The 576,716-nt window shown below is 43.9% G+C and overlaps 7 protein-coding genes and 4 non-coding genes across 19 annotated transcripts; 7 read left to right on the top strand and 4 right to left on the bottom strand.

Annotated features, from left to right (window-relative positions):
* Window positions 1–127,060: 127,060 nt before the first annotated feature.
* LOC139346829 (partitioning defective 3 homolog) lies at window positions 127,061–441,546 on the bottom strand. Of its 2 annotated transcripts, XM_070986146.1 has the most exons (25): window positions 441,139–441,546; window positions 405,563–405,664; window positions 342,562–342,736; window positions 319,923–320,107; window positions 317,187–317,324; window positions 298,891–298,997; window positions 297,802–297,885; window positions 290,409–290,534; window positions 287,629–287,856; window positions 286,293–286,480; window positions 281,124–281,263; window positions 280,536–280,664; window positions 268,889–269,077; window positions 268,253–268,423; window positions 256,297–256,444; window positions 245,781–245,967; window positions 235,521–235,669; window positions 232,678–232,716; window positions 227,220–227,453; window positions 223,371–223,608; window positions 206,311–206,439; window positions 198,589–198,891; window positions 141,504–141,624; window positions 134,203–134,330; window positions 127,061–129,545 (listed from the first exon to the last, which is right to left on the bottom strand). In XM_070986146.1, the coding sequence occupies exons 1-25, from the start codon at window positions 441,256–441,258 to the stop codon at window positions 129,116–129,118; spliced, it is 4,188 nt and encodes a 1,395-aa protein (XP_070842247.1). In that variant the 5' UTR covers window positions 441,259–441,546; the 3' UTR covers window positions 127,061–129,115. The 2 variants fall into 2 exon arrangements, with proteins under 2 accessions (XP_070842247.1, XP_070842246.1); XM_070986145.1 differs by lacking the exon at window positions 232,678–232,716.
* On the top strand, window positions 375,659–375,730 carry trnaw-cca (transfer RNA tryptophan (anticodon CCA)). The gene has a single exon. It is a non-coding gene; the product is annotated as a tRNA-Trp (tRNA).
* On the top strand, window positions 402,922–402,993 carry trnaw-cca (transfer RNA tryptophan (anticodon CCA)). Its single transcript has one exon. It is a non-coding gene; the product is annotated as a tRNA-Trp (tRNA).
* Window positions 410,646–410,717, top strand: trnaw-cca (transfer RNA tryptophan (anticodon CCA)). The gene has a single exon. It is a non-coding gene; the product is annotated as a tRNA-Trp (tRNA).
* Window positions 441,547–446,244: 4,698 nt separating the features above from the next.
* On the bottom strand, window positions 446,245–446,316 carry trnaw-cca (transfer RNA tryptophan (anticodon CCA)). Its single transcript has one exon. It is a non-coding gene; the product is annotated as a tRNA-Trp (tRNA).
* A 670-nt stretch (window positions 446,317–446,986) lies between these two features.
* Window positions 446,987–458,002, bottom strand: cul2 (cullin 2). The gene is made up of 21 exons (XM_070986427.1): window positions 457,907–458,002; window positions 456,607–456,745; window positions 455,774–455,876; window positions 455,577–455,671; window positions 453,530–453,635; window positions 453,252–453,334; window positions 452,980–453,076; window positions 452,633–452,743; window positions 451,270–451,432; window positions 451,053–451,177; window positions 450,233–450,340; window positions 449,968–450,027; window positions 449,730–449,858; window positions 449,419–449,505; window positions 449,115–449,267; window positions 448,943–449,020; window positions 448,784–448,850; window positions 448,431–448,633; window positions 448,228–448,329; window positions 448,019–448,135; window positions 446,987–447,787 (listed from the first exon to the last, which is right to left on the bottom strand). The coding sequence occupies exons 2-21, from the start codon at window positions 456,723–456,725 to the stop codon at window positions 447,656–447,658; spliced, it is 2,238 nt and encodes a 745-aa protein (XP_070842528.1). The 5' UTR covers window positions 456,726–456,745; window positions 457,907–458,002; the 3' UTR covers window positions 446,987–447,655.
* A 3,690-nt stretch (window positions 458,003–461,692) lies between these two features.
* LOC139346832 (cAMP-responsive element modulator-like) lies at window positions 461,693–464,534 on the top strand. The gene is made up of 3 exons (XM_070986158.1): window positions 461,693–461,805; window positions 463,204–463,348; window positions 464,314–464,534. Exons 1-3 carry the CDS (start codon window positions 461,775–461,777, stop codon window positions 464,456–464,458), a joined length of 321 nt encoding a protein of 106 aa, XP_070842259.1. The 5' UTR covers window positions 461,693–461,774; the 3' UTR covers window positions 464,459–464,534.
* Window positions 464,535–467,820: 3,286 nt separating this feature from the next.
* On the top strand, window positions 467,821–503,542 carry ccny (cyclin Y). Of its 8 annotated transcripts, none has more exons than XM_070985777.1 (13): window positions 467,821–468,165; window positions 468,282–468,512; window positions 488,941–489,015; window positions 490,130–490,150; window positions 491,689–491,723; window positions 491,847–491,870; window positions 492,407–492,507; window positions 492,612–492,647; window positions 492,794–492,851; window positions 493,215–493,334; window positions 496,206–496,372; window positions 498,526–498,688; window positions 499,698–503,542. In XM_070985777.1, the coding sequence occupies exons 2-13, from the start codon at window positions 468,359–468,361 to the stop codon at window positions 499,812–499,814; spliced, it is 1,071 nt and encodes a 356-aa protein (XP_070841878.1). In that variant the 5' UTR covers window positions 467,821–468,165; window positions 468,282–468,358; the 3' UTR covers window positions 499,815–503,542. The 8 variants fall into 8 exon arrangements, with proteins under 8 accessions (XP_070841878.1, XP_070841876.1, XP_070841881.1 ...); XM_070985775.1 differs by having other exon boundaries at window positions 488,941–489,027; XM_070985776.1 differs by having other exon boundaries at window positions 467,869–468,055; window positions 488,941–489,027.
* A 2,900-nt stretch (window positions 503,543–506,442) lies between these two features.
* gjd4 (gap junction protein delta 4) lies at window positions 506,443–507,943 on the top strand. Its single transcript, XM_070985535.1, has 2 exons — window positions 506,443–506,506; window positions 506,733–507,943. Exons 1-2 carry the CDS (start codon window positions 506,443–506,445, stop codon window positions 507,941–507,943), a joined length of 1,275 nt encoding a protein of 424 aa, XP_070841636.1.
* A 3,334-nt stretch (window positions 507,944–511,277) lies between these two features.
* On the top strand, window positions 511,278–516,116 carry LOC139347172 (cytochrome P450 2F2-like). Its single transcript, XM_070986662.1, has 11 exons — window positions 511,278–511,439; window positions 511,953–512,112; window positions 512,741–512,900; window positions 513,009–513,162; window positions 513,961–514,029; window positions 514,235–514,339; window positions 514,413–514,557; window positions 514,667–514,752; window positions 515,020–515,121; window positions 515,686–515,827; window positions 515,905–516,116. The coding sequence occupies exons 1-11, from the start codon at window positions 511,278–511,280 to the stop codon at window positions 516,114–516,116; spliced, it is 1,497 nt and encodes a 498-aa protein (XP_070842763.1).
* A 3,861-nt stretch (window positions 516,117–519,977) lies between these two features.
* On the bottom strand, window positions 519,978–522,782 carry fzd8a (frizzled class receptor 8a). Its single transcript, XM_070986547.1, has one exon. The coding sequence runs from the start codon at window positions 522,361–522,363 to the stop codon at window positions 520,618–520,620; it is 1,746 nt and encodes a 581-aa protein (XP_070842648.1). The 5' UTR covers window positions 522,364–522,782; the 3' UTR covers window positions 519,978–520,617.
* Between the last annotated feature and the right edge of the window lie 53,934 nt (window positions 522,783–576,716).

The following is a 576,716-nucleotide window of genomic DNA, read 5'->3' as shown; positions in this document are numbered from 1 at the left end:
AAAGGGTGATGTTAAACACTCAAAGCACTCAGTGAAGGTTAGAGAAAAATGGGGTTGGGTAAAGTATTTAAATAGGAACTAGTGTAGCTGACAAGAATGAATAATATAGAATAATGCATGCTTTAATATATATGAAACACCAGTTACACATGTGACCCAAATATGTAAAAATAAGCAACGAGTAATGACCCTGAACTGAAACCCTATTAAAAAGAACTACTAATTGGCCTGTATGACTGTTTGTTTGTTATTCAGCATGTAAGGAATGGAAAAAAAAAAATGATTTATTCCTTCAGTTCATTCTTAAATATGTACAGTGTGTGTGTATACATTTTATTGTTATTCCCATATTCCTAATTACACAGACAACATGTTACACACAGATCATTTAGCATTCTGTGCATTCTTTATTATGTATAGTGTATTAATATTAATGCAGTATATAGCATATATAAATATATATACTACACACACACACACACACACACACACACACACACACACACACACACACACACACACACACACACACACACACACACACACACATACAGACAGTGAGAAACTTGGGAATACAGATAGTTGCAGTTCCACGGCTCCTGCAGATGTAGAGGGTTTTTAAACAGGGGAGACTGTTATCAAAAAGAAAACCACCCTGGTCTCCAGTGAACATGAGCTCTCTGAGCACTGAGTCTGGAGAAGCACATGTTTATTGGAACAGGCCTCCAACACGTCAGACTGATTACTAAATAGTGGTCTTTTCACTTTTTCTGATGCGATTCACAGGATAGCGAGAGGGCTGACCGGCGTGGGTTAAACACACAAATACACGCCGAAGAACAAACTGTGGTCTGGTGATAGAGTTTGGGGCTTTAAAGTAGCAATTCTAATAGACGTCACTAGTTTAACTTATTTACGTTGTTTCATTACAACACATATAGAGAAAATAAACACCCACATACACACAGCCACGCTTCTCTGTTTTAATTTGCTATAGAGACTCATGAAATCATCCTTCCAGAGGAAGCCAGGCCCGTTCTTTGGAGAGCGGACAAAAGCGACAGCTCACCACACTTCCTCCAGTCATATTTTATGGTTAATTATAAAGCGTTTGATGAGAGTGGCTGTTTTTAAAAAGGCCAAAATGGATTGGATGACTGTGAAGCGACAGTGTTCACAGACCAGACATATGGCTGGGTGTAATCGCCACAAGGTTTCAGCAAACGCTTTAAAAACGGGGGCCCTGGCATGAGAACACAAACAACACACTTGCTCCCAACACACTGCATTCTTGTTAACTGTTTCTTTCACTTGCAATCAGACACTGAGGATTTCTCAAATCACCACACACACACACACACACACACACACACACACACACACACACACACACACACACACACACACACACACACACACACACACACACACACACACACACACACACACACACACACACACTGATATGAATCAAATGCCAGACTATGAACTGCTATTCTGTCTGTCTGCTTTGCAATAGCGTGTCAGCTCAGATGTTGGTCTATCAGCTCCCCTGTTTCTGCAAGACAAACAGTCATACCAGCAGCAGACTGAGACTGACATTGTGATGTTGTTGACCTTCTCTGACCCCATTTGTTTCTCTGCTAGCATCTGATGTAGCGATATGCCTCTCTCTATTTTATCAGCCCTGGTCTGTGCCTCTCAAACTCTGCCACCTTCACAGCCTCACAATGGGCCCTTGAGGCAAACCACACACACGCACACACGCACACAAATATATGCCCAGAATGACACATGCTATGTACAGACGTTATCTTGCCTTGACATGCTGGTGGTAATCAGGGTCACGTCACACTGTGTGCAGCACATCCAGCAGCTCTCAGTACGAGGCCCGTAAAATGAAGTGTTTTTCCTCACCTATATGGTTTCTTGTCTGCTCTTCCCCTCTTTTCCCATTACGCCGCCCCATCATCCTGTCAAGCTGAGGAAGTGCGCCTAAGCAGACACTTAATTTGTCTTGTTTTGTCATTAGCTTTGTGGCCGCGGAGCGACCCACAAATACATGCCCCCTGCATCGATTTAATGTCAGCCGCTGCGTGGCAGTGATGCACGAACCGGCCGCCCTTGTTTTGGTTTTAAAAAAACCTGATGCGACATCGCATTGAAATGTGTGTCACACAGTGACAAGAGACAATGGACGGCAACGAGGACTGATGGGATCTGATGCAGTGTTCTGTCACTGCTTTGAAAAGTCAACACATGTGGCAGCCTCGCGATGATGAACTGATGGAGGGCTGCCTCAGTATGCAAAGGGCAGGAAATCCTGTCTGCCCACTTCTCCTGCTCCTCATCTGACTGAGTTCTTGACTGTTAAACCTCCGTACTGACTATAGGATGGTTTAACTGCTGTGTTTAAAGGTAACAAAACAATTTCACCACACGGTCCATTAGTAAGCTGTGGTGCAGCTTTCGATCGTTTACTGCTCCCTCTCACCAGGTGGACACTTTAATGCCTTCTTATCCGCGCTGGCATAAAAGCTGAGGCGGACACTTCCAGGACTAAACTCCATCTACAGAGAAGGAGCCTGCGATCTCCAGAATAGCTACTAATGGACCTTGTGGTGAGATTTTCTTTTCAGCCGCTGTTTGCAGGGTTAAGAATGAACCTTTTATATCACAATTAGGCCATTTACAGTTCACAGAGTGGAAGAAAGTAGGTGATTATGGCATCCAAGGATGACAAGCCACAGTGTAACAATGGGAGGGTTTTACTTGTGTAAAATTTGTCTGATCCAAATTGTCTCGACTTTTTTGGAAAATAATTACTCCAGGATAATATATAATCTTGAAATGAAAGAATACTTATTTAAACACAAATGAAATATCTTTGTTGTGTAACGTTTGGGGAGCAGGGGGACACTCGGGATGCTAGAGCTTCGTCTGAATTGGACCAAGCACCCTGAAGCATACCTTCAAGATGTTATTGGCAAAATTAATGTTAGAGAAAGAGAACTTTTACAAATAAAAAGTGAATGATCTTATCATTGAATGCAAAGCAAAAGTTGTCCAGAAATTGTTTTTTGCTTGTGTTGGAGGGTCAAACTTTGGCCGTGTTAAGTGAGATCAGATCAGATGTGGTCTCACGAAATGGATGGATTTGCCGTTCCACTGGACACTGACGCGGTGGCTGACTGACCCAGAACCCCATACGGATCCGTTCTGTGTGACTCATGACAACATATTTTTAAATATTGATTTTAAGTGACTGTTCACCATCAGCAGCCCAGGTAAAGCATTTCTGTCGAGTCCATTTATTATTTGCCGTCACATCCATCATTCTCTCTTTCCCAAATTGCTGTTTTTGGACCGGTGGTAATAATAAGTCAATTAGGCAGCTAGTTTGTGCTGCTGCAGCTACTTCAGCTGTCCTGAGTTCAGTCCTGTCAGTGCTGGTGGGAACATTTTACCGCACACAGGATGGATGAAGGTGCTGCTCGTGTTGTGCCATTTGTCTTAAAGATAAATTGTGCAAACACTGTGAGCGTAACACATCGCATTATGTCTGATAGCATATTTGTAAATGTTTTGTATACATTCTGACTGGGATTTGACTGACTGGCTTTGCAGTTCACAACTGTGTGCACAGCAACTGGATTTGGTGATGTATGGTTCTTACAGTGTGAAAGTGAGCCATAAATACATAATCAGTCCTCAGCTCATTGGAGCACACACATGCATATGGTTTATTGTTGGATTCGTGCCGTCAAAATGAAAACACCAACACCTTTTTTTATAGCACTATAATTCACATCACAGTCCATCTTATTTGTGGTATTATTATTATTACCACTCTGATGCTCCCCCTCGCTCCACGAGCCACAATTATCTGCCTCCGCTGCCATTTTGTGATCTCCTGAAAATGCCAGGATCATAAAATAACTTTCTCATGATAAAACTGGAAATTTCAGCTGTGCCCACATCCTCCCCGGCCTTCTGCAGAAAACTGAAAGACTTGGATGCTCACCTGTAAATTTTAGGATAAGTATAGCATCATGCAGACACACACTACATGGCCAAAGCTGGGTCTACATGCATTTGTGCCCAGAACAACATATCTTTGTTTTCAAGTGATAGAAAAATGATAGATTCCATAATTATGATGGCAAAGGAGGAAGTAGTGTGGTCTTCTTATAGAAGTCAGCACAGAGAGGGGGTGGACAAAGTGCCTTTAACACCTTTTCTGTTTCTAACTGGGAGTGAACTTAGTTTTTTTAAGCACGATCACGATCGTTCCCTAACCTTAACCACAGGCTTATTATTGTACCCACGACGACGAAGGTAACCTCTAACCCTAACCTTAACGAGTTCTTATTTTAATCCAAAACCCTGATCGTTCCCAAAACCTAACCAAGTCATTATGGTGCCAAAACCTTAACTACAGCATGGTCACATCATAAAACTTGTTTTCAACAGTGATTTGTAACATTTCTGAAAGGCGCTGACAGATGACGCCGATATGGGGCGTCACACATGTGTTGTTGAAGAGGACAACGAGGACGAAGAGGACAAAGGATGTATGTTGTTATTCAGTGTGGAGGCTTCGAACATGCGGTGTACATTACTGTCTGCAGAACTGAATCCTCATTTTCTAAAAAAAAAAATCACAATCCAAGTATCCATGGTTGCGTGAGATGTCAAGTATCTTAACTGTCCCCAGTCTTTTGTGCTCTGGAATCAAATATCAGCTACATCTAACTGCAGAGGACATCTACAGACCAATGCATACTGAGAAGGAAATTTACCCAGCAGTCCACTCTAATTGCTCTCCACTTTCATTCTAAAACTTTCCATATACTTTATATAACAAGGTTCAGTGTTTACTTTGTGTCAGAAGGTGTTCTCTGCCTCTTCACATGTCTTCGTCATACTCAGTTTCCTGGCAACTGAAGGGCACGGTGATGAGAACAGCAGAGCATAATACAGGGCTGGCATAGCTGCAGCAGGAACTTGACAAGTTTAATGAAGACAGGCAGGGAAACAAAGCGAAGGGAAAAAAAGGAAACAGAAGCAGGCAATGACTGTAGGTCAAATGAACGGGGAGAGACTGGAAGAGCTGCACAGCGGCTCACGGATGGCTTCCAAGTCTCCCACAAATCCAAGCAAGACCAAAGCCTGGCCTTGATATATGTGGTAATAAAGTTATTAGGGGCCTCATAGGCAATTCGCTTCGGGGGGCGATTTGACAAAATGACCTCACTTAGATATGATGCTGCTTTGGAAACGGCTCTGACGGTCTGCAACGCTGAACCCACAACTCTCCCAAAGCTCTTCTGATACCAATACATGTGGAATGTTTCATTTGGCTGGGCTACACAATGCAATGCTTGGAATTTATTTAGGTTTTCAATGTGGGAGAGGGTTTTGCTTTGGAGAGGTCAGTTTGAAGCTTAGCTGAGAGTGCCAGGTGGGTTTTGAGGGTTTAGCTCGGAAATTGGATGATTCAATAAGACGTTTGTGGAAACTTGTGCTTTTATTGCTTGTTTAATCCAAGATTGAACAGGGTCCATTCCTGCTACCCATGCTCAGTCCGGTTATATGATTTCACGGTCTATGTAGCCACAAAAGGTAATGTTTATTGTAAGGAAGAAATGCTTAATTTTCCAAAAACCTTTGAATATAAACACTGTAGCCCCCCAGTAAATGTAGCGAGGAAGATGTCAAACCAAAGGAGGAAAATGACTTATAAAAATGAAACCAAACAGCGTGGATCAAGGTTCACCTTCCTCAAACACAGTATCACCACATGAGAGGCATATTTAGTCATTTGCCAAGGAAACCCTCTCTCCAAACATGAAAACACAGCTCTCCTATTTCACCAAACACTCAAGACAAGAGGGGAGAAGCAGACTTAAATAAATACAGTGCAGTGCTCTGGTTTGAAGTTTGAAAAGTCCATGTTTGCGTGCTGCTGCTGAGCTCCATAGTGGCAAATGAAAATGCTGTTCCTTTATAAGATCAACAAAGTCTGTCATTGGCGCTGCTCGTTTGCAGAAAGGGGAGACCAATAACTAGCTAGTGCGCCTGTATTCTTCTATATAAATAAGCAGGGATGACAGCAGCTCGCAACTTCAAAGAGGAACATTTAAGTGACAAAAAAACATCACCACAAATTCCATTTGGTGGCTGTCGGGAAGCTTTTGATCATGATCTTCACCAGCAGAAGGAGAAAAGCAATGCATGTGTTATTGAGATAGCGCTGACTGCAAATCGTTCATCAAAGCTGCCTCTACAAAAGAAGACAACAGTCATTTTAAGCATTTTTCGTCAGAGGATTGGTTTTAATTGTGGGGGCTGTAATGGAACAAGAATAAGATGCAGCCACGGTGAGCAGTTAGAAGAAGAGCAGCAGGCGAACCTCCACTTCCACAGCAAGCTAACCAACTCATCTTATTGTGCCATGTTGTTGCATGGACAGCTACTCGCACCATGTGCAGCACAATGGCCAACGACTGCCCACAGTCCTTTATTAAAACAATCTGAGTTTGTTTGGCTGCACTGTAAACAGACACACCAGTTGCTTCCCTGTAGTCAATTAGTTGTTCAAGGAGTGTTTGCTGCCCCCAGATTTCTCAGACCTTTAGTATTAAACCACACTTGCTGATGCCAGCAGTGAGAATGAGTGCTGCCAAGTTACTTAGAAAGCTGAGGCGTTCAGAAAAACGTCTTCGATTGGACAACTGGACAAAGGAAAGCTGCTGATGGAGATCATGCGATATGATTGAAAGCTACTCAATGGACCTTGTGATGAGAATGTTTTCTGTTAGGTTAGGTGTGATCTTTGAATCTCGAGAACATATAAATTGAAATGCCACATGCCCACATATTAAGTTGGCATTTAGCTGTCTTTGCATTTTTCATTAGTTCACTTGTCTGGAGGAGTACTACTCCTACTGCACTTGTATATCTGTGGCTCTGGAGGTCTGATCGTGTCATCAGGGGAGTCTCTTAAAATGTTTAATAGAAAGCCTGCATTACACAGTGTAGGGTTTGAAAGAAGTGGGCAGAGGAGGTCTAATGAAATACACTATCCAGTTGCACTGTGGGAATTGTAGGATCCAGCATTTCTAGAACTGGGCCCATACCAGGGACTAAAAGTAAGGATTTCTCGGCCTCTGCTGCTTCGATTCTAACCATTATTTTTCAATCTGTCTCTTGTGAGTCCCACAGCTTTAAAGGAGTGCAATACTAAATTGGAATGCCAATTTCTTTAAAATCTGCTTTAGCCACAAAAAACATATTGGCAAGTGTGAATGAATTATTCTTAAAGCAGGAAGTTTTTTGCGCAATTTCTCACTTTATCACTGATGCCTCGAACAGTTTACCTTTAATTATCACGTGCTGACATATTTACATTGCAGGGAATGCCACTTGCTGCTGTCAGTCTCATGTTTCAGGGTCTGTAGAAGTATGTGAGGCAAATGTTTAGTATTTGATACTGTAAGTATGATGAAAACCTCTTCGCTCTTCAACAAATCCGCAAACGGATCCCCTCATACTCATTTTGAAACCGCCTCCGAATGAAGCTGTTCATGCTGTTGACACATTCTGCCCGTCCCCAGACTCCCTGTTTATTAGGGAGGATAGATGGGGAATGTGTGTTTATGAGTGTGTGTGTGTTGTTGAGTGCACATCAGAAGGGAGCTGCTGGAGCTTTTGTCTGAGTTAATTACTAAAACAGCATCAAACAACAGAACAGAAAAGCTCTCCATGGATAGCCTCTGCTGGCTGGACAGTTTGTCACAGCTTCAAAACCACCTCCCACTGCTGTGATAAGGTGTGTGTGTGTGTGTGCGCGTGTGCAGGTGTGTGCATGTTTGTCACTTGAATGGCAAAAGAGTCTGTTTGTTCGTCTGTGCTCGCCTGATGTGAGCTTGTGAGCGTTGGCGTGCTGGGTGTCCCACAACAATTTTGACAGCGAGCAGATAAAGGAAAGTGTGTGCGTGTGCCCAGACGTTTTCGAAGCAAACAGACCAGGGTGGACACATTTCGGTCGGGTTTGGTGAAACATTTCCAGGGCGGCGGTGGAGGCAGGCTTGCAAAGATAAGTTCGGGAGCCCTCAGGCTTTGTACAATGTGACTTTACTTTTCGTCTGACATCTTCCAAATCCATCATAAACCTCATACCTAAACAACTGAATAGGTCGATGGCCAAACGACATATCATTGGAGAGCACCAGCGACAAGCCGGCCTATCATTCTGTGAGGCTGGTCTGTGGCGTTTAAAGTCGGATTCATGCAAATGCTCTCTCAATCTTTCAAATTTCTCATTTCCACTTGCTGATTCCACATCAGTGGGTGGGTCAGATTTGATCATTAGTGCAATGAATACCCCAAAATTGCTTTACAAGGCTAGCTGTGTCTACTCAATATGGGGGCAAGTTTCATTAACAAAAAATGACAGCCACAAGTAAAAGGAAGAGGCACGACCTGCAGAGCTTTGAGTCCTGCTGCCAGAAATGATCAGACTTGATCATAAGATATTTCGCTGCTTGAACAGTGGTGTAAAAGGACGTTAAAAAATGAAATGCAGGATGTTTTCCTGGACCGCAACACGCACAAACACTCTGGGACAGTTGTTGGAGAGACAGGATGTCATGTAAGAGGACTCCACTGATTTAGCATTGCACTCCTACAACATAGACTCACAATGAACAGTTTAAAAAATGATCAAACTCCGTTTAGAGATCATGCTAATAGCGGCTTATGAAGACTGGAGCCACTAACCTCAAGCAGAGATGAGGAGTGGGCTACAGAGCTCACTTCTTTGTTAGTTCACACTCTTAGTTTCTTTTCTTTTCAAACGTGTGGTCTTCAGCTCCAACTGATGCCGACTTTAAGGACATTCATCAGGCTTCATGTTATGGCCTTGATATCGGTAATGTATTTAAACTAAAAAGTAATTCAGATGAAGGCACTGTTACTCTAAAGCCCTAACAAGGCAGACAAGCTGTACGAGGACAGACCTGAACCATTCATGAATTCCCTTCATGCCTAAGAGAGACTTCTGAATACCGGTGAATACGAGCTCTCCCATATTACATAATTGTACCACTTAAGAACAAGTTTGTCTGCACATGTGACACACAAGATACATAAAGCCCACTGTTGCTAGTAAATTTTTCAAATGTCATGTTTCAACGCTTTGAGCAGCACAGATGAAATTTCACCTCCATTGTACTGGAGTGGTGTCACAGGTCAAACCGACCTGCAAAGCTAAATGCCACAAAAGGTAAATTGGATGAGCTGAAACTTTAAATAAGGCACAAATACCAGTTGCGAGGTAGTATGTGGAAATACTCAAATATATACCTAAACATACCACAGCGTGAGAGTACTATGAAATGTGAAGCTCTGAAAGTATTTGTGTGCGTGAGCTTTCAGTAAAATCTCCATCTCTGCACGTGGAAGTTTTGAGTGCTTAAGATTAACAGCTATCAGTCAGGGAAAACTATTTTTCTCACACCATTGTTGGATATTTCCTACCCTCTTCAGGTAGAATCATATCTTCAGCTCCCTTTATTAAAATCCCTATTTCAATATCTTATTGTCCTATTGGAGTCACGTCTGGGGCCCAGTGAATGACACAATAACTTGATATCTTATTCAATTGTAAAGCCATGGAGCAATAACGATTTGCTACAGCAAACAGCTTGCAAATAAAGCTTGTCTCCCTGAGCGGTAATAAAAAGACTCATGTGGAAGAGGTTATATTAGGACTGTGAGAAATCAAATAGATAGGATCTGGAGTGCTCGATTTCACTCAGAGCTCCGAACAGAGAGCTAGACTGGCTTGTGGGGCAGGGCAAATATTGAAATGTTGCACTCAAACTGTCTAAGTCAGGGGAGTTGAGTAACATTTTGAAATGTCAGAAAGCTGCATTCTACCTGTCATATCTGGCCTCATTGACTGAGTTTGGTCAATCTTGAGTCAGGACATGCACTCAAGTAACCAGAGTTTCTGGCTACATACCCACCCTCGCTTGTGACCGACTGAGCCCGATGCCCCTTTCATACCCAATCATGACACTATCACCTGTTACCAATGAGGCTGCTTACCTGTGGAATGATCCAAACAGGTGTTTTTGGAGCATTCCACAACTTTGCAGTATTTGTTGATCCCGACCCAACCTGTTTGAAACATGTTTGCATCAAATTCAGAAGCAAATATTTACAAAATCAACGAAGCTCATGAGGTCAAAAATTAAATATATTGTCTTTGCACTGTTTTCATTTGAGTATATGTCAAAAAGATGAGCAAAATATAATTTTCTGTTTTATTTCTGTTTTACACAGTGTCCCAATTTTTTTGGAATCAGGGTTGTAAATCTGATGACAATAAGCAGCTTCCAGAACAGGAGTTTAAACAAGTTCAGACAGCATCTCAGTCAAATTGCAATGAAATTTTTAATAAACTGCATGACTGTATGACTCAGAGTTACTGGTCTGCACTTCTCCTCTCTAAACTGGGCATGAAGTGATTCCCTCTAAGCATACTGTAAGAGATGTGCGACAAACTCCTCATACCTAAATTGGTGCAAAAATACATTAAATTCAGCAATGTGATGCTTCAGCTGTCTGAGTTAGTCAAATCAAAAGGGCATCTCCCAAAGCTTTTTTAAATGTATCTACATTCATATGCAGATGTGTGTTTATTAGCTAAAATGTCTTAAGCTGTGAATAAGTCAGTAAACAATGACCTGCACAAGGAAGAGGAAGTCTTGGCCTGCATAGCCATTATCTGTAATCCGGATATCTGCTGGCTACACGGGAAGCCCTGAAACATTGGCCCTTGCCCCCTGAGGCTAAATAGTCACCAGACGATTGCGGATGGGTCCCAAGATTGACAGATCACATGATCACATCACACCACTGTCACTTCGGTCGTGTAGTTTTGTCTTTGAACGCTCTTGTTTGGTTTCTATTCAATCCTTATTTGAGAAATATCTATTCTCTCTACTTATGTGTCTTCATTTCTGTCCTTGTGCAGCTGCAACAACTGAACTTCCCCTGTGTGGATCAATAAAGTTTGATGATTGCATCTTATCTTACTAACAGGATGTGTTTGTACAATATGTGCAACATTGGACATCACTCAAACTGTGACTGTGGGACGTCTCTGCCATTTAAACTTTACAAAAGAAATCAAGGTGTCTTTCTTGAGACGTTTTTGGAGCTGTCTCACCACTGTCGACAAACTATTTTTATTTCTTCTATAAATTTCAGCTGAGCAGCTTCACCTTTGGAAGACACCAACTTGATTTGGCTAACTCGGACTGCTCACCCCTCAATTTTTTTTTTTTTTTTTGCTTTGAACAAAGACGGTGGCTTTTGCTCTGATTTGCACTAGGAAGGGCTCACTTCACCTCTCAGTATGGGCAGGAGGGATCCTTACAGTAACCCATAACTGCCTCAATCTGGTATCCTTTAAAATATGTAAACCATGGCTACCGAGGAAATCTGAATTATGACCCACTTGCATGTAAACACAAACATTAGTGAGAGTAAACACACAAATGTCTCCAAATAATCAGAGTTCTTGCTTGCATGTAAAATGTATCTTGGATACATTTACACGTCATGATAATCTGGGCTGCTGTGAAGCTGTGCAGGGGCCAAATATAAACAACCCAACCCTGAAGCAGCACAGAACCAGCACTTTGCTTTCTGTCACTTATTGCGGAGTGGAATGCATGGCTTTACTTACTTGTACACTTACACGGGTGATGAGATCCATGCTTGCACAGGTCAACAACTTCAAAGGCCGTTTTATTATGTCGAATGTTAACCTTTAACCAGGGGCAGCTTGAGGTTTGTGCATACACAAAGGCAAACAAGGTCACATAAGCTTGCCATCCTGTCCGCATGCCTGCAGGGTCCAGACTCCATTTTCAAATGGAGATAACCTTCCAAAACAACAGAGGTCCTGGGATTCAGGACCGCATGAGTCACCGATTATCTGTGTTTACAAAGGTCAGCACTGTTATAGCCCTGGACGTGGAGTGTCCACCAGCTTATCTGTCACCTGGTCTCAATGGCCAAACTGGCTCCCGTGCGAAGAGGTAAGAGTGGAGCTGTCTGAGGGTCCGGGGTTGGTAAACAAGCCGGGGTCGGAACTCTAACTGTCTAATCCCTGGGTGTGTGATAGTTAGCAGGACCAGTCCCTGTGTGTTTGTGAGGGAAGAGGAGAAAAGTATGTGAGAGTGGGAGAGAGGGAAGCCCCTCTCTGTCCTCGGGACATAATTAGACGTCCACATTCCAACTAGTGCAACATGGTGGTGGGGCTCCAACTCCAGGGCTCTGCTAAATCTTTTGATTAGCCAGCCTGGGTTTGTGGTGGAGCACTCCCTTCATCATTCCCAACTGTGTGCCTTGTAGCAGAACATGTACATGAAATGTTATTAGGGAAAAGGGCATAGACGGCACATAGAATTCTAATAACGTTAAGTGAAAAAAGGCTGATTTCTAAAAGCTCTTGCAAAACATTTTCTTGTCAACACTGGCGCTTTCAACCAGACCTGCTAACAAATGCTATTAACATGATTAAGGAGAGAGGGTGTGTGTGTGGTGTGTAATTCTCTGTGTTCAATAGATGGGTAAGTGATTGTCTATGATGCCAACTCAAGTGCGTAAAACACATTTGCAGCATAATTATGCACAACTAGCTGCTAAATAGCCATGTCATTTTTGCCCTAGATTTTTGCTGTCTTGGCTCTCACTCTTTGTCTCTCTCTCACACACACACTCACACTCGCATGTATGCACACATGCACACACACACAGGTGACATCCCTTATCAATCAAGCAGGGAGGAATGAAGAGGCATCCACAGGGCGATTGTAATCTTCGCTGTGTATCATCATCTGCACGCCTCTTCTATCTTGTGGAGAAGGAAGACAAAATGATCTCCTACATCTATTAGAAAGACAGAAAGTAACCCTTTCTGTCATGTCAGGCGTCCTCTCACGTATGCGCATGAGCAAAACAGGCACGCACACACTCACAGGCAACCTGAGGGCTGCTGTAGGGTGAAATAAACAAAGCGTGCAAATGAGTAAGAGCGCAAACAGGCTGCAGAAGAAGGAGGAAGGAAACAGCAAAAATTAAAGGGTGAGATCCTGTAAGCACCGATGTCTCTGTTGTTTTTATTCTATGTGGCTGTTGGGGAGTTTTAAAGCGCCACTGGTAATTTTTTTTTTTTTTCACCTTTAATTTAGCTTGCAAAACAGAGCTAATGTACTCTTTTAACAAAACATCTATTGAGCAGTAAGTGTGGAAAGTTGGGGATTTCCTGGCTAATAACAGCTTAAAGGATAAGGCTGGTGTTATTTTATGGTTTTCTTTTTGTGACCAAATCCCATAAAAAGACAAAAACCAACAAGGTTTTACGCCAGATGACACACTACTCATTATTTTCGTAATTTAAAAGATGGTGTCAGATTTTAGGTGATCACAGAGGCGTAATTTCTTGCCAGGAGACACGGCAGACCACATGTTTGGACCCTGACCAATTGCATCTTGCTGTAATTCATGTTCTGCGTGATGTGCATAGGTGATCAGAGTAGGTTCCGTTTCTCTGTTCCAGACAGCACTGACATCATTGTACCAATTTTGACGCCATGTTTCCAGCTGTGCACAAAAGAGCGCTCTGTGCTTCTTTGGACAAACTTCATGGAACACAGAGTAGAAGTTGTGAAATTAGGCAATAGAAGGCAAAAACATGACATGCTAATCATGAGGGACATCATGAGTGGCCCCAGATGTTGCATTGCTTGTCTTCCATCACGACACACCACATGGGTTAAAATGTGTTGTAACGTAGCTAAAAATGGGTCAGTATTGACTTTCGGCTTCAACAGGGACTCAAACAAAGTCTTTTTCTGTTCGTTTGACCCACCCACCCGCCTTTCTCCAAATGTGGCCTTTCTTGCTTTTTAAACTACATCGTGTGACTTCCTCCTGTCAATTGCCACGACCACTAGAGGTCGCTGCCAAACGATAAAGGTAGATATGGGTTGTAATAACCTACTTATGAAGTTGTTTTTTTTATGAGCTCGTAAAAAAGGCTCAGTATACGTCCTAAAATGTACGATAGATTGTAGAAAAGGAATAAATGCTGCGTTTGTTTGGGACTATTTTCAGTCGCAAATCAATCCACATTTGGTGCGCAAGTGGGTGTTTCCGGCAACAGGAAGGTGTATGTGGGATTGATTTAAAATAAACCTCAGTGTGTGTGTGTGTGTGTGTGTGTGTGTGTGTGTGTGTGTGTGTTCATGGTAATAAAGGAACATGTCAGCCAGTGCAACAGTGTGGCTCAATGTTTTTTTTTAACAACAATGGAGCTCTGCAGCACAGAGGATGAAGACGCACAGTCCTTGTTAGTTGGATCAATTCATTGTTGGTTTCGGTCTTTTCATTGGACGTGTTGACAAAAAGAAAAATATATAATATCGCAACAGGATATTTGATGGGAAACTGTTACTCATTCATTCTCCCCCTGCAGAATTGTGTGAATATTCGAACTGACAAACAGCCTGCCACTCAAACCACTTCTGTGTTGTTGTGAGATGTTTCATTAAAGAACACGGAAGTCAAATTGTCTCCCTCTCTTTTTTCCCCATCACTCCTCTGCTGTGATAGCTCTGCACAGACCACAGTTTAATGAGGCCATTTCATTTGCTGGGAACCCTCTGCAAAACAAATGTGGCGGTTTAATCAACACTGGCTGGTTGATTCCAATTCCACCATGAAACTTCGCCTCTCCTATTTGCATCATGCTTGGAGCTGTCATCGTGACCTTGCCGTGCCCCGTCTCCGGGATTCACCCCCCAGCGGCCCAGTCAGCCCACCCACTTGTGTGATATCATTCTGGGACAGTGTTGGGATGTTGATGGCAGACGCCTGTCACGCCCCCTCTCGCATAGCTCCAGTATCAGTCATGACTTTGATGGGAAGAGGAGAAAAAGCAAAAATGTATTCTCGGTTTGGACTCTGGCAGAGTCGTGAGGAGAAGAGAGGCGACCATGAATCTTTGAGGTGCTGGCTGATGGGTTTCAAACAGCATAACATTTGTGCGTGTAATGCAACATGCAACGCTGAGAGGGATGGGATCTGTCGGCCGGGTTCCCTGAGTTGTGTTGATGCACTGCATTTACACCGACCCCCTGCTGCTCTCTCTAACATCCTACATTCCTCATTCCCTGCACTGCCTCACATCCTTTCTCTGCTATAAGTTTTATCCACTTTCGTGTAATTAATTTCCCCCTTTTTTTATTCCTTTTCCTCCTTTCATGTGCTCTTTATTCTGATATTTCAAAGAAATTGTCCTCTCTTCACTGATTCCCTCTCCTCTGGTTGAAGGGATAATGTGAATGGGAGGCAGGGACGTGCAGCCTCCCTCTGTCTTTCTCGTTGGCTTCTTAATGCTGTCTGTCTGCGTGCCTCTTTCCTCCCTCTCAGATGGGGGACTTGTGGTGATGAAGATGCTCATTTCTCTCTCCCCTGGAGGGCCAGATTGCAGTGTTGTGCCATTAACCAGAAGTTGCGCTCATGCCTTGGCAGCTTATTAACATATTTCATCTGCATGCGCTAGTCTCCCTTCACAATTCAATTGCGTTGCTTATTTTTCTTGCAGTAATGTGCAAGCTATAAGTTACAATAACTTATTTTGGTAATTCTCTGTGAAATAATCACTGTTGCCCATTAGGAACAGAGGCAAGCATTTTAGAATATAATTACACTAGAAAAAAAAAGGACGTTAAAGCCCCTGCTGAATTATGGAGCTATCTGTAATGTTTTGGGTAACAAAGAGGAGACAGAGGTGGCCACACACATCCACAGAGGGAAAACAAATAGTTGGCCACACACTGACTTATAACCACACAAAATCTGTCAAACCCGTCTGTGAAAGCGTGACAGAATCTGGGAAGGGAAACTATGGAGGGAGAGAGAGAGGAGGTTTCTGGCAGCTGAAATTTATAGAATGGCAGCACATCCACACCAGTGTCTCGGAGTTGTTAACAGTGTATTTCAGGGTCTGTACATGCAAAGGTACACAGAAACATGCACAACCACACAGTCTTTAAAATACACCTGCCTCCACTCTGCCCCCTCTCCCTGATGCCCTCGTTTGTCTGCTCCCTTTGTTCAATGCTAATGGTCCGCGGCAGCCTTCGGTCATCCTGAGAAAGCAGGAATGTTGCACGGACCGACAGGGAGGGGAGTTAACCCCAGCGCCAGGGAAGGCCGCAGGGGGGCACAGGGGCCGAGGAACTAGAGCTTTTGACATAGCACCACACTGGATTAAACTTTGACCCAGAGCGTGAAGCTCTGAAAGCTCTGAACTCTCAGTTGCAGAGTGAGAAGGACTTATTTAATGACTGTGTGTGAGGGCTGTGGGGGGGGGCAAGTGTCAACTCTCAGCTGGACTCTGTAGTTTACCACGAGGCAGTGAGGATGGCACCTTGTTAAACATGACTCCTAGAGGGGAGCTCGGGCTGTTATCTAAGGAGTTTTTTTAGCTCTTTGTTCTCTGTTTCGGCTGACTTCATAATACAATTAGTTTCAGTAACAATTTAGGAAAGAATCAAACTGTTTTCCTGGTGCAACACCTGAGAAATAAACAAACTATACTGATAAGATTTACAGCCAGCTGACTACTCATGTGAAAACATCAGCGATAAAACATTTATTTCACTCCATTAATGGGCACCAGCGAGCTCCTTGCAAGCTTGTCGTCAGTGGCTCTCCACGATCGAGCTAATTATTCCTCATCATATCCAGCAGGTAGTAATTAGGCCTTTGTTACTCGCTATCATACTGTTGATACAATAGACGGCTCTCAGGCTGCAATTGTTCGCTGCAATTGTGAAGAGGTAAAGGAGATTATGCATTTTAATAGGTGAGAATTAAAACCCAGCGAGACGAGAGACCACCCTCTTTGTGTTTACTACTGATGTTTATTCATGGAATATAATTCAAAGTATAATATCATGATTCCAAGTGCCTCATTTATCGTGCTCAATCAAGTGTTCTCGACTGATGCTGAAGATCGAAATGGAAAACCAAATTGACTCCTGTCTCAGTTGATATACAGCGGAGGCAAAACAAAGAGCAAATTGGCTATTTAGGGGATCAGGCTATAAAAAGCTGATTGCTGAGTGTGTTTTCTGCAGATGTTGTTTGTCATAGAAAAGGATGAAAGGGATTCTAAGTAACAGGCTAGCTGATTTTCAAGAACACAACACTTAGAAGGCTCTTGGCTGATTGCTGTTACACCCACAATCACCCACTGGCAGCAACCTATGCGTAAACATTATGATAACTTTGTTTCCTCATCCAAAATATGATTGTGACAGAACAAGTGTCCTCACCAGAAAAACAACATCACTCTCAAAATGCATGAAATGAGCCATGTTGATGATTTCCTGGTGGTTTGGAGCCTGCGAGACCACAGAGGAAGGAGCTTTATTCTGCACCTTTTGCATATTTCTACACATTTTTCAAGCTTTATGGGAGCTTGTGTGTCCTTTGTATGTATGCTGCTTTTGTTTTGCGACTGAATGAGCAGTCAGAGGAAAAGGTGGAAGTTGTTAAAGCTCCACACATGTTAGGGATGAGGTAGAGTGTAGTGGTGGATGACTGGCCGTACAAAGCAGCCTACAAAGCAGTTTTCATCCCATCTCCTTCTGACTCTCAACAGTGGTCTCTTTTAACCATAGCTACTGTTGTTCCCTGACCTTAACCACAGAGGTGGCAGAACAGAGAATGCTGTTATGAATTACGTTTGGATGGTCATTTGGAGGCAATGACGAGCGTTTTTGCAGCATTTTTGACCTTGGAAATAATGGTTTCCATGGTCATAATAGGTATTAATCATTTAGGGAAATACAGAGTTAGATGAGAAAACTGACGCCACTCTCATTTCTGTCCTTTAAGCATAAAGCTACGGCCAGAAAATAGCAAAAAACAGCTAGCCTGGCTCTGTCTAAAGGCAGCCAAATCTGCCTCCCAGCACCTCGAAAGCTTACTCAGCTGTCATGGAGACAACATATTTGTCATCGTGTGAGCTAAGTACAGAACTCAGAGTTGGTCATGTACAAAGATGGACTTTGGTATTGGATGTAAATGACCTCCTTGATCTCTCTCCGGGCAGTTATTGATCTTAGTCGATCACTGACAACTTCCGAGTCAATTCTGTGTTTTGGCCTGGTGCTCTCAGACAGATGATGTCTGTTTCTGGCGTTTCTGTTTCTGAAAGCCCCAGAAAAAGCTTCTAAATGTAAAAGGTGTAGTTTACATATCTGAGCTATCATTTCCTAAAAATGCATTTGTTAAGTATGATTTGAATCAATGGTGGTTTAAACTCTTATAATCCTTTATTATACTTATTCACATTGCTCTGTTTATTACTCATGCACTACCCAAACGGAGGCTTTCTTTGAAGTTTCCAGCGGTACACATGGATAATGCAGACCTCCTAAAAAATGTAAGATATGTCTGGACGAATGGGGGAGTATACAGGGAGAATATGAATGAGTGCATGTGGTTATCTGGTCAGTGGTCAGTGCCTCACAGTATTTCATGCATCTGTGGAGACAGTGCACAGCAAAACAAAAAGCAGGCAGGGGATGTACATCATCCAGGAATTAAAGGTAGAGAGAAAGAACAGATCGCTCACTTGGTCTACTCCCTTAGCCTTATCTACTGTGTATTTCAGGTCATAGCAATGACAAAAAGTATCACATTTTCATTTGGCACAAATCAGCTTGTAAACCCCAGCACTCTAATTTATTGTAAATTATTCTAAATCCAGTCGACAAAACAGTTGCTTTTGGTTTGAGCATAGAAAATACTTCTTTCCTCTCATTATGCCAGCCTGAGATCTTCAGTTCCAGTTAAATGACTAAAAGTGTCAAGAACGCAAGCACAGATGCCTGGTTTTAAAACACATGTACAGAGAACACAGGCTATAATCCTCTCCATAAATTATAGTCAGGGATGAAGTTGAGAAAAAAATAATGACAAGCCATGAAAGACTGTGGGAATAAGGGCTGTAAGAAGAATCTATAATTTCTAAAAAACCCACTGCTGCAAAGACAAGCCTATCTTCACTCAACACAACACATCTGACTAACCTTGTCATGTGCATAAGACCACACATTAAAATGACCATAAGCAATAAACAAGCAAATTCTCACATTGGAGAGTGTGGAACCAACAAATATTTGGCCTTATTGTTCTAAAAGGCGTCTATTCACTGTCTTGTCGAGAGTTAGATGAGATCATCAACACCTTCTCGTATTAATGTGGTAAATATGAAGTTAAGATGAGGAACTTCCTGGACTTTTGTCATGCAGTCTTGCTGTGTCGTCATGGAGACCTGTCGTCATTGTGAGGTTGCCAAGTTACTGCTCCTGACCAAGCAATAGCCCGGCACATAACCCCCCCACATGCACCCTGTCAACAACAGCACACTGACTGAGCCGCAAAGCAGTTCGCCTTACAATAAAACCAATTCCGAGTTTTACTTACGAACAGGTAAGTAGTGCATGTTTGAGAGCTGGTGTCTGTATTTCATGAAGTAATTGGGAGATCAAAGCGACTCTTGACTCCCCACACTGCGAGCGCCTGCAATCTGTATTCTGTTTTTGCTCATCACTTTTCATTAAGACTTCACAGTGTTTAATAAGTTCTACCAGACGCAAACACACAAATCACATCTGATTAGATAACAACTTGGCCGACTTGCAAAAGCTTGCCCTTCACTGCGTCCACAATGTAATAGCCCAACGCTCAATAAACCACCCGTGGGGGAGGGAGAGGTTGGGGGGGGGGGTCCTGCGTCAGCATGATTCATGAAGTCGTTCAACTACACAAACCTCTGCTATTTGTTTGCTTCCTTCAGATTTTGCGTTAAGAGCCATTATCAAGGGAGTAATAAATCACCTGAGGAGGAAAACTCCTGCCACCTGCATCACACAGCGCACGGCTGCTGAAGTTTCTCAAATGGCTCATCTGGCTCATCGTCTCCACTCCACCAAACTGAAGGAAACCGTGAACAATAGTTTTGTAATCTTGTTTGCTTCGAGGTGGAAGCGTGAATCAACCGTGCCATCACGCTCAGACACAGATGAACACATACTTCAACTAATATCAAACTGATATCAACTTCTCAAACGGCTCCCACTCAGGCGGCTCGACCTGATCTGACTTTGAATGACTCGCCGATCCGTGAAATCTGCAAATCGCCCTGACTGTTCCACATTACCCAGTTGTTTGAGTGTTTTCTCAATGATGCAAACACCCTCCAAACTGTACCGAGATTAGATTTTTCCTCAGATTCAAGAGCTCGGGAGCACAGACGCTGCCGGCGTGATGAATCGAGTGGTGTGTTTGTGCTCCTTCTGGAGTAACGCATTTGCTGTGAATGCTCCTCGAGCGTTCCTCATGCATCTCTATTGTCCTCTCCATGCCGATGCTATCAAACATAACAAATGCATCCCCCTGTTATATTTTCTTTGGGGCTTTCATCTGTGCTTGCCTTTATCTAAGAGGGGGAATGGGGAGTGCTGTGACATTTATCGGCGTGTTGGTATGTGAGCGACTGTGTGCATGCAAACCGCGCCTTTCCTCTTTATCTCTGAAGAGCGGGTCAGATACACAGGGTGTTAGAGCAGCAGAACGATGACGAGGGTAATGTCGGCTGGAATGCTGGTATCTCACTGGGTTTCCTGCTGAGCGCGATGGGGGGAGGCTTCTGTGTGTGTGTAGTGAAGCCTTTATGATGCTCATCTGGTAAGGCAGAAGCGTTCTGTAATAATGCAGCAGCGCAAGAGTAAAAGTTCCTGAGCTGAAAAAAAAAGAGCAGTGACTCATCTAAAGCTTAGATCACCGTTGACCACAAGGACATTCACCAGTTTATGATTAAACCCCTGACAGCAAAACAGACAGGACCTCTGGAAGTGCTTACGACTTCCCAGATAAGAGCTGCTGTGGTTTGCAAAACGTGCCATCTGGCACGCTTTGGCCCTTTGAAGACAACGCGAGGCAGCAAGCCTCCGCTCGTGACAAAAAAAATCTTCTGTGTGAGGGATGCTGTGCCTCGCTGACACACATTTATCATTTTGTCTTCCTGCTCACTCCTTAAACAACTCCAGCATTTACATAGCCCAAACAACATCTGTCTTCATGTCAACCTCTTCCCCGCAACCCCAAAACACACCACTGAGTGTAACAGACGGACTAGGTTTACAGTCTGGCCTCAAATTAGTTTGTTTAGAAGTTTTGATGTGGCTGGGAGACTTCTAAGCAAAGGTCTTTTACCAAAGCATGGCAATGAGTAACAGAAGTGGTACAGCATGTGATCAGCTTTCAAAAGGGCCGTCACTAATTGAAGTTTAAGCATCTTGTTGAAAACCGCAAGCTGAATTATTTTAGCCTCTCAACGCACACGTCTCCCTTCCTTATTTCGAAGAGTTTCATTTAGTTTTTCAACTGCAGTCGCTGATGTTCTGTGACAAGCTGGGTAATGGATTTAGCAGCAACTCGTGTCAAATCATGAGCAGTGCCTCCTTTCAAATAGAAGCGATCTGGATGGGCAGAGATTACGGCCGCTCTGATGCATCGTCCATGTCACGGGAAATATCAGAAAGCAAACAAACAAATAACAGCTGCTCATTTCAGCTGACATATGAGTTAATGAAAAGGAAGACAGAAAAAATTAGGAGTGAGGCAAACTGCTGCCTGTCTATAAGAAGGAGGCGGTCATATTGATGGGCTGTACTGGAAGGCGGCTGAAGTGCTAATGTCCACTGAAATGTCATCAGTCAAATCAGCGCCTTCATCTTCTGCTGCCCGCTGCTTCGACTGGGAGATTTCTTTCAGCCCAACATTGATTGACAGAGGAGGGATTGATGAGGGTTCCTACATGAGCTTTCCTGCCCTGGCGACACATCTATTCCTCTTCAACAGTTTGCTCTGAACAGACAAGACAAAGTGACTGGTTGCCTGGTTGCGCTTTCCCCCTGACATTCCTCTTTGTCTCGAGCAGGCAAAGTGACAATCTGTCTTAGCGCACATCACTTATTCGGAACATTCCTGTTTCTTCTGTGCGAGCCAAGTGACGAGCTCCCCGTCATGTATGTGAACGGATTTTGAACGACCACAGCATGCTGGCGCTGCGACGTCCCATGGGCTTGGTGCTGGGCAGCAGATAACTGACTGCTGGCGAAAGGGAGGTGAGGGGGTGGTAGTGGGAGCTGTGAAGCCGGTCCGAGGGCCTCAGCGGAGGGCTGTGTCTTGCAGGCAGGCGGGCGGGCGTGATGAGTGACTGGCACCTGCTCTAGAGGCACCAGATGGCCAGGCGGGGGCCAGTGCCAGTGGGGTGAGGGGACCCTGTGCCACTCTGTGCATCTGCAGCCTGTGTCAGGCTTCTGGCAGAGCTGCGATGTTCGGCCAGCCGTTGCCACTCAGCAGCCTGCAGCCATGAGGATGAGATGCAAGTTGGGCAAGGGATGAGTCGAAATACAACCACGCACCTGATGCTGTGTTGACGTGCAGGGAATCAGTGGCAGTCATCCAAATAGGATCTGAGAGTATGGATAGGAGTCCGAGCGAGATCGGCTTTGGCATCTGGACAGCTTACCTAGGTGAAGTAAAAGTTAGAGCTCATCAAAAAGTTCAGCTTAATTACAGACTCAGCCAGGTGAGTTGCGGTGCCAAAGAAGTTGTATTTTGAACATTCAGCACCACGGAGCATGGCTCAGCTGGTTTGATCTGCACCCATACGTCGGTCCATCCATATGTCGCGTTTCACATTCCAATCTTTCAGTTGTTCAGAAGTTATGCAGTTTGGCACAGGCTTTAAAAAAGCTTTTTTGATAATGCAGCCATTTGAAATGACATCCAGACAGGGAGAAATGCTGCACTTTTTGTAGAATTTTTTAAATGTCTGCTAAATTAAATGCAAAAACTGCATTTATGACAAGATGAACTCTGATACATCCTGGCATTGCATTGCTACTTCCCACTTTAACATGTGTTTCACCTGTGATGGGTTTTTTTTTTAATCAATGGTGATAGAGAGCAGGCTCATGTGCAAGAAGGGCATCCACCTGGACTCAAAGAATGATAAGTCAACTCAATTGCCCATAGCATTTCAGTTTTGTGCTCCAAAATAGCTCTTTATTGCAGTTCTGTTCCTCGCTGTGCTAACCTTACAGAAAAGCCCTTTTTTTGACTCCAAGCTGAGGACATTGTGGCTCCATCGGCGCTGCTGCTGTTTCTATTCTTTACTGTTTCTTCTTTCTGGTTGGGCTGGGAGGTATGTCATGGTGATGTGCTGGATGGCATGAATGCTTTGTATACACTGGGAGGAGAAGCAGGTACAACATCAAAGTCTGTCTGAACATTTTGTTGATTTCATGGTGTTTCAACTCAAGTGAGAGATCCAAAAATGATAAATGCACATAAAAACAGATGGATAGATGCATACTCAGTGACAGCCTTGAGCGCTGCAGGACAACTTCTTTCAACTTGTGAATGTCTCATTCATCCCTCATTTGATCACCATGGCAAGTTCAGTATATCAGTTTCTATGAATATGTGGCTTTCTCTGACACTGCAATCAGACAGAATGGTCCTGTTTGGCCTTTTGACCCCCACTGATCAACCATCCACCCTGGGTCCATCCTCAGGGATGCGTCATCTAGCAAAGCTGAGCAGAACGTCGATACAAAGGTGACGCTCTCCTCGCTTTCTCTCCAAGGGCCTCTGCCGTGATAGAAGCATCTACCAGTCGAATGTGGCTGGAGTCAGACAAGCCTGCGAGTTCTTTCTTCCTTTGTTGTGTGGCCTTTTCAACCCATCACTGAGTCCCGCGGGTGACTGACTAGCTGAGACTAACCAGCTCAAAGAAAGCTCCACCGATCAATATTTGAGCAGCTCGGCGCTGCCTGAGCTCCCCCTCCATGTCATCGGGGTCCCCATTCCTCTCGCTGGGACAAGTGCCAGGACATGCCGGGCTGTTTGAGGCCCGCTTACTGAGGTGATCCAGTACTAGCAGCTAGAACATCCCTTGATCCATTATAGATGAACTTGGGAATTTGCTGGCAAGTTGGACGCGTGTAATTGAAGGAAACAAGGCGGCAACATCGGTGCATAAAGAAGAAACAAGCGTACGTTCTGAACATATGCCAAACACAGGGTGCACTCACACCCTAAACCGCTGAAACACAAACACAGTATCTTATCTTAGTACTTCATTACAGAGGCCTGAACAACAATACAGGTTGCCTCCTCAGGACCCACCACATGAAGAGGTGGGCGGATGACAGAAAGTGACACTTCTTTCATCATGCACTGTTTAAGGCTAAAAATCTACAGCTGTTAAAGCACAATCATGGGCTTTGAAAAGAAGTGTGTGTGCTTGTGTGTTTGAGAGCTCCCCACCTACGCAAGCGCTCAAATTACAAATGAGATCCAGCAGAACTATCATTGCAGTGAGGGATGGAAGGCGCTGCCGTCTTTGATCACCGCCGAACTGGTTGCCACAAATAGCTGTTCTTCAAAACCAGAATTCCACCACTAGAAAATAGTTTGTGACAGATTCTAAATACTTTGACACAACAGCAGAGGCAACAAAAAAACAAAAATAAAACAACACATGAAAGAGAAGTTCTGAAAGGCTCATCCCTCATTGAAAGCGTTTTGCTAAATTTAGACTTTTGAATTCTTTGACATTCGTCTTATTGACAAACTGCAGCCCAGACTTGCATTTATTTTGCTGATAATTTATATGGTAAATCTGTTTTTTTTTTTTTGCATCCTATCAAATCAAGCTATACTTTGATCAGTGTCTAATTACATGAGAGAGAGAGGAGAATTGTGTTGCCTGATAAGTACTTTGGAATACATTATCAGTTGGATGTATCCAGAGCGCTGATTTATTTTGTTGCTCTCGTAATGCTCTGTTAATTAGAAGAGAGGAGGGATGTTTAATTAATGCTTGTGGGGAGGATTAAGGACGGGGGCAACAGCTTTCAACTTGTCAATTAGAAACACGGACATAAAACAACAGAAGCCAGATAACTGACAGATACACCGACCGAACACAAACAAGATGCTAACAAGGCTCAGCCAACCAGGTTGTTGTTGGTTTCCAGCACTCAAGGTTCACAGAAAGTTTCTCACAGCTCTGCCACCTGAGTATGTGTTTTCAGGGCAGACAACGCAGACTCCAAGGAAAAATATCTTTTGAAATGTGCAAAACTAATTTTCATCATGCTTCTGTGTTCTGTTCATCAATGCGATGACATGGCAGAACCTATTACCAGAAAAGCTTTTCTTTTGCTTGAAGGATGCGTCACGGCTCCTTCTTCCACCCATCACTGTTTCTGCATGCGCACACGCATGCAGGACACAAATGATAACAGATTTGAATATTTGCTCTGTAAACTCCTGGCTGCCTGTCTTGCTTCTCCAAGTCTCCCTCAACCTTCTGACATGAAACTGTAGATTTATTTCTTTCACTGTTTCCTTGGCAACTCTCTTTGAGAGACCAGCAAGGTTTCAGCAGGAGACAGAGTGCGGCAGTGGAGTCATTATTTACTGCAGGGCTCAAGCTCTGATATTCACTGACATGCTTTACAGCGTCACCCCCTTTCTCCCATGTCTATTTCCACCCCTCACATCAGGGCGTACATAATTACAGTCTCCATGGCAATGCTGTTGGTCAGGTTAGTGACTGGACATTTTGAAATGCAGCAATTATCTATTATGGAAAAAAGAGAAAAATCCCATATTGTTTGTTGTTTGTAGAAAATACATGTTAACATTAAAAAGTTACTGATTTAATAGAGCTCATTGAGGTTCAATAGCGAATATGAGTTTCAAGGCTAATTAGAAGAGTTATTCTACGTGCTAATCACTGTTTGTCGGTTCAACGTCCTCACAATGAGGCAAGGCAGGCAGCAAGGCCACCTTTTACTGGGTGATAAATCTAAATTTGAAAAGTGTGAAATTCAATAAGCCTGGGTCTTAATTACCGCCCATGTTCACTTTCTCCATTCATCCATGACCACAAACTGAACGAGACTGCTCTGAGCGGCTGTAGCATGCATGGGGAAACAAATGGAGTTCACCTTATCCCAAACCCATACATCATCAGCTGTCAGGACCGGGGCAATGTTAGTTCACTGTCATTAGTAAACATTTCATGAACTTTGGTTAACAATTACATACTGCAAGACAATTGTAAATAAAGGAGATTGTGGGTAAGTGTTGTCTATTTAAAAAAAATGCTTGCAATACTACAGGTGCAGTGTACTGTAGGCTCACTAAAGCATTTAGAAAAACAACAACAAAAAACTCAACAGGTTTTTACCCCAAAGCACCCCATGCTAACTTGCTAAACTATGAAAGTGAACACTATACAAACAAACCAGGCAGGCTAAACATCAGCATGTTATCATTATCTATGAGGAAACTAGCCTGCTAAAATTAGCATTTTAGCTCAAAGCACAGATCTAGCAAGGCTGTAGTCTACAATTTTGTTTTCATATGTTTCTCATGCTGTTTTCAATAAAGCATTGTCCTTGTGTTATTCTATCTTACACAGTTCGGGCAAAAATTCATGAACAACCATTAAGAGGAACTGTGTTTTAGGCCCCGCAATGCCATTTTAGGGAAGTCTTAATGCTACAACATGTAATTATACAGTGATAGGTTATGTAGTATTCTCCTTCCAACATTGTGGCAGCTATTTCAACCCATGCTAATTGAGACTCACTCCAATGTAAACCCATGCACTCGGAGCAGCTGCTCCAGCCATTAACCTGACCGCAGACACTGCGAGCATCAGTCCCATTGGAGGACAGACCCACCATGCAACGCTATTTGTAATTCGATTTTTCTAAAGCATTTTGTTCATACAACAGGTATGAAGAAAACACAAAATGACCAGTTTTTAGCGATAAAAGCAATCTTGTCAGGGCCCACGTCATCCCCGCCTGTTCTCTGCCTTGCCAGCTGCTAATGACCGGTTCTGAAGCATCACTTTTCTCCACAAATGGAACACCTTGAAACAAAGAGTTGTGCCTGTCAAAGCAATGTGATTCCGAACACCCACCAAGCCTCGACAGACACGCAGGTGTTACTGGAGCCCTTCTCCTTGACTGACCTTCGGGATTGCCTTGCACCAAACACTGTCTTTGTCTCTGAAATGGCAGCAATTAGCGGCTGGAGCCAAGCGGAGGGGTTATTTTGAACGTGAGAGGGGGCAAACAGAGTGAGGAAGGAGTGCATGGGGAGAGAGGAGACCTGAGCGAGCCACAGGGGCCTGGAGTGGGAGGCAGAGAGAGGGAGAGCCAGAAGGTCAGGGATAATTAGAAGCCTTTGTGGCCCTCTCAAGAGGCTCGGGAGGAAACCCACAGATGGGCCCTCAGCTCGGAGACACCTTGGAAAGGGTGACACGCATGCATGCACACGCAAACTCACATACACTTGAGGGATGCTGCAGTGAAAGCAGACAAACAGGTGACAGCAGACATGTGTGTATTTGGAAGAAAGAGAGATGGACTGACAGGAAAAATGAAAGGCTGGAGGCTGACTAAACCTCATTTTTTTGCCTAATTGCTATATTAGTGTGTTTTCTGTAGCTAATAAATGGATATAATGACAGCTGTTCCAGCATTTTGCCGAGGGGATGCTGTTTACAATATTGCTGTCACATTGTGGCACCCAGTTTTCTTATTCATGACACATGATCCTTATAATGTCACACAGTTGTGCTGGCAGAATTACCTTTTCCGCTGTGGAATGTGCTGCCACCAGTGCTTGACTTTTAACTTCAAATGTCAATTATGTCACCCGGGTTCACATCCGGCCTTAAGCATTCCTTCCTCGGTGACCTGGTGAGAAATCAATTAACGTAACCGTGACTTGCTGGGCCTCAGGTGCAGAAAATGCGAAATAACCGCAATACAGGCAATTAATGGCCTGACATTTCTATCCAGGCTCCATGCAAATCTGCCGCCAGAGTGTTTCACAGTGAGGTGAGGTGAGGGGGATTATTTCAGAGGGGCTGCAATGTTGTTGTCTGCAGGCGGATAAAAAGTTAGACGCCGTAAGACACACATACATAAGCACCTTCACTTAGACCATGTTGACTGGAATGACATTCATTCTCTGGCAGCCAGTAACAGATATCAGTTCAGAGGCCTTGACATGCACTCCAGCAGGCCTCACAAGGCTGTCTGGGAGCCAACCTGCTGATATAAGCACTTCTACCGCCGCTAGTTGTCTGTCAGTCAGGTAACATCTCCATTAGGAGTGTTGATGGCAGACCTTACTGTCACTGTCATCTGATTAACGTAAAAAGCACTTACTATCACCTCACATGTCTGTCTGCCTTTGAGCTGGCATTTATAATTTACCTTTTCAGTATGCAGCCTTGTTTACTCGGCCAGTTTTTGTTGAGGGGAATCATTTCTGAAAGACTGACACAGTGAGGAATCCACCATGCCTTTAACTGCTTTATATTCTCTTGCTGCTGGTGCCAAAACATCTTTCTGCGTTTTGGAGTTGGTGTAGTGAGTGATGTAAATGGTAAACAAATGTATTATGACAGAGGGTCAACGTTCGACTGCGGCGCTGACAGACGAGGCAGTAGGAAGGAATTACTCCTGATTGATATTTTGCCTCTTGTCAGCAGAGCAATTTCAACCTGAGCAGACGGACAGGATTGAAAGTCCCCCTGCAGAGATACTGTGTTTTGCTTCACTGCTATGTAAATACCTTGTGTGTGTAACATTTTAATGAATGCTGGGGGTGGGGTGGGGTGGGGCGGGGGGCATTACTAAGTGAACGTCTTGGCCAAGATGCATTGGGTCACCTGCAGTAAATCTTTGCATGATAGATTGTGTGTAATTGCTAAGCTTTGTTTAATCTGAAGCTTAGTGTTTGGCATGCTAATTCAGCATCATGCATGGCATGTAAATATCAGCTAAATGTCACGTTCGTTAAGGGATGTGGAGCCGTCTGGATGTGGGACAGCCCCTCTCTCTGTCTTTGCAGTGGATGTAGATGAGTGAACATGCTATTGCCTGGAGGCCTTGGATGGAGGGGGGTGAGGGGAGTCGGGGATCCCCAATCTGGGGTCATCCTCCGGGACTGTGGCCTTCTGTACATGTGTGCATGTGTGTGTGTGTGTGTGTGTGTGTGTGTGTGTGTGTGTGTGTGTGTCCACGCGGAGATGTAAAAATGTGTGTGTGCTGGCATCAAACCCATTATGCAGACAGTTTTTTTTCCTTTTCCTCAGTCTTGTGCCGCTAATGAACAATGGCTGGATTGTTGACTGCAGTGTGAAATGTCAGCTGTCTGTTTGTCAGTATGTGACATGTCATTTTGACAGGAGCGATTTTCCTCCATCATTTCACAGCCTCTCCAGTTGTTTTTGTTGAAGGTGTTTATATGGCTTCTCGGCAGCTCTCCACAGCAGGAACCATTAAGAAAACTCATAGATCATTGCCATTTCTCATGCTGTGCTGCTGACATGCACAGCATTTGGCCCAATTATTCCTCTTTCTATTGTAATGACGGATTACATATGTGCATATATTTTTCAAACGCCCTTTGTGCAGTGGAGGGGAATTATTCAGCTTGTCCATCCGTAAATGTACGGTCACTTTATGTTAGCTAAGTTTGGCTTAGTTCAATCCTGTGAACTTTTTGAGTATTGACAGCAGTACATAGAAGGTCAGCCAGATGGCCAACACCCTCTAACTTCCTGTTCCCATCATCATCCATCCCAGGGTCCTCTAAGATCTCTCCAGTGAGGAAGGCGCTCCCTGTGGTGCTGTGTTGAGTCTGACTGGCAAAGCCACAGCTTTGGCCTTTTCCCTCCAGGCATGCCATGGATTAAAGTGGGGTGTGTTTAAAGCAGGGTGTGTGTGTATAGCAATAATCAGGAGGTGGGGGTATAGATGTGGGTGCTGCCCTGATGATTAACTAAATAGCATTCTAATGGTGGACCATGCCATCTGTCCAAAGGGGTGGGGCACAGAAAAGGTCTCACACATTTTTAATGAGGCTTAACATTCACACAGGGCAATAATAGGACTGCACAGCGTGACTCAAACACTTGCATTAGGATGCACTGCAACAACCCCGCTACTGTCTAATATTTAACATTTTTCCTACCATATCCCATTCCTCACTTTTGCTGTGGTTTATCCATAAATATCAGCACAAACCCAAATACATGACGGCATTCCAGCATATACAGTGAAATCCAGTCAATTTTCAAAACACCCTGTGCAGACTCCACATCATATATCAACAATAAACTTAATTAAAACAGATAAAAAGAAACCATTTAACTGTGTAGCCTTCTTAGCCGTATTTACACACTGTCATTCACAGTGTATGCACTGCTACCCTGACACGCAGCCAGCGTGTTGATGACATAACATGTGTAGCTGCTTCATACTCTTTTCTGCTTACCTGTATTTTGCTTTCCATCCTTTCGTTGCAGACTCTACCCAGGCTCCTCAACCAAACGGAGTATTTCTGTTCAGCGAGAATGTGTCTGACACAAACACAACACTGGACGCTGGCCAGTCCTGAAAATGCATAAACACCGTGATAAATAAATGCAAATTTATATCCACATGCATATGATGCACATTCAAGACTGACATCCTGTGAAACAGTGCAGTGGTACAGTAAGTGTAACTAAAACGAGACTAAGAGTCTACTGCCATGCTACAGGCGCTGTGAGGCTGTAATTAAACATAGCAGTGATTTGAGGTAAATGCTAATGTAGGTATCTAAACCGCTCTCAATGACTAAATGCTAACTGGATGTTTAGCGGGTTTAATAATGGGCTATATCCAAACAGCTACCACAATGATGAAAGCACACCACAACATATCAATCATTCATTCATCGTCAGTATCACTGTATGGCTATAAATCCAGCCAATAAAATGGTCACAAACCTTTTAACAATCCCACCTTTCCGCCTCTTCTAACTGCACTTCTGATTAAAACTATTAGTTTATATTCTACAATGGCCTAACCTCATCATCACAAATACATCAAACCTGTGAAATAAACAACAGGTATCCACTGTTCAGCCATCTCCACTCTTCTTCATCAGATCATGCATGAACTGGAAACGCTAGTTGCCTGTGATGCTACTTCTGTGGCCCATCCAAAATTTCCAGGCATCTGCTGTGCGGTACGAGAAGTGATGTTTAATGATTATAAACACTTCAGAGGTGGATACTGTGCAGACATCATCAGTGTTGCAGCGCTGTGGCCAGAAGAGGAGAAGCAAAAATGCCCTTAGTGGTTCATAAAATGCCCGCAAAATCAAAACTGAGGTCACCTACTCTTTCTTAGATACCGTTTCCACTTTTAGTTCATTTATTTTATTTATTTGTCACCATAATGTAACTTTCGCCCTCTGTGAGTCTCCACACTGTGACTGACCATTGCGATTAGTGGGAACCTCTCTTAGGTGAAAGCAACTGAGCAGACAGCCTGAAGCAGAAGAAAATGCTGGCACCATGCAGCCAGAAGAGGAAGAAAATGCCAACCTCAAATAAACCGCTGTATCAACAAAAACTTATCCAGTTTTGTAAATAACTGGAGGCATGGAGGATGGACTGGTCGGGGAGGGACAGGGAGGGCAAAGCAGTGCCGTCGCTTGCTGTAAGGCAATCAGTGCAGAACTACTTTAAAAAGTTAAAACAGAATCTTTGTGGTATTTACTGTTTTTCCAATACGCAACAGAAATGTAGCTTTTCAGTAAGTGGCTCTACTCTCTGACACAAACGCCATGCTGGCCACAGAAATATCTTATATTTAGCTTGATCTACAGAGAACCAAATGTCTGCGAAAATACCTCATACAAAACGCACATTCTGTTTGGAGGGCAGGTCGATGTTCTGCAGCACTTTCTCCACTTGTAGATTGTCTCTTTAAGCACATAAGGCAGTGTATCGATTGAGTATATTGAGGTGGGTCACGGGCCAGCCATTAGTGAACGTGGGCTCAAGCAGAACATGAGGAGATGGCTGGGTGAACGCTTGGAGCTGGCTTTTTAATAATAAACCAGTGGGCTCTCATTTTTAACCACTCGTGGAAGGGCGTTGTTGATTGATTTCATTCTTCAGCTAGAAATATTGATAGGCTTCATGCTCCTTGTTGTGGAGAATCAATGACGGGAGTCATAAAAAGAATGAGGAGAGATGGAAAAAGAGAACAAGATGGAGAGGATAGAAAAAGAGGGTTTGTTATGTTCAGCAACCGCTGGTGTTACACTGGACAACAAGACAAGGTAAGAAAGCTGGAGCAGGAGACGCGGTGTGACTGTCAGAATGGTTAAAGGAAAGGAAAGGAAAGGAAAGGAAAGGAAAGGAAAGGAAAGGAAAGGAAAGGAAAGGAAAGGAAAGGAAAGGAAAGGAAAGAGAAGGGGAGGAAGTAAAATGAACATGAAATGAATCAATTGAAAAGAAAAGACAGGCAATGACAGAAGAGAAAACGAGAAATGAGAAATGAAGAGGGGGAGAGGAAAGGAAAGGAAGCAAGTACAGAGAAAGGGAAAAGAGACAAAAAGAAAAGGTCACAAAATGAGATGAGATGATGGTGAAGAAAATTAGAAGGTGGAAAGGAAGGAAAAGGAAGTGACAGAAAAGGAAAGGAGAAAAAAAAATAAGGAATGAAGAGAGGAGAGGAGAGTAAAGCAGAGGAAGAAAAGGAGAAAAAAGGAAGAAATCAGAAAGGAGAGACAAGGTAAGGAAAAAGAGAGGCAAAGAGAAAGAAAACGAAGTGAAAGGAAAAAATAAGTCGAAGGAGAGGAAATTATAGGAAAGGGAAGACAGAAACAAAAGGAACTAAGAGGAGAAGGAGAGGAAAGGAGAGGATAGGAAAGGAAAGAGAGAAAATGATACAGTAGAAAAGGAAAGAATGAAGGAGCAGAGAAAAAGCAAAGGGAAAGAATTGGAAAATATAACAGGACTTGAAAACATCACGAGGGAGTATGAAACACAAAGAGCGGGGTCTGACAGACTGATTATTTGAGAGTGACCCCTCGGGCCCCAAAGAAAGAGGTCCACTGCATGTTGTTCTCCCCACAGACGGAGCTCTACGGCTCTGATGACACAGCCAGTCGAGTCCCAGGACTGAAAAGGCCTGTGGAGCAACGACAGGCCACGCAAAGCTAATTACCCCTCAGAGACATGAAGAGAATCACTCAGCTGTGTCTCACACACACATACACCGAGAGCACAGATTAAGCCTATTCCCCCTCGTCTCTGGTGACAGAGACTTTTTAATGAATCAAGAGAGGTTTTTAAAGCATCTTGTGTCTTTCGCTCTCCCTCCTCAATTTCATTTCAAAGTAAAATCTCCATTTTTCCCCGAGTCAATCAATGGCAAAAGCCGATTTGGATTGACCTGAGCGATTTCTGTGCCGTCCCTGCGATTGCTCACATTCGAACATTTTGATGTGCCGACACATTTCATCATCTCATTTGTATGCCTGCGATGCCGATGTTTGTCTGATTTGATATCTGCAAGAGAACTGAAGCGATCAATGCGGTCGCTGGTAATGGCACCTGCTCAGACTCTGCTAAATAATTGGACCGACACTTTTCCACTCCAATATGTTGAACACTCCTTCAGACTAAGAGATGACAGACGTTAGCTTTGATAAGTGTCGCATTGTCAGATGCAGCTCGGCGAGCTGAGCTCGCATAAGAATATGTTGACATGAATGATGCAGGCTACTACAGCTATCAGCAGTCCTAATGTTTAAGACAGCTGTAAAATCTAAGGAACTGCCTCAAGTCCTGTTGATCTCCTGCACTGTGGTACATGACTTGCAGGGACATTCCCAACATTAAGATGGAGAAGAAGGTGTATCATCAATCCAAAAAATGATCAACTGTATTTGAAAATGTCTGTTCTTTTGCCTGTGAATATTCTCATTCATCCAGGTCATTGTAAGCTTCAGGGCATTTAATCATTCGCAACTGAACTCTGTCAGTTTGTCTTGGAAGACGTTTCGCCTCTCATCTGAGCAGGCTTCATCAGTTCATGCGCACCAGACTAGATAGGACAGCTCTAGTCCAATGAAATGGTGTTAGGTTCAAGTATTTATCCTCTGAGTGAGGCCAACCAAGGATGGTATCACTCTATTGTGAGGCAAACGATCCCCCATTAAGGCGGTGCGTATGAACTGATGAAGCCTGCTCGGATGAGAGGCGAAACGTCTTCCAAGACAAACTGACAAAGTCCAGTTGCGAATGATTAAATGTCTGTTCTTTTGATGTACAACCCTGATTGTAAAAAAGCCGGGACGCTGTGTAAAGCATAAAATAAACAGAAAGGGATCATTTACTACATCCATTTTGATTACTGCTTGGGCTCAGGAGCACTTTGTGAAACCGTGGTCAGTAAACACAGTTTGTTTGCAAATGATTGAATTGACATTTTTGTAATCAGGGTTGTATTGCCAAAGGTACAAAATGTCAAGAAGTCAGCCAGAACTCCAAAGCCCTGTTTTGGCAAGAAACATTCACCAACTAGCTTAAAATTCTGTAGCACGCACCGCTAACATCGAGCTGCAACCAAAAAATATGCCTTGTAAGAATCTGACAAAATATCAACAGTTAACATGCATTCAATTTCTGAGTTTTCTTTCCCAGTTTCGATGTTGTGAATTTGCTACAGTTATGAAACTGGCTTCTTCCACATTTTTCAGTGGTGAATGAAGTCAAAACATTTGCTATGTCAAACTGATGAAAACACGAATTCTCAGAAAATACTGTTGTGGTCATGTCGAAATCACCCCCTCTTTACTATACAGCACACTGTATTAACTCATTCTATTTATGTGTCCAAAATTCTAAGTGTTTAATTTGTTTACTATTTTTAATAATTTTCTCAAAAACTACAAAACTACAAGTGAGATCAATCCCATTATCCAGTTCTTCTCATTTAATTAGATGCATTAATTACATTTATGTGGCCCTTTACCAGTCAGCGATTCATCAGTCAAAAATCTCAATTTACTGCACACTACTAGCAAACTATTGAATATCTACAAAGATGAATTGTCAGTGCGTGAATGATGGATTTTAGATGCAGTTTGTGAATCCATGACGGTGCAGTTTTTGTTTGGTGAATTTCTTTAATACTGGTTTGATGATTTTAACACATAATGCTCATAAATTGAAGCCCTACTTCTTTTAATTAACTATATTTGTTCAGTACAAAACAAAAATCCCCACAAAGTGGATTAGGTGGCTTGTCAGTGTTGTTGTGACATCAGGAAGTTATGGGCCCCCAGGGGGGTGTCCCTGAATGATGAGCACTGTGTGTGTCATCATCATGCTTTCTTCTCAGGCTCCCATGGGTGTCCTTCCCCAAAGGCAACACTCTCCCTGATGAGCCAGCTCCAGAACAATAACTAGCTACCCGCCAGTTGCGACAGTAGAGGCTTTTATGTGCCAATGTGTTAATTGTGTGAACCTGCCCGTCTTTCAATGAGTGTTGACTTTTCGCCGTCTACTTTTTTGTATTCCCTGTTGTGTAGCCTATCACTATTCATCTGTCATTTCAGAACGCTGGAAATGTCAATGACATGCAGCAGCTGGAGTGAAGACTTCACAAACTGTAGCATTATACAGCTCAAAACTGGCCCATCATGGGACGTGCCCCCCTGTGTGGGGGGTGGCTCCAGTGACTTCCATGATTTATAGCCCTGCAGAAAGTAAAAGTATGGGGGGATTTGCTGGAACCGTTTGATCTCTCCCTCCTACAACCTCACAGCCCTCCTTTTCAGCTCTATTTTCTCCAGATGTCTCTTCTAAACAGTGTCATTTCAGTGGCACACAACACCTGACTGTTCAATCCTCCCATGCCCAGGCCAAATATGTGTGTGTCGGTGTGTATGTGTTGATTTGTGTGTGTGTCGGATACTATCCCGAGCCCCAGTGGGCCATCTATCAGAGGCGGCCACACTGTGGGAGATAATGTGCCTCCCTTTCCCTCCCAGCTGCCCCATCAGGACCACAGAGGTGTGAATGGATTCCTGTCTTTATTTCATTTAGCACTCAGGCCCTCTGTGAAGGTACGATTATGAAACGAGGCGATGAGGAAAAATGAACAAGGTGACAGAAAGTGGTGATACTTCCTTTCCTTGTTCACTGCCCAAAAGGGGAGCGAGCAGTAAATGGCTAACTGTGCAACACTAGCGATTTCCAACGCACCCACAAATGATTTGTAGACAGGCATTTTGCAACTCAACACTCAATCTCCCCCTCCTCCTTCCGTCTCTCTTCCACTTTACCCCTCCTCCATACACGCATGACTTACCACCTCCATATTTCATTATTCCTCGAATGAGACCGAGCCTGATCAAGCCTGCTGCGAGAGACACTTAATTTTACATTTGGCCTTTTTTTAATAGCATATCTGAGAGCCTTGAAGCTCGGAATCTTAATTGGAAAACTAAAATATGATGCACAGTGCACATTCAGGGGCCGTCCAATCATGGCTAATGAGACCCTTGTAAACCAGATAGCTCTGAGAAGGTTTGGGAGCAGAAAAGGTTCCGGGTCAATTCCAGCCTCCTGTTAGCCTCCCAACACCTGTGTGGTGCCTTCTTCTGCAATTACACCCCTTGCCCAGTCATTTCTCTCCCAGCACTTTTATTGCATCTGCTGCCCAAGACAAACAGCAATAAAGCCAAGGTAACCATGGATACATGAGGGCCACATCTTTTTTTTCTTCCCTGCCGATGCTATTGAAACATCCCTCTTTTGAATTTAAGTGGTGGGAGTCTCTTATTTCTCCCTGGTTCCACAAGGTTATAAATGATGTGTGGGAAGGAAACAATGCTGCGCGGGCTTTCATGGAAAAAGAAAAAAATAGAAGCCACCAAGGTGACGTTCGAGAAGTTAAGGAGGAAAACAGTGATTTTTAAGCCTTGACTTTTCATGTCTTTAAATGGAAACAGCAGAGCAGCAACAATGATCAGAGGAACGTCTCGGGCCTCTTGCGCGAGTTAAACATTAGTGTAATCACATTAGAAAGGAACGTTAACAATCGTGTTTCAGTCTGCCGTCCTGATTGACTGGATGTCTCCTCTCTTGATGGAGGTAATGAACACATCAGCTAATTAGAAGCACTGGGAGTGTGCTTTTACATGCACGCACACAACTAAAAAGACACACACACATGCACTACCCCCCATTCTCCCAAACGCGAGCAGCTATCCATCTTTGCAGCTCCCTCTATCTGCTCTCTCCTCTGTTGTACAGCCTGCAGACCTGGGCGCAGGTAATCATGTATTTTCTCTTGTTGCTGTTGTCCTCCTCGCTCACAGTAATTGTCAAGATGGCAGTTTGGTATGGTGAATTGGGCGCCCCGGCGAGGGATTGAATCCCTTGTCTAAAAAGGTGATACTTTGGATTCCAGATTTTCTCCGACACCCCACGCGAAAAGAAAAGTGAGAGGAGAGACAAGTGGGAGCGAGGAGGCGTGGGGAAAGGAAGTGTGGGCAAAGAGGGAAAAAAAAGAAAAAAGGTGAGCGGAAGCGAGGAGAGGTAAAAGGTGAGAGGAAATGAGGAAAAAAGATGGTTTACACCTGGTCGGCCTGAGAAGAGGTGGTCAGGCTATGATTGTCCCCGAGAAGGAACATGACAGTGGCTGTAATAGATTCTCCTCACACCTTCCTGGAGGTGACCTGCCTGTGGGAGAAGGCCTCCTCATTACTGACAGGCGAGAACTCAGAGGCGGAGGCCTTCAGAGGCTTATCATATGCTGCGAACATTCTTCATCGTGGCCTCTGGCACTGCAGAACTATGACGACAGTATATTCCTTTTTTTAACACGCCCGCTTGACTTCGTCTGTGTTTGGGTTCTGAAGCGATCCATCAAAAATGACGACATGCTAAAGCAGCGACGACTTCTATGGTAATGGCAGAGGTGCCAGTGGGAAAGAGTCCTTCTTTCTTCACGTGCAGTGTCCCGAGCCATTATTCCCTCGCAAAAGAAAGGCGTTATTAAGTGAGCCGTAATCCGACAAGCTACAATGAACTGAAGTGTATTTTTTCCTCTACTCTGTTTGCGCTGTAGCCTGGAGAGTTGGAACAGCAAGAGATTTCATTATCCCATTGTATCGCCAATGCGGCTAGCAACGGAGTCACCAGGCAACGAGGCACCACGCTCCCTGTTCTGGGTCTTGTTCTAAAGAGTCAAAGTGTTTGCTTCACACTTTCGCAGCAACAGTATCTGTACGCAAACACACACACACACACACACACACACACACACACACACACACACACACACACACACACACACACACACACACACACTCCTCCAAATCCCCCTTTTCAGTCTTTAAATCAGCCCTAATCCTTTTGGGTCTGACCAAAGTCCTCCAAACAAACATAATGGACAATAATCAGCTCTGCAGTAGTCAGTGTATTGGCTCATTTTGTCACGCTCAGATGACCAAACACAATAATGCTGTTTTCTTAATAAAAGAGGAGGTTATTAATCTGATGATCTCCATTCCCTGTGCGCCATATAAACCCCCCACTCAGCTCACAGCTCTTTATTTGTCTCACTCTCTTTTTGTTTCTGCGTGGATGTGTGTGCGTTTCGGGTTGGGCTAGACATGCTTGCAATCAGGCTGAGTGATGAGGAGTGCATAATCACTACGTTATTAACAGTGCATCGCCAAATTAAGAGCCATCTACAAGTTTAATTGAGACATGAAGGTTACCGAGGACAATATATCTTATTTTAAGGACAATTCTGTTATTCCAACTTATGTTGTATCTTTGCAGTATCAGCGGCCATCATTTCTACGAGATATAACACTGCAGTTACAAAAGTACTGAGATTTGCAAACAGTCCAAAAGTTTAACTGGAAGTAAAATCTAAAGTGAGCTGTCTTGTGCATGTAGGTCAAAGTCAACCTTCTACGAAGTCTAAACTGTGGTGGGGTAATTACTTCATTTTTCACTCTTGTTTTTGCTTCCAAATAAGTTTGGCTACCCTTGAGTTTTGATTAAAGCGTCTCTAATCATTCGACTGATCATGGCTCTTGCCCTGTCTGACTTTACTTCAGTGATATTAAGACCCTTACAAAAGATGGCCTGTGGTGTTCATGCCTTTCGTGTTATTTATTTTCAATACCCCCACTCTTCTTTCGTCCTTGGGGATTTTTTTTGCAAACAGTGGGGCCCTACAGCGGTAACCCAGGCAGGCCCAGGCCAAACAATAAAAGGTTCATCCAATTCATTCTGGCATGTGGCCCTGCCTCTCCAAATGGAGAAGGTAACAGCACCTGGTATCTCTCGTGCCTCCATTACGCACTGCCAAGATTGGAGAAGATTGCTCTGCCAGAACAATAATGTGGACATCCACCATGAGCGTCCATCACCCCACACCCCATCCTGTCTCCCAAATCAGCAGAAGTGTGTGTGTGTGTGTGTGTGTGTGTGTGTGTGTGTGTGTGTGTGTGTGTGTGTGTTCATAGATTCTCCATCCTCCTAGTCTGTCCTATATGGAATAAGTCATCACAGGTCTTTATCTCTCTTGTACTCTCTGTCTCTCTCTTTCAGTATTGGCTTTCCTTATCATGGATGAACCAACTGCTTGCTCCCACATGGCCTTCCCCTTTCCCAGCCCCCATTCCTGCATCCTTCACCCCACCGGCTTGCATCGCCAAGAGTCTGTAAATCTTACCTTTATCGAATAGTCTTGTATAAGATTGCCCCAGACTAGGAATTAATTTATAATCCAGCACAGGATTTAACCTACTGTAGCACCACTGCATGTCCATACAAGGCCGACCTCATCCATAAATTTATTTCACAATTCTGTCACAACAACATACAAAGCTAGTGTCAAATTTTTAAAGCTTGTTTTATAATCTTCTTAAGATCAAACATCCGGAATGCTGCATCATAATGTCAGTGATGGGAATAGGAGGTGAGCAATATTTTCCAAGGATCAGGCAATGAGAAGTGCCAAATATTGCACTGAATGCATAATATATCTGAGGACATATATGTACAGTACCTCTTGTTCATTCTTTGTTTGAAAGAACGCTCAAAGTGTGTTGAAAGAGCTCAAGAAGTATGAATCTGCATTTGTCTAGCATTACTGAAAAGGAGAAGGTTCCTGAGCCTTCAACCAGGTATATATCTTGACCAATCACCATTTGCGTGGTCTCCAAATTTCCTCTCTTAACCCCTGTAGCCTTGGCACGTTTTTACATCCTTGAAGAGATGCACATCATCTTGGTTTGAGCCACCACACCACCCTGACACAGACGCATAAACCCAGCCCAAACTCCAAAAATGCCTGGCCACTTCCCAGCGGCTCCTGCACATGCAAGATTAGGTCAGCAGCTTCATTGCTATCAGTCCTATGTCCACGGCACATTGGAACCACACGTTCTCCGGATAGTTCCATGCGCTACAGACCCACACACCCCTTGACACTGCATGAAGACCACCCACACATCCACCCACTCATTCACCAGCACTTCCCCCCGTTTATGTGTCATGCCTTGGATGTTGCTGGGCAGATTGGTTGGCGGGCTGCAAGGCATGACTTGAGCCTGTTTGGTTTGCTGTGCAGCCACCGGGGTGTAATGCAGGGTGACACTCACGCATGGAAGAGGATGTGATGTTTTATCACTGCTCTGTAGAGGGATCAACTGAGGGATTTCATTAGGCAAAGCTCGTTGTAGTGTATCCTTCTTTGAACATGTTGCGGCAGGATATGCTTTTTTATATTTAATGGCAAGAGCAAAAAAAATGCTAAAACCCTTACTCATTCACAAAGAATAGATACCTGTGACAGGTGCATAGACATATACAAACAGTAAATATGAATCCACCCTCAGACCTTTATTGTGGAATAATAGCTAATGTGTCTGAACCCAAAGTAGGAAGCTGTCCACCACACTGGGTCATTATATTAACAGTAAAATGCAGCGGAGGCGATAATGTGGTGCAAATTACAGCACACTTGGTTTCCTGCACTGCCACTAATGGCTGTGAGTACAGTCTTTTCATTGCACAGTAAAGTTTAATAGCATTATTAAATGGGGCGAAATATATCACCGCACTCGTATGATGTAAGAGTGGATCTATTTGCATGGGCAAAGTAAACAATGTGTTTAATGGATTATTGGCATGCCAAAGGGATAATCAACAGGTCTGTCAATGAAACAAGAGGTCCTGCATTGCATTGCTAATAGGTTCAATGCTAACAATCACTAATTAGAACACATAGATGCCAAGAAATACTGTCAGGCGAGCAGACACTGATTGTGTAATGGGGAATCTAGGCAGGCAATTCTTATCACTATATCAGGAAGAGATCAATGGGAAAGTAACTCAGTGTTATTCAAATGAATAATTAAATCATCTATGAAAAATTTATTGGAAAAAAATACTGGTTTGTTGGATCTGTGGGCTGCAAAGCACAGAAATACACCCAGCTTTAATCCCAGGATCAGAAAGTTATGCAGTCTGGAAAAGATATTGAACCAAATCCTTTAAAGGGCAGAGATAGAGAGATTTCATCAACTAAAAGGACAGTGTGAGTTCCTGTAGAAAATAGAAACAGCATGATGACTCAAAGGACGACTCAGTGCCTCAGATGAGACACAAAGGTTCAGAGACAGTTCACTCGCTGACACCCAATAATCAATGTGCTTTAGCTTGACAGCATCGGATGAGTTTCTGGGGTACTGCACATAAGACCCACGCCGTCAATAACAAATACTTTACTTCGTCCTCACAAGTTCTGTCAAAGGTCAATAAAGAACAGTGCGTCAAAGGTTTTATTTTGATTGACTTCAGATAATCCTGTGAGAGCACATCCTGTGTTGGCAAACATTTACAGTGCAGGAGTGCTGCTTTCCGGCAAGATTTCACTAATACAAAATAAAAAGGCTATTCTTCATAAAAACGCATTTGTAATCGAGTTGTCAAGGCAGTATTTCAGATTTTTATTTGTTCCATCTTTGCAGAAAATGGATATTTGTGAGCAATTTGCCCCTCCTCATATTTCTGGGACATTTTCTAATCTTGTTCTAGAAGGAGTTAGTGAGCTGAGTGCAGACAGCCAATGAAGCATTCACACTACTTGTCAGAATAAATGCAGTTCAGTGTCAGAGGATAAAGGCTCTTTGGAAATGAAGCTGAACTCTCTCTATTTTTCCAATGACAAACACAGAGAAAAAAATAAGTAGTCTGTCTTTTGCATTTTATTGCCAGTGCCACACACTGAAATAACCAAACACTCAGCCGACTTCATCCCAGCTTTCATGCTCAGGAACCTCTGCACACAATAGCTCCAATGTTACTGCTTTACAGTGGAACTGACAAACGGATCCCAAAGGCTCTTCTGCAGCTTAGGAACATTCTATTGTGTTTCGACTCACCCACGTACAATAATTCACACAAACATTGTTGGGACTACTGTATGTTTTCATACATTTGACCTTGACTTGTGCGTGTGTGTGTGTGCATGCGTGCGTGCGTGTGCTGACAGTGCTGCCTGTCAGTGACTGACTTGACTGTTGAGTTGTGCTTTTACAGGCTTCACAGATTTACATGCTCAGCAGCCGGGAGACTTAAAGACAAGAGAGAGGGGGTGGTATTGAGGGGACGGGCGGGCGGGTGGGTGGGTTACCTATCATTTGATGCTGCCTCTCTTGCATAATCCCACGCTTTCAAATGGAGGCAAACTGCTGATGAAGCCATGGAGCAGAACAATTGAAGACAGAAAGGGAGAGAGGGAGAAAGAGAAAGGAGAGACTGCCCTCTTCTTTGGCGTATCAATGCAAACTCCTGACAAGGCAAGCCTTCCCTTCTTCACCAAGTTTGTGTTTTCCAAGCTTGCATTTTGACAGGATCAGCATTCTAATGAAAGACTACGATGCCCCAAAGCTCTGTTTGAATCCCTGAAAAAAACAGTCAGCAATTGTCTCTTTTGTCAATATGCAACTTCTGCTCTGCACCTGTAGAGAAACTCAAGGGATAAGAATTACATTCTCCTCCTTACGGCGCAGGAAAGTTAGTTCTTCACCTCCGCCAAAGTAGCTTCAAAGCATGGAAGGGAAAAGAGACGGGAAAACTTCAAACTTCAAAAACATTTCGGCCAAAGATTAGAAAACTAGGATGTCTGTACCTCCCACTAAACTCATTCATCTTCAGCTTTCCTCCCTTCATACCTCTTTCTGCTTCCCTTCATCCTCTGGGCCCCGCCTCAGCACCAGAATCCTTTGGATCAGGTATAAAATCATCCAGAGCATGCAATGTACTTCAGGCTAGCCCTGTTTCACCCAGACTCAACCTGGAAAACATTAATGTCTCAAACCTGCAGAACTTCAAAACTGTTCTCTCTGGTCCGGGTGTAGTGAAACAGCCTCAGGCTCTTTCAGACTGTTGCGTGTGTGTGTGTGAGTGTGCCTGTGTGTGCGTGCATAAAGCATTTTCCATTTGCAAATTACTTCTGTGAAAATGGTTGCTGACCAGCTGGTACCTTATGTTTGTCAGGGCCTTGGCTTGTTACACAATGAACAGCAGGAAACCCTGGCAAGTGTTTGCTGTTTTACATTTCCAAACAACAATAGGGAGCCAAAATCCTTCATCTGCATTTCATACCAACTTTCTACATGCTGCAACAAGCGCACGCACAAGAGGAAACGAGGTGTGATAATGTCGATTTTTAACTCTGCTCCATTCTAGTTGATCGGGTAGATTTGAAGTTGTGTGAATGGACAAAAAGAACAGGAGTTGTTTATGAAGATCCTCACCTGCTGAACAACTCAGGGTGACTCCACGAGTCTGCACAGCAGGATAGACAATCAGCCCGGTCTCATTCCCAGAGCATCAAACGCTGCGCTTTGTCGCACCCCTCTGTGTCTCATACAGAAGCACAAGGTTCCTTTCAGCATATGCATGAGATCCACCAGGCCTTCTACTAACTCCACTGTGAACCCATCCGGGACAATATTAGACACTCAGAACAACTTCATGAAGTATAAAGGGCAAGAAACTTCACCCATGAAGGGAGGTGGAGTGGATGGATGGATGGATGGATGGATGGATGGATGGATGGATGGATGGATGGATGGATGGATGGATGGATGGATGGATGGGTAAAACAAGCACTTGATTTTCACCCAGGCTTTCTTTGTGTGAATGTGCTTACAAGCCGCAGCAGTTGCTTTATGTGTATAATATTGCCACAGATGAGTTTACAAGGGGCACAGCAGGTAGTGCGCGTGCCTCACAGCAAGAAGGTCGCCGGTTCGATCCCCGGGTCGGGCGGGGCCTTTCTGTGTGAAGTTTGCATGTTCTTCCCGTGCATGCGTGGGTTCTCTCCGGGCACTCCGGGATCCTCCCACAGACCAAGAACATGCTAATTAGGCTAACTGGTGACTTTAAAATTGCCCTTAAGTGTGAGTGTGAGCGTGAATGGTTGTTTGTTTGTATATGTTGCCCTGCAATCGACTGGCGACCGGTTCAGGGTGTACCCCGCCTCTCGCCCGTTGACAGCTGGGATAGGCTCCAGCCCCCCCCGCAATCCCGAAAGGGATAGTCGGGTATAGACAATGGATGGATGGATGAGTTTACAATTAGTTAATTGAAATCCCAGCGTGTCTCATACAGACACTATAGGGTACTTCGTGCTCTGCAGTGAGAACAGGTTGAGACGACCTTTTCCTCGCTAAAGGTCATCATAACCTGCTCTACTGACCTATGCTTTCGAGATGTACAACAAAAATAAAAATAATGCAGCAACTTATTCTACTTTGATAAAAAAAATCCCACCTGTTGTCTGACAGATGTGGGGATGCTCATGCTAAACTGTGCCATGAGCAACCTTAACCATTGCTTGTTCACTGGAAAGCATAGAAGCAGGCAGTCACTGCCTCTGTCTCTGCCTACTAACCTGCAAATTCCACCGGATCTCATCGTGGCCATTTCACAAGCATCCCAGAAGCGGCTCTCCACGCTGCTAAGAATGCACACCAAGTCTGTTTTTGATGGAAACCAAGTCAAGATGCACAGAGCAGCAGCAGCCAGGCAGGAAGTCAGAGGAACATTGACAAAGAAAGTCTACAAAATCAGGCAAGCAAAGATGGAAACTGTGCAGAGGACAGAACAAGACTGCGTCACAGCTGGAACGTGATGCAGCCATAATAATAATAAGAATGTCTTATGGAAGAAGAGCATGCCTAACAAAGATCTGCCAGCTTATTGACAAAACAGTGCATTTTCTTCAACTCCATCATGAAAACCTGCTGCTCCACTGGTGGAAAACACAATATGCAGCACAAGCAGCAGGAGTGCTGAAAGCTAAACATTGTGAGAATCTCATCCATTTAGCACGACATGGCTTTGGTTTGAGGGAACAGGGCATCTAAGGATGAAGCTGCAAGTGTGCTTCTTCAGAAGTGCTTGTCCGATGGTCAGTAGCTTTGGAAACCACCTCCCTCACACTTTTCTGATGTCAGATCAGGGGGGCTGTGTTCAAGCCTTTCTGTAACCCAAAACTTGACAATACAGGGTTTGAACGTGTCTCTAGACCTCCCTTTTTTCATTCTACAGTATACACAACCTCATGTGAACAACCAAGTGCAACAATACAAGCCTTCCAGGAGAGAAAACATCAAAGTGTCGTGGTGTTTTTGGTCATTGTCCTTCAACAGATTCAAAGCAGGCTTTGTTCTGTATCTCCTTGAATGTTTAAATGCCTTAAAAGATTTTGAAAGTAACAAATGACCTTGAAAGCGATGTAGATATTGAATAAAATACAGCAATGTGCATTTATCAATATACCTCATATTGTGTTAAATGAGTAGAGTTCTGCTATGTCACATTGTACCCTTGATTTGACAAAATATCTAAAACATGGCTTTGGGTGTCTGGTTTTCAACAATTCTAACAAAAAAGGCCTTGGTAGTCATCGAAACATGAAGACTGAAATGAATGGAGGAACCCTAATGAAGCAATACTGGGAACTCTTAAGCACTCTCAAACAACCTTGCTTTAGAGATCATTTATTAGCAATGAAAGACACAATGGATATATTTGAGCAAATATGAGCACAATGAATCTACACAACCCCAAGAATCCTTTTCATCTCTACAAAGTCGGACTGGTAGCCACCAGCACTTCAAGCTGAATCTGCACATCTGACTGTGCTCATCACTGTATTAAATATGCAATGAGAAACATCCGCTGGGACTTATACTGTCTGCTTAATGATATGATTGAACAAACTAGGGCAGAGAATGCTGCCGCCTGTCTATTCTGAAGTTCGGCTGGCAGCCCATGAAATCAAACTTCTGTGCAGTCACCGGTCTGGGAACTACTTGGCAAGAGACTGACATATCGAAGGGTGAGGCAGTGCCCTGATAAGTGAAGCTGGCATTTGTTTGAATGTTTGGCCACTGCCTCCCAATAGCTGAATTAAACACTGGCTGGGAATCGACTCAAGGCAATCATCAAACAGGCGACCACTTCCCCACCTGTTCCCTCAATGAATTCATGCAGTTTTTCAAAAGAATACAAATCAAAGTGACTGTCTCCCAACAAAATGATGTTATCAAAGGATGAGGACAATGCGGTAGCTGAAGGGAACAGGGAGAAATTGCTGTTTGTGGTTCTTCAGCATGAAAAACGGAGACTGAAACAGAATGATTGCAATGGAAGATCAGCCCTTTCTCCTGCATTTTCTTTCAGATGAAAGACTCATACCTATTTTATCACAAACACACACATTTGGCTTTGCACTCTACCTTCACAGTCCAAGTGTATATCAAACATTCCTCTGCTTTGCTGTAATTTCTTTCACATGATTTTCTTCTCTCTCTTTCCTTTTATTCCATCTTTCTGCATGCAGGGGAAATGAAAACAGAGGTGGAACCTGGTGATTGAATTGTTCTTTATTCATGCTGTCTTCCCGTGTAAATACGGAGCCGTCAAGTGTAAACTGAATCATGCAGCTGGTCGTCGCATTGAGATGTGGGATACCGTCGGGATACCACACAATCCCACACTCATTCCTGTCACATTTTCCTGCCATTCAAACCCAAACACACCTCCTCTAAACAGTCCTAAGCAGGAACAGGATCTCATAAAGAAAAGAAAAATCCACCATTTGGTATTGTATTGTTTTTTCAACCTGTTGAGTCCGACCAACGTCTATGGAATGTGGGTGATGTTTGAACTCCATTATGAATTCTTTTCTTTGTTTTTGGCTTCCAAGGTTTTTTTTTCCACATTACAGGCTGGTTCAAACATAGATCTAGGTTAAATGCTGAAAGAAGTAATCAGCATTGCATATGTTAATTACAGATATGAAGATAGCAAAGAGCTCCTTCATAATGACCTCCCCTGAGCCTCTGCATGGTTATCCAGCAGTGTACTAATGGGGTTACTCCCAGTCCTCTGTGGATTCTCTACCACCATCTATGAAACCACATAAGCATTATCAGAGTAAACAGTGAACATTTACATATTCATCATTACAAACATGACCTAAAATAGTACTATTTAAACACTGGGATGAAAGTTTTAAGATCCTTGAACATCAGAGAGTTTATAAAAAGGAAAAAAAAGAAGTCCAGAAGACAATGCTGCATGTCGTGATATTATTCCACTTTATGCAGATAGGAGCCAGCCAGACGTCTCCTGTTAGAGAGGAATTCTGTTTTCATACAGCTTGTTTTAGTCGTTTTGACGTTGTAACATTGCTAACTAAATTCAGGTGATGAGACAGGTTCGTTAGAATGAGCAAACAATAAAATTATTGACTAAACTGTCCATTGTTAACATACATCCCAGTTCACTGACACCATTCTTGATTAAATGCTGACTTAGCTTACTTGTTTTCGTCTTCACCAATTCCTGAGAAAAATATCTGGCTCTTTACCTGCTAAATGTTCTACTATGTTTACCAGCTAGCTGCTAAATTTGTCTGTCTGCCCGGCCATCTTAGTGGCCTTGTTCCTAATGCTTACAGCTGCCTGCTGTGGCTGAAAATGATGCCGATGAGACCAGTGAGAATGCATCAAAATAGTAAAATTGCAGCTTGTAAAAACCAAAACAACGGGAGCAAGGGGGAACTGCATAATAAAGTGACCCCTTTTAAAATTACATAGTCATTTGACGACTCGTTCATATAAAAGTACGGACTGGTGCAGCTTTTACATCCCTGTGCATATTTGAGGCACAGTCATGTTTTCCTTTCAGCTCCTCCTGCATTCCCACCAACCTCTTCCCTTTGTGCTCTCTACATAGGGAAAACTATCTTGACAGTAGGAGATAAACATCGACCAAACGCTCTGAAACACAAGCAAGAGGTAAGAGAGGGAGAGAGTTTTTGCAGAGTACACGCTCTTCCCTTGCAGCCATGTCTTGTTTGTACACTGTGGAGGTGGCAGGATCTCATGTTTCACCAGCTCTTGTCGCGTAGCCTCACCACTACACCGTCTGCTGCTGTCATCCCTGTATACCCAGTTGTTAGGAACAGCATGCAATATGCAGCTGGACTGCTTTGTGTCTTTCAGGTGAAGGTTTGTGTTGCTATAAACAACAGAAAGAGGGGGAATAAATCAGACCAGCAGAGTCAGGCGAAGGATTTGCTTTTCCCCGGTTATTTCCTGCCCAATCCTTTGTCTCAGGCCTTGCCCTCCCTCTCAGCTTCTCAACTGATGTAACATGACTCCCGGCTGATGTCTATCATAGTCCTCATTACACCTCTGTTGTCCTCTCCCACATAAGAGATTCTCTGTCTCAGGTGGTCCTTGTCTCCCTCTCTCTCTCCATTCTTTTGTACAATCTCCATTTTTCACAGAAGGACTCGACTATACAGAGATGAGGTAGCTCATATGAATTTAAAAAGGTCAGGCTTCTAATATTGTCATGCTACAGGAATTTTTAACCTGTTACCTGTAGCATTGGAGCAAATTTAGTACAGCTGGGCTGAAATGACATTTGGTTGTCAGCAGTTGTAGCACCAGTGCCAAAAGTGATTTTTTTGGAGGGAAAAGAAATCTCGAGCCAGAATGACCTTAGAGAAAAAGAAAGGGATGGAAGTAAGTAGAAAGGCAAAGTATTACCACACAGTTTGGTTTATAAGTGATGACGTGTGGTGCAAAAAACAGCAGCGCCTGTTAAAGATGCTAACCAAAATAAGACAAGCACAAGAGCAACACTTTAACTCAATGACCCACAGGCTCCTCAATGAAAAAAAAAAAAGAAAAAAAAGAAAGCTACTTTTGTAAGACAATAAAGTGCTCTGTGCAACAGAAAAACACAAATGGCACATTTCAAACAACTTAATCATCAAAGATGTTCTTCAAACTCTGCAAACTTGATGGAATCGCTGCAATCGAAGACACACTCTCCACAGCAATCAAAGCCCTCTCCCAGAAGTCTGAATGGTCCGTGATGATGATTAGTTGACCATGTTGCAGAGCCGAGGAGTGGATGCAGATGTGGCTAATTCCAATGGTGCATGGAATGCTGATTGTGTGGCACCAAGTGCTAGCAGCTAATCAATACAGTTAGCATTGGTAGCCCTCATTTGTACATTTAAGAGCTCAGCACCTGTAGCCCTGCACTAATTTCAGCTTGATTATCATCAGAGCTCATCTGTTTTCTTGCATTCCAAAAACTCTCTAATTAGAGGACTTGGAGGATGTTAAGTCAAAGTGTACAGCAGTGTACTGCTACAGCAGGGACAATTATTCAAGTGTGGGCTTTTATATGGAAATGTTTTTGGATTTTATTTTTTTTTGGTAATTTTTGAAGTACTGTGTGCAATCACAACACCAAGAAGATAAAAAAGAGATAAAGTACATGATATTGTAAGCTACATCATGCATTGTCCCAGCTCATGTCATGTTTCAAGGTGATACCCAGAAACCCCAGGCTGCAACATTGTATATTTCATTGCTACGTCATGTTTTTTTCATATTCATGCAAAGTTGCATTTAGCATTAATGGCACTGCTATCAAATGATGGTTTTGAATCTGAAAAAGGCAAGGGAGTATCATTCATATAACAAAATAAGTACCTCTATATCATGAACACGGGTCTGTGCAATAATGTATAACCATCACACGTTCTCTAAGTGAAGACAGTGCTCGCGGCTATCATTTCCCAGTCTTTGTTTCTCCCTCTTTTGAAGCAGGAGACGAGCCAGAGAATGACTCCATTAATGCAGAACCTATTTCTTCCAAATCAAAAGAAACACCCCACCCAATGTAATGACAACCTTCTCCGTGGCCTCTGGTGCTTTTCTTTTACTCATCACAGAAAAGGAGGTCATGAAGGTTGGAGTGTACAGTAGGCTATTGTGCAGAGTCAGTGTGCATGTGTGTGTGGTGATGTTTCCTGGGATTAACAGTGAGGAAGCACTTATTTACTGTATTGTATTGTTAAGACTTTTGTCACATTTTTCTTTGTATTTATCAGCAGAGGTCAACCAAAAAGAGATTTAACCACAGAATATTAAAAATTGTTTGACTACATTTTACATAAATTATCATCTGAAATCGTGGGGCACATGACGTGAACTTAAGTCCTGTGCTATTTAAGTCTCTCTCTGAAGATGGTCACCTGTTGTGGGAGTCTGTGCTCAAACCACTGCTGATTAGCCACTGTGGCTGGAGTCCTAATTAAGCCAGTGTGGAAATATCGTTAGCCAGCATCATAATGATGCTAATTTTTTGGTTCAACACAGGAAAGTGCGTCATGGGCATAATAGAATAATAAGAAGCTCTAATGTCACCTCCAATGGGATACACTGAATGCTTTAATTTTGTCACTTTAGGTACTAATACAAATTATCCATACGTATAGATATAGATATAGATATAGATATAGATATAGATACAGATACAGATATAGATATAGATATAGATATAGATATACACATGTGTTTTGGACCTTTGTTTTATTTATGCTCCACTGAATACCTGTGCACTGTACAGCTATTTGTTTTTGTGCATTGCAGTTTCTAGGCTTTGTCTATAGAGGAGGGGAGAAGACAGGAGGGGAGAGATGAAGAGAGAGGTCTGGAGGAGGGCAGGGCGGGGTTGCCTTTCATATTCTCAGCATGAATCCTGCAGAAAGTCATTAGCCACAACAATAGAATTTATGCTCTATTTGCCTGGCATATTTTTCCATCTGGCCTCTGCAGTGTGCCACCCTCAGTCCAGAGTCTAAAGAAGTGCTCCAGACAAACAACTCTTTCCACCACTGTTATAAACATGCAGTACCCTCAATCTGAGGACATGCTGGGAATACTGCCATTTTTTCTCATGTATTTTAGACAATTCACAACCGGTGTTAGAACACTATCCTTATCCAGACACGTTATACAGATAAGGAAAACAGCATTTGTTTATTTTAGGTGCAAATGCACAGTAATTGGGGTGCAATCCGATCTGCCTGAGCACATCTGGAGGTTCTCTGGCTCGCGTTGTGTTCCGATCTGTGGTAGGTGTAAACTCAATCGGCGCTGTGCTGTAATCCTTACACAACATAACATCGATACATATACATTCGATTTTAGCGGACATAAAAATAGGTTGTGGTTGAAATTTTAGAAAGCAAGCAAGAGAGAAGGCTGAAAGAGACACACCTCAGTGGTTGGAAACCACTGGAGGCATGGCGTCCATGCTGCAGCGTGGAAGACGTCATTAAGAAGTGAACAATGCAGTGTACAGTATCATTCACATGGAACGGAATGAAGCTTCTATAGTGTGTGTTGACAAATGAAAATTGGGTCCGCATTGAACTCACTCTAATCATGTCTCATTGCTCACCAACAATTAAACAGTTTGGGGAAAACTGAGATGCAATAATGATTCCAAACAAAACACTTGGCAAACTACTGTAACGGCCCAGTCCTCCCACAGAAAGGCCAGTATATGGGAAGTATTCCGAAACGGCTGGGAGAGCTCTCATCTTTCCTCACATCTCTCCTTCCATTGGTTGCTTTTTTCACTGTGTCCTATTAGTAGAGCATGAGAGTGGGAGGAAGAAGGAATGTTTTCTGGCACGGGAGTCCTTTTGTTGTCTTGGTGACTGCTGCTCAGCCATCACAGAAAAACTCAGGGCCCCGATACATCATCACCCCGACTCTCCACTGCAAGGCTCTGATCTGATTCTCCAAGGAGCGCCATCCTATTCTATAAACACAGCCGAGAACAACGTACCACAGTCGCCATTCACTCCAGAAAATCTGCTTCCTGGCAGTCATCCAGCACCTTAACGTTCACCAGAAATGTTCCTGTGCTGTCGTGCGTACGTCCCCGTTCATCTGCAGTTATTTAAGTGAAGATTGTTTTACTGTGTGTGCCTGTTCTGTATACTTCAAATATGTCTGTGTTTCCCTCCAAGACAAAAGCCTCCTTCTAATTTCTGCGGCTGTGTGCAATTTTGGCGGACAGCCTTCAGATTTACATAGCGAAGTGGCCCACCTGCTCTGTGTTTGTCAAGTGAGAGAGAGACGGATACAGTGTCTTTGTTTAAGATTGTAGTTTTGATTAGAAGATTACTAATTCATCCTAACAAAGCCTGGGTTACTCGAGTGCTTCATGTTTTTGGGTTTATAAAGATCCTGAATTTCTATTCCTGTGCTGCTGTAAGTGGATAGCTCTGTGTAAATAAAGCTATCTGTAAGAACTACAGTAGACTTCTCCGGATAATGATTCAAGGAAGCACAAGAAAAACATTGTAATAAGTTTCCAATAAGCATGCTTTAAGTTATGGAAAGGTCTCCATTAACTCTGGAATGAACAATTTGCGTCTCCAGTTTCTGCCTCCCCAGCTTTGACTGTACAAATACCTGTTACTACTCCAAATGTGAGATCTTTATCCGTTGTTTTTCATCTTAATTTAGAATTTCCTGCTGAGAATACGCACTAAGAAATGATCACATGCATGCACAAGAAAAGCACTCTCTTAAACACACACACACACACACACACACACACACACACACACACACACACACACACACACACACACACACACACACACACACACACACACACACACACACACACACACACACACACACACACCCCTCCTCTGGCATTATGAAACATTTCCCGGGAGGCTCAGTGACTGAGGAAGTGTCATGTAGATCATTTTCTCATTTCTCCTTTTGATGAAAGCTTGTTTTGAGAACCCCCCACCCTCTCTGACTGCAGAAAGTGACTGGAGTGAATGAAGACGATCAACGGGATATCATAGCTGTCAAAGCGATATTACATTCCCTGAGTTGTGTCTTGGATGATTGTTAAATTGAATTACTCTGCAACTGAATGATCAAAATCATCTGCATACAAATACGTATTTAGATTATGCAGGGGTTTAATAACAAAAGTTTAACTATTTCTTGCTGTTGCAGTTGCATTTTTATTGCTCCCAAACCAGGTTTGAACTACATTCAAAGTCAAAGTATCGAAATAATCTCCTCCACTGTGAGCTGACCTATTCTCACTAGTGTGTGAAAACCAATTCATTTCTGCTTCCCAGATATGTGATGTGACTCCAGTCTGGCAGGGATGGACAGGAATGAATGGAGCGATAAGGAAGTCCAGATCCAGTCGGCCACTGCCCATCGCGGAAAGGCAGACGTGTGACAGATCATAAAATTAACAGGCTGCTCTTTTTTTTGACATACAGAGCCACTGCACAAACAGAACTGCTGCCCAGAGATAGCAGGCAAGGCAATCACCCTGAGAGATTGGGGGGGGGGTAGAAGATATGAGGCCACATATCCTGCTAAGAAGTGCTGTTTACTGAAATGTTACTTAAGCCGAAGCAAAATGAAGGCTGGTCTGTGCTATTTTACGACTAACATCAAACCTATTTTCAATTGAAAAATAGACGCCATAGACTCTCAAATAGGCACCTTTTTATATTCCTAGATGAATGTGGGCAGCAGTTAACAGCAGATGCTTCATTTTAGACATGAGGCTATGCAGGGGTACAAACTGTAATGATTGCCTTATCATTGGTTAATATGTTGCTTAGTTTATTCGTAAAAAAAAATTCCAAAGCCAAAGATGACGTCCTCACTTCACAAATTAACAATGATACAAAACAGAGACAAACTGCATACTATCATGTTTGAGAAGCTGGATCGAGCAATTGTGTGGTGGCTTTGCTGTCTAAACAACTTATTCACACTGAAGAGTCTGCAGACACGCTAGCAGCTCTGTGAGGCTGCACTTTAGCACAGCGATGCTTTGAGCAGCAAAACATTTGCCAATTAGCAGTAAACAGCTGCACGTGAAACTGAGGCTGATGGGACTGGCGTTAGTTTTGCAGGTATTTGGTCACAAACCAAAGTACAAAATACAAACTCAGAAGGATTTAGGACCAGGAAAATCTGCTCAAAATTTCATGGTAGTCAAAAATGTTTCAGTCTGGACCAAAGCAGTGGACTGAACAGTAAGACACTGCCATCCCTAAAGCCACGCTGCTAGCATGATGAATAAAGACTGCAGACACAACTGTGAAGAGAGAGGAGCAGTGAGCACTGCTCCTCGTAACTGGACAGCAGGAGGAAGATTGTTAACATTCACTGAGGCGGCCACAGGTGCTGCCTCTGAGATATAATTTAAAGATATCCATCAGCCACGTCTTCTCTCCCCAGCCCTCTGAGCTGCTCTCCAGGATGACCAGCAGGACTCAACCATGGCCATCTCTGCTCTGGCTGATAACCTCTCACAAAGCAGGGCGCCGCCGTCACCGCTGGACAAAGCAAGCCAGTGTCTGAAGCACACTTTCTGCCTGGATGGACCCAATGTTTTTTGGAATTCTATTGACTTGGCTGCTGCTGTAAGGAGTAAGGAGAAAAAATGAAATAAGGTGACAGTAGGGGAGATGTATAAACCTGCTTTCAATGATGGAAGGGAGATTGTGAAGTCTAGTGAAGCAAGTGAGTTTGGGCTCCAGAGCGTACAACACGTATGCGCCTCTGCCCCTTACACCGCTGAAATGTCAAATCTGCCCTTTTTGCTCGGTTCAGATTTTTTTCATCACATACAGCGTGGTACAAGTCCCACTTGGTTGTCTGTCACTCACCTTCCTCAATCTTATTCAATCATCCTTTTTCTTATCTAGCTCCCGGCTTCAAGAACATCCAATTTTTCTATCTTTCAGTGTCTGTCTATGGACCTCAACTCATTTTTTTCTCTCTCTCCATGGTGTCCATGGTGATGGGCAACTAAGTTCCAGTATATTGTGTTGACTTTAATAACATCTTTGCCATTGTTTAGGTTGCTCAGTCCTTAAGGCATTGCCGTACCACAAAGCATTCTTGCAAAAAAAGGTAGTGCTAGAAGCTTGATGATGTAGTGACTACACGCAGGGACACTTGGTGAACGACTGAAGTATCTCTCTGAGCCAGTTTTCTTGCTGTCTGTCTGCTCAGTTGCTAACAGGACAATAAGTTCACAAGGTTTAACAAAGAGGTGTATCAGTACCATGAACCCCTGTCTCATGATCGTCTTCAAAGAAGAAGAGCTTAAATAAAAGTTTTCCTTGCAACTGGTCAGCAAGCCGAGTTCACTTTCACTCACCCTGCAAGTGAATCGATCCATTGCAGTGAAGGGATTTTGCTGCAAATGGAACTGTTTTAAATGCTGGTATAACTGGGCCTTTACATTTTCCAGCTCCACATTTTGACAGGAAATTGGTTTTAATATGACAACTTTAACATTGACATTCCCACAAATCGCTGCTCACAATGTCACTGGTGCATTGCCTGCATATTATCCAGAAAACATCTTTAAAGCAGTGATTAATATGTATAACTCCCCAACCTCTCAGTAAGAGAGAGCGGCTCTTTCCACCACAACCGGCACGGTTGCGGTAGCGTGACGAGAGCACAGTTATGAAATGCCACACTGAATTTGGGTATTATGTTGAGACACTGGAGTTGCCAGGCTCTGTGGGATTTATAACGTAATGAAAAAAAAAAAACCCTCCTTGCCATGGCCTGTCTCATTTGGCCCCCACATCCTTTTCCCATAATGCTGGGCCACAGGGAGTCAAGTGCTCTGAATGGACCTCTCCCTCAGATCTAATGTGTGCCCCACGCTGTTGTCAGAATGACTTAGCTGTTACCTGGTGAGAGGTGCTAAACGTCATTTGGGCTCTTTCACAACAGCAGGTGACTGGGGTGGCTCAGTAGAGCTGCTTTCCAGGGACACATCATGCTGTGGAAAGACAAGGCTTTCTGAAACCGATGCTTACTATTTTTGTAAGCAGAGCCATATGGAAACACGAATCCTCTTCATCCGTGCACACATGCATCTGTTTTTCTGTCCTCATCCTTCTTCCTCTCCTTGGCAGACATGCTCTCATGTGCACATGCTTCGCTCAGAAAAGCTCTTTGCCTGGGCCCACTTCAGCCATGCAACATCCTGACTGATGGCTCCCTGAGCAGCACTCTAAATGACTGTGCCCATAACCATTAGAAAACACGGAACATGGGCACTAAGCTAGCGTTGAGAAACATACACAGCCGATTAATCAGGGAGGGGGCCTTTCCCCTCTCTGACGTGAGCTGCTGTATTACATGTGCGCAGGGGACAACTCAGCGCTGAGTAGGCCAATAAAACAGCACATTCTCTTGGGGAACCGAATGCTGCCAGGCCATCCACCGTCACCGGAGTCTGGTGATGTACTGGACCATTAAAACCCAGCGATACCCGATACTGGATGCCTGCAGGGGGCCATGGGTCTGTTCTCATCTCGGCTTTTACAATCTGGCTAATTTCTATGGAGGAAATCTATGTGCAGAGTTCAATTCTAACGAAGTCAGGAACATTTGTGTGAATAAGCTGGAGAAATGTAACTCTATATCCGTATGGGTGTTGTGGGACGGTGGTGTGAGCTAATTGCTGGAGGCAAAATGACATCAATTCAAATTACTTTAGAGAACTCGTTGCAGCTTTCAGTGCAACCCATCGTGCATTGTGATTACCTGTTTGAGGAAAACACAAGCTCAATTCAAGGTTGCAATTTTCATTTTTTCCCCCTCTCAGTTTTACTACAAAAGGAACAAAGCAAAGCAAACTGCAGGCCTTGTTTTAAAGTGAGCAACATGGCCAACTGCCTAACAAGGAGCTTGGGGGAATAACATGTTAAGTGGAGTTGTGAGCTAGAGTCCTGCACTGTTGTGTTGATGTTTATTGGCCGCAAACAGCCAGGCACAGCCTCTCTACCTTATCCTGCACATGAAAGCCTGGCCCGATTTCAAAGTTTCCAAAGAGAGCACAGTCTGCAAAACACCTGCGAGATAACACTCAGGGAGGATTAAACTGCCATTTGACTCTTTTTCTCCCTCTACCTCCCTCTGCCTCTCTCCCTCTTTTCAAGTGTTGAGTCTCAAGTAAAGACTGCGACCGTGGCATTCCTGCTGGCTCCAAAGGCAGACTCGCCGATATTATTCAGAAGTGAGCCCCTCGGATTTGTTTACTTAATCCAATATTTATGCTCTGTGTATGTTAGCGAATGCAAAACAGTTTGTGCCTCCAACAAACAAGACACACGGTCCCCAGATAAATGTGAAAAAAAATACAGGAATAGTTGAAGAGAAAAAAAATGAAATTGGAAATGGGAAAATAAGAGCATTAAGGGCAAGTCTGTGAGGAATGTTTGTGGCTCACAGTAAAGCAGATAGCCGGAGTCAAACCTGGGAGGAATTATCACAGCGGGCAAATTAAATGCGTTCAACATCTCCACTGTTCATTTTCACCACTGCCTGTTGACAAAGTAATACACAAGTCTGGCCAGAGCTTAGTCAAATTGCAGTAGGAGTGTGCAAAATCACATTAAGCAAGCGCAAAATTATACGTCGGTGAGCATCACATGACCAGATTTGTCTGTCTGGCATGTAAAAACAAGTGGAAATGCAACTTAAAATTCAACAAAGACTGATTATTCTTTACAACTCAGGACTGACAGCATAAACTAATTCAGCAGTCAATGTGAGGCTGATGCAACAACCCCTCGAGGAAACACGGTCCATCTGAAATGTTCTCCATCCCTTTGATCTCATCTGATTTTCTCAGACGGTGCGGTGTGTCTGATAGCGCCGGCTCTCGCCGTATCCACGCCTCGCCATGATGTTCTCCCAGAAGGGAATATTGGGATATCTCCTCTATGCACCCTCCATGTCCAGATGAATTAGTCAGAGGCCTCATCTGCCGCTCATCTCCCCCAGCCCACGCCTGGAAGAAGTTAACGGTCACGTTGCCTGGTAGGAAGGCAGGACTCCTGCTATGCTGTCAGCGATTCACCCAAAGCCTGGCTTGCAATTACATTACAATTTGTTCCAAGCAAGAAACCTTTTCGTGGACTCCTGCAGACTGTCTAAAAAATATTGCTGTGTATGTGGATAATATGTTCATGAGGCATTTCTCATGCCACACATTTAGTGCAGTCCGGTTTTAAGGTGTTTGACTGTTTCTGCAAAGTCCCCCAAAGCTCTGTAAGTGTGGGTCTTATCAGCAGCCACACGCATGGCAATAACAGATAAAGCATCTTTCACATAGCAGCACAAACAGAGATAAACACGCGCACATATTCAGATAAACACAAACACAGCTCTGTAGTATATGCTAGAGTACATTGGTACATTTGATTTCTTTATCTATCTTTCAGCCCTGCACCCAGTCTTTTAAGAGTGAGAGTTAACATAGTGAGACAGTTTATATAACAGTATGGGGTCCTGGTGCAAGCCTGCTGAATTTCGGCTGAAATAAAGGTCCTTTGAAGATGAATGCATAAGAGCAGAGCAGAGGAGGAGGTTTTGGCCTTGAGTTAAAATGCTGTGGATCTGACTTAAACTAATTAACTAACCACTTGTAGCTCTGTGGAGCAATGGTTGTAGAGGTGGTTCAGTGTTTTGTTTGTATTGTGCAAGAGAGAGAGAGAGAGATATATCACACAGAAATGGGATACACATTCCTGCCACTGAGCCACAGTCGGCAGCGATAAGATGCAAAGAAACAATGACAATGTTAAGTTGGACAATCCATAGATGTCACTATTAAGAATTACATTTGGTATTATTTAAAATCAAAGAAATACTCCCAATAAAAAAAATCTCAAAATCTGGACAAATTAAACCTTTCAGATAAAACTATTTGCACAGCTGGATAGCATTAGAGTTACATGAGAAACCTCTCTTTTAACTTGGGTGAACCAACCCTTAAAAAGCCCTGATCATTACCTTATTCCAATATAAAAACAACTCAATCCTGTTGACAGCTTCCCCATTTACTTTCCCATGACCTGAGGCATGGTGATGATGTGCACAGTGAGGTAGAACCTCATGTAGACTTAAGCTAAATGAGTTGTGAGGGCATTATTTATCATCAAAGGACTTTCTAATTACCGTTGATACTTTAACATGTTGAAGAGAACACCAAGAATATGAACTTTAGCTCTTATCGCCAATCTGGAGCTGAGGCAGAATTAAGGATTGGCCCTGCGCATAATCACTAGGCACAGGCAATTATAAAAATAATTAGAATATTAATTAGAATTTCTCATTAGTGCGCCCTGTTGTTTTAGGAAATGAGTTTAATGATAGGAAGGCCTGCAGTCTTCATCCTTCCCAGCGGGGGCACATCTTGCCCTGAGAGCAGGAGTAACGGCCAGAGGGAAAGTGACAAGGCATACTGGGAATATTATCAAGAGGAAGACGAAAGAGAAAATCAAACAGAGATTAGGCGGAGTCAACACAGGATCGGGCAAAAAGGAGAGGCTATGACTGGGGAGTGGCATGTTTAATTGTGAGCTAGGGGGGTATTTACATAGTTAATGTCTAAACCACATTTGTAATCACGGCATTATGCCTACATCCTTTTCCCAGGCAACTCGATGAGGAGACTGTCATCCTATCATCTGGCATCCATCTGGATCAGGGGCACAACAATGCCTTTGTGAACTTCCTGTCGCTAACATGCTCTCAGAGTCCTGCTCTGAAGCAAATCTGATTTTGTTTCTGCATACTTTCTGTCATTCTTTCATTTAGCTCTGTTCTTTTCTTATCTACCGCATTTCCTTTTAGACTGAGACCACTCTCTATCCCATAAGACACGCCGTTGTAAATTCAGTTAAAATGGGATCTTTCAATTAGCCCTGGCCTGTGTTTGTCTATAGAATATTAATTGCTTCCATCTCTTCCCACCACCAGTGGCCGCATGTTGCATTTCACCCCACGGCAGACAGGCATAGAGGCAAAGTGTAGAGGCAGGAGACCTATTCATTTGACAGGAAGGTTAGTGAATAATCAGCACAGGCTCGCCATGACACTGGATTGCACTGGGCCAGGTGCTCTGGTTCACAAAGTTATTTATTAACCGAGATCAGCATTCAAATTTATTCTGCTGCCACAGCTGCCATTCCCACGGTCGCCTCACAGTAGCTGCATAGACACTCTGCGTGTTTATCATCTCTCTGTCCCTCAGTCTTTATCTCTCGCCGTCTCGCTTGTTCTCATTTGTTATTTTTTTTCCCCCCCCAAACCCCCTTCCCCCTCCCCCGTTTTCATTTGCGCAGATTGAAAATCCCAGATAAACAAAAGTATAGAAGTCTTGCATTCGAACAAGAGTTCTGACACCCGACGAGTTCATGAGATGCCATACATATTAAAATGCCGTGTTGACAGCCACAGTCATGGGATGCAAAGTCCTAGTTTTGCAGCAGGCCTTCACACTGATGAATAATTTGTCTCTGAACTTTCCAATTCTACTGTTATTGTATAAATAAAATTCCTGTCACACGTCTCATGATGTGCGTGTAAGCTGTCAGTGCATGCAATAAGGCCACCTCCGTAGGCAACAGCCCAGAAGCCCTATGTGTGATCTATTCACACTTGCCAGATTGAGCCTCTGGAGCAGCATTGTGTAACCTACATACAATAACATGCAGCACAATAACATGTCAGGCATCAAAGCAATCCCACTGACTATCCAAGGAAACCCATTTCACTTCAAATCAGCTTGCACACAAACATTTTACAAACCCTTCCATTTGACTCCCTTTGAAAAATAGATCATCATGTTTGACAAATAAACCCACATGGGTAAACAGGTGCACCTATCCCCTCTGTGTGAAGGCATTGACTGTGATGATTGCCAATTTGCATGAGTGACTTGAGGTGTCTAAACAGTGCAGAAATAGAGCACTGCCTGTTATAGGGTGCTATTGATACCACTGCCTTGTGTGCCTCCTCCGAGCGCAAAGAAACGCCTTTCATCTTTTGTCAGGGCGCACAATGCTGCTTGTATTGTGCTGTTTTTTGCAGCAGGAAAGCTGAAATGATGAGATGTTCCAATGTGCCATTGTATGTTATTCCATCCAGTTTCCATATGTAGCTGACAAATGACTACACAGACCTCCATAGCTACAGAGACCGCTCTCAGGGTGCAGCAATTTCTCTCTTTTACATATTCGGTAAACACAAACCAAGAGAGAATGATAACGTTCACGCCTTGGGGCAGTGTGCTCTGCAGCATCACAGTGCACTTCCAGGACTCTCCAGCAGCTTCAACTGGGGAAACAAAGAGGCCGAAGCCAAAGGAAGGAGCGTCTAAATGCTTTTCATCACCTCTCTGAGCAAATGACAGTTGAGACCTTGCCCATGGAAAATGCCATGCAGACAGACAGAGAGGGAGAACGCACAACCACTACTCACTTGTCTGCACATAGATGTTATTTCACTGTAAACTGTTGACTTTACATATCTAAAGGAAACTATTGGTTTATTACAACTCAGGTCAAATGAGTTGGACTGCAGTAACAACACAAATGTCCAGTACAGGTATGTAGGACATACACATTTTACGACTCTGTGGTGGCATCTGCAGTCTTCTACGCAGTGGTATGCTGGGACTGCATAAGCTCTGAGAGGGACAGAAAAAGACTGAACAAACTGGTCAGGAGAGCTGGCTCTGTCCTGGACTGCTCTATGGACGCCATCGAGGAGGTGGGTGAGAGAAGGATGTTAGCCAGGCTGACAGTCACTGACAACTCATCCCACCTCCTGTATGAGACGGTGAGGGGCCCTAAGCAGCTTCTTCAGCAGCAGAGCCCCCCCCCCCCCCCCCCCCCCCCCCCCCCCCCGGCGCCCCCCCACCCTTTTTCCTGTACAGAATGTATTGTTGATTTGTTATTTTCTATTTTGTATTTTTAATTCCCTTCTATGTCTCCTTTTATCTTCCTGATATTATTATTGCTGCCTGTCACAACCTAATTTCCCATGCAGAGGATTAATAAAGTCTTATCTTATCTTATCTTATCTTATCTTATCTTATCTTATCTTATCTTATCTTATTTTTCTAATTTTGCCATTTCTACCAGTTAAGATGACATTGCACTGATCAGTTATTACTGAGACTGGGAAACACTTCAGCTGGAGGTAAAACTGAAAGTGGGTGTATCAAAATGCTTGTGATAAGCACAGGAAAGCTGTCCATGCACAACTATTGCAAATAGTAGGAGGTGAAAGTTGCACCAGTTCACAACAAATACTTTGGGTGATACTTTTACTGTTTATCCTTGTATTCTTTCCCTAATACCTCTGGCTAACCTGGAGAATAGTTAAAACCTTGTATGATTATCTGACTTCTCATGTGCCGTGCCCTTTCCAAAAGAGCATGATTTTTTTAAAGAATATGAGCAAATCGATATCAAAGCCTACCACGCAGACACAGCAACTGGCCAACTGAAAGCAACCTCGGAACTCCATTGTTTGAAATATGCACCACTTGACTGACCTCATCATATCACTGCACTATGACCCTGTACATCAAGGTGGTGTGAAGTGAAGGCTCAAAGCACCCTCTACCCTTCCACCCCCCACCCTGTCGCTCATAAACCACTTCCTCCAGTTTGTAACTGGAAGTAGCTGTCTGCAGTGTTGACCTTGCCATGCTCCATTGATTTGGGCACTCGAAGCTCAGGTTGTCTGCATTTATTAAGATGGGAAGCGGATTTGGGAGTTGGTTTGAGTTGACAGGTTTGACACCAGACACCAGGTACCTTCCCCCAATGCTCTCAGGTCTTCTGACACAGGTCTAATAGGCTCTGACAGGCTCTCTGAATGGAAAATGTTAATGACCAAGTATGTTAGCGAGATGTTACTAGCGCTAGCTGAAAATATCGAGGGGGGGTGGTGAGTGGACATCCTAGGTCCATGGTTGCTCAGGATGGAGCTGAACAAAGGGAAGCACAGCACGATGTGAGAGAAGAAAACAGGAAGAAGAAACTGCGTGTATTTGCAGCAGGCATAACAACATGCTATTACGGCCCTTCGATTGATGCATTAAGTCCACTTTAGATGGATTTTAATGCATAGCAATAATCAGTAAATTTCCCTTTCAGGAAATACAAGTGAGCGTGGAAAGTAAAAGACTGCCAATTTTGATAGTTACAGAGCCATTTAAGTTATTTTTAGTGGAAGAGAGAAATTCTTCAGCCGCATTTTTCTAATAGCTTAAAGGCATTAATGATGAAGCAGCTGATCAATTTGGCCAAACATAGAACAGTTTGGTTATTTTTGCCTTCCTTGAATGACAACCCTTTGCATGTCTCCAACATACAACCTTGAAACCAGAATGTTAAAAGCTCTACCTTGATCAAAACCAAAAAAAACGTCCTTGCAAATGTAAAAACCAAAAGGACTCTTTGAAAGAAGAGAAATGTGAGTGGCAATAACACCAAATGCCAACTAGCGTTTTCTAGAGAATAAGCTTATTTACTTTTTGATTTATCCTTGCCCACCACACCATGCTTCATCCATTCCGGGGAATAATTTCAAGAATTTCCTGATGACAAAATTACCTCTATGCAAGAAGAAAGGTAGGGAATGATTGGAGTGCCTCGTTCATTTTTAGCATAATTTCAGTAAAATGGAATTTTGTTCAAATTTGCAATGAGGACTCTGAATTGCACCTCTAATCAAAAAGTACACTGTAGACACTGCTCTCTCCCGCCTGCAAGTGACCTTAAAAGGGCTAACTCCAATCACTGCAACAAAACTCACAGAACTAAACGTCACAGTCAGTGCCAGTCAAGTTAATTTCAGTCCATTTTCCAAAAGACACTTTCCTACTGAGTGAGTAAGGTGTAAGAGCTATTCTTTTTTATTTCTGATGTGGACACAGTAAGTAGTCCACTTTGTTTCAGGATAAGATTGTTTGAATCAAGTAGTTGAAACTGTGAGGTTATAAAAGGTGAAAAGAAAAATGAAAAATCTTATGCTGGTGGGTTTTTTGTGTTCAGAGGTTTGCTCTGGGCAGGCAACGCTGTAGTGAACTGGTGATCAACCAGTCAGATATGGATTTAAGTCCTGATTTCAGCAAGGATGTGCCAGGTGTTGAGTCCTTTGTCTGCTGAGGACAGTCCTCATGGGAAAATAACAGGATTGACTGTTGACTGAAAGGACATTTACAGTAGGTTCAACAGCCAGCGTATAGGTTTAAGTTGCTTTGTGGCATCAACAAGACTTATCGAGATGGTTGGGGTACCTGATTGGTTCAAAGCAGTTGCCTGTGCCTTATGTTTCCTACCAACGGTCCACTTTGCTTCCTCTTAACCATGAAGACAGTCGTTCTAAACATTCAGTGAGTCATATGATTTGCTGAAATTAAATCAATGCAAAATTTTGTTGTTTAGTTCTATTTCATCCTTCCTGACCGCCAGAGGCGGTGCCTTAAGCACTGAATGACTCCGTCTCGCGCATGCGCAGGTCGAGAACCAATACCAACAAAGTCACCTGTGAGTGACCCCCTGACGACCCCGGACAGGCTATAACTTCCGGTGTCGTCAGAGGATCTGTTCCTTTTTTCTTCTCGCTTCGCAGGTATACTACGGTCGTAGCATTAGCTTTAAGCTAATTATCACCGTACTTAACAGTTAGACGCTTGTCGCCGGTAGCCTTGTGACCGCTCTTTGCTGGTCGGAGCTGCGAGATGCTCGCCCTCCAAGGGCTGCGGCAAGCTGTCCCTCCGGGAGGCGGTGTGTGCTGTCTCACCGGCATCGCGGACGCTCCTTTCTTCAGCCTCATCTCACGGTTGGACTCGACCGGTAAGGTACCGCTAATCAGCGCATAGTGTACTTTGTTGGTGACGGCAGTGTTTTCGCTCCCTCTCCCAGCATATCTGTTGTCTTACAGTTAGCAGCAGTGTGTCCGCTTGAGCTAACTTTGTTATTTGGCAGCAACTTTTGTTGTACCTGCTTTGTCAGTACCGACCTGTTGGTGACGGCAGTGTTTTCGCTCCCTCTCCCAGCATAGGTGTGCTTTGTTATCTTACAGTTAGCAGCAGTGTGTCCGCTTAAGCTAACTTTATTATTTGGTAGCAACTTTTGTTGTACCTGCTTTGTCAGTAACGACCTGTTGGTGACGGCTGTGACTTCGCTCCCTCTCCCAGCATAGGTGTGCTCTGTTTTCTTACAGTTAGCAGCAGTGTATCCGCTGAGCTAACTTTATTATTTGGTAGCAACTTTGTTGTACCTGCTTTGTCTGTACCGACCTGTTGGTGACGGCTGTGCTTTCGCTCCCTCTCCCAGCATAGGTGTGCTCTGTTATCTTATAGTTAGCAGCAGTGTGTCCGCTTAAGCTAACTTTATAATTTGGTAGGAACTTTGTTGTACCTGCTTTGTCAGTAACGACCTGTTGGTGACGGCTGTGCTTTCGCTCCCTCTCCCAGCATAGGTGTGCTCTGTTATCTTATAGTTAGCAGCAGTGTGTCCGCTTAAGCTAACTTTATTATTTGGTAGCAACTTTGTTGTACCTGCTTTGTCAGTAACGACCTGTTGGTGACGGCTGTGCTTTCGCTCCCTCTCCCAGCATAGGTGTGCTCTGTTATCTTATAGTTAGCAGCAGTGTGTCCGCTTAAGCTAACTTTATTATTTGGTAGCAACTTTGTTGTACCTGCTTTGTCAGTAACGACCTGTTGGTGACGGCTGTGCTTTCGCTCCCTCTCCCAGCATAGGTATGTTGTTCTGTTTTGTTATGGTTAGCAGCAGTGCTTTCGCTCGAGCTAATCGGACTGTTTCGACAGCGTCCCTTCTTGAGTTGGAGTTAGCAACGGTGCTTGCTGTGTTAATTTGTGTTATACATTGTTTTTGAGAGTGGTTCTTCATAATTGGTAGCGCCATTATGATGTCTTCTCACTCCTGTACCGCCTGTATGGCTCCTCTGCAGCCTGAGGACGGTAATGACCTTTGCCCCTCATGTCTTGGCCTCGAGCACCTGAGGGAAGGTCTTTCAGAGGACCCCTGCATGAGCTGCAGCTTCATGCCCCGGGCACTGAGGGCGGCAAGACTGGCTGGGGTGGAACATCCCTCCTGTGGCCTTGTCGGGTCCAGAGGATGACATCCTCTCAACAGCGGCTTCGGCCACTGAATTTGGGGAATATGGGACGGACGCTGTCTCTCATGACACCGTCTTCCATCCCTCAGAAGTGGGCTCTTGTTCCTCGGCCCATAGTTCAGGTGGTTGCTCAGAGGGTAGCTCCATGGGGGCCATCATTCGCATGGCCTTGGCTCGCCTGCAGCTAGACGTGCCGCAAGCCCAACCGACTCTGGTGAGCGCATTTTTCAGGCGCAGTTCAGCCCCTGCCACATTCACTGTGCCTCCTTCAGAGGAGTACCTGAAGGAGTTGCATGCATGTTGGAGAGATTCAAGGCTCTTTCTCATGCAACATCTGATGGCTGAACACTGGCAGCCATGCAGGATGCAGCCAAGTTGGCCTTGGCCACATGCCAGCTGTTGAGCCGACGGTGGCTGCACTCATGGTCTTTCCTGATGAGGCCCTGAGGGTGAATGCGAGGTGTCCTTCACCCCAGTGCCGTGTCACGGGTGATTTGCTCTCCAAAGCGTATGATGCAGCGGCTCGTATGGGACGCATCGGTAACTCGATGTCACACCTCATGCTTGCCCTCTCAGCCTGCCTTCAGGAGACTACACAGGACACATCAGCTCATAATTTAGCGATGCGTCTCTGCAGGCTTTCGCCCTAATGACCAGGGAGCTAGGGCGTGTGATGTCCACCCTGATTCAGGCTTGCCGCCAGGTTTGGCTGGCTCAATCGCTGCTCTCAGAGGGTCAGCCGCTTTAGAGGCACTAGAGCGGACAGTCCAAGCCAGGCAGACAAGACAGCAGCTCTCAGGTCTCCACAGGAGCGTGCCTCCCCCTGCTCGACCTAGAAGTTCTTCAGCAGCTGCGCAGCGCCGCTCTCAGCCACAGGCTTATTTGATGGCTACCAGAGGCCGCAGCGGCCAGTGCAACGGCCAGTGCAGCAGCCCGCTCAGCGGGCAACTCAGGCTCTTCGGGCCCCTGATTGTCAGCCTTCTAGTCAGCCTCGGGCCTTGGATGCTAACTGGCGCCCCCCCAGAGCCTCCAAAGGCCGGGGGGCCAGGAACTGAAGTTCCTGGGCCGGTCGTCGGCTGCTTTTCCCAGCAGCAGCTCAGTTATTGGGCTGCTTACACCTCGGACCCCTGGGTGGTGTCCACCCTAGCCCAGGGGTACAAACTGCAGTTCCGACGCCGGCCCCCTGCCTTCAGCCGGGTCAAAATGACCATCATGGGTGACCCGGCAAAAGCCGTAGCCTTGGACCAAGGGCTGTCTGCCCTCCTGGTCAAGGGTGCCATCAAGCTGGTAGATCCCCTGTCACAGCCCGGGGGATACTACTCGATGTACTTTCTGGTGGAAAAGAAAGATGGCGGATCTCGCCCCATCCTCGATCTCAGGGGCCTCAACAGATTTCTGAAGGTCATGCCATTTCACATGCTCACCATGGCAGAGGTTCTGCGTGTGGTTGCCAAAGGGGAGTGGTTCACTTCCATTGACCTGAAGGATGCCTATTTTCATGTTCCCATCATATCTCACCACAGGCAATTCCTTCGGTTTGCCTTTCAAGGCCGTCATTTTCAGTTCAGGGTGCTACCCTTTGGCCTCTCCCTCTTCCCACGGGTGTTCACCCGCTGTGTGGCAGCAGCCCTCTCTCCCCTGCAGTTGAGTGGCATGAAGATCCTTCCATATCTAGACGACTGGTTGGTGTGTGCGCCTTCCCAGTCTCAAGTGGTGCAGGATACGGCTGCTCTTCTGGCTCACCTAGCCCGGCTGGGTCTCAGGGTGAACATCAAAAAGAGCTGTCCGATCCCCTCCCAGAGTATCACCTTCCTCGGTGTGACCCTAGACTCTGTAACCATGAAGGCTTGTCCATCACTGCGGCGGGTGGAAGACATCCTCCGCCTCCTTCCCCTCTTCCGGCAGGGCAGGTGGTTGCCCTGCGTGCAGTATGTACGCCTCCTGGGCAAGTTGACAGCTGCCGCGAGCGTTGTTCCTCTGGGCTTGTTGTCACTTCGCCCTCTTCAACGGTGGCTGAACAGCTTTCACTTGGATGCCAAGTGGCACAGGCACAGGAAGATCAGGGTGTCATGGGACTGCCTCCTTGCGCTGTCTCCATGGAGGAAAAGGGCCTTCATGTTACAGGGCATGCGAATGGGTTCTGTTCCGGCTCGTCGGGAGACCGTCACAACAGATGCTTCCCTCTCAGGGTGGGGTGCAGTGTGGCAGAACAGAGCAGCTCAGGGGCGGTGGTCTGCTCAGGCCCGCACGGAGCATGTCAATGTGCTAGAGCTGCGGGCTGTGCACCGGGCGCTCCAGCACTTTCTCCCATATTTGAGGGGGAAGCATGTGCTGGTACCGTCAGACAACATCTCAACTGTTTCTCAAATAAATCACCAAGAGAGTACCAGGTCAATGCGGTTGCTGCAGGTGACCTGGGGCCTCCTGACTTGGGCAGCCCCCAGCCTAGCCAGCCTGGGGGCAATGTATCTACCGGGGAAGCGGAACTAGGTAGCGGACTTCCTTTCCCGCTGCAAGCCTTCCCCAGGGGAGTGGAGGCCTCACCCGGAGGTGGTACTCCACATCTGAGGCCTCTTTGGCAGGGCAGAGATGGATCTCTTTGCCTTGGAAGAGACTACCCACTGTCCTCTCTGGTTCTCCTGGATGGAGGAGAGCAGCCCTCTCGGGCAGGATGCCCTGGCACACGAATGGCCAGAGGTTCTCCTGTACGCATTCCCGCCAGTCCCTCTGATTATGGCAACGCTGCAGAGGGTTCTTCAGCGGGGCCACAGACTGCTGCTGGTGGCCCCCTTCTGGCCAGGGCGCACGTGGTTTCCTCTCCTGCACAGGCTCTGTCACGGCCCACCATGGCGCCTCCCCGACAGGAAGGACCTCCTGTCTCATCTGGGGGGCCGGGTGTGGCATCCCAACCCTCACCGTCTTCAGCTGTGGGTTTGGCCTCTGCAGGGCCCGATCCACTGCTGAATGAGTGCATAAGCACCGTCCAGAATACTGTTCTGAACGCCAGGGTGCAGTCTACCCGGGTGCAGTATGAGAACAGGTGGCGACTGTTCTCTGGTTGGTGGTCAGGGAGGCATGAGGACCCTGTGCACTGCTCTGTGCCTACTATTTTGGAATTCTTGCAGTCTCTCCTGGATAGCGGTTGGTCCCCCTCTGCCCTGAAGGTGTACGTGTCCGCCATTTCATCTCGACATGTTCCAGTCGATAACAACACGGTGGGATGCCACAGGTTGGTGTCCATCTTCTTGAAGGGGGCTCTGAGACTGCGTCCCCCACGACTGCCAAGAGCTCGGCGGAACGTGTTAGTGAGCTTCATGCCTTGTCAATCAGCAGTTCTTGCCTGCGGTGGAACTCAGGCGGTTCAGGGGTCACCTTATGGCCGAATCCTGCATTCTTGCCTAAGGTTTTGTCAAACTCGCACCTTAATCAACCTATCCAGCTGGCTCTGTTTGACCCGCCAGTAGGGGAAGGGGACGAGAAGTTGGTACTGTTGTATCCTGTACGGGTTTTGAGAACCTATGTGGACAGGACTGTGGGCATACGCCAGTCGGACCAGCTATTTATGTGTTTTGGTGGTCCTAAGAAAGGTTGCGCTCTCTCAAAACACCGTCTGTCTCACTGGATTGTGGACCTCATTTGCCACGCATATAAGGCAGGTGGTCGTCCCCTGCCTGCTGGCGTGAGATGCCACTCTGTGAGAAGTGTCTCCACATCATGGGCTGCCCTGAGAGGGGTTCCCCTGCAGGCGATATGTGCCGCAGCCTCGTGGGCGTCACCAAGCACTTTGCTGCTTACAGTCAATGAGGTATGCATTTTGGATTCCTCGTGACTTTGTTGGTATTGGTCATCCAGTGCTTAAGGCACCGCCTCTGGCGGTCAGGAAGGATGAAATAGAACGACAGTTACGTATGTAACTACGGTTCTATGAATCCTGGATGACCGCCAGAGCGTTCAGTCACTCAGAATCCTTGTGGCTTCGCGAGAAGATTCTGCAGGAACAGATCCTCTGACGACACCGGAAGTTATAGCCTGTCCGGGGTCGTCAGGGGGTCACTCACAGGTGACTTTGTTGGTATTGGTTCTCGACCTGCGCATGCGCGAGACGGAGTCATTCAGTGCTTAAGGCACCGCCTCTGGCGGTCATCCAGGATTCATAGAACCGTAGTTACATACGTAACTGTCGTTTTGAGGCCATTTTTGGTGTTTTTGAATATTATTCTGGAAGGCAATGAATATCTGCCGAGTTTATTTTTGGACATGAGGACTTTCATGCTCAGCCTTTGAACCACAAACACACCACGGGCTGCTTCAAATGAACTTCTTTTCATTTGAAGAATCAGAATCAATTTTATTGGCTAAGCATGCTGATTCATACCAGGACTTGGACTCCGGCTCTCAGTAGCTCTCAATATACTTAAACACAGCACAGAACAAATTTGCAGGACAGTACAGACCCATAAATACAGCTAAATAAAGATGTAAAGTTAAACAAATATAAGTTCACATTGTTGTTTTAATTGTTCACCGGAGTGATAACGTATGGAAAGATACTAGAAGCTAACATCTTAAAATTAAAAACCATTACAATAACAATACTATCCAGTGCAATACAACAGTCTGTTTATGGGGCTTTGGGTGTAAAGCAAACACTCAAAAATAATTACGATTGAATGACTAATAATTTTTCTAACGGTAGCATCTATACTTGAAACTAAGATTAAAGTTTAAATTAGGACAATTATGTTACAGCCCAGCTCACTGAACCCGCTCCATTAAGGATGGTGAAGGATGTTTCACTTAACATTGCCTTAGAAAACTCTCCTCCTTGATAGCACCCTGGGATGTTTCAATTCCTGCTCAATTCCATTAGTTGTAATGGAGCACATGAGCTTTTCTAAATCTTAAAGCCTGATTGGTTTGTTCAGAGAGGTTGGAGCAGCATGTCTATGTTGGAAAAGGCGAATGCTGTATTGCTCATGAGAAAGTGAAGTCATCACCTGGTATGATCTCTCTGTCTCTTCTGGTTCCTTTACTTCCCTGGCTTTTCTTTTTGTGTCCGCATCGTGAGCCAAAAGATTACCGCTTGCTAAGCCCAAACAGGAAATCTTAAGCAGTATTTCACATGTTTGATGCTTTTGTCTGATTATGAGTCAGACAAAAGCACCTGTTGATTCACACGCTGCCTGATTTGGCCTTTTGCCTCAACCGCTAACTCTGCCACATAAGTGCTGTGCAGAGACGCTGAAAGGGGCGTCCTGGAAAGGCTCAGTCATTCACAAGCAAGGATGGAGGGAGGTTAGCCTCTTTGTGAACATGATTACATAAAGGATATGACTACATGGGCTCAGGAGCACTTCGTGAAAGTGTTGTCAGTAAACACAGTTCATTTGCAAATGATTGCATTCTGTTTTAATTTCTGTTTTACACAGCGTCCAAACTTTTTTGGAAACAGGGTTGTATTTTGAAATCAAACAGTGATACGTTTGTAATGACATTTTTAGAGTTTGAGACTGTTTCTGGGATAATGGCTGAAGTGAAGCACTGAGGTAATCCGCTGGATGGAAATTATGGAGTAAAAAATGTTTAATTTTTTTTTTCTTTTTGGCATAAAATGTTTTTGAGAACAGCCTGCAGCTAATCATAAGAGTTGCCCGCACTCATACTATTTCAGGCATTGAGTGTCCTTTTATCCCTCTACCTCCTAATAGCTAAGCCCTATTGATTTTCCCTCCAAACATCTGTCCTATTAGTATGTTCTCATCAAATCGCTGATGAGGCCCATTTCCAAGATGAGACGGAGCAAAGCATGCAGCCATAACAACAGAACCCCATTAATGTAACCCTGAAAAGGTACCTACAAATAGATGGAAAAGGATGGAGGAAGTAAACAGGGACCACAGAGAAAAATGGAAATAAGCATGAATAAAGGAGTTCAAATCATAAGCAATGTTACTTCTGGATTCAGAGTGGTCTCTGCATAAATGCAATCAGTCTTGATTTGGCTGGGGTCTGTACCGAAGCAGGACGGGCTCCATATTACCAAGGTAACTAATTTCTATTAGCTTCAAACAGCTGAGAGAGGAGAGCTGGGGGTGAAGTGGAGGGGGTGGAGGAAAGCCCAAGCTTGGACAGCGTCTGTAATTGGGCCTGGCATACATTTCTCAAAGGTAAAGAGTGAGTGTTGTTCTTTTGGTTAGCTCCTGTGTTTTCATTATGAACGGCGCAGTCCAATCCAATAAGAATAAGACAGCGCTCTTTTTTACACAAATATTCTCCCAAGTTTAATAGCATACATGACCATGAACAATTCGATGTCGGCTTTTACTCAACATTCACAAGCTGAAATGTTAAAATTTATGGGATAATAACTGAGAATATGCACCCGCCTGAATGCTTGAGAGCTTCGGGCAATTTTACTTTAATGGCTATTTTTCTTAAAAGGCACATGTGGACTGCACAATAGGTTGAATAACAGAGTCAGGAATAAATTACAAAAGCTTCTGCACTTCTAACAATTGCTCTCATCAACCTTTGTAATCATATTCCTCATATCCTTTATGTTCTTTCATGTTCTTCTTAGCAATGGTTTTGCGGTACCATGACTCTCTTTACTTTAATAGTTTTAATATTTAATATTTCCCCTCCTCTCCTGTGGATAAGTATCCATGTTGAAAAGTCCATAATGTCACCAACCTCAGGAGACAGTTATCCTCATCTCCCCCAGTTTGTCCCACACTGTGTCAGACCACACTAACCAAAGTTCCACCTCTCGCCCTTGTCTTGTGAACATGACTCCGCTCACTCAGTGACTGCAGGTTGAGAATGTCACAGGGAGCTCAGAGAGTGAGGTCTATATCTGGGTTTATTGGTGAAAGAGAAGCTTAGGAAGTGCTTGGTTCCATTTAAACGGCTAAGGTAACAATACTTGTAATGGGAAGAAGAATGTCGGGGGGAGGTGAGATCGAGGCATGAATCATACAGACAAAATGTGCGTGTTGGAACCTCGGAAACAGCTGTGCAGTGGCTCATAAATGCACCATGGAGACAGGTGCTCCCTAACATGGAAATATAGCCGCCATGCCAAAACGAGAGGCCCCGTTTCGTGCAGCGCCGTGGGACTGGGTGGAGGCGGTTCACGGTTCGTCTCCGCTGACCCTTCTGTCCTTCAAGAAGATTAGCCCAGGCACATCAACTTGGAGCCAAAATGAAGGAAGGCCCAGCCGTCTGGGTTCATCCTTTTTCTGACATTCGGGAGGGGCGACATGTAATCAGTGCTAAAAACACGGTGGGGGAAGCAATACAAGGAGTACTGATGCATAAAACCGGCCTGCGCGCTGAATGCTGAAGCCTTCAGCATTCTCAACAGCCAGTCAATCAAATTGATGCAATTGCCCTTTTTACAAACACAACTGACGTGATGACAGGCCCCCAGCCCCATGTCCCCCCCCCCCCCACACTTAAAATGAAGTCTGATTTCAATATGAAAGTGAGCTTTGCACATAATCAAGCTGAGAGGGGAGCCAGAATTGGACACACCCGAATGGTTGGGATCCAGAGATTTTTTTCATGCTGATGTCCCAGCTCTGCATTTTTTTTTTTCCCTTAGCTGCATGTTTTCCATACACTACACATGACCAGACATTGAGATAATAAGGTTTCAACCCAGTGTCAGCGGGACAGATACATCCATGCTCCTGTGCTCCTGTGACAAATGGGAATCAAACACCCTATGAGGACAACAGGTTTCAAAAATTCTGAGAAGATTAACACAACTTTATATGAAATGTAATACGGGGACCATGTCTGCACTGACTGTGCTGTCTGAAACCTACTGGGGTTTTCAAACACTGTAATGCTGTTTGATTTTTGTCTCCAGCCACTATCCTAAGGCCTGGGAACTATGTATGTAGGTACTGCAGCACTTCAAATGTGCAACAAGGAAAAGGGAGAAAGTATAAGTTACACAAATCAAAGACCTCTCCGTGACCCGTCCCTCCTTTTCTGTGAACAGACACACGGCTCTCAGATTTATTTGGACCGATGACAGAAGACGGAGGTCGCACAGAGGTGGAGTCAGGGAAGGTTTTAGAACTCCCCTGACATCACCCTGCTGGGTGAGGAGGTTAGCAGGTTGGTACATGACATACATATCCTGCCAACTGATGCTATTTCTGTCCGGGCACCTGCTTGGAAGCTGGTTGCAGTGGCAAACAAGTGCACACTCTGTCCTCCAACACTTCAGAGCACCTGCACTCTTCATGAGTGACAGTCACTGGCATGCTACAGCGGCTTTTGAATAGAGTGTTGACGCGCCCTCTGCTTGTCCTGCATGGAGACGTATCTGGCTGAGCTCAAAAACATAATTTTGGATTTCCACTTGGTTCAGCAGGATATTATTTAAGTGACAATCATATGATTTTGGCTGCCTTTTAAGAGAAAATGACCCTAATAGAATATATAGGCAATGTCTGATTGTTAATCAGCACCAACGACTTAATAAGTACTTTTCCAGCTGCACAGATTGCCGGCCTTCAAGCTCTACATTTTGGCCAATGGTGTGTTTGGAGCAAAAATGCCATTCTGAGGCCAAAAAAGAAATTACAAATCAATGTTCCTATTCTAGTGTTTAACAGCATTTGGGCTGCGTCCTGCACTAATCAGCGAGTGGATTCTTTCTTGTACAGAAGACAATCACTTCATCCTAACTGTTGTCCTATTAGACAAAGATAAAGGCTAAGAATTCTCAATGTTTGTGCACCTTTAATGCTGTAAAAATGATGAATAATTGGGAACAAGTTTCAAATGAAATGAGAAATCCTGCCCAGACCACTGTTCCACTTTGTTGTGACAAATAGGGTGCAGGATGAAATATTGTCCATCTAATTTTATGGCTTTTCAACCAATGGTTACTTTTTAAATTGGAACTGATTTGGCTGCAAATTGGCTGATATTCTTTCTTTCTTACTTTTTTTTTAATTAAACGGTGGCAAAAACGGGAACTAATTCTGTATTAGAGGGCTCAGTGGCTTGAAAGTTGCAAACATATTCACCTGCGAGAGACGGTGTAATGACATGATTACATAGACTATTCCACTAGAGCACTATGTGAGCATACATAAGATGATCTTAACAACACAGGAAGTTCTCCCCCGCCAACCATAGCACTGGTGCCATAAAGATGTTCTAATGGCCTCTGACTGACGTCTTCACCATGTCACATATACCTTCATTAGTGGTCCCTCAGCCTACATGCTGACGGCTACGCGTGGCAGGTCAAAGCCATTACTACACAGCATTGCCAAAGACAATAGCATGTGTAGAGGAAGGTTTGGCTAAGACCACTCCTCTATTGGATTAGGAGGCCAATGAGAGGGAAAGGCGATACCCCATAATGATGTGTCGTGGCTGCCTGAAAAGGCATGGTCTGTGATGAATCGGAAGGTTTGGCCTCATAAATTATAATTATTTTGTGCCAGCACGGTTTGAGCGAGCCACTTAGCATCGCAGCATCTATCAGTCCACCCATATGGCACAGAGATTAACGCTGGACATTTTTTCTCCTCAGAAAAATGTCATTAGGGAGAGGGAGGAAAACAGAGTGATGTGGTTAAAGGAGCAAGGAGGCTGCAGTGCTTGTATAAATCATACAGACTTATACAGGCTAAAATTGTCTTTCAAATGCAAGCGCTTTCTTCATAACTACCTCATGCAGGTGGCATTTTTACACAGTAGTGCTTCCCTGCAACTTTTTCACACTATCCGAGACGTCCCAGCCAGTGACGGGATAGTCCCTTAAAAAACAGATGCTCTTTTCTTCAAAGTCCAAAATTCCATGTCAGTTTCATAACTTTCTGTATGTGTGGCACACTGAATTGTTTTCATATGTGGTACAGTTTAAATTCCAATCCATCATGGAAATGCCTGGCTGCTCCCCTCATATAGAGTCAAAAATGAAAAACCCAGATACAATGCTTATGAAATCCCTCTTGAGCACAGCGACACATGCTCAGACAGGCTTCTGGGGCCAACACTAGGACTGACTTTCGTAATTCCAATTAGAGCGCAATTCCAAGTCCTAATTCCATCCCGGCTAAACTTGTTTGCCAAGTCATGTGGCAAATTGTGTCTTATCTAAAAATAAACATTCCTGACATCTATGAAAAGAGCAAGTGTACATGTCATTGTCAGCTCTGGTTGCATCAGTTGATATGAAAACCTCAGAGGAAAAAGAGAAAGGAGAGAGAAGCAAACAGAGAATCTGAGAAAATGACAGAGAGCTAGACCAAGAGACTAACGAGTGAAAGGAAGGAACCGAGGGGAACGCTGCTTCCTGCCTCAGTCCGGCACCTGTCCAGAGGCTCATCCACAGCTTCCCTGATGTTTTTATGTGAGCAGACAGCAGACTGCAGGGCACAAGTTGCTCTGATAGCAGGTCCTAACATCTCCTCACTGGTTTTCCTCCCCCACCAGGCACCCTGCGCTGAGACAGGGCCTGCTGCGTGATGCACTGAGGGAGCTGTGGCCTCGAGAAAACGTGGCTGTTTAAGTTTAGTCAGAGTGATATAAAAGCTTGCAATTTTGGGACCATCTTTTACGCTAAGTTTTATAGTTTCAAAGAAAGAAAAGGAAAGAATAAATAAAATTCCAAAGGCGTGCTCATGGCTGGCTGCACAAATAAGAGGGTTGTTTCAATTTTCTGATTAACACCACGCAACAGCCTTTTATTATTATTTACCTGAGTCATTTCATTACTGTACAGTACAAATGTCTACCTGCAGTGAAAAAGAAGGTCTATGAAATATTAATGTCAGCGCTCAGCAGCGCTATCTGTATGCAGGCCCCTGCCAGCACAGGCTAAATAATGACAAGGAAGCTCTTTTGGCCTACAAGGGCACAGAGTAGCAACAACTATAACCTTCAGTTTTTTGGCACGCAAGTGGACTACATAAACAAAGTCTGAACAACTCTATAGTTTCATTTTTAGAAGCTAGATAATAATAAAAGGTTTGGAACAGTACTTTTTAGCAAACATTAGCCAAACATAGCCCCCAAGGAATTTTTGGGGACTGTTTTCAGCAGCGGATTTGGTCATCTCGTGACATTTTCCAGCTGCCGGACAGTGTGTGTGGAATTGATTCAAAAGTTCATGGTAAACGAACATTTCAGACTTTGAGAAAATTCCTGTAGACCACAAACTAATCACGACCTTTCACCTTATAACCAGAAATAGGAGTTACAAATGTTTTACAGTTCTTTTTTTTAAGTGCTTAACCAACCTACATTGCCAAAAAAAAATAATAATAATAACTTTTCTGCAGTCTAAAAACTATCTCACTGCTACAGTAACCTTCATATCTTCGGCTGCTCATGATGTGGGAATTCTGTGGAAGTCCAATTACCAACCTGGGATTCGGCTGTTTCCTCTCGGAGCTTTATTAGTTGGAGGTGCCTCTCGTAAAAGACCAGCGTTCCTTATACCAGCAGGACACTGAAAGGAGAGATTTTTGGTTAGTGGAAATGAAGTGTAGCCACTCATTTGAAATGCTCTGTTAATCAAATCCCTAGTTTACAGGCTACCGTAAACAACCAGACCCTCTCTGTCCATGTATAATTCTGTCATGTGAGTGCTGGTGGAAGATAAACATGTTTTGCCCTAAAAATCATGCAATGTATAGTGAGTTTTCTCTCTACATCAGTGCACAAGCTGTGAGTCCTTGATGTAGAGAGGAATAACAATCAAACCGCTGTACCAGACTCCACTGGGATATAAAATTAACATTACAAACAGTACATCCACAACACCTCCCTCCCTATGCAGCCTCTCTGTGGAGTTGGAAGAAAAATAAGAAAAGGCAATGAAAAGAAAAGATTTTTTTCACCTTTGGGCTATATGCTAATTTGAATGATCTAACTAGTATCTGATTTGGAAGTGCATGCTGAAAGTAGAGTGAATAAAGGCGAACGCTGGATCACAGACAATGTGAGAATGACTCAGGGTGAGAGAGAGACCTGATACGGACTGTAATTATCATAAGCCATATGCCTGCAGCCTGTGGAGTGGCTGCAAGGTAAATAAAGATGATGACAAACAACACTACATATACCACCAATGCCGCCTCCTCACTCCTCTCCTTTCTCATCAGAACAACACAGGCTGCCAACGGAATTAGCATCAGCTGGCTGATACATTTGTAATCTATTCTGAGCATGGCAAACAATACAAATTGGATTTCTAATTTATCCTGACTCATTTATGCAAAGCAAGAGTAATGCAGCGTCGCCATAGTAACAGCTTTGATACACGGCAACTTTCATCGCCGAGCTCGGAAATACCTTCATCCTCAGGCCTGAACAAGCCCGAAGACACTCGTATCAATGTCTGTGATTTCTGGAAAATGAGTTTCACATATTTGAATTTAAAAAAAAAAACTCTCTGCTCCTCTTATCTCAACAGGCCTGAACACACACACACACACACACACGCACACACACTATCATACCCACAAACTCACACACACTCAGGTGTTTTGTCATGGCCACAAATACTCTCGTCAGCTCCCACAAACACACAAAGAGCATCTCTAGAGAGGCAACAGGTGATTCTGAAAAAGCTGACTCTTCGCATGCGCCCTGGGCATCAGCCATTGATTAGCCAGATTAATTACAGGATAGCCAATAGACACCACCATTCTGCAGCCAGGAAATGAAAACAAAAATCTGCTCCTGAAGCAAATTCACACACACAAAAAAAAAAAACAAGAACGGAAAAATCGATGGCGAGGCCTCACAACGCAAGCAAAACCCGAGCCCTCACTCTTTTGATTATCTAACTCCCAAGAACAACAAACCCAATTAATGATATCGTTTTCTGGCTCCATTGAGCCATTTTCTCCGTCCGAGATAACCTAGAGACACCAAACATGCTGATAAATGGGCCGTAAACTCCTATCCGCTAAAATAACAACACTGCCTAATGTGTCCACTAGGATGCTTATCGCAATGTAATCATTATTGTGTTTGCACTGGGATTACTATGTAGGTCAGTGCTTTATATAGAGTATTATGTTCATTATTTAGCTTTGACTTGACATTGAACGTATTTCAAGTTTTCCCTGTAGCATTGCTGCAGCAGAATGTGTTCAACAATGTGTGCCCTGCACGTTCACACTTAATTTGACCAAATAAACCTCATCCACTCGAGTGCAGCGTGAATCAAACATCATAAGATACAGCATATATATTTTTTTTTAATCAGTGTGGCGACAGAGGTAATCTAATTTCACTTGCTAATGCTCATCATGTAGTCCGTACAAGACCAGCCTTTCATTGCTCTGTGCATTAACTGGAATGTGTTATCTGTGATTGGTATGGCTTCAATTTGAGGAAGGCAGTATAGTGGAATATGTACTTTTCAAGGTATCTGATGGACTGTGATTAGACATTCTTTCATCGCGTCAGAGGACTACATCATAAAGGAAATTATTTCATGATTAGCATAAACAAACAGTAGTAATGGGAAGAGCAAAAGAGAGCAAACAATAAAAGCGGGACTTTTATGTTTGCTGAAAACTTGCTGAGGCGGGAGGGTGGCATGATGAGCAGAGAGACCACCACTGAAGTCAACTGCCTGACACTGACTCACCAGCTGGCAGGTCACAACTGAGCAGTTGCTCAGAACTCTTTTGGTAAGGCATCGCAGCTGATGTGATCCCATTTCAAGAAGATTTCCAGCTCGACATAAAACAAAAACCAGTAAAATGCTCTTAAATATGCACATGAGGTCATATGCATAGTATCGTACAAAGAATCTGAAGCTAAAGCTACATGTACCTGGCAAAAAATCAGCATCCCCGCTAGCTGATGATCCACAGAAGACATGGAAATGAAGGAGTAGCATTGTTCATGTATTACAGGGTACAGCTCATTAGATAGTGTTATATATTCTAAAATACTATTTAGAAAAGTGTGATTAATTTTCAACCCTATCATTAATGACAGACACAAACACAGACATTGCAGTCAGCCTATCAGTGTAATATACTGCCAACAATGAGAGATCAACCGTCAAAATTCCCTCCATGATAACACGCAGACATAACTAGACTATAGCCTCATTTTCATCGCTTTCATCTCTCAAACAAGTACAGGTGTGTGTGTGTGTGTGTTTGTGTGTTTAATGACAGTTTATATTTACCGATGTGTATCAGGCACCTACTGCTGCAAGCTTCTCGTGGCAAAGGTCATGGCCGACGCTCAAAGGAGTGCCTATTCATGGCATTTATCCTTTTTACTGTCAGTTAGGATCACACAGACGCCACGCCACGACAGGTTATCCATACCATTAACAGAAGACACAGAGACGACAGACAACAAAAACGGGGCTGTCTGAACGGTGAGACGGTGATGTGCTTACGGGGGAAGAGAAGAAGAAAAGGAGGGATGGGGATCGTGAAATGACAGCGGAAGAATTGAAGCTCAGCATTGGGATTTGTCTTACATTTCCCTGATCTTGTCCCAGAGCGCTCCCCGTTACTATTCTCAGAGGGAAGAATTTATTTTCTATTTATTTCATTTTTATTTGGGTCTCTAGCTGGATATTTATATATTAATTTGTGCCGCCATTGAGGGGAGCCGTGAAGTGCATCACATTAACTGTATTGACATAAACAGCTCGCCAGGCGCATTGCCTCTGCCTTTGATGAGGGTTTAAGTAGGAAGCCATTGAGAGACTTATGGAGAAACGTTCCCACAGGATCAATAGATTACAGACCTAACTAATCTTAGTGAGCTAGATAGCAGAGCTGGTAAGGAAAAACGACAGTCATATCAGTAATGCACGGCGCACCATCACTCCCCTCTGCCCTCAAACTAATTATTCTTCGCTCTAATATGGGTCATGAACAAGCAAGCACAAGCCGTGGTGTCTGTTGTTTTCCGTGTGGTGGATTCACTGTACCGCTCTGATGAGCTCCTGGAATAAAAGCATATAAATTCAGTGCTTTTTGGTTCAGTGTCTTCATTTGACATCTTATTGTATCTCCAACCAATTATCTTAGATGGTTAGGCTGTGGTATTCGTTTCACTCTGCGCTACACCTGTCGAGATGAATAAAACCTTGCAAAAAACGGCCTGAAAGCGACTGTAGATCAGTGTTGTTCTCCTGCAACAGTTATAAATGTCAGTCCTGCATCATATCTGATTGTTTCTTGGCATTCTGGCTATATTTAGCCAAGCCGCTCGAATCTGATATCTTGCATGAGGTGGATATTCATTTTTCAAAAAGCGAGGCACAACAAAAGAATAACAGATAGACTGGGCAGGAAAATTACCTTTTCTCCTAGAAATTTTGTTCATGTGCGACTAATTTGAGACAGAAAATTTGGAAAGGAATAGATTTTTTGGTCAATATAATTAGGAAATCTTGTTTATTAAAAGTCATTTCTGAGCTGATCATCGAAATGTTCGCTTTCATTTGTTTTCTTACAATATTCACTCATGTAACACAACAGCCACAGCTGAAGTATGATTAAGCCTTGTCGCGGTTCTGGGTTAAGGTTAGGAAAAGTTTGTGGTCTCGGTTTAATGTAGAAAAGGTGAAGAGTGACTCAGAACATAGCAATCTTTTCCTAACCTTTACCAAAGTACTTTTGTTCCCTGAATCAAACCACAAATGGGATTCAGGATGCAAAATCTGATCTCTGGTGTCAAAATCCTTCTTTTTGTACTCCCATCATCCATCCCAAACACTCACTGTGACCTTCATGCGGTGCAGGAGTGTAGCTTTTCATTCTCTGGAAAAAAAAAGTGTTGCTGGTTGCTATGAAATGTGTTTTTCACTATGCACATGAACAGTCCCACACAAACTCTGTCCTACCTGTTCCCTCTGTCTGAAGTCGCCAGAGGGTAACAGATCCAAGGTGAGGCACCCAGGACAGGGCCCCAATTAGACCTCTCTGTGGGGAGTGAACCCCTGCACCATTCATCATACGTTTCAATTAAAGCCATCTAAGAAATGATTAAATAATCAGCTGCAGGCTAATGGAGCCATATATCCTTGTTATGGGAGGACATTGGTCATCGGCTTGGGAATGTCTGGCCAGTGCCAGATGTCATACAGCAATGCCAAACGAGTAAGACAGATGACATAAAGCGAGAGAAGGGAGGAGAGTAACGAGAAACAAAGAAAGAGAAATGCTCATTAGGACGGGTTGTATAACGTAAATGTGAATTCACGCCAGGGAACATTTTCGCATTTCTGATTTTGGTCACACTGTGGAGCGCTCCATGTCCTTTTTAATGTCCCTCACATGTGCAGCCGCGGCTGACGCTGCACACAGAGGCAAAAGGATGGGGTCAACAGTCCCCCGCATGCATCGGCGGACGGCGAGGGGCCACACAGAAAATGTCAGGACTGTTTGTTTGTCTGTGGTAATGCAGAGCTGTGTCCCTGTCAGCCTGCTCGCGACAGTGCACAGCTTCAGCATACAGTCATTTAGCTGGGCAGGGGACAGCGAGGTGCTGGGAGAAAGCGTCTGGCCTGCTGCGGATGGTGACAGACAGAAACAGACACGTCGTATGTTTCATATTTTCCATCATCCAGACTTAACTCTAAACTTAATTCTGAAAACAATTACAACAGTTTCTCTTTTGAAGTGTGGCACATGGTGCTCACAAGAGCCCAGTATTCTGGGGTTAATCTTCTCATGCAGACACACACACACACACACACACACACAGAACCCTGTACAGTAGGACTGCTTGGGTTAAATAGCTGTCATTATCAGGCTGGGTGGTGCAGAATGGAGGTGACCCTGGACAGCTCTCCATCTTCCTGCTCTATGGCTGCACATTAATGGTTAATTGATGTCACAGGGGACTGCTGATCAAAGGCTTTCTAACCAACCCCCTTTTCAAGCATGCTCCACTGCTATTCTATTAGGGCATGTCAGTTGGAGGTAGGATGGGGTGGGGGGTGGGGGGTCTGGGAGCTTGGGTGGTGGGGGAGATGTTGTTCCTGTCCCTCTCTTCTCTTTTCACTCATCTCCCTACAAAACAGATACCCCCCCAGACACACACACACATACACACACATACACACACACACACACACCCTACCCTGCCCTCCCTCCTCCAAGATAATTAGCCCCTGCCATGCTCAGACCCAAAACACAAGTATATGCACGCCTGCACACACACACACACACACACACACACACACACACACACACACACACACACACACACACACACACACACACACACACACACACACACACACACACACACACACACCCTGAGCTGCCACCATATCTGCATCTTAAAGTGCTGGTGTTCTGACAGCCATCAGCAGAAATAGAGGCAAATCTTATTTACCTCGCTGGGTTTTCATTTTTTTTCCCCCCTGCTTCCATATTTATGGCACTTTCATGATTTCTCTTCTCACTGTTGTCTGTTCACCCAGATTTCCTCTTAGCAATCATGCTAATGCAGTAAGCAAGGGCCCTTTAGGTGCTCGGCTACAATGATTGTTGTAGTTGAAGATCACAGACATTCTTAGAATTGGAGGGAAAGAGGAGATTTGCCACCAGCTCTCTGTCAATCAGAAGGGACTAAGAAAAATCTTCACGTCGGTCAAAATTAAACAACATAACGTACTGCTAAGTATCACTATGTAATGCCTTGTCCAGGATTCAGCCTTTGGGTTCAGGTGGTTTTGTCTATGATTTTGTTTTTGAGTACTAGAATGACGTCTGAGTGAGTCATCTTTAGTGTTGCGCAACCAGGTTTTCACAATACAATAAAGAACAAAGACACAGTTATTCACAAAAAAAAAAAAAAAAGCTCCAGGTCTAAACATACATCTGTGATTACTTGGACTTGAATCCATTAGAGCTGCATTTCGTGCTCATTTAGCAATTGTCCCACAGTCAACGCTGCCTAAAACTCTTCTAAAACCGCTTAATCTACATAAGAAACGTGTGTCAGTACGCCTCTGTTAATGCACCTGGTACCCCGGGTGGACTGTGTTCTACTGGACGATGTATCCTCAAAGCAGAATTGCTGCTACAGTGCAATACTGAGCAAGCCCATGCACTAAGATGGCTTTGTGAAGCTGTAATATTGTGAATTTGGCGGGCAGCCTGGAATAATTAGTGTTGCCCTGGGTCTGAGTTACTGTTTGCTGGGCTCGCAGAACATTCCCTCTCAGGCTCTTTGACTGCCAATTAACTCACACACGCACAAATGATCTCGCATGCGCCCTGAGCTGTAATCTCATTACAGATTGGAGTGTACAAGCCTCATTTCTGTGCATCTCCTATTGGTTCGCCATCTGATTTCCACAATATTTCACAAACACAGATTTGCGTCTTATTGCGCGGTTGTAGCGAAAGCATCATACCATGTCTAAAGCACATAACGCTGACACTAATAAGTGCAGGAGGAACCCTAACAACACATCTGCACAAACATGCTGAGGTGGCTGAAGATGAAAGCACGGGGTCACAGAGGATACGATCTACAAGCACACTTTTGTTTGCTTTAACCGAACACAAAACTCCTGCGATATGTCAAGTGAATAAAAAGCATCTAATGTTTGATGAATCCGAGCTGCTGGTTTGAAGGCATACTGCGCGCTGCGAGAGCGAGGCCAGCAGAGCCAGTTATGCATCACAGAGGAAGCTAGATAAACGCATCATCCTCATTGCTCTCGCACAGCGATTTCCCAGTAGTAGGTCTACTTGATGAAGTGCCAGATCCCCTCCCTGTTATTCTCCGTGCGCCAGCCAAGTGTCCACATGCATGAGTGTATTCATCAGTCAGGTGGCACTAGCCTGGCTTTTTTTCCTCCCTTCTATTCTTCCTCCTCGCTGTGCCCAGGTGTGAATGGGATCGGGCTGATTTATCTCCTTTGTCCTGCTTATCAGTGAATTGTAGCGATAACCAAATGAACCCAGCCAATGCAAAAAAGCACACACACGGTGATTAAGTATGTTGTTTGCACGCAATTATATTCAGTATCACACTTGTAGGGGCATACTGCACACAATATAGTACTGAGTCTGCCAATACTTACATGATCAATTAGTCGCCCAGGAAATCCTGCCCTATAACTGACTTACATGAAAAAGAAAGGAAAACATACATGGCATAAACTACAAAAGGATAAACATAATTGCAGTAATCAAAACAAGGCCTGGAGCCGCTGGCGCATGAGCCTGACATTTCTCTCAGGCTGACACCTGCAGAAACCTTGCTGTTGCGCTGTCTCTTTTGTTTTGGGGCCAAAGTTTTTGATGGCAGCAAAGTCAGGTCTTCGCACGCAGCGATGTTAGTGTTCTCGATCTGTTTTTATCTGTCAAATCCGAATCTACACAGCATACCTGTAATTACGCTAAATCCCCCAAAACTGTAGACTCAAACGCAGAGGAGGGAGGTTAGGAAACATCCAATCCAGCCTCCACCCTTCCATTACAGCCCACAATACCTCAAATCACATTGCATCAACACCAGCCACCCTCATCTACCCCCCCCCATATCAACTGTGAACGCTGGCACAAATATTTTCTCACATCATACACACCACACTCCCCCTCTCTTTTCATTCAGGGGTTACTCACTAAGCCATCAAGGCTTGAACTAATGAAAGTGCCTGGATGAAGGGGCCCTCTGATGGGCAACCTTGGAGTTCCTCTCACAGCACTTCAAAGGAGGAATTAATAGAATTAGCTGGTCAATAGAGGGGGACTGACTGCAAATGTCAGACGGAGCTAATCATCTGCTAGAATAACATTCGCTGAGACAATGAGTCATTGCATAAGCTCTGGACTCAGTGTGACAGTTTTTGCTTGTCAGTGTACATCCGCAGCCAGACAGAGCCCGACATCATGACGGGGTGATTTGTGGATCACGTCAGAAATGCATTCAGTGAAACATCGTTGTTCATACGTGAACGTGTGTCCTGTTTACAGTAACTGTACATTAAGATTTAGGGTACAAGGGGTACCAAAATAGAATCTTTATGGGGACAGGCAAAGGAAAAAAGGCACCTGCTGTGCCCAGGTTAGTGCCTGGTCATAGCAGAACATGGCAGCAAATATTATTGGTATGTCCTCACAAAATACAGTACATGGAGCTTCGAGGTTGGTCAGGCAGAACCACAGTTTTGCAGAGACACCACTTGTTTGTTTGTGGCAACACAGATACAAAAAAGGAAGCTCTGGTGACACCAGTCTCGTGGACAGTTCAACATCTGTGAGCTCCCTCTGCGTTGGATGGTTTATTCTCTCAGTTCCCTCAAAGACGTTGGTGCTGCAAAAGCAAATCTACTGATTGTTGTGATGCCACTGAAATAAACTGATCTGAGGCTACAATGTTGCTGTTCAGGTTTGATGGTGGGACTTTATAGTTTGCTGACTTGCACCAGTGTGAGCAGCCAATCACAGCCCATAGAGTTAAGTAGAAGGGTTAGGTGTGAGGTTAATTTTGTTCTCAGCTCACCAGGTGTTTGGGAGTGTCACAGTTTGACTCTGATTCTTGCTGCGCTGTTAATGTTACTTACAGTGTCACTGAAGAGCAAAGACCTTATCTCTGCTGCAAAGCTCACACCAGGCAAAAACATCATTATCCACAATCTGTATAAGAGCAGGGCTTTTTAAATGACACAGAATGTGGACAGAGTTATTTACTTCACTCCTCCAGAGTTGGTTTTGTGAAGCGGTGCCGTGGCTGTTGATTGGTCAGCTTGTTTACTGGTGCTGCAGTTCTGTGCTGTTAATTATGTTATGGAAACCAAAATGCCCTCAAATGCTTGCTTTTTATTTTTTTTTAAAAAAACGATAACTCCAGGGTGAGCATGTTGAACACCTTCCAGGTGCTGAACTCTTCCCTCACAGTGCAGTCCGTCAACACAACGTTATTAATAACATACAATTAATTAAATTCACTACAGAGTGGCACCTGAACTACTCCCAAGGCCACTTATATAGGCTGAACACAGCAGCATGTGGACCCTATAATTATTTGTTCACATTTCTAAATTCCACACCTCATCTGTATCCTTGCAGTCCTCATTAGTGTTCAATGTCTGCTGATCTGTTGCATCACTTTTGTGCATTAAGTCAAGGGCAGCTCATTTGGAGTCTGAATAAATCATTGAGCGCGTACAGTAGGAATACAAAGTCAAAGCGCAGCTGAAATATTAGAGCAGGGAATGCACACTTCTGCAGATAGGAGGCCATACTACAACTGTAATGTCTGCCTTTTGCAGGGTTTAATTAGACATGATATCTTAATTTGCGCACAGATGTACCACAAAGTAATTATAGAGTATTTTCCAAAGACTAAGCAGAACATAGTGAAATCCCCCAACTGCCTGTTGACTGGTCGAGTAAAAATAGCTCATTTAAAGACAGTGAAAGGCTGTCTTCTTTGAGTAAGACTTCTAGCCTGGCCTCTTGGGATGAGGCTCACTGCAATTTATCACAGTCACTAATTATTCACGTTATAAGCCACTCTCTCTTGCAGGAAGAAAAAAAAAAGAGGAAAAAAATAACAGGCAAACACAACAATGAAATCACCACTCGCATGAGCGCTGACACGAGCGGAGCTATGAAAGCGCCATATGCCTGGATTGTGCGCTGTTGGCTGATTATAAGACATGTGTCTCCTCCAGAGGGAAATGAAAACTTGTGCTATTTAAGTGGAGTGTCTGGCTTCCAAATCTTGTTTATTCAGAGAAGGAAAAATATGTCACTGTTTGATCACTGATCCCCTTTTCCTCAGCATGCCATCCCTATCTGTAAAAACACGAGCAAATCTTGCCGTTTGCTCGACAAACGCGTTGAATCATTTCCTCGGATGACCTCTGCAGTGTGATCAACAAACACTTTCATTTGGCTCAAAGAGTGAAATGATAAATACATACAAAAACGTGATGCCTTGCGCTTTTGTAGCTAAAGTGAAAGGAAAAGGCTTGAAGATCCTTCTTCAAATTCAGTGTCTTGGAAGTCTTTGAATGAGTTTTTTTTTTTTTTTGCCTTCATTATGTCGTAGCATATTCACATTATTCTAGGTCAATGGCTCCATTGAAGGCCTATCTCGCAGAGAGATCAGCGCAGGAGCTAATTACACTAATAGGCTCTGGCAAAATGTTTGATACCAAACTAGCAGCTATAATCTAAGAGCAGATAGGAGACCACAAGCATTCTTCTGCTTTCTTTACTGACTTTCATCTTTCACAATGTTTTCTTCGAGTCAACACACGCACAAAATTTAGGAGGCTCAGTTGTCATGCAGCTGGAGCGCCCGGGAGGCACAGTACTAGTTTTGCACAAAATCTGTCTCTCTTTGAGTCTGCATATTTTGCTAATGAGCAAACAACCGCTCTGTGATATCTATGAGCTGACGATATGGACAAGCTGCACGGGCAAATGGTGAAGATAAGTGTTAATTTCCTCAATGAAACCTATGAAGAGAGATATCTGTTGACCTACTTTTCTTGCTAAGAATGAGACTAAAACCTTGAAAACAAGATCTATGTGCAATGTATATAAAAAGACTACACATTAACATGAAAGATGGATTACATAATTACCGATTTAATGCAAAGTCTTATTCAACGTTTATTTAGCTGCCAGAGTTGTTGCACTAGTACGCAGCATCTTGCATTTCAGTACCGTTACGCCTCATCATGTGAGGACAAAAGTAACAGATTTATGGAGCAAATTTGTTTCCAGTCCCACTGAAAATCAGACGAGATGTAACCACAAAGCAACTGCCACAAAGGCAAGCGATCAGTTAACATGACAATACCAGGTGTTACAGATGTATTACTGCTACTGCTAATAATGTCCAACATTTAGCAGCTTGTCTGCAGCTAAGCCCAGACAGCTAATTCTTTTAGTGAACATCTGTTTAACAGCAACTGGATTTCCTGAGGAGACTCAGTCAGTTGTATTAGATGGCAGCTTCTGCTATAAACAAAATAGCTCCTTTTTCACTAACCTCAAGAACAACACATGTAACCATGCTAACTGTGCACAACAAAGATGGCGGCAGTCGGTTCAGCGTTGATAATTATTATTTATTTGAGGTTTCTCTGGGAATTGCATGCCATATGGCCGACTGTGTTCACGACCAAAGAAAAATAACCTCAGTATTATGAATGTGTATCTAATGCCTCAAGCTTCAAGGTAATAATTTTATATGCTTTACTGTGCTTTTTTTCATATTCCATTCCTTTAACTTTTCATTGTTTTCACATTAGAGTAGAATGAGGAAGGTAATTTCTTTTTTTCCCCCATCAGCCACCTCCTGTTTGAACATGAATCTGTTTCTTTGTAATTCAATCATCTTTTAAATACATCCAGTCTACCCATTCTGCAATATAAGAAACAGTGCCTCTCGCACAGCGCGCTGCACATCGCTTTCTTTCAGATGAAAGAACGCACAATCCCAAGATTACACGAGCAGTATTCCAATCACACAGGCTGGTACATGTGAGGGCATGGATTTTGTCAGGAGATCTAGACATGGCTACTGGTTAGAGGTTGCACACGTTGAGAATATATTCATTGAAATTCCTTCCAGGAGAGAGAGTGCATTCAGCAACATCTTTCATCAAAGCAGTACGCTCTATAACACCCCGTCTAAAGGAAGCTGGGCCACGGTGAAAGTGCAGCAATGAAAGAAACTCACACTCACTGAAGCTGACGCTGATGTGGCAACAGGAAGAAGTCACCTGTCATGTTTTAAAATTCAAATCTGCAGGTTGGTGGGGGCCAAAATCACATTGCTCTTCGACTGTCTGTTTTTCCAAGCGTTATTAATAAGATATATATTACATATTTGAGGGAATGAGTTACTATTGTCCTTCTTCAAAGCCATTACTCGCTTCTATATAAAAGGAGTTAATCTGGTGAAAGTACTCTCAGGTGCAGTAAGTCAGTCACTCAGTCATCCTTTTCTTCTCACTAACACATCTTCACTGCACACCTTCTACTCACAGCAATCTGCGCTCTCTATCAGTGTAATGAATATGGTCATTTTCACAGTAATACTCTCCTATTGAGTAATTAAAACTTCCCATCATCACTGTGCATGGCAAAATGAATGACACAATGTATACACAAGTACAATGGCACGTATAGTTAAAGCATGATGCAGCCTGATCACATTTATCCGTTGAGTCAGTTTCAATGTACAGCTGTAATTCATTTGTTTTCCGTACAATATTCACTCCTGAGGGGGAGTGGACTCAAACCATGCCAGCAAAATGCCCCCCACAAGCTAACAGAACCACTGGATCCCCTCACTGTCGGGGTCAAGCATTCAGGCCTGCATCACTCTCTTGGTGCACGCCACAAATGCGCTCCCCCACTTATTGAAAATATGGTGAAGGATGACTCATCTGACCGTATCACTTTAAACCACATCTCTGCAGACCAGTGCCAATTGCACTGTCAAATATGCATTCATCTTTGTGCAGTGCAACCCCATGGTAATATCCCTCTCTCTGTAGCTGTTGACGGACTGTTCTTAATGACAGTCTGATCACATCCTGCGTTGCCATTCTCAGCCTCCCATATCGCACTAATGCACAAGCATCACAGCCCTCAAATGTGCACTGTTGACCACAATTTCTGACCTTATTAACTGATGTCTTTCCCATAGATCTAAGTGCAGATGTCATTTTAGTCACTTAGATCTTTTCCTCTTGGCATCCTGATACAAAATCAGAATCAACAGGGCCTGATCAGCATTTTTATACATGCCACAGAGCATGGCTGGATGTTAATTGCTTAATTGTACCATGCAGTGCACCTGTGCAGAAGCATCTGCATTTGTATGTTTCTCCATTCATTTGTCCCGGTTTTTCCTTTAATTTGTCACCTGTCTAAGTATATGTTGCATGTAAATGCTAAATATTTTTATGACATACTCTTTGAACATTGTGCACAGTTCTTACATGTCTGCACAGGCAACTTCGTGTGTACCCAACAGTCAACAAATAACTGTCGCAGCACGTGGAAAAATGCTTTATCTATCCCCTCTGTGCTGCATGTGTGGGAGTCCATCTGTTCATTTCAATAGCAGGCGTGATAGATGCAGTGCTGGGATTATTGTACACAGTGACAGAGGAACTGCATTTCCAGCTTATCTTCCCAGTAGCCATTCATATTAGCTACTTGGCCAAGTATCCTGCTTCACACCCAAGGAAATGATTAACCAAGAGAGGCCTGATGATTACCACTGAGCTTCAAGCCAACTTGCAAACCCACATCCATTTTAATTTTGCCCACCAGCTATACGTGAGCATGGCTCTGAATTAAAATTCAGCAATATCAACAACATTCATTCACTGAGTTTAACAATAAGTCAACAATGGGAATGTGGGATGAATGTGCTTGATAGTGCAGATATTCAATTATGATGGATTGAATGACGGCTTAGTGTGCATAATAATGTCGCTCTTCCCTATTGGGTTGTTTATTTTTGGTTTATTGTTTGCCGCCTGTGAGTAAATTGTTAAAGTGGCCTAATAAGCGAGATGCCATTCTTCCCTGAGCTTCAAAAACAGTCCCACTGTATGTCCTCATACAGTTGAAGTAATTCCAAGTGTAGGATTATGGATAAAACCCCACACCCGGTAAGTTTAATCACCTTCTATTTTCCTTCTACTGGACCACGCGATCTGAAAAACAAACAGCTCAAAGCTCTCCATAGCTGGGATGCGCATGCCCTCAGTCTCCTTGTGTTGGTATGCAAAAGGTGTATTTAGAAGTTTAAAAACAGTCCATCAGGAAAGCATGAAAGAAGTTGTCTAATGGAGGAAAGACATGAGAGAGTGGAGGGGTGAAATTGCCTGCTAATGGCCTCCCTCTCCCAGCTGTGAGAGCTGCAGCTGTCTGGGGGTGCTGAGACAAATAGAGGCAGCTCATGTGGGGACCGCAGCATCCAGACAACAGCTCACATTTTTCCCTTGCACACTATTTGGCCACAACAAATTAATTTTGGACCGCTTGGGAAGGAGCGGGATCCAGCTGGGTGTTGGCTAACAAACATGTAATGTATTTTCAGTGCTCTGAGCCTCTATCAAGGAGATGCATGATTGAAAAGTTGGGCGAGTTCAAAATATGTTCGCTCCAGTTGCATGTGATTCACCGCAGTGTGACCTAGAAACTATGGCTGTGAAAAACTGGGAGCGAGAGAGGAGAAAGTGTGTGGATGATGGAAATGAAAATGGTAACTGGTATATCCACGCTTGTGGGGGGAAAAAAAACACCACTAGATCATCAAAAGAAAAAAAAATAATCTGCAACCATAGCTCTCAGTGCTGTGGCCAGGTCATTCTAATAACCAGAGTGCCTGGACTGAATGTAGAAAGACACCAGCATGGGGCTCACTGGCATAAGGTAAAAGAATAGGTGATAAGAGTGAAATCTACTTGGCAGAGACGAAGCAGAGAGCCACTTCCAAATACCAAACATGTCTGTTCATATCAAGTTCACACTGGAAATTACCTCAAGCCATTCAGTGTCATCGTAGTCAGTAGTGTGCCTTAAAGGTGGGAAGTCAGGGTGGGTTTTTACCCCATAGCCATGGTCTTTATAGAGCCAAGCCTTTAACATCACCATAAGTTAAACCTGTACAGACTTTTTGGCCATTTGGGCCACCATATCAAGCCATGAACACAACATCTCCACTTAAATCTATGGTTAGCTGGTCGCTAATTTTGTCTGATAAAGCTGGGGGCCGCATCCAAAACACAAGAGGACGTGACAACAATCAACATACGTGTCCAGATTCCACCAGGGTGTCACAAATGTGTTGTCACTTAATTGCAGTGAATCACAGCTGCTGAATGTTTACTCCCAGCTGAACATATTCTCAGTTATGTTGTTTTCTGTTTGTTTCCAGACAACAAAATCTCAGTATTTATTCACTAACCGTCTGTCCATGACCTAAATAAATCATGGTTCCTCTCATTTGGAAGCGGAGCTATATGAGCCGCTGGATTATGACGGCCTTTGAACTATTCCTCCCAGACTGATGACTGGTTATTAATTCATCCATTCTTTTGAAAAGAGTGCCTCATTATCATCCCAATATCAACCCGTCCCGCGAGAAGTTGCGAAGCCAAGCCGTCAAGATTTTGCACTCCAGCTTCACAGGCTTGTCAAATTAAAAGGGTCTGCCAGTGACACTTTGAGGATGGCTCTCCAAAAACGGAGAAAAAAAAAGATGAATTATGTAAGATCTTTTTGAATATTGCATTGCAGAGGAGGGTGTCCCATATGCCCACCGTTTCCAGTCTTAGACAAGACATCAATTGGAATGCGCTCACACTGGCACAATACAACCGAGGTAAACTCTTCCCCTCTTCTTCTATTCCCCGTTATCACTGTGAGCAGTGCAGAGTCGGCTCCTGTGGGTTTTCTAAGAGAAAAGCTTTGGGAGATAAGGGGAGAGGAAACGATCACAGGGTGATTGAATGAGATCTGCATTTAGAGAGTGGACTCGGATAACATCAGACGCTCTTGGAAGATGACCGGGGTTCTCGGAAGTGCAAAGAAAAATAAGATGGAGCTCCCGTCTGTTTTCTAACAACTTCCACTCCTCGTCTTGCTTCATTTACTGATGACAGAAATTTTATTGAACGCGGATATGATAAATAAGTCAGATTCAACGCTAATGTTCCATAGACGAAATTATTTGAGGGCAATTTTGAAAAGAGCTCCCACAAAAAGAACGGGAAAAGTACAGTGCGGGCATGTAATCGGGAACATCAAAACGCAGCAGGGAAACGACAGTTTCCCATTAGAAATGAATAGAAGTAGTTTCAAAAAGCGCACAAGTCGAGAAATACCCTAAAAACTCCAATTTCTGACTGAAACAAAACAACACAAATGGCTCCCTGAGTACAATATTCCACAATCTATTAGTTTTACTGCTAATCACTTTTCTCTTTCACGCTGTTGCTTTTATTGACCTTTTATCAGTACCAGCAGTCTAATGCTATTTCACTGTGTGTTGCGTTCCCATCTACTCTCTTCATTCCCTGCAGCAAAACAAAGACATAATTGAATTGCACCCAACAGGCCACCTGATAAGTCAATCTCATATTAAGAACTTTTCACCATATGACCTGCATCCTTATTGTCTGCCCAGTAAGCCCATGCCTAATTGTTATTATCATAATTACTAGAATGGTAACAACTGTTTTGCAGGGGACCATGAGGAATGTGGTGCAGCTGTTTTAACACCATTGAATTGAACAGTGAGGCACCTCGCTGTAAATGATGTCTGGAGCTGGAGAAGCAGAACTGTGAGTTTTACTATCTCAATTCAATTTCTTAATGATTGCAACTGAAAGTTCGTAATGTGTGAATATGGAGATATGTCCAAAAAAGATATGAATAACCCAAATAGCAATGCTCACTATTCAGAAAAGCTATTTATACAAAAGGTATACACATAATGAGATTAAACACATCTGTCCGACTGATTTTTACTGTAATGTATTCAAATATATGGTGCCATAATCCCATAAAGGGCACATGGTGGTATAGAAGATAAGGGAAAACTGATTGCAGATCTGGAAATGTGGTGATGACAACTGCCAGCTATTTCAAATCATGCCTCTTCTTGAGTAATGAGCTTATCTTGAGCCTTTGTTGTGATTAAAAAAAAAAAATGCAAAGTTAAATCTCAAAATAAGCCTCCTGGATGAGGAGTCATCAAGAAGGCTGTGAGCCTGGTTGCTTCAGAGTAGAAGATGGTCCTCACCCTTCTACAGCAAACCACAAAATGGGCATTTCAGGTGAGTTTTTTTAATGAGGTGAGCATCTACAATCACAGAGCAACTTGTTGCAGCGTGTACAGTAATAGCAACCCGAGGTGAAATGCATGCTGGGTTGGCAGGGGCGTGCAAACAATGAAAATCAAAAGCCTGGAGATGCAGTAAATCTTAGTGAGAGTTATAACCCTCTTTCATTTGATAAACACTGAACTCATGATGAGGTAGTCTTAAGTCATTACTCATAAAAAGCATTTGCATGTGAGTGTGCATGTACTGCAAACGGGGCAAGACTGTGAGGCAGAGCTGTCCCACATGTCCACCATCTGTTGAGCATCCCTGCGAGGCGCATTTAGGCAGTGCCTGGCAGTTCCAGAGACACGCATGGCAGTGAGCCTCTGCTGAGTGGTCATCAAGTCCCATTGAGCCCCTCTGAATGTGCTCATGCTCTGTCGCTTGTTTAATTTCTCATTTGGTGTAAATCCATCATCCCTTCTCTATGTAGTGGCGCGTTGGCTGCTCTTAAACACAAGCCTTCCGGTTCCAAGAGGTGGATAGAAGCTCTGAATGAGGCAAACTGTGTGAGGCACTGTGGACGTATGGATGCCTTCCATGGCGATAACAACAAATTAGACCCAGCACAGGCAAAAAGAGGCCAATGGCACAGCGGAGTCACCCTTTAGAAACTGATATTATTTGAAAGTAGACTATTCACGGGACTGTCACTTCACAGTCAAAGCCACTGTTGCTTAGTCAGACAAGCTTGACAGAAACAAACATGGCGACACTGGTTCCATATAGCCAGGAGGCGGGATGTTAACAAGTCAAAATGACATAAATTGAGGCTAAACCATCTCCTCATCTCATCTACTTTTGCTGAGGTAACTTTTCCCATTAAGATCCAAATAAATAAGAGTAATAAATTTTGAAATGTCTTTAACATTGGGACAGAAATAAGGAAACTTGGCTGACTTTGACATTTGGCTAACTCCTCTTGCAGTTAGCCAGCGTTCTGCTAACATTAGCCACCGTTGTCGGAGGTTTGTCTGGGAACCCAGCTTGCTCAACAGTTGGAGCACAGAGCGACAAGGGACAGGACAAAACAAGGGCTTATTATTCTCCAAATTGTCCACTGGTTGAACTTTAATCCACTGCACTAACAGTAGTCGTGCATGCACATATTTTGTCTGACATTTCCTGTACACTCACTTTGAGTTTCACCTCTGAATAAAGCGGTTTAGATATTCTAAACTGTTGGCTTGTTAACAACCTGTCTGATCGTCTGACTGCTCATGTTTCTTGTCCCACTGGACTGTTGTGGCCATATCGCATGTTCTCAGATCTATTTCTCTGGCAAGCCCATTCTTATCTGAGCCAATAGCAAAAGTGGCCAAAACTCGAAAAATAATCCTGAAGTTGTAATAAAGCAGCACCATCCTTTAACCACACAGTAGATTAAAATACTGCAGCAATTAAAAAAACTATTATCTTGACTTGCATGTCATTTTCTCTGAGCCAATATTGACATACATAATTTGCATATAAGTAATCAGGTCACTGTCTTATTAGGATTATGTGCCAAACTGTCATGCTGTTGCAAACTCAGCTGTGTCTTTGGCTGTGTTATATTTAATGGGGATCTAGACCTCTTTCATTCTTTTTTTCAGTAGCCTTGCCCACAAGGAAATCAATGGCGTAGCAAATCAGAGCTCACAGCATTAACACATTAAAGTCACAGTCAAAAAATTAAAGGTTTCAAAACAGATGGTCTCATTTTATGCAAATGTTATTATGCAAAACTAAGCCTGGAGGCTTGGCTATTTTTTCAGCCTTTTAATTGGCAGAGAAGAGAGAGAGGTGCCAGACGTTGCAGGTGGCAAGGTAGCCCCACTTTCTTTTGTCACATCCTGAGAGAGAATTTTCAGAGAATTTTATTTAGTGTTATTTCCACCAGGGCCTCGCCACAGCCATCTGTACGCCAAGAGGGGAGCCCATTGAGCTCTGTGTGATGCTGCAGCTTCTCAAAGCCTGGTGAACTGATAATGTAGCACGCTTTTGCTCGCAGCGGGGGCAGGCTCACCAAGGCAACAACGGCTGAGAATAAACCTTTGGTTAAGAAGGTGAGCATTGTCCACCATGCTCTTTTCCTTCCCCCTTTCATTGCCTGAACACTCTGAGCTGCTGATTAGCACCGTGTAGTCTGGAGTATGTCAGGATAATTAGGAAATATGATCTGAATAGACCTTCGCAAGGGAAGGTCTGTTCAAGTTGCCTCCTTAGAAACCGAGTAATAAGCATTTCGCTTCTGACGTCACCTGGCCTTTGAAACAAAACATTTCAATTCAATTTAGTTCAAATTTTATTTCCCTGTAAAGAAAATGTGCCTCACAGACATGGTTTACGATAAACACACAATATAAAAGCACTTTTAAATGCATAATAAATTACCACAACACATACCAGTGTAGACTGACGTTAGCTGATAAAACCAAAGTTCCTTACTGGTACTGGAACACAAGAGTCCCCCGAATAGGCATCAACACACTGTATCGTGTCATGTGCAAATTAAATAATTTAATTGAGGAGCGACTTGAGTTGTGGGTTCTGTTCTTGTTGTTCTGAAGCCTGTTCTGCAGCACACTGAGGGCATCAGACTTCCCTCCTAGGAGAAGCTATTGAACCCTACAGAGGACTGAGGCAAAACCAAGCAAGCAACGCACGCGAAATTACCGCCATCCCTCCACATGAAAGCCAGTTTTTTGGACCCTGAACAGATAAACATATACAGAAGACATATAGGACTTTGAAATCCCGAAATATATAGTTCGTCCTTCCTATAATATTAACAAAAGCTTTTGATGTCGGCTCCTCTTCCGCAGATCAATCTTTTTGAAAATGTGCTCTTCATCAGTGAAGTCTTGGATATTGTGCATTGCTTTTCTTTTTTCTTTCTCTCGAAAGTCTGCTGTTTGGGCATCAGTCATCTGCTCACCAGGGGACTGGAATTACAGGAAATAGTGCGATTAACTGTTGGCACGCACTGCACATAAAGAACATATGTGAAACTGATGTATCTGTGGTGGTAACCTCTTAAATGTGATAGCACAACATTCAGATTTTGGCAGCATAAATATGCCTTTGGCTCAGGACGATACATTTTTATTAGGTTTGGTTTTCCAACAGTCGGATCGGACTCTCCAAACAAATGATTATGAATTTGTACTTTTAGAAAACGTTTTCCACTGTCACCGTCCAAAACAGACTTCCAAGATAGAATTTACATGCTGTCCATATGCACTCTGATGCATTCAATATGGCTGAGCGTGCAACAAAGACATGAGCTGATGTAAAGGGTAACAAAGCATACATGAGGTAACACTAGATGCCATGATCTTACTGTAGCTTGACCTCTGGGGCACCACAAACAGCTCAGCAACACCTCTGAGTCTATAAATATGTAAAATCCGTGGCATGTTCCAGGGCCCCTGTTGAGCTCAGGGCATCTGAATCATTCAGCCACCCGCTCCTCCTCCAGTGGTGGGGAACAGTCAGGGTAAACAATGTAAATAAGTCATGATGACCAGAGCTTGTTGGCACATGCTCAAACAACCCGCAACACGATTGCATTCAGTGCCACCCTCTGTCCTCAATGGAGACTGTAATCAGGTAACAGTTATGGGAAGAAATGCAGTGATTTGATGAAATCATTTTGAGTACTTGACAGATTTTTCTTTCGAGCATCTTGATTGATTCGATGGCAACCCTTGGTTTGTTTAAGCGAAAAGACTGAACTGCGGGTTCTAAATGAGGACATCCTGCCTTTTATTACATGCGATGCACTGAGGTTGTATCAGTCTCTTAGCAAACTAGTTAAAGACAATCTGAATAACATTACCATGCACGCTGGACATGTGCAAATATCAACCAGAGTCCAAAACAAGCATGGCTGTAAATGACTGTGAAGGTGATTTCTTCTGGTGGATGAATGTATCCATTATATTTCACTTCCAGTCACATTTAGGCAAATAAGTTGATATATTTTTCAGTCAGTTTGTTTAGACCGTAAGGATGCTTGCCAGTTACAAAGCTGCCACTCAAGTGCTGCCAGACTGAGTTTTTCTAAAGAACTTCATTGGCTTAATTAAGGTATCAGATTGAATATCTTGTACTTGACAGCTTAAACTTACCAATTCAAACTAGAAATGTTAGAAGACTTGCAGTCCTATAATCAGGGAAAACATTAACATTGGTTGATTCTGCAAAACACCAGATCACGTTTGGTGACCTTTATTTTTTCTTTCTTTTTAATTTCTTTTTCTTCTTTACATCCAATGCCAACAAGTCAGACTTTATACTATAGTAGCTATAGCAGGTTTACGGTGAGGCACATATTGCCTAATAAGGACACAAGTCTCAAGGACACTGTGCGGTTGAGAGCTATGGCTTCATAATCCAAAGAAAGACTCGCCTTGACATGTTATTCACATGTATAATGTGAGTTTAATTTAGATTCAAATAGATGTATAGTACAATTACAAAACATCCGGATAGTCATTATTAATGACTGAAGAATGACTTCAGTTTTTTTTCTTGACATGTTCACATTGAAATAAAACATGAATACATAAAGCTAAAACATCTTTACACCAATTAAGGTCAACAGTGTCATTATTGTTGTGTTTCAGCCTTGTGCTCCAATTTGAAATTAGTTTTGTTTTGTTTTTTTGTAAAGCCTCATTTAATATTCATCAGTAATTCTCTTGGTTTGCTTGTAAGATTTAATGTCATGTCTGTGAAGGTGTATATAATTGGACTCTGGGAAATACGGTGATTGATTCCGAGCCAACATTTTGTCGGACCATTGATTTCTCCTATTTTCATGAAAATCGTCTTCCAAATCTAATTGCGTCTGTTCCTCAAAATGAAATAATTGTATCAAGGCAAGCATCAGCACTCGGCTATAGAGCCATTCTGTGCCATGCTGGCGTATAATTGTTGATGGACTCCATGTATTCAAGGCATTCACAGTCAGGGCAGAGGTACATTTGCCAATAATCCCTATTATAGAGCAGGAAGGAAGAGAAATACTTGAATGGTAGTGGCAGAGGGGTTTTTTTCTGGTTGAGAACAAGGGCTACTCAATGAAATAGAAAGGAAACACAAAGCGGACATGTGAGGGAGATGATTAATAGTGAACTCCATTATTGAAAGGCCTCACTCATAAGATGTTCTCATCTCCCTGGGGAGCCAGCGTAGGACTGCAGGCTAGGTTCACACTGTTGTTTTTTTCATTACCAGAAATTTCCTCATAACACCACAGTAGCGAAAACAACACCCCTGGGGGCTCAGATGCAGGAGAACGGATTCTTTAAAACACCTATGAGGCCTCCAATTAATCCTAAGCGCATGTTACTGATTCGGATTTTGTTCTCTCAATAAAAAAGTGTCCAACCTAAAAGTGGGGCACTGAGAACAACGACGCTGGCTGGGTTTATGGTCATTCTATTGCCCTTAGGTTTACAAAGCAGGTCAGGCACAGTAACATATGTCTTGGACTTGTGATTAGAACGCTGATATCTGTATTCAAAATTTCAGCAATCAATTAAGTCCTTGTACCAATTTAACAGGCTGAGGTATGTTTTTTTCATTTATTTCGTCTGAATTCACAATTCAAATGGTCCTTTTTGAGAAGGACTGCTGGCACTCTGAATAGGCTATTGGTTAAGTAGACTGAGTGCTCAAACGACATTTTGAAAGCTTTTTGGAGCCAATAATGGACTGGGATGAATGTGTTGTGGACCTGAACATAGCTCATTAAACGCTGGGGTGAAAAGCTCTCTGCAGGCTCTCGACTGCATGGCTGAGCAGTCCCAATCACCTCTGGTGAACCACTGGCCAGAAGCTCTGGTTAGAGGAGCTACTCCAGCCAAAGGTGCTTTGTTATGTTATTGTATAGAATAACAAGTTAGCGGCCATTTCAAATGGCAAATCATTCCCCTCAGAGAGCGAAGACAGGACTCTGCGTCTTAATCTATTCTTAGCTCAATGGCCGTGGAATGATTTTTTTTAATTATACATTTTGCAATTGGAGTCTTGATCACGAACTGAACCTTTATTTAGATCTCTTAAATGCCTCCGTAAAGGCAAACTAGCTGCCCTCACAGGTGTGATTATTCTTGTCTTAAATGCCAAAGTAACAAGTGATTCTGGCATTTAGCATCGACCATAAAAACATCTAACTGTAACTCATGTAGGCTTAAGCTCCCGATAGCTTCTATTGGTATAATGTGCATGTGCAAATGCACTGAGACAAAAGACAGCTGGTTTTCATTTCAGTAACCTTTATGCCTCCCAGTTGGTCTTATTAACCACATACTTACTGGTTCCCGCGTGACTTGTTATCAGGGTTTACATTAAAAATGAATTTGCAGGTTCGACCGGCTGATAATTCGTCATTAGGCTGTTGTAAGCCCTGCTTTATCACCTGTTTAATTCTTTATGCAGATTGCAGGGTCGGTGACCTTACAGGATGTGTCTGGCTGCTGTGAGCAAAAGTGACGGTCTTAGTAATTATGCTGTAAAGGGGCCAAGGTCAATTAGAGAGGAAATTCTCTGAGTGCAATTAAATTAATGTTAATATATATTTGCCGCTATCTCAATTAAGTGGCTCAGCTGTCAGATTATTCTGTTAGGAAGGTTTCAGAGTGGCTGAAGGAGGGCTGTTTCCACCTTTACAGAGTCAAAGAATTCCCAGCATCAGCCACTTAGCATTTCCTCTTGATTGCTCAACAGAAACTTCTCCCTTCTCGTGCTGTGTCTCCATTTTGAAAAATTACGATAATACGAAAGAAGATCAAATTTGACCCAGATCCTCTGCCAATAAGTGACACATTCTAATGGACAGCAGAAATAAAGGGGGCCATCAGTCAGCCACAGACAGATAAGTACGGAGCAGGTAATGGGAGGAAGCCAGCAGCGGCTGGCGTTGGTGGTGATATCTCTATGGAGCAGACGTGATGCTTGAGAGGATTTGGGAGACAGTGCTGGCTGGCAGGAAGCATCCACACTGGAGGATAGATACTGTAGCTGTCTCAGCCACCAACAAATGTCTACTGTAAGCAGTTTTAAAGCGTTTGGAAATGAGACGGCATCAGTCTTTTGAGGAATTTTTTCAATTTCACATCGAAAAAAAAAGAAGAAAGATCTGTGCTTCCACCGAACAGTCACTGCCTCAGGCGTTTCACATCGAGACTAATATCTCACCTTAATCCAATTTAGAACAAATTAAAGGAAAGTCCTCGAACAATGCAGAAAAATCTTGAAAGCTAAAAAAAAAGATCACCTGCCGTCTTTCAACACTGACTGCAACTGCCCTTTACCTGACAATGTGTCCCACATAAAGTCAGCCCAAGCCCCAGACAGAGGGAGGAAGAGCTGTCACCGTATCCCTTATCATCCGCCACAGCATTGTGGATGTCAGGACTCCTGCTCTTTTCATTTCTTCCACTCCTTTTTTCTTCTCCTCCCTCCCACCTTTGCCGTTTTCCCCTGGTATTCAAGCGGTTTAAGCAACGCATATAATCTTCAACCACCCAGCCAGCCCTAAGCCTCAAAGAGTCACCCAGATATGGCCAGATGGAGGTGAGCTATCAGCTAACCTGTAACCATGGGCCTAAGGCGATAATCATTTCAAAACTGCGGGGGGAAATGGTTTTAATAGCCCTGTAAAGGTAACGTTTGTCTGCCTTATCACACCTTGCAGATGCATCGCAGAGAGGGAAGGGGAAAAGGAAAACAGGGGCCGGGGCAGGGGGAGGAAGAAAGAATCAGCTGATAACAGTCCCTCCCCAGGGAAGGATGAGTCTGGAATTAAAAAAGTGCTTCCTTCAAGAGAAAGTTTAGGGGATTAAGGTTAGGCGCTTTTCCCCTCTGTTCCACCTGCACCTCATCCTCATCCTGCCTCCTCCTTCCTCCTGCACCAGCCAGCTGTTAACCCCCTGAAATGAGCTTTATGAGCCTTATAGTATATTTGACAGACACCTTGTATGTTACCCTGAGGGCTGAACTCCTTCCTTTTCCATCGTGACTTGACACTTTTCTTTTTGTTTTCCTCATTACCTCTTGTCCACTTTGTGTTTTACTGACCGGTGGCGTGGCGACTGCATGTGACCCTCCATCTGCTTTCATCCAAAGTCCCTTTCATGTCAGAAAAGTTTCCGTGACGGCTGGTCTGAATTGACCAGCCGTCATGGAAACCCACAGTTTCAAAGGCCTTTTTTTACTTGACCTGTTCGGAAAGTCATGGGTGATTCGGAAAGCTTCAATTGATGTTTTATAGGCAGCACGGCCCTCGGTGCAATGTTACAACATAACCGTAATATTCCACTGTGGACGGACCTGGACTCAATCTCGGACTACAGCTCTTGGCATTTGAAGGTATTTCTCTCGGGGGTGTTTCAGTCTGTTACATCAGTCTTGTTTGCACTGGTTTGGATTTATGTGTGACCCCAAACTGCTCACTTCTGCTTCAATGTAAAACTTTTATGAAGTGGTTATGGAAAAGTTTATTGTTTTGTTTATTGTTCCCAAAGCAAAAGAGGACTAGCTTTGGAAAGGAAAATATTAAGACAGCACACAGTCTTGAAAGTTGTGACTGATGGCTTTGTATCAATGCTACTTCAGTAAAGGCTGCTATGAATGGACTGAGCTGTGATACCATGGGGGAAACAGGCTAATGCACTGAGCAATAAAGGCCACTGGAATCAGCAGTGACCTGTATGATGTGCAGGACAGTCAGCAGTCTGTGGATGCTCAAACTTGGATAGAAACAGAGACTTATGCAGTATAATTATACATTGGTAAAGCAACACTTGACTAAATGAAGCCTGAGGGTATATTAACACCAGGTCACCACTTTCATATTGGCAAAAAAATCCATTCTGGCAGAGAAAGTATGAAGGATATGATGCAGAAGCCGAGTGCTTGTAAACTACATGTGCTGTTTGCAAGCCAGATTCTGACTGGGCTGCGCAGTTTGCTTTAGTGGTTAATGGTTCCACATTGGCTTCATTTTGTAGTTTTATTACAGCATGATCAATATCAATCTTTACCAAAAACACATTTTAAAAGTAAAAGTCAATACCACTTTATAAAACTAATGCGCATTTCATAATTTAATCAACTTGTCAAAAATGATTGGATTTTGGACCTTTTAAGGACCTGCAGAAACCCTGTAAAATAATATTTTCTATACTGTTCTGAATCTAATAAAAGAAACATTCTGAAATCTCCATGATAAGTCATTTTACTTTTGATATTTATGTGCACTTTGTACACAATTTTACACATCAAGGTCTGTTAATAGGGAAGAGGAGATCGATTGCGGGTGTGAAAAAGGCTCCCTGAAATGTGATTCACTGCTTGAGTGATGTCACATGACTTTCACACAGGAGACGAGGGTTAGATTCCCACTGAAACCGCTAGTCAGTGTTGATTGTTAAGCCAAATCATCATCTTTTCCTAAACCAAACTAAGGAGTTTTTGTGTTTAAAACCATGACCACACCCTGCTTATTTATTATTGCTAACTTGACTGTCCAATGAAAAGGTGTTCATGCCATGGCAACGCAGAAGACACAAACAAGGTAGACCGGAGGGTGTGTTTCAAGCTTTGGCGTGATGCCGGGTTGTTGATATTGTTCTATTGCTACTTTTAGTATAGTGAAGGATCTGAGTACCTAGTTTTCCAAAAATAAGGTTTTAAATGATGTGCTGGTTATCTGTCGACAAGCTTATAAAAATACTAAAATCTGATGACAGACATCTGTGGTTAGGCACGTTTACTTTGTTATATTGCTTCACATTATTGTTACTTAATGGTAACAGTAATTTGTCAGTGATGTGACTATTTGGAAAAAACACATTAAAAAGTGCGATGACTTCTGCGGACAGTGATCCTCTGCAGGTGGACAGAACAGGTGTCACATATCCCCACTACCAATCCTCAGCTCCTCTCTACATGCTCCTACAGCGGCACAGTGACCTCCACACAGCGAGGGCTGTCACAGGCCAGACAGGAATCTTCATCATGTTGGAAGAGGGCCACATGATTGGCCGATATCCAATATTTAATAAGAGAGCAATACTCTTACTGCACATGAAAAAACTCGATGTTGGTCTAACCTTAAACCACAAACTTTCCTTGCTATCACCTTGAGTCCAATTGGGCGTATGTGCCTCCTCCCGGTGATGACTGATTGTCGGCCGCTGTGTACCACTGACAGTGATTTCTCTTTAATGGCTGATTGAGCATGTCACCAGTCACACTATAACCTGCGGTTTGATATGCTGCAGGCTGAGCTGTTTGACAGCCGTGACAGCTACTGTCACCCTCAGTCAAAGCAATAACGTCCCAGCAATCAGCCGGAGATGAAAGAGCATCGGCTTCCTGTGTACCTTAACGTGCAGGGGGGAAAAAAAACATTCAAACTCTGCAGCATCTGCTGAAGTTGGAACTAAAAGAAAGGAAGGGGGGGGGGGGGGGAGCGCAGGTGATCTATAACCGTGCTCACATCCAGACGTAAAGTAGAGGTCGTTCCGCTGAGCACCTCTCCCTGTACTGAATCGCGTTTTGAAGTGTTTAGCTGTGTTTAACACTCCCATTATGCTGCAGGGTAGAGATAACTTTCGACACACCGATCTCTCTTTTTCTCTTTCTTCTTCTCCGTCTCTGTTTTTCTACTCTCAGAGGCATTGAGACTGTTGCTATCTGTACCTTTAATACAGTAATTAATTCCCTGACACCCTTTTCATCTCACTAGTGTAAATTATTCTGCTGCATGCCTCTAGGTATTAGCTAACACTCTTTATTTAGTAAAGAAGTGAGGTGAAAATTAAAGCTCTTTTAGGATGACAAGCTAGTTTGCATAAGAAGAGTGATGCGCCTGACGGCTCAAGTTAGTTTGCGATTCAAATATCTTCTCATTTGCTGAACTTTTTGAGCCACAATACATGTACAGCATTTAATACTTGTTGCATGAGCAATCTCAGAAAGACAGTGATGAGATGTGACATTCAGGAATTTATTAAGGAGGGATGATCTCAGGTTGCAGATGAAACAGCAGGGCGAACTGTGGCTTGACTTAAAAAAAGAATCCACTTTCTGTGATGGTATTATGGTGATTTACAAATAAGAAACATGGTCATGGATCATTTCTCAGCTACACTTGGTCGAATTATGGAAAGCGTTCGTGTTTGGCGTCCACGTTTGAGGAAGCAGGACATGTGGTAAATATCAAAATGAGACAAATCCTGCATGTTTCAGATGCCCTCTTTGCCGTTTTGATATGCCAAAGGAAAGAATGGGTCAGTGTTCCGCATCGTGCAGCCCTGACACTAATACCCAGAGGTTGACAGCAGCGTCTGGAAATTCAGCAAATCTCCTGTAAAGTCCAAGAGGGCTGTCAGTTTGAAACCAAATGTAAAAGAAAAAAATCGTTCCAGTGGCTGTTTTCGCTTCTTGATCTGTCTGCGTGCACGCCAGCACACATTCAGAAACATCTTTTTTCAATGCTACTTTGTTTATGTGAACAAAGTGAATCCTCTAAACAGACTTCCAAATGCACCTCACAGAGCGCCGTATCCCAAAATGAACCGCGGTAGGCAGACATGATTATTTAATCATAGGTTAAAATATTTTCTCTTTGCTGTAGCCATGGACACTAAGAGATGGAGCCAAGCTGAATGAGAACTGAATGCACTCAAGGCAGATTTCAACAGAGGCACAAACAACCCAGGAAGGCTGTACATGCCTGGTAAGTCCGAGGAAACAAACATTCCTCCTATAACTCCAATCTCGCAATTGACAAATAAAAGCTTTAAACTTGAGCGGAAATAAAAAGCCATATTTTGTTTGGCGAGAGGTTAGCTGGGGGTCTTCCTCCCACTCACTAGGTCTCAGCCGGAGCGGGTTTTATTGCCCAACATCAGGCAGAAGACTGCTTTCAGGCCCTGCTAAATCTCACTTGCCTTGATAAGCCTTACTGCTCACTGTTTTCCCTTAATTCTCACCGTTTGGCTACCCTTCACCACCATCCAAATCCATCTTCCTAATCCTGCCTTATTCCCCCTCAACGCCACCCTGCTCTGTCTCTCTCTCTCTCTTCTCACTTCCTGCGTGCGACTGTCTTGTTGCTCTTAGACAGATCAACAGCGGTGGAAGCTTAGCTGCAGCAGCTAGCCTTAAGCCCACCACATGACTCCACGTCCGGACGGAGTGGGGCTCAGCATCACTGGTGGAGGAGATTCATCGGCTCGGGTGTCTTCCACTTTCAATCTCAACCCCTGTCTGTCTCACATGATTATAAGAATGATGGACTTAACGGCGCTCTTTGCTGTAATTTAGCTTTTCTGAAGAAAGAGATGAAACTAGGCGAAAGTCCAGATTTTCTCTCATTTTGTTACATTAGACGATCCAAACATGAGGAACTGTTGGCTGTGAAATGTCAACATCTGTCTCCTTACACCTTTAAAATCTTGTGATTGGGGATGTGTCCATCTCACTCACTCCCTAACTACACCCAGTTCTCTTGGGCAAGTATTTTTCACATCTTGATGCAGTTATTGGCTCGCCCTGGAGTGTTGTTACTTGAACAATCATACTGAAGTGGAGGAGGAAATGCTGCAGACTTTGAATGGACTGCACAAACACATCAGGTGTTAACTTGAAAATTCTCCTTTTCCCTTGTATCTGTGTTGCCAACTGGGCCTCCATCGATGACCTGGAATAAAGTTAACCAGACTGTGTCCAAAGGCGTGAGTGAAACCAGTTATCCTGACTACTACCAGGATGTGATGCTGCTCCATCATTGATGGATTTTTGAGAAAATACACATTCAGACAGACACTGTCCTTGGAAACTAATCAGGAAGTTCTGCATGAAATGAAAATGGCAGATTTTTCTGTTTCTGTGGTAAAGATAATAAATATAAATGCAGTATTGCAAAGCCAATCTAGTCTTTTAGTGGTTGGTCGGTCCACCACTTTAGTCCAGACAGAAATATCTCAACTACTACTGGATGAAGTTAGTTACAGTTTGTACAGACATTCATGATCCCCAGATGATGATTCCTAGCTTTAGTGAACTCACACATTTACACTGGCATCACCAGCAAATCCCCTGGCACAACCCTTGAGCACCACCATGAGGCTGACATTTGTGGTTTTGAGGGAAATGTCGCAACAGCTTTGGACTGAATTGGCATTAAAAAATTGGTACGGACAGTCATTTCTCCTCAGAAAGAATTGCAATAACATTGGTGATCCTCTAACTTTTCATGTAACGCCATCATTTGGTCAAATCTTCAGTGCGCCCAGTACTTTGTTTCACGGCCAAACACCTGCAAATCTAATGAAACTCAAATGTACTTTGTGATTGGTGATGTAGCACAGTATGCTAACATGATAAACTAAGATGGTGAACAGGGTAAAAGAGCATGTTAGCATGCTGATGTTAGCATTTGGCATCCCTGTGTAGTACAGCCACAGAGAGCCAAATCACAAGTCAGGTGCAGGTTGTTTCATATTTAGATGGGAGTACAGAATATGACAAACATGCTGATTGTGATAAACAGCGATAGCGGGATAGATGTGGTCATCACAGACGTGTTTGAAGGAGAAGACAGTTACTTCCCACCATTTCATCACTGAATGCGAAGCACTTAAAAGCTCAGAGTGAAACGAAAGCGCTGCGGCCTCCCACCACATTTCCAGACAAATGCTTTTCCTCATATGTGTGTGTAAATGTTTGCGCATGCGGTCTGCACGCTCGATTGTCCGTGTCTGTTTAGCGTCTGTCCGTCGTTCGCTCTCTGATACATTCTGTTGAGTGTAATGGAGAATAGCAGGTGGAGCGACGGCCCACGCTTCTCGCTCTATGTTTAACCTGTGAGATTCAACACCCCCTGAGGTGGTGTGACACGTCTCTCCCAATGGGTGCCTGCTTGAGTATAATTAAACTTTGCTAGAAACTAAACTTGTGTCAGTAACTGCTGCCACCAGTGATAGGACTGAAGTCAGCTTTCTTGTTCTCTTGCTGTTCTCTGCCATTTTTTCAGATTTATGTTCCTTTTAAAATGATTTATTTGGTGAGTAGTTTCATCTTTTCTACAGCACTACTCACTTCAGTAAGATAATTCACTTCTAACTCGGGCCTATGAAACCTCATCTCTCAGACCACATTTATTGATATAGCACATTTCATACAAAAAGGCATTTATTCGTCCTTTCTGTAACGCATGAAAGACATCAATGTAGAACACTTCGATGACTGTTACCTAAGCTATGTTAACAGTATTAACTGTACTTTAAGAGTGCACTGGCATTGCAAAAAATTGTTTGTAAATGAGGTTAAGTTGTATTTTCTTAAAACAGGGTTAAAGCCCCTCACCATTCCAGCGGGCCGTCCGCGGCAAGCATGAGACATGTTGTTTATTGTACTTCCGCATATTGACACAAACGCTACCTTTATGTTTATATTCACACTTTACACCACTAGAAAGCTTAGATTATCGTGAATGGATTGATGCAACCAACTCAAGTTACAATCACAACAGGAGTCACGATAAAGTTCAAAAATTGACAAAACATTGAGGCAACTCACCGATGACGTCTCTCAGTGATCCACAGGTTGATAACACCCCAACATGGACAGTCTGGTAACATCCACAAAGGTGTCAAACATCCACTGCTGTCAAAATATTTAGTCCAAAACATGATAATAATCCACAGGAAGATGTTTTCTCCTTTCAAATTAGCAAGGAAAGTGCTCCTCTTCCACATGTCCTCTGAGCTGCCACCATTACAATTTCAGGAAGTAAAAGCACTCTGTGGAGTCTCAGATTTAGAATGACACCTCACTTGACCAATCACGATCTAGTATTTGAAGCCAAGCAAGCTGAGAAGCCATTTTCCAATTTTTCTTCTGCTGTGTGAGGATCAAACCAGTCATAGCTAAGATTGGAAATGACTGATGCTTCTAATAGCCAATGAAATTCTGAACACGCCCAAATGCCACTTCAGTGGGTGTATTCACGGCTCACCTCAAATCAAGGAATTCATTGCTAGTTGGAGATATTACATGCGGTTTGAAGTGATAAATATAGTAAATGGCCTCATTTTAAATAAATATATTCAGAAATAGGTATATAGACCTTAAATATGAATGTGGCTAAAATTTTGATTTCATGAATAGAAATATAGTGATTTATGCAGATAAATAGAATGAAAGATATTAACTTTTAGAGAGAGACCAAAATCATGCATGTACTCCAAACAGTTCAGGAACAGCTTTTTACTTTGGGTATGCCTTGGTTAGGCACAGTACTTTTTTAAACCCCATACCAGTCCAGTAAAGATTAGCCTAAAATGCCTAAGCACAGTTTTGAGGTAGCTACTTTTACTTCAGTACATCTATTTTGTCCCAGAGCCTCAAGACTCTTTTCAGAATAGCAGTGTCTGAGTTCAAATGTGTGTGAGTTGTTATTTCCACACCTGCCTTCTAGTTATCTTATAGAATGTAAGACAATATAATACTGATCGCGCACCAGGGAAATTTTGAAAAAAAAAAAAAAAAATCCTGGCATTGGCCAGAAATCAAACCCAGGCCTCCCATGTGGCAGGTGAGAATTCTACCACTGAACCACCAATACATTGGTACTGAAAAAGACCATTTTTCTCAAACTGATTCAAACTAGCTCCACCTCACGCTACAAAAGCCATAACAATGCAACGCTACTGACACAATCGATGTTACAGATCATAGGACACCAGTCAGACATTTTACCTTGACTTCTCATACTTTAAGTGCATTTGATACTTCATACTTTTGCACTTTCAGTTAAGTAGGATTTTGAATGCAGGATCTTTTCATGCATACATGAGTATTTTCACGTAATTAAGTAAAAAAGAAAATACTTTGTCCACCATCATACTGCAATAAAAAATAACCCCTGTGGTCTAAAAACCATTTCCCCCATAGACTGCCATTATAAAGGAAACATCTGTAACAACTGCAAACATGGTTTATATTTTCTAAGCGTATCAGGAGCCTAGAAAAGCTGTGTTCATGTTTCTGGCATCTTCTCAATCTAAAGTCCATTAGCTGAGGCATTGACTTTCATTGACAAGAAAGTATTTTCTTGTAGTTTTTCTTGATTCTTGTGTGATGACCTGCCTTATTGTTTGTTTGTTGATAAATATTTCCTGGAAAGGTTGGAAACAAGCTCTTATGTTGTTGGCACATAACTTCAATATCCACAATGTGCGGGCAGATTTTTCTCACTCGTTTTAAGATTTTATGGCTCGCTCACAGACTTGGCTCGATAAGGTCTTTCACAGTGTATTTTTCTGCCCGTAAATATTTCCTGACCTTATAAATATTGACACACAGAGTTGTTTGTTACTGCTATCTGTGTGCTAATGGTGCAGTTGCTTATGTTCGCTAAAAGGCCAATTAACTGTTAGTGTATTAGCTATTGAAAAAATGAAGCCTGTTGATCAACTTGGCAAGCACAGAGAGCAAGAGAGACAAAGGAAAACATAGATTATATTAAGATTAGAGCGGTGCGACACACAAAACGGCCTGGAAGGCCTGCGTGGAGCCATTTCCTTCCCATTTCCTTCCACTTCAATGGGGTTCCTCGTGTCTGACTCAGTTATGGCTTTGGGATAATGCCAAGGATGTCATCTATATTCCACTCATGGGACACAATTCAAAACAGACTCTGCAGCATCTACTGTGGCTGCTATGCTATGCAGCATTCCCTCAATGCTTCGACAGACAGAACAGAAGGCTCGATCCTGTCTGTGCAGGAACACACCAGACAGAGCTGGACAAGACTCTCACGTTATGACATCTCTAATCTTCTGAATCAACATTCCTGCATTTATGAACTTCACTAAGTTTCCAGCTTAGCACCAAGTACACAGTTCATCACTGAAGAAACGGATTCTGTCCAAACACTGATCTCACTTAATTTTCTGGAGTGAAATGCAACACTGCGTGGCCATGCAGCTGAGAAAACAGAGAAGAAAAATGGCAATCACATTTTCAGCTGTTGAAATTAAGGGCTGCAATCCACACATTAAAAAAAAAAAAAAAAAAAGCCATGCCATGCTGGCTTCATGGAGCAGTGCTATACTTAAAAGTAAATTATCACACATGAGGTGGTGTAATGTCTTAATCTCGCTGCCTATAAAACTTGTACTGCCCTCATTTATCTTGGCTTTCGAGGCATTCGCCTGTTATGTTGAAAGTCATTTTAAAAAGTGCTCCGCTTTAACATGCTGCACCCCCAGGCAACACGAAAAGTCTGGCCATTAAAACATCCCTCTTGTACAAGATGTACCATCTGAGCCACATTCCACAACAAGCACTCAGCACCTCTGTGCCCACTTCACTTTCCATCTGATCTCCATTTCCTCTGGTCACTCCTAATGTTCCAGTCCGTGTCCTCGCGAAATAATTACAAGAGGCCCATCCTCACCTGTCAGGGCGGTCAGGCCCTTTGCTGAGAGTATGACAGCCATCTTGTCCCCTCACTCCTCTGCTTCCATTAGCGTTACTGGTTGTCGTGACTGCAGGCCCATTGCAGGGTCAGGGCCCTCCACTATGGGCTGTAATTGCAGCGTGGTGAGCACTCGGGAGCCACTGCACCCACCTAATGAATTGTCACCCAGTTTAATATGAAATTACATGAGGGTGAATCATAATAGATTAACAGGGTTGGCAAGGTTACTATCAAAGATAACCCATTGCAAATTACTGATTACCTGCCTAAAATTATTATAAGGAACATGTGAAGTGGATTACTCAGCCCAAGTGATGCTATCTGAGGGAGATGAGTGCTAATCCCCATCCTGCTTTAAGAGATATTGGCCATTAACTTGTTCTTTAAGTGGCTACAGAGGACACTGGAACTTTTTATCACGGTGATGTTAGTTTGATAATTGTCGTAATAATCCTAGCCTTTAAGGTAACTCATATATTTAATTTATGTAAGTATCTCATCAGGACTGACTAACTCGCTAATGTGTCAGCCCACAGCCATGATTATGATCTGCCTTCATTTAAGTTAGTTCACTAATAAAGCCTTCCCACTTTTAATTAAAGGATAATCCTGGTTTATTTTATTTTTTTCGTAGCTTCGGTCCTATTGTGATGACAATACTGCTTTGTGCAAAGAAGGAGACAAATATTAATGCTGCACCTTCTTTAAAAGCTATTGGCAATTACAGGTTGGCTTGTTCTTGAGGTGGCTGCAGAGGACATGAGAACATTTCATCATGTTGATGTTGGCTTGATAATTATTCTTAAAGATCCCAGGTTTAATTTATGTATCTCATCAAAACTGATTCACTCTCTGAAGTCACACCTCAAGGCCATAAGGCCATAAGACATCTCCAGTTAACACCGGAGCCAGCAGTGCATTCAGATTATCTAAAGCACCTTATGTGGGCATAAAACCATCACTTCCAAATTTGTTTTCTACAGTGTGGGGAAATGGACATGTGGTGGGAAAGTGTTTTAAAAGTGTCACTTGTGTGAGTCTCATGGTTAGTGCATGAGAGTTGGCAGCCTTCACTTCTACATGGTATTCTGTGTGAGGCCGGAGTGCCACAGGTTGCACTTCTCAGATCTTTGATGTCTTTTTAGCAATTTGGCGTGTACAATATTAGCAGCGCTAACAGAACAAATGGCAAGACCTATAAAACAAGATCCAAGTTTGTCACACAGTTGATGTGGCTCATTCAAAATGTGAAAAATGAATCACAGTGGCCGTTTTCCTTCACAGAGACACCGCCATAAATAATTCTAAGTGCACGGCTTCCTGTATGTTTCACCCCCTCACATCTGAATCGGCCGATGCATTTTTCATTGACCAGCGGCTCCATTAGACATGCTGATGGATGATTCTGACACTTGAGGAGCACATTTCCATACATCCACACATGGCCGATTATTAACAGAGATAAGCAGAGTGAAATGACACACAATTACACTCGTTTCTCCCCGCCTCTGTCTCTCCTCTCACGTCCCAGTTTTGACGGCAATCATCAAGCATTTCACACCTCGAAAACCCAAGCAGACAGGCTGCTGTCAGGAGCACTGACCTAAAATCAGAGATACATTTCCGATATGAATAATAGCAGGCTCCGACCGCGTAACCCATCATTATTTATGCCCTCAACCAGTAAATATTATAATAGTGACGACACCTCAGCTTGTTTACTCCTGATTCATCAAACAGTGGAGTCTAAATGGCAGTTGCACATCTACTGACTGAACAAAGAACAAAAGAATATTCTCTTATGAGGACGAGGCAGGGAAAACAACCAGTAGAAGGAAAATAACAGATGTTATTGAGTTTTCAGTTATCTCTATCATTCTGTGTGATTTCCTACCGATCAGCAAACACAGACTGTGTAGGCTCAGAGTAACTGCGCTGTTTTGTTCTCAGAGGAACCCGTTCAGGTTTCAGTCCAATCAGCCTGCCATTCCAAAGCACTGTAGCGCATTTCTGCCAGTATTTTTCATTTTATTTGTATCTCCAAGGATATCACATGCCTGTGCTTTTAAGAAGTAGCTCAAACAAGTATTAATAATTAAATCCGTGTACACAGCAGGGAGAATGGCAACATGACTTTGCATGTCTTTCCCTAAATGACTCTGCTGCGAATGCATCTGTATCATTGTCTGAGTACATGAATGCAGAATGGACTGAGAGTTCATCATCGTTACTGTCCACGCATAGCAACAATCATCACATCTTACACCTCGCTCTCTGTCTTGTGATGTTTACAAAAATGCATGAATGAACTTCACTTTAAAAGCCATTCCAAGTAAATGGTTTTATTGATCTGTTGTTTTGCCATCTAATTATCTGAGAGGTGTAGAGCTTTGAATAGTTTTAATGGCCCATGGCCAAGCGTGTGGGCTCGCTCTTACAGATGACAACATGATTGTGTAATTATTCCAGCACAATAAGTTGGAGACAAAGCGCCGGCACTCTCTGTTGCCAAGTGCAACCATCTCCACTGCAATCACTAAGTTCACTCGCAAATTTTCAGCTGATGCATTTCCAATCAATTATCTTTCTCACCTTCAGCCTAATTTCTGTTATCTACAATGTAGCATATTTCTGTGCTGCACTGCTATGCCAGGCTTTATCTCCGCTGCACTCAGCCGGTTATATTACACATCAGTTTTCCTGTATGTGCTCAGATAGACACAGTGTAGACGCCAATCAAACGGTCCCTACTGGCTCCCAATCTCCCAGCCTTCCTGCCCCGGGCTCTGGAGATGGAGAAAGGCCATCCTGGAGTCACAGAGCTCCGTGTTCTCATTCAGAGAACCCCCACTGCTGTTCTTTTCTCATTACCCACGAGCCATATGTCTGTGCAAGCCCCCTTCACAACAGCCGGCTTCAGCCTCAGGTCAGAGGTCAGCCATTACGAAAAGTTTTTATTTATTTATTTCACACTCTTGTTGCTGTAACCACTGACAATGTTATTTGGGGGTGTTATGGTAAATCTCATGTCCCGTGACTGAAAAAGAGAGTATTATTTCTTCAGAAAGCAAAAACTTGTGCAGGACGGGGGATTAAAACCAGCAACCACAGAGGGTGATGAATAGCTGCTTGTAAGCCCCATAATCCACCCAAGAGGAAATAAGAGAAAGATTGCTGCCATCTTCCTAATTAATAACACAGAATACATTCCAAACATGGACGCACATATGTTTTGACTATATATTTGAACGTGGGCGCCTTTATGTGCAAGCCACTACAGACAGGAATCGGGTTCACTGTTTTCATGAATCAATAGCAAATCCCATCTCCAAACAAGCTGGATTCAGACATGATGGTGGCACGGTGGCATGGTGGCAACACTGTTGCCTCACAGCTAGAAGGTCCCGGTTCCAATCCCGCTGTGGGCACTGGGGGCATGTCCTCCACCATGCCTTCAGTGCCTGCTGCTGGAGGAAAAAAGGGTCTTTCTGTGTGGACCTGGGGTATCCTCCATAAAAATACCCCCACTAAAAACATGCAAGAAGATCACCACCTGACCAATGGTGACAACAATGGAACTGGTCCCCGGGCGCCAGTCGACTGGCAGCCCACCGCTTCTGGTCTGCCGTGGAAGAAGGACTGACCATGGATGGGTCATTTGCGGAGAAAGAATTTCACAAATGCATGGCGTGTGCAGTTTCCTCCTAACTTTGCATGTTGTGTGTAATAATTGTGATAAATAAAGGAAATCTTAATCTTAATCAACCACATAACCTGTCATCTGCTGCTTTACAGCCATCATCCACGGCCTGATGAGAACCCGGTGATCAGAACAGCTCACGGAAGCACCTCACAGGAGGAAACTGCGAGCCTTCAGCTGGTGGTGTACTCTACAGGTTACTCTGGTGCACAAACTGGCTCAAAACTAGATTAGGTGTAAACTTGAGTTGCACAGAAAGAATACTGGGGTTTATCATTTAAAGACGGTGTCCTGTCTCCAAGCCAGACACTCGTGCTCTATACTTACATACTGCTGTGCTGCAAACATGCTGTGTCACTTGGTGAAGCTGCGAAAATAGATAGAAAATAGAATGGTTCACCAGAAAAATGGGTCCAAAAGAGAGAAAAAAAACCTGTGGCAAAGCCCAACCCTGAGCCATCACTGAGCCCAACACAGGGGAACTGTGACCTGCAAAACGATCACACACACAAAACCTTAAGAAGCTATTTATTGTTGTTGTCTCAGCCCCAAAATCCTTGAAGAGACTGGTTGAAATTCATTTGAAATAGCGTGGTGCCGTCAAGGGATGTTGGTTTCCGCTCCTGTGCTTTCTTTTCTGTGTTTAATTAACAAATCTGACAAGGCAGTGAAACGTTTGAATCAAACGTCTTAAAGTAATTAAGTTAGTTGTTGTCATGAAACCTGCCTGGACACCAAGCATTGCTAATATTTTTTGAAAACATTAGCTTGTCCTGATCAGAGCAAAGCTATTTCCCACAGTTGTTATATCCCACCAGCATCCCCACATCCATCTGACTGCCACTGCAAATTCAAAAGTAATAAATAATCCTTTACAAAAATACACACATTTTCCTAAATCCTGCAGCTCTCCACGATTGCTTTTCTTGCAAGGCCTCATCAGAAGTTAGGCTCATACTTTGGGAACAAAATGATAAATTCAATATATTTGAGCAAAAGAGACCAGCAGGATTTAACCTCAGCCTTTAAAATAAACATTCATGTTCCTGAGGTTAGTGTTGGTCTGCACTGTGTACACTGTGCGGTAATAAAGCTACAGTGCGCTTGTATAGTTTTATTGTTTGATAGACAATAAAGAATATTTATTGGTGTGTATTTCATGCAAACCTCACGATTCTCTGCTGAATACACAATGATTTAACTGTGGAAGTGCGAGGTGGACCAGCCTTGGGCGACGGGCCCCCCTCACAGCAGCTGTTGGTGCAGATGTAAGGTGACAGTAATCAATACTGATTATTAAAGTGGGAACACCATCTCTAGTGTGTGATTAATCTTCATTCCCCCCTGTTTACAGAGCCTCTTCTGGCCCGTTCGCCTCAGAGGGGGAGCGCTCCCCATTATCTATCCCCAGAGACAGGAAAAACAAAACACCGTCACCATTAAAGATACTCACTGTCACTGTGGAAGAAAGCAGGCGCAGGTCGTCAGTGGGATGGGAACCACATGTGCTGCAGAATCAAAGCACCACGTCTGCAGCATATCAGGAAGGCAGTAGATCACAGCTAAAGGAACAGTCCACCTTTGTACACACTTATAGTGTGAAGGTGTGTTCAGACTGGGCGCAAAGCAGATTTTTAGAGAGGGAGCGATTACATGCAAAGCAAATGGAAAGACGTGATTGGGTGGGATCAGAGGCGAAGATGGGCGAGGAAACATTTGCATGGTTCACCATCTAAAATGCTAAGAGAATCTCAAGGAAACAAAGAGCAAAAAGATGTAAACGTGTGAGAGTCTGAGCTGTCACACACACACATGCCGGCGCATCCGTTGCTAGCTGTCAAATTGGCCCTAATACCAATCATGGTGAGAATTGGCTTTGCGCTCGGCCAGAAAGCACCACTGGGCACCAGCCTGTCAGGTGCATCAGATTTTGCAGCTCTGCTGTATACAGTCTATATATTACTGCATTTATTGTCTTCATTGGTGAGACAAACACAATTTCCCAGCCCTGGTGGGACAATAAAGTTCTATTCAGCTCTAGCTTTGTTCTTTGGAAACGTAACCCTGTCTCCTCGAAATGATGTTTATATTTTAGTCATTTGCAAAAGTAATGTGTTGGAAAGAAATGTAAAGCTGCATGGATTACGTTTATTCTTTAACACGACATAATAAGAAAATATTCTCGGTAAATGTATTTGCAAAGTTGTGAACGTATCCCGAACAACAGATTGTATTTCATTTGTTTTCTCTACAATATTGGGCCCAGAAATAAGGTAAAATAGTTATTTTTGAATTGATTTTTGATTCCTTTTCAACAGAATATTTCTCTGCTTGGGGGAAATATTATTAATGGTGCAGCACATGTAAAACCACAATGCCATAGTTATTCAAATGTATCATTCAGCCAACTTAACTCTCCTTAATAAGAATGTGTCTCTGTACAGTACTTTGGATCCAGTTGTTGTTCCTCAAAAGTCCTGTAACCTTGTCGTGTGGCAGCTAGTGTGAACAAAACAATTCATCATCCCTGCTCCACTGCATCCACAATCAAACTCAGATTGTTTAAAACAGAAACAAAACAAAAATCAAATTAGAGTCACTTAGAGTATGGATTGTTTGGTTTGGGGGCATTTATGCTACCAGGTCAATTAAAGTAAGAATCAATAATACAATAATGAAACAATAATGAAACTTTGGCGTCACGAGGAGGAGAAAATCAAACAACCCGAGGTGATTGCTAATCGCTGATGTGCCACAAACTGAAAAAAATCACATGGGAGCAGCTATGAATCATGTATTTACAGTAAAGGCGAGCAGTGCCGCATGTGCAGATGTGTGTTTGATATGCATCGTCGGTACACCATTAACATTTTTGGACTGGGTTGAAGGCTCCCTTTCGTCTCCATCGCCTGTGACTGCAACAGATGGTCACCCGGTTTCTCGCAGGCTCCACCTCCTCCCCGTGTACTCCCCCACAGGTGTCAGGCTCCCATTCCCCCACCTCCTCCATCGTTAAATAATCACCAGCAGCGGCCCTGCCCCGTCCCCCCCTCCTCCCGGTTGTCAAAAGGAATACCATCCTTCCTCTGTTTAATCCGCTCTTACTCCTCCTCTCCTCGCCTCCCTCTTCCTCTTGAGAACCCCATCCCCACCCTCCCACCCTCCTGGGCTCCCATCACTCAGCACCTGTGAGGATCCCACCGAGAGAAGATAAGGCCTTTCCGTAGCTCCTTCTCTCGCTGTGAGTGGGGTTGGGAGACGAGGGGAGGGTGAGGTAGAACAAAGGGGGAGAACGCGCACAGAGGCATTGGGAATTCTTGACAGCTGTTTCATTCGGAAGGCAATCTCCTCTCCCGGGTGCCATATCTGAAAAAGACAAGGGGAAGAAAAAGACAGAGAGTGGCTGCACTCTGAGGCAGAAAAAGGGAATAGACGAAGATCTTTAGGAAAGTTCAGAGGATTAATTTGACACAAGGCAAAGAGGATGGTAGAAGGCAAGGAGGAGGAGGAGGAAGAAGGAGGAAAAAATGCTTTCTTTGTCAGAGTAATTGCTCTCAGCCAGTCTAGTGTGCAAACTGGGGAGAGATTATAGGATTTATTCCCATGTAGATTTTCAACGGAGACGCTTTGCTGGAGCCATTCTGTTCCCTTCAGCAGAACGTGCGGCCTCGGATGTTCCGTATAAATCCATAAATCCATAAATACCGAGCAACGCTGGAGCACCATATCTTTTATTCTCCGGGAGAGTGAGACAGAGCAGGTACACATGGATCAAATGTGTGTGTGTGTCAAGGCAAACAAATGAAATGTCAACATAAATGACAGCCCAGTATATATTTAGCGTATGGGATACAGAATGGCTTCACAGCCATTGTTTTGCAGCGAGAAAACAAGGCTTTGCTCAGTGTCAGCAGGCTGGAACCCATTCACAGACTCACACTCATCTCTGCAGTTAAAGGTGGATAAAGCAGAAGCCGGCAAGAGGGATGGAAATACTAATTATAGATGCTATCACATGAGGAGATATTCAGTAGAATAATTCATTTATTTGATGTTGAAAACACAGAAACAACCTGAATTTGGGGGAAGAGATTATTATGAGATCAAAACGGCACCACATATTTGCATTTGTTGTGCTACTTTGTTTACCAGAATACTTCAAACAATGCATTACCATTTCAAAGCTGGTCAAGTATGTGTAATTCCTTGTCCACACATGAAACAAGATGAAATTGTGTTTGTCATTTTCTTTTTAATTATATATTTACTTGCTTGCCTGCAAGCTAAGAGTAAGAGTGCAGCTATAAATGAGCTTATCTTTGCAGTGAACTTGCACTGACTCTTGCATGACTTGCGTAAAGGAATGGGGGTAAATAGCATTGTGTGCATGAGAAGATGCCTCATGCAGGACAGATGCCTCAAAGACACTTTTTGAAGAATCCCCTGCTACAAAAGAAAACTTCTGTCATTCCTAACACTTTCTTTCATCATGTGTCGCCAATCAAAGAGCCCTCAGAACACCTTCTGTTTTCAATCCGGCTCTTTGACAGACTACTTGAAAAATAAAGGGCCCAGAATGTGTGCCTGTGTGTGCGTGTGCGTGCGTGTGTGTGTGTGTGTGTGTGTGTTTGTGTGATTGTGGAACATGACAGATCCTTTTACATTCAATGCAGGCCACCAGGGAATGCCCCAGAGTTGCTCACTAGCTTCTGTTTCTACAGCAATATCTCTAATGGTAGCCACTTATATGTCCCTTCACTGCTCAACAACAGTGTGTTACACAAGCAAGAACAAACAGCAGCACCAGTTTTTACAAGCCTAATGACACCACAGTAAAGTAGCTATCCTACTAATAGTTCTGAGGCTTCAGAGGAGACAGAGCATAATGAAACCATTTCTCCATGTAATGAAGTTGCATCATAACCGAAGCAGAAACCCAAAGTCTGTTTCATGTACTTTGTTGCAGGTTTCATGGCGACCTCAAGTCCCACTGGAGTGTAAATAAAACGTTCAAGTAAAAGATCAAGCCCAGGCTTTCTCAACAGGGTGACTCATAGCACATGTGTGTGCTTGTTATCTTGATTGTTTCTCCTCATTTGTGGGGAAGTCCTCTCCTCCCGTCGCCTTCGGGGCTGTAGCTGGTTCCAGACAGCGCGTGACGCTCTTTGGGTGGCAGGAAGGGAAAGGGCCTCAGGTTCAATTGGCACAGGAAGAGGTGGCCTGCCAGGGGACTGCTGCAGTCTAGTTTGGACCTATTTTGGCCCAAAGCAACCTAATTTCATGTTGTGCACTGAGATTACTGATGCTGCGGTGGACGTGGGTGACTATGACCTTCCAGTTAATGATTAACATGCACCAAAAAGCCACACAAATCGATGGTTTTCCTTTGGGGCGACCTGGTGGCTAAAATGGACTGCTACACACAAAGGTTACTGTCAAAAGAGCTAAACAATTTGTAATCTGTAGAATGTTGCCGGTATTAAAAGGCAGTCTGCCATCGGGGTGAGCAAAGGTGCTTTGATGAGAATTCTTGGGCCTTGCAGAATATGTCAGGGGGGAAATTTGTCTTCAGCCCACTGAACACAAGAAACAACATAAAAGACAGAAAACCAGTTAGTACACTGAGCACATAGACAAGGTCATTACACATTTAAAACAGTTCAACCGGCTGACCAAAGCATGGGGGCTATCTGCCAGGTTACTCCTTCTTCCCTGTCACTTGCCATTAACCAATTGACGATAAACAGCTAAACACAGATATATACAGTGCTGGTTTTGTCTTGGCTGGTTTTAAGATTAGTGTGATTACTGAAATCAACTCTGAAAAATAGGTTGAACTTCTTGGCCAAAATCAAAAAATAACAGAATACAACTGGTAATGGACAAGGTTTTTTATAGGACATGACTTTTTTTTGGCTCATTTTGCAGTGCATCGTCCTTCTTCTTAAGACACTATGATCATACATCTTGAATAAATCTGATATTACTCATTCATTCCATACTGTAAAATACGTGAGATGTAGGAAAAATCAAAAGTATGGCAAGTGCTTCAGATTTATGTCCGTCTTAAAAGTTCAGTAAGCTCGTCTCTGGTGGCTTCATCCCTGACTGCAATTAAAGGTCAACCAGAGGGCCTATTGCCTAAAACGTTTTCCTCCAATTTCACACAGTGTCTGGCTGTAATGCAGTGCTTTGATTCCGCTTCAGATTGTAATTTCTCATACTGAGAGGGAGGTGAAGCCGTACACACAGTAAGCTCTCTTTGTTCCTCATCTGGTCATCCTTTCAGCAAGCCAGTTCATCTGTGACTCTGTCTGTCTCTCTCTCACACACACATACACACACACTCCATGGTCCAGAGAGTGAAAGACATTAGCCCTCCTTCTTCCTCCACCCCCACATTATAGAGACCAGCCTATGCTCTGATACACGCACTCACCAGATGTTGCCCAGAGCTTTAGGGAAGAACCCCCAGGTATGTGTGTCTCTGTGTGTGTGCTCATGTCAGCGTCCCACAATTGGCTTTTCTTGCACATCCGCCAAGATTTATGACCTCAGTTTTTCCGACAACAGAGTCGGCTTCCTTTTTGTGAAATCCCAGCGGGGCAGCCAGTGGGGGATCAGAGGGAAAAGCAGGTTCTTCAACCTGAAACAGGTGACTCTGATTCAGGCCTCACCAAGCTGAAAAGAGAGGGGAAAAACATCTCCCAAATCCCTTGACACTAGCATTTTTATCTACTAGTGGTTCACACGAAGCCCATCTGCTTCTCATATCAACAGCCTTGCACTTGCCAGCACAGGGGTCTACTGGTCTGGCCCGCAGGGGTCAGGAGGACAAAGTGGGGTAATGAAATCAAACTGGCTGAATGACAGAGTCTGCTGTTGATCACTGGAAATCACTGAAGGTTTTCATTATGGTGTATTATGATGGCGGGAATGCAAAAGGGGGATATTAAAGACTCAGTAGAGCCTTTTTCAGAGTGAGTAATGATCGGACAGAGCGGGGCCAAAGACAGCTTTACTGTTCCCTCAGGCTTCAAAGTGTTAAGGGTGCAAGCTGATACAGCAGAGTGCCCACGAGGTTACATACTGCATTGTGTATCAGGCTAGGATGAAACCTATTGTGTTTTGATGGCTTTATGTTACCTCTATGGATGTGTCGACTGCCGATTTATGTCTGTGATGTCGGTTTTGCAGTGATGACGTTACACCTCCACAAATCACAGTAGAAATATAGCCACAGAATGGACATTTTATTGTCTATAAAAGCAAATGTTTTTCCATAGTGTATAGTATCTGTAGTGTTTCTAAACCTGTAGAGGACCATATTCCTCCTGCTCTATTTAACCCTATCAGTCCCAGTTGAACGCCAGCCTCCCTCCCATGGTTTAAGTGAGGCTTACACACAAGCTGATTGGTCTATTTCACTCTAAATCAACATGTCAGTATCCTTAGTCCTTAGCAGAATGAACTCTCATGCTTGCATGTAACCCCTTATTGCGGGTTAATATGGCAATCTAAATGACTGACTGTCAGCATGAATGCTTGGTTGTGTTCCATGTTAATGTCCTTCTAAAACCTTTTGATGAGTTAACTGTATAGCTTAAAACACATATTCTGGCACTGACAAGATTTGTAAAGAAAACGAGAATATCATCTGCATATTATGAAATAATATGAGATAGTCTTACATCAAAATCTATAAATATCTTTTTAGATGTGTACAAATCAAGACAGCAAAGGGGTCAAACTCCTTGCTTTAGGTCACATGACAACACAATTGTGTTTCTAAAAGCTCTTTGCATGTGATCACAGTGAAAGCAAAGACATTGCTTGGGGCCTCTAAAGAACATCTGACTATCAAGGCAGACAGACCAAATACAGGATCCTTTCTCTACATTTGCCCTATTGACACTCAATCAAAGGCAATATGGAAGGAAATGGACTGTGGCCCAGCAGGGATGTTCAAATGGAGTTACTTCAGAGATGGTGCTTTTTAAACTTCCCCCTGAGGTCTTATTCAGGGTTGAAGCATCTCTCTGTCCTCTCACTGTCTGAGCAAATCTACACTGTTTGGTCTCCTCTCCCTTTTCACCTTAATTTTACCCCGATCCCCAAAGGTGATATAGAGACAAGTGAATGTCTTTATCGCTGATGCATGTGCTTTCTAGTATGTTTCCACTCCGACCAGACGGATTCTTTCAAAGGCCTCTCCCTTCCACAGGATGAAGACAGATTTGGCAGCAGCTCTGTGATGCACGGCCAGCACCGGGAAAAACATGCCTCTCCCCCCAGAACTGAACATCATAAATTTGACTATTGTCTTTATTACCATCGAAGTCATCGCAGGATGTTATTGGAAGTTAAGTCAGCTCAAGGCAAAACCTCCCAGCCAGCCATTGCAGTGACCTACCAGGAATGGAGATTAAAGACATGGAGATACGTTTTTTCATCGTATTTTTTCACTGCCACTTCAACAAATGTGGGAGCCACATTTTTCAACATTCAACCAGTTTACGAGAGGAAGTGTTTCGAAAATTCTTTTTTTTTTCTAAACTTTATTTTTATTTTCAGCTGTTACAGCAGTAAGAAGGATCTGACAGCCAGATGACTAAAGGTTTGGTTTAATGTGTCTTCTTAGTTAAATGCAAGTATATCTGTAATTATGATGGAAAAAAAAAAGTTCGACAAACTCTGTAATGTCATATCCTAAAAAAAAATGCAGTTTGGGAGCAAGAAATGAGATTAATCACTTATTTTGCTGGTGTGTTATCATGTAGAGAAAGCATTTGTGACTGTTAAAGCAGCACAATCAAGGGAAATTACTGTTACAAGGTTTTGAAACTACCCTCACTTTATTCACTGAAAAAGATTCATATTGTATGTACAGAGAATGGCAGAAACAGTTCTTAATGATACGCTGTTGTAAAAAGGAAAATTGCACTGTGCTTACATGTCATTTTTTTACCACCGTAGTACCATATTGTGGATAATAAAACACAATGAGGGATGGTCATAAAAACACAATGAAACAATAATATATTTCTCATTTCTCCCAGGATAAAAAAAATCCCCCGAAAAACAATAGCTTTATGGGAAGAATATGTGTGTCACAGGGGCGGCGCACAAACATTAATTACACGACACAAATAATGAACGTGCATTATGGGATATTATCAAATTTGCATATGAAGGGGAAAAAAACTCATAAGATATTGCAGGCACTTGAACCCCTCCCCAGTTCATGGAAACGTCAGTAAAAACAGCTGCTGTGTCAGCCCTGACCCCCCCTCCACTCGCACCCACATACAAACAATCACTTTCACCCAAACAAACTAGACCCAGTGTAATTCTGCCCCAGAAAACAACAACAAACAAACACGTGAAACTGCCAGATAGATGAAGGAGATAAATGAAGAGAGGACGAGATAGAGACAGCGAAAGCGAGCGCAGCCTTGTTGGTAACCTCCTGTTTGTACTGCAGACTCAGAGGAATAGTTGTGATTACTCCATTGACTGAATCATCTGCAAGGTCAGGCCTCCCATCTTCTCTCCCTCCTACTCCTCTGCTCTTCTCCCACTCAGCAGCCAAGTGGTTCATATGGCTGCCAAGACATATTCAGAGACATATTGGAGCATCCAGTTACTGGCAGCGCTCACAGACACTTAAACACATGTCCACCTACACACACACACACACACACACACACACACACACACACACACACACACACACACTGGAACATTGGCAGTTTAACAAACTAGTACTGTATTTTACATAGTCTTGCATGTCTGTGTGAGAGCACAATTTTTTTAAGCACTTGTGAGGACCACATGGTCCAATGTGTAATAATGGGACACAGACAGCTACTCTTTTTCTATGAACAACTGCCTGTTTATGACAGTGATATGACGGCTTCATTTATTTTCACTTTTACTGACTCATTACACTGTTTACATGCAGTAATTTCGTTTACGTCATGTAAACGAGACACCAGGTTTCTATAACAGGGGTAGAGTATTACAGAAACCTGATTTCCTAAACTAGAATTCTGCTGGAGAACGCAGATTTTTTTTTGGCCATACATACGTGCGACACAGTTTCTTATCAGAATTTTGCATGTAAGCGTTTGTCTGACTTGAAAAGACAGGGAAAGTGTTGCTGGGAATGCAGTGCAGCAGAAATATGGTTCATTTGTCAGCTATTTTTTTTTATTTAGTTTTAGTCCTACGTCAAATGTCTTCATCATATGTAGTCAACCACATCTTGTTTTATTTCGTTTCAGTTGACTAGAAGTTTGCACATTTTAGCCTTATCAAGTCATGAAAACTGTTCATGTTTTTGTTTTTACTCATCAGATTATATTGAACATTTCAGTTATTTCACATGAGATTTTATCTTATCATTTCTAGATGAAAAACACAGGTTGAATGAATAAGCAATATGCAGCTTTGAAGAAAGTGTCTGGTCTAGTAGTCTGATGGGATGAAGTGATATTTGGGCCCATTTTAGTTACAATGAAGCTGAGAAAAAAAATGAATGCATTGCTTTATCAGAACAGGAGCGATGTGGCCATAAAATAGTGGTGGTGATAAGAAGACCACAAACCTGAAGAGACAAGTGTTGCTTTCTGCAAAAGAGTTGGATAAGTTTACATTTTTTCAATTTCATTTTAGTCTCACCTCGTTAACAATACTGCACATTGATATAACCGCAATTAGTGTTTAATGGCGTCTCATCATTGTCTTAGTCAGGGGAAAAAAAAGGTTGCTGACAAATATATTTAACCACAGTTTTTCTTAACAAAGTAACAATGATGGGAAAGACCATTCCAGACTGCAAAGCATCCCCAAAGTCCAACTAAAACTGAAAGTGACAGTGAAGCAAATTAGCCTCTAGAAGTCGAATTAGATGCTTTCTATTGCTAAACAGCTGCATATTGTATAACTGCAACAGTTAATTTAAGTAGGTAATGCTTCAAAAGTCAGCAGTATGGGAAGAAATCAGATTACTGACCTGTACATGCAGATTTACAGTAACCAGGTTTGTGCAGTAACTGGCTTCTCTGACTAACCTGCTTTCTTGAGTGAATGGAAATGTACTGAGCAGTAAAATGGCAACCATATCTGATAAAATGAACAAGAAGTCATGTCTAATAAACATATTTTAACCTTAAAACTTCACCTAAGCTTAAACCTTGTGCAACCCAAAACTAATCCTCACAGTGCAAAAATGTCCTCAATCTGACAACTACAGCTCAAATTATTGTTCTTAAAGGGATGGAAATACAAGAACACACACACACACACACACACACACACACACACACACACACACACACACACACACAGGGCCATACATATAGACTCTCACACACTACCAATGCACATAATCATGAAAGGAAAACAAAATCAGCTCCATTGTATCGGGCCGATGGATAGGCAGACCCACACTGAGGCCACCCACTGCACAGCCGATGCCGTTTCCCATGTAACCAACCTGATGAAATATTCAGCGAGGAACGACTCGGACACCTCGCGTCTTTGGTTACAGCCAAATCATGTGAGCAGAAGCCGGGGCCAGAGCCACACCGGCGATGTTGTTGTTTCTTCCTTCTCGCCATACAAAACAACATATACAACACAAAGGGGCCCATTCATTTTTAACGAGGTACATGAATTAATAACCCAGACCTGACCCCATTTATACCACTGGATCCCCTGCATGGGCGGGACAGGGAAGGAATACAGGAGATCTGAAGCTGTTTTCCTCCACTCAGAGCGCCCCACGGAGAGCGTGACAACATGAAGGGAAAGAAATGGAGATAAAGCCAAGCAGTTATGCCCCAAAACCAAAGCTCCACAGTTCACACAAGCTGCTTAACCTCCACACTCTGTCACAACAAGCCAAGTCCTGCCAGCACTCACACACACATCCGCGCACACAACTACACACTCGCATAAACACGAAGCGCTCCGCGAAGTTCCAGTGAAAAGCAAAAAACAGGCCTCATTCACACAAGCTCGGTATCGACTGACACAACACGAAAACATGTCTGGGCCGAGACTTGTGCTCGGGGGTATGATGATGTTTAGGTCAGACTGCTGTCAGATGTGGCGATGCAGCGATGGCCCAGACCGACCGCCTTCTGCTGTGATGTCGGCTCTACTGAATGTGTCTGATGGAAGGGTCAAAGCTGCAGATTTGTCAGCCAAGAAGATGGAGCTAATGCCAAGTGAACAATGGGAGGACTAGAAGGCACTTATACACATAGATGATCATGATGCTGGATAGTAAAAGACCTCAAATCATTTCTTTCTGATACAGCTAAAACAGTTCATCGTTACTTTTTTTTAAATATTCATATTTTCTATCGACAGTCCCATAAAAATCTTTGTATCTCAGCATTTTATAAAAAACAGACTTGATGCTCTCTTTGCATTTTTCCCTGTTAATGCTCCTCACAGTGGTTCTTACGCTCCCAAAAGTTTACTTGTTGCAGTCTCAGGAGTAGAACAGCCTCCCTTTCTCTGAACCCTGAAGTCTGCTGAGCTTGGCGATCTGAGAAGGCGACGGGGGTACGTCTTGTCTGTAGGGGCCCTTGGATTGAGGCGGGGCCTGCACCGGAGCGGAGCCTGAGGCCTGAGGGTGGTCTCTGATGTGGTCGTAGGTGCTGCCGCTGGGGGTTTCCTGTCCAGGTGGCGGCCTGGCCTTGTTGGCCTCCTGCTCTCTGCGTCTCTGCTCCTGCCTCAGCAGCTCCTGAGTCTCTAAGAGGACACGGGCGTTGAAGCTGGGAGTTCCCAGGTAGCCGTTTCGCGCTCCCTGGCCGCCTGGGTAGCGGGGGTTCTCCTTGGATGTCTGGATTCCCTCTGTTGGCATGTAGACCTTGTCCCATGAGTCCTGGGATGCCGTGCTGGGGTTCTTACGAGGCTGCCTAAACACACAGAGACGGATAAAGAGGTCAATCGAATGGTTGAGTGAATCACCTTAAACAGCACCTAATTCCAAAGGGAACAGAGGATGATAGCAGGCAACTCTGCTCAGAAAAGAGCTTTTTTGTGTGGTGGCCTGTGGGTCAGCACTATTGAAAAGGACTTCAAAAGAAGCTGCACTTCAGCAGAGAATGCGGTCATTTTCGCATTTTGTGAGATTAAATGGGGGATGTGGTAGTGGCGCTGATTTAAAATACTAAAAGCAACATGAACGGAGCAAAGAGAGATCTGTTATAGCCTGCTGCTTGATTACGCTGAATCCTGTGACATAAAGACATGAAAGAGACGGGACACAAACGGGGAAGCCTGAAACGCCCACATGACTATTAGTTCCACATTGTAAACAAACACAAATGTTAAAACCTCCCTCAGAAAAATGGCTGCTTTCATCCATTTAACTCCTTTTTGGAGATGCAGACGGGTGCACTTACAGCACAGACAGAGTAATGGCGGGCCTCACGGCGTTATCCGCCTTCTACTCATCTTCAGTCCGCCTGCCAGCCCCTACACTGACAGGACGGTCCAAGATGCACACACATATTATCTCTCTCGCAAAAAAAAACTAGCACACATGCATGCCTTCCGCCACACATGCTCCCCTTTCCAGAAATTGGCCTCGGAGAGCCGTCATTGGGAACTGCCAGCTTTTTGGCTAAAGTGTTGCGTCTGCTCCTCCATTATTAGGATCCATTAAGGCCGCAGTGCGATGGAAGACCTGTGACAGTGTCTTTTACGTCCAGGGTGCTAAGAGGAATCTCATTCACACCTCACTGACCTGCTGTGCACTTAAAAGGCTTTTGAGTGTACGGCGCACAAGGCTGCAGAGGGAGACAGAAGCCCGGCATGCTTTTAGGCCAAAACGCCTGCATTTCTTATCTGGCCGGGCCTCATTCCAGAGAGCCCGAGAGGAACAAAACACAGAATAGGCTTTTTATTGTTCAAAGCACTTGTTTCCAACAAAATATTTTGTTTTCCTGAAAACCGAAACCTTACAAGAAGGTAAACGGGGATCGCACATAGAGAATAAATTCTACCTTCAATCTTGACTTCTTATTTTGTATGAACGCAATGTTGCTTGGCTAAGACGATAAAGCCAAAAGCAAGAGGTTGCTGTGGTCAGAGTGATACCACTTGGTGACTGCAAGAACTGTGACTGGCTGTATGTGTTTCCTCCTACAGATCCCTGATGGTGGTGGAGTTGTAGATCGTCACGACAACGTTGAGGATGAATGAATGACCAGAAGCAACTGGACCCCAGTTGTCTGTTATTCAGTAATGAGAAAAGGAAAATTCATGTAACGGGTTATGTGGATGTAACTCCAGGTATGTGCATAGCTCTGCATCGCAAATCAAATGAAACAATGTAAACACAATTACTACGGGAATATAATTAAAGCATAACATGGCCCAATCATTTTCATTACTACGTGTCTGGCATTGCTGTTGTGACACCAGCATGTGAAATGTGATGCTCAGCTATGAATCAACACCGATGATGCAGGTGTCTCACAGGACTCCCATTAACTTGCCTGAAGCATAAATTTCAAGCAAACAACAACACGTAAAAATTACTGTACTTACCATGTCATTCAACTCTCTCTTGTTTAACATATTTTTTCTATCACCATCTCTATGTCATGCTAATGAGATCCCCACAATTCCAGCATTACTAATGGATGCCTTTGTGGTCGACAATATGTAAAATGAAGGTAAGAGCTAGAGCAAATGGCACTGCCATGCCTTTATTTATACATGCATGGGCGAATTGTGTATGCATTTATGTACAGTGCATCTGCAACACAAACACATTATCTTAAACCACTGTGTGTGTGCGTGTGTGTAGAGCACGTGTAAGTATGAGGGTAATTGGTGGAGGGGCAGATGTAGGGACAGACTGCAGAGAGAGGCCCACCACATGCTCCATATCTGGGTTTTGCTGTCTGGGCGAGCCGCCATGCATTTACACCCCGGCTTGGCTTACAGAGCGGCCAGCGCTGCTCACGAGGGAGCCGCCTATTCAGAAACCAGGGATGCCTGTTGCAAGAGGCAGCGATCTGCATTCCCAGAATCACTTTTTAGTTTTTAAAGCAGATAAGAAAAGAAGGGAGATTTGGGGGGGGGGGGGTCTTCGATGGCGATGAGAGGAGAGCAGCGATGGCATTGTTCCACAGGAATGTAATCGTGATTGATGCGTCAGGGGAGCTGGTTCTCTTATCACCAATACTCCTGCGCCAGAATATGTCACAAAGTAGATTAGTTACATTTACAAAAGGAGGGGCTGGGAAAATACATCATGCCAAAGAGCGGGGTAAATTTAGGATGACAGAACATAACAAACAAAGAGAGGAAGTTGGCTCGCAGAGACATTTGTGGCCTCAGTGTGTTTCTTTAAAACAGCTGGGAAGAATCAGAGTTTATGAGAAGGAGGAGAAAGCACACACACATGCACAGACCCAAAATGATTAGGGGAAAAAAACCCAAATGCGTGCAGTGGGCAATGGAACACTCGTTGCTATATTGTACAAATAACTTGTCTACAAACCTGGAATAATGTTTTCTTTATAGAGTGGAACAATGTTGTTTTGGCTGAGGAATGCAAGAGCTGCATGAGTAGATAGCAGAGCTACTGGCAGCTCACTGAGGCCACCGTTAAGAACCTTATCTTGACCGCATTCATGTGTGTGTTTGTGTGTCTTTTTGTGTTTGAGTGTGTCTCTTTCAGGCTAATCAGTGGTCTCTCTTTCCTACTAACACACTCGTTCCTCTCCCGGCCCCTCTTGCCCTCCACTGCCTGTCACCGCTAATCCAGCTCCGACAACAAGCCTTCATTAGTGCTCTTCCAATCCTTACATCCCAGACAGCGAGCTAAGCCTGGCCGTCATCAGATAACCAGCCACCATGGCTTCTTCTGGAAGCTCTTTGGAAAGGAGGTTTTTTCTCGAGTGAGGGAATGTCCCCTTTTAGCTGAAGGGCTGAATGCTCAAGCTTCCTGTTTTGGAAGAGAGGGACAGGGTGAAGGGGTTCCAAAAGAGAGGTGGTTGTAGTTAGAGAGAATTGTGGTTATTAATCTGGGGATGTAAGACTTTAGCTCTTTAATGAGGAGCCGTGCCGAGACACAAGCTCTGAAAAGCCTTAGCCCGGGTCAAACGTCAAGCCTGAGTGCATGCGACTCTTTGCTAAAAGACGCTTTGAGATTATGAGAGGAATTTATATCAAAGAGCATCCTCGCCCGGCGTTTTTGGCCGGCCAGACAAACTTTCCCAAGAGAGAGAGCTCTCTGAGAGCAGGGGGGTGTGGAGGAAACTGTCACATCACATGAGATGCCAGGAGATAACGTGTATGAAGAGAATGCATGGATCGGTCTGGCTTATACAGACTACATTGATTATGCGTCCGTGTGGACCGCAAATCCATAGCCATGGACAGGAACGTGTTTTAATCGACCTGACTGCGACTGACAGAGACAGCAGAGTGAAAGAGAATGCTAAGAAGAAATGATTGCTGTTTGTGTAGGGAGAGAGCGAAATCACAGGAGAGCAGAGATACGCTGGCCAAGGAAATTAAAAGACCACACACACACACACACACACACACACACACACACACACACACACACACACACACACACACACACTTTAGCTGTTCTGTCTTTGTTTAAACTGGCAGAGCAGCAAAACTTAAATAAATCAGACGTCACTCCACTTCAGCAGTTCAGAGCATAAAATACATTTCATAATACAAAAAAGTCACATTGGATTGTTTTTAATGTGGAAATATTTGACAGGGAGAGGAAATAATATTTATTTTATTACTAACTTGAAATCCCTGCATGAGTCAGTCGAGTATAGAATCTGTATCTTTGGTGACGTTCTCTTTAAGGACGTGCAGCTCAAAATGAGGAAATGTTCCAGCAGCAGAGCTTCAGAGGGACGGTAGAGACACAGATACACGCATAAAGAGTGACGGCAGGAAATGCAAATACTGATGCTAAACCCAACGCCTCAAGATGTAAGATATGGCAAAGCTTTATTGGCATCTCTTTGACAAGTATGCAAAAGAATCAAAGCTTGAAGATGGTGAAGATGAAGAGCAGTGGTTGTAGCTCTGAACTCAAGCTGCCAATAGAGACATTCCTCTGAAACGTAATATTGAGCTGTTATTCATGTTAAGGGAAGAGTGCTGGAGAAGGGGGTTGATGCCTGTGACAAAGTCACCACTTCCTCAGGGTCAACATTGACTTAATGAAGTTGAATATCAGTAAAATAATTCCAAGTGATCACATTAAATGATATCATTCAAAGAGTTTTGCTAAGAATCATTTAAATGTCTGGAGATGAGCTGAAAGTGGCTTTGTGGTGTTTGACTTTGTAGCCAAAGAGACACACGATAGAAAGTGCGGAGAAAAAAAGGGTATAGGCACAAATATGAGGACAAGAAACGGATGTAAATCGAAAAAGTCAAATGAAGAGGTTGAGAAAGGGCAGGACGAACGTGATAAGTCACCGAGAGGGGAGGGAGAGAGAGCGTCACGGACAGGCAGATGCAGACAGACAGAGGGACAGATGGAGAAAGGACGGAGAGTGAGGGTGGGTGTCTCACCGTGGCAGGGAGTTGTACTGTCTCTGTGCCTGTTGGAAACTGTCTCTGTCCTCCTGCTGCTGCTTCTGGACCTGAGTCTCAACTGTTACTGAATGGCGTCCGCTCAGTGTCTCCGTCCCATTGCTCACCTGCAACGTCCAGTTACATAACGTCAAGATCCACACAGTTAAAGCCCGGCAACACAGAACCAAAAACAAAATGTTAACATCTCTGTCTTCAGACACAAGGTTTCAATGCTTACACAGACCTGAAAACAGAGCAAACACACACTCAGATGGTGGAACGTTGTTGCCTCAGCACAGCAGGCGGTTGGACAGTGTGTGTTCTGCTACCCTCAGGGAACAGGTGGTTAGGAGGTGTGATTCCATGATGACAGCGGTAATGAAAAATGCACCTGTGCCAGTGGATGAAAGGTCCACTGCTTGCACAAATCCTCGGTTTACTAGACTGTTTCTAAGACAGGCGGAGAAGGAGGCCTCCAAAAGTCATCGCCACAATCTGCTCAGAGATAAATGACTGAGTTTCTCTTGATGTTGCATCTTATCGTCTGTTCGGCCATCATGGCGATCGCTGCTGACGCTAGCTGCTCTCTTTTGCTCTCTCTTTACTGAACAGGCAGTGCTTGTTATATGATTCAAAGTTTTGCATCACATAATAACATTTTGCTCAACCTGAGCACCACTAGTATGCTGAAGACATAAGATACAGATGAGCACTACCAGTCAGCGTCTCATTTCACGCATTTGCGCGTGACTCGACTACACGCCGCTAGCCTACAGCGCTGTGTATGTGTGTTTGTTGTCTGATCATCGGCGGGGTTGACATGGAGATATCATCTCCCTCAACACTAGCACCCTGCTAACGAGCTGGCTGATGAAAGAACATGACAAGCCAATTAAAGAGAGGCGAGCTGAGGAGGTGTAGCAAGCATGGCTTGACTAAGTGTCAGCTTTCATAAGGCTCGGACGGCGTGGTAATATGGTGGGCAGGTGGGGGTGTTGACGGCTTGTGTGCATAAATTTCTGCTAAATAAATATTAACTAACAGTTCTACTGGCAGCTGAGATTTCAAAACAAAACAAAACCTCCAAAGAATCAATGTTTAGTGGCTTGGAAAGAGATTTTCTTAAATTTGGAAAATCTGGGTGAATGTTTGTATTAGGGGCGGGCGGTATGAGGGGTAATACTGCATGATAGAAAGGATGGCTGCGGTAAAGGTGTGTTCATAGATGGAAAGGCTGTCAGCGCAAATGTCTTCTTGGAAACATCTTGAGCTCTTGAAATGGTTGCTTTCCTCCTCACTTGCACAGCTGCAATAACAGCACAATTACATTTAACTCAGCATCAATAACAAGTCCCGTCTCAAACGCTCCAAGTCCTAAAAACATAACAGCGTTTCACGTGGGTGAGGTGAAAATGACTCATACGGTTCAGATTTTGCTCGAACAACACATTTCCCCGCTTCTGAAAGTGTAGAGCACATGAATGAATATCAGGTGAACACTCAGGGAACAGGAGAAATTATTTTACAGCGGCCAAATGCTGCGCTGAGAAAATAATTAGTCACGCACACTCGAAGTTTTTCATGTGATTTGAAGGAATCCGGAGGTGCTTCACGCTTCGGTTCTAAAACTGCTGAAACTGAAACTGTAAAAAGGTTGAGGTGGATGACGCCATGCCAAGAGAAACGCATGAGAAATAGCCAGGAGAGAAAATCAGTCAGTGTAATGGCATTATCTAGGGAAGGAGAATCAGATTATTCCATGTTAGGCCTGGAATACAATGCCATATAAAACATGACATTTGTTGAAATCGAATCAAAGAGACGTCCGTGTTCGTTTTTATCCAATAATGTGAAAAATGATGTCAATACGGCACGCTTTTATCTCTCCCTCGTTTCCTTGGTGGTGTCACAGACAAAGCGGGAAGAAAAAATAAGTCTCCACCTGTTTAAACATAAGGGCGTTCGCAGACGGTGAGCCGGGGGGGACATAATTATGAAAATTATTTGCAGCTATCAAAAATCCGGGACCAGGAAAGCAGCTGGGAAGGAGCTGAGCTTTAAAAGTTCAAAACATAAGCAAGGCAGCCAATGTGTCATATTAGTGGGTTCAGAGCCGGTCACAGAGCTTTCACATATCAAAGCAGGTTTCTGTGGTGGGTCAGCACCGACATGTGGCTTCACCGCCCAAACTCCTCTTGATGCTAAGTTTGTAGCTCACGACATGGGGAACAGTTTTTACTGCTGTATACAAACACACATGTGGAACGCATTAAAGCTGCTAATGGGCAGGCGGACCTGACAGAAGCCCACTTGGATAATGATCCTCTCTTAAAGTCCTCGCACGACCCAATTTCCCCAATTTATTATAAGCAAGCCCACTCCATTTGTGGTCGCCGGAGTGTGTAGTTCTGAGCGAGTATCCATCTGAGAGCAAGCAGTGTGGCCTGCCATTTCCCGGCCCCTGAACCAGGAACCCGCGGCGGATGGGAGGTCGGTTTCGGTATCACTTAAGGACTCCACAGCGCACACAAACGGCTGAACAAAATGTTACAGTCTTTACTGTTAAGACATCTGCGTGGATGAATGCGTGGAGTAATAGTGCCGAAATATATTATGTCGACATGAGACGAGTGTAATCGCTTTGTTCTCCTCTCCACCCTCTGTTCTCTCTTATCTGTGAACACACACAGTTCGGTAAGGAAATTCAGCGCAATAAAAAAGCTGGGTGTGAAGGCTTTTGGTACATCTGTGTACATGCACGCTTGTGAGCGCCTTGAGCAGCACAACAGCATTGTTTTGGCTGTGAAAAAATTCATTTCACACTCCCAACAAGCTAAACAACTTTCTGATTGTGAGGTGTGTTCAAACATATTGGCAGGGCCTATTTCTTATGGCGGCTGTAATATGAGATCAGTAAAGCATGCTTGCTACTTGCACATCATCGAACAGCACTATCCATAATTCAGTCATGCAGCCTGCTAGCATTAGCACAGTTGGGTAAACTGAGAAGAAGCTCGACATAAGACTGCTAAAGATCAACATAATCGGTTCTGGTTGAGAAGTACAGTCATGTTAAGTTATTTTTGATGCTTCACGACGAAAGAGAGTCCTTTAAAAGCCTCACAGATATGATTAAGAGTGGCTTGCCTGCTGCTTTCTAAAGTTTCTTTTCTAAGAGCTCTGTGAGATCTAAGTGAGAAATATGGCCAGCGCAGTCCACTGGCTCGCCTCTAAACAGTTTTATTATTCCAAGACATTTACTATGCAACAGTGTGTGTGAGAATGAGTATTCTTGTTCTCGTTCATTTTTAGTTAAGTCCTGCATTATTTCATGTGCAACCAAATGTTAACATGGAGCGTCACACAACGTTGTGTGTATTGTGTGACTGGTTACAGTCAGGGGCTCACATACTGTCAGAGCTATGCCGTCTTAACTCTCACCCTTAACCCCGGGGAAGTCAAGTGACTGCGGCTAAAAGGGGCTTTATGAGTTATCATCTTCACATGATCACACGGGAAAGAGTTAGCTGGACTCGATCAAGCGCCCACCAGCATGAAAGCACCACATTCAGAGTAACCCAAGTTTGCATAAACACAAAAAATGTTTGTAGACACATGTATCCTGGTAGCAGGAGATAGCATGACAATAAAATTGAAAGAATTCACATAAATAAGGGCTTTACAAGCTGCTGTTTGTACGTTCGATCCAAGGTACCAGCATGGCGCTCACACTCCTCTGTGTGGTCATGCTCATTGGCGCACCAACCCGAGAGCACAAATTGATTTTACTGCCAGAGAGCGAGAGAGAAAAAGGCAACCCTTTGGAAAATACATAGCGCTTTATGATGAACATCTGGAAATCCCCTCTCACAGAGCAGCGGGGAGGGAGGGAGAGAAAACATGCCAGCTCTAATTGTTGGCTTGGGGGCTGCATGATAGACAGGGCTTCTCATGTCCTGGTCATTACTCCATTAAGGAGGAGTCGGGGTCCGAGGACTGACCTCAGCATTGCTGTTACAGCCGTTCACAGGAGACATACCTGAGCTCAGCCTCCAACACCCCAGAGACAAGCCGGGGTCAAGCTCACACCTCACAATGCTCCATCTGCTCCCTCTGTACCTGTTCCTCATTATCATGACCATTTTCGTGTACATTTGCTGTTTTTTTCCCCCCAAAGTGAAACATTTGTAAAGAAGTAAAATGCAAAAGCAGTTTGAAATGACCTGTAATCTCAAGAATGTGACTACAGGCAAAAAAGGGGGGAAAAAAATAACAAACTTAAATAAAAATATTACTTTAAGCTGGGTACACACTGTTATAATTCTTACACGTTGTCTTATAACACACCACGCATTTCAATAGACCTTTCTGCACAGGCAAGAGAAAGTCCTTCAGGTGCTCAGAAAAACTGAAATTTGAACTTTTACATTTTCAAGACATGTGGGAAAACTCCATCTGCTGATGAAGACCATGTGATATGATCCAAAACAGCCACTAAATCGACCTTGAGGTGAGATTGTTTTGTCAGTGTTACTTTAATGGTAATATCTGGGTAAGTCAACAGGCAAATCTGAGCTGGTGCTGTTTGTTATTCTAAGAAATACACGGTATAAATGCTACAACCGAGCCACGCCAGCAGCTGCTCCTGTTCTGGCTTGTAGATCTGTGTGGAAGCCATTACGCTGTAACCTTGAGTGCTCGGGGACGACGTGCATCAAAGTGCAGTTTTGCAGACTTTGATGTGGTAGGCATTTACCTGCCATCTTGAGCATTTTGCCGTTTGCTGGTTACATTCTCTGAATGATTTGATTTACAAAAAGTGGAGGTCAGAGGGGTTTCACTTTCATCACTGTGGCCAACGTTCAGCAATGACACAGAGCAAAATCCATGAGTGGAAAGAAAGAAATATCAATTCCGACACAAAAAGTAGCCTTAACGGACCACAGCTACAAGGTCGTGTTTTTTGTGTGGGCCAAAACACTTTCTAAAACTGCTCCTGTCATCACAAATGCTTGAGTTGAATGCAACAAATTCATCGCCTGAACTTTATATTTGAGCTTTCACTTTCAAAAAAATGCAATTAATTATATAATGGCTTCCATTCACCAGCACACCAAACAGCCAGATGTGTTACCTCAAGTTTTTACCCCTGGTTTTCATGTCAAAACGCTTGCCCTATCTGCCTCAAATAGAGCCATATCCATTCTGCTTAAACTGACACCAAGACATGATTTCCCTCGAGTTTCTTTAATAAGTGTCAAAACATAACATGGGTACGCCAGTATCTTTCCTAACAAGCTCTGCCATTGTGAGTCCTTGTTCGCAGGACTAAAATAACATGAAAGAGGACTAATAAAATAGACTTCAATACTCCAGGGCTGGTCCTATATCTTATTACCAGTGGAATAAAGGGGGTATGCTCAACAGTGTCAACAATCACAAGCAATTAGGAGCTCAGAGGCTCAGAGAGAGCGGCTGAGACTGCTTAGCGCTGAACAAACAGTTAACATCTCATTTTGACAGTGAGAACAAGAAGAGAGAGCGATTAAGAAAACAGTGGAGGGAGATGATTTCCAGCCATCAGCAGGACTAACACTGAAGAAAATCCACAGCAAACAAAGCGCCTGCCGTCCTCTGTGCAAAGACAGGGCGGAAAGTATGCTGTTACGTCTCAGCCAAACTCATTCAGACAACAGGGAAACCAGCGGGCGAGATCCCTGCCACATCAGACTTCCACTCCAAACCACTTTAATTGACAAACTGACACTGATAATTCTCCCGAAAATTGAATGCCAAATACTTTAACTTTCAAGGTCTGGCATTGTGACCCATAATTTAGAAAATAGCAATGCTCGGTGCAACAATTACCCGTCTTTCCTCCACGAGCAGGTTAGGAGAGTCACGGTGTAATGGCTCGAGCCATTACACCGCAAAAATATACACTTACTGACCTCTAACTTGTTCCTGCTTGATTATACAAGTTTGGCTCTATACCCAAAAAAAGAGGATGCATGATCTTAAATAAAGCATGAATGAATGAGACATATCACTTCCGAAGTTAGAGCGAAGCAAACTGTGGGGCTGCATTTAAAAATGATCAGTGATATAGTAAACATGTGGAAAGATGATGGAGAGTGTTTCTTTGCTTAAACTCCCGGCACAGTTGAACTTCTCGTGCACAGCAGGAAGGAATATGAGATCAGGTCTGAATGAATTAACAAAGGAATTAACTTGACTACATTTTTCCAATTATGATGAGTAAATCCCATTGTTAGTACAGATCAATCATGGAAGAGGAGAACGGCTTAAAAAACTCCCATTTTAATTTAAAATTTCTAATTTAAAAATCCCTTTAATCAAGCCTAATGAAAATTAAAATGAACAGTGTGCCTCACTGTCTTCAATTTCTCTCCCTTTTCTTTTCCTCAAAGTCCTGAATAGTCACTTGTCATCAAATGCTTCCCATGTTCATTTCCTCTCCTCCTTCCTGCCCTAAGTGTGTCATATTTCCAAGACAGAAAAGACACAGACAGAGATGAGTAATTAGCAATTAGTTCCAGGTCAAAGGTTGGACCCGGAAATTAGAAATTAGTCAAAGAAATTTGTCAGAAGTTGGGAGTGAAGCCTGAAGTTTTATCGACATGAGTCAGATAGTCTGGCAGGCGTACAACACAGACGGTCCCCAAAAGGATGACAGACAATTGAGGCACTTCACTGGATGTTGTGCAGGGCGCCATGCTGTGTTGTAACAATTATTATTCTTTTCACAAATATGATTGTTATTATTGGTAAACCCAGGATGCAGGAATGAATGAATGACGCAGAAAACAAATTATCTTCATGCTCAGTGTTTTTTTGGCTCTTTGTGACACTAACATCAGTTGGAAAAAATAAACTTTAATATACTTATCTCCTGTATATTTGATCAAATGAACTGGGTAATAGCTATTATCTTCAAGGGAATGCCAAGAACAAAGGGTATTTTCTATATGTAGTAATGTTGAAATATTAAATTATTGAGTTTTAAGTGCTTGCTGCTAAAAAGAAAAAAAAAAGATATCATGCTGTGCTACAAAGTAGAAGAAAGGTCATGTCAGTGGTACAAGTTTCAGATCACAAAACAAATTATTTGAGTGTGAGACATCCATTAATCAGCTGGTGGCTTTGGAGATAATCTGAGTGTCCAGTGGTGCATCAGGGGAAAGATCTCTGAGCGCAGGGGATGTTAGACTATATGCTTCTGGGTCTGTGCGGCTCAGCGCCACTCCGATGGAGCGCAGCTGCTATCGAACACTCACCCAGGGCTGGCTGAGGCTGTAGGTGTGCCGATGGTCCTCGAGGTCCTCCTCCTGCCTGGCCTGCTGGAACTCGTGCCTCAGCCTTTGTATCCGGTCGTGGTTACTGGGGGCCATCTCGCTGCTGGGAGAGCGAGAGAGAAGAGGTGAGATAGTGGAAGTAGTTGTTTTGAATTCATGTAGCACGCTGAGCGAGTATTTGGAGGAAATTTTTCAGCAAGCCCTCACTCAGAAATAACACCTGGGACATTACTCTAGCTAGCATGTTGCTGCTGACGCTTTTCCATATTTTAAAGTTCACCTGACCACCCTAACACCCCTCTAAATTGTATAGAGGATCCCTTGATCTGACAGCCATGATTTCATTTTGCATACCTAACCGACATCCCTATGTGCTCATTCTTTCTGCCCTCTCCCCCTCCTGCCTCCTACGTCCTGAGCATCCCTATAACTGAAAGTGTCCCTCGTGCACCATTGGGAGTGATGCATGTCCCTTTTAGACTGCAGGAGAATGTTGGCCTTTTATGGTACACAGTCATTAAACACTGTGGAAAACCCTAATTTACATCCCCTTCATTAAGGGGCTTTGAGGGGCTGTCAATAGGAATCAATAGCCTTCCCTCGGCTTAATCAGGCTCTCCTTTTATCACAAGCTACAGAAGCAGCACATGACAAAACGCATAATTATGATGAGACAACCGGCTTGATAATAAGCCTGCATTTATGCATACCACAGGGATGAAAGTGACCAAAGGTTAGGAATTTGCGCTGGGAGGGGATGGGAGCTTGGGGATGTAGGGAGTGGGATTGATAGGTTGAGGGAAGGAAAGAGAGATAAAGGTAGGAGGTAGTGTTCTTGGGCATGGTGCTTGCTGAGGAAGGCGAAGGTTAATCAAAAGCATGTGAGAGAAGGGAAAGAAACTAAGTCAGCTAGGACCCGTCACCCTGTCATTGTGTGTCCTACCGAGTAGCACTTACAGGTGGCAAACCAGCGGTGGAAGTGATTGCTTATTTGGGCCCACAGGATTCTGGGCGCAATTATGGCGATAATTGCAGATTAGAATGAGCACATCCTTCTGATGATAATGGGCACTAGGACATGCTGCCAATCAAGCTTCATTAAAAGCACAATAAATAGCAGCTCATAAAGGATGAACGGATCTTGGTGCATGCCCCTGAGTAGCACTTGGCGAGACACGGTTATCGTGTTATTCGTACTGCCTGATCAGAATCAATTGTGTTAGTTATACTCCATTTGATTCCTATAGTTTTATGTGTGTGGGAGCGCAGGAGCGTACATTAAGCCTTTTTATGTGGATGAGGGCAATTAAGTGGCTCATTGGGGTGTGAGCTGGCTTATGCTTTTAGGGTGGTGGGTGATGGTGAAGTCCTTCTATTACTGCTCATTACAAAATCAATGTTCCCTTTATATTTGCATGAGGTTGCTTAAATAGCATATACGATGTTAAAGAAATTAAATTACTTAATAGCAGTCTGTAAACAACGGGGCTAAGTAGGCTATATGTGCAAATTTATGGCAACATTTAAAGGCTCATAAAAGAAGTATTCCTCCAAATTTGCTCTCTTTTATCATAAATGTTTTTATTACTTTTAGCTACAAAAGCAGCACACAAGAGTTAGTATACTGTATGAAACCACTATAGGCTTCAATTACCAATGCTATGTGCTGTATATCCACATTGAGTCCATCTGTTTGTTGCAAACACACTACTACACCCTGAGGCTTCCAGATTTCCCTCAAGATGTATTCTAAGAAAACGTTTCTGCCTGAGCTATACCATGCGTGCACTCACAATGCCTGCAATTGAGGAGAAAACATGAAAACACATCTGCAATTCTGAATTTTCTTCACATTTACGTAATACTGTAGATGCTGGCTAATACATATGTTGAAACACAGTACCTGTCATCATCCCTACTCGAGAGAGAGGTTTGACCAGACTGAAATGGGTGGAAAAACACCAAACAGATTCGGGAAGCCCAACGCGTGCAATTAGTTTAATCCCTGAGGCTGGTCAAAGAGAAGACCAGGCTGACTCCAAGCAAACAGCCTCGTAAATTTTTCTCTTTGACCCTCTAGGGAGGGTGAGTGCTAGCATCAGCATCTCAAACATGCACCACTAGGCTAGAGGAACCAGAGGGGGCAGCTGGGGATCCAGAAAAAGGGCCACAACCCAGGCAATAAACAAGACTGCTTGAGTCTCATATACACTTCCTCCACAACAAGACCTATTGCCCTTCTCTCACCCAATAAAGCATCAATCTGAGAGAGAATAGATGGCATATTACCAAATTTCTGCTCCAGTGTGCGGTGGATGAAATGGTGGGGAGTGGAATGAGAGAAGATCAGTGAAGACAAGATCTTCAGCAAATTAAACGACTGGCAGCGAGGCACTTCAATATATTTCTCAAAGTGCTACAAATGGAAATTGCATTGCGCAGGGGCTGGGAGTAGGGTTGGGATTTAACGATGGGTGAATTCGTCATGGTAGTTCAAAGGAGGCCTGTGCAATATCTAGATTATCTGCGGGGGCTTCTCCTCTTGGTCCTCCACCCACCATGGGGGCACCAAGTTGATGAGATTCTTGAAAAGCACTCCATGGAATTCTCCAGTGCAAATATATTCATATGGCAAGAAGAAAGAGTTGGAAAGCTAAGCAGTGGGGAAGAGCGGGAATCAAACACGAGAGACACCAGAAGCTGCCCACTATCACTGTAACAGGCGGCAGCAGGCCTGTCTCCATACATAAAGAAGATGGATTCAGCCGCCATTGAGCCTCCCAATGCTTGGGCACCTCAATGTGTAATTAGTCAGCATGATCGTTGCCGCTGCATCAGGTGTCACCGCTTATAAATTCCCCTGCGAATACATCAACGCCTGTAATGGGCCTGAAGAACAAGAGCTGCAGGAAGAGATATTTGGGGGGGTTGGTGGCAATTTACGTCAGCAGACCACCTCAGCAATTAGAATAAATGTGTCACCTAAGCCAGCAATACATGTGTATGAGGGAATATGAATGAGCGCTGCTCATCAGTTTGCTATAAGCCATATGTTTGTGCATAAGGGAAAAAGGTCACAGGTTGTACTCAGGGGTACAAGCAGGCTGTCTGCATCATGATCGTACGAGCTTGCAGGACTTAGTCCCAGCGCTGTTTTTCTTTTTTCCGAAAGCCCTTTTTTTCCAATTGTGAGTCAATGGAAAATGGAATGGGCGCCTGTAAAGGAATTAAAAAACATGGGGGAGATAAAGTATTCATATGCCACAGCATTTTCACAGCCAGCATCTTCATTCTGGCCTGTATAATGAGATTTGCTCAAAATTCATCTGTGCGTTCGCAGACTGAAATGTCAGCACTTGGTCTCTCAGGTCGGCCATGTGGATCCCAAATGCACGCAAACATACCCACAAAACACAGAGTGCAACACGCAGATGTCGAAAGAGACACACAGCTCTGTCCTTTCCCTGTCTCTCTTCAACATGCTTCACAGACACTTGCATTCAGTAAAGTCACACCGCTGCTGTATTTATAGCTTGGCTGAAAGCTTATTCTGAAGGCTTGTTGGGAGAAGTGAACTTGTGATCTCACAGGCATGCAGAGTCAGGTCAGACAACGGGGATTCAGGTCCATCTGAACAACAACAGACCATCTACTGAGCTGCTTCTCCTCCTGCTGCTCCAACTCATCCTCTCTCTTATTAAGAACAAGAATAAAAACTAGTTGAAGTACGAAAATGCTCTGGAGCAAAAAAGAAAAAAAGAAATAAATCCTAAGCATTTTGAACTTCAAATGAACATAGCATTGTGAATAAATTTCAGGTTTTATTTAAAACAGATCACAGCTTCGACAGCGACATATTTGTTAGTGCTCTTGTTCTGCAGCAGACTGAAGAACCAGTGTTGTGCATGCAAGCGTGTGACCCCCATCCCACCTGTGTTTTTTAACCTGACCCGTTGACAGGGGGTCATGAGCCCTCTAAAGCTGCAGTTTGGGGTATGTGGACGTCTGTCTGTGTAATAGTCATCCTTTGATCCGGGAGGATTTGGCAGATGTCTCACACACCGCAAGGCTTAGGCCGAGGATGCAAACTATGGCACATGGTTGCTTCTGTTGGTGGATCAAAGTCGCGCCAAGTCTCGGTATGTCCTATAAACACTGCCACTGGCTAATAAAGGAGTAATCCAATCACTGAGAGTGTCACATGGGTCATATGAGCGTATCTTGGGTCAGGGGCCAGTTCCAGCCAATCAGAGTGAGAGCGTTATAATCCCGGGGATGAAATTTCAAGAGAAGTTTGACAGGAGTTCTTGGAGTAGTCACAGACTTGTTAATTTCCAAGTCAAGGGAAAAAGGCAGAACTGTTGGAGCTTCGTTGTTACTTTAAAATCAGACAGTCTGTTATTTCTTATCTGATCACTGTTGATTGAAATTCTATCAGATTATCTGGTTTCTTGCTCTGGTCCCAGTATCTCCATGCAGCAGATGAGGGGGCAGGCTTCTTAAGTTTGGGCCCTTTGGCAATCTTGCATCAAGTCAAAGGCTTAGCTCATCTTTATTCCATCGCCCTGTGGACTTTCATTTATTTCAAAGACAGAAAGATGAGGCAGTTTTGGGGAGATGGACAGCCTTTGGGACCTACTGCAATGATAGAAAAAGATTAGATCTGCATTACCGCTGGTCATTTTTGAAGGGGAGAGGGACAAAGATAAACTATTTTTTTTAGAGTCTTCAGAGGAAATCAGCATATATCGGCCAATCTGGCATGATTCTTGCAATCAAACGAAAGCATTTGAAGCATATACCCCTCTCCCGGCAATTCTTTCCCTCTCTACTCTCTCTCCCATCTTCATAAAAATATCTCCCATTTTTTTTTCCTGCCTCATCTCTCTCCTATTTTTCTTTTTCTTCCCATATGTTTTATCTATGAATGCCTCAATCCTCCGCTGTGGTTACAGGGATAGGTCATGAATTCCCTTCTGTCCCCCTCATCCTCTCCCACTAGCCTGGTAAGTGACAGCTGCAGGCTGGACAAAGGCCTGATAATACCCTGGATTTGTCAGGCTCTGACTTCACCCATGTCCTCCTGTGACTGATGCACAGACAGTGGCGCTTTGCCAGCTAAAAACTCCACCTCTTGATGGGGGCTGTAGCTGTTGTTGAGCTGGGTGTGAATGTGTGTGTGTTTGTGTGCCCTTGGCTCTGTTCAGACTTCTGGGCAGCCTATATGGGGTCCTTGGGGGTCTTAAGAGGTATCATCTGTGATAGTCCCTGGTGTACCATTCCTCTCTTGCTTCCCGATTGTGAAAAATGAAGAAACAGTTCTGCCCTGAAGGGAACCACAGAAGGCCCTCCGCTAGGAAAACACAGCTCACAGTAAATGAAGAAAAGAAGCAGTTCTCTTTGTCCCTTTAGAGACCGATACCCCTCAGTATTTCAAACCCCCATTTGTCTCAGCACACATAAAACCCCCACCCCATCTTTTCCCCAGTTTGCTTTATTGACCCAAGGACACGTGCAACAACCACTTTCCTCTACAAGTCATTACATTTCAAACATGTCTCTATTCTATTCTTCCATTTGAGGGATTGTCCAAATACAGGTGCAAGCGACGAATCGGTCTTGCAGCTGTCTACATTTGACAGAGACACCATGGACACCTCCTGCCCTGACTTTTCACCGGCAAGTTTTACAGCTTTAGTTCCAAAGCGAACGCACTGGAACTGATCAAAGGCTCGCTTTTTTTTCCCGCATGTTGTGCCATGTGGACGTTTTATTCGTGGTTGGAAGGAAACAGGTGTGACCCTTTTTTATAAAGAGGAAGTAAAAGAGCTTTTGGTTGTTATAAAACTTCCGATATATGGTCTGTGGCTTCAATGCTAAAAGAGGCTGATGTGGGACTCTGCAGGCCAGCAGAATCGCTCATGGCAGTGCTGTGGTAGAGCCAGCCGGATGGCCAAAACAATCTCGTAAATAAAAGTTTCTTTTCTTCTTTTTTAAAGAAAAGCTGGATGCTCAGGTGCAGTCCAGAAATGTGTCAATTATTCAGCTGATCCTGTGAAGCTGTTGCAGCTGCCCAAACTCAGAGTGAAGGACAGACAGGAGGTCGAAGTGGCTTTTCATTTGAAGTAAATGCAACTTATAGAGGCCAAGTTTGTTTTCCCTGTAAAATAAAGACTTGATATGTCTGACTGTAAAAATGCAGTGCTTCAGTCTTGATTTTAATGTCAAATTAAGTAAATCAAGGTAAGGAGAAGCGCATGTACTGAACTAAAGAGTGAACTTTTCCATACGTTCTCAGAAAATACATTTATTTAGTTAACTCTAATGAGTTGCATCAAATCCAATCCGGTGTAACCCAATTTATATCCAACATCAGCAACTGACTCTCTTTTCATTCCTGCTCATCCACTGAGTTAAAAAAAAACAAAAAAAACTGTGTTTCTTTGAAAGATGTAGAGGTTCTTTCATGCACTGCAAAACATCATGTGAAGAGGGAGAGCACATCATTAAGATGGCATGTTGGGCACTGCTGTATGGGCACGGCTAAAAATGTGTACGGATGATAGACTCTCTGAGAACTGTCTTCTCCTCAATTGCTGGCAACTTTTCTATAGGTTATTGTCTAGGAAGAAAGGAGTCAGACAGCTTCTGACTGACAGCTGCACACTGCATGGAGAAAGTGAGGAACTTTGAAGTTAGGCCTGTAATCCCAACCCATTGATTCAGAGGCACTTGCACACTCGGAGAGATGGTTGGGACTGCATAATGTATTCACACAGGCACAAACACACCACACTCATGCATGCGAATAGCAAGTTCAGAGCAGTGCCACTTCGTAATGAGACGAAGCTGCACTGCATGCTGATGATTAAAGCTTATCACGTGCCTGAAAACTTGCAAGCACACAAGAAGTTAATTTGCTGGATCATGCCTGGGAATTCTAACACAATATTTTCATAAAGACTCATATAAACAATATGAAAACATGTGTGTGAAAGCTGTCTCATAACAGTGGGATTAATTCCCTTCGCTTACAAATTTTTCATGCCTGCATCTGCACTGTGTGGTGTTACGCTGTTTATGTCACACGGGGGCATCTGATGGGTCAACTTTCCTCTTCAGGGTAAGAAGAGTGAAGAGCAGGTCTTAAATATGGTGTGAAAGCCATAGGCTAAAGTATCCATCTAAACAGGTTAGCTCAGCTTTTATGAGCCCATCAGGCTTTAATGACAGCTTTTATGAGATATCAGCTAGCTTGACACGAAGAGGCCAGAAGAGAAGTGAGCTGGGGGTATGTGACTTTGGCTTCCAGTGTACTCATTTATGGACCCTGACACCAAAATATTTGGTCTAAGTATAGGTTGGCGCCGTGAAAAATGAAATTGGTCGCTGTATTTTGCATTAGGTGACCTCAAATAAATGCTGGTGTGCCGCAGCAACGAGTCACCTTTGCAGGTTTTTCTTTTAAGTAACACTCCAAAACACGAAGAGGGCTGGAGAATTTGGCAGAGGCGGCGGCTAGACGATCGTCAGCACTTAGACGAGAAGGAGCCGAGTGGATCTTGAGAAGAGTTTGCTCAGCCAAGGATGGATGCCTCGAGTGTGGATGCCTTAAGTGCTTTGCGGAAAACAGATGCCACGTCTCAAGTTTGACAACCTGCTAAATGAAAGTGAATAAACTGTTGTGGAATTAAGGGTGGGGAAAATAGAGGGAGAGAAACCTGCAAACTAATTGATTTAACAAGTTTCACAACTACGGAGTATAAAAGAGAAAGGGGAGGAAGCTGCTCCGTCTCCTTGTTCCGCAGTCTTGGTGTACTGCCACAGTCAGACTCCCACAGAAACAATCCAAACATCTAAAACATGGCTGGCCAGGTCCAGCTGAGCTCATCACACCGCTGTGTGACCCCACGCCCCCCTGCCAAACCCCTCTTTCCCACTTGACTGGCTTCTTAACTTTGCATTCTGAAAGCGCCTCATCCTTCAGCTGCTCTTACGTGCTGGAATGCCCGGGGGCAGCTTATTAGAGAGGCACAAGTTTTTCAAACACAGCGTACCACAGCCTCAGCACAGTAGCAGGAAAACAGACAGACTGGAGGGAAGCAAATCAAAGACGGGTCTTGGGGTGAGCTCCTGCTAAAAGCCAGAGAATGTGATGGAATAGTACTCACATAAAAAGTTGGTGATGTCAGCTGCCATCAAACCTCATCCACTGTGCCGTTCAACACATCTCAGATTCCAAGTGGTGGTAAACTGACATTCTGATTTACTCATTTGTTGGAAGAATGACTCATGTACTTTATACATGAAAGAAAATATCTTCCTGTGTTGAGCAAATACTGTGGTCTATTTTTTTCCTGCAAATATAGATAATTACTCATTATGAATGATTTACTGAGTATTTTCCAAAGGATAGCGATTTGCATTTTCCTACCTGCAGGCAAACAGTGTTACATGCTGAGTTTGAAACTTGCAGAGGCTTGAAACTTAAGAGAAATCATTATTAGAAAATAATTAAAGGGCAGCAGTCAGCCCAGGGATCTCTGATCTTCTTACCACCACTTGAACGTATCCCCACAAAACCTTTAAAAACAAGTCCCATTTGCAACTGCATTACCATGCAACAACAGTGTTCTGTGAACTGAGAGTTCACCATCTGTTCTCTGCAAGTTCATTTTCATATTATTCTGTGATGAATGACAACCAATGTTCGCCTGTGGGGAGGGGAAAAAAAACACATAAAAACAGTCAATGGTATGCTTTGGAACATGAATAAGAGTGTGTAAAAATGCACTAAATGGATTAAAACACCGGCACGGTCCTTTGATGCAAATATATGCAAGCATATCAGCATGTGAATGGGCAGATGAATCTACTCCAGATGCGAATATTCACATGCAGCTGACCCGCTCCTACTCGTTTGCTATTCTAGCCCGTTGCCAGAGTGACACATTCCCACTGGCTACCTATAATGAAAGGCTAATATTAGATTTCAAATGGGCCTAAGTAGCACTGCTGCATTGGCCATATATTACATATGCATTCAGAAATGTATCATTTGACATCTGGTGCATCATTTTTAGTGGGACTGGCTGAATTGGAAGGTTTATTTCTGGTCACGTGTACACCCATTTTTTTTTTTTAAAAGCCCCTTTTAGAAAGTAACAAGCTGAGCAGATATCCTGTATTGTATTAGGGCACTGAGGTCACCCAGGTTCATTCTGGAAGGCCCACACCTGTAAAGTATCTCATTTACCCCAGCGCGACATCACACTGTGCTGAATGCAGACAATCGCTCCCTTTCCAAATGTCAGTGCCTGGTGCTCAGCGGGCGAGCCACGAGCCAACAGTAAATAATTCACACTAGCCCTCCGTAGCTTTCCTCGTTGTCCCATACACAAGCAGCCCCCAAGTCTTCTCTTCCGCGACCCCCTGTGCCGCCGCTGCCTCCTCTATACATAATTAACAAGAGAGGCACGGTGGGACTCCCATCAGTCAGAGCCCAGCTAGAGTCAGGGCCACTTTAAACAATAACAATATTGATAGTGGGTGTAATAAAGCAGAATTAAAAAGATGGATTCCAATGATTTTTTTTTGCTCCTGGCTCAGCTGGTCCAAGCCTTAAGTGGTGAGAAGAGGGAAAGGGGTGGGGGGCAGGGGGAGTACTGGTTGGTGGTATTTCTAGGGAATGGACAGAGCTACAGAAAGAAATGACAGGGGATGGAATAGAAGGAGAAGAGGGGAGCTTTTCCCCTCCCCACCATCCCCTGGCGTCCTGTACTGGCTGCTCTCCTGTCTCCTCCATTACTGGATTAAGTCTTGAAGGCCTCTTATGAGAGCCAGAATGACAGAGGAGGGAGGAGGTAAGGGGTCATGACCTTTAGTAATGGCCACGCAGACAGACGAGCAAAAGGAAAAAAAACATGAGGCCGGTAGTATCATTTCAATTTAGGCTATCAATGTTGTGTAATAATCAATAGGAGGGTCAGGAGGTTGGCGGATACTGACAGATGGCGAGACAAAAAGAGCAAAAATAAAAGGATGAAAATGAGAAAATCAGAGCCTATAAACCTAAAAACATTATGACAAATATGGCACCAACAGGTGATTTGGATGACAAATCATTCAGTTCTGTTAAGGGATCATTTAAAACAAGCCAAAATGTGCTAAAAATACAGCATACTTTTTATACTGAACAATTTTGGGGGGCTGTTGTTGTTACTTATTTTATTCAACAGTTATGTTAATGAAACATAACATATCAAATCCACCTGTTCTGTGCATGTATTACAATATTGTAGAGCGTCTGCAGCAGCTTACGAAGTCACAGTCAAGTCAGCGAAGAAGAAATCCTGCCATTACTGCTATCTCCCATCAACCTCCGGGAGCCTTACATATGTTAATGCCCCCTCAACCTGTGACCCTCACATTCATGACATCATTATCAACCCAGCCAGACATAATGTTGGCCTGTCACCGCCATGATCTATGGCCACAGTGGCTCTCTGCCTTAATGAAGCCGTAACGCTGCCTTAAACTGCTAAAGCCGCGACGAGCGTTGGCATGGCCGCCACTCGGCTTAATGTGAGTATGCATCAATCATCTCGCATCAGGCATCAATCAATCAAAATCTCTGTGACAGCTGGGAGGCCCCCAACCCTCGAGTCGACCACTACGACCAGCATAAAAACACACACACACACACACACACACACACACACACACACACACACACACACACACACACACACACACACACACACACACAAACTCATTGGCTGTGATTATGATCTCAATTATCATCATGACCGTGGGCCACCACTTCCCTGTGACCGACATGCTAATCAGGAGCCCTGGCAGTCAATAATCAAGGCATGGAAAAGGCCATCAGGTGCAGAACTGGTCAAGTATAATTATATCTTTTAATGTAAATTGGTTTAAATGGATACGTTTGACCCCCTACGAGAAAATGACAATGTTTGGAGGACAGCAAAGTCAACAAACAACAGCAAACAAGAAGCGGTTTGATACTGAAGAACATGTGTATATATTCCAAAAGCTGATCTTGTGACATTGCAGCGAGCCAAAGGTGATCTTAGAGTGTCTTTGTCCTGCCAAAGGATTTAGAGGGCCATAACTGTCCATGTTCAGCGCAACAGAAAGCTATGAGGTCAGCTGTGACAGGCTTTTAGTCTACAAGATAACGGCAGTGGCAGCGTTCCCAGTGCACACACATGCTTATGCAAGAATGCCCCCGACTCCACCCCCGAATAGGAGACGTAGCAGCTAAGGCAAGTCCCAGCGCTCATCCCTTTTAACTAACATCAGCCCTATCCTGTTGTTTCTTCTCAGCCACTGGGATTGGAACCGGTGTAACTCAAGATGGGCTTTGAGCTTCAGCAAGCGCACAGAGATGTGATAATGTTTCTCCATGCCTTTCAACAGACAGGTTAATAAGGTTGAGTCTGTCATGAGGCCGCATTGGTAGCATTTCACACAAAGGAGCTTGATGTTTTGTCTCTTTCTTTGTTTCCGTGCAGGTGACTAAAGAGGCGTCCCCCAAACTATGAGTTGTTATCACAAACCAGATCACAGTGTAATCTCCTCTAATCCTCTGACTAAACTGCTTCTGAGTCAGGAAAAACAGAGCTGTGGGGAGAGTGACAGAGATACGATGCGAGAGGGCGCCGGCGAAAAAGATGGAAAATTACAGCAAAGTAACAGAAGCAGAGACTGTGTCCTCAATAACAGAAGCGATCTAATTAACTCCCTCCACTGAGAGGAACCCTGATCTGCCGTTTCAGCATTCACTAAAGGAAACTGCAACTTCATGAGTAGACATCACAGAGATGAGAAAAGAGAGATGGTAGCTCTCATAAAACTCCTCTCTGTGCGCTTCTCTTATTTCATCTCATAGCACATTTGGCAAGGCTGCACGTTCACAGGCAAAAACCCTGTAAGGAGCAACATTTTAAACGTGACCCAGCAAAGCACTCAGCCAAGCTCGTAATGAGAGAATTATTCAGGCCTGGTTAGGTGCCTCACTTTGGCGCCGGGGGTTTAGAGTGCACTTTTAAGTGAAGGGAGCTGAGAGGCACTGATGACAAAACACTGTCACCTTCAGGTGGTTTAAGGAATGGGTGGCAGGGGAGACACTTGTGATGGTATCCCCCACAGTCCCAGACAAGCCTCAGAGGATTAGCCCCCAGCACTGATAAAAGAGGCCAAGCGGTCATGGGTTTGCCCACAGATGGTGACTCTGGTGGCTGATGTGTGAATGAATGCACCAGTGAGTCGAAACAAGATTAAGATATTGTCACTGCATCTGCCTGCACACACAAGTATATGCTCATTTGTGCACCCACATACCCAAAATGCTCATTATGCCTAACCTCTTGCATGGGGGAGGGTCATAGCAACAAAAGCATTAAGTAGGAGTGAGCCCTTTAATTATAGGCTGGTGTTTGAAGAACTCTCTATAGAGCTGAGAACAATAAAGGTCTTTGGTAATGCTCAACCTGCTGAGTTAACACATATCCTCCAGGTATGACAAAAACACACACACACACTCATACACAAAGCCAATGGCCATGCCACGGAAATGAGGCAATATTTGCTGTTGGTAACTGAGTGGAGGCAGGAGTAGCTGAAGCACATTTAATTAGCTTTGCCCCACACAAGTGCAAGCTAATATCCCATTATTTACCATAATCTTTAGCTTTTAATTTAAAGCTGATCTGTGCAGGACACTTACCTGAATATATAATTACCAAATAAATTCTGATACTATAGTATAAGAGCTGCACAAAATGAGAATATCGGGAGAAAATGTGTTCATTTCACATCCTTTGTTCCTTTTATGAGCCCCTGGGTGAGATCTGCTGCTAAAAACCCAAAACCAGCTCATGAGAAGTTAGATCCATTAAAAAAAAAACACAATTCCCAAAAGCTGTAAGCTCTATAATAACATGTAGTTAGCAGCTTAAAGAACAGTAAAGAGGTGATACTAAATGAGTTAACTGGCTCGCTTCTGGTCTCTGAGAGTGGTGAGGGGACCTTGTAGTAGCGAATGTGTGAAGAATGAGACCTATAAATAACTGGAGTGCTGATTGTGACCATATGACCATATGAGAAGTGACAGCTTTCCCTGTCAGTGCATTTGACAGGCTTAAGGATAACTCCGCATGCCTGGCAAATTGGATTGGAGCTCTGGTGGTTTTGAAAAGAGAGGAAAAAAGATGAATCCCACCTCCTCCCTCTCTCTCCCCCTCTATCTTTCTCCTTCTCACCCCCCCCCCCCACCTTCAGAAATTCTAAGAAGTGAGTGATGAGCTGGTAATAGGTAATAGTTTCTATTTCATGTTTTAAAGTCAGTGCGGAGGGCTGGCCAGGAGCTGATAAATCATCATTGGTGCAGATTAAAGACCATTATCACCTTTAAAGCGCCCTACCCCACCCACTTTTCCACCAAATCACCGGCAAGGTGAACTTCTAAAGAAGGCAGGGAGAAGGACGAGAGAGGAGGCTTTTGAAACTTCTGACGGCCCCAAAGTGTCTGAAGGACACCGCTGGGTCAGTGAGCAAGGACAACATGAAAGAGGCATCTTCAACATGACCAGCGATGGAGCCCCACCCTGTCTGCCTTTCACCAAGAGCACCTAACACCCCAGGAGACTCAGCCAGTCGCCTGCATGCCCCCCACCAATCCATCACCATCAGGACAGACTTAATTAGAAAAAGAAATTAGCTCAACAAGTGGCATCCACGCTTTTGTCGAATCAAAATCAATGCGTTATCGAAAATAGCTTTAACGGGCCTCAAAGGCCCGTTAATGTGGCAAAGCTTAACTCGTGCCATACTCTGGGATCTTGTAAAGATTAATGAGAGGGGAGAAACGAGAGAGAAAGTGGATTGATGTGTAAAAGAGAGGCAACAACTTCAATGAGCAAAAGCAGCTGGTAGCAGTAAAAAGCAGTTGCCAGTTGGCCCGCCTTCACAGAATGCCAATCTCCACAGCAGGGTGTGGCAGCCGCGCCAGAAACGGAACAAGAAAATCAATAAATTAAAAAAGAAAAATTCACTTTAGCTTCCAAAAGTCCTCTGAACTTAGGTAACAGGAGGGGCCAGGCACTTCTAAATTTTTTTTTTATTTTTTTTTTATACTTTTTGATCTGAAATTGGAACGTTTTATAGCGACCGACAGAACACGCTATCTGCACGCAATAAAGCATTGGTTTACCGTCAAGTCTAAAAAAAATCCATCCGATCAAACAAAGCAGCTGACTGACCCTCATCATTGGCAGATTTGTGTTGATGAATGGCCCAAATGTCAACATTTACTCATGAATCAATGGGAAAAATCCTTAAAATTCCATCACATCCTATAAAGATAAGCCATAAAACCGTTACATGGATTTATTTCATTCCTCTTCTGCAGCTTTTATATGTGCATGTTTATGTGCTTATGTGTGTGTGGCCCACCCTGATTTCATCTTATAAGACACAGATGAAGTTTTTCTACTCTCATACGGTTGTTATGCTTATTGAAATCTTTCTTCAGGCTGTTCAAGAAGTGAAACCTACTCATTTCATTTCTTGTGGCAGGTTTTCCTGAGCATACATCCATATTTGCACAAGGCCGTTACAATATTCCCCAAGTGGGTGATTTCCAAACTTATGTAGCATGGATTGGCTATTGGTCCAGTAAGTCCAATATTCTCCACCGCTCGGGTTATTTCAGTAATGGTGGCTTTGCACGACAAGTGCTAATGGCCTGAAATGGCGATTTCTTCATAGGCGCTTTCAGATTAATTTCCTGTGCTGAATGGGAACAGATAGGACAGACAGACCCACTCCAGACAAGCCAGGTCCCTGTGTCTAGGATGTAAGTGGACAAAGATTTTGTGACAGCGTTGGGAGTTATGAGAGCTCGCCACATTCTCTGGTTGCTGTGCCTCGTCAAGAGGAAAATCTCTCATAATGAACTCTGGACCTTTACTCTGCTCCTCAGCTTCCCCGACAGACAGAAGGCAGGGAGAGAGGCTGAGCTGCAGGAGGCTGTCACCATCATTGTCATGATCACCATACGGTGATACAGGCTGCCTCTTCTCTAACGCACACTCACTCCCATGTGGATATATAGCACATGGACGGATATGTGCTCTCAGAGTGACACCTAATCACAAATGAAACCTTTTGAGAATTAGTCTCATGCATACGATTTCATGGTTCACGTACGATGCAGGAGAAGGTGGAGACTGAACCGTGATGATGATCAACCACTTGAGCCACAGCTGCCAAAGTATTTACGTTCTTCACTGGAACAAAATATAATCCAGGCGGGTTTCGAAGGTGATGTGGGTGATGAAATCAGTTTTCAGGCATCAATTAATTTCAGTTTAATACTTCTTTGCTAATCAATAACTGATTCTTATTGGTGCTACATTGGTGGAAATTACGTCATGCAATTACACACACACCCACAACTGCAGAAACAAAAGCTCAAACCCAAACCTTCCTACAAAATCAATGGATTTGCACACATACATAGCACCTTTCACACAAACAAAATGTACTCTCACTAAGATGAAACTTTATCAATCTGTAAAAACTTGAAAGATTGAATCCATACAAACATAGCAACCAAACACATGTACATTTGCTCTCTCAGGCACATTCACGACTACCTGAGCCCAGCATCTGATTTCACATGGCCGTCTCATCGATCACAGCTTACAATGTCTGAGATGGACAGCTGCTGTTGAGAGCCAGAGGTCCCTGCTATTACAGAGCCATCTCATCCATTTACTTGCAGATCAATGGGACAGTTACTGAAATGGCCCTTGGAGCAGTGTGTCATCCTCCTCAGACGCTTTAACCGCTTCGGTCGTGCACCAGCTCCTCTCTCGCTCATCTGAACCCGTCTGTCTTATCAGGGCTGCCCTCCCTCACCTCGGCTGTTTGTTTGGGAGGTGGACTCTGAGACAAGACCGCGACCCGGACCAGTGAGTCGTATTAAAGTTTGATGGCGGCGGTGGGAGGGGGTTTAGTTGGCTCATGTTCTTTACAGCGTCACTCTGATTAACAGGTCGCACGGAAACAAAAGTCACTTTATGAATAAGTAATGGATCTGCCTGGACACTGCCAAGTTCCCTTTTAATTAAATTGAGTCACATTTTTTAAAATAAGCACAAGAAGAGGGGAGAAAAAATGGACTCCCTTCCTCAATTGGACATGAAAGTGAGGTATGATTGCAGCCCAGTAGGGGATTAACGACTCGTCATTAAAAACGATGATGATTCTCACTGAGGCTCCATCTCAAAGTCACCACGCGGGGAAGGGGACACTTGGGAATTCAAACCGAAAGAAATGCATGCAGGGGGTTCAAAGGAGCCTTGGACAACATTGCTTTTCTATGGGCCTTTTCTCACGCCTGTGCACATGCATACAAACACACGCATACACATGCATACACACACCGCCGAATTCTTTTCACAATGGACTGACCGCTGAAAGGCTTCCAAAGAGAAGGAATCAAATAAAGCCGTCAGTGGATGGAGATTAAAAGGAGCGCTACACAGTAAAAATCTGATTTATGAAGCTAAGGCTGGCTTGCTACGGGCGTTTTGGTGCCATGGTAACCCTGTGAACGGCGAGGTCGAAAGGGCCGGTTGGAGAGGGAGCAGAAGAATGAGGAAAAAAGAAAGAGACTTAACCTCTCACTGTTCACATCTTTTCATCACATCTTAAGCCTTTACCAGGCTAATGCATAAAGGTAGAGTTTCAATAGAGAGGTCAAAGTCCTCTTCATAAATTACCAAAGCCTTTCTCATTGTTTCCATTCAGCTCTATTTGGGTCTTGAATGAGACAAGGATTTAAAGGCAACAAGTTGATGATTTTTACTAAATAGAAAGGGTCTTTTTACACTCCTGTGCTATATTTCTGTCTGTTGCTCTCTTTCATTGCCTCTACAATCTCTCCACTTCTTTCCCTCTCCCATCTCTCCACTGTCCTTTATTGTCAGTCCACCGCTGTGCGGGCAGTCATTCAGCCAGCCAGCCTGTGTGGCAGTTCTGAGACCCACCATGGTGAGTGCTGCCTCAGTGTGTTGTTGTGTTTTGTCTGTGGGAGCTGTCCTGTGCCATGCTGCTGTGTCCGGGGCCAAGGCCCTTTCCTATTGTCTGCTGCCATATGGAAGCCAGCACCAACATGGAGATAAGCCTGTCCTCATGCTGTTCCCTGACCTTCTCAGGCACCCAGCTGGCACTAAATGCAGAAATAATTATTATCCCAATTACCCAGGCCAACTCTGTCTCGTCTTTGTGTGCTGAGGGTGAAGGTGGGGTGGATGGGGGGTCCTCTGAAGTGCTGGGGGAGATACTGTGGGGAGAGGTCCCACACAAAAGGCGACCACTAAGAGGTTGGTCTCATGCTGCCTCATACGCTGTATATTAACTACACTGTTAGCTACATGGTCCATAAATCTTGCTGATGATTCAATACTGACAAAAATGGGTCGAAACTGATGTTTGAACCACATTGTTGAGCCAGTGGTATTCAGACATGTCTTGTGGCACAAATAAGCTAAAAATATAAAAAATATGCAATGCAAATGCGTCAGGTTGGGGTAATGGGAGTACATGGTGGATGGTGCCAAAATAGTCCAGAAGATCAACATAATACATTTTAAAGTGGATATATTTAAAAGAAAAAAAAATCACAAGGCTATTAAATACATTTGCATTTGAATGATTCAATTAAAATATGGTAAAAAGTATTAAACGTTCCATTTAATAATTCTATTTCATTATTCATTCTTAATTGAGTCTCTAAACGATGATTAAACAGATTTTCAAACCAAGTGCTTAAATTGTTTTTAAAGGGTTTTTAGGTTTTACTTTGTTATTCCACTATGAAGCAGAATATCAAGCCCTCAAACACAGTAAAAGGCACATTTTTAGTTGCATAGCATGGATGCAAATAATGCTTCAGGAGTAGTTTAAGAAGTTTCTTTGGTCATTTTTCATTTCTGCAAACTCATCCAGCCATCATTCAAGCCACTGAATGCTCAGTTAGAAACAGCAAAAGCCACCTCTGTGATTCATCAAACCTAACTTAAATTTTGTAACAAGGATCATGAGGGAAAAAGCAACAATTCTGTGTAAACGGTGAGCCAGGTTCAGCTTTTTTGCAGGACAAACCAGAGTTTTATTTCTTGCTGAAGCCCTCCATGTTGGCACCCCCACTGTTGACATAGTGGCGTCATTGAAATAAATAAGGGGCTGTGCAGGGGTAATGTTGGTCTGAAGGTGGCCTGAGCTGACATTTAAGTGCAGCTTGCTCTTTAGTTTAACATGTTTTCCTTTATTTTCACCTTCTCCCCGTGTTTTTCTTTTAGCTGCATACCATCTGGCTGGAACAGCTGTAATGTTCGCTGAGAGGAGAAGGGCAGGTTGTCAGATATTTTTTGAATGAGACATGCTGGCTGCACAAAAAGATTCCATAAATAAACATTGCTCAAAGGGAAGTCCGTAAATACTGCAACAGAGAGACAGGTTTAATAAAGTTGGCAGCAGCCTTTAAAACCTGCTACTTTCACCTTCTCACCTTCCTTTAATCAGTTCCTGGTGCACGCTGGAGCTGAGGACACCAAGGTCTAAACAGGAATGCTCCACAGATGTTCCAGCCTTCCAACTGCTGGAGCATCTGTGTCATAAACCCTGTCGGATACACAAAGATGGATGGATAGACAAGACAAGTGCAGAGCTTCAAAGCCCGAGCAGGAAGAGGGGACACGTTGGCGGATTTAGCCCTCCAACAATGAATGTGTTCACTGGATGTGGAAAAAGTCCTGTGAGAAACACATCTTTGCTCTGAAGTCCCCCTCCCCACCCCACCCCCTGACCCCAGTGGAATCCAAGAGTCCAAAGCAGAGGTGGGAGTGGGAAGCACAAGATTTGTGAGAAACTGAGAAAGATAAGGAGCCCTGTGGCAAAGCAATGTACAGCACGAAGAGCGTGAAAAGACTCAAGGGTTGAGTCAACATCTGTGCTGAATGCGACGACGGCAAAACGGAAACACATGTAGGTGAACCACTAAAGATGACAATAGGCCTTAATGAGACACGATGGCGTAATATTTGCCCACAATAACTTAACCACAGTGAAAGTACAGCTTACTTGTAAATGTGCAAACCTAAATATATGAAGCAGCCACATTACCTCCCAGCTCTGTAACAAAAGCCAATATACAACAAAGGCTGTAGGAGATGTAGAGGAAACATATAAGAAAAACACTGAAGGCATCATTAGTGCCAAAACTGTCTGCACCATCAGCTCATCTTATCTTTGCACTTTTATTGCTTTCTCTCCCTGTGGTGAAACGCTCAGGCTGCTGGGGATGCTGCTGTTTCCTCCCGGAAGATTTTTATCCTTACTGAATGTCACCGGAGCTTTGGGCGCTCAAATCACTTTAGAAAGCTGTATTTTCTTGTGTCGTTTCGCTTCAGGGCTCAAGCTCCAAAGAATGGAGGGGGGTGGAATATCATATCCACGGCAGGAGAAATGATCTCACTTATCTTCTTGGGATCTCGGTAACGTTTCCACTAGATAGATAAATAATGAGGTAAATGCCACCATTGGTGAAAATGTGAGGGAGGATTATTACATAGCTCTGTAGACCAATGAACATATCATGTCTTTATCGACTTTGGCCTGCCAGAGCTTGTCCTCCATTTGATACATAACAAAGTAGATCCACATCCTATACTTTACAGCCTGAGGTGTTTCATACAGGGTTAAGCAATTTTGGTGCTGAAGCTGGAGCAAATTGCACAGCGCGTTGTGAGAAATCACTTTCTGACTTTCAGTTTCAAAGGGAATGACGTGAAAGAAAAGAAAACAATGCACACCTCGGTGGAGTAATAAAAGCAACGGAGGGTGGATTTGAAGAGATTAGCCTGCCAGCACTTACATTTAAATGCCTCTATCTGGCCTTGCCTCACTCCATCACATAGAAAATGTTAAGAAGCGAAGAAGGGAACAACAGGGTTGATTAGAGTTGGGTTGGGGATTAGGTCTGAGCGAGGGCGCTTTGAGTTATTTAAGTCGGCCCCCTTCATCAAGGTACAAAGCCACCGCCGGGAAGGTACATCATGACTTATTCTGAATGTAGTGAATAAAAGGCAGAAATAAAAAGAAGCGGATAGGTGAACTGTGCTGGACTGGACTGTCCTGTGTTGGCAGGTGCGGAGCTAAAGCAGGGGCTCCATCCAACCGGGAAAGCTGACAAAGTCCACTTTTAATTAGGGGCTTGTCTGCGAGAGGTCACTCAGTAATGAAGAGATGGCAAGGTGGAGAGGATTTTGTGATAGCTGTGATTTAATGTCACCTTGAAAGACTGCGCTGCTCAGATTTGAAGGTAAAAATCTACAGTATAAGCCAGATTCTTGATTTTCACATGAAACAATCCAGATTTTTAAGAGTCTAGACCTGTAGGTTTTCGTGCACTTCCACCCCTAGAGACTGTACACTGGAGCTTTCTTTTCTCTCTTGCCTTGCCAAGACCATGATCTTTTTTTCCCTTTTCCCTCTGTGTGTGTGAGTGTGTTAGTGCCAATGAAAGAGAGGCTAGCATTGCCGCAGGAGACGACGGGAACGCTGACCTTCTCTTTGCCATTACATCCCCCGCAAAAGATGAAAATGGCTCCTGTGTTTCTGATAGCCACACTGTCTCATCAGTATATCCAGGATGGACGGAGAGCTTGTATAAGTGTGTGTGTGATGTGTGAGGGGGCAAATGTGAGACGGAGAAAGGAGGTGACGTCGTGTCTCAGCAGGGGGACGGAGCCATCAAAGAGATTCCCAAAACCGCTCGTCTCCCTCCGCTGACAAGACACTGCACTCGCACTCGCTGGAGCTCTGCAATGAGTGTGTGGATGCGTGTGTGTACATGAGCCTGAGCGTTCTACAATCCAGAGCGTGTGACCCCCATCTGCTGCTGGTGCCATATTTGTTTCATCTGCTAAGAATGAAAGCCTGTAATCCTGTTGAAATGAGCAGCATCACAGAGCGTCTTACAAGAGGAAATGTGTAAGTATGATTTTTTTTTTTTTTTGGTCTGCGCATGAGAGGGTTTGTGGGTGTGTGTCGGACACAGGAAGAACATCCAGGACCTGACTTGACCCCGCCAGCTGGTTGCCCCACTTTCTGTCTGCTAATACACACACACACACACACACACACACACACACACACACACACACACACACACACGCACACATGCACACACTTACACTTTCTTTGTATCTTTGACCCCAGCAGCCCCTCAGCAGACAGCGGCCCATTCTGTCTACAGTACATAAAGACTCTCTGCTCTGAGTGTATGTCCACTGTGTGTATGTGATTGTGTGGTTCTGCCCGTAGGGGATGTGTGTAGCTCAGATGGAGTTCATAGAGCTCTTTTGCTGTCACCACCGCTTGCTGATTGTGTCTGCTGGATTGTAACCCTGTAGATAGTGAAGTCCGCCAAGGCTCAACTCATCGATGCTGGCTAACGGCACTTTTTGGTCTTACCATAAAAAAGCCTGCATTGTCAACTGCTCAGCAGTTAAGAAGTCGAGCCTCTTTATAATAGAGGTATACCAGAAACACACTATACAATATAAACCCAATGATGACCCGAGCCTGAGACTGAAAAGACCAAGCCTGCTAATTAATGTAAAAAACTATGTTTGGTATCTCTCATCCAAGGTATAAGAGGAATTAAAGGCTGTATAATCCCCTCCTCTGACACAGTGACCACCACAAAAGTCATGTATGACTTGTGGTCTTATCTCTAAGCCAGATATGTAGATATTTGATATTTTTCATCATTTACATGATTTATGAATTGTTAAACAAGGTCTTTCTAAGGTTTTATCCAACTACTGTTTTTATCTTACTGAGGGTCATCCTGCCTTATAGAGCAGCTGATTCTGGGATGTTTGGAATTCACTGAAAAGTGTGCAGAGTTGCGATAAATGCTGTTTCCAACATATTTCTAGCTAGATAATACTTAATTTCTGAAAAAAACAAACCATAAAACACTCAATAGTTGCGTGTTTTTGTATGAAAATGAGCAAATCAGTCTTCAAGAATTTTGGCCTTCGTATACCCAAAAGCAATCATTTCAGGTGGGGGTCGGAGGGGTGTGGTCAAATCTAATAAAAGCTGTTTTGTTGTCAAGCCCAAAATGTTTGACCTCTGTATAGGCTGTCAAGGGTAGAGGGACAGTTTGAGTGACCTTTCACACTTCTGTGTGACAGCGATGGGAGAGGTGCACGATGGGTGACCTGAAATTTGAAGGGATCAGGCAGGTGGAGTTCACCGAGTCTGATTCAAAGTGATCCGACTTTTCTGCTCGCCAAAATGTCACATGACAAGCTCCAGCACGCACGCACGCACACGCACACACACACACACACACACACACACACACACACACACACACACACACACACACACACACACACACACACACATTACACAGACACTTATTTTCTTGGGGACATACCCGAATCAAAACTAGAACCACTACGTTAACCTAACCTCAACCCAAGTCTTGCATTTTGTGTCCTCACAACATGAGTAATACATGGCCATGCACACACACCCACACACTCACACACTAACACGTGTGGTCTGATTGAAGAACACAGCGTGACATTTCACCAGTCCTGACAGAGCCAGAGAGCAGAGAGATTAGCGTCGTAGCCTCTGAGCGGAGAGCTCCTGCAAACGGAAGATTTTGATATGGACTACTTGCCAAGTCATGTTTAGAATCTCAGTTTGACGGCTTAAGAGAGCAATTTTAGACCTTATTGCAGCTGTTGAAAGCTTTGCACGGCCAATATAAAAGCATACAATATTTTCAAGTTGGAGTTTGGACAAAGTCTGAGTGTAGGTGCAATAGAGCTGCAAGGCATTCCAAATCATGGATATATTCCAACAGTGGAAAAAAACATTTTTATGTTTTCACCGTGTCAAAAAAGGCTTCAAACTGATTGTTTGAGTCTTGTATTGGATATTTTCAACGCCGGTTACAGCACTGACGCCTTGACTTTGATACAATCCCTTTATTCGATACGAACGACATCTCTCTCCTTCTGCGTGCCAGTCTGTAAGCAACACCGTGTTTGCCATCAGAAACGCTGTCTGAGAGGATGCACCAATGGATGACGAGCAGATGTAGGTTAGCTGCGCTAGCTAGCTGACAAGCAGCACAGTTTACAGCAGGTAGAGCTGAGTCTTGTCTCTGGGCCTCACAGTGTGTTTTTCCTGCATGCCTCTGTACTGTTTGACCGCCAATCATCAGTATTATTAGATCTTCGCACAAGCATGCTTCATGCTTACTGGCTCACTGACCATGGTAAGATTTACTCCTTAGGTATCAAAGTCTGGTTCTGAATGACAAGGCCTCTCTTTTGATACTTGACTTTATTGAAGCAATTTGACCGGTTCCATAAAACTATTGAAGTTCGGTATCCAGCCCTAATGGCAAAACACATCGACAAAGACCTGCCATTCCTTAGTGGTGAACAAACATGACTCCATTGTTGTATTTACTGTCAGGGATGTCACCCTTGATAAAGAGGTGGTATTGGGTCTACACAAAGAGAGTAGCTTTTTCTTTCTGTAGCTACAATTGAGAGTCTTTAGCTGATTGCTTCGATTGATCGCACAGGGCGGTAAGGGAGTCAGTCACAGAATAGCCCACCATTGACTCCTACACATGGGAGGGACTGCACAGCATTGGTGGAAATAAATCATGTGTTAAAATTATATTCTGATGTGGGGCCTTGAGTACATATTGATTCGTAATTATTTGTACTAACAGTGGCGAGGGAGGGACAACGTCATCCATTACTGTGTGAAAATAGACAGGGAGATCAATGTGAGAGGAATAAGGATTGTGGTGAAAAGCACGGAGGCCATTCCTCTGTCTAAAGGCGATCATTAGCCTGAGCAGAGGAGAGAGCGCTCTCCGCCATGACCACGGCTTGCCTTCACAAAGCTGACAGTAAATTGCATTCCATTCACACAGAAAAAATTGACCTCAGTGCTCTCATGGTGGCACAGGCAGCTATGTAATAACAGTGTCTGTGGGCCGAGGGCAATCATCCACTGCTTTCTGCCCTTTTCGCTTTTGTCTGGCTTTTTCTGTGCCACTGATACCTTATCACCTGAAGCGTGATTTTGACTCCTCAATGAAAAATGACGTAACAAACTCAAACAATAATAACAGCAGGGGGTGGAAGAACTAGCTGTGCGCACACATAAGAGTGAGGTGACGTCAAGCTGGCTTGGCAATGGGGTTGCAATGTCATGGTCGAAATTAGACAAAAAAAAAAAAGACATGCGCCAAACCTTAGCAGCCAGATACAAAGTTCATGGTGGTCTGTGATGTCACATGAAAGGTATTTGGTGTTTTGAATAGCGTGTGGAGTATTCAATGACTCTGTGTGTCATGCTTGATAATTGTTCTGAAAACACTGCATTTCCCTTCATGCAGACACTGTGCCTCACGACGACCCACACAGGCAAAGGATGTCAACATAACAGAGAATTAATTAGCACAAATATTGTGCTATAAAATTAGTGTTCATATAATGTTTATACAGAACTTTTCTAGTCTGCTGACCACTTAAAGTGCTTTACCCCACATGCTACCTTCACCCATTCACACACTGATGGCTTCAGGAGCAATTTGGTTTTCTGTATTTTGCCCAACATGCAGACCAGAGGAGGGAGAGAACCACCTCCAGAGCAGCAGTCACTGGACTGTATTGTAATTCATTTAGTACAAGACAACTTTATTCCAGGCAAAAACTGAGTGAAAAGCACATCCAGAGACAACAATTTAACTGCTCCCAGTTTTGTTTCTACTAATTAAGACAGAAAGCACCGAAGTGCAAAACCAGCACAGCAAAGAAAAACCACCTTCTCCTCAGTAAGAAAATAGGAGAACAAATGTGAGCCATCAAAAAACATTAACCCAAGCCTACGGGCCCAGAGAATGTAAACCTGCTCAGCTACACGCCATGTACACATTCAGCCACACACACACACACACACACACACACACACACACACACACACACACACACACACACACACACACACACACACACACATGCACGCACCAAGGAAAGAAAGGCAATCTCATCCTCCCATTATGATTTGATAGCTCAAATTGTAGCAATGATTCAAGTGTGGTCCTCTGGGTTTTGTGGATGAGCCCAGAGCCTGTTATTTCACCAGTGGGCACCAGGGGAATGGCCAGCAAAATGACCATTAAATCACAGGCTATGAAGCCACTCCGGACTGTGAAAGAGCACGCACCTACTGCTCGATGTGTCAGGTGCGTCGATGTGTGTGGATGTAGTGCTTTGCTACCAATGTACGTTGTTAGCCGTGTGTCAGTGTGACCAAGGGGGAATTGTGTGGATAAAAATTGTATGAACGCAGTGTTGTTGAAGTGCATGCTGTCAGTAAAAATTGTTAGGCACTGTATAACCATTGAAGTGCATATTATGTGTACATAAATTCCGTGGGCGTGAATGAAGCGGAGCCAATGTTTTTTGTTCATCTCCTCAAATAGTAGAGGTCATGGCAGTCAGCACGGTGCACCTGCCTCACACTATTATATGAAAGATATTGTGTTTACGTGCCGTATAATGGGGTTCCAGATAGGTCAGTGGTTTGTGATGGAACGCATATGTTTACAATTTAAATGTGGCTAATAATACATAATGTATGTATCTAACGGGCACTGGAATGTGGTGGTGTTTGCAAATTTAGGTTTGTGTGTGCTTGTGCATTTGTAAGTGTGTATGACAACATGACTTTTGTTCTTGTGTCAACCCCTGCCACGGCCAATTAAACCCACTGAGTTTTTGTGATAGCACTGCCGGCTATGCAATGAAAACATAGACACAGTTTGTTATGAGTCCCTGTTTCGTAATGTTCTTTCAGTCCTTTGATCCACTAATACTAAAGCAGTCTCTTTTTGGACTGTTGTCTTGGCATATTTCTTTGAACTAATGTATGGGATGGCATAAACCACAAGGTACTATGATCAGTGAGCATGCACTTCAAATATTGGGACCTACATGATTCAGGGGCCCAGAGCTGGACATGGGAGCCAGAACATGACAGATATTACAGATTTTGGCCCAGACTGAGCTGTTATGAATGCGCCTCACAGTTACCGAGAGCTACTGCTATGAACAAACTGCCAATCATTACCCAAAATTACAAGGATAATTTTGAGCAAAACCAGGACATACTGTATCTGTCTCTGCCTTATTTTGGTAAACAGGCTGACTTAGTGATGAAGTAGCTCCTCCATGATGGCCTGATTTCTACCACCTGTCTAATCCAAGGTGGGAAGAAGCTCCAGCAGCGTAAAGGCCATCCCTCCCCCTGCTTCACTCTTAGCCAGGGGCTACATGGAGTGGTTGTGGGAGGGGGGACTGAAGTGTGTTGGGTGGATATTTTCCTTCAGCTACTTTCCCCTGTGTTCAGCTGAACAGAGAAAACCCAGCACTTTCCTGTGTGTGACTTCACACTGGCACCCTCTTGCATCGCATTCTGCCTCCAGTGCAATGCTGCAGCGTAGTAAAAGGTAAAGCGACAGGTAATGTGAAAAGGAGAAAAGGCTTTTACAAATAACGCTCAGTGACTTATTTCAGTCCTACCAAGGAAACAAACAGATGTAAGGAACCAAGTCAACAAGCAACAACAAATCTGCTGAAAGCAGGAGTAGCTGATGGCTGCAATGTACCACCTGTGCCACTGATGACAGCTACCAGAGGCCAAGTGCTTCACTCGGCGCACAAAAATACCTTGATCATGTCGACAAGCCCTGGGTTCCCATAGAAACAACATGGAGGAGGTGAACGCAACAGCTTGTACCAAAAAACGCCACCTGAACCAAACCTACAGTGCTCTCGTCTCCGGGATACTACTGAATCTTTATTATTTGCGCGTGTTAGAATGACTGAACTATCCATTTCAGTTCTCTGCTGGACATGTGATGACTGCTTCAAGGTTGCTGGAGTCATAACAGTGTCAACAGAGTCACGCAATGACTGATAGATCTCCCTACTGTAACTTTATGAGGAGGCACATCAAAGGCTTGCAATAGGACATCTGAACTGTGGATACCCCCCCCCCCCCCCCCCACCACCCTTTTCAGCTCACTGCAAAGGAAAAAGTAAGGGAGGGAGGAGAGAAAGAGAGAGAGGGAAAAAAGAGGTAGAGGCTTAGCCTTATCTCCGTCATGCCTGCCTATCTCCAGAGGTATGAGCTTGGAAGGTTTCAAAGTGCTGTGGTTTGGCCCTTGTTGTTGCATTACCATGTTTTCCAATAGACCTGTATGCTAAAGCTGAGGGAGAGTGCGTCTGAACCTGGATGTGTCAACAGCTAAAGGGCTTCTTCAAAGTCAGTCCGCTGAAAGTCGTAATTTGTCTTAACGGACATAAATACATGCATGTGCTGTAGTCAAGAGTGCCAGGTAAGTTCCTACCAGCCCGTTCTCACTCAAAATGCTTTAAATACAGAAGATTAGTCAGTGGCCCAATGGCTCAATCTATGATGCTGTAGGTAGAAGTTTTGAGGCCCCTCCACTCCATATTGCACATGCAGTGACTTTTAGATATGCAGTAACAATTTTTGCCAAGACAGACAAAGTCACATGGATACAAGCCAGATACAACCACATGTACACACGCCTGTTCAGCTTTTCCCTCTGACCACCAGATTTGACAAGCTTGCCATAACCTTTTCCTACACTCTTCACTTTCGTTCCCCCCTGAGCCACAAGAAGAGTTTCAGCTCACCTCAATCTCTTAAATCCCTGAGTGTTTGCTCAGGAGAAAGAGGGGCTGTCTATTAAAGTTCAGTTTTAAATGACATGTGTGTAAACAAGAAGACTTCTGGCTTTTCTCCAACATGACATGTGATGCCATAATTTCTCCCGACAAGCAGGGCTTCAATTTGGCGTTTATCTTAACGGGCCTGGGAAACAGCGCAGCAGTGAAAGTGACACATGTTAAGACTCAGCCTAACAAAGGCCGCAGAGCTTTGGGGGGTGTAGGGGGTTGACAAGTCAAAGGTCTCTCTCTGTGTGAGTTGACATGGTAAGGATTAAAAAAGAAAATTGCATTGATTGAGTCATTATGTGCAGTTTGGTGTGCGACTTTTGACCTTTGCAAACGGAGAGAGTGAATCAGCAGCCCATATTTGGGAATGTCCATGTGTTGACTTGCCAGGAAACAAGCACGCTACAGGTGGGAGCTATTCTGCTGGCTAAACTGGTTTTGTCATTTTCTGGGATCAGAAGTGGAATGAAAGGGAATCACTTTCCAGACATCATTTTGTCCAAGTGCAAGATTACAATTCAGTCTAGTTGTGGTCAGGTTGATGATGGAAACATAATAAACATTAAGTCAAGTCAATTAAAAAAACCTCTCAAACAAAGCAAACAATCACAGCCTCCTATGAAAAGTTAGACATTTGATTCCCTATTACCCCTTGCCCGGCTATGCAGGATACGTAATTCAAATGTCGGCTTGTGTTTCTATCAGCGGCGCCCATTCACATGTGAATTAATTCACATAAATACAAACCCCTCTAGTTGGAATAAATTTTCATTACGGAGATGAGAGGGAAAATAATAATCTTTGACTCACAGTTATAGCAAATGAAAGATGGTATCTCCTGGTGCCAATATTTTTCTCTCAGTTATTAAAATGAAAATGAATGCCTGAATGTTGGAGAATACAAAACAACTGCGTTTGCTGCTGAGTGTGTGTGTTCCAGGGGTGATTGTCTTCAAAGAGGCACAGTCAAAAAGACAACACAAACAGAAGCTGCATCATTCCTAACCGCCCAAATCTCTTTTCTGATATTAACCTGTAAGAAGGCTAGCATGAGACTTGAACATATGCACTCATGTATTAGTCTAGTGCATCGCCTTGCAAGCCTTCTGGTGGCTCTGGACCTCAAAAGCCTACTGCCTTCCTTGCTAAGCAGTGATGAAGGGTGTGATTAATGCTTCCTTGACCAGAAGTTTGAATGCATGTGCATCAGTCTGACCGTGCACGTGTAAAAAGTGTGCGTGTGCTCCTGGGTGCCTGCTCCTGTTGCATCCCTCGTCCCCGGGGAGTCACCACCGCTGCATAAACCTGTCAGCTCTCATGATCGGTAGAGCGATGTGCGGAGACGCTCAGTGACAAGGCCCACCTAGATTCATTAGACTTCCTAAGGACTGGATCCATACAGCCTAGCAGGCTGGTGTCATTGCTGGTTACCCTGACACACACACACACACACACACACACACACACACACACACACACACACACACACACACACACACACACACACACACACAGACACACACACACAACCACGCAACCAGAGCAAAACAAATGCTCCAGATGGGGAAAAAACACGGAAGAAGACCTAAATCAATCTGGATACACAGCGAGACCATCGAGCAGTCAATATCAGACAATTTATGTCAAGGAGTGCAACAGGTGTGTGTGACTTGTGAAAGTCTACAGTTGACAGTGTCAGGTCTACCAGATGCACTGAAACAAAATAGCAGCAGTGCTGAAATATCTGCAGGAACTGTGTTTTTGTCTTTGCTGCAGTGAGACGATGTTCAGCCCAGAGGGTAGAGAAGCAGGCGGGTCGGAGGCTTGTTCTGAACATTTGGGTGAGGAAAAAAAATAATAATAATAATAACAGCAAGCCCTTCTTCAACAACTGCCTTCAAGATGCCCTTAAGCAAAGCACTGCAATCTGTGTCATTAGTAGTTAGAGTACACAGTACTGGGCAGCTCCAGGTGTGAATATAAAACCGGACCAGTGTGAGGCAGGGTGCTGATGGAAAAGAACACTCCGTTCAGTTTGCCTGCATAAATAAAACAGACAGACCAAGAAACCAACCGAAAACAAGCTATGTGCTATAACAGCGCAGTTGCCAAAATGGGACAAAGTTTAAAGATGGCAACCATGAAAAAATCAGTGTCTGTGCATGAGTCTGTGTCTGTGCATGTGTGTGTGTGTGTATCCTGGTGCCAGGGCTGAGACAGGACGGGCCACACAGCTGGCAGCCATGCCCCCCCCCCCCCGACTCTGTGTCTGCTCTGATTAGATGGGGCTTCTTACTACGGTGTGCCAGGAGCCCTGCCAGAGATAAAGACAGACTAACAGATGTTCCCCTTATCTCAGAACCAACCTCGAGCTCATCAACCCCTTAACATGCACAATCGCAGGGACAGACACACACAGACTGGGTGCTTCTGCTAAGTCTCATTCTGGAAGGAGCTGAGTCGACCACAAAAACACTCCTTACTTTTAATTGTGAGCACACATTCGTGAAGACTAATTCATGCATGAGGCCAGAGAGGTACACACACGCACGCACGCACGCACGCACGCACGCACGCACGCACGCACGCACGCACGCACGCACACCTCCTGGACATTTCCAGGCCCTCTTTGACAGAGAGAGGGAACACTTTCAGCTGCTCCACCCCTCTGCCTTCCTCCACCCGCATACAGTTAGGGCTGAAGTGGAATGTTAAGGTGGCTTTGAAGAGGTGTCTGCCTCACGTCAACCCGACACACCACACTTATTGTTCTCACCGCGCACGGCTGATTATATTATCTCTCTCCTCCACACGCCACAGAAAGAGAGAGTTTGAGAGATGGGGATGAGGTGTGGGTGGAGAGACAGAGAGAGAGAAATGGAGATGGGAAAAAGCAGCAAAGGGAGAAGGAGAAGGAGAAAAGAGTGGAGGAGGCTCTAAATAAGGAGACAGAGAGATCACGGCACAAAGACGAGAAGCAGAGCTCCGGGGCCCCCAGGGTTTGGGGTCTATGTGTAGGCATAATGAGCGGAGCCAAACATATCCAGCCTCATTAATTTCAACTATCAAAGCCACCTTCTCCGCACGCCACGCTGCCTGCTTCCTCTCCCGTCTGCAAAAGCCCTCACTTGTCACCTAAGATCAAAACAAGCGAGAAGGAGTGCCAGGCTAGTGGAACCGTCTGCTGGAAAGGCACTTTTTTTTTTTTTTCTTTATGCGAGCATTGAAAAAAATAAAGTATTTCTGAGAGAACATCTTGGTATCTGCTGCAGAACCAGCCAGAGTATGGATTTAGATGCGGAACAATATTACCGAGCTCCTGGTGTGGAACGGAGACTGTGCGTTGTAATGCAAGTGGTTAAACATCAATATTTATGAAGGGCATCTCCTTGGGATGGTAACAAGGAGACCCCTTTTTTTTTTTTTTTTTAAAAAAGGGTCTCAAATGGAAAAAGTGCAATCAGACTGAAAGAAACACCACCATCCTCCATGAAGTGAAAAGTCAATATGCCAATTACTCTTTGTAATGAAAGTGAAAACATTCAAACTGTCGGCACTATATACAGCAGGGAAGTAATAATCACCGAATGAATGAATGAGAATCCTGTGCAGGCAGAATTAAACTGGGCTCGTTGGAGACAATAAGAATAAAAGACTGCGTTTTTTTGCTTTTTTTTGAGGAAGCTAGACCAGAAGAAGTTGCTCAGGGTTTAGTAGCTCCTTTCACCAGTTTGCGTCAGCGCGTTTTCCGTTTCTTCCCTGCAAGTAAACACATGCCTCATTATGAGATATTTCTCTGCTGAACATCAACAAGGCCACAGCTACTTCTCCTAAGCAGTACCGTTCCATAAATTGTTCTGCGATGTTTTTCAGTTTTTACTTATGGCTTCTGTTTGTGAAAACAGACTGGGACACTTCAGGACATCTGGAGCTGCGTTCTTTTTTTTTTTTCTTTGGCTACATGCGCTCTTCCCACAGTGGATGGACAAGGTGGTCATTGTAAAACATCTCCATCGTGTGCTGAGGACAGGCCCGGGGACATTCAAAACCATTAATACCTCCAGACGTCCCCTGGTTGCCCTGGCCAAACAAAGGCAGCCTTGACTAAAAAAAAGATGGCATCCACTGCTCTGATAAAGTCGGATGTTTCACAAGTCAAGCGCAGTCAGATGCTTCGGCACAGAGGCGGCTTTTGTGGCTCAGGGTTAAACAAACGGAATTTTTCCAAAAACCGAGCAAAGAAAGGTCGCTTTTGTGCAGCGATAACTCACGCAGCGATGAGCATGTTGTTAATTTGACACATAACGTCTACTTGCAGATAATCTATCCCATTAACAGACAATGCCAGAGCAGCATTTGTAAACACATGGAAAAGAGTCGGGGTTGTATGTCATCCGAGGACATTATCAGGGAGGCTTACATTCCAGATCTTATCACCGGGACTTGATTTAAGTTCTGCTGTTGTGAAATGTCTCAGCGGAGAATGCAACAAATTGCTCCTTGCCTGTGCGACACGCTAAAAAGAAGAACCATTCACCCCAGTGAGCATAATGACGGTGAAACCTGGAAAGGCCATCGAGTGGCCGCCAAGTTTGTGTCATGTCCTATCTCGCTCGGACACGACACCTTATATTTTTTTGCCATATCACCTCCCTCCATCCCTCTGAGGAGGAGGAGAGCATACGATAAACAGCACTCTTCTTGGAGTATAATAAACGCCTGTGGTCTCGCCATCGAGGCCAGGCTCCTTTTCAAGCTCAGACGCAGAAATATGAATTTTTTTTTTTTTTAAAAAGTAAATCAACACTGAAAACTATTCCATCGCAAAAGTTAGAGACAGTTAACTGATGATATTTTTTGCAGGTAAGGCAAGGATAGAGGAAAAAATGAGTTGGAAAAAAAAAAACATTACATAAAAATCTAGGTTAAAGCAAAAAGTGATTTGCCTGTAATCTGACACCGCTGATGGCAAAGCAGGTATGAATATGAAACGCAAAGAGAAACAAAGAGGCCTCATTCTCTTTGGTCTCCGCCTGGTAGACTTTCACTTTTATAAAGGCAGAGTGCTGAGTTCTGCAGACAGACGCAAAGTTTTTCACACAGCGGAGGCATGAAACAGAGAATTCACAACGGGGGCTGCCAGATATGTGAATGACTGTGTGTGGGCGGTGAGGTAACTAGGGAAATTTGCCTTACTGCACTTTTATTAGGGTTTTATAATGAATCAAATGTGACAGGCCCCAACAAAGCCACAATCACACTAGCCTGCCTTTTTTTTTTTTTACTGGGGATTTACAAATAGATCTGGGGTGACCTAGCAGGTAATTTCTTCACTTACACCGCACCGTTTTTTTCCGTGAAAAAGCAAAAGTCCAAATTCTATTTTCTTATTATTTCACTCACAACAAAGTAAATCAGTTTGTAAATCGAATCTTGCGTCTGTTCCTCTGAGGCTTTGTAATAAATACAATTTGAGAAAAGCCTTGCTGTGATGGAGGTTAGTCCCTGACAAGCGCTACAATGATGAAAACAAGAGGGGTGGGTCATCTTGCCTTGAAGAAGTCCAGCTGAAATTTAAATGGTCCAGAACCAACTCGGTTCACACTCCCTAGAGAGCACTAATAAAGGAGGTGCCATCACAGAAAATGGATACATACAATTTAAATTCTTATTTTTGATCATTTAACACCAGCTCTGTTCAGCAACAACAAAATTCTTGTGATTATAAGACCAAAAATATGTACAAAAGACACAACATACGTTTTAGTCTTTGGTATGAAAATTCTAATTTAAACACACGAGCACAGAGTGTGAGTTAGAGACGATGTTGATCAATCTGGAGCCCTAACGTGTGCACAGTGCTTTCGGCAGCAGTAGGGGGTCATTCCAGTAGCTCTCAGACACGGCTCACTCAGCGAGGCTTAAAGCCGGGGCGGGCCACTCTCGCCGCGGTCACTTTCATTGGAAGCAGCCGTCACGCTGTGGCCAGTGACAGAAAACGTCAGCGAGCCACTAATCCCAGTTTAGGCCTGCAAAACAAAGACAAAGGCCTCTCCCTCCCTCTCACTCACTCTTGTTATCCATCTTGCTGCCAGTCCCAATCCCCCCTCCACCCACCCAGCCAGTCACTCAGCCTGCCACCTCCTCAGTGCTTAGCAGCCTTCTCACACACACACACACACTGAGGTCCATATGGAGAGGCCTTGCTGTTGCCATTGTCTCCCAGGTTATCTCCTCTCTCAGCACCTGGTAGGGGAGGAAGGATTAGCGTGCCTCCTAACCGCTTTAAGAATGCTCTCTACTCTTTGACTCTCTCCCGCCACACTTCCTGTTTTGTTCTCCTGCCGCTGTGGTCAAGCACCATATGTCGGGCTGAATGAGGCTTATCCGTGAGGGGCAGGCTTTACATGCGGAGCTGTTTAGCTCGACACTGGCATGTGTCGAGACGAACGGAGGAGGAGGTGCAGATGAATGGGCCTTGGGTTAAGCTACTTGACATTCTCACACACGGGGCCAAATGGTGCACATGCACACTCACCCTTGGCTTGTTATTGTGCCAACCGTGGCACACTGACCCGTGATGAGATTACGCTGTTACGATGTGTCGGCCAAAATAAGTGTGACTTTCATCAAGTTACACTGACATTTTTTGAAGAATCAGTTATGGATAAGACACTTCTCCACTTCCTCACTGTTGGAAGAAAAGCTCATGGCGAAGCGAAATTTTGGTCATAATTGATGATTATATAAACGGCATTGAAAATGCTACTGAAGAACTTACTAAATATTCTTATTATTCTTGTTTGAACTCAGTGAAAAGCTGATTTTTACCACTAGCTACCATGCAAACCTTGGTGGTGTTAACTGCACAGGTCATGCTGCTCAGTTCGAATCTGTCTTGACTGAATGTTTCTCTCTCCTCATTAAAAACATGTCTCTGAATTGCTCTCTCAGCCCAAAAATTCTCTTTAGTACTTAACACATTGATTTCGTGTGTGAAAAGTGTTTTGAGAACACCAGGCGCTCAACATTACACCACCTTTACAGCTGACTGTGTTCAAGTGGGAGTCTGTTCATTTTTGCTGTGTTGAGGGTAAAAATGAAATGTAAGACGTGTTGTGCTGACCACAGGTTGCGTAACCTTTGTGACTAAGCCCTCGCCAAGGACGATATTTCAGACACGCACAGATGCAGTTTGTGATTCATTTGCTTTGTGTTTAGATGGTCTGGTAAGCAGACACTGGGGCCTTTGTATTAGTGAGGTGAAGCCATCAAGGTCTGCAGATAACCTTGCTTACTCCTCTGTATGTATGCCCCATATAATATGAAACTCTGCTGCCCTAACAGCCTTGTGGGGTTCAAAACTGAAAATAAAGAGCGCTCTAAAGTTACCGCCGTCCTTCGCCTGAAGCGTATCTAGCCGTTCCCTTTAATCTACCCAGATATCAGGGCCTTATTTTACAGAGTGCTATCTGGGCTGTGAATTGCATGGAGGCGAAACAAAAATCAATAATTAGTTTAATTGTGTTAGGCTAATGTGCAGGAAAGCCATCTAAGCTCCCATCAGCCAGCCTGGCCAGCACGCAGGCGGGCAGGGAGGCAGATAACGGAGGACGGCTCTGTTACACCTACGGGCTAATTACATGTAATTCATCAGACAGATGCCGCAATGACAGTTAATTGATTTGTGAATTAATAATCGGGGGTAAAAGAATTCTCGTGGCATCGCGGTACCTGACCGACACTGAGACGCTCCGCATGCTGTGGGATGCTTCTGCTGGTCAGACTGATCTGAGTGACAGTGAGTGAGAAACAAACGCAGGTAAAAGAAGAATCTCACAACCTGATGTGTGAGTACTTATTAATATATATAATGTTTTGCAGCATTTGCCGTGACAACAGGTGACACTGCTGTCACATGAATTTTCCCAATTGGCATCCCTTGACTAAAAGCACCACCCTGTCAGTAGCTGGCTGAGCTTCCAGCATCTAACAAAGTTAGTTCCCTATCTCTCTGTCACTTAAGGACAGGAAGCGGTAACCAAGCAGAGTGCATTGTGGGAAGACACTACTCTGAGGCTCTTCGTCAAGCACCTTTTCCTTTCGCTAGCTCCTCGGGGCAAGTGGGAAGGAAAGAGAAAGAGGGAAGAAAACTAGCAATGAAAGCAAAAGATGGAGTTAGAAGCATGAGTGGATTTACAGGCAGTATTAGGGCCATGGCCTGCAGGGAAACAGGGTAATGCCAGTGTGGTTGGTTAAAGGTTGTACTGGTGTTATAGCCAGGTAAGGGGGATGGCGGCGTGGAGGTGAAGAAAAGCACAAGGAGGTTAGGGGGTCACGGGGGACTGGAAATAATGAAGAGGAAAACCTCATTCACTTCCTTGGTTTAGCCTTTGGCCCATAATGAGGGCTCTTGACACCGGGGAGCACACCAATACAACACATTCGGCAGCCTGGCAAATTGACCTGGGAGCCTGACGGGTGATTGACAGCGACTCCTCAGGGTGCCTATGCTGCCCTGCATGTGTGTGTGTGTGTGTGTGTGTGTGTGTGTGTGTGTGTGTGTGAGAGAGAGAGAGAGAGAGAGAGAGAGAGAGAGAGAGAGAGAGAGCGTGTGAAGGAGGGAGTCAGACTGACAGAAAAGGAAAGGGTGAGTGAGAGAAAGAGGACGAGGTGACAAGGGGCTGCTGACGATGATGAGGAAAAAAAGTACTAAACCAGCCCTGGGAAGGTAATTGTGGGTAATTTAGTGCAAGGCCAAATTAGAATGGAGGTTCAAACATCAAAATGGTCTGGACTGAAAGTGTTTACCAGACAGGGTAATTCGATATTGGTGTGGGCACTGATGCATGTGCGCATGCTTGTGTGTTGTGTGCCTCAATACATAATGCATCTCTACACAGACTCTGCCTCCACTGCTTGATGGCTGTCTTCAGAAAAGGCTGAAATATTTTGCTTGCAAAATGCCACAGAGCTTGGCCATAAACTCAAAAGGTTGTATTTTTGGCAGATGTAGAGACGCAGGTGGCATAAAAAAAAAAAAAAGGCATTACCGTCGTTGCATTTACACTGTTGATAAAGATGCCGTTTATGACCTGCTGCATTTAACTGTTCTTTGCTTTTTCCTCAATGGATTTTACTTCAGATTCAGATTTTCTGGGGAAATTTTATGGCAAAAAGTAAAAAATGTTTTCATAAAAAACCCATTCATACTTCTTAGTAGTAACATAGTACAGTGTTATTTATTCATAATGATTTATAATAGTCAGAGGTTTCATTACACTCACTGTGAATAATGATCAGCAAAGATGTTTAACTGATTAACTATACTTAGGTTTAATTACTGGAATCAAATTTTATTAAACTATAAATAAAATAAACCATTAAAATTGAGGGCATGAGCCAGAGTTGTTAGCAAATTATGATGGATTTCTACTGGATTCAATGTTACTGTAAACTCAGATTACCTCATTTTACTGATGTTTATTGACATCGACATAATTCACTTCCATGTCTTATACTTTCATAATTGAAATATCTCACAGCTTTGATGTAGCAGTTATATGTACAGAGGATAATAATGTCTCTATATAATGTCACATGTTTCCATTTTTGTGCAGATAAAGCAGAGCAGGCCCATTGTTTTGTGTGCCTGTTCTGATGATTTGCTGTTTCCCACGTGTCTAGCAGTTGTGCATTGCTGATTTTCTCTTTTGTGTTTCAGTTTAAGCAGAGTCTGTTTTTCAAACCCTTTGAAATAAGGACATTTCAAATGAAAAAGGAAGAATATATACTTCTGAGGGCATTCATTTACATATTCCATATAGTATTTATGTGTGTGTGTATGCACAGATTACCTTATTTGACAGAGGTGTACTGTAATGATATAATGTATTTAATATTCATATATATTTCATATTTTAAAATGTCCTTGTTTTTGTGCACATAGGGAACTACTGTACAGAACACTGCGCTCAGTGCCTGGAGTGTTCATCATTGTTTAGCTTGATGTATTACAACGGCCGAAGCGGTCATTAAAGTGGACCATGCTACACTAAAGAGGCTGCTCCCACATGCTTTTGCTTTTTCCCATGACCTCAAAGTAGTTATTTATCTCATCTAGTCAGCAATAAATGCTTAGAGTAACCAGGGTTACATTATTGTGACAAACTATGTGTATGATCTCTTTCATTTTATGTAATGAAACATTCGGCACTCATAACAAAGCATTGAAGAAAGGTAGTGTGCATCATGTATTCAGTCCTCTGGTTGTCATAACACAGCTTGGACTTGGGCTGTAACTGTGAGGTATTACAGATATTCACAAAGATATGTGACATATTCTCAACACATTGGGATCCAGTAGGTTATAAAAAAGCTATAATGTATATACAAAACATGTCCTTTGGTTGTGTTTCTACATTTTCTGCAACTTGGGATGCCTGTTTTTAAATCTTCTCTCTCAGCATATATCAAACCTCTGGCCCATAACTCCCGGTCCTATCTGTGGAGTAATGGGATGTGATGTTTGACTGGTAGACAAAGACGAGAGAGAAAGAGATCTTTATGTCTCTCTTAACCGTGGTGACATATATCAGTCTCACCCAGGTGTAAACACTGACTAACAGTCTATTTATCTCACAAGCCAGAGAGACCCTGACCTCGCTGCTACTCAGCTCATAAAACAGACTCCCAAACCTGGAGGGGAGACTTGTACCTGATGTGGAGTATTCAGATGCTGTCACGAAGCAGTGCCTTGAATGGAAAAACAATATTTTAGAGAGAAACATGGCTCAGTTCTTTGAAGCTAGCAGCTATAGGCAAGACTTTATGTTAAAAATAAGGCTAAATCACGCACTGGCACTGAAACAAAGAGAAGCCTTCCGCTCCTCATAAATAAGACACAAAATTCAACCTATTTACTGATTTAAATAATGTCCTTGTCTAATGTTCACTGGTTGGAAACGTCTAAAGATGGCAGGTGACAAACCACTAAAAAGTAATTTTCTCTGTGATTTTTCACGTTCTAATTCTAATTCCTCAACTAATGTGCGTCTTGAGTTTCAAAACCAGGGGGTACTTTGAGCATTTGTGGGTGCTATACGTGGAAATTATCTTTCCTGTTGGCTATCAAAGCATAAAAGTTATCTGGAACAATTAGAGAAGAACACATCATCAAGCCTAATATGGGTCAACACCAACATTTCCCATAATGCATCTCAATAGTGCCATTTCTTTCAAATTCTTCACCCTAAGTAAACTGATCTTCAAGAATAAAACTGGTGCCCCTTTGAAAAAGTGTCCTAACATTACATCATTTCTTCTGTTAGCTTATTTTTTTTTTTGGTGTTGTTTGACATCACAAGCGAGCCGAGCAGGTAAACGTAAGAAGCGTGGAGTTTGCTCACAGCGCTTGACAGAATCTGAGCTGAAGTGAAAGTTATCAGCAGGGTGTTAATGAGATAAAAGTGAGGGAAACTGAAAAAGATGCTGTCCTGCAATATTCAAAGTAAATTCATTAACCTCAGTTCCCATTGACGGGCAGTCTCAACTTATAAACACAGATGTATAAGGCTGCTAATTAATATTTAACTATGTCTTTGTCATTAGGTGATGTAAGGCTATGAGCAGTTGTGCAGAGGACTCAGTGAACCTGCAGTCGACACATGAAGGCTTCGCCGCTGTGTTTACTTGCTGTCAACACACTGCAGGCACGCAGCCACCTAATTAACATCTATGTCCCGTAAATGTGCCAGTGACTGTGTTTTCGTTCTCAGTCAAGATCGTGGGAAAACAAAGCAAAATCACAATAAAAGGACAGCAAAAGTACTCCGGCCAGAAAGCATCAATCGCGCTACCGTGATGCAATAAAAGAAAGATCGGCAGTGGAGCCCGAAGCTGCTTAAAAAGAAATAAGAAAATAAAAGAAAAGGATGGTCTCACGTGAACGTGAGCAATAATGACACGGTGACAGCTCTAGTTTATATGGCTAATAACCGTGTCACAGCATCATGGAGCCAGCCTGGTAACTTATAGCCCCTGTAGGCTCTATTGCTACCATTTTTCCCCAAAGTCTCCCTGAGGAGCAACACTGTCCACATGTCTGCCACATTCTGCTCTGCCTGGCCTGCAGGGATGACGCTGGCAGATATGGGGAGGGTTACGGTGGTGGTCGCTGGCTGGTGCTTCTCATATCTCCGATGGTTGTTTTAAAGACAGACTGATGAGAGTGATGAGAGCGAGGGGGATATAGGTGGAGGGAGGTGGTGTTTAAGGAGCGTCTCTCTGGAGAAGAGGGGTTGAGTTATGGAGTGTGGTGGAGAGTGGAAACATCTCGCACCGCTCTGCTATGTCCGGATGAATGATGGGATGGGAGGCTACAGCTGCGGCCTCGGCAGGGAGGAGTGGGAGGCTCTTCACCGCAATCACTCTCGCTCTCTGGGAGGCGGAGGCCAGCTCGCCCCCCCTCCGCCTGTATTCTCTTCCTCTGGGTTAATCTTTGTCTTTTTGTCTGCCTCTGTTTGGTTCGCTGCCTCCCTCTGCTTTTGCCGGTTTGTTTTTTTCTCACCTTCCAGTTGCTGTTTTCCTAACATTTTTCGCTCATTCATCAACTCCCTTTGTGTTTCTATTTCTCCAGCTGCGTCTCCCCTCCGGTGCCTGCTCATCATTCTCCCTTGATCTTGCTTCAATAGGTGCGATGGTGAATAAAAAAAGGTTCAAATACAATATCATCCAGTCAGCTGTAGCTTTCCACAGCCTTTAACCCTTTGAATAGTTTGCGTCAGATCTTGCTTCTCACACACACACGCATCATAAACACACCGACCGAATCAGTTATTCTCTCCATCAAGCATAAATGTCCATAAATGTGCTTAGTAAACATGTAAAAAAAAAACTCCCCGATTGAACTTCACTGCCTCATAAAGATCAAACTTAAACAAACATCAGGCGCTAGCTCAGGTAGAAGCCACTGAAGTCACACTTGAAGAAGAAACATCTCTTTATTATCACTACATCACATGCACACACTACATGCTCACGCCATGCTTTTGTGAAGTTATTTCTCCGCATTTGACCCATCCTGGAATGTCCTTCCTCCCCACCAGGAGCGGTGGGCTGCCAGCCGACAGCAGCGCCCGGGGACCCAGTTCCTTTCCGTCACCATTGGTCAGGTGGTGACCTTCTTGCATGTTTTCAGTGGGGGTATTTTTATGGAGGATACCCCAGGTGAGCACGCAAACTCCACACAGGGAGGCCCCTTTCCTCGAGCAGCAGGCACCGAAGGCATGGTGGAGGACACGGCCCCAGCGCCCACAGCAGAAATCGAACCTGGGACCTTCTAGCTGTGAGGCGACAGTGGTCCACAGTGTCACCACATTGCAATGCATTAGCTACTTCCCATCACCTGTTTCATTCATGTGGCTCAGTTGTCAGCTGTTTGGCTGCCAACTGACTAGTAACACCCAATCCTCATCGTAAAGGTGCACACAGCAGCCTTTTTAACCTGACACTTCTTCATGACTGCTTTACGGGCACTGTTCACACCCACCTCCTCCTTTTCTGCTTTCGGTGTTGTTGACTCAACTAAGAGTTAATGCTCAGGTACACGTTCAACAGTGCTAAGGCTCAGAGTGTCCCATCAGCATGGTGAGTACCTCACTGGAATACCGACGCTCAATCTATTCATATACAGACACTGTATGATGTGTGCTTTAAGGCGAAAGCCCTGAACAGTTTCAAACAGCATGCAACGTTTTCAAACAAACTGCGTGCATTGTATGCTGCAGTACCAGTGACAGGGCGAATGAGAGCATTTCTGAGTAGCCTAACTTATTCTGAAAGTAACAATATGTGACAACCCTAGCTAAGACGCAGTGACATAAGCCTGTAAATAAAGGGAGAGACAGCCAAGCAAAAGCAGTCCGGGGTGCAAACTCCTTTCCACAAATATGAGGTGTGTAAACTTTCAGCTTATTTCGCTTCCACTTTTACACCCCTGCTTGCTTTTGTCGTCCACTTCCCTCCTGCTCCTCCCTGTCTTTCGTCTCTTTCTCGCTCTCTCTTTCACTCATCCCTCCTTCGGTGCCAGCTCTCTCTGCCCGCGTGGTGAAGTGACGATGACACAGCACGCCATCCCGATTACAAGGTTAAAAGACGCAGACGGAGGAGTCACACAAACTGTGGCAACCACTAAAGCCACCCTCGCTGAAACAGAAACGACGGCTGTCAGACGCGGACGTAATCCTGTTTATGATGTGTGCGCTCCCTGACAGAAAGCATGAGGCGCAAACACGCACGTATCAAACAATGTCAAAGACGCACTGCAAACCATTTCATTAAAAGCTACATTTTGCTGTCTGTACTGGCCACCTCCGGGCGAGCCTATCCAACGAGACAAGATCCAAGGGTGGGTGTGTGATTGGGGGGGGGGGTCATCCTGTCACTCTGCACCACCAGATAAGATGCTCACCCTGTGCATGTGTGTGTGTAGGCTGCTTTCACCAAAGGGCCACCTACCCAATCAAGTAGTAAAAAACACCACTTTCTGTTTCTTCGCTTTCCCTATTTTCCTGTCATCCTCCTCTTTTCCTCATCTCCATCCTTTTAACTAAGCTGATTAAAAGGCACCCCCCCACCCCACCTCCCGCCTCCCCACCTCCCCCACTCACCCACCGCCCAACCCACAGCCCTGGGGCAGCATGGGACGGTGAGGGGACCTAACCGCTTTCTGCATGAATATTAAGTGCAGGATTTGTGTCGCGGGTTTGAAATTGGAAATCACAAGTTTGACTAATCAGCTTTGGAGGTTCCACATTCGGGGTTTGTGTGTGTGTGTGTGTGTGCGTGCATATGCATCTCTTCTCTCGTCTCCAGTGGCAACAGAGAGCCCCTGCACAGACACACAGACACACACACACAACCCCACCACTGCTGATCCTGCTGCGAGTCAGAGTGCTTATTCACTGCCTCGGCAGCCCCCCCCCCCCCCATCTCCTCATACACACACAAACGCATACACACATACACAGCAACACACACACAAAAACACCCCTCCAACCCCTTCACAACATTCATTCCCACCCACCTCCCATTTAAAAAGGGGACCCAGAAATAGCCCAAGAGGCTATTAGGAAAAATACAGCCAGAGGAGGAGGAAGCTGTAGGGGTTTACAGTCCAAAGCCATTCGAGGGTACACTCCAGCGTCTCCCTCTCTCTCTTATTCTCTCCCTTCCCCTTGTCATCCATCCTTCTGCCTCACTCTCTCGGCCTCTCTTTGTTCTGATGAATCAGTGCTTTAGTGAACATGCTCATTATGGCTTGATAGCTGGGGCTCGCTCGGTATCCCTGGCATTGGTGGAAAATGGGGGAGAAAGACGGAGAATAAAGAAAGAGAGATGGGAAACGGAGGGTGGGGAGTGAAAGAACACAACGGGGTAAAAAAGGGAGAAAAGGAGTAAGAATGAATGAGAGGAAGGAGCATTAATAAAGCAGAATAGAAGAAGCGAACAACTACAGATTCTTCACGACCCCACAATGGAGGACAGATGAAATGAGGAGGAAGGACACGACCTGAGCCACATTACAATGTTAAAATTCACATTTTCTCTCTCTTTCTTTGAAGCTGCCATAACCTTTTCTATATTCTGATCATACTCACAACATCTTTAGCGGCCCCCATGCCGTACTCAGTAAGACATGTTATTTTCGAGAGACAACCGCGCTCCACTTAGATTCAATCACTTTTATAAATCACTTTTCCTTTCAGGGTTGCAGCTGTTGCTATCAATTTATGGTGTTCTAGGTCTGCAGAAAATGAGTTCTGTAAGGTTAAAAACTATCGAGAGCATTCAGTAGTATTATTGATAATAATAGCAATAATCTAAATTTTAGCTCGTTCTGCAAATGTCATGCAGCTTAGCAAAGAACAGACATGCACTAAAGTGGCTTTTGAAATGCTGAAAAATAAGATGAATCCAGTTGCACACATAATACAGACGTCTTACTGACTAACATAAAGGTGCCTCCTAACAGCAACCTGCACAGAGAGCTTCTTTATGAAATACTTCAGTGCCGCAGCCCATGACAAAATCTCTAACCTCTTCATCTCTCAGTTTATGATCTCACAGCATTGGAAGAATCATCCCACGGCCCTGGTGATATACGCGTTGACACTGCAGCACCTCCCTGCGTCCATGACTCAGGCTCTGCTGTGACACAGATGTCTGCTGAGGTTTACTGTGATTATGTAGGCACATAGTGAGACAACAGCCAGTACAATGGTTTATACATGATCCTGTGACAGAAAGGTTTTCGTGTCATGGATTCCCATATGGGAAGACTCTGAACTGTGACTGGTTATGCAGCCAGAAAAATGTGGTAACAGTGAAATTTGGGAATGGAATGCCTATTGTTATATATTCTCATACTGGCAATTGAATTTTAAACCACTGAATAGATGCGATATGTTGTCAGAAAGTGGTATAAAACTGAAACAGATGACAAAATTGAAGCAGTAGAGGCCAATATGTCCTGATTTTGAATGGTATGGGCCAAGTGCCAGACAGTTCATCCTACAATTCCCACAATGCAACTCAATAGCATATTTCCTTTTTTCCCTTCCTGCCAGTAAACGCTCAAATCTTTCCATGCACCAAGTTCATAACTCAGACTTTCTGTGATATCTGCGAAGCCTCAAGCTCGAAAGGAGACTTCAGAGAGCATCAGAGCAAAAGAAGACATTATACAACAGATCTGACAGGCTGAAAAGCCGACAAGTTGACTGATCTTCATGTGTGAAATCAGAGAAGTGCCCCTTCAAAAAGGCTGCTGTGTGGCAGCTGACTCTTAGCTTTCAGGTTCTGGTTCATCTTTAAATGCACAGTCCCTGCAACTTAACGGAATTATGACAAGAATGTAACCACAAAAAAGGCGACGGATGAGCAAGTACACAAATCTCAAGCTTGTGTCAGTTGATTTTTCAGTCATACAGGCATGAGAGCCTATGATGGTTGCCTGAAGGGGAGGAAATTTATCTAAAACATGTGGTGCACTTTGGAAAATTGCTCAGTCATCAGGAATGCAAGGACTAAGAGATTTGTATGGCAGATAAACTTACAAACCGATCGCTTTTGTCCTTCCAATCACGCTATTCTTACAGCAACATTAGCTACAAATGCGTTCAAACCCCAGCGAGCAGTTCCTCACACTGCTAAAGTCAGTCTTTACTTAGTCTCAGTGCAGAGGTGCAATTTTACAGCTGACCATGACCTCTGACCTCCCTGTGGAGGGTTGCAACATAAATACCAAAACTCCACATGAAGCATGCAATTCAAAGGACATTACCTCAAAACACCATGAAGTAACTGTGCAGGTGTCACCATACTTCCTCCAGTAGTTTTTTTCCTGCCGCAGTTAGCTTCATCATCCGAGAACCTCTCGCCGTTTCCAGTCAGTCCCGCAATCAACCACTCTATTAAAGTCGTCCAGCGCATCACCTTTCAGTCTGTTGTGATACATTATTAATGCATGACAGGCACTGACACACACTCAGACATGGGCGTCCTCTCACACACGCACACACACCACAAAAGAAATATGAATACAATACTCGAGCTATAAACACGAAACCATAAACTGCTTTGAAATCAGAGGCTTTATCACCCTGTCAGTCCTCACTGCCATGCAATGGATAAAGCGTAACTTCCTACAAAAGGTCATAAAAAAAAGCCCCGATGTGGATTTTAATTGACGTCCCTGACTACCACTAAAACATGGCCATTATCCTGGGTGAAACCAACTGCAGGTCGGCCTGGCAGTAAGCCCTTAATGATGGCCATATAACTGCAGGATGGGGATTATTCTTTATGCTTAATCACGGCGGAGAAGAGGAGTGTTTCTGGGATGACGCCTCGCACTGGGACGCTTATGGACCATCAGCCACAGAGGCTGTGAAGCTGAAGGATGGCAGAGCGGAGAGACGCCACAGTCACACAGGTGTTTTCAGGTGGTAATAGCCAACAATAACACAGATACATTACACTCTCTCAGACATAAACAAACAGTAAATTCATACTTAATTTAATCTTGAAATAGACAGAAAAATTCTGAAATTACACAATTTGGGTTCTAAATGTTTTGGAAGGTCAGTTGCTTCTTCCACTGCCAGAAAGAAGTATCTGACGGTTATTTTCAGCTGCTGAAATCATCTTACTGTGCAATTCCAGGCAAGAGAAAATAGGAGGAAGCATGTGAGGAAAAGCAGAGCTTATTACTGGTGACCTACACAGCGTTTGGTTCAATCAGCGAGCCAATTCAATAACGCTGACTAGGTTAAAATGCCATCGGTTATTAACTTTCCAGGTAATTTCGTCAGGTACAAACAAACCCCACCACTCACAGTGGATACAGCGTAAACTGAATGATACTTGTGTGATCCTCTTGAAATGCCTGCTTTTCTTTGGAAGCCGGACAGGCTCAAAGACCTCTGGCTCCGTGATGACATCATGGGCCCATTACAGCAGACCAACAAGGCCATGGATTGCCATTACTCTGCTGCAAGGAGCTAAGAGCATTTTTACGGGCATGCTGATGGCATCAGAAATGTCTGGTGGCCCCCACAGGGTTTTATTAGGTCCCACAGAGAGCTCAAACAGGTCTGGCTCAGGTGACCTCACGAAGAACTTGTTCCATTTTGCTAGAGGGGCCCTACAGCCCAATCTGGGGCCCAGCACAGCCTGTACTGGACAGAAACACATACAGAGAGGCCCGCAGGCTTTCCAAGGTACGTTCTGGCTTAATGCTATCCTACCTGTGTGGGACGATGCAGTAATAGTGAGGAAATGAGTGCCATGTTCACTGTATTGCCACAGGTTATATACTCTGCTGACATGCGAGGATATCTAATAATTCAAGCTGTCCAACAACAGGAAGCCAGAGGTGCACCATGAACATGGAAAGCAAACAAATCATTTCTATTGTGAAATTTACAAATATTAGCTGTATTTTAAATGTCACACAGAAGAAGAAGGGAACTCCTGCTTACTGTTGTATTTTTTGCATTTAATTTTATTGTATAATACACCTACAATAGCCGAGGATTATTCATCCACACAGCAACGTTAACAAACATGCACTTCTTCTTCAGAACTGATGTGAAAGGCCTCCATTTTTCCAAGAGTACTGAACATTTTGTCCCAAACTTTCACAATGCTGAACAGAATTGTCACACAAACAGCAGAAAAACAAGGTGATGGTGTGCGCTATTTCAATACCTCCTCATGAGTCGATCTCAAATATTGGAAGTAGGCTTAAGACAGATGGAATGTGTCGCTGGATGGTCTTGCGGATTTGGGACGTATTCACCCATTCAGCTCCCTGTAATTACAAAAGGCTCTTGCTGAGATCCGATTTGCCGCTGGGAGCTTGTTCAAGGCACAGGGATTGGAACGACAATGGCGTAGTCTGACAAAGGAATAGGGATACTGCTCTTAAAATAGAGAGGACTAATGCTGTTCTGTGTTGAGTGCACAGGCTCGCTGGCTCAGATGTGGGCAAGGTAAATTTAATTATGTGCCCTGCACACACCGACTGGCTTTCGATTAGAATGGACTAACTTCTTGATACAGCTGTACCCCAGTGACCACTTAGAAAATAGCATTCAGGACACAGTCTGGTAAGTGATGCAGGGGCCACTGGTCAGCACTAAACTTTTGGGCCTAAATCTCTACTGTCTATACTGCAGCCTCGTCCATTTATACATATATGTATATGATTGATCTAATGATTTGCATCTTCCTTCTTCTATTCAAAATTATTCTCCTGCCTTAATATTCCCTTCAGTCAAGCAGCACTATTGTGCCTTATTCTGTTGAGCTCTGCTAAATAGCTGCATTTTAGTTGTCCTTTTGGCCAGTTTGTGCTGTCCTGCTTTCAAGTTATACAAGTTATATTTAGAGTGAGAGGGGAGGCCCTAAACACTCCCTGATGCCTCTGCCAGCTTTCACTTTCCAGTAAACAATGATGTCCCTGGCCTCACTTCACTGGCTGGAAAATGAAAAATGCAGCAGTTAGCATCCCTGCCTGACACTCTGGGGTCACTATCGTGTGTATGTGTGTGTTCACACTCAGCGTAACCGAAGAGAGAGAGATGAAAACAAGGCGATGAGGATGAGGAGGCGTGAGAGTCATCTGCTCGCTGACACGGTTCACAGTGCAAACCCATGCTCTGCAGTCACCTGCCTCTCAATCACGTTCCTCACCTGATCTATTTCTGGAGCGGCTATGTGAGAGTGTGTGAGAGCTGCAGGGACGAAAGCAGTGGTGCTATGCTAGCAGAGGGGACCCATGATTAGTTTATGATATTGGGTTATCTATCACGTGAAAACCAGAGTTTCTCACAGAGGAGCCTCATATTCACATAACAGGCGCACCACAGTGTATGTTATTCAATCAAAATGGATTTTAAGTGACTGAAAACCGCACCCCACATTTACTATCATCGTGTTTTCTGTGTGCTTTCACCCAATTAGTTGTGACATTTTGAAAACAATTCACATTCGGTCTAAAACGGAGGAAAAAAAACTTGCCAGGCCCGGCAAACGCTTGTCTATTTTGTTAATCTCTCCTCAGCGCGGCACAGTCAAGTTACGGTGTCAGGCATCGGCAGCCTTCAGGGGAGTTGAGGGGGGATTAACTGTCTATTTGCAGCTGCTGATTGCTGGGAATGAGATGCCCTCCGGTGCCTATCAACAAACAAGGCTTCTGCAGCCCTCGGTCATATTCAAACCTCCCCCCATCTCCACTTCCCATTTTGTCTGCTGGGGCATGCCTGCCCTAAATGGCATGCTCCCCTTCCCTTTCATCTTCTTGTGAAAATTCATTAGGTACTGTACGCATGTCTTCCAGGCTTCCCATTTGAGGGATGCTGATAAAATATATACTGTACGTGCAACATTAATCAGCTTGATCCACTTGATGTTGAGTTGAAGACGAGGTGGGTCTATCTCTATCTCTCTCACTCTCCCTGCCTCTTGCTCTCTCTCTCTCGATCTGCTTTCAGGCTGTTTGCTTTCTTAAATGAACGTAATGGTACAAACGGAGGATAAATTGCCTTCTCTGTGCTCCATCTCATCACATCCATCCCACAGGGCCCTCTCCAAAGCGGGAGGGTAAAAAAAAAATGAAAACAGACCAGAAAAAATAATTCACTTGCTTTGCCTGGGAGATACATGTTGCTATCTGTGTAGAACCCCCGCGATAAGGCTGATGTGCATTTGGTGCATTAGGTCTCTTGCAATATCACCACAGCACAGAGCAGGCTGGGAGGAAAGGGCAAAAGTCAGTGTGCGAATGTGTCTGTGTGTTGGACTTGTACCCTCATTTCATAACCTATCTGCAGGGTTTATATGGTGCTTTTCCAAAGCTATATGAAGACTGGAACATCATCTACATGGGTTTAGCAGGTGTAGAGGATGTCCTGCTGATGCCGGTAACCACAGCTGACCTGAGGATCCAGCCAGCCTCATTCATTACACCAGCAGCTCGCTCAACAGGAGCTAACGGATGAACTCTTCTCATCACCTCTGTGTCCCTTTTTTATTCTCAATTAGAGCAGGAAAAGGCACAACTCCACACATTCACTGTGACACTAATTTCACACCCACACAAGGACACTCTGAGGGAGTAATGGAAAACACTGGCGGATGTCAGAGACAAACAAAAGGCAGCGCCAAAACACACTGGCATGGCTCTGGGAAAAAAACATGACAGAGCTAGCGTCGACTCTAAACCTTGTTTAGCTTGGAAGGAGGTGAAGGAACTGCATGCGCCAGACGAAACACTCTGGAATAACAGAGATACCAATAAGTACGTAAAACGCAATTAGTTACCACTAATGTATGTGTCACATTAAAGCAAACTGTTCCTTGATGCTAGACATATCAATTTTACTCCCTTGAGAACTACAAGAAAACGTTATTAGAGACTTACGAGCTGTTATTAAAGTCTTAACACAGATGCAGGGGTCGTAAAAGATTCATTTGTTTACCAATGAATTATTGAGAGGTAGGATTTAATCAAAGCTACAGATGTTGCAGTCAGAAAGTGTTGTTAATCTCACTTTGATTGCATCTAAATGAAAATATAGACTATAAAAATCACAGAGACTGATTGTTGATTGCGGAGTTAATTACAGACGCCAAATAAGAGACAGCAAACAATAAAAAAAAAGCGATTACTACAGATTGGCTCAGCTCATCTGACTAAGGGGGAACACTGCTTTTTGTAAGAACTTGCTCTCCATCTGCATTATTTTAAACGAGTCATCCAATGGTCCATTCAAACAATACAGCACAGACTAAAACAAGATGACTATGGTTCCCTGTTGGAATGACACTGTACTCAATAAGCAACAAGACAAAGTGAATTGTTCTGAGCAATGATGATCCAAACAAAAGTGAGGATAGAAGCTCTATCAGCCTGTGGCTCTGAACAGCAGGACGAGGTTTTAACGGCAATGGACGGCACTGAAAGACCCTTCATCTGAGGTGTGAAGTATGTGTCTCACCGCATATTAACATTTCCCACCTCGCCGGCGTCTTTGAGTATCAAAGTGGCGAGAGCGAGGGCGAGAAATCTTCACAAACTTTCTCCCATGATGAAAAGCCTGACCTTTTATCAGCTGCAGAAAATGCATTAGCTACCTCATAATCCAATTTCAAGACCATGCAAAGTGGAGGTTCTGACTGAATTTTAGTGTGGAGAGAGCAAGGGGAAAAACACCACGGTGAGCGGTTCTTTAGGTGAGGATCTTTAGGTTCCTTATTTCTCTTTGCTGCCTGCCTGCCAGCCTCTCTGGAGCTGCTGAGTTGCAGAGGACTTCAAGGGCTTTGCACCACTGAGCTCCATGAGCTCCATATCTTTTCTCCCTGCTTCCCCCCACCTCTTCCTCTCTGTGTCTGACTCTTCCTCGCCCATGCTCTAAGGAGCTTTAGAAACTCGACTGGGTAATGGGAGCAGCAGTCAATCAAATTGCGGTTTCAAAGGTGATGCTTTGTTTCACGCTCGCTTCCCACAAATCCCATCGAGCCTGGCACCTGTCAGGTTGTCGTTCTGAAACGCAGCATCCAACGCCAGTCACCCAAACCCCGCGGTCCCTCTGCAGATGGAGGGGTTGACTTGTCAGCTGCCTGTCGAGAAATGAGGTCATTCCATTTTGCTTGGTCTCCCTTTTTTATAAGGTGAAACAAAAAACTGAAAAAGAAAACACTGTGTTCAGGGGTTTTTGTCTAGCTCACTTTCATGTAAACTCAATAATAGAGCAGAATTCATGCTACAGGTTTCAGGGTGAAAATGGATATTTACGTTTGCTTTATATAAGGTTTTAGATCACGGATAAATCCTGGGTTTCTACTGGTGCCCTTCAGGTTTTACTGAGTCTGACAGCACTGTCAAAACACCACTGGTGCTGCCAGCTCTAATAACGTGGAGGCTGGTAATAAATTGTCAAATGAGCTCTTGTTGTACTGTGATCCCATAGAGGAACAGTAAAACCTGATACGGCAGAATGGGCAGGATCTCTGGACGCCCACAGCAACCAGGGGTCCTTGTATCTCCATGGGTTTATAGGCTCAGGTCTGACTCATTCCAGCTTTACAGTCACAGTGACCTTCCCATTAGGGTTCCATTACCAAAGGTCTATCAGAGAGGGAGGCGTACACCCTGGCTATTTATCCAGCTGCAGCCTCTTCTTATTAACTGTAGTGCATAAACAAGAGTGCGCCTTTGAAAGCCGTGGCAAGTCATGGATGAATGTCTTTATTATGGCATAAAATGAATGCACATGTGTATAAACACATGAAGCATAACAAGAGTCCAAGATGCAAAACTATAATGTTGAGGAACTGGCAATTACAGGCATGTGGACCTGACCTCTAAGAAGGAACAACTCCCCACATCAACCAAAGGCCCCCTAAGTGTCTCTAATTACTTGACTGGATATAAAGAACCTTATTTATTTGACTAAAATGCTGTGTTGTAATGACAGCACCAAGCGGTGTATGGTAAACAAACCTATGGGACTCCTGAGACTCCTGGATACACCAGCATTGTCTGATGTCTTTCCAGCCACGTGACTGTTTGACAAGGTGGCTTTTAGATGAAAGATACTGATTAGTTGCCTCTGCCTCTGCTCAGCAATCGGCTGTCAGCTAATTTCAACTCAATTTGCTTCCATTTCCTTCCATCTACCCTCATGGAACTAGTTTTACAAGGCAAGATTCATGCAGTTGTACCATGCCTCTCAAGGTCATATGACAATCAGGAGATGGGTTCCACCATGGTAATATCCACATATAATATTATTTGCTATGCTGTAGGAGTTAGTGGTAGCTAGACGTGCGGTGTTTTTCTTTGTTTTTATGTACGTCTGTATGTTTGCATCGATATGTGTGTTTTTTATGAAAACTACTTTGCTTGTTAACTGTTGTATTGCTATGCATTGCGGCCTATTTCCATTTATCGAAAGTCAGGATTAGCAATCAAAATATATCGAGTTATAGGCCGTGTGATTTTTTTTCATTCATTTATTTGTTTTTGCATTTGGTGTTGAAGTTCATTCAGGTGTGTTACAAGGTGCCGGCTTGCTGTCAGATGTCTGACCATGGGATTCAACTCTACTGGAAATATCCTTGTAAGATAGGAACCTTAATCCGGCCCTTTGATCAGCGTGTTTCTCCAGGGCCCACCTCAGAAGGCAGAAACAGGATCCAGGTCGAGGTTAAATGCTACTCATTCTTCTCTTTCATACTGACGACTGACTGACAGCCAGGAATGAGCGGGCTTCCCTCAACAAACCCCATCAACTTCCTTTTTCCTGACCTTCAAACAGGAAGCTCAAGTTATCTCTGCACCTCCAAAATATTTGGTTAGGTAGCAGTGGCAGGATTAGAAAGTGAACAAATTGCAAGTCAAACTGGATCTCTAAATGGCAAAGGGAAAGTTCAGAATCCAATTTTGCTGTCTTGATACATTGAACAGTCAGAAATGATTGCAAATTCTGTTGTGTTGGCGTTTTATATTTGACAATGAAAGTTCCATTAAGTTTAATTTAGAAATGCAAATGACTGTTTATGTTTATTATGATTCGAAAGTGACAGGAGTCTTGAATCTGAATGTGTTTCAAGCTCCTTTTTTCAAATCGTAAATAGAAAGCCTCTGAGCTAAACAAGAACCAGTGCATATTATATCTCAAAGGCAGCAAGGCAAACATTACAGGCACACAGCTGGGCTGCATACACAAGATATGCAAAGCAGTTAGAGGTGCAAAACAAAAATGCAATGTTGAACATGCGGCGCATATTTCAAATCAAATCAGAACACTCATGACAGCTAATCCTGCGGCTGCAAATGAAACTCTATACTGTGCTATCAATACGTAAGGCTCAGACCTCAAACTAAATATAAGCCTGAATTTATAATTAACGTGCAACAGTAAGCTTTTTATGCTGAAATAGACGTGCACAGGTGAGAATTCAGTATTCCCAAGAAACTGCTACAACAAGAAAGCAGGAAGGAGAGGATTAGACAAGTTCTTCTTATGTTGTTTTTTTTTTTTTTTTTTGAACCGCTGAATTCCAGAAAACTAATAAATAGTATAATGTATTTGTTTTTGAATGGGAAACAATATCATACCAATTTGTAAGAGAAAAACAACAGAAATTTGGCAACCAAAACTATTAGAAAATGTATTTTAAGAAGTCATATCTAAGTAAAAAAAAGCATCTGTGTACAATCAGCCCCCTCATGTACAAGAACTTTGCATAACTCTGTTTTGTCTTTACTTCTCTGTGAGAGCTGCTCAGCAGACTGCTGTTTGTGTTCCCTCTGGCAATGTAGGAGAGAAAAGGAGAGTCACTCACAGCGTGGCCTTATTTTATGGCCTTTATACTGTATCCCTGCACAGAGCTTATTGATATTCCCACTGAAAATCAATAGCATCGTGTATATCACTGACCAACATCTTAAGAGTCTTGTGATCTGAATACAAAGGCTCATTGAATACCCACCAAGCATTGTCTCGCCTCCTTTTTTCAACTGGCTTCCAGGCTGATCATGCTTCGGAAGTGGGATAGTTTACAGGAGATAGTTGCTATGACACTGCAAGGCCATCATGAGGAAACAGGTGGAGGTAACCTTCACTGTGGACACATGGATCGATGGCCTTCACTAAACCCCGGATGTACTGGCACATGAATTCAGCTGGCTATCATAAGGGCCAGATAACCTTGTCACATCTACTCTGACTGTCATGGAAGGGGCTACAGGATGGAGAAACTACCTGTGTAAATTCTCTTAAAAAACATACACCCACTCACACAGAGGCACTCTGTATTGGTCACACACAGTAACACAGGCACCCCACGCCACTTGAGCCTTGCAGTGAAAGGTCACAAGGCCCCAAGTGACAGCTGTCAATCATAGGTGGTGGGTAATATCCGATCCATTAATAACACCCTGAAAGGTTCTGGGAGACCGTGGGGATAGATACCTCCTGGCTTGTCACCAATGACCTGCAGGAAATCTGTTGCCCCCATAATATGTCCAACTCAGCAGGGGAACACGTTATATTTCAGCAAAACAAACTCGGTTGCAAAGGTTTGGATTTTTGAAAACAAGGTGTGCAGAACGCTACAGATAAAGGAAGATTTAAGAAAGGTGAAAGTGAAGGGAGGCCCACATGCTCAGACTGAAGCCTGATAAAGAACTCTGGACAAGAAACAAAGAATTACCTCCAAAGTCCCATCAGGCCTTGCACATCTCAGATCTCATCTGATTGTAAGATTCGGTTTGAATCCAAATCCTGATTCCCCATTGGATGAGACCCACCAGAACTCAGGAGACCCCCTGCGATAAGGACCTCGGGTCAAGAATCAATGTGCTCTACCCTTTCCACTGTGATGTCAAGTGGCTACAGGAGGTGTGTCATTCCGAATCAAATGTTTGTACTTTAAGTGGCCGAGGCAACAGTCCTTTAACTGTTTGTGTTCACCGAACACGTTTGCATCCTGAGATAGATCAGCTGTTTGTGTAGCCTGTGATCTCACTTTGCCTGCAGAAGGAAGACACGGATTAACGATTTTCCTCAAGAAAGGATCATTTCTGCAATTTCTGCTGTTTCCTCCGCTGCCTACAAGGACCAGCCTGCCGTTAACCTGTGAATGAGGCACCACAACGTTCCCGTCATCATCTGCACTCCAAGAAAAGCTGCCAGAACTACCAGACAGACTGAAACATGTTAATTGATTCCAAGGCAATCTCAGGTAAGAGGCTATTGTCTGGGCAGAGACAGGTTAATGACAGTGTATTGCTGTAAGCTTCATTGTTGTAAAAGCTTTACTGTATTGTTGTGAAATTAATGAGTCCTATCGTTGCTGTTTCAGATACCTCAATCGTTGTGATTGCTGCTTGTTTCTGTTCTCTTAGTACCTCCCATTGATTGTGTGTCCTGCACCGTCGGGCTTAGATTTGCGCTAGTTGTCTGCAGCTGTGGTCAGGCCAGTAAGCTGCTAAGTTCGCATGCCGCAGGTTTTGCAGGTTTCTGAGCAATACAGAGACAGAAAATGTGTCCTTTCCCTTCCTTCTGCACCTTTCCCTCTGTCTCTTTCACTAACCCACACATGCACACATCCATGCGTTTTTACATGCACATGAACACACACCTTAAAGGCACATATAGCAAGGTAATATAACAGCTTTGCTGCCATCTTGTAGTCAGAGACATGCAAACATGTCCTCCATTGTGCTTCTCATATCTCTTTGTCAAGTCTTACAGTCTTGAACCTCACCCACTGACATGAACACTTCCATCGTCTTGCCTTCTCTCTGTCCCTTCTCCCTCTCCCCCTCACACACACACACACACACACACATTCGCACACACTCGCAGACATACACACACATTCACACATGCGACACACCTGCTCATTGCCTTTATGCTTGTTAGTGTAGTTGCTCGTGTTATGTCTGCCTGTGTTGCAGTTGTACTTGGACAATAGATGTTTATTTAGTGAAGAATTATTAATTGTTGATCAGTATTGCTAAAGTGCCCTGTAATTTATAATTATATTGATAGTGATGTAGTTTTTGGTGTCATTAACTATGCTTATTAATATCTGCTAAAAATCGAACCTGCTCCTACCAGATCCCAACAAAATCATTCTTAAAATGCATAATACTGTTGGTGTGATTGAGACTGATTGAGATTGTAGCTGTCTCAATATCGCTTTATCCATTTTACAGTTCTCTACATTGGCAGGTACACAAAAAGTTCCTGCAATCGTTGGGTTGATTTAGTTCTTGAGGACTTTTGTTTATTGAGGGTGCAACATTGTATAATAGGCTTTGCTGAGTCAAAATAAGTTGTAAAACTGAATTCCATCCTTGGGGAGTTATTAATTGAATATTTATAGCTAAAAAAGAGAACAAAGAAAACCAGGTGATAACTTTAAACAGGTCTTTCCACAATATTCCGTCAACACAGCGATGTGAAACTAAAGCTCTGCGTGGCATTGTCGTCACATCAAATATTCGCTGACATGGAGGTCATGAGTGAAACAGCCCCCCAGCGACAAACAAGCTGAACTCACATGTAGCGTGATTCTCAGAAAGTGTTGTGTGAGACACCAGAGAGGATTACCTGTGATCCAAGGATAATGAAATGAAAAAAAAAAAAGAAAAAGGCTGCTTGATATTAAATTCTAACACATGGAGAATTTCTGATAGGCTCTTGTTGTTTTACTTTGCCTGGTGACTCTGCCTGCTTGCTTGGGGCAATGCCTCACGGGACGAGGCAGCAATAAAACACAGTGTGAAATTCATTGTTTTTCTGCGCAGCGTGTGTCACCCAGGACAAGCAGAAGTGAACAAATGCAATCCAACCACTGCTTATACATTATAGATGAGGTGTAAATGAACAGGGTCGTTGCAAAGCATAAGCACAAGGCACAAAGCTAGTTAGTGTCGTTTGAGTGAACAAGAAAGGCGGAAAGTTAAAAAAGCACACTGCTGTGAGTATCGTGGAGTTGTATGTCGAGTCAACAGCCTTGCAATGGTTGCGCGTGTGGACTACCTTTTGGGCACCCCCTACCTGTCTGGAGCTGCAGGGCGTCCATTGCGTGGCTTGTTGACCTGTGCATACAGAGCTTCCAAGGGTGGACCATTGTCCTGAAGGCTCAAGGGAAGGTGAGGGCTCTGGGGACTCTGAGGGAGATGGTAGTGGTGGTTGTAAGGCTCCATGTTGCTGCTATCCACTGACGAGTCTAATGATCCGATGCCAGCGTAGGTGTGCTCTTCATCTGAGCTGAAGGTGCGGCTGACAACATCTTGGATCTCTGCATACTCCCTCTCTTTGGCCTGCTTCTCCCGAAGCTCCCGCGTCTTGGCCTGTATTCTGCGATAAATACATTGAACATAAAAATATGCTCAGAAATGCCAAAATTCACCCACAGGGGAAAAAAAAGATGTTACACCATTACAAAATGTTTGGTGATGAGGATATTCTAACCTCAAACTGTGATAGAAATACATTTAACAAGTCAAACCTCACCTGAACAGTTGGACAAATGGTCACATTTTTAAGCAGTTAAAACTGGTTTTGGGTGGTTTGAAATGTATGTAAAATATTGAAAATTACCTTTAATTGTCTCTGAGTGAAACTATGTATTTGGCCAACTTAAGCAAATGTAAAATAAGCATGTCTCTCCCCCATAATTACCCAGTATTTATCAGTTTTAAAAGGACTTTTCTATGTTTTCCAGGAAGTGGATTTCTTTATTTTGACGCTCAGGTGGCCTACATAAAATATTTATCCAAGCTCTGCTGACGGAAACACATCCAGTTCACATGTTTTACAAGACTGGAAAAGTTTTCAGAAAATGTTCCTGGGAACTGGGACAAAGATGCTAACTCATGAATCAAATGTGGTTATTTGTGAAAACAAGGAGTAACAAAAATATCATTCTTGGTATGACGGTATTCAAAGTAATGAGAGACAAGTAAGAAAACTACCGTCAAAGATTCAGACCGGCTTACAGCAGCATTCCAACTTTTAAGTTTAATCTCAGACACCGATCAGCCCAGACCTGAGGAAGACTTTTAAAGTGGTTTTCTTGTCCTAAGTGACGGGGAAGGAGGATAGAGAAAAATATCTTTCACTTCAGTGAGAGAAGCCAAGCAGTATTATTCAAATCTGTGGCTTTTCAAGAGCCATTAGAGGACTGAGACAAGTGCACTGATCCTATGTCTCTAGAGGAGGTGGGCAGTCAAACCTCGTCTTCCTCCTTCCCGCCCCTTCCTCTCCCTCCATGCCGTTCCTCTTCCCGGGACCACTTCCACACAACAGAGCCTTTCACGGGGCCTTTTCCTGTCTCAGAGAATGGTTCCATGTGAATGCCCATCTGTCTGCAGCTGACAAGACTCAGTCATGGTGCTGCATGGGAGCCAGGAGAGCTGGCATTGTAGGAGCGAGGAGTTGGACAGTGGGGAGCAGAGAGGAGAGGGGCTGAGGACAGGCAGAGGGGGGAGGTGACCTCCCTCAGCGATGACCCTGGCAGCAGCCACCAGACTGCTCACTGGTTCCAGATGTTGTACAACACACACATCCACACACATGCACACAAGCACGATACCTCCCACTGGTGCAAGACTTCCCTATTACCTCAGGTCATAACTGACCTCTGACCCCCCCACTGCTACCCCTCACTGATGATTGACAGGTTTGGAACACAGCTAGAATCCCCCCTAGCCAAACTCTCTCTCCCATGTCTGTGTATTTTAATAACAGTAATCACATTTCAAACAATCACCATTTTTCAGTGCTGGATTAACCCAATTCCCACATTCTATCCATAGACTGCCTTGTTTATTTTTAGCAGTCCAAAATCCCATTTTCTCAGCATTATGTGTGGAATGAGATTTTGATGGAGGCCTGATGCAATGTTGCATGATATGCAGTCATTCATAAAGCCTCTAAGCTGGTTTGGTGCATTTTTGCATTGTCGCAGACAGGTACATTATGGAAATGATCAACTCACAGCACAGTTGTGTACACTAAGCGTGGTCTTACTTTAGCTTGTGCTGTCAGGAAATAGAAAACAAGCCCCATATGAAAAAAAAAAAAAAACACTAATTCCCAGAAGCCCTTTCACCTGCCATCTGGCTAAAGTGATGTCACATCTCTGCCAGGAAGAACCAGACAATGATGTTACCACAGGTTCACGGAAGTCCACTGGGATCTCAAGACCCTCTGGCGTTTTATGGACTAATCAGATTCATAAAAACGGAAATATTGACATTTGGGACGAGATAATGGCCTTGGCTAGACTGGCGACATGAAGCTAAAAGAGAGAGACTTCTCCTCCAGGCCTCAGGAGTCTGACATTGATAAAGCTAATAGGTGCATTTCAATAAAAGGATATTAACGAGCAAATGCACCAAACATGTGAGTCATGTTGTTGTCATTAGCCTCATTACCAGCTGGTCCATCTCGCATTGTAACTTTGCTTTTATACACTCATCAACTTCCGAAACAAGCTTTTGTTTCAGTGGTTAACAACACTTGACACTGTTCAGGTGAGAAGTCATGGCTCTTTTTGTCATACAAAGGATCTGGTGGACCGCGTGCTTGTGGAGAAAACACATGTACAATCCAAACCTGTCAGTCTGCAGTGAGTGGCCTATTCCAGCTTGTTCTGGCTGTCAGGAAGAAAAGCTGGACTATCAGACAGTGTTAAGTTTCCACCCTTGGCCAGTTGGCAGTTGGTCTCTCTGTGGAAAGCTGAGATTTGAATGCTACATTCCCAAGTGCTTATTTTCTGCTAGATGTCTCCTACTGGTGTGGAAAGAACGAAACTACCAGCACTTTAGCAGAACTGTCACCTGAAGTTCCTGTGCATTGAATTTGCATTAGAAAATGTGTCAAAAAATGCCACCTGGTGTGCTCTATAAGGATGACAGCGCTGGTCTGTTTGTTGGATAAACATGCACTAGATGGACTACTGTTAGCTTCTGTGTCAGTCATGGTTTGAGAGTCTAAAACCTAATAACTGCTGATATTTGTCTGATGTGATTTGATCTTATTTTTCATCTGGCACATCATCAGGTCAAAATTTAAATTTGTCCAGTCCTTTGGTTTAAGACCAAATAGCTGTGAGACTAATGGCATTCCCATGAGTGTATAAATGCATCTTGTGGGAAATGGAGTTGCAATTTGGAAGCCATTGTTCTGCTCAAGAAGATGCTCATTAGCTCCAAACCTTACTTTATATCCACACCTGCAAACTGTGCTTTACTTGGGTAACCTGCAACTGCTGCTCCACTTCCAACTCCTCTCCTTCCCCCACTTTCTCCTTTGAGACCACCCCCACACTGTGCCACATATACTCCATTAGCCAATTAATGGCCCAGCATGTTAACACTGAGGAAAGTGCTGCCCACACTAAACACATTATTACTGTACAGCCCCAATTACCAGCCCTTCTCCTCTCTTCTCCTCTTACCAGATAGTAGGTTTGAGGAGAGAGGACACTGTAGCTTTTAATGCAACAAGCCCGGGGAGATTTTATTTCAAAAAGGGGACAATCGAGCTGTAGTGCTTCATCGCAGTCCCACTGTGGATTTTCATTTTCATTTTAATTACACCGATGACAGGGAAGAAGATCATTCCAGTACTACGTCAGTAATTGCTCAGTTTCTTTTGTGTCTCCATGTGTTGTCTATGTTTTACTCTAATCTTCAAAGTAGGACTGACCTCACATATACCTTTAAACAAAATACAATGCTTACTTACTTGTTCTTCATAACAGTGCAGTGGAAAGGTATTTCCTCCTGGTGAACAGACAGTCTAGACAGTCTAATGCTGTGGCTTCCAGGGCAGTTGCAGTTCAACCGCTAATCAACTGACTGACCATGTCTTCAGGAAAATTATGTCAGCCATATGACTTTCTTCTTCCTTTGACATCCCTCCCTTTCCACTTGTGAAACCTGTTCTCCCTGTTGTTTTCCTCCACATTAAATTTCACTGAATCACGTCTGAACAGCGCACCTTCACACCAACTAAAACGGAACTTGTAACAATATCGTTGCTAAAGCTTTAGCGTATGAAAGTGAAAGCAGAGACTCTCACATCAAGTAATTACTTTAACACATTACATTGGTAGAGTGAGAGGCCTGGTGTGAAGTGGTCACAACATGTCAGCTCACCTCAAGTCCTTTCTCTCCACACTGAATAAATCTCGCTGTTTATCCGACAGGGCTGTTTTTATGGACCAACAAAGCCAGCAGACTCCTTCTCCATATGTTTGTCAATGTGTAATCTACCCAAGGGAGGCTTGGGGGGGGCAAAGAAGAAGGGGAAGGGGGGTTCTCTCTGTACTCTCAAACACTCATTTTGAAGTCTACACACTTAGAAGCTTGAAAGCCTGCCTCTTCAATATGCATTGTTACCGTGGTGGATGAAACAGAATGTATTTGCTCTCTTACTTTCTCATCCAGCTGCCTTGAATAGATTTTTCTTCTCAATAACTCCTCACCAAAACATGTTCTATTGTTCTGAAGTGCAGATGGAGGGCAGAATGTATCTGAATCTAATCAAAGTGCAGTAAATGACTCTGCGCGCAGCTGTCTGTGCAGAATCGCAAACCTCCGATAGCCAATCTTTTGTGTTGACACTTGGCCCATAACAGCATAATGCAATCATAGAGATAATTGTCCAAGTTTCGTGGTGTTAATTCACAGTGTAACAATCGCATTAACTTGCTGTAGGTATCAATATAATTACAAATGTAATCAGTTTTCCCAATCAGCCAGTTGGAGCTTCCTTTGAACTCGCTATGCAAATGAGACTCAAATAGGATACTGAAATAATGAGATGGTTTGACAAAGTGGAATGATAACGTTGTGTCCACAATCACTGTGACAAAAAGTACAGAAAAGGATCTGCCTTATAGCAAACTGCTATATATATATATATATATATATATATATCAGTGGCAGTGAGGGTCTGTAGCCTGAATATGGTGTAAGAGGAAAAACCTCTCTTTTGTTAAATTAAAGCCTAATCCAGGTTTGTGCATCCCAGAAACACAGGTCAGGTTTTGTTTGTCTCAAGTCAGCAGGAAGTCAGACAACAAATGGCAGAAGCAGGACACTGTCGAGGAAAAAAAGTGGTGAAGTGCTCTGCTGTGGTCTGGGGAGCGGGAACAAGGAGAGCGGTAGTAGAGTGGTGGCCGCTGATTAGAAGCCAACCCGAGCCAAGCCGATAAGAGAGAATGGACATCATAATCAGCTGCCACAGAGACAGAGAATGGAGTTCAGTTCAGGCGGAAAATGAAGAGGGAACATTGTCAGGTTGTCTTTGTGTGCTTCCCCCTTTGGCCGGGAAAATAAAGTTTCAGGGCTAGCATGTGCAGAGATAAGTCAGAGACTGATAGAAGTGCCACCAACGCCACCTGCCCTGGGTTTCCTTTTTCTCTTTCTTCTCCCCCATGGCCTTGCAATGGCCTTGCATGAATGAGGGCCACAGAAAGGGCTGCTCTCCAACCAACCTAAAGTCCAATCAGAGGGCTTGTTGTATTCACAGTTCTCTCAACGTGAGCCAATTACATAGGGGTGTCTTGGGTGTTGTCCACAGGATAAAGAAACCAGAGCAATGGCAGCCACTGCTGGGCTGAACAAAGATTTAGATCAGCCTCGCCGCAGGTTCTAATGTCGCCTTGATGAGACATGAAACAGTCAATCACAGGAGCTCTATAAAATCTGCCAGATTTCAGCAAAACAAATGCTGCTGATAACCACTCTTCATCAAGTGCATGCACTGCACTGTGCTCTGGCACTGAAGTCAAAGTTTTATGTACTCTCTTCTCCATCATCTTCAGTCCATAAGAGGCTGACAGGATATCAATGGAGAACACTTTCACTCAAAACAGACGAGTTGTGTCTGCAAGGACTGCAGGCCAAACCATAAATTGCATTGATAATATCAAGGTCAGAGTTTTAAATATATAACCGTAGCAGCCTTATTGCAGAGTAAAAAGGGCAGGTTTTATGAATTAATCTGTCTCACCTCTTCTCTGACTCCTATTTTGAATCACTAAAAGCTCCTGTCAAAACCGTCTGCTTGAATTAATGATCGCTAATGTCAGGCGAGCCAGGAGCTTGGCTGCGGCCCATCGCGGGTCACGCTGACACACAGCGCCGGCTGACGACTGCCAGCTTCAGAACCCCGTTATGGTCCGATCCATAATTTTATAAACGCAATCTTAAATGGTCCTGTCTCCGCGGCAGCAATGTAATCAATCAGAGCATGGGCCTTAAGCGGAGAACCACAACAATCACACGTTGCACCTTGGGAGTGTAATACAGTAGTGCTACCAAAAAATACAAGAAGTAATGGATTTCTGAGCTGTCGTCCTGCTGAACCCTAATGCTTTGAATATCGACTTGTCTTCATGGCAGGTTGGTTTATTATTACCCACCGCAATTTCCCTCAGGATTCCCTTTCCATTAACTGAGGGACAATCCCAGCTTGGCTGAGTGATGGGATTTGGGAACAGGTACAAAAGGAAAGAATTAGGTTGCCCTCATGCACGGGGAGCTGAGACCGGAGCTCACACATGCAGAACGGACACAAACAAGACAGGGAATGAGAATGTGCTGCAAGACAAAGTAGCAGACAAAGGAACTGGGTGACAGCGGTGAAAGAAAAGAAGGAACTGGATTTAAATGCTGTGTATGTGTTTGTGGGGAGGGGAGGGCTGTGAGGGCATGTACTCGACATATCTCATGCCCGCTGCACGTCTGTGTTGATTCGGCTGCTTAGCGTGACAGTCATTTGGGAGCTTCTCAAAGAAGCCAGATCTGCATGGAGAGCCAGGTCTGCCGGTCTCCAGGGTGCACTGAGGGAAATGTGTTGGGCCCTAAGCCAGAGGGGTTCACACCCTCTGAGGAGGGGACCTTCACTGCAAGTCATAGCTGAATACCAAAAAGAAATGTGCTACAGCTTTTTGAGCAAGGCCTCCAGATGTTCCATTCAGCAAGGAAGAGGCCTTTGTGAGCGTTTCTTTATGCGCGCACTTGTTTGTGTTTGCGGTACCATGCATTTTCAACAGCCATCCATCCTTCTTTCCCCTCGCCGTAAGAGGGAGCGGTATCAAGCCCTATTGTTTCTATTCAATTAGTTGTCATTACCAACGGCAGTTTGATTACTGAGTTCATTTGGCTGGTGGAGAACAATGGAGGCAGCAAGCTGTCTTTTCATTCAGCCTGCCACCAATATTGTCTTCCCTGCTGGAGAGAATTAAATGGGGCCTGTCTGTGAGGGATGACGTGCACGCGGCAAAACCAATGGCTCGCCTTATTCTTCTGGATGTCATGATGTCCACAAACACCAGAGGACACAGAGCCAAGAGGGGCAGATAAAAAGGAGCGGCGTATTCTTGAGCGATTAACAACCTGGGCGAGCTGCAGGAGAAGACAAATGCAGAGCTACATCGATTTCACTATTATAATGAGCACCATTCAATCATGCCAACCCCAGAGGGGCCTACGAGCACCATTAGGAGGTCAGCGCCTCTGAATAGCACAGGCAACAACAATCCATAAATGATCTATTTAATGCGCTGATATAAAAGAAAGGGACATTTCACAAATTGACATCTGAGTGCTTTCCCAGAATTTCCCAACCTTGCTCCACCATTTTGCTAATTAGGTTGTTTGCTAATTTTCCGGTCAGCAGTGGGGCTTTTTTTCTTTGTTCTGCTGGGACTTAATTGTTTAGGCTTTTAGCGAGCCAAGGTTCTGTCTGAACACTCACCTCTCTTGTTCCAGCCTCATCCGCAGGGTCTCCTCTTCTGACGCCTGCATGTCCTCGGCTTTAGATTTACTGGAGCCTTTCCTCTCTATCCTGTCTCCTGGCCGCTCATCCCTCCGGTGTTTTCCAAACCTGAGTAAAAGAGAAGGGCAGAGACTTAATTGAGGCCCAGGCTTTAATAATTTCCAAGCCAATATGGACTTTTTCTACAGCAGCATGTCCGGGAAATTCAGGTGAAATACTCAGTAGGAAATTAAAGTGTCAAACTGTCAAAATCTTCATGTTGGGTTTGTACTTGGGAGACGGCTCTCCCCGGGCACCCATTCGTTATTGAAAGAATAACTCGGCCATTTTCATATAAATGCGATCGAAATGCATCAGGCCATATCAAAAGATAACTTGACATAGTGAATTCCCTCCCTGCCAAGTCTCCATCCAGGACAGCAGAAAAGACTCAGTGTGCGGTGTTAAGAGTAAGTCTGAAAAGTAGAAAATGGCTCCGCTCCGCTTTTTTAAGGGTGAGGATGAGCTCCGCGTCTCCTCCCTGAGCTGTAGAGTTTACTTATAGTGATGGGAGCAGTGACAGCTCATGATTTAGTTTTGAGCGAGGAGGGAACAAACTACCTGCAACTGGGCGAAATGTAAGCGGCGGAAGCGGCCGAGCTCGCTGGCATCATTTGTAACTTTCTAGGCAGCGTCGCAAACTTTTACATTTTAATGACGGGAGTGACACAACGGTGGCGGTAAATTCGTTACAGCTTTACAAGGAGGTGAAAATAAGCCAAGTCGATGATCGTAAATTCCTCCGGTCGGCCGGGCCTGGTGCTGTGCGAATAAATGACTGGAGACTCTGGCTGACTGAGGGGTGTGAGGAAATGATGAGGAATGGAAAATAGAAAGGAGGCATGCAGTTGACAGGGAGTACAGTAAATTTACAGGGTTGCACACTCACAAACACAATATATGGACTACTCTATTATCCGACTCCGCTGGCTGAGACTCCATTACTCACAACAATGTGCTTGTGGATAACACTGAGATCAGATGCCAACTTTTCTACTACATGTGCAAAGAATTTGGGGATGAAGGATAAACTTTCCGGTGAGAAGGAACAGGAAAGGCAATATCGTGAAATTATGATGTCATTTCCTGCTGCGCTGCAATGGTGCCAGCTGTGGAGGAAGTGCTAAAACAGCAGGATACAGAAAAAGGATGTATCATAGACAGATATGAGCATGGAGATATGTACGCCACATATCGCAGAGAATGTCACTCTATCTGCTTTGACCTATAGTGTGTGGTTTTCCATATGTATGGGTGTGCAAAGCCTCATAACCAGCAACCAATCGAACACCATGTTTATACACACTGATGACCAATGAAAACAAAGATCATTTAAGGTAATTCCAGTTGAGGGATTATTTTATGAATGAGGTGAGGATTGGCCATTGTATGAATGGTCTAATTAAGGTTATTATGGATGCTTAAAGCTAAGATCGGCATTGGTAGCCTTGCCTTGTAGCTGAATATCATATATATTCAAAATTTTGAAATATAATAAATCTCATAGGGAGGGTGGTACAAAACATGTCCAATTTAGTTCTAACTAATGGGTAAACTCTGTTTTCCTCACATCCCAAATGAGGCAAAGTGTACCATGGTTGTCAAAACATTAAGTCTTCTTGGGACAATATAAATACAGCTGTAATAAATCAAGGCAACACTGCCCTGTAATGTGTCTCGGAAATTTTAAAGAGATTACATAAAGAAGGGATGGATATCTGGGTAAAACATTGCTCGCAGAGAAGCGAGAAGAAGAGTTTTTGGAGTTTACAGTTTAAAGGCGCAATTACTAGAAAAGAGAATGGGCATACAGTGGATTTCTGACAACCTCAGGAGAACAGTTTGCTGTGGTCTGTGTTGTTTTTGTACTACTGTCACGTTGCTAGCTTTAAAAATGAAACTATGCTTTTTATGATTGTCAGGTTGGTGGAAACCAGATCACTTATAGGAACACATCTGATGATTGTAAATACGAGGCAATAACAGAAAGTGTACGGGCATGAGTGCATGTAGCCACAAGTGAGAAGAAATTCAATAAATATAATCACAGAAAATGGCTGGATTTTACTGACTGTCTATATTACTGTACATAAGGTAACTCGCTGTTGGTGCATTGTGGGCACAGACATTGATTATGATGTTCCACATGGGCTTTTTTGAGCAGTCCCATTCAATTTCAAACAGAGGAACAGGAGAAAGCATTAAGCTCTGCAGTCTCCCAGACCGACCGTGCGTCACTCTGAGTTTATTTTTACCTTCTTCATAGCTGAGCTTTATTTGACAGTTTGCAAACTTTCTCTGCAAACTGAAAAAATTACATCAGACAAGGTTGACTTTGGGTCGGTGGAAGTGAATATATTCATGAAATGGGAGCCTGGTTCCCTCACAGATGTTTATTATTCTACTTTACATTAAAAGCAGCCGAGACCTTCGCGCAAATGGCTTCTCTTTGGTAGCGGCTGCCTTGGAATTATAATCTTTTGAATGCGCTGTGATCTGGTAGGAGGTCCTGGTTTGCGGTTGAAGAAAGAGCCAGCACGAGGCCAAGGGAGCAATATCTGGGTTCTTTTGTAGCACAAATAGCATACATTACCTGATTAATTAATCAACAAATGGCTGTAGTAAGGCATAAAACTCCAGGCTGGGGCTGGGAATGCTAATAATAGCGAGCCTGCTATCTATCACCAGGGCAGGTGACAGCTTCCCTCGCCTCACTTCAAGGACTTTCATTAACTTCCTCAGGAAAATTCACCTTCCTCTTTTCCTCTTCCAATTTTTTACTCAGTCTCTTCTTACTCCAACTGCACCCCCCCCCCCCCTAAAAAAAAAAACATAAAATAACCTTAGGGGAGACAAACTTCTGCCCTTAACTTTTTTTCTTCTTCTGGATCAACATCAATACGGCGAGGGATTTGTCATACTGAAACATATTGGCGGATTAGACCGAGCAGGACCCTGGGCATGCAGCAGCTCCCATGTGAAAGGCTATTCCCCCCATCGCCGGTGGCCTAAGAAGGAGGGCCCACATCAAAGTGGAGGCGGAGGAAAGGCTGATACTACCAGAGCTATTAGAAGGCTATCGGGACACTTGCTGGTTCACTGACAACATGGCTCTGCCCTTCACTTGAACAGCCTGAGCCCTGCCAGTGGGGACCGCAGTGGAACACAGGATTAGCCACCAAAACCTCCACTGACGCACAAGCCCCAGTGTAATATTACTACACTCAACATTTTCTCAGCAGCAAAATGCAGAAATCTGTGGCGCTGTAAAAAACTGCAAACTGTATTGACTTTCATACCTGCCTCTGGAAGATAAGTGTCTCATTTGTGAAACGAAGTGAATTCGATAAAAAACAGTAATGATTTGGAGTTAATCAGTGTCAGGAGGGAAGAAGAAACTCAGCTGTCTCTGTAAAACTCTTGAGCCAGTATTGGCACCTTGGCATTAATCTAGGCTGGCATCAGGATAGTTGTATTGAGAGTGAGGTTGATGAGGCTTAATAATAAGATATTGATTGGCAGCTGCAACTCTGGGGGAATGGCAATGAAGTAACTACAGTTTAACTTTCTGTTTGGAAAAGAGGACTTATTTGGGCTCAAGCAGAATAACTCAACCCGCCGCTTACTTGTTTTGGATTCCCGAAGATTAAACTTGACCTTGGAATTAGGATTATTCTGTTAAATAGCTATTTGAAATGACTCGCAATGGCCACTATCTGAGCAGGAGCAGGATGTCAAATCTCCATTAAAGCCAGGTAAACAATAATACGCCATTTATTTCCTCATAAAGCTCTGATCTTATTTTTCTGCCTCAGTCCACTAGGCCGAAGCTCTGTTTAATGATCCGTTCGCTCGCATCTATCTCACTGTGGCGTAAGAGTGATGAATGCACGAATGCAGAGGTGCCTTCAAAAGACAAAGAACAGGACGATGGCAAGCAGAGATGTAGGTTGCAAAAACCACCTGCCAGAAAGACATTCAGTTACGATTACATGAGCACAAACACACACCAGCTGAGTGAGTAGCAGATTTGATCAGCAGGATCATTAAATGCACACACAATCCAGATGCAGACGCAGGGAATATTTATGACCTTTAAGCTGCGTTCAAAGCTCGAGCTGCCTTGACCTATTCATCACTGTTTGGTCCCGTCTGATTGGCCATCAAACCTCATTTGGGTGGCATGTAATCTAACATGTGTCATATATATGCTTTATTAATCTTATGATGGCCACTGATGCGATGAAACATTAAGAGTGTTCAATCAAATTTGACGTGTCGACAGCATCTCATAAAATAAAATGTTTTCAAATATTGTTGCACATTAGGCATATTACTGAGTGGCTGTATGCGGCCGCTTTTCCTAGAAAAGAAGTCAGTAAATAGGTACTCCATTCAATATGATACATCCTCATATATCACAGAAAACAGAAGGGTTTATACCACTAGCACTGGATGCCTCATACATCATCCTCATCGATCTACAGGGTAATAATACTTCAAGGCTGCAGCACAACAGAAGAGGAAAAACTCAAAGAGGGAGGAAAAAGTAAATTATGCAAAGCCTCAAAGCCAGTTTGATTGTTACAATCATTTAATCTGTGGAGTAGATTTGACAGAAGCTAATCTGTTTTGACATCTTCTGTGGGGAATTTGTGGTTTGCTCACTGGAAGTTCCTGACTGAGGGAGAGAGGACAGCAGAAACAGCTGCCGAAAATTTGTGGGTTTTGGAAGCGAATGCGAGGATGAGATGGACTGGCTTGGTTTAACCTCACGTGACGCACTCATCACATGAGGTGTTAAATCTTTTGGCATTACTCAAACCTGCGAATGGAACAGGTGAGCCAGAAAAGAAGTGACTGCATCTATCAATTTGAGTAAGTGATGAGAAGATAATTTCAAGGGCAGACAGAGAGAATCGTTATGGTTTCTGCTCGGCCAACCTGAAAGTTAATCCAGATCTCCCAGGGCGAAGTCGTCCCCCCCCCCCCCCCCCCCCCCCCGAGACGTCTGATGTGGTGTCTGAGCCCCAATCCCCCGTAACTGTATTTGTCGCAGTCAGGAAGAAAATAAATAACTATGCCTCCACCCACTGCATTTCATGGTGATAATCTATAAAGCACCATAAAAAATACCTTTTTCTCAAAAAAAAAAAAAAAAAAAAAAAAAATCAAGAGACCTTATTATCATCTTATTGATGGCAAAAAAAGCACACGGCAGAAAGTTAACACTCGCGCACACACACACAGAGCCCTTTTTTTCTACCTTCTTCAATTCCCGTCCAATGCAAGGGCACGTCAATATGAAGCAGTGCATGATTTGTACACCGTGCTGCACCCAGGGCAACACCCTGACACTGGCATGTAATTTTAATAGTGCCTTGTTAGGAAGGCGAGGTCGCCCGATTTGTCTGTCCTCCTCGCTAGCTAAGTGTTGCTGCAGCTGTGGTGAGTAAACACTCTCTACCTGGGGTGAGACACAAAGACGCCCCGGACAAAAAAAAAAAAAAAAAAATCCAATAAGACAGTCAGAGAAAGAAAAAGGGAGAGAGAGTTGTGTTTTTTTTTCTTCCCTGGGAATCACACTGTGACCCAGCGTTCGTTAGTAGGCATTAAAGGGGCATCCGTTATCGTCGAGTGGCCTCAGCGTAATGTCGCCACCGCTGGTTTCCAGGGACACCGACCCCAGAGGGGTATGGGAGGATGTTCTCCCGCCGTTCCTCCAGCCTCCAGCCAGCGCCAGCCGATTATCTCCCTCCCCACGGAACTCATTATCCGCAACCTGTAATGTCAGTCAGTGCTCTCCCGGCTCAGCCAGACCCCTTTTAAACCAGAATCTACAATTTGAAGCATCCTCAGAAGAGCTTTTTTTTTCTTCAGGAAGCTGCAGCCTGACATTCATCAGTGAATGTTTAAGATAAGGTAACACCTCTGTGATTTCACACCATCTGGGGGTTCATGTTATGGAATGTGCAGATAAAATAAGACAACACGTAACGCAGCTGCACATTCATCAGCCTTTTCCAGAGACTCTGCCTCTTACAGGTCACAGCCAGATATGACATCCCTGTGCTTTCACCTCATTGGACAAGGGCTTACACACACAGAACCAATCGATTTCCTCCCGATGAAAAGTTGCGGGGGGAGCTGCTGTTGATTGGTCGCGGCTCTGGAGGGAAGCCAGGCCCGATTCTTCCAACAATGGTGTGAAAACAGTGGGAGATGTACAGGAGGAGGGAGGATGGGAGTCGAAATGGTTCACGCCGGGTGAGAAAGCGGTGTGTCCCGCACCGTGGAGGCATGACATGCATTTATTCATGACATCAGGCCGAGCCCCAGTGGGGGGACAGCACCACGGGCGAGATGGAGGAAAAATGATTCTCACCAGAAACTTCTACGCCTCTTAGGTCCCCCAGCTGAGCAAAGAAGACGCCGTCACGTTGGAGGATGTTCAGTTTCAGTGACGCTCTATGTGGTCTTTCGACAGATTCCAATAATGAAAAAAAAAAAATCTACAGGTGTATGGATTGTATGCCATCTCAGATCATTGTATTTAAATGACAGTATTTTTCTCAACTGATATCACTGTCCCCACCGGTTTACCATAAAGAGGTTATTGTATGGAAATGAAGATTTTCTAGCTGAAATACAGATGCATTGAAATTGATGCTACACCGCCCTCTCAGAAGATTGTTTTCAGTCTCAAATTTAGCTCTTTGTCTGGTGTGTCAGTCAGTATTTCCTGTTATTTCTGCAGCTCTGTTTCAGGTCTTCTTCTATCTGGTCTTGTCCTCTCTTCACACTTCTCTTTCAGAATTTGAGCCTTTTATTTTGCCTGATCAAGGTCTGTGTGTGTGTCCAATGGCTGGATCAACAACTGCATTCCACCACTGGAGTGCTGAATAAGAACATCCCGTCCCCAAGCAGGAGGAGAGAAGACAAAAAGGACTAAACTAAATACATGTGTGAAGACTGGTCAGTCACAGAGAGCTGCAGGGCTATTTTTGGGTGGTATCCCATCCTACAGACATTTCATTACACTTCCACTATGTTTGTTTCTGCCATTATTGAAAATATGTGTGTGTGGAGGAGGGTATGGTAGATTTTCAAAATGAGTTAATCCGCTGTTATTGAGAAATGTTCTTCCTCACCACAGAGCAGAGAGAATATATAGACACAGTACTGCATTGCAGTGAATGGCTGAGGCTGCTTTAAATGAACAACTATCAGTATCAAAGCAACTGTTGAACTGAGTAAGTGTGTGTGCGTTTGTGTGTGTGTGTCTATCTAGAACGAAAGTTTCGCATGTGTGAGGGTTTGTGTGTTCGCATGATTAAAGAAAAGCAGCATTCATCTGTTTGCTCTATGTGCCAATTATTCATTTTTAAACAATGGCAGGTACGCACAAGCATCTGTCTGCGTGTGTGTGTGTGTGTGTGTGTGTTTTATCTATATGTGTGTGTGCCTATATATCAAGGGACAGCTTGGCTTTTCCATATTTCAAACAGCCTGTGCAATACAAAGGATGAGGCCCAGCCCGACATGATTGCCTTTAATGTTTCACATAAATCACTGAGTTGTGTGCGTACGTGTGTGTGCATGTGTGTGTGCATGTTCGTGAGGAGGGGAGGGGTGTTTTTTGCACACGCTCAGAGGAACGTTTCAAATACCTGACACCCCTGATTAAAGCCTCTCATTACAACACAAATAAACAGTCCAAACGCATTCATACACCCATTTGTTAAAGCGTATGAGCGCAGTGAGGAGGGAGTTTCTGAAGGACAATTTACACTGAAACACTCGAGCAGCTCGGAGTTCAGCTGCTGGGGTACGCTTTGTGTGTGTGTGTATGTGTATGTGTGTGTGTGTGTGTGTGTGTGTGTGTGTGTGTGTGTGTGTTTGTGTTCTGATCAGGCAAAGACAATCCGGCTCAATTTCTTTCTCTCACTTCATGTACAAACGTACAAACACATTATCGGTTGCCAACTGCCCCTGCTAGCCACAGCCCATGCATAAGCAGACCCACGCACACATGATCTCACATGCTCACATGCATATACACACTCTCATTTGGCGAATGCTTAACCAACCTATCCCACACACTCACATGCAGGGATGCAGGAATGGGGATGGGGGGGAAGGAGCTACAGTAGGTGGCTCAGGCTGTGACCTAGATACAGTATGGCACACTGCATTCCTAATGGGCCATTTTGATCACTGCCACTCTGTGTCCTCAGCTAGGCTGCTGCCGCATGCCTCAAACACAAAAACTCAGCATTCAGCAAACACAGCATCCAAAGTCTGCTCAGCTCTTTTAACGATAGCAGCCGCAATCATGGATGTGGAAGAGCCACGGCGGGGGGGCAAAAAAAAAAAAAAAAGGCAACCTGAATTCTGGAATAGCTGTACAAAACATTACTGATGTGCAGAAGCTCGCAGGGATCAGAGACATTATAGGTGTGGTGATGTATTCATTCGCTTTCACCTCGTAACACTAGGATGCCATTAGGACGTGTACTGTCACTGACGATTATTGTCTTGATAGATTAATTTTCTTTTTCAGGTTTCTTTTCTTGTCTTTTCTGTCTTGAATATCTCGTCTTTTTGCGGTTATGTCCCAACTAATTTATGAGCCGATGAGTCTGGAGACATATGTGTTTTGTAAAACTCAAATGCCAGATTTCCAAGAGGCTCATCTTAAGGACAGGTGAGGGGAGAAGTGAGGCAGGTTTTCTGCCTCGTAAACGTCAAGCTTTGAAATACAGGCACGGACACATACCGGCGCAAACGTTGTATTTAAGTCCACTGGAGAAAGGAGACAGCGGAATCGCTGATCCGTGATATACATCCCTCCCAGCATTCAGAGGGAGACGGGAGAGGTCTTTCTGTCAATGCCACGATGAATCTCCAGGGCAGCTTGGAGGGAGGAGGGATATGGGAGGATATATGGAAAGAAAGAGGAAGCCAGTGACAGTAATTGTGAGGAAAGTGAGGATGAGAGAGAGGAAGGAGCCCGTTGAGTCTCAGGGATAGTGACTGTACATCACAAGCAGCATTAAATAAATAACCCTGACGCTCCTCCTCTGTCTACGGGCCTTCTGCGGCTGGATCAAACTGCTGGTTCTTCAAAGCAAAACTACATGTATGTCAATTTAAACATGCTGCATGTAGCATTTATTAAATCAAGAAGCCATTAAAAAAACCTGTGAACAAATGAGCAGCAAGATCAGTATCAATTGTCAGCCCTACACACCACCATATTATATTTTATACTGATTTACAAAAAAAAAGGAACTTGCTTTATCGCACAGGAAGGAAGTGGGTTTTTGGAAACGATCATTTACACATATGTGCCGTGTCAGGGAACAATGGGCTTTATGGGAAATGTGGTTTAACACTGGTATTAGGTTGAGACTACAAATCAGCCGTGGTTACGTTGGTTTATCACCAGACAAGGATGTCAGAATTGGGCGACTCAAACAAAACTGTTGAGGTTTCTCACTTTAAACCAAATCTGCATGAAGACTTTGGGGAACGTCGTGCTTATGGCTCTGGCTCTGGTCGAGATAAGGCACCTCAAATACGTCAAGGTTAAGAAAGGATTGTGGTTGCGAACAGCTACTGTGTAACACACACATCCACCACCAAACACTGGCCCTAACTCACACAGCAGCTCGTGCATTTTGGGTATGGCAGCGAGAAGCCAATTAAGATTCCTTCACGACAAACATGGAGGAGGAATGAAATCCCGATCCGGTCGTGAAAACAATCTCCATTTCTCTGACACGCTCAAGAAAGGGAGAAAAAAAGATCAGAGTAGGAGAGAGAGAGAGAGAGAGAGAGAGAGAGAGAGAGAGAGAGAGAGAGAGAGAGAGGTGGAAAAGCAGGAGGGAAAAGAAAGACAATTTCTCTTTACATGCCGAACACATGTCGAGACGCCGACAGAACAAGAGGAATACGATTCCTGCCTTTAATTGGTTGCCTTTGATGGAAATCAGAAGTGTAATTCAACATCGATTGATATTACCTTTGTAATTCAAAAGCAATTTTCCCAGCTTTTTTGTCTTCCTTGCCTTGGCTGTGATTGTTTCTCTCCCACTACCCATCTTCTCATTCACATGTTAAGGTGTGTGCGCACATCAGCAGGTGGGAACTCGGTGGATGGGAAAGGTCATTTCAGCCAAAGGCCTCGATTTCATTACATGCTAAGCCCGGCGGATGGGTGAGCAGACTAGCAATGAGTCCTACTGTAGCAGGCAGCCCACTTCATTTGCATAGCACATAGGAGGAAATAAATAGGCTCTCCCATGTGCATTTCTCACCTCTGTCTCTGTAATATCAAGCATGCTTTGCATCTCTAATTCAACTTAGATTTTTTCCATCCTCAGACCAAAACATACATTTAATATGCTTTATTACGGGGGGCATTAGCAATGCATTTGTACTATTTAGAAAAACAAAATGGGATTGTGCCTTTCTCAGATCCTTGTACATGTTCTTAATGTTTTCTCATTATTTTCAAATCCGCCTGTCCTCTGAGAGTCGACTCGCTTTGGAACAGTCTTTCTCTGATTGATCAAAGCGATCCGGGCCAGAGCGAGAAAATAACATCAAAGTGGAATCAAAGTGTCTCAAAGTGTGAAAAACAAATATCAAACGGAGAGGGAGGAAGTTAAGAAACATCGGGCGGTTTCTCTTTGGAACATCAAGGTTGATGAAAGGAGGGAGGGAGGGAGGGTCGAGCAAGGAGGACAGCCGAAGAAGAGAAGAGAAGAGAAGAGAAGAGAAGAGAAGAGAAGAGAAGAGAAGAGAAGAGAAGAGAAGAGAAGAGAAGAGAAGAGAAGAGAAGAGAAGAGTCTTGGGTTTCCATTGATAGGGTCTGGGTGTGATTCCGCTGGGGTTGGATCATTAGCAGTCACAGGCCTGGTGGAGTATGCAGGGGTGCACTGCTACACTTAATTTAAGCTCTTTAATAACACACTTTATGAATTCAGTCATGTTTGCAGCCCTCTGCCTGAGACACAGCGTGAGAGACATCGGTGGATCTCATTTCAGGCCGACAAGATTTCAGATTCAATTAACTCCATCGTGCAACACCACCTCTCCTCAAACACACACACGCGCGCGCGCGCACACACACACCGGCCTCCGCGCTTCTCCCCATGCTTCAAGGTCTATCTCGGAGCACTGCGTGATCATTCTAAACCTAATTACTCCAGGGCTGTCTGATGGAGGCCGAGCGCTGCCCAATCACATTTGCATCGAGTGGCCAACAGCAGAGGAAGTGCGGCTGGACAGCCAGACCCCTGACCCCCCCGCACTGCCTGGAACGGCCATCTCTCATTCTTGCATGGTGGCTAAAGTCGCAGAGCATCCTCTCCTCCCCCCTCCTTAATCCTACCACTCGGCCTCTCCCTACGTCTAAATGCTTCGACCGGCCAGAAATTTACAGTGACATCCAATTTCTGGACAGCAAACACAAAGCTGTGCTTGCCTTAACCTGGCGTGCAGAGGAGTTTTGTTGTTTTACTGTTTTCATCTCCTGCCGCTGCACTCTGTGACTGTGGCGCTAATCTTCTCAGTGGGGGACTGTGTTGCTTGTTGTCTGGCCCCCGCTGGGCATCTTTGGTACATGATTGGCAAGGGAGTAATGGGATGTCACACTCGGAGGACATTTTTGTGAGGGAGTTTGGAGTTCAGGCTGCAAAAAATGACCCCTTTAAAGTCCTGGGATCCTTGAAGACATGGGGGGGGGGGGGGGGGGGGGGGGGCATTAGTGGCCCTGGTGACATGATATTTCTTTTAGCTGTGCAGGCATTTGAAGTTGATATTGAGGTATGACTTTGCACCTCGCAAAGCTGCCAAAATCTGCCAAAGTTCACGTCTGAGTTCCCTCTGAAATATTTATTGATGACAGGGGAAATCTGTGGCGCACTTTGTTATAGGCTGCTCCACAAGGAGGTCAAAGGTCAGGGTCTGCCGACAGGGAGTTACTTTGTTACTTACGGGCCTTTCAAGGGACTGAATCCTTGCCCACTTGGTGAGCAGAAAAGCAATTTCCCTAATAACAGACCACCCTGCTGAGCTGATTCTGACATCACCATCCACCGTCCATCATGTGTTTTCATGTAATCATCTTTTGCTGCATTACTCATATTCTTCATTTCACTCCAGCTGCCAGTTATTCTCACGTACAAGCTCCGGCTTGACGCCGTGCGCTGTGCTCGCCTTTACTACCTCGGCACAGACATTATGATGAGTGAGGCAGAGCAAAAGAAGAACAATTATCATTTTCTCTCAGATTACATTCAGCAGATGTCAGGGCCCACATGTGGAGGCGGCTAATTGCTGTCTCCAAATCAACTGTGGCATAATACTACAAGCATATGTGAGCGTTTGTGTGTGTGCTGGGGAAGGTGGTGGTGGGAGAGGGGGGCTTTATAAAGGGAAAGTTTGTGTGTTGCTCCATCAGTCACGCTCTCAGCCATGTGTGTATAAAAAGCCGGGCTAATACATGTATCATGTTGGTGGGCTAATGATCAAACCGGCTTACCCGCCATCAGCTGTTCGCACCCACACGAGCAGAAAGAATCATATAGTGCGAAGACACGGAGCGACACAGGAACACGCTAACTACCAACTCCCATGCTGCACATAAGGCAATCACGCTTTTGTGGCATGGTATCCATATTCTAGACATACTCACGCATGCATGCAAACCCCCCGCACACCATCACCCCCTGCGTGCTTCTACACTGCCTAAGAATAATAAAGATTGAAGGATAGAATGCATCCCTCCACTCCAGCTTTCACTGCTTCCCTTTCCACTCTACACCCATCTCTCCATGTAGCCTTGAGTGGGCCTGGATCTGAAGGGAGGAGAAGGCAGGCGAGGTCCCTGGGGTGATGGAGGGTGAGGTGGGGGGAGGGGTCGGGGTGGGATGCGGCTGTCACTCTGAGCTCCAGTGTCGGCTGATGGCTCGGCGTGAGGCATGCCACTTATCAGATTGGTGGGGAGGGTGAGAGTGGGGGGTAGGGGTAAGGGCAAGTGTGCATGCGGGTGAGGAAGCACCAGGGGGAAAGGGTGAGGGTGGTGCCAGAGCCCATTAACACAGTCTTTTCATCTATGTACACACACACAAAGCATTACACACGCACACACATGCAAATTTACATGTACCTTGAAACCGTTCATGCACGGTTTAACACACACACACACACACACACACACACACACACACACACACACACACACACACACACACACACACACACACACACACACACACACAGGATGTACAAAATGGCTGGAGATCCTCAATCCGCCCTCCAGGCAGACAGTAGCACGATGCCGTGACTGCCGCTGTGAAAAGCTCCCTTCTTTTCTCATCCCCCCTCTCCCTTTCCCATTCATCCTCCTTTCTCACTCTCCCTTGGTGCCCCAGTTCACTCCAGTGCACACGCTCCCTTTCTCCTTCCACCCTCACCCAATCCAGCCCCCACCCCCAGCTCTCTGGGCCCCATTCCCCCGTCCCGAGCCAGCCTTCCACTTTTTCAGCCTTCTCTTCTTCGTGCAACTGTATGATGCATTTCTCTCACTCTTCCTACATTTACACACACACACACACACACACACACACACACACACACACACACACACACACACACACACACACACACACACACACACACACACACACACACACACACACACACAGCTATTTAGGTATAGAAATATTAATGCACACACACACACATACACCTTAGACCAACATACAGATGATGGATGTGTACATACATACCTTAACAAATACATATGCACACTGCAAAAATGTGCATCTAAGAGTCTGATTAACCCGTAAAAATCTGGATTTTGATTTTCTTTCAATAACACTCAACCTTAATAACAATAACAAATGGCTCAAGATTGGTATTTTTTTGCATGTGCATACACACAACACAGTCTCACAGACATATAAAAACATCAAGAGATGGATATGGGGACAGAGGAGGTCAGTCAGTCACAGAGCAGATAAACAACACCTCATTAGGCATGTTGAAGGGAGTCTTGCAGGCCGGGCCGAGACGTCATTGTCTGCTAGCATGCTAACAGAGCCCCGGGCAAAGCTTCCAACATCTAAACAAACCTGATAGGATCAGAAAGTAATGATCACATGTTATCCAGTCGAAATGACACATACATTGGTTTGGGGGATAATGCATCTTCCCGCACTCTCCTATATACCACTGGATGCAGACATGGATGCAGGGATACATGCACGCAACAGACATCCTTGAAATAACGATGATGTAAAGCTGCCTAGGGCTGTTTTTTTTATCCAATGCATGCATGCACATTGGTATCCATTCAAAAGATTATAAGCTATTCATTATTGGATGGTACAGGACTGTATACCAGGCAGTCTGCCATCCTATAGGCAGTACAGTACGAATCCAGAGAGGCAGGGGAGCCGGGGCTCTGCACTGCAGTGTCTTTGCTTTGGGCTTTGGGCAGTCAATTTTCTTTGCATCACGCGCTCGCACACATTCAGTCATTCTTGCACTCACAGTATTTATCTCACAGTCTCCCCCTCTATTCTCCCTGTCTCTCCCTGTATTAGGCCATCCTCCTTTCCCCTGGCTCTGATGTTAATGCACTCCCAATCAGGCTGTCCATTAAGCAGACATGCACTACACGTTCATCAGGCTGTCCAAAGGCCTGCATGCAAATGAGCTCAAATTGCAGTGTGCTGCAAACTCCTTGAAATCTCCTTAGACGGAGAACGTGAGCGTAAGACGTGTGAGAAATGCAGGAAAAAGTGAGCGCCTGCCCGTCCAGTTTTATGCTAATGAAAACAACGAAGACAAGCATTACAAAGGATTAACCCAATCAGTATGCCTTTTTGATGTTTTGATGCAATGCTGAGACACACGTGACACTGGCTCATGTAAATTCTATCTGTGATTCGTAAGCCTGAGAGTGTTGAGTTACTGTCAGCCAAACCCTTTGTCATGCACAGTAAAACTCCTCTATTCTGAAATCACTGTCAAAACTTTTGCTAGAACTGCTAAAAGTGAGACATACAACAGATCTTTCGCTTTCCCTCCCTCTCCTCCCTTTTGACCGCTAGGCATTTCACATCACTCCATTTCGCTCTGTACAAAAAAAAGTTTGTTATTGTATCCAGTGGGACGCATTCGTTCTCACCTCAGCTCCGTGCCGTCGCTAACTTCATAAACTGTTAGGTGGGTTTTGAGAGAACAGGGGAGAGAATAGAAAAGGGACAGTGGAGATGTGTGGGCGTGAGAGCTGTCACAGTTTTAAGGAGAAAATTGTTTGAAGTATCAACAAGGAGTAGGAGTAGTATGAAGAAGGAAAGACAAAGATTGAGGGGCATGCTGGTTCAGGGGGCTGCCTCTTTGCATTCAGGAGGCACAGGGTCTGGCGTTGAATGCGCAGGGGGAGGGTGTCAGCGAGGCCTACCGTGTGCCAACACTTAAGTGGCAGTGGCACTCAAAGATAATGAAGAACGATGATGAGGCCGAGGAGGGCATGCCGAGGGCCGGCAGCTAAAACTCACCCAGCGGCCACCTATCGGGCTGAGCACGCGGCCACTAAAGGTTTGGGATCAGCGCCGACTGTATGTCTTTCTTTTACCAGTCCAGCGCACTTCTCTGCGTGCACGCCCGTGAACGCGTGCGCGTCTCCGCATACGTGCTCATGCCTAGTGTGCAACAGAATGCGAGCCATTACGCATTTACACCGCACGACGCAAAGCCAGTTGAGTAAAAAAAAAAAAAACAAAGAAAAAAAACCACAAGACTGAAAATAATGGAAGATAAGCAAGCTCCCTGCATTCCTCAATCGTGACCTCGAAACACACTTGTCGTCTTTATTGTTCATTACCGAGCCGTGCGCCGCGATACGCTAACTAATCCCATTAAACTAATCCACATGAAAACAACTTACGGCACGATAACGGCTTGCACCGCCTCCACCATTAATTTATGCCATATTCAAATGTGCACAGAATTGAAATAATTAATGTGACTCCCCCACTAATTTTCCATGTGGCAGAGATACTGAAAGGATACCCACAGGATGTTATTTTCATCCACAGTCTCTTTCCCTCTCCTCCTCCTGTTGTCTATGCACTCTGTGTACGGTCCATCGTGACTGCTCAGGGTAAAGAACTTTGCCTATTAGTCCTCAGAGGCGGCGGCATTATTTTCCAGCCTGGAAGACAAACCATAAACTCTGCCAGCAGAGGAGTCTGGCTTGAATTTGCCAAACTCCTGGAGCTTCCTGGAGTACACGAGGTGATAACACAGCGCAGAAGACCTACAGCAGGTGAGAGGATTGCTAAATTAAATCCTTGGCATCACATTTTTTTTTGCTTGTGGACAATTTATTAAATTGATGAGTATCTAAAAGAGTGTTGAAAGCAGAATCACGCCACCTCTCACGGTCTCCCAAGGTAGTCTGCCTCTAAAATCTTGCAGCTGCAGGACAAGACAGTCGCTGAGAACACCAGCCACAGGCGACAAATCCAAACCGCAGTCGATTTCATCATCTCCAAAGGTTGTTTTTTTTTATCCCCATAACCAAATCACAGCTCGCACATTAGCACCTGTACGCGCCCTGAACATTGTCCACTGGTTAACAAATGCGGAGCGTGTTTGGATAGGAGGAAAGTGCACATGGGATTATGAATAAAACATGTTGCCCTTATTAAAAATAATCTGGCTCAAAAGTACCAGAGGCCCTTAAGGTCGATATCTCCCCCCCGCCCTCCCCTCCACCCTCTCCTTCCACCTCACAGGGTTCAAGGAGAGAGGTCCCTGATTAGCGCTGGCAACATCCAGAGAATTCATTCCAATTCTGTATGATCCATTGGTGAATGTGCTGAATGGAATTAAATAAAGCAGACAGTGATTGGCGCTTGGGGCAAACAGGGGGGAGGTTGTTTAGGATTTGGAGATGAGCGTCTCGTTCCTACCTGAACATCTCGCCCAGGCCCTTCAGCACGCCTTTCTTGGCTTTGTTCTTGTCCTTGTCTTTCTCCCTCTCTTTATCCCTTTCAGGTTTCTTCTTTTCCTTGCCCCCAACCTTGTGGAGGTCTTTCTGCCTGTCATCTTTGGACATGTTGCCGTTCAGCCCGGGGCCCACACTGAGGTCACCGCTGGTGGACATCGACTCACGACCCGATCTGGAACTTCCCTCTGTGTCCTCGTCCACTGGAGTGAAGAGATAAGGGGGACGGAGAGGATGTTAAATATAGATACTGGGAAGGAGAGAGAATGGCACACTCACGCAAACACAGAGATAGAAAGAAAAATAAAATGTATGTCAATAAAAGGCAGACAAAAACTTTAACTCCCACTTGACTCCCCGTGGATCACAGAAGGAACACAAAGTTGCAGTACAAAGCCTCACTTCTTTCTTCTGGTAACATCAGATGAACAATTAAAAGAAAGGCTGCGTCCCACAAGGTACGGCAGCTTTGAACAAAACACACTGAATTCATCCGCCTCATTAGAGCAGAATATATTTACATTGCACACCCTTTGAGAATAGTATTCTGTTGAACATAATTTCACTTAGCTGAAAGCCTGAAGTTATTTCAAATGTGTACATTTCACACAGCTCGCAAGAGAACCGCTGTTTTTTTTCCCCCACCGTTTGTGCCGCATTTCATATGAAAATGATGTGACTGAACAGTGAAAGCTGTAATGATAGCCATACGAATCTGGTTCTCAATTTGAGTCTGAGCTAATTTCAACTCAGCCATCAAATTGAAACCAAACTCCTTAGGTGATGTAGGGTTGATTAAACTCAAAGTTTCCATCACATCTAATCATAACTGATGGGCAAAATGTAATTAATCTGTCAGTAATTATACATTTAAATAATCTTGAAAAAGGCTCCAAGGGATCTTAATTGCAAACGTGGTGCACTTCGCAATCGGCATAGCTCCTGCTGTATCTCTGGCTCAGAGGCGTGAGGTAGATGTCCTTCAGATTAGAAATCATTACAGTCTTGCGTGTCGTCCTTTAAGTTCTGCTTTTGATGGAGGAGAGAAAGGCGCTTATCGTGAGGAAGACGAGGCAGGGGAGACCATGATGAATTTGTGGCATACGCGATGAGACAGACTACATAAGGGTGGAGCGGCTGGATTCACATTTCAAGGAACAGTGGGGTTTGTTTTCTCTTGTGATCTGCGGAGCTATCAGCTATTTCTTTCAGCTGCCATCTCGGAGGAAATTACTGAATTGGAATCTCAACATGAGGCACTATACGGCAGGAATAGAGAGCGAGCCGGTAGCTTAAACCTGCTCAGTTACACAACTCAGTGCTGCACGCAGCCCCTCCCTTCCTTTTCTCCACCTCCACAAATTTAGGAGCCGGGTCTGGATGGGTATCAGTTTTATCACTCAATCTGCCGCCTGCTTATCATCCACTTAAGAGCAACGGCAGCAAATAGCAGCTGTGAGCTGTATCTGGCTATTTAAATGACTGAGATTAGCAGGAGTGCTAATGTCGCTACTGTTTAATGATGCAAGCTGCAGACAACATACTAAACATTGTAATCCAGAGCATCCCAGAGGGCAGCGGCCATGTGTGCTTTGTGCGTGCATGTGCATTTATTTACATGTATTCTTACAAGGGCCTTATGTTGAGTTTGAAGGAAGGCCATACAAATGAGGAACATGCCATTTTTATAAATCAATGCAATTTTTGGAATTTAATTTGAGTCTTTCAAAAACAGAAAGACAGAAAAACAAGCTCCTGTCAAAAGCCAATAAACACTAGACATCAAAAGGTGAGGCCATCCACAGCAATTTAATGGAATCGAAAAGAGAAAGACTTGGATGACAATCTCAAATGACAGCAGAAGCGTTGATGAAAGTGTCAGGAGACTACAAGATAATTTGCAGAGGCAGGCAACCACAGGAAACATTTTGTCACTTTAGTTAGAAACTCTACCATTAAACTTTCCTGCTTTAATAATCAGGGACATTTAAGCTGGCCTGTCAGCGAAGGTTATGACAGACAAGTAAAATTGCCGGTCTTATTCCAACACATAAAAGAGGGATTTCTGCTCAGCAGAGCAGATTTCGCTTTTTCCCTTTTATTTCCGCAAACGATGCAACACAAAGTAGCACAAGGGGAAGCACATTTTGCCCAGCAGGATATCTTGTGGGGACACATTTTCTTTGGGTGATGCCACATTCTTATTTTATGTAAATAAAAGTCTGGGAGCAGAGGAAGGCAGCGGCTTATCTGTCAACTTTGACTATTAACCTCAGTGACGAGCACAGACCGGCTGCTTTTATCTAAATTGAAAAACAGAGTTATTTGAATATCATGGGGGAGAATGCAATATACCGCGGCAGGAGAAATCGGTTGCTTTCCCCATTTTTCTTTGCCGAGATAAGACTGTATTTAGTGGCTTGCCGACAGAGCTTATGAGAACAAAGCGTTTCAGGCAAATAATTCCCTCTTTTTCAAATGTCTCCCGGCTCTTTAATGGTGAATGGAAATTTATATCTGGTGATTACTCTTGTGGTGTTGCAGGGTTATTACCTGTCGGAAGACATAAGACGGCTGTCTCTCTATACACAACGCGTGTCTTTTTCTCATCAAACACCCAGTATGGATGGATATATTCACTCAAAAGGAAGGTGGCATGTCTTTCCTTTTAAATGCTGTCTTCATACAGTAGTTTAGAATAAAGTCAGTTAATTGTGGTTTCAGTCTCAGTCAGGTATGCAGGAAAACATCTGTGAGGAAACCTGGCAAGGCTGCATGTTGTTATGTGCCAAAACTAATTGGCACAGTCCAAAGCAAAGAGTGGGACTTCATTTCAAACCCGATTGCCAGGAGAAATGTTGGCTTTGTAGGTTTCTGCAGACCACGGATATGTGAAACTTTATATTACTTTACAACAGATATGCTGAAACTTTATGTTTCTTTATGTCTAAGAATTTTCAGTTTTATGTTCTGACAACTCAAGGTGGTTAGGTTTACTCACAAAATCCACTTGGTTTGGATTAGGAAAACATCATGTTCTGTCTTAAAATACCTGGATTTGCCACCGCAAACACGGCTTGTTCTGCATTAAAAATGTTCAGTTTTGTACGCTGTTGGAAAATGTCCCAGCGTTTTGTTAACTGTTATGTCGCAATGTATGGCTTGAACACTGGTCTGCTGCTTGACCTCACCCACCTCCCCACGCTAATACACCACCCCCTCTTCCTGACGAGAAATTTGGCTCATATACATCTGCTGGTAGTCTGAACGACGTCACTTTGATGCCTATCGTAGAAACATTTCAGACCAACATTTTATTCTGGGGACTGGGCTGCTCATTTATTATCATAATAAATGCAATTACACGCACATATTATGTGTAAAATGGATATAATAGGACCCCTGACGTATGTGGGTAAACAGAACAGCAGAAATTTTTCCTCGCATGCACTCTGTTGGAAAACATGGCAATGCACTTTAAGAGCCTGTAAGCTCCTGGGAAACACGTTGCCACAGTCTCTAACAATTCCACTCAACATGAACTGTGTGAATATTAATGAGTGTGTAACCTAGACACTTATTGCACATGTGCATTGTGGCACACACGTCTCTTTAGCAAGTGGGGATTCCTAACCTAGTTTACTTGGAGGTGAATCCTGCCATTCTGAAAAGGCTCTGGTGTTGAGTTGGCCTACATTACACTGACTCAATGTGTTTTATTGTTCATTCTACGGTGACACACTTTTGGGCACATTACTCCAGATCAATGCTCGTGATTAAACAGTCTTGAGGAATAAAAACACTCAACACTCACGTGTGTCCATGCTGTTCTCCTCTTCTGCCGTCGTGACGGCAGGTTTCTCGTACGATTTGTCGATTGCAGCTCGGAAGCTCTCGTTGCAGCCGCGGCCCCTGACGATGCGTGAGCGCGGCCTGTTTACGTTGATCTCACCATTCAGAGTTGCCCCGGCAACAGCCGTCTGGAGGCTTTCAAGGGAGCTGGACTTTTTCAAGCCCAGCGAGGGTCCGACCTCTTGTTCTGCGGAACCTACAGAAAGAGGAAACGGTGTCACTGAGGCCAGCAAACTAATGGCGTGTGACTCTAACTCCAACACAAAGGCGACCTAAAACCTATCATCACGGAGCTCGTTGTGTGTCGATGAATCATTCACGTTGTGCTAGTTTCATATAGGAAGATGTTATGTGCCGTACTTGGCAAGCAAAGAGAAGGTGTGAGTCTGGCAATTAACACGAAAAACAAATGATGCCATTGCCTGGCCAATGAAGTGTGTGAAATGAGAACAGAGCATTATATCTTCACGGAGACATTTTCCTTTTGGGAATTATGATTCAACCTTTGTCCTTGTGTCTGCAGAGTGAAATTATATGGCTGAAATGTAATGCATATAAATGGGCCACTATCAAAGACAACAGTGTACCACTGTACCAGTGTGATTATGGTTTTCTACTAAAGTGTAATAAATTCCAAAAAACGTTTTGACTGTAAACCTGACACTATTTCCATCAGCTGTCCTCTCCGCTTTGACGCCGGTTAAAGCAGGGAAGAGCGAGAAAAATGGAAGATGTATAGACTAAACAAAATCCGAAAGCCCATTCATTTCTAGCACCGTTCTCTTGTGTTCACTCGTCCATCTTAGCACAAACATCTCACAACTGAAATCTTTTGCTGCATTTCTAAGGCCTTCACATGGTAGATTTTAGATAACAGCACAACATGAAGGCAGTGAAAAATCCAAACAACCTGCTCCATTATCAGTCTTATGTTGATTAGCCTGGTGGGTAAAAACCACCAAAACAGGCCACCTGCAGGACAAACCTTTCTTATGCACAGTCATCACACGCACTGCACACTGCGACACATAGCACTCGTTAGTATGAGCCATGGCGATATGCCAATATGACACAAGACCAGTGCCACCCACTTTATTTACTTGGCTGATAAATGCTGCACAAAGCATAACCATTATGCAAAGTAAACACAATTAACATGTAAATTGTGCTCATGATACAAATGAAGGGCTGTTACGACTTGAAACCTTTTTGCAAAGTAGCTGATTGGAGTAGCTCATATATATCATACTTAGATTAAGTATCCACTCAAAAGAACATCCATAGCACTGATAGACAGACTGATAGACCAGCCGTATTGAATGCAAAGTAAATTTTGAACTGTCAACCTCTTCAACACTGGAACCGGGCCCCGGACAGCCGTAATTATTTTTCCAATGCTTGCCAGGGGTTTGTTTAGGGTATGTAAGTGGAGCGTGACTCAGGTATTGGTATTTCATTTTGTCAGGGAGCGTCCGTCAGTTCCCCGGAGCTCTTACCTTACCAGCCAGTTGGTAAACAAGCAGCCTGGTTGATTTTCTGTCCCCTTTATTCTGCCTCGATTCAGCGTGCAGCAAGGTGCTGTCAAATGTAACAAGATGGATTTCTGAAAATGTTTGGGTGAAGCCTTGTTAGATGTAAACTTCTGCAGAGGAAACTATCAGTAATAATGGACAAACGGTTGATTTAATTACTTTAGCAGCCTCACTGACTCTCCGAGGGTAAAGCACATGTCAATGGAGTCTGGATAGAGTGGCTTTGTGTCTTTACGAGTCCCTGTGGACCATATAGACCCTCCACATGTAGCGAGTGCGTGCTGCTGTTTCCTCTGTGGCTTCATGCGGAGTAAATAAACATCTCCTGCAACTCTTCCTGTTGGTTTTCAATAGCAAATGTTGCTAAAAGGTCTAGCCTCTACCCCCACTGCATAGAACACACACATTCCCATGGAGGGACTCCCCAAAAAGCACAATAACGCAAACTCATGTGATACACACACTTCGATGTCAGCTAGTACCCACAAGATCCCGGACATGTTTAAAGTGGCCTAAATGAGGCATGAGCCAGTGCTGCTGGGTGATCACAGTGGATCTTTAGATGCAGGGTTGCACAGCCAAACACAGATTAGGCAAAGAAAATAAACCCCCATCGCTGAAAGAAATCAATTTGTCACCGCCGTATGGAGCGCTACCTCTGAAATACATTTGTTTCAGAGTATGAGAGACGGCGGCAAGAGGAGAGGAAACGTGGAGTGATTTGAATACGCAAAGGTTGCGAACGCAGTGTATGAATAAGTTAAGAGCTTAAGAAAAAAGAGGGTTAACTGGCAGCACTGCGCAGAAATGCACATGTGCTGCTAGCGTTATCAGAATTCAAAGCAGAGGCAGCTTCTGGCTTTTGTTTGCTCTTTTTTTCTTGATCCCTTAACCAAGCAAACCTGCAGCAGCTGATTGGTGATTAGCCATTTATCTGAGTTTCACAGTTCAGACACATGCCATCTAGGCCACTACTTGCAGAGGACAGATGCGGGAAGGAGCAATAATCCTGTAATTTTAAAGAAACTGAAAGTTTCCGTGCTACTTTGAGGGTCTTTGGGGTCACAAGGGCATCCTTCTTTCTGCTGCGTTAGCAACCAACGCGCCCTTACTGAGAGTGTGAGTGCTTCTCTATCACCCGTGGCGGCTATAGATCTGGTGTCAACGAAGTCAGATACAGGCTAAAAGGTCACCTCTTAGTCAGTGGTGTTGGATTTCCAGAGTGGGAAACGTACTGTTATGTCTTCAACGCACCACTTTCCCATTCCTTTTCATCAATGTTAATAAAAGTGTCCAATCCCGAGAGAACCTGGACTCGATCCTGAAAGTACCACGCCAAATAAACGACCACCAATCCCATAATGCTGCATCCCATTTAGTGGGGAGAGCCCATATGAGCGCCTTCAGGCTGCATTGGACAGTAAAATGAAACTTTACTGTGTGCTTCAAATGTCTTGGGGGTCAAAAGCTCTCTGATTGCTGAAACAGAAGATTCGTTTTACTGCTTAGTTCCTCAGAAGAGGTAGGCCATTTCTGATTACTATGACAAATTTTAGTGCCAGGAAAACACGAACAACCTTCCAATACCAAGAGAATGCAGTAACAATCATGTAATTCATTCGTTCAGAAGGAGTAATCTCATCATGGGAAGGACAAGAGAGGACAGCCTAGAGAAAAAAATACATTATAAGGAAATATATTCGCAGATGCAGCATAGCAGGAAAATGCTGTAATGTTTCATACTTTGTGGATAAAACTCAGTCAACCCAGAACAAATGCCATGTAAATTTGTTTTTTTTTTAAAGCCTGTGCGCAAAGCCTGCCAACAGCAGACACGCAGAAGCCTGGGTGCATGTTTGACACAATGGGATTGCAAGTTTGAGCTGCGCAGGATGCAACAGTTCAAGGGAACACAAATGACATCTGCTGTACTCGGAAACAGGGAATAATCCTCCCGCTCGGTATTCCACACCACGATCCCCTTCGCCATTGTTTCTAGTCGGCGTGGTGAATGACTGAGAGGAACAGAGAGACAAAGAGAAGGGGGGAGCGAGGCAAAGAGAGAGAGTTTGCCCATAGACCCCGGCCGCCTCAAACCTGCCTTTGTTTTCTTCAGAAGCAGCCCCGGCTCTCCTGGGAGAGTTTGACGGACAGCTCTCTGTATGCCAGTCTATTATGTGATTCCTATCACACAACAGAGCCTCAGTGCTCTGCTCCTCATCTCCCTCTTATTCAGAGGGATGAAAATACATATTCCCCCATTGCATACAGACATGAGTTTGTCACTCCCCACACGTCTGGAGGAGAAATGAAAATCATCAAAATGAAATACACAAAAAGAAAGACAATCAAAGCAAATAGGGGGAAAGTGTACCTGGAATTTTATCATGGCCAAAGACAAGAGTGGTCAACATGCTGTGGGCCTTCGCCAGATTAAGGGCAAGGACAGTTAATTGCAGAAGATCCATTGCCATTAAACGTTAAAGGGGAGGTATGGCAAACTCCATGAATAAATCAGCAGCAGTTATTACAGGAACAGGAGCCAATAGTATAATTAGAGCAGCTAAAACTATGCTCCCCAGCCATTATTCACCACGGGCCCTTGCATGTAAAGATCTGTGTACAGACAGGAGCTCCATTACACATAATTTATTCAGAGAGCCAGGCTTTAAGCAGGGCGGTAAAAGGGTAATTATGTTAAAAATAGCCTCCGAGGTGGTCGAGGGAAGGCCACGTTCAGGTATCCCGGTGGAAGTGAGGCGTCCCTAGGTCGGTCGGGATGCTATGTCTCTGCCAGTTGTGGACCATTAGGCCGACAAAGGACGTCCTCCATACGCGTAACATGTGTCACAAAGGAATCATCATTAACCGCACTGGTTAATACCTCAATCAGGGATGCTGGGTAATATCCTGTGACTGTGCGGTTCTATCAACCCACGAAATTGATATTTTTATACCTGTTTATCTCTCTCCAAGTCATCTTACTCACTGAATTGGCTGAGCTATTAATATGCAGAGGCTGGCAACCCTCACGCCCAGCCTGGCAACCCACTGGATCAGCAATTGACTTGGCGGGAACAGAAACTCACAGTCATGGTGAGCTTGAAGTGCCAGTCTCTCATTTATCACAGCTGGCCTATCAGTGACGAGGCTCCGCTCATCTCTTAATATTCGTTGTAGTGTCTTTAGGAGTCCTTGAGATGGACAAAAAGTTGTTTTTATGTCTGCATAAATGTACTGTTGCATGCCTGATATGTTAGGATATATGACTGTTTTTTCAAATATCCCTGGACACAACAGTCAAGAGGCATGCTACTTTCAAATTAGTGATCTAAGAAATCACACAAAAATATCCCCTTGCGATCCAATCATCAGCTCCTTCCTGTGTGAATTTAATCGAGTCGATGCTCCAACCAGAGCCCAAAACAGCCTGATGGATCAATTTCAGCGAGCCGAAGAGGCCAACTGGCAATGAATGACTCTCTATTGCGAATGCCACTCCATTGCCTCGTTGTCTCCAGCCCTCCACAAATCGTGGGGTAAATGAATGTTTTCTTCAGTCATTTGCACTGTAGAACGAGCACAATGGCACAGGTTCCCACATTAGTTGCCAAGTCTCTATTCAACACCATGCAACTCCCTCTCAGCAATATGAAAACCCTCTTTTGATCATGCTGCAATTACCTCCAACAACTCTCTCCTCCATATGCATCTAAAGGTGCCAAGACCACACAGCCCATAATGATTGGTTATGAGCTGGTTATGGAGAAAGTGCGAGACTGATTTTCGAATCGTTGCTGTTGACCCATGGACCGAGCTGAACAATCAGAATGGTCCACTGTGATAATGGTGACACGACACTGAGCTGGTCCAGGCGTGGTTTCTTACCTCCACTGGTTCTTGTGCTGCAGTTAATCTCATCTGCTACTGTTAAAGAGCATAAACAAGTGTGAGTGGTTAGTACCTTCTCTACCACATTGTTGAGCACATGCAAAGCAGAAAGAGATGGAATGAAAGTGCAGGGAAGAATAGTTTTAGAATAGTAATGTAAGTAGAACATATTACACTCCGTGCAAGGGCCTGTCAGTCACAAGGCTTACAAGGAAAAGTGGCAGGAATGTGCTCATGTATTAGCCATGGCACCTCACGTCTCCGTCTTCCCTTTTCTTCCTTCACTCAATCTCGTTCCCCATCTAAATGGGATTGAACCGTGTGGTGTCTGACCAGTTTAGCATATTTCAACAATGATGGGCTTCAAAGTCATGAAATCCATCTGCTCGTGTGATTTGGGAGCACCTGGAACACGATTAGAAGGAGGGACAAAAAAAACCTGGTGACAGAATAAAATGAGAGTCTGTAGGGGATAGCATTGTTGAGCATGCTAACCGTTTAGTCGGGGTAGCTTTGAAAGCACAGAGCAGCTTTATTAATGTGTTAATGGAAAGTAAAGAGGTATGCTTACTCCTAACTTCTGAGGACAAACTTCAGTGTCCAACAGGGTGCCAATGACAAGGCTTAAGAAGAAATGCTGGCACTGTGTTCTTTGGCTCATTTAATTCTCAACTCTATTATACATTCCCCATAAGCCATTTTCCATTATGTGGCTTTGATGTAATAATTTCATTAAAATAATCAACATACTATAGCAGTGTGCGCCTTTGAGATAAATGGAACTTCTGTGACGTATGTCAGATATGCACAATATGTAGCTTTCATGTTGAACACCGGCTCCAGAGCTTGCGTTTCACATATTGACTGAAACATTTCTCCTCTGGGAGCTCATGTCAGTTACTAGAATTATTATATGAGTGGAACAAGTTAGTTATTTCCCCGCACCATCTGAACACTGTGATATTCTCACTGATGGATTATGACTTTTTATTGACAAGGATTTCCGTCAGCGTGATATTTCACAAACTCAATTGGGTCGTGCGAGTCGTGGAAGGGAACGGGACATTGAATTACATTTAATAACACACGCTGAACTCGAGAACTAAGGCAGAACAGAGCAATAATGGAGATTTGCAAAACATCCGTAACACTGGTTAGCTCAAGAGTGAGTCTTACACAGAGCTGGTAAATGTAAGGTTTTAAAGAACTAATTCACAAATAAATGCTGACACCACTCTGAGACAAAAGCTTTTTTGATTAAACTCATTGATAAAATGTGCATTTGCAATGATGAGGACGCCATCAAGGAGCTATCTCAGCATCCTGTCCACTCTACTCACTTCCTGTCCTCAGTTATAGCCAATTATATTTTTATTCGACACTAAGAACATAATGGAAAATACTTTTATGCTCAACTAATTGCTCAGTGAAACCTATCCAATGGCTAACTATTATCTTTCTCCTGAGCAGCACTGAAAGTTTGTGTTGTCTGGCTTCACTTTGGAGAAAAGTTTTGAGGGTGGACAAAGGGGACTACAGGGAAGGTGGACCCCACAGAGCTGAGTGCAGTGGCCCGGACCTGCACTAGTCTGTGGGAGAGTCAAAGATTTCTCCAGGTCTCTGGGCTCCGTGTGGAACAGAGTTTGCTGTTATCTGTTATGATTAGCCAGTGATCCGAGAGAAGGCAGCGTCTGCTCCAGCCTCAGTGGGAGAGGCTCTGAACTCGCACCGTCTTCTTACAAGGATGCGGTGTGTGTTTGAGTATGCACCTGTGCATGTGTGCGTGTGTGTACGTGCATGCATGCATCTCGCCAGCCTTCCCACCACAAGGCAGTCACTAAAGAGGCCATTGTGCTGTTGCTTCTTGTGCTTTACAAATGCTCCACTGGACACAGGGCCAGGGGAGATGGAGGCCAAAAAGAGGAGAGGTGTTGGTTGGACAGGGTTGAAAGGACTTTCTCTCAGCGTGTATGTGTGTGCGTGCGTGCGTGTGCATGTGTGTGTGCGTGTCTGTTTTCAAGTGTTTCCATTTCCCCCAGTATTATACTTTTACTGAGACAGGCAGAAAAGGTGAGAGACAGTAAGTGCTTGAGGAGTCACAGGTGATGGTGAGATCTAGTCCATCAGCACTTTGGAGTGTCCAACAGGGACATGAACGCGAATGGTCAAATTTTACTTGAAACAAACCCACACACTAGCTAGATGTTACTGAATGCCAAAATTTTGACCTGTCTCTCATAAACATTCATCGCACTGTACAGGCCAGCTCTGGCCATCCTGTGCATGAGAGATTACTATCAACATTGCCCGTCCGACTTTGTTGTAGTGATATTGCCATGTGAGTGCAAAAGATTTGTAATAAAAATTAAGGCTAAATAAATAATATTTACAATATTGCATTGTAATAAACTGAAATTATGTTTCACATTTGGGAAAACCCCTTATTTGCTTTCTGGCCAAGATTGTCTGTATATTAAATACAGTGCTACAATTAGCAGTCGGCTAACTTAACACCTCTAAAGCTCACTAATTAATGTATTGTCTCTTCATTTTATTAAATGATGCTTTGCCATTTTACAAGGTGTGCTGTGCTGTGCTGTGCTGTGCTGTGCTGTGCTGTGCTGTGCTGTGCTGTGCTGTGCTGTGCTGTGCTGTGCTGTGTGTGAGATTTGACCAGAAAGGTGCAGGTCCCGGCCAATAAACAGTCCAATTCATAAAACAGCAATTGTGTGGTAAGAAAGCAAACAAGCATATTTTCCAAAATGCCAAACACTTCCTTTAATCACACACTCTTGACCCCATGCATGTGTAATGTGTGTTCAGCGTAACATAGCCTTTACCTAGATCCATGCTCTTGGACTTGCGTGATTTGACGATCTCCAGCTGAGAGGCATTCTCGTACTGCTTGGTGCGTTTCTCTGACATGCTCTGGCGGCCGAAGCCCTCTCTCTGGAACGAAACATCACCGTCCGCATCCGGACTGAGCGAGCTGCAGTTCATGGGGAGGAAACAGAGAATATAACGTTGCCTTGAGACATGCAGGGTCATTCCAACAGCATACCCTTTAATGCAATGATTATCCAATTAAAGTTATATTTTGTAATCATCTTCATCAGGTTGCAGTTATGTCTATACATCGTTACAGCTAGGGAACATCCTTATAATAATACTGGGAAATAAAATCCAAATAATAATATTCATACATCTCTAAACCTCAGCCCAAAACACTCCTTTACCATCAGATAACGACTGTGAACATCCAATACTCTCTCACACAGCCAGTCAGTTTCAATCCTTCATTTCAATGACTATTCTAATCAAGGACACCTCCACCTCTGCTGGGTGGGATCCAGACGAAGCCTGGCTAAGATGTGTGATACCCTAGTGAGGTGAGGGTGCTTTGGGGTCATGGCCACTCAATAACCCCCCCCCCCCCCCCCATATGTCTGGAGCATTGGCAGAACCTAGACCACTATAGTGTGCTCCTTTAGAGATCCTCTATCTCTGTCTGGATCTTAATTGAAAATCGGAGGGGAGTGGGGAAAGGAGGTTTTGGGGGGGGGGCACTGTTATTTGCATGCTGAAGAGCGCATTTACAATTAAGGTGAGAACATCTTGCCATTTGAGGGGAGACAGAAGGGAGGAGATGCAGTGCCGATGGAGTCTAATAAGTGTTACATGCATGAGAGGGCACCGTCACTGTTTCTTTTGTTCTGCTGATGATCGTACATTGTAACCACTGTAGGTTGCTTGTACTTCCACCCCTGGAGATCCTTTAGGAAAATGAACTTCCTGCGTTTTGCATCAGAAATTTCATCGAATGATCTGATCTTCTGCGATTAAAAATGGAAAGCTTTTGTCCTGCGTTGGATATTATATGTCTGAGAAAAAGAGTTTCTGTCAATGAATCGCCTTGAAGCAGACGCTCCTCCAAGCATCCTTCAATATTTGTAATATCACTTAACAGCATCTGCAGGCCTGCTGGCACTTGTTTGCATGTAAACAATTCTTATTTGGGTTGTCAGCCCCATTTAACAAAAGAGCTGCTGCACGTGTCACCGAGGAGCTGGCATCAACATGTCACTTTGCTGTCGACCATACCTGACAATCCAAACTAAGATCAGACAGCCTCGCAGGACCAACTCCAGCTGACACAGGAAGAGAGGGAGGTGGAGCAGGAAGAGAGGAATGACAGCACAGATGTATAATTCATTTATTCATCATCCCTCGCTATTCTCCTCTCATCATTCCAAACCCACAAAAACCAGCCTGCCCTCTCTTTTTCTGTCTCCGCAAATGTCATCTGTCGGAGCGTGACTGAGACGGTGCAGGAGAGAAAGGACATATTTTCAGCCTGAATTTAGATTTCCTTCGCTCTTGCCAGTTTTGTGTTATTTGGGTCAAATGAACACACGTAGAACATAGACAGACCAAGAGGCCAGCAGGTGGGATCACGCACAGCGCTGCCACACAGGTACAGAGACCTGGCGAGTGTGTGACTGTGTGTGAGAAATCTGTGGGCAGTACGAGTGAAGTTCAGAGGGACAGCCCAGCGGTGGTGCAAATTCACTTGGTAGGGCATCAGATCTGTTGGTTTAAGCTGCTGCCCATTTTAACACTGCCTCTGCTTCCCTTTGATTCACGCAGAGCGATGACTAAATGCCCGGGTTTAGGATGCATTTGAATCTGAAGAGAAGTAACCAACTGTGCCGCTTTGAGCACCCCTCCCAGCCTGAGGTACCTGCTGTCAGAACTTCAGGTCTCTGCAGCAGTAATCAGAACTATTTAACGACCCTGAGCACCACTGGTTCCCACCCGCTTTAACTTCCGTCCCATTGTAGCCAAACAGCTCCTACCTGTGTACCTGTGTCACAGCTTGGACGTGTGTTCCAATTGAGTTAGATATCATATGATTCAGTTTTGTCAAGTTTAGAAGCAAATCTAGCAGCCTCATGCGTCATTTTCGGCAGGAAATAAATGTGCTACTTATTGTACCAAAGGAATGGCAAGGCTAATATTAATCTTCTAGTCTACGTAAGGCCGGCGTACAAAGATGTACAGCTACTACAGTCCATTAATAGAAATGTAGCACTCAATTAGAGATCTCATATTCGCTTTCGCCTACCCATTAATTTCCCCATAGGAATGCTTGTTGTAATGAGATACTGCTTTGAAAGTCTCTTCGCTCTGATTCAGATGCTTCTGACGCTCAAAAGGTCTACCAGTGGGGGAGAAAAACCAATTGAAAGAAGCCCGTTAAGGAACCTTAACTGGCTGAGTTTGGATGACGACTGAATTGCTCACTTTGGTCACATAGTCAATGAAAAATGTATTGGATAGATGGAAATAAGAAATAGCCTGACCATGTGGCCGTCTCCCACACAAGTTAGATAATCTGCAGAATGGCACAAATTCCTCCCCAGACCATCCATCCAGTCCATGCCTCTGGTCTATCTTTAATAGTGGGCCAAATCCATTTGGATAATACATTCCCTCATCTTTCCTTCTTTAAGCAGTGTTTAAAAGCAATTTCCACCATTGCGAGCAGATGCTTTCCTCCCCGTTCAAAGTCCTCCCATCATCTAAAATTAACTACCACCGAGGATTGCTCACAGGCAAATCCACAGCTTTAACTTGCATTTTACATCAACTTGTTCCTGTCTCCGGCTCCCTCGCAGGAAGTTAAATGTGTCAAACTGCACATCAGCCTTGTTGCTAAGTGGTGGCTGTTAAAAGCCCTCTGTACTCACATTTTACCCTGGTGACTGATGTCATTTTTATCCTACTTCATTTTCTTCTTTTCCCAACTCCCAACCCTTCTTACCCTCATTTAAAACAACCGCAAAGAGGTAAGTCTCAAAGCGTCCTACTTTGTGGAAAAGTGCAGCTTGGTTTGATCGACTAGCGGGGGGGTTCCTTGCATTAGTTTCAATGCTTCAGAGAGGGGGCAGGAGGTGGAGAGTGATGCCCAGTAAGGTGCTTCAGAAATGGTCCTTGTGAGGTTTGGAGGAGGCCGATCCAGCTGACCGCATGGATGCATAGCTGGGCCAGGGAGCTTGGGGCTGTCTTCAATCATTGCATAAAGCCCTGCATGAGAAGTCGGAGCAGAGGTCTGTACAGCTGGCATGCGCACCGCCGGACACAAGAGAGCTGAAATAACTTCTGCGTTTCAAAGGAAAAAAGGTGAAGGACAAGTATTCTCCTCCACCTCTCACAAATTTCTTGAACATGCATGTGCCATAAAAAAATATGTCTCAGAATACCACTTTCATTTCACTCACTTAATTGCACCTATAAAACATTTGACTTAAGCCTGGGCATAAAGACTGTACAATGAAATGGTTCATTCAGTGCCACACAGAGGAGCAGCTGCACCTGTGATTTGCTGTAATCTCCTTTTAATTGTGATGAAGTTGCAGAGAGACATGGAGAGGGAGAGCACAGGATCAATTAAGACCTCTTTGTCCGTCAGCTGACTGCTGCATAGACCTCCTCATTCGCTCCCGGCCTGCTGCACGGATGCTTTAATTGAGTTTTGCTGCACTGACTTTTGCAGCCCGCTGAATGGGAGAGCGACTGACCAGGAAAAGAGGATATTTTGTGCGACAAGTGTGTGTGTATGTGTGTGTGGGTAACTTTGGTATCACTCATGCTGAGATTCACCTGCACTCCTGTCACAATCAGGCAGTGTAGGGCGCACGCACACGCACACGCACACACACACACACACACACACACACACACGCACACACACACACACACACACACACACACACACACACACACACACAGTGCACAACACAGGAAGCCGTAGATAAACACTGTCAAGGTGAGCGCAGGAACGAAAGCGTGTATGACATGCTTGTACCAATGGCGCGCCGCTGAGACATGGTAAATATTCATAAAGCCAGAGGGGACTATTAGCATTTAAGGAAAAAATGCTTGCAATTATTGCATGTGTGTGTGTGTGTGTGTGTGCCACCTGATATCAAAGTCACTGCCAACTGTGTGTGTGAGTGCATGAACAGACTTTTTTGCATCCATATGTAGTAATGCTGATAGCCTGTTGGGAAAAACACATGTGCTTAATAGAGCACTTGTGATTCTTACTTATATTACTGATGATGAAGACTATTAGGCAGTCAACTAAAGTAGGCAGTCTGCCCGCAATGTTAGCTTGGAAGTTTGTTTGTTTGTGCCTATGCGGACCTTTTCCACTTTATATGTTAATTTGTGAAATTGTTTACCAGCCAATGTGTATCTAAACACTCGTGAGACTGAGCGCGTCTGTGCAGTGTGTGTGTGTGTGTGTGTGTGTGTTTGTCTCGAGTCCTTTTCCATCTCTGCTGGTCGACAGACTGTGTCAGAGCTGCCTGGGAAATGATGTTTCCACCTGTAACATCTCACAAAGACAGAGAAGGACACAGTCTAGTTCTTTTTTCCTTCTCTCCGTCTCTCTCGCTGTCCATTTCTCCTCCCTCTCACCTTAATGAGAATTGACACCTATCCTCCACACTGTCGGCGTCATCCCAAGCCATGGGGATGGTAGCAGTCTAGCTATATCATGGTTGTGACAGTGCCCCTAGAGGACAAAGTGGGGAGTGATTTCTCTGTCTTAAAGGAGGTCACTTCTACCTGCTTCACACCTCCTAAAGCTTCATAGCTTTGAATAGGTTTTACTGCATGGGGACAATGAAAAGCTTTGTATTCCATGTACTGGCTCTAATATCAATCAAATCAATCAGAAAAACAATACATATTGATGGGGATGGGGCGGTAGAGCTGTTGTCTACCAATCAGGAGGTTGGTGGTTCGATCCCCCGGCCTCAGTAGCAGTCTAGCTATATGACATGCCGAAGTAACCTTGGGCAAGAGACTGAACCCCAAAACTGCCCCCAGTGCTGCGCCATCGGTGTGTGAATCATATATACATTGCTTTGGATAAAAGCGTCTGCCAAATGAGTAATTGTAATTGTAAATTGCACCATATTAATCATATCACAAGCAGCCAGTATCTGATTTCAACTGCACATGCCTCCTTTCCTCAAGAAAGTAGTCAAATTTAATTCAGGTGGTATGCAGGGCAGCTATGATAACAGTGGTGGGTATGGTAATAGCCGCCACAGGCTAGCTGCTCGTTCTTGGTTCCTGAATCTCAGTGATGTTGTGTAATGCTTCCTAAACTTCAGACTGATGAGCATGCTGCAGAGCCCCCCCCCCCCCCCCCTTTTTTTTTTCTGCACTTCACTTCCAACTGAGAACACACAGTCAGTAAGTTAGTTAGAAGACAGTGTGTTCACAACTTAGGGAAAGGCAGTGCTGCCGGAGCTGAAAGACAAGGTGTGCTTACGGCGGAAACAGACCCGGCTCAGTGAGCTTGAGGCAAGGGGTCGCTGTGGGGGCTGCAGCCTCCCCTGCTGGCCAGAGTGAAACACAGTGGTATTGTTTTAGTTTTTAACATAATTCTGAACTTTACCAGTTTCCTGATAAAAGTTGGCGGATGCATTACTCTGTTGTTCAAGTGTGAAAAATATGGTACATGTGAAGGCTGTGCAATGTCCGGCTTTCAAACTGTCCTGACATGACGGCCTGCCTTCACCAGAATTCGCTTAACATAACCACGAATGGCACAGAAAATCACATGAAATAGCACATTTCCTTATATCAAACAGTCTAAAACCAAGTAAAAAACAAGATATATGGAAAAAAGGGAGCTAAGTTTGCTGCTTTTAATATCCTTCAATCAGTAATATCACTTCCTCTTTTAGAAACTTATTTCCATGCAAATTTCAGATTGAACTATAGAATATGTGCAACATCTGTCATTGTTATTCTAGACATTAATACACGCCTGCACGTAAGCGCTTGTGGATGTGCACGATCAATAGCAGCCCCCTTTAAGCAGCTAAATGAGTAGAAAAACACTGGGTTCACTCAATAAAACAGCACAGGGAAGCAGAGCGGTTCAGTTGTTGGGAGGAGGCACATTCTTAGTCTCTCAAAGAGCCTCATCTTCAAAGTCAAGTTGCTTTGCTTCAGCGCTTTGTAGGTAAGGGGTTCACACTCCTTGTGGTGCTCTGACAAACTTCTCCTGAGAAGGGGACTTGTGTTTTGTCTTGTTTAAATGTTACACTGCAAGGCAAGCTTGGCAATACTTTTAAAAGCTGCTATTTTTGCTTCTGAAAGATAAAGTTTGCGGCATCTCGGTGAGGATTAGATCAACTACCAAGGGGGCATTGCTATGAAAGGGAAATATTCATACAGGCGTGGGTGCTGGTGCAGTGAAGTGTTATAGTCTCTAGGTGCTTGAGAACGTGGGTTTAATACACTAGTAGGAAAGCTGATTTGAGCAGCTCTTTTAACATCTGAGCATCTTTAAATGACGATGCCTGATTTTTTTAAGCTATTATTACTCAGATCTTCATTTTCAACTGGTACTAAAAGGAAACAAGTTTATTATGTGCACACAAACCATGGGAAAAAAGACGTGGATTGGACCCAAGTTTGAGGGAACAGACACACCCTGCAAGTGCACTTCCTAACTTGTGAGATGAAACGCAGGTGGAAACCACAAACATTCCTCCTGCATCTCAGACAATTCTGCTTGTATTAGGAGCTGCAATGATTTGTGTTTCTGACACTTCCAGATTCCTATCCTGTGAGAAAAACCTTTAATCTTCTTCTTTATCCAGATTATTCTGCAAAGACAATATATCAACCAGTGCTTGCTATCTGTTTTACTGTAAATCATTTGGACGTGGACCTTCCTGTTTGGCTTTGGATTCAAACTAACGAGGGAGGACGCAAATACCGCAAAGGGAATTAATGTGGCGGGTCAGGACCCAGTGCTCTGATGAACTTGGCGCAGATATGCAAAGCAATAATTTACAACTTTATTTATTCAGTGAAACCTGACAGAAGACACATGCTGGTTTCCATCACATCGCTGAATCACATTCACACACCCTTTAACCCTGCACACATCCTGGACTAACCCAACGCCACCACAGTCTTCTACATCTGGCTGGATTCAAGTGCCTCTCAAAAATCCATCTCCATAAAAGCTGCAGGTTTTACTGTTCCACCTACTCTCAGGATTTGAACCAGCTTCCATTCACAAGCCACTTTCAATCTCAATACTTCCACCACCTAGCTGATAAAAGGGAGCAGAAGCATTAATAATAATACTAATAAAACAGTTTGTGATACAGCTTCAATAAATAAAAGCTTGGGTATCTGTACATTATCGTTTTAACAGAGATCTAATAGCATGGGGTTGTAATATTTAAAGCCTGTTTTATGTTCATTTCAGGCCCGTAAAGCTAATGCAGTTCATATGTTTCATAACAACAGGACAGCTCTAAGTACCAGAAATAGGAGGAAAAAAAGCCTGATGTCTTCACACAGTAAAAGGTGAACAAACAAGAAGCGCGTGCGCACACATCCACAGAACACACACCCGTTAGATATTGGCTCGACGTGTCAAGAAAAAAAAAAAGTAGGTCAATTTATGTGTCTTGTGTGAGATGGGATTTCTGTCTCCAAAACAACGATTTATCTTAGGGGCCTAACGCATGAACACGTGGGCTACCATTCAATAAACCTGCTGAGGAGAAGACTGAAACAGAGGAGGAATATTATAGATGGAGAGATGGCAATTCACGCTTACAAGGATGAGGGAAAATGAGGAAGAGAAAAGAAAGATGGGTAAAATAACAGGAAGGGTCCTTACAGTAGATAGTTGTATAATCTAGTTGTTATTTACCTTATATCAACCGCTACCAGATGCTAAAATGACCTTTTGATTACCCTGACATTAAGATTGGAGCAAGCTGAGATTAAATTAATTTTACCAGCAACTGGCTCCCTTTTCTGTGTGTGAACAGAAAAAAATCACATACGGAAGAAATGCAATTACAGAGGAAAATAAAAAGAGGATTTCTGAGTTCGTTAAATTCCCCCGGTGAAAAAAGGACAAGAAGAGAAAGAGCCCGAATTGCAATAATTTTACAAGCCAACCAGCCACTTTTGTGCTTTGTGCATGCACTGTAGGTGTATAGCTGTGGCCTTGGCAAGGCGGCCACCCGTGAGGAAGGGAGGCTGAATAATACTGGAGGCCAGAGGTGAGACTTTCACAGCTCTGCACAATACATATTCAATACGTACAGGGCCCTGGCTGCACTGTTGCAAGAGCTTAATTAAAAAGTAACAGTTCCAATACACTGGAGTGTGGCTGACCCACATCCCCCTGCTGGCTCAGTATGCCTGTTAACGCTGTGTGTGCGTGTGTGTGTGTCAGAGGATGTTGGGGGCACTTGAAAAGGAAAATGAGAAACAGTTACAGTCAGAAAAAGGATGCACGCTTGGTGCGTTTAAGCAGATGTAGCATTTGAGTAAAAGAGAATGTGTGCGTGTGTGTGTGCGCGCGTGTGACTGTGAGGCCATGAATTATTCACAATAACCTTAGGCAGTGGTATATAGCACACTTCTGCCTTGTGTGCACACATCATGCACGTGTATGTGTATGTGTATGTGTATGTGTATGTGTATGTGTATGTGTATGTGTATGTGTATGTGTATGTGCGTGCGTAACTGGAGAGCGTGTGAGGAAGTCAGGGCGCTGTTGAGCCATATGCTGTGGACCTAATCCACTACGACAAACCTCTGACATCACATGAACAACAGGCATGCTGAGCAAATCCACTCATTCATAATAAATGAGAGAATGAGAGAGAGAGAGAGAGAGAGAGAGAGAGGGAGAGGGAGAGAGAGTAGAGAGTAGAGAGAGAGAGAGAGAGAGAGAGAGAGGGAGAGGGAGAGAGAGTAGAGTAGAGAGTCTCCAGGGAAAAAGAAATAAAATTACTAAAAAAAGAACTTAAAAAAACAAGCATCTCTATTCTTGGCAGCCAGTATTTCACCTTGAAAAAAATAAATAAAAAAATTCAAGTCTGCAGTTGTGTTACAGAATGCCATTATGCATGTGACCTCAACCAGCCAATCATAAGAAAGAATAACAATCTTTATAAAATAAAATGTCTCACTATGAATAGAAGAAGTAATTTAACAGCGAGAAACAACCTGGGTTTAGCGAAAAAGCAGTCCCTGACTTTGCCGTGCAGAGGACGTGATTGGCTGGCTTTTCTTTACATTTCCTGCACCTGAACACTGCAATCACACAGGAAATGCCATCAGTAATTTCAGAGTGAGTGATTATAGCTTTAGGAATGAATAGCCATAACTTCTTGAGATAAAGGGCAGCCTGTGACTACGATAAAAAGGAACGGCTACAGTATTTCAGAAAATCAGCTCAGCGACGTGCTGCAGAGCTGAAGTCTCATTCTTTCCTTCGCCCGGCCTGGAAGCCTTCCTCTGCTCTACTGGTCCAGTCCCTAAAGAGAATCACTAGTCTGACAAGGTTGATAAGTTTTTTTTTTATTAATATTATTATGAGGGTGCTTCAGTTGGGCTGCAGTGTGTAGATTGAGTGGGGTGCAGAAATCCTATGGGTGGTTGGGGTTAGAGGGGTGGAGGTACTGCAAGAGTCCCTGGGAGTGTTTTTTTTTTTACTCATAGTCTGACTGCTGCTGCATCCATTATTTAACACACACATATAAACACACCCACCCACAACTGCACATTCCCCCAAATTGCCCACATTTTTGGATTCTAAGTGTAAAAAGTCCATTACTTTTCCCATAACAAACTTAAAATATGATACAAGGTTGTCATTTCCTGGTTTGTTAAGGCAGATAATCTGGTTTATTCCACTAAGAAAAACCATCACACTATGTAATAAATGTGGGCAACAACTTTGCAATAACTGAAAAAAAGCATTCATATATATTTATTTCTGTAAAATCACATATTTATGTTATTTCTATAATTTCTGCAGAATACCAACCGGTTTTCTGGTGGCAGCACAAATTTAATGACCTCACATGGTAACCTAACCTAAACCTCCTGCATGTTGTAACTGAAAATACTAAAAAAAAAAAAAAAACCCATCCTGCTTCCTTTCCTTACAGGGCCTGTCTGAAGTCCATCAAGTTATAAATAATTCATCTGACTCCACCGCAGAGAGGGAACAAGCCGCTGCTCACCATTCATTCTGACCGGGCAGCTCGTGGATCCAGGGCACCGGGTTCTCTCCCACGAAGCCCATGTCATCGTGGGAACTGGAGGACGATTGGTCAGAAAGGTGGGGAGGAATCAGGGGCGGCCTATCGTCTTCGATCATCACTATGTCGTCCTGCGGCATGTTCACAGTCGGAGAGAGCTGGTAGTTACCTGAGAGAGAGAGATAAGGGAGAGATATGCATGACGACACGTATTTGAAAAGTTTCTCACAATTATAAAACCCAACATGGCATCATCCAGTTAATAATGTCTGATAAGTCCGAGAAAATCAGACTGAGGAAACACGTCCACATGCTGCAGCAAAGTCAGACGTGCGCGCACACTCCTCCACAGACGTGTCTGTGTAAACACAATAATTGTATCTTGCTTTAGTAATTACCAAGATAATAGAGCACACAGAGATAACTTTGGCCGAGATAATTGCACTTGATTTTCACATCAGGACATGCCTGAAGGACAGCGCAGTTTCTCAAAAAGGGTAAATAACGGAGCTTATCGGGTGCAATTATGCACTGCTGTATGCATGCAAAGATGTAGCAGGACAAGACAATATCTGCTGAAAGGTAGCAGGCTGATGAAAAACACTCATGAAAACACCCTAAAATGGACTCACAGGAGAAGACACAGCATGATATAATGTCTTCTATGCACAGTCAAGAAGTTGTACACCCAAGTTGCTTTATCCATTCTCCTTCACTCCTCTCCAAGGACAAATACGAGCAGAAGAAGAGCTCCCCTGATCTGTATTCCGTCCTGCCTGACCCTCCCTGCTGAGGACTTCTTTGAATCGCTCCTTTTCTGCTCCTCGGGAGTCAAAGTCAATGGGGAACGTGCTGCCGTGGCTGGCACTCAGCACCAAGGGCAGGAGAAGGGTGGTTCAACGTCATTAGAAGTGGCATTAAAATACAGAGGCGCAAGATTCACTCTGCAAATTGATCAGTGCGGGACTTAAGCATGGACGCAGAGACAGAAAAAAGGGGATCAAAGTCGAGAGTGAAGAGAGCAGACTTTAAGCACACACCTGCTTCCTATTAGACAAAGGTTTACAGAAATGCTGGACTTCCTGGTCTTTGCTTTTGTTTCCATTATCGGAGAGCCGTTTTGCAAATCTAATAGCTTAGGAACAATTGTGTGTAATCACTAACAGCAGACAACAATATTTACCCTGGCAGGATCCCAACGTGGATCTGAGAGGCATTTAATTTCACTGGGGCCCGACAAATGATAAACGCATATTGTGGAAGTCTGAGCACCAATCAACGCGGCAAGGAGGTGTACAGCTTAGTTACTTGAAGAGAAAAAAAAAAAAAAGTCAAAGAAAAACAAAGACACCAAACAGCTGTGCAGAGGAGGACGGACACTGAGACAGGTCCTGCTAAGAAAGCACTGAAGTCAAACAGACAATCGAGCAGATGTGCATTTCTATCTCGGTTATTTTTCATGTCTTATCAGTGGCATGTGACAAATGAGATTTATTAGACCTTGTGTGAACACATGATCCAGACCAAAGGCTTTAAATGCAGCGTTGCAGTGGATACACTGAATAATATCACCAAGATGCTAGTTTACTTTGCAATTACCAGATTTTTATTATCTTATCCCTTTAAACAGAACTCAAAGCAGCTCTGCACCATGCCCAGAAAACTTTCCCAAACACCTGCATCGGTACTTACACATCTGTTGATTGATTCTTTGGGAGGCCTCATCTCCCTGTCTATGCATTGCTCATCTAAACTGGTTAAGATGGTTGCCAACACTGTACAGGTGAAATGAAGGCCATTTCTCACTTGGGCAGCTTGACAGAGAACCATGGGTAATTGAATTCACCTTGTACTGTAAATCAGCAGGCCTGCCGTAATGACAGCGAGACTAAGATAGCCCTATCACTTACACGGCAGGCAGGCCGAGCAGTTGCGAGTTAAATTATGGCTGCGTATCAATATCCATCATTTATCTTAAATGATAGTTTTCATGATTATTTGTGATATCCTCTTCTGTTGTGTGAACAAAGCAACTGTGGTGAATCGTAGTCGTTACCGTTTGTGCATGCTTGTACAAGTTTCAATAACATGTTCATGATTTGCAGAATCTGTCTACATTCGGTGCTGTTCTGTGTTTCCTATTCTCTGTGCAATAGTTTTATTTTGTCTTCAGAGTCCTTGTAAAAGTTCTCAAACTCTTCCTTCCAAAATGACTTTGCACCTCTGTCGTCAGTGTCTCTGCTTCACAGTCAGTTAAGCAAAAGTGTGGCAGTGTCAATAAGAGATGCCCTGCGGTTGTGAGTCCGCGGGGGCCATCTTTATACCAGCCTTTACTTTCCCTCTGCTGCTACGCAGAGTTACCTCTCGGTTGCATCAGCAACACTCAGAATTTCACTCTAGTAGTCACCTGGAAAAGGCATACAGTGGAGCGGAAATAAAAGTAGCTCTGTAAAAGGTTTGGTGTACGTTTCAAATACACATCGCATGGATGTAACATCACTTAAAGGCAATACATAACTCATGATCACCTTCCATGTCAGCGGGCCACTCTTGCTAACAGAGGACACGGTTTTAATTAGAAACTCGGGCCAAGCTTTCCTCTGCTGGCTTTATGAAATATTTCCAGTCAGGACCTCTTGACACAAGCAGCCAGCTCTGCAGATGAGGAGTCATTCCACTTGCCTCTTTGCTAAGTAGCTAAAGGACACACATACTCACACAAGACGCGGCTCATGGACAGGTATGGCTGGGGCCACGGAGATGATTTGAAAGGTGAAAATAATTAGAGAATCTGGAGCACTTGCCTTTCCGCAGCTGTCAGCATAATAAGCATAGAGGGAAATCACCCACCCACCCACCCACCCACTTACCCACCCGCAATACTTGTTGTCGCATGAGGCAAGTTAGCTCTGAAAATGACTGTACAGCCAAACTGGGACAAAGCAGAACAGACCAAAGAATGACTCCTAGGAACAGTATGTTTACGTGTGAAAAGGCTGTTTGGCTCAGAAAACTGGAATGAGAATGATAAAAAGCAAAAGGCGGAGACAGGAAAAAGGCAAAATCTGGAGAGGAAGAAGACTTTTCAGCACCTTCAGCGGTGCTTTTGGCACAGCGACGTGCAGATGGAGCTGCTCGCTCACTGTTTTAACACCGTTGTCTTTTACCAGCTCCTCACAGTCGGCAACGAGGGGGAAAAAAGGGGGCAGGTGACAGCACCAGCAGAGACACTTCACTTCCAGCCAGATCGACAGTGCATATGTGTGTGCGTGTGTGTGCTGGAGCTCGAACTAGCTGGTGATGAAGGCAGCTGAAAGTCAAGGCTGTTATCATTGAGTGATGATCCTGAATTCAAGCAAGTGCTGATGAAATAATGAGTAAATACATTCTCGCCTGGCTTATAATTTGGCTCACAGGAGGTCATCTGAGCTTACTGCTGTCCTTACGTTTGAAGCATGAGTTAATCCTCAGCCTAATGGCACCGCGGCAAAAACAACCAAAAGCGTCGCAATCTGAGCGCACTGTATTCACCAAACCCCAGAACCGCTATCTTGGCCAGATCAAAACACTGTTATTTAGCTTATGATGACTTTGGCAACCCTGGAAACACTGGAGGAAAGACAAAGAAAGGGACGAGAAAAATACTAATATCACAGTGCCGTCACAGATGAATCAGCCGTCACACACATATCCAAAAAACATGTATGGGAGGTCACACAGGGAGAAATATTATTCCAATTACTGTTAACGGTTCACAGAAGCTGGCCCGTTCACAAAAGGGCTATTTGGTAATAAAGAGCTTCTGATTCATGCTTAGCATCAGTGCAGCTGAGGAAAGAGTTCTCTGATGACATGATTGGGCCACTGTGGCCTTTGTCAAACTGTAATTAAAGATAGCTTCTCATGAGTCGTGCTGACAGAAGCAGACATGCTGCCCACCACCTCAGCAGCCACCAGCACCGTCGCCATCCCGCTAAAAACAAACACAAGTTGTTGGGTGGGGTTTCCCATGTAGCAATAATATTGCACTGTGGAGACTAAACAAGATCACAGTGATTTCAGTGGTTGTTAATTTTAATGTTAGAACATAAAATTTTTAGTAACTGGTTAACATATTTTCAACAGAAAAAAAAGCTTTTTCCAGTTTGCGCTTAAATGAGCCGAGCTTTACACACATAGACAGCCACATTACAGTCATGCCATCCCATCAAATAGCATAATCAGTGCGGTGACAAGCCACTTGTTTCCGTGTGCTGATGTGCACGCAGCCCTCTGGCCAGCCATGCTCAGCGTGTGGAAGCTGTTCCACGATACTGAAGCAGAGATGTTCTTCCTGCCTCCGGCACAGAGCGGAGACAGAGACGGATGAGCTCTCTGGCATGAGAGGCCACCTGGCTGCATCCATCCAAACAGATCAGAGCTTCACTCTCCTCTTTCCCTGCCCTCTGACCAAGCACTGCCCATTGAAACATTGAGCTGTGAGGTGAGAGGTCACGCTAATAGCTCCACTCCATCTTCTTTCTCCTACACCATTTCCTCCATCTCTGTCCATCACAGACTCATACACTTTCCTTTCCTCTCTCGTCTCTCTCTGTCTTCTCTCCTTCAGCGGCACTTTGGCCTATTGATCTAGAGGAGAGATCATTAGTTGATCCGCGCTGCCACAGCTATCAGGCCCATACATGGATTGCAGCTGGTAATCATCCTGAGTACACACTGGTAGAAAACAAAGACTTGCCCTCACATGGGACACTGGTGCCATTTTCTAAGGTTACAACCACACCGGTAGCTCTTTTTTATTTGGTCCAGTCAGTCATGCAGCATTTTCATTGCTCCAATGTGTGTATCTATGTTCTCTGCAGTCAGCCGCATGTTATGAATAATGACAAATAGGTATATACAACACAGAAAAGAGGCTCAGTAATGTTTAGATGACTGGCTTGATGACAATGTCTGACTTCCTTGCGGAGGAGTGCAACGTCGGGGTTGAGAGTTTAGAATGGGGACACCAATCACAGAGACATGTAGAGTTAATCAATGATTCCCACTGATCCAGGAAGAGAGCACTCAGCGACCATTCACAATCAGCCTTTGTGTGAGTCCTGGGTTGGGAAGTGTTGTTGTGAAGGTCCTTGAGAGCACATCTTGACAAAATGTTACTGTGCGCTTGGAAAACTGATTTGGTTGCAGCTTAATGCTGAAACATTTCCAAATAACGTATGGAAGTCGAAAGTGCAGCCAAGATGGTGCGGCTGCTGGCAAAGATGATCATCCCTGCAGCATCAATCTCAACTAACCACTACTCTGTCATACATTACCAAGATGAGATTCAAAGGTTTTCCTCTTCCAGAGGTCAACCCTTGAACAGTGAAAGAAGAGCCGTTCACCCATTCAAGTCTGTTATTTAGCTTTTAAATGCCATTTCAGGGAGGATCATCTCCGACCACCTCAACCTTTTCACACAACCACCAGCTGCATCAGCCGTAAGCGCAGGAGGAACACGCTATGCATCCACGCTGAAGACAAAGATGTACCGTGCACTCGATACGTTTGATTCCCGTGTAACTTGAGGCTAGAAGCAAATATCAAACGAGCCATGCACTAATGAGAAAGCAGAGAAAAAAAGGAGAAGAGAAAAAAGTCAGAAGATTAATGGTAGAAACTTTCTGTACAATCTATAAACACTTTAGCAAATAATTATACAAATTAAAGCCAGTGTGCTGTATACCCCCATATCAATATGGAGGTGTGGAAAAATACCTGATGCTCTGTGTGCTGATCATTGTTAACAACAGATGTTTGTTCTGCCGTGTGTTTCTTCCAGAAACAAACACACATTCATCATATCACAACAGTACACGACTTAGATTTTAACCATAGAGTTGCTGACCCGCACACACACCGACACACACGTTGTCACTTCCTCTGCGTCGTTGGACTTGTGCTCCGGTTGAAGCTGTGAGGAGCTGTGAGAGTCACCAAACTTCACAGACCAATAAAAATGATGAAGGAGAGTTATGTTAACCCAGCAAGTCGGAGAGATTCCAATCAAGCACAGCCTGAGCACACCCACACAGTCCTTGGAGGAGGTGTAATTCGACAAGTGGAAACACCTGTGTGGGTGCACCACGAGGGCCGAAATAGAAATCATGTTCTTGCAGAACTATGTGTATACTTTAATGGTTTTATAATAATAGCTAATATGTTAAAAGCGTGTGTGGCTAATACACCTCTTTTTGGTCAAATGACCATGATGAATAAGTACAGCACAGCACAGCACAGCACAGCACAGGAAAGTTCCAGGCTAACGCCATTTATGTCTCTGTCATTTTCTCACTGAGGCATGCTAATAGCACTCTCAAGCAGCCTGAACACCAGATTAAAGGAGGTCACCCTGCCCCATCTCCCGCACTGATGGCTGAACATACAGAGAGGATGAGTCTGTGGACTGTTAAATGCTGGAAGTGAGGGGACAACGGGGTCAAGTCCTGGGAAGGCAGCCCCACTTAAACCCCATTAGAGAAGACTATAGTGTGTAGGAACAGCCAGAGATTAGTGTGTCCATGTTAGTCTGTGTGTGTGCGTCTTTGTTCTTGTACTTACAACCTTTTTAATGAATACATGTCCTCATTATGATGGAAAAATAGTCCAAAGTGACAGAACTTTGCAGGTGCGCACTTCTTTAAGTGACCAATTTTGGATTTGGCTCAATGTGTGTCTACAGTATTTTGCACCGTCACCTGCACTGCACACATTACATCCTGTAAACACCTACTTTCCTGTGTGACAACAGCACGAGTCTGCCTGCCTGGTTCCCACCTCCGGCCTCCCACCCCCACCCCTCACTCACTCCTGTGCCAGTCCTGCGTGTGCACTGTGACTCCACAGAAAGCGTCAGTCTGCGGGCCTCAATTTTCACCCCAGCGTGTGGACCCCGCACCCAGCGGCACTTTTCAATTAGACAGACCGGAAGGTGAAGCCGAGTGTGATCCTAACGACCTTTGCGTCAAACCCCGGCTGTCGCTGTCACACTGTGCACACGCTGAGATTTCACTCAGTTCCATATTGCCTTCTCTTTATTTCACATTTTCTTCTTCTGTTTCTTTCTGCTTTTCCTCCTTTGGGGCGAGGAATCACCTCCGCTGATTCTCGATCCTTACAACCCCGTAGGCAAAAGGGGGGGGGGGGGGGGGGGGGGGGGGGGGGGGAAGCAGGAGAAGCAATGAAAACAAAAGTGTCAGGAACTGATTTTACTTGAGCGGCGACTGAAGCAGAGCGTACTGTATGTTCACCACCTGATAGCTCTGTATTCAGCTCAGCCTCTGGCCACGATGCTCGATGCATGGCGTGTGAAGCTAAAGCTGACAATATCACAGCATCGCATGGCTTACTGAGGCAAACAGGGAATGGGATTACCTCTGAATATTGATTAACTGAATGTGTGCGCCTACAAATAGATACACAGACACACAAACATGCACATGTGCGCGCGCACACACACACATACTGAATGACAGCCCAAAACTCTACAGGGAAGATAAAGGCAAAGTGCCCTTACAATCAATATGATGGCCCTATACCACCTTAATAACACCTGTCTCCCGTCATTTTGTGCTCTTCTTTGTTGTTGCCATGGTAATTCTAATTCCTATAATTCATTCAATTGTACCTTTACCCCCAGGGAACCAAAACCTATCCTGACTGTTTCAGAAGAAAGGCAGCAAGCTACCTGTGACGGCTGGCAGTAGAAGAGATGGTGAGCTTATGATCGATACCTGGGTGAGGTGAGATAAGGCATCCATAGGAAGTGGCAGCTATTTGCTGAAAATAGAGAGTGCGGCAATAACAATCATAGGCCGGCAGAAATATGGAGTCTACAATTTCGCTGTATTGACTTGCTGCCATTTGCAATAAGTCACAATCAAAGTCAGATCTTAATTCTTGAGCAGCAAAAACCATCCTATTTCCCTCTGTGTCTTGCTCCGCTGATAGCAGCACAGGCAGCGTAATGGAGCAGAGGAGAGGAACTGATTTGGTTAGAGAGTTCCTCAGTTGACTCCTAAGACGTAAAATGCCTCCGAGTTTTGTCAGTAATCACTATTTACTCTGAGGAAAAAATGTATGACTCACATCAGTGGAAACTGAGCAGAACTTGATGGAGAGGTTGTGCGTGTGTGCGTGCACTTTACGGCATGTGTATGCAGTGCTGTGTGTTCACCCTGCCATATCCCAAACTCCACATGTCTGGCCTTCATGATTCAGTAATTTAGCAGGTCTAGATACACTCCACATCGAGCTGTCAGTCAAGCCCTGGCGGCTGAGCACTTCCTGACCTTGCCGAGCCGATCTCAGCATCTGTCCTCTAACCACAACTGTCACATTTCACACAGCAGGCAATACGTCTGAGCCCATCTGAAATAACATATAGAAGCAGAGTGGAAACAGCTACTGTCTGTCTAGCCCCACAAAATTTACCATCCACACGGAAAAATACATTTTTATAGCGTCTTACTAAGTGATGAGACGGTAAGAGACAATTTTGTTAGATTATAGTCTCATTATGCGTCCATATCCGCTTATTAATTGCCTTAATTCAAACTGAAGTGGGGAAAAACAATCTGCATTAGATGGACATGAATGCTTAAGATGCGTCTGGAATACTGATGCTATTTGCTTTCAAAGTCAATTTTGTGACATTTGATCAAGGTTAACGCGATCTCAGCTCTGCGTTGTGAGTGAGATGTAACGTCACTGCCAGAGACAATACTGTCTTCTTCAAATATACCTGCTGTGCTTTAATGCATTCCAGGGACAAAACAAAGAACATCTGCATCAGTAAATTGAAGATTTAAGAGGAGAAAAGGGGGAGCTGATACGCGGTGACTGTAAAAACAACAAATCTGACCGAGCCTTGGAAGCAGACAAATTCCTGCTTCTGCTTCTCAGGTGCTGCATTTTACCTCATGAATATAAACTCAACTCTGGCTGCATCAGAAATCTAAATAACAGAACTGTGTCAGTTTAAAACGATGAAGACCTGTCACAGAATGTAGGCATGGGTTAATGAGGGCACAACTCAGAGACAGCCTCAAGACACAGAAAAAAAAAGAACTGACATTTCCTTGCTGCCAGACAAGCCGAGTCAAAGATCTGAGACTCCGCCGAGCTTCAACTGTGATAACTTACTGCTTTAGCACCCACTCCACCCCCACCCCTAAAACTTTTCCACTTGGCTCATTTGACTCCCACTCCGCAGGATGAGACGAGAGCTGGGCGCCCTTGAAGTTTCAATGGCAAGAAACTTTTCCATCAGTGCGCCCACAGTTGCCGCTTACGATCACAGCGGCGCTCTGAAAAGCCTGCATCTGAAAAACCAGTGGAATAAATAAACTGCGAGGAAAACCCGACCGATCTGAGTACATTTCATTTGGGATGGAGGAGAAAGACACGACGCGAGGGTGAAAATGAGAAGGGGAGAGAGAGAGAGACAGAGGGAGAGAGAGTGTCAGGGGCAAGCCCTATTGATCTGGAGGCTTAATTAACCATCAGATGCCTCTGACACAGCCTCTGATCTTCTGTGATCAGTGGCAGAGTGGCACCGCGCTGGGGGAGATGGTGGGGAGGGAATAGGAGAGAACCGGGAGGACGAATGGGAGAAGGGCGGAACGGGAGAAAGTGTGGATCATTGACAGATTACAAATTCACTCCATCCGAGCAGAGGAGGGTGGAAGGGTGACAGGGTGGGAGCTGAAAGAGGAGTGAGCCATGAGGAGGTTCATCAGCGGGGAGAAAAAACAATGAAAGGAGAGAGACGAATGGGGGGGGGACGAATAAAGAGAAATATGAGACACGAGAAAAGAAGGCAGGATGAAGGCAAAATAATGGGAAGGGGGTGGGAAGATAAGACACATAAAAAGCTGCTGTGTGTGTTGACAAACGGGGTGTAGATACATGTGCGCCCCCCTTCACTGATGCAATCACCTTCAGCTCGCGTCTGTATGCATATGTGAAGGGTCCGTCGATGTTGAGATGACAGCAGCGACTGGCAAAGGATTGAATTGCCAATTCTAATACACCCGAAGAGACGAGATCTTAGCCCGCTAATGTCAGCCGAGCAGAATGGGAATTGACCCGAGTGAAGCCAGTCGGGAGCAGAGTGAAGGCAGGGAGGATTGGGGATGACGTTAATCCCTGAGAGGTTTGAGTAGTGAAATAGCGTACCTTGGGATGCAGGGCAATACAGGGGTAGGGGTTGGAAGGTGCTGGCTGGAGGGAGCTGGGGTTGATGTTAAAATTGATCAGGGAATGTCAGTTGATAGACAGCACCAATTCAAGGGAAAAATATATTCAATGATCATGAGGTGGGCAGGTCAATCACACTTCCTATCAGTGTGAATGGGGAGTGAGCGCCAAAAAAAATCCAATTTGTGGAGTTATTTTCTCTAAAAGAAAGAGACACAAAAGTGCTGGGGGGGGGTGTTGCTGATATATGACTTACCGATACGTCCGATCATATTAGGCAGCGGTGTGGAGCTGTTGTCCAAGCCGTCTATGGTTTCATACAGGGAGTGGGAAATCCGCCGCTCATGGTTGTCCAGTAGAGAGTTCATGGGATGCTCCAAAACTGGAGGGCTGCCGGGGGCCTCCTGCAGAGACAGGGGAAGAGATGAGGAGATGGGGCTTAAATAATAGACACAGTGCCAAATCAGTTTTCCATTCGGCCTAATTAAATTGTTTGTAAATTGATATTTACTCTTAAAGGGCCCATATAAAAAAAAATCACCATAACCATTTGAGGCTTATTTGCATTTGAGACAACACAGCCTAATGTACCACCACTACTATACTACTTAAACCACTGCTAATGCTGTGCTACAAACATTTTACAGCATTATGAAACATCAATAATTTATATCTAATGTGATTCTGTGTATCAAAAGCCCTATAAATCAAATTGAGCCTGATAGAAGGTTCCAGTCATGAGTCTTGATCCACCCATTTGTTTACACTGGAAACATTTATTGTGCCTTATTCCCAAATGAGTGTGTGTTGGCAGATAAGCCTAAAAAGTAAAGTTACCCTGGAACAACAATTTCACGTCTGGAAATAAAGAACCTTGTCCACCTGGAAGAATTTCACAGTCATTTACGGACTGTTTTTGTCGTGGATATGTGCCATGTAAACAGGAAGCTACACACACACACACACACACACACACACACACACACACACACACAAGCAAGCTCACACTCAAAAGAAGAAACGGGTCTGCATAATAAGGCTGCTAATGTGATGCCATCAATACTCCAGAAACATGGAACAGGGGTTTCAGCGTCCATCTCGGCTTACATCGGTATTTTCTGGCTCAGCAGTGTGAAACGGCTCCGTGGTAGTCGGAGCTGGATAAAGCTCCATGGATTTCCCATAGGCCGACAGACAGCTGTCTCTAACAATGAGCCCCAGTAAATGGACCAGTGACATTTGCCATGTGGTCGATGGGCTGCACTGCTGGTTATTGAGCTCACTGTACAGTCATGACATGGGGACACGGTTCGCGGTTAGTCTTCGGGTCTGGGACCACTGGGCCCAGATACCGTGTCTAGTCTTCAACAGCCAGTAGTCTGTCAAATGTGGCATTTTTAGAAACAATGGAGCTACCACAGCCGGAGTCAGGAAGTGGAGAGGAGAAAAACCTCACATCCACGTGCAGAGAATTAGAGAATAAAGCTTGGGTCTCGGCCTTATTTCCCACAATGCTTCACAGCAGCCTGTAGGCAGCCGCGGGAATGCGCTGAACTCCCTGTACAGGACCTATTACAGATAGCTCCCTCACAGCCAGATAGTCTTGCACAGTTCAACCCTGTACCTCAAGCGTGCTTTAAACCAGGAGGCCCTGGCTAATATTGATGTCTCACAACACTGCTGGCTCCCGGCCAAGAGAAAGGGGAGTAAAGAATCACACAACAACCTCAGCAGCAAGACAGGGGAGCAGGAGGAAGAGGAGGAGAAGGGGAGAAGAAGAAGAGGAGGTGGTAGAGTCTTTGGTAAACAAATGGAAGGGTTAACATGAAAAAGGAGTATTGCGGGGGTGTGGGAACTGAGGCCCCAGCAGAGCGTGGGTGCTGCCAAGTCGCCTTCTCCTGGGACAAGCATGCCCTGGGAGACACATACCAGGGTAGAGGGACTTATCAGCTGTTTAATATAAATGAAAGGTTTAATGAGGTTGAGAGCGCAGGACTTTATCCGAACAGCACGTTGATAAAAGCTGCTTGCGAGGAGGGAAAGAGGCAGTGTGTGTGTGTGCGTGTGTGTGCGTGTGAGAGAGGAATGGGGGGCTGGGTCAACATAATTACAATCAGAGTCATGGCCACTGCCAGCCTTCTAATAAAAAGCATATCCCTGGATGATTCAAACTCAGCGAGGTTCAAATTGTTGAAATGAAGATTTATTTTACCCGCTTCTCTCTCTTTAACTCAACCCCCGGCGGCACTTTTTAATCTGTTTCAGATCTGGAGACTTGTCATTTGTCACAAGCGGAAAAGAAGTAAGATGGAGGGTTTTAGGTAAGCAGCAGAAAAATGTGTGGACAGAGTGGAACAGAGAGCGAGCAGCTGAGGACCAAATGATATGAAATCTATGCATAGAATGTGTCAAGAGGAATAGATCTCAGGAAGACAACTATGTCGCCGTCTCTATCTATCTCTGAGAGCTGAACGGGCTTATTCTAAAAGTACTCATTGGCTTCTACGGCAAATAGACTTTGGAATCAACTTAACACAGACACAAAATGGCAGCAGTTTAATCTTTGTGTATTCAGAATTAATTAAGCCTGTTTCAGTGCATGCTAATGCTTTGGCACTGTGCATGTTTACTGATTTGTGAAGGTTTACTGACTAATGCATGACAAGCTGTGACATTCTCATGTAAAATGTGCACTCTCTGCTGCCACCTGACATTAAGCGTGACCGTAGTGATTCAACATTTAGGTGTTTTCCTCGGAAATATCTTCGGATGCCCTGGAACAGAGGCATTTTGCAGAGGTAGCGGGTTCATAAAGTAAGGAAACTGGATAGTTAGCATGAGCATCAACTGTACATGTGCCTCAAAAGGCAAAAAGAACAGAAAGTTGATCAATGAGCTTAGTGAATGTGTTCTTTTATGTTCTTCAGCATCGTTGCAGAGATTTTACTGCTTTCTTACCACCGCTTCTCAATGCTCATCATGTGTTTAATCTGTCTTAATCTAGTCATTTTCAGAGTGGATTATCCTGTTGACTGAGGGAGAGGGCAGAGCACTGTGACTTACACTGAGCCCAGTCAAGATCATCTGCTGCTCAGCTCCCTCTGGACTCACTGTCTGTGTGTTTGTGTTTTCAAGGTGATGCTGTTGTTTGTCTCTGCATACCTGTATTCAGATGCATGAGTGTGCTTGATGCAGACTCATGCACAAATGTGTTTTCGCCCGTGCATCAGCATCTGCCTGACCTTGAGTATTGAGGGCAGTGAGGGAGATGAAGCAGTGTGTTGACAAGGTTGGTCTTAAGCTGTCAACTAAGGCTAATAATGTCTAGTCCATGGCCATTTCCTGGCCCTCTATCCTGGTCTCAGCCTGTTGCTGTGGCCTTAATCCAGTCAACCTCCACCATAATGCTGTAATTACAATCCTTAAGCTGCTGCATCCTGCCCAAGGCACAACTCACCTCTCCGCTGGCTAGATACCCAACTTTCATTAGCTTCTCACATCCACCTAGAGCCTCATATAATGCCAGTGCTTCCAAACATGGTTGCCCAGGACTTTTCTGAGTTCTTAGCAAAACTTCATTTCCCCAAAGCATCACTCACACTGCTGTTTGTCCAAATAAAGACACAGGCTGTCTTGGTGCCTCTGAAATGACAAATGACAAGCACACCACCAAACACTACCATAGGATAACCATCAACTTCATCTACAGCACAGCAGCACAACACGCAAACATTGCTCACGATCACACATTTGGACTCAAAAGCTGGCAGCAATAGGCTGCTATTGATTGTGAATGGGACCTGGTGGTGCAGCCTGGCACCACCAGCTGAGCTATATTTAAAAGGAAACCAGCACCATTACTGAAAGAAGAGAAAACTTAATACAAATGTCCTCTGACACGATACGAACGACAACCAGGTCTGATTGGTTTGATTCCCACTGAAGCAGAAGTTCTAGAGTTGTTGACCAGGTTCCACTAGCGGAGTACGGACTGTTTCCAACGCAGGACTGCATGCCAATCAGTCTTGTACTGCATCAATTTCAATAACATGTACCACATTCAAAGATAGGACAAAAGCAAAGTTCAGAAAACAAACTGTGCAAAAAGAAATTAACTTTACTTCCTTGCACATAGTACAGCGTTTCATTTGGACCAGAGTGTATCAATTACATGATCAATGCAACTCATCCACGAAGCGACAGGTTTATGAGATGCTGGGAACTACCTACTTTGTATCGAGTCGACACCCATGCTAGCAGCTCTGTGAAGGTATGCTTAGGTTCAAACATTTGCATGCTAATGTACTCACAATGCTAAAATGTTGAATTTAGCAAGTATAATGTTTACAGTGTTGGCCACCTTAGAATACTGTGTTAGCATGCTAATGTTTAATGTATACCTGAGGTGATGGATCATGTTTTTAATAATTCTTCATAAGATATGTTTTATATGAGCTACCTTTAATACATTTTCACTCAGCAAGGTTTTTATACTATCAGTTTTCAACTTCAAAGACTTCTGGAACACATTAGGGCTGCCTCCGACACTTTTGCCAACCCTTCCCATCTCTCACAGCCACTGATATCAACCAAATACTCGCTTATCTTCTTTTCCTCTCTTCGGTTGTAATCTGTTTCGAGCTGACAGTCCTCTGTTCATATTAGCCAAACTGAAGCGCAGTGCAATACTATCACATACGCCGAACAATCGAACACCATATCTATTATGATGCTCGTGAAAGGAACGCGTGTGTATATGTATTCCCACGCACGTGTATGTTGCTTAACAACACTTGGGTTTTCAGACACTAAAGCACACTCTTCACCTCTGCAGTCCTCCACCGTGCCCAAGCAGCCCACTCAACCACCAGATTCAATATATTATTTTCTCAATTGGTCCTATTGAGTTTCCCCTGCTGCTCCTAAATGAGTTAGTCCTCAGAGAGCCGGCTGGGAATGAGGGCCCAGCAGCAGCGGAATTGCATTTCTGCTGCCCTGCGATCTACTTTTCTCAATTTAGTCACTGCGTCATAGCAAACTGCATTTCCCAGAGTGCACCACTCTGTGCCCTCGCTCTATCCTCTTTCCATGAATCATTGCTATTTGCTATGACAACAGGGGAGCAATAGTCCCAACATGTCATGATCTAACTAGAGTTCAATCACTCCATATTAAGTTGGGGGGATGGGGTCGAAGCAGATCCCCCCCCCCCACCCCCCTTGCTCTGGGTCCTGATGTGGGCCAGCATCTCAATGTTTTAAGGTCTCTCCCAGCAGTGGTCAGCTCAATACTAATAAAACCATAATTTACTAGGCCGGGGTTCTGATTGATAGCTCTCTCAAGGCTCTATCGATCAGCCCTCTCTCATCCAAGTGAGCATCTTTTGTTAGGGCCAGCCACTTCCTTCCCTCTTGTCTCTTTGCATAAACGTTCTCTCAGTGACAGCAATGCTTTTGGAATGGATTACAAACAGGGCCATTGGCATGCTGAGGAGACCACTCCGGTGCTCTTTTATATACAGACTAAGCTGTTACATCTATTTTGTTCACAGAGTTAACTACGCTACTATATCTGCAAGCTCCTGTGATGGAACAACGCTGGTGAAAGGCAACAAAGTCTCCGCTGTTTTGATCTTTCTCCTGTAACCCCCTGCTGCTTCTCATCAATAATAAAGCAGTGTTTCGGCTTGCCCATTACCTGACCATGTTTCCTAATGGCGAGTTACGAAACAGATGAGTAAGGTAAACTATAACCCAAAGTTGCTCATCATTATAAAGCAAATATTCACATGCAAAACAATGAACTATGAATCATTTTAATCCCACCTACTGTTGTATGTAATATGGACTTAGGTCATTATGTCAGCGTATAAATGTGTTTTCACCCCCTCTCCTCACTCTTCATGTTGCCTTGTCATCATGCTGTTACGGGCCTGTCACATTCCTTCAATTTATGGCATTGATGTTAACCAGCTGCCATGTTTATCAAAATCTCAGCAGTGTAGCAAATGACATCACCAGTGGTTCATTTGTTGAGGAACAGCAGGCAGGGCTGGACATTTTTGTAACGGTGGTACTATGTCAGTGGCTTAAGTTTCTCAGGTGACTGAATGCACTGGGCCACTTTGCGGTGGTTTCTTGCACCACATGGTATTTACATAATTGGGGTTGTTGACTGGAAAGTCTTTCATGTGGTCAAAAGAGGGCGAATGCTTCATACGAAAGCTTTACATTCATGTCTTGAGGCGTTCTTGATAGAAAGCTCTGCTGAGACAAGCACAAAAAGAAAGTAAAAGTTAGAAATATCTGAAGTGAAGAACTGAAGTGAAAGCGCTGCCATCCTTGGGCAGAAGCTCTGTCTTATGAGCTATCACGAGAACTCCACGGCGAAGCACCACGATGTAAAAATAGTACACAGCGAATTCAATCTGTAGATGCGTGGAACGAGCGAAACATCTCTGCGGCAAAGACAGATGGAGAAGATGAGAAAGATTTTGTGGTGAAGCATCTAGGTGGAAGTATGTTTTTGTTACTCTAATTAATGCAGTACTTCATTGGAAAGTTGCAGTAGGGAGGAAGGACAACAGCAACAACAACAAACACAAGACAGCCCGCCTGTCAAAAATAGTCAATGTCTGCAGGAGATCTCCGCCATAAATAACATCACAAACGTGCAGAGAGGCGTATGCATGCGTCCTATGATGAATTTCAAATCAGAGAAATGAAACCCTGCCACAAGCATGCTTATCATCAGCCTGTCTGCTTTTAGGGGCTGGTGTAATAAATATCTTAGTCATGTCATGAACTGCCGTCACTGGTGCAGCAGACAGAAACAAACATCCACCACTGAGTGAAAGTTCACAGACAGGACGAGGGGGCTTCAGGCTCAGACATCAAATCCATCCTTTTTTATTGGAATAAGATAACCGTAAATCTCCACACATTTGCTGTTGTGCTATCTTAGTTTTCTAATAATCCTCCCTGTATTGAAATGAGCTCTGATGATGTCTCATGATAAGCAGACCATTGTTCTGCCCATATAATGGTCGATTTCTCAGTTTAAGCCACAGCAGAGATGAGGGCAGCAGATCAGCCAGCAATCTAAAGAGCCAAGATCACATTCAAATAAACTGCTAATTAATTAGGTCTATACGTCATTTCCAGAAAAAGACCCCTTTTGTTGTGCAGTCAATCCAGCACACCTCTCACCTCAGCACATTACGAACTTTTACATTTGTGCTAAACTTTGCTCAGCGTTCCCCATTTCTGAGGAAAATACTTTCAAGTCAGTGGAAAACTGCTACTGTTGCAGGTTCTTCCATCTTATGCAACAATACTGCATCATTAAGAAACAGCTACACATCCAAAAATACACACAGGATTATGTCTTCAAATTCTCACAAAGAAGCGGTGATAAACGTGGGTGGTACAGAGGCACTGATATATCAGATTTAAAGCTGGAATTATTGAAATAGTGCATATACATCTTTAAGAAACTAAAAATAATGGAGGGCAGAAAGTTGAAAACAGATTTAACATTGACTTTCAGTAAATGAACTACTGTAAGAGATCTGCATTAGATTCAGTCACTGGAGGATCAGTCTCTGCACTAAAAACATGGAAGATGAGGAACATTTAGCAAGTGTGGCCCAAAAAAAAAGGAATGGAAATGACTTTTCATAAATTTAATTGCTAAAACACATGTGAGGATATATTAATAGAACTCAGATATAGACGGAGGAATTATACAGTCTCTGAAGCAGCAATGCAATTACAATGCTTCAAACAAATTGGCAGTGACCAATCATATCGCTTGACTATCTGGGGCAGAATGGTAGTTTTTCATGCAAAGGCTATCTGTGGAACCAGAACAGAGGGAAAATTAATTATTCTGGGACAGAGTGTGTGGATATAGTGTGTATGTGGGTTTCTGTGTTTGTGTGTGTACTAAGCATATTCAAAATGTTATTAATTACACTTTTTCTGCATATTGTCCTCTGTCTGATTGGACATCAAATGCATTATAAGGTATTTGTATGAAGAATGGTTTCCAAAAGCAGTCAAAACCAACTAAAGACTAGGACAAGGTGGGATTCAAACCACATGTTCTGATGGACATTTTGGGCTGTTTTCACATTTTCATGCAGAGTAGAAATGCAGAAAATTCACAGAAGTCCAATAAAATGTCCAATGGAAACAGATATAGGGAATAAATCACGACATATATGAAGCACGTGACTTCAATGCCAATTAAAGAGAGGAAAAAAGCAGCACTCATGTAATTACATCTTCTTTACAACTTTGATCTTGTTCTTGTTCTTCAATGGTTTAATGGCACCCAATTGGAGAATTGGTGCCACCAGCAGTTTGTCCCAATCCCAGGTAATGGATGGAAACATGCGTAAATTCATATTAATTCAGACCTAAATTTTTAAGCTTAGAGAGAAGAGATCAGGTTCTGCACTCATCTGGTTTTGAATGAGGTTTATGGAGACCTTCTGGACTTCTGTGCTATTTTAAATATAGTCCCCAAACTGCATAATGCTTTGTTAAACTTAAGTGCAACCTTAATCGTGCTGAAGTGTTTTTTCCCTTATCCCAAGGTCAGGGAAAACTCTCAATTCAACCAAAGGCAAAGGCCACTCATCACCACTCCTTTAACGGCAGCATAAATAGACCAGGTACTCCACCTCAGACATGAGCTTAATTGTAGGTCATCAGCAGCATGAACTAGCCTATTGAAACACTTGTCTTTGCCACTGAGCGGATGTGTCTGGATGGATCCAGCCGCAAGTCCTGCTGGGAGACCTTGGGCAATATGTGGAAGTAGTGTGTGCGTGTGTGTGTGCGTGGGGGGGGGTTATATATTTGTGTGTGCATGCCTGTGAAGAGGCTCTTGTCAGTGGTCGCACAATGAGCGTCACACAGTGCATTTCACATTTCCATTAAGATTTTTCATCCATGTATCACGGGGTCCTTTTGTGCCAGAAACATTTTCTTACGTCACGTAGGAAAAAATGGATGCCAGTTCAGAGACTGGTGTGGTTTTGGTTTTGCAAACACCTACCAAGCCAAGCCAAGCTTAAACCACGAGAAACATTACACTGCTCTCTTTTAACAAAGTCAATCGTGCTTTAGCCCACAGGACCAAGCAATGATGAAATCAATGTAATTTTCATGGAGCGGGGTGGCCTGGATACGCCGCACCCATCGAAGTTCCCCCCTCTGATCCATGAGTCTGTGCTACTTAGCTCCTCTCCCCTGCAGACAGTGATGGATCTGATTCATTTCAATGGTGGCCTCCAGTGCTCACTCCCATTCGGCTGGGTGACAGTGGCAAACTGGCCCTGGCCAACACAGCAGAGCTGGGAAGAAGGGGGAGGCGGTTGTAGCTGCCGGGGGCCTGGGTCGACATTTAACTTCTGCTTTTCTTATTTGAGGTTTGCAACTGACCTTAAATTCTTCATTTACAATCTTATCTTTTCTCTACTGCTGAGAATATTAAAACTCCCTCTGGTGATTTTATGGCACCCTCTCAAACCACTAAGCTTCTGGAAAACATTGGATCCTCAGTAGTGCATGATTGCCTGTAATGGCAGTTTAATGGATGGAATTTAAAATGCAGTGTCACATCTCCTTTTGTGGCTCACTCTCTTTACATATCAATATGATGTCTCACAGCAGCTGATGCTGATGAATCTAATTATATGCAACCTTGTCAAAATATGTCTCTAAATTGTGATCTAAATGGATCAAAAATGCAATATGCTTCATCAAACGTCATCCTTCCAATGACAGAGTGATAGTTTAATACTAAAAAGAAGAATTTTGGCTGTTTCTGTTTGTCTGTGACCTTAACTGTCTGCTCAGTGTCAGTCTGCCTACCTGTCTGCCTGCTGGTGAGGGATTAAAGAGGACAGGAGAGTGACTGGACCGAAGTGATAGAACTCACTGAACCTCAGGGTTGGGCTTTCCCTGGAGGGACATGTGTCCTCTCCCCTATTTTGGATGGATGGGGTGGAGTAGAGGGGGGTGAAGGCTGAGAGAAAAGAGAAAGAGAGGTGTGGACTGAAAACAGCCTTGTGTTTAAAAAAAATGCCGCAGTATCAGTGGGTGCGTGATGGTTTGTGCTCCAATGGGACGATGAAATGCAATCCAGGGAGTCCAGATGAAGTAAAAGATCCATTCATTTCAAGGGTTATGCAAAAATGCTCCACAGTGGTCCATATTATTAGAAGAGAAGGATTTCATTGCACTGAAAAGTTACCACGACAGCAATCTTTTTATCTTTCCTCATGACGATCATGAGGCAAACAGCGGACAGTAACCCTGAGGGTTCATGTTGCCTTGCATTGCAGCAGCGTTCAACTATTTTCTCGGACGACCCTGCGTTTGATTTGCTGGGCCCCTGTGTGTTGGCACCACTGCTGGGCGCCTTCAAATGAGTGACAAGGCTCCATGTTTTTCATGTGGTGCTGTTGTTTGTCTGAGCCTGGCCTGCCACAGAGGAAAGGAGGGTTCGTAGCCTGAGAGGGTTTAAACTGAGTGATGATGGAAGTTAATGTAAAACATAGCATGGTGAACAATTCATACAGTAATGCATTGTAAAGTTGTCACGGGGGAACATTCTGTGTTTCAAAATAACCACATTTCCCATTAAGATTGCTGCTTCCTGTTTGGATAAGTCATTTTTACCCACTGGTATGTACTCTGATCTGACAAACAAGAAGACAAATGAGTTTAGAGCACAAGATAAGAACAGCTAATATACAAATGATACTTGCCAAGTTTTATCTTTTGAGTTTTAACTTGCATTTTACATTACTTGTTTAATAAAATGAGTTGCTGTTTTTGTGCTATAAAGCAGACGGAAGCAGTCTTGAGGGATTTCACTGTGAAACTAAGAAGAACATTGCAAGAGGCTTAACGTCTTCAATTGTTATGGTAACCAGTAATTTATGGCAATATATGAGTGATACCTGTGAGAATTCAACTCCACCGCTCTGGCTGTATTTATCACATGTTCTAAGTGTTAAACTATAGAGTCTCATACGTTGAGGGGACAGGACGTGAAAATTGCCATGAAAAGATGAAGAAACACAAGAACACAGGGCGTTGTGGTGATGATGTGTGGTGAAACGAGAGAGAGAAAGAGAGAGAGAGCGCTTGGAGGATGAGGGCCAGCAGGGAGGGTGAAGGGTGGAGAGGGGGACTGGGGCTCAGCGTGGTACTCCAAACTGACACACAGCCATGGGACACAGGCTCCAATTAGAGTCAGAGCAACACTAATCAAACCTGATCTACAACCTCTGGCTGCAGGGTGACTGAACGTATGTGTGAGTGTGCTGTAGTATTCACACATAAATCCACAGTCCTGAAATACAGCCACACTGTGCTTAGCATTTCACATCCACCTAAATCATGTTTGCATTCATCTTGGTTTGTACTCCAGTTTGTGAAAGAACACAGTTTGTCTTAAAGAAAGGTAGGCTGGGATTATTTCACCACCACAAAGGCATTTCATGAGGTTGAAATCCCCTCACTTTCAATATTCTTGACTCTTGCTATATGACAAATATCCACCTAGCCGCAATACATATTCCTTTATCTGCCTATCCTACAGCGTTATTCCGCAGGCCTGTCAATCATAAGTCAGTGAAGTGCTTCTTAGATACCGTATCAAGGCCCACCGTCGGCAGAGAAAATCACACAAGAATGGGGAGGGAGGAAGGGCGAGGCAGCGTCACCTATCTCACACAGGAAATGGGACTGTTTGAAGATTTGCATGGTGGTGTGGTTGCTTCATAAATGTCCTCCTTTAGTTATCTCAAAGCAACAAAAACCTATGGGGGACAGATTAGGGCCAGCGGCAAGGTAGAGGAAAGCCACTGTCATTTATCATTTACTGCAGTTGAAATGTAGAGGTTATTCATTCAATACATCTTCCACTTCGCCACAGACAGTATTTGAATTGAAGCATGCAAGTGTGTTTCTTGAGTTTGTGCATACAGTTGGTGCCTTATACTCGGTGTGCACACATGGGGGAAGTGAAATGCACAGTCCATCCTTTAGCAATGCTAGCTCATGATTAGAATATTAATAATGCTATCTGATTAATGAAGTAAACAAAGGCAGACCAATTAAATTGGACTTTTTGTGATGCCAATTAGTCCCTAGCACTTCAGTGTGACTCCTCTCTGAAAGTTAGGCTACCTCCATGTTTTTGGACACCAGCCGGGCCACAATGAGCTGAATCATCCCTCGCTTGTTGCCCTCCACAGACATGGATTTGCGCAGTGTTTCCATGGCATCCTGGTTGGTCATTCCATGCAATGACTCCCCGTTGACTGCAATGAGTTGGTCATTGACACGCAGACGCCCATCCTGCAGACAAACAGCGTCAGGCAAAAGTTTAATAAGGCTCATAAAATATTTGCATTAAATTCATCAAATTTTCATCATCAGGTTTGAACAAGAACAACATGTTCATTCTGCAGCTGCTCCTGAGGCTGGATTTCAGGGATCACATGTGCCCTTTCTCCAAGAAAATCCCAATAAATACCAAGATTGCAATCTTGTTCCCCTGATCACTTTCTCTGGAACAAATGTTAATGATGTTAAAAGTATCTGGTTTCAAACTGAGGAGCAAAAACTTTCCCAAATCACTGGTATGTATGAACACTTACATTTAACAGTTCAAGGGAATATAAAAAAAAATTTAGACAGCAAAATCACTGTGACAACGACTCTGAATCCACACATGGTGGTACACATCTTTGTACTTGTCTGTAGATCATTGCTCAAGGCAGTGGTCAGAGTGTAAGTGGGTGGGTGGGTGTAGTTACTTGCCTTACTAGCAGCACCTCCATGGATAATGGATTTCACAAAGATGCCCAAGTCGGTGTGGTTCTCCTTGGACCGGTTACCCTTGACGCTGACCCCAAGGCCTGCTGAGCCAGAGTCATTCAGAGGGATCTCAAAGGTCATGAACTCTCGTGTACCATCAGGGGTTAAAACCATGTCGTCTTCCTCTGGCTGCTGTGGGTGTAAAGGAAAGACAGAGTTTTCTCTTTGATTTTCTCTTCTATGAGTTGGCATTCACAAAAACAAAGTGATTTTTTTTACTTGGCTCTGCCAATGTACTAATAACCTTTAAAAAGTTGCAAAGAGAGGACACAAATATCTGCACAGAGCTCTGAGTATTTGGGGCTGATGACTCAACGTACCAACCAAAGTTGGCAAACTGTAGCTGAGCCCAACTACAATGACATTGTTGCATTCAAATGGCTGCGTGAAGCACCCAACTTTAACTTTCGTGAAAAGACAGAAAAACAAAGAGACCAAAGAAAAAAAAAAGATAACCGAGAGCAGCGGAACAAAAATTGAAAGAACAGGGATGGTGAATGACAAGAAAATGGAAAGCAGGCGGGAGACAAGATAAAGAGGAGAAAGATGAGGGGAGCAGGAGAAGAAAGCGAATGGATGGCAAGCATGTCACATAGCTCAGGGCTGTCATCGTCAATTGGCCGTACTGTCTAGCCGAGCGCCGCTAATTCCCTTCCACCGTCATGAGCTTGGTGTAGGAACAGTGGGGACAGCGGGGAACTTTGAAAACGTCAGGTAGCAATTTGGCGCTCAAACAACAGTGGCTTCCTTTGAACAACACCCCTTTGAAGGATAATTGTGACATGTTAAGAACCCGACCCTCCTTCCCCATGCGATCCATGGGCCTTTTGTTGAAAATTACCATAGTAGCATTTTGTAGCAGGACTGTTGTGCAGATCCTCATGTGTGGTACACAAAAAAATGGCTCATTTCAACTGCCAGAAAGGTGTGAGAGAGTTACTGTTGAGTGTCCAACAGCCAGCGCGATCAATTCAGCCGGAAAATAGTCCATCAAACAACCATTCCAGTCTTTTCTGACAATGTCCACTGGTGTCTAACAAAGACCAATGTGTAAAAAATAACCAGAGGTATAGCATTTGTGTATTTTACACCTCACTTGCACCCAAACAGAAGAGGAAAAGAGGTGTGAGAGAAAGCTGATGGTGTAGAGAAAACACCAGAGGCATCAAAGAGCTGGCAGTTTCTTTCTTACTGTGTGTTTACGATGGGAAAACCTGGTGAAGTTTCAAGCGTGTTTAAAAATAATTTCTATTCAGTGGTTCAGTGCCTACCTGAGCTATATGGGTAAGCTGAATAAATGTGCTGAGACAAAAAGCTTTGATCTGAGTCCACAGTTGTTCTACCCTATCAGTTTGAGAATGAGACCCTGCTTCTTTCTCCGTATGTCTCAAAGAGGATGCAACATCCGCACATACAGGCCTCTGCTATTGGCCACTGAGCTGCTCCATTTGAGTTCTTGGGAGATACCTTGCTCAAGAGCACCTGAGATGCAGTTGTTGAGGAAATCAGTGTTTCCCCATTCACTCCCCCTCCGACGTTTATACTCAGCAGATAAGAGCTGACGACAGTCCGAGCCCGCTCCACGGGAAGCCCGAGAGCAGTGCTGTAATACTGTGACTGGCCAGATTGTACTGTACGTGCACAGTGGCAGTTGAATTTACATGAACAATACGGGCAGAGAGAGCAATCAACCCCGGAAACCCAGCGTGAAACCTCTTTAAATAGACGCACATCAATACACACATGCTCACACACACACACAGCCGTATGGATGGCAGCCAGGTGTGTGCCCTTCACAGCTGCTTGGATAAAGGGTGAAGCAGAGGAAAGAAGGGAAAGATAGAGCATAAGGTGTTTTTTTCCCCTTTTCGGAGGCTGAGGAGTTATTAGGATGCAGCGGTGCGTTCAGGTGGAGGCTCTTTTCAACACCCTCTGACTGAGCCCCTATTCTCCAGACAGCCATCCTATCTGCCCCCTTTTCTTTCTCTCTGCTTTTCTTCTTCTGCTTTCAGAAAGGCAGTACACCTGTCTGTACATTTAGCCAGCTGGGCTTTGTCAGTGACTGGACCCTTAGTAAATTCAGACCGCTGGAATCCATTTAATCGCGCTGCATTTCAACACCTCTGTCTCCATTACAGAAATCACCGACACTTGTCAGGAGCCGACCCTTTGCTTTCCTCGGGCAGCTGAGCGGAGCAGATGGAGGACAGGAAACGAAACAATTGAAAAACAATTTGTTATCCAATGCAGGGGTAGATAGGATGCATCAGAAACGGTTGGCTTCCTGTTCTTGTTTAGAGCTTGTAAAGACATAATGTCAGAACTTATGTTATAGCTCTTATAATGCACCTTAACTCAACTCATGGGTTATGATCAGTTGGTTTTCCAGTGCACACCCATAGCAACGCAGCACAAACATGCAATTTCCACACTCTCAGGGATGATTGACCTTGTGCGTCATTGGTTGGGTCAGTCTTTATCTTTAATGATGTTTTATCAAAATAAAATAAATAGTGGCTGTGCCTTACGTCCCCGGAGAGGCTTTTAGGCCAGCGGCTGAGGATAGTAATACATTGGCTGAAAAAATTACTTTGGACGGACCCTGCCTGAGCCTGCGTGTGTGCATGTGTGTGTGTGAGTGCGTGTCCGTGCGCTCTCTTCCAAAATGATGACAGAATAACCACCCACTCAGAGCTATGTTCCAGGAATAGTGGGACAAGGCAAAGAATGAGAGAGCAATGTAACATTTTCATCAGACAGGAACAAGCGCCGCTAGCCAAGAATGAGTTTGTCAGGCTGCTTGACAGACCTCGTTGCACCGATTCAGCTCAGGCAGAGCTGGATTGAACCATCTCTGAACAGGAGAAGAAAGAGAGTCAGCTCATTGTTTCAAGCTTAGCCCTGCGTATGCACCTGGGACAGACAGCGCAAACGTACTGACAATAGACCAGCTGATGTAAACGCGCTGAAAAGGCTTCGTGCTTAAATCAACTTCAAAGTTTAGCCAAAGTTTTATGCAAAACATGTCAGTGTGATCGGCCCAAATCCCAAATTGCTCAATGCAACATCGTGAGTTCAACATGTTTTCTCAAATCAAATTCTTTTCTCAGGCACAGCCACTGGCAGGAAACCTTCCGCTGACATGAAGTGACAAATTCAAAGCTGCACTCACTGACGATGGCTGAATGTCTCCACCACCTCCGTCCCTACTATCTCTGCTCACACTCTAGGTTTTTACTGAGCTTGTCTACATGTATGCACTGTTAAAACTGTGTTTCTAAGTGCTCTTAAACTGCAACAAAGCTGCCAACTGCCCATGAACCATCCTGTTTTTCACAAATATCGATATACTCTCCGGTCCTAAAGTTGCTGTCATGGTCAAACCACATTACATTACTGTATGTCATTGCCTGTTGGAATAAAAGAGGTCTAGAGAGTGTTTAGCTGCGTGTTGCATCATATGTTTAAAATCCCAATGATTCCACAGCTGGCTGCAAATAAGCATATGCATGCATATGTAGCAGTGCTGCAGTGCTCAAACTTAATACTTAACCAATTTTCCGTGGAGTGGTTGTAATATCATTATTATCATTATCCCAAAAGCTCAAGTGACTAGCCACTTGGCCAGCTCATCACAAAAGCCCATGTCGTTTTCTTTTTGCTCCCTGACACAGCCGTGCAGTCACAGTCCATTATACGATTAAGTCCTTTATTAATTAACACTGTGTTGGGGTAGCACCCATTCATTACAGGCTATTGTCCTGGCAGGGGAGGGTGATAGAGGCAGCATTTGAGCAGAGACACAAGCAGGTGAACAGGAGGGCAGAGAGAGGAAAGCGTTGCTCATCAGTCTAGCAATAGAGCCCCGCCCGCTTAATATGCCTTTTTGTTTTCTTTCTACCTCACTTAACTTGCCACATGCTAATAAGAAAGGTGTGCTGGATGTGTGCAAACGCGTGCCAGAGACACAGGAAAAAGCAAGAGTGAGATGCAAGACAGAAACGAGCGAGAGGAATCGAGAGCGCAAATGAATCACAATTACTTCTATTCACACATAACTCTGAGTTCTCCGCACATCACTGCCTAAAACAATTAACACTGCTGGAAACTTCTTTCCACACTTGGCCCAATTTGGCGACATAAAGGTCATTGGAAATGAATTTAAAAGGGCTAAAAGAAATCAGCCATGGGTGTAATTGCAAAAGTGGTGCACGCGTGATAAGTATTGTAACACAAATTTCTTTTGGCGGTGCTTCTGCTCGCAACATTTTCTGACAAAAGGGGCCGAATATTAAATACCTCTAAGCCTATAAACAAATCCAGCCTTTTCCAGGTACAATGAGGGCTTGAGAGCTGTTACACAGCACTAAAGGGCAAGAGGCACACGGCTGGCAGTGGCAGATTTGAAGTGTTTGTGAACTAATATGTCCTTCACTGGACAATCCAGCAGATTTTGACTCAGCGCAGACAGACTGGGACTCTTAGCCTTCTGGGGGTTTTCTACATGAGGAAGCTCATTTGGCTCATTAGCAGAGCAAAGTCTGTTTCTATGGGGGCATCTGAGGCCAGATCTATCTACATCACAGCATTATGGAGGGCACTGAGAGGATCTCACTGCGAGCAACCAAAAACAGACCCAGACGCAGGGTTGGCTTGACACCGGATGTTTTAGGGAGTGATTACAGCTAATCAAAGAGAACATTAAAAAAGTAAAAGGTGACTTTCTAAGTGTACTTGGCAAGTGGGAATGTTTGCAAAGGCGTTTCAGTGCAACCAAAGTACAGACGCACATCATGAAGCAGATGCCTCTCATTTCAAGCTTTGCTTATGTCCGACTGCACATACACACTTCAACCCTTTATGTGCTCTGGAAACAGACGCTGAATCCCCTTCGGGAGAGTGACTGTGTCGCCATAAGTGGCCTTTAACTACCTTGTTTATCGGCATAGCACAATGCTGCGGTGCACCCTCCCGTTCTATGCACTGACAGCAAGCATAATTATGGGAACAGCTGCTGAAAAGTGCTAAACGAAAACAGGTGGCGTGGATGAGACACGCTCGGAAATCGTTAACCAGGCTGGCATTGTCTTCAACCACGCTTGGCAGCATTAGCTTTAATTACGACAGAGCATGTTTCTGAACTCTGCACTTTTATCAGGAAACCTTTCTATAGGAGCCAAATTAATAGGACTCATCAGCATTCTTGAAATAGAAGGTGCTAAACGAAGAAAAGCGAGGAGAGACAAGGGGGAGGGGAAAGTGCACCATGAGTGTTTTCCTGCTAAACTTCAAGAGGAGTGAAGTATGAATCTTATGAAGCTTTCAGCTGACAATTTGGATAAAATGTCCCCACAAGAGGACGCTTTTTGGAGGTGGGGAAGACATTTTTGGTGCCCTGGTAACACTTCGGAGGCCTCACCTCGCAGATCGCCGTGCCCTGTCATTTCTCTGAGACATTTTTAGGCATAAAGTGGAAAAGAAAGTGACCTTGAAAATGTTCTGAAGAGCTCTGTAAAGTCATAGATGTTCCCAGTGATTGCAGGTTGCCAAACCACAGCTCCACGCAACTCCTTCCAAAGGCATTTAGAGCAATTCCTGTAATTTGACTTCACCTGAGTTCCAACTGTATTTTCAGAACAAATTTACAGAGTAGGGGTCAGCTCTTTCTAGACATTTGTAATAGCAGAGCAATTTGCTGATTACACTCAATTACATTCTAGCAGCTGGTCTGTTTTTAAGTTATATCATAGCCTACGACTGGGAATTCATTATCGAAGAAGTGTAAATATCGGCAAAAGGCTACACGACCTTAAATTATCAGCTGTACCAGTAAGAAATGACTCATCTCCTCGAGCTGTTCGCCAAGTTGTACTCAGGCAAAATATCTGGCTCAGTAACCTGCCGTTATATAAATAAACTCGAAAGACAGACAAGAACGATTCTGTCTTCAGTACTTTATTAGCAAAAGTTGCATCAAATTACATCATCCTCCCAGCGAGGCGAGAAAGAATTACTCTGACAGACATCTAATTATATTAACACCAAAGATGTCATTTTTTGGCATGGCTGTAGATACCGCATAGCTTAAGATAGCACTGTTTATCACCACTTCAGTGAAATAGCCCAAAAGGTTTATCATCTTATAAAGGCTGTGCTGTTAAAACATCCTAAGATTAATGTTTGTGCTCCGTGTTTGTAAGTGGAGGGAGTGAAATCAGATGAAAGGCGAGATTCGCATGAAAGTTAACAAGAAAAGCTGAATGTTGTACACGTTATTTCCAGATTTTTCATACAAAATCAATGCAAATGAATCCTGGATCAACTCTGTATTTGTATTTTGCACACTTTAACAACAAGCAGCTGATGTATCCTTGAAGACAGAGCCACTGCCTCTTAGATGTTGTATTTCCATGTTCTACTTGTTCTAAGTGAACTGTTGTCGACTGTAGAAATGGCAAAGTTTAAACTCCATGTCAAGCAGTAAATGAAAGAATGAGAAGGAGTGAATTTGGCTGTAACTCAACAGATCTGTGTATCATTTAGTTGCCTCCAAAGACAGGGGATTACGTTTTGTTTGTCTTGTATCATTTTATTTCTCCCTCTACCGACTCGGTAAATGGATCTCAGCAACAATCAAATCAATACGGCTTCATAAGTCTGCTCCCGCCTTCCAACTTTAACCTCACTGTACCGTGGGCAACAAAAGCCAGCTGTGTAAGGCTGTTAGAGGAATGATTAAGAAAAGGGAACAGAGATATCATCTGCTGTGAATAATTGTGCAGAGTAATGCAACGCTGACGATGATTGCCTCGATTTGGAAGAGAAAAACAATGGCGAGCTTGTTTGGATATCTGATCCATTTTGAGAAGCCAGTGCATTTATTTCTGCTGGATATAATGATTTCAGGACCTTAAATAAATAGGATTATTTCAGCTGAAGCAATCTTCAAATGGAGAGTAGTCCTGAACGCCTCAATTACAGTCCAGTGGTGAAAACATGGCAGGGAGGTTTTTAAACCAGGCCACCGGAGTTGGCACTTATGAAACAGGCCATTAGTCTGCTATAATTGTCAGCAGTACTGTCATGCATTTGTCTACTGCGTCCCCAGCATTTGCACGAGCCATAAATTTGGCGGTCACATCAATCAGAGGCCATAATTAATTGTGCAATTAAGATTCTCATTGCTTGGCAGATATAGCTACTAATGGATCAGTGACAAGTGTGATACGATCATAAAGAGGGGATTTTAATGTACTGTTTAATTGCTCTTATGTGGTCCACAGTGATACAACAGAGGCTTCACAAGCCCATTTGTTCTCCACAGTCCATAGTCCGACTGGCAGTAAAACATACTGTTCATTTAGGGTCATGGAGAGATGTAAGGGCGAGAATGGACAACGTTATTATAGCACTTGAGCATATGTGACTAATCAAGGCCATATTGTGTGTCGGGTACTTACATGGGGTGGCTTTGTGTTTGTGGTGTTAAAAAATGTTGTGTGTGTGTGTGTGTGTGTGTGTGTGTGTGTGTGTGTGTGTGTGTGTGTGTGTGTGTGTGTGTGTGTGTGTGTGTGTGTGTGTGTGTGTGTGTGAGTGTGTGTGTGTGGAAGACGAGGAGTTCAGATCACAGCAGTGATGCTGATACAGCAGCAACATGGCTAATTCACTTACACTGCAGCGTGGGGTTTAGAATGAATCAAAATGATTTGTCAATGGCAGGCCTGCGCTGTATTTCCTACAAGTTATTGTTTATGTAATAAAGTCACAGATTTTATTTTCCTGCCTTTGTTTTGCTGCGTCTGCTCGAAATTAAATGGCACCACAACAGGTGAATTCATGCGGAGCTCCATCACTGGCAGCAGGGTGTGGATGGACGTCTGTTCGAGGAGGTAGGAATACTTGACTGTTTCCTTTGCTTATTGCACAGTGAAGCATGACATTTGACTTGGTTATTACAGGGAAAAAGGTGCTGGAAACACGGTCTCCACTCCACAGAGCTGGATGTGGACCGGAGGCTCAGCATCGCTCGCAGCTGTAAACACAAACAGTGCTGCACGCTGGGAGATAAATGTCAACAATAAATAACATCCACCGGCTATGTGTGGGAAGTGTGTAGCGCTCTGTATGTGTGTGTGCTATTAATGTGCTTCACTGTGTCTTTCTTGCTTGTGTGTGGGATTTTCGGCGGTGTGTACGTGTGTGAGTGTGTCTCTTGTTGTTTCGTAATACAGTTTTACTATTGCTAAGGTCAGTGTTACCTGGCAGGTAATTTCATCTGAGGCCATGAATACCATGAATAGTGAAGGGAGAGGAGAGAGTATGGCGGATGCAGTCAGGCTGAGTGATGGAGGGGGCAGCTGAGGCAGAGTCAAACCATTTGTTTTGAATATCGCCCCAACCTATAACAAATCCATCCATATTTTGGTTATTTTCATGATGACTACTTTTTTTAATGCATTCGTGTCAGATGAACACTTTCTCCAATTACTTTCACCTCAGTTAAGAATCATTATGTCTCAAACACTCAGAGATAACTCTTAAAGTTTTCTAAAGACCACAAAGCACTGAGTCACTATTCTGAGTCTCTTTGCCTCCTCATGACACCCCCCTCCAAAGAAACAAATCATGAATGAACCTCCAAACCCGTAGGGGGCAGCAATCCTCTTCACTTCTTCTCTGATTGGAACTCCCAGAGCTGTCAAGTGAAGGAACAGCACAGCATAAAGTGGCTTTGTTCACATCGCGATTGATCAGCCTCCTACTGAGTCTTGTTCCAAGTTGAGCTTTGAGAGAGAACTCTGTTAGTCTCCGCTCGTCTCTCCCCTCGTCTATATGAACATGTCTTATAAGCTGAAGGTCATGGGGTTCATCCATAGAACCAAACACGTCCAACGCAACAGAGAACCGAAGAGGTGAAAGTCACTCTGCGAGGAATGTTATAAAATGCTGTAATATCATGGATGGTGAGGGTTTACAAGAGGAAAAAAGATGTATGAAAGGGCAGACTTATTAGTGATAAGTCCAGCGTTTGGTAAAGGTTAAAGCTGCTCCACTTCTCTGATACAGCATAATGTATCTGTCTGAAAACGTCTATTGAGAGGTAAGCAAGCGGACAAAGACGGGGGGGAAATCGCAGAGGCAACGCCCCACTCTGCCTCATCGCCATTTAACCTTTTGTCTTCTCACAGACTACATATTTATTGAAAGCTATGCTATGCTTGCCAGTGAAAGCATGTCAAAATACACCCTGACCGTGGTAATTAAAGACGCAGCACAAACACGCTGGGAGGGTAAATTAATTCCTCCGCGGGCGCGTGCAGTATGCTTGGCATACAATAAAACATCTACACAAAAGGAGATGCGGAGGGATTTTCGGCGCTGACATTAAACATCAGCAGGCAAATGTCAACTAGACAAGAAAAAAAAAAAGACTATTTTCTATTTTCATCTATCCGTGTGTGTGTGTGTGTGTGTGTGTGTGTGTGTGTGTGTGTGTGTGTGTGTGGAAGGCTACCCTTCTTTGACAGATGCCTGTGGTTTTCTGGCATATCACTCACGCTACTATTTAAACCATCATCACATTGTCATTGAGGGAATTACATGAATGACAGCATGTAAGCGCTTCTCCATACGTGTGTGTGCTTCTGTGCGTCCTGGCAATGTGTGGACCACATAGGCACACGCACACACACTCACTCTTCCATCCAGAGTGTGTGACAGAGGAGGCAATTACCAACCATGCTTTTCCTCCATGCTTTATTTGCAATAACTGTCATCAAGCAGAGGCTCGGCCTCCTTATCTGATTTTTATGAACATACTTGTGAGGATTACTGAGATTTGTGAAAGCACTGCTGGGCAATGTGAGAATGTGATAGAGCAAGAAAAAAAGGGGCAGCGAGGGAGAGAGTAGCAAAATGCTAATCTGACGTGCAAAGCGATGAAATATTAACTAGCAGCCTCTCACAGCACGTAGAAGTTGGTCAAAAGAGAGAGAGGGGGAAAAAAAACAAAAACACAGACAGATTATTAGACAGTGTTTCCATGACGGGCTTTTTCTAATCGCGTCATGCCTGAGGAGCTAAGAGAGGGCAGCCATCAAACCCTCGCACCACACCGCTCATGAGTCGACAGCCCAGGGGCAGCCGTGCATTTTTTAACACTCCTCGCCGCATCATTCAGCTGCTGTCGTGGGAAGAGGTATGAATCAGTTTAGTGCATTCCTCCAGTTAGAATCCGAGTGTTGGCTGTCAAGGTTAAACGGCCTGTTGCGTGGCCTGAAAGTCAGATGTTTGATGCTAGCAGCAGCCAACAGCACCACGTAAAGCCACATTATGCTGTCTTTACACTTTTAACATCAATGACACGTTTTATGATTGTGCAGCGTTCCTACTTTGAAACCTTTCTGACTCCTTTAATACAAGTAGGAATTAAATATGAGTCAATTTGCCACTTTATGAATGTTAAAATTATAGTAACGCTGTAGGCCAATTAAAGTGGAGCTAAGTCTGGGGGTGGTGTGTTTCTAACTGGAGAAACAGCACATTAGCAGAGTAAAATGTGTCTCAGAGGGCCATTACTCTACAGGTTGAACAGCTCCTATGGCGGGGTTAACAGCCCGGGTGCCAGGCTGAGTATTAAGGGTAGGAGTGTGGTTGGCATCAGGGGCCCCTGCACTGCCAAGGTGCTGTGACACCCGAGCCTGCTGTCAGAGCGACTGAGCGCAGGCTGGACGAGGGCAGTAGCCTCACCATCTGTTGCACGACAGCCAAAGTCACCCTGTATGTAGGCTGTGTGTCTGCATGTGAGAGTGTGGTTTGTGTGTGAGCCCAAAGTTGTACAGCATTTGTGTCTGCATACACACATGGCTTGAGGGTGTCTGTGCATGTGTGTTTGTGTGTGTCTGCATACGCTAAAAGCTGTGATTGTGCCTGCTCGTGCACGTCACTTGCTTGTGCTCGAATGTGTGTTTTACCATAAGTCGGTGTGTGTTCATCTCAATGTGTGAGTGTGTGCAGTGCACTTCTACACTAAAAGTGTGTGTATGTGCATGTGAGAGCTGTACCTTGACTCTTTGTACACATTCGTTGTTGTTAACTGTGTTTATTCATCAGTGCATTTGTGTGTATGTGGTACTCTGCCCTAAATTAAAATAACTACTTGTAATTCAGAATCACGCTGATTTTCAGGACTTTTTATGGACATTTTTGCCGTAAATCCTTCACAGGGGAGCAGCCAATTAATGAATGAATACGTCACTGATAGAAATACACAGCAGATGCAAGAGTGTAGAAATTGGGACTGCAGAGCTCATGATGGAAGGAGAAGCTGCAGTTGGGTTGCAGTTCACGGCACATTGGTGCAGCCACCATGACAAATCCATATCCCAGCTGCACTGAATGTTTCATATTTGGTGACCTTTATCATATTCCTACAGTGAGCTCATTGAGTCAGCTGGGATATGGTGAATCAAACTGACTAATCTAATCCACCATATCAGCAAAGAGTTTGGTTGAAGTGATATCTTTATTTAAGAGAGGGAAAGCAGGAGTGAAAATATGTTGTAAGGTGAGGAGCTGGCTGAGTACTGACCACTTCTCGGGGCAGCAGGGAGTCCTCTTGGCGAATCACCAACAGGTTCACAGTCCCGCCCATGGGTGTGGCTCGGAGCAGGGCCACCACCTCTTCCTGGCTCTTACCATTCAGGTCCACTCCATTAACCTGCACAGTCACACACACACAGAGGAATCATAAAAAGTCAGATAAGCACATATACACTGAACAGGCGGAAATAAATGCACACACTGATACACACACACTCAGCGGCAAAACTGAAATCAAAGAGCTCTCTGACTTCAAACACGGGGAATCTATGGCCTCCACATGACCTTTATGCAGATTACCCTCTGAGCCAGTTGGAACTGGAATTAAACGGGTTATTTCCCCATAAAGTGAGCACTAGCTGATTTTCACGTCAGTCTGATTGAAGTATAATCAAAATATTGTGCCATAGGGAACACAGTGTGTTTGACTCATTTCAACAAAAGCTCTGTAAGATTGAATTTTTGAACAAACCCATATCGGCAAAAGCGTAATTAGTCTCTGAATTAATATGCAATCTCACAGAACACACTCACTGAACACTATATAATTGTTAGAGAGTTTAAAGCGCTGCCCCACCTCCAGCAGCCGGTCTCCAGCTTTTAATCGTCCATCTTGAATGGCGGCCCCTCGAGGAAGGATGTTTTTGACATAAATGGGAGCACTGCCACCAATGGGCACGTCTCTGGATGTGATGCTGAACCCAAGACCCTCTGGACCTGGGAAAAACAGAAAACAAATGAAGACAGAAATGTAATGTGATATTTTGGTGATTGGTTTTCCTCATGCCTGCTTGCTGTTCAGAGGTCAGGCGCTTCCTGCACAACTGCACATCAGCACTGGATATTTCAGTGTCTTGCTCAAGGACACTTCATTAGGCAAGTTTTGCCAGCAAGGGCGCGTGAACCTGAGCAGTAAAGTGAGAGACTGTCAGTCTGCATGCTGGAATATAACAGTGATATTACTGATTTACAGCCCCGCGGAGGCTTTATCATCCTGCAGGGGGTGAACTAAATAATGTGCATGTGTTTACGTTTGGTAACGTGTTCCAGCGCCCCCATATGAGTTCATAAATGTCAACGACAAAAGATTTGTTTCTCCACGTAAACACAATGACATTCATTTCCTTGCTTTCATTTCAAAACATTACAGACCACCAGTATGTACTATACAACACTGTGGCGACCAAGGGGTGAAATATAATTCGATTTTTTTGTCCCCATATCTGCATTTTTGCAGGAATATTTTGAATCTCCTCAGTGGTCTCTAATGAAAGTCAAGGACTCTAAAAATGTCTCGTCAAACTGTCACAGTGGCTCTTAGAAACAGGCTCGACTGCTAAAGCATTTCTGAAAGATCCTTTTCATTACATGCCGCCGTAACATGAGTAACCACGATGCAGGGATCAAATTATGGTTTTCCACCATGTTCCGAACCTCCTATGGTTAATACAAACATACTTACTTCCATCCTGACATTCTTCATTGGTTTGCCATCAGGGTGTGTCTCGCTCAGGTTTTTTAGAAAGCAAAAACGAAAACATGTCCCTCTGACTCTAAATATAGCCTCAATGAACTGAACCAAAATTGAGTGTTTATGATAAGTGCATGTGGACTGTAAAGCCACTCTTGCAAGTTATGGTCGGATTAAAGAGCAGTTGTGGACCAGAATAAGCAGAGAAAACTGAATGACTGTGGATTGCAGAATGGATCGAAATGCCATTCAACAGTCTCCTAAAATGTTGCAGTGCACCAACATAAATAGCAAAAAAATGCTGTTTTATAAATCATCTAGATGCCAGATGTTTTCACCAAAAAACCCTTCAGACGTTTGGTAGGTCAGCGGGCTGTGTTATGTGTTCATTATGTGTTAATTAAAGTTGTTTCTTCCTGATGTATTATTGAGCAAGATGCCTTCTTGAAGCGCACAGGGTGGTAAGGTTAAATTCAACAGCTGAGTCTGAGAAAGGATATCAGCTGTGCAAAGCCATTTGCTTTAGGTTTTAAGGCTGACCTTTTGAGGTTCATCAAATGAATATGAATGGCTGGTGTGGAGGAAGTAGGCAAATACAATAACGGATAAATAAGAGGATCTCAGGCCTGACCTTTTCCACTGACCAGACCCGAATTTGTCAAATAAAAGCAAGAAATTGTTTCAAATGTCATCTAGGAAAAGTTTGTCGGCTTTATTCTTTGACAGAATATTTAAAAATTGAATGGCCCTGCTACGTAATGCTATTAGATGAGTCATTAAGAACAGTGTTCAGAGACAGATTGCACCATGTATAACCTAGCCATCGGCGTTTCAGGCAGTCAAGTAGAAAAGTCGTGTTATGTGGTTTCAGCGGAGGCTTTTCTGATGGTAACAACGATGATTAGTATTCAAGTCAAAGCAGCTGCTCATTTCACAGAGCTGTCAGCACCTCTGACGGTTCATCATGACCTACTTTTCCCCAGCATGTCTCTCCAGCAGTCTCTCGAACTGTCTGTCGTCTCGCTGACAGTGATGGTGTTGATGAACAAGAAACACAAAGGGGGGGGGGGGGGGGGGGGGGGATCGTAACTTTCCTGTCGCTTCTGCACACAAACAAACTTGTGGAGAGGTGATGAAGAGGTTGCTTATAAAGTCAAAAAGTTGAGGTGGTGAGGATAATGACGTGCTATGAGAAGTAGCTGCCGTCGTTTACGCTGGATGTTAAATCTGCAGAGTTTGTCTTCATGTATGCCAAACTTTTAATACAAGGTCACAGAGCTGCCACAGCAATCACTTCCCTACCCAGTGCAGCTGCTGTACTCAACATGACACCATAAAGATAGAAAAATAAAAGAAGGCAGATTATATTTCTACGGAAAAGGTGTTCTCAGTCGCGTTTTGTTGATCGTTACTCCATGGCCACAGACTGTACCTGTCTTTACAGTTTAAGAACCGCATGAGCTGCACATCAACTGTCTTTACTCCTCTTTCCACTGTGACCCCCCTCCCATGCCAGTCCCTCTCCTCTCCCCTGGCCTGCACAATGTCTAATGAGCAGAATCAAACTCAAGCCCGTTTTAAGATCCCGTCGTTAACGGTCTCCAATCAGGCAATTAGGAGAATGCATCTCTAATAGGCCTGCAGTAATTAACCACTGACGTCTTTATTTTGGGTAATAGAAGACCAGGATAAAAGTAATTGTATCCCTTTCTGGATTAGTTGGAATCCTGGCTCCAATAAGCCAATTAAACAGCAAACATGAGGAGAAGCTGAGGCACATTAGAATAACTTAATGGGGTGCGTATGTCCTTTTCGACTGCAGTATTTGATTAAGGCACTCTTGTTAATTTGCCATGCAAGATCTGCTCCCGCCACTCGGAACTCAGAGCCACTCAGGCTGAATCACAACAATTACAACGAGACGACAACAAAACTGCTGAAGCCTTTCTAAAAGTACATTAGCAGTGATAAAATCTGATGGTAATCAAACAGAACTGTCAAAATGGACTTCAGAGGCACATTTCCCAAGACTGTCGGATTTTAGTGCTCAGTTAAAATTTCCAATTCAATAACATTTGGACAATAATTCACCTCCATTTAGAGGTTAGGAATGGTTTGAAGTTCACAAGCAAGGCGCATCCAATCCGGTAAGGCCCATTTAAATCATGAGCAATAATCTGAGAAACCATTTCTGTCACTTGGGGAAGAGCATACTTTTGAGAGTTATGACTGCTGTTGAATCAGGCCATGAAGCAATGTGGCCAGTGAAAATAAACTAAACTAATGGCATCACTCTTTTCCTGGAGCTGCACCAACATCTCCCCAGTTTGGTTTCACTAAAATGAAAGGCTCGTGTGAAGAAAAAACAGGAACCTAATTCCATTATAAACTAAAATGCATAAGTTGCACTGTAGCCCCACACTGTATGAGAACTCTGAAACTCTGCCGGCAGTGCTCGGGGACCTTCGCCAAACATATTAGAGCAGCTTGTGACTGCATTTCCCCAGAGTGCGTTGCGTTTAGTGTGCGCTGCTGCCCTCACTTGCCGCACTATTCCCTGAAGCTCGCCGCTACGGCCTCGGTGCCAGCTTTCAACGAAACATCTGCTCCCTCCGACAGGGAAAAATGAAGCAGAGAGAAGAGAGGAGGCAAGTCACCTCAGCACTGGTTTATTTCACAACCGACCGCTCGTCAAAGCATGTTAAGACAGTGAAGTGATGAAAATGAGATGGAGTCTGGCAGTAAACCCGCCACAATGGTTGGCTAAGATGCACAACAGCTCCAGTATCAAAGGCCCGTCCAAGTCTGCAAACAGACCGAGCTCAGCTGGAAGCAGACTGATTGCTGAATCTTAATATTTCCACCACAAGACCGTGGTGATGCATCCTGAATGCATCAAACCACAAGCTCTGCTTTCAAGAAGCAGCTGATCACTGTTTGCTTTTGGCCTGCTCCGTTTAACAAAGGCCAAAGGCAAGCAGAGGTTTTCTGAAAGACTGTCTCCTTCAACTTATTATTTACTGTGGAGAAAATACATGCATACAGACGATGGTATGGCCCTTTGTCCCCTTTGTCTCAATGAGGAGTAAAGAGGGGTGGCAGAGGCCAGAGTGGAAACAGAGAGAGAGAGAGAGAGAGAGAGAGAGAGAGAGAGAGAGACAGGTGTTATTTGCATCTGCTCTCCCTTGAAAGATGAACTACTTTATGGTTGTCACATCAGCCGCTTGATAATCAAAACAGCACAACTGTATGTTTGTGTCTTCAAGTGAACTTTAAGTGCAGCTAAATGCAGAATGCTGCAGAATCTGGCTTTCAGAGAATCTGCCAGCCTGCAAAACAGCGTGCAAACACTTTGATGCTTTAAAATCAGTTACACAGAGCGCTTCCTCAACTCTCGGGCTGATAAGTGGATGTGATTCGGAATGAAGGGATTCACGGAAACGATGGCAGAAGCGGTTCTAACCTGTCTAAAAAAAGATATTCTTGTTATTTTTGCATGGTTGCAAGCAAAGTCAAACCGCTGTTCTGCTGCCTTCAGATGGCTGCAGGCATTTAAGTGGCTCAAGAAGCTTTTCATACCGTATCAAGCAGCTGTGAACAACAGATAATTTAAGAATCATTCATATTCATTTATTGATGTATGCACAGACGTTCCTACTTTAAACACATTAGATGTTCTATCTGACGCCGATTTGAATTTATTTTAACTTGCAGTGCAGAATATTTGCCCCCTTCCTCGCAGTGAGAGTAATTACACAAACGCTGTCGGCGTGCAGATGACACCATATGCTCCGCCATACTCCTAGTTGCTGTAGTGTACTCTGTCGCTACGGTTGTTCCCCCTTTCAGTCTTTGAAAACTGGTCATTGCTGGTTGATGTCAAACACGCCAACACCAGTGAGCCAGCACAGGAAAGCCACCACAGACACCAGATTTAAAACCTGCTGCACACTGTGAAATACAGACAGATTTACCTGGCAGAGATAAGTCTGACTCTGAGATGTTTATTCTGAGCACCAAGTCGAAGACCCAATTTCCACTAAAATATCAGAAACTGGCTTTGCACTGCCTCACTTGAATGAATCTCCCTCCCGTCTGTCCCACTCGTCCCACCTGTGGACCCTGCCCTCTGCCCTGGACGCCGAAATACCACACGGACGGGCAAAGCGAATTTTAAGGTCAAGAAAACACTGAGCTGTCAGAACGCTGCTTGCGCTGCCATGATAATAGAGCAAGGTTACTACTTACTACTCATTTTAACAAGCACGCACTTACCTTTCTTCAGCTGCATGTTGAATCTGCGGCCTTTGTTCTTCAGGTAGGAGCTGTTAGATGGGTTTGTGCTTATCCTGCGCTGCAGCGTGGGGGAGGGAGCCGACGAGGTCCTGGAGACCAAGGCGTGGGGTAATGTGGTGTACCGTCGACTTGGCTCTGGGGTGCTTCCCGCCAGCGGCCCCTGGTTGCTGCAGAGCGAGACAAAGATCAAGGTTTGATTTGTCTTTTCATCTACATGAATATGTGGTGGAAAGGAAAGCAGAAGCTTAGAGCCTTCAACATTTCCAGCATGCTGTTTTGATACTAGAACTAATAGAACAACATTCTACAAATGAAGATGTAAATCAGCTTCAACAACATACATTTTTTAATGATATTCAGCTAAAACATCATACTTGGAACAACTTTTTGGCCACTGTTGGAAATAATGAAAGCAGCCGAGGACAACATACATACAGGCCTGAGCAGGCCTGCTCCATGGATCAATCGGCTGATGAAAATGTCCTCGCCCAGTCAATTATTTATTGGTTAACAAACTGCTTGTGGGGTTTGGGTTGTTATTTTCTGAGAGTTCTGATATTGTGCTCTGCTAATTGGATTCATCCCTTCTGTGTCTGTCTCTTGTCAATGCATTGTGTTTGATTTTTTTTTTTTTTTTCCTCTTCTTACTTTGAGCTAATAACAAGTGCTGTTTCAAACTGAGCATGTACTGACTACACAGCCATCGTCTACCAGGCTGCTATAACGTAAAGTAAGGCGCACAATCATGCTGTTTCAACATTAAGTGATTATCTCTATGTTGGGAATATTGACTAAATGTAACACAGAGAGGATGAATAGATGATTTATGAATTTATATTACTGAAAGTGATACTATAAACCTGTAGATATGGACGTCTGACAAACATCCACATGTTTAGATTTCTGGAATCAGGCCAAAGACATTACACAGATTAATAGTAACCGCAGGCAGATAAAATGGGCTTTTAACAAGATGATCAGCAATGCAGGCTTTTGTTATGCAGCTTCGAAACTTTGATGGATTCACAGTGAACATATTAGGAGAAGTCATTGACTGGTGTAATTAAAGCAGAATTGCATTCATTGGAAACGGTGGCAGCCTGAGACTGCTTAGCCTAATTATGTGCACAAACATGATCGTCTGTTATGTTTCCAATCAAGTGATTGAACAGAAAGGCAACTTTCATTTCATGGTGCTGTGTTTCTCGCTTTTATCTGGCTTTCAGATCCTGCGCGGGTTGTCTTAGCATCCACTCAACGGCAACATGTTTGCTCAACAGGGATACACAAGAAACAAATAGGAGGTCAAACCTACTTGTGGTTAAGGCCTGGTTGTGGTCCAGACCTGGACATGAGCCCCCCTACCACACTGGACCTCTCCCCGGGTTGCTGGGAGTCTTGGCTAAAGCGGACTCTGTTGGAGTGGGGCGGGCTGAGCTCGCTCTGGGCCGAAAGCAGCTCGTACTGCCTCTTCATGGCTGCGGGGACCACGTGGAAGAGGATGAGCGGGCAGCGCATCGCCTGCCTGAAAATGTTCTGGGCTCTGGAGGTGATGAGAGAGAGAGAGAGAGAGAGAGAGAGAGAGAGAGAGAGGAAGAGAGGGAGAGAGAGGAAGAGAGGGAGAGGGAGGTCATGCAGACAGAAATGAATTAGTGTTGATACATGATAAGAGATACAATTACAATAATGTACTATCATAGCTTGACAGATATAGAAGGATAAGGAAGGCTATGTGGTACTATATGTTGAGAGGCCACAGGGAGAACTGAGGCTAGCATGGCTAATCGAAGGGCTACTCACCACCGTGCAGCAGAGGACAGAAATTACATTATCTATAATTACTACCAGCATCAAGGAAGGAAAGAGATAAGACTGGTGTGTCAGTGACTGGACATTACATATTGTGTATTCTATATTATGTCGATGAAACATACTGTATGAGGACTATGTCTCTCCACAGTGTAATAGTCTGTGTGTTTGTGTGTGTCTGAGTGTGGTTAAGGATGAATGGACACGAGCTGACTCGACAATCAAAACAGAGACGATGAATCATGCATCAAGGAAGCTTTCCAGACAATGAGGTTCCAAAGTAAGCACACGCACACTTCATCCCTTACGAACAAAACAAGAAAAAAAAGGGCCAAGACACACACTGAGTCTCACGCGAGTTCTGGGGCCAAATACGCTAAGACAAGAGCTCAACATAATTCCCAGACACAAGAATTGTTTAGTCTGGTTTTGCCGGTGGCACTTAGCATATAGATAGGCTGGCCAGGAGCGAGCCACACTGCAGCATAAGGGGCCACAGGCACGGTGGATTCCAACAATCCCACCTCCTGTTTCCAGACCCCCATTACCACGCCAGTAATACCATGCTGATTCTCTCCAAATGACAGCCACTAAGCTGCTTCCGCCACAACAGACAGTTCGTCATTCAAGCTGTGTCACAGAGGCGAGGCACGCGTGATGTACCAAGCCACTTCTGCAGGATTTGGTCTCTCCCATCTTTATTCCTATGGTAATTTACAAAAATCAATCACATGTGCACACTGAGGGTGATGACTGAGTCACTGAGTGTGTGTTTACGCTCCCACCTGCACATATACAGTGCCATCACTCCAGTAATCAGGCTCCACGCGGGCCTGATTGAATAATAAATCACCCCATCAATGCATCATTACATTCAGTTAGATTAAGTGCCTCAAAATATTTACCCATGCAAAACAATCCAAGGAGATGAGACTATCACTTTAAATTGTCGCTCTGTGCGGTGCACAATCATGGGAGGAGGAGGGGGGGGTACAGAAGGGGGAAGAAAGTTTAGCTCCTTCATCTAATTTTCATGCAGAATCACAAACATCATATGCATTTGGATGCCAGCGAGGAGTGTGTGTTTGGCGGAAAGCTACAAAACATCACTCCCTTGTGGATTTGGTTTGTAAGCCTCTTTCACACTAGAAAAGGCTTGGAAGGAAACTGGGATGTTTACTAATGACAGTGGCGTCGTTTTGAAATGAAAGAAAAAAGAGAATCCTGAAACCTTAGTGGCTTCGTGCACAGCCCGGCGAACACATTAACATAATGTGGTAAGGTAACCGTGATGGGCTGGAGTTCTGCATGCTGATGGAGACGTTTTCTTATCTTTCCTCGAAGTCGGTTATAAAATTTTAAGCAGGTCCTGCTTTTGACAGTGATAGAGTTGTACGAGAAAAATCAGGAGTGTCTCACTCTACTTCTGAATACTGAGGGTTTCCAAACTTGGTCTCTGTCTCAGTGTCTGTCAATCATCCAGCAGGGTGGCTCTAAGCTCAGTGGTCTTAGATGACTACATCCAGCCCAGTCTGACTGTAGGCTGGGCCTTTGTTGGCAGGGCCGGGCTATTTCTTCCTGTGGAGCAGTAGATGATAAGGGAGAGAGCCAAGCAGACCTCCGTACACTGCCTCCAGAAGCAATCTATTCCTCAGCCTGACGTGCACACACACATGCGCACGAGTGTAGATAATACTTTACAGCTCAGTGTAACTGTGTGTGTGTCAGGGCATGTGCAAGCAAATGCACGAATCTGCACATTCAGTGTCATGTGTGTGTGAGGGAGAAGGGTGGCTTTGTCTAAATGGTGGGGTTTCTATCTCCACTCCTTTTTTGGGTATGGAGGCGAGCGATGAATAGAAAGACATGAATTGAGAGAAGAGTGTAGGCAGTTTTTGGTTCAGAGGGTGAAGCGGTGGTGAAGGACTGCAGGTCACAGAGACCTATTACAGGAAGGCCAACACAGAGAGCAATATTTCTGGTTTAATGTGCAGCTGTGTGGGTGTCATGTCTCCCTGAAGTTCAGACTCCACTTATCAACAGCAGCACTGTTTACTGTCACTGCGCTAAATGTCCAACACAGCGTTCTCAGGGTGAACTGCATCACTGTGTGCATTTGGATGCAGTGAAAGAAACCAAAATAAGCACAGCAGTCAGTGCGCCTAACAAGAAGAAACGATTATTTGGAAAGTAACTGGGAGTAGGAACTTTCAAGTTTATAATGTCGCATGGAAAAGAGCCTGTTTCATATACAACCATCAACCAAGGGCCGACTTTGGAGCTTACTGTTCGAAGCGCAGGTGGCGAATGTCTCCCTGATTAATTTTGACGATGCAGTCGTTCTCCTTGAAGAGACGCTCCTGCTCGGCTTTGCCCCCACGCTCCAGACGCTTCACAAGCAAGCCCTGAGTCCTGGAAATGATCACACAACAACCCGCAGATAAAACGGAATTTAGACACATACTGCAGCAATTACAGCACACAGAGTCACATATCAAAGTGCAGAACAGCAGGCGACAGGTTGTAAGCCTTGCCCCCTGCATCCAAAAAGGTAATGAGTCCACAGAAGTGTCGAAAAAAAGGCACAGGAGGAGGAAAAGGAGGTGAATATTAAAGATAAGAAAAGGGATTTGCATTATCCAAAGAATTAAGGACATGAGAATGAGAGAATAAATATCCTGATTTAATAGTTTTGTGTATATTTTATCAGTGAGTATATCTGAAAGATCAAATGAAAAGATGAAAATTAACAAGTTTTATAGTTTTTTTTTTTTTTTTTCCATTTTTACAATCAAGCTACTTCCAATGTTGGGGAAAGTAAGTCTGCAAAGTAACTTTATCCCCATTGTGATGTACTGTACTTTTGCACGCTGCTGTCGCCACAAGTGAACTTTCCAAACTTGAAGCTTGGATAAAGACCTGCATTTTCCTGGGAGAAGCACTGCATTACTAACTCCATTTTAAGCCTGTGTCCATGTCTCTGTCCCCCAGTCTGTCTGCCTTTCTGTGGGCAGGTTTGAGAGAATGACAGGGCGGGTTGTCTGAGCTAATCCAGACCAGCAGCTAAGAGATCATCTTATAGCTTCAGAGGAAACGCTGCAGTTGCCTTCACCGGAGCTTAAGACGAGAGCCGGCAGTGCTGTGCTAAATACCCAAGCAGTAGCTCCACAGCTGTGCCATCTCAGCACTCCTCAAAAAAAAAAGGCAACCTTTACCTTCAAATACCCACCCGCCCCCTCTCTACCTCCTCTAAATAAATACATCAGTGAGCTCCTTTGGGGCTTTAGTTAGGCCCTGAGGATAACCACATGCAAAGAGATCTGATGCGCGCTCGCACAGCAGAACTACAAACTCCATCCGTCTCTAAGGCGCCCGACGCCTGAGGTAGCAGGTAGACTGACTGAGTGCAAATGTCTGGTGTCCTTGCATAAACTGACAAAAAGTTTTGAGGCTTTCTTTTGGGAAATTAAAAATAATGATGAAATATATCACAGCCGAAACTATTCAGAAGCCAGACGAAGACTTAGAAGATATAGTAAATTATACTGCAATCAACAGCTTGTCAGTGGCAAGGACATAAGCTGCGTGCTTATCATAATATTCGGTTACTTCCTATTGCTTCACTGGACACATAAACAACGGCCCATTTAAATTGTGACCCTGTTTGCCGCAGGCGTCAAGGGCAGATTTGCAGAGCTCTTTAGCATTTCAACCAAACAGGGCCACTTTCAGGACATTGCTCTAATTGGCTGCATAATGTGGATGTACACGCTCACGCCGCAGACTCATCTCAGCTCCTCAATGGGGGTAAATGGTTCAGCATTAAGTTGAAATTAAAGATCACAAAAGGCCCTCCCTCTTTGGCGGTGCCTAGCCGGCGTTGCCAGGTCAGCTTAAGTGTGTTGAACAGAGAGTAATTGCGGCCGGTGTGGAAGTGGACATGATTGTGCTTTACCTCCACAAGTGTTGGCAGCTTGAAAACAAAGCATTGCGCACGGAGATTACGGCGTGGACAAACTCTAATGACTTCTGAGCTGGGAGCAGACAAAAGACAGTAGATGAAGGAGTTTTGGTTGATCCCTGATCAGTATTCAAAGGACCAGCGGAGAGGATTGGGGATAAAGCGGCATCTCTTAGAGATTTGAAGAAGATGATTTTGTAAAGGCGCTATTATTGTGATGACTGTAATGCACTGCCTCTCTCTCCATCCCTCCCTATCTCACCAACAGAGATTTTTTTAGACATAAATCAGTGACTCTGGGAAAGTAAGAGAGCTAAAGCAAAATCTAGCTTTCTTACAAGGTGTAAATCAGTGATCTGCAGAGTTTGTTTCTCTGCAGATCGGCCGGCTATGTTCAACCTTTCCTCCAACACGAGACTCAGCTGTACTGTATGGCTTTGCTCCATCTTGTGGCTGGGCAGCAATGCTGAGGCAGGATTTGAACAAGACCACCTGCTCTCATCTACTGCCTTTAATCAAATAATAATCCAATCAGGATCCGTTTATGCACAGCAATTATGTCTACAGTTTGTTTACAATTGAAACTGGTCATGGAATGAGAAGTTCATTAAGCTAAGAATGCATCTGTGAGGCTCCTCCTTGAACTGCCACCTTATCGTGGTGGAGGAGTTTGAGTACCCGAATGATCCTAGAGGCTATGTTGTCCGGGGCTTAATGCCCCTGGTAGGGTCTCCCAAGGCAAACAGGTTCTAGGTGACGGGTCAGACTAAGAGCAGTTCAAGAAGCCCCTATGAAAGAAATTAAAGCAAGGAAGCGTACGTCGCCCGGATTGGCGTCACCGGGGCCCCGCCCTGGAGCCAGGCCTGGGGTTGGGGCTCGCAGGCGAGCGCCTGGTGGCCGGGTCTTTGCCCACGGGACCCGGTCGGGCACAGCCCGAAGGAGCGACGTGGGCCCGCCTTCCCGTAGGCCCACCACCCGCAGGAAGGATCAGAAGGGGCCGGTGCTATGTGGAATGGGTAGCAGTCGTGGGCGGGGGCCCCGACGACCCAAATCCTGGACAACGACTCTGGCTATGGGGACATGGAATGTCACCTCACTGTGGGGGAAAGAGCCTGAGCTAGTGCGGGAGGTTGAGCGGTACCGGCTAGAGATAGTCGGGCTCACCTCCACGCACAGTCTGGGCTCGGGAACCCAACTCCTTGAGAGAGGCTGGACTCTCTTCTACTCTGGAGTTGCCCGCGGTGAGAGGCGGCGAGCTGGTGTGGGCTTGCTTATAGCCCCCCAGCTCAGCCGCCATGTGTTGGAGTTCTCCCCGCTGAGCGAGAGGGTCGCTTCCCTGCGCCTTCGGGTTGGGGATAGGTCTCTCACTATTGTTTCGGCCTACGGGCCGAACAGTAGCGTAGAGTACCCGGCCTTCTTGGAGTCCCTGGGAGGGGTACTGGAAAGTGCTCCAACCGGGGACTCCATTGTTCTGCTGGGAGACTTCAATGCTCACGTGGGCAGCGACAGTGACACCTGGAGGGGAGTGATTGGGAGGAACGGCCTCCCCGATCTGAACCCGAGTGGTGTTCTGTTATTGGATTTCTGTGCTAGTCACAGTTTGTCCATAACGAACACCATGTTCAAGCATAAGGGTGTCCATCAGTGCACGTGGCACCAGGACACCCTAGGCCGGAGGTCAATGATCGACTTTGTAGTCGTATCATCTGACCTTCGGCGGTATGTCTTGGACACTCGGGTAAAGAGAGGGGCTGAGCTGTCAACTGATCACCACCTGGTGGTGAGTTGGATTCGCTGGCAGGGGAAGAAGCGGGACAGACTTGGCAGACCCAAACGTACCGTGAGGGTCTGTTGGGAACGTCTGGCGGAACCCGCTGTCAGGGAAGTTTTCAACTCCCACCTCCGGGAGAGCTTCAACCAGATCCCGAGGGAGGTTGGAGACATTGAGTCCGAATGGACCATGTTCTCCACTTCCATTGTTGATGCAGCCGTCCATAGCTGTGGCCGTAAAGTCGGCGGTGCCTGTCGTGGCGGCAACCCCCGAACCCGGTGGTGGACACCGGAAGTAAGGGATGCCGTCAAGCTGAAGAAGGAGTCCTATCGGGCCTGGTTGGCTCATAGGACTCCTGAGGCAGCTGATGGGTACCGGCAGACCAAGCGTGCGGCAGCTCGGGCGGTTGTAGAAGCAAAAACTCGGGTCTGGGAGGAGTTCGGGGAGGCCATGGAGGAGGACTACCGGTTGGCCTCGAGGAAATTCTGGCAAACCGTTCGGCGCCTCAGGAGGGGGAAGCAGCTTTCTGTCAACACTGTTTACAGTGGAGGTGGGGAGCTGTTGACCTCGACTGGGGATATTGTCGGGCGGTGGAAGGAATACTTCGAGGATCTCCTCAATCCCTTTGTCATGTCTTCCGTAGAGGAAGCAGAGACTGGGGACTTGGAGGTCGATTCATTCATCACCGGGGCTGAAGTCACTGAGGCAGTTCGCAAGCTCCTCGGTGGCAAAGCGCCGGGGGTGGACGAGATCCGCCCTGAGTACCTCAAGTCTCTGGATGTTGTAGGACTGTCTTGGTTGACACGCCTCTGCAGCATCGCGTGGCAGACGGGGACAGTGCCTCTGGACTGGCAGACTGGGGTGGTGGTCCCTCTTTTTAAAAAGGGGGACCGGAGGGTGTGTTCCAACTATCGGGGGATCACACTCCTCAGCCTCCCTGGTAAAGTCTATTCCAGGGTACTGGAGAGGAGAATCCGGCCGATAGTCGAACCCCGGATTCAAGAGGAACAATGCGGTTTTCGTCCTGGCCGTGGAACACTGGACCAGCTCTATACCCTCCACAGGGTGCTTGAGGGTTCATGGGAGTTTGCCCAAACAGTCCACATGTGCTTCGTGGACTTGGAGAAGGCATTCGACCGTGTCCCTCGCGTCATTCTGTGGGAGGTGCTCCAGGAGTATGGGGTTGGAGGCCCTCTGTTGAGGGCTGTACAGTCCCTGTACAACCGGAGCAGGAGCTTGGTCCGCATTGCCGGCAGTAAGTCGGACCTGTTCCCAGTGCATGTTGGACTCCGGCAGGGCTGCCCTATATCACCGGTTCTGTTCATCATTTTTATGGACAGGATTTCTAGGCGCAGCCAGGGGCCGGAGGGGGTTCGGTTCGGGGGCCGGCAGATTTCGTCTCTGCTTTTTGCGGATGATGTTGTCTTGTTGGCTTCCTCGAGCCAGGACCTTCAGCATGCGCTGGGGCGGTTCGCAGCCGAGTGTGAAGCAGCTGGGATGAGAGTTAGCACCTCCAAGTCCGAGGCCATGGTTCTCGACCGGAAAAAGGTGGCTTGCTCCCTTCAGGTTGGAGGAGAGTTCCTGCCTCAAGTGGAGGAGTTTAAGTATCTTGGGATCCTGTTCACGAGTGAGGGAAGGATGGAACGTGAGATTGACAGGCGGATCGGTGCAGCGGCTGCAGTAATGCGGTCGCTGTATCGGTCTGTCGTGGTGAAGAAGGAGCTGAGCCGAAAGGCGAAGCTCTCGATTTACCGGTCAATCTACGTTCCTACCCTCACCTATGGTCATGAACTTTGGGTCATGACCGAAAGAACGAGGTCCCGGATACAAGCGGCTGAAATGAGTTTCCTCCGCAGGGTGGCGGAGCGCTCCCTTAGAGATAGGGTGAGGAGCTCTGTCACCCGGGAGGAGCTCAGAGTAGAGTCGCTGCTCCTCCGCATCGAGAGGAGTCAGCTGAGGTGGCTCGGGCATCTCTATCGGATGCCCCCTGGACGCCTCCCTAGGGAGGTGTTCCAGGCATGTCCCACCGGGAGGAGGCCCCGGGGAAGACCCAGGACACGCTGGGGTGACTACGTCACTCGGCTGGCCTGGGAACGCCTCGGGATCCCCCCGGAAGAGTTGGAGGAAGTGTCCGGGGAGAGGGAAGTCTGGGCGTCCCTGCTCAGACTGCTCCCCCCGCAACCCGGCCCCGGATAAGCGGAAGATAATGGATGGATGGATGGATGCATCTGTGAGGGGCGTGTGTGTGTGTGTGTGCGCGCGTGTGTGCATGTGTGTATGCAGCATTGAAGGCAGATCAGCACTGCTCACAAACTGTTTGCATGTGTGTAACAAAAAGAAAGAGACAGCGAGAGTCTGTGTGGGAACGCACCACTCAAGGTAAGTCCATACTTTTCACAAGCTGCATGAGTTCATTTGCCGGTAAGGATCTGTGTGTGTGTGTTTGTGTGTGCGTGTGTGTGTGTGTGTGTGTGAGGGAGAGAGATACTGTCTCCTGAAACTCTAAGTCTACAGTCTTTCAGAGTCTCTAAGCTCTCTCCTTCAGCTGTCTTCCCCTCCTGCTTGGATCTCGCTTGATGTCAGTACAGAGAAGCAGAACGCGGGCAGCCGCTGCTGGAGTGCCTGAAGTTCCTTGTTTGCTGTCTGGTTTTGCTGGCTGTCTGACCCCTGTGGCCCTGGTCTAGACACTAATGACAGCCCGCTGAGCCTAATGCCCCCTGTCCTAGCTCAGAGCACACAGGAAAGAGCCGGGCCAGGCCATTAGCATCATCCCACTGACCAGACGCTAAGTCTTATCATGTCTGAAGTTAATTGAAGGCTCTGATAGCTATTAGTGCCGACGTTAGCTGATGGAGAAGAAATTTACTAGCTGTGCAGCATTGCTGCTATGTGTTGCAAGATGCAGTGTGGTTTAGTGGGAATTCAGAGGAGCTCAAGGACAACAGCGTGTCTAATAAACTGTTGGATTTGAACTTCATTTGAGCCATATTGCTTGGTGCGACTCATCGTGAATCATTATGTTCCCTCTCTGACTCAGGATAACTCAAAGCGTCGCGGCTTCAGAGGGAGTCAATCACACGGGGTCAAAGCTAAATATAGTTTCCTGACACTTGCTTATAAACAGCGATGGGATTAGTGTCCCAAAGAAATGACACGCAGCAATCTTCAATGACAGCCGTCCTCTCTCTCTCAAATGTCATCCCATTTCATCTCCTCGCCCCGTCTTTTCACCTCATTCCCCTGGCTCCCTCTCCCCACACCGAGGACTCACATTCACCTTGATGCTGTGCCAGTCCCTTGGCATGCAGCAGGGATCTGTGTTCTACACAGGCTTTTAGTTTGATTACATCTGGCCACTTCCTCTGTCCTTTTTTTCTGGAATAACTATAAACTGGGATGCCTTTCTCCTCTTTTCCTCTGTCATTGACACGCCTTTTTTTAAAAAAAGAGGCAAAATAAGGCAGTCTGAATCACCTTCAAGGTAGAGCGGACACCATTGTGACTGAGGACATAAGTTAGAATAAAAAAAGCATAGCGCGACGTGGAAAAACCGTGCAGCCAGGAGCAAAACTACTTTCATCTATTCTCTTTCCCACTGGGGGCTTTGCAGCTGTGGGATGTGAGCGGTGCTGGGTATGGGCGTGGTGTTTCAGCAGTGAGCCTTGCAAAAATAGAGAGATGGCCAGAAGAATCGGTGTCAGTGTAGTCAGTGGAGTCAGTGAAAATGTCCGCCTACAGCAACATGTAAAAGGAGATGTATAAGAAAGAGCAGAGAGTTGGAGAAAGTGAGAAAAAAGGGGGGAAATGATGAGTAAAAGTAAAAAGAAAGCAACACCCACAGGGCTTCAAAGCAAAGGATGCAGGAGACATACTGGATGGTGAAGCTAACCAGCTACTGTTGTACACTAAGCTGCATTGACTCTCAGATTTGATTTTATCGTTTTTACCTGGCATCTTGTGAGCTGAAAGGCACTACGTGGATCCCCAGGGGCCCTCCTTCATTGGACACCTCGACCGGCTTGAGCATGCCACTGCAGGACGATGATGGATGAGGCCGAGAGGACGAGAAGGAGGAGGCAGGGGGGAGACGTGCATGAATAACAAATAACAGCAATGACAAGAAAATGTAGAAACGCCGGAAGTAAAAGACAACATAGTCAAACATGACAAGACATTGCTGGGATGTATGGGATGGGGGTTGGTGTGGCCTGTTTGCTTAGGCTGCATTGTGTTGTCTATACGAAGTCATCCATTATAGAGTCAGGCTGGTGGACCTCAGGGTCGATGAGGGACCCAAATGGAGACTCCAATTAAGTGATTAAGATCAGAATGTTGCGCTAAAATAGAACAGATTAATTGAAAAACGTGAGGAAGGGAGGAGGAGAAGGTTAATTTGTGCAGATAAAGACGTGAAGACAAATGAACACGAGCAGCCGCTGATGCAGATGTGTGCGATGATGTTGATGAAAGAAGGCGGGGTCTTGATGTCCACTTTGTGTCACTGTCATGTGTTAATATGTGTATGTGTATATGTATTATAATGAGGACGTTCTGGCACTTATTAAGGTAAGTTCACCAAAATAATAATAAAAAAAAACGTATATCTAGTGAAATCTGCCATGCAGATATTTTGCTTTCCATTTGTCCAGTGTTTAAGATTTCTGCAGCCACCCCATAAAACATGGAATTTTAATTTGTGCACAAAGCACTGAATGAGACTAACAGTCTGGATCCATGTTTGCTCTCTGTGAGGCTGTGCTCAGGCACAGTGGTGCCATGAGATACATGCTAACTTTAGCATGCTCACAATTACAATGCTAAGATGCAACAGTGGCAGTGCCATCTCAGCTTAGCATGCTAGCATGCTAACATTTGCAAATCGGATTAGTCATGAACAAAAACACTAAAAAAAATGTCATTTTGACCTGATCATAGAACTATGTGGAAAGGTGAGTGATCACCAATACACACACATAGTTATTTGGGTGTTTGGTATATGCAGTGGGTGGTGGTGGGGTGTGTTGGGGAGCACTCACTCCAGACTTAACACAGGTGAATGTTCCAATGAGGAGTCAGCCCTCCCGACTGGCTCTATCCTTTCAATCCTCCTTTCTTGTTTCCTTTGCTCTTCTTCCTCCTCCTCCTAAAAAGAAAAAAGGAAAAAAGGCAGGATAAATCATTAAAAGACTGCTCCAGCAAAGTAAAAAACTCACCCTCTCTCTGTCATTATTTCTATTTGGCTGTGCTTGCATCTCCTCCTCTCCTGCCCATATCTCTCCTCTGGCTTTTAATCCAATTACCTGCAAGAACAAGTAACGTCCTCCACTCTAAATCAAAAGAGACTTTCGGTGGAGCACAGATGGGGGCAGTGATGCTGCAGAAGCGTCCCTCCCGAGCCAAACTCTTCAGCGACTGTAGTGACAAAGTGGCCATGATCGATTGCTCCTGCTCAATCAATCAGGTCTGGCCCGGGGCGTGGCATCGCTGCCGGATTTCTGCGGTGATGAGATCAGGTCCAGAGCGAAGGAAAGTGGTCACGCTCGCTGTCATTTGTTTCTCTCACTCTTCATTTCATTTACTCATCTTCCTGCTGGGCCATTAAGCAGTGAGGCTGGGAGGCGGTGGATTTTACAGGCGAGCCAGACGTCTGAGGACTTAACTAGGCTCTGAGACGAGACAGAGCAGCTTCATGCTCTCCTTAATGGAGAGGAAAATCTTTATCTGAGCTCTCTTTCTAGAGATGGTACAGATTGAACAGAGCACTTACATGCAGTGATGACATGCTGCATGTAGCATAGGAGGGAGACATATTTAATAACACAGGGTTCAATTTCAGCTAATCTTCATCTGATGAAGGTTAGATACAGGAGGAGCCAGGGAGCTTCATCAGCAAGTGTCAAGCACACTGAATGTCAAAACTTCTTCATTTTGAAAAGAGGTAGTAATTTCACTTTGTCCTATTACTGCTCCTGTGTGTGTCTGTGTGTGTGTGAACTTGTCAGCACCCAGACAGCGTATCTTGGAGGTTCTGCTAAAATGCTTTGGTAGCTGCCGATATTTCCCCGCCCTCACCCCTCACCTTCCTGTTTCTCTCTCTTTTACTGAAATGTCAAGCACATCTAAATAGGTTTTGTGCCTTCCTGGTTTCTTTATGGAAATGGATTCAACCCTTTTCAGAGGCCACGATATCTTTGGTGACACGCCTGCGTGGCACAAAGGGACTCTGTCTCCTATTTATTTATTAGAGTCGGGGGGTAAGGTGGGGTGGGGGCATGAAAATTTCATCAGCAGGCTACCTTAAGAGACCTCGACTCACCCTATCTGTGTGCCTCCCCTCTATAACTGTCCAGTATGAAAATGAGTCCGTCAAGCAGCAGCCCACGCTTTTAATTACATGTCAGCTGAGGTGTCACGCGGGGTGCCACGCAGGGAGACTTATTCACAAAGCCTTTTATGAAAACCTCCCCGGTGGGTCGGCTGGATTTGTTTTATGTGAATTCTGTATATATGCTGTGTTCAATGCATCTGGCCACCTGTGGGAATCCATAAATAAGAACGCAGGTCATGGAAGGGACGCGAAGAATAAATATGATGTGAGATCAGAAACCGAGGTGTGAAAGCTGAAAGAATGTGGAGACGAACGAAGCTCGCCGTCTTTCTCATTAGACAACAGAGAGGTGAGCTGATTCGCAATGTATCACCACAGAAAGTGACATGTAATTAACTTCAGTAACAGGAGTTCTCCGCAACAATCTGCTGTCTATTGATAGAGATGGCAAGTGGTTGTGACGTGACTGCATCTCTCTTTGCCCTCTTAGCACATTTCCGCTTCAATGTAGGAGAAACTGGATATCTGAGGTGATGGCTTAAAGGACAAGTAAAGAATAAAGAAAGACAAAAGTATCTGTGAGTTTTAGGGGGAGGGGCGCTTCATTTGCACCAGGCCAAAAGCACAGTGTAAGCAGGTTGAGCGTGTGAACGTGACAGGTAGGATTACCATAAAAAGGCACGAGCGGATATCAAAGCAGCACCAGAGCAAAGTGATATTTCTATTCAGGTATGCTCCAGACAAAAGGTGTGAAAAACCGAGAGGAAGTGTGAAAATGACACTAAAGGAAAGAAGAATCCTGTGATAAAAACAAAAAAAATAGATTTCATAAGAGTGAACAAACCGGAGTGAGATGGCAGTGGAGGAGTGAAGAGAGAAAATGAACTGTGAATGAGAGCAATGGGACAGAAACGATCATGTAGGGGGGTGAACTGCAGGGCACTGTCTTAAAATCCCACTTTATGAACGTATGCGAGAACTTTCTTGAGTGTTTTCTCCTTGATACAAGTGCAGTGATCTGCTCACACCCTCCTGACTCACACACTGACTTTCCTTCCAAGGACATCTGCAAAGTGCAATCGTTCAACTGTTCTGGCAGGATTTTTAATGCTTTTATGAAAACTGTGCTAATGTTTAACACCTCTAAACTGAGGCGCGCTGTCATATTGTTTAGCTGAAACAAAATAATAGACCCGTCTTACACCGCTGGTTTTGTTAGTGCGAGTGTTTTGATATAAGAGCACATTACCGCAGCCGCTTGGGGATGCTTTCATTCTCGTATTTGAATGCACAACACGCTTCAACTGCCAGTCAATTTCCACCATAAACAGAGAGACATGATTGACACTTGACACTGGATTCACGAGGCAGTGCTTAAGTGGCCCCTGCGGTTCATTAGAGTTAAAACCGGGGATATCCGACCAGCAAGGCCACAGTTTGTTCATTGTCTGAGACTCTGGACAAAGTCTGCGCTTTGACCAGTCAAACATGTCGCTTTTCTAAGGCCGAATATAATAAATAATGACTTGATAAGTTTGGCATTTCATGCAGTGACCTCCTTACAGATAGCTGTTCTATTATTGCAGGGGTCTTGCAGGGGTCAGTGTCTCCTTGTGACCAGGGGCAGCAGATGAAGCCACCTCCCTTTATATTCACTGCCAGCCCACGTATTGCCTGTCCTTGTGTCAGTGGCAAAGCTGAGCGCTGAGTGACAGCAGAGGAGAGACACAGGCTAAATATACACCCATTTTTCTTTGGCCCTCCATTCAGCCTCTCTGCTCTTTTTTCTTTGTCTCTCCATCATTCTGAATCTCCCCTTTCCTCCTCTCTAAAACCCTCCATTTCTTCTTCCCCTGAGTGCTTTTAGCACCCCGTTGATCCCTTGGTAACCAGTGGAGTGGGGAAGCAACAAGGCTTTTCAACTCTCCATGGCACTCACTCCTAGCTCAGTCTCTTTCTCTCTCTGCTCCCCTCCCTCCCTCCCTCGCTCCCTCGCTCCCTCCTCCCACCTCTCCTCCTTCCTCCCATGCAGTAAGGAGGGCTCAGAGCTCTGATCTGTGGCCAAAAATCCAGCCTCTTTAACAATGAAGGGAAGCAAAAGCAAGTGTTACAGGCTTGGCCATCGGACAGCTGCAGCATTAGATTATTGAAACTCATATAAGAAAAAGAGGGAGAGAGAAAGAGAGGCAGAGAGAGGGAAGGCAAAGTGCAGAGTCTTGTTACCTTCAAATGGACAGGCAGGTAAGAGGACCACGGAGGGAGAAGGGAGGATGGACACACACACACAGACACACAAACTGAAGCTCACTGCTGGAGGGTTGGGGCAAATGGTGTGTGTGTGTGTGTGTGTGTGTGTGTGTGTGTGTGTGTGTGTGTGTGTGTGTGTGTGTGTGTGTGTGTGTGTGTGTGTGTGTGTTGAGGAGCTGTCATCCTCCATCAACCACCTACTGTAAGCATGTGTGTGCGTGTGTCAAGCCATTAGGTATGGGCAAGTACAACATGTAGTTGTTAGGGGAAGGGGGGGGGGGCTCCTGAGCCCATCTTTGACATCAAGGGCTTAACAAGGACAGGTTCAAAGGTCACAGCAAATGGTGTGTTTCTGGGCACCACCCCTGCTTTAGGGCTGAGGTCCACATCTGTGTGACAGCTTCATGAGTGGAACAGGCCTCCCTGTGGGGCGATGTCACAGGCTCCCTAACAATGAGCTGTCTGTGCCCGGCAGAACAATGGAGGCCAAAGAGGAGGATGTAAAAATGCCTCAAAATGAACCATGGCGTGTTTGCTGTATGAACAAATAAAGGAAACAAGCTATTTAGCCAGAGCTTTTAGCCAAATGGCCGCTGAAATATTTACAAAGACTGGCCTGCTTCCTGATCGGACCAGCTAAAAATATGAAACATTAATTGTGCAAGGTGACATACGCCCCTTATGGAAACATTAAACCAGCCAAAGGTAACAAATGATGGCAACATGTGAAAAGAAGTTGTTTTCAGTGAGTAGAGAAAAATGGTTGGGGGGGGGGGGGGGGGCAGAAGCTTTTCCACTCCTTCACAGAAGGTTAAGGAGCCATAATTGTACCCTCATTACCTCCTGTTAATGCAGTTTGACTAAACACTGTACAACAGACAAGACCAAACAGGACTTCACAGTCCTGCTGCATTGCATAACGCCATCGACATACAAAGACAAGCTGCTGGTAATAACTCCTAATAGTTCCATTAAAGTTACTTCGACCTCACAGAGCAATTACCAATATTTTTCCATCTTAACTGGAGCCAGAATGTCGCCGTTTTCACTCAGCAGTTGTAAGTGGCTTTACAGCGTTGGACACCTATAACTCCAAAGACACACGCTGTGTGAAATATAAATAAAACAGAATGTGATCATTTGATAATCATTTTTGACATATACTATTTAATGTGTCACCTCATAAGCTTCACTGACTCGTGTAAATACACGCTTCTTCTAAATTTGATGCAGCAACTGGAAAGGCTCCGCCGTTCACAAGCGGGATGGAGCGAGGTTCACCACTTTGTGAACACATGATTGTATAAATACGTTACTACATGAGCTCAAGTACACTTTGTAAAGCTATCGTCAGGAAGCGCAGTTCATTTCCAAATGATCGCGTTCTGTTTTTATGGTACATTTGCACAATGGATGATTCCAGCTTGTGTACTTCAAAACAGAGCGGCAGCCTTCACCAGCTGCCATCAGAGGGCATATGCAGAGTGCAGGATGACCTGCTCATATCTGTGACAAAATTTACACAAATGCATTATTCTTCATGTTACAGAAGGTCTTTTATCCGTCCTATCCACCCCCTCAGAGGAAACTGCCATTAGGGCCAAATTATGCACCCAAATGGCCTCTGTGAATAGATTGGACTTGACTGTTGCACCCAAGGACCCAGCCCCACCCTCTCCACCATCTATAACTCTTTATCCCATTGGACTCTGATGCCATTAAAACAACCAATTTGTCAGAATGACTGAGATTATTAGACACTTATTTACATTTAAGTTGGGGATAAGGGAACATTACAAAAGGCTGGGCAAAGAGTTAAACTGGTTAGCGGATGATGAGAGGCTCATAATGACCTCCTTCATCCTACCCACAAGTTCCCTATATGGCACTTAATGGGTGTCATCAGAGATGCCAAAACCAGTTTCAGCATACGTTATTATCTCCTTTATATTGTTATGATCTTCTTGATGATGTAAGCTAATGGTGATTTCAATATGCGGCAATGAGGATTTATCGTGTTGATGTGAAAGGAGCTGAGCTCAGAATATACAGCACAGTAGCAACCGTATCAGGATCTTTCAATGAATGTTTCATTTTTTTGGCAAACTATTAGCTCCCTGTTGGACGGGAAACTGTAGGTCTGGAAGGAAATCAAAGCAGTGCGACCCCGCTGTCTGCTATGTCTTGCTTTGTATGTGTGTGAGGGAGAGTGGAAGAGAGAGGGAGGCTGCTATACTACAGTCCTATGTTTGTATGCCAAGGGGGCAAGCCGAGGCAGTGCCTGTCCTCTGATGAGGACATGTGTTGTCTTTCATATTTCACACCCCACACCCATGGGCTCCAGCCTTGTTCAAAGGAGAGCACTTGTACTCCAGTTTAGATGTACTATTCCTTTTGATAAAGAGGAGAGGGAGTTAAATATGTGTTGTTGTGCTAGGTTAGGGCAGTGGGGAGCAGGGTTGGGTATCAAGAACCTGTTCTGAATTGGAACCGCTGCCAAATTTTTAAGAAACATAGAAACAGGACGCGTTAGGAGGCAACCTTTTCGATTCCACTCACCCATTCCTGGCAGCAAAGTTTGGACTGACTCTAAGTTCCTGTCTTCGCATCGTTGGTGTGCATGCACCGATGTGCTTCATAAATAGCTAACGCTAGCATAAAACAGGAAGCATTCATCTCATGGATGGAGAAACAGAAAACATTTCGATTTTAGAACTGTATTTCTCACCAGTTATAATTTGATAAGAACCCAAATCAACTAAATGATGACCTGCCAGTAACACGCACAGTCCATCATATTCTCAGTTTGGGCTAGATTCATTTAACTCCCCCACACCGACACCTGTTTTTAATCAGCAAAGATCTCCAGCCTTTAAATTCGTCTCTCTTTGCGATGTTTTCCGATGATCGGAAAGGCTGGCTCACAAAAGTTCAGGCCGTGACGTGGATTTACTTGAAGCAAATTACAGGGACAGACAGGTTCCTAATGCTGTTAAGCAAATTAGATCAGAGATGTGAGGCTGCATTTGTCCACATCAGGACGTAGAGCGGCGGGATGAGGAGGGGTGGGGGTGAGACACAGACAGTGCTGTTTGTTGGCTGATATTTGGAAAAACAAAGGGCTGCCTCTCTCTTTACTCCGTCTTTGTCTCTCCACCACGATCTTTGTCTCTTCTTTTGTCTCTCTGTCACTGATGGACCTGCTGTGTGTGGAATACATCATCTGCCAGTGCCTGCTTCATATCAGGCCTGGACTGATCTATCAATGACACAGCTGCCTTTGCTTTTGCCCACTGTATCGTTAAATTGCACTTTAATTAAATTAGGCCTGCTAATTATGAGGGCTTAAATCAATCACCAGGTCAATAACAAAGGCCCAAAGCGGACAGAGAGGCACAAGACTTTTTCCAAACCTCATCAATAACGGCCGCAACTGGAGCAGACCACTCCTGTACCAGAGAGCCGGAGGTTCAAACGGGTAGGAATTACTGTGAATTGAGTTATCGTCACCGGCTTTTGTCCAGAGCACTTCTTACTCTTACAAGCTCTGTGAATAATGTTGTTTGAATACGGAAGTGTTTCAAAGAGTTTGAATGTGCATAGCCTTTTGCATTAGAGTAGCACTTCAAAGGGGGTGTTTAAAGCAGATTTAGAGTTTCTGGTGCATAAAAAAAAAATAGTTCAAAAGGGATATTATGACTTTCCAGACACCTGGTTTAGGTGAGGGGAGGTGATTCTGAACAGATAATCCTGGAGGTTGAGTGCGCAGCCCCGCTGAGCAGACGGTCCCAGCTGAATCCTGGGTCTTTACCCATGCATTAAAAAGAGCTCTGTGGTGCTTTTCACAGATTAATCATCATTTTGAGCTTATTGAGTGGGAGGCCAGTCTGCTTTCCACTGCTCAGAACGTTTAATCCATCTTTCAAACTGTGAAGGTCAGTGAGTGAATGTTACCCCTGTTGAAATAATTGAGGGTGTTTGAATTTCAATGAGAGTACCCGTGGTTCAGATCTGGAATGTAATTAAATACGTTTTCTTTTTTTTTATTATTATTATTTTTCGTCGCCACTCCCGCCATCATGCGAATCAGAAGCACACTGGTTTATCGAGTAGCACGGTGGCTGCCAATAAACTGCACTCCCTGTACGGCCAAATTGTCATCCTAACTATTAACACAATAGTTACTGTGATGCAAATGTCGTATCAGCGAGAAATAACGGCAGCACTGGGAGAGAAAATGTGAACGGCTATTCACGCTAGAATTTCATTCATCATCTCTGGGACATTTTCTCCTAAAACTCTAAACGCACTGAAGAAAGAAGGAACGTGGGTGAATAATGTTGAACTATGAATAATTAAATGGTAAAATAAGTAAAGCTTTGGTACACATTGCAGTGAGTTATTACAGGGGGTGAGCAGTCTATTCCACAGATCAGCCGTTGTTTGCTGCCTTGTTTGAGCGGGGGGGAGGTGGTAAGTGGGGGCTTGTCTGTGGCATCATGGGAGCAGTATGGGGCGAGGTGGGGGGCGCTTTCCATTTCATTTTAATTGGAAGCTGAAATTCTTGGATAAGGGGCAGACAGAAAGCCATTTACTGGAGTCCATGCTCTCAGCCAGGACTAAATGAAGAGAGCCGTGTGGAGATGAGGGGCCTGTGGAGGGCCAGTAATGAGGAGACGTCCCAAAAGGCAGCCACGGCAATCTAGTGGACCCAGGAAGGTGGGGCGGGGTCTGGGTGGGTGGCAGGTGTGTGTGCATTAGTGGAGAAGGACGGAGGAAAGAGGAAGGAAATAAAGGAACAAACTGTGTTTTGTTTGCATATGTCAAGTCCAAGTTTAGACAAAATATGGACTGATTAACTGTGTGCTAGTTAGAGGATAGTTGGAGATCATCTGCTTGCCATAAATAACATGTGATAGCAATCACTGATGAGATAAGAGCACGGGGAAATCAAATCAAATCAAGTGTCACAACACATGAGAGAGATCAGAGCAGGGATCGTTCATTTGCAGCATGTAAACACTGTCCATATGTAGACAGACGGCCACAACACATGGACAGAGCACACAGAGGGTCCCGTTACTGCAGGCAAACGTGCATATCAAGGTATCCGTATTCATATTTCAGCCAATGTCCCACCTTCCAGCCCAGACACAGACACACATAAATCCCAACGAGCTAAGCAACCACACCGTTTTCAAATGGAAAAGACTGTCAGCGTGGTTCTGGTTGAGATCACGGATGCATGTGGGAACATCAGCGCATGTTGTGATGGAGCTCAGCAGGGGTGCTATTCTACACAACAGCTCCCATGTTCTGTGTACGTAGGCCATAAACAGGAGAAAATTCCAATGGAAAACTGCTCTGCAGGGAGAAGTATGGCCCATTACGGAGGTGCTCTTTGCTGGAATGACACCATTACCTCCGTCTGGGCTGTTCCAAATTCAGTGTGGGCATTCAGCCTTGAGAAATTCAAAGGATTATACCAGAGAGTTTGCATGTTTTCACACAGAAGAAGAAGTCAAAAGTATGCCAAAGTTTGTCAGAAGTTTTGAGACGTTCGCGACAGCTGCTGATGTTCATTCATTTCACTGAAATATGAAGATTAAAACTAGCATGAGATAGGTAATCTGTCACCGGGAACATAATGATACCTTTATGAAAGTTACTGTACACTTTCATGGTAGGCTCCTGCAGTCAAGCGTGCTATCATTTGTCTTCTGGGCGGTGAATTAATGCGTTGGCGGGATGCTCACACTATCCTCATCCACTGCTTAAGGTTTGGGTTTTCTCAATCAAATGTGGATAGAAAGCGGAATAGAAAGGGTGCACGGTCAAGAACAGAGCGATATCTGAATGAAACCAAGCACCTCTTAGTGCTGCAGCACAAAGTGGGTGGCTACCATGACTACATCTGTATAGGAAGAACACAAATGGACCAATTGGACGACTAACATCTCTCTCCTCCTCATCCTCTCTCTTCAGAGGTTTTCTATTCCTTGGCTCTGAAATGACACTGCCTCATTCCTCTCTATTCGCATCCAACTGTGACTGCTTTTGTTCCCCGGCTGATGCAAATGAAACGGGGCGCTTCTGCCGAGATGGCGACGCGGCCTCTTCTCACGTTTCTCTGTGGCCCCGAGATGTGGATGTTTACTGTCGGCCGGGGCCTTATTACATTCCTCCCGCAACTTAAAAGCATTGGCCCCCTAATGGGACCTATAAAACGGTGAGAAAAGCCTATTGTGACAATGGGCCTCATTGTGTCAGAGTGGGCTTATTTGGCACTCTGTGGAGAGTGGAAATGTGTGGCATATTAAAAAAAATGAGAGAGGGAAAGAGAGGGCGAGAGAGTAGAAAGGACTCAAATAAATACGAGTGAATGACTTCACGCTGTGGGAAACCCAGCACTGTCAATCACCCAAGTCCATCTAGCGCCAGTGTCGGGCATAAAAATAGATTCGCTGTTTGGCTGCAGTTGTTGCAGAATACGCTTTCATCCGCCTCTATAGGTTTATTTCTTTCTTTCTGTCCTTGGAGTCAGATTTTGGTGCTGATGGTTTTTGAATGATCCTTCAAGGAAGACATCTTTTTGGGCTTGGGTGTAAACAGCAACCTCATGCTCCTCCTACAAAAGATTCAGCATTCCCCTCCACGGCCCAGACGCTGCCCTCTCTGAGAAAAGTAATTTAATTCAACTGAAAATACCAGGAAGATAAGCACAAAATGATTTCACCTAAAGAACGTGTTAAGAGTGTGCATCTTCCCCTCCCAGCTTTGTTCTCTGCTGCCCATGCTGGTTTGGCTCCATGCTGGCGGCCCTGTTTTATTCCCTGAAGTCATTATTGTCTTCGGCTAAGGTGCCCCTGCTCCCTGTGATTTGTGGGTAATGAGCTGGCACCCCCCTGCCCGTGTTCAATTATTCTCATTGAGAAAGTGATTTCTCACTCCACGGAGCAAATCGGAGAAGGCGAAAGCGTGAACTCTAATCAAGAATTAACACGTTCACAACCAGCAGTGCGGAGAGGGATAGCCACCCTGATACTGTAAAGGTGGTGTAGGTGTGGACGGACGGTAGAGGGACAGACGAGGGACAGCCGCTGAGGTAAGTAGATTTGCCTTGAAAATCCTGTTCGAGTACATCCACTCACACTCAAGGAAAAAAGGGAACTTGTCAAATAGGTGATGTGTTTACAAATGAAGCACAGACAGCCTTGCTGAAGGGCTGTTTGTGGTGATGAGGTGAATATGCAAGCTAGAACAACATCTGAGCAGTAATTAAGCACAGAGAGAAGGAGCAGAAGCAGGAGAGCAAACCTTCGAGACAAAAATAAAGAGGAGGAGAGACGAAGAACACCCAGAGTTTCAGTTTCAGCTCGTCCTTTATGCTTGAAACTTGATATGCCGCTTTACACAACAATCGAGGTGATACAAGTGTTTTAAACTACTGAATATGACCATGACTAAGGGCTGACTGGAGACCTGCATTCTCATACTTCTCCAATGCAATATTTTGACCACACTCCTCATTTATATTGTTTCTGTTGTTTACTTTTATTTCCCAGATGCTTTTTCAGAGGCTTTTCCGCTCTGAGCACCATCAAATTCCAAAGAAACTTTTAATTCTCACGGGCAAGTTTTTGCATGCAAGTATATGAAAGATGGCACAAAAAGCTCTCGGGGGGTTCAAAAGACATCACTTTCAGCCTTCTGAAGATCGGATCTTTCAAGCTCTAATCTGAGCTGTCTTGTCACGCGCGCATCGACACACAGCCTGCAGAGCAAGACAGGTTAAACATTTTCAGGGAAGGAGCCTGCGGATAGATATGGGCGTTGGCAACTTCCAAAAAACTGTCCCGCTGGCGGCCTTTTCACACACTGTCCTTGGAAACTACATTTGTCTGTGGTGTTGGGATTAAGTTGTGAAAGTTGTTCTGAATTGTTAAGCACTTATTTCTATCATTCTTATTCTCTGTCTGTCCCTGTGTGTGTGTGTGTGTGTGTGCGTGCGTGTGTGTGTGAAGGTGAGAGGAGAGCCATCCTGAATGCTAAAAGAGCCAAGAGAGAAGAGTTCACGAGCAGGAAAACAGGTGGACGATTCACCTGCTCTCAATATAACATACTGGACACACACACATACGCGCGCGCACACACACACACACATTAAGGCTCGTGCTAATTATCACTGCCATTTATTTTTAACAAAGATGTTGAGTTAATAATGACATGTTAAATGGAATAATTTTTCTAATTGCTCATTTACACATTTAAGATCTACTTCCCTGCTGAGGAATGAATCAACTAAATGACACTGCCAACAGTGTGTGCACGCGCGTGTGTGTGTGCTACCTGCTCTCATTGTCGCAGCGCACACACTTATTTAATGACAGAATTACACTACATCTGTAATGCATTTTGCTGCTGCAGGGTGTGTGCACAATTCCATACACAGCTGGTGGCTGAAATATATCGAGATAAAACTTTCCGAGCAAAATGATGCAATTTAGACTTTGCTTTTTCGAGTTATACTAAAGAAAAAATGTGCTCAATTCCAAAACTCTGGGCACATTTTTGTATTTTTACATCCCCAAATATTAGGAAGAATACAGATACATTATTGTAGGGAAAGTTGTCTTGTTGCTTGCTCCCAGTACAGGAAGATTAGATGCTTGGTCTTCCATAAAGGAGGAATAAAAAGGAGGATGTTAAGCGACACATCAGCAGGTGCGTGGTTGCTCTGCTATCCTCTTTTCTTTTAATTTGTTGTACAAGAAACCAAAAGAAAAAAGCACAAAAAATAATGAACACTGAGACATATAGACATACAGAGAGGCATTTTAGTGTCATTTGTCATTAGAGTTCTGAAAAGTGTCCCATCTCATTGAATAAAACATGCAAAACAACAAACGCGGTGGTGAGAGTATTCAGATCTGTTAGTTAAATAAAAGCCGCACTCCCATATTGTAAAAATGGCCAATCACAGTCTACCTATCTCATATTCATGCAGCCATAACGGCAAAAGTAAAACCTTCGTCCAGAGAGGCAGCTCAGCCAAAGTGGCAGGCAAAGTGCCGTTTTCACTACGAATTCACTCACCAACAATAGGCCGGCTCAATCAAACAAGCACTACAAGTCAGCGCAATGCTACCGCTAACCAAGCCCACTTGAAGATGAAAAGAGGAGGTGACCAGTGCTAAATGAGGCTTAAAAAGCAGTGCAGGCCTCGAAAGAAATGCCGGAAAATAAACCAGCTCTGGTCTGTCAGGGGTCGTGACATTCCGGCAGGGGTTCAGTGGCGATGCCTGATTAAGAGAGGAGAGGCCATTTTGGCACTGAAGGCTTCACTGTTCTCAGTCAGGTGAGTGGCTGGGCTGGAGTGTGTCTGGTGAGCAGCCATTTATGCATTACTCACAGAGGAGGAAAACACGATCCACCAGGAAAGAGTGGAAGAGCGTAGAGCTTGTGTAATCTATAGTCAGATTTGCTCTTGAATTAAATTTTCTTGAGGTAATTCTTGCATGTAGGTGAGTTAATTCAACTACCCAAACTGTCAAAAGTCATTAAGTCAGACTAGTGGTCTTATGAGCAGTAGCTAGAATCACAAATTTGTGATTCGCATTAGAAACTTAGGGTTAAATGAATTGCTGAAGTCGATACTTTGTGCAGCAGAGAAAGAGAGCGGGAAAGAGAAACAGAGAAATGGGAGGAAGGCTACAAACAGAGATAATACTTAATAGAGAAAAAGGAATAGGAGAAAAACGGGTCTTTTTTTGAGGGTTCTGCTGTGTGCCTGGAGTCAATGTTGAATACACAGCAGCACCTACTGGTCAGGCCCACTGGGCAGCAATTAGAACATATACGGTAAGCACATCTCATATGCATATATGCATAGAGTGAAGTGCTCTTCTATAGATTCAACATGCACAAGGGCACTATGAACCTCTCTGGGGCCAGGGAGAATTAAGAGGTAAGTCCCAGATAAGTTGAAGGTCCCCTCTGCAGTGAGACTGACCACACTGCTCTGGAACGTGGACCCTATGGCACACAGCAAAACCCCCCCAGACCTGCTCTTTATCAAACATCCGCCCAGATTTAACTGAACTGCAAGCATACGCACAGACAAGCACTGCACACAGCAGACAGCGCTGGAGAGAAGAGAGCTGAAGACGGTGGACGGGGGTGGTTAGAGGGGAGAGCTCACCTGTTTCTAAGTCATTCAGAGACACAAGCACAGACAGAAAGAGAGAGAGAAAGAGGCTGTGACAGTCAGGCAGGGTTTGGGGTTACTGCTGTGTTTTCCCTCCATGCTCAACTGCTCTAACATTGCCTGAAGCTTGCCTCGGGGTCTGCAGACTGTGTGGGCTTTACCAACATGCTAGTCAGGAGAGTAGACTGAGTTCACTCACCAACAACGACACAGAGAGTTAAATGCTAACTTTTGTGCAGAATGGACTTGCCCAAGGGTTTTAGTGTCATATTTTATTCTATTTCCATTTTGTCCGCGTACTCTGACTCTGTTTGCCGGTGCATTCATTGCATGTTTAATGACACAAGCGAATATGTAGCTGTTGTTCGACAGTATAGTCACCATAAAGCAAACCAGCAGCAGAGCTGGCTTGTCAGTCTGAAAGGAAAGAGCCTACAGATTTCCAAAAATACAAAAATCAGCTCAAACACTCATTGTTGAGTCAAACTAAAGGTCAACTGGCTGCTCCACTAGACATTTGGACAAAAAAATCAGAGTAACACTCTGGCTGACAAATACTGGAATTATTCTTTAAAACAAGTCACATTTCTTTTTGTTGCAGACATTAATTGTGCCTAAGTTGAACAGTGGGAAGACTAGTAAAACAACAAAACAACTGTTGGCTTCTAACTGAAGTGAGAGAGGACAAAAAGAACATTTTGTAGACAAATCAGTTCACAAATCTGCCAATCTGTGTTTGTTCGGTGAGAAATCTTTGATGTGAGAATAGAAAAGGAAAGGAGTGCGTTCACACTGCTCCCTGCTCTCTTCTTCCGGATTGAAGTTGAACGGACTCATCTCCTTTCAAGGTGCTGGCTCGATGATTTAGCTGGGCACCTCGCCACTTCGGTTTCCTTTAAAACTCGCCAGACAAGGTGTCTCATTTAGACAACAAAGGGAGGGAGGCACTCCGACAGTTGGAGGCTTGATCAAAGATGTCTGATCAGACCTGTTCCCACTCAGACATGCTTTTGAGTCGCTTATGTAATGCTTTAGTTTTCTTTCTGTCTCTCTTAAGTCTCTCTCCTTTTCAATTTGTCATGGGCACGACTGTTTGAAACAGCATTTTCCACAAACAGCAGTATGCTGAGAATCACCGAGTACCAACACACTAAATGAATTCAGGCTATTTTAAGACAGTTTCCTGCGTTTTAAAAATAACACATGATAATCAGCATCTATAATAAATGATCTCTGCACCTATCAGTGTCTCTGAAACCCTTACATCCAGAACTTTTTGGAAACACTTGATAAATCTGTGTCCCTCCAAGCGAGCCATTTTGATTGGGTTAAATCCCTCTATGATTGACAGCTGGTGTCAGTCCGGACTCTGGCACAGCTCATGATAATGGCCTCCAGTGCCTCATGAAGGCCACCAAATAATACAGTGGAGAGGCACTCAGCCAGATCCAAATGTGTGTGCGCATGTGTAAGCGTGTGTGTGTGTGTGTGCGCACGTGTGATGCTGAGTGGGAAGGCCCATTAGCATTCATCAGCGGGATAATAGGGCCGGCGTTAATGTCAGCTGTTTATATAAAGAACAACTCATAAAGCCCTGGCGTATATGGGCTGATATGCTTTTCTCCACGCTGCATTTGGCGTCGTGTGTGGAAGGGTGGCGAGGGACTGGAGGGCCCGAGGTCTCAGATGGAACCGTTTGACACTAAACTGAATTTATTGACTGGTTAGATAAACATAGGACAAGGTGGGCGGATACAACTAGAGGACAGAATCGCACACTGTACAGATAAGGGTGTCGTCAACCAACCTCCCCAGAACCTCTCTGGTATTTTAAGCATGGAAGTCAATGTGTCGTTTTAGTCGACCTGACTCCACATTTCTAATTCATAGCAGGGGGCGGGAAGGCCTGCTTAAATATAAATGGCAAAGTAAAGCACTTTAAGAGTGTGCCAAGCGGTGCGGGCACAAGGTAGCTGCTTCACCGACATCAGCCGCTGAAGGAAAAAGATTTAATGTTGGAAGAAGTGTTTCGAGATGAAGGGTACAGTATGATGCACGAAGTTAAGAAAAGATGCCGCGGAGTGTGACGCACACACCCACGCACGTATACATTATACAAAGTAAAGAGCGCACTGACAGAAATGAGTGCGATGCCCTTTCTTAGTTTTCTTTGTTTTTGCCTTTATCTTCACTCATAAAGCAGAACAAGAAAGTACAGGAGATAAATAATCCATGATAAACAAACAACTGCTAATTAGTGTGATTTTGCTAAAACCTTGGTGTGTGTGTGTGTGTGTGTGTGTGTGTGTGTGTGTGTGTGTGTGTGTGTGTGTGTACACTCATTATCTCCGCCAGCGCTTTAGCACTGATCACAATTCTTTTTAATTAACCCACGCTGTGTATTTTTATCTTACAATTCGGTGCTGCTGTGCTGCACGCCCATCAAACAGACAAAGAAGACAAAATATCAGTCATGTGTGGGAGGGAAAGACAGTGATCAAGACTGAGATACAGTGAGTCAAGGGAAGAAACAACTGGGCGACAGGGCGCCTCTTTGAAACCTACGCTGTGTCACCTCTAATGAGGGGATTTGTGTTTTGCGAATCATCTTAGTCACACAACTGTCAGATTACAAAGACTCAGGTAGCACTGAGAATTAACCGCCGCATGCTCTGCACCGCTCCTGCTGTTATCCATTAAATGTTTACATACTGATGTTGATATAATTCCGGCTCTGAAATAATAATCCCATATTTTAGGAGATTTCTTTTTTGAGTATTAACCTGGAAACAATCTTGGAAAAGTTTTTTTTTTTAGTGTTAGTGCATTTAGTTACTGTGTAGCACTGCTAATTTCCATACTGAGATCAAATCAGTCACACAGATATCAGATCAAATAATAATATCAGATCTAAATGCAAACGCCGATGGATCAGATGCCATCAGACAGCCCTAAAATGTTCTTTGTGCCATGGCTAGATGCACAAAACTCTCACTAAAATAGCTTCTTTTTCATTGGATTGCTTTGTCCTGACAGACTGTCTAGCCAGAGACAAAAAGCTTAAGAGAACACGAACGCACAAGAATTAAAATTCAAGGATTTAAAGAACGATAGCCTCCATAACAATGACACACAACCTTGGCCATGTTGATTTTTAATGAGACTAGAAAGAGAAAGGCACACAGACTACCCAGAACCCCGCAGCACGGCAGCCCAGACATTCAGGTGAGAGCTGGCAAGCTAAATGGAATAAAGAGCAACATGTTGACAGCTTGAATATCAATCAACTCTTTTTCATTTTGACTCTTCTCCCTCAATTACTTCTGCATTCACTTTACACTTCTTTCCACATCTCAATATTTCACACCCTTTCTTTGCCAGTTTCTTTTTCTATAACGTGAAGGGCAGATTAAACACTTCCTACACAAGTCAAAGCAGGTAACTGAGGCAGTGACGGGCTGAGACTGACAGACAAACTGGGAGAAATCCTCTGCACGGGGAGCTCAGCGCGTCCGACACCTCCCAAGGTCATTTCTGCTCTCCCTGCAGAGAGCCTCTGTCACTTTTAATAACTTTTAAAGGGAACATTTTTTCTCTTCTCTGACAGGCTGAGGAGGAGAGGGACCAGTCACGGAGTGAGACAATCACAAAGTGCCGACAGTGCGAGGAGGTGTGAAGTGAGGAGACGAGCCTGCAATGACTAACAGTACGCTGTTACTTTATGAAAAGTCGAGCTACATAAAACGGAATTATGAAGTCTGATGTCAGTCGCCATTTCTGCTTCAAGTTAGCTCGGGCAGTGAGCAGTCAGGGCGACTTTAATCACTACTCTGTTACTGCTGTGCTTACCAGGGTTGTAACACTATGGCAGGACATGATGTGCTGTGACACAGTGCAGCATCATGAGAAACATACAGACAGAGAGAGGAGAGAGGTACAAACTCAACTCATGCCACACTTTAAGGTGCTCTGGATTAACGTGTCAACCAAATGGCATATGATGCATGTTAGTGTCACTAAGTGGGATATGTTATTATGGCAACAGGGCTGCCAAGTAGGCATGGAAACTACTCTTGTATGCAGATAATAATACTTGCCAGAAATAGAGTACACAGTATGTGCTATCTATAGGGATGCACTGATTCGGTTTTATCCAGGACTGCAACTCAATCTGAACTTTCCGTACTGCTGAGAGCAGTGTTCACTTTGTCAAAAATGTAAAATCTGGAACTTATTGTGATTGTGTTTATGTAAGGTAACATGAAGCCAGGGGGTTGCTGTGACACCAAAACCTGAGGTGGCGGCCCAACATGACCGGGGGATTGGGAGAGATCGATAGTGAAACTGTCCTTCGCTTGGGCTGGTCTTGTCATGGTTCACAGTCACTCAGCCTAATTAGGTCCTGAGCAACATGGCAGACACCAAGGCTGGGCATCTCCACATTTCCAGTGTAGTTTGGGTTGATTTGAAATGCTTTTATTCTCAAATAAGTAGCGTTTTCCAGTCTTTAAACTTTCAAAAATCACTACTTTTGTCGTCCACCTCCATACCTGTTCCTGTCGGTCAAGCCATCGGTCCACCATTGGATGGTTGGCACTGAGGGAAGAACGAGTCATCTCTCTCTGGAACTGAGTGGTCCAGCCACTCGCATCACGAGGAAGACTCCGATAGGCATGGCCTCCTCGACCCTGCAAAGGACCGGGAAGGGGTGCGGAGATTTACTTCACTGCACGGACGCTAGTAAAGGTTTACTTATACTTATCATAACACTGCTGCCACAAGGACATGACGGGCATAAAATTAACCATCTAAAATCCTTCATTAACAAACTATTATATGGACTGATCCTTCCTCCATATTTTTGCCTTAAAACAGGCGGCTTTGTGGGCTGGTGCTATCTATAGCGGCTGGGTGACAGGCATTCTGTGATGGAAGTCGGTTAGTTTATCTTGGATTTGTGCCACACACCAATACTCTGTTGTTCATTCAAGTCTCACTCCATTCCACCCTCACCCCTAACCCTTTCCCACAGCTAAACCTGAGCCGCTAATAAGAGGCCTCTTATAATAAGACAGCCACAGCTGAGCTCTTCCATTACACAGAAAGCACCTTCCAAAATGCTCCTGCCAAGGTAATATCAAACACCAGCAGACTTGAGCAGACTTATTATAATGGTCGTGAGCACAAAAACGCACACAAGCACACTAGATTACATTCCAGACATGCTCGCCTTGGCATTGTAATCCCGGCGATTGAGGGTCATGGTGTCTGAAGCTATTTGAATAAAAATGAAAGCAAATGAATATTAAAAATCACAGTGGAGACAAAGATTCACAAAGACAAGCAAACAGAATGTGAACGACTGAAGGTCTGATGAGTTACCAAGCGACAGAAACAGAAGTTTGGATTTCATTAATGAGATATCACACAAAAAAAATAAAAAAGTTACAAAAACTCAGAGGTGGCAGCCGAAAAGGTGAACAAAGGCGAAAGAAAACATGTTAGGATCAGTGAGTAATGAAATAGCAGCAAACAATGCAAAAGAGAGCGGGAGACAGATCCCTATCCCCAGCAGGCCATAATGAGCCATGTGTGTTTTAGTGCAGCTGAATGTGGCGTGACGGGGCCTGAGGAAGCACTGCAGACAGGACTGTAAAACTCAGCCGGACACGTGGGCTCCACTGAGACGCCCCTTGATAGCCACCATGGCCTCTGTCCCCACTGTGCAACACGGCGCGACAACGGACCCCTGTCCACAAACTTTTACGACACATCAGATCGTAAAATGTGGAGAAACCAAGATACCAGAGAGGTAGCAGTAAATCACCGGGCTCGTATCCACTGCTTAATCCCCTCAGCTGACTGTGCTAAGCGTGGAGAACCCAGAGTATGAGGTATTGTAAAGTCATTGGGAGACGTGATGAGTTTACAGTGCTAGCTGATGACTGAAGACTCCCGTTGGCTTATATTCTGGAGATTTAGCAGAACCGAGCCGTACTCAGCCATAAGTGGACTCAGAGGGAATTGAGCACAACATGGCCGGCTGGAGTGTGTAAAGGAAATCATCCCAGACAATGAGGAGACACAACGGTGTATGGCTTGTATCCATACGCTCTCTTGGCAACGCTATTCACTGATGTATGGCTCCCTATGACAACAATGTTAGCTCCAAGACCTAAATACAGTACATCAAAGTCAATGCCGGCTAATACGTTCAACATCTGCTGTTGATTGCCAGAAAATAGACTTGGACTGACGGCGAATATACAAGAGCTGGATGTATGAAAGATAACCATTACCTGCCACTGATGGACGTCAAGAGCTAAATGGGACACTTGAACTTTACGTTCAATCAAGCTTCATTTCTAAAATCTATACAATGTGCAACACTTCACCCCAAACTCTCCTCTCCGCCCCACGGGCTGGGGAGTGTGCTGTTAACACTGTTGAGCCTCTGACAACTAAAGTGTCTTTAAATAGGATTATCAGACACAGCTTCCAGATGCACTAATCACGTGGAGGTTTGCCGTGTCACGTTCCAAGCACTCTATCATCTCCCTTTTTTAACCTCCCTGTTTCATAGGGAACATATCTCTTTCTCAGCAAGAAGTAAAGGTCTGTCAGCACCACGTGGGGGCAGCCATTTTGAGAAGTTAATTGGCTTCCCTTCTCATTCGAAAGCCGCAGGGGGGATGTACCTGAGCTATGCTTTTCTTAAGATTTATCAGCGGCTTAAAAAGCCTCAGAAAAGCTGAATCTGGAACAAAGAAAAAGTGTTTAACAATCTCTGCTCGTCTTTTTGGAAGACAAGAAGGGGTGTTATCAGAAGGAACTAGTTTCAGATAAAGACTATCCACGCCACGGCTGGATATCTGCACGCAGGGCAGCACAGGTTTCATATCTAACGGTTATTTCTTTGATTTGAGGTGCAGAGGAGAAGGAATGAAAATGAGGGAAGCTGTGAGGAAGTTAAACAGAGAGACTGCTGGAGGTTGGAAGATTTCAGAGCACATATCTCTGACATTATAATTGATGCAGCTCCAGAACATCTGCAACACTGCAGAAAATAACTCCCGGGCAAGATGCTGTTTGAATCACTATGTACTACTTGAAAGTGGTGTAATGCAGAATTAATGCAAAGTCGATCTTTTTCAAGTTCTGTTGAGTTTTAGCACATTTTTAGATTCACAGAAAACTGTTGTTTTTTTCTTCTCTCTTGATAGCAGTCCGAAATCAAGGTCACATTTTAAATTATCAGTGCATCGCTGACCAGATTTCTAAGCTACCTTTCGTTCCAGGCTGCCGATGCCGGCGCTCGTGTTCGGTTTGTTGCTGTGCTTTTGGAAGCCGGCAGTTGTGGACCAGCGAGTTGGATTCTTTCTGGACGGTTCCTCTGGACCCACCGGGACTTCACCCGGGGGAAGGCCGGCCAGGGAGGGATCACTGCTGCGACGGACATGGAGAGGCATGTCTGTGGAGGAGAACGTGGAGCACAAAGGAAACAAAGGAAAAGGGAGAGTGGAGACACAGCAGGTTATAGCAACATCAAACCACTTTCTACTTGTTTCCACAACAGCACACTTCTGGGGCCACTCTTCTGCCTGGTAACCATTAGACCCCGAAAGTATCTCCTCGAATGCGCTACATGTCAGCTGAGACATGGGAAGTGGTGATTATAGTGTTTCCATAAAAGGTCTATTGAGCCCAAAAGGAAATATTGTACAACTCAACTATGAGAGGTTTGGCTTGGCTTGAGCTCTTGAGGTAAAGAAATATACTGCAAATATAGTTTGAGCTGGAAAATGACCCAGGCAGCCATAATAAAAAGTAAATATGAGAAAAAAAAAACGTGTGAAAAATAATTGAACTCCTCTCTTAGCCTAGCCAGCTAAAAATAACAAATACAATTGTAATTGCGACAAAATTGTTCATATATCATGATCTGACTCTCAAGAAAAGGGTCTTTTTCACACACTGCATTACCGACTGAAGCTGATTCTGGAAAGTTTCCCGGAATTGAAGCCAAAACCAAAATTACCCCAATTCTAAAAGAAAGTGCACAGGAAACGCTGGCCCATGTTACAGCCGCCACATTGACCGATCTGCAGAAGTTCATCAGCTGCCAGAACATCTAAAGGGAATGAAGTTGCTCCACACTTCACACTTCAGTTAAAACATTCAGTGAGAAATCCTGATTTCTGTTATGCGGGGAAGGCAATATATCTGTGAGCTGCAGTTTGAATCATCTGGATTTTCCCAAAAGGCCATATGGATTTGTTTATGACGTTCTAGCAGCCTGCATGTTACACCCATAATTATGCAAATAGTTGGGTAACCACCTGTCATCCATCGGCGGATCATTGCAGCGAGCATATGCCGTTGCTAAGCTCCCATCTGATTCACCAGAGACAAGTCTTGGTTGTGGAAGCAGCGCATTTTAATCACGGCTTACGCTGTGCCGCAACTCGTGCGTATTTAATACTGTGACAAGACCGGGGAGTTTAGAATGCAAGTGTTTCTCGTGACCGCCTGCGGGGCAGCCATGAATGAAGTCAGAATTATGTGACTGAATTCCAAAAATAAAAGGGGAGATCAGCATGTGACTGTCAGTGCCTTTATGCTCCAGACAGAAAAATCACACCTTTGCTTCCCATATTCTGTCAAAACACGAAGCATCTCTCAGTGACAACGCATCCCTTCTCCCATGTCCTTCACCTGTGCTTGCTCTAATATGCTCACATCATAAAACATCCCTTCTACCCCCCTCCTCATTTCAGTCCCACACCCACTATTTAATCCTCTCCTACCTGATTCGTGTAGTGGTCTACATTTAGGTTCTACAGTCCTCCCACATACAAAGACGGCGGCTGCATATGTTATGTTTTATTTACTTATGAGGCCTCAGGAACAGCAGACCAGTATCCTGGAAGTCACATCTATATTGGACAACTCAGCACCACAGCAATTTATACCCAGTGCCAGTGAATATGCAGTAACTACAGCGGTCAGTGTGAGTTTCTCGCGGTGGTGGATGAATGTGCAGCACATTTGACTTTCACGTAGGAAACCAGAGTCTGTGGCTCATCAGAGACATACAGAGGAGACAGGGAAGACACAGGAGCACTTCCGGGTCTGACGGCCCTACCAGCAGGACAATATCGTTTGCCTGCGCCTTCCCAAAGCGTCACAAATCAGGACTCAGTCGAGCACAGAGCCTCATACAGATGTCCTCTGGTTGGTGATGCTGCATCACTTTCAATACGTTTTACAGTAGTTTAATGGTGATTAAATCTCATTTGACATATGTGAATGCAAACTATTTCTGACCATTAAATTCAAACAGTATGCTGCAAAACCCCTTCTTGCTGTTGCCAACTTTATTGCATCACTTCCAAAGCTCGCAGTACGGTTGATGCCTGCGCAGAAACATTTGCGTCATTATCCCGTTTTTAGTGAAAAAGTTCTTTTGTCACAGTATGCCTCGCAGCGCAATCCCCTCCTCTCACTATGTGTGAGCAGGGGCACTCTGGCGGGGGCATGACTATATGATGAAAACTGGAAACTTCTAGGAACTTTCTCAGTCACCAAAAAGTGGAGTTGGCAGCAGGGGTTTCAAACTACTTTTAAAAAGTAGCTTCAGTTAATAAAACTCTCTGTTGCTCATGAGGGAATCATCGCTGCAAGTCAAGTTCTCACACAGTAGCAGGTAGCTTGTAAAACCGCACTTTCAAAGCAGCTTTCCCAACACTCTGGTAAAAGTTTGATCGTCCTCGTTACCAAACCGCTCTCACTGCTGACACAGGCCACGCCAACAAAACTCACCGGCAGCCTTTAATATATTCTGTCCTCTGTTACAAATGTGTTTCATTTATTTTGACCGTTGTCTGTAGGCTTAAGGAAACCACAGCTAGCAGCCAGACAGCCAGTCACTGTGCGTTTACTCTTAAATTAGGTTGAAGATTCAATAATGGCATTTAATAGACTTTGCCCCCTCTCTGTAACTGCTGGTTCACGTCCAGTTCAAGGCTCTAATGGCATTCACCTCGGACAGCGGGGGTAATTAATGCCCAGTATTATCCTACATGACACAAATAGAGAAAGAAAGGTAGGGGGAGTGAGCTCCATGGACACAGGGAAAGAATGAGGAGGGAAACAAGGATTAAATGACGCCAAGTAAGGGATGAAACAATACAGATGAGATTATATGAATTTGAAATTTCACATCAAATCTCCACACCGTGTTTTCTGTCTCAGAATGAAGCTTTTTATACGAGACTTTTAAATAAAGCTTTGTCTTTTGGTGTGTCTGTGTGTGTGGACAGGGAGTTACACAAGACACTTGACGTGGATTAAAAGCCTTGGTGTTTTTCCCAGAATACCTCAAGGCTCGGCTCTTACTGGACGTTTATCTGGGTCTTTTGAAACCATGACAACAACAATCTTGCTTTATGTGACATGACTGTTTCCAGATGCTGACAGAATAAAATGTCCATTGTTTGGGACTAATCGTTTATTTATATCCTTTGAAAACCATACTTGCTCAACGTTCACGCTAAATAACGGAATTAAATCAAAGTGCTGCAGATAAAGAGAGTTGGAAGAGCCTGCAGCTGAACTCAAACATTTCTATAAGACACGCAGCATTGCATCATGTGTTGATACATGATGTGATTTAGAGGATGTAATATAGTGTTGCATTTATAAGACACAAGATTAGGCCAATCTCGTTTCAATTTTATCAGATGCTGATCACGATTTCCCTCCAGATTTAGTCACACATGAGTGAGATACACAAAGGATTTATGTGAGTCCTCTGACCCTGTTTGCACTATGAATGCATGCTTATATACAGGGGTGCACATACCCGGTATGCAAGCATGCACGCATGTGTAACGTCCAGTTGTTCCTAAGCACAGCTCCGTGGCTTCTCCCAACCTTTCACAAGGCCAAACATGCAGATCCTCTGTCATCTGACGCTGAGGGTTTTGCTTTATTGAAGAAGCGAGGACTGAATGTTGGAGGTGTATACTGATGTGAAGGGGGAACACATATAATGCAGAGCATTGCACAAACTATCAGTGGTGTGTGGGGTGTGCATCAAACATCATCATCTCAAAAGTTATGTGCACTCCTGCTTATGCATCAACTAATAACGTCTGGCTGTTTTATGATGCCACTGACATCTAATCATTGACAAGAATAGCGTTTTCCCATTTAGTGAGGCTTCTCTTTAATAAAATGCTGATTAATCATTATCGTATGATAAATAAGAGAGCTGTTAAGCAGCGTGTGCTTGTTTATGTGTACTCTGTTTAGAAGGTCACAATATGAAGATTCTCCCCCCCCTCCCCGTTCTCCCTGACCAATTTTCCTCCACTTAATTTGTGATGGGATTATCCCTGCAACCAAGGGTTTGGTTGGTCCCACGTTTAATAACCAGTGCCACCACTTCAGACCGAGCCAGCCATCGATCCAGGCTGAGGTGGGAGTGAGACCGTTCGGAGGGGGGGTGCTGGCTAATAAAACGAAGCTCTAATCCAGCCCCTGTAGTGAGGGATTATGGCCAGGGTGCAGGGTCATAGAGATATACACACATCACAATTCACCACAGGGAGAGGTCAGACTCTCCTGGGGCTATTACCTCGCCTTGCTTTGTCCTTTATTTATCTTTCACACTCACCTTGTTTGGAGGAGAAATATATTAGCTTGTATAAATCACCCTGGATAAAGATATTGCCTTATATACACAGAATGAAAGTCAATATTAAAGTCATTTAGTTTAGCATTAGATTGACGAATCTAAGAAAATCTAAACGCTTTCAGCTCATTCGATTCAATGCTGGATGCCCAGCATGGGCACATCTCCTGATTTTTAGTATTCCTATGGCCAGTGGAGCCAGCAGGACAGTTTGAAATGGGAGGGATTGCATTTTTAGCCGGCACCTTGCTTCAGTTACAAGCTGTTCCTTATTCACTGGCAAAAAGCACTGAGATTAATCATCATGAAACTAAAGCCATAAATGACTTGTTAAGAATGACAACCAGTCGTACAACTGGGCTCACTGTTGTGATGTTAAGAGCATTTCGTTCATCTAAATGCCATCTTTAGCTCTGACACAGATAACATGCCCAAACTACGTAAAAGCCTATTGCAGGTGTTCCACAAGCATTATTCAGCATGTTGGCTTTGTTTTGCCAAACATATCAGAAAATGTGTAGTGAAAGGTCGGGGAAAAATGGTGATCCTGTGACACCAATGACAGACCAATAAACAGTGTGTCGGTCCAATCAGGGAAGGGTTAGAGTTGTTGTAAGCGATAACTGTCAATCATCTATTGTTAAGTAATGCTTGTTTCAGTTGTAACCGTCAGCATGTGCCCTTTTCACAGTCAAAAAGACCTGCCATCAGCCATTCACAGAACATATTCAGAAATGAACTGAGGCTATACTAAAACATCCCAGAGACATCTTGACTCGCAATCTTTTGCAATACTCAAATCGTGGGTTACGGATATGACATTAAACATAATTTTGTATTTGCGTGGCCAATTTCTAACCAAATATTTATTCAGACACTAATTTGAAGGAAAAAAAACACCCTCCTCTCCTTTCCAGTTTGAAAATCAAAGCAAACACTGATAACAGCGCACCAGCTGGTGTGTCGGTCAATCGGGAGTACAGAGGGTTTATGCTGCTGCCCGATTGGAGATAACCGTCCGTCTTCCGTCCACTTTAAATAATATCCGTCTCATGCGAGCATCTTGTCAGACAAAATAATAGTAAATACCATCATTTATCCCGGACAAGATGCTATTCTGCTTTATAGATGAGGACGTGTTGAGGACACCCAGCCTTTAGAGGCCTTTGAGGTCTTCTTCATGCATTTGTGCTCTAGCGTATTTGTACATGTAGATGCTGTTACCTTGAAAAAGGACATTTCCCCTTTAAGCTGTTGTCAAGTCATATGCTAAACATGCTTACTTAACAGCCTGAGGTGAGAAATGAGGAAGCCACTGGGACGACAATGTCCAGAGGAGTATTTCACATTTCTTAGGAGCTAGCACCATTAAAACATTATGTATTTTCTACATAGCCGTCCGTCTTGCTGGTCATAAACCAAACCAACCTCCAGCACAGTTACATCTAACTCACTTCACTTTCCCACTTTTCCCTCAAGTGGCTCTAATAACGCCGCAAAATCAACTTCCAACTTGGTGGTGAGAGAGACGGGGGTCAACGCTAATGTATTAGCCGTGGAAGTTTCCAATCACTGAAATGGCATGAAGTAAAGAGAAAGGGTCCTCACTCTACCTGGAGAGGAGGGAGTGGCCCTTCCTCCTGACTGACTGCCAACTCAAGGTAATGGAGCGAATGCCTCAGCATACTGATAAGGTTAAAGAGAGGACACGCTAAGGCTCACATTGTTATTCTTAAAATGACCAAATTAGGCTTAGACTTGTGCATTAACATTGCTTTACAGTGATGTATTCTGGCATATTCTGACAAATTTATTGAGTGTATTTGAGGTTTAATCCCTCAAGATTAAGGGCAGACTTTCTTTCGAGACTCGCCGCTTTTGTACTGACATTTAACAATGATACCAGGAGAAACACGCTGTAGGTAAGGTACATCCTTCCTTCAAACACAAAAACTCATTCAGTGATGTCGTGACTTTTACTTTTCTTGACTGGAACAATATTTGCTCAATATCACTGATTTCACGGTCACCTGAACACAACAATCTGAAGCTTGTTCTCTTGAGGTTGTCAAAATGTAAAGGAAAATCGAGAAATCTTTAACTTCAAGGGTAAACAAAGTGCGGTTTGAAACTTTTGGTCATGGCGCTACAGCAGGTGTTTGTCATCAGCTGCTAAATCAGAACCACCTGCTATGACATCACTAATTGAGACGCGGCCACGAGTGCAACATGCTTGGGAGCTTGACACAAACAGCAGCGCAACAGCAATTTGTTTTCCTGTGTGCCTCGGTGGATTTACCCTTTAATAGAATATGAAAGGTGGGTTCAGGAAAAGTAGGTGCACTAATAAATTACGACATAACTCCTGCAGTGTAGTGAATGTCACAGGTAACAGCCTATAATGTAACCAGGGCTGGGATTTTGCTCTGCAGTAAGATGTGGGTTAAAGGTTATGGAATAAATTCAGCTTGGTCTTTACTGGTATTTAAATACAAATGTGTGCAGTACATAGAATACGGACACTATCAGCCAACCAGGATGAAGGCTGTCTGCTCTGTGAACTGGGCATTCTCCCTTGTGGCTTTCTGGCTCTGGCATACTGTGAGTCCATGCTTTCATATCGACCTGATTTAAATATAAACGCCAAGCGACCGTGGCTTCATGAAAAGTCTAAAAGCTATTTTTTCTGGAGCTACTTTGAATTCTTCAAGCCTGGGACGGTTCAATGTCTGAATAAATTATGGCACTGAGCCATTTTAACTCTCCTCTCCAACCACTGACTACATATTGATGTCCCTTGTGTAGAGCGAAGGGGATTTCCACTGAATACACCCTGACCTGAATCATAGGCAGGGGGACAAAAAGCTCCTTTTTTGGGGGGGGGGTGGGCTGTAAAGTTCTGCAGTGGTGGGCATCAGGACTGTGGAGAAGGAGATGAAATATGTAACAGACTTAAATAGGACGCTGGTCAACCAAAGGCCAAGCAGGGTCGAGAACACCACTCAGAGTGCTTCTGTGAAGTGTTTAGCAAACTCTAATCTGATGCACTGTCAGAAAGTGAGACGAGAGCAACTCTGAATAAACATCACCCGCTGACCTTTACCGAGAGCAGAAGATGAAACCCAGTAGATGGATGGATTGAAAAGCACTTTAAAGCAAACGGGCATGAAAACAAAAAGCTTGCTTTGCTTTAGGGCAAAGTGGCCGACTGTCTATGTGTCTGCTTCTACGCTTATGTATATTTTTAATTAATAACCTCACAGAGCCAATAAGCAAGTATTAGCAAACCATGTTAAAATGCTACAAATCGTCTTTTGCAAAACAAAAAAAGGCCATCCCTCAGTGTCTTTAGGTTCTAAAAGTGCAGTCATATGCTGCTAGTTTGTCAGGTTTCTATTTACCACCGAGCAGGTTCATTCACAAAAGGACATGTTTGTAGAGAAATGAAAACAAGCCCTGGCTTTCTCCTCCTTTCTGTTTACAGGTTCGAAGGTGAAGTTCTTTACACAGCAGCCTCCTCTCGTAAACTGGCTGAAAATATCAAATATCACTTGACTGTCTGTGTGGCCTCTGTAGGGAAGTCTCGACCTCTTTTGATGGTGCCAGAACTATGTATCAGGGTCATCTCTCCACGATGAACTGTAAGCCTCTGCAGTTAAGGCGATCACTTCAGTCTTATTCGGCCTTGTGTCAAGTTGAAAGACCTCACAATGGCAAAGATGTTATGTGATCCAGGGTATTCTTTTTTTTTTTTTGGATTCTTTTTGTCCAGAAAAAACTGAATTCCTTATTTCTAATTTCGGTTTTATAATATTTAATTGGATTATGCAACCCTTAAATACCGTAGCGAGGAAGTTCAACTCAAATCTGTCTCCTCCATGACAAACTTCATACGTCAATCACATTAGTTTTGGTGTCGGGTATGACGTTCCATTACAGTCCCTGAGTCGAACACCAGTTGGAGAGCTGTATTCCTGCAGGGTTGCTGAATCAACTATCCTGTTTTCATTTTGAACAAGAAACAGAGAGACAGAGACGGATTCTTTTCTCCTGACAGAAAGACAATACAGACTATTTACTTGTGAGAAAGAGGAGAGGATGTCAGCCTTCCTCAAGTCCTCAGAGATGAGGCCTCCAGCAGCAGACACCTAGACACTTCAACAATAACACCAATGTGTGTGTGTGTGTGTGTGTGCGTGCTGCTCTTAGACTGTTTCCCCAGACAATGAAGATCTCAGGGAGGAGGAGGAAGAGGAGGAGGAGGAGGAGGAGGAGGAGGAGGAGGAGGAGGAGGAGGAGGAGGAGGAGGAAAGGAGTGGAGTTCACTCCCCAAATCAAACCTGACTCATCTAGGTCGAGTCTCTACTCTTGCTGAGAACCTGGAGAGTAACACAACTAGAGTGCACGCTTGCATATGTGTTAATGTGTATGCATGTGCGCAGGTGTGAATGAGCGCAGACGTGCACGTGAGCATGTTTGTGCACATGCTCCTGAAGACCGAGGCTGTTAAACAATTCAGAAACACGTGGGGTCAAGTGATCGTGCTTAGTCTCAGGGCCAGGGCTGAGTTAAGGTTCGGTTTCTCTCCTGGTTTAATTTCAGTGATTCTCAGTTTAAGTTTCCTGATGTGTCTTTTGCAATTGTAGCACAATAAATTATTCTTAAGGATTTTAGGTCATAATGTTTGATCCATTCCTCCAAAATAAAACAATCGAGTAAAAACTGGATACAAAATGGGATCAGCAGCATCATAATACCCCAACTCGATTCCCGCTCAGACCAGACTTATGGAGAGACCCCTTTGCACCGAGGCCTCCAGGGAGCTGCTAATCAGCAAACCAAACAACTCTCAGTCAACCCAGAAACAGGTCTGCAGCAGCACCCCTCCATGTAAACACCATTTTGTGTGTTTCTCCATTACGGCTGGTCTGGAGGTACCGACTCAGAGAAAAGGAGCCATAAATCTCACTCAGCCTGATATGTGGCCAAGTCGCCCATGATTAAAAACACTCCTCTGACGATGTCATGAGCCAGCCAGGAGTGGTCGAGGCTGGAGGCGCAGCCAAAATGACCAGATACATTTCATAATTTAGTTTGGTTGGCCAAACAAATTTGGGGTTGTGTAGTAAATATGAAAAACGGTGACACTGCTGAGATAAATAAAGACTTGCCCGAACCCAAACCTCTTCTCATCCATGAAACTTTAGAGCGGGAGATTTAGTCATCTTCAGGGGTGTCAGTCTGCAAAGGCTGCAATGAAGCCTGACTCAGACTGCTTCAAAAAGCTACTCAGCTAAACAATGCCATTAATATGGCTTCCATCGCGGCTCCTGAGTGGCTCATTCTATTTTGAAGAGGTTCTTGCACCCAGATAAAACGACGAATTCTGAGGGTTAACACTGAACACAGCACAAATGTTGCCCATCAGCAGCTACAGCACAAAACTGTGTGTATTGGCCTTAAGCTGCAGCATTTCAGGCAGCTCCATCTGCAGCCACAAAAGGTTTAATGCAACTTTTTCTCACACACGTTAGAACTCCCAAACACCTGTAAACAGGGTTTCATGTGTCAAATCTGCGGCGTTCCCCTTTAAGTACAAATGTAAGACCTCACACAGCAAGCTGACATAATCCCATACATTACACATGCAATATGTGGCATTTAAGGAACAATTTATAATAATTACAGTAGTTATGAGGTATTACTGTAATAGTGATATAATTACTGTGAAGATTAACTGCTTGTTTCAGCCTCTAAACTAGATTTTTCACAATGAGCAGCCATGTCTCTGCAGAAATGCTGCAGGATCACTTTATGGCACAAAGAGTTTGTGTCTTCTATCTCTAAAGAAGCCCAAACCGTCACCGACTTAATTGTCACAGCCGATGTGTGAGCCTAACTGGAAGCTGATGAGTGAGTGAACGAATTTCAGTTTCTGGCAGGCCAGACAGAATCTGAAGCATAGAGCTAATTCCACTGCAGTTTCCAGACAGCACGTACACAAAATCCATATCGCAAACATTTCAGCCATGAGAACGTCTTCCTCTGCTCTGAACAAAAACAAGCTCACTTCAGTTGCTCTTTTCAGCAAAGATGACAAATGCAAACTTCCAGCAGACTCTGCAACTTTTTTTCTGAACCCTTGATGATTTATTGGGGAAAAACAGAAAGTTATTTGGCGTGTGAGATGAGAGGAGTGCTGCGGGAGGAGTGATATGGGCACTGGTGTGAGGCCTGTGTTGTTCAACGGTTGAAAGCCGCCTGCTGGGAGCCGCCACTGAGCACATGTGCTAATCTCGAAACAGCTCACACACACTTAAACCCATTCCTGATCAGACACAAGCACATAATAGCACGTATGAGGTCAGAGAAGTTTACATGCAACAAGTCAAAGCATATCAGAGAGGCGTTCTTTGCACAACACAGAGCAGAGTGACAAAGGCAAAAAACAGAGGGAAACAACTGAGCAGCGGCGCTCGGCACTATGGCGGGAACTTTTAGGATTGTTTTAGAAAAAGTGAATACAGGATCCGAAGAAACAGATGGTACTGTGATGTGCAGGGCTCCCTGTTTTGGATATGCATCACTCTAATCTGTCACGCAGCATTATACAAGCACATGAGGTTTTCATTGGGATTCGAAGCAGGGGATGATGGGAGCAAAGCATGGTTGCAGAAAATCAAACTTTTTTTCTCAGTAGGTATGTAAAGCACCCTCTGTGGGAATAACTCATGTAATTGGGCAACAAGGTAGCATAGTGTGTGTGAAGACAGCATTATCGGTGTCACTGGTAATCACTGATAATGATTGTATGTTCCAAACAATGCTTAGATAGTGGGAGAAAGTGGTGTTTTTATGGGACTTATATGAGAGTCACAGGGTGGCCGAGAGGTCAAAGGTGCTCTGTGTGGCACTTAAACATCAACAACTCATTACTACAGTTACTCTACTCTGCTTTTTACATCACACACCCTTTGGTTGGATTTCACAGAGTAACTCTCTGTGAAGTCCTTGGCTGTGTCGTGGCACCAAAAAAGAGATTGCTTCACGTCTCAAAACAGGAAAGGGGGCGATGGTCTTTCAGTGGAAGCTTGGCTAAAGTTTCCAGAGTGTATTTCAATTGTGGATGGAAGCAATGAAAGGCCTCAGCCGATGTCCAAAGTTTCTGTTGCTCACGGCAATGGCACAACTTGACCCCACAGTAAATGTGTATGGAATGATGAAATATGCAAGTAACTTTTCAGCCATTGCACAGCACTTGAAGTACCGAAGGCCTGATCGTGTGCTGAAAAGCATGAACGTTTTTGTCGGAGTTTCTTCTTTTGCAGCTGTCCGGACACACACACATTTCCACTCGTATAAGGCTCACTCTAACTTGTGCCGTCATGCTGAGATGGAGGCTAGCAAACTATTTTACTTCTTGACACATTTGGACACTTTGGACTTTGTAGTCATCTTGAACTGCCACCCAAAGGACCATGGTCCAGGTTTGCCTCAGTCCAAAATGTGACATCCAAAGTTTTAGGTATTAGGTTAGTATTTGTTCGAGCAGCGAGGCACTGTGGTCACAGGTAAAGGTACCAATCATCAACCTGTCTCCTCTCAGGAGTTACTTAAAGAAAGTGTTAAATTGTTTTCCCAGTCACATTGTAGTGTCAAACATAACTGCTGCCTGGATTTTGTTCACAGACCATGTTTTTTTTCAGTGAATGAAGTTTGTGACAAAGTCACAGTGAGGTCGCCGCGGCAACAAAGGCACTTTGGTTAAAGTCAGTCAAAGACTGACAATTCAATTAAATGTTAAACAATACATCTTGTCTCCTGCACTTTGGACTGTGTTAAACCAAGGCCGTTTCCTCATGCCCATCAACGTCTCATACAGATGCACAAGGTACCCTTCAGCATCTGTATGAGACACTCCAGGCTGTCGACTAATCCCACTGTAAACACATCCACGGCAAAAAATCTGAGCACTCTAACATTTAACTTTGTAATGCATTACCCCCAACAATGCTTGTCAGACATGTTAATGAACAACATTTCCTCATTACTCATTACTTAGAAAACAGCATTAGGTTTTCTCATGAATGAATTTGGCTGTTCAGATTAGTTGTGTCAAATCTTAGAGACAGAGTGGAAAAAGGTTTAAAGTCAAACAATGCCACTGGTGTCTGAATCACGGACCATTCAGTGAGGCGTGTGCTGAAAGCCTGAACCAGTCTGCATCTGAAGCCTTGATCATGTCATCACCCCGGCCTAAAACGAGGAGACACCCAGAGCTGAACTGGGGACCTCCTGATCTACAGTTAAGTGCTTTACTACTGAGCTACACCCCCTGACACTGTTGCTGGGTCTGACTAGAGAGATACAATGAGACAGCTGGTGTTTGATCTCTGCTATTTGACTAAATTCCACAGGACAAAGACAATTTGGGCCAACAGCCTAAAGGGAAGTGGGCAGGGAATTCTACCCCTCTTGTCAACCTGCATCTGCTCTGCTAGAATAAGACAGCAAAAACCAAACCAGGTCCAGCGTGTTTTCCTGTAGCTCACCAAGTGTTGACAAGTCTGTGTTCAGGGTTAAAAATAAAAGGAGAAATCAGAGAAAATGTGGGGGAGTGAGTAATGTTTTCTCCTTTTTCCATTTCTGCTGCTTCCTCTAGGTGAATGAAGGCATGTCAACATGTATTAATAATTCATAGTTCAGATCTATGCCAAAAGATAGGGAGCAGCTTGTTCCTCATATCCAAACATTCTAGACTCAGAACTTCAGTCCAATATACCAACATGTGGTTTCTAAACATCTGCTTGGGTAGCGTGGAGGAAGTAAGCTGGGCAGTCGCTGCACATTGTCAAATTAATTTGCCCTTACTGCTGGCTGGGAGACGCTGTTTCATGAGAAAAAACAATGAATCAAGCAGGGTATGTGAAAATGTTTTGCTTTGATCAAAGCCATGATTGTGAGCCAAAGTAAGTACTCTGAAAGTGATCATGTTTGTGGGAAGATGAAGAGGAGTGTTCAGGGATTTCCACAGTGCTTTGGGGTGGATCGTATCTTGGTGGATCTGATGAAAAACAGGAGGAGAGGAAGGAGGGGAATGACAGACTTTCTGTGGCTGTGGCCAAGAGGATGCATCTCTCTCTCTTTCGACCATTTTCATCATTATTCATGAACACTTCACAAATATTCATTGTGCCGCCTCGCTTCCTAACTCCATGGGTTTTTGCTGCATTGTGTGTTACTTGGTGAGCAGTCCTCCGTGTCGGAGCGTGCAGCAAAAATAATCCTGTTTTGTTATTTTATCTAACACACAGCAGCGAGATCATTTCAGCTGATACCAATGGAAATCAAATTAATCGAAAAGTCTCACCTTCTAGATATTTGGGAAATGACTTGTTGCTGATACTATATCTCAACCTACAAGCTGACAACGTGATTTTGGCCTTTATTAATTTTAGGATAAAAGTGAATTTTACGACTGGATCGAAGTCAATAATCAGTGTCCACATTTGTGTATTTATGAGTGTGTGTGTGTGTGTGTGTGTGTGTGTGTGTGTGTGTGTGTGTGTGTGTGTGTGTGTGTGTGCTCATTAGCAAACACACTCACTGATAAAAATGAAAGCATTTAACCTCCGCTGTCGGCATGCATGCCCTCAACCATGCTCCCATGTTGTTTGCATGTGCATTAGCATGTGTGAATAATACCTGTCCGCCTGCATTACATGTGTCTAAACATAGGTGTTTCCAACCTCATGCGGCTACCAGCATGTGTCAGCACATGCCTGAGTGCCTTCCTCACATGTGCTTTGAAGCAGACAAACTTCACAGGTGACCTCCCTGTGGAAGACGACGAATCAGATCGGTGCAGGAGAGAGAGAGGGCGGGGGCCTCTTACAAAGGGACTAATGAAGTGGGCGGAGGAGTCGAGGGGCTGTTTGCAGGTCCACCGGGATGAAGAGCCTGGAGACAAAGAGATGCTAAACACCGCCAGCTCTTTGTGGACTTATCGTGCTGAGACCAGGAGGCATTGCCCTTGGCCAGTTTGACCCTCTTTTGACATGTCATATACAATGTAAATTAACCAGAGAGGTTCTCACTGACTAATGAGACAGAGACATGAAGACAAATATAAGTTTAAACAATTTTTGCTAATGCTAATGAAACTATTTTTCCTTTTTTCCTTAATTGGGCTCTTTTTTTTAATGTTCTGCATTTGTTTTGGGAAAGAAATACTTGCTCTTGCTGTTTTTGAATGTTTCAAAAATTGTGTTTTATCAAACTTGGTTCTGATTGTGTCAATGAAGTGACACTGAAGCTACATGCAAGTTTCTCTTGGCTGTTCTTCTTGTTCAGATGGAGGGAGACTAAAAAACCCAAGCACAGGAATTTGGTGTGAAAAGGGGAGAGAAACATAAAGCAGTTTAATGATGCCATGTTTAATGATTCCCTTTCTGTTGAATTTACATTGGAAATTCAGTAGGCCTGCAGTGAATTAGCCACCCTAAGATCACCCAAAAAAGTTCCATGGTGGACAGGATTTATCTCAGCACTATAGAAATATTTCAGCATTTACCTCGTGTTTAAACAAACTGTACATTTAGAAGATTTAGAAAGATGCCATACGTCAGACAGCCAGCCACATAATTCTGCTAAATGTCTTTCTGCTCAGTGTCTTTGGTACTGAGACGACACCAGTCAGTGCAAACAAACTCTGGCTCCATTCCCATGCTCCCTGTCACGGCTTTATGGCCAGCCACCATTTGAGGCTATTTCTGCCTGTCAGAAACTGTTAACGACTTTGTTTTCCAATCAAGACCTCGCTGCTCCCGTGTTGCTTTAAGTGTGACACAAGTGACCAGCAGAACTGATCTCAGCCCAGCTTGGGAAGTAATAAAGCAGTCAACAAACTCTCTCTCTCTCTATCAGACACACACACACACACACACACACAACTTCACATGATTCAGCTGTCTAGCTATGGCTTTATTGGGATCCTGGCAGAAGTAATAATAGGAGTAGTACTGGTAACACATTCCCAGCAGTGCTGAGTGGAGACTTTTACCACTCCAAGCACTTCACACTTCATTACCAAAACACTGCCTTCACCATTTAACAGTGCCGGCCGTTGCAATAATTAGCTATAAGAAGCCCTGGATGATATTATGACAGTACGAGAGTTTTATGACTAATATTCCCAGCGACTGTGAACCGAACGCCCACTCCTCAGCAGTTTAAACACCCACTCTGAGCACTCCCTCTCTCCCCCACTACAAGCACGAGCATGATTAAGAGTTGACATAACTAATAGCCTCTACACTAACTCAGGTAGAGGAAGGCAGTTCATAGTCTCACGAGGCCAGTGGGTTTAAAAGGGCTTTCAGTGTGCTAATGATGAACTTGCTATCGCAACATGCTCGCAGCAGAGTGTGTACTCAACTCTGGAGCTACTTTGAGAGGTATGATGCACAGTTGGAGTGCTTGGGGATCGCTGTTGAAGAAGGGTTGAGTAGATCTATGACATAAACACATCCATCCTCTCCTCTATATCCCTACACTGGCAAAGCTGTAAATTCACCCTGATAGGTCGTTTGGAACAACAGTGATTCGCTTACATAGCAACACATAGCACGCATGACACAGAGGGATGCATGAGTGAAAATCAAAGACCTAACTCGGCACATTTGATTTAATTTTTTGCTCTTGTTTAATCAGAGCTAAATAAATCTTTTGTTCTTCTTCATCCCAGTCTTTGCTGAGAGGATAAGCCTGTCCTGACAAGTGTGCCATGACGATGGATAGTGTCATGGCACTGCAGAGGAGGAAAGAGAAACCTAAAAAAAGGCTATGTCATCATCTCTTCTGGGAGCCAAATATATAAAGAGAGAGAAAGAAAAAGAAACAAAGAGAAGAGAAAATCTGAGCTCACCAATTGAGAAATTGTGGCCTGTTTCTTGGCAATTCCATTGCCTGTAATGATAAAACTCAGTGAGGAATGGGGGCTGTTTCTTATATTAATTTGGCTCTGCCGCTTTGTGTCTATAGCCCATTTGCCAACAGTCTTACCAGCAACCCCCAAGGACCCCAGAAGGTTCACCTTAGGTCCTGCCTTATTATTTCATTCGATGACCCTGTCTTGTAGAGGCTGCCTCCTAAATAACAACGTCAGCACAGGGAGGACAAAGGGAGGGGCCCTTTGTCAAAATCCAATTTAAGACCTTTGTTATTTGGTATTTTATGTAGTGTTCATGTACTGTCTGCATATTCACGAGTGAGGCTGCATTTAACCAAACTACAACAAGGTGACTGATGCACAGAAAACCTTGCTCCAGTTACATGTAGTTCTATTCCAACGTGGGAGGATGGGTGGTTGGATGGTTTCTGTGTGTCTGGGGCAATAATGAAGTAGCCACGTGCAGCCTGCTGTATTCGTGATTCAGAATTGGAGGAAACAGGGTTCTTACACAATACACAGACAACTACAGGTGGAGGGGGTCAGTGGCGGATGCAAATGTTTCCCACTAAAGATAAATCCACTATGCTGAGTTCAGCACGGGGTCAATGCCCTGTTAGCGAGAGTTTCTGTTCAAGGCTACCAACCAGTCGAGCAGGGATTGTACTGTGACAATTAGACTAAATAAGGATGAAAAGAAACAAAGGATAAAAAGAAATAAAGCTGCACTTCTTTGACTAAACTTGTCAGAACCTATACAACAATGTAGTCCCAAGCCTTGAACCATGTACTGTGAGTTAAGGGCAAAATTAATTAATTAATCACTTAAAAGTAATAGGATAGTCAGACGTTTACTGAAAGAGAGAGGGAGAGGGAGGCAGACAGAGCTGACGTGAAACAGGTTAACCATCAAACACGACCAATCAGCAGATTGCACACTGCAGCCGTTATCAACCTTGTGATTCGTACGATATCTCAGCCCCGAGATCGTACCGCATCACCTGCTTACTGCTGAAGTGAGAGATTGAAGAGGTAGTTCTGGACCACAGAGAGTTAGAGAGAGATGGGCAGATGAGAACGATAAGTATCAGTTCCTGCTATCAGACCTAGCTGCATGTGGTTCCAAACCTAAACCAAGTAGTTTATCTATAATTGGCAATCAGTGCCTTGGCAACCCACTGGGAGAGCCCAAGATGGGGTGGCAGCTTAAATCCTCAAATCTGAGACGGAGATCTTACAAAGGAAGGAAAAAAATGCTGAAAGTATACATCTTACACTATATCAGAGCAGGTGCCAATGAGAACTAATGACTTAATATGAGCACCTTTGTATTCTTAAAGAGTTTAGTGAGACATTTTACAGTCATGCTCACTGACATGTCAGTCACTATGTACACTTGTGTGCTGTCAGTGTGTCACTGTGCATCTCCTCTTCTGTTCTGACTTTTATATGGCCTTGGCTGGCGACAGGGAGCCTCCTCAGTGGCAGACCACTAAGGCAAATTGATTAAATGAAGGCCCTCCCCTTTGAAGGTGCCCCCCACCCCCAACACACACAGACAGGTAATCTCTCTAATGGCATCCTAGCAACCCTGTCACTGCAAAGCTTCAAGGACCAGGGGAGCAGAGATTCAAGGACCACAGGACCAGGTCAGTGGAGGAATGGCCAATTTGTCACAACATCGGTCTACTCTTTGGATAGAGACGCTCCAAAGTGAGATTGTCTTGGCTGGGGCTGAATTTTGTCAAAGTGGTCACAGTGTAAATGGAAAGATGGCAAGCTATCTGTAGATATTTTAGTGGGATCTGTACATTGCCAGGGGGTCAATCATGGAAGTATCGCTGCAATCACTGTGATCATCTGTCAGTGTTTTAAAGCCACTCCGCATCAATGTCAGTGTAGTTTTAACCTCTGTCAATAGCACTTGAGCTTCTCCCATTTCCTGATTGGGTATCCTGAGCAATTGCCATTGAGCATAGAACAACCTACGATTAAAAAACCCTCACAGTGAAAGAACAATCACATAAAAGTAGTAATCTATGAAAGAAGCCACACCAATGCTAGAGTCGAAGGGCAAAACAGGGTTTCTGCTGGAAACCCCTTTGACATTTAAGTGTGTGTAGGGATGTAATTCATACTGATCTGTGGGAATGGGCCGTAAACATATGATATTAACAGCTCAGGATCAATGATGCATTATGCTTTAGACACAGGAAACTGGCTTAAGGTGGCACTAAAGTCCTCCAGAACTGCCTGTGGATGGTTGAATAGCTACCACCACACCTTTCCAACATCGGATTGGGCAGGGACTGTATTCTGTAACCGTCTTAAAACGTCAACCTGACACTTACACCCACTTTACACCATGATTGGTCAGCTGTGTGGGGGTGACAACGGAGCCAGGGTTTGAAATTTTATCTTGAACTTTCTTTTTCATTACCTGCAAGCACCATTATCCCCATACTTAACCTGTACCTTCCAGTGTGGCCATTGGGAATAACTAAATGGGGGACAACAGTGCAAACTAGTTCTGCTCACGCATAACCTGACCTTTAACCAATGTGCATCCATCCATCCATTTTCTATGCCGCTTATCCCTTTCGGGGTCGCGGGGGGGCTGGAGCCTATCTCGGCTGTCAACGGGCAAGAGATGGGGTACACCCTGGACCGGTCGCCAGCCACAAGCACACAACCATACACACTCACACTCAAACCTAGGGGCAATTTAGAGTCACCAATCAACCTAATGAGCATGTTTTTGGTCTGTGGGAGGAAGCCGGAGTACCCGGAGAGAACCCACGCGTGCACGGGAAGAACATGCAAACTTCACACAGAAAGGCCCGAACCGGGAATCGAACCTGCGACCTTCTTGCTGTGAGGCATGCGCAGCCCTTAACCAATGTCCACTCACTAAAATACACTGTGAACACTGATCGTATGCTTGTGACCTCAGTGCTTCGTTCATGATTAAATGTTAATTATAGAAAAAAATAACCACAGTTAAATAACCACATAAAGACCAGATAGTCTTTTCCATTTATTCCTCTCTGTTTGTCCACAGCTGGAAGAACCAGAGAGGAAAAGTCATTAGTAGTGGACTGTCAATTGGCACAGCTGCCCTGTAATATTTTACTTTCATGAATTTCAGCCTTGAAGAGCTATTAAAACAAGGGCGTGCTGCACCATGTCAATACTTGAGAGACTGTCAAGAAAAAATAGGAAGACTTTGACAAATGGCAACCTGACAGCCACTAATACAAAATCAACTCTGGGTCAAATAAAGGGAGCCCTGTGAAACTCTTTGAGCAACAAAGAACAGAACATTCAATTTCAAAGCTACAATCACCATTAAGAACCAGTGTTAATTTAAAGTTTCAGACATTTTCTCTTACTTCTGAAAGATTAGAATTTAGTGGTGAGTAGAGGCACAGGCAGCTCCAGCGTCCGTATAATTACGGGAAAATTACATTCATTATTGTAATTTACATCTCATCTCCAATCCAATTATTAGCAGTTTGACCTGCGCGGCTCATGTTAGCATGGAAATCTAAAATGGGTTCCCAAGACGGAGGCGCGGGAGGGGTGGAGGACGGAAAGAAAGCAAAAGGGAGAGTTTGGGACTTTGGGAGTTGTAGGAGGGGAAAAAACAATCAATATGGCTCTAAAAGATGATGATTTTAAATAGCCATAATTCTCTGCCTCAGAGCGCAGCTGCCAAGGGCGCCGCTGCAACACTTTGATGTCTGATATGCAATATCGCTGCCAGTAATTTGCTCATCTCCATCTCTGGAGGGACCATCCCCTGTCTGTCTTGTTCATCTGCCTGACCGTGTGTATGAGTTGCCAGTCTGTCTGTCTGTCTGTCTGTCCGGCTGTCAATCCATCCCTTAAAATTCTTACTCACTACACACATACACAACTTTTAAAGTACTTTTGGAGTGGAAATTGTTCTCGAAAGTGGGCAAGAGTCAGTGTGCGTTTCACATAGTCTCCAAGGAACAAACATCCTGCAAACAATGCAATCTCACTTGTATGTTGTTGGTAATACCGCACTTATGTAAACTACCACAAAAGGAAACACATCATTAGCCTCACCTGCCTGATCAGAGGTCCAGCCTGTTGTCTGTCTTTGCTACCTATTTCCACTGTCATTATCTCTAAAAAAAAAAAAAAAACTGCTATAGCTGTACCCATCACCGGCACCCATACACAGTGTGTAGGAAGCAATCAGTTCTTCAGCTTTGCTGCAATTTTGTCATTATATTCCTTTGAATGCATAACGTACAATTTACAGGGCCTGCAAGAGATAGGTTTAGAAATAAGTGTTTGTGTGGGTTGGCAGGACAGATATGATATTTACTAAGTAGCGAGACCAAACACATGAGATGTTTCCTGCATTATCAGGCATTGGCACTTCTTCTCAGGGATAGACCAGCTGTTTGAGGATTTAATTGTCCACCTCGAGTGCACAAAAACTGGCTTGGGAGGGCCCTAAATAAGGTGAACCCTCCATGCGAACACTCACCCAGAGGTGGAGAGCACAGGGTGCGGGGTAGGAGCCAAATTGGGTTTGACTTCAAGGAGCCTTACTCTAGTTTGTCCAATGGAAGGATGATGTTTTAAGTCACCCCTTCATCACACATGAACAGTTTCAGAAGCTTCTCAGGTCTCCACCGTCTTTGTCTGTGAGACCAATGAGAGATGCCAATACATCTCTCAGAAAGGCGAAGCAAGTTGACAGCATGTCAGACAGCTTCAAACAAACCTGCCTTTCACGCTGCACTACTGGTTTACCTTCAGATTGCCATTGCTCTGGAACTATTTCAATACATCTCCACAGTGTAACAGGCAGGTTGAGGGAAGCTGGGCCGTGCTTTTGTGTTAGGGCAGCGGACTAAAGTCTGCTGTTCATTCATGTGCATGTGTGTGAGTCCATGCCCGTATGTGAGTTCTGGTTTGAATGCCTTAGATGTCCTTTGAAGTTTAAGACAGCTCCGCATCAGCTCACTGGTTCCACTTCACGGGACGTGAATATGTGGACATGAGCAACATCTGAGTCACTGACTTGTGTGCGCCATTTTCTCGTTGTGTGCACCGTCTGTGAGTGTGCGCATGTCCACCTTGCTCTGGCATGTGTGCTCCTACTCATGCGTGACTGAATATCCAACTGTGTCTCAATTCCTTCCGTTGTCTCAGTTTCTACCTGTCTGTCTAAGTCAGTGCGCTGCCATTCCCTGGATACGCTGAGCAGTCCTGTCAGACACTCGACTCTCACAACACACCTAAAGCATAGTAAAACTGACGATCGCCAGTGTAGGAAAAGTTTACTTTGCTGCCTTTTGGTATTATTTCAATCAGGTTTCCACCATGTTGTGTTGCTGGAGCGCATCGCAGCAATGCTAGTACACCTTTTTTGTCCAAGTGAAGAAATAGAGTATTTGCATTTTGCATAGAAATTGGAGTGTTTCATGCAAGAGAGCAAGTAAAAACTAATCGAATGGTCTAAGTTGGAACATTGACATTTAAGGTGTGCAATTGTTTCACCATGTCAACTCATGGGTTGAGTAACATGCAAGAAAACCTTCCACCTTAACAGTTGCTGGTAGCTGCTGGTCCTCAGTTACAGTCGACTGTATGGAAACTTGCCACAGTAGGAACTGTGGTTACATAACCTTTGAAACAAGCCACAACTTAACCATACAAGTCATGAGGTGAGCAACGGTACTTAAACAAATAGCACTACACCTCTGCTATCCAGTTCCAAGTTCCAGGCTGGTCTTCATACCATTAACACACACAAAAATGTAAGTATGGGAATAAGTCCACAATGTGGTTTGCCTTCAGTTCATCTGGTTATGGTCGGCTTCCTGAAGCAACTATTAACTTTCAGACGTCAGCTTTCGTGTCCCTGACCTTTAAAAACTGGAGGCATAGATTACCTGCTCATCCACCACAAAGCACAGAGCAGTGTTGAAGGTGCTAGTCATGCTGATGCTAATTTTAACTTTTTTCATGGTGTACTGTGCTTCCTACAATGTCCATCGCTTTTTGCTAAAAGGTAGGAAATTCACTTCAAGCTCCCTGATATGCCTATAATGTTAGCTGCAAGTAAGGTGTTTTTTTATTTAAGTTTTTCATATTTTTGTTAGATTGTTAGCTATATTAATAGCATATAAATAGCTAAAGTTATTGAACATAGTATTAAATGGATAATTGAGTTGTGCACCTTGAATATTTATTAACAGAACAACGATGATAGCTTTTTCATTGCACTCACTGGATCGAAGAGCGGTTGGGGTGACCTCGATCTCACTGTTGGCCTGGTAGGGCTGGAAGGCCGACGCGGAACTGATGTCACTGGCGAAGGGTTCAGGACTCTGCGTACCTGTGGAGCTGGCACTGGTACCGTCACCTCCATTGTGAGGATCCTGCTCTTCATATACTGCTACCAACTGGGGAGAGAGGGAAAAACGTGTGTTTGAGTATGAGTGTGTCTTTTGGGGGATAAAGAGAGACAGACATGTCACCAGTATCTACATATGCAGTAAATATGGGTTTGTATGTCTAACTTTGTGTGAATGCAGGAATGTGCATGTGTCCAGACCCATATACATGAATGGGCACACGTGTACTGTATACAAGGCTGTGTATGGTTTGTAATTTCACATTCAGGTAATCTGCTTCAGCCCAAATCTCTCTCTCTCTCTCTCTCTCTCTCTCTCTCTCCAATCTAATCTTGCAACATCTGCAGTCATGTAGCGCAGGGTGTTTTGGGTTGCCAGGTCTGGCTCCCACGGCGAGCAGCTGCTCCATTCCCACAAAGGTGATACGTTGCCACATTTCCCCGGCCAGATAGGGAGAACTCCCCCCAGCATCCCATAATTATCAGTCTCACACACACTGCTCATCACTACAGCCAACTTGCCCACTTAACAACAGAGAGACAGCAGCCTGGATTACGGCGAGAGAAACACTACGCTCTGTCTCCTCTTTCACTGGGATAAAGAAAATCAGATCAGCCGATGCTGATTGACTAAATGCAAGTCAAGACTTATTCTCAGGCTCCTGGACTGAGACACACACATAGAGAGAAAGACAGGAAGAGAGCAGTGAAAGCATACAGCCTGTAGTGGTGGTACAGAAGCAGCAGTGCCAAGTGGTTTTCATTGCCAGCACAACCTGTTACTAAACCTCTCACTGGAAGATTAACCTCTTATTCCATCCATACAGAAGAATCATACAGCGGCAGCCTAATGCACACCATGCTATACAGAACAATAGTATGTATATTACGGACTTGAGACAAGTTCCTTTTAATGCTTTTGTGCTACCTGCAAATCTATGTAATGGAAGGCCATGGATGTGGAGAGAGCAACCAACAAAGAAAGCATCAGTCGCCGTCGGGAGCAAACAGCTTTCATGTATCCCGTATCGTATTTGTCTGAGGGTGAAAATAACAGTGTTTTTGAATGTATTTACTGTTTTTCTTCACCCCAACGCAAGTAAATCTGCATTTAAACAAGTTTAGAAGCCCCTGCTCTCTTTTTTGATTTAATTCATATGCAGAGGATGATGCTTAAGTGTGTATGTTTCTGTATCTGCGTCTGAATTTACGGCGGTCTGTGAGTATGCCCGTGTGGTTTACCGTTGCCGTAATTCACGGCGACATCGCTCATGCTGGCTTTGCACAATTAAAGCAGACAGTTTTTTTTTTTTTTTTTTTCCCTAAGATGTTTCCTCGCATCTCAGCACTATCTCCGAGACATGCTCTATCACTGAAGGCTTCGCCCATTTTACTCTAATCACGTTCCATTCCGATCTTGAAATTACATTCCTCAGGTTGTAAGGGTTTATCACAGATTTGCTTGGTGCACCAGAGAGGCAATCAAAGAGAGAGATCGGGTGCTAGAAAATAAGAAGGTCTTAATACTACAAATCAGGCGCTTTGAGGAGGTGATTTTCCAAAGGTCTGATTATTGGTAAATGTGCACATTCACGTGTTAAGGCATGAAAGGATACTTTGCTTTGTGTTTAAGGGCAAACGCTGTCAACTAGAGATATTCATACTGGCAAATATAATCTGCCTTATTTTTGTATCTTATACTTTGATATTCGGATTCTTTGCAAGCTGTTAAAACTTCTTTCATGAAGTGGAGAATATGTCTGTGTTTGAAGGATGAAATTACGTTTAGGCTGAAAAGTTCTGTAATGACGACGATGAAAGGAACGGCCATGTGAAGATGCCGAGGCGGCTGTGAACACAGGCCAGAGTGAAGAGTTGTCCCCAGAGGTACTTATGCTGCCCAAGAGCACGCACAAGCCAATGAATCATTAGCGACAACGTAATCAGGCCTCCCATTCATATGTTGCTGGGAGTATTGAGCAACCCGACAAGCCTTCTGTGTGCCAGCTGCCCATTTAGAGAAGTGGTGAATACTGTTGCTGGTGTCGCGGCAAGGCGTGATTCATTTTTTAATACATCCCAAATCCCTCTAATTAGGTCCACTTTGCTATGCCTTGCATCCTTTCACCAGACACTCCAGAGCACTCTGTGGGTATCTGACATATACAGCTGAAATCATCCACACACCCTCCATTTCATAATCAAATGGGTCTGGATTTATCTCGCATTCAATATTTATGCACTCTCGAAAGTGCTTGTTCGCCCCCTAAACCCAAAGAGACATGAAAAGTTCCCACTGTTCAGAGAGCTGATTCCCCTTTCAAAGGCACTTCTTTTTTCTCCTTTATTGCTTCTTTTTTCTGTTCTTTTGATCTGTTCACCTCAGATTCACACGACATTTAGGTTCAATTAATCCCTCACAAAAGTTTTGAAAGGTGTGTGCAGCAGGCTTGTCTATTTCAAGTCGTGAGACAAAAGCACTGACGTATATCGAATTAGTATCAGTTAACCATGAGTATAATTTACCAATCTGAACTATAAAAGCAAAACAACCAGCTTCTAACCAAAATAAAAGGCTTCTGTCTGGATTCCATAGTGTGCTTATCTAGCAGGTCCACTTATGACAGAGGTGCCAGCGTTGCCTGTAGCCAGTTGTTTGTGTTGTGACCTAACAGGGATGGAAGAAAGAGCTGGAAAGGACATAAACCTCCCTGTTTGACTGAAACACTTATCATCAACACACATCTGCAGAGTATCTTTGGAGGAGGCATGGGCTGCCAGATTATTGAGAAGTGCCCCATGAAGCCCCCTCCTCAGCTCGCCTCTCCCCGAGCTCTTCCCATCGTCATTCTGTCCTCTGCCTGTGCTGTGGAGAAGGGGGGCACTCTTGGCCAGAGAGAAAACTGACACAATTCTCGCTATTGACGGGACTGAGCTCAAGCTGCAACGCAGCAAAAGCCATCACACAAACACTTTTGCCTCCGTCTGGGAATTGGTCACAGCCACTTTAGAACTGAGACGATTTCACGTTTCAGTTTTTTTATTCTCACACTTTCCCCTGTGGCTGCTGTGCAGCGGGCGTCAAGTTGTATTCAGAAGTTTTTCAAAAAGAGAAAAAGTTTCTCAGTAATGCACAAACGGGAACGGCGTGGCTAATTGTCAAGTGGCGTAACAGCTGAGGACTCAGAGTGGAGGGACGGAGGGAGGGAGAAGGAGAAGCTTAAAAAGCCCCTGAATAACAAGATGCTACATCCTCCAATAAAACACAGCGATATCAAAACCAAAGGTGGGAAAAGAGGAATGAGAGAAGGAAAGCACATGACAGGGTGTGAGTTGAAGAAACGTTCCAGTTTCCAGTCTCAGGATAAACTCTGGAGCGATTTGAAAAACCTATTTAGCTCCTACCTGCTTCAGTTGAGAGAAGCGAGGAGAAGAGAACAACTGACTGAGTCTTATTTCATGGGCCTCTCTCTCTCCAGCAGGGAGCTACAACATCGCTGCTGCCTTAAGCCCCTGGAGCAAGGCTGACACTCATCCACTCTCAGCCGGTTCCACTGACTGTCACAGCAGCTGCCAATCAACCGCTATCTACCTGGAAGCCTGAGGGCTGCTGGAGAGAGGCGAGAGCAGAGGATGGAGGGAGATGATGATGAAGGGGTGAGACTGGGGGGGGGGAGAGGAGAGGAAGTGAAAGGAAAAGAGAGAGAAAGTCGGATGAGGGCAGACACTCTCTGCAGCCGAGGTACAGGCTGTACTTGGGATTCAGCATTTCCATATCTGTAACAGAGAGAGCAGGGAGACAGGGCACCGAAAAACAGAATCTCAGGGATGCCTTTCATGTTGGCCTCCTTTGATCTCTTTCCGGCTTTTGGCAGCAAGGGTGGAGTAGAAGAGGAGACGGAGAGGAAGCAACTGACGAGGGGATAAGGAGCTGTTTTGACAACCTCTCTCCATCTCTTTTCTCTCTTCTCCATCCCCACCACCACCAACACCACCACCACACGCACCCCTCCATCTCCAGTGCCTCTGATCTGCCGGGAAGCCCGGACATTAGGATTGGCACTGGTACAAAACAGCCGTTGCGAAGCGTTCGCCAAGGGAAGACGCAAGACAACAGAGGATATTAGCAGTCAGGGGGCAGCGCTGGCAGTGCCACCAGAGACATGTAATACCTGCCCCGTGATGCTCTGACGCTAATCCATATCTGCCACGACAGCTTTTTCACAGCTGAGTGGAAGGGACGGCTGACATGAGTCAACCCGCGGGAAACCTGTCCGCTCAATCCACACCTTCAATTAAAGAGAACATCCAAAGTCGTGCCAGGCGACGTCCTGCTGTGAATATTTATTGCTGCGCAAAAAGTCACCCCTCGCAGGCAGGATTAATACTTATTCATTTGCCTGTCACACTCTTTTCTTTTCCCTTCCAATCTAAAGGCGGAAATTCAGTGTTTTACTAATAAGCAGTGATTATAACTTGAAGAATAGGCGGATAAGATGAATTTATAGAGTGGCATTTACTCCCCCTTGTTCCTTCACTTCTATTTGTGCGACAATGGTTCTGTCGAAATCTCTTCAAGCTGATTTGAGATGACTCATAAAGGAATGACACATTGGTCACTGACTTTATTGGTATGATAAATAAGTTGTGTTAAGCTATGCAGTGCTGAGGTAACTTTCACACACTGTCTCTGCTAGAAAACACACACAAACCCACGCACACACACAAACAGTGCAGGTTTCATCTCCCCTCCCTATCATCTATCATCATTTCATTGCATGGGCACCAGGGGCGCAAAGTTATTACAGGTACAGTAGCGGTGGAAACTGTGAAAGCCACTTACTCTATAAGAAACTCCAAGAACTCCAAACTTGTTGAGTAATAGCCATGAGGCGCTATCCTTCATCCACACACCACCCATCTATCCATCCAGCTGTCCATACCCATCCATTTGCCCCCTTCGACACCCGCCATTTATCAGTCATGGATCCTTTCAGCATCCATCAAAGAGTAAGATTTTTGATCGTCTATCGGTATGCAGAGGGATCAACTCAACACAGCCCTGATGTGACAGAGTCCTCACTGTAGTGACATTACATGGTGTTTTCATTTCCCTTTAATAACGCGACCTTTGCTTGCAACTTTTTCACAACCTTCGGCAACATCACCATAGAAAAACCCTCCTTTTACTGCAGAGTTATCAGAGTTTTCAATATTTCATCCTTTCCTCCCGTCCATTATTTCTCACACACCGAGAGTCGAGCAAACCAACAAAGTGCTTAGTCCTGTATTTTTCCTGCTCATTAAGACCATCAAATATTCAGAGAATAGGTCTCGAGCACTCTGGCCTGCCATCACTAGCATTCCAAATAACCCTCACATGGCACCCCGCAGCGCCTTAGAAACATATGCATATTTCAGGTGCTGTCACATGGGGTTGATGCAACGGACGAGCGCCGCTAAGGCTTGCTAAGGCGAGGCCTGAAGTGATGACACACGCCGCAAAGCAAATGTAATGCGCAAAGATGCTGCGACACATGGAACACATCCTCCCATTTAAGACAGCAGTGGTGTGCGAGGGCAGCGGAGGAGGGCGGCGGGGGGAGTTTATACGCCGGCGAGCGCTACGATGACAGGCTTAAAGAATCTAATCCCCAAACAAGCAAACGCAAGTCCTGAGATTGGTTTACGCTGCTGTTCTGGCTGAAACATTAAGTCATCGTTTCTTACACTTTTTAAAGCAAAGCAGCTCGCGAGGTACATTCACTGAAGGAAGAAGAAAAAAAAAAATAAGGCGTTAAAGAAAGAATGGGTGACGAGGCAGTGAGAAAATATACAGAGCAAGCAAAGTTTAACCAGATTAGAGACTCATCCCTTTCAAATCCACTCGGCCAAGTTCGCGGCCCTGCCTTTGAAGTTTTCCTCCTGTGTTGGGGGAAATGAATTCACACATATTAGGGCACCCTGTGCGAGCGCTACCTACGCAGTGCTGACAGAAGGGAAAATTCCTACCACACCCCCATCGCTCTCTGCAGTGTATATTAATACCTTACAAGCCGTGGTCATGTGTACAATTCCACCCAATTCAGCCTTGGGAAGTACATTTTTTTTGAAGGCACACAAAAGACTTGCACTGGCTGAAACTTAACAGCAAGACAGGGGAAGGGGTAGAGGAGGGGGGGGAGCCAGGGAGGGAAAAATGATGACATATTCATGAAAGCAATTAGGGTGGGTGTCCATAAGAGAGCAGAAACATGATGAGCATCTTACGACCTCCGTGGGCTAAATTACCATCAATCACCTGACAATAATTAACGCTGCACAGCCACGTGAAATAATGCTGAACTAATCAACACGTCTACATCTTAAACGTAATCACATGAGTTATCCTATTCCATCCAGGTAAACACAAACGCATTCATTTTCCAAGTTTCAATCCACTTTGTATGTTGTCTTGTACCTTTGGGCTGAATGCACAGAAAGCACAGGATGAGCTAATCGTTTGTTTATGATATCCTCTATTGATTTTCATGCCACCTTATATTCATTTTGCTGTCTCAACAGAGTTGTTGGGGGCACCTTGAGGTGTTGCACCCACAGACTGGTCTTTAAGAAATCTAATCAATTCAATGAACCTATCTGCTCCCCAGTCTTCATCCAGCCCAGCCCAACCTCGCCGCACACTCGATCTAATAATGCCATTCCTCCCCTGCTCTGATTCACATGCAAAACAACAACTGCCTAGGGGCTGCAGTCACAAATACACACACACATAGGTAAGGAGTACATGGGCGCACCCACACTTAAACTGCAAATGCACACAAAAGCACAAAAAGTCACAGTTTGTGTATTAGTATTCCTCTCCCAAAGTGGTGGCATTAGAAAAACCTATATTCTGACAGTGCCTTTCAGAGGGAAGTGCCCTTCAATCTTTCATTGGTTATGCACAAAGCCAGGAGAGAGTAATTAAAAACTCCACATCCAGGGACCTCGGCACAGAAAGAGAGAGAGGGCCAGAAGAAAAAAGGGAACGCTTCAAACATTTCGGGCCTCCCTGGTGGAAAGAGATGGAGGGAATGAGCAGCAGAAAGTGGAGTGGAGCAGACAGAGAGGGAGGGCTGTATCCTTGACAAGGCCATACATCCTCTGTAGTCACGAAAGATGGAAATCAGGTAGTTTATACCTTCAACAAGGCCAAACCCGATCATTAAGCAGAAGAATTTAAGCATTCGGATTGTAGGCTTATGCACGCTGGCCCTAATTATGTGAGCATTGTCTGTCTCAGGGTGTTGGTGAAAAGATCTAGAGGAAGCCCTTTATCTTTGATTCTTAGAGGATGACACCAAGAGCTCACATGTAACACAGATAGGTTGGAGTGTGTAATAGAAGCAGCACTGTTGACAATAATAAGAGACACCTCAAAACACAAAAATTGATCTTGAAAGCCAAGGTGTAGGTTTTTACTTTGATTTCATTCTGTGTGTTAGGTTTACCTTCTCGGTTTTGGTTTCGAGGGCTTCCTGCCTGAGAGTAATCTATTTTTTAAAAAGAGATTTTTGCAGGATCAACAATGGCCAAACAAAACTCTCCACTGCCAAGACAGATTCAAGCAGAAATCTCAACCCACAGTCACAGCATAGATCAAAAGACAATTCCAATCTGACACAAGAGATTGAGATTGACTTCCAGGCTTTGAGGTGCATATACTGTTCCCAATTTAGGGAGTTGGTCTCCCTCTTGGGTGGCCTTTGCCCTGTCACCTGCGATGGCCCCGGGTAAGCTGCCAGATAGCCCGGGGCCATGAACCAGCAACAGAGGCTGTATGTGTGCACAGACTACTTTACATGCAAAGAGAGGCACTTTGAACTTGTGAAAGAGGCCTCAAATCAAATTCCTCAATGTGCTCCATGAGTGGGAAAGCAACACCTGATTTGGAATACTTTAACAATTTCATGTGTTTTGATGCTCTGAGCTGTGTACTCAACTGTAATTTAATGATGAAATTTAAGAAAGCATTCTACTACAAAGAAGGAATAAAGTTACATTCCTTATTAAGAAGTAGGAGAGGTTTCATCTCTGTTACTTCAGTTTTGACAATTCTTTTTTAATCTGTCTCTCACAAATGGTCAAACTTTATAGAAGCGAAACACTAAATCACTGGATTTGGGACTGTAAAATATGACGATGGCTTGCATTCTTCCGCAAGGATGCAAGCAGGAAATCTGCATGACACAAACAAACATGAAAGAGAGTGAACGTGACCCCGAAGGGGGTAATTCTGAACTCCAACCAGCCAAAAAAACAAACAAACAAGGAGCTCAGACTGGAACAAGGGGGTACTTCTGTCACATGGTTGTGGTTTGAGAATGGAAAGTCTGACATGGACATACATACACTGAAAACGATGCTGCAGATTGGTCCCCACGACAGACTCAACCAACATGAACATAATATTTCAGATTTTGTTGCACAAAGGTTCTCAATAAAAGGCGAACAGTGTACCTTTTATATGCTGACTATATAATTCAGAATGTAATAAGAAATAGGTCTTTCCAAGTGATCATTTCACTTCTTTATTGAATTTACACAAAAAATGTGCTTTATCCTGATATGTCTCATTATCTGAACATCAAATGACGTATCGGGATATGAGATTTTATGTCATATTGCATAGCTGTCACTGCTTCTACTCTACTTTCTATTGACTGAAAAGAATTCCTGAGAATGTAAACAAAAAACAAACAAACCAGTTTTACTGTTTTGTTATGTTGCTGAGCTGCTGGTGCTCTTTTCACGGGCCACAGCGAGGGCAGCTGGACAATGTCTGAGTGAAGCCTAATACCTATTTCTCTTCCAGGCAGTAATACTGATACAGCAGGCACAGATTGAGGTAAAAAAAAAAAAAGGTAATTGAACACCTGTGGTATTTAAAGCACACACACAGTCTGGTTACAATATCCCTACCTGTCTTTTAGCTGAGCAGCTGCCAGTGTTGGGCCACTAAGCCAGGCAGTTTGTCAATGAGTCTGTCAGCAAATGAGTAAGTCGACACTAAGCTACTGAGCCATTCAACTAGTCGGTCAGCCAAGAACCAGTTAGTCAGCCAATCAGTCGACGCATTAGCTAATACATCAGAAACTGGTTTAATAGCGTCAGCCAATCAAGTGTCAAGCCAGCCAGTAAGCCAACCAGTGACCGAGTCATCCAATCAGCCAGCAAGGAGATGGCCAAGTGGAGCTAAACACCCCACTGTTGGCAGAGTAGAGGCAGAGCCAAAGCCCACAACACACACACACACACACACACACACACACACACACACACACACACACACACACACACACACACACACACACACACACACCCAACTAGCCAGTGGGGACAGCACTGTCATTATCTGCCATCTGCAGGCCTGAGTGGCCTTAGCCTGGAGGGAGAGGAGACGAAGACGAAGACGAGGGAAGAGAAGCAGGCAGAGAGGATGCATGTCCTTATGTGCGTATGTGTCTGGACGTAAACACACAAAGTGTGAAGTGACACGCTCTCAGTAACAGACAACAAAGAAATGACTTTGTGCTCATAAGGGAACACACAGGCTTTGTTTTGTGAGAGAGTGTACAGCCAGGGTGTTCCAATAGGAGAGACCTAATACAGCAGTGTGCTCAAAGAGAACAACCTGACAGACAAAACGCCTTCAAAAGTGTGTGAGAAGTGTGTGTGGCTGCTTCTCACTTTGTGCATCATTTTTCAGACAGTTGCAGGTGTTAATGATGATGCTAAATGATTCCTTTTTCCTCCCCTTTTACTGTTGCAATGTTATGTATTTAGTAAACAGGCCTAATTTAATATGTTTCTCAACTAATTTAAACACATGTCGATGTATTGATAGCATATTAGCTCATTCGTATGGTTGTGCATGGTGGGTTGAGGTGTGAGGGGTTCTGCTGTGTGCAAAAACTTTAAACTTGTGGCATGAAGGCATGCACAGGGCAGGATGATGCTGTCTGAGGAGTGTAACACCAGCAAGAAAACTCAGACGGGAAGCTTCAGACTGAATAACAAGGACACAGGCCACTGAGATATTGAGTGTGTTTTTCTGCTGCCTCCTCTTCTCCATGCTGTTTCTGTGGCTGCCATGGGCTGAAGCCAAGCGTAACACTTCACAGAGCTCAGCATTTCTATGCTACTCAGGTTGTGGCAGTGAAGAGGTGCGCGTGTTACGGTGTGTTGCAGGCAGCTTCATGTAGAAACAGACTTGTATCTTAGAAGCTCGCAACTCCTTTACACCTTGCATTAAAATGTGTGTTGTGATCAGATTGCATCCTGATAGATAGTAGTATCTAGATAATATTGTGTGCATTATTGTAGGGACTTTTGATTTTTTTATTTCCACCCACAGCTGTTGCATGTGGATTGAAAACACAGTTACATTTACACCTGTGTTCAATGTGGTCATAATGCATCCCTGACCACTTCAGGAGTTGGTTTGGTTGATCACAATCCATCTTCAATGCATCTTAGGGGCATCTACATCTATACTTTCATGTGGTCAAGCACTGAAAATGCATTTTTAATGCAAGGTGTAAAGAAGGTTTTAAAGAGGGCGCTTAGACATACAAGCAGCTTTCAAGAAATGACAAGAGGACTAGAAGCTACTGTGAGCCTAAGGTTTAAAGAGAGAGAAAGACGTCTCGAAACACAGCAAACACAGATTATCAGTTCGGCTGCCATAGCTGCAGTCACTGAAGGCTGGCGAGGGTTTGTTCCTGCAGATGCTCTTTTTTGTCTATTTCTCTGTCAGAGGTGACTATTACTTTCACTTGTCAGTCTGGGTCTTTTCAAACACAGACGAACAGGCCAGCACACTAACTAATACTGACAGCTGTTGACTGTTCCATAAACATTGTCAGACAAAAGATTGGCAGCAAAGAACAAAATCTGTTTAAAACTCAATGTATCAGTGTTTCCTACAAAAGTCTTGTGTAAGCCAGTGCCGTGCAGCTGTCCGGCAAATGAAAAAACTGCTCGCTCATACCTCAGACTTCCGCTTGAATCACACACACCAAAGAGTAAATGGGGTGTCATTTGGTTAGCCCTTCATCACAGAGGTGAAACTTCAGTAAGCCCTCATTTTTCTCTGCTCTGTCTCCTTACATCCTGTTGAATAGGGGTCCACCTCTCAGCTCGCCCTCTCTGTTCTTTCCAACTTGAGGTTGGTGTCTTAGCAAGGCAGCTTGTGCCCTCTAGTGCACACCACACTCCAAGTGCTGTGCTCTCTCCTGCCGTCCCACCACCTCTACATGATCTGGCAACAGAACATGGGAGAAATGGGGTTGTGAGGTGTTGTGGTATCAGGAGATGTCAAGGTACATTAATGAAAATCAGAATTTACATACACAGGGCCATTGAGATTTCTCTCAAAGTGCATTTTTTTCCCTATATTGGCAGGATGTCTCTGAAGAGATGTCACAAAATCTGTCTAGGCAGGCCAGCAGTCTGTGTTTTTGGCTCCATGGAATGAGCCCTCTTGCCAAAGAACAATAACTCCATGACTGAATAGCTACAAGAGCAACACAATGAAGTAGTGCTCTTGGGTTTGATTGGTCAGTAACTCAAACAAATGTATCTGTACACTTGGTGCGAAAGAAGGGACACTTCGCCCCACTCTGTCCATAATGTGATGCTACAAGACAGGGTGGGGGTGTATGTCTGGGGAGCACTGCTGAACTCCCGTAACCTCAATTATTCAGCATTAGGCACTGCTATTGATTTCCTGTTGGATCGACTTACTCAGTCCAGAGCATTGGGACAGTGACATGCTATAGCCTTCCCTGGGAGGGATCTTTAAGAATGGATGGATGGATGGGAGTCTGTTAGAGGGATAGAGAAAAGATACAGATCCACAGGAGAGGAGGGTGTAATTAAAGATACCCCTTATCAAAGCTGTGATAGATGAAGATGTCGCTGCCTTGATGGCTAGGCAGTTAGAAGGAGGCCAGGGGACTGGTTAGTTAGTGTTTGCCGACCTTTGGGAGGGAGGGTGACGTTGCGTGGAGGGCAGAGTGTTCCCATGACTGGGGCTCCTACTGAGGGAGGACCAATATTTATGTTTTAAAGGAAAACTCTGTGGCTGTCAGATATGCGGGGGAAGGCTAATTGGTTGAGGATATGGGATATTATTACTGGAGGTTTGGGGGGAGTTTCTCAAAGTCCATCAAAACCCAAGCTGACCTCATTGAAAACAAATAACATAGCTATGCCAGGCAAAGTCAGTCTCAGTATTTCTCACATTTACCAAGACCATCACCTGCGAAAACAAGAGGCATGCTGACAACGCAAGAAAACAACACAGTGTTTACAGCGATGAAAGAGGAATAACTCGCTTTCTCTTTTGCCATCTAGGTCTAAATCTGGTCATTCTGCATGTAGGTCTGTCTCCTTCTGTACCTGGCTGCATGGTCAGACATGGCTCCGGTTCCAAATAAAACAGATGGCAAGAGTTGCCTTTCTGCAGTTTCTCCTTGGCCCAACCTTGAGAAGCTGTGCTGGGCTGAGCAGGGCATTGATCTGGGCTGAGCTGGTTTGGAGGTTGAAGACTGGAGGGGGCAAATCTGAAGCCCGAAGCCTGACAGAGTGCACGCTAATTCGGGGAGGCTGAGGTAGATGAGGGCTTTTGAGGTGTGAGAATGCTGCAGCGAGAGATCTTCAAACTGAGTCTTGTGTTGAATTTCAAAATCTCTCTTCTCTTAAACCTGTGTCATGAATGTGCAGGAAACGTACTTTTCTTTCCAGTGGAAAAGAACTAATGTGAGAACGTTCATGAAACAAGAAACCAAAAAAAAGAAAAAACCTTGATGCTATCATGATGCAAGAAGAGTAATCTTCCTTATTTGGCTTATTTGAAGACATTTTAAAATCCCAGTCTATGCACAAAAGTTGAATCTGAGCATTTCAGGAAGCCACGAACAGTTTTTAGCAAAGGGTCGATTCTTTATGGTGTTTTTATACTCGATTATTAGAACCACTGCAGTGCAGAGATACAGAGTGTGTTTTATAATAAAATAAAATCAATCAATCTAAACTTTCATGTTAAAGAAAGAGAAATGATCTCACTACACTAACACGCTTTGGCCCTTGTCTTAAGATAAACAATACTATGACCGAGTGTGTCTTGTTTAAAGGATTTGTGTAACATTGAGGTGTTGAGCTTTAGATGCAGTTGTTCTCAGTGACTGAGGTTTGTGGAGGTGTGTTGGCTGGAGTGTGTGAGGTGAGGGTGGCTTAGCGGTGAACAGGGCGAGGTTGGAGTCTTGGCAGTGAGTGGTTAGCTGTTGGTGATTTGGCTCCACCTTCTAATCAGCACTTAATTGGCAGGGTTGATGACAAGTCCAGGCCGTAGGGCAGACCACAGCAATTGTTTACTGCGGTCTCTTTTTTTCTGCAAATTAAAGCAGTGCACTAACCATCTCTAGACAGTATGTGACAATGTGAGTACAGTATGTTTGTGTCCTCGTATGCATCAGTGCTTGGAGGCCTGTTTTGACCACCCAGATCCTGGATCATACCTGTCAACATCCGCTTTGCAGTTACTGTCTTCAAGTATTTTGGCAACACACATCTGTCATAAATTATACACTCATCCAAATATCGTCAGTAAGGTCATGGCGGATACAACCTGTCAAGACTTGGCTCTGAGTTTGAGACCTATCAAATAGTTGTGAGAGTAGCAGGCTGGAGGCAAAATTCATTCTGATACACAACACATAACTTTGCTGAACTTGCTGCATACAGAAAAAAACCATCCAACTGTTCACGCTCACCCGGAACTCAGAGGGCTATACAAAACACCAAAGAGATTTTCAATCGTGGGATGAAGGGGGAGATAAAGAGAGATAGATGGAGAGGTAAAATAAAGACCTGCACTTGACAAGATGGCAGAGAGCTCAGCGCCAACTCGCACATGGTGGCATGAATGTAAATCAGCCGGTGGATCATGCTGTCAGCCGCTGTCAGGGGTGGAGAGGAGAGGCTCTGCACCTCTCCAGTCCACAACCTGGGAATCAACACCCATATTCGCTAGTCTTGTCAGTCCAAATGTCATCCTCCTCTCCATCTCTTCAGACACGTTTTTTGTTTTTTAGTTTTTGGCCCTGCGTTTGTTTTCTCTGCTTAACTCAGCTTTTATTTCTGTGCCTCTGCTTCTTCACTTTTTCTTATTCAAAACTCACCTTCACGACTGTCCTTCTTCACATCACTGTTCACTTCTCACCTCAATATCACTTTAAACAAATCATGTATATTACTTAGCCAATTTCAAGGAGGTAGACTTTTTTTTTACCTGGCACTCTTGGCAAAGTTCATCATCTGAGTATGGGGCAATAAATGAGCTTCTCCACTGAAGCCTTACAGTTCATTTGCTATGCTATTAGACTGACATGGAGCCAGTGGCTGACACAGAGGAAAGGACCAAAGCTAGGGGTGTGAGGAAATGATTATAGGTGTGAGTGAGCGAGTCTGTTTCTGCGTGTTATCGTGCTCTTTACCTCTAAATTAGTGAGAAACAATACTGCTGCTTGATGTTTTAAGCAAGGGCTTTCTGTGGTTGTATTTTGAGATTCTTCTGAGAAGATAAGGAGGTGGATTAGGGATGGGGCCTGAATTATGAAGAGTTTAGGTTAAAAGAGAGGTGGTGCCCATCCTGAGGCTGTAGCACAGGCAGAAGTAAACTAATATAAAATGGATCAGGGTCAAGGAGTGTTATCACTTCTATTTAGTGTTATCACTTGTGTTTAGTGTAAAGGTTATCATTGTGTATCAGAGAATAGATGTAGTCCGTGGAAAGTCTGGCCTAACATAGCACCCCTCCATTGTCACGGCTGTTAACACTGGCTTGAAACACAATACATGGCACCAATCACAAACATCCTTGGTTTGCATCTGATTAGGGACCTTTTTCTATGTCATTCCCCATTTCACTCCATGCCATCTCGCTAATGTCGGCAAATAAAGGTATAAAATGCCCTGAAAACCCTTCAGGTTGACATGTACAGCCGCTGATACCAGTCAATCAAAAAGTTCTTGAGCAAGTCAGACTCCGATCATTGCTTCTGGACACCCCTTGTGGGATCTGAGCATTACAGGCAGATGTGAAAATAACTCAAGGAAAAAGAAAAAGAGATGCATAAAAAGAGCTCGATGCAGAAAGAGAAATGTTCATTCACACTCCATCCTTTCACAACACAGAGGCAAGTGTTTCTGGCAGGAGCAGCTCTAGCCTGCTCTGTACCACCACCATGCCAACACCAGCTGGAGATCCAGCTTCTCCTGTGCTGTAAACAGCTGCAAATCCTCTCAGCCGTTCTTAAAGGCTCCTTTGGAAAGTGGAGCATGAGGCAAGAGCCAAAATGTCAGCTCCTCTAGCAGGTGGACAGCTGATCGGCATGGAAAATAGGCCTTGGCAGGAGGGGAAGGCAGTAGTGTCTTGAGGTGCAACAAAAAGCCTCCCTAGAGCATAATCTCCCCCTTCAGAAAATGTGTAAGCTGCAGCTTTCAAGGTACAGAATCAGCAGATTTCTCAAGGAAAGCAGCCGCCTTTGACAACCAGTGACACCAGTGATTCCCGACAAATTGTCAGTAAAACCCGAGGTGTAAACCCTGTCCACACTTTACTGGAGATACAGAGAACATAACTTTTTGAGGACATGAAAGGGAAGCTGTTAACCGGACAATGGAAAGGGCAAAGTTTGCCTTTCCTCAGTTTTCCATGCTGGTATTTGAATTACTGAGCTCCTTGACAAAGGCACTCCAAATAAAATTTCTTTTGATAAAGGTTTGCTGGAGGAGTCACTGAAGAGGCACTGAAATTGACTGGTCTTTAAGTCATGTTTTGACACTGAGGTCTTTGTCAAAGAAGGTTTTATTTCAGCTCCAGCTGTGGATTCAATACTTGCTGTGGACTATGCACAGGTCCAAGTCCTAGAGCGTAGGATAAAGTGGCATTTGAAAGATCTAACAGCAATCACTGCTCAGACGTTTTCCATAATAGTGTCTTCTCACAGTATCTCCATAACACCACAGTCATCCTAGAGTCATCTAAAGCAGGCTATTTAAACTGCATTATTACTTTGGCGCTGGATCTAAAGTAGTCGTGGTAGGATGCAAGAGAAACACTGGAGATCTTTCCTTTACAGTAAAGACAGGCGATACAAGACAAGGCAGCCAAATGTGAGCTTTCCATGAGTGGTGTGACCATGTTTCCACCCCTAACTCATGTTTTATAAAAGACTTTATGAATTAATTGTGTGCCATGGGAAGAGAGTGACTATGACAACTATGGATGAGCGATGGCAGGAGGAAGAGGTTTTTATTAACTTTGAGTCAGCTGTGTGGGTGAATTTTTTACCATTTTGAGCACTACAAACATCCAACTGTCCTTGGAAAATCTAGCTAACTGTAAATCTACACTTTCTCCCGATGTAAAAAGGTTAAGATTGCAAAAGAACATGTGTGTTTCTGTGATACATGATAAGTGTGTGTGCATGTGTGTCTTTTCTCCAGGGCCACCTAATGTACAACATAATCCAGAACACCTCTAAACAGGGCATGACAGCACCCAGGCCACACCATGCTATTTATGGGCCACATGCACCGTGCTAATTCACCTTTCTCGTGTTTGTCTCCTGTTAGCAGTCCTTCAAACCAATTAACACCTAGACAACCATTCAGGTCTGATTCCAAACGGCTGGATGCAATTAGAGGAAGGAAACATGGCCACTTATTGCAGGAAGGGGATTTAAGACACTGGGCTGGGAACTGAGACTACTGTTGGTTAGCTTAATGATTGGGAGGTAGACAGTGGTTGCATATGATTGTAAGTACAAATTGAGGGGAAGGCAAATCCAGAATAATTCCATCCACAGATTCAAACTTTGTGAAATCGTTGGCCAAAACGTAATGGATAAACTTGCACTGAAATAGTTTTTAAGAACTGAAAATTGAACGCACAGTGGTCCTGTATGCTGTTTTGTGATATTTTTTTTCTTTACTTTAAGGGTCTCGTGGGAAAAAACGGCGAAGCCGGCGCTGCACTCTGATCTCCGAAGGCTCCACCCCATCCAGATTGTCGCTATGTTGGGTTGGCGCCAGCGGTTTTGACTTGGCTCAGGTTCCCAGCATTGCCCCCTTCAGCGAGGTAGTGTTAGACGCATGTCACGGCACTCATTAGCACCAACACAAAGAAAAACCGCGACTGGTATCACGACCGCCGACCAAGATCTAAAAACTTGTCTTGGAAATATTACAGTCGGCCACGCAGCACGACTCTTCGCAGAGGGCTTTGAAGACAAGGTGCATTTTCACATGTGCTGCAAAGGTTTTTACCTCAAACGCATTCCATTCTGTGAGATAATACAACCTTTTTTGAGTAATTTTCCACACATAAACAGTTGGGTCTGAGTGATTACAATAGATGTGTGTGAAGTAATGTCCTTCAGGAGTTAAAAAGCCTGTAGAGCATGCGCTCTAGAGTCCGTCTGCAGCCAAGCCAGTTGAGAGCATTCACACTTTAGACTTCCACTGGCCAAGCTGCCTGACTTCCTGTTGGCTCCCGACCCAAATAATTGCAAAGAAATCTTTTGTTGTATGTATCGACTTTCCAAATGTTATTTTGGTTCAGTGTGCATCATGTGACAACAGCAGAAGTTGCAATACCCTGTGCAGCAACTACACCAAAATCGCTCCACAGCACTGGTGTGTGGCTAGATAGACATTGAACTGATGTTGCATGTACAGTGAGAACATCAGTAACATTAGATTATGGAGAAACAGAATGACAATATGGTGAGATAGTAAGTAATATGGATATGAGTGCATCAAACTTGATCCCCTGTGAATGTCTGTATTCTCATTATTCTCACAAGAAGGCGACATCAGACATTCAAGCGGGCCAGACATCCAATTTCCTTCTGTGGGCTATAATTTATTCCAACCAGAGGCTCATATATACAGTTTAACTATATGATGAACTAATGAGGGCTATTGATCAAATAATTGATTGCTTTATGCCCAGCCTAACTGACTGCCCACTGATCCATTTGGGTAGCTCATTACTTATTATGCATTATTCAGAGCTAACCACTAACCAGTGAAGACTGCAGTGTCATCTGAGGGATGAATGACAACAAGAATATAATAGCAGAATCAAGGCCACATCAAAGCCTCAATGACTCCTTCAGTGCAGTGAATAAACACACCGCTGCAGTGCTAAGAGCAATACGACTGCTGGGTTTGACTTGTCAGTTAATGACACAAGGCCAGCGACGTGTTATGTTTATCCAACCTGCTCTTGCCCTGTTTTCAAACTAGAACATTGACTGTGACTTTTCATATTCCCAAGAGCAATTTATTTATGAGTTACCCCTTTGCTTTATCAATCTTTAACTATTCTGCCCTTTTTATCCTCTGAAGATTGACAGATCAACTTTGCCTTTCAAATAAGAGACGACAGTATGTTTGGCTTGTGTCCTAGAGAGGCATCGAATAATGTGCTCTTTGAGTTTTTCCCACAGATTTAGAGGTGAACCACAACACAGTCATCTCCTCTTCTCCTTGTCTTGGTAACAAAACCCAAGAAAAACCCCTCCAGAGAGTGCTTTACAAGAAGTAAATTACTGAACGCCCACACACTGACTCTGACCTGTACTGAATTTCTGGATCAAATATGAGGGCTCAGGTTGCAACACAGCTGGCCGGCCCACAAATAGAACTTGGACTGTACAATTTTGCTCACTTTACATCCTTCCTGCGAGTGACGGTTCAAGAAATACTGGCAAAGCAATGGAAATATTGCTCTTTTACTGTAAATCCGCGATTACAACACACTACAACAGTCTGGTGTCTAACTAAATAACAAGCCAAGGGCTATGAACTGGTTGCCTGGCCTACTTTTCTTACCCTTTTTCTGTTTCCTGTTCTGCTATGAGACATGCTTCCATTCCAGAGTAAACCGTGTGCACTGACCATTTGACAGAGATGACAGGAGTGGGATGCCCTCCTGCTTTCCTTTTCAATAAAACAGCACTTTGAGGTCTCTCTGAGATCTTTTCTAAGAACCATAAAAAGACAGGATGAAGAGGGAGAAAGAGTAGGAGGGAGGAGAAGAGTGAGAGAAAGAGAAAATGTGACTGGGATGACATACCACGGAGAATAGACGGGTCTCCAGAGGAGGCTGGAGCTGAAAGCATCCAAATCGACTTCCTGGAAAGCAGTGGCCTGTACTGTATGTGGAATGGGTCAACAGGGGCTAACTAGCCAGGGTCGTCCTGGGGTCATCACAGTGTGGGCAGTTCAACTTTCACGTCTTAGCTTGGCCTTCTTTTCCATTAAAACTAACTTGACCTTAGCAGTGTCTGACACTGTGACTCACTGTAGATGCTGGATCTTTTTTAGTCCACATTTCTCTGCAGGCAGTGCCAGTGTAAAGAAATAGCATGAGAGTGACGCTACAAAAGCTAATATATTAAAATGAACAGGTCCTTATGCAGCAGAATGATACTAAGAGACACTGCTGACAAACTGGCAAAGCTATAATTACACGGAGCAAATTAGGAAAGAAATGCCAAATCAAATGCTCTATCTTCAATAAGTGAATGCACTAAAAGCCACGTACGCTTATATTTCTTATTCGCTTCACGACAGCAATGCATTCAAGAGGTGTGCCGTTGTATTTGCTAATAAACCTGGGCAAATTCCAAACTAGGGTGCAAGCAAGAGAAGACATTTCTAAAGAAGAAACCTGTGTGTAAGACCATTCCTCTTGCAGAGGTTTAAAGATAAATGACCCCCTGTCCTCACCCCCTGCAGCAGTCATAATGCAGTAATGCTTCACATGTCACTGCCAGACTAAGACAAAAGCAGACAAAAAAAAGTGCAAAACACAAATAAGCATGCAGAGTAGCAGTGATCCGTAGTCTTGGGTATAAGAGGACGCTACAGTGCAGGGAAAGCTACATACATTCTGTCTCACAGTCGCTGGCGGGAGACTGCTGTGAGTGCTTAATTAAAACTTAACTAGTCTGTTTCTTTCCCCAGAGCTTTCTGTGACTGACCATGCCCCCACTCCCAACATTGCTGGGGTCATGGGAATGTGTTTGCTTGGCCTTTAGGTGATTCCAGTGGGACAGAGTTAAATGTCTCCATTCATTGGCAATTCACATTCTTTCTTCTAATTAAAGAGAGGAAGAATGCTGTCCAGGTTTATGATCTATTTACAGTTCTAATTTGGCCCACGTGGTCCATTGAAAGCAGAATAGTTATTGTCCAGCAAAATGGCAGCAGTAGAATTGTAAATGGCAGCAGAAGAAGCACGGCCAAACCAAGCTCCTGCTGCTCATGCCCCTTCCTCGTTGTCCCAGGTTCAATGCTGGTTTCTCGCCAGCCTCTTACCATTTCAGCCGACAGACACACAGGACACTCACAACAAGCACCTGGAACCATTCCCCAGTGCAGGCGTCATTAATGAGCCAGGTTATCCACAGTGCTCTGGGGTCGGTTTGGACGCCAGGTCAGAGTTTGTCACTAATGGGTCTCTGTGAGTGCCAGGGTACCAGAGCTGTGAATCCCCCAGAGAGGCATCAGTCTGAAGGGCCCAGGACTCTAATTGGGGGAGCCCATGTACATAAATGACAGATTATGACCTATAAATGAGAATTTATGTGACCATTAGATGTGCCGGGTGATCCCGGCAGAGATGGAGAAGGCGTTCATTAGCTATGCATTCAGAATGCCTGGCTCTGCCTAATTAGCCTGATGATATGCAGGCTACAGACATTTTCTTGTTATCCACCCTCAAACATGTCAGGCTTGTTCTTTGGGTGCACTTTCAGGCGCCATCAGAGGGTGATCTGGATTCTCTGTGTTTTAAATGCATTTACGTGTGAACGCAAAAACAAGGCATCAACAGCAGCTAGGAGACCACGCAAGGTAAGAAAACCGCTGGCAGTTATTGTCGTGTGATAGCAGTCCAACTTCAACAGCTTTCCTCCTTCAACAGACAAGCCTCCCTTGTCACCCCGAGAGTGGATGAAGGGAATATTTACCCAATATTAAAAAAGCTTTGATTTGATATATCCGCAGGGAAAGGATATGTCTAGGAAAACGTTCAAATCAATGCGCTTGTCCCAGGGTCTTCAGTTGAACGGTAATATCTGGGAGATTGATTGGTGTGATTTAGGGATTTGACGGCAGACTCAAATATTTGCACATGAAGTGGCAGTATTAGTGCTGTAATATTGAGTGGTGGTGGTGGTGGTGGGTTGGGGATGTCAAGGGAGGAGATGAAGACAGCTAGGAAAGAGAGTGTGATAAAGACAGAATGATGGGTGATACCGTGTGACTGCTTTTCAAGCCAAACAATTAATGGTTATTAGACCTCATATATTGGTAATTAGACACTATTATGCTAACAAGCCAAACAACTTTTATCCCTTCTTCATAAATAATGCCAGTATGAAGTATGAATACATGCATTGTTTTTAATGCACTGCATACTGCCGAGCTAACATCGTTTCTGATCATAAAGTTAATGAATTGAGGGCGACTGAATTGAGAGGTTTAGCCTGGGCTCACTGAGTCGAGCTACAGAAGGCCAACACAGGGAGATTCAGACAGTGCAGTGACTGTGTGTGTGTTTGTTTGTGTGTCAGAGAGAGAAAGAAAGAGGCAGAGGAGAGTATGTTTGATACACCCCTTCATCTCCTTTGGTTATGCATGTTTTTGATCAGCTCACTGACGGGTCATGAACAAAGCACTGCACACGACAAAATTAACTGGTGGTGACAGAAAAAAAGCTTCCATCCCCTCTTTTAGCCTTCCACTGTACTTTGACCTTGCTTCATAAAATGCCTTGTTCACCATCTTCACTCCAGATAGGAAATGAACCCCATCTAAATCAATCCAACGATGCAAGTAAACTTTCACATGTGTGTACGAGATGGAAATGCGTCCAAATTACACAAAGAGCAATTCGGTAACTGACGTACCAGTCAAATATGAGTGACAGGAACGCCGGAGTGTGGGTATCAAGAGAGAGACGAAGCTGAAGGATGGGCACATTGAGAGGAAGTGACAGGAGGAATGTAATTTCAGTGCACACCGAAGGAGTGTTTTTAATGTCAGGTGTAAATGTAATCCAGCACACTCACATCTACACAGGAGTAATGTAACAGTTATAATAGCAGGTGCACAGGGAGTCTTTCTTCACCTCCACTGCTCTCTCTTTCTCTTTGCCTCCTCGTGTTTCTCTTTTTCTTCAGTTAACAATGCCGGAGTGTTATTTCTCTTTGAGAAGGCTGCTTGAGTTCCCATCGGGCATGAGAGCGGCGGGGTGGAGATGGAAGCGGTGACCGTGCAAGACGGCGACATCGGGCTGGGCGAGCCTATTAGCGCACTTCACAGCTGGTTCTCTCTCTCTCTCACAAACACAGACACACAATGGTCTTCAAGAGACCCATTGAAGGCTGCTAGTTTGAAGGAGAAGAAGGAAAGAAAGATGGAGCTGGTTGTCCTCTGAGCTCCCATTAAAAGCATCTAAAAGCTGCCAGAGAGGCTGGATGAGGGGTAAGAGATGGCATCCATCAATTAGAGGAAAATGAGATGGAGGAAGAGGGGCGGAGAAAGAGACAGTGTGCATGTGTGTGTAGTAGAACAGCAGCAAAGTGAACCCATGCAGCGTAACCCCAAACTGGCCAATCCAAACTGAATGACGGAAAATGAATAAGATCCATTGTTGCCGTGGATCCGACCAGCTGAGAACACGTCTCATTTACAGAAAGCTCGAAGAATATTTTGCAAGATTTTTACAGTGAGAAAGGAAAGAGAAGAAGAAAGAGTAAGAAAGAAGCAGCTGCAATAACGGAGAGTATGACATAGGCCGACGTGAAAGAAAGACAAAGATGCTTTCATCATGTTGCACTACGCTAAGCAAAAGAGGCTCCGAGTTTTGGTTTTACTGTAGTCTCCGAGGTGCTGTTCTAATTTGGAAAAGGGATACAGCTTTCACCCTGCTTGCAGATCCTTGAGGTGCCAATGACACTGAAATACTTTGAATACATTACGGCAGTCTTTTTTTTCCATCTTTTCACTGGTGTGATCGTACCTTTCACTCTTTCCTGCATATCATTTCAGCACTGATGCAAGAAGAGCTTGAGGTTGTAAAGCAAGCTGTTTAACTGGCTTGCTAGTAAGGTTGTTAAGTCTAAAGTAACGCAGTCTCATAAAAAATTTACAAATCATCTCTCTTTCAAACAAAAAAATCGGACTTTTTTTGCTTTTGATTTTCATAATGGTCTTGAAAAAGGGAACTTTAAATGAAGTCTACTCAGTAGCTCCACTGGTGTCCAGAGATTGTTCCTTGCTTCAATAAACTATATGAATTTACTTAAAACGGTCATTTTTGAGACGTCTCTCTGTGTGTTTAAGGGTCCTTTAAACCAGTAAAGCATGAATCTGTTGGATTCATCTTTGTTTTTGACTTCTTTTTGTCTTGTGTGCACTGCTTTTAACCGCGTTGCATACAGTGCTACATGATGAAATATTCTCTGCTTTATGCAATCATCACCGTTGATTTAAAAGAAATTGGGTTTAAACATTTGCTGTAAGTTCATGACAAGCTTTTATAGTAATTGATGAAATTCCATTGATACATAAATTTGACCCACCAGACCTCCTCAGCTGGAAATATGTCCATCAATCACCCTGACTGGCACGAGTTCCTTCTGTAAAGGGCGCTTTTATTTGGATCATGTTGTGCAGAAGTGGGCAGTGGTGTTGATGACACTTGTCTGATATTACTGGATTTTGATGCCTTTAAGATCCTCAAGCTGCGTCAAAGTGCTATACAGCTGCTAATGTGGCCATTGACTGCTCGCCAACAGCAGAATCTCCAACAGCTTGTGTGAGGTCCACTTAGCATACAAACTGATGCTGGAAAACAGCCTGTTATGCTAAATAGGTGGTAGATGAGAAATTCCCGACGAATGTGTCCTCTAGCAAACAACTAGAATTTTAAAACCTGCTGCACGTTCGGCTTATTTCGTCAGACATTAATGTCTGACTAATAGCAGCTCAGCATCAACAGATCATTATTATCTTAATAGTAATGCATTAGTGTGATAACTATTGCTGAAAAGATGGGTTCCTAAGCTGCACAACATGTTGCGAACAAACACATCAGACTGCAAATCTGAAAAACAGGAAGAGGACACAGTCCTTCCAAAATAAAGGAAGCTGGGATAGAAAGAGTAGAGGGCATGTAGAGGAATCAGTTCTACCAAGATTCTCATTCTTTTGTAAAGAAATAAAGAAAGACCGATCAGCATGAACATCACAATAGCCTTTTCACGTTAGGCACAGCAGGGAAAGCACAGGTGTAAATAACAACAACAGTGATGGCTGAATTCCATTTGTTTGAGTTTCAGGGTCCTGATACTGTGCATGCACTTGAATGTGGACATGTGACACTTGAATAGAAGAGGGCCATTGTTACTGTTGTTAGTGACATCTGTGCTTCTTCTACCATGGCAGGTCACAATGTCTGCTGTGAATATACACCTAGCATGAAATCTCAGTCTCACTTGGGGATTGGAGACCCTCATCCCCCCACCCTACCCGAAGGAGGACAAGGCTACATACAGTAAGGTGCATCAATAGACGTGGTTTTATCTATCGAGCAGCTTACAACGATCGTTAAATGGCTGCTTTCACTCATTCTGTTCAGCTTGGCTACAGTATACCAGTCCTAGGAGTCCTACATAAAAAGAACCTGGAAGTGAAGATCATCTCGTTTATTTCCTTTGTCCTGTAGTGTCCAATATCAAAGACAAATCATTCCACAGGTATGAAGAAAATAACGGCCAATTCACTTCAATGTTCAAGTTCTGATCAACTCGAAATAATCTCAACTTCTCATCAGATTTCAGCCAAAATGACACAATGTCAGATGAAATGACCTGTTGAAATGACTGTTTCAGAGAATGGGCAGCAGGAGATAGACACACAGAGAGTGTGTGTCTGTGCATGTGTGCGTCAATGCACACATGCTGAGTGGGTTATACTATGATCTTAATCTAATCTTCTTATTTCTACTTGAGCATTGATTTCTTTCAGCAAGATGGGAGATCAGTCTGTTAAAGGAAAGAAACTATTCCTTGATCAACACGTTCAAACTAAGATGGCAGTGGGTAACACTTTATATTACAGTACACATACTGACCATTTACAAGATGCTAATTAGCATACATACTGGAAGCACATTGGCACTTTATTGGTCATCATCAAGCACTTACTAATGTCATATTCTGCATGACCATATTCTACAACTAATAGACCACTGACTAAGAGTTTTCCCTCAATAACCACCAAATCACTGTATACTAATATTAAGTAAGGCATAAATTGTTACCATGCAGCAAATACAGAAACACAATGAAATCCTCTGAACACAAGGTGCCCTTTAAAACACTGGCTGTGCCTTTTCCTGCAGTATGCAGTGCGAGATAATCACAACATGTAAAACCTTCGATAGATGTTTGTGCGTGTGTGTTTTTAGTGTATGTACATACAGTGTGAATAGTGCACATCTGCATGCATATACATGCCTGTCTATTTGCACAACACACACGATGCATGCACCAATGCAATTATGCACAGCCTACATTGTACATGTGAATATCATACATATATGTATGAATATGTATATGTGTGCACCTGTATCAACATCTCCTGCCTCTCCTCTGAGCTTTTTAACACACTCTTGCAACCCCCTCCTCGCTTGGCCGGCGTGGCCACTCCTCTCTTCACCCCACTGGGATCGCTGTCTTCATGGAATCCTATTAGACAAGCCCTGCTTCCATCTGGATCTTGCACTGACAGCCCATTCATCAACACCCTTGTCTCCCACCAAACACACACACAAGCACGAGCAGGGCCCTTTATTGTGGAGTGGGACAGGCAAACATCCCATAATAATATAACATAACAGACGCCCACCAGGAGGAAGGGATAAAATAGCAACTCCGTGGTGAGAGCCAGCGAGGAGGGAAGGCGTAGATGGAGAAGAAAGGAGGAAACGTTTGATCAAGGGGGCGCTGAGTGTGTGTTTGCGTGTTGTCTGCCCTCTTTATGGTCATAACCGGCTGGCTCTTGGTGTGAACATACAGATGAAAGAGGCTTCTGAGAGAAAGGAGCATGAAATAACTTACCTGGTGGATCAGCAACAGATACCCACACGGCAGGCGGCAGCAGCGGCAGCAGCAAGGCACCGGGAAGGAAGACAAAGAGAGAAGAGGCGAGTTAATATCAACACACAACCCATGTGAGATTTGAGTGGATCAGGCACAGCTGAATAAAGATCGAGGATACGTGAAAAGGGATTCGCCCAAACAAATCCAATCATACTATCACACATATACAAAGAAAATGTCCCATTTATTTACCCTGTTCAGACACAAGTTAAGTCACTGTGCTGTTAACAGGTTCTATACTCTATGAGTGTTGTGCTATTTCAGTTTGGGTCAACTGAGAAAGTTTTAATGAGTTCATCCCCTAATATATCCCAGGATGCACCTTTCTATGGGCCAAGCTAGACACAATACATCAGAAATCAATTTTCAATCTTGACTGACTCTTGATCTTCAATATCTCATACAAGAAAGAGCAGAAAGAGCACTTTCAGTGGTATTTATCTGTGTGTGTGTGTGTGTGTGTGTGTGTGTGTGTGTGTGTGTGTGTGTGTGTCTTTCTCTCTCTCTCATGCACATGCACGCACGCGCGCACACACAAACACACACACACACACACACACACACACACACACACACACACACACACACACACACACACACACACACACACACACACACACACCATCACTTTTGGGGACATTGCATAGACTTACATTCCTCAAATTTAATTACAGGGACCTGCTTTGTCACATTGTGTAATACATGGACACACATACACACACACAGAGAGAGAGAGAGAGAGAGAGAGAGAGAGAGAGAGAGAGAGAGAGAGAGAGAGAGAGAGAGAGAGAGAGATCATCAGCAATGCTATTGGCAGCAAAGCCATGAAGGTTGAAGGAGTGGTTGTCTTGGAAACAGAGACTGGCATGGGTTATTATGAAGGAAGAAATGAGGGGTGGTGGGGGGTTGTGGTGGGCACAATGAAAAGATCAGTGGCGATACAGAGGTGTGCGTGTGTGCGTGTGCGTGTGCGTGTGCGTGTGCGTGTGTGTGTGTGTGTGTGTGTGTGTGTGTGTATGTGTTGTTATGGGGGTGATGGGGGAGAGGTTCACCTGTAGATGAAGTTCCATTCTCTTGCTACCTCCACTATCAATATTTCACATGAGACATATGAAGCAAATGCACAGACAGCTGACGCTAAAGGTGTGTACTGTACGGTGCTGCTTGATATACATCTGGCAGAAACACAGACAGAGAGCGGAACTGGATAAATAAGGAGGGATTGTAACAAGCAGACTGGCAGCCGTCCCCATCCCCCTCTGTTTCCCCTTTCTCCCCATTTTTCCTTCAGCTGTCTGCCTTCAGTGGGTTCGTAGCCCCGTGGTGGTGGCTGTTGACCCCCTTCACTGAATCCGTCCATCCTCCCGCTGTCTATCCCCTCTATCCTCCAGCCCCCTTTTACAGAGCGGAGAAAACAAGTATCCAGGCAACCCAGGATCACTTCCTGGAAGAGAAGAGAAGAGAAGAGAAGAGAAGAGAAGAGAAGAGAAGAGAAGAGAAGAGAAGAGAAGAGAAGAGAAGAGAAGAGAAGACTGCAGTGTGATGGAATTGTGAATACAGATGAGAGCCAGAGTGAGAGGGGCTGAATGAGAGCATAAGCAAGAGCAAAAGACAGCAATTGAGATGTTCTGTACAGTAGTGAGGACGACAGAGAAAAAAGAGAGATGTATTAACTAATGGTGAACATGGCAAAGTAAAATGGGCCCAGTGACATGGACAACGTTCAAAAATGACAGACAGAAAAGGCCGATGGGTAACGGAAAAATGAGAAGAGGGCGAAACAATGGAGAAAATCTGAAAATCAGTACTTTACTCAAATATTGTCAAGTCCTCCCTTTTTTGTGGATGATTCTGATGACAAAGTATATTGAATATCTCTCTGCCATAAGCAGGATTTTATGGCAGTTTATTGTTCTGCATGGATATTGCTGCTGTTTCCTGAGTTTAATCCCTCATCTGCATCCATAAAGACCTGAATTTGAACTTAGTTTTAAAAGCAGCCACAGTGGTCCTCGATATTAACTGTGCATTTCTGCTGATGTGGAACTGGTAGTAAACATATGAAAAAAAAAAAAGAAAAAAAAATACATAGCAAATTGGAAATTATGCTAATGTCAGTGTGTCTTGAGGCATTTGCGGGATGTTTGCATGAGGGCAAGCTGCGCGTAAGATAAGGTTCCAGAAAAGAGGGTTTTCCTCGGCTCTCCAAGCCCCTCAAGACACACAGAGAGATGGCAGAGGAGGAGGAGGAGGAGGAGGAGGAGGAGGAGGGAGAAAGCAGACATAAACACATTGTTGTTGTTGTTGTGTGTTTACTTTCATCTGCCTTTTTTATTCAGCCAAGAAATGAAGTTTCGTTTATTCTTCAGTCAAAATGGTGAAAGTGAGGATCCCAGCATGCCAAATAAAGTTAGCTGATGATGTGCAGCCCCTTCTTGGATACAAACAGAGTGGTTCAACAGAGAGACAATAAAACTGAGGTGATAAAAAACATATTCAGCTTGCTGACAACTGCTGCCTGCTGCAAAGATTTTTCCCATTTGACCCTTGCAAATCCTTTTTGCAGTGCTCTGCATGAGATCATGACAGCAGGCAACTGTTCCTTATGATGGCTGGAAAATTACATTAGAAAGGGCAACAGTAGCTCATCTCCAAACCCACCGTAATCCATGACATGTACAACCACAGCGGCCTACTGTACCATTCAGGGTAACTGGGTTTGGGATTTATAATGGAGGAACTGGGAGAGCCAGCTGACCTGCTGCACACCTGCATCTTTAGGGACGACAGCCCTCTCCAAGCGAAGGTTTGAGTTTGTCAGACCATTGTTTTTAGCACTGTTTGACAAAATGACACAAAATCACTTGCATGTCCGGATTCAATCTGCAATCACACTAAGCAATCAGCAGAGAGTGGCGTTAAAGCCCTGTGGGGAGCAATCTGGAGCATTTCCAAGCAGCATCTCCCACAGTCACGTAAAGGCAAAAAAAAAAAAAAAAAAAGCTTTCCACAGAGGAGCTGAGCTCATTTTGAACACATAATTGTCCTCCTCTTCCCCTACAGCCTCATTATAGTACAATCTGATTACAGGGTGGAAAACAAAGGAAGAGGATGAAAAATACCATCCAGCATCGACGAGGTGGATGCAGGTCTGTTTGCGTCCCTGTCAAATTTAGGCCCGGCCCTTCCTTCCTTTCTACGCGTGGCTTTGACTTTAAGAAAAGTACAACTCTATAAAAACACAGTTTGTGTTCATTCCAGGTGAAATTGCATGTCACATCCGTTTGGGTTGCACAACGTAAAAGCATAAATTTTCATCCCCGGTGTCACAGCGAGCTGGAGCAGAGAAGCGGTAGGAACCTCGCAGGGCCTTACGCTGCTGTGACTGAAGTCAGCCCATTTTCTGTGTATGACAGCAGCAGAATGAGACTGTTTCGGCTCAGTTACCGCACCGACGATCGGGTCCCCTGCTCCCAATGAGCAGATTTCATTGGCCTCTATTACTGGGTCAGGCTGCATGTGGCGGTGGCTGTGTGTGTTTGACTAGGCAATAAGCCCAGTGTCACTGTCACTTTCATCAGCAGAAACTCTCTCTCTCTCTCTCTCCCTCTCTCTCTCTGTGTCTCTTGTCTTGTTCTTTGTCTCTCTTTCTCTCAAGGGCAGCCTTGGGAAAAAGTAGAATAGGAGGAAACAGATTGTACCAATAGGCGAATAGCACAGGGGGCTGAATGAACTTACACTGTGAATAGCAGTGTGTAAATAGGGCATAGATTGTGGTAAAAATGAAAGATGCATGTCATTTTAGAGGCAATAATTTCAGTTGGCATCGCTGACATGAAGGTTAGCGTGGAGGTTAGCTCGTGTAGAACACAAAGTTCTGTTTGTCTTCAGTTCGTCTTGGCTGCATCCCTGTGTGGACGCACACCAGTCCAAAACCAACCCTGCAATACAGCATCGCCGATGCGGCCCACATCACACGGCTGAGCAGAAGCGTCAGCATCATCTGAAAAAACGCTAAATAATTCATCAAAAAGGGAAAAGTTGGCAAACATTTTATCTTAAATATCTCAAAAACAACATTTTAGCTCAGCCTTGAATCTGAGAACTTCTGTACCAAATTCAGAAGCATTAACAAGTGGACTGAAGCGTCTGCTAAGATAAACTCTACTTCTCCTTAAAGAGGCATTCTCTAAGCCTGTTTAAGCAACAGCTTGGAGTCTGGAATCTTATTCTGAACATGCCTGTCTCCAGCTCTTTCTGAGCTGTGTGAGAGTGAGGCAAGACGGACTCCAGAGGACGGACAGTGCAGGGTTGGGCTAATGAGTGAGGGCTTATAGGCTGTGAGTTCAGCTCTCATACTGCAGCGCTTTAATGTGATTTTCAGAGAGATTGAAAAAGAGAGTCATGACTTGCAAGTGCATGCATGCGCCCGTATGAGTGTGTATATTTGCGCCTAAATGTTTATGTGCGTAAAAGGGCAGTGCTAATCTGGAGACGGTGCACGCCATCGCATCCGGGAGGGATGTGATTTAAATGAGCGGAGCAGTGCAGAAGTACTATGCACCCTCCAGGGACAGACACAGCTCTCAGTCACTGGAGTGAATCCATTAACACAGACAGACACAGTATAGATTCACGCAGACACACACTCACACACATACATATTTATGCATAGCAAGAGTCTAAACACTGTGAACAAAGTTGTTAATCCAGCCAGTAAAGTGAGTGTGACTTCTGCTCTCCTTTAATAAACCCATCTTACCATTTTTCATCTTACCAGCCTAAAGAGCTGTAAATTATCATTACAGGTTATCAGAAAAATAACATTTATCTCAAAATACAAGCTGTTCACAGTCCAAAGAAGCCTGAACATCCCGACATTCGATCTTATTCCTCTCACCTTCACAGGAAACCTGAGTTATGAAGTTTTCAAACAGTCTCGCTGCCATTTCTCAGCTCTCACTGCACAAAACTGTCTGGTGCAGCTTTAACGTTTGGTTTAGGGTGTCACCAGAGTGCCATCAGCAATAAGACTGCATCCAGGCAGACTGTCAGTCTAATAAACCCCGTTATTGCTCCCCTGCTCTCTAAATATGACAAGCGACGCTGAGAAGCTCAACCTTTTCATTGTGCAAAATGTGCCACTTAAGTAAACGAGCTGCGGTAATATTTCAAGTGCTTTTCTTATTCCATTCCATCCCCTCTGATCATCAGTCCTTGTCCAGCTCCATTAGGGCTGTTTCATATCTGAGAATAACAATATCTCAGTCACCGTGCGGCTCACCGCGCCGCCGTTAGAGCTAATCAATCTACGCCTCGTCTCTCTATAGGTGGACTGATCGGCTGGCATTATTCTTCAGTCAATTACCTCCGGTGAGAGAGGCAGGAGGAAGAATGACAATGGACGCTGATGAATGCCAGTCAGGGCTCAATTTAGCCAGCTGGGGCGCCCTCCCTGAGCTGGCAGTGAGACAATTGGGTCGTCTAATAGGTATTTATATGAGCTCCCCTCCGGTGGCCAGCTATTTGTTATGGAGAGAGGTTACTGCTGGAATGGACTGTTCACATATAATGTGGTAGTTTGCATAAAGACACAGTGGAAGGCCACAGTGTGTATGATGAATGCTTGTGCGTGCATGTGTGTTTATGCACACATGAATGCATCTGTATTCCTAATCATCTTGAAATGATGTGCTCATCTGTTGCCTTTAAGCAATATGGAGAGTCTACAGCAGCAATCAAATGACCATCAATACCTATGGCTTGAATTTAAACATGCTCATCTAAGCTCTCAGTACGCACAAGTAGGTAGTAATAGTTAAACACCCGGTGAAGGTATTTAACACATCATTACGCTCTGATGCGCCTGTGCAAGAGCGAAGCGGGAGCCAAAATGGAAGTTGGCACAACAAATGTAAGGGTTTAAGGGAAAGGCAGGCCGCAGACCGGCTCTACTGTCCTACAGTGTGATGAGAAAAACACTGCAGCACTTACCCAGGATGAAAAGAGAAATGGGCAAGCGGTGAAAGAAAAGGCAAGAGAGAGAGCGAGGAAGACAGAGAGAAACAGACACTTCATTCATACTTGCAGGTCCAAAACAACTGATTTTAGTGGATGATGGAAGATGAGGCCTTGCTAAAGAGAAGCGAAACTGGGAGAGGGACGTAAAAGGGAACGGTTGAAAGAAAAGCAAGTACGACAAGTGAGCGTGGCTTCTGGAAACTTTAGACTAATGCACGGGATTTCCAATTTGCTTTTTGGTCTTTTTCCCCATTACATTATGTACTGCTTTCTTGGTTTCACTGCAGTTTGGTCAGCTCTAGTACAGTGAGGGCTCATCTGGGATGTAGTTGGGTTCGTTAAAAGCCTTAGGACTCTCAATTTAGGAAATACAGTGAAAGGGGTTTCCTCTTTAATATGGTTATAAAATTTTACGGCTCTTTTCTTAATGTATTAGGGAAACGGCTAAGAGCTCTTACGCAGTCGTTGGCAATTTGCTTTGAACTGTGGTAGATTTAAAAAAAAACGAAAGGCTCCACATCTGATTTGAATTATTTCAGGTAGTGTTCTAGTTTTTTAGTGAGTGAAAAGCTGCATTCACAACCAGACCTCACAACTGCTGCTATTCCCACACGAACGAGATCAGATTATGGGTTTGGCCTTGAGAGCAGGAGGACCTCGTGGCGCAACGGTAGCGCGTCTGACTCCAGATCAGAAGGTTGCGTGTTCAAATCACGTCGGGGTCACAGCTTTTCACAGTCAGTGCCAAGCCCGTGTAAAAAGGCTCTGCAACATGGCAGAGGATGTGGCTACATTTACATTAAACACAAAAAAGAGCCTCGACAAACAGAGAGCTCACAATGAAAGGCCAGTCAAAATAAAATGTTTCACTTCAGAAACCTGAGCAGTGTTACCTTGCCGAGTTTAAATCCCTCCGTCCATTTTACGTCCATCACTCCCGGGTAAAATAATACAACACCATCATGCCTCGGTGAAATAATTTCCTATGAAAGAACAGATGTCGGCATTTTCCTGACCGTCTCTGCTCTTGTTCTTGTCTGCGACACAAGGCTCTTTTGTGCGTCTTAACCATCTAATCATTTTCGCAGTCGTACCTACCTGACGTTAAGGTTTCTACTGTCCTGTAATCCTAATAACAGATGGTCACAGCTGTCCAGAGCAGGCCGGTTCCGTCAGACGAATTACTGCTTGAGGCAGTTCTAGACATAGGCGGGTTATTCAATTACAACGCCTAACCTCTGGAATCCTTTTAGTATGCGCGTGGCTTCCGCTCAACGTTTCTAAGGAGGTTTTGAGAGGCAGGTTCCCCGGCCCTAAGCTGGGCTCATATTCCCGCAGTTAATTGGGCCTGACGAGATGTACGTGCCTTCAGACCTGCCTTTTCATCCCTCTTTCTTCACTTCAAGTGTGCAGCTACTTGTATTTTTCATCTCTTTCTTTTGCTGTGAGGCGCTTTTGGGGGTGACACATCTAAGGGCGCTAAATACACACAGAGCCACGATTCATGGCGATGTAATGGTTGTCCTCTTAGCACTTCCTCCTTTGTCCCCTGTTGCTCTTACATTTCCTCTGCAATGCAGCACCCACCGCTCAGAAAAGCCCTCTCACCCTGAGGTGATCACATCCAGCATGTTAACCATCTGACCCCCTGACCCGCTAAAGCACTTCCTGTGGTCCACTACAAGGAAATTAGGTTAAAACACGTGTAAGAAAATACACGGACGTTAGCTGAAAAGTCTGTTTTGTCTTCTCGTGGCTTGGTTTTTCCACACAAGACGCTTAATCTGTGTGTGTTAGCGAAAGAGAGAGTAGAGTGTGTGTCTGGCACTAAAAAAAAAAGCCATTACTGAGTGTGGATAGAGCTCATTCACACACCTGGGCCCCATTCGGCGCTGCCCTGCCAAACACCCGTGACGTGCCCTGAACAGAGCGGCATCATGGGTAGTCTAAATTAAGCACAGGGCTGCGACACGGTCAGGGCGCGCTGTCGAACGCTTGATGTGTTTGGAGGAGCGAGAGACAGAGGCACAGAGAGCACACTGATGAGGTAATTGTGCTCTGCAAACATAACACAAGTAAATTAAAACAGGAAGCTGAATGAATAAAAATATCAGAGCGCTGTAATTAAACTTACGTGAATAATTAAACTTCTGCACCACTGGCGTTTGATTGACTTGCGCGTGAGACACCCACACCGCTTTCAGCTTCTAAAACAAGCACTGACGTCGGTCAATATATAAAAGCAGAGCGAGTCATTATAAAACCATAACACAATGCAGGGGAATCTTGAAATCTATAACACCGCAAGGCCATGACCAAATGTGTTATTCCAACATGTTACACTCTCCAAATTAATTCAATAAATCACAGGCAACTAATGAGAGAGTAAGAAAAGCATATTTCATGACACGTCCAAATAGTTCTTAGTCTGTGGAATAACAGGAGGGAGGGGAGGGAAAGCCGTTCCCAGAACTGAAAACTCCCTGGATCTGGAATATGGGGCGTTGATATTTTCTTAAGTAGGCCTCAGGGATGGCTTTTGAAACCATGCTTGATGTAGGATTTTATTTGGCTTGGAATAAAAGCCCTCCCTCGGGTGCACCTCCTCCTATAGGCTGGTTAACCCTGCCTGACATGCGCACACACACTTGAACATGCACACACACAAAACGTTAAGTAGGTTATGATTCATTTTCTTTGTCACTGTCTGCCCATAAAACAAAGTCGATTGGAGCGAATGGGGGCTTTCCTCCGCTCCTTTTTAGGCTGCGCACTTAATCATCCACGGCTATTAAACAGTACATGTGTGTCTTTAAAATGTGACACTCAAGCGCTAACGCACACACGGCTGTAGACCCGTGCTTTCGCGTAATGTCATTCAAACTATAACCTGACATTTCCTCTGTATTGTTGCTTTTTAAATGGACCTGTAAATAACCGGGAGCACAATGAGCGGACGGCGGCCGCACAGTTAATGAATTCAATTAGTCAACGTCGGGCCGATTAAGAGGCCTGAAAAGAAGCATTGTCACATCGTAGATAGGAGTGCGTGTGTGTGTGTCTGTGTGTGTGTGAGAGAGAGAGGGAGAGCCAGAATCAATGGCTCTATCAGTCAGCCAGGCCAGACCTCGCACTCTGGGCCTCTCGCTCCATTCATCACCAAGGACCAGTGGACGGCCAACCAGGGAATATATGTGCAAGTGTGTGTTTCATTTTGTAGGTGTGCATTTTTCTCGGGGTCTGTGTGTGTGTGTGTGGCTGTGCGTGTTTGCGTACGAGCAGCTCATTATAACTCTTTGTACCAACACACTGCCACAGCTCAAAGCTGGTAACATTGCCTCTTATCTCAACAGCAGGCTGAACGCTTTGAAACTGTCAAAGGCCTCGCAGATGCTTTGTCAATTAAGAGTAACCTTTATGCTGAAGGATTCGCATCCCACAAAAGCTTCTTGTCTGCTTTTACACTATGTACAACAATAGAAATTGGAGGCGCGGTACTTGTAGCTGTCAGATGCCGAGTTCAAACAGTGTGGTTATTTTTTCAAAGTGGGCCCAACGGGGAATCGACCTTTTCACTGAGATGTCTGAGTAAACAACGAGGAAAAAAAAAAAAAGCAAACAAAACAAAACGGCAAGCTAAACTCGCAGCATTCGCGCGGCGATTGCCTTGACGAGACGGTGCCAAAACACTGCGAACAATAGAGCTCGTCAGCAGCTCACGGAGCCTCTTGACGAGGGGATGCTAAAAACTAAATGCGTTTGGGGATGAAGCATGCAGGGCGCATTATTGTCTGGAAGGAATTTCCTTTGCTGAGGCAACTTGAAAGAACTTTTGCACACATGCTGCGAGAGACGGAGCATTACAAGCAGAGTGCAGATCTTAATACCCAGGAAAGTTTGCATGAATAGTGTGACTCGTAAGAATTAAAAAGAGTCTTCTAACACCTCGCTGGAGCGAGAGAAGCAGCGGTGTGTTACAGATTCAGAGCTAACAAGGGCTGGGTTAGAGGACAGATTATTCACTTAGTGTGTGTACCTGTTAAGTGTGTTTAGTATGTGTAAAAAAAAAAGTTAGCCACATGACATTTGTCAGCGTCTATTCCAGCAAACTGTCATTTCATGTCCCAACGCAGAATATGAAGATGATGCAGACTAAGATGAACTTGTATGGAAGTTTATGAGCAGCTTTAATGGACTTGGGAGTCTTTACTTTCAGTATCAATTCATCTGCTCATTATTTTCTAAATGAATCGAGCTGTCATTTCAACTGCAAAATCTAAGAAATATTCACATTTGAGAAGTCAAAATCAGATTTTTCTTTAGCAATTTTGCTCTAAGAATGACAAACGATTAACCAAATATCATGACTGATTATTCAACCAATCATTTCACCTCTAGAATTTCTATCTTTATTTAGACATATGAGGTGTGTGTGAACTGTATGAGGTGAAATACAAATCCTGAAGAAAGCAAACAAAAGAGAAAGATTCTACGATGACAAAGCCCTGACTCCAAATTTAAAATGGATGTGCGGAGGGTCTTTCAGACTGGCTGTTACTTTATTCTTGAGGAAGCCCCTCAATTGTGACTTGAGAGCATTCATTCAAGGTTTCCTGAGAGGATGTTTTTGCTTTCATCTGCTGCCCATCCGCTCCTGACAGACGCTTGAATTTGCACTGAGGCAGGAAACTATAGTCAGAGATGCTCCTATTGATGGGTCAGCTCGCACAGGAGAGATGAATCAATTCTCTGTGAGCGGACACAAACAGCAGACAGGAAGTGTGCACTTGGTCCGGCCTGAGGGCCCCACTGATGCTACACTATGTTTTATCTGGCTTCTCCTTTCACCCCCACCTCACACACACACACACACACACACACACACACACACACACACACACACACACACACACACACACACACACACACACACACACACACACAGGCTCAGTCAGGCCCAGGCCCAATCCCTGATTACATCTGGCTTGTCATCGTCAGTGACTAGCTCGGCTCCTCGGGGGCCCCTGCTGCTCTGATGGCGCAAAGCAGGCAGGCCTCCCTCTGCATGCCCCGTCCCCCACGCCCCACTATTCGCCTCTTCTCAGGACAAATTTAATTTGGAGGTGCAGAGGACTGATAAAGCCAGGAGACAGCATAAGGGGCAGAGAGGGAGGGAGGTAATTTGATACCTCCTCCTGCCCCTTTCACCTCCTGCACACACACACAGACACACACACACACACACACACACAGCTCCTCCTCTCCTCTTCCACCCTGCATCCCCCCCCTCCACTCCCTGCATCTACAGACAAAGACATCCTTTTTTTTTCCCCTCGCCAACATTTTTTCTCTTATCAGATGGATGACAGTAGGAAAAGAGAGGAGGATGAGCAAAAGCATACTTCTGATCTCAGATCTTTTACCTGTGGAACTCTATATCTATGTTGAATGATAACATACGCGCTGGCTATATAGTCACATAGAACACCTTGTGTAGAAATCAATACGTCCATTACTCAAATCATATAAAATTACATTTGATAGTGAAATATTTGATATTTATCAAGGGAAAATCCAAAACATTTGCTGGTTCTAGCTTCTCAAAACTGATTATCTGTTGCCCTTATTAAGTTATTGAATAATGAATGGAAAAAATATGCGACACATTGATGAATATATTCATTAGTTAGACAGTGAGACTTTCCGGTTAGCCCCTGAAAGCAATGTCTCTCAGCAGCACGGTCAGCCAGTAAACGGCTGCTTGTTCAGGCCTACAACTTAAGTGAAGTGGCAACTGAGCATAAACGGTGGTCCTGGTGGCTCCAAGTGGGGCCACTATGATGCGTGAGTGCTCGCAGATGTTGGCTACAGTGTATCTGAGCTGCCTTTATTGAATTAGCCAGAGACTCGAGCGAGCAGTCTGGAGCTGAAGGTTTTCACAGGTCAGCGCTCCCCTCTAGCCCTGCAGCCACAAGGCCTCTGAGCCACCTGCAGCTGGGAGACATGAGCTGAGCCTCAACCTGAGCCTGCCTGTGTGTGTGTGTGTGGGTGGGTGAGAGAGAGAGAGAGAGAGAGAGAGAGAGAGAGAGAGAGAGAGAGAGAGAGAGAGAGGGAGAGAGAGAGGGAGAGACAAAGGGCTGACAAACTAGCCGACAGATGGATTTTCTTGAAAAAAAAAAAAGGGCATACTAACCAGACACACCAGGATCTACACACTTTCTACACACACACGCACGCAGAAACATTCATGCAAAGACAGAAGGTCAGGCAGGTGTGTGTGTGTGTGTGTGTGTGTGTGTGTGTGTGTGTGTGTGTGTGTGTGTGTGTGTGTGTGTGTGTGTGTGTGTGTGTGTGTGCAGGCTTGATGTCACTGGGAGCCTGACCACACTGCCTTCTTCATATGGGCAGGTGAGAGCTGCAATTATCACCATGATCTTTCGCACACACACAAAAAAACTCAAGGCTCTCAAGACACACTGTCCTCCACACACACACACACACACACACACACACACTAAAGTCCCTAGTCACTCTATGCAACCATAGTGAAAAGTGCTTTTTCCCCCTAACTTCAGTCGGATCATGTTACCTTGCCAGCCCTCCTGGTGAACCAACCCAAGCTGGTGAATGGGCACCAACCCCCCAAGCCCCACGCTCCCCACTGCCCAGCTCATCTATTATTGAAACTGACATAATTGCAGGGGGGCATCATCCACCAATATCAAGACTCTCAATATAAAAGGCCTTTAAATAATTCAGGGAAGAGGTGCCCACCCCACGCTGGCAAGCGGGGGATTTCTCACATGATGAGCTCATGGTCCCTCAGACGCAGGGAGGGTGTGGGGACACGTGTGTGTCCATAGAGTTTATGTGTGTTCATAACCATGAGTCAACTGGAGCTGTGTACATTAAAGAAGTGAACCCAGTTCATTATGGGATGTGTCGCCGGGGGAAGTGACAGAGCTGTGACCTCTAGCACCTCCTCACATCCACTTCCTAAAACCACATTCATTAATCAAGTGGGTGTGTGTGCATTTGTAAAAAAAATGTGTGTGTGGGGAGGTTGATCCTCATTTGTATTCAAGTAAACTTCAGGCATCAGCATATACTGTGATTACGGGTTAGGCAAATTGCTAAGCATGATTGATTGTGTCTCATTGTTGGGATAATGTGTGATCTGTGACCGATTGATTGTGTCTCGCTGCACTGAATGGCTCATTTGAATATTAACGACCTACTACTTGTGTTGCTATGAAATGTCACCAAATTGTTCCTAATTTTCAGACGCAAATGATACGCAAGAAGTAATTTGAGCCTCATCAGCAGCACTGCATAATAACGGTGCAGCTTCGAGTGCGAGATGACACCCAAATTTAGAAATTTAAAGCAACAGTTTTACCACCTCATCCAGTGACCAAAACAGCCATTTTACATTTGAATTAACATTTTCTTCTGCTCTGGAAGTCTCTTCTTCTGATGGTGGATTAAAATGGTGGTGGAAATAAATCTATTTGTTGATCAGTGCCCTGACAAAATGCTAAATAGAGTGGACAAGTCAAGTGTGACATTTAGGGAACAAAGGCTATTAGCATTTAGCTTTGCATGTTATAGTCTGACATTTGATGTAATGATTTATATTGTTCGAAATGTGTTTCTTTATTCCCAATTATTGTCCATTTTCCTACACACAAAAGTTGAAGGGGCCACTTTACTTTATTCAGATAAAAACCATCTAAAAAAGGAGCCCTTGAACACAGCATATTCTTATCATATCAATAATTGAAAGCATTTGTGCGCAGTTTTTGTGAGAGGAATGATCAACACACACGGCACAGCGATCTATTTCTGTCCAGAGCAGCGTCAACACAAGAGTCAGACATTTGATGGCTCAAATCTGCACAGTTTCAGCATTGATGGAGATATCAGGGCTTATTTTCCACCCCTCAGAGGAAGCCATTCGCTCCCATTCATTCCCGTAGCGCATGAAAAACAACTTCCACAGTGCAACACAATCCATCACAGCGACTATCAAGCCTGCATTTGGTCCGTTTTGTCATTATCTCAGTGGGCTGGGTTGAGCACTTTCAGATCATTGTGAGTCTGCTTACTGTAAATCACTTGACACAGACAGGAAGCAACAGATTGTTGCTTCACATGCTTACTTATCAGAGCCATTAATTTGTGTCTTTGGTAAACTTTCTTAACCAGGGCACCGGTCAATGTTTTAACACTTGACACTGCCTGAAATATCACACACACTGCAAAATTCATTTGAGAAACCAGATCCAGAAAGACATAAATAGGATATAACTGTATTCTCTGGAGGGATGGAAGGCGGGGAAACACCCTAAAAAGCAAAGAGGAGAAAAAGGAGCGACTGTCCCAACAGCTATCACCACTGGTTAAAACGAGGTCACAGAGTGGTCAGTCCCATCAGCGGTCATGACCTTGCCAAAATACAATAAATGAGGATGCATCGCCCACACTTCGTGAAAATCCTTCCCTTTCTCACTTGTGCGACAATAACAATATAAAAAAAACTATCAAACATACAGACTGATGTGTAAAGTCAGCTGCATGGCCAAACAGCCAAACTTTAGCCGGCTCCTACAGGGCCCATCATGGGAAATCAGCCTCCCTTAGCTAATAAACAGTAATGACCTGCTTCCCGACACGACTCGGAGCCTCCCTTCGTGTCGGCGTGGTGATGAGGACAAAACAGCGGAGCCAGCAGAAAGAAGCGGCGCCTGGGGTGGCCCAGTAATTACTGTTAATTGGTTTAACATGGGGATGGATGGAAAGAAGGACGAGAGAGAGAGAGAGGGGTGGAAGGAAGGATGGAGTTCTTCCTCCAAGCCCCCTCTATAGCTTGTTTGATGAGGGTATGTTATCGCAGCTCTCTATCAGTAGCACAAGCTGATGTAGCAGAGTGGGAAGGGGAGGTTAGATATGCAGGCGGCAAGCATATAAGCAGTCTGGTAAACAAGCGTCGGCCTGTACGTGCACAAACATATGTGCATACAAAAAGTACGAATTATGCAGACAAACAGCAAACGCTGGCATCGGTGCACGTTTGACAGTGAGGACGTGAAGAACATGCAGACAAAGAAAATCAAGGTATGAAAAGTACAGACAAGTGTGTATACGCTGAGGAAATACAGACATTAGCACACAACTGTAAGTCACACGCACACACTCAGATTACACAGAGCCTGAGGGGAGCCGCTCATCCACATAAGACAGGCAGTCTGAGGGCCATTTACAGCCATTTGATGCATGTCGGATCTCCTATCAGTGGCTGTGTGTGTGCAGAGAGATGAGGTGTGGAGTATTCCCCATTCAGCTGCATGCTAATACCCTGACCATAACCTCATCAACGTCGCTGGACATCTACGCAGTGCTGCACTGTAATCTGCCTGAGAGACACACAGAGCAACAAAGAACGACAGATTCTAAGGGAAGATGAAAGAGACGCTTTGTACCACAGGCACAAGTGTGGGTGTGCAGATAAAAACAAGAGTGAATGAACACATGAGGAACGATTCTGACCCAAAGGTAACCCACAGGGATCTCCTCTTACTTGTCTTGTGTAATTTACACGATTGATACCCAAGCAGAAAAAGAATAACGTGGCTCATAATAGGCTGTTTTTCATTGTGAATTGCAGCTGTGCAGCTGTGCGACATGTTCACAATGAGCCCATTTCCTTATATAACAAATGGTCTCATTTTTGTTCATGTGCATGCAGCTCGTGTTTACTATTACAAATAGAAAGTGAAACACCCTGAGTATACACGGCAGACGATCGTGACAGCACTGAAAGGCTCTGACCCTGATGTGATTTGAACATGCGTCTCATCAGACACAACAGTGAAGTCGACACTATTCCTGCACCATGAGGTCCTCGCAGGTAAACCGCCCACCACAGCTTGTGAAAACACCAACAGGTGTGATCTGCTGCGGCTGAGCAACACCTTCCCACTTCATGCTTTCCTTCCTCTCTTTCTCTTAGGCTGCACATTTCAGTGTGAGGCCGGTGTTAGTGAGAAAACATAAGGATACCCTGTAGAGCTCTCTTGTAAACAAACTCAGCTACATTCAGTGCTTCTCACCTTAATGAACTGTGTGCATTTAATATGACAAATGGCAAATCAAAGACACGGCCAATCTTTGCGGTAAATGCCAGTTATATTTACCACAATGGGCAGTTGATATGCAGACCTATCTAACAATTGATGAGATGTTTCCAGCAGAGGAATTATGTCCATAACGCATTTGCAGTACGGCCCTGGGCAATCAGCAGGAAGGTGAATGGCATCACCCGCATGCTGTTGTGTGTGCATCCGTGTGCACCTGTTATCTAGAGATAAAACTCCACCAGGGACCTGCTCATCGACACATAGCTTCACTAGTGATCAAAAACCCCACAGAGCACCTGAATGGTGACAATCGCCTCATCCTGTATGGGCTCCTACAGATGAGAGACAGCAGATATGGTATTTGTGGTTGTGGTGACGGACAATTAACAGACTGAAACAAACCCACATCGCTGTGTACTTATTCAACAGAAGATGCTTTGCAGAATCTGAGGCCTTCTGCGAGGCAACTGTCGCTCTAAGAAAGGGGAGCTGTGCAGTCATTTCACACCAGGTCACAGACTTTTGACTGGAGTCCTATTGCTGAGTAACACAGGCTGTAAGCACGGCCACCACTGACACCATGAAGACAGGTCTCCTCTACTTAGCTTTACGACTGCTCCAACACACGCAATCAGCCGTAAAATTTACCCTCACACAAAAGAGCCCTCCAATACGCTTCTTGTGGAGGGCAATAAAACCCAGCCACCCCCGGGCAGAAACAACTGCTTCTCCTCAAGTCGATTTATGTCCAAGCCGCTCTCAGTCGGATGGCGGGAAAAAAAAAAAAAATGCAGCAATGTTTCTTTTTTGGGACGACGGAGTCATCTAGAGAATTGAGGGCCATCACGAAATCAGCTGCTGTAAAACATGATGGCAGGCTGATCGGTAAATAGCCCTGCCTGTCAACCGGACTTTCAAAGGACAGACCATAAAACAGCAGCGAGTGCAGAGCCTCCGCTGGATGCTGTCACGAGGACAACAGGAGCGAAATACATAAAAACATATATTTCACATATACATGTCAAGTGTGTCTTTTGACATTACTGGTTCCCACTGGCTTTTTTTTTTCACATTTGAGGTAAGATTGCATGTTTTACAGCACCCCATTTCTTTATTGAACACGTACCTTGGCGAGACGCAAAGCATATGGTAGACACAATTATAGATGGCCTGCAGTTAGTTCTGTAAGAGCCGCCACACACTGAGGTACGGCATCATATACAGCAGGGGCAAGAGGTTAACACATTGAGCCAAGGCCATTACATCAACAACATCATGCCAAGCCCCATTGGGTTTAACAGTCCCAGCTAAGGCACAGAATATGTCCACATCACCAATATAGCTTAAGTGCAATGTCAGCTTTATGGTTTACAGCTGTGACAGTTGATATCAGCATAAAGTAGATGTCTATAGTAGGACTAGAGATCATGGAGCTGTACTTTGTGTCAAGTTGGATTTGTGTGACTGCCTTTAATCAGAATTTCTTTAAAAAGTCCAAACACAGACGTGATCTGAAATGTTTTACGTCGCAGTGCCACTCAGTCTCAGTCAGGGGCGTCTGACTGATGCTAAGGTACAGCATAACTTAGTGTCAGATGGGGTTACGTGCCGGCACATAACCCTGACTGACACGGTGTAGGTGGTATAAATGGTAAATCCTGCTCTCAAGAGTCTTTAAATCTGCCTGACACTGTCTATGTGTCACGTGCATCTCCTCGACAAAGTTCATTATTCCAGAGTTTTTTGGCTTTGGCTTAGACGCCGATTAACAGGTTTCTTCCAAGTCCTCCACCCAGCTTCCCGCTCTCTCTCCCTCTATCTATTGACAATCCTCACTCTCCTCGTCTCTAAACCTCACCAGCACAATGCAGGTTTTAGCTGGGATGAAAGACAGTGGTGATGGCTGCTGGAGTTCATCAACAGGAGTGTAAGCCTGAAAGTTAACCAGCGCTGGGCCATTAGGCTTTCCATGCGTAAGCTCTCGGAGCTGTGTAGTATTGCCAAAGAGCGATGCTTCAAAGATGTGCAGTGAGAGCGGAGAGGCAGGAGGCTTAGGGCTTTAATGCACTGTAGTTGTGGGGAAGTTTTCTAAAGTACGCCGAGTGGAGATTTCCTCGCAGAGGGAGGGAGAGGCAGCCTTACAGTAGAAGGGATGAGTTGAAGGACTAACGTGTAAACCATCTGCGTGACTGATAAAAGTGATTGTGCTCCCATCCATGTCTTATAAAAGTCTATGAGCAGGATTCACTCGTAAAGCAAGGAGCAGTCCGCCGAGGCCCTTTTAATCAGTCAGGGAGAAACCGAGTAAAACAGAGGGAGTCCGAAAACTTTCTGAGTCTGAAAATGTGACAGTGCAATTCATCCAGTCAGACACAAACACACACACACACACAAGTCCTGGGTGAGAAATCAGATTTATGTGCACACTCACACAAACAGTAGGTGAGCCCTGTGAGTGTGTATTGTGTCCCCCTGCTGTTATATATTTTACAGTATGGCTGCTGCTAAAAAGCAGGGTGAATCATACTGTACAGCCTGCATGCACCAGAGAGGCCAGGCTTAATGTAAAGCATAACAGCAGCACTGCCGAGAGACAAAGGAATCCATTTGGAGTCATTTCACGCGTGATGTAAGGCAACGAGCTGAGGAAGAGGAGGACAGCGGATAACAAATGGGACATTCTCCCTTCCTGTCTACCTCTGGAGAAAGACAGCTTTCCCACTCTTTCCGCATCAAGGTGACGACAGGAGAGGGAGCAGGGGTTGGTTTCTGCTATTCCTGATGAAAGCGTGCCGAAGAACCCCAGAAGTTCAGCAGCTCTGCGAACAAATTTAGCTTTCCACGTCTCCGACAAGTTTGTTCAAGTTTGCAGCGATGTTCATTTTTAACTCTGCAAATGCATATCCGTGTGAAGCATGAGGCAACCTGAAAAGGGGATGGAGTGTTGAGTTACCCCTGCTGTGACGAGAACTTCTTCAACTTGGCTTCTAAAGGAATCTCTGAACAGCTATAAAGCATGAAGTTCTTGTGATATGGACTGGTGCTACTGAATACACCGTGCCGTCAACATGCCTCTGAATTGTCAGGCATGCTTCGACCTCAGGGTAATGTGATATTGCTGATATATGGAGAAGCTCAGGACACGGTTCTGATCCCTGCAACCAATGACTAACTTCAGCGTAAAAACCTTTCATACCTCACTTTTAGGATAACAGCAGCAGCTAAATGCTCGAATAGCACAGCTGCCTGAAGATCTAAAGATGTCCTCGGCCAGAAGGAAATAACCCAATGCATAATCACAAGATTCCCTTTTAATATGGAAAGATTTTTTAAAGTTATTCTTGTGTGCGACTTGGCAATGTGCAGTTCAAGGTTTCCTGCTCACAGAGGAATTTGACCCTGTTCGCTCCTGAGACTGCACGAGCTCCAACGCTGACACCACAGTGCCCCCTGCTGCAGCTGGATAAAGGTACCGTCTGAGGGCAGACACTGCATCACAAGCTCTCATTTCAGCCAGTGGATCATTCTGACACCCTGGAGAGGTGATTATGCTTCTTCTGATGTACGCCATCATCGACATGCTCCCACCATAGCTGAGTGAGTCAGAGTGGAATGAGGAGATGTTTGGTATAGATCAAGGATTCGCTTGTGTCCCGTCAGTGCCTTTGTGGAGAGCACGGTACATTACTGTAGGTCATGATGTTTGGTTACACTGTGGTGCAGCATACAGCAGTTAATCATTCTTCTATATTGTATCATCTCTTCTTTGTTTGGAGGGACTCCGTAGATCTCATTAAAACAGTTTGAAAGGAAGCCACAGAGACAGTAACGAAGACAGTGAACCCCCCGCTTATAAACTCCTCTATGCTATGATTCAATATAGAAACAATGTGGCTTGACAGTACAACATTCGTACCAAAACTGGTTTGAAAGCGTAGATGGCACATTTCAATATCCCATCTTGACTTTCGTTTCTTCAACAGCGCCCGTGAAATTCAGGCAGTGAGTGTGTTGTTCCACTCGGCATAAACACAACACCCCCCCAAGGAGACAGGCCTCATTCAAATGGATGGGTCGTCACACGTGTTAAATAACAGAGGCACGGTGCCACGCTCTGAAAGGCTGGGGTTCATTTGATTTGAACCGTCGAGCTAAGTTTGGTGGTTCTGTATAGTGGACGCTAGAGGGCGCTCTGCCACAGAGTTGAGCTAGTGATTCATACGGTATGGTAGAGCCAGTTTTGTCTATGGGTCTCCGGTGAGTTAACGTATTATGCTAGCACGATAAACTGTTGTGCAGCTCTATACAATCATGCAGTATCTGTATCTTATGAGTTTATTTTCTGTTTTCACTGAAAATGAAAACGTAATCAGGAGCAAATGCATCATGAATGTAAGACGTGAATGCATTTGCATTCATGTGGGATTGTGCAGACTGTTTTCTACTGCTGGCGGTGTGCTGCGTTTCAGCTAAGTTAATTCAATTCTTTAATTATTTAAAAAGAGTGAGAGATATATGGTGAGGAAATTGAGGAAACTGCACCAGGGACATTTTCTCAGCTGAACAGATAAGCTTATGAGATTTCGCCAAACAGGCATCCCAGATAGCAACGTTACGTAAAGCTCACACCTAAACTTACGTCTGGAGAAGGATCTGTGAACTCTGAATCAGTAAAAGAACGACTAGCGGACAGTATATCTGCTGCAGAAGACACGCTCTCACTATTTAGTCGGTTTATTTTTTGTTCTAAATGTTATTTTTAAAGCCGTATTAACCGTGTGCCGTTCATTCTTGAGTCGAAACCTTGAGGAAATCAGCCCAAACATCACAATAGCTCGTGGTTCACTGTAACTCCTCTGGTAGGTGAGTACACAGCGGAGACACAAATAGACATTATACTGCACAGACGCCTACCTGCATTCAGGAACACACAAACAAGAACACACACAAAGAAACATGCACCCACACACTCAGACACACCCAAACCTGCATACATGCTAACTAAAACTCTCTCTCTCTCTCTCTCTCTCTCTCTCTCTCTCTCTCTCTCTCTCTCTCTCTCACACACACACACCAGAAGAGACCACCTGTCGGTGTGTATGTATTGATGCGCCACAGGCAGCATCATCTGCTCGTGGTAAAAACGTTTTGATATTCATATCAACCTTCAGCTCCATGCACTCCAATCAAATACCTCTCACTTTCCCTTTTCTATCTCTGTCTATCGCTCTCTCCCAGACATAATAATGACACAACATAAAAGTGCAGCGTAGGAATCCAGCGGTGCAGTTGAGGTGTTTGATCTAGAGAAAACACGACAGCGTTTCTGGAGATAAGCGAGCTGCGAACCAGGGAGGAGTGAAAAAACAACACGGAGCGGGAAAAATGTACACACTCCTAAGAAGTTGGAGACAGTTTTGAGGCAGACATACAGTTGTACAGCATCACAACACACTTCTGAGTGGCAACAGAAAGGGCAACCAGCCATGTTATGGGAGGGCACCGGGCCAGGGCGACTGCCCTGCCAAACCGCCCCCCAGGCAGCCGAGGACAATCCACCATCATGACCACCATCAACATCACAATTAGAAAGCAGGACTCAGCTGGTGGACCTGGACAGACTGATGGGGACTGTGGGGTGAAGAAACGAATAAACAAAGTATTTTTAGGCACAAATAATTAACTCGCAACCTTTCCAGCATCCGTTTAAGGTTGAAATACACTTTCCGGAACCTCCTGTAAACGTGTCCCTAGCAACAAGAAAATAACAGGTGATTAAAAAAAGCAACAGCACACCTGAGCGTGCTGTGCAGGTTATTGGCGGTTACAAAGAATAGAAGAATGAGGGGTTGCCAAGTCAGAAAGAGGCGAAATCTAGATGTGTGTCTTGGCCTGCTACCGCCCTCCCCGCTTTGTCTCCGTCCTGCTTAACATAGATTTAGCGTTCGAGTGCTAACTGGTACTATTGGTCTTTGTGGGTAAAAAGCGTCTTTGTTTTACGACATATGAAACACTACTGCCAAGGTAACTGCTCGGCGTTCACTTCACAGTTTATTCTGCCTCCCAAATAACGTGTGGCTGGAGCGTTACTCCGCATTCCCTCCCTGCAGCAAAACTCATTTTCACCGCCACATGACAAAATATTAACGCAGGCTTCAGAATGAAATGTCACAGTGATTTCTTTGTCAAAGTCGAGGGCTGGTTCTCCTAATGTCGTGTTAAGAGGTGCTGCGGCAAGGGGGAACTCCCGGTGCGGCCGCTCTGGTCTCAGGTGCCGTACCTGTGCTAATAGGGCTGCTAATTGGAGCGTGGCACTGTAAGAGCACACACATTATACACACATGCAGACTAAGACCAGACACTTAGAAGCTGCATGCTTCACTCAAGCTTTGTGCGTATATATGAGGAAAAGTGTCTTGATATAAAGCTGTATTTTAATATCTTGGCTTTTAAATATTAACTTATTCGGCATAAAATACACATGGAGATAAGAAGAGAGGAGAGAGACAAAGAGTGAAAAGAGGTCTTTCAACTCGACAGAAGTGCAAAAGCTTGTCTGCAGCTCTCCAGTCTTTCCCTTTGCCTCAGCCTCTCTCAGCCCTCGTTATTCACCACTACTCTTCTTCATAATCAGCATGGAGGCAACATGCTGAATAAAATATTAGCGCGTGTCGATGGAGCAACCTGGTTTCAGGTGCGTAAACACGCACACACTGAGCAATCTGTCACCGTGTTACAGGCATTGTCAGGATCAGAAACACACACATGTGAAATCACCCCCCTGTATATCTGATGCATATGTCCCAAACCTCTGTCCTGCCAAACAACTTCGTCACCCCCCCCCCCCACACACACACACACACACACACACTTTGCGCTGTAGAGTTCTTCTGTTGCTACAAACATGCATCCTATGTCCTGCACATTCCCACAGAGGAGGAAGAGGGTTTCTTTTGGTTGCTGGTGATGGGGATGTGTTCCACAGTTGTTGTTCAAGGAGCCATATTTGAATACAAGTAGGTGGCACATCTGTCGAGCATTTCTTTTTTCTGTCATGAATTATTAACATCCCGTCATTGCTGGAAGCAACAGCCATCATTATTTCACTTCTGAATAGACATAATGCCTGTCTCTTATTTATCAGTTGTGCCCACACAGTGTTTGTTGTGTTGAAATGTCTTTATAACAAAGACAAAAAAAAAACAAAAAAACAGAGCGATCGGCAAAACTTGTTTTTTAAAAAATGTGGAGCTTCGTGGAATACTTACAAACAGTTACAGAAACATAAGGTGATAGATGATACAGTGTGTTCTCGTGGGAGGCTGCAGGCGATATTTTCTCAAATTTTCCTAGGATGGTGAAGGCAGTGGCCCAACCTTTGCTGCTTATCCTGACGTTCTTCCCGTAACTCTCACCTAACCGACACACGCCTAAAGAACCGAACCGAACAAACCCAACCAACTAGCCAATCAGAGGCAGCGTAAGGTAGGCTGTGCCTTCACCATCCTGGGGGGGACAACTAAATGATGCACGTCAGATGGCATTTAGAGGAGGGTATAGACAACACGGACTGAAAAATAAGTGCACTACACTGTGCCTACTACAGGTTTTCTACTTAAAGAATAGCCCGTCCAATCATTACATGTTAAACAAAAGGCGGACTAAAATGTGGTTACTGCATATAAGTTGAAATAACAACAGTCACAATTGAAAAAACAAATGTCTGACTTACAATTATGTAACAAAAACAATCATTTCTACATGTGGATTTGGTTAAGTGCTCAATAGTGGAAAAGAAACCACATCCAATTTTGATTTGTTTGAGCTGCAGAAAATTAATTTCCCTAATGTGAGGGTTGAACTCGCTCACTTTTTACTTTGGCAGCGTTTCACACCATCTCACCACTTCACACATAATATAGCTGTCTCACTGTAACTTTCCACGCAGCGACAGGCTATAGTTGGGCAGAAGTGTTTTCATTAATATAACTCGTGGTAAATGAGGTAGAGGAGAGTTTGTGTCTGTGCGTACGTGTGTGTTGCTGTGATCAATAGACGAGTCGGTGAGTCCATGTGCAGTTCGTTCACTGCCTGATGATCAATACGGGATTAGAGAAAGAAAGCAAGCTCTGTCTCTTGTCTTCGCTCTCATCCCACGGACTGCTTAAGAGCCCTTGAAGATAACAATGAACAGCAGAATGAAGACCATGAAGAGGGGCGGATAGAAAGACGAGCTTCATTGTGGTCAGTCAGGGGTTCAGGCCAGGGTTGGAAGGAATACTACATCAATTCTGCTGATTAGATCATTACAAGGCACTTTGAGAACACATGCACACAGACTGAAAGATGGAAGACAAGATACACACATGCACACACACACAGATGTATAACCAGAACCATATAGCTAGACTTTCATGCATCTGTGTCCCCAGACACAATGTGGCTGCTTTAAAGGCAAGAGAGGCATATTATGGATGGAAATGCCTGTTGTTCAACTTTTGGTCAAGCCGATTATTATAGATAGCAAATAGATTGTACACATGCTGCAGAGAGGGCCGTTTGTGTGTCCTTTAGGTATGTCATCAGTTGGTGAGGCTGCACAGTGTCAGTGAGTGAACCAGGGCTTTTCCAGTTTAATGGCCTTTAAACAAGAAAGCCACAGAGACTCACTGACGGGGACAACCTAGCATGTCACATGACTCTTCTTTCCTCTGTGTAAAGACAGTCATTTACACTAATGCATGTATACAGGACAGTGCTTCTGGCACAACTCAGCAATAATATCACAAGCCATCAGGTGTGTGTGTGTGTGTGTGCATGTGGGTGTGTGTGTGTTTATACGCTGATAGATGAGTGTCTTCAGAGATAAATGGGTGCCTATTATTTGTGTCTTTTATAGGAAAACTCCCTGCTGACTTCCAAATGGGAATAGCATGCAGTCTTCCCGCACATGCACATACACACACACACACACACACACACTCACGTAACGAGCTACAACCGAGGGGCCTTAGGCTGTGCCACATCTGTTGTAGAGGAGACATAAGGCATTCATGCAGGGACTCTCAAGATTCTCCATGTAGTAGCACACAAAGGAAGAAGGAAGGCATAGTGGTGGAGGGGTCTAATGACAATTTTGACTAAAAATCCCTCCTGGATAAAACCATGGCGGTACACAAAGACACACTGAGACACATTCTCTCAAATTGGCCCACTGACCTTCAGATCCCCTCTATAATACATTCGGCTTTTAGTATTCCTGACTTCTACTGCGGAGAGACAGAGCAAAAAGATGAGGACAGAGTCATTTCGCGTATTTAAAACAGAGAAAATGTACTATATGCTGTTTGTCCACGATACACATTAAAATCTGCATTCTAATATAGCTTTGATGAGATTCCACTGCATCAGTATTTATCATACGTGTCATTAGCACAATTAACAGTAGCAGCAGCTGCAGTCTGGGGCTGCAGCTAATAATTTGGTTTTTCATTATCAATCAATCTGGGGATTATTTACTCGATTCATTTGATCGTTTTGTCTAGAATACAGTAAAAGAGGGACCATGACCATCCAAGGTGGCATCTTCAAATTCTTTATTTTATCCCATACTCAAAGATATTGTACTGTGTGACACAAAAGCAGCAAAGCAGTACAGTACAAGCTGTTGTCAGACTAGGATTACTGAGTAAGAGTTGTAAAAGTAGCAGTTCCATGGCCTAAATACTGTTTCAAAAAGGTTTAGGGTGACTTGAACTGACTGTTATTTGCTATTTAAAACCCTTGGGCAGGTGAGAAAATCACACTGACCAACAGTTTTGCAAGAGGCAGCCATACAGCACTCCAACATGTCTGTAAGCCTCCAGTACTTTAGCAGAGCAGGACATAATCTGAAGAGGTCTTTAGCCTTTTCTCGTGAGAAGAGAGGCGATGAGAGCACACAGCCATGGTGTTAGAGGGGATTCAGCTCTCTTTCTGCTACAATATGCCTGTCTAAAGCTCTCCAAACCAGGCTTAGCTTCCCAGCCCTGGCGCCGCCTCCCTGCCTCCCTGTGCCAGTGTCAACTTCAGCTCGGTCCGCCGCCAGCCGCCAACGCCAGACTCAGTTTAGCTCGTGGCTGCTCTTCACTCTAACTGGGTTTCTTCTCTCCTTACTACTTTGCTTCCTTCCCTCCTTTTCTTGGATGGGTTTCATTATTTTGGTCTTTGTTCTTTTCACTCTTACTTCGCCTCCTTCTTGTTAGTTGCTTTCTCTATTGTCCTCTTTGTGCATGTATGTGCGTGTAAGTGTGTGTTTGTCACTTCATATTGTCTGCTCATGTGGCAGCAGAGGTGCTTTACCAAATCCTTCAACTAGCCCCTGAACCATACTCACAGCTATGCTAATTAGTGTCATATTTAAACCCATACACCACTCAAAATCCCAACTAGCCTGGTGTATATCACATCCCCTGTGATAAATGAACCCAGGCTAAAACAGAGCTTTGCCTTCCAAAGTCAATTTGAGAGCCAATTTTCAGGCACAACCTTGGAGTGACTTTGGATCTGTGAGGGTAATTATATATGGTTCTGAGAGAAGTAGTCAAGTGTTGAAAACAGTAGTTCATGGTCTGGAGACTCTTGAGACAAAAGCTACAGAGGGATACTTGTCATGCAGAAGAGACACTCGCTTGGTTTAACAAGGAGCTGAGAGGCAGCCGTGTGAGAGAGAAATAGGTTTATATTCAAAAGAATAAGCAATTGATGGTAGATTGAATTTTTCTGTTTAAGATGGCAGTTTCTGTTGAACTGGCTGTGACTTTGTATAAGTAATTTCCTGGCCGGCATTTGTACTGTAGAGGCACATGGAGAATGCACTATTGCCCCCATGAGGCGAGGTGAAAAAGGCCCAAATGTGGAGGAGATTGCTTCCCCTGAAACCGGCCAAAGCCACTGCAGTCACATAATGAGACAATACAGATAAATAGCGGACACAGCTTATCCGCTTCCAAAGTGAAAACCAGGGCAAGGTCTCTTCTCCCGTATCTCTGTCTGATGACAGTGGCCCTTGTGGGTGCAGCACTCACCACATATGGATAATAGAGGAAAACGAGTCCTTTGTTATCTTAGTGCTCCTAGGTGCACCCCTGTGGGGGTCTTTGGAAAGGCGGCGGGATCCCAGTAGGGGGCCTGTATCTGTCACCTCAGTTTAGGGCTAGTCTCATGGCGGCTGACCCAAATCGTCCGCCTGGGGCAATGCCGGGGCCCTCAACAGGACTCCACGGCTGCAGATAATAGGCTCGTTTGGCAAAGTATCCAGACACTGGAACCAAAGCAGCCCTGACAGCTGTCAACCACGACCAACATCCCCCTGCATCGCACACACATGTGCACAAGACCGGGATGGCAGTGTGTGTCGCTACTCCAGTATGTCTGTGTGTGTGTGGGTGGGTACGTGCACGACTGTTTTTCTACACAGGTGTGTAAGTGAGTACACGTTCTTGTCCATGCGAGTCCCTCCACTTTTTTCCCGTTTTGGCGCTGCCTATCCAGAGCTCTGGTTAAACACCCCGGCACTTCCAGACAGTATTGAGGCGAGCCGACGCCACGTCAGGAGCGATTTGGCACATAGGCAGAAATCTCCCCCTGCAGGGGAGCTGTCATGGAGGGGAAATCAAAGACACCTACGTGACTCGCTGTGTTGCCTCTGAGCGGAAAGAAAAGCTTGGTGACATGACCTGATTTCACCCATTTTACAAAAAAAAACCACAGCAGAATGGAGTTGCCTGCTGCTGTGCAATATGGAGTAGGAGCATTCTTACCCCAGGCACAGCGGCTGTGTATGTCACTCTGCATATGCTATACAGCTAAAACAGTCCTTCTGTCAACAAGAATGGGCTGATGTTATCAATACTGGTGGCTCAGCAGGTCCACATCAGCAGGCTGTCATGTGCGAGTGATGCTCAAGGTTCAAACCTGGAGGTGACCTTTGTTCTACATCATACTACAAACACAGCAGTCTAATTCCAACACACAAGCCCAACGTTGATTGTTGAATTAGTGCTTACCTGCAGACATGTGAGCTCTGACACGTTCGGCCTTTTGACATTTTATTGCTGTTTGTCATTAAGATATTGGCACTTGTGTTCATGTTGCTGTGGATTCACACATTGCCCATAAACTCTGAAAGGACGTGTCTGCTTCCTGCTCTTTTTTTTTTTTTAAATGAGCCTTATCACAGGTATATTTCCTCTATGGCTCATCATTTTCTGCAACAACCTGCACTGTGATACTATTATCAGTAGTGCAGGTTTGATGCAGATGAATTTCCAGGTTTCATAGCATTGTTTCACTGAAATCATGCTGCATTTAACACAATATAGCACAGCAGCATTTCCAAACAGTACAAACCCACATGCCCTCAAAGAGACGACAGAGTTGCTAACAGTTAAGGCTTGTGGTTCGGCTTCCAATGGAAAAAAAACACAAAGGAATCTCTCCACTGTGAGGGATCATAACTGCATAAACAGTAAAGAGGGAGTTGCTGAAAAAGAACTACAGCGCTCAACAAACCTTCCCCAGGTAAGTGCAGTTTAAAAACTAGGGACCTAATAAACAAGAAACAACTGACAATAAATCCAAAGCCCCAGAGGGAAACAAAATGAAAAACTGCTCGCCGTCGCCCACGAGCCTCTGAGCAGAGCAGCGGAGGTGAGGATAAATTCCGCTTCCACACTGAGTCTTCCAGGACGCAGAGCTGACTCCGGTCCTCACAGGCTAATTACAGCTGACTACAGCAGGGTGTGTGTCTGTCGAGATGTATGTGTGGGCATGCGTGTCTCTGTCAGAGTGCGTGACTGTTTCTGTGTGTGTGTGTTCTGGTGTGAATAGAGCGTTCTTTTATTGTCTCCATGCTGGATGACGACATTTACACTTTCTTGCCAGGAGCTCAAGGTCAGAGTTGAAGTATATGACCGTATGTTTATCAGAGCCTGAGTGTCGCTCAGTGACAGTCGAAAGGGATTGTTTTCTGCGTAGGTGGCTGACAGAGAACTATAGAAACTGTCATCCCTGCATGTATTTCCTTCTGTCAGATCCATACCACATTTGAAACTGTCTAATTCCACTGGAGAATTGACATTAAATTGGAGGTGGTTGTACTTCAGTTGAATATTTGAAATAAAACAACAAACCATCAGTTTAACTGACTGTGAAGCAAAATGGCTTTTTAGTTCAATTAACCTTGTCCAGAAACGGGAGCAGCCACAACGAAACAGATCAAGATGATGCACAGTAGACCTCTACTGAGTAGTCAGCTTGGCCACCAGAGGGCAGCATCTGGTTAAAACACATTCATCAGAATCAGAATCAGAATCAGAAATCGTTTATTGTTTTTGTTGTAGTGCTCCTTTCAAGAATAGAATTAGAATAAAATTAGAAAAGAAAGAAAAGAGATATATTCTTATATATATATAAGAAGCGAATATAAAAAACAAAATATTTATATTGAGAATATATATATAAAACAAAATATACCACAAAATATAGAACAGAATACAAAAACAAAAAATATATATACTGAGAAAAAATGAACAGTATATACAAACAGGTGTGCAAAGTAAGCAACTGCGACATGCACGGTTGGCACATGTGCACTAAAAAAAGAAAAAAAAAATTCATAACTGGCTCCATTTTCAGGATATACATGGAAATTTAAGCAATCAGTACATTATAGACCTGCTGGAAATCAAACTGGAGTCAAGGCTGCCAGCCTACGTACCACACAACACGACGACAGTCTCAAATAATGTGACGGATTCACATATCACACCAGTATTGTTATTTTTGTCATTGTTATTGTTGTCGCTGTTATTGATGGACATGAAACTTGATACAAACTTGAAATATTTGTTTAATCCATCAATTTTCATACCATGGTATACCGTGAATCCAGAATACAAAATAAACTGCAGTTAAATTTCTGTTGAGTCTTTACATATGCACAATCAGAAAGCTCTCTCCTGCTCCACCTACAGAAAATACAACTCTACCATACATCAAATCATGATCCACGGATGCATAAAAATGTGTAGCAACCGCTGCACGAGACACTGAATCATACTAAGCTGGACAGTAAAGTCCACAATGAGTACAGTGAATGCATTACACGGTCTGAGAGACAGCGGTGAGAGACAGCCAACCAGACACAATAGTCCTCAATTTATGCCAAAACAGGCTACATTCACTGAAACACATCCATACACAAATGCAGACACACACACACATGTACACACACACACTGCACAGACAAACAGAGTAATTAGTCTTTGATTTCCCCCGGCAGTGTTCTGGTACCAGGGGGCAGCTGCTGGGACCCTGCTTTAGCCTTGGCTAATTTCACTCACGGCTTGATCTCGACCCAGCGCAGGTGCCCACTTGGCACCCGACTGCCGTTGCCATGGCAATGCCAACTTCGGGGGCCAAGAAAATGCCAATTGTCCAAGGAGCTCAGCCACAGGAGCCGTGGATGTGGTAGCCATTATAAACAGGCTGCATTAGTCCACACGGAGCACGCAGTCAGATGTGCACAGCTCAGTCAGGGCTGAATTAGGCCTTCCTTTCTTTCTATTTCCTGTCTTTTTGTACTTTTTGTTTTTCCTTGTGAAATGGCATGTGTCTGTTACTCTGAGGTTGGTGTCCATTCCCAAAATTGAAAGGCATGCACTCAGACTGTGCAGCAGATGGTATGCGGCCAACACTGCAGACTGCTATAACTTGAGCTTGAGCGCCTCTTTCTGGTTCACAAGTGTCACTGCAATGTCAAGCTGCAGGTCCACACCTGTGTGCACCTGCTGTGAAACACACGGCAGTGAACTGCTGATTCAGGGACTTCTGCTGTAACAAGCTTTTTCCCTTAATCACCCCTGAGGATTCACCCCTCATTAAGCCCACGGGGCAGGCTTGCTTTGACTCACCTCTGTTAATAAGGGACATCCACACTACAAACACCAAGGGGCAGCTCCTGAAATCACCTCTTCGTTATGAAGCTCCCTGCAGACTAAATATCTGGATGGTGACTTGCACGCTAAGCAAGCTGACAGCTGAGTGAGGCTCAGAAGTGTATGATGTTTGACGTGAGAGCAAACAGTGCGTGGGCTGTGAAGAAGTAATTAGGTATTTTAGGATGCCGAAACACTGAATTTAATGCCAGCCCCCTCACCTTGACCAGCTTGGGTTTGTTTCAGTGACTCACCCAAGTCAAATGTTTCACATTCACTGTCAACTTGCGGGTTTCATGGGTCACTGAAGGTCACGGGTTTAATTTGAAGGATTCTAACCCTCAGGGAAACTTGCAGGTCATGCACTGAAGTTGCACAAAATGAACATGTGATTTCAGTAAAAGAGGGCTGCATGTTGTGGAAGCTGTCTTGTAAATAAATTCCCCTTGTTAACCGATGAGTCTCACAATTTCATACTGCACACTGAAAGGACTTAATTACAGGAATCAAGCTCACTTCTGCATCAGACGATGAGTTTGCCTTGCGCAACAATAACAGTGTTGAAGTTTTATGCACCATTTGAATTGCTAATGCAATAGCCCCATTTTGCTGAAATGACCATTAAAGTTTAATCTAATTTCATCTAATTGGCCATATCACACGAATTTCATTCCTTTATAAACTCATTTCAGCAGACCCATATTGTGAATTTCTTACCTAAGGCCATCTTCTAACCAGGAGTCATTTTAATTGCCACATTGCCATCTGGTGTATGGATGAAGTGTCTGTCTCACAGCCATTTCCAGCCATTTCAAAGCTATCAGTAGTATTTTTTTCCACGCAAAATGAAGTTTCAAAAGCCTAACCTGAGGCTGCTGAGCGAGATGAAAGTTTACGCCTCCTTCCTAGACACTCCTGACTGAATAAATGAGGTTGAGTCATTTGGCAGGAGCTCCTTCGGTCCCGCTGAACACTTAGCGAGCTAAAAAACAGGAGTTTCTCTCATTCCAAATGATTAATCAGCATGTTATGTATCAGCAGTGTGTCTAAAGCTGCCTGTACAAAACAGACCTGAGGCCACAGGCTCTACTATCCTCTGAAATGAGGATAGTAGAGTCTCTGAAAACATTGAGGTACAAATTATTCATTGGGAAGTAACTACATTGTTTGAATCACAGGTGTACTACAGTAAGAGGGCGGAAGCTGTGACAGTAGGTATACTTATCTCTGAAAGCTAAACCATTAAAGCCTTTATTTAAAGCACCACTGTGTTGGGAATGAAAGCTGATCCCATCATCCTTAGTGTCCTCATGGTACTCAGTGGTAATATTATTGCTGCTAATGCTTTTATTATCCCTAACCCTGACACTTATTTGCTGTTTAATTTTAAGTATAATAGTTATAATAGGAACTGTTTTTACTGCCACTTCTTGTGCTGCACCTGAAAAGGTTGGACACTGACATAATCTGAACACACGATCTTCTGATCTAGAGTCAGACACCATTGCACCACAAGGTTCTCAGCAAAGCTATCTGATTAGCATTTGAGGGACATCTTCAGTGTGTTCAGCAAAGAGAAGAGGCCACAGAAAGCATTTGTGTAGAATATAAAACATATTAGCACCCAAATTTCAATCTCAGTCTCTTAATAAATACATCCTGCAGATCTGGATAAATATAAACACGGTCAAGCAACAAATATTTTCTATTATCAGCCAGAGTAGAGCTTTTCCTCTGCCAGACCAATACTTCACACTTCCATCCAGCTGGTGGCAGTAGTGCACCAAAAAAGCTGTTGTGGATACTGCCAGTAAACATCAATGAACCCTTGAAAATCTATAGACTGTTACTACAGCACACACTGTCCTTCACATATGTAAAACTACAGGGGGTGTTAGGACGTCGTGGACAGACGAGGTGGAACGAAAAGGTCGTGTCTTTCTGCAGCTTTTCAGTCTGCTCGCAAAAAAAACAATGTCGTCATCAAACCATCATCATTTCATAAGAATTATCTTCATCAGGAAAAAAAATGTAAACATAGAGCTCAACTCCACACTAGAACCAAACTTGGAACAGCAAAAGGAACATTTGTGCAACACGAGATGAAAAGCAAAACAAACCGCGCTGCCCAAACACGTTCTCATGTTCCACATGCATGTGAAGTGGAAGTGAGGTAGATAATCAATATGAAGATCTGTGGAGCGGGGACAGACAGGCTGCAGCATGCAGCTCTATGACTGCATATGAATCACAGGATGACAATGTGACTGCTGAACCTGAGCCAGGCGTCTCACACACTGCACACACACATACACACATGAGGCTTGGGTGCAACAGTAGAGGCACCGAAACTTGCAAAGTGACAACAGTAGCTTCTACACTGACACCACTCTGCTCTGTTTACTCTCCATGTCTCTGCAGGGACACAAGGAACATGTGATGTATTTACACCTGAATGTGACAGAAATCATAATAGCAAAAATGGCCAAAATGCAGCCAGGGAAATTCAGAAAGAGGTTTTTTTTGTATCTTAAAAGAAAAAGAAATGTTGGCGTGAAACAGAATCTATAAAAAAGAGACATGTAAAAACACAGATATCTACGCTCTGTCAAATTAAGATATGAAATACAGTATACTGTGTATACACACTATAGGATGTCAGGTTTTTTTGCGTATTAATTGCAAAAACTACTCTATATGCTTTTCATCTGAAGCTGTACAGACACACATTGGCAGGAATAGTTCTGCAATCTACGCCATGCAATGTCAACTTTGGTTCGAGATAGCACCTCAGCGTGGGACCTCGTGGCGCAACGGTAGCGCGTCTGACTCCAGATCAGAAGGTTGCGTGTTCAAATCACGTCGGGGTCAGTGCCTTTTAAGGTTAAACAGGACGACACTCACTTCCAATGTATTCCATTAAAGCTCTGCCGTCAACAGCTTGAAGAAAATGACTTCATCGCTCACACATAAGGGGATGAAGCTGATAATGTGCAAAAGAACAGCAAGAAATGCAAACAACAACAAATGCTAGCAGATAAACAGCACACCTTGACAGCTTCTAATATAACTGAATGATGCAGCGCTCATGGATTCTCTCTTTTGAAATGACTTCTAGTGAACAACTATATCACCTCAGCTTGTCATGGCTAATTGTACTCCATGGTTTACAACAAGTTATATGTAACCTTAAATACCACTGGGACCTTGAACGTGGTTTTCAAGTTAAAACCTGGCTCGAGGCAGGCCACACAGACATAAAACACAAAAACAAGTTTAGGTAAAAAAAGAAAATCACGTTTTTAATCACATACTCCAAAAACAGGAGACTAACATCACCCAGCAGAGCCCAGGAGGCCAGTGGAAACACAGTGTCCACAATAATAAGAGCAGCGTTGTCGTTAAAGGGTTAAAAAGAAAAGGTCTGCTTAACTGTGTTCCTGCCTGTTCGTGGAGTAAAACTGGGACGGAGGCAGTAGCTGATGTAAAGAAGTGGACAGACTGGATTTACTGCTCACAACCACACACACACACACACACACACACACACACACACAAAGAAGAGAGCACGCACACACACTGAGATAAAATCAAGTGTGTTTACTTACACAGAGACTGGGGGATGTGTAAAGTTGGTTGTCCCAGCCCACGTCTAGCTGAGCTATGCGCTACAAATGCCAACAGAGTTGTATTACATGCTATCACTGTTTATTTTTTAGGCTGACTGATAAGGCTTTGACAGCATAACACAGTTACACACTAACACAGCCTTTAGAACATCACTGTAGAGCTGCACTTATGACACTGATGTAAAAGAAATACATAAAAACTGCTGTTATTGAGCTTGTTGATTGGTCTTGTCTTCAGTGGGTTGTACAGAGCCCACACAACCACTAGGGGGAGCACATATCCACAGCATCAGGACAAATGAAAGATAATGAAAAGGAGAAAATATATATGAGTGTGTCAAGTAGTCTTCAATTAGTTTGCTGTAACAAAAATAGAAATTCCTTCTTTCTTTCTTTGTGTATTGTCTGTGAAGGACAAGAGGAGGGGGGAGAGGAAGAGGAGAGGAAGAGGAGAAAGGGTTAAAGGAGAAAAGAGTGTTTCAGACAGCAGGTGCAAAACAGCTGCTCTCACCCCTGCTCCCACCTGATGCGTAACCATGGCACCTGCCACATCGTCATTATAAAGTGCACATATACACACACACACACACACACACACACACACACTCTCCATCTCTCCCATACACGCACTTTCTCATTCATGTACGAGTGCGCACGACCAAAAAGCATCTGCGCATCAAACAGAGCGGCTATTCAGAGCAACAGCTCGCTGAACTTCTTTAAAACCTCAGACATCAGATGTGGGAAATGGATTTTTTAACATCAGGCAGCAGCACGAAACGCGCAGCCTTCTTGAGAGGTTTCACAAGGTTTTCGGGTTTCACAAGATATCAGTGGCTCCACGAAATCAGATAGCCTGAGAACAATCTGCTGACAGATAGGAGTCGGAGATAAGGCTTTCAATTGAAACTCACATGTTTCATCACCATTAAGAGGAATACATTATGATGGTCCTGCTGGCGATAAGCTTAGATATCTCTGAAGTGCTGAAAACACCAGACAAATCATTCATGTGGTGACTACACCAGGAGACACTTGAATCAGCAGCGGCAGATGACTGCAACAGCTGTAATACAGAAGTTCAATTAAAATTCATCATTAGATGTTGGGCTGTATTTCAAGTATTTCACTGCTGAGTAACTTCGAGCAAACGGTCATTTCATTCAACAATTTAAATGAAGTGAAAGCTGAAAAATCACTGAAACCATTTCCCACTCATAAAGACACAAAGACGGGCTTATAGCTCACCCTGACCACATTAAAGCCGAGCAGCTCGTGACTCAGGTGTAGTCAGCACTGTTTCCACGGGAAGGATGCGGTGGGATTGTGGGTAATCGTTTACAGTTGGTCGAGTGGGTGAGGTGGCCAGTGTGATATCATCCTTCCTCTGGCATAGATTTTGCCCACACACACTCATAGTGGTAATACACACACCCTCACACACACACACATCAAAGCAGAGCCTTGAATGCAACACAGAAGACTGCGCCGCATCATTCGAGCTTCCACACATGGGAAAGAGGACTGCCGGTGGGCTGGAACGATTAAACAGAGAGCGAGTTGGTGTGCAGCACTTTACTGTTCTGCAATGTCTGAGTAATGATGAGGCAGCAAAAGCAGGCAGGTGTAATCAAAAGCACATGTTTGAGGAACGCTCTGTAGTACCGCCAATGGTTCAGAGCACACACACAACCAAGCAGGAAAAGCTGAATGGAACTGAGAAGAGGTGGCAAAACAGGAAAATAAATACATAAATACATAAAATATGCAACCACATAATCCACTTTTCCTTTCATTACACTTTGGCTCACCCTGTCTTTGTCATCCACCACATCGCACAGCATGTCATCCAGATCCAAAATGCCTCCATCTCCATGCTCCAACCTGTGGACCTGGACCCAGTAGCTGGGGTCCTGGAAAAAAAAAAAAAAAAAAAAAAGAGAGAGAGGGAGAATTAGCTCCACTGTGAAATCAGCTTTATTTGATATAGACTGAGGATTTGAAGCCTTATGTAAGTAAAGCCATGCAACATATTAGCATTGCCAGGCCAAAGGAATTAGCAGCTTGTGTCTCCTTAGGAATCAGCTGACCTAATCACCATGTGGTTCATGTAATGATCCCGTCAGCGGGCGCACAGGGGCTCTGGCATGGTTATGGATTGACAGCAGTTATGAAATATTTTAATCTCCTGCTGGACGGCCTGCAACAGAAGCGTATGGCTCGAACCTTCCTCCACGTGTGACACGGGCGCAGCAGGAGGCGTCACGTTCAACAGTTCTCGTGGTTGCTTCTCAATGCAAAAAAGGTGATAAGACACCTCCACCTGCTCTGTTCAGTTCAAAAACTGTCCCCTTTTTTGCATTTCACTCTGAAAATTCTTCTTTTTTAATGCTGCATCAGATATATGTAGTGTGCGACACAAAATCAAATGCATTACAGTCAAAAGCTTCGATGACGGACACTGATACTCTGCTAAGCTAGTTACATTAGCGTTAAAAGGAGTTTAGCTGTGGGGGAGGGAATCAGTCACTGCCTCATTTATGTCTAATACATGACAAAATAAACCCAATTTGTGACTTTCTTGACCTCCCCACAGAGCGAAGGATAGTGAAAGAAGAGATCTGTGGCTTCAGGCTCACCGCAGAGAGGGTGAAAATGGTCAACGGTCAGTCAATACATGTGCATCTGTGGTAAACACTTCATCACAGTTAATGATGTTACTGAGTAAATGACACATGACCAAACGTGCCTGGAGACGGAAGTCTTAGTGATTGTCTGACTAAAGCTTTTACTCTGAAAAAATGTGGCCCTGTAATAAAACACCTGCTTTTAGAAGAGGGCTTGGTTGAACAGTCTATCAGAGGATGTTGACGCTAATAACTCATAGGAATTGAGCTGACCCTCATTCTAATAATGAACCATGCAAACAGCATGAAGTAATGTAGGAAGCGGGGCTAAAACCGAGCTCATTCAACTTCTCTCGGTTCATGGCGAGATTGCGTAATAAGTACAAGCAGCTATCAAAACAGAGAGAGCGGTTCCACTTAGCCACTGTGGTGTTGAGTTGACAGTCATGTCACTTTTGACAGATTACCAAAGCAGCAATATAAAGGGTCTTAACGACAGAAAATGTGTCGGATGTCACAAACACGTAGTTTTAATGAGGTAGTCGTACATATGTCAGGTTTGTCCTCGCTTCTGGAGGCAGACTGATCACAGATAACTATTAGGGAGTTAGCTCTAGCTGTCTTACCCCTTAACTACAGCGCCTTGCCTTATTGTGTAGCTGCTCTGTGGCAGACAGTAAAGTGAGACAGGGGGTCCTCGGGTCCAGAGATGGCCAAACCAGCAGTTCCTGCAGTTTGGCTTGATTTGTCAGCTCAGTTAGGTAGTTAGTGCCAATTTAAATGTGGTTTTCACGGCAGAATATCATTTTCTATGATATAACAGCTGAAAAAGTCATTTGTAGCAGTAGTTATGGAAAGCAGCTTATCATATAGGACATAGACACATACTGAATACTGCAAACTGAACATTGCTTACGAGTCCATGTGTGGTTTGGATGTTTGATATTCATTTACAAAACATTTAAAAAGGGACAAAAGCCTCTCATTCTCTCCATTTGTCCTTCCTCGCTGCTCTCCCTCAGCGTGGCTTTGCCCAGCTCACAGCCTACGAGCACTGAGGCATGATGGCCCAGTCAGAGAGGAGGCTAAACAGAAAGCGCTCAGCTCAGTGACAGTCCCTCCTTCACCATGTTAGGAAAGAATCTCCTGCTCTTTTGTCTGCATTTTGTTCTCACTCTATTTCCCTCATTCTGTCTCTTTTGCTCCATGCTTTCTCCTCCAAAACTGAGCTGTCTTTTTTTGGGTCTGTGGTTAAATGCCTTCATGCATGGCTCTGTTGTACTGAACTCCAATGCGGTTCACCAGGCAAAACGGTCCAGAGCATGAGGGGAATAACTGTGTGGTATTTTCCTTCCTTTGGAGGTTATTAGGAAGGAAAAGATGGCAAGTTTATCATGGATATTCCCATGCAACAAGACCATGAATTAGAAGCAGAGAGAGAATCAAACAGATCCTATATCAGTTAGGGTCACTGAAAGAATAATGTAATATTGTAGCCATAAACAAATATACAGTAAACGCATGTGCAGTAAAATTGGATGTAGGGTTGTTTGACTGCAAAGCCGAGTTTGAAAGCTGGAAGAAAAATGAAAAATTGCTAAAACTACACTACAATCCCACTACAAAACATCCTGAAAACCCAGAGGAGGAAAGACAGAGCAAAAACTCACCATCTCTGGAAGTCATTACAAACCACAAACTGACCCTCAGCATTAAACAGGAAAGAAAAAAAACATTCTAGATGTTCAAATGCTGACATGGTCCGTGTCTGTTTGGCATGGTCCTCGTCCAGACTTGTTCCTCGGATGGATTATGAAGAACAAATATGATTCTGAGAAGCTCAGCCACATAACTTAATCCCAGAAATACTCTTGGGATGGAAGGAAAAAGCGCGTTTTGGATGTAACTTGGTTCAAATGATGTAGGAGCCTGACATCAGTGGTGCTTTGCCTCCTTCCAAAAGGAATACTTAAGAATTCTCAGTTCAAGGACTCTTCATTACGAGAGTATTAGCAGAGACTTCATCAGAGGCTGGGATTGGGTTGGATTTTTGGGGTCATCCCTGAATGCTGTAAATACCATGGTCCTGACTGGTACACGCACACACAACTAAAGGGTTTTTTTCCCCTGATGAATACTAAGTAGGGTAAAGCGGCCTAGGAAGACGCGGCTGGTCGTGTTAGCCATTCAGTTCACAAAACCCCAAAGGTCGAACCCCCTGTGCTACAGTTAAAAATGTGTCTTTTAATGTTGTATTCATACTAAAAACGAATAATCTCATTTGTTTTTGCAAGGATTCTCTTGAAGTCATATCATCACATTGCATCACCTTGAGTTAAATCCAGTAACTTTAAATGTAAAGACAAATATCTGGAGCATGCATGCTAACGTGGAGCATCTATGAGTCTGGCGGCGGTTCAGCAGCAACCTCCAGTGTACTTTAGCAAATGACCTTTCATCACATCTATCACATCTGAACACACGTGGGCTTAATCAAACGCTGGAACACGTGTAAGCATGGAAACCAGTGCAAATGGACCAGAAAGAAACAGAAAAGGAGCAGATCTTCAAACAAAGAGCGCATTGTGACAGAGTCGTTTGTATCGCTGTGCTGCGCAGTAACAATGGGTGGGGAGGACAGCCGGAGAGTTGATAAAGTGTCGGCGCACTCAGCAGTCACCCTCACCTCACTCTGTCACCATCAACTCTGCTACTAAATCAATAGCATGTTATGCATATTGGCTGTTGCGGCTTTGTAGCTTTCTGACTTCTTTTTAACTCTGTGTTTGACTTTCTCGAAAACCACACACCTACTGTTTTATTTCAATACATGCTTTCATGCACTTCTAGACCCAAGTCATCTTCCCTGCTCATGGGTAACACTTCACTGGGCTGCCTTCAGCCAGCAAGTGGAAAGACAATCAGCTTCATGCTGTCTTCAACCATCCAAAAAGATATTGGTACTCTCATCATTCAAAGTCTCCTAGAAACAGATGGAAAATAACACAGTTTCGGTGTTGAGGTCATTTTAACCATGGAAACATCATGTGCATCAGATGCACACACCATGTCTATACTGTTGTTGTTCTTCAGTGCAGCCAAGTGTCGCTGCACACAAAGAGCTTTCCCTTCCCAGACCACACTGACACCTCATCACTATTCAAGTCCTACGAGTACATAATTAGTTTTTCAAACAGACACAAAGGGCCAGCAGCACTGCGTTATTTCACCAACAAAGGCACAAAAGCAACCGAACAAAACATATCTGACAAGCACAACTGTTAAGTACAGCTTTGACGGACAATCTGAACCGTGCATGGGTGGGCTTGGACAAAAAAAAAGAAAAAGTGAAATGTGAGAACAGAATATCTGTCCACCTGACTGCAAACAGGAAGAGGGATTACTGAAGTGCAGTGCTGGAGGATCAGCACTTGAGAACTGTATAACCAAGCACGACTGTAATTAATATCCCTGTTATATTACAGCAACATCACCGCTTGACAAACTCGCAAAAAGTGCAAATGTGAGGGGTGGAGCTAACATCATCTTCCTGTAGCATGGCCACATGCCACAGCACAGGAAAGTACAGCACATGTGGTTTGACTGTAATGAGATGAGTGGGAAGCAAATGGGCCAGCAGTAGAGAAAAATTAGGCGATGGAAGATTTGTAGCAAAACATGCAACAGAAGAATGTTTAATATATGGACTGAGCACATCTGAGGGTTGGTAGATTTTTGTGTTGAGCAGGGCAGACATAAACAGACACGCAGGGTGTGCCGGTACACGCCGGTCATTTAGCTCCTGCCCCAGTGACCTGCTTAATCACAAGTTAGCTTTACTCATTCATTCATATGTTGGCTGAGTGACACACTGCCACCCTGGTATGATCAGGTGTCCACTTATCTGATCCGCTGTAAAAGGTGAGGGGAAACAGAGAGGTAGTTGTTCTCTGTGTCTCCCACACACACACACGCACACACACTTGCAGCAAACCCAGACAATAGATCTCTTCACCAAATTATCTGTGGCTCTGCTCTGAATCGTCTGTTCCTGTCAAGGAGCACACAAAGACTAGTGCCCTAGAGGAAACTGGGGGATGGAGGTGAGTGTGAGAAAGTGTGTGTGACAAAGAGAGAACAAGGGCCTGTGTGTGTTCAATGATTGCGGCATTAGCTCCTGCAAGTGTTACTACTCCCACGGGGGTGTGTATGTGTGCGTATGTGTCAGCAGTTAGATGTACTTCTCAAATGTCCAGGGCTGGAGCAGGACCTCGTGGCGCAACGGTAGCGCGTCTGACTCCAGATCAGAAGGTTGCGTGTTCAAATCACGTCGGGGTCAGAGCTTTTCACAGTCTGACGGACGTCACTGCAGCTAAGCTTGTCACGGAAAGTGGAGAATACCTTCACATGTACACACGTTTCCTACTCTTAGTACGAACATGAGAGTGTTTTGAATTTGATGCGGGTCATGTAAACAGCATATTCCATTTGGACATATATACGAGAATGCACAGCTCCATGGAGTCAGTTAAGGCGAAAGAAAAGGCCAGCTGTTGGTTTTTGCAAAATAAATACACAGACATGTTCCTCGCGAGTTAGCATTAGACAATGACAAGCATTTGGAGGTGATCCCATGAAGACAGATAAGCAGGTAGGCTCAAAAAAACCACAAGCGGCAGTTTATGAAACAGATGAAATGTGACCTGTGTCTGTTATCTTCCACAGATGGCACCAACAAGCCCTGCTCTGTAAACTGAGAAAGAGGGAGAGATGTGATAAGCATGCAAGCAGATGACAAAAGATGAGTCACACAGAACAATGCCATGAGCCAAGATCTGCAAAAACAAAGGCCGAAGAATTCTTTGCACATTTTCAACAACAGATTAACAAACATAAAACCTTTCAATAGAAAATTCATGCGCGCATGCGAGCAGAAAAATAGTGCCTCAGTGTAAATCAGCTGGCCTTGAAGTCTCAAATCAGCTGGCTCCTTTCCACAGATACTGCATTTCCAAAACCAAAACAATTTAGAACAAATGGCAAAGCATTAATGCATAACTTGGCATATGAACAACCAATTCACAAACAGCCCGGCCAGCAGCACACTGAAGTGACAGTGTATTAGGAGAGTGATGCATTAGCTGGATAGAAGAGGGGTTTAGAGTGGTTCATGGGAAGTGTGGGATCGGTGGTCAAATCCTGGTGTGAGTCGCACTCGAAAGCTCGAAGCTCAGGAGTTACATGCTCCATTAATACAGTACATCTCTACCACCTGCACTCCGGGTCAAGTTATGGGTTTGGGCAGTTATTAATTGAATTACATACTAACTTGTGTTGACTGGATGAGAGAAGACTGGGCTTAACCTTCAAGTGATGAAAAGGTCCAGAGTGAACAGTGTGAAAATGAACAAATAAATACCAAAATCTCACTAAGTCATTCACAGAGGACTGTACAATCTCCAGACTTTCACTGCCTGAGCACAGAGCTTAGACACTCCCATTAGGCTGTGACCTCTGACCTCTGGGAGAACAGACCTCCCTGTGAGTCTCCAGTTCAACCCAGTAGTTCAACCTCTCGTGCTTTTCTGAGTTTGCACTCTGCAGCATAATAAGCTATGATTTATGGAGTGTTTGTTCTCCCCTGTGAGTCATAAACACTATTTCTCAAATGCTTACTGCCTCAAACACACACACACACACACACACACACACACACACACACACACACACACACACACACACACACACACACACACACACACACACACACACACACACACAGATAGACACACAGCTTCCTAGCTTCTTATCTCTGCCAAAGTGTTCACTGTTGCTGTCAGGAGTCAGTAAAACAAATGCAAAACAGGAGATATGGGACAGTAGCAGGCTACTGCAAGGTTACATGGAGTGCAGCTTAAATTTTCTATGCACGCGTGACACATAAAAGCGGTTTAAGAGGGTAAATTTCCATCTTAAATCAAGAGTGTCACTGTGTCGTAAAGGTTTTTTCCCCACATACAAATAAAATACTTAATACCAATGACATACTGTCTGTAATCAGGCTCCAAAAGCAACAGCAGCTGAGAGATCCTGAGCGCACGACTGCATGTTCATGTCGCACTTATCAGGATGTAGCACAAACGAATACTTTAAGCAGCTCTGCTATAGTGACAGCCTTTGTCATCTAGTGAAAATTCCCCTGTGAAGCTGACACTGTTAATTCTGCATTAGCTAATTGCTGAGCCTTCTTTAGCCCTAATCAACCCTTCAGGTGAGTTGACTGGTTAACATGCAACATGGTGACAGTAGTTGATTTTCCAGTCTAGTTCAGTTCACCAGGTTTGTTTTAGCTCACTGAAACAGACGTCCCTTTAGGGCACAACAGTTGCGTCTTGGTGGAAAAGTGAAGTCCTGAACTGTGTGCAGGCAGACAGTAATGGGCGAAGGAAGCAGCACGCTGAGGGAAGCCTTCCAGTGGTATTCCTGTGAGACAAAGTCACCTCCAGGGTCTCTGCATTATTGATGCCCTGCCTGCCCAAAGCGACCGCAGCCTGAAGAGTACAACACTGAGAGAAATATGACACCGCGCTACACACATGCGTGCAGCTCTGCACACACGGGAGGCCTACTGCATGTTATTATCCATGGGAGTATGTCCACAGCTTATAGCCTGACACAAAGAAGCAGAGCTGGACCTAAAAGCTACGTTTAATGTCCATGAAGAACTTCTGTGGTCTTGCTGGTAATGAAATTTAAACGACTTTCACAAATCGTACAGTGTATGGAGCTACAGACACTGTAATTAGGCAGCATAAAACTTAACAACTTTGTTTCTGAGAGAAAAATGCTCCACTCCAGACTCCACCCTGAGAAAGACAGGGATGCTCAACCACAAGGACAGACAGAGGAGGTGGGGGGGAGGGTCATGTTTGAAATCATGTGTTAGGAACACTTCAGTTGGATAGTCCGCTTCTCATTTCCCTGATGACAAAAAAAGATGCTCAGGAGTTTCACTTTGCTGCATCGCTGCCCAGATGACCCTATTTATACCCAAAACTGACCCATCTTCTTGACTAATTTCCTCCATTCAAAGATGACTCGTGCTTTTCTTAAACCTCTGGCTCGCTGTGGCTGGCTTACAGTGATACATTTTGCAGACCAAAGGCAGAGCGTTACAACAATCACACCTCAAGGAAAACTGTAAAATCTATGTATGAGTCAAACACAACGTGAGCATTCAGGACAGTTTGTACCTCTGCCATGTCTTCAGCTTCAGGCTGGCTGCTCCCAAAAATTTCACTGCTCGTTCACTCATTGTCATTGTTCCAGTAAACAACACACTTCACGATAAATCATTCAGCCCATTCAACAATTCTGTTCCATGTATAGTATGTGGGTTAGTGGCCCGGTCGCTCTAAACAGCATCTTACATTTAGACTGAACAAAGTGCTCAGAAAGCCCAACAGAACTAAGCTCGTTAATGAATCATTCCACTTCGAATGGAAACGAGCTAACGTTACCCACACGACTGGCAGACAGTTCCAGTCCTATTCGGAAACATATTTTCAAAGGAGCCAACTACAAGGAATGGCTTTGCAAGACGGATATGTTTGTAGCGCAGGCATAAATGAAAGGCTAAAAGAGATATATGTATATTTCTCTTGGCAAAGAGTTAACATTTCCTCATTTGTGCACTGAGCAAGTGGCGGCATTGGTGCCAGAGAGGTTAGCAACGTATCAGGCGAACAGGCCAGTTTGTCAAGCGCTGAGCCAAATCCTGCAGCCTCTGAACAAAGAGACCGTCCAAATATCTGCCACACCTACACACAATGAGCCAGAGCAGAGACTACTGTCAAGTCTCTGGAGTACCACGCTGTAGCTGTGGAGAGGAGAGAGGCAGGAGGCGCAGACGAAAACATCCTACTGTCACTGCACTGTAAATCAAAGGCACAGCCGTTCTTTACACAAACGTCACACGAATGATTTTCCGAGCTGTCTGATCTGGGATGAGTTGCATGCTTGGACAGACCTCTGTAGTCGCCTCCCCGGCTGTGTGATCTGCTCGAGTAGAGGATTTGTAGTCCCTAAACCTTGTTTCTCCGGGACTACAACTGCACATATCATCCTTCATGATAAGTACAACGTGGAAAGCTGAGCATCTGGTGTGGATAAAAAAAAACTGTGTGTGTGTGTGTGTGTGTGTGTGTGTGTGTGTGTGTGTGTGTGTGTGTGTGTGTGTGTGTGTGTGTGTGTGTGTGTGTGTGTGTGTGTGTGTGTGTCCACACAGGCCAGACATGCTGCCTCATGGCTCAGCATGAGCTGGAACCGCTGCTGCGATGAAGGTTTCGCTGATGAATTAAAACAGACATTATCACACGAGGATCTCATTGAGCAGTTTCATAATGAAACATCATTAAGCCAATTAAAGAGCAAACCTTCAGACAGGATGTGCCAGTGATTAAGAGGCAGGACAGACTTTAAAAAAAAACAAAAAAACAGCAGCTTGTTGTTGTACGACAGAGAAACTGAGAAGTAGCATCAATTAGTGGATTTTTTTCAAGAAGCTTCTTTAAACATGATATCACCCTTCTGGCCCTAAAATAACCATCTGGTTACTGCAGTTATGTGTAATTAACATTTTATTCAGCCCGTGAAAAATGAATAAATAAATCACTGAGGACCATGAACTGCAGACAGCTCACAGTCTGTGCTTTAGCTTAGGTAGCAGCTAGCACGTTGGCTTGCATCCCAACGTTACAATTTTATTAGCAATCTGTCTGGAGTGCCAGGATAGGTGGCTTGTTTAGGCAGCAAGCCAGTTTTAATCCCATCTGAGACAAGTGGTCATTAGCAACAGCGGGGGGGGGGGGGGGTGTACACACACATGCAGACACACCTTGCACATATTTACTGTCTTGGGCATCAGAAACTTCTGGGAATATGGGACAAGCACAGTAGCATGTTTGGTTTGGAGACTGCTGTGCACTAAAGGGGAAATAGCTTTGTCTCTTGGTTTATGCAATGATAAGCGTGGGTGTATTTTCTGCCATAAAGCTACAATAAAGATTAAGATTAAATGGCTTGAAGAATGAACTTTCAGCAGGTGAGGTAAGCTCTGCCAGGCATCAAGGGGCAGTGAGTCTGTCTCCATTGCCCCACTGAAAGGTCCTGAGCAACACACAGAATAGTTCTCCAGCTGACCCTGACCTCTGACCTCCCAGTGGGAAGAGAAAGCGAAGAAAATTTGCATGAGGGGGTTGTTAAAGAGCCTATCTGTCCGTTTCAAATGCTTATCAGAAATCCACCAACAGAAAGAGAGGGTGAGGGTGTCACATTACTGAAAGGACATTTTAGTCTAACCCTGAGGGAGACATACCATCCAGGCCATCTGCTCAGCGCCGGACCGGGAGTGGGAACACTGAGGTTTGGTGAGAAATATTGTACGATGGGTGAAGACTTACATAATGTTAAGAACCTGTCACAGCCTTTAAATAAAATCATCACCCACCCATCATTCACTGTCGGCTTGGTCTTAATATAGGGACAACGATGGGAACTGAAAACACATCAGTGCCAACATGCAACATCATGGGTGTACAGACAACTAAATCAAGACAGGAAGAAGAGAACAATGAATGTTTTCAAAAGCATGGGCCACTCTGAAGTTATTGTTACTCAGACTATTCTATATGCAAAAGAGCCACACCAACAGAATAAATCCCTGTAATTTTCAACTGGCAGAGCAAAGACAACTGAAGTTTCTACTGCAACAATGTCCAACAAAAGGCTCCAAAGGGCACCGAAATTCAGCGCCGTCCTTCCAGCAGAAGGCCTGCTGGTTCAGTAAAACTGGTTGAGCACTGCGAGAGTCTTTGTCTACTTATAGAGGCAGCAGTCAGCACAATTTGGGCACACTTTTGTTTATTATTTCATAAGCGCAGAGGTTATGCTTGCCAGATGGGACCTCGAAAGGAGCCAAGAGAAACACAGAGCACAGGGTGAATCACCAAGAACAGACAACCCGCGGTGGAGATGTCACCACACACACACACACACACACACACACACACACACACACACACACACACACACACACAGCTCTTTCACAGGCTGCAGATGTGGACCACAGAGCAGTCAGAGAGTGTTTTCTATCATTTGGGTTTATGTGTGTGTGTGTGTGTGTGTGTGTGTGTGTGTGTGTGTGTGTGTGTGTGTGTGTGTGTGTGTGTGTGTGTGTGTGTGTGTGTGTGAGGAGGTGCCTGGGATCTGAATGTGGACTGAAAATCCTTACGTGCTGCTTTATGTGCACTGTTATAGAAACATAATGTCAGTGCTCATGTGGACAAATGATAGCCATGGAAACAAGAGTAAACATCAGTCGATCAGGAAATGAGGCAGCTCACTCGGTCGCTGTGTGTGTGGATGGTGAGCGTGCAGGATGTCGGGTGTCAAGTTTTGGAATGTTAAATACGAGTGGAAGGACATTCAACTGACGGATGTAATCAGCATTTAGTCGGGGAAACGTTTAATGTCCATGAGGATCTGTGCTTCAAGCACTCAGTGAACTCCAAGTGTTCGTATCTAAATATTACCGAGTATCTACAAAGCGGCTATATTTCCAGTTCAGAGTAATGTGACCCCGCAGAACATTTTCAGTCTGGAGAACCTTCTGTTCACAACCCATTTGTACTGAGGAGAGCGCTGGTCATGGTTTGTGAAGAAGCAACAGACCATGACCATGAAACCCTCTTACACACTTCACACAAGAGCACACACCTCGCACTGAAGAAAGGAGGGAGGATCAGTCCATTGAGAGAGAACACTGTGTTTGTGTGTGTGTGTGTGTGTGTGTGTGTGTGTGTGGGTGTGTACATGTATTCCTCATGTTATGGCGACATAAATCTGTTCAGTAAGTTACACTGTGGGGACTCCCCTTCCTTACAGTGACAAAGCGCAAGTCGCCATAACATAGCATTACACTTTATGGTCGAGATGCGGGTTAAGGTCAGGGTAAGGCTAGAAATGAATGCAAGTCAATGTGCTGTCCTCCAAACTGATGGAAACACGACTGTGTCTGCGCCTGTGCGTGCGTGTGTGTGTGTGTGTGTGTGTGTGTGTGTGTGTGTGTGTGTGTGTGTGTGTGCAAATCCCGGTGGGTTCGAGAACATATGTAGCACAGACATTGAACTCCCCGCAGTGTAAAGGCCTGCAAGAGGGAGTGGCACCTCTTTGGTCTCACATGTTCAGACGGTGCACCATGCTCACCACATTTGTACTCAACTGCAGAGCACAAAATAAGCTCATGTTTCCAATAAAGACTTTTCTAATGCCATATATACTGTGTATATATAGTCTAATACCGCTACACACACACAGCTGGTGAAACCTATATTAGAGGCTAAACAGACCGGTCTTCTTTTGACAACCAATGAGGCTCAAACCAAAGAGTTTGTACAAAGCTGTGATAATAACCAGCAATGTCAAACTGGGTTTCTGTAAAAAGAACTCACTGGAAATTTGACAGAGGCCCGTCATAAGCAACCCGCAGTCCACCCACTGCCCCACTCCTCACAATGTAGAAATGGAAAACGCATGACACACACTGCAAGCACGCACGAACAGCCTGCCGTGTATTTACCCCCTTGATTATAATTTTGAACAATTCTCACCTTTAAATTCTCGTTATTCTCTTTGCTTTAAACTGGCACCTGAAGGCTGTCTTTGCTACGTGCCAACATTCTTAACTGTGAATGCTTGAGGCCTTCAAAAGAACTGAACCTCACGTAATTTGACGACGCAACCTTCTGATCTGGAGTCAGACGCGCTGCTGTTGCGCCACGAGTTCTTCTTCCATAAAACGAACTGCACTCCGGTCACTCTCGTGACAGTGAAAAGAAAAGCCTGCTCTTATCATCATCTTCTTTGTGACACACAGGAAGCTCCCATCGGGTAACTGCACTTAATGTTGGCTTAGTAAAGGTAGTCCTGTGAAAATATGTTGTGTATTTAATGCCACAGCCACGAGTCGTTTCTTTCTCTACAAACCTCCAAAGGCAAACAGCAATGCTCCTGTCTCTTGGCCATGTATAGGAAGTATTTAGTATATAATACAGTGGAAAACAATTACATATATATGTATACTTTCTAAAGAAACATTTTACATGATGCTTATAATGAGTAGTACAGTGAGGATGGCAAACAGGACACTAAATATGTAAAAATGAAATACTGCATCTTATATGCAGTATATGATAAATGGCCTTTTGAGTCATGCATTAGAAACACACACTTTCTAATGTGACAGGAACTCCTGAATCTTTATCAAGACAAAAAAAAAACATGCAGACAGACAAAGAGAAGAGGTAGGGCTGATGAAAGTCACTTTCCAAAGGATCATTGGGGCAAACATCCCAAAACAACAAATACTGGCTTCTGAAACTGAGCCACAGAGAGTAACAGTAAAGTGACTCACTCCAAAATACATGTGATGGAAACACAGGGAAATAAAGGTGCCTTAAGAGAAAGAGAAAAAGGAGGAGGACAGTCCAGATGTACATCTGTATTTAGAGGGAGCTGGGCTCTGTGTTTATGTCCTGCCAGTCGTCAAACTGAGCCCTGCTCTCTGACAGCATCCATTAGCTGGTGATAATACGTTCCTGCTTGGACAAGAATTGTCCAATTATATTTCAATATAAGCCTGGAAGTAACAGCTCTATTTACAGCAATACGTCTCAGGAGGATGTGGATCTGTTTTTGTGTGTTTATCAGAGCTGCTGGAAGAAGACCCATGCAGGGCATTTAGAAAAGGCCTCTGCATATATCGTACATACAGCAGTGTGCTGTACAGCAGTGGCCCACTTTGTTTTCCAGAAGACATTAAGTAACATGAGAAGCTTTATACATCAGGTCAGCCCGGTGCTTCACACAACAGAGGGCTGAAATGATCAGGACAATCATGACCTCTCACTGAGACATTTAAAACGGTCAAACCTGTCCAGTCAATGACGGAAAGCAAACACAGACAGACCGTGCAGCGTGAAAGAGGACTACGTTTTCAGCCTAATATGAGTGATGAAGGAGTTTGCTGAGTAGTTCAGGAAATGCTCAGTGACCCTGCACAGGAAACAGGTGACACATAGGAAAAACACCTGAGGCTGAAGACAGGCAACAGCAGTGGGAAAGGTCGGTGTAGGTTAAAGGAGGGAGAGGAGATTAAAAGTGAGGCGACGGAGGCAAACAGGAAAAGAGGAAGACACCGAAGAGTGAGAGTAAGAGAGAGTGAAAGGATGTGTTTGATAGTTTAAATGCACTGAATAAACAACAAAAGAGGGAAAGAAGTTGAGTGCTGTGCATCACTTTGGGGTCATATCTGATCTGCAGGTTGCGTCATGTTTAAAGGACGACACACCTCTACCACTATCCTGTGCATGTCTCTCAGAGCTTTAAACCAAAGACGGTAATTCTGTGAAATTGCCAATACGTTGCACCCTCTACAAACTGTCCACTCCTTTAAACCCCCTATAAAGACTTAATATCTGTTCATAGCTCCACTTCTGGGTTTGATTTTCAAACAAACATTGTGTAAATCCAGCTCGGAAGTGAAGGGATTTCAGAGCTGCCCTTCCAGGCGTGAACAGGTACAGCTAAAACATCCAGGAAGTTTGGCAATCTCAGATCAGGATGAACATTAAAATGTAATCAACGTTTAGCCAAGAGCAATCCCTCTCCCAGACTTCAGCCAAATTCATGTCTCACCATCAAACAAACACAAAGGAAGATGGATGATGACCTGAGAGTGCGCTGGAAGAGATCACCACACAGGCTATGTGTCGTTATGTGCAATCTCAGGTAAAACTGACAGAGGTAAGAATTAAAAAAAAAAAAAAAAAGAGTTCAGGGATGCGTCAAAAAGAGGTTGTGATGCAGCTGGAGCATATCTGACGGCAGATCAAAAGGCTGTATGTTCACATCGTGCAGTGCAGTGGAGTGAGGCCTTTAAAGATCAAAGCTGCACACCAGGGTTTTAACATGACTAAGCTTCTTTCTTCCGTCTGGAACAGTGCCGCGCCAGAGTAAAAGTGATGCTCATCTCATGCTCCCCCCATCACCTCTTCCCTATTTTCTCAGATCTCTCTATCATTTTGTAATCTACTCCCGTAACGGCCATGCTGATGGAACACCCATTTATCAGCACCTCCGTTAACGGCCCGCCAAGCGAACGTGGGATTTGTTCTTGTTTGTTCTAAAATGTAAAAGATAAACAAATGATGCGTCGTGCAAACACATACAGCATGATGGCAACTAGGTGGATTAGTTGAAGGTCAAGGCTGAGTTCACCAGGAATTTTCACCATGATGACACGGTTAAAATAACCATGTCTCTCTGGGTTATTATACAGAATTAATGCTGCTCTGCTTTTATTTCAGAACTACACATGTGTCTGTTAAGGTCTCTGTGCATGAAAGTGTGTTTATTTCGCTTGAGTATTTAATATGTAAAGTACATCACAGCCATGGTAAAACTATTCACTGCTCTCCTATAGTGCTGACTATAGTTGTATGATAATGAACAGGCTTCCATTTACTTTGCAAACATTATGCTGTGTATTTTAATCTTTCATTAATCCTGCAAAAGGTTTGCTGAGCACATGCACTCATTTTAAGCTCTACATGTTTGCACCTTGATAACGCCTCGCATCCCCTCCGCTGTAGGGGATTCTACAGAAACAAATCATAGGTCACACCCTGTGTAACATGCTGCAAATTATTCACAGGTGGAGCTATGCTATCGAAGCAAATGTATCATAATTCTGATGCAATTCTGTCATAAAGACCTCAATAAATCTGGGGTGAAGATGAGGGCCAACATGACGCAGCTACTGAATTCAAACCAGTTTTACTTCAGCCTTGGTTTCAAAATGTTGGAAGCGCAACTTGACAAGCACACATCATCAAGCTTACTCAGATTTATTGAGATCATTAAGAATTATGGGATACTTATCCCAGTTACGACATCTTTACTCAGCATCATGACAAACTTGATGTTGATTTCACGTTCCAGATGAATGCAGTCTGCTTCTGTATCTCGGCGTGTCCCATGTGTCAGCTCTCAGAGCAGAGTTAGGAAGACACACACATGGCCGCTCAGCTGCTTTTCTGCTCACTGTCTCGAAGCTTGGCAGCATGAGCAGCGTTCAAAGCCAAAGGCTGACGGAGACGCCTGGCTCACACGTAACGGTCAGCAGCCTGCGAGTGCAAGCGCGCAAATGTGTGTGTGTTTGCAAAATGACACTGAAATAGACGTCCTGTATTTACGTCACTAAAATTGTGACTAAATTGTGGAATACAGCATAATTAGATCATGTCAGATCACGGAGTCTGAGATTACTCTGATTGATGGACACCGAGCACCCATTCCCTCTGTACAGACAGAGAAGTGGAGGTATTATTTGTCTCCAGCATGCAAGAACAGCTACACACTGCCAACACCAAGACACTCCTCTTCAGACCTGCCTAATATAAATCATTGTCTCTGACTCAGATTCACTTTGCCAGTGAAAAAAGAGGGAAATCCTCAAAATAAAATGTGTCTTCCTTGTGTCATACCTTGTAATTTTCCATTTTTTTCCCATGTTGCCCTTCTAGTGGCAACTGAGTCTCCCAGAAATAATAACATTATATTTAACCTTCAGGGTACCCACCCATAGCTAATGAAGTGCTTGTGAAGAGAGAAGCAGTGCCATTGAAGACGCGCAGTAAAAAAAAAAAAAAGGGTTTGGTTTGCATGTGAAATGTTCACCATGGTAAAGCACCAGAATAGTGTGCTCGCATGGGTTTGATCAACTCTGCACAGGAGCACCAGCTGGAAAATCCCAATGTTGAGCATGTCTCCAGGCTGCTACTGCCTTTCCAACTTTTACTAGGACTACTTTCTCCTGTCTGCTAACTGACAAACCATGCAACCTGTAACACCTCTGAATCTATTGCACCACTTTACTCTCATGTCTCAACACGATCGCCCATCATGCTCTTTCTTTTGTGTCCAAACATCTTTCAAAATGTCTCTGATGTGTTCTCAACGTAACATCTGAAATGTATAATCACATAATTAGTGTGAATTGGTAGGTGGGAATATAATAAAAGCATGATGCAAGAATGTGTACGTAATCGCCTCGCAATAGATGGACTTGTGGACTTTGCCGCAAGAAAAACAAGTCTTGAGTATGTGAGAGAGAAAGGTTGAAAGCTAGAGAGAAGATGACGAAAAACTAGAAATAGAAGCGGGAAAATATAGGAGATGGGAGTGGAGGGTGTAAAAGGAGGATAAAAGAAAAGAATGAGGTGGGGATAAGACAGGGAAGACAACAAGGAGAGGTGAAGAGAGAGGAAGGAGGTTGAGAGAGAATAAAAAAGACGTTGGGAGAGAGCACCGGAGGCTGTGCTGCAAGGTTAAATCTAATGAGCTCAGTCTTTACAGACGAGTGAATTAGGGACACAATTACGTGCACACATGCATGTACACACACATATCCATTCCAGCTAATTTGAGGACCTGCTGATGCTTGAAACAAGACCGTAACGTAAAGCAACCTCAATACATCTCATTCCCTTTGGCTGTGCATGAAGACAGGGTGTCGCTAAGCCGAAAATAACCTGCAGCGTCGATTCAAACCAGCTCAGAGCTACGAGTGTGGAGAACATGGACACTTCCACAAGAACCGCGCATTCTACTTGGTGACAGCACTGTTGTTACTGCACTCTATTGTACTCCATATTCTGCTTGTTTTGCTTGCGTCATTCTTTCAATGATGTGGCATGACCCGCCACAAACACACCCACAACACTGCAACAGCAATGAGCAAACGAAACAGCGCCAGTGAGGGCGCAAGCCAGCGTGCCAGGCACCGTCAGTCAGGGATGCGAGGTGATGTAAGTGGTATTGTATCTGTTCAACTGCCTACAACCGCCTTGTCACTCCATCGCCCCGCCTCCTCCTCCGCCCAGTACTTTCACTGAGGCTGCTCTCATTTAAGTCAGTGAGTGATGGAAGAGAGCCCCATCAATCTCTCTTTAGGACCACCAGCGCTGAAGGCTTGGTGCGAGGAGAGAGCCAGTGGAGGGGGATAACTGTTTCACCATGGTGTCAGCGTCCATGTGCATCTCCGGGCAGTAAGAGTAAGAGGACGGGGGTGGAGAGAGCGGGGTGGAAACTGTGGAGTCCTGTGCAGTCTGTTTGTGAAGATGAGGAGGTGCAGACCCACTGTAAACATTGCTGGGTTGATCCAGATACTTAAAAGCAGACAGAGTTCAAGTGGGCTGCTGTGTGTTTACTTCTGAGCTACAACTTACTGCCAGACACAAACCAAAGCAGCATATTTTTCAATCAATTCCTGGCAAAGGCAGAAACCAAACACCACCCATTTGGAGAACCTGTTTTGTACCGACAGGACAAAACAATGTGCACTTCATGCTATTTCAATTCACTCCATATCGGAAGGTGTGTGTTGAAATCACCTCAAGGTCAAGAGATTTCAGACAGCTTTAACTTTAAATCTGCAGACTGAGACTAAGCTGACGATTGCACAGGACTGAGGGACTGCTGCTAAAGCCTACACCAAGGGGGACTGTTAACCAAAGACTGGTGAAAGCATACTCCTTGACTACAAAGTTGAGATACAGAAAGCAGATTTTACTGCTTTTTGGCAAATAATGAATGTCAAAGAAAGAAAGAAACACCTCGGGGCACTGTCACTTGTAAAGAAGAGGGTTACTGTCAAATCTATTTGGTTGACAGAAGGTTGAAGCTGACTGTAAGAAACCGGCTGAACCTGATCACTCACCTAAACCTGACAACACACACAGGGAAACACACATACACACACGTGCGCGCGCACACACACCCTGTCAAAGACGCCATTAACACATGCCAAAGCAAAACCAAACATTAATCTGTAAGGAAGTTGCAGTATGACAGACATACTGTACAGGTGGAGAAAGTTTACATAACCTTGCTGTGTAGAAGTATTCAGGTTGATTAGGACACAAGTAGATGTACACACAAACACCTCAGAGGTCTTGTTCTGTCAGAGTACCAAGCAGCAGACTCTGTGGTGTAATGTGATCTAAGATACCAAACACTGCCAGTCAGCCCTCTGCAAGGGAAATCTACAGGCCCAGTCACTTTCTTCAATGTCAGGAATGGAATGTACAAACAAAACCCAGTGAAAGTGTACAGAGATGAACACATTGGCTGCTTTTAAGGTATATCTTAGGCCAATCTTGAATGATATTTTTCAGTAAAAAGTTTCAATTACGACTAATACTGGCCGAGAAAAAGGCATTTTTACAAATACAGTAAAGTTTTTTTTTCAACAAGACCCAAAACAGAAACCACTTTCCTCATTATAAACAGAGGCAATGCACGAAACAAGGATGCATAAAAACAAACACTGTATTGATGGACATTTAAAGCATTTATAAATAGCATTTTCCTATCTTGCCAGTGCAAAATATATTCCCTCCGGTGTCCCAAGAATTGGAATTTTAATGGAATCGAAGGTGTGTTTCCATCCCTTCACCCAAAGCCCGCAAAATCAACAGCAATCATTTCTGTTCGCCATCTTTTAGGAACAGACATGAAGATCTGTTTGCAGGAAGCAGATGCTATTTGCAGGCTGTCTCCTACCCTCAGGCATTACTGATCCCTAATCATAGGGTGTGAGATGGTTGGTCTGACAGTGGCAACTCAGCATCCTCACATCCTCAGAAAACAGATGAGCAAAAAACCCATCTGTTATCAATGTACTGTGACTCTTGGCCTAGCAGCAACAGGAAAACCCAACCATGATTCCTCGTGACATCTTCAAGTCAGCCTCAAGTGTCTCTCCATTGTTTTTCGGGGGAGGAAATGATAGCAAATATGGGGCAGTTTGACTTTCAATACTCATTGTTGTTGAAGACGTACAAGTCCTGCAGAAACCTCCTTAATCATACAAGTTACATCACACAAAGTTTTTAAATACTGAAATAACCGGTTGAGATTTCTAAGACTGCAGCATGTTTTAACAGGGGCAACTTGGTCCAAGGGTAAAGGACATGTTGTAACCAAAGCATGAAATATGAGCTCAAAGTTAAGTTTAAAAAGTCATTATCAGAGCAAAGTATGTTTTAATGAATCCCAACCACACGGGAAGGTCAGGACAAACACATGAACTCACTGAGAACAACTGTGATTTCACATTTAAATAGTTCCCACGTCTTTGAGCTGCACTTCCTTAGTCTGGACCGAATGACCCCATTTCATGGTCCAAGAAAAAACTAATCATACCGCAACATGTTCTGTGAGCAGAAGAAATCTCTGGGCAGGAAATTACTCTGCACAGATAAATCAAAAACTCTACATATCCATCAGTGAAATTCTCCCAGCAAATTCTCTGTGTTGGACATCGAAACCAGATGAGCTGAATTTACTACTCATTTGCAGAAACAGTGTCATACTAAACTGAAAATGAAGATGTGAGCCAACGAGCTTGTAGCTTAGTGCTTTGGGATGATGAACTGTTCTGCAGTGGGACTGAACGCCAGCACCTTTGTCTCTATGGGCCTATTTACAATATATGCACGAAAGTAGGGGAATGCCAACTGTAATATACTTTTATGATGTAAACAAGTCAAGATAATTGGACTCTTTGAATACCCGAGGGGAATAAAGGCAGGTCTACCTGATGTCCTGAGATGCTTGCACTGTTGCTGCCTTTCATCTTACATACATAAATGAGTATAAAACTAACACACCACAGCATCATCAATCAAGCAATATAAACAAACCATTCATCATGCCATTGCTGCTCTGAGTACATGTCTTTTCAAATCAAAGGCATCTCAACATGAAAAAAAGACTGACTCATCTTTGAATCATTTTTCTCCTGAAGAACTTGGTAGCCTTGGGCTGCAATCACATAATTGTCCTTGATGAAGAGCAATGAAGAACTTGTTCACTTATTCCAAAGGCCATGCACAGTGAAGCTAGAGCCAAGGTCAAACAGCAGTGTGCTGTGTTACAATAATAACAAATTGCATCAGAAAACTGCACTAGGCAGATTTTTGCTTTAAATCCTACAAGGGATTTTAGGCCAAAGTGAGAACATTCAACATCAATCTCATTCATAATTGATAGGATTGCTGAATGGGAACACACCAGACAAAGCTCATTTTAGGCCTCAATCCATACTGATAATAATAGAAATCCTAAAATTCATTCATCAGCGTTAAGCCACACTGAACTCCTGACTACTTCAGTATATTTCCACAACAGAAACTCTTGAGTCAGTGCCCTGAGAACAGACAAGACTGAATTCCCAGCAAGGGAAGTCCTAACTTTGATTTTAAATACTTTAAGCTCCAGAGCACAAAACCTGCCAAAACCTTTTCCCTTCAATTCATTAACTTCGCAAAGAAAAGAACCCACTTCAGAACAGTAGCAAACTTTTCCTATCGCTCTGTTCATATTGGGTCGCCTGATTCAAAATAAATCTGTCCGAATGACTGCAATATCCCACAGTCCCACCAACGCCTAAGCCCTTCTAACATCAAGGATTTATTTTTCTCCTCTAGTCATGAACATGCCATTTCCATTTCACAGCTGTCTGGATATTTGCGAGGATATCTGGGTGGGCAGATGTTTAGAAAAACCCATGCAAACCATGCAAACAGATTCATACAAATGCCAATCATCTCAATGTATGAGCACTGATGTAAAATATTCTTTTTCAAAAGGACTTCTATGAGGAATACTGCAGAGGTGCATACATTTTCAATCCTGCAATCACAGGTTAATATGTAACTGCATCAATGTCACACCTATTTTTGTTTTAGACACTGATGAACAGTTTGTTTGCAGCAAAACAACGGTAAGTGAAGCAAGGTGATACATCACTGGGACAAAAGATTATTCAGTAATTTGGCAAAGGAAATGAAAAAGCGACCTCAACTCGATGGAACAACAATGATTTAATCTGACAACATAATAGATTGCAGACCAGTAGGGGACAGTTTGTGGGGACAATTACGGCTGATCAATAGATGTGCGGTTTGAAAGACATCGGTCACCTCTTTTTGGCACGAGGCTTTTTTGAGTATCGGTAAGTTAATCAGGCTAAACTGCATCCAGGGAACTGCTGTATCAACAGCATGAAAAATTAAGATCATTCTGTTAATGAATACTGAATACTGAATGAATAATGAATGCTGAAACGTCCTCAAGCCAAAGGCAGTTTAAAAAAATCGGGGTGGAAACATCTTGGAATGAGACATTTTACTTCCTTAGCTTAAGTTTTTCATTTAGTCTTGATGGGGTTATTAAAAGCATCAGATAATGATATCATTGCTACAGTCAGATCTCTAGTTTTTTAGCATTTTTCTATCATCTAGCATTTACTTTTAGTATACTAATAGTATGTAAGTAATACTTATAGTATTAGCATACAATTATACTATTAATATAGTTTAAGTATAGTATTGATACCAAATTGTCATGATGGTACACAGATGTTGAATTAGCAATACATAACAAAAACGTAGGTTGAATGGTGGTTGATAAAAGCTTAGTGCAGCTACTGACTATACACAACCGTGTTTATTTACTTTATCCATTGAAAAAAGACTGCGTGTGCGTCATGCTCAGGGGTTGAAAGTCCCAGAGTGCATTAGTGGGATCAAAAGCCAATGACAGACAAAGCCACAAGACCACTTTGATGTTGTGTATGAATCTTTTCCTTATGAATCAATCAGCAATCAATTGTTCATTCTAATTGTACCTTTCCACCCAGTGTGTACAAAGACTGTCAATCTGCCAGAGAGGAACTGCTCTGACTGTATGAGGATACTCACAGTCAGGTGAGAAACCACAATGGGAAGAGGAAGATTCAGGAAGACCGAAACATGCACAGATACCCTTTTTGACCTTTTCTCCTGAGGAGGAGAAGGGAGTCATTCAAGGTGAGATAACACCAGTGATAAAGAGGTCAAACAGAAAGCACATTGAAAGAGATTAGGTCAACTTTTTGTCCAAGTAACAAATTGAACCAGCTGTACCTGAGTGTGTAACAGCAACCAAGGTAACAGTAGTTGAGTTAGTTAGCTAAAGCTCGGCTAAGTATTTACGTGTTAGCAACTGAATAAATTTGCATTTGCAACGTGTGATAGACATCACTCACAGCAACAAACACAAATATTATCACCCATTTGTACAACTGCAAGTGCAAAGCAGAAGTATATTAGCACCTTTAGCTCATTAGCATGAACAGGGAGCTAGTTTACAGCTAAAGCTAGCTACCTTGTGAAGAAACTCAACTGAAAGAGCCAGACGAAAAGAGAGCGAATGGTGGACTTACATTTGTCAGTTGGCCAGAAACACAGCTCCAAATGAATGCTAATGTTGCTCCATAAATGCTACATGAAATAGACACTTGTTTGCTAACTTGCTAGCCATAGCAACTTTACAAAGCAATAATATGTCAAGGCTAGTGAGTTAATTTTGTTGGCCTGCAACCTTGCGGCAAAAAATAATAAAATAAAAAATAATTATATACCTTTTTCACTGAAACATGTGATCCCATAGCAGGAAACACACAGTTGTAAGTTGTAGCCTAGCATTACAAAGAACTTCATTCTATTTAGGAGTACGAGCTCTATGGGCCTGGTATTGTAAATGCTGTCATGTCACTGTCACTGTCATGACTTACTGATTTACATAAATGGAACAGAGCCATCGTTAAAGCTACTAGTTCCACCTGTTCTTTCCTTGCTATAAAAAGTCAGTGTCTGGCATTAAAAAGATGTATTGCAGCTTTTCAACCATAAACTTTTGGACTGAGAAGACCAGATTTTTTTTTTTTTTTTTTTTTTTTAACTTTTTTAGGTTTTGAAACTTTTGGAATCTTATATCAGCCATATTGTTTTCATTAAAATAAGAATTTAGCTATTAGACCAACTGGGTAGAGTTAGCAATTTAGAAAAGTAAACTTTTTAGCTTTTACTTGAAAATGGTCAGTTTTGTATTGATATCATCTGGGAGGTTATTCCAGGTCTGTGTTGCAGGATAGCAAAATGCGGTTTCAATTTGTTTTGTTCTAACTCTTTGGACAATCAGTAGACTAGTCCCAGATGTCCTAGGGGTTCTAGGAGGTTCATATGGCACAGCAGAGATGTATTTGGGCCCAGAGCCACAGAGTGATTTGTAGATGAGCAGTTGGATTTTGAAATCAATTCACTGAGTGACTGGTTGCCAGTGTAAGGATTTTAGAACTGGAGTAATGTGGTCATATAGTGCTCGTCAGGACCCTGGCAGCGGTGTTGTGAATAAGTTGGAGTTGCCAAAGAGCTTTTTGAAAGCCCTATGAACACAGCATTACAGTAATTCAATCTACGGCAACTAAAGGAGTGGGATTCTTGCAATCTTTTGAGATGTTAGTAAGCAGATGAAGTGACTGATTTGATGTGACAATTTAAATGTGAGTCTACGAAAACACTAAGATTACTGGCTTGACTCTTTGTTATGAGAGACAGGATGCGGAGATTCTGTATTTCATTCTGTGCTCTGAAGACATTACCTCAGTCTTATCTCTATGTAGAAAATTTTGCATCATCCAGTCAGTAATTTGTTCGATGCAGTTATACAAAGATTCACAAAGATCCAACAGGTCCATCGTCGTCCAATGTAACTAAAATGTAGATTTGTGCATCACTTGCATAATTTTGGCTACATTATTATTTTGTATAATTTGGCCAAGAGGAGGCATAAATGGGTTAAACAAGAGAGGTCCCAAGATTGACACTTGTGGAACCCCACTGGTCTATGGCCATCTGCTGGGACACACCGTTAACAATGGAGACAAAGAACTTTCTGTCATGAAGATATGACTTGAGCCACTTATGGACAGTCCTTGAGATTTCCATCCAGCTTTATAATCTTTGCAATAGAATTGTATGGTCTACAGTGTCCATATAGCAGCACTAAGATCCAACAATAATACAACAGTCATTCAGATGAATGTCATTTAGCACTGTTATGAGTCCAGTCTTGGTGCTATGATGGGACCAAAATGCTGATTGAAAGCTATCAAAATAATTGCTCGAGGTTAAAAAAATTGTGTGTTAAAAACGTGGAATGATTTCACCTAAGAACAGTAGGTTTGATATAGGTCAATTTAGTACAGCAGCATCAAGACTGTTCTTCTTTGTAAGAGGAAAGAGACTTTACAGAACATCTGTAACTTCTCATCCATATATGGTGTAAAAATAACCATCCATAAAAACGGTATCAGGTGTTCCCTTTCGAAGACAATCATTCAGAGGTCTGGTTCTTAATTTTTTGACAAACATGCCTGTGCTCCTAAGTGCGCTATAACTGCAGTCACAGCCACAGAAATAAGCTGTTGACAAAACAGAGGATCACACCCAAGAGGGCCTGGCGTGGTCGGCATGTCGAAACACCGCAAACCACATAGTTGGCCTTTGCTAGAACTTGCTCACATTTGGATCCAGCTTGAGGCAGGAATTGTCATCTCAGGCAAACATGGTATAAGAAAAACAAGAGAAACAACTCAACAACTTGCAGTTCAGAAGACTGCTGTTCTCAAAACAAAAGTAAATGTCCTTCAAATGGGTCTTTCCAAATCACTGCATTGGCAAAATAATAATACAATAAAATTCACACTGGCAGTGGAAACCTTATGGATTAGTAGTAATATGGCTCTCCACAACATTGCTGCTGGGTTGCTAATGGCGATCACTTCCTTGACTCTGTGGAGCAAGTGAAACAGCCAGTAAAGCATTTCATGTGAACCACCAACCATTGTCCCACAGCTCTGAAACAAGTAAAATGGAGTTCTCATTTCCAAAATGTGAGCTGCTCTGAGGGGAGAGATGATCTCACTGGTTGAGTTGGATGTTGATATGCAGAGTCAAAAAGACAATCCTCTTTCCATGTTTTCTGGCTCAGAAACATTAATGCTCGCTGCAAAAGCAAGAGAGATCATAAATTAACTCTTTTTCTTTCTGCTAACTGAAATACTAATGATCAAAAATTGCCTGACCTTCCAAGTTCATTATAGATTCATATTTTCCAAAACAATTCAAGCTTGCCAGACTACAATGTTGTGACTCCTTGGTAGCACCCATTGAGTTGAATTGAGTGGACCTATTTGATTATTTCGGTCTCCAGAGCCGCTCTAGTTGTTGAACTAGAGTACAATCTATAAAACCTGGGGAAAAGCTTCACTTCACAGAGCCAGATTTGGGATCTTGTCCTGAATAAGTGGAACTACAGTAGTCTATACCATTACTGAATGGAAAAGTAATGCCTGTGTGTATTTTAAGAAGAGAAAAAGGTGCCCTCCATGTTAAGACGTGCGAAGTGTAGACAGTGGAAGCTGTCAAAACAGCCTTTAGGAACATGCTCGACAGGTTGAAAGTGCTTTTCCATCTTAGCACTATTAGCTAACATAATACTGGCTCTTTCTGTCTGAAATACATTCACAGCTTGTCTCCTTGCTCACATTTTCCACTTTGAAGAATCCAAATATATGTTATGTAGCCCACCAACTCATTCAGTGGCACTGGGAGCTGCACAATGTGCTAATCTTTTCTTTTATGAAGGCATATTGCCACTGTACACACATCAGAATATGGAGAGAGTGTTTTGACAGTACAGAGAGAAGTCCATTTATCTCAACTTTCCCAACAGGCAACATACATGCAGCAAATTGATGGGCAACAGATGGCAAAGATAAAGTCATTTTCTTGAAAGGAGCATAAAAGAAGGCAGAGGAAAATAATATGTAGCAGTCTAATGAGCAGCTCCTCTAAAACTATTAGCTGCAGGAGGGCTTTGTACAACAATAGATCCAAACTTATTCTGCCATGTTCAACTGTGTTACAGTTTGATGAAACTAATTACCCCTCTAACTCCCAAACCTAGGGAGTTAGAGGGCTACCTCTAATCAACCAGTCAGGTTGATAAAATCACATAAAAGGAGCTTAATGTTAACTTTTCCCATAGCATACCCATTATCTTCTGGCGACTAATCTATGATGACAAAGGGGAGCACTAGAGGTGAGAGGGGTACAACAGGGAGATGGGGAAAAACAAAATGAAAGCTGGGATCGAGATCAGTGGCACAACAGACTCCAGATTAGAAGGTTGGGTGCTGAAATCATGTCAGGGTCAGTCTCAACTGTATTCCCCTTCCCCATCAGGGCATCATTACGAACTGCGACCTAACTACAACTTCCCTTCTATTATGGGAGGACAATGACGAGAACAATTAATTTTTCAATGTTGGGAAGTTCAAGTTCAAATCCTGTCGAGGTTTTAACACACATACGACATTTCCTAATGGATATTAGCAAACTTCCAAAGAAAGGATGTTCCCATGAAATCTATACATTACTGAAAGCAGGACCTCAATTCTTCAATGAAACACAATAAAAGAAAAAAAAAGGATCGTCCTAGCTCCTAGAACACATGGATGGTTAAAATTTTATCTGTAAAACACTCATGCTACCAGATAATCTGTGTCAATTTCCAATCAGGGTTTCCTTTGAATTTGCCAGGTTGGTCAACTCTGGTCCAAAGAAGACAGAAAGGAAAACTCGTCTGCTAGCAATGGGACAAGAGTCAACTGCCCCTTTATAACAGGTGTACCCACGTTTAAAAAAACCTGCATATTAACGCAAATTTTGGTGTAAAAGCAGTAATGGAGTTATTGGTTATACCTACCGCCACAGACTGGCACAATAACAGGTATTCACCATCTTGAATAAACAGGAGCATCAGGGCATTTTTGGCATTTCACTGCTATCTCTGAGGTTGAACATTCCTGAAGCTATAAAAAGAAGCCTTACTACACAAGTGCACGTCTAAGTTATGCGAGATCAAGTGCATTGCTTCTTTGTCTTGCTTCTAACGGTTCAGGCCAATGATTAGCCAGATTATCTGTACCAGTGGGTTAAGATAACAAAACGGTGTCCTCACCATCACAAGGCTGTGGCTGTGATAGGAAAACACAAGCTTAGCAGCTATCAGAAGCTCATGTTTGATATGTCAGCATGGTCAAATATCTGAATGGAGCCACATTATCTCTGAAGGAAAATATGACTGAAGAACAAACCCACACATATGAAAATACATGCATTCTTGCTTACACATCCACAAATTCACCATATGCTTTTTGCCATACTGTGTCAAGTCCTGCTAAATCTCCAAAAGATTTGACAACAAAAGCAGTTCCTGTTAATCAGTTTCAAGGGCAGTGGATAAATACAGCAAACCAAAAAAATAAAAATCTCTCTCAACTACAAAAACAGTGACAACAGAAATGAACCCTGACCCTGAATGCCTCAACACAGAATACATGTAGCCAGAAAACCAATCACGCAAAGGCTTGGCATGGCTATGACATACTCAGACTTTGGCAGTTGCCATTATGGCATCTGGCCTGCTAGCATTGCTGTGTTTTGCAGCTACTACCAGAAATTCTCCCAGCTTTGTCTGTCACACGATGCTTCAATTCAGCATCCAGACTAGCTGCTCCCTGCTTTGCATGCATGTGCTCTCCCTCACATGTGCATACCATATGTCAGCACCTGTGTACACGTACACATGAGACAGATGCTAGCCAGTGAGGAAGGTCTAAAATCATCTTAGGTTGAGGTCTAAAGCCATCTTCGGTTTTAGGTTGAAACGCTGTTTTTTGAAAGATAAAGCTCTGAGTGTGGTGTCATTGTCCTTTGAGTCATCCACATGAGCAGGGAACCTCGTCAGACAGTCGTTTAGTCATTCAGCCAGACAGGTTGTTACGAAAGTACTCTCAAATCTCCTCAACACTGACCCACATGCAAAGCCACAAAACACTCTGTGGCATATACAGAGCAGTTTGGACATTTTTCAGGCAGTTTTTATTGTTTTGGCGATGTACCATATTGACCTTTTTGTACATGTCAGAGATAATGTAACTGTTACTTTAATACAATCATCATATTCAATATTTGGTTACAAACTGTTTGCAGTCTGAGCCAGAAGTCTCCAAGCCACAGATATCAGATACTTGATATGCTCCCTGTTGAGGCTCGGTTGGGTCTGTACTGCAGCCAGCACCACTTCTTACTTGTTTTGGGGTTGTTGCCAGGTGAAGAACATCCCACTCTTTGGCCATAAAAAAACACTCTGGTTGCCTTTTCTGTATGTTATTGATGATTGTGCTTCACTGTCCACCAGTTCTACACTGTTTGTCCAATATGAATGGGAACACTTCAAAACACCCTTAAAACCTCATAGTCTGTTACATTTCACTTCCATATGTGTTTGACTTGAATACCAAAATAAAAGAAAAAGCATCACTGTCTGGCTATTTATAGACTGGACTGCTTATGCTTCTACACTGACTGAACTATACTTACATTGAAGTAGTTCTTCAAGATCGTGCTTCCACATTTCAAGACTAGCATTTAACTACTAGTCTGCTTCTCCAATTTACTGTCACGACTATGTACCACTATAAACATGCTGCTAACAGCCTCCATGTGAAATTACAGGGTATTTTGCACTGTGCAATCTGTTTTCTGCACTACACTACAGCACGATCCATTATTGCTGCATATTTTTTGACATCGCAAAAAGCACCTGAAGTTCTTTACATGTTTGTCTCAAAAGCAAGAAACTCAAAAGGTTGAGCAAATCACTGTCTTAGGTCTCAGCAGATGGTGAGGGATTGGAGTACGACACAATCTTTCCTGGATGTTTGGGCAAACTAATTTTCAAAGCAACGCGTGTGCTATGTTTTACTTGAACACTGGCTGGCAAAAATTCCCCTGAAAGGAGTTAGCACGAAAGCAAAGACACTGCTCAGTCAGCTGGATAGCATAACCATGTCAACCAGCTGGAAAACAAAGGAAGAAAGAAAAGAGAGATCAAGAAACATGAAGGGAGCAAAAAAAGGATAGGAAACTGAGGAAAGCAAGAGGAGGATACAACTAAAGGAAAAGAGGTTACTGAGTGCACATTTCTCCTCTTCTTCCCCTGATTTGTTCCCTGCTGTGGCAGAAAGGAACTAAATCACTGCTGCTTGACCACAGTTGAACCATAGACCTAATCGTACTCAGTTACCATCAATCACATTAGGTCCCATCATCCAACAGGGCCTATACAACTCAGCCAAGTACAGTCCACTCACATGATAATCCCCCAATTATCTTCCACTGCTGTAATATTCCTCCTCACATACAGCAGCTCCTCTCTATTACATAAGCAGGGAGCCGCTGAGTGTAGTGAGCTAATGAGCACTGACAGTTCTTCCAGCACCAATTTCCACTTTCTCTTTCTGGTATGTTTCTGTACTGCTGCACTGGCTGTTAGGTCTTCACCTGAGAAAAGATGAGGATTAAAAACTCCAATTGGACTTTTCTTAGAGGCTGATGAATCCCAGACGTGGGGGTTGAAGCAGCAGATTTGGAAACAAATTAAATTGCAGAAGCAAAATAAGCAGTTGAAACTTTCAAAATGACATCATTGCCGTTCCCTTCTAAGAAAATGCCGAGACAGAAACAAGTTATCTCTAACATGTGTTTTGGAGGCTGTCTTCTCTTTCATTTTTCCAACAAATCAACGTCAATTTGGTGCTTCAAACACTGTGTTTCAACTCTAACTTTGCCCTGCAGCAGTAACGTGTCTACGCTGAGATCTTCTACATTGCTAAAAGGAATGATGTATTTGTTTAAGGGGTGCCCTATATCATATCCTTCACCATAATATGGGTATAATTGTTATGATTAAAAAAAATCATATTGTGATAATGAAAACATTTGATTTATTGTGAGCTCAAAACAAAGCATAGAAGCTACACTGGCTCAGCACAGCATTGTTGAATCTTTGGCAAGATGTCAAAAATATTATCATAGAAAAGCTGAAATATCGTGACACCACTTTAGGGCCCACTCCTGATTTTTTCCTCACAGGTGGAACTAAAAGTTACCCAACAGCCAGTTTTCCTTTGAACTGACGAGAAGTCAGGCGGATGGGGAGTTTTAAGGCAGGGGTCAGCAACAGGCAGCCAGCTAGGTGAGAAGCAAGTGTGTTCATACTGTGGGTCTTTGAAGCTGTACAGACAATTTACTGCATAGTTATTGGTATCTGTTCCGTCCCTGGAGAGCATGCTGCCAGCTGGTTCTTTTAAGCACAGTAAACATGTTTACTGTATCCAGGACATGTGAGAAAATATTCACTGCCCCTTTTCTCTGCTTTTCACACTGGAAATAGCACTTTTTGACACTGATTAACAGGCAAAAATGTCAAAATGAAAACAATACCAAGAAAGGTGAGGCCAAAATTGCAACTGAGGACATTAAAAGTGCACCTGTAAAGTGATGTTTTATTTTTCAAGGCTAAAATCTTAAGTTTGCCAGTTTAGGAAATGCATCTATTTCCTGTCTGACTGCACACTCAATAGGAAGCTACAGCTGGTGAGTTTAGATGAGTATAAAGACTGGAAAGGTCTCAAAGCGTCTTTAAAGCATATTAAAAATGACTATTTGTGCTGTTTCCTCCTTCCAGTCTTTACCCTGAAGTGAGCTAATTGGCTGCTAGCGTCATAGTTAAAGGAGAGAGTGGTGCTGATCTTCTCATTTAACTCTCATCAAGGAAGCTCAAAAGCACATTTCCCAAAATGCCCATCTATTCCTTCAAAGCTCAATTCTCAGTTACTTCTCATTTTCTTTGCATTATCAGCCACTTTGGAAGAAGCTTTCAACTTGATCAATTCATAAACATATATTTACAAAAAAAAATAAAAAATTCCAATGTGGACACACTGCACTTCTGATGTGTGACGCATCTGTATGAGTCATAAACACAGATAAATCATCATCATGTCATGGACTTGTCTTCAGACATCCTGGAACCACAGGACATATGCTCCTCATATGCTGCAGAAACATGGGACTTTGTTTAACCATGCTGTCCCCTCAGGATATTCTGCATGTATGTCGTTCAACGAGTTGACTTCGCTGTGACATGTCTGTGAGGCTGAACGTGCAGAATTTTGGGGAGGAAAAAGGCCAATTATGTGCTTTTCAGCTTTAGCCTACATTTAGGTTTGACATGAGTAGCTGTGGGAAAGTGGGAGACAAATAGGATCGAGAAATGTAGCTCTTCCAAGAGTTAGAGCCACAAATTATGGATCAACTTTGAGTATTCTTTTGTTTTATGTCTCTGACAGTGTACCAGATGTGAGCGAAGCCAGACTGTAAGAGGATGAGTGAAGCTCCGAACCTCCCAGTCACGTCTACGTGGTGTTTTGTATGCCAACAGGAAAGCCCACAAAATAACATCTTCATATTGCTCTTGCTTACATGACTGAAAATGTGGTAAATACACAGCTATTACTTGGCTGGCCAAGTGCTAAAAACAACAGTCTTGGGAAGAGAAAGGCAGGATGAGAAGCTTAATCCTTCATGACTGTGCATACTGTGGACCAGATTGACTCTGAAGTTAATGGTGCTTGAGTGGCTGATTGATGCGTACTTCCTGGTCCCCCTGAGACTGTGACAAATGTCTCAAGAGTCCCCATAGACCATCAGGTACACTGACACAGCTTGAGACACTGTCTGGGCTCAGCTAATTCAACACAGCTATTTCTGAGAGGAGAATAAGTCTAATTTCACAGATCACTGGTATTGGTGGCAACTAAGAGCGAAAGCTGCAAGAGTGAAAAGCGCCACAGAATTTCCACAGCAGTGCAAGTGGCAAATATCTTCGCAACCCAAGGAGGTGGATGTGGAATGAAGAGGCAGATAAAGACGGTGGAGTCTGAATGTAGGCGGAGGCCTGATCAGCTCAAAGCATCCAGGAGAAGGGAGAGAACAGGCAGACGTGAAGTAGCTGTTGAAGAGATGAGCTTTGAGCTCATGCAGGAAGAGGAGTGTGCTTCTCATACCATCAGTTTGTCTCCACATAAATCAGATAAACAAAGAAGTAAATGAGAATTTGTGGCAGCAACCAAAGCGATCTATGCTGACTTCCTCGAAAAGCTCTTTCACACCTAACCTCTTTGGTTTGGTTTGAATGGACTCTGGTGCTTTTGCCCGTTTGGTTGGGTTTGTTTGGATCATGGATGTATAATTACTGCTGGATACAGCATAGGATGCAGGGCTCTGTTCATTCCTATGAATGTTGCTCAGTGGCACATGAAGCTAAAAAAGCCACTTCCTGCTGTAAAGAAATTACCCGGATGAATGCATTCTGGACTCTGGGGCCAATAGGGCACGCGCAGCAGAGACTTCGGCCAGCCGAGCTGGCTAGCTTTAGCCCTCCATTAGCGTCAATGGTGATAAGATGATAGAACGAGCTTTCATAGACTTTCCACATGTTATCAGAAGTCTTCTGGGACCCATTCGTGCATTTTGGTGTGGAGATGGAGGTGTGTTGAGCTTGTGTCTTACTCCTTATATTTTAGCCGTTTCTCATTTAAAAGGAGTAATGCTGTAATATTCTGACAAAAGACGCCTGTTTACGTTCTATCTTACCTGGTCTGCATCATTCACAAAATGAATCGAGCTGCAGTCTCCACTAATGACACTCAAACAAGTTATTTCTTCTCAAGATAAACATTAGCTGCAGCATGACCTGCTGTCAGTCATCCCAATTTGATTTCCTCATAGTGGAAGTGGCACAGATGATGCAAGATGACATCACCAAAACTGTCCAATTAACTAGATAGCTTTGGGCCTGTATGACTTCATGTTTACAGCGCTCGGTTTGTTATAAAAAGTGTGTATTTTTTTTCTCCCTCCATGCTCCTGACCTAATGAACCGCAGCACAGCTATAAAAACAACCCGAGACAGCAAAGTAATTCAGTTCAGAGAGGCCTTTGCATCTTCATCGCATCAAATGTTTTTGACAACACACCTTATTCCAGCACGCCGACCAAACTGCGTGCCACTTTTTCTGAAAGATTCCTCACTTGCAGAATGTGCCTTTGCAATCTGAGACGTCTGAATTGTGCCAGACGCTTGTTTCACTTCGCTTTGTTTCTCCGCTCTTCGTGCTGAAGCTGCTTCACCCAAGCGGACTACTGTCTCAGATGAATTATGTATGATTTATGTACTTTTCTCTGGAAAAAGGCATCATTTCTGTTTTCAGCATTCAAATACATATTGCATGATGCATTATCTGCATACCACGGGATGTAGTTTTGCATCACGTCCTATTGGATGATTGTCATTTTTGTGACACTGTAAATGCAGCCATATAAAAATCCACTTTGCCCTTTTAAACTAAGGGTTAAAGAAACACCATGCTGTTGTCAGCTGCAGGAATATCATAAAACTCAAGTGACCTATGTGTGAATACATCCTCCTGTAGTCCAAAGGTCTTGGCCGGCCTGTGATATGCACAGTAGTTAGTGTTGACCCAGAGTCAAGTGTTCTCCAGAGGGGAAGCCTACACTTCTACATTTACAGTATCACTGCATGGATCAATGGACCAGTCGCCTCCATTCTGCTGAACCACAGAAAAACCACCAAGCGCTGGTGAACAGAGGAGTGAATGTGTGGGATTGCTTGTGTGTATCTAAGGAGGAAGTGCTCTTCAAGAATGAGTGTTGACCTGCTTCGCCACCGTTTGCCTTCAGCGGTAAAATCTACTACGCAATAGCCAATATTCGTCTCATCCAGGAAGTAAAATCATACAGGTGAGCGGCTCTCAGAGTGAAAAAAAGAATATTGTTCAATCAGATCTAAACTCTACTATCGATACTCCAGAAGCCTGCAGGCGGAAAAGAAATAACTTGGCAAGAGCAGCATGGGCTCATCATGGTATTCCAAGCCCTTGAAGAGGAGCTGCAGCATTAACGTGACTCCAATGCTAATACCACCCACTGGCAAGGAGGCGAAAGCGCTGTCACTTACCATGGAAACAGCACCAAACTTCAATTCATTCATTAGTCATTTAATGGGCTTTAAAGAGCAGCCACTAGAAACCCACAAAGGGAAAAGCAATCAGTGTCCTGGTTAGGCCTCATTCAAATTTGGCACAGGACTTTCACACAGTCATGCGTTCCATCATTAAACAGATGAATTTTGAATGAACTTGTAAACTTTTTTTTTATTAGCATGTAATTGCAAAGGGCAATGAGTGCAGAGCAGGGTTCCTCCATCAGAGACAGGGTGGTGATCAGCTGTGTTGTGATACAGAGACATGAATGCACACACACAGATTATAAATGTGTCAGTGAACTGGGGTGTATCGTGTGTGTGCAGCTTGTATTTTACTGTTTTACACACACTGCGGGTTGCTTTGTTCCTATTTCATCCTCTCTGGATGAATTGGAATAATTTCAGCGTTTCCTAAACTTTTTCATGGGCCTCCTCACAGATACACAGGAGAGCAGAAAGTGGGCACATTAGTTGCACAACTTTTTAGATTCAGCTACTGAACTTCCATGATGAAAGCCACCACTCTTACGCATGTCCTGATAATTAAGAATGAAGGGTTTCCCACTCTCTCCCTCCACCAGGGGCCCCTGGGGGTCCCCACTGGCTCCGATCCTTGGGGCAGCCGCTGGCTCTCCTCTGCCCACTCTCTCCCTCTTTCTTAGCCCGTGGAAAGCGCCATGTTGAGGCTCCAGTGTGGATGCAGACGACCGCGCCGCGCATACAGAGCGAAACGTTACAAAAGCACACCGGGGCACGGCTGGGGGGGGTCTTACCTTAGCGATCGCCTTCTTATACCTCATAGCGGCTTGTTCGATAAGGTTGTGGACTCTTACATTCCCATCTCCACACGGAACGACCACCCGGGTCCTCCCGAAACACACCGTCACTTTCATTTCTCCCGATCCGCGTTAATTCCAATGAGGAAAAAGCCGCGTCAAAACGACTAAAACCATCCCCGCTGCGCGACGGTTAAAAACCAAATCCCCAGTTGTTGCGAAGTGCTTCGAAGTGAAGTTGTCTTCGTGTCCCGCGTCCTCGGAGGACAAGAGAGAAGCCCAGCATTGGATCCAGCGGCGGGGCTGGGTGGCGTCCTCCCTGTGCCGTGTTGACTCACTTACAGAAAGTTCCCAACAAAAAGCTTCTCCGGCGAGAGCGCACAACTGGACTGACACTGCGAGTGCGCCCACATGTCGGAGCAGGCACGGAGAATGTTTCCACCAGCAGCCAATGCGGTGCAGCCTGCTGCGGAGGGCAAAGCCGTCCACATTCACTTTCTTATCACACGAAGTTGCGTAACACAGGAACACATGGATGCGTAATGTTTGTCAGTGCACGAGGGTGCTGTTATGGGTGTCTTAGAAATAAAGAACTGAATTTTATTGAGCTCATAGTGTCATGGTGATTCTCTAACAGACATTAGGACTGGAGAAAAATACCTTCTACCATGGTTTTATTTTTATTTGTTTCAGTGGCTGTAATCTAGGTAGACCAAAGCAAAGGCCGCATTAACCTGCAAGAGGGGCCCTTTCTCGCTCCCCAATCCATTTTGGAGTAATAAGTGTGTGAGCTTGTGATAGTTTGTTTAAACTAAATTATGAAATTGCACCAAAGACCCTCAGGGACCCCTGAGGGTCTGGGGATTTGGGGCAGTTGCCTGCTTTGCCTGTAGGTCGTCCACCTTTACCTGGTGCTACAGTTTAAGCAAAACTTCAAATGTACTCAAATGGTGACACAAGTGGTACCAAATGTGAATTCTGTCTGCTTCGCATCTACCTGCTGTACAAACCTCATGTGTGGGATTCCCCTGGAACCAGACGACATCTCGTCAGATGCAGGTTAGTGAGTTTGAGAGTCATGGTTTGGTAAGTCTGGCAAACTGATCTGGGCTCAGGTTAAGTACCTACTGCAAGCCTATTGCAACAAGTATTGTGCTTGTTAGCACACTTGGACTTGATTCAGAGTATCTGTGACTGCCTGGATGATTCAGCAGATGGAGCATACAAACAGACGGTGAACGTCAACTCGTACGCATGAGTCACACTGACGGAGATGAGCTCCTCAGCAGAGCGAGCTGGAAGAGTCATACGTGTGTTGTGACGCAGCTGCTGAGAGCACACCAAAGTCACTCACAGGAAGCCACCGACAGCAGGGCATATATTAATGTTACGTATATGTGTAAATGACTGAACTGTAGTGCGATATGGGAAATCTGCCTGAGGCAGGACCTACAATGTGACCCAGTTTACTGGTGAAAGCTGCAACCTTTCTTTGGAGCTTCTCTCTCTGCAGCTCTTACTCTTTATGAACTAATGAAGTCCAAATGAGTGAGCATGAACAAGTGCAACATGGACAACCCTCAAACTATTTCTTTGCAACATCTTGTTGGCGCCTTGAATGTAAGCTGTATGTGGACACTTTGACAACTTCACCTCTAACACTTTCACACTGCTAATACTCCCCCTGGAGGTAATCAGAAGAAAAACACTTCCCAAAAGAGTGAAGTGAGGACAGCTTGTTGACTCTTACCTTTGCTTGCTGACATAACCGAGTCTGTCTATACAAACAACACGAAACCTGCATACAAATAACAAATGTTTACATAAAGCACCGTGTTTCCATTTATTTAACATCATGTCCAGCAGCATTTTTAGTGTTTGTGATGCGTAAAATCCAAATTGACCGTCAGCTTGCGAGCTTGTTGCATGCCAGTGCTTCCCCCAGGAAACCAGGTCACTTATTTACCCCAAACTGCTACAGTAAGATGAGTCCCCAGCCTGAATTGCAGTATGTCCACTGCACATCAGGAATGCAGGGAGGAGGAGCGAGACAGCGGTGGGAATGTGCGGTTGTGTGTGGTGCACTAAAGTTCGGGAGAAGTGCAATTACAGCTTAAGTTAAGAGTGAAGCCCAGGCCCGGGTTTCTTCGCCACTGCTGTCTTCACATGTCGGGGAATTACAACTAGGATGTAAACACAGGCCTGTGAAGCCTGTTCGCAGACTGCATCATGTGACAGATACATTACAAATAGCACAATAATGTGACACAGTAATGCTGGGGTTGGGTAGAAGATGAGTAGTTGTGGAGGAGTCTGGCTGTTTGCTGAACTACATCTTCAGAGCCGGAAAATATTGATGTGAGAGTGAAGCAGCTCGCTGCCCTCCATCCAAATATTTACACACGAGGTCCAAACCTGGGAAAATGTTTGCTTCTGTGAATACACAGCACAACGAAATGCTCCACCTTTGTTTCAAAAGCGAGGAAAATCCTTCATCCACACACTGACAGACATGTCCTGTGTGGAGAGCAGGGTAGCAGCACAGAAGACAATAAAGCATCTGTGTGTTTGTGTGAGAGAGAGTGTGTGTGGGTGTGCTGTAGCTGACAGTGAGGTGCTACTTCCATGGCAGACGTGCCCCAACATGGTCCCAGGAGTGGAGCAGGTCATTCCTGACACATCTCTCTGTCATCACACTTACCTCACCACCGCACAATTCAGCACTCACACACACACCTGCTGCATTTCTATGGATTCATTCACATATGTGTCTTCTAACGCCACCTTAAATGCAATTTGAACCTTTTATTGGTAAAGCACGTTATTGGTGAACATGTGCATTTAGCCGTTAGCTGAGGGGAAGATATCCTTTGAAAGTTAACCAGAGGAGAGAAGATCAGGTGCAGAGATCAAGCAGGGGGACACATCTTAGGTGGGGTGAAACAGGCCTTTGAGGACTGCTAATAACAGAGATACCAGGCCGCCATCATAGCCTTACTGTTCACTCCAATCATCATGTATCAAAGTCCCTTTGAAAAGCAGCCTACTACTATTCCCTCTCTGAAGCAAACTATGAAGAGATTGACGCTCTTCGTACGACATAAACAGAGGGCTCAACATGAAATAACTTAGAAAAGATGACAATACAAACTTTTGTCTTTCAGTCTTTTTATTACATAGAACTCCAGTACAGTCATATCTGCAATCTGAAGCATCTGTCCTCACAATCTTTCTCACATCAAGGCTGTGGCGAGTGGATAAGAATGGGCTGACATCAGTGTTTTGTAACTTCTATGCATGTAACTTCTATTATTCTCTAATTCTTGCCTGTTTCTTCACTGGACGGCTTCAGGTAAGGATTCAAACAAAGACACAGTAATTAGCTGATACTGGCCAGTTGCCCCAGTTGCATCTTAAAACACAGCAGCTTTGTTATTCAAATGATACTGAACAATAACTACGTAAATCCAATTTCTGTTGATCATCACAGTCTGCTGCAAGCTAAGGCATGTGGATTTTCCCAAATAGTGGGACTAATGAAGATTTCCCTAATGACACCCATTAGCAGCTGTCGCCACCCCACCTTGACTTCATAATAAATCATTAATAGCTCAAGGCAATACAGCCCCACAGTCTAACCCTAGCTCTGACTAATGCTCCAGAACACGATAAATGGAGTAAGACTTTAAGCTGTTAAGCCTCAAAACCAACATCAGGATCTGTTCACAGCTTCGATTGTGTCATGTTGAAACTGGTGGATCGCAAAATTAAAAAACATAAGTTTTTTTTTTTCATTATTTCAATATGTGCATTTCTAATTCATATAGTGTCAACAGCTTGATGTGTCTCTAAACCTGCAGTGTTAGCTTCACTGCTGCGCATGCAGTTTTTCTGAAAGCTAAAGGGCTGCATCTGCAGGCCATTGAAAGTATTACACACAGCGTACACAGTGAACACTGAGGATGGTTTTAGCACAGCTTTAGCGCTCTGATTTCATGGTTTGCAAATGCTGCCAGTTCATGTTTTGCGTACACTTTCTGCCTTGTGGAAAATGATGAGGACTTACAATTACACTCGAGTCTTCAGAAAAATCTACACGTCTCTCACAATGGAGAGAAGATTAACTTCTGCTTTCAAGATAGCATATTTCAAAAGCCGGTTTATTGCTAAATAAGCTGTAGCTGTTGGTTAGTTCCTTCTCTGACAATGCTGATTTTATTCATAGCTCCACAGAGCTCATGTCAAGAGTCTCTCCAAAAGATCAGGGAGGAAAAACATTGCACGGTGGACTGTACTATGCTGTAGGGCCTCCTCCTGCACAATGAAGGGTTCACTTCAGCAGCTGTGCCTGATGACTGATTTGACCCATACACATAAAAAGAAAAGAAAACTTGTGGGCTCCAGTTATTTTTCAGTGCCTGTAATATTTGCATTTTGCTTCTCACAACTGCAAATTTTTCAGGAGCCCCTTTATGCCACGTCAGACGACCTTGTGGCGCAACGGTAGCGCGTCTGACTCCAGATCAGAAGGTTACGTGTTCGTGTCAGTGGTTTTAAGGTTGATGTCACTAACTCTAACGTGTGATAGTCAATTTCCCTCACATAACCTCCAGATTGTCTAAGTACATGTGACTGCTGAGGTGGTTTTCCTGCCTCCACATTAGACACACGTGTGATTCCCGAGAAGGAAAAACATTAACCGATGCTGATTCATCATTGGCGTCTGATGTATGGATGAAATGCCTGCGTTTAAAGCAACGTGAATATAATTTAAACTGAATTAAAATGACTGTTGCACTCGGGTTGCTTTCCCTCTTACAGCCCAGAGGAGCTCCATCACTCCCAACAGATGGATTAACATGCAGAATGTGAAGGGTGAGAATCTTGGTGGAAATGTGTGGGACAAACTGTTCTTTGCAACCCAACACAGAATGCAGTGTGAACCATTGCTAGGCCATATCTTACTGACACGGCGTCAACATAAATCAACATAATAGGCATAAATAAAAAGTTCAGTTGGAAAACGTTATTACGTTCCGTTACATTGGCGGAAGACCTTGTACATCAATGTCACGGTCATATCCTTCACAATTTCAAAAGATATGACCCCGACGTGATTTGAACACGCAACCTTCTGATCTGGAGTCAGACGCGCTACCGTTGCGCCACGAGGTCTCACGCTGCAAACAGAGCTCATGAAAGGACTTAGAAAACTGTGAGCGCGGACAATAGCAGGACTCATTATTCTTCCTGTTTGCTTGTATCTCAACGCTTGGATCAATAAATACAAACATAAAAACAAACGGGGGAATATGGGATACACGTAAAACACTGTGAACGCGTCCTCCCTGCCGCAGGAGCCTCCTGCATAACCGAGCAGCACTATTCGTTACGGCCATCAGTCTTCATCTTCTTTCCAGAGACATCACATTTTCTCACTCAGTTTGCTCGCGTCAGCACCATGGACAGCTGTCAGACCACAGCTGGCTCACGCGCCCACCCCGGGGGCGCTGTGGTGGTCGTGCTGCGTCCTGAACGCGCATGTGCGCAGGACGCACGATACTTCTTTAAATGCGTTGGGTCTCGGTTTCTCATTAGTCAGCCTAACTCGTTAATATTTTACTATATTAATTATATATATTTAATATATTAATATTTATTTTTCAGTGTATTTAACAACTTTGAATGGATGTTTGAATAGAACTGAGCCATTATTATTAACAGCCGTTACTGCTATAAGTCAAACGTTATGTAGCGAAAGACTTCACATATCAGTGCACATTCATTCCTTGATTTGCACAAGCAATCCTTGAAATGAGTGACATATGGAAACACTTGACAAATGTTTACATAAAACCTTTCAGTGTTTTTATTTATTTATTTGACAAGCAGCAGGATCATGTTTGTCACCTCATTTTTTCTTTACATTTGAAAGTAGATACAATAGTCAGTATACCAGTTTTATTACAATATTTTTTTTTTCTAACTTCGGTACATTTAACAAAGAAAGAAAAATGAACACACAACAACTGCAAACGTGAGAAAAGAAAGCATGTTTTTAATGTGTAGCCACCAATGTGTCATTGATGTCACAACTACCTCTTTCCCCGGATTTCTTTTTTTTTTCCTTTCTTTTCGGTCGACTAGTATGTTGATCAGCTCTTTCCTTGCCAACAGCTATAGGCATTTTCTTTTTGTCGTTGGACGCACAGGTGCGTGGCACTGGTGATGTTGTAAACAGCTTAAAATCAGAAGGTGGGCGGGGTAGGGAGGAGGGTGGTGGTGTTAGCTGGCTGTCTGACGTGACACGATGACCTTTTCTCGTTTTCGAAGATGGAGGCACCAGTCCTGCTCTCAGTCACCGCATAAAACCACAGCAGACAGCGACAGTCCAAAACCTAAATGGATGAATGAGTCTGTTTCCGTTATTTATTTCATGTTTTTGACCAGCATGTGCCGGTCAGTCACACAGGCGAGTGTTTGTGCGCAAGTGCTCCCGGCTTGGCTCTTCTGCCTATGCGACGTAGCTGTACTCGTCTGCTGAGGTCTGGCTTCGCTCAATGTACTGCTTGTCGATGAGCACCTCGATGCACTTCTTGATCATGCTGATACTTGGGTTGAACCTGGCTTTGGACTGATTGATGACCTGCACACAGGGACATTTGAAAAACGGGCAAATAAAGTTCATTTAATCCACAAAGACCTCTGAAACGATATGTGTAATATGGATATATTTTGATTATTTTTATTTATCATTTATTTATCATTTTGATCTATGTCCTCTGAACTTTGTTTACTTCCTGTTTGAGTGTATGCAAAAGCTATTTCCATCAACCCCTCATATGTTGATGAAATCAGCGAAAGGACTTCCACCCACCTCCTGGATGAGGGCGTTGTGTCGGAGCACCTTGCGGGCCTTCATGATTCTCACTATAGCAGCTTGTAAATACATTTTGCGGTCCTCGTCTACGGCGCTCCTCGTCTGCTCCATCTCCTGATGAGACAGACATGTGACAAGTGTTAAGACTACAACACAGCTGTCGAGCCACAGGGTAACAGCAAAGCTCGAGAAGGACCTGGTCTGACCTGTGGTGTGTCTTTCTGCATTGACGTTGTGATCTTGAACTTTGTCCTTTTACTGGTGAAACTCATATTTAGCGAAAAGGTGGACTCGGTTTCAATCTCCTCCTGTGAGCAGAGCGGAAGCAGAAAGGCATAAGTCAGTACCGAATACAAATGACAAAACGCCATGCTGTCAGGCTCAGCTGTGGATCCATCAGAGCTCAGACCTTTTGCGAGTCGTGGTTGAGCATCTTGACGTCCAGCAGGGACTTGATGGTCTTCTGAAGCTCCTTCTCGTTCATCTGGGTGCCGTCCTGCAGCTCCTTGTAGGTCACCGTCTGGCTGTTGTTGAACGCCAGCAGCACGGCCATCTGGTAGGTGGTCACCATGGCAACGTAGGGCTTGGACAGGTAGTTCATCTTCACCTCACCTGTTGGAGATGACACAACACAGTAATTAGCTTACTATTTACCCATCTTTCTTCCTTGATTAAACCTGTATGGCTTTGATACTCTTTTTTGAGTCAACAACCTTCAGATCTTACATAATTCAGCTTTAAATAGTGTATGTGTGTTTGTACCTGTACAGAGATAGTGCAGCCAGGTCAACTTCCTCCCACTGAAGTGCTGATTATAGAACAACTCAAACTGTAAAGAGGAGGCGAAAACAGATTCAAATCTTTAGCTACATGAACCTTAACGACTGACAATCCAGCTGTGCTCCACAAGAGTCAACTCACCATCTGCACGCTCTTCTCTAGCTCTTGAGGGATGGCGAATGTGGAGGAGGGGACGTGTGTGAGAGGCCAAGCTCCAGCCTGCAACCACAGGGCACATACCACAACATTACACCGCTGTAATAACGAGGCCGACGGTCTACGCCAAGCGAGGCCACATCTGACTCTTCCTCACCTGTAATACATAGATCTGGAAGCTGATGCCCAGGTCCACCACGGTCTCCTGCGTCTTGATGAAATTGTTGAACTTGTTGTTGAGGTCGGCACTCACGCTCATGTCTGTGTACATTCTGTGGAGTTTGCTTGTGAACTCGTAGCCACATGCTTGCTGTAGAAATGAGGAAGAGGACAGAGAGTTTTGAACAGAGGGGCTAAAAGGTAACGTATAGAAACATTTAATGAGTACGTCTCACAGGACATTCAAAAGAATGACAGGCTTCGTGGGCTGCTACCACCCCTGACTTGCTTGTTGGATTTACCTTTAGTTTGTTGATCATAGCTTCTTCTGAGTCCATTGACAATGATAAACCGTGTATTAACCGCTTTGCTAGCATTCTGGCATAAAACTGTGGAAAACAAAGAAAAGCAACACATGAACAACAGAGTTTCCCTTTGTTGACTTACACACGGAGTATTTTGGGATGCTTGAGGATGCTATAAATGGACACGCTATGAAGATAATACTTCTTAAACTATTTTAGGCTTGTGTTTGTGCATCAGACTGTCTCCAGATATTTGAGGTAACATTTGTGTGGTTGTTATATTGCAGCATCAGAAGAATTGCGGTCACCTTTTGAAAGATGTCCTTGTCGTCTATGTACTTGAAGACTGTGATGAAGCTCGTCAGCTTGTCCTCCACCTCGTTCTCTGTCATTCCCTTTGCAGACTTTTTCAGCAGATTGTCACAGTATTTCGCCAGCTGGACAGAGACACCAGGAGGGACATGACCTGGTCAAGGCACTGTGTATGGTACTGTGAGTATGTGTATGTGTGTGTGTGTATGTGTGTGTGTGTGTGTGCGCACTCACCAGTTCAGGGGCTTTACAGATGGACTTGGGCTCCCTGAAGTTCACCACAGACGTCAAAGCCTGAGAGACACACATCAAATAAACACACTCAGTCTGATGGTCAAACACAATTATCCACTTTCACTATGAACACATCCATAACTGTAGTTTTATGGTTACAGATAACAAACCGGGAAAAACAAAAGAACTCACTTTTGCCATCTAGTGACTGACATGAGCATGTTGTTTAATGAGGTGTGAGCTGTTCGAGTCTGGGGTTAAATACCTTATCAAGTGCACTCATGAAGTGCTGATCTCCATTTAGAACTGTGTTTATGAGCTGAACAAATTTACTGTGAACCTCCAGCACTGACTCCACAAACAGGGTTGGCATCTAGAGAAGCAAGGAGAGAGAGCCAAAAGTTGTATTCAGAATTATTCACAGCTTAAATTAACAGACAAAAATGACATTTTTACGGCAGTCGAAATAATGAATCTCTGATGACTGTAAAGCACTGGGGCCCTACAGGCAGAGGGCTTCAACCTCTACGTGAGGACAAGGGACATGATGATACGGAACAAATATAAGGCCATGGTTCAACTTAAAAAGAGCAAATTATGCAGTTAAATTAAGATCCTTCCAGCTTCAGCAGCACAACAAGCTGTGATTAAAAATAAATGATGTCACAGTTATTTCTGGCCCTCTCAGGTATCAAGAAAAAACTTGATTGTGCCATTTTCTAAAAAAAGGAAAAGTAGCTTGAAAACCCACTGATGCATTCTCTACCCACTACAACTGAATGCCAATCCCCAACCCGAACCTGATTCTAACCCTGAAACCAAGCCATAACCCTCAAAAAGCAATCAGGACCCATGGTGCCCTAGATTTGGCCCCCATGGTGACAGCTGCTCACCGTGGGATCCTGTGCAGTCAGTTTAAAGCTCCCACTGTGATATAAACAAACAAACAAACAAACAAACACACACACACACACACACACACACACACACACACACACACACACACACACACACACACACACACACACACACACACACACACACACACACACACACACACACACACACAGTGCTGCAGTACTAACGTTTTCCTGAGAGAGGTTACTGGTGCCTCGGATGCCCTCGTTGTGGATATGGATCTGCAGCTCCTGGATCATGTGAGGCAGCCCGTTAGCCACAGCCCGCAACAAGGTGTACATGTTGGCCATGTCTGGACAAAACAGCACAACAGGACGCAGTTTGAGTCCAGTGCCACGACTGTGTGTAAACTGCATTAGGACACAAAGACAGTAGTGGACTGACCGTCTCTCTTCTCCTGCCGAATAATGTTCTGGCACTCCCCATGCAGGAACTGCAAATGATCTGCCACCATCCTCTGCTGGCATTCATGGATGACTTTGGCATAGGAGCTGGGGTGCAGGTACTTCCGACATCTCATCTCTTCGTCTTTCAATCGCCCCAAAACCTGGAGGAAGAGATGGATGGAAGGAGAAGGGAGGAAGTCAAAGAGCTGACAAAACAGGTGACACCACACAGCTCATTAGGTGACCTGAGGAGACATGTAGTAGTTTGATGTTTTGACTGTATTTTGTTTTTGTCTAAACAAAAATGAAAATGAAGAGGACATGTGGTACATTGATATTCATTTAAATCTGAATTTGAATACAAAGCAGGAACTTTTAAAACAAATGCTGTTGACTTACAAACCAACAAACTTAGCAAGACAGCCCGCTGTCATCCAAAATGTAATCACCCACGTTTATTTCTTTTTTTCCTTTTTGACATCAAATGCTTCAGTTTTATCTGGAAGGATTCTAAACAGATGCTACAAATTTGCTTTAGTTTCCATCTCTGCCTATTTGAAATGTAAAACACGTGTCAAAACCTTTCATGGTTCACTGTATGAAACATACAGGCTCGAACATCATTCTGTGGTGACAGGGCAGTTGATATTTATCAGTCTCCATATAGTTTTGAGCACATGCGCACACACACTCACAGCATGCAGCGTCAGCACGTAAGGTAAAAGAAGAAAGAAAAAACTGCCTTCCCACAACTAAGAACTGGGTCAGATAATGAACTGAGCCTGTCCTCAGAGGAGGGCGCTGCACTGTACTACAGTGTCTGTTGCTGCTCTTTCACAGTCATATCACACACTGCCCTAATGCCTGCTAAAGCTTTAATGATGATCCTGTTTACAGGCTGGAGGGATAAATCTATCAGAGAAATCTGATTATTGCCTGAATGAAAGAACGAGAGAGAGAGAGAGAGAGAGAGAGAGAGAGAGAGAGAGAGAGAGAGGCAGCTAGAGGTGCCTAGGGGTGTGTGATCTCAGCCTTAGTGGGTTAATGGTAGAGCTAATACTCAGATTAAAACTCTTATGTCACCCGGATGACATGACCTGACAGTTGACACACACAGGCCCTGGGTGAGAGTCCACTCATCTGATGGATGCCAGTGTACACACAGATACACACACTCCACCCCAAGCAAGACACCCAGTGTTAGATACCACAGACTCATTTCCAACAACAAGCAAAGCAGCTGAGCTACATCTGTGGATTCTTTAACCCAAGCAGAACACAAACAACACAAAAGCAGCACACGGGGTCACACACACTGCCTGAGCACTCACATACTTGCATTATCTGTTCATCTGTCCTACCTTCTCCATATATTGTGAGCAGTTGGATTCTTGCAGAAGATTGGAGGCTTCCTGTTTGTAATACTCTCCTGTTTTTGTCAGAAATGGCCCTTCGAAGATTTCCTGATAAAACTGCAGCACAGGCAGAGAATGTGGCCCACATAGGATTTAGTATACATGAATTGAAATACACTGAACTTTATGAACTGTACATACTGCGGATAATAAAAAATAATGAGAAAACAAGGCCTGTTAGATTTCAACCTCACTGTTCACATTATCAAAAATATGAATTAACAGCCTGAGAATTAATATAAAAACACAATACAAACAGGTGTAATCATCTGGGTCATTATTTGATGTCTCACCTTTAGTGGAAACTTCTTCTTGTACTGTTCAACATGAACAAAGGAGTTGATGACCCCATGGATTACTTTCTGGTTGGGGTTCTCGCCACAACGATCACTGAAAGACACAAAGGTGCCAATGTTAGGTCGGACCTGTTTGTTTATAAGTGCACCGCAGCCCAATCAGAATACATGTGCGGACATTAACAGAGTGAAAGACTCCAAAACAATGAAAACAAAAGGTGGAATTCAGAAAATCATGTTTTGTAGCTCAGCTTGTGTGAAAAACATACTTTTTGATTTCATTCAGCAACATCCGGATCAGGACAGCCTGAAGGGGCTCGATCATTAGCTTCCTCCACATATCTAAGGCCAACTGCAATGACACACAAAAAAGACAGTGTAAGCAGACCCTGGTGTAGGTCACGGTGGATGGGCGGTTTGAGGTGGAATCAGAGTGCTGCATCCCAGACGCTGAATCCCACTAATCTCTCCTTCATTTTATCTATTAACCATAGTGGGCACAAAAGTGTTGATGTGCAGGAAGTTTATGAGACAAATCAGTCAATACCTCTCCAATCTCCATGAGCGGCTCATTCATGTCCACTCCCCCGTAGCCGTACTGTAGGTCTGCTTCCGTCAGTTTGTTCTTTTTGATGAACTGAGTGTTGAGGTACCTGAACAAAGTGGGGTAGGAGCTCAAAATGTTAAAATGTAACTTGCATCAAGAGATGTCGTCTAATATCTGGCATGTGTGTGCACATGTGGCCACTCACTCAATCTGTGGCTACTGAGTGTCAGGTTAGCCACTCAAAGTCAAAAAAGTCCAGGATTAATGAGCAAATTAATGAGCCCAAAGCAGATATGAAGCCACTGTCTTACTGTTCCCTTGGGAATATGACTGCAAGTTTTCATCTTCCATTCCAGGCAATGGCAGATCCATCAATACACCAACTACAGTTTATGGATGCAGCATTCCTTTGAGTCACTTTCATGGTTCCAGTGAAACAGACTGTTACCCAATAGCCATAGACAAACTGTGGAACTGATGGGTTGCATTCATGTTTTCAGACTCGACATTAATACCATTAACCAGTCAAACACAAATTATTTATATCGGTTTGAAAGATTAAAAACAGCTCATTAATAATAGACCAACAGATTAAGATCAGACAATATTAAGAGAAACAGTGAATTAGGCACCCCTTCTTATTAGTGCCTTTATTATTTTATGATTTTTTATATCTTAACCCTGATTCAAATTACTTTGTGTTATGTATAAGGACTTGATTGAGGCACTAAAATAACAGAGAATTATATCACCACAAGCCTGCAGATCTTCAGAGCATTTTAGCACATAGTTTTGGTCTTACAGCCCACACATTTACTCTATGGTTGTGTCTCACTGCTCTCATTAACCCTCTGCAGGCAGCAGTTTCCCACAAAAAAACTCAGATAGTCCCACAGTACACTACCTGCACTACCTGCCTGCACTGAACAACAAAAGTGATCAAAAGAGTCATCCTATATGCTGGCAAATGCAGTTAACTCTCAAAGGAATCCATAAGAAGATGAAAAGCAGGACAACTACCAGACAGACTGACACACAGTTTGATAGCTGAACTATGTTGGCTGATTCAGTCCCTAAATGATGTGTAGTTTTCACAGCTGTGCTGCCTGCCTCTATCTGCAGTGTAGCCATCACATCACAGTCAGACAGACCTGATTCTTCTCATACAGTGAAGCTTTGACAAGCATAAAACACCAGCATCAAGGGTTAAACGACAGCTAATATAAAGGCTCGTGTGCTGAGCGGCTAACCATGACACCTGGAGAGCGGATGTGTGGCTGGTGATGAGCTGTGTTTGACAGGATGAAAACATACACACACACATTCACACAGAGATCAACTGAGGTTAATAAGCGACCCTCGTCTATATTAAGATCTGACCACTATTATGCCACCACTAAAGCCAAGAGCCTCCCTTTCTCTCTCACTCACACTGCCACAATAAATTACAAAGGCATATGTATGCACAGACAGTCTGGTGGGAAGTACACATAAAAATAGATCTGAAAGCTCTCCAAGGGAGTATTGATTTAGAATGAATCAGGACACACCAAATGCCTGCTTCCACTTCACACCGCCTTTCTAGGTAATATTTTAAGTGTGCAAAAAGTGTAGGCTGGAATGTTGTTGCTTGTGATAGAATTAGCACAGTCTGCATCAAAGGACCGTGACACACCGAGCCAACGTTCAAGAACCAGCGCTGACAAAGACAGACACCTGCTTTGGCTCAAATCTTCTGTTAAAGGCTTTACTTGAACATGCCACGCTGACAACAAAGACAAAACAAAACAAAGCGGCCAACCATTTTAACATCACTGTGAATTTAAGGAAGCAGTCTTATCATATACTCAGACTACAAACTGAGAATATGGCTGATAAAAAAATAAAATAACTGGAAGTGTAACAACTTTTTTCAAAATGTGGTCATCTGTTTGTGAAAAAGATAAATGCAGCACTAAATGGTGAATCAGCATTGTGACTCACTGATATGACATACACTATCTGTATATCAAGTGGACACAAAGGACAGAACAGGCAGTGATGTTACCTGTACAAGCAGTCCATGTAGTCAGCTCCTTTGCTGTACTCATCCCAGTATCTGTGGTACATCACTAAAACCTTCTCCTCTGATTCCAGGACTTTCTGAAATACACACAAGCATGACAGCTCAAAATGCTGAAAAAAAAAAAAAAAAAAAAGCATGATACACGTTTTTCTTTGTTGGTCATTTCTGTGAGAGCTTACCTTGTACAACTGCCGGACATGGTTCTCCAGAAACACCTTGGTCTCTGTGTATAATCTTTCACCCAAAGGCTCTGGGTATGCAACGCACAAGGCATAAATGTCACTGGTGTCAGAATTCAGGATAAATAATGAGGGCAAACACAATTCCACCACGTATAGATGTAAATATATAGTAAATAAAGACATAGTCTGTAAAGAATACTAGATAGAGCATTTTTTGTGCTACTTGGTACATTAATCACCTAACCGTCACAGGTTGGCTCCACTTTATATTTCTGAATTATTGTGTCCCCTGGATACAGTGATATCACTGAGGTCTTCACACGGCTGTCTCGACATCTCGACTTCAGAGGCTGTTAAAAACTCATCTGTTTCATAAGCACTTTGTCCTGTAATGTGTGCTTTGCTTCTTGTTTATTACGTTATTTCCTGTTTCTCTTTCTAATTTTTCTTCAGTGTTTCAGCAACTTGCAACTAGTTTTCGAAAGGCTTTATAAATAAAGTTTCCTTACATACTTACTTAGGAGTTAGTGATTCCTGACAAATACATTAATAGTTTAAAGTTTGGCCTAGAACTCAACAAGTCGCTCTAAATTTAAAACTGACATATTTCAATCTTTTTGAAAAACATTTCAGTAAATTAACTATCCAAACTATTAGCACCAATCTAAATTAGCCATATTTGGTGTTTAAAGTCAAATACATACAATTCTATGTAACCTGGCAACTGGTTTACTGTACGGACCAACTGTGTGATTTCCTGTCCATAAACATTTCTGAAGCTCTTGTGATGTAATTTAAATTTCTACATGGAGCAAGTTGAAATAGGATACGAGAACCGGTCATTCCACGTGGCTCTCTCCACATAGTCGAGCATCACCACAGCCTTGATTGTCGTCAGTAGCTTGTTCCATGTCTCGTCAAAATCCACCACCCGCGGCTTTAAGGACATTGTACAGTTTCTCTTTCAGCCTGACAGAAAAAGAAACACATGGACACAGCAATGATTACAGGAATTAAAAAACAGATCAGATAAACTGCTTAGCTGTTAATTTCAGTTTTGGTTTCATTAACATGCCCTTGCCCATTCTTAAGTTTGGACTGTTATGCAATAATGATATCTCCAAATGAAAGGATTTTATCATAGTGGTGAAAGTGGCATATATGGCAATAGCAACACAAAAACACAGCAATTCTGGGCAAGATAGGGGAATAAACATAATGATGAAAAAACGTTTTTATGAAGCTCATGACAGTGAATACATGGTCATTACATAATTATGTCAAACTTTGTAGTCTTTTTTTTTAAAATAATATTATTCACCATAAAGACTTGAAAACAGCTTTAAACAAGAGTAACTACATAACACAGATGTCAGGATATAGGGCAAAGTAAACATGTGCATCAACTGAAATGAGTAAAAGGATAAATAGCCTCCCTCTAAACAGCTGCTCACATTACTATGGTAGCAACAGATGAGATAAACATTGTGCTCAAGTTCATAGAGGTAACACTAACGTTCATCACCAACGAGCACATATTCGGTATTAGTACAAATGCAGCTGTGCAATTTACCAGGTGAGACTGCTGCATGTAGTAATATATACAATTCTATATCGGTACCAGAAGAATCATAGATTAACTGCAAGTAAGAGAAACTAGGCCCTGTGTTGATTCTCGTCATTCATACCAGTTGATCTCTCGTTAGAGAAAACATTGCAACATCATCATGCAGCTTTTCTCGCTAACCAATTCACATATGCCGATATCCGTCTTTCGAAAGGAAACATTAACCCTACTGAATAAACAGCCTTCTTACCCTCATGATAAAAGCAGCTAAGTTAAGGTTACTAGCTAGCGGAATGCCAATCCCAAAATAGGATGGCTAGCTAAAAAGCTAACTGGCTTTAGCTAGCATGCTACTTCTTCCTGCTCAGGTCCCAACAGTTTTGAAGCATCGGCTAGCAGTCAGTCAGCTAGCAGGAGGCTAACGATAGCTCAGCTATCGCTAGCAAATGGTCATCTTCTTTGCAATTTCCCCACATTTGTACTGACAGTTCGGCAAAACATGTTGCTGTTGTTAAACAAAAGAAGTTACTGAGGTCAAGCGTGGACTTTTGAATAGTACGTACCTCTGTTCAGTATTAATTTGTTATAAAACTCAAGTTTCTCCGCTGTCACAGGCTTGATTTGTCTCACTTACAGGTCTTCCCTACCTCTTGGATTATACCATTGTACTACACGGGGGTGTATTATGAACAAGCTTGAATTGTTCGTAAAGCATTATTGCTTCTTTACCTTAGTAAAGTATCTTTGAGATTTTTTCGATTTTACATAGTGTATTTCATATTTATACATAGTAGTGAGAATAACACCAAATCCACACGGATCAAAGTCATAAGTACACCTATATATCCATGGTATCGCCTAAAACTACGGAAACCTCTTAGGAATTGAGTATTAAAAAATAACCACAGACGTTCGGTGTGGGCTATAATGTATATCAACTCCGTTCCTCGTTAGAAAGGGTAAACATTTTACTTTAACGCTAGTTCTACACCGCGTATACATATACAGAAATTCCTCAAGTGGGTATTAAATGTTATATGTCGCATATTTTGACACAAACTTCGTCATTATAAATTGACACATTCATAAAAAAAAAAAAATACGTTATTTAAAGTATTTTCCAAATAACGATTTGTTTGGTGAATGCCATAGAAACCTTAAAAACAGGATGTATATAATATTCTATTACTTATCTCGCAGTAAGAGCAGAGGAAAAATCAGCCAATCACAATTATCAATTAGAAGTGCTGCTAACGTCCTTTGGGGTGTTCAGATTGTTAATAACGCTACTCACAAACGCAGTTTATAACGGTGTATTAACTGAAGCTATCTTTTTATCCTGATCTCTTAAGCTAGTCGGATTGCAGACAACAGGTAAGTTAACTACAGCATGATTAATTAATTAATCAGTTCATTAATCAAATGAGTTAACAAGCTACAGTAACAAACAACTTATTCAATGCTAGGTAGCTAGCATTCATTTAAAGAGCGTCCGGCTAACAGGGCACTACTTTTGGTCATTGTTTAACAGCAATATTTGGATTGGTTAGCAAATTGATGACAGCTATTAGTTTTGTGAAACTACTTGTCAGACTTAACCTAAAAATGATCAAGAGAGAAGCCCTTCATTTATCAGGCTAGCTGCTGGACTTAACCCAATAGAATCAACAGTTTGTAGTCACTTTTTTTTTTCTTTTTTTCAAACAGGAAGTATTTTTTAATGTTAACATACTCCCAAAAATCCCCACTCCTCCTTTTCTCCATAATCCAAAGCAGACAAACTACTGAGAAGTACTAGAGAAGTGTTTCACAAACTCTGGGAACTGGTTGAATCATCACGCCTGAGTGGTTGGTTTCATTTATTGTTAAAGCAATCAAGCCGTTATTTGACTAGTGAAAGAATAAAAGGATAAAGCTCTTTAAGACACCGGTAAGAGGAGGATTAAGAGGTGGCAAAGGAGATAGTGGCAGCTCAGGAGCAACTCTCCTTTAATTGTCTTACTGTACCTGAAGGTTGCCTTACAGCTCTGCTGGTTAGGTTCACCTGAAAACCATAACTTTAAACCTCTCTAATCCCAAAGGAGAAATGTGAGTGAACGCCCTGATCAGCAGCCCCAGAATGAACCACCTGGTGTCAGAAGGGAACTGTCAGCCACGTGCACCTCTGCCCTACACACCTTTTTACCAGCAAAGCAGCCACAACCGGTGCTGTAAGCATGTACCAGCATTTACCAGCACAGTTTATCCGATTACCACCACTATGCCTGCTGCCTCTTCTGCTGATAGGGAGGCCATTGCAACAGCCGCAGCAACTTTTACTATTAACAGTAAGAGCACTGATACTGCTAATAGTAACAAGTGTTATTGTTTGTTGTTTTACCATTTTACCCTCCCAGTCTGGCTTTTTCAAGGAGGTCCCAACAGGTTCCTGTTTGTGGGGATGCAGAACCTGCCATCTATGGCCACAACCTCCACACACACACCACGGCATGAAGCAAGCATCCTTCAGTACGACAGTGTGGTGCTGCGTTGCCTGCAGCCCCGTTATATGCCCCAAATGCCAGGTGACACTTTCTAACCAGACTTGCTTGTATTATAGAAGTTTCACAATGAATACACTTGCAGCAGGGAGCTCAATGGTTAGCGCTGCAGCTTCGCAACAAGACTTTTTGAATGTTTAACTTGGTTCTTTGCTTGGGGTTTTCCCCTTTCTCCTTGTGTCTGTGTTGTTTCCTCTGAGTGCTCCTTAGTGTTATCTACTCAGTAGCATTTTTACCTATCCATTAGGATTTTTTCCTCAAGGAGATCCCATTGTGCCTCGGGGCTCACAGAAGAAGTCGTTTATGGAAAAGGCCAGCAAGCAAACGCCACAGAGACCTCTTGGGTACGGTGGGCAGATGTCACATGGCAAACAAAAGAACGGTAAGCCAACATTGACCCAGGTAACACCTGATTTCCAGACCAATGCCACCTAGTAGTTAGGATAGGTGGCAAACAAGTTCAGAAAACAAGAAAATAAAAGAGTGACAGTCGCTCAAGGCTTCCTGCATCACCTCTGTATGTCAAAGGAAATTATTCTACTGATATGAAGCAAAGAGAACCTTCAGGGAGAACAAACAAGGCACTAAACTACACAGAAAGGGCCCCATTGGTTAGCAAGGCCAATGTTAGCACAGCCTACAAGAGGCATCAGAACTGATTAACTGATCACATCATGTGTTCCTTTTGCAGCTTTCCTCCTCTGGTAGCAAATTCCAGGAGAACACCATTTTCAGTAATGCCTGACAGGGATGCTCCTTATATATTAGTTAAAAGGTAAATTCCTATATGCAGACTTGTATGCTAAGCAAAAACAAATTTCTCTTTATTCAGTATGATTTCTTTTAATTTGGTGGCTTGTAAGTTACTCAAATAGTGTGCTTAAGTACAGCTTTGAGGTATTTGTACTTTACATGAACATTTCCACTTAATTGGTAAGGGGAAGTAATGTAGTATTTACTCCACATATGACTGCTACAGTGACTAATTACTGTACAAATTTAGATTTTGCATACAAAACATGTGATAAACTTTGAAAATATGATGCATTTCATAGAACATTGAGATTATATAAAATGATAAACAGTGAAATATAATAGTACAGCAGTCATAGGGGTTCTTGCAAGGGGTGCTTTTACTTTTGTAAAGAATCAGAACACTTCCTCCATCATGGTCTCACTGTGTCCTCGAGTGGTTTAGAAATGATCTTGGGAATTTCCAAACAAAACGGAGGACATCATCATATTTCCTCAGAACGTAGGTCCTCAGTTTGTCTCTGTGCGTCCTGCAGAGGGAGCCAGCTCCCTGAGCTTTGAGTGTGAAATGAGACAGCCGAGAGACAGTGTTTTGCTCTGACAGTGGCTGCATGCACACGCACATAGTAACTTGGCCATATGGGTAAGTTGGCTGTATAGCGTAGGTCGTATCTGGATGAAGGTATTCACATGAATGTTTACACCTGATGAGCCCTGCTTTGACATACAGTGAAAATGTTCTGGGAGGAGAGAAAAATGATCAAGATACAAGAAACCTCATGATGATTCTAGTAATGAAAGTACACAAAATGACATCTCTGGCTCACATAATAAGAAAAAGAGTTTGAATTAGCCCAGTTCATCTGCGCCTGTACAGACATTCCATCTTCCACAAGCTCTAGCTGGAGAAAATTCCTTCTCCAAAGACAAACAGCAGAGCCCCTGACTCATAGCGCTGTGTCGGGGAGAGAGCAAACCATACTGTTGACATCAGGAGGCCAGTGATGTCATGGTGATGTCAATGCCTCTAATTGTAAATTGCACACATAGCCTCGCTGTTGGCTGTGGTAACATTTCAGTCAGAGGGAAGACTCTGAAGGGGACAGTGTGTCTTGGAAAATCTGGGACTACATACAGTATGGCTGTGACTGGGGATGAGACAGAAACAGGTATGTTTACTTGCTAACATCCCTTTTCATTCCAGATCTAAAAATAGTTTTTGTTTTACATCGTTGTTAAGTGGAAATACTTATGTAGGAGTCTCTCAAAATACTGTTAGAGTAGAATTCACAGTTAGTTTATCAGTATTTGAATTTACATATTTATGGTTTAAGTGATTTTTTTTTTATTTTTTTTACCAAATCTCTGTTCTAAGTTCAGTAATCCTTTAATAACATCACAAATAGGCTCCTTTTTGCCAAAAAGTAGCAAAGTATTGTTGAAAACCTAATTTTCCACAGTCAGCCGCAGCACGCTTACTCCGATAAGAAACGTTTTCACTGGGTCCGCTTGTCTCCTCAGTCGCACTCCCTCTCTGCTTCTCCCTCTGTCTCTGTGAAATGCTTCAGCGCTCTGCCCACTCAGAGCACATAGCAGCAGTGGCTGACGTCGCTGCTTTTCCTGGAACAGGCCCCCAGCAGCGACATGTAAGCGCAAACCAGCGAATAAGATGTGCATTGACGTCAGTCGCCGGCCATGCTGTGATTATATGCTGTTCCTTTTGCGATTCCAACATGGCACAGAATTAATCATTGGCGTGCTGCATTATATGAGGGGCAGTGAGTTCTGCTGGCGCTGAGCAAACAATGAACAGAAGGGAAGAAGTAGATAAGAGTGGCACAATCTCTCCATGTGTGTTTCTTTTTCAGCACCGCACACCTGTTTGATAAGCGTGAATGAAATGTGGCTTTCAGGCACTTACACTTTCTGATTCTGTCTTTTTATTTCCATCTATTTCGCACCTCATATGGGACCCTTCACAGCACACACTGAATGAGCAATGCAAGACCTCTTGAGAATCTGAACTCAGCTTAAACGACAGTGAATTAAACTACTTGTTAGACTGAGATTAGATGTTTTAAAATTTAAACTCAGTATGTGCCAAGTGTAAATTCCCATTTATATTGATGAGCTAAAGAAGTCATGGGACATGGTTGACATATCAGACCTGACACCATCACAATTCTGTTATAACAGGGTTAAGATAAAAAAAAAATAACAGTATGTACATGAAATTATTACTCATGTTTATAGAACAAATGCCTACATTTGAAAAGGATTTCCAGTTTAATGTACAGATCTGTGGTGTTTTGCAGTTATGTTTGTGAAGCCTTCTTGGTTACACAAGGATCCAGTTGTTTGTCCAGCAGCTGACGCACACATTACTTAAGTCTTGTCAAGCTAAGACACTTCTTTGATGTAATTTGTTCAAACCCAGTTTAGTAAATGACTAGTGTGAGACTAGCTGCTAGTCCTGAAGGGCTTTTCACGCGAGCTTTGTAATGGACTTACAAATAGCTGGCGCAACCCAACCCTGTTGACCGACGTGTTGTTGTGTGTCTCCCCAGGCACCGCAGGTGACCTGACTGCCTGCCAGCTGCGTAACCCCAGCTCCAGCCTCCCACAGGGGGTGGTGGGGGCCATCGCTCACAGCTCCCACAAACCCACAGAGGACGCCTTACAAAAGAGGGAGCTCCGCTTGATGAAGAACAGGTAGAGAGGATGGTTCACGCTCATCGGCCTGGACATTTTTCAGCCGATATTTGCTCATTTAGATGTACTGATATCAGAGCAAAGATGCCTCATAATTGAGCACTGACAAGTTTTCAGCTGAAAAAAGGTCCCAGTCAGTACATATTTTGGCAGTCAGTCCTTCTAAATGCCTAATATAAGGGATCCCAAACAAAAAAAGGTCAACGTTTATGTTAAAATATCAACTAAAATATATTCTTATCAGAATTCCTCAATGTTTATATCAATATTGGCCTTAAACACACCAGTCTGCCTCCGCTCCACACATTCACAGTATATTCCCGCAGGGACACAGACACCAAAATGACAATAAGTGCCTGTAATAATATGATCCACAAGCCTATCATCAGTCCACCGCATGAATCTCCTCCATCCAGTCTTTAGCTGCTAATTCTTAGGTTGCTTGTCTGCACATCATCTGCTCTGTGACTTTTTCTTTTCGGAGTGAAGTGTGAGTTGACATGATAGACTGGTACAACCTTGTGTTTGTAAGTAGCTCAGCTTGTGTGGGAATAAGTCTGGCTTGCTGCTGAGCGAAATTGACTACCCCCTGCTTTCATCATGCTCTTTGCTTGCTCTCTGTCGAAGGCCTTGAGCTTACTGTGTGTTTCCTGTAAACAACCTTGTGTCACTACTGGCACTGACTCCCACTTTACTGGTTTGCATATTCCCTGTCCTCCCACATCCCACTTTTTTTTTTTTGGAGAGGGGGTTTGTTTATGACATCCTCCTATCCCGAAGGCATCTAGCGTCACGATCTTGTTCATAATCATCATCATCTAAACATTCTCATCTCTCACTCTGCACGAGAAAGGCTGCTTTCCCCCTCGGTGTAAACGTATTTATGAGTTCTCTGTCATATCAGGGAGAAAAGCCAAGATGTTGAGGCTTCTTCTTCCCAGTAACTGTGTTGTTGTTGCTTGCAGGGAAGCCGCCCGGGAGTGTCGACGAAAGAAGAAGGAATACGTCAAATGCCTTGAAAATCGCGTGGCCGTGCTCGAAAATCAAAACAAGACTCTGATTGAGGAGCTGAGAGCCTTAAAAGACATCTATCGGCACAAAGTCGAGTGATCCCTCGGACTGGTGGAGGAACCGGGGTTGTGTGTGTGGACTGCGTTGGCGTTCATCTGTCAGGGTCTGTCTTGGTTCTCCTTATGCAGACACACGTGCACACAAACCCGTGAATAACCACACACTCACACAAAACACTCCTTGTCCTTGCTATTAAATGTGTTTACATGATGATGTCAGTGTTTCTGGCTCTGAATTATCCACGCACCACCACCAGCAGAAAACAAGGACCTTGCTTCAGGTCAGGGTTATTAGAAGTGTTACGAGGGGCTTACGTCCCTTTGAACAGGGAGGCTTCCAGAGAGAGCCACGAACAGCTGGAGACCCGCAGCGCCTTACTGGAGATGGAGAATCAGATGCTGACGACGACTTCAACAAACAAATACTAGATCTGTCGCTCAGCCTTTTACCATCATCACCTTCACTGCACTTCTTTATGATCACTTGTATAATTTGGCTCTATTGAAACACTAAATCCATTGATCGTCTTTGCGATGCTGTGCTTTGCTGTGCAGGGTTCGTTCAAGAAATGCTGCCAGAAGCCAAACGTTCAAAGGGAATTGGGTCGTCGGGGCTTCATGTAACAATGTTTTTATTTCATTCCACCTCAGAAATCCTGATGCAAGCACTATGACCAGGAATTAACACCCGCCGCATTTATCTCCCACATTCCTTTGTCTTTAATGTAGAAGCCTGCTGGGATCTGTTGTGCATCTACGTGAGGGGTTATGTGCTTCTAACCTGTGGCATTCACTATTTATGAGCCTGCTTTTTCTTTTCTTTTTTTTTTTGAATACCTGTGCAAAGTTTGTAGAAAAAAGGAAGAAAAAGAAGATTTATCTTGTGTATATTTAGTTAACAAATGCACACATTTGTGGAAAGTGTATTCATTTGCTGTTTTAACTTGACTGATTTTTGCTTTTTCTCAGTATGCAAGCCTGAATTTAGAAGTTCTTTGTATTTGGATCATTTTGAGTGAGGTTGATCAGAAATTTGATGCAGAAACTGAGCTTTTTAACAGCCACCCCTGTTGGGGCTTTAGTTCTCCTCTGTAACAACTTCGCTGTTGTCTTGTTATGCCTGCACCTTATTTACAGTACAATTTCTTTGTAATGTATTTGCTTTAATAAAGTTCTTGCTCAGTCTCTGCCTTGCTTTCACACAGAGTAAATATCAGAGCTGCATAGAGGACACACAGTGGAGCATGAACAGAGATAGCATTTGTAAAGGAAGCCATAATGAGTGAGTCATCAGTGCAAAAGCTCCATTATGAGCGTTTGATAAAGCTTTTATCGCTACGCTGAGGCTCAGCCTCGGGCTCAGAACGCAGTGTGCTGTCCTTCAAATGATGACCCGACTTGATTGCTGCAGGGCTGTCACCGAGAAGCAGAGCAATTTGTCATCTTTAACGACTTCTGCCGCCTGTTGTCGATGGACAGACATCTCGTGGAAGAGCCACACTGTTCAACCCGCAGAGCAGGGGTAGCTGGAAAAAGGGGTAGCAGGATGAGTATTTAAACCAATTTTCCATAAATCATATCCAGAGGAATGTGGATGTGCTATGGGGCAAGGAACGGTTGGCCCAGTTTTCAGTGATGACATTCTTTCACTTGGAGGATACAATTAAATTCTCACATTCTCCAAAATATCTTGGAAAAGGAAAAATATGTAGCTTCTCGAGGCAGATAAGTGCAAACATATACCCAAACAGTTCCTGACATGGAAGGTATGACCACTGAAGGAAAATGGAAGACTGAAACACCTCAATTAAACATCTACATGATTGCTTGTGCCTCATCTTCACTGCTTCGTGCTTCCTGTTCTGTCACTCCCCATGTGCAGTTTGTTAGGGATGCATCACGGAAACAAAACAGCCGAGGAAAGAATCCAATACCACTGAGACTTGCGCTGCACCTGGGCCTATTGTGAAACCTTATTCCTGTCCAGTCTGTAAGAAAACACAGTCAACTTCCATCCAGACAGACAGAACGACACTGGAATGCACTCACAGGGAGAGCGAAATATTGTCCAAATACAGCCATAAACTACACTCAGTATTTAAGTATTTCCACGCCAATGACAGCAGATTGAATGAAAGCAGCCATTAAAACATGTCATTGTCTCTGCTGAAGCCACCGCTCATTACAAGGATTGGTTTGCCTGTAATATGTAAAATGCTTCCAAATGCTGGGCACTCATTCAGCTGCAGCACACTCTGCAGCCTGTGAGCGTGGTTTGCAGGATCAAGTTTGCTGGCGTATTCTCTTAAAAGTTTTAAGATGAAACTTGAGGAAGAGAAGAGAGCTACACGAGATAGATGCAAAGAACAAAACAAAAATAAATATAAATCACAAAATACCTTCTCTTCATGTGGGTGCCGTCTGTATTACCTGCAATGCAGCTACAGTACCAGCAGGTTGCACTACTGCACCATGTCTGAGCATATCAACCACTGTAATCATGCAAAAAGCCTATCCATTCTCACTCTATTACCAGTCTCCAGGATCGCCAGTGATGATCTGAGCCGTGACCGTGCAGGCTGCACATTGTCTCATCTCAGAAAACATGTCAAAGGATTAAGCTATTCCTCAGGACGACACTTTGTTTACGTTAATCCCACTTAATCCTCCAGAGAGATTTAGAATGAACAGTCATTTCACTTTCAATCGAAGCCCGTACCATCGGTCAAGATCAAACAATTAACTGACAAACGCAAATATAGGTAAAGAGGAAAAGACACATGTCCATGTTTCGCTCTATAACATGTCATAACCCAGGGATGCACAGTAGCAGCGTTCACCCACCTGTTAAAGCAAGAACAGCTTTTTTCTATTCCATTCAATTTTAATTTTGTTCATATTTCATTGTATCCCCCATGAGACTGTCATAATTGTCCATGTATTACATCGTTGTAACCACCCACTTGAACCGGAACCTTTTCCCTAACAGCCACAGCGCTGTAGGTTTTTTAAGATATGTTTACGGGCTGCTCGAATTGTTGTAAATTCTAATGACCTAATGTACGATCCATCTCCCGCACTACAGAGAAGTTAAAAAAACAAAGCACCAGATTACAAGTCAAGGTAACTAAAGGTAAAAGAACACATAATGCTGCACATTTTCTGCAAATTGTTTTTAAAGTTAAACAACATGCAAGGACCAATGTATCACCTCGAAAAGTTGTGCTTAATTTCCTTGTTTCTTCAATAAACATATTTATTATTAAATAAACCTAATTGATTTTACCCTAATTGTTTTCTTTTCGGCTTTTGAGACTGAAAAACACAATATTGAAGTCATTCAAAAGTGCGAAGCAATTTCTTAACTCCGTATTCCAAAAGCTGACTTTACGGAGAGCACTTGAAAGCAACACGACAGCGGATGTAGCGGCAGCAGTCTACAGTACATCGGCAACCATGTAGCGCTGAGAGCAGAAATATCTCCCACCCGACTAGCTAAAGTATCACGTACACACTCTTATTCAGGTCGCCATAAGGTAACAGTGCATCAAAATGTGTTTGTGAAGACAACTGGACACCCGGACGGAAACTACAAGGCGAGGGAGTCGAGTGTGAAAGCGAAGCCTGTACCATAGAGGTACTATCTGCCCTCGCCTGGACATTTGGGAGAGGACGTTGGGATACTCTTCTGATTTATTATTATACCTTGGCGTTTTATCATCTTTTTAAATGACTGAACTTGTGTGGGTAAGCGTATTTTAGACTCCGGGGGGGAAGGGCGTGTGTCGCTAACAGAACTGGGGTTCGTAGTTTGCACCAGGTCTGGCTCTCGGCGTTACCGCCCCGTTTTTTCTCTCCTGTAGTAACGCTAGCAGCACTGCCAGTAGAAGGCTGAAGACACAGTTTGGGGTTCGGACTACAACCAAAGCCTGCTGACACCATGGGGAATACAACCTCGTGCTGCGTTGCCTCGAGCCCGAAACACCGCAGGAACAACCACTCCAGGCTCGAGCCCTACCGGCCGGAGCCGGAGCTGAGCCGCGAGGACACAGGCTGCAACCTCCAGCACATCAGCGACAGGGAAAATTTAGACGGTAAGCTGCACTCAGCCTCTGCTCACTGACTTGTCTGAATAATATGTAAATAATATAAGAAACAACACACACCAGTTCTTAAATGTACTATTATTAGGATATTTATTTTATAGTGGCTGGGGACAGTGCTCTGCAAATGCCCCATGTCTAAAAGATTTGTGCTGTCGTATTACCAGATAATGAGAGCATGAAACATCTGTGCAAAGGACCCACCCACCCGTCACCCCAGTAACTAACGTTACAGTCCTGTAGGCTTCCATGTCAGTGGACTTCCAGCATGATGGAAATCAGCCATATGCAGCTGTTGAAGTGATCAAACGCTTTCCTTCAGTAAAGGCTGTAAGCAAACGTATCAAAAGTAAAGGTACTGTAGGATGGCCCGTTTCATAGTGTTATACAGTTATATTATTAGATAGGTAATGCATTGTGTAAGTATTGTGTAGGCAGATTTTTACTGCTGTACTTTTACAATTTTAAGATTTTCTGAAAACAAATGCCAAAACTTCGTGCGGGAACAGTAGGTCAAGCCACCTTTAATTCAGATGAATGTGTGTAAAAACGGAGTACAGCATGAGGTGTACTGTTGCTTTAGAATCAAGAAAAAGGAAAACTGATTACGGATAATACTTGAAAATTGATTTGCATAGTAAACAGGCTGCACTGATAGATCTTTGCACCTTGTGAGAAAATTAGTGGTTACGGTTGAACTATTGACTAAATGACTTGATAAGAAAGGCAACATGGAATAAATGTGTCACGATTCTACAGGCGATCATAAGTTTGGTCTTAATCCGTAAAGAAAGTAGTAATTCCAGCTGTCAGACATTTGTAAAAAGAGCAATATTTGGCTCTGAAATGGAGTAGAAGAAACTTAAAATAGGCAAGTAAAGTGTAAGTACCTCAAGATTATGGCAGTCATTAAGTGGGATGCCAGAGTACCAGTGTATTTTTGCTGGGGAAAATACCATATTAATATCCCCATTAGTTTCACTTATCTTCCATCCCTGTTACACACTGACTGCTTCCAGGTTGGTGCTGCCTTACAAAACCTGCTTATTTTAGTGGTCTGTGGCCTACAGCATCTCTTTGTTGGGTTATTTTACATGAACAAAGTGGAACTCATTCACTCTGGATGTTGTCCAGAAGGCAGTTTGAATGAGTCTGCTGACTTGGTGTCGGACCCTGAGCTTGCGTCATTTTCCCCATGTGTCTCTGTGTGAAAGGGCGTGTAAGGTTGGGACAGCATGCTGAAGGGCGAGTGTGAATTCGTGTTCCAGTGGGAGGTGATGTGATAATGATGGACAGTGTTTATGGTGGGATGTCCATTCATTTCCTACAGGGGCCTGAAGAGGAAATGAGCAGCCTCATGCTTCATTCCTCATTAACACCAGTGCACTCTGCCGTCCACATGAGATCCAATGTCCCCGGGGCCCATCAGGTGATTTCAGGGGTTGCCCCAGCAAAATGAGGAGCAGTTTAGAGACTAACAACACTTTGATTTGTTATTTACCAAAACAAATATAATAAGTTTTATTACACAACAGTTCTGAGATTGAATTCATTGAAGCACAATTTTATTGATTTCATCAGGGTCTAATAAGGACTGTCTAATTGTGTATCACTGACACAAAAAAATAGGTACCCCAGTGATTAGTAAGGAAATGGGGAGGAGAGAGAGGAAAAGGAAGGGAATTCAGGGAAGGAAATCATCCCAGCATGCCACCACAGTAAGGAAATTACCTACAATGCATGAGAAAATGTGCAGTTAGTACAAAATGTAAAACAGCCCTAATGCTGGTTGTTGGAGCAAACTCAGTGCAGGTCGTAGTAGAGCACACAGCCTGGCAACACATTGTCTCAGTCCTCCAAGTGAGTAAAAAACAAGGCTTTTGTCACACAGCGCACAGATACAAATAGCACAAACAGCCCTTCATAGGGTGGTTTGATGCCAGCCAAAAACAGGTCAAAATGCCACTTTGAATTATGTGTATCTCAGTTTCTCTGGCATGGCAGGTTTCTTCCTGAAGCTACATTGCTCAGTCTAAATGATGTACTGTAAAAAAAAAAAAAATGGCCAGTCATCCTCACTTCACTTCTCGCTGTGAGGATTGGGCTCATACTGAGTAATCAAGGAAGCCTCAGGTTTTGAACAGTGCCCTCTCTGTTATTGATTCAGCAGGCGCCGTATAGGTCAGATGTGGTTTGATGATGGTTTTTGAAGACCAGTACAGTAATTTTGCACATAGTCCTTCTATCCATCCATTCTCTGCTGCTTTTCTGGGTCTGGGTTGCAGTAGTAGTGGGCTAAGCAAGGTATCCCTGACATACTCCTTTGTCACTTCCTCCTGCTCATCCTCAGGGGGACCCCAAGGCATTCCCAGGCCCGATGGCATACATATAATCCCTGTCAGCATGTTCTGGGTCTACCCAGCGGTGTCCTGTTAGTTGGACGTGCTTGGAATACCTCCACATGGAGGCGTCTGGGGGCATCCGAATCAGATGTCTGAACCACCTTAACCAGCATGTTTTCATGTGAAGAAGCAGCAGCTCTGCTCTGAGATTGTTGGGGTGAGCCCAGTCACCTAACAAAGCAAAGTCAAATTTGGTTGCTTGTAACTGCACTCATTCTTTCAATCATTACCCAAATTTGGAACAGTACCAATTATATCTATGTGTACTTTTGACTCATTTAATGCCATAAAAAAAGAAAGATCGATTTCGGCGTCAAATATATAACCTGTAAATTTTGCCATTTTCCTGTTGCTTCACTGTTTATTTTGCTGGTCAGCCTGTTGAATTTGGCGTTAGCACTTTCTGTGGCTAATGTGGCGAGTAGCATCTATTGTATACCCACACGCTGCAGCAGTGTTGGAGTATTTGATATTGAGGGACAGTCAAGAGAACCTGAGTGAACGGAAATCCTCATTTGAAGCCAGTTCAATGACCAGAGCAGTGGGTTGGATGTGGGAAACAGGTTTTTTTTTTTCACGTCGAGTCAGTCAGAGAATGCCATCATTGAAAGCCGGGTCAAGCTTTCCTTGCCCTGAGCACATCCACATTCCTCTTGATGTAATTTATGGAAAATGTTTAAATGCTCGTCCTTTTGTGTCGTCTCACATAGCCAGAGCTAACATTATCTCCACACTTCATACTGCAACACACGCTCAGCTGGTTTTGCTGTTCCAGGAAAGCCCCCTCTGCTGTGTTCTGTATAGGTATGTGTGTCTGGTTGGTAGACAAAACACCTTTTGGCATATACCTCATTTTCATTCCTTTTTGGAGCCAATAAAGATGTCTGTTTTGCTTACATTGCTAATAGAGTGAAAAGAGGAAGAATAATGTTTTGAGTGGAATATCCCGATTATTTTCATTATCAATTAATCTGTTGGTTATTTTCTTCATTAATTGTTCAGTCTATAAAATATCCAGGGTGAGGCAAGACTCTGTAGTCACTGCATTTAAATGTATTGCCAGCTCAGGAGGTCATTGGACAAGAGGTCAAAATGACCAACAAATCCAAACACAGAGCTTGGAATTGTGCCTCTTATAATAAATGGCACGATGAAAGGAAAGGGAGAGTAAGAACTGGTTTCAAGCTGGTTTTTAGTGTTTCGCCTAAGCTGTTTACTCAAGTCTTAAGATAATGGCCCTTTGACTGTGTCACTGGACCTCTAAATGCATTCCACAGCCAGAGGACTCCTGTCTCTATCCTGTGGAAGCACACTGCTTGATCCAAGCAAATGAACATATGGGAAAGTCACATATACTATAGGTCATCATGTATATGCCTGATTATAGTAAAGAGCTGATATAATCTTGAGGACTTTGTGATCAGTAAATATGAAAATGCACAAGGAGACCACATGATGCAGAGAGATTTGATATGTTTTTTGAAAGAGTGACGTAATAGTCGCTCCTGGCTTTTATCTGGCTTAAAGGAGGGCAGTGTGATGGTAATCAAGCTCGTGTTGTGTTTGATTTGGTTTTACAAATAGTGTGATTTTGTTGGTGGATAATGCATGCCTGCCTCGCCTTGTGCTGCGTTCTTATATGTGTGACCCCGGCTGCATTGAGCATGTGATGAGAAAAAAAAAATCAGCCGTGAGAACTGCTGACAGTGGTGATGACACACGCGCGCACTCCTGCGTTTGCACAAACAAAACACACAAAGTGCTCATTGAACTGCCTCTTTATAAGTATGAGAGGGTCTTTCCAGGAGATGCTTTCACAAATTAGCAGTGCAGTATGATTTGCCTGGTTATTATCTCGCTCTCTATAGCATCTACAGCACTTTGTATTCACATCATAACTTAAACACCAGTCAGAGATGAAGATGCTGAAGATTCATGCCCCTCCTGACAGCCTTTTAATGTCCATTTGTGTTCAGTCTGTCATGCTGTATAGGTTGCACCCCACAGCACGTATATCTGCTTGTTAATACATCTCCAATACCATGAGACAGGTCTCTCATGGTCAAGTCCATCACTTGTCTTTGACTGGAATAAATACACGTTATTTACAATGGACATACAGATGTAAAGGGTAGTTAAGTTTTATGGTTGCTGTCAATACACAGTCAAATTAATTGATTCCCAACTGGAGGAACTCACTGGTGAAATGCTCCTGCTGTTGGGCGAGTGTTGTTTGACTGGTGGCATGTGTGGTCACTGAGTAGATTCAGCAGTCAAGGTGCTTTTAATATAAAAAATGCAGGGATAGTTACATAAGGATGTGTTTACCAAACCCTAGAAAAAAGTAGCTTTTTGATGTTGTCCGGCAGCAGTGATGTAAGTATAAAGGCTTCATAAGCATGACTTAACACTTCTATCTGAATCTTTATAAAACAATAAATCCAGCAAATAGGTGGCGGCACTGTACTTGAACTAATCTCATATGTAAATAGAATGAATATCTCCATTCTTCATGATCACATTTCCTCTGTAGCGATTTGCTGTATTTGACCTTTTTTAATTGCAGCCTCTTTCTTAGCTCCTTTTGAGAAAAATGAGCTGACTGAAAATCAATTGACTTGCTAAAATTGAGATTTGTTGTAGCAGAAGTAGGAGATTTCCCCTAAAACAGGGGTGGTTTGGTTTGGCCTGCGAGGCAATTCATAAATATTCAAAAACAGCAATTAAAAAAAAATAGTATGTTCCTCGGAGTGGGCCCTGAACGCAACACACGTATCGGATGATATCACCTCAATGCATCATTCTGACTGTCAATAAAAATTCCTAAGCTCCTACTTCGCAAGAGGAATAGGAGAGGAATATGGAGGACAAGCTGATCAGAGAATAAGATTACAGATTGTCATCTGCGTGTAGCTCATGTTGCTTGATATAACTAGATTCACCGTCATTGCAGCACTCAGAAGAGGGAGGAAAATTCTTTGCAGTTTCCAGATCGTCCAAAACAACAGCTGAGCTATTTTAAACTAATTTGATCAGAGAACATTATAATGATGTATTACTGCACAGCAGCTCTAAGTAAAGGTAAACCTAGGCCACTTACAATGTCTCAGAAATAAGAGAGAATGGAAAATGAGATGGAAGATGAAACAGATGGATCTCTCACCCTGTTTGGGTTTTACTTAACACAGACATCTGTAAATGAGCAATAGCTCCGGGCCCAGCATCCGTCTCTGTCTCATCAGTGTTAAAGTTAGTTATTTCTGGAGCACGCGTGCGCACACACACACACGCACGCACGCACGCACGCACGCACGCACGCACGCACGCACACACACACACACACACACACACACACAGAGTCAGTCAGCTTTCCATCACTTATGAGGACATTACGTTGACTTACATTCATTTCCTGGAGATAACCACAACCACTGCTTCCCTAAAATTTAATGATTGACGTCATGAGGACTTGCGCTTTGTCCCTAGAAGTAAGGTGAGCCCCCACAATGTCACTGTGCAAGCAGATTTATGTCCCCAGAACATTAGTAATACATGTCCAGATATACACACATGCACGGACGTACACACACACACACACACACACATATTGATGAGTCTTACTTGCCGGCTAATTGAAATCTGGACATGGATTATTCATGCCTGGTTGATGAGCCTGGGGAGTCTCCTAACTATGAATTCCAGACGAGTTGACCTAGATGTACGGTGTGTGATACGAGCCTGTTTTGATTGTTGCTGAGGTGAAAAATGGTCCTGATCCTGCCAGGAGTTTCTATGTCTTATGTAAAGATGCACATGTTTAGATTGCTGACAATTTTACCTTTTCCCAGCCAGTCCAGTTAATGCATGAAATAAATGATAAATACATAAATCATGTAAAAACATAGGCTCATTAAAGGACAAATGGGTTCTTCCCATATGCATTTTTGTGGAGTATGAACTGATTCCCTTCATTTCACTCATTTTGGCTCTTTTCCTGTTTATTTGACCAGGCTTCAGCAACACTGGAAACTAGGGCAACTTATTATTTTCTTTATCAAATAATCTGCCAATTATTTTCTCAGTTAACTGAGGGAGTCATGCATGAAATCAGAAATGTCAGTGACAAATGGCAGCAAAGTTTTTTTAAGACCAGACACTAACAGTCTAAAACCTAAAGATATTAAGGTTTACCATCACACACTACAAAGGAAAGGCCCAAATCCTCATATTTTGAGAAGCGAGAGCTGGCCATTTGCTATTTTTGCTTGAGAAATGTCATAAAACAATCAATGGATTATCAAAATACAGTAGTTGATTAATTTTCTGTTTGTTCTTTAGCTTTAATGTATGAATTACAGTTCCTTGAGGTATATTAATGCACAAAAAAGCCAAACAGTTTATTGAATTTTCTGTGAAGTACATATTAACTATAGCGCTAATTGGCTGAAATCCATCCCTTGATAACTCACGTCCCCGTGTCACAGGTTTCAAATCTAAAAATCAAAAACAGATTGAAGAGCCAAAAAAGAACAAGGCAGTCTTTTGGTGAACAGAGACAAACGAGCCAGCTCTTCAAACAGATTGAGAATGCCCCAACTACAGTTTGATGAGCTGTCTGAAACCAGGGCAGTAAATGTCACAGTTTGGTGTCAGCCTCTCACAGTTGACGGATTCTTTGTACATCCACAGTTTAATACAGACGTTCAGCCATCACTCAGGGACAAGTCAGTCATAAAAGAGGCAGTGATAAGTGTTTGGGTTTGGAACGAGCTGTTTAATGGGGTGCGACTCTCACTTCGTCTTACTCTGTTAACATGTTCTTTTCGAGTCACCAGTGCTTTTGTGATCACTGTTGCAATCTTCACCTGACCTGAAAACAGCAACTTCATGCATACTCTGAATCATTGGTTCAAGGCATTTTGGGAAATGTGAGACATTATAATCTACAGTCTAAGTACACAAGGCAGGTTCAGGGAAACTTGGCATAAAAAGGCATTAATTGCAACATGTGACATGATGCATAAAATGCATAGAACAATTAGTTGATGGACAGAAAATTAAGCTGCAACCATTTTGATAGTTGATTAATCATTGCAATCAATTTTCAAGCCATTTTCATGCCAAATGTTTGACAGGTCCAGTTTTTCAAATTTGAGGATTTGCTAATTTTCTCTGTCATATCTACATACATATATACATGTACAGTAAATTGAATATATTTAGGATTGTCGGTTGGATAAAATGCGTCATCCAAATATGTCACACTGGGCACCTGTTGGAAATACTAATTAATTATCATATTTTAGTGATTTTTTCACTCCTTTCACACAAGCAGACCGATATACAAAAGTTAGAAGGTGGAACCAAAAAAAGTTTGGCAGTTTTGCTTAAAGAATGACAATGATAATAATAAGAATTGTAATAATAATAATAATAATAATGATAATGGATTAGTCAAGTAATTATTTAAGTGCTTATCATTCCCTCTCTCATGGTATTTTTATGCAGTTGCTAATTTGACAGATGCATAGAGCATAATGCTGGAAAAAAAATCCACAGTGTTTGGTATTGGCAGTAGAGTCATTTCTGCTTGTCATATGTCATCAGCATTGGTGGCTGTTGATGATTGGTGCTTGTCAAATTAAGCGCTTTGCTGCTTCTGGGATGCTCCTCTGCACTCTTGAGAACGCCATGTATTTCCACCACAGTTCGCCTGCTGGGATTGGTTTGCCTCCTCAGTGCAGTTTGCACGTCTGACAGCTGACCTGTACAACCTCAGTCCTTTACTAAGCACTTCTTCTGGGTAAAGTGCCTTTGACAAATGCAGGTTTGTGTATGCGTCCATCGTACTCGCTGTAAGAGTCTGTTTCATTTGTTGTTGTGATGGTTATTTTGTATTTGCTTCCGCCTCTAAACTGACAGCCACAGCGACTAAAATAGTAGACAAAATGGAAGTTTGCTCTTTGCTGCCAAGCTGCTGCACTGTAGTAGCATTAAATAGCAAGTAGCAGAAGTGTTTGTGAGAGTCTGGATCACGCCTGCTTAAGTGACTCACAATCGTTGACTTATAAAAACAACTCGTCTCCTTGACTACTTGCTCACAAAAGCCGGCAATTTCCCAAAAGGAATAACAAATCATTTCAGAGGGAGCGGCTTCCATTTTAAAAACAAATTAACTGATTCACAGAGTGTTAATGAAAATGCAATTGCCCGTGACAATCTCATCCTGGTGTCTCGTTTGGCTCGACTCGGCCTACGCCTGGGAAGACACATTTACTGCCCACAAATTACCTGCTCCTGTGTTCACTCATAGTGCCGCTGTCTCCAGAGACATTCACATTGTAATGGTCTTCTGTCAGTCCGGATAAAGAAAAGGGAGACAGCCTCTGGATCACTGAACACAGTCAGAGAAAGTGTCTTTGTGACACAGACATTCATTTTCTATTCTATTGAGTTGTAACACCTATAACACTCGGTCTGTGAATGCAGAATAATGCTGCCATTGTGTGAACACCTTTATACTCCACTGCACTTGGTTTTGCATTTTGCTTTCACTAGAAATTAGAAAAATAACAATAAAAGCCTTTTTCTGTATTTTTCAAATGTGTTTAATCACCGGGAAAATTACATTTTCGTTTCAGAAATTGATAAAACATTGACATTTTGGAGATGGATAGCAAAATGCTAATAGAAACACTGGATGTGGACTGTCAACCTTCTGGCTTATGGGCAGAATGCCTCTAAAAGTAGTGGAGGTTCACACGGAGCTATTAATAGATGTGTCTGAAGTCAACCCTGATGTTCCCCTGAGCTTCAAATAGGGTTTCCCCTCATCCCACCTTCATTTAGGTTCCACCTCTGATGATCAGAGCAGGTTGATACTGTCTAAGAGTGAGAGAAAAAAAACGGATTTGGGCAATAAAATTGCTTCACCTGTTTGTTTTGGTTTTGTGCTGTCAGTGCTCATGCTTTTGGTAGGACAGCTGTGTAGTGATGCGTGGGAATGCCAGTAGCCTTTGTGATCCAGGTCTTCACCTCATTGTTCAGAGAGAATTTCCTGAATCCAACTTGTCAGGAGTGTGTGTTCTTGTAAGCAGTAAGAACAAAAATCAGTGAATGCCCGTGCTTGAGTGTTAAGTAGATTCCCATCAGTGCTCTTGAATGATATAATCAGAAATCAGCTTACATAATGCAATCTGTCTGTTTGCTTGCTGAAGTGGTGCTTTCAGCCACATACACGCTTGGGAACTGGACTCAATGGCAATTAGATGTGGTGTTTGGGAGCTCAAGAGATCATTTGGGCACAGCTGTCAGCAGGCCACTTGCATTACTGGCAAATTCGTTCTGCAGAATGGGGGAGACGGCTTGTCTCGCTTTGAGCAGAGAGGACAGAGACATCCAAATTCTACAGACAGATCAGGTTTACAGGGTTAGTCTTTGTCACCATGTTTGACCTTACAGAGCTCTTCACAATAGGATTTAAAGGAGATTTACATTCATTCCCTCACACTCGAGTCTGACTGTGAAACAGAGACCTAAAACCAACTGGTTACATTATGCTGCCTGTTTTTCTAGCACACACTGCACAAATGTTACAGAAATGTGTTTCTGACCAAAAGCCTCCTGTTTAAGGCGGGTTCATTATTTATGTGTCTGCTCCAGGACAATGCTGTGAAATCCTTGAGCAAAATAGTAGTAGACAGTGGTAGCATATAATCTGGCTAGTTTCAAAATACATTGCATGTGTCTGAAGAAATCCCAAATGAAATGGGGCATTAAACTCAAACCTCTCAAGAAAAAGAAACTTCTTTGCTGTACTCACTCCAGGTCTACTGTGCCACACTGATTGAATTGCACAGATTAGCTTGTCCATGCTCATGACATTACATCAGCCCTCCAGCTGCTGCTGTTGGGCTTAATGCATAAACTGGAATGTGTGGATGAAGCAGTATACATTTTGTCCCTAGAAATATTGCCTCCCTGCTTAACCAGTAAACTGTAATTTAATTCAGTAACATTGGAGCCCATCTGCAGGGCCACGCCATATAACTAATTATGTATTTATTGGAATATTCTGTCATTACCATCGACTGCATAAAACATGGACATCTCTCTGTGGCGTCACCCATAGTTCTCTCAAGTGCCATCGTGAAGCTTAGTGACAGGGAGTCAAGCCATTGCTATCTTGGCAGTGCCTGACTCCACCTAAAAATGAGCAGCGAAGTGGAGCATGGATGGAGCCACTTCTACATTGGCCTCTAGGTTGCCGTTTGATTGCTACACAGGTGAAACTCAAATTGAGAAACAGGGATGAATGCCCAGTTATCAATATTCACAGATGTTTTCATCTGTCTGATGTCTTGTCCATACTGGCATCAATTATCATATTAGTCTCATCATATGCTGTGAATTCAAATGTGGACTTTCATGTGACATCCCTGCCAGGGTCATCACTGTACAATCTCCCGTAGAAAAGCTCATGTTTGCATAAATCATGTCTGATGTAGCCATGTTGTCTGTGCTGATTCTAGTGGAGTCAGGCCTAATTTAGCCAGCTAAATGAGCATGCAGTCATCAGATGGGACCACTTGAGTAGCTGGTGGTTACTTGGTGAGCAGGTGTAGAGGTAATTACATGCTGCTGATTGGTTGTTAGAAGTTGTCTGCCAGCATGGCACAATACCATCTGACCAGCTATCCAGTCTATAAAAGATAGCTCGACTGACATAATTGTTCACTGCGAGACTTCGCTTCAGTGTGATTATGGTGCAGCGGATGTGCCATCTGTTAATTTTCATCACAAGGGATTTGTGAAAAATATTATTTATCATCTCATTTCAGATTTTAAGTCACAAAGATATAACGCCACACTTGATCCTTGAGGGTATACTGTTAAATGCCTCTTTTATTTGCTTCTTCTGTGCAGTTTGTATTGGAAAGGTTGATACAAAGAGTGTCCCTGAACCAACAGATGTTTGATCAGATTCTCAGTGTATTATTTGAGTAATGCATCCACCCATTTCTGCATCCTCAGTCCAGAGCGCTTCGTCGGAGCCTATCCCAACACACAGTATGCAAATGTTCCCATTCTGTGTCAGCTACCAGAATGTCTACAGTACATGTGTGTGTACATGCCTGATAGAAGCCATTGTTATTCTGGTATGCTGGCCTGTGTTTGTGTTGATTTATGCATGGGTGCTAATGCCTGTATGGGGGAATGTGTTTGTGCATGGCAACATTTGTGTGCTCACATGTGCTGTGTGGAAATGTCAACCCAGACAGAATATGACAGAGTTTGGCACAGATGGCCCTCCTGTCATCCTCAGCTCCTTCCACAGCTTGACACCGGATGAAGCTCACACACACAGAGAGAGAGAGAGAGAGAGAGAGAGAGAGAGAGAGAGAGAGAGAGAGAGAGAGAGAGAGAGAGAGAGAGAGAGAGAGAGAGAGAGAGAGAGAGAGAGAGAGAGAGAGAGAGAGAGAGATTAAACAAGGAGCTATGACAGGAGTGGAGGGTGGTGGCAGGCTAATGCATCACAGTTGAACATTGGCCCAGCAAACACATTTCTAATATTTGTGTATCTATCTTTAGGGCTTAAACCATTTATTGAATTCAGAATAGCCACATTTTTAGAAAGAAATAATGTGAGGGCATACAGTAGTTACAGCAAGATGTGTAGTGTTATTGGATGTTATGTTCTAGCTGCCAGATAGTGCTGCTTTAATTCCTTTGCATAACATTTTGCATTGAAATACTTTTATGGAAACCCAGCCAAGGATGCTTATGTGAAATACCCTGTAATATCACGAAACACATGCTGCATGTGTATCCAGTCCGCTGCCAGCAGGCACAGCGATATGTCAGACTTTTTTCTCCTAGATGTAGGTGGCTGATGTTGATCCCTCATAGTGGTGCATGGATCATGTTCTGAAGGGACAGATGGTCGATGGCAGGAGAGGAACTTCAGGGGTTATATTGCCTTTTTAAACATTACATGGCTGTTCTGTTGAAACATGCACCTTTGTCACCTTCACATTCCCTCAGGAATGGAGCATGAATATATGCTATTCATCTCCAGCAAAACTGTGTTGTTCTAGAGGAACCATATACATTTGTGTTGTAGATTTCCAAAATTTGAGAACGCCAGTGTTCTTCCCTGCAGGTTGTTATTTTGTGTTTGATTTTATGACCTATTTCTCCTGTGTCCCTACTTCATTTCTCTATAGTGCTGTTTCCACTAATTGGCCATCTCTTTCCCATGTGTCAGCAGGTGTTGGACCCTGGTGCCTGTCCACCCAGGTGCCCCTTTGTACCATAATTGCTGTCATCCAGTGTGCACTGTTCATAGACTGATGGATGCCGTGACTCTGCTCTGTGCATTTATGTCTATGAGAGTGTCATGTGTATCGGGCTACATGTGTCTGATTATAAAGACACATCACATGTTTTAAAGTCGTGGTGTTCCTCAACATGTTTGAGAGCAAGGCTTGTTTGTTTATTAATCTCCTCACCTGGGTCCTTTTCTTCTATGCTGTCTTAGCAAACTATAGTCAACACAGTCCCTGAACCCAGAACAGTGCAGCAGAGCTCTTTCAGTCACCAACCTGGAGTGTTTTTTTTAATTTTTTTAAGTTAAACTTGCCTGATTCATTGGCAAAGTAGACTGTCAATCCTCTCCAGACCGCTTTGATTAGTCCACTTTTCATATTCCTCAGGGAAGTCAATAGATATGTATACTGTGATACATGTGATCATGGATTTATGTAATTCAGATAATCACTGCCATACAGTATAAACCAGTCATAGTTGCTTTCTTTTGGTCTAAATCATTTCATTTCTGGTTTTTGTCCCATTCCTCACCTTTGTTATTCACCCTCCACTGTAAAGGATGACTTCCTATCTCTGCCAATAGGTCAATGTGTGATGATGTGCATGTGGAGTAAGAAGACTGCGGTGTTCTGTGCTGTACAGTGCCACTGCATCATCAAGCACAATAAGAGTCAGCTGCAATTACAGAGTAGTGTACAAGCAGGTGGGAGAGGCAGAGAAAGATAGAGCAACAGAGAGAAAGAAAAGGACAGCGAGCCCGTCTTTGCCTTTGATGGGCCTGCCTTTCAAGCCAGTGTTGCCTAGTTACAGCGAGCAGAGGATGCAGGCATGGGAGGGGAGAGAAAGTGGGAGGGTGGGTTTATGGCTGTCAGCTGGGTGAAGAGTAAATGAGTCCCCTCCATGCCCATGGACTCTTCAGCCCCCAACATCCCCAGCTTACTTCAATGTCTCACTCTTACTCTCTGTCTCTCTCTCTCTGTTGTACAAACAGTAAAGTAAATATTCTTGGATTTTGGTCCGTAGCAAAAACAAGACATCTGAAGACGTCACCTTGGAAATTATAACGGGCATTCACGATTGCATTTTATAGACAAAACAATTTAGAAGACAAATAATCAGCAGATTAATCGATAATGAAAATAATCAGTAGTTGTCACCCTAATTACATCTCTCATCAGATGATATGCGATATTGCAAGAAAGTCAGATTTTTTCAGAGCAGCACATGATTTGCACCTTCATGGTTATGCATCTTTGTGAAAGCGCTGTGATGTTTCTGCTCTGCTCTTCACAGAGATCACTTGTTAACCAAACAGTGTTTCTGCCACTGACTGTCTGTGGCTGTGTTTTCATTTGTCGCTTCACCCATTGTCTGCTGGTGCTAACTCACCATTTCTTCTTCTGTATTACGAACAAGCTGTTGTTTCCGCTGAAGAAATGCAAGACTTTTTTATACATGGGAAAAACTCTGGATGATCAGAGCAGCAAATGTTAAAGGCTTCCATTTTTAAGGGAGCCAATTGTAAAGCTCAGTGTCATTAAGGACTCCTCAGTTTTTATTCATGGACAGATGGAAGCGTAATAGCTGATGTTGCATGCCATTACATTAAACTAAACTGTTAGACTTAAGTGCCTGGAAAAAAATATGAGCTACTGGCCTTGCCAAATGAAATGTCGATAGCTGTTGGAGTGCAGCCACTCTGTCCTTGCCTCTGCAACATCTTTTTTTTTTTTTTTTTTATCTCCATCTGTCTGTCCTTGTAGCATCATTCACTGCTGCCTCCTTTGCCCCCTTAGCATGTCAACATTGCATTTAGCTTGTACTGTCATTGGGAAAGATTTCTTTTCTCTTCACTCCTCTTTCCTACCCTGGGCTTTTCTGTTTCAGTGTCACCTAATTACAGCAGTCTGTCAACTGTAAGAGTAATCAACAGCAGTGCTCCACATCCAACGTATGAGTGTGCATAAACCAGGTACACTTGATGGACAGGGAGTGCCACTGTAACCCATCAATTCGATGGAGTGTAGACACTGTTTGGATGCATTCATGTCATCCTCCCAGCACAGAGCTGTAAGGCTCGACTTTGTTGCGGTTCCTCCCAAGGTCTCTCCTCATGTGAGTGCAGGATGTCTTCCCCCCTCAGAACAGGACGTAGCTGTGCAGGCAGACAGGAGGTGTGGTTTGTGTTTGGTCATGCATCCGTGAAGCTTTGACCTTCCATTGACAGATTTGTGTGCATGTGTATAAGGAGCGGTGGGAGAGGGTCCTGATGTCTGAAAACTTTTACTTTCTTTTTTCTGAATTGTAATGATAAATTTTTTTCATGCACATGAGCTTGCTTTGATGCAGCTGATAGATAATGTTGTGTTTGGTGCTTTTAGTCATGCTAGTGGGTGGCAATGACAGCTGGTCCATGACTTTGATCCAGACTGCAATATCTCAACTATTGGATTGATTGTATGAAATTTGGTGATCCATTCACTTTCCATATAGTGCTACCATCAAGTTAACATTTTCATTTATTTTGCTTAATGACCTAATTCCTGCAAAACACCACTGACTTCCCCACCATCCTCCTCTGCACTTTGTCTTTAGTGCTGAATATTAGCATGTTAGCATTGTCACTGCAATCCTTTCGTTAGATCTGACTTGTTTTAAACAGAACAGAGACTAATTCTATTCCAGACACAATTAAGAAATCAGTTCATGTCTGATTTCCCCTCCTGAACTGACCAAAAGTGAAAGTGGAAGGACTTTTGAGCTCTGTGAACTTGACTGGCTCTTCTCTCTTCTTCAGTTTGTGGTGTTTTTGTTCTGCTTACCAGCGATTTTCACTGCTTTTTGAGTATTCTTCACATTTCCGAAAACAAAAAAAGCATTCGACTCATGTGGCTCAGCAACACTTCCTACACTCGTTGTCAGGCCGCTGTGGCTTTTGACTTACTATTGACTGCTTTCACTTATTGTAGTCTTCTACACCTACAGTATGCTTCTGAAGCGATGGAAACAAAATGTCTGCTGAAGCCACTGGAGTGGGAATATGTTTTCGGCTACTTCGTTTGAAATTCCCAACTCATTCCCCTCCATCTACTTGTCCCTGTTGGCTTTCCTTTGATAAAAGCTCAGCTCTTTTTCTCCGATGAGTCCGCACCACTGTGCTGAGTTCGGCAGATGTCGGCAATCAATGATACTCGCTGAGGGCTGTTTTAAGCTGTTAGGAAGAGCTGTGATGATGCCACTGAGGGTTTGTTCCATTGTTATGTGTGTTCATGTCTGTGTGTGGAGGAGACTAAAAGGAGGCTCATTAAACATTAGTTCATTAACTTGGTTTCCCGTTGATTTAGTCTCTCTGACAACCTTTAACCCTGCCTGTCTGAGTTTTAGAAAATTGGATTTTGTCAAACCAGACTCCAGAAATTAAGTTGCAGCACACTAAACAACTCATTTTTTAGTGTTTGATTCACAGTTTCTTCCGTACAGAAAAGATTTCCTGACTGAAGTGTGAACAGATGGGATATTAAGGTGTTTCTCCGCATAAAGATCTTACCAATGCAGCTTTAACTTGCTCCTTCTTATCGCACACGGTTCAAATGAAAACACAGTGGCTGCAACACAGACATCATACTTTGACAGAAGCGCAGGGTTCATGCCACAACAGCGCTCATAATAACTTGAGTCCAAACCTCCTTTGTGCTTTGTAAAGTGTGAGAGCCACTTAACTGTCAACATCTGCCCTCTGTCTTACATCCAGAGCCGATACCTTATTCACTAACAATGCCCACTGAGCATGTTAACAGCTGCGTCTTTGATCTATCACTTTCCCTCTTTCTCACATTACAAGGCTCACACCTACTCAGGGGCAACTCACAGTAGCATGTGATGCAGCAGCCTTAAAGTTTGTGATAAGCGTCAGATGAAAACTGCTTTGCTTTGCTGCTCCTAACCGCACTGTTTTACACCAGAAAGCAGATGGATGAGGTTCAAGGTGAGCTGCTTGCTTTGCCCCATTTGCCTCACAAACCTTAGATTACATCCCACAGAGGGTCGAGATTTTAGGATTCCAAATCAGCACACATCATTGGTCGAACCACGCGGCATCACTTCAAAGAGCAACAAAACAGTCTGAATTGAAGTTACAAAAATAGTGTCCAGCGTCACACTAACTACAACCATGCAACACAGTGTTCCTTTTCACCAGTCTATTTTCAAACAGCAGTTACATCGTGTGCTCTTTTCTCAAACACTCCCATTACAAGATGTGCTGTGTGCTTCTTATCTTAACCATGTGGGCGTACTGTTTGATAGCACGCTGCTGACAGCCGGGTGGTGCCGTGCTGCGCCATCTGGATCCCCTCAGGCTGGCACCTCAGCAGGGCAGCCAAAAACCAGCAAAGGGCCTTCCTGTCAGGGCTGATGTTGCAACCCGAAGCCACCCTCATAACAGGGTCAGAGGACAGGCAGGCGCTGTGCCAGCTAACCGCTAACCACAGTAATACAGATATTCCTGTTCACAATGTCAATACTGGCAGTGTGAAAGGCATCTGTTTCCTCTTGTCCTGCAGGTGTTTGCAGCTCACTGAGGTGCAGGTTTTGTTTTTTCTTTGCATCAACCAGCTCTGTCTTCAGTGAACACAGTGTTTGAATGAATGAACAGGATGTATAGTTCACCGTTCAGCTGACAGCTGGTTCTGACCAATGCTGAGTAAAACATTTGGAAATGTATTTATGAGGAGTGGATAAAATCCTTTGTAATACGTCATGTCATGTTCTGGAAAATCAACCGAGATGCTGTTTATGGAGGGGAATATCTGGTTGATCCATCAAATTACATACCTACCAAATCACAGTACTTCATCACATTTATGCCTAAATCATAGCTCATTGATTTATTACATTGTCCACAATAACCTAATACAAAAAAAAAATATTAAAAGTAAGCTACCTTGGTATGAATCTCCAATGGTTTACACATTTATATCATCTCACGGTAGATTTATATCATCATATTCCCCAATCCCACCCTCATTTATTACTGTGTGATTGTCTAGTCTTACTGTTGCTGACAAGCCCAGGTGATGGATTTCCTTCACTTTGAATGGCAGAAGTGCCTTCATATATTAGGGGAGAGCTGGGAGTAATGGCTGCTTCAGTGTCCATCCTCTTTTGGTTTTGTCCTCCACCTTTCTATACGTGTTTTCTTTATGGTTACTGCAGGAGTATAAATGGTGGAACTTAAAAAACACGCCTGGTTTAAGTCCACACACTGACCTATTCCCTCCACTCTTTGTTCAGCTTACCTCCCTAACAATGTGTAACCGCCACCCCCTACTTCATTTCCTCTCCTCTGCTTCCTGAAACGCAGGAAGTTGGGTGCTTTCGTCTACCCCAGGTTGGAGAAAGGGAGAAAACTGGGGAGGGTGGAAGCACGCCAAAGGTCACTGACACCAACCACTCAGGGAGACACTCCCTGGGTCTGTGGACAGTCCGCTTCCTGCGTTAAAAATGTGACATCACCGGAAAAACACGTTTTACTTTCTAACGAATTCTGCGCAGTTTCAAAGTAGAAGTTTCTTATCACAGAAAACACAATGGCGGCTTTCAGCGGTTATTTGGGACTGACGTGTTGCAGATGTATATGTGTGTGCACTGCATCATCATTAATCCACCTTCAGTTCTCCTTCGCTGCTCTTTGCTTCTTCCCACACACCCATCTTTTATTCAGCACCGTGTGTCACCACTTCCTCCTACATCATGCCTGTGTGTGTGTGTGCGTGTGCGTGTGCATGTGTGTGTGTGTGTATCCTTTGAGACTCTTCAAGTGGCTCTCAGGCACAAAAAGACAGTAGTTCAAAAGAGTTTGGACACAATAGCAGTGGTTTGCATGTATAACCTGCAGCGCACTGAAAGTGGCTCTGATCTGAGGTATGCTCTGTTATCTATCTCTGTTGTCAGAGTCTGTTTTAATGGTAGATTTAAAGTGAATGCTCAACCCAGCTCATTTCCACAAGGTTTCATACTGAAGCTGGCTGCATACTGACCTTTTCTTCTTCACTTCCTCTCCTCTCATTTCCCACAGTTTCTCCTCACCCTTACTCTCATCTCTTATATTCTCTTTTCATATCCTCCTCCTCGCTTCCCCTCCAAAGTCCATTTTCTTTTATCTTTTTCTCTCTTTTCTCTCCCTGTCAATCATTTTTCAGATCTGTCCCTCTCATCACTTCATTTTCTACTCTCTTTTTCTCTCCGCCCTTTTCCCTCTCATTATCAGCCTGTCACTCTTCCTCTGTCTCTCCATCTCTTGGCATCTGTTTCTCTCTATTAGTCTGTCTGGGTGTTGGTCTCTTCTGACCCTTCCTGCTTCACTTACATCATCCAAGAAATCAGGAAGCTGCTAATGGGGTCACCACCCAAACTTTTTTTTTGTCAAGCTTTTAGTATTGCATCTATTAACCTAGACCGGAATATGATAATGATCATAATCTTATGATGACAAATAATTTATCTGAGATTGTTCAGGATATTAAATCAATTCAACCGACCACCATAAAATTCAAGCAACCTTGGAGCTATAATACCGATCCACTGTTCAAACAACTCTGTTTCACTAGACAAAGCCATGAACACAAGAGCTGCAGGCTTAGAATACAGTAGAGAATGAATCAAATCCACACTCTTCTTTGTAAATGTCTTCTTTATAATTTATCAATAAAATTCATGTTTCTGCCTGTGGGACTTAATCAGGGCAAAGAACTAGGACACAAAATTGATACTGATATATTCAGTGGTTTTACGGAGCAGCCATCTGCCAGGCAACAGTGTCTACAGCTGCTTCTGGTTTGACACATACATGTGTAACAGGGGACGATGTTGACGGCAAAAAGTGGAAAGGTAATCTTGTAAATGAAAAGACGTCTTTTTTGGTCTCTGGGAATTCCCTTTTTGCAGCCGTTAAACGCACTTCCACTTTGTTAAACACCAGATAGCCAGAAGCAGTCACACTCTTTGAAGCCATCGGACGTTTCACATGTTTTCATATTAAAAATGTATTTAAAAAATGATGTTATCAGAAAATCAGATTAATAAGATAATGGAGTCGCAGCACCTCTTGATACCTTCTGACAGAGAGTGCCTGGTGGCAGACGCAGAGTTCATCAGCTCACTGCATGATCTTTTTCTGGTGATTTATCCTCATTCCTGTTGCCGGCTGCTGTCCTGTGTGGTGACTGATCCTTGGTTGTATGTGTGTACAGACAATGATCTGGGACGCAAATCTATACCTTTCTGCTGTGTTTGCTTAGCACATTGATTTACAAACTGCTGTTTACATAGCGCTGCAGCAGCCACAGATTGTTTTTTCCTTTCACTTCAGTCCATTACAAGAGAGGTGGCTAACCCCGAAAGCCAGTCTGTGCATCTAACCTGAAAATAAAAGGTTTCAGTTCCCAGTGTTTTGTATTTGTTCTGCTAAAACATCACAGCCTTGGGTTCATTGCATGCTGTTACTAAGCTCCTGAAGATTACAGCTCATTTTGACAAAGTAAAATTGTTTTTTTTAGCCAGAAGTGTGTCCTGGTTGTCATGCTTTTCAAATGGTATACAAATCAGCTTGGACTGTAATTTCTCTTGTAATCAAATCTCTAATTTGAATGCTGCTTGTAAGACGAATGTTGTCTTTCCTCCTTTTTCAGATCTGCCCATGGAGTACAATCCCTCAGATCATCCGCGGGCCAGCACCATCTTCCTCAGCAAGTCACAGACTGACGGTGAGCATGACTGTGAGCGCACTGCATTTCTCCTACATTATGCATTATAATCAGGTATCGACAACAGTGACAGGATTGGCGATAGTAGGGCCAAATAGTTTATAGGGACTGTTGGTTAGAGTGTTGAAAACTTGCAAGGTGACTGCAAGAACTGGGCGAAATGCATCTGGGGACATGATTGTATCAGGCACAGGCAGGAGTGAGGCATGTTCTTTGTTATTGTCATGGCTTTTTTGACCTTAGAAACTTGCATAAACATATGAATTTACTGTGTGTATTTATTGTTTATTCGCCACTTTACATCACCTCTCCCAGCTCCCTCAGGGCCCCTGTCCCCAGCAATCCTTACTTCACAGTGTGGCCCTGAAATGCTCTGTGTGCCTTCTAACCCCTCATGTTAACTGTATGTTTTTATCAATTGCCTCCGGTCCTCAAAAATCTGCTGAGAGAAGTCTTTCAAAGAGCAGCGTTTCCATAAGTGGCAGATTGCACTTTAAGCAGCCTGCAAACCTTATTTCAAGAGTATCTGTATGTTTCAAACTGCAAGACAAACGACGGCATATGCTGCCTGCTTTGTGGGGAAGCAAGCTGTTTCACTGATGCAAGGATTTCAGATGTTATATAATGTTATGCCAGCTGCCTTTATCTCAGACTTTTTGAGATATACTGGGTGTTTTGATCATGTCTATTGGGCAGAGAGACTGATCCCCTCTGGACCCGTCAGAGTGACAGTAATGCATTTTAATCAACTGAAATGTGATGAAGTTGGTTTCTCAGATTACTTTTCAGTTCAGCTGTAATCTCTTTACTTTGATGATAAGAGGCTTAATATTGTTTCATTTGCACACACTGGAGAAAAGCTGGTTCAGCTGAAGAGCTTGTAGCCTGAAGGCTGGTGCATATATTGATCTGATATTAGGCGCTGATCTTCTTTTATTAGCCTAATCAAGCTCTTGTGTGAATGTCTGCTGTCCTGTTTTCTCAACATGAATATCAATACAGGACACCACACAATGGGCGATTCTTCACTCTCCAGCCTTTATTTAACTACAGCCCCTTGTGCATCTGTGTCATAAACAAACATAGAGACAACTTGGACTTTGTGTTTTTTCAGTTGCTGTGCCCAACAAGAGAGGTAAGCCTGTATGTGTCTGGTCTCATTGGGCAGGTAGCATTATGCTTACTGTGTGTTTGGGCTCTGACCTTTCATGTGGTGACAAGCTTTATTGTATCCTTGTTCTTGATCTCTATCTCGTGTGCCTTCACCGCTGAGCCGCTGATATCATTCTGTGTGTGTGTGTGTGTGTGTGTGTGTGTGTGTGTGTGTGTGTGTGTGTGTGTGTGTGTGTGTCTGTGTCTGTGTCTGTGTACATGTTGGCCTTTAGGATGCACCTGTATGAATAGGGCTACATAGTGTTGTTCTAACAAATGTGTTTGGATGACTGAAATGACATGTCAACCAGTCATTTTCCTCTTCAGCATCGCTTCAGAAAGCTTTACTACAGAGGTGTGAATGAAATCAAAGTTAGGATTCAACCAGCTCATTGTTTAGATTAAGATTTCATGTGTCAGTGGTGATGTGCAGAAAAAATGACAACATTATCTTTCTTATTATTTAATAACTCAATCAAAAACCACTGAGGTCAGAATTGTGATCTAGTTTTTTTCCCCTTAATTAAAACATGCAGCCCTAATGAAGACTTAAGAGCCTGCCACTTTTTGCTAGAAAGCAGAGCATACAGTCATGACTGCCCAGAGGGGGAAAGAGAAAACATGTGCATCAGAGTGTGAGTGTGTGTGACAGAGAGGTGAGAGACAGACAGTGCAGGGATGAGAGGCGCCAGACAGCTCACTACATCACTGTGTGCGTGCGTGCGTGCGTGCGTGCGTGCGTGCGTGTGTGTGTGTGTGATGCTGCACTCTGTATTTGCTCCAGTTTGCTTTGCCAGCAATCTTTTTCCCCTTGTGTGTTCTCCTGCATAAGAGCAAACACATGCACATATGGACACACATGGATACACAAATAGGCACAGCTCTGACACACAAATGAGTGTGTGTGTGTGTGTGTGTGTGTGTGTGTGTGTGTGTGTGTGTGTGTGTGTGTGTGTGTGTGTGTGTGTGTGTGTGTGTGTGTGTGTGTGTGTGTGTGTGTGTGTGTGTGTGTGTGTGTGTATTTTAGACCACACATTCAGTAAAGTGAGCTCTATGAAACTAACAAATTGTCATGTCCATTAAGCAGAATTAGCTTGACAAATGAGCATATTCATACAAAGAGAAAGAAATGAAAACAGACTAACTCAAATGACAATGTCCTCTTGAATAAAACTGTCAATAAGCTTGATTTAATTTGGACTCGTATAGGACAAAATGATGAATAGATTTAGTAATTTGCTCACACTCGTTCCCACACATTAAAACACAATTTCCAATGTATCAGCAGAGAAAATCCATTTCCAGGCTTTGAAATATTCTTTTCTCATACCACTGAATGCTGTTTGCAGAAACCGCTGTGCTTTGCTTAATGTAGTGTGGGATAATTAAAGAAAAAAAAAAATCCATAATGAAAGGTGACTTACAAACCCTGGATGGATGCTGCTCCCTGTCTGTGAGGGTTGTGTACTGCACTCATGCTGAGATTAGCACTGACACCTGTTCTCTCATCTTCCTTTTCAGTTCGAGAAAAACGGAAGAGCCTTTACATCAACCATGTAAGTACAATAAAGGACGTTGTGGAGCCCATTAAGTTGATTTTATTTTTTGGAAGTGTGATGCAAATGTGAATATGATAAACATGCAAATGGTGATTTTAATGTCTTGGTTTTTTTTGCAAGTTCACACACATTTCGGAGAACAAGGTAAAGTGCTCAAAATTACCCTTAAAACAACCCAAGCCTTTTATCATTGTCCCTCCTCTTCAAACCGCACAGATTCCACTTATAGTCTTAGTCGTGTGTGTGTATTGAAAGATGTAGTCGAATGTCCTTATTTAGATGTAGTAGTAGCAACAGTTTCATCACACTGTGGTCTAGATCATCTTTGTCCATCGCTCCTTCAGCCCCGAGTGCAACGTACACGATAAAGCTCAGGTTCAGTGTGTGCCAGAAGAAGAGCTTTGAACAAAATGAGCCAATTCAGAGAAAGTTCATCACTTAGTGGAAGTTTGAGGCTTCTGTAAAGATGCTTTCCACCATAAATGTCATCCCCGCATGTAACCATATCAGGTGCTGACAGAGGACAGACAGAATTAGTTTGTGGGCCTACAGGTGTCCTACTTTCCATGACTGCCTGTCAGCAGGCCTTTTGGCAGGTCTGAGTATGACTGAAATAGAGATTGACGTGCACATGTGTGTCTGTCCGTATGTGTGTGTGTGTGCGCGTTTGCGAACTCCAGCATCATCCAGGCCCAGTGAGACGGAAGTACAGCTCATGCTCCACCATATTCCTTGATGACAGCACTGTCAGTCAGCCCAACCTCAAATACACCATCAAATGGTAGCTACACAACAGTTTATCTCATTATCTGATATTTAATCTCACATTGAGGAAATTGTATATATACTATATAGAAACTACATACTCCTTTTTTGTCTTTACAGCGTAGCCCTCGCAATATACTACCACATAAAGAACAGGTATGATAACAGCTGTGATTTCAGAGAGTTTATGCCATTCACCAGTTTTCTTGTCTAATGTCAGGAGGATGCAGTTGTATTTTAAATGAAATAAGTCGCATGCTCTACCATAATCTGATGTTCCTCCTATCTGTTTGTTATTCCAGAGATGTCGACGGAAGAATGTTGTTAGACATTTTCGATGAGAAGCTGCATCCGCTCTCGGTAAGGCCTTAACTGAAGATAAATTTCCATTAAGCTCAAGCTGTAGAGCTATCAGGATTCATCAGTGCAACAAACCACACAAGCTGATCAACAGCAAACAGACCCACATGGATGAAATAAGGGGAAATCTGTCTGGTAATCCCAGGAGCCATCTGGATCATTCACACGTATTTTCACTTCTGTTGTTTTGTTTAACAATTGCAGGGTTTCAATCCAAAAACTTACATAAGCACTCTGCCTGATGCTCCATATATCCAAAACCTACAAGGCACACCAGCAAAAGTCTTTGTAAACAGCATGTGTTTCCATTTTGGTTGACAATCAGTTCAAATCTTCACTCTCGTGTCGCTTCTTTTCTTCTAGAAGTCGGAGATTCCTCCTGATTACGACAAACATGACCCTGAGCAGAAACAGATCTACCGCTTTGTCAGGACGCTGTTCAGCGCAGCACAGCTCACCGCTGAGTGTGCCATAGTCACACTGGTAAGATGTGTGTGTGTGTGTGTGTGTGTGTGTGTGTGTGTGTGTGTGTGTGTGTGTGTGTGTGTGTGTGTGTGTGTGTGTGTGTGTGTGTGTGTGTGTGTATTTCAGTGCTGACACCAGGAGGTAGTGTTGCTGCCTGGTTCTGCTTCTGCCCTCTCTCAGGTCATGTTGCCAGTCTTACACTCTTGTCTCTCGTATATATTTGAACCTTGTTGAGCCATATGAAATACTCAGTATATCCTCTGGAGACTGTGTGTCCAACAATGAAAATTGGAAGTTAAAGCAAGATCAGTTTGATTTGTGCAATTTCCTGAGAATGTCTCTGGTGTGAAGTACATCTGTGCCTGTAGCGAGGATATAATTGGTGCTATAGTGTACATTAGATTCTCTCCTCGAGACTTCTCCTCTGCTCACCTGTATTAAAAATGTGAAAACAAAGACGGCTTAACTCCCCCCCCCATGTTTCTGCCCAGAAACACGCCTTGTCGCCACACGTTGTCACTTTGCCCGACGTGTGTGTCCCTGGAGACAGGGTTAAGAAGTGCGGGGAAGTGCAGGGTTAATATTACTGGCCTGGCGGCCTAGTATTGGGTTACTCTGCTTCCTGACAGATGAACATGTGTGAAGTGCATGTATGAGCGAGTGGGTGAGCCCTTGTGTCAGTAAAAGGAAGCAAGTCTTTATGCATGTACAGCGGCACTCTGACAAAAATGTGTCAATGCGCACACACAGACACAGCACAGTCTGACACATGGCCAGTCCCCCAGAAGTACAGTCTGGCATGCCATCAGTAATTGAGTTGCTGGTGGTCATGGGGGCTAACTTCGCTGACACAGCTAAGGTTATGCAGTGAGTTGAGAGGGAAACCGGGCATCTTTCTTCCCTTCCCAGTCATTACAACACAGGATAGGAAAGTGAAGGCTTCTTTAGGGGATGGAGAAGACAGAGAGAATTTGCTTTACTAGTTTGTTTAAAGAGAAGAGACTTCAGCTGTGTAGTAGTTAAAAACAACCGCCCATGAGTGGTGGTCATTAATTGATTCCTCTTCCTCGCTTTAGCTTCCCATTGTTGTGAATAATAGATGTGATGTGGCACTCTCTTATCAGAGAAGGGTTACCTTTTAAAATGTGAGAGCAGTGTGTTGTTAAATGAGCATCAGACATTTACTGAAGGCAACATTTAATCCAATCAGAGTGTAAGGTTAGTTGAACCTTGAACTCCATGGAGACAATTTTCTCTGTTTAGTACCAAACCTCATTTGTGACACTGGCCCCAGAATCACAAAATGAAATCATTTGGGTTCAGCCTGGTCGCACGGGGCTTCTGTTTGCCAACCACGCTACGTTTTTACTTGTTTGTATAGTTTTCTCTCTCTGTGGTTGCATTCATATCGCTCAGCATGTGGCCTGGCTCTCATTTCATGCGGGCTTTCGTCAGTTCTGTTTGCTGCCTGCTGCCAGATGAGTGTATATGTGGTGTCTGTTGGCAGGCTCTGGGCAACAACAGTGAAAGGTTAGCATTGCCTGCAGGCACTAAGCCCAACCCAGCATGACTTGTCCAATTAGCCACCTGAGCTGTGCTAGTGAGCAAGTCAAACAAGGCTGCAAACTACGTCCCCCTTCTCTCTGCCTCTCTATTTGTCTGAACCACAAGGTGCCATTATATATCTAGTAATTAAATGGGAATAATCATCATGGAACAGATGATTGCCTACTTTCCAACAGTCTTCTAGGAAACTTTTCTGGTTTTAAGTCACATCATTCTGACAGTTGTTCCACTGTGCAGTTGAATGGACTGTACACCAAAATTCAGCATCTCTGCAAACCAAAACAGACTTGTCATCTGAGATGACAGGTTTCAAAGCTTTAAGCTTCTGTAACTGGTCTCCTGTCAGATGGGTGAAAGTTGCTGGAACAAGAATAAGATTTATCATTTGTGTCTCATATCTGTCATATCTGTTATATGACGGTAGAATATTGAAGTTAAATAGTTATCAGCATGACAAAGCACCAAGTCCATACTGAAAACTGAGGCTGAATCAAAATTTTAATATAAAAAATCCAAAGTACAAAAAGGTGAAAAAAAAAAGACTTGTATATGATTGCATATTTGTTACAGAGAGAGGCTTCATACTACACATGCATTGTACAGCGTGAAGTCGGAGATAAATGAGCTTTGATGAGAAAACGATTACATATATTGTAGCTTCCATTAGCAAGCTAGACATGTAGTTGTCTCCACGCAGCCGATCACTGCAGCTTTCATGCTGGACGACTGTAAAATCAAATGGAATACATTCTGTCTTTCTAACAAAGTGACAATCAATGGATCAGAACAGTCACTTTCAGTACAAGTATTCTAACTTGTGAGGGATACGTGCCTGCAGGCTCAGTTCGCTTTGTGATCTGCAGATGGTGGGAATTCTAGCCACTGTAAAAGAGAGAGAAATGGCGAGGGGGGGGGGGGGCAGAGAGATGGAGTGTTTTGATCCACACACACATATATATATATTTTAATGAACATGCTCTGGGGAAGCTGGATATCATCAGCCTCTGACATCTTGTTATTGTGGATTTTAGGAGTAGGCAGAAGACTGCAGAACAGGAAGGCAGCGAGCTCACTCTGCAACTGAATGCAGACCGATAGAGGAGAGGCTAATTAAACACAGAAGCAAATGGGAGAACATGCTAATTGCACAAGTACTGGATAATACATTGATACCTAATTAGTTTTAATGTTGTTAAAATGTTCAGGAAATAGAAGAAAAGGCAGAATCCACTAGAAAACTTACATGTGACATGTCTTTAAACAATTTCCCCTCAGGGATAAATAAAGGATTTCTGATTCTGATTCTGATTGTCTTTGTCTAAGGTGTATTTGGAGAGGCTCCTGACCTACGCTGAGATTGACATTTGCCCTGCCAACTGGAAACGCATCGTGTTAGGAGCCATTCTCCTGGCATCTAAGGTCTGGGACGACCAGGCGGTGTGGAACGTTGACTACTGCCAAATTCTCAAGGATATCACTGTGGAGGACATGTGAGTTGCTGGATTTGCACACAAAATAATACATTTTACTGACTGGCAAGTAGTCACAAGTGCACGGTAATGCAATGCACACATAACAGATAGCACCTCATTCCAGTAATAATAGCCCTATAAGGACTGAGAAAATATCTGTTTTAATGGTGGACAGGAAGTTTCCTGGCCAGGAATGTGCTGCACAACAGGTACATAGTTGGAAACTTGGTGGTATGAGGAGAAATACAGTATCATTTGGTGTGGAAGGAGCTGGCATCATCAATCGCTTCTTCTCCTTTCCTTTGGAAGCAGTGCTCTGTGCTACACTGCTGCAATGATCTTATGACTGAGTGAACAGTTCCAAATATACCACATCATGGTTTAAAATTGAATTGGCAGTATGTGGGAGCACATACTGCAGAATATTTTCTTGCATTGTTTGTTCCACAGTGTAAAAAACTCAATGAGACTAAACTAATTGATTTGTCAAATAATTCTCTCAGCTCTCCTGACACTGCTTGGTGTACAGTCTCAGCCATTCTTAATCACTGTCGCTCTTAAGTACTTTACCTGTCTACACTCCCATTCAGGGTTGTTCCATGCTGAGAATAGTCTGTTTCGGGGGGTCAGCCTGGGTTCAGGAGGTGTTGAGAGTCACATGTATGGTGGTCTGGACATGTTTAGAGCGACCTCTGCCCGATCTGTCTGACACCCTTCACTGTCTTTTGTTATGGCTCTTGGATTTGTCCCAGAAAAGCAGTGATACACAAGGTTGGCTCAGTTAAATAAAGCTCAGCCATATGATGAAGAATTGTCACCTAATAAGATGTTGTCCACCCTTTGTTAGAGCAAGATTTATGCATGCACCAATAGCGCTATGGCACTAAGCAAAGAAAATGTCTGAAGCATTAGATTGAATATTTTCAGCGTTGAACCTTAGATTGTATGGAATGGCTTTATCTTAAGACGGCGCCATCTTCAGGTACAAATTAAACCATCATTACTATGTGTAATACTGGGAAGAAGCATTCTGAGCATTTGGACCCACCTCTCTCTCCTGTGTACCACATCCGTCTCAAGTCCACAGGAATCTTGGCTGGCTTATTCTGAGGGGGAACACGATGCTGCAGACGTGTCGCCACTGCTGCAACCTCTGACCTCTCCTGTATTCACGCTGTTCTGCACCAGTGGCTATATATTCTTGTCCTCGGGCTCAGATTTTACAGAGCGGTGACTGTAATCCACCTGTTTGGGACTCTCTACAGTGAGAGGAGCCCAGCATGTGTGGGTCTGCTGTACTCTCATATGGCAATCTACCAGACAGTGAGTCAGTGCTTGACCAGAGATTTCCTCGGAAGATCAGTTTAAATCCATGCTTGGGAACCTGGCCGGCTGAATTCCCCTTTCCACCCCCCATCAGACTGTGAAATAACTGCAGGGGAGTCTGGGAAGAATCATGAGGAGCGGAGAAACGCAAAAAGAAACAGATGAGAATAGCTGAATGAGTGCCATGGCGGGATAAAAAGAAGCAGCATTATTAGGCAGAGTTTGGCTACAGCAGAGTCTAAATTTAGCTCGTCTGTTGCTGCATGCCTGTAAATGTGCGTGGGTGGGGAACAAAGACTGGGAAGTAGAGATTGATAGCGCTTCTTATGCAGGTTACAATGCAGAATGAATCGGTCATGACTGAAGACAAACAGATGAAAGCAGCTGTCATCGCGCTGCAGAAGGGATCACAGAGCTGTGCAGCATGAGGCAATGCATGCATGACAAAAGCATTTTCAAGATGTGGGATTAATAGTCTTTTTTACACATAATGCTCAGAGCCCGTTTGCTTAGATATCACTGGTTTTGAGGATGAGGCTTATGTTTGGTGGGTGTACTGGGGATTAACTTGGTGGATGTGTATTGGCAGTGTACATGTGAAAATAACAGCCACCGTCTGTGTGAGGTGATGGATTTACCAGGATGGTCTCATGTGTGCTCTTTCTCTAGTCTGTTTGTCTCCTTTTCAGCCTCTCCGTACAGAATTTTCCTCCAAACTGACAGTTCTGTTTCCAGCTTTATTTCAATCTCAACTAAGTGTGGTTCGCAGCTAAATATCCGATTTGTTTAGCTTGTCACACCTCTCGACTCACACATCCTCTCTCTCTGTCTCTGTCTGACAAAAGGAATGAGCTGGAGCGTCAGTTTCTGGAGCTGCTGCAGTTCAACATCAACGTGCCGTCCAGCGTCTATGCCAAGTATTACTTTGACCTGCGCTCACTGGCTGAAGCCAACAACCTCAGCTTCCCCCTGGAACCCCTCAGCAGGGACAAGGCCCAGAAACTAGAGGTGAGTAACACACACACACAAACTGGAAATGGAGATCTGGAGTTGTGGCCTGAAGATGTGGAATAAAGTGAACCGAGGCCAGTCCGCTAATTAGTATTTCGAAGTGCCTCGGCTCCACACACATGCACACAGACTGTAGATCATCTGCTGGGTGAAGGACAGGGTGTGGGGCTGTGTTGTTGAGTAATTAGCTTCACTGCCTCAACATCTGCTTCCTCCTCCCTTCTTGCTTTACTGCGGTTAGTGTTTGAAATCTCAGCAGCACTCAGTGATGCTCAGATGATACTGACAGATGCATCCTTTTTTTTTCTTGTCCAAAAGCTTCTCAGTTTGACCAAAATAGACCTTGTCAAAGCCCCAGTATTATACATGATGCTTCACAGATATGGCTGATTACACTGAATGGATCAGAGCGTTTGTTAACGTTATTAGTTCATCTATAATAAGTCAGAATGTCTGCTGTGAAAATGGTGCATATATTTGCTCTGTACTTGTATTATTGGACTGATGTACTAGATAAGTACTTGATTTATGCAAGTAGAAATCAGCCTTCGTTTATGTGATGTCTCAAAACTCTATCGACCAATTAGAACGAAAAGGAGCCACACTAACAGGTGCAACAAGAGAGCGAGAGAGCGAGATGCCAATCAAGCCCAGTTTGTACACTCCCACACAGTCCTGAGAAGAGGCTTAATCACACAACATGAAAGTGAAAACACCTCTGTGGGTGGACTGCGGATGTGTAGGGGGAATCAGAATTTTATACTTGTGGTTTTTAGATGTAGATGAACATTTTTGCTTTATTTATTTCATGTTTTATGGTGGAATCACGTTGTTTTCAGACTGTTGACTGCCCTCAGATCATGTTGTTGAGTTTTTTTTTAGATGACGGTGCTCTTGTGTTGTGGAAATACTTCCTGTGTTTTGCTGAGATTGTCGCCTCAGTCACTTTAAATAAAACAAAGGGTAGGCCCTGCCTCTCATCTCTGCCTCATGTTTTGACTTTCAGGCCATCTCACGGTTGTGTGATGATAAATACAAGGACTTGAGGAAACAAGCCAAGAAGCGGTCAGTGAGCGCAGACAACCTGACGGTGGTGCGGTGGTGTCCGGCCATCATTTCCTAACACTGGCCACCTGACGCACGGAGATACACCTGTCAGACGTACTGTACTCTATTACTGCCTGGTGAGCAGGCAAACCAGGTGGGCAGCAGTCCTGTGGAGCAGTTGGGCTGTCTGGAATACACACACACACACGCACACACACACGCACACACACACGCACGCACACACACACACACACACACACACACACACACACACACACACACACACAATCTAGCACTTTTCTAAGTGCGATTGCACCCTCTCTGGTTTTTGTACATAAAAGAAGTCCCACTGGCTGCCTGCACTGAACCAAACAGCTGAGCTGAACCAAACTCAAGTGTGTGAGTGAAAGCTGCTGGGATGAAGACCTGAAGACAAGAAGAGGCCAAACAGAAACACAGCTGGCAATGTGAGAGACTGTGTGAAGGTGGGAAAAGAAGAACAAGCTTCATGTGAAACATGATGACGGCGGCGGCAGCTTTCCATTATTCCCTCTGAGGTCGACTGAGGGAGGCCGTGTACATTCCTTTGATTTGAATCTTCTGCTTCGGTTTCTCAGCTGAAGCATGAGATGATTTTTTTGACAGCTTACAGGCACATTTTTAATTGCTCAATTCCTCAGTTTGTGTCAGTGTTTTGTTGGTGTTTCTCTGTTGTTTTGCATTCCCATCCAGGAGAAACCTCTGCTGCCAGATCCGAGCATACACAAAGGAAAGACATGTACATTCCGGCGTTCACTTGAGTGTACAGTTTATATAATTGACTGGACTGCATATCATTCGCCCTCCTCGACAAGATATTCCACCGCGTATTCATTTCCGTTCATATGTACATTGTAGCCATCTAAATGAAGCTGTCATTCAGAGAGCAAACATTGAAAAAGCAAGTGAGTGTCAGGCTCAAGGGCGCTTTGACAGGACCGGGGAAATCAACTTGTTCAACAGAACAGTTTCTCTTACAGCAAGGCCATCCAGCCACCGTTCAAATACAGCTGTTCACCTGAAGCAATATCCATGCATTGCTTTGTTGTTGTGATTAAATACGATGAAGCATGCGCACTTGGGAGAGGACGGACTGGAGGACAGTGGGCCACTACTCAGTCAGATGTGAGACATACTGTAGAGCTTATGTTGTACTTACTTCACTGCCATTGTCCTGACCTGTGGTGCCTGTAATAAGCTAGTTTAACACTTCTCCCCTTTCTACTGGAGGAATAGAACAAATAACTGAAGTATTTTTTTTTTCTTTAACATTTTGTATAGTTCCTCCAGCTTACAAAGAAACAGCACAAATGGAACATGGACATCTAGGAGCCACTAAAAGCATGATTCTTCAGGGTTTGTTTTCTGTCGTTTTGGAGAGGACCGAAATGAATGAAAAAGCATTAAGTGACAATTCAAACTCTGCTTATAAAAGGTAGATTGTATACATTTTGCTAAATTGTCTCTGTACAGTGTAAATACAGCGCAAGTGTGCGAAATCTGTAGACTGAGGTCGTACTGTTAAAAACAGAAACATGTTAGAATATTTATATTGGATCAGTTTTTACTGGACGTGAGCAGGACGGGAAAGATGTTTGATTCCTTGTTCCTTTGACAAATCAAGTAAAGGCAAAGGTTAAGTATTAAGATTTAAATGGGAGACGCCACTTAATATTTTTGTCTTTTTTGTTGTTACAATGTTTTCACACTGCAGAAAAGGCCAAGATTTCTGTATTACGTCCTATATGTGGTATAATACAAGACAATTCAGGCTTGTTTTATGACTTGCAATCATTTTTTAAGATTTTTTTTTAACCCTATCTTGTGGAAGATTTGCCAGATAAGTGATGATGCTTATTTTATATGGAGCCCTGTAACTGACAAAATGTAGTAAAGGGTTATCAGCGAGTCAGAAATAGCATCTTAACTGAATTTATCAATAAATAGTATTGTTCATTGTGTAATTAAAATAGTGTATAAAGCTTTTTCCTTTCACCTCCAGTCGGTTGGTATTTAAATACATCCGTGATTCAGCCACTTGATGTTTTCAGTTATGCTTTGATAGCCACACTGTCGTCTTGATTGCGTAGGAAAAATAGGGAACAGAGAAATGATTAACTGTGTGCCGAGACTAAATCAAAAATGAGTTGTAAAAGATGAGTAGGTGGGAAAAATGAATAAGATTTGATTAAGATCAACTGATTAGTAGTGAGGGATCAATATAAGTAGCTTTCTGCTTTGTTACCATCTGAAAAGTCTGCAGCTTTATACTTATTTTTATTTAGCATAACTATTATTTATTGATGGATTCAGTCCTGTCTGACTTTTTTTGACAACCTTTTAGAAAACTCTGTCATTCAGGGCTTTGTATCTTGCTTTTACTGGAAATAAGTGAAATAGTTGACTTTTTTTCTTTTTTTTTTCATGAACAAATCACTTCCTGGTTTGCTATTTTCTTGACATTTCTTCGGTCAGGAATAGAAAAATCTCCATGGATGCAGTCGAGGCTAAAACTACGAAATAACTGGGTTTAATTGGCTTAAAGGTTTGAGTCTTCAAATTTGAATGGGCTGATAAATGTGTGAATCAACACTTCTATTAGATCACTTTAATAACAGTGTTGTCTTATGATCAGCTGGACTCACATTTTCCTCCACTACATTCCTGAAATAGGCAGTAGTGTTTTTAAAAGTTTCATGACGTAACCTGGAAGTGCCTGAAAAAGGCACAAAAACAGCTTTATTAGATGCATTTTTCTTCATCGGTCAGAAAAAGGTCCAAATTAAAATGCGCCATGTGCACCTGTTCTTCAGTACTCTCGGTTATTTTGTGCATTTCATTGGCAACTTCCATGTTGGAGAATTAGCTTCTGTTGTTTGTCAAGCTACTGGAGAATCAGTCAGTCAGGTCAGTGAGATTTCCAGCTGTGAGCAGCAGGTGTGAGGGGACAGAACCTTACCAAAGTCATGGAGAAATGAAGGACGATCGTGTTGGGCGTGTTGCTCTGACCCAGCCTTCATGCACATGAAGTACATGGGAAGGCGTTGGGACTCGGGAAGAGAACTGTTGATTTGCGTGGTGCTCTGAGTGAGTGAAACATAAAGTGCAACATGTTTCTTTAGCAAAGTAATGTTACTGGAGTTGCTGTCGTGAGTTCAAACTCTTAGAGGTGTTCAAAGATTGTATATGCTATTTATTGTATGTGTGTGTGCAAACAGCCCCGCCTGGTGTTTTCTAGACCCAGAAGTAAGCGCTGGTGCCGTGTGGTCAACTGTGGTGAGTCCTGAGGTGGAAAATCATGTCTGACGGCAGAGACCTTGGGCCCGTGGTGTTCTTTCGGATGGTTACTAGGTGTGTGTCATAGCCTTGTGCACTGAACTCTACCTCTGCATAGAGTTTTACTTTTCTCTTAAGTTTTCTTCCTCTCTCCAACAACAGTTTTTGAATTTCACATATTCAGCTTTGATCATGACGATTTCCTGTGCTAACATCAGTCAACTGCTGTAGCTGTGACCATTTTTTTTGTCATGGATTGATCTTTTCAACAAGTTGTACTGTATTCTGTCGTTATTGTCGGTGTATTCTTTTCTCTTTCGGTCATTATGTTCACGTTCTCAGTTTGCCAAACTCAGATCTCTCTCTGCGTTCTCTCTTCTTCTCTGTATGTTTTCAACTATGATTTATGGAACTGCTCCCAATCCTTCTCTTCTGAAGCAATGTTTAGAAAACCCTGTGCAAGAATTAAACTTTAAAATGTTGGAATAAGCCCAGTGTATGTCTTTTTTTAATCTCAAGGATCAGTTCACCCAAAGTAGAACGTTTAATAGCAACAGACACACGTCACTCACGGTGAGTGAGATAACAATGCTAACTCAGTATTTCCATATGTACTGTATTGTACCAGTGATGTGACCCAGCTGGGTTCCTTCTCCCAGAAAGAACCATTTAAATGGTTTAGAGCAAGTGGTAATACAGAGATTACACTCTGCCATGTTGTCACTGAGGGACACATTTAATCCTCCGTATTAGCCCTGATTTGCATTTCAATCGCTGCTCTGGTAATTGCCATACAAGTCAATTCAATGCAGCGAAGAGGTGCTGTGAGCTTTAGTGAGAGCTATTGCAAAACATCTCTCATGAGCTACATCAAACACTTCCTTTTGAAATACTGTACACAGGCACAAAACCAAACCTTTGAAACCACATCTCTTGGCTTAATGAGCCCCCCCCCCCCATCTTACAATCTGTCATCTTTTGTTTGGCTGTCACTTTATTTCCGTGAGGTCCAGCCTCATTCTCTATGCAACATGGTCTCAATTCATTGTGAGGACTTGTCACTCCACACCTACATCACTCAGACAATAGTGACCAACTTCTTTGTCTTGCTCAATGTACAAAATAAAGTGAGGTTTTGAAAATATTGTACAGCTATCTATATTAATTTTGATAAATTGCTACCAATTTGCACCTCCAACAGACATGGAGCAATAATAACTGTTTAGGTCTCCACCAAAACATGCTCCACTGTGCTAACCAGATATCAGCTAACTGTGTGTCTCCCTGTTTGTCACTGCTGAAATTCTGTTGGGATGTTTGTGTCACACCTGTGCATTGATACAAGGGATAGGCTTTTAAAGCACAACAGAAGCTCATTTTATGGTTATGCTAATCCCACCCATTGCTAATGTGGAAACGAGGAACAACTGTAGGATCAGGTGGATGATCAGCTAATGACTGAGGTGAGAAATCTCCCAGGTAGAAGCTTCTGGACAGGTGGGGAATGGCAGCGTGGAGATGGCACTGGTTTCTGCAGCTGCAGTCAAGTTTTGTCAATGTGGCCTCAAACACAGCCACGAAGGGCATTCGCAGTCTACAGACATAGTAATCCATGATCTGAAGAGCAGATATACTGAAACTGTTCAATACATGATGCCGTATTAAATGTGATGTGCTCATGTGGGAGCCTGTGTGTGCTAATAGCCGACTTCACATGCTGATGTTGCTGTAACTGAGTGTCTGAAGTCAGTTAGTGTTGGAATAGGTGCACCTGTTTAGCTCACATTGTGCTCACCTGAGTAGATGGTACATTCCACTTTAATGAGGCTGCAGAGGAAACAGTGCCAGTCCTCCTCTTCCTCACATTTTTACATTTTGAATTGTTTGTTCGTGTATAGAAAAGGCACAAGCCCTGAGCTGTCCTCTGGTTCCCTGAACTAACCTACTTATAGTGCCTGTCACTCCTCTTTATTGGGAGTGAGAGGAGCAGTTTGCTGCAAGGCTTTAGGTTTCATTTTAGTTTGGGTTTTAGTTTGAGTTTGAGTTGGTTTTTGCTCAACTTTATTTATTCAATTTATTTTAACATATGGCCTATAATTGCTTTTGTTAATAAAACTCTGCCCTCACTTGTTGCATTGCTCATCACCCCTTGCAAAGTTTCCTAGTGCTGAACAACATTCACTGCCCTTCATATGAAATGTCAGCGCTACAGCGACCAGTTAAATAAATCATTGTCTGTCCTGTGTAACCAAGACAAAAGTTCAATTTCACACACTATTTGTTTCCAGTAGAATCCATTATACGTTCCCAGTCTTAGCTTTGTCATCCATTCAAAACAAGCCATGTGGGATTCTTACTGTGAACCAGTATGGAAGTGCTAATGACCATTGATCTGTAGTGATTATGAGCCAAGCCGAGCTTTAGCCATGTGTCCCAGCAGAGACCTTGTCCATGAGTGGGGTGATGCAGCATGTGAGAATGGAGCTGATTTCTCCTGTTAAATCATTTCATGAGGGAAATCTGCATAATGTTGAAGTACAGGAGAGGAGCAAATTTGAAGTTTTAATTCATCTCATGTTATCAAAAGTTTGAACAGTGTAAATCTGGTTCCTTAACCATATTATGAACTTCTGTTGTATGTCAGATTAATAATGAAATGTAATTTTATTCCATACCCATATTAAATGACTACACTGTGGGCTCTTTTCAGTCAAACTGGTGTCAGCTGTTTGAAAATGCAGTTAACAGCCTACTTACATTTCATGGGAGCAAATCCTCAGCCTGCATATCTACACGTTATCTTGATTCATCACGGGAAGATTCAGCAGTAAGTGCTTGTATTTTTATGAAGCAGCCAGTTTGAACATGCTTGCCATTGTGCTTGAGAACTTAATACAGCAATTTAGAGTGAGTAAGCCTGGAGGCTTGTTACTCTCCTGTAAGGACGACCAGCAGCACCAAAATATCTCTGCAATGCCAGGACGGGGACGTGCCTTTGGAAGTGTGTTAAGAATAGACCCACAATGGGGCTCAGTCCTGTCTTCTGTTGTCTGAGGACAGATAGTTGTCTGAGGGGGACAGAGGAAGAGGTAATCTGCGTGGTTTGGTTCAGCCTTTCAGAGACAGGGTGACTCAGATGGATCAGAATGAATTTCTACTAGAACCTGGAACTTATTCCTTCTAGGAGAGAGAGAGAGAGTTGGACTGTGGGGGGAACTTTGTGTCCGTCAACCTGGAGGTTATTGTGCCACTTGGAAGCCACTGTGCCCTTGAGTGTAAAGGGTAAAGGAGAGGTGGTTGGACAGGGAGTGAGGAGCTGGTTTAAGGGTTTACCTCGTGGCCAGGGACTCGAAGACCAGTAGATTTGGAGGGCCTTGAGCACAGCAAGTATGGCAGGATCAAGTGCCTCTGAGGTCATCTTTATCTCTGTCAATCACAGCATCACTTTGATGGGTGAGTTGACTTCCCTGACAAAGTAACCGGTGTCTGATCAGTGTACATAACGTTATCTGTTGTGTTTGTGTGAAATATCTGGACATTTCTACAGGGCTCTAAACCTCAAGGAGACATTTCAAACAGGCACTTATTGCTTTCTTCAGTTTTGAGTTATTTACAAAATTTGCTACGCCACACACCTTAGTTCATCCCATTTTTTAATACCATGGTGCTTATTTTTCAGGTAAGGTGTGGCTCATTGTGATGATCTTCCTCCGCATCCTGATCCTCCTCTTTGCTGGTTACCCTCTCTACCAGGACGAGCAGGAGCGATTTGTGTGCAACACCATTCAGCCCGGCTGTGCCAACGTGTGCTATGATCTATTTTCTCCCATCTCTCTCTTTCGCTTCTGGTTGGTGCAGCTCATCACCTTGTGTCTCCCCTACCTCATCTTTGTTATCTACGTGGTCCATAAGGTCTCGAATGGCCTCACCGTGGACCTGAGCTCTTTGGGTCACATCAAAGCCTTGCCGCTCCACCAGGAGTCATTCAGCAAGACGTCTGTAAACAAGAAGGTGGCTGAACGAGTGTGGGCCCGGTGCTTCACAGGAGCCTACATCCTCCATCTGATGTTCAGAACATTGCTGGAGGCAGGGTTTGGGGCAGCTCACTATTATCTTTTTGGTTTCTACATCCCCAGAAGGTTCCTGTGCCAGCATCCACCATGCACTACCCAGGTGGACTGCTACATCTCAAGGCCCACTGAGAAGACCGTGATGCTCAATTTCATGCTTGGTGTGGCTGCTCTGTCCCTTTTCCTAAATGTGCTGGATTTCATCTGCGCCATCAAGCGCTCTGTGATGCAGAAGAGCAAGAGGAAGGTGATGGTGGAGAAGATTTATGAAGAAGAGCATTGCTTCCTTTCAGCTGCAGGAGCCTCCAGAGCAGCAGGCCCAAACGCCTCCCTGGCTCAGCAGGATATAGAGGTAGAGGCTGGTCAGACAGGGAGTTTCCGGAAAAGGCGAGGCAGCAAGGGCTCTTGTGGAGGAGCAGTGCTTGCTTTAGGTCAGGATCCAGCCTGCCTGGAGCGCTCCTCTCTTCCATCCTCTCCAGTACCTCCAGGGTGCAACACCAACGGGAACAACGGTTACTCTGTTTCCCAAGAAGAGGCTCCGGAGAGGAATGGCAGTGAGGTGGCTCTCTGCCCCCCAGAGCCAATGGGAACACCCAGGTCCATTCGTGTTAGCAAACGCAGTCGACTCAAACCGCCACCTCCACCCAGACGTGACCTTGGGTCATTCTCTGGGGGGTCAGCAGGGCCCATTGGAGAAGTCTCCACAGCAACAGCAATCTGTACCAGAAGGGTGGGTCAGTATACGCTGGTTGAGTTAGGTAGAAATGCAGAGCTACAGACCAATGATGACGGGCAAGAGAAAAGAGCAGAGTGGGTGTGACTGAGGAGGTTGGATTGCTTTATTTCCAGGTTATTTTTGAACACAAGAATGGGACAAATAGTTTTGGGGGCAATATAGGGAACAGACACAGATATACCCCAAGGCTTACACAGTGGGAGCAGCTAATGGAGCTGGCATCCTGTCATGTGGTCTACCTCGTTTTACAATGCAGACTGCACTCTCACTTGAGGAGATTCTGAAACGGCAATGCATTCACCAGACTCCTTAGACTCATGAGGCGTTATGATATTTGCTGTGATTTTATCACACTGTCAGATCACATTGCCTTTGAAGAGCGCTGGCTGAGAGACTCAAAGCAACAAGAATTCAAGTCATCAATATGAACTCTCTTAACAAAACAAGTCAAGAATGACAGAACACTCCAGCCTTGAGTGTCCTTGTAGACCCTCAACCTTGAGAAAATCTAAAAGAGTGCAGCCCACCTGTTTCTTCCCTAGTTGACTCTACCCCCACCTTCCCAGACACACTGTCCATAAACAAAGACAGGCCTTGACCTGCCCCACATATACAGCCCCCCACCTCCCTTGACAGTCAGTCTATAGGATACTACCATAGAGCCCTTCTCTTTTGTGTTTGGGTCACTGGGGTCAAAGGACATGAGCAGCTTATAGGTCCAGTGCTTGAGTGACCTTTTTGGAGAAGAGGGTCAGGCTGAAATGAAAGGCAACAATCTGGCTGAGGTGGTGTTATCAAGCTCACAGAATGGAAGAGGATTTCTTTGTCAGAAGAGAAGGACACTATGAAGGCCCCCAAAGCCAGCATAGGCTCACAAAGCAATTATGTTTCCCCATAGGGGCTCTGTATTTATGGAGACAGCTTGTCACTCTATTTCAGGGCTGCTCGCAGCTTAGGAGGAATACAAACCTTAACGTACACTGTCACTAGAAATAGAGCACAGCGGAGCTTTGCAAAAGAGCTGTGCTGCCTGATGCCCTTCAGGATATCTGCGCTCTGCTTGCTGTGGCTTTGGTTTCACCTTGATCAAAGCTCATATTAATGTGGGTCAGACATGAGCTCCCACTGTGAGGCATGTCAGTCATAGCCAGTATATACAGTCGTCTGCTGTAATTTTTGATTAACTTGTTCCTGACATGTTTCCAGGTTTCCCCGTTGGCTGTTTTGAAATCTCGGGACTGCTTTCTACAGGTGATTGTGAGGAGACTCTCACAGTAAATCAGTGGCATCACAGTTGAATCTGCAGCTCTATAGCCGAGGGGCCGGTCTCTGTGTAAATGGATAGCTCTTGATCTTCCTCCTCTTGTGGTCTCTTTGAAGGTGACAACAAAAGCTCTTGGCCTCATATCTCACCTATCTAGTGAGTGCTGCACCCTGACTGTCATACGCGAGACCACAGGGGGTTTTTGTCAGACCACAGCAGGTCTAATGGTATCACACGTCCTTTATACACCCAGTGTTTAGTGTAAAAACCAAAGCTGGACTGAGTTACTCTTGTCTTTATTAGTATCCTGTACTGTACGGTCTGGATAGATTTAAAATGTTCTGGTCATTTTTATCGTAAAATGGAGCTATAAGGAAGTGAAAGTCTTTATTTTGTAAAGTGCTATTTATGTTGTAATACTTACAGATACAAATATTCAATGTTGTATGCTCCTTTGGCATTGACTTCCTTTATATTGCCATTTATTGTTTGATAAAAAACCATCAGAACATTTTAATATATCAATTGAATATATGTGCAGTTTCATACATAGGTATATTTAATTTCTTTATAAAGAGAATTTTTTTTGATAATTTGCTTAATCTCTTCTTATGTTTCTATGTGTTTCACTCGTTGATGCTCTAATGTGATCAGCCGGTTCTTGAAACTAATATGACAACTTTTCAAGGCACTTTATTGTACTACTACTCTTGTTTGATCCTATCTGTTGTGCTGTAGTGGCTTCATCAACACAGCAGATTGAAATCATGCTGCCCTCCAGTGACGCAAAATGTGAAATACTGACATATAATGAATGCAACACTTGAAATCAAATGCCCTCTGGCACTGAGATTTTCATATGGGAATATCTGTATTTTTATAAAACATTCTGGTTGTGACACTTTCTTTCAATAAAAGAAATCTGGTGAAGACACCTTAAAGCATTGTCTGTGCTGTAGATTTTCCAAACATTCTTTGAAGTGGCTCTTACTGACAACAAGAAATGAAATGTCACTTAATTTGCTCTATCAAGCAGCACTTCTTTCCTTTTGTTCGGGTTTAATAGTATAATCTATAATTTTAGGACTTCTTGAGAGCCAAGGCAGATGAAATTTAGTGACAGATAATAACTTACGGCTCCAAGGATATTATTGAGAGGCTCGGGGGTTGCAAAAACTGTTTTTTTTTTTTTTAAATGCAGACATATGGGTCAGACTGACAGGCAGGCCTGGATTAACCTGCTATGTGGCCCCGGGGCAAAATGAGGCGTGGGCCCCGATCAAGTCCCCACATCCCCCATTTTGTGTTTAGATTCGCTGTTACCCTTTAAATATTAAACCCTGATGTTGGCCCTACTATAACCAAGTTGGAGCATGTAAACATAACCAAAAGAAGTCTATTCATGCTTCAGTTGCTATGACTGGATATTATATTACAACAGCTGACACACAAAAGACAGAAGAATTGAACCTTTGACTGAGAACATTCACTTTTTTTGCAGTTTAGCAGGTATACTCATAAAAAATGTTTCATTATGTTGACAAAAAATATAATTTGGGAACCTTCTCTCAAGAAGAACTTGCTATTGCAGATTAGTAGTGTAGTGGAAACAGTGCTGGATAATTTCATGAAACACAAATTAATACAGAATACGCATCAGGTACCAGACTGCTTATAGTCCTTTTTTTTTTTTGCAAACCACAACATGCAAGAATGTGGATTACATGTCGGTTCCCCTAACGGCCCAGTTACTGTTTGTATGCACATTTTGCAGCATTCTTGGCAGTGGTCCAAGACAGCCTTTAGCAATGCAAATACCAGTCAAAATACATATGATAATTGTTTTCATGGCCTGTGCCAGTTGCTGCATGTAAAGTGGAATGCAGCGAAATAAAGCATACATGCTGTTACAGGTGCGTCCCATGCTGCCTGACAGAAAACAGCTATAGCAATGAGGGAATGTGGAACATAAGGGCTGTCACAATGCAGTAGTCATATAACCAAGGCAAACCTGTCAGAACTTGCCCCTTTGTGTTTTTCTATGCGTGCGTTTGGCTGCTCTCTCATTTACATTCAAACAGCCAGATGAGGCAGAGCTGCGAGCTGAGAAACACATACAGCTAGCCTCTTCAAACCCGCTTAATCCATTCCACTATGTTTCTTTCTTTCATCCTACTATGGATCTGTGTTTCCCTCTTCATTCTCTGTCTCAAATGTCAGAGACCCAAGAACTTTCCTCCAGGACCTTCTCCATTACCAATACTGGGGAACCTGCTGAGCCTCAGCCTAGACAACCCCATGAGGGACTTTGAGAGGGTAAGAGCAACACTGAAATGGGACTCAAACATTGCCTTTAATTGTTATACTACTGATCACCAGCCACACACATTCATACCAGGAGGGTGCAGCACACCCTGAGTATCAAGTGCGTGTAATCAGCTCCATGGCAGAGTGGCTATTAGTGTGTTTTGTTACCTAATTAAATTGTGCATATTATGAATTGGTGTAGCAATCCATTTCCTCAAGGCTACAAGTGACTCACTATAAATGCTAGTTATTAATTCAGCATTCATTCAAGATTTGCTGAGATAAAAACATCTTTCAAGGCCACTGGTTTTATGGTTAAAATCTTTCCTCTCTGAGAGTGCTGTATGGTTCATTGGCTGTAAACTAAATTTGATGATGACAGACCATTCACTCTAGAATATTGAAATGCATTTATATTCTAACAGCTGCTTTTTGAAAAGTAAATCCTCGTCTTAGGAGTTAATTAAAGCAGATCAATTGCATTTGGCAATGTTTCATACTTCTGACTGTGCTCCTTCGCAGCTGAGGAAGTGCTATGGGAACGTCTACAGTCTCTTCATCGGGCCAAAACCGGCTGTAGTCATCAACGGGGTGCAGGCCATGAAAGAGGCCATGATGACCAAGGCTGTGGATTTTGCTGGACGACCCCGAGACATTCTCGTCAGTGAAATCACACAGCAAGGTAAGACAGAGACGGGGGTGTCCACGGACCGAGCATATAATATCACTTGTGAGACTATAAAACCTTGGAAAGAAGACATAGTACGTTCTTCCTCCTACAAATGAAAAGCCAAAGTCATGAGTAATAAAATGCACCTATGATCATTCAGTGCACCCAGGGCTTTAAGCTTGGTTTGGTATGACTGGTAGCTAATGGCGACTAATGCTGGCAAACCTTCCTGAGATAATGTTGTGTAACTGCACATTGCTGAGTCAGGCTGCTGACATTTTGACTATCCTCTATGGCAGGCATGTCAAACTCATTCCACAAAGGGCCGAGTGGCTGAAAGTTTTCTTTCCAACCAAGCAGCAGCACACCAGCCTTGACTCATTTCATTAGCTGATCTCAGTCTTCAGACAGCTGATTGGTCAGACTGTGTGCTCTTGATTGGTTGGAGGAAAAACCTGCAGCCACACGGCCCTTTGTGGAATGAGTTTGACATGCCTGCTCTATGGTGTTACCACTAACTTCATGCAATGTATACATTACCATTTAACATCTCAAAAAATACCATTTGTGACTGCAGCTCAGCGAAAGATACGTAGTTTTACTTTAAGATACCTCATGCCTGTATGCACACCTGTTATAGGAATGGTTCTGGCAGACTACGGCGCGGGCTGGAAGGAGCATCGTCGCTTTGCTCTAATGACCTTTAGGAATTTTGGTCTGGGGAAGCAGTCCATGGAGCAGAGGATTCTGGGAGAGATACAGTACACAGTAGAAACACTGGAAAAGAGCATTGGTATGCCATTTAAGGGTGCACTCAGTGCGACCTCTCACACACTGTTAGCACATTGTTTATTATGTACTGTCCTAATCAGGCCACTGTCATTGTTAACATTTATCACAGATACAACCTTGAGTCCCCAGGTTATGTTTCATAATGCGGCCTCCAACATCATCTGCCAGGTTCTGTTTGGCACGCGTTACGACTACGACGACAACTTCATCAAAGTCGTTATTCAGTGCTATAAAGAAAACTCCAAGATCGCTAATGGACCCTGGGGCATGGTGAGTCACAACATGTTTGTGTAAATGTCAGAATTATCAGACATTTTGTTGCACAGAGATGTCGTGATGTCTAAATTAATCATTTGATATGGTGTTAAAGTGCATGAAGCGCTGCTGTTCTGATGGTGGAATGAAGCTAAAATAAACAAAAATAAATGGAAAGACTGCTGAGCTTTTGTAAAATGTACCAGCTCTGTCACTGATACAACAAATGCAGTCTCTTCAACAGGAAGTCGTGTAATGACATTCATATCTTAGATTTAAAAGAGCTTTGAATTAAAAAACGTAAATTTTTAGCATTCGCAGTACAATTAAAATGTTAGCTGAGTGCTAACGAGCATGCTAACTACATTAACTAGTTAAAACAGGTGTTCCTGGACTGTTTAATTTCAGGTGCACTGAAATAGATGTTTCAACTTTCAACTTTAGTTCATTTTCCAGATTTTAGGCTAATTCAATGTTTTACACATCAAAATTACCCAGTTTCTGCTCTGTGACACCGGGGGCAGGCGACTCAGGTCCCACTCAGTTTTAGCTAACGTTGGCTAACCGCACAATATGTAGGCTATTAGCATCCACAAGTAGGTGACCCTTGTGAATTCCCCCTCATAATAATTTCTAAATGGGATGGACCAAACCTGACGAATACTGTTTCTAAAGCAAAAACAACATTTAAAATGACATTAAAACCTACTGATTCTGAGATTAAGCTCAGAATATATCAGAATATCAAATGTCTCAGCTTTTCCACTTGAAACTGAATGCAACTTCAAAAAAACATTTAATCCTTCCTTCCAGCTGTATGACTCCGTGCCCATGATTCGTCACCTGCCGCTGCCCTTCATGAAGGCATTTAAGAACATTGACGTAGGTCTATTCATACTTCTTCTCATTTTTCCCTTCAAGCATTATCAACGTGCTATGCTGTCTTTTTTCATTCCCACTCGGGAATCACCCAAGTCTGAAATTTTCAAATCCAGAACATATGGCTTTAAGCAAGTGCACTGTCATCGTGTCCCTCTGGAACTTTCCCCTCCTTTTCAAAAAGAAATGTACATTTCTCATTTTTCAGACTTGTAAGAAATTTGCAAGACGTCTGATCACAGAGCACAAAGAGACCAGAGTCCCTGGGCAACCACGAGACTTCCTTGACTGTTATCTGGATGAACTGGATAAGGTGTGTGTCTCATGCAAGTAAAGCGTGTTTAAGGTGGAAACAAAAATCTAAATGATTCCTCTTCTTTTATCAGGGAGGTGCGAGTGATGATGGCTCCTCTTTTTGTGAGGATCGACTCGTCATGGTTGTTCTGGATCTACACTTTGCTGGGACTGACACTACGTCCAACACCCTGCTCACTGGCTTCCTTTACCTCATGACCCACCCATACATACAAGGTATATTGTATGACTGCTGTACTTTCTTTGCGGGATCTGTTCTTTAAAATAATTCTGATGATGAATTCCAATCATAATCCTTCTTCTCCACCTATCGTCGGCCTATCAGAGCGATGTCAGCAGGAGATAGACCAGGTGTTAAAAAAGAAGGATCATGCCAGTTACGAGGACAGACACAACATGCCTTACATGCAGGTACATTATCAGACAGATTTCTCTGAATGGTTTCCATATTTCATGTGCAGACATGGGTTGGAGTAGCATATTTAGCCGAGGATGACACTGCGCTACACATAGGGATTCATTCGGTGCAGTTTCTTCCTTTGTTGTTTTCCAGAAATGTACACTGTCAGCATCTTCATGGCAGGTTCTGTTGTGGTTGAACCTCCTCTAAAGCCTGAAGTCTGACCTCTCGCCAGTTTGACAAAGCATAAGAGCATGTTGTGTATTTTATTACTTCAGGCTGTCATCCATGAAGTCCAAAGGATTGCCAACACTGTCCCTCTTAGTGTCTACCACTGTACAACAAATGACACGGAGCTAACGGGATATTTCTTACCCAGGGTAAGACTAATGGTGGTTTCTTTGTTGGCTACAACATGCATGTCTTCATGTGTCCTTAATGTTCTTCTTTACTACATTAAACCATCTACAGTCTTCAGGTGTTATGCAGCGGTCAATAGTAATGTTTATTAAAAAGAGGTTGTTAGAGCTTAAACAGTTTGTCAATGAATTGATTAATGGATAAGTTGGGACAGATAATAAATCAACTATTTTCATAATTCATGGTTTTAAGTATTTTTTAGCAATCTTTTTTAAGCGTTTCACCTTCATATAAGAATTGTGAACTGAATATGTTTGAGTTTTGGACAATTAAACAAAAAGTAAATAGTGCTTTTGCTGGAAAAGAAAAAAAAAGAATAAGCAATGTAAAGAAAAGAGAGGGACAGAATCAAAAAAGAATTAAAGAAAAGAAAACAAAATGAGAAACACTGATAAATAAATGGAAGCCAGTTATTCAATAATATATTGCTCATCAGCATCAGATACATCAATATTTTGTCCATGCAGGAAGCACATTAAAAACATGTGACATAAATGTAATTCTTGACCTATTTTTCTCCTCAGGGTACATTGATCATCCAAAACCTGAACTCTGTGCTGACTGAAGAGGGACAGTGGAAATTCCCTCATGAATTCAACCCTGAAAACTTCCTGAATGAGCAGGGAGACTTTGTTAAACCAGAGGCCTTCATGCCTTTCTCTGCAGGTATGAGAGCCAAAACCCCAGTGTTTCATCTCCTATTTTAAGAAGCGTACACGACTTACTGATGCCTCATCTCTCAGGTCCACGGATGTGTCTCGGAGAGGGTCTGGCTCGTATGGAGCTCTTCCTCATCATGGTGACTCTGCTGAGGAAGTTCAAGTTCTTGTGGCCCGAGGATGCAGGACAGCCGGACTACACCCCTGTCTATGGGATCACTCTGTCTCCTCAACCTTACCGCATGAAGGTCCAACTCAGGGCCACACAGTCTTCACTGACACAGGAGGAACAATGACGATTCAAATGACCAGTAACTCCCAGTGAAATAATTACAAATAAAAACAATACAGTGAAATAAACATTCACCTTTTCTTAAAAACACTGCATAGTCCATTACATACTTTGATATATGACCAGTTTATATGTATATGGAGGCTATTGTGTCAAATAATGAATGACTAATGTGGAATTTTGCAGCCTTTACTCTACAAATTGTTATCGTACCTTATAAAGGGAGAAGAAAACATCTGGTTGATGGCTCCCTCAAGTGGACAGAATTTGGTATTGCATGTAATAAAGTTTTATGTTTCACAGGGCTTGTGCAGAGCGAACTCATTCTGATATCTTGTGCAGGTGATTCTGAACAGCAATATTAAACCAGGCTGAAGAGTCATGAACTGTGCATTAACCCATCAGTGGAAGGAGATAACTGAAGCTTTTCTGCATTTTTGTGGATGATGTAAAATTACAGTATTTTTGAAGAGATATCATTCAGTCTGATGTTATGTAATCTGACTTATTGAGACTGCAAAGAACTAACTAATGACCAATGATGTGATTGAGCTTTAAATAAAGAATATGTTTACCTCAAAACATGCAACAGATGATATTATGTGTGAATTTCATTTCACTTACAAAGCAACACATGGCACATTCAACAGTTTGTATTACCTGGTCCATTTTATGTTACACTCCCATACTCTAAACAGCAGCATTGCTCTCACTGGCTGCTTATCGTCTGATTTATTTATCGTCAGAGCTGTGACGTCACACCCATTTCCACCGCTGAGTGTGGACACATTTGGTTGGACTGAGTTCTCGCCCCATGTGACCGTGCTCTGAGTGAAACTGGGAAAACACTCAGCGCCTCAGATGAAAGAAGTTTTCCTTTTGTGTACATGTCAGTCAGTCAGTGAAGGACTGAGGGAACACAGTGTTCTGCCGCTGTGTGTGTGTGTTGAGGTAGGGGGTCCTTGGATTGGAAGAGGCAGCAGGGGTGCACTGTAAGGACTACTAAACCACAAAGGCATTGTTACTGTGCCAGCAGGGAGCCGGCCATTTTTGCTGATATCTTTGTTAGGCTCAGCCATAGTGCTTAAGTGAAGCATATTGCATGACTGACAACACTGACTTTTCATTTTATTTAACCTCAACCGTCTTCTTAAACTCCCCGTTTTAAATGTGCAAACCAAACTGCAGCAGCTTCGATGACGTCCCAGTCCCTTGGAAACTATAACAAAGAAGCCTGAGCACTGAATCCCTTTATTTTCCAACATCTGCCTTCTCTAATGGCCAACTGGGAATAACGTGCCTGAGCTGGAGGTCAGAAGCTTCAACATTCATCTAAATGGGTCACAGAAACCCGAGGTCACTGTTATAGTTTATGTATGGAAGAAAACACCCACGGAAAGTCTGGGGTTTTAGTGCTATTGTTCATCTTCTCCTGACAAGTGTGTTGTGTGACAGAGAAAAGGTACTCATACTTACGAATATAATCTCATGTACACCTAATGGAGCTGTCACCCAAAACATTTCTATCCTGCACTCCAAATTAAAAGCACTAAGTATGGTCTGATAGAGCTGTCTGTCATAATCTTGAGCACAAAAACAACTAATACAGACCACAAGATGCTGTCAGCTGCAGCATCCCCTCTTATGCATTAAGAGCTGAAAAAACATCCTTCTCCCTGGTGCATCATCCGGATCAATAGTATCAAAAGGCATAACCTGCCTATCACCCCTCTCCTCTCCTCTGTGTCTGCCTCTCATCAAACGCTGCCATTAATATTTGATAGGCAACCATGTCAGAATGTTCCTCCTGGCCGCACAAATGAGGCTTTAACACCTGTACACAGAGAACCAATGGGGGAAGAAGACGATTCAATCAGAGTAGCTGCATAGAAGATCATCCCCTGGATTCACGCATGGGTTGATGGATTTATTTGCTAGCAGACTTGTTTACATTGGTTACACCTCAGCACCAATGCAGCCCAGCGACGCCACCTGCAACTCTATGTAACATTGTTATGAGCCCACAAGTGGCAATTGAGATCAAGCCCTGACAAAAGCATATAAGTGGCATGGCTGTAAAATACGTCCCCATAAAAAGAAACCATAAACTCAGAAAATTAGCAGTTAATACCCAAGCATTCGAAGAGCCCTGCCCTGTCTGTGTGAAGCCTCTCTTAATAACACTCTCACACTTTCTCTTGGAAACTGAACTGTTCTTCATGAGCTCTGTGGAAGAAACTGTTCATTAAAGCCAGGACATGGTGCATTAAAGAGCCTGGACAGTTGGATTGTGGAGACAGGTTGTTGCCTACAGGGTGAAGACAGGTCAGGGGTGATATGTGGGCTCAGGAAAGCTCCTAAACTTTGTCTTATGTGTCACAAAATTCTCATTAAAACGCAGGTCTTACAAAGCAGCTAATAGTCATTTTTAGTGAAGAAGTGTACAGGTATGAGGGGGTGTGCAGTGCTACTTCTACCACTAGGTGGGGCTGCACATTAATGTCCCCGCTAAGAGGCTGGCAGTGAGAGATGGAGCTGCACACTGGCTGACTGAGGTTTTTGAGGTAAACACCAGAAAAACAAGCTGCAAGATTGAAAGCAACCATGACTATTTGATGGAAATATAACTGCAACTGTTCCAGAGCACGAACAGCAGAACCTTTCCCAAAACAGAACGCAGCGCAGCTTTCTAATCATAATAAAATGACTTATTGCAAACTTTCAGCTGAACAGCAACATCATTAAAACTCCCAAACTTGATCTTCAGTAACTGGACACAAACACTGAAACTACTCTGAGCTGTTGAGGAGCTGCGTGGAAGCAAAATGCTTAAGAAAAGTACTTTTTTATGTTATGACTTCCATCTTCATTGCCTGGTGTCTTTGCTGACAGTGCTGATGCAAGATTCATGTGGCTGATTTACACTCCCAACAGATGCATGTCTGCAGCGCGCTGAAAAGAAGCTTCCCTGGTTTACATCTACAGCGCGAGTGTGAAGGAGTAAAGCAGGAACAAAGCAGCCACCACAAAGCCCACTGTCACCACTGACAGCAAATTAAAGGCATCTATCTCTACACTGGGTTACAGTTTATCATCTTCTGCCAGCGCATTGGGTTAATTGGGACCAAACCAGATACATTTGTAGCAAAAATGCCTCGATTAGGGGGCCCTAAGATGTGAGATCATGTGAACAGACCACCTGTGGGGCTTTCATTGCTATTTCAATATCATTCATGTCAAGGCTCCTGCACTCGCTGACACAGCTTGAGCCCAAGGGAGAAGATGTTTCAATTCAGGCTCTGCGGAAAAAAAAAAACCAAACACAAGACGCAGGGGCTCTGGCAGGTTTCAGCCCTGACAAACCCAGAAAAGCGAGGGCTTCCAAAACGCTCTTTCAATTGTGGGATGTCCATCAAAGCATCCAAATAGGGACGTTTAGGGGGAACCTTGGCACATCAGACAGACACTCCTTATACACACCACCTTTATTCTGGGCTGTTAAAAAAGAAAGATCAAAGTTTCTGCAGATGAAAAGGGTCTGTTCCCTGCATTTATACCCCCATTCACCCACTCCCTCTTTTACTAAATTAAGAAAGCGGGCTTCGGGCAGGCATGTGAAGAGGACTTAAACAATTATGGAGATGCTCCAACTCAACCCCTGCCTCTAATTACTGGTCTCTGATGGTTAAAAGGGCTTCCTTTTTTTTTTTCCCTTTTTCGCCGGGGCTCTCAAAAGCTGCTATTGCTGCTGCCATCCTCAACACGGTGACCACAAGGAGCCACAAAATATGCCTGCAAGAGCTGGAAAACAGCACAGCCTCCTCTGCATGGGAACACATTGCGAAGTTACACAGACGCTGAGATTTATCAAATGTTTTATTGTCAAAATAAAGGTCATATTTGCTTTTCTCGCAAAAAGAGACATCTACACTTTGTACAAATTTACAATACTTATAAAGTTTTCTTTTATACACAAATGTACAGGTTTTTACATAGCTTTTATATAAATACATTTGAAATTACAAAATGAATGACCCGTAAAATACTTGGGCACTATTAAGGCTTAATTTAAACCATCTTTGATGTGATTGAATTATACAATGTTATCTGGCACTATGTAGATAAAATGGCAATAAAAAACCCAAATGCTCTTTGTATGAAGCTAGTTAGGAACAAAACTGTCTCTGTGCCTACAGCAAGTAATGCCCAGTTTGCTTAACAGCCTCAGTCTGTACCTCTAATACATATAAACAGGGAGGAATTAACCTGTGTGAACGCCAGGTACATTGTTTCAACCAGCTCTCCCCACAGAGGTGTGTGTGTGTGTGTGTGTGTGTGTGTGTGTGTGTGTGTGTGTGTGTGTGTGTGTGTGTGTGTGTGTGTGGAGGGTGAGTAGGGGGTGACACCTCAGCAGCCGTTCATTACTATGCAAATTGCTTAAGACATGGAGTGATGGGTTATCTCCCAAACAATTAGCAGTCCCCATAAGCTGCTTTTTTTTTCATTCAAACCTGGGACAATGGCATCTGCTTGGGGCAAGACACGGAGCTGGCCGTGCCGGACCTCCACGTTAGTCCGGTGCTCACGTCGCTGTACATGGAGCCGCTGGTGCCTTTACTGCCCCAGCAGCACCTGGTGCAGAAAGTCCTCCAGGAGTCCAAAGTTTTACCGGACCAGATCCACACTCCCGACGTGATGCCCACCAGAAGGCACATAAAGTACTTTAACATAAAAACTGCATAGTCCGGACTCCTGCGGTCCCTCTCTAATAAACAGCTGGAGCAGTTGTGCGTGATCTCCCAGCTCTGTCTGTTGTGCTGCTCGTAAAAGTAACAGGCGACTATGATGGTGGCTGGCACCGTGTAGAGCACAGTGAAGATGCCTATTCTGATCATCAGCTTTTCTAGTTTGTCAGTTTTGGTGCCACCTTGTTTGATGACGCTGCGGATCCTGAACAGGGACACAAATCCGGCCAGGAGGAACATAGTGCCTATGAATAAATAAATCACCAAAGGGGCCAAAACGAAGCCCCGTAAGTTGTCCAGGTTCTGGTTCCCCACGTAGCAGATCCCAGCCACCGAGTCCCCATCCACGGAGCTCAGCGCCAGCACCGCGATGGATTTCATGCTGGGGATGAGCCAGGCGGCCAGGTGGAAGTACTGGGAGTAACTGGCGATCGCCTCGTTGCCCCACTTCATCCCAGCTGCGAGGAACCAGGTCAGAGACAGGATGACCCACCAGATGGAGCTGGCCATGCCGAAAAAGTAAATAAGCAGGAAGACCACTGTGCAGAGTGCGGGGCCGGTGGTCTCGTAGTGGATGTGCTCCATGTCAAACTCCCGGTTGCACGCCACTTTCTCGTGTCCGGCGATCAGTCTGACAATGTAGCCGATGGACACAAACATGTAACAGGCTGAGAGGAAGATGATGGGTCTCTCTGGATACTTGAAGCGCTCCATGTCGATGAGGAAAGTGGCGACGGTGGCAAAAGTTGACACGAAGCACAACACGGACCATAGTCCTATCCAAAAGGCGGTGAACGCTCGCTCGTCGTGCGTAAAGTAAGGGTTGTGGCACGGCATGGCGCAGTTGGTGATCTGACCTGTTTTGACCCGGTTGTAGAGCGGGTGGCGGTCCGTGTTCACCGGCACCATGGGCTCCAGACACTTGCACCCCGGCTCACACGGGGCGGCGGGCGGCTTGTATTTCCCAGGCGCGCCGGGTCGACTCGGCTTATTTTTAGGTGGATTGTAACCCTTTCCGGGATGGTTGGTGGGTTTGGAGAGGACAGGGGAGACTGTGGTGGAGTCGGTTCTGTTGTAGTCCATGCACAGAGTGTCGGGGTTGCCTTGCACCGGCAGCAGGTCACACTTCATCCTGTCCGGCCAGGGGAAGCCGTACTGCCTCATGAGAGGCGCACAGCCGGCCCGGGCTCTCTCACACACGCTCCGGCACGGCGGGAGAGGTTTTTTATAGTCCTCCAGGCAGATCGGGGTGTACATGCTACACAAGAAGAACTTAAGGTCCGGCGAACACTGAATCTCGACCAGAGGCCAGAACTGGTGCACCTCCAGTCCCGCCTCGTCCTGCGTGTCGTGATTAAACTGGTTAGGCATGTAGGTGTAGTTGTAGCCGATCCCCTTGCACAGCGGTACGGCTATCTCCTGGCAGGTGATCTCTTTGGCTGTGGTGCAGCTGGATCGGGGCAGGAGCGCGAGTGAGAGGAGCAGGTAAATCCCAAGCAGGTCCATCCCTCCGGCGCGTCGTGTCCCCCTCTTCTGCTCTGGTACCAACAGCAATAAATCCTCTCCGCCGTCTGCTTTTGCCTCTGGTCCGGTTAGATGTTGCGCAGCGAGCCCATCTCGCTCCTCTCGGGATCTTGCACGGAGTTGCAAGCAATGTGCAAGCCGTGTTTACTTTCAGCTGAGGAGGAGGAGGAGGAGAGAAAACAGCCTTTGGGGCGGCGAGCGGCAGTCAAGATGGCTGAGAGGAGAATCCACCTTCTTCTGGAAACAGCTTTCAGTATCCTCACACAATGTGTTGTTAAAAAAAACCCAAGTGCTGCTGTCCGATCGCTACAAACGGGAAAATGTGGGCCTTCTTTCTTTCTTCAAAACACAGCGACTACATTCAGTCGGCTCGTCCCACCTTAGTCCCGGTTCCCATACAAATCAACGGCTAAGAGACGAAGCGGTGCCAATATATACCAAAGCCTGGCACGCTACACCCCCGGAGCCGCTCGTCCAATCACAGGGCGGCAGAGGCGGTGCTTTCCAGCTGTCAATCAATTCTTTTTCACCGAGAGATGTTTTGTTATAGCTTATGATCGCTGTAGTTTTGCCACTGTCTATAGCGGCGGGATACAGGATGGTGATGTGGGTGACATGTGGGAAACTATAAAACGTCATTTTACCTCAAATAACAAGTCAAACAGCTACTTTTACAAAATGTATAAGCCCGGAGCCATGGCTGGTCTAAATTAAACTATAATAACCCTGTAATGACTCCCCCTCCAACTTATTTCATATGGCAAAACTAAACATTATAGCCCAATCATAATAATAATTTAATTCTAAAGACAATATGAAGTGGGCCCACACCGCAGTTATTATTAGGAATAATAACCCTGCTATCTTTATAATCTCTCTCAGTGACTGAGCTTTCAGTTCACTGTCTTGTAACTTCCTTTAACACAACATCTTTGATAGTGTCACAACAATGGTAACATGCGAGGGCGCGTCAAGCTCCAGACGTTTGCGTCTGTGTGCGTGCGTACGTGCGTGCACATACGCGTGTGCGCCCGTGTGTGAGAGAGGCCAGTTTGGTAAATTGGCTAATTTGCGCATGATAAGACGACGCAGGGAGCTGTCTGTCCTTGTGAGAAGCTGTTTTATTTTTTAAATGAGGTGCTAATGTTTCGTTTAACGCTTGCATAGAGCTCCGCGGGAGGCGTAATTGCGCGCGGCTCAGACCATGGAGCAGAGCGCACTGAGACAGCGGCAGAGCGCTCATATCACTGTTAACATGCTTACAGAGTGTGGAAGTTGTTTGACAGAATCTCATTGTAGTCACTTTTCCGCCTGATATTGTCCTATAACTTCTGTATGAAGACGTGCTGGAGAGTGCGCCTTCACTGACCTCATGACGTCCTTATCGCCTGTGATAGAACTATACAATATTGCTTCAGATGCTGAAAATGACTGTGTGGTGCTAAGCAGTACATTTACACAGACATATAACCGTTTAATGGATGTGTGTATAGTTTTTGGAGTGGTGGAAAATGGTAAAGTGTATTTACTTAAGTACTGTAAGTGCACTTCGTATGTATTAGCATATCTGATACTTTAGACTTCTACTCCATGATATTTTAGAAGCAAATATTGCACTTTTTGTGTTTATCAAACTGATTTTTACTTCAGAAATTAAGTTTCACACACAGAAAAATATAACAAGCTTATCAAATCTGATGCCTTGTGACACATTAAACAACAAAAACATCATATGTTGATTGACCAGAAATGAAAATCCAGCACTTAAAAGTACTTAAAAATATAACTCAGGGGCCATTCTGCTGCACAATGAGCACTTTTCCTGTTGATACTGAGGCCACATCTGCCTGATACCGACCTCCTTTTGCTCCAGTAAGATTTTGCATGCAGAACTTTTACTCATAATGGAGTATTCATGTTGTGTAGTATTCTTACTTTTACTTAAATTAGTGACTGGAATACTTATTCAGTCATTTATTGGATATTTATTTAATGCCCCTCACCTGAAAAATATGTTAAACAAATACTAAAGTACTTTTATTCATGAGCAACACTTTTAACTATTGGAGTTTGCTGCAACAGCTCACATGTTTTCAAAAATCTTCTTAAATTATTGCACATATGACAATAATTGATGCTCGTTGTGTCACCTCAGAGGGTGAACTTAGTACTAACACTGACAAACTGCATGTAAAGATTTCATGAAGGATTTACAATTGATTTTTTTTTGGCTGCAAATATCATTATTTTCATTATCACGGACTGTTCAAGGTTGCGAAATCATGCAGCTTGTGGTAAAAGGAAGCAAGAGAAGTCAACCGTGTGATCAGCACATCTGTTCGGAACTCGATACTCATTTGACCAAAGAGAGGGATGTGTTTTTTAATAGACATCTTGGCCTGTGCTCTGCAGAGTTTGGGTGCTAGGAGGCTGATGTGTGGTCTAACAGTGCAGGCAGAGTGTTAAAAAAGCATCTTCCTCCTAACTTAATGCAACATTGTGTGCAGGGACCGGGGTGTGGTGGTGGTGCTGGAGTTTAAATTTAGCAGTATTGTGCTTGGCGTGGAGCCAGTTCTTCATCGCGTGAGGCAACTATTTTATTAGTTAACTATTTTACAGCCTCGACCCAGTGAACGAATGAAACAACCCGGAGTGAGCTGAGCATCAGGAGAGCACAGATTGATTAAGTGACTCATGAGATAACAAGGAAGGAGCTCTGTTAATGGCTGTTTGCTTTTGATTAGGAAACAAGAGCTCGGCTAGCCAGTGCCATGGAGTTATGCGAGTCTGTGTTTGTGCACACGATGGATGGTGTGATGTTTTCTCAATAATAAACCCTGGTATTTGAGTTGTGTGAAAGAGGACACATAGTAAAAAGGGAGTGAGGGTAAGGTGCTGGTCACAGTGTGGGAGAGTGATGGACGGAGCAGAGGGAGAATAGACGAGGGCAAGAGAGGGCGTTGAGTCTGCTCTGTGCAGAGATAATGATTTACACCGAGAAAATCCACTCATCTCCTGTTTGTGACGCCGAGCTGCATGCTGTGAGAAAATATCTCTCCACACCAAAGCTTTAAAGAAACGTTCTGTGACCAATGAATAAAATCCACAATCGCATCCAGGCCCCAAAGTTAATGTGTTCAATTTAAAGTCCCATTCTGTCTGTCAGAATCAAGTGCTCCCACTGAAGAAAGGAAGCCCATCAAGTGTGACTGCTTGCCAGGTCCTGGACTTACCTCTGTGATGGTGAGACAGAGATATGCTAATGCAACTTTATCTTGTAAAGGAAAGCTTCGAGGAGATTTAGCCAATCTGCTGGACACAATTCCAAGAGCCTCGGTGGCATTTAGTGGGCTCGCGCTAACCCGGGGCTGCTTGTTAAGACTTCATTAGCTGTGTTTGCTCAGGCCTCTTCTCCCCAAAGAGGTGGAGGAGGGCTCCCAAGGCTCCAGCCTCAGCCCCACTATAGCCACTCCATATGGGGCTTGTTTGCTCACGGCTGGCCTGGTAATCACTTTCAGGTGGAGCTGGAGGAGACGGAGCGAGGCTGAGGGGATTTTGGGGAGAGCTGGAGAGCTGGAAACCACCCCCCCGGCCCCAGCCCCCGCCGGCAACCTCCTTTTCCACCAGGGTACTCCTGAGGTGACAGAGCATGGAGCGTGTACCCTGTGAATTAGCTCACCTAGGGCCCATTACCTTAACAAACACAGCCAGCCCCTCCAATCAGCCTACTGCTGGGAGGACAGGCGGCCCCTGTAAATCCTCCCTTACAACCGCTGTCCCTCTCTGTGAGACCAGGGTGTGTGTTAGCATGTAGAGTAAAAACTCTAAACTAGCTGAGAGAATCTAGTCTCATCTTTGCGCAGCACAAGGAAGCTTTCATGATAACAAATGGCAGAGGCTCGAGAAAAGTGAACTTCAGGTCATAGGACTTGACATCAGCAACTTGCACCGATTGCACTCATGTTTACCAGTCTGTGATGCTTCATACTGAAGGGTTAAGAGAGGGAAAAGTATCCACACTTGAAACAAGAATTCAGTTGAGAAATAATCCACCTATTCTCATTTTAGTGGGACAATTTTAATACGTTGCAGTTTTGTTATTAAAGGTTCGGTTCATCCAAATTGCACAATGAGATGCAACTAGAGATAACAAGACAATGCCTTAGATAGCTTTGGATTTGTTTGCCCAGGTTTTGAGACATCCATGTCTGAGATCTCAGATAGTGCTAATAAAAACATTGCATTCGTCATGTAAATGCTATGCTCAGTGCGATTTTAATCCAATGATAGCATTTAGTTTGACACTGGCCACCACTCTTTTCACATAAATACTGAAACTGAATATAAGTTGCCGAGCCACAATATAAATCTGTTACATAATGTCACGAACATCTGTCGGGTTGGTTTCTAATATCTGGAGAAAAGCAGATCCACTCTGCACTTCCACCACTAATTAAAAAACAACATTGCCTCCATGAGGAGAATCTGTACCATTCTCCTGCAGCCAAAGAACTGACTGTTGTTGGCTGCCGTCCCTGAGCCAAGTGAGTGTGTGTGCGTGTTATCGTGTGATTGTTTGGAGTTTTCAGCCATCCGATGCCACAAGAATCTGGCCAGCCAGCAGAGGTCTGCTTTTGGTTGCCATGACGCCTGCTACTTGACACTCCTGTCAGATTTATCTCCCCTCTTGTAAAACAGCATGCAACTTGTTCTCTCTGTCCAGAAAGGTAAGCGAGCCCACGCAGATTTTTCCTACGCTGGAAACACACACACACACACACACACACACACACACACACACACACACACTAGACCATATAATAGCAGGGGCTGATTTTTTTAACCCCTCCGTGTAACCGGAGACGAGGTCTGCGTGCCTGGAACGACACATGGACGGCACTAAAGCAGGTAGACTTGCCATCTGGTTCAAACACATGGGGTGGGACACTTGTCTTTGGACCCTGAAGGTGGTAATTTCATTTTCGTTCTCTGCACCCTGTCGTTATTGCAGCGCACAGCAGTGGGACACTGTGGAAGAGTCGGCCTGGCGGCTTCACTGCTGATTCTGACCAGACTGCAGAGGGGTCACGGGGGTGGCAAGGTGTCTGCATTCATTTCTACAGGGAGGGACGAGAAAGCAGAGTCCTGCTAATTAACTCATCTCATTACTATTCATGTAGTCTTTGAATACATCCTACGCCACCTCTACCTGTGCCCCTTTAACCTGAAGTCGCTTCATGTCAACTGCTGTAAGCTAAAATCCCCTTGTGCAGATCTTGCCCTGCCTCGTCAGGACTCTGCTACTGTTGCTGCTGTGTGTCCACTTTACCTGACCAGAGGTGGGCTACCAAGTTTCCTCTGCCTCTAGTCTTGATGCTAAGCTATGTTAACCAGCTGCTGGTGTGGCTTCATAAGTAACAGACAAGATATGAGGGTGTGTTTCCCAAAAATGTCAAGACAGTCCTTAATAGTCAAAGATTGTGAAGAGTTTGACATCTTTGTGCTACAGAGAAATCAGAAGTGTATCTGTGATCTCTCCGTGAAAGCAGTCCTAGAACATGACCCCCGGAGAGCCGAGAAATGTCAATGGAAGCACGTACTGTATATCATTTCTCATTTCCATCCTCACTTATCCTCTCTTCACCACCATCCCCCCCCCCCCCCCCCCCCGGTCTCTGTGTGTGGCGTACTGCGAAACAGATGGCGAGGGCAAGGCTGACCGCCAGACAGAAGGAGGGAGAGAGCGAGAGGCAGAAAACGACAAGGTAGGGAAGTGGGAAACCATATCCAGAGGGTGAGACAGAGAGAAGCAGAGAGGTAGCAGATGTGTAAAACACAAAACGACCTTGTAGAGTTTGCGTTTCGTTCTTGGCGGGCTCCGATCAAAACCCCCGATCGCTCTCGCTGTGCACATCAGAGGCTGAGTGACGTCCCCAGTGAGCTACCCTGGGCATCCTATAATGCTCATTAGCAGTCTGAATAATACATGTTTATGCATGTAAACACAGGCATTATTTATAATATTAATCTAGCCTTCACACTGTGTTTAACCACTACTGTCTACATACAGAATATTATCTGAAGCTCTTTGGCAAACGTCTGACAACCACACACCCAACTTTCACACAGGAGACCAGTTTGATTTCCCTGTTCAACCAATACTCGGTGCTTATTGTTTACAGGAAGTAGTTACTTGATCTTTTCCTAAACCTAACCTAAATGTTTCAGAGCAAGCTTTATTTTGAAGAAGTAGATGAGAAGACCACGTTAGCTTAAGAGTCATAGAAAAAACTCTCTGCAGCACACAGATGGTGCATTGTGTAATACAGTCATTTGTGTGTAAACATAGCTGCATGAATCCCAGCCTATGACAGCCTTCGTCCTCTATGCCCTTTTCCTCCTGTAACACAATGGCCGAATGACCACGGGAAAGGCACCCACGCAATTAATGCGTTGTTTCTATTTGATTGAGTGCTTGTACCTTTGCATCCACTCCTGACTGAACTGAGCAATGTGTGAAAACACAGAGAGATAAAAGCTTCCTCCTGACGCTCTCTCCCACCTCTAACATTACGGGGCCTCCACTCCGGCAAATGGTAATTGGATCAATTGAAATAATCTTGTTGCTGAAATGAGGTGAGCAGGCTTGACTGAGCTCCTTTGAGGGCACTTTGTTTTATTTTCCCTGATTGCATCAGGCAGGTAAGGCACAGCGTAATAATGCTTCGACTCTCCAGTTCGTGATGTTATCTGCCCTCATATAGTCTGAGGACGTCTTTATCAGCCAATGACACCATTAAGATTTGCATCTCCAGACAATGCAAGTGTGCTTGGTTGGCCGCTAAGATAATTGTGCAATCAAGGAGAATAAACATGAGGGTTATTATTGCATTCTTATCAGGTTTTTACATTTTTATGGTATTGCCTCTCAACTTGGTTTGTGCTATTGTAGAAATGAGATGAGCAAAAACTTAATCCTCCTTGTCATTCATTGTAGAGTCTTGTATTTGACACGCAAGCATTGCCAAACACAACAGAGCCTGCTCTGCTATTGTCATAGGAATATATGGAAAAAGTCTGGTATAACACTTCAAATGCGTGTGTTAGGGGTAGATTCAGGCCACGCAGTCAACCTGGATGCAGAATCACAGCTGCATGAAAACTGTAATAGATTCCTTCTGTCAAAATACCTGCAAATTGCGAAAGGAAAATGCAAGAAAGTAGAACTCTGGATGAATTTCAGTACTTTTCAATGCACTGTGAAAGACATGTATAGGTGAATGGAGCAGCAGAGGTTGAGGAGAGGGGGCACTGAAGTGGAAGGGAGAGCCTCCCCTGAGCTATGCTGTATGATGTCTGATTGACAGGCAACACACTAAGCTCACCTGAGCCTCTGACCTCCCTTTTTACATCTCCCTGTCGCTCTTCTCCCTCCTTCTCCTCTTTTCTCCGTGTCTCTGAGAGGGTGGAAACTTGAGGAGGGCCACGGCGAGGGCGAAGTGGCCCGAGGCTACGACCTGCTCTAAGGGGGGTCACCGGCAAACAAAGGCCATTCAGGTAAATCTCTCTGAGCTGGCCTGAGACAGACAGGCTCCCAGTGCAGATAACACTGAGGCTAATGTACTCGCGTTTGTGCAGCCAAACGCCACCAGACTCATCTGCAGCGAGTGCTCGGGGTGGGTGAGGTGTGCATGTGTGTGGGTTTCAATCAGTGAAAGAAAGGGGGAAACAGACAGACAGGTGAGTAAACACAATGCTCTGAAAGCCCCACTGAACATTCCTGAAATGACTATGTCAGTGTTGAAAATATTCCACACAAAAGTTGTAATCCTCTTTATGGCGACTAATCTTGGGCAAATTCAGAACTTACAGACCACATAAGAGGACTTGAAAAGCTCTCCCCACACTCGCTCACTCCAAGCTGCATTTGTGGACCGCACGACTCTTTGTGAGGAATCAATATGCTTTGTGTTTGATTGGTGCCTCTTCAGCAAAGTGCTGCAGACGGAATGTTGGCGAGTGACTGAGACGTTCATGTTAATTGCAGCGGGAAAATGGCAACCTTTCAGCCGTATGTCATCCACCGAACATGTCATATCTACAGAGCTGATGACAACAGAGGTTGGTGTGGTGTTGTCTTACAACAGGAAGGCCCCGGCTTCCAACGTCACCAGGGCCTTTGGGTGTCTGGTTAGTGTGCTCTGCTGTATATCTTTGCTTTTCACTGGGTTTTCTGGTTTCTTCCTTCACCAAAAGACATGGAATTCACTTAACGCTTAACAGGAGCTAGATAAGAAGATAGATACAGATCTCTATCTGATGAGAAAATATGAAGCTCCATCCAAAACCCAGTTAGCTTAGCTTTATTTTAGCATAAAGACTGGAATGCCAGTCTGTCTCCATCCAAAGGTAACAATGTGTTATGAGCTAACAGTTATATCTTGTTTATTTAATCCCTACAGAAACCAAAGGGTGAAAATCACACGTTTAAGAGGGGTTATGTGCTGGAGTATTTCTTGGCTGAGTGAGGGGACTTCCTGGAGTTTTATTTGTGACCATTTTTTTGGTAGCTTGCTTTAGAAGTGCTGGTAGGTGGGTTTTTCAACCTTTGAACAGGCTAGCTGTTTCCCAATGTTTCTAGTCCTCTTGGCAAGAAAGGTCATTTAGCACATTTTCCAAAATGTCAAATTATTCCTTCACATAAGAGTTTATTTATGGTTAGCTGAATGTAGATGCACCCACCCAGCAACTCCAACGTCCACTTCTTCACCTCTCATGTCAGAATGTTGCCTCTTTCCAATCACATCTCATCCATGTTCTCTTCATTCTGGGAGAAAACGATTTCTCCCATTTTCTCTCAGGCTCCGGTCGATCAGAAACAAAAAGTTGCCCAGAGGTAGGCTAAGAACGCAGGTGTAAATGTGCATCTGTCTGTTTGTGTTAGCCTTGTGATGGACTGGCAGCCTGTCCAGAGTGTTTCCCCGATGGACTTAAATCACCTGAACTGTAACTCCTGCAATCAAATCTGCTGCTTCAGAATCTCCTGATTCTGTCAGAAATACTAAAGAGTGTCAGTTGAAAAAGTGAATGGTGAAACTGTATAGATTATTTCCCTGTGAACCCATCCAGCTCAACTGAAACAGCAAAAAGAAATGGCAACTTCTTCAGAATTTCTGCAGTGTGTGTGTCTCTCTCTCTCTCTCTCTGTGTGTGTGTGTGTGTGTGTGTGTGTGTGTGTGTGTGTCAGAAGTGTCTATAATGTGAGAGGACTCTAGAAAGGTCTCTCCCTCGTTTGTACCCTCCGATCCTGTGCTGGCTTCGAGCAATAACACTCAGCTCCCATGTGGACTGGACTCCAGAGCCCACTGTCCCATCTCAAAGGTTCTTTAAAGTGTCACCGTGGACCATTAGCATCGCCCGGGCTGCTCACCCCGGGCTGCTTCCATATTTTAGCCTTCCCACAAAGCCACATTCATGAAATGTCATCTGTAGCTAAACTGTAGGTTTGAATCTGCGTCGAACTCTCCTCCCCCCTCCCCCCTCCATCCATCTTTCCCATCTCCCTCCTCCTCATTTCTCCGAGCAGGTTTCACTCTTGTGCCTGTCATTCTTCTGCCTTTTGTATCTGTGGGCCTTTTTGCTATTGAATGCTGCTTTCTCTCCCACCCCCACCCCTCTCCTCTCCTGCTCTCCCTCCCTCACTCATTCACTCTAGGGCCTAATTATGAGATAGCTTCGAATAAATACATGTATTTTTTCTCCTGCGAGGGGGGAAAAAACCTTGTGCTCCACTTTTTTTTTTGACAGTAGGTTGAATTCTAGACTCAAGGAGGTTTTATTCTGCAAGGTCCCTCTGCAGATCGGAGTGGTCGCTGGGACGGGAGATTTCCTGGATTCAGTAATTGTGTCTCATTAATTCTTACTGTAATGCTGGGTAGCTAAACAGGCTATGCAATTAGGGGGCTGAGCCCTGAATAGGCCGGCTAATCACGGGACAAAAGCTGTGGCTCAGAGGCCATTAGGCCCGGAGGAAGTGCTTCCATTGTAAGGAGTGGTCTGTGATGCCTTCATCTTCCTCCAATCCGGGTGGGGTGAAAACCTCTGGGGGGTTCTTCCACTCCTAAACCTTTACTGCTCAATTCATAATAAGGTGCCTGGAATACCTTTGGCTTTTAATACAAACAAAGGTTGTATCCTGCTTGGGATTATGCAAGATCAACAGTGGATTTCCTGACTGTAACTAAATAAAAAAAACATTTCCTCCACCTTGCTTCTTTATGAGTGTGTAGGAATGATAAGTCGTCAGTCAGGATCCAGATAAAGTGCTAAAATGCCTCTTTTTTTATGAGAATATCCTGACTGGCTGCTCTCAGAGACGTCAAGTGCACCCAGAGACACTTTCTCCCCTGCCGTCCCTCCTCCATCTCCACTTCCCCCTCCCCCTGTTCTCTATGTGCCCCAGCAGCCCACACGCTCCTCCAAACTGTCGACTCAGGAGTCTGCGAGACCTTTCTGCCATCTGGGAAGGATGGAGGAAGGAAGAGAATAGAAGATCCTAACATTATCTATCCCCTTGCCTTTTCCCTTCTCCTCTCTCCCTCTCCCCTCTGCAAGCGTTATCTTTCATCCCTATTAATCACTTCGTCAGGCAGCCTGGATGGAGAATAAATGAACTCTCCTGGTCATTAAAATTAAGCATTGAATTATTGACATGCAATTAGCTTGCCTTTTTTGTGGGGAGACACTGGAAACTTTCTCCCTGCGGCGAGAGGGTAGAAATAATATGACTGCTGTAGTCATCAGAACTCGGAAAAAAAAAAAAAACCTGGGAAAGAGTGGAAAAAAATATAACATGCCAGAAAATTCTAACTTGGAAAATCCTATTTATCACATAATAAGAGCACTAAGCCTGGTTCCATCTCATTTAGCTGAGTTTTATTCCCATAAGGAGTGGTGTCTTGCGCTCGTTATCTGCTTCGTTATGGAGAGGCCCGTGCTGCTGCCTCTGGATTATACTGTGGATTATGTTAATGTTGCAGAGACATGTGGACACACTAACTAACATTTAGGTGATCTCTCCCTGCTGTACGTCCCTATGTGCTAAACTTGTTTATCTGTTTTCATTTAACATTATGCAAATTCGTGTATTATTATAATAACAGATTGATCCCTAACTCGTAATCCTCTATCACTCAAACACAACAACGGCTTGAAGGAGACAGAAAAAGTAAACAATATATTGGGGAGATGCGCCTACATATTCTCTTTTCACAGTCACTTCCAATTACAGTGACAATTGCCTCGGTAATTTTATGAATAGCAAGAAACACTTACTGTGCTTGTTAGTCAAATACACATTCTGCAGCCTTTTCATAGCAGCAGAGCATGAGTTTGACAAGCTGTTTACGCTAAGCCTGAGTAAATCAAATTCGGAGTTTGCCTTCCCTCCCCAGTAATCTCATTTTGTTTACCGCTAACGCTAAGTACATTAGCATCTCCAAGGCCTGTCTGTATTTACTCTATTTACCCCTACTGTACTGGCTCTAAGCCAAACAGGGACTAATGTTACGAAATGAGGGTAACCAGCTGTATATTCATGAACAACTCGCTCCTAATCTGACACCGAGGCAGGGATCCAGAGCCGGCAGAGCTGCAGTGAAGAGCATAAACTGACAGAAGATGTAGTTTTTGCTTAAGTGAATGGAGATATTAACTGCTTTTAAGATGTAATATTTTCTTTCCCTCCTCTTGGGTGTTTATATGGGAAAGTGAGGCATGACAGGAAGGGAAATAGCAAGCCTCCCTCTCAGGAAACCAAGAGATATACAGTAGGAAGTAATGGTTTGGGTTAGATCATTCCAGAGCAGTTTAGCTACTGGGGGTTTACACTGGGAGTAAGGGTAATTTGAACTTTTAAGTAAGGAGGAAGTAACATCCGGGTCAAAGACTGTCAGGTTTCCATGTCTCTGTATTGTCTCCTCTCCTGGCCTTTCACAGTGAATAGGGCCAGTATCAGATCTCACCTGTTGTATGCGTGCTCCTGTTTGTCCACAGTTCCAGGGTCTGACCACAGCCCAGGTTCCCATAACCTCCAACCTAGCCTCCACGGCTCATTAGCAGCCGCAACACAGGCGAACAGCGGCCTGGGCGGCAAACAGATGGTGCGTTTTACACTGCAACCTAATGACAAGCAGAACCGGAGATCCTGAGATCTCACTTTCAGTATTCCATCGATGTCAAACTGAATAATATTAACCCAGCGAAACCAAAAAACTGTCAGTTAAAAGGTTTTGCAGAGTAGGAAGTGGACAGTATGAGGAACAGAGCTCTTGCTTATACATTATACAAAATGAATTTAGCCACATTCTGACATCCGAGCTGTCTTCACCCTCACAGCCGCCTCTGGCTAAATACATGTATGGTCATATGGGTCTAAACAGGAAAGCCATACATGGGTTCATAAGCATAGGCAAATGGCAGTGTCATTCACTCCATTCATGCAGGGAGACATCTCACTGAAAGCCTGACATCTGCTTGTCAGGTGTTGCACCACATTAAAACTGCATATTTACAGTTTAAGTCAGACCATTTTCACACACTCTCACACACTTTCATTTGAAGGGGTGACAATGATGACAAGTCAGTCCACCACTTTGGTCCAGAGTGAAATATCTGAATATCTTCTGGATCAAAATAATCGGTTTTACATACGTCATTAGGATGAATAGACCTAAATAGCTTAATTACAATATGGACAATAAGGATGACAATATTATAGATAGATTTTAAGCAGTACAGTATGAAGAATATGGAGGATGAGTGGAGTGCTGCTCACATTTTCCACATTTTTCTCCAAGTGAGGAAGTAGAATATTATCTAAAATATATATGATAATACATATAGAATACAATATAAAAATATTTTAGGTGTTTTGATTGATTCTTGATGTCAGTGCACTGATTGACATGCAGGCCATTTTAGGAAGTGCAGTTAGACAACCTTTTGAAAACAAGCTTTGCCACAACTTTTAACCATGCAGACATACATGCATGCGTGTCATAGGTGCAGATTCAGGATGGACAGTCAAAAAATAAATAAATAAATAAATAAATAAATAAATAAATAAATAAATAAATCAGTGTATCCGAACCAGGGATTTTTGTTTTTTGTATTCCACAATTTCCCCTTGTCAAAACATGGCAGCTACATTACCCACAATGCAACTACCCATAACTTAGTCTGAGATTCAGGTGTGTCATGTCAGAAGTGGCTAATGGAGCCTTGAGCCTCTTGCCTCAAGCAAGATCACTTCTTTCTAACTCCTCTCCTGCAGATTTCAATTTCAAACTTCTAGTCTGACACTGACTCAACTGACACCACGTGCAGCTTCCTCTGAGGCCAAACGTTTTCATGCAGCAGTACTCTCCTAAAACCTGCAGAGTTCCCTTGTTTTTAAATAACAAGATCGGGATAAGTTGATTTCACTAACTGTCTTAACACCGAGAGAGGCACCTTCCCTTTATCACTCCCTGGTGATTGTTTAACTGCCAGTGCAAACAAATGATTAGCAGGAGTGTTAACTTCAGCTGTGCTTCAGTTGACTCTGCAGACAAGCTATTGTCTTGCTAATGCTGCCGTATGAACACATTAGATGTTGCACATCTCCACAGAGAACAGTTAAACACCCAATAAACACACAGCACAGCATATATTACTAATTGACTCTGCAGAGATACAAAATTCTGCATAACACCCTCTGCACTGCTCTGTTCACAAGGTTGCTGATTGCAGAGTACACGCAAAATTCCAGCTATTCCAGCCTCCCAATTAAAGGTGGAAAATGATCTTTTTCAGTGTTTTTAAAATAGTTGATCAGCAGTTTCTTCACATTTACAGCAGTTCTCAGTAGTTTCAAGTGGTTTTACATAAGCCCTCAGTGAAATTAACAATGTCTTCTTATGTATGGGTATGTACACATTTTTGTCCAGCTCACATGTTCTCGAGCGATGAAAGCTTGAAGAAGATTTCGGCACTTCATGGCTGCGCTTGATTTTCTCCCATTTTATGAGGATCAAACAGTGTCTGACTGTAGCTGCCTTGCCAGGCTCATTGAGCTGCTGCACTGAGAAGTTTTAGTGATGGGAGTATTTTAGCCCCGTGGCAACGCAATCGCTATATCCCAATGTAATTATCAGGATAAGACATTCTCCCTTCGTGGTGGAGGCCAAAGTTTCCTGCCATGGTGCGTGGAGATTTGATTTGATTGGAAAGGCTGTGCTGCATGGTGCGTCCTGGCGAGCTCCAGGGCTTCTGCAGCTCATGCATTAAGCCTCCATGTCCATATACAATAGCTGTTAAATGCATGACTATTTTCTATTTCTCTGAATTACGGCTGCATAGAATTTTTGAGGGGAAGTGGAGAGGAAGTTTCACACAATTGCCGCAGAGGCGTCCTGAAAAATGTCCAATAAAATTAAATGTGTATTGAATGTTGAAAAGGAATAACATTGTGGAGCTTTCTAGTTCTCTGCAGCCAGTTGAATCATCTCTGCCTGGGTTACCTGCTTGTCAGTTGCTGCTTCCTGTGACAGCATACCGAGGAATCTCATTGCGTGTGCTTGAGGCATTTTCCTTCACCGCGTCAGAACACAAACATGTGTAAAAACAAAACATCCAACCAGGGAGTGATGGTGTCACACTCGAGGTCACTGGAATATCTTCTGGTCCACCGGTCGCTGGGGTCACGCACACACGCCAGGAGCTGACACCCCACAAAATAACAACCGACTCTGCTTATTGATACATGCTGTAATGTGACTGTTCCAGCATAACGCAGGCATTAGTTGAATCATGCAACATGCCCATTTGGACGTGTGATTAATTTTTAAATTCCCTGCTTTCATGCTGCATCCTAATTCCATATGCAAAACCGGTTCCAGAGAACACACCGCTGAACACGCCGCTCAGCTGGTTAAAAATTAATAGGAATGTCAATGCCTGAGCATTGTGTTACTTTTTAACCGTGCGCTTTGTTAAAAAGTCAATCTCAGGAAAGCAAATATTACATTCCTTTACCTTTAGTTGTGTCTTGTTGCTTCCCAGGCCTCCCTCTTTTATTTCTGTCTTTCTCTCTCTTTCTCTTCTGCTGACTCTGATGCCCAGGCATCCGCTTAATTGGTATTTCTGTTGAGCTTTTCCGAGTGTGAAACAACAGAGCCTCACACCTCAAATACAGTATTTATTCATTATTTTGCACACAGTTGTCTGACAGCAGGAAACCTTGTTAGCCAAGCTAATTTAAGGGGTGACTAGCAATCCAATTAGGTCTAATTGGTGGCTGATAGAACAGCCTTCAGAGGTAACCTGCACTGACTCCAGCCACCGTTGCATCCTCACACCCCTGGATGCCTTCCTCCTCCCTGCATGAACCTCGCCGCCACCTAGCCGAGATCTGGGCCACGAGTCAAACTTCAGCAATCACGTAATAATGAAATTGTTAGATTATGCGGCACAACAATGGAGATCTATTCATGGTGTGGCGGCGGAGCAGAGGGGGCTGTGAGAGGTGGCAGAGGCTAACGCAGCGAGGCCGTCTCACAAAGACCGGGACAATGTCCTGGGTATAGAGTTGCTGTCTCAGGACCGAGACCACCCCAGTAAACCCTCACTCACACACAATGGACACTGGTGGCCTCTGGGTCAACACTTTAGAAACATGACATATATACAGACAGTCATGTCACAGAATTACTGAATTTACATGTCTTAAAAATAACAAGTGACACAAGCAGAGCCTCAGTGTTTCAATCAATATTCCCTTATTGGTCCCACGAGGGGAAATTCCAAAATTCCAAAATTCCCCCCAAATTTCTGTCGCTTCAGTGTGTCTCCGCCTGAAGCTGCTGTGTGAATCCATCATGATGTGTGAATTTGCACAAACTGTTCTTCATTTTACATTATTATCGATATATGAAGCAAAGACATTATTTTGAAAATTGCACCTGTTCCCATAATCCTCTTCACGTGCAAATGATCACTTCTCATCGAACAAGCACTCTTCAATTGATGATGTATGCTGTTGGTGTTTTTAGCTGCTCTGCATGCTTCTTTGTGAGAGTGAGAACCACTCTGAAAACTCACTTACAGCTAACAGTTAAGCGCTGCTTAATAACTCATGTGTCAGCTTACAGGGTGGAGTCAGCTCCACCCGATAAGACCCTATAAGAGAGTGTGAATGTCCAGTGTTATCTGACTGATTGTAGCTGACTCCACCCTACGCTATCATAAGCAAGTTAACACGCTGCCACAGTTAAGAAAAATCATAAACTGCCAAAATAAACGATACAGATTTGCCTTCTGTGCTTATGACTGTCAGTGAGCACGCCTTGTACTTCTTTCATGCAGGGCTCTGTGCTGCTTTAAAAATGTCGTGTAAAATGAGCTAAAAACCCCACTGAATCAGCTCCTCTCTGACACGGTTTAAATAAACGCGAGACACATTCAACTTCTCACATGATTTACAGCTGTTGGATGGGAAAGCATTGTGTTGTACAGCTGTTCATAATGTATCCACCCCTGTATAACATCACATTGTTTTAGCGGATTTGTGCTAGTTGGAAGGGGTAGGAACTGCACTCTGCATGTTTGACAGATGCTCGCGCAAACGTTCCTCAGCAGTGAGTTTGCACAGTTGTCACAGACTTGAACGCAGGTGCTCAAATTCCCATTTCACTGAGCACTTCTCCGTCCATGACAGCTTAAAGACTGAGGTTGGAAGTCCACTCTTGAAGAGGACAGACAAAATAATCTCAACACAAAGTCCGTTTAGTAGATGTTCTGGAGCTTTCAATTGCATTATCCCATTTTCCATAATCCAACATGGACAACAAGTCTTTAAAGTAATCAGTTAAATGCTTATATACTACGACAATTCTGCAAACTCCATCTGCTGAGGGAGGTTGTGTGATATGATAGAGAACGCTTCGTCAACCACTGTTTCCAATGAACGTCCAGTGTACTAATATATGCAAAAATCTCAAAGGAAGGATGTCCTGTTGGCCTTCAGGTTCAAGACACTGACCGGATAATCGTAATGTTGAGTCCAGCCGGAGACCTTTGTTAAATGTCATACCTCCTTCCTCTCTCCTCATTTCCTGTCATCTCTTGGCTCCCACTATCCAATAAGAAGGCAAACAACCCAGCCCACCCCATGGTGTGCTCTCTACCAGGTGAGCTATAGCTACGCCCACAAAATAATTAAATAAATAATTAATCGGAGTTAAAGAGTGGCTGCATGTGCATACTGAATTACTGTGACTTGCAGAATTGCATCTAAAATCTACCCCTACACTTTGCATTGTGGATTTCCACTCACTCACAATCCCTGAACCCATTGTGTTGTCTCACCCTGTCACAAATTAGCCATCGCTTTCACCCCAGCAGAGGTAATGGAGTGATGTCATTGGTTGACATACCCTGACTTTGGTGATCTACTCTTAAACAGCTGAGATCAGGAGGGCACACTGGGCGGTTCCACCAGTCCACATGTGGCATGAACAAAAGCAGATGAAAGAGGTTTTTCAGTATGAGACCAGCGTCAGGTGCCCAGGGAAATACACACCAGCGACACATGGGAGCCTGCTAATACTTCCTCTTTGGGGGAATCTGGTGTGCATATGTGTGTGTGTGAGATCAAGAAACAAATGAGCATGTAGGGGGTATTCCCCTATCTGATTGGCCACTGGCTGGGTTTGGAACATGATGCAAATAAACACGGGCTCCCTTTGAAATCCATAATGCCTTATTTGCAATTCTAAGCATTTCGCTTTACGTTTACTCATTTCAACCTGGACGTGTGTGTGTACGCACGTGTGTTTTCTGAAAAGTGAAGTCAGTTAGACTGAAGCGTGTGGTTAAAAATCAGGAACACATGGCCTTTAAGCAGACCTGTCGTGCAGAGGGAGAGGAAAAAGATGGATGTGAGAGAGAAGAGGAAGACAGACACGGGTTCTTTGCAGAGTTATGTTGTTTAAAGAAGTGTCATCATAATTCACCTCAGAATTTGAACTGACAGGAAGCTGTAAAGTGTCGAGTAAATTCTCAGAGCAGAGCCATGAATCAAAAGAGCTGCTGTAGTGAGTTCATGCAGGATTTTACAACACTGAGGGTGGACACCTGTCATTCTGTAAGTATAGCTCCAACACATGAGTATTTCACCTGTGGCATGCCCCCTACAGAACGATAACGGAGGATGGGAAAGTGAAAAGTTGCATTTTTTTACTGCTGACATTTGTTTTTGGGTTCTAACTCTCACTCATGTACGACTTTAATGAACCAGTGCCCCAGTTAGTACATCAACTTACCATGATTAGCGGAACATGAATGGAGGTTTTAGCAATTTAGATTCATTAAAATGGCTTCTGGGAATGTAATTACCAATGCAAACAGTCGTTGGACCGGCTCATTGGAATTCCTGCCGAATAGAAACAAGCAGCTCCTTCTCACTTCTGCGAGGCAGATAGCAGACAGACAAGCTGTCAGAATCGTTATCGTCGGGACTTCATCTCGTTAATTTGGAAGATGGGAGCGCGGGTATTTGCCCTGTGGAAAACTAAACACACTCACAGGGTTTTTCTCAGCCCCTCCTCTGTCCATGGAGGAAAAGCAGCCAAGCAGCCAGGCAGCCAGGCCCACACATAGCCTGCAGTCATATCAGACCCAACAGCCTGGCTGGAGTCAATATGACCGCGGGCAAAGAAATGGTGGTGGAGCTGGTCCCCCTCAATCTGAGACCTGGCTCGGGCAGCGTACAGCGAACGAGGTGCTCATTCAATATGAGTGAACTTCTCACCCACCTCACCCCCCCATCCTCACCCTCACACACACCATTGCACATTTCAAAACTTGCTCTCACTCAGCCTGTGTCACTCCCCCCACCGCCAAGTCTTTTCAGCTCTGCTCTCCCACTTCACCAACTCCAACTCTCTGGCTCCCACTCAACCTCTTCCTCGTTGTTTTTCGTAAGCTGTAAGTGATTTTTTTTCCATTATTATGTCAAGGCGAGTGGCGATGGTGTGTGTGTGTGAGTGTGTGTGTGTGTGTTTGTGTGTGTGTGTGTGTGTGTGTGTGGCATAACAGCCTGACAACCAGATTTGATTTGACAGCAGATGCCTCTCTTTTTCCCCTCTCTGCTGACCCTGCACAGCAGCATGTGGAAAGGGTTGGATTTGGGCTAAAAGAAGCTTTTTATTTGCTGGAGTTTGGTTGTTATGTAGCCTCGCTGCTCCTCGGCTTCTTGTCTCTTCTTCTTTCCTCGAGAGCTGATCCAAGTTCAATCGAGGCAATTTGGAGAGGAATACGATTAGAAGTAAACTTCAGAGTCAGAGGGGAAGCACCTTGTATCTCAGCTTAACATCCACACATCATGCAGACACACACACACACACACACGCCTTTTCTTTGCTCAGTGAAGCACGAAAAACAGTCAGTGTCTAACGCTTGAAAATTCCATGGAGCAGGTGACTCAGGTGACATAATGAAAAGCTAATGAAACGAAAGCTGAATAAAAAAAGCAATACCAGCAAGTGATATTCAATAATTTAATAGCATCAGTCATTATTTTGAAGAGGTCATCGGTAGGGTCAGACAGAATACCATCCTGTTTTGTGTATCACCCCTATTATTATTCATTTTGTCAACTGAATATTTATGACTAAAAACACACATTTCAGGCAAAACTGTGTGTATGCAAAAGCTCCCCACGTCGAGCCGTGCTTAGACATCTCAAAGAGAATACACAAACACAAAGTGCTTTATTGTGGTGTGTGCGAGCAGCCCTGTCAAACGTCTGTTTACCATCTCTCGTTCCCAGAGGCACAAACCTCTCGACAGAGGCTACATCTATTTTTCCTGCCGAAAGATGTCTTTAAAACAACAGCGTTTTGCAGCTTCTGCTTTAAAGGCAGAAACGATGTCAGTGTTACAACCTCAGAGGACAAATTAGAGTCAAAGTTATGTTGCCTTGCAAAAGATGCGTATGTGTTTCTTTTCTGCTAAACAAAACCCCACACCTTACAGGAGGGTGGCTTGGCTTAAGTGGAAGTACATTTCCTCAGTGTGATCAGAGGTCATGTTAAAGGAAGGCTGACGTTCTGGGGAATACGCTTACCACTCTCATGTCTGTCTGTTTAACATGAACCTGCAGCAAGGAGACCATTAGCTTAGCTTAGCGTAAAGACTGGAAACAGGCTCTAAAGCTTACAAATGAATGAAATGAATGAATGAAATGAAATCTCATTTTTTAAACCGTACAAAATCCATAGTGTGAAAATGTTGTGGTGGGTTTTGTGCAGAATGTTAATTACTGAGTCAACACCAGCCTGAAATATCTTGACAAGTATTGGATGGATTACCTGGATTCTGTACAGACATTCATGATCTGACATTTTCTTCATGCGTCACCGTGATGTTACCCTCCTCTGTTACACAAATTGTAATAACTTTGGTGATTAACTTTTCATCTAGGCCTAAAACCTTCATTGGGTCGAAATCTTAATTTGCACAGTATTTTGGACATGCTAACACGGTAAGCTTAGATGGTGATCACGGTGCAATGACCCAATGGATGAAGTCAGCCTTTAGCTCAAAGGACTCCTGTTGTAAAGCACAGCCTCTCCTAGTCTTGTCTTAAATGTGGACAGAGGCAATGATAGCTGTTTCCTGTCTTTATGAGCTAAGCTAAGCTAACCATCTCCTGGCTGCATATTAAACAGACAGATATAAGAGTGCCATTGATCTTCTCAAATAACTCTCAACAAGACAGTGAAAAAGAGCATTTCCCAAAATATTCCATATATTCCAAACTATTTCTTTGAAGTAAAATTGAACAGGAGTAGATTTCAGGTGTTCTGTCCATGATATATAGGCCGAGTACAAATACATATACAGGTAAAAGTACTTTAAAAGTGACTTTATTCTCGGCTTGGATGCCCAGCTCTTCTGTTGGTCTCGTTTCCAGTGAGCAAAGCAGGCCCGCAGCAGATCACTGTTTCATAGGCCAGCACACCAAATATAGATTTCACTGTCATCTTTGAGTATGCAAAAGATCTGTCGGTCTGTCGGTAGATGGACGGCTCATGGCTGAATTCCAGGCTGTCTCATTCTAATACCCAAATTGACGTCGCGCTCCGCTGTCCTTTTGTTACCGTGCCGCGCTGAGCCTCACAGCGGCCAAGAAAACAAAAAAGTCAGTTATACAGCTGCAATTGATGCGACAAGCGCTTAGTAAAGCGATTTCTATGGTAACAATCCTCAGGAACATTTTAATTTTCAGCATCAAATGGGTAGAAACGTGGCCGTGATAATTAGCACTGTGTGTGTAGCTTAATATGTGAGTGTGGAACCTGCTTTAAAGGACTTCAAAAAGCCTGGAGGAAAAACACAGTTTGGTGTTTTACGACATCTCACCACTTTCTCTGCTGTCAGTCAGCATTAGGGGCTGTTTTTGCCTGTTGTATTTTTCTTTTGTAATCTAAAGCACTGGCCTTTTAAAACAACTCTGCTAATTACTTTATTTAATCGGGCGCCGGCCGAGGAATTATTTTTGTTGCCCGGAGCTACTTTTGAACCTGTAACAATAGCTTTTGGAATATCAGTTTAAGATAAAAAGCTTTTATAGTTAATCCTGGAGGCTGTTATATCTACACATTTCGAGTCACACTTTCATGTGGACCCTTCAAGATCACGAGCACTGTGATATAGTTGTATTGCACCTGAGGATAATCTGAACACCAATGCAATTAGTTTGACCGTGCACAAAACAAGGAAGAGTATAGGATTTAAAGAAAACAAGTCACAGAAGCCAGTGTTAGAATTTTTTGTCTATTTGACCCAATCAAAACCACGCTGTCCTCTTTTTTCTGACCCACACCTGTTCCTGTCCAGCACCCCCTAACCCACTCTTCTTTTTGCCGTTTTGAATTGGACAAACCAAGCACAGGGCAGCAAATGGTGTTTGAAAGACACCCAAACCCACCCCCCCCACACAAAAAAAGACAGGGCTGGGGGTTTGGTGGTGGTGGAGGGAGGGTAAAAAAAAAAAAATCAAAGTGAAATCGGCAGAATGCGTACTTTCAGAGGTTGCGGCACAGTTGAACTGAGCAGGCCCAAGTCCTGTGAAAAGAAATGGAGACAGCCTGAATGCAAATTAAATCCCCCTCATTCCTGCAAATATTGTCTTAGCCATTAGTGTGGACTTGACTAGAAAGGAGTGGTCCCACTCATTGTCGCTCGGCCAGGGAGAAGTCAGGGGAAGAATTCTATTCAGTGGCCGTCTTGGGGGCTCGGTGCACTTGGGCGCTTGTTTGGTACCATTCAAACGCCACAGACCGTGGCAACAAAGAGAGCTTTCAGCGTACCTCACTGTAAAAGCATGTGAAAAAGAAGAAAGGAGGTGGATAGGAGGGGAGAGAAGGAGGGAGAAAGGGGGCTGGTGGGGGGTGAAAGCAGGGAAGGCAGCACTGGAAAAGTTTAGGTGCAGGTCCTGAGCGAAACACGGCCTGTATGTTGTTTTTTAATCGACCAGTTTATTTTGCTAGGTGGGATATTGGAGCGTTTCATGCAGCTTGCACAGTTGGCTCCACTGGGTGAGGAGCTGTGGGTCGTGCACACAAACACACACACATACACACACTCATATGTGCACTCACAGGCTCTGAGCAGCCCGCTTGGCCTGTCTTCAAGCAGCACCCATGAGAGACAAAAAAGAGCCATTTCAGCATAAAATCCTATCTGTCTTGTCTCCTCTAAAGCTGTTTGTGTATATTTATGTATTTACAGACATTTTTACAGCTGGGTTCTGCTTTGTGCATCATCTCTAGTTGCTGTTTTGCTCTCAGACTTCATCATCAGGCAGGTCTGAAGTGTGCTGTTGACCCGAAGTGGCTTCCATCCACGCAGACGTCAGGTAATTTTTTAAGGCAGAGCACATATATTCGAACGCAGGGGCCCCCGTTCTGTTCAAATTCCTGAGCCTTCTGCTGTATCCATCGGCTCTTAAGCCAAACATGACTGTTCACGAAAGGATTATTTGTGTTTGAGTCCACATGAGAAAGTTCAATCTGCAGTACGCAAGTGGATGAACGCTCAGTGAGCCAGCAAGGTTATAGTCTGCAACAGGCCTCACACATCAGCCAAAGCTAAGCATGGCTGTTATGGGGAGATGTCTCATGGAGTGCATACACAGGAGTGAAGAAGTCAGAAATGAAATACCGCACAGGTTTGTGTTTGTGTGTATAGGTGGAGCCGGGGTGTGTGCAGAAAGCAGAATAGCCCTTGGCATCCCAGATTTGTTTTGACTGGTGCGTTTACAGCTGCTGCATAGCATGGGCGAAGGAGGGCCCGGCCGAAGTAAAACAACCAAATTCTTACTTTTCTTCTTTTCTTTCACTCTTTCTCCTCTTCTGTCTTCGGGGAGATGGCTCCCGGCCAGCCAGCTGTATAATCAAGCTCTTCATTTATACTTTATTGACAGATGCTACTTCTAGCCTTGGTTGAGGGAATACGGTTTGTTTTTCGAACCTCTGGGAAAGATTGAATTCCATGGCAGGGTGATATATGCTTCGGAAGGCTTTGTTAATGTTGGACTTCAGCTGCACGGTAGAGGCTATGGAGCGTTTTCCTCCATTTTGTTGAGAGGGAGAAACCTCAAAAGTTGGGCTAAGTGAGAGGAAAACAGTATAGAAACTAATGCAGGTTTGGCGGGAAAAACTCTGCTGGAACTTCAAACTGTTCGAACGTATTGTCTCATTTTCAAAGACTAGGGCTATAAACAGGAAGTGCTGCCATGGATTCAGTGAGCTCACACCATTGAAAGTACATCAGATTCGTGATGAGCAGTTCCTATTAGCAATGTCAATTAATGGATTACTTTAAAACTGAAGAAAAACTAAAAATGTGATGATTTTCAGGCAAGTTCTGGGATTATAAGGAACGTCCATATGAACATGTATTCACATGGACCAAGATAATAATCCACAGGAAGTATGTCACACCGAATCTAACACATATATTTGATGTCTATGTGTTCTGATTGGACTTGAGCCGAGACTGCGTTCATTTTCATGAACATTGCAGCAATCGGGTTAAAGTACCTTAACTCCCACCACATATCCATTTGTCACAACAACTGCTGCGGCTCTGACCGCGTTGGTGAGCTCAAAAAATCTGCTGGATAAGCTAAAATAACAACTTCCTGTTGTTTTCAGAACACAAACCTGTCCCTTTCACCTCCAGCAGTATCTCACAGTACTGCATGATTCCCCTCTTGGAGTTTGAAACCTCTGATTTAGGCCATGCATGAATGCAGATCTTGATATGCAAACATACATTACAATCCTGAAAGTGATCAACATTCAGCTCAACATTCAACTAAACCACCCATCATGTCTCGTGCCAGTTTATTCCCTGCTCTGTAACGTCGCCATCTTTGTAGAACAGGACCTCAAGGATTCCCCGTGTGCCACAGAAAGACTCTGGATTACTGCATGTGCTCTTTAGTTTAGATTTGGCCCGATGCGTGTCAGCCAAGAAATCCTCGCTCACACGAACACAGGAAGGCAGAGGGTGCCAAGACAATCTGAGGCGGAGGAGACGGCAGGTTGGTGTCGGTGACAGATGGGATGGAGAGGCTGACTTCTTTATTCTCAGGACGGTATCTTCTATCTCTTCCTGCCAGTCTGCAGGTTCCCTCTTCTATCGGTGCCTCTGTGTCGTTCAGGAGGACAGTCTATCTCTTCGGCAAGTTGCTGGGAAGACTGATACGAGTTTACGGCACGCACAGTGAGAGGGCACTCACGCACAAAACAAATAACCTCATGTTGTTTTTCATATACGCACAAATAGCATCACGGGCACGTCTGCAACCTCACACAGCAGCTCCCGACTGGGAAGAGAAAAGAGGTTGAAAACATGAATGAGTAACATCCTCCACTTGGGTAATGACTTTATCCACCAGTTACTCAGTGACATAATGTCAGTAGTGTTGGCAGTCCTCGCAAAAGATTAAAATATTAAACAGAATTCTGCATTAAAGTTCTCTGAATCATATGATGTAAGACGCTTGTCTAGACGTACTTCAGCTGAGAAAAATCAAGCATTTCTTCATGCTGCATTTACAGGTGTTCATTAACCCAAAGAATTACAGAAATTAATCCTTAAACACTTGAAACATTTATAGGTTTGATTTATCATATTTTGCAACACTAGTTCCAACCCTGAGAGGAACTAGCTTAAAGGGTAATTTCAGTTAATTACCCCTGGGTCTTATTGTCATAGTTTTGTTCATTCCTTTTGGTAATAATAATACTGTACTCATCAAGTTAATTACTGACGTCTGGGAATGCAATGAAGCTGCTTAAAAGAGATCTGATGGCTGAGAGACATACGGTAAACAGCCACCCAGACACGTTTGAAACAAACCCGCAGGTTTGTCAAACTTACTGGAAAAGAAATCAAGCTGTCCATTAAAATCATTGCCCGGATTGTCTGTTGTAAACGATCATAAGAGTTTACAGATGACTTTCCCCTGCAGATGAACTGTGCTTATAGTCACAGTCAAGGCACGTAGAGTTTGGTTTTGTACTCTTGTTGCATTTAATGGATGATTAGAAAATGCTAGATGGTTCATCATGACAATCGTTGGCCCACCCTCCATGTTGGAGAGACTGTGTTAGGGGCCTGCTGCCTTCTCCTTCCCTGCCTTTGTGTTGTCTGTGTTTTCACATCTCCCTCTGTGTCGTGTCTGTCTTCAGTTTTGTGTGTGTGTGCGTGTGTGTGTCTGGCCAGGGCCGGTCCTTCTCCAGGATGATCATCTACACCTGTCACCCGCTGCCAATCAGCCGTCACAGCTGCAGCTCATCCACCCATCAGACTCTACAGGATAATTACCTGGCTCCTCTCACCAGGCTTTGCCAGATTTTTGTTTTTTTTCTCTGTTTGGTAAACCTTCTGTGGCCACAAGAAACCCACTATACTACCCACCCACCCACCCACCCACTATATGTCCAAACTTCAAACCTTTGTGCTCTTTTCCCCTCATGTGTCAGGATACCTGTTATAATAAATCCCTCATCTTCATCATTTGTTCCCATGGTCTGCTTTTGGGTCAAACTTGTCACTCAGCCCTAACAGACCAGTTCCAGAGGGAGCCATTGCTGAAGAAAGCTCACATTACCTGTAAACTTATGCTGCAGGGTGCTAATGCAACAGCTGAAGCAGGTCCCAGGACAATAAGGAACTACTGTAAACATGCTTTAGAAGACTTCAGAGATCAAGAAAAATGATCATTAATGATAGTGTGAAAGCTGGATGACAGTGATTAAACATAAAAACATTATTTTCAGCACAGTCTTCTTGGTTATTACTGGCATTACAGGTGCACCCACTTTCAGTCTGACCTGCAAGTAAAGCGTTTTAGAAAATCTGGTGGTTTGTTTTAAAGATGTCTGGCTGATGAGTGACGAGTAGGGTTTTATCGTACGTGCTAGAAATTATGTCCCGAACTACCAAAATAGGACCCATGTCACATTAAACCAGAATTATCCTTTAAGTCTGCACATTTGTGGTGACTAACTGTGACTGAGTCTGGTTTTGAAATTGTTACCAAACTTAGTGAGAAAAAAAGAATGAGGTGCAAGATTCCAGAAAAGACTTGTTGACATCTGTGTTTTTCCACTTAGAGAGAAACTCTGCCAACACACAGGAACACCTCAAACCCACATCCACTATCCACTGCTACTGTGGCTGTGTTTTTAAAAATATAGCTATAATCGCTCCATAAATGGAAGCAGACGCCGGGTTTGGAGGGGATAATTCTGCTTATTTCTTAATATGTCTTACAGGTGTGTGGTGGAGGCAGCCACACCTGGACCCAGACTATTTATCATCTCCCTACTTCTCCGCTCTCTCTCAGGCTTGCTTGCCTGCCGGCCTCGACTATTTCCCCTCCAGCAATGACAGGATTATGTCTGACATGTTTAAGGAAGTGGCTTTGGCAGGCGGCGTAGAGGAGGCAGGCAATGATACACACATGCAGGTGCACGCACATTCCTGATGCCAGCCTTGACTCAGTAACCTTGTATAGCGGGGCAGGTTTCGACGATGTGTCTGTCTGTCAAGCCGGTGCTGAAATTAATCTGTGTGTAAAGAGAACGGGGAGATGAGGCAGGGAGGCTTTAGCATTAACTCTGTTATCATTACAGATGTCAGGCGGGATGACAGGGGAGGCCTGATGCTGTTGGTAAACCGATCGCCGCCACTTGATTCAAGTCTGGAATTAGCCCTGCTTCGTTAAATGGAAGTGTTGGGACAGGTGAGCTGTTTATTTACACTGCTGCTGCTCCTGCTGGTGATGATGGCAGTTTTGTATTGAAGAGGCCTTCGCTTGTCTCCTCCGGTGCTGCATTTGTCTGCCAAGAACATGACAAATGACACTTTAGGGGAAGAGGAGAGCAAATACGCTCCAGCTCTGGCTTAGCACGGCTCAACCAGGCCGGCTCAGTGTAGCGTTTCATGACCGCGGAGCCAAATTCCTGGAAAATGACTTAATTGTGGGGTAGATTTCCAAATGATGATTTGAGGCGAAATGACAGAAAGAAAAGAAAAGAAGAAGCCAGAGCAGGGAGGGAGTCTCGGATGACTGCTTGATTTTCCCATCAGGTGTATTCACTGAGGACACAGGCTGGAGGAGAGGGAAAGCTGAAGAACCAGAGGGGAGAGAGGAAATAGAGAGGAAGCAGGGATACCTTCACAGGTTCCTGCAGCAAGAACTCAGACAGTAATTGCAGACAAACGTGTCCAAAACGAGGGGAGCTGTCTACATCCGACATCCTGTTCTTTCAGTCGGGTTTTTATCCCAGAGACGGAGAACAAATGGCAGGAACTTGAGTGCCAGGACATGCTGAGGGGCTCCTTATACCTGCTTTTAAGTCAACAAGCCCGAGCATGTCGCTCCCTCCGTCACCCTGGGGGTTTGCTTTTTCCACCATTGACGCAGACAGGACGCACTCTATCTCCCTGTACCCACAACCCCACTATTCATCAAGTTTTATATGAAGCCAGTGGCAGTAAATCAATGCTCTGAAAGGAGGAGAAGGAGAGAAGAGGGCAACGTTCAAAGAGATTCGGAGCATCTTTGAAAATCTTGCATCGTCACTAACAGGTGTTTTGATTTATGGTGTTTGCGTTTAATTGGGGCATTTCTTAGTTTCACATGAAAGGGACGGTGAATTGATATTTTTTCAGACTGAGAGTGGCTCAGTTTTTGTGCAAGGAGAAGACACAGCTCAAGTTTTCTTCAAGATCTACCCCCCCAACCCCCACTGTGCACCTGGGAAAAGACATACTAAATGTTCCCTAGTGGTATATCAGGAGCTCATAGAATAGGTGCTTGAATAATGTTAGTAATGTATTGTAGTAATAGTGATGTTTCAAGGACGGATTAGCAAAAGATAGATTAAATCTTGTTCAGACATTTGTGGTCCCCAGAGGATGAATCCTAATGCCTTTAGAGATCCCCTAACAAATTAAAGCTTTCACTTATTCAGAGAATAAGCTCGACATCGACTAAATGGATTTAGTAAATAGTTAAAATTAGCATGCTAACATGCTTAACTAGATAAGAAGTTAATTATCATCTTGCATCACTGAGAGCATGTTAGCATGACGACGTTAGCATTTAGCTCAAACATCACATTCATGGCATACTGATTAGACTGTAACTAAGAGCAACTGGGTGGGAAAAAACATTTATATTTGTAAACCATGGCTGCAAAGCCACTTTTACATCCAATATTAACACTAATACAATCACGATTTAGTTAATTAAAATGGAGCTTTCTGTAGTTTGTGTATATCTTTTTCCACTTGCGAACTGCTCCAAATGCGTCGCAGTGGAAAAATAGCCACCCTCACCCGTCCATATGATTAGTCTTCCCTGATTGCCATTTCTCCTGTTCTGTTTTTTAAAACTGTTTCTCTTTGGTTCTGGTATACGAACAGCGTGCCATATAAAATAAAAAACTAATTGCATACTCTGAAAGCGAGCAGTGTTGTAATGGGGTGATCTTTTTCTATTTTATGGCTGTTATTCTTGGCATTGTCTTTTATTTTGGATTTATTATCTAATGGTAATAGATTGTGGTTCTGGTAAATACCGCAGCTGTCCGCTCAGAAGTGTGTGTCCTCTGGACTGCTCACCAGCAAGGCTAAAATAAGCCTTGGTTTGTTATGCTTGTTTGAACAGAAGCTGTGGCCTCTTCATTTTGTGGTTTGCAGCAGAGCTCCTGTTTTTTTTTCTCTAAATATAATCCTGAACACCACTACCTCATCTCACTCTCCTCATGCCATTGTAATAACTGACCAAACCAAACACATACATTTTTACATTTTAATTTAACGGCGGGGGGGGGGGACGGACCTTGGAAACAGCAACAGGACATTAGCAATTGGCTGATTTTATTTTCTTAAAGCCAGACGCCACTGAGCAAGTGGTGCAATTCATCATAGAACTCCACTTCTGCCAGCTTTTCGTCAGCTCACACAAATGTGAGAATTGTCCAGCGTGTCAGCAGCGTGTCACAGACTTCATACCTGAAGTCATTAACATTGAGGAGACCTCTAGAAATGGCCAGAAACAACACATATTGTTTCATTGCAGTGAAGTGCAGCTGCTACACGCGATGAGATGGAGTGAGGCAGCGTGCAAAAATTTCTGAACCCTCCGATGTTGAACTCAGCATCCAGCTTCACATGAAAACACACTTCACTGGTGAACAAGCTGTGATAAAATGAAGTGAAGAGCAAACTAATACCTTCAGCTGTCAGCCTAATAATGTACTCTCCGAAGTCAGTGTTACTTTAATGACCTGAGACTTGGACAGATTATATGCAAAAAAAAAAAAGAGCTTGCTGTCAAAACTGTGCCTGAGCGAACGTATCAGCAGCACCTCATCTGTTTTCCACCAACACGCTGAAAGAGAAATCACAAGTCCATGTGTCTATTGGAGCGGATTGAACTTGGCGGATGTGTGTTAAACGGCCGGGCCCCTGGAGTACTGAATAATGATTCCCAGTTGCCCTTCGCTTGCTCGGTGTGGGAGTGCGGTGCAGGAGAACTCTGAATGGAAAAATCTTCTGTCCAAACAACGGCCTGCTGCTGTCTCCGCCGTGCGCCCTGAGCGTCTGTCATCAGCCGTCCACATTGTTTTTGAACAATTGGCACTAATTTGCCATCTGGTTGAGGGAGCCTTTGTTGCGCGGGAAGGGGAGCATTGTGCGGTTATCAATGGCGAGTCCACTTAGGGAGCCACTGGTGGACAGAGACAAATGAGGAGACAATGCTCTTTATCTTGGCTCCGCTCTGGTTCACTTTATTGGCATGACTGTTTATCAGACAATCTGATAAAAGTAGAGTATGTAAATTTCATGTTCAAACCAGACTGACATGAAGAATGAGTTCATTTTAAAACACACAATATGAGAAACATTCGGTTCAATGCACTGCAACTGCAGAAAACACATGCAACTTGACAATAACACCATAAAATGAAAGCAACATCATAATTTACAGTTTGATGATGCATATGCAGGCTGACAAAATGTGCTGCAAATACAGAAAATGCAACCAAAAATGTAAATGTGCCGCAAATGCAAACACACTGCAAATACAGACCAACAAATACAAGCTGCTGAACTACAATAAAACTATAAAAACAGATTTAGATGGCCGGGCACACGAGTTGTTGCTATGGTTTGTGGCCAGAGTTACTTACTACAGGTACATGAGTGTGTTACTAGCCTGTGCGCTATACTGTACATATATTATTATATTTGCTATTGCATATACATATATAACATGCATTAGGTATACAGCAGATATTTGCAATAATATCTGAACGACACAATCCAAACTGGAATAAACCTTTTTAAATCTTTTCCCACACTTTCCTCTCAATGCACTTTAAAATTACTTCAATTGTATATTTCACTTACTGCATATCCCTGCTGCTATTTTTTTTTTTTATCTCAATTGCTACTGTATATTTACACACTATATAAACCAAATTATTCTGCTGTTTAACATTCTTTAAGGAAATGTACATATTTTTCACTACATACTCTTCATTTATATATGTACATAAATTGTACATATTTATATATACATTTTAACTATTTTCAACCCTGTGCTGAGCCTGCTGCAAAAGAAATTTCGTTCGGTGCACACCTGCTGTTCACTGAATGACAATAAAGTTCGTCTATGTCTATGTCTACTGCCGGGTAGTCACAGCCAAGTGCATTTCTATATTTGCTTGCATTCCATTATTTGGTTGTATTTTTTTTGTCTTTGGCAGTGTATGTGTTTTCTCAAATTGCAGTGCACTGAGCTTTTAGGCACACTGCAGGTTCTTGGCTGAGGACATGTCTAACTGAAAGTTGCAAACGAGGGATTGGATAAGTAAATGTAGTTTCTCTCTGGCTGTAATATTGTGCTCAAATAGCACAATACTACCGATATCATAGGATGAAACTCTCTGTTGTAGAATGCCCAAGAGATTAAGAAGACCATGAAAGTTGCTTCCTAGAGCAACAGTCACTTCTGCCTTCACCTCAACTTTTGTTTTTTCTCTCTCCTCCCCCCTCGGCCCTCCTCTCTCTGCTCCGTCCTCGGGGAAACTGCACAGTGATGTCACCGCAGCTGAAAGAGTAACAAAGCACCGGTGCCTCTCTTATTTTTCCAGTTTGATTCTCTCTCTGCATCTCCTTCGACCCTCCCTCCCACCCCCCCAACACCCTTAAAACCCCCTCCTCTGCCCTCTCCATCTCCCTCACTTTTTTTGTTGTGTATTGCCCCCACCACCACCTCGTCCACCACCACCACCATCCTCTTCACTCCCATCCATTTTGCAGCCGGGCCGAGAGAAGATGAGAAGTGGTGCTTTCTGTCCACAAATCAATAGACCTTACTCACCTTTGAGTCAGGCTGCAGAGGCAGCATCATCACTGTATTCGCCTGTACAGTATGTGCAGGGGGGAGAGAGAGAGAGAGAGGGGGGACCCAGGGGTGCGAGCCTGCCTGTCTAATGCATTATTGAGGAGTGCATCTCAGCCATCAGTTGCAGGTAGAAGGCTGAAATAGTCTTATTAGCTGCTGCAGACTGAAGTGTGGTGGAGAACGCAGCTGACCGCAGCTGAAATCCTGCGTCTGTGAGGTAGAAGCTGATCTTACTTTATGTAGGGATGCTCTGGGATTTGTCTGGTGGGACTCTGGAAAACTTGACTTGCATTGAAATGTTGCTCGAGAGTTATTTTGATAGAGACAAATCATCAGATTCTCTCATCAAGTTGGAAATTGTATTGAAGGTCATGAGATAATACATCTTTGTTTGACTGTCGTTGTCTGAGAGGAGATTTGAGGTTTGTTTGTCGAAATAATAACTTCGTTGTCTGACTGTATATGGATCCATGTGTTATGAAACCCTGTCTGAGTGTAACAGTAGATTCTTATCAGTATGTACTTAATTCATAATGTGTTTGAGGCTGTTTTGACTCTATGAGCAAGTGGTCCTTTTCATTGAATTTTCAATAAACATCTCACCCTGAGGTTGTGCTCTTGGAAAAATAATCTCTTCAGGCCCTGTCAGCATGGAGATCCAACAGCATACGTAAATATTCTCAACCAAAAAACCCAGCGAGCAAGTTTAATTTAAGTTAATTTGCACCCCAGTGGGTCTGTAAACAGTATGATAAACCAATGAGCATTGACATGCTATTAAAAATGCATGTCCCCAATAGGAGCATTTGATTCAGTCATCTGAGCGAAATATGGGTGCTATGCTAAATGTCTGACATGTAACTTATTCATGTAATGTTCTTAAATTTATTATCTCCGCCAGGCGCAAGCCTGGAGGGGATCATGGGTGTGTGTGCAAGTGTCAGTGTGTCTGTGTGTATCTGTCCACAGCCTAATCTCACATTCTACTGGACCAATCAGCCAAATGGTTTTTGTGCACAGTTTTTCAAAACACCTATTTTATTGACTGCTCTGTTTTATACCTCTATTGACTGCTGACTCCTCAACCCTCGTAACAGGGGTCCCAAGTGATTGACAACTGGCTCAGTTTGGAATATTGTTTCAGACAGCAACAGCATACGTGGTGGATTCTTGTGGCCATTTTGACTTTGAAATTGACATTTAACCTGCATATTATCTCCCATTCATTCCACTTCTTTTATGCATACACACTGGGAACACAGCCTGCCCTGCACTCAGTGTTCCCCACCCACATCCTCCAAGAGTCACCTGGTGGAGATCTGCACTCTCCTATTGCTAATTGATAGTAACGATTAAATAAATAAATGACAGCTACATTTGGCATGATGGGGATTTTGGAAATGAATAAATGTCAGAAATATTACTAGATGGTATCCTTCTCTATTCTGTGTTTTTGTGATAGGGAACAAACCACTGCAAAGCTTTGACAAATACAGTCTTCTCCTGCCATAGTTAATATTAATGGCTTACACACTAAAAGCAAACACACAGACGTGAATAATCCAAACCGTGACAGTGTTGCTTGTAAAATAATCCCATACACAGTGTGTGTGTGTGTGTGTGTGTGTGTGTGTGTGTGTGTGTGTGTGTGTGTGTGTGTGTGTGTGTGTGTGTGTGTGTGTGTGTGTGTGTGTGTGTAAGGAGGTTGGGGGGGTGTGGTGGAGAGGTGGGGGGACTGACAAATCAGACTGGTTTGAACAATCCTGTCAATTTGGTTTAATTGGTTTGTGGAGCGTGCTGGAGCGTGTGACAGCGTTCAGCAAATGGCATTTCACAGATCTGAATCCTGACATTCCTCCATAGATAATGAACAGAGCTGCATCTGTTGGTACGCAAAGGTCCCTTTCGTCAAAGTGGGATATGGTCCCTCCTTGTTAAAATATGAATGTGCAACTTTGATCAGTCATAAAGGCTCAGGTGTTGCACTGTCTTCCTCCTCTGTGTCGAGTGTACGGCGCGGTGAATGCTCCGTGTCTGCCCGACGAGAGCCTCAGTGAGACCTCGGTAATGTTAGGCTGATAAGGCTTACAGGAGGGAACTGTTTTTGTCTAATTAGGCAGAGCAGAAAGAGAACTCTAACTGGGGCGAAGAGAAACCAGGCCAAACCCTATTATATTGAAAATACCTGATACTGTGAGACAGCACTGTGATTGCACCAGCTAGCTAGCTAGCCTCAGGACGTGCTCCCACCTATCCTACGATCGCCCGGCTGGGTGTGGAAAGAACCGCTACACAATGTTGCTTAATTACATCTCCCAAGACTAACTTAATTAAATCTCCTCTGCCTCTCATACGTGATGGTTAGGCTTAAAAACTGATGATCCAGATCCATGAAAGTAGAGCATGAGAAAATTTGGGAATACAACCATCCATTCAAACATGAGTAAACGGTACAAGGTTGATACTATAATCTCAATTTCCTACTGGGATATATGTAAATCAGTGTTTCCCAACCAGTGGTACTTGCACCTCAGAGGATACTTCTGCACTTGCCAGGGAGTACATGGAAAGATTGTGGAGTATTCAGCTAATTTGAAAAAATAGAAATTTATGATTTGATGCATATCTCTACATATTGATTTGGCTTGAACTCAAGGCTGTGTGTTGCACATTATTAGCCAAGATAATTAGTAATTGTTGCCACAAGTGTTAGTAACTTAAGCATTGACATGACTGTCCACTTTCATTTGATTAATAGTGCAAAATAACATACAAGGTTAAAATCAATTCAAATGGACACGATTGAATCACGACAGTTGATATCCATGAAGGGATATTTGAGTTCAGCTAAGCTTAAGGAGAATATGTTTGACAAATAGTGTGAATACAAACACACGACTGCAGTTGAAGGAGAATACTCACGGGCTGCAACTTGATTGAACAGCGTCAGCCCATGCTGACAAGTCAGACTGCATTGCTGCTCGCATTAGTTGGGTCGTCACTAGCCTCACAGACGTGTCACATCCGATTACCTTAAAAGTGAGCTCAAGTGATATGCATCTGGAGCAACCGCCACCTTACAGCTACACTACATCATATTACGTGAATTGATTCATTGGCCCGTAACGCAATCTCTTATTCAAGTGTTCAGATGCAGGCTGAAGCATGTATCTCTGTCTTTCTCTCTCTGTCTCTGTCTCACACACACACACACACACACACACACACACACACACACACACACACACACACACACACACACACATAGACCTGCTCCAGTGAACTGTGCATCCCCTAACAGGTCCTCATTGGAAATGAGGACTCCTCCAAAACACTCCTGCGTTTTGAGCAGCAGCTCATAGTGACATAACTGGACACAAAGGAGCTTTTGTTGCCATCCAGTGATACTGAAACTGCCTTTGTCATTCTCTCTATACATGCTAGTCTCACCATGATACTGAGGCAGATTACTGTCAATAGCTCCAGTGTATTATATGTTTAGTCAGTGGCCTCACATGAAACGTTAGAGACTGAATACCTGCTGAAGCCTGTGTCAGTGACCTGCAGATAACACCAGTAAGCTAGATCCTTGCTGTCCAGTTCAAGTTTTTTTTTTAACAACACAGCACTGACTTGTCTCATATTCCTTTGCACTTCTCTAATACTATAGATAAAACACACACAGGCAGCAGGCCGCACCCTGAGGCTGAACCTGGAGTGACCTGCTAACTGCCTGCGAGGTCAGGGGAGGGTGTTCGTCAGGAAATCGATAGTTGTCTCCTGCTGACCCACGGAACTGTTTGCACATAACTGTTTACGCAACACTGTGTTGCACATAGTTGCACATGCTTGGGAAGTTAACGAATGAGGGAAAAATTGCCAGGAATCTGGAGCATTTTACAAGAAATTACTTTATAGGAATGCAATACAGGTGGTTATTATTATTTCTGACCATATGCAGGAAACGTGTAGCTAGTAACACTAGGAAACACTAGTTGGAGGTAAAACTGATGCTCTCCTTATGATTTTGTTTCCAGTCTGATATTTCCAGAGGTTAACTTGACTTGACTATTCCAAATCAGCCATTACTGCTGAGAAAAGTTTTCCTCGATTGGCTACAGGTTGTAAATGTATATTTACAGTATTTATATGAAAGTCTCACTTCGGAACCTTTGAACAAAAGCCTCTAAAGAGCAGGGAGAAGAGGCACGATCCTGCACTGACTTCTTCCAGTGCTGACGGTAACATTGATATATGGCAAAGCTTAAGGACCAACATCCTCACTCTGTGCAACAGCCAGAGTCAGATGGCGTTGTGATTTAAGGAACAGAACATGTGGACCTTTCCCTCTCTGCACGGTGGTCTCCAGTTTGAACACTAAGCAGGCCTTTGGAGGTACTATCCCAAAAAGGGGCCCATTCAATCAATCTAAGACATCCAAATGTAAATAAACCTGTATGGTGGCAGAGGTGGGTGGCTGGGTAGTGGGGGCACTGCAAGCCCAGGGGAAATAGAGCAAGAAAAAGCAAGCAAACCCTGACCCGGAGTGATTTGTACCTCTAGAGTAACTTCATTGGGACCCTTGGGGTGCCATACAATGCAGCGTATATTGGATTTGTTTACACCTCACTTAGCCTCAAAGGCCACCACAACGGGTGGTGGTAGAGGGAGAGTCAAAGACGGGGATCATGGCTCCATTTGCAGACTGAGGGCACGGAGGGACAGCTCTGCCTCTCTTTTGAACACAGATGCAAGGTCAGCAGACTCAGATCTCCATTCTGTATGCTCCTGATGGGAGGACAGGCTAATAACTGTTTTGGGATCAGAGGCAGATGAACGCCCGTCTCAAGGCAGACAGGACACACGCAGAGGCTGCAGACAGGACTTGACTTGTGGATCACATTAATCCCATCGGTGCAGCTTAACTCCTAAATTGATGTCAATCTTCCTAACCGCGATTTGTATGTAAAGGGAGAAGACAGGGACAGAGGTGGTGGTTATAACTGACAGAATGTGTGGTGATAGACTGTAATGTGAGACAAAAACATTTTGCAGTTACATTTAGAGGCTTAGCAAGGAGTGGCACCAAAACGCTACCAAGTCCCTGTTCATAGTTTTTATTGGTAGAAAAACGATAAATTCTCGATGTAAAAACTGGGAAGCTTCCGATAAATTCCCTGTTTTAAGAGCTCATGAGATGACCAGCAGTTTACAGAGTGATGACTGAACTGTCTGACAATGTAAGCACTGTACTGCTGTGGACCTGAGGCCGGTGCCGTTGAGTCGTTAAGGGGATCTGTGCGCAAGCATACAGGGCTGGGGAGGCAGGCGGCTGCCTGCCAGCAGAAATGCAGCTGCAGGGCTTAAGGAGCAAGAGGCCCGGCTGTACGAATGCATCAAGTAGATGTTAATTGGCGGCCCCGCTTTCTGCCACTAGTTGATCTCCTCCCCCTCCCCTCCCTCCCTCTCTTCCTCCTGCTCTCCCTCTTTTAAGAACAAATGCCACATTCCTGCCATCAGTTATCTGCTCTGCTGACAGCCCCAGTGGCCCGTGGAGGACTCCCCCCTGCAACCTGTCCACTCCAGGAGGAGGCCTGTTTACACAGCGCTGATTGGGAGTGCCCTGGACTGCCCTTGTGACCTCCACCCCCCTCTGTTGCCTCCCACTCTTTCTCTCTTCTGCCTCTTTCTTTTCTACACTCCTATTCTCTCTTGGCCTCTCTCTGCTCCCCCCTCAGTGGTTCTTGTGCCCTCACAGCCCACCCCTCCATGGTTCTCTGAAGCACCCTCAGTGGGATGGGGGGCGGCACTGCTCTGCGGAAGCCCAGGCAGTGGAGATGTAAATCAGTCATGGTTTTTACAGACCTTCCTTAAGTGAGCCCAAGGGCCATGGTGGGTCTCAGCGGTGGTTGGCCCAGATTTGCAGCTTATTCACAGGGAAGAAGTGACTTTTTTTCTGCTTATAGACACCCAGTTTCAACACTCCAAGCTGCTCTGATTAAACTGGATTCAGAATCTGACTAATGTTTCCATTTCATTAAAATGAAAAATAAGATGGCGGAGAAACTACTGGTATGTATCTCGCAGGAGCGCAGTGACAGTTTTGATTGGATATTTAAAAAATGAATAATTGAATAGCTGACATGGAGAACTTTCAGTTTTGAATGGGAAAAAAAAATCAACGCTGGGCCACTGCTGAATCACTTAGTGCTAATTAGCACTAAACAGTGTGCAGCTGAGGCTGATGGGAATGTTTTTCGTTTTGCAGATATCTGAAAGTGTTGGACAATTAACTTTTTTTTTTTTTGCCAGTTGATGGCACCAGATAGAAAGTTATGGGATGACCAAACTTGCTACAAACTTAATAACCAATTTCCATCTGCTAAAAATGCAGTCTGGATAAGGACAAAGTGTACACACATGCACTGAGATTGGATCTCAGCCAGATGTAAATTCAATTTGTACAACGTGACCACATTCTTAAGAAAAAAAAAACTTTCAAGAAGAAAGGTTGTCTAACTCTGCATCTTTCTGCTAGCTTAGACAAGCTTTACAGAAGCTATGAATAGCCTAGCAGCAGTAACCAACAAGTCTTACCTCATACCAATTACACCCATTCATGGTGTTGCTTCCCTTGAACTGGAATATGTTTATTGACAAGTCCGTCAGCTCCACCTGACTAATATGTACATTGAGATCCATTCACAATGTGGGAATTGAGATGAGAACAGTTATTAAAACCAGGTGTAAGTTCAAGCACCTGCAAATTATCCACATACTGATCACATGCTAATACTAGGTACACATGGGGTCTGCACCGTCTTAGCAATCCATCCAGTAGCTGACTCAAAACCAGAAGTGTGAACCTCATGGCAGTGTTTGAGGAAAAGACAGGAGATCACCAAATACTTATCTGGGAAGCACGAATATCTGTACGAAATTCTGTGACAATTCATTACGTCGATGTGGAGAAATTTCATCAGACAAAAATGTAGACTTGACTGGTGGGAGAGGAAAAGATGCGATGATCAAAGTCAGGAGGCTTCATCCTCTGCAGAATGTGAATATCTTTATAAAGTTTCAAGGCAATCCATTCAATAGTTCAGACTGGATCAGAGTGATGCTCGGATTGACCAACATACCGACACTGCTATCTGTAAAACCACAGTATGACTGAAAATCACTAATACAATACAGTCAGTTAATCAAAAAGGCAGTCAGGCAATCAGGCCAGCTACACGTTAATCCATGTGTCTGATAGTTCTTAATATGCTGAAGGTGATCAGACTTGTGTCATTTGCACATCAGATGATCATGCGTCCATTCATGTTAATGCATTGCATAAACCAAAATTCTGCTCTATTTCCATAAATTAAATGTGGTTGCCCTGCTGTGCAAACAGACTTCAAATGAACTGCTAAAGACTTTGAGAGAGAGGGCGTGTCAGAGTGAAGTAGAGAAAAAAAAAACAGACGAAGGAGGAGAAGGGAGGTGGAAAAAAGGCAGATAAGGAGAGGAAGAGGGAGGGAATGGGAGGGAGAGGAGTAAAGAGACAAAACTGTACATCGGCGTCGTTTGTGTCGAGGGGGCCGGGCGCACGCCTCTGAAGATTGGGGCCCCCGAGCCTCCAGCTGTGTGAAGGGTTTCTGTGGAGCTCGTCATCACACGGGGAGGCGGCTGCACGGAGGCGGCTAATATCCTCCAACAGCAACCGCCCCATAATCAACAGACTACACTGCACCAAAGAGAAAACAAGGGAGCAGAGAGGGTCGTCTGAGATGCCTTCAGTTATTCATGTGTAACCTGAACTCTAACTCTAATCCAATAAAGAAAACTTGATAGATTTGTTTCAAACCAAATAAACTTTTAGCAAGTCAAACATCAAGTCCCACGTTGTTGATAGCAGATTCTTTTAAGGAAACACCCCACAAGTGTAAAGCAAATGTAGCTAATCTCAAATGACACAGCACAGTTTTCTATTGGAAACTGATCAAATGTACATGACAAAAACTTTGGAATAGTATGTGTTTTTGTTGACTAGTTATATTCCTATTCAGCAAACACTAAATTTCTGTTTGAGTAATGCATTGTTACGTGGCCCTGTTCTCCAACGTTGTGAGGTTTAATTCATTGCTAAATCATTAAGTGGAGGCCAGTCTGATTTTGCTATTTAACTAATTACTATATCTTCAACAACATTGTTTCCATTGTGTACTTGACTTTGTGTTTCACAAAATTATGATCTGGATCCAAGCTTTTGTGGTGATAATTGGGGGTTTGTGTAATTTTTTTGGTTATGTATTTCCACTTGCGGTGTTGTTTCTCATCATGTGCTTGTTTAGTGCTGGTGAACACAGGTGTGCCCTCTGCTTGTTTAGGGATATTGAGCACAGGTGTGCCTCAATGCACCCTGGAGGCAGTGAGTGGGCTTTGTCAAGTGTTTGAACAGAGGGTGAAGCTGTGGTGCAGCAGATGATAGTCTATTAAAGCTGCTGCACTCATATGAAAGTTTTTATGCTCATGCCCAACAACACATACAGACAGTACCAATACGTTTTTGAAGTATCACTATTATTTACTACTGTGTGCTGCTTGAACAGAGCAGTGCCAGGGTGGTAGTTTGCAGTCAGGGTGTGAGCTTTCTTTTCTTTTCTTTTCTTTTCTTTTCTTTTCTTTTCTTTTCTTTTCTTTTCTTTTCTTTTCTTTTCTTTTCTTTTCTTGATTTTATTTTAGTTTCCTGAAGTTTCTTTTTTGCCTCTGCCCCATAACCATTTTGAAACAGACCCCTGTCTTCATGTTGCGTCTCATCCCTTTTGAATTTTTTCAATGCCAAAAAATGTTTTTTAATGTGGTGTTGGCACCCCATGATTACTTTTTCAGCCTTGTGAATCTGCTGATCATATGAATTAAATGTTCATGGCCTATTATCACTCAGCGCTGCAAAAGAATTGACACGAAGCACCCGAGCCAGTGAAGAACATAGCGATCATTTGTTTTCTTTACCGAGTGGCAGCTCGGTGAGACAGAACATGGTGTGTTCCTGTACAGTCTGCATTACATTTCATCTACTCAGTCATATATTAGTTTATTCCAGGGAATAAAAGCACTTAAATGTGTGACAGAGTGTGGGGATGCAAACAGGCATAAGACCACATCATGTAGAGGAAACTTTGCCAACAGAAAATGATAAATTTTTGATGACTGACACATGCTTCAAGACTTCATGCATAACACAAGCAAAAAAGCCAATTTGTCATCCAAATTAGGTTTAAAGATGGTATTTTAATATCTTAATTTCCTTTTCACTATGAAGAAATGATGATTTTACAGCTGGAAACAAATAAAATGATCTCATGCATGATTGGATTTTTTTTTTTTTTTTTTTTACTTTTTAGATAAAATAAGATTTCACTGCTCAATACCAGATTAAATGACTTGTTAAGCAGAATGGGTGGATTCGTTTGCTGTTGAGGAATATTGTTGCTCATGACATATTGTAGGTTGAATGGGGACACAAAAGGGAGGAATGGGGTTGGTGACCTCAGAGGCAGTGACCCAGAGCGAGTCCCATGTCCCCCGGTGGCCCTGCCCCACTCAGCCCCAAATTCCTGAGCGTCTCCAGCCTTCGAACAGCCTCCTCTCCAGACAAACAGCAGGATCCACGTTCCATTTAGTGAGCTTCTTGGAAAAGTCTTTTATCTTGTTTAGCGCACGCTGCCCAATGTTGGCACAGGACCAACACATTCATGCAATCGGACGTGCACGCACACGAGAATATGTGCATGAATGCAAACACAGATTGAGGTTTAGGTTACTGATTCACAAAGTGTTTTCTAAAGCTGTAATTTACCCTATTGGTCTGTCATTAAATGCATTTGAATGAGATCAGAGCAATTATAATTTACAACGCTTGATGGTAAAAGGGAAAAGACGAGAAAAGAAATCAGTTAGTGGAATAAAGCAGACAGTGCCTTCATGTGGTTGTGCTGTTGAAAACCCCTGTGAGCCAGAGGGGCGTGTGTCTTGTTCTGTGCTGAGCTGAATCGACAATACCTCCAGGGCTTAGATATTATCTTGTATGCAGTTTTCCTACTGGTCATGGAATTTCTGGAATATTATGGAAATTAGGGAGATGGATGTCAGACACGAGATGTCTGAGAATTTGATTAAGTCTGACAAATTGTCTGGATGAGTCAGGAAATCTTACGCATTTGTTACATTTAATAGTTTTCAGCCGAGCTGCAGTGGAAGATAGACTGTTCACACCTTCAGTAAGTGTCATGTGCAGTGACAAACAAAGGAGTAACTCCTTTGGTCATTTGGCGACTAAAACCATGTGTAAAGACTCTCATAAGGCATTTTTTAAAACAACGAGTTTGGCATCATAGAGTCATTAATCAACATATCAATCAGGGAGGATGGTAACAAATATAAAAGCAATGAAACCAAATTTGAAAAATAAAAAAGACGTCAACAAAGAAGTAAAGCAAGGTAATATAAATGAGTCTTAAAGTGTTTCTTTCATTTCAGTAGAGTTAGATGATCTAATAGAAAGAGGAAAACGTGTACTTCCCGTATGGATACGATAATTCAGAAATATACTCAGGGGCTTCATTGTGTAGAGCCTGATGGGTAATAAGCTTTTCTTAAGAAATTCTAAAATACATCTATCCTCACTTAAATTGCAAAAGTTTTGGAACAGCCAGAGTCCAAGTGCAGCTATATGTCATCTGCATAGGAGTAAATACATACGTTAAAACAATGAATTAGCATGCCCAATGATATAATGAGAATATGAATAGACCCTTGAGGTCCTCCACAGCTCAAAACAACACCAGGCATCTTATAACCGTCACCAAATTGCCTATTTGATAAATGCAAAATAAACCAAGAGCAAAACAAGACAGACCTTGTCGTAATGTGCCAGTGAGAATCATGAATGACGTAAAAGCAACATAATAACCGCAGAGAGAGAATGCTGATCTGCTGTATGTATGATTGTATGTTTGATACTGCTGAGTGTTTCAGACAAAACCAAACGGACTCGTTCGCACACTGTATCGAATGGAAGCAGACGTCCTGCAGCACGAAGCACACACTGATGTCATGGTGTGAAATGCTGGGGAAAAAAGGCGTATGATTGGGGATAAGGGCTCTGACTTTGCCCCGTTGTTGTCTGGGTAATGTTTAAAGGTCAGAGGGAGATAAAGGCCTGACTGACAGTAAGGACAGGCCTGGTGTTGGACGGGTCAAGGGTCAGGCCTCCGCTGAAACACCCCGATTTATGGCTCCCCGGACTGCTGGGTCAAGAACTCTGCATTGTTCGGGGATGTGATCATTTCCATAACACTGTGTGTGCTTCTGTGTCCATGTGAGGGAGAAAGAAGCTCTCTGAGCAGCTTCAGAGTTTGTGTAATCCTTAGGAGATCTGGATGGCTGTGAGAGAGAAAGAGGCTGGTGTGTGTGTGCTTGAGACAGAGACGTGGTGTCTGGAAATAGCAGCGAGGAGGCTTTCTCTGCTGTTTGCCTTCCCAAGTTTGATTTGACATCCTAATTGCCACATGGAGGAACAAAATACTCTGAGGTTCCCCAAATTGAAGTCAATGTTGAACCAAGCAGGCTATGTTTAGCGGCCTGGGCTATCTGTGGAGGGCCTACATTTACTGTCGCTCACTCTTCCTCTCTATGCCTCTGTTTCTGACTTTTTTTTCTTCCTCTGCGTCTCCTCCTGAAGGAGGAAATATGGAGACAGAAACAGAGAGAGAGAAGATTGACTGGAGGGTGCCGGCACAAGAGAAAAGTCGGTAGAAGAGAGTTAAAGATAGAGAGAGAGAGAAAGGACGAGCAGCAGAGACAAATTGGAAGATCACTGCTTTTTATGCACCCCTCCAGTGAAACTCCCCAGCCAGGCCGAGCACGCACACACTTTTTTTTCCCTTCCTCTCCTTCTCTATCCATCCCCTTATCTACCCCTCCTTTGCTTTCAGTCTCTATGCACCCTCAAGCAGCAGCAGCAGCAGCAGCAGCAGGCAGCCCAGGCAGGTAGCTGACAGGCAAACTGAAGCCTGGCAGACTGGAATAATTACATGTGGCTGTCTGCGTGGAACATGACAGCTCTACCTTCAATTAAGCTCGGAGAATGCGTTTTCATCACCCACAGAGAGCTCCCGGTCTCGCCCGCACACCAGCCTGCCAGCCAGCCTGCCCATCGTCCACCACAGTGGGGCACGGAGCAGCAGGATGGAGGAGAATAAGGAGTAGGGGGGCAACACATGCACACCATTGTCGATACATCAGCCTCCCTCAGATTATGACTATTAATGAGTGCCAAACATGATCAGCGCAAAGCCTTTCTCTGCCAGTCAAAAGGTGAAGGGGGGAATCAAAGTGGATGGAAGCTACACGTGGAGTAACAAACCAAAATACTAACAATTAACCTCTGAACCCAGCTTGATGCTGTCGCGCCCGACTCCTGGAGCCCCCCCTCTGCGCAACCGCCGCCAAAACTGAGCCATCAAACAGTGACATGGGCCTGATGCTGATGAGTGGTAACAACCAAAGCAAAACGCTGCCCACGAATAGTGGCTACACAATTTGTTTGCACACTTGAAATGCAAATGAAGACGAGGAAAGTAGTTGTGTGAGAATGTGGGATTTGGATGCAATTTCAATCACAAGTAAGAAATAAAGTAATAAGAGAAATAGCCCGGCTGCAATAAAGTACATTAGTCGCTGATGTCCCCTCTCTACCCGTAAAAAGTGTAAGGGGTTAATTATGAATCTGACCTCTACATTCCAGCCATAGCTGCAGACAGACACACAGATCCCAGGAAGTTTCTACCTCACAAAGGACACAGAACGGAACATCGCTTACATTTAGAAAATCTTAATTTACATTTAGAGTGATTACTTTCGTCCCTCAAAGCAGTTTGAAGAAGTCTCCTTCACTTGCCTCTGTGAGAAGCACTGCTTCCAATTTATACGCCCAAAAATAAAAATCACAGGAAAACTGCCACTTTTGGTTGATTGCAGCCATCAGTGTCACTGGATGCAGTTGATAAGATTGATTCTGGTGCCCCGAGTCGACAAGGACGCCGGCTTAGAACAGGAGACAAAGACAGAGAGCAGGGAAGGAAAAAGAAACAGTGGAGCATCAGTTCTGTGGCCTGTGTCAGCCCTGGATTAGGATGTATGAGCCTGGCCTCCGCCACTGTGCCATTTGAGACAAGCTCTGGAGTATGGATTGAGCAGCGGGGTCAAGGAGGTGTGAATTAATGGTACAGATAATCAGGAGGCAGCGCTTCACAGGCTTCCTCCCCTGCTGTGTAACCTCGGCAGCCCCTGGCGCACTCCAGGCTCCCATGGCAGTAAGGGTAAACATGTGTGTAAATACTGTTTGGCTTTTCGCTCACACATGCATGAATGCACCCGTGCACAAGCACACGACGGACAGATAAAAACTACAAATGTACTGTAGGTATTTGCACGTAGCTCACATATACACACCAAAACACACACACATACACAATGGAAGAGCCTGAGAGGAGGACTGACAAAAATGCCTCAGGTAAAATGAATTGAATCCAATGAGATGTATTGGGAGGATAGATATGTAAAGGGCTGCTGCTGACAGCTGCTATTGCTCCCTTGGAGGCTGGTGCCAAATGACAGGCCTGCGGAGAAAGGTGCGTTTGATAATACAGCCACTACAATCCACCACATCCTTGTTCCCTTCAGTCTATTTATATTCTGTTTTTTGCATTGTTGTCGGCACTGATCTCGAGTCAAAGCATCTTTGGCTGTTTTACAAGCTCACATGTGAAATGCACTTTGTTTCTTTTTGTGGGCTGTGAATTGTTGTCTTAAAAATAGCGTATCATCAACTTTTGTCATATTCAAGTAACAGTCAGACACGCACAAATACACACATCTCACTTCCTTTCTCCTCCCTCTCCGCTGCCTCCCCCCACCAACATGCCTCAGATAAATATTCAGGCAGGAGTGGGTGGAGGGGCTTTTGCAGCTCGGTGGGGCTAACATGTTGCATTGGGCTCCTTGAGTAGAGAGGACAATGACTAGGTCCACAGTGCCCCTATTAAAGCAGCAGCCTCCAGGCTAGCGGATTAGCCTGAATAGGCTGTGCTCCCCAGGTACAGGATTTGGTTTACATTAGCCAGCTTTGCCCTTGGCTGCCACTGCTAACTCCTGTTCAGGTCACTTAGCTCTGGCTCACCACACAGGACACCTATTTTTGCTGGCATAATTAGAAAGAGGTGTTTAATTGACATTATTTGTGCCACAAATATGTTTGCTGTTGTTTGAGGAAAGACTGGCTGTGCAATTGTTCAAGCAGATGCTCGGAGGGCAAGCAGTGCGCGAGAAGAAAATGTCTCACTTTCCAACAATCTTGTGTGCATGACAGTGAGAGGGCATGTAGCTCGGGGCAATGGGACCACTTTAAATTTTAAACACAATTTCAGCTTTGCCTCATTTCAATGCAATACGGCTGGAGGTGGAATCAGAATGCATAAAATTGACTGCATGAAAAGATAATGTATAATAAATGTATTCCGCGTTGGCCGCCAGTGGATCGAATCATTGATTAGCACTGGGCTGGCCGCTGCTAAACATCCTTGTTTCATACATATTTCATTACAGCTCTGACAGTGGCTGGGTCTGCTGTCGTGGGACTGTGACAGATGTCCATTAGTTGGACCTGGGACCAGTGGAAGGGAGGTCCTGGTAACCTGTACCACCCCAGGTCTGGTGTCCCCATCTGGCTGGCTGCATGGTGACCGGGTGGCCCTTCTTCCAGATTATGCCCCCCATCCCACAGTTGCAACTTTTTTTGTTGCATATATGGCCTCAAAACGTCTCCTGCCTACTTGATCTCTGTTTCGCCCTTCCTTCTTTTCTGGTACTTGCTGAAACGTCACAGGTCAGTATCACCTGCCACGCACAATGCCACTAGTTGGTAGGGCAGACTCTTCTGCAGGATGAGTGGTTCAGAATAAGTTCAGATGAAGTCACATTAAATTGGCTCTAGACTTCACTATACTATACTAATATTTTAGCATGAAAAGAAAACAAAAAAAAAAAAGTTCAATTGATTGTGTTTGACCTGAAGAACAAGGAATAAAAAATGAGCTTTCCCAGTAGAGGTCCAGATGAGAGGTACTCCCCATGGGGAAGGACTTCCCATGGTGGTCCTGACATTGAGGGCAACAGGCAGATAACAACATGGCCCACAAGCACAAATATCCTGAATTCATATAACCCTGAGGGACCTCATAATGTGTGCATTCGGACCCTACTACTACTCTACCACACTGTGTTTACCATCTGTCAAACACAGGAACTGTCAAATATGCACATACAAAATGTTCCCTTCTTCTGTTTCTCTCTCACTGCAGTTCAAGACAGTGTGAAATCATGGGTCTTTCTGAGATGATCTCCGTGCTTCATTTATATCTGTATGGACCATTAACATAGTTATTGTTTTTGGTTTCAAACCCGCCTTGTGACAGAACATTGGCCCAAACACTGGCCTGTTTGACACACAGGGCTGCATGATGCATTGTTGAGATTTGGGAGTTGTATTCACAGACTTCCCCGTGAGCCACTGCAACTCATGATTACCCATCCCATCCTTCTCGTGGATCCACGGAGACGTTAATGTGTACCTATGCACAACTGTAATTTCAGCCTTAGTTCAAATGCTGTCATTCAAATGCAGGGATTGAAGGCTTCACCCACTTCTACGAACACCATGAACACAACCTGCTAGTTTGACTGTCTACTCATACACATATGACTATTACAGAAGCATATGCAAAGACAGTCATTCAGGAAATAATGTGTACTTAAGAAGTGTGCGAATAAAGGATGCTGGATGCCCAAAAAATAACAACCAAAACATCAGATTACACTGCAATTGAACCAAACTGAAACTTTGTAAACTTTACATCTGCTTATACAATATCATCATCATCATATGAGATAATTTGCAGCCTTTTCCATAGAACATGTTCCACGTCAGAAAACAATGTTGTATGTCTAATGATCTCCTTAGCATTTCCAGTTCAAAGAGATGCTTTAGACACATGTATTCCCTCTTCAGTGTCTGCACTTTTTACAGCGTGAATGCAATTTGTCAGGTGAAGACGAGGAAAAATGAGGCCAGCATATGGGCCCCCTGAGTGTGTGTGTGTGCATGAGAGAGAGAATTTTTCCTCTCTTTATTTTGGGGAACTAGAGCGTCGTCTCAGCGCTTCGCTATTCCCTACTAATCAGGTGCTGCCAACCTGCCAGCCAAGGCGGGACGCGAGGCCTTTCAAAACACTCTGCTAATTAACAAGCCCCCAATGCATCCCTTCCACTTTTACAGCGCTAGCACATCTGCCATAGAAACTCCGGAGAAGAAAAACTACATTATCGTCAGCCTGAGTGGATCCCTTCACGTTGCACACAGCCTGAATAGATGTGTGTGTGTTGTGTTGTGTGTATGCGTGTCAATCGCAAAGGTGTGCACAAAGTTCTTCACACGAGCTCCTTTTTTTTCTTGAAAGTGTCGGCTTTGCATTGGTGCGCCTGCTTGTGTAGACATTGGCAAGGCATCCCGCATCTATCAGGCAGCTGAAAAGCATGAATAGAGTTCCCACCGTCTTAATGACTGTTTACATGTCCCCAGTGCAGATTAAAAGATGTTTCTGGTGTCGCCTGGGGTCTTGCTGCAACACATCTTTGACAACCCTCTTGCATGATTAACTTCAAAAGTGGTTTTATTTTCTTCACTTTCTCAGTTTCTGATTCCTTTAAGTCTCATAGCACCTCGAATCAATGCTAAAACAGAGTACCGATTTTAATAAAAAAATGTTATTTAATTAATTGTATCTGTATCTGGTGTGATATAAAATGTGTTGATTTAGTGGGGAAGGTAGTGCTCATGACACAATGGTCAGCACGTAATCTCAAGCCCTTTTTATAATCCAAATATTTACTTAAATTAAAACTTGGTGGAGTGGGTTTATGCTCACACAGGTACAGAGGACTTTCATGTAAAATCAACACTTCTCATGTTAACTGTGGGTAGAAAAAAAGCCCTTTTAACAGGGAGTGTAATTTACACAGGGCGCTGGTCTTTGAAAACCTCCGGAAAATTGGACAGCAGCCACAGTGACCTTGTTTACTTTGGAAAGATCGGTCAGGACTCTAAAAGATCCATACATTCAGTCGTTCTGGAGTTATGAGTTTTTCCAGGCCTGGGACTCCATCGCCTTTACACTGGCCAACCAAAGGCCGGCTGCAGCCCAGGAGATCCTCTCAGCTCATTTCCTCTCTGTCAGAAAGCCATACCATGCCCTCTCTCTGCCTCTGATGGAGCCTCATGCTAATTTACTGCCGTCCCCCACCCCCCAACACTTCATGAAATTGTCAATGAGCTGCTCCAAGTCCTGAAAATGAGCAAAAAGTACATTTTCGGAGGTCAAATGTCTCATGTTCAGAGGAGGATCTGAAAGCTAAGTGGCTGGAAGGCAAAGTACAACTTTACATTTGACTTGATATTGAAGAGACTTTTTTTTTTTTTAAACATTTTCTTTTTTTTTTTTTAAATTCACATTAATGTTGACTTTACTGATCCATTTAGAGATATATTGTATTCTTTTCTCCCCACGGGAGGGTCAGAGGTCAGGATCAACTGCTGGCAGAATTTGGTGTATTGAGGTCACGGTCATTAGACTATTTTTACTACAAATAAATAGATTTTTTAAAGATCATTTTTTGGCTTTTGCCTTTATTGAGAGGGAATAGTAATGGTGTGGAGTGTAAATGTTCAGTATATGACCAAACCAGCATGGGCATTAACACAAAGAAAAGCATCATCAATCAACAACTTTTATGAAAAGGAAGCCAGCTTAATTGAAGTAAGGGGGACAAGGACAAGTGGGATGACTGACTTACCTGGAGACTGGCATGGCCATTCATGAAGCCATGCTAAAAATGATCTTGACTGTGCCCCTGTTCATCAGCCACCCATGGTCATTATACAGTAGAAAGAAACAACCAGGACCAAGAGCTTACATAACCCCATCTTTAGCACAACACAGCCCAGCAACTTAATTCACCCTGTACCTTACTGTACATCAAGAAGCATCAGCTGCCGAGGTCATTTATCACAGCTTACCCACCTTTGTATTTTCTTTAGTGTGGCCTCAAACATACATCACCATCTCATTAGCCTTGCAAGGGTTACATAACACTTAGCTAACTACAGATCTATGCATAGTTGGTAAATAATGCATAACAACACTGCTCGTAGAAAGAAGTTGTGTATAAATGCAGTTAAAAGATCCATACAGCAATTGCAACCACAGCAGGAACAGCAACAGAGACTGTGGCAAGTGTGTTTTAGTTGAATCCTGGGCCTAAGCAATGTAGACAGAAATGTATTTTTTGGGGGGAAGACTTGTTATTCTCCCCTTCCACAACGAGGAGGCCCTGGCAGGAAAATGCCAATCAGGAGGTAAGTCGGAATCCCATCATCCCTCTCCTGCCTAGAACACCTTCACTTTCCATTTGCTTCAATATGCAAACCAAGCTGTTTAGGGATGAGGAGAGAGGCAGCTAATGAGCTGCCTGCATCAACCCTGCAGAAAAAGAAAGACCCCTCTTCGTAGCTGCTCAGGAGAACACCTCCTCTGGGCATGCTCAGAAACAGCAAAACAACAACAACAGCAACTACCATACAGCCACGGCAACACAAATTGATGTGATTAACCAGTGGGAATGACAGTTATTGTGTGAGGGGCTGGATGCAGAGCAAGCAGATTCGGAGTGCTTGAGATTGCATGCAGGCGGAGAGTGTGCAGCTGCAGATGACATGCAATGTGGAAAAGTTTACATGGTGAGATGTCAGCTGTTGACAAGATGTGCTTGACCTCTGAACGACATAAAGTTTTCTGTCTTTACTTAGTTTCTTCTCCCTCTCCTTGTTGATTGGTGACTAATTTTTCCAGTGCAGTGTGACACAGGCAGGGCTTCATAAAGCTGCAGAATAAATGACATCAGGGCTGGTTGGCTCTTGTACCCAGGAGATTGGCTGGCATCCTGTACTGTAAATCAATCTCTGTGAGAATAATGATCCAATACAGGGTCTAACAGTCTGTTCATCTGCCAGAAAATATAGATTATGCTGTGTCCTGAAGACATTAAAAGATGGGAAATCCTACTTCCTATTGTCAAAAAAAAGGCATATTTTTTAGTTCCAGAGGTAAAAGTTGGCTTTTAGCAGAGGTGTCTCTGAGCTAAAATAGTCCATTCAACACCATCTCTCAGAGTTCTTGCAATGGTCATTGTATGAACAATTAAACAGTAAGATGGCTCCCGGCTGTGTAACGTGAGCAATGTCATAGCTGAAACGGGCATTCTCAAAAAAAATATACAGTATGTAAATATCAATGTACTGAGGTCCAGTTCAATCCACCTTCCAATGCTCTGAACTTTTGCACTTTCCTCCGGCCGGCCAGCATTTTGCTCTACCACAAACCATCACAAACAAAACACGAGGGCAGTCTCGTTTCACATAATTGCTCAGCCAGAAAATGTCCTTTACGCTCTTGTTTTCCTTGGCGCACGGACTACAACTTTAAACCATGAAAGAAAAGCAGTGTGGGAAGTTCAAATGGTATTGTCATTAACGCCTCAACACAGTGATCATTCACAAGGGGCTTGCACGTACAGACAATGCAGGCCTTTCTTGCTGTGGCGCAGATGGCATCGTAAAAAAGAGGCCTTCTCTGCAAACACCAAAAGCAAACACACAAACAGTGGTGACCCTCCGAGTCCCCAATCCATCTTTTCTCCTGTTGGGCGCTTGTTGTCCCAGGAAGATCAAGGCGTTTTCACTGAACCGATGTTTTCATGCTGTTATGCACGCTCATTTTGGGCAACTCTTGAAATGTAAATGGAAACTTTTCTAAATGTTATATTTCATCCAGCTTTTGTATGCACTTCATACTTGTTTTTACTAAAGCTTTAATGTACAGTAATTTATTGCTGCTCATCAATCTTAATCAGCACCACACAAGCCCATTAGGTAAAGTTTCGGGCTAATTTACATGTATTTTCTGTCCTCCTTGTACCTATTCTACTCCATTCCATTTCAGCCAGGAATTGGAACAGGATTTGTTTGCACAACCAATAACCGCAGTGTTTGCTGAATACACAGTGCAGCATGAGACTGCCCGCTCCATTTGGTTTAAGGCAAATTGGCTAACCTTTTGAAATGGCTAGCGCTGAACCTCATCTCTCCTCCAAGACCGCTGGGTATCTTGTGGATTGCCCTTCAGAAACACAGATGTTCCATCTCTTGAGTAATGCAGCCTTCCTTGGGCCTAATCCCTGAATGCTGGCACCACAGCAGCAGAAATATTTCCAAACAGAGCTGCAGCACTTCCCTGTGCAGCTGTGCCTCAACATTTGTCAAATCTTGTCATAAAGTGGCGGAAACAAGGCTGAAGAATTTGCGCGTGATTACATCGCACGCATCCAGGGGCTCACTTACTGTATATACATGCACGCGCACTCGTGCACGTCCACATACAGGCACAAATCAACACCAGCAGAGACACACACACACACACACACACCCACCCCCATGATAATAAAAGCTGTAACAGTCTAATGAGAACTCAAACTGCAGTTAATGGCTCTTCTCAGATATTTGAGGACATGTTCACACAGAGCACACTTGGAGCAGAACTTTAGTTTATTAATCACTTTCTTACAGTTGGCTTTTTTTGAGCAGGTGATTACGATGCCATTTGAACCCCAGTGCTGCCAAGTAAAACAAGACAAAACTTCTGACGTGGCTCACTCTAAGTACCTGGCTGTTGATTAAAAGATTTTTAATGATTTTCTCATATTAATCTCAGAGCACATAATGACAGCCAAGACTGCGTAATAGGTCCCTCTTTGTTCTTTTACAATCGACTATAGGAAGCAACCCTAAAATGCAAGATCCTACATGTGTAGAAGCTTTCATTTTGTGTTTTTTTGGCCATGCTAGCAGGGTGGTTCTAGGGATCACAATGTCATCCATCTGTCGGTCCATTATTATGGTCCAGACTGAAATATCTCAACAACAGTTGGATGGATTGCAATTAAATTTTGTACATTTTAACAACTTTGGTGATTCCCTGATTTTTTTTTAACAATATCAGCAGCGACCATTTAAATATTTCCAGTACCTTATCTCTCATTGGTGATCATGCTAAACTAAAATGCTAAACATGGTTAACATTACCTCCTAAACCTCAGCATGTTCACATGCTAACATGTGAGCATGCTAGCATTTTGATGTTAGTGTTTAGCTCAAAGTTAAGCTTTGTCCAGCCTTGTGTGGTTGCACACTCTGATCTCTCTTCTAACACAGAATACCTATATGTTTTCCATGCCTACATGAAAAAAGCTACAAGGAATCAGCTTTGTTTACAACCTGATAATCACTAAAATCTCTAACCTGAAGGACACATGTAAGTCTCATTCTATCCTATAAAAGCTAATTGTAGGACATTTTGCTTACTTGCATTTAGGCACTGAGAACCGTCAATGAACCAAAACATTAAAGTAAGCTTTCCAACATGCGTCAGACTAAGGTAGTGTGTAGGTACGATTGCACTCCAAACACTGACATCAGCTGTCAGCAATGAAGTTGATTTATAAAGTGTTTGCTGGTGTCTTAATAGAGGCTAATTGTGTGGGTTTATGGATTTATGATCTTCACACTGTTCAAACTGACCCAGGAGAGCTTAGCTGACCCCACTACACACACACACACACACACACACACACACACACACACACACACACACACACACACACACACACACACACACTCTCTCTTTCCCTCTCTCTCTCTCTCTCTCTCTCTCTCTCTCTCTCTCTCTCTCTCTCACACAAATGTACATAGTACCCAACAACCTCCCCCTCCACAAACCTCCATTTGCCAAAAAAGGTTTCCAGCGGTGACCTGTTCTGTCCTCCCCTCCTTCGTAAGGAAATTTCCAAACGCGGCTCCAGACGCTTGCACTGAGGTCAAGCACATTAGTTTATAAAAAGACCACATTATTTCCTGTTAATCAAGTTATTATTTTCTGCCTTCCACTTTTAATATCTGACTGCTTTGGGCCCCGTGATAAATATGTCAACAATTTTAATTCGAACTTTTCAACTCCCTGATTTACAACAGTGATTTTTGCCAGTCTGAGTACTGCCACTGACCTCTAAG

Source organism: Chaetodon trifascialis, chromosome 18 (assembly GCF_039877785.1).
Source record: "Chaetodon trifascialis isolate fChaTrf1 chromosome 18, fChaTrf1.hap1, whole genome shotgun sequence".
Classification (NCBI taxonomy): domain Eukaryota; kingdom Metazoa; phylum Chordata; class Actinopteri; order Chaetodontiformes; family Chaetodontidae; genus Chaetodon; species Chaetodon trifascialis.
The sequence above is the reverse complement of the archived record's forward strand: the minus strand, read 5'-3'. Positions and strand labels throughout refer to the sequence as shown.

Excerpts from the sequence above, each read along its gene's own strand:
- LOC139346829 (XM_070986146.1), bottom strand. The coding sequence starts at position 441,258 with ATGAAAGTGACGGTGTGTTTCGGGAGGACCCGGGTGGTCGTTCCGTGT. Across the intron at positions 281,264-286,292 it reads CAACATGCAGCTGAAGAAAG|GTCCAGAGGGTCTTGGGTTC; the intron begins GTAAGTGCGTGC and ends TGTTTTTCCCAG. Across the intron at positions 245,968-256,296 it reads TAATATGATCGGACGTATCG|GTAACTACCAGCTCTCTCCG; the intron begins GTAAGTCATATA and ends TCTCTCTCTCAG.
- cul2 (XM_070986427.1), bottom strand. The coding sequence starts at position 456,725 with ATGTCCTTAAAGCCGCGGGTGGTGGATTTTGACGAGACATGGAACAAG. Across the intron at positions 455,672-455,773 it reads ATGTCCGGCAGTTGTACAAG|AAAGTCCTGGAATCAGAGGA; the intron begins GTAAGCTCTCAC and ends TGTGTATTTCAG. Across the intron at positions 449,021-449,114 it reads TCCAGATCTATGTATTACAG|GCTGGAGCTTGGCCTCTCAC; the intron begins GTGAGGAAGAGT and ends CTGTGGTTGCAG.
- LOC139346832 (XM_070986158.1), top strand. The coding sequence starts at position 461,775 with ATGGCTGTGACTGGGGATGAGACAGAAACAG. Across the intron at positions 461,806-463,203 it reads TGGGGATGAGACAGAAACAG|GCACCGCAGGTGACCTGACT; the intron begins GTATGTTTACTT and ends GTGTCTCCCCAG. Across the intron at positions 463,349-464,313 it reads CTCCGCTTGATGAAGAACAG|GGAAGCCGCCCGGGAGTGTC; the intron begins GTAGAGAGGATG and ends TGTTGCTTGCAG.
- ccny (XM_070985775.1), top strand. The coding sequence starts at position 468,359 with ATGGGGAATACAACCTCGTGCTGCGTTGCCTCGAGCCCGAAACACCGC. Across the intron at positions 489,028-490,129 it reads GACTGACGGTGAGCATGACT|TTGCTGTGCCCAACAAGAGA; the intron begins GTGAGCGCACTG and ends GTGTTTTTTCAG. Across the intron at positions 491,871-492,406 it reads CACACATTTCGGAGAACAAG|CATCATCCAGGCCCAGTGAG; the intron begins GTAAAGTGCTCA and ends TGCGAACTCCAG.
- gjd4 (XM_070985535.1), top strand. The coding sequence starts at position 506,443 with ATGGCAGGATCAAGTGCCTCTGAGGTCATCTTTATCTCTGTCAATCAC. Across the intron at positions 506,507-506,732 it reads TCACAGCATCACTTTGATGG|GTAAGGTGTGGCTCATTGTG; the intron begins GTGAGTTGACTT and ends CTTATTTTTCAG.
- LOC139347172 (XM_070986662.1), top strand. The coding sequence starts at position 511,278 with ATGTTTCTTTCTTTCATCCTACTATGGATCTGTGTTTCCCTCTTCATT. Across the intron at positions 513,163-513,960 it reads CTAATGGACCCTGGGGCATG|CTGTATGACTCCGTGCCCAT; the intron begins GTGAGTCACAAC and ends CCTTCCTTCCAG. Across the intron at positions 515,828-515,904 it reads CTTCATGCCTTTCTCTGCAG|GTCCACGGATGTGTCTCGGA; the intron begins GTATGAGAGCCA and ends CTCATCTCTCAG.
- fzd8a (XM_070986547.1), bottom strand. The coding sequence starts at position 522,363 with ATGGACCTGCTTGGGATTTACCTGCTCCTCTCACTCGCGCTCCTGCCC.